General features: G+C 43.3%; 15 protein-coding genes and 1 long non-coding RNA gene across 45 annotated transcripts; 7 read left to right on the forward strand and 9 right to left on the reverse strand.

Moving 5' to 3' along the window:
* Nucleotides 1–1,766: 1,766 nt before the first annotated feature.
* On the reverse strand, nt 1,767–26,368 carry LOC135312449 (uncharacterized). Of its 2 annotated transcripts, none has more exons than XR_010371977.1 (5): nt 26,280–26,368; nt 25,757–25,812; nt 20,646–20,775; nt 16,999–19,463; nt 1,767–1,797 (listed from the first exon to the last, which is right to left on the reverse strand). It is a non-coding gene; the product is annotated as an uncharacterized LOC135312449 (long non-coding RNA). The 2 variants fall into 2 exon arrangements; XR_010371978.1 differs by having other exon boundaries at nt 16,999–19,467.
* Nucleotides 26,369–26,622: 254 nt separating this feature from the next.
* Nucleotides 26,623–235,873, forward strand: LTBP1 (latent transforming growth factor beta binding protein 1). 9 transcript variants are annotated; one of them, XM_064445906.1, is made up of 33 exons: nt 26,623–27,152; nt 27,862–27,932; nt 41,262–41,550; nt 75,787–75,962; nt 93,379–93,546; nt 116,842–117,066; nt 120,517–120,794; nt 132,580–132,682; nt 140,253–140,324; nt 156,655–156,777; nt 158,321–158,488; nt 161,706–161,939; nt 164,210–164,232; nt 165,222–165,324; nt 165,926–166,024; nt 168,903–169,028; nt 170,175–170,300; nt 171,004–171,126; nt 173,192–173,311; nt 180,090–180,212; nt 182,282–182,404; nt 188,369–188,491; nt 192,104–192,229; nt 201,800–201,925; nt 204,104–204,247; nt 211,456–211,638; nt 212,963–213,049; nt 215,341–215,469; nt 216,778–216,918; nt 219,245–219,415; nt 229,787–229,909; nt 233,431–233,580; nt 234,842–235,873. In XM_064445906.1, the coding sequence occupies exons 1-33, from the start codon at nt 26,698–26,700 to the stop codon at nt 235,009–235,011; spliced, it is 5,001 nt and encodes a 1,666-aa protein (XP_064301976.1). In that variant the 5' UTR covers nt 26,623–26,697; the 3' UTR covers nt 235,012–235,873. The 9 variants fall into 9 exon arrangements, with proteins under 9 accessions (XP_064301976.1, XP_064301977.1, XP_064301979.1 ...); XM_064445907.1 differs by having other exon boundaries at nt 165,929–166,024; XM_064445909.1 differs by having other exon boundaries at nt 161,871–161,939.
* A 14,121-nt stretch (nt 235,874–249,994) lies between these two features.
* On the forward strand, nt 249,995–316,113 carry RASGRP3 (RAS guanyl releasing protein 3). 5 transcript variants are annotated; one of them, XM_064445924.1, is made up of 18 exons: nt 249,996–250,251; nt 274,418–274,487; nt 284,147–284,334; nt 285,865–285,959; nt 286,609–286,679; nt 287,846–287,977; nt 289,241–289,388; nt 291,730–291,903; nt 293,127–293,243; nt 293,534–293,809; nt 299,603–299,680; nt 303,759–303,875; nt 306,141–306,256; nt 307,057–307,204; nt 310,670–310,706; nt 313,825–313,950; nt 314,491–314,855; nt 315,364–316,113. In XM_064445924.1, the coding sequence occupies exons 3-18, from the start codon at nt 284,265–284,267 to the stop codon at nt 315,370–315,372; spliced, it is 2,079 nt and encodes a 692-aa protein (XP_064301994.1). In that variant the 5' UTR covers nt 249,996–250,251; nt 274,418–274,487; nt 284,147–284,264; the 3' UTR covers nt 315,373–316,113. The 5 variants fall into 5 exon arrangements, with proteins under 5 accessions (XP_064301998.1, XP_064301994.1, XP_064301993.1 ...); XM_064445928.1 differs by lacking the exon at nt 274,418–274,487 and having other exon boundaries at nt 249,995–250,251; nt 303,762–303,875; XM_064445923.1 differs by lacking the exon at nt 274,418–274,487.
* Nucleotides 316,114–323,674: 7,561 nt separating this feature from the next.
* FAM98A (family with sequence similarity 98 member A) lies at nt 323,675–342,783 on the reverse strand. Its single transcript, XM_064445929.1, has 9 exons — nt 342,678–342,783; nt 342,403–342,481; nt 339,236–339,384; nt 337,507–337,641; nt 333,830–334,014; nt 331,391–331,471; nt 329,906–330,022; nt 327,059–327,226; nt 323,675–325,547 (listed from the first exon to the last, which is right to left on the reverse strand). The coding sequence occupies exons 2-9, from the start codon at nt 342,453–342,455 to the stop codon at nt 324,789–324,791; spliced, it is 1,647 nt and encodes a 548-aa protein (XP_064301999.1). The 5' UTR covers nt 342,456–342,481; nt 342,678–342,783; the 3' UTR covers nt 323,675–324,788.
* Nucleotides 342,784–353,582: 10,799 nt separating this feature from the next.
* ZNF318 (zinc finger protein 318) lies at nt 353,583–376,737 on the reverse strand. Its single transcript, XM_064445904.1, has 9 exons — nt 376,562–376,737; nt 370,115–370,748; nt 367,580–369,004; nt 364,461–364,560; nt 363,348–363,634; nt 360,261–360,464; nt 359,675–359,774; nt 358,522–358,640; nt 353,583–358,052 (listed from the first exon to the last, which is right to left on the reverse strand). Exons 1-9 carry the CDS (start codon nt 376,735–376,737, stop codon nt 354,621–354,623), a joined length of 6,477 nt encoding a protein of 2,158 aa, XP_064301974.1. The 3' UTR covers nt 353,583–354,620.
* Nucleotides 376,738–381,917: 5,180 nt separating this feature from the next.
* Nucleotides 381,918–406,932, forward strand: ABCC10 (ATP binding cassette subfamily C member 10). Of its 7 annotated transcripts, none has more exons than XM_064445918.1 (22): nt 381,918–382,288; nt 390,612–390,808; nt 391,829–393,173; nt 394,432–394,659; nt 394,870–395,026; nt 395,711–395,850; nt 396,318–396,397; nt 396,495–396,708; nt 397,705–397,803; nt 398,030–398,219; nt 398,614–398,691; nt 399,072–399,263; nt 399,694–399,829; nt 400,205–400,400; nt 401,191–401,534; nt 401,679–401,848; nt 402,136–402,296; nt 402,716–402,969; nt 403,296–403,441; nt 403,926–404,023; nt 404,201–404,313; nt 406,415–406,932. In XM_064445918.1, exons 1-22 carry the CDS (start codon nt 382,013–382,015, stop codon nt 406,548–406,550), a joined length of 4,950 nt encoding a protein of 1,649 aa, XP_064301988.1. In that variant the 5' UTR covers nt 381,918–382,012; the 3' UTR covers nt 406,551–406,932. The 7 variants fall into 7 exon arrangements, with proteins under 7 accessions (XP_064301988.1, XP_064301986.1, XP_064301989.1 ...); XM_064445916.1 differs by having other exon boundaries at nt 381,919–382,288; nt 391,805–393,173; XM_064445919.1 differs by having other exon boundaries at nt 381,920–382,288; nt 391,805–393,173; nt 396,537–396,708.
* Nucleotides 406,933–407,170: 238 nt separating this feature from the next.
* DLK2 (delta like non-canonical Notch ligand 2) lies at nt 407,171–418,023 on the reverse strand. Its single transcript, XM_064445930.1, has 6 exons — nt 417,860–418,023; nt 415,520–415,621; nt 413,833–413,896; nt 411,256–411,386; nt 410,438–410,582; nt 407,171–409,896 (listed from the first exon to the last, which is right to left on the reverse strand). The coding sequence occupies exons 2-6, from the start codon at nt 415,590–415,592 to the stop codon at nt 409,119–409,121; spliced, it is 1,191 nt and encodes a 396-aa protein (XP_064302000.1). The 5' UTR covers nt 415,593–415,621; nt 417,860–418,023; the 3' UTR covers nt 407,171–409,118.
* Nucleotides 418,024–429,202: 11,179 nt separating this feature from the next.
* Nucleotides 429,203–469,438, forward strand: TJAP1 (tight junction associated protein 1). Of its 5 annotated transcripts, none has more exons than XM_064445938.1 (11): nt 429,203–429,378; nt 430,332–430,406; nt 452,209–452,303; nt 453,918–453,971; nt 455,798–455,956; nt 459,014–459,042; nt 460,157–460,318; nt 460,972–461,038; nt 462,786–462,893; nt 463,616–463,699; nt 465,394–469,438. In XM_064445938.1, the coding sequence occupies exons 5-11, from the start codon at nt 455,831–455,833 to the stop codon at nt 466,708–466,710; spliced, it is 1,893 nt and encodes a 630-aa protein (XP_064302008.1). In that variant the 5' UTR covers nt 429,203–429,378; nt 430,332–430,406; nt 452,209–452,303; nt 453,918–453,971; nt 455,798–455,830; the 3' UTR covers nt 466,711–469,438. The 5 variants fall into 5 exon arrangements, with proteins under 5 accessions (XP_064302008.1, XP_064302007.1, XP_064302009.1 ...); XM_064445937.1 differs by having other exon boundaries at nt 453,918–453,967; XM_064445939.1 differs by lacking the exons at nt 429,203–429,378; nt 430,332–430,406 and adding an exon at nt 434,281–434,359 and having other exon boundaries at nt 453,918–453,967.
* Nucleotides 469,439–470,955: 1,517 nt separating this feature from the next.
* Nucleotides 470,956–477,503, reverse strand: LRRC73 (leucine rich repeat containing 73). The gene is made up of 6 exons (XM_064445950.1): nt 476,850–477,503; nt 476,232–476,392; nt 475,100–475,222; nt 473,774–473,874; nt 472,911–473,094; nt 470,956–471,423 (listed from the first exon to the last, which is right to left on the reverse strand). The coding sequence occupies exons 1-6, from the start codon at nt 477,119–477,121 to the stop codon at nt 471,353–471,355; spliced, it is 912 nt and encodes a 303-aa protein (XP_064302020.1). The 5' UTR covers nt 477,122–477,503; the 3' UTR covers nt 470,956–471,352.
* Nucleotides 477,504–482,043: 4,540 nt separating this feature from the next.
* Nucleotides 482,044–487,425, reverse strand: YIPF3 (Yip1 domain family member 3). Its single transcript, XM_064445947.1, has 9 exons — nt 487,271–487,425; nt 486,981–487,187; nt 486,801–486,907; nt 486,136–486,181; nt 485,655–485,747; nt 485,042–485,173; nt 484,397–484,510; nt 483,806–483,929; nt 482,044–482,531 (listed from the first exon to the last, which is right to left on the reverse strand). The coding sequence occupies exons 1-9, from the start codon at nt 487,343–487,345 to the stop codon at nt 482,410–482,412; spliced, it is 1,020 nt and encodes a 339-aa protein (XP_064302017.1). The 5' UTR covers nt 487,346–487,425; the 3' UTR covers nt 482,044–482,409.
* Nucleotides 487,426–487,509: 84 nt separating this feature from the next.
* On the forward strand, nt 487,510–491,013 carry POLR1C (RNA polymerase I and III subunit C). The gene is made up of 9 exons (XM_064445948.1): nt 487,510–487,786; nt 487,882–487,953; nt 488,051–488,158; nt 488,612–488,744; nt 488,864–488,983; nt 489,188–489,340; nt 489,519–489,668; nt 490,232–490,348; nt 490,699–491,013. Exons 1-9 carry the CDS (start codon nt 487,712–487,714, stop codon nt 490,815–490,817), a joined length of 1,047 nt encoding a protein of 348 aa, XP_064302018.1. The 5' UTR covers nt 487,510–487,711; the 3' UTR covers nt 490,818–491,013.
* A 1,965-nt stretch (nt 491,014–492,978) lies between these two features.
* Nucleotides 492,979–523,347, reverse strand: XPO5 (exportin 5). 2 transcript variants are annotated; one of them, XM_064445932.1, is made up of 33 exons: nt 523,175–523,347; nt 522,723–522,844; nt 522,009–522,081; nt 521,270–521,407; nt 520,774–520,956; nt 519,720–519,761; nt 518,828–518,854; nt 518,299–518,484; nt 517,550–517,626; nt 517,002–517,101; nt 515,468–515,551; nt 514,926–515,051; nt 514,590–514,680; nt 513,020–513,148; nt 512,106–512,221; nt 511,047–511,202; nt 510,589–510,630; nt 509,903–509,992; nt 508,392–508,591; nt 507,671–507,770; nt 506,712–506,893; nt 501,687–501,787; nt 500,459–500,555; nt 499,777–499,913; nt 499,045–499,142; nt 498,528–498,574; nt 498,226–498,320; nt 497,296–497,358; nt 496,691–496,773; nt 495,833–495,940; nt 495,510–495,647; nt 495,187–495,351; nt 492,979–494,656 (listed from the first exon to the last, which is right to left on the reverse strand). In XM_064445932.1, the coding sequence occupies exons 1-33, from the start codon at nt 523,277–523,279 to the stop codon at nt 494,516–494,518; spliced, it is 3,642 nt and encodes a 1,213-aa protein (XP_064302002.1). In that variant the 5' UTR covers nt 523,280–523,347; the 3' UTR covers nt 492,979–494,515. The 2 variants fall into 2 exon arrangements, with proteins under 2 accessions (XP_064302002.1, XP_064302001.1); XM_064445931.1 differs by having other exon boundaries at nt 509,903–510,010.
* Nucleotides 523,019–533,501, forward strand: POLH (DNA polymerase eta). 3 transcript variants are annotated; one of them, XM_064445936.1, is made up of 11 exons: nt 523,019–523,170; nt 523,636–523,712; nt 523,802–523,936; nt 524,027–524,256; nt 524,641–524,810; nt 528,119–528,222; nt 529,243–529,362; nt 529,963–530,086; nt 530,758–530,823; nt 531,529–531,692; nt 532,504–533,501. In XM_064445936.1, the coding sequence occupies exons 3-11, from the start codon at nt 523,851–523,853 to the stop codon at nt 533,360–533,362; spliced, it is 1,923 nt and encodes a 640-aa protein (XP_064302006.1). In that variant the 5' UTR covers nt 523,019–523,170; nt 523,636–523,712; nt 523,802–523,850; the 3' UTR covers nt 533,363–533,501. The 3 variants fall into 3 exon arrangements, with proteins under 3 accessions (XP_064302006.1, XP_064302003.1, XP_064302005.1); XM_064445935.1 differs by lacking the exon at nt 523,019–523,170 and adding an exon at nt 523,550–523,573; XM_064445933.1 differs by lacking the exon at nt 523,019–523,170 and having other exon boundaries at nt 523,545–523,712.
* A 2,362-nt stretch (nt 533,502–535,863) lies between these two features.
* Nucleotides 535,864–547,475, reverse strand: GTPBP2 (GTP binding protein 2). 2 transcript variants are annotated; one of them, XM_064445943.1, is made up of 12 exons: nt 546,600–547,475; nt 544,259–544,285; nt 543,446–543,630; nt 543,031–543,139; nt 542,290–542,487; nt 541,829–542,003; nt 540,969–541,185; nt 540,389–540,524; nt 539,920–539,978; nt 539,035–539,206; nt 538,591–538,755; nt 535,864–538,162 (listed from the first exon to the last, which is right to left on the reverse strand). In XM_064445943.1, the coding sequence occupies exons 1-12, from the start codon at nt 546,792–546,794 to the stop codon at nt 537,965–537,967; spliced, it is 1,836 nt and encodes a 611-aa protein (XP_064302013.1). In that variant the 5' UTR covers nt 546,795–547,475; the 3' UTR covers nt 535,864–537,964. The 2 variants fall into 2 exon arrangements, with proteins under 2 accessions (XP_064302013.1, XP_064302012.1); XM_064445942.1 differs by having other exon boundaries at nt 540,969–541,188.
* A 191-nt stretch (nt 547,476–547,666) lies between these two features.
* On the forward strand, nt 547,667–551,590 carry MAD2L1BP (MAD2L1 binding protein). The gene is made up of 2 exons (XM_064445949.1): nt 547,667–548,506; nt 549,142–551,590. Exons 1-2 carry the CDS (start codon nt 548,099–548,101, stop codon nt 549,670–549,672), a joined length of 939 nt encoding a protein of 312 aa, XP_064302019.1. The 5' UTR covers nt 547,667–548,098; the 3' UTR covers nt 549,673–551,590.
* Nucleotides 551,579–562,809, reverse strand: LOC104050640 (epoxide hydrolase 1). 3 transcript variants are annotated; one of them, XM_064445946.1, is made up of 10 exons: nt 562,668–562,809; nt 561,308–561,331; nt 559,812–560,025; nt 558,830–559,010; nt 557,814–558,044; nt 557,346–557,475; nt 556,243–556,415; nt 553,309–553,417; nt 552,863–552,988; nt 551,579–551,876 (listed from the first exon to the last, which is right to left on the reverse strand). In XM_064445946.1, exons 1-10 carry the CDS (start codon nt 562,694–562,696, stop codon nt 551,675–551,677), a joined length of 1,419 nt encoding a protein of 472 aa, XP_064302016.1. In that variant the 5' UTR covers nt 562,697–562,809; the 3' UTR covers nt 551,579–551,674. The 3 variants fall into 3 exon arrangements, with proteins under 3 accessions (XP_064302016.1, XP_009509824.1, XP_064302015.1); XM_009511529.2 differs by having other exon boundaries at nt 556,243–556,457; nt 562,668–562,806; XM_064445945.1 differs by lacking the exon at nt 561,308–561,331 and having other exon boundaries at nt 556,243–556,457; nt 562,668–562,807.
* Nucleotides 562,810–572,746: the final 9,937 nt, after the last annotated feature.

Genomic DNA, 572,746 nt, shown 5'->3' on the forward strand with positions numbered 1-572,746 from the left:
TTGGGTAAGTAAGCTCTCAAGAAATGAGTGTTTCTGCCTATATGTTCATAACTGGAAACCATTTGAGTTCTAATTAACGCAATGGAAAAAGCCACTTTCAGCATTATTTTCTCATGGGAGGATTTTTTTAAATTATAAAATACGTGTTATGACTGCCGTTCTTTTATGTACTTGTTTCCAGGTATACACATACAGAGGTGCAGAGGAAACTGATCCATTTCTTCTGGTTTTAAGTCATGCTTGAGAAAAAGCCAAATTCTAATGTATAAATAGACACACAAATGCAACAATGTGTATTTTGTTTTGGTCTGCTAGCAATGACTTTCAGTACTTCATTTCTTGAGGAGAAATCCAACCTAGAGTTAGAACTTACTTTGAAGTCTTTCTATATTTGTAACATTGTCAGAGAAACTGTCCATGCTTCATGCTCAGAAAATTCAGAGGTTATATAAGTGCATTTTCTCACATAATAGAAAAGACTTTTCAGATGGATGATCTGTTGCATCTCAGGGGCCCTGAAGGTTGCCAGTATCTGTTCTACTTATGTGTGTATGCCTCACCGCTACCCAGAACTATCCATTCTCTTCTTTTCAATGAATTAATGTTTAACTTTAAGACCAGTGTGGGTATTGCAGGGCTCAGGCCAGACGCTCTCCCAAGTGATACGCACACCCATGTGTGAGGTAACACATTGCAGTGGTGCCACTCTTTCTAACAGGAGTCACTGGATGTGACATGCAGGTGGATATTTCTGGGAATCCTAACTTGCCATATCAATGTGTAAAGTCTCTGACAATTTCTTTTTACACAGCAATACTTTCTCATTATTTTAAAATAATTTATTGACAATGTGAAGATCAATTAATAGTATTTTAAAAGTAATATAATTGCCAAAAGATACAGGCAAGATTACCTCTTACACCTGTCCTTCAAAGGGGGTCTACAGAAAGGGATGATTTTTGTTTCTCCATTTGCCTCGTCTTCCCTTTTCAGCCCTGTGGACAGATTCTCTTCTTCTGCCCCCCTTGTATGGCTGCACAGGGATGGCAGAACCGGTGACTGCCTGGTGGAGCGCAAAGAGGTTTGGGCAGAAAGGCAAAGAAGAGGTGGGAGGACTGAAGGGAAGTGAGGGGCAACTGAAGGAAAGTGAGCACTACTTCCACTGCCTGTGACCCTCCATGAGACAAGAAGCATTTTGAAAGGACCCCAGCTCCTTCAGGGTGTTTGACTTCTCTAAAGGTTCCTGAGAGAGAAATGAAGAAATAGAGAAGACCTGCACACCCCTACCTATCGGGAGGTCTGACCTTGATCTTGGGGGATGTCTCAATTTCAACTTTCTTGGGCAGCTTAAAGATGCTGGGAACTCCAGTGAATAGGAATTAGGGTTTATGGCTTTTGGGTTTTAGAGAGGTAACTGCAAACTAAGTAAACTCCAGCTGAGCAAACTGTTTGGGGATGTGAGTGGTGTTCTTCCTTGAAGGTGAACATGTTCCTGAAGACTCTGGTTAATAGGAGCTAAATTGTCACAAAATTAGTCAGTGATGTTCTTGTTTCCTGACCAGTTCAATGTATATTTTGATACACTGAGTAACTGATGACAGGAACCGCTTAGAGTAAGTGCTTAAAGTAGCAGAATGCAACCAAAATACTTGGGAGCTGCAGTTCTTAGAAGAAAATGCTCTCCAGCATGTCTGTTTTGAAGCAGTTTCTTCTTCCTTTTCTCTCACCATCCACAAGGTTCTGCTGTGATAACTGTGAGGCATCACCCTACTAAGCATCTGGATCAGGCAGGTATATCTGTGTCAAGTCACAAAATATGGGGGAGTTTAATCAGGACATTCTAAAGGTCTTAGCAGATGTCAAGCAGCCATATTCAGAATTGCCAGCACCTTTATTTTTATCTTACTAAGTTTGCTTTCAAGCTTGAACATGTGTGTACACTAAGATTAGAACTATTTGCATGCCAGGTTTCAGAGTTCAGTTATTCTTGAGTTAACTCCATAAAAATAAAAACTAAAAAAAAAAAGTAGATGGCATTTGATCAAGAGGATAAGGGGAGATTATTTTATTTCAGGCAGAAATAAAAGACAATTTTTCTTTCAAATCAGTTAGTAAAACAAAGAAAAGGCAAAGCTGTGCATGGAGATCAAGCACAGGAAAATCTGATTTCCTGAAAAAAGTACTCTCTCTTCACTTCCTCCCGTTCTCCAAAGGCAAAAATTAATCACAATTCTGGATCCATGAGAGCTGGTCCCTATAGCCATGTATGGGAGGTCTGCTGCACAAGGAATCTGCAGCACTTCAAGGGAAGTTATGGCCAACTGCATTAATTACCCATGCTTCTACACCAACACTTATCTATTTTTTTTTCATTATTTTTTTCAGTTCCCAGCTAGACTGAAGTGCATTTGAATCAAATATCCAACCAAACTTTTCTGATATGTAAGATATTTAAGGGGTAGAATCCATATGCCTTGCAGTTAACGTCTGCTTGCAGACATAAGTTGTATGTTTGTGCATGTAAAAAACAGGGCTTTCCACACAACTAATAGATTGCTTAATAAGGCTACTGATGGCATAATCTAGCTTTATAAATTCAAATGGCTATTAATTCTCCTTAGTGCTAATCCTGAATTTATGGCGTTTTTATATGTGAAGGTCAGAAACAGGAAGAAACCTTCTCTGAACTCAGAGAAGAAGTAAAGCCACTCTCTGTTGTTGCTACTGCATTAGCAGTTACAGCCAAGACTCCGTATCATTCTTTTAGTAGAAAGTGGATTCAATTTCTATTTGGCTATCAAAAGCAGTGGTCCAGATGCAACATCTGGCTCAGGAAATCCCTAAACTGCTGATTGTTGAAACAGGGAGGATATTTGGGGTGGGGGGTGGGTGGAGGGGGAATCACTCTGCACACACCCTGTTCTTATATTCTTTTCCTAAGCATCTGCCTCTGTCTGCTGTCAAAGGCAGGATATTGGGCTGAATGGATCTTTCATCTGACCCAGGATGGCAGTTCCTGTGTGTTTGGAGGGTGGAGTGGGGTGTGGCTGTGAACCTCCATCTTCCAGGATCTGAGGATCCCAAACATGACTTTCCCCTCCTGCCTAAAGCTTTATGGCTGTAGTGCTTCATCTATCATCTGTTTTCCCCAAATCCTGCTCACAGCAAAAGTGCAGCATAGGGAGACAGTTGCCCCGCTCCTCAAGGGCTGTGTATTTTTTATGTGTTTATGTATTTATTTTGGCTGGATGGGGATTCTTTTTTTTTGTTTGGGTTTTTTTTTTTCCCCTCTGAATAGGGAATTCAGAAAAGTGACATCATTTTTAATCCTTGACAGTTTATGGGCTTTGAAAGAGATTCTGGATAACACTGAGCAATTAAGATGCCGTTTTAATAGTTCTTTCAAGTGAAATCAAGTGAGTAATTAAAGAAAATTGAATGAGGACCATGTCAGACCACCCACAAGCTCTCATATCCACTACAAATAGATTAATAAATCAGGGTGGGGGACAAATGCTGTGTGCCTAAGTGGTCCTATTTATATATTATTGGGTGACTCTAGGAATGAGGCTTTCAACTGGAAGATTTATTTTCTTTGTACAATGTTTCCAAGCAAGAACATGCAAGATTGTCAATTGCTATTCAAGCAGCAGTAACTTTCCTATCTTTTTAAATTCTGTATGGTGGTGTTAATGCCATTGTTTTGTATAGATGACCTGCTGTAAAAGTCACAGAACATAAACAGGATTTTTTACATTAAATGCTGGATTAGAATTTCTGCTGCCCTGTTATTTATATTATTATGTATGGATGCTTGTTGAAAGTTGCCTTAGAGCACAGTCATGGGGTATGGTATTACACATGCTTTGCATTCATTTTACAGATGAAAATACCCAAGTGCAGGCAGAGGAAAAACAAGTGCTTTAGAGACTTACAATACAATAACTAAGTTGGTATTGAGGAAAAGTTATATCTTTCTGTTGTATATCAGTTCATTTCCTTAGGTGGAATCCCCTCCTTTTTTTTCTTTAAGATTTTCCATGTTAAATTTTGTGCCAAAATTTCTTGCTATAATTAGAAGTATTAACTGGAAACTGTATTTCCAAAATGTATTATTTGTACTGTAGCTGGGAAGCCTAACTCTGCCTTAGATCTATGCAAAATGTAGACAAAATATTGACGATTGAAAAATGACTCATGGAAATTAAAACAGAGATATTAATAGGATGAAATTCAATAACAGTTCTGAAAACTTGACTTGCATCTACAGCATTATTTTCCTGAAATGAACATAGGGTGAGACAGTGGTTCAATACAAAAGTCAAAATAATCTCATCGTATTTCACATACAGAATCACAGAAAACCATGTATTATTCCTCAAGAATTTCCTCTGTAGGATACCTTCAGGGCATAGCTGACGGAAAAGGTGCCAGGCAGCACTTCCTGCTCACCCCACATAAACTTGCTCTCCCTTCATCTTGTTGGTGTGTTGCAATCAGCTGGTCATCGTTCAGTGCCTGTTGGTGCTAGTACAAATACATACGTGCTGTTTTCTTCCTCTCCTAAAACATGATTTTCTGTCTTTACTGTAAATCTAGGACAATGCAGGCACCCTCTGGTGGTCAAAACACCACCTGTACATTTCTATGGGATTTCATTCTAAAACTTTTGCTGAGGGGCCAAAATGTCTGCTTTATGTTTTAAAGTCATACGACCATAGTTAGTTCAATTTTCTAAGAAAACCACCGGAATGAGCCAAAACTGGAGGAGAAAAATGCGTAGGAGAGGTGTTCCAGCATGTGTCAGGTCCCAGGAATGTGGTTAGTGACACTGACGGGTGCACACAGAGAGTAGCTGCAAAATTCATTGCACAGATTCTCCCTGCCTGCCTGGCTGGTGCGCAGGAGTAGGGATGGCGCTCAGGATGCCAGGACAGGGCCTGCTGCTGGAGACAGGACAGAGCATTAGGGAGAAATAGGAAACAAACCCTTACTGCTGAGAAAAAATACCTGCCTAATGTCACAGGCTGCTCTTTCTCTGATCACTGGAAACTACAGGGATACTGGATGTGGCATATTGAGGTACAGAAAGCAAGTATAGGTTGATTTACTGGTTTCTACAGCTCCCTTTTAATTTGGTAGAGTTGCGCTCATGATAAAAACGTTTGGACTCACACAGGGGATTATGATATGCAACTCTCAAATTTAGAGGAAGAATCTCCTAATGACTTTTCCTTTTCTTCTTCCTCTAACATGTTTGCATGTGAAAAAGTGGCATTTCCCTTTGTGGTTGTAAGGATTGTTGGTGTGGTCCTCTCTGGCAAGTTATTTCAACAACACCTGACTTCCAGGAGCTTGAGATGGTTTCTGAAACTGCTCAGAAAAACAAACAATGTTTGAAATCACTTTAAAAGCAACTATCAGCTACATCATCAGGAAGATAATCTAAATGGCTGTCCAAAATCTACCTCACAGCCGTGGCTTCTCCATCCCTTCTAAATCTGGCTGATTCTCACTCATTGCACAAGTTTCCACTGGTGCTTCTTAGCCTGTCCCCAAAGCCCTCAACTTGACTTTGTCTGCTGCCTCCCAGCAGCAACGCATACTGTCCACCATTCAAAGGATAAGAGAGTCCTGTGAACACAACAGCCGACCAAGAAAAAGAGTAATTCACCAATGATTTATTCACTAAAGACCACTTGATCAATGCTATCAGTGGTGACAAAGAGGATTTAATAGTAACATACAATAATTCTTTTGTTGTTTTAAAACTCCACTAGCCACAATAATGGCTGCTGAAGTGCTCATGGTTGTCATGTGATTCTTAGTAGCCTATTCTTAAGGAAGCCAAGAAAGGAGGACTGTGACGTTTCATAAAAATACAGTTAATGTTATTTAAGGGTTTGTAATTAAGAGTGTTGGTTTCCCAGAATCCCCTGCTTTTCTTCATCTCCTAGTAGCTCTTCTGCATACCTGTGGACTGTAAAAAATGGCTCTGCGCCATAATACTCTGTGAGGTTTTAAAACTCTGCTAGCAGGGTCATCTTGGCCAAGGGCTTCTGAGTGGTTTTTTTCTGTAGTAAGTCCAAAGGCCCTGCATAATTTGCTGGTACATGTACACTGTCGGCAGTTACATGCCACCATCAGAAAAGAGGCAAGCTGCCAGAATACCTGGACTGCTTAGAGTTTAGGATATATAGCAAAAAAAAAAAAAAAATTCTATGAGATTTCTTTTAGTTATACAACTACAACCATGTGAATAAGCAATATTTGTGCACAGGGTTGTGCAGAGGAGAATGGCTTTAAGAGGGAAGAAGATGAGTTTATGGCTGCTTTGAGCTTTCTGTTTCAAAATGCCAGATGCTGGATTACATTCAAAAAGAGTTTGTTCACCTTGAGAAATGAGGATACTATTCATAAGCAACCTTCAGAGTTCTTTCCCTTTGCTGAATTGAACAGTCGTTATCCAAGTCGTGTTATTTATGTATTAGTCTCTGAACATGTCAGTGCTTACCCTTCTTTTTGATGAGCTAAGTAGTCTGAATTCACAGTCTTTCTCATATAGGATGTTTATTTTCCAGGTGGCTAACCAGCAGCTCTTGAGCTACATGAACTGCTAGCAGTTAAGGTGCCATCTCATGCCAGGACCATCGCATGGTTACAGAAGGTGAGTCACCAGCCCATCTTCTCTCATTGCCTTGTCTCACCTTTCACGCAGTGAGCCGTGGGACTCCTGGAGGACCAATGTTGTCTTCTACAGATTGTTCCTGGAGTTACCATTTCTTGGCTTTTGAGCAAACAAAGATTTAGGTACAGGGCTTATAGGACAAGGACGATTGGTCATGTCTGTCTTAATCACTGTTGTGGCTTTTCTCTGATCTTTCTATAATTTATCAGCATCCCTTTTGAACAGCAGGCACTAAGCCTGGACAGTATTCTAGCAGTAATTGCTCAGGACTGCATGCAGACATACGATAGCCATCCCACTTGATGTACCCTTGGGTATATGCTTGTGTATCCAAGAGCATCATTGTCTCTTTTAGCAGTGTGTCACATTGGGAGCTCCTGTTCAGCTGACAAAGCAGTGTGACTCCAATATGTTTCCAACAACCTAAAGCTCATGAAAGAGATCCCTTTTTTTCCCTAGCTGCAGTTAATCATGAAGGGAAACAAGATTATATTGAGGTCTTTTTAACCATTTTTTTTTCCAGGACCAGCTTCATTCCTGACCCCAGAAACAAAGACCTTAGGTATGAATTGCTAAATGCCTGAAAAGACCCATTCTCTTTCTTTGTTCAGGCAATATACAACAGATGCCAGCAAAGGTATTGAAAGAACTTTTGGTATGGACATGCATTCCTTTGACTGGGTGCTTGCATGAAAGAAAGTTTATATAATTATAGTAATAAGAGCTGATATTTGAATACTATCCTTGACACAAACTACAAATTAAAGTTGAATGGGACTACCCTATTTATTCTGCTGCTGATACTAAAAGCTGCTCAAAAATGCTATTCAAAAGATCAGGAAGAAAATGCTAAGAAAAAATACAGTATGCAAGCAAGTTGTGGGCAGGTGTAAAGGGCATTTATATCCCAGCTGCTCTGAGGTCCCTAGTCACTCTAAGACAGTATAGTCATGTGACAGAATTTAGCTAAGATTCTCCATCCTTCTTCCTTATGACTACTGCTGGCAGCTCCCCAGGCTCCTGCCAGGGAAATCCAGCCCCAAGCTGCTGTGTGCTGTATGCCCAGCAGCCTGAACGTCAGACGCTGATAAAGACATCAGGTCATGATCAAGGGACAGAAAGAACTAAGTGAGGAATTTCACACCCACACACAAGGGTGGTGCTGAGGAGGGAGGGCATAGAGACAAACAGGATTTTTCAGTAGGAAGAGCCCAGCTTACCTGCAAGATCAGCTGAGGACAGAAAAGGAAGATGAACTGTTAGATCTAAACAAAACAAGCCAGGAGCTGGGCCATAACATAAGAATGCTCCTCCATAGCAGCAAGAAGACAGAGGTAAAGCAGCATGTGCAGGCTTCATTGCTTCATTACAAACTCCCTTATAGCGCTCTGTACTTGGCAGGCTCCTGGCTTACCCTGTGTGCCAGAGGATTTTCCTGGCTAAAGCAGTCTGCTGGCAGATGCTCCCACACCTCAGACCCAGAGATACCATCTCCCAAACAGCCTGTGTGACTAAGAGGAGGCTGACTATATTATCATTACAGTATCCTGAAAAATATAGATAGGGATAATGATTACAGGAAAAGCTTTAAACGTTGCCATACTCGCAGCAACAGAGTGCTTTATTGTGTGAGGTTGCTCTCAGTCGTATTTTCCCTTAAACTGAGGCTAAAAGAAGCAGCTTACTTCAAACCATTGATCTATAATATAGAGGTAGGAAAAAGTAAAACAAACCCACTATTAAAACTACATTTGGTAAGCATCGTGTCTAGGGTCTCCATGGGTTCATGAGGCTGCAGGCCACTGTGTACTCTGTGTGCTGGTGGGCAGCTCAGATGTTATATGTGGCTTTTAGACCCAGGCAGAGATGCTGCCTTGGTGGAGACAGCTTTTCCCAGCCAGGATGGCAGGACTGCTCTCTTCCTGTCTGTCTGTCCCATTTCTCAGGGCACTGGAATATAACATGGTACTAGGGGGATTATGTCATATCTTCCCCCTTCCTCCTGCCTCCTTCCCACCCCTAAGGTCACTTGGTTAATATTTCTATTGTATATTTTAATTAGCACATTCCTGGCTGCAGCCTACCTTCTCCTGTTCCTGGCCTCTTTAAAACACAGCAGTTTATATAATATATATTATTTTTAAAATGTTAATTGTGCAAGGACCTTTTAGGATTTGTAATGTTTAACTTGCTGTGACCTTTGCACAGGATCTGCCCATGACACACACAGAGTAAACACTGGCTTGCAGCGGCAGGCTGCCAAAACTCCTTGGCCTCTGATCACCTTGTCCCCCGCTTACAGTTTGTTAGATTTCTGGGGAACCCTGCCACACATGTTAATGCAGCGAAACCCTATCTGTATCTGTTCCTTAACACCTATCCTGTGGTGTGCCAAACTGGGACTAAAAGGTTGCCTTTGATCGGCATCTGAGGGAGTCTGCATTTATGGCACAGCAGAGTCTGAGAATACGGACTAGCCCAGCAAACTGGAGGAGAGGTTTCCATTTCACAGAAGGGCTGCTCAAGAGGGGCTCACATACCCAGAGGGGCTCCCCAGCCCCCTGCAGCAAGGAGTGCTTCTGATGACTTTCTGCTGCTATAAACTCTGGACTCCTACAGCAGCCTTAGCTGCACTGGTGGGTGCAGGCGTCAGTAAGCCCACTGACCAAGACCACTCCACTTTGGTTACCACCAATGAAAAACTAAAAAGCTAATGACTATCCCTGACCTAAGAGAGATACAGGTGGGATCTTATCCATAAAGTGAGTACCTATTGAGAGATATCAATGCTAAATAAAGCAATCATGACAACGACAAATACATAATTTCTGTGTCAACCTAAGCATGCGGTGACAGAGGCAGATCTCAGAGGAAGGTAACCTCTGGCAGGGGAAAGAAGAAAAAGCAACAGTGAGCAGATGGAAGGGTGCCAAGGAGCTTCAGTCTGTGACCTGGTTGAGCTGCAGATACAGCAACACACCCAGGCAAAGCTTCATTAACAGCTTTATAAATGTCTGCAATATCTGGGTGTTGTCTGAAGGTTTCCCTTGAGCGTGCCCATGCGATCTGAGCCTCAGACAGTACGGCTATAGAATATACAGGAAAGAGTAACAATGCTTCTTTTTAAGAAACAGATATCAGCAGCTGAAATAAGTCACTGTGCTTGACTTAGCCAAACCAAATTCCTGATGTCTGGAGTTTTGTCTATCTAGCGATAGCAGGATTAGATACAATACGCATGGATATACTGCACAACCATGCAAAACCAAATAGTGCCACAAAGATAATTGTGGTTTAATTAATACAGTCTGCTGCTTCATGCTCCACCAAGTTTTTGATTATTTGTCCATCTTTAAATTTTCAACAAAGCATTCCTGCACAGTCAGATGTCTACAGAAAAAGAAGAAAAAATGTATCTTCCTTTCCATTTTGGAAGTTTGGCTGGTTTTCAAGCCATTTCATTCAATAAAATATTTTTTTTTGGTTTACTAACAACACATTTGGCACATCCATTTTTCAAAACTTTTTGAGATTCTAAATTTCTGTGAATTTCATAAGTGAAGAACATGGAATATTTTTACATAAGACATAAAAAACTACAGCAATTTGGAAAACATATTTTAATTAAGGATATAAACATGTTTCTGAAATACTAAGTTTACCTGTGAACTTTGTTCAACAATTTCACTTTCATGTCTCAAACTCCAGCTTTTAAAAACATATCTCTCTCAGCTACAAGATGGTACTTTTTCCCACTCACAGCACTGACACTGATGACTTTTTAAATGGTTATTTGGTGTAAAAGACTAAAAATAAAAACATATTGTTCTGAGCATTGTGGACAACTTTTCCAGACGGGAAAAACAGAGGGTTTTATGACTTAGGAAAGCATAGTTCCCCGAGGGCTGGTCTGCTTTTCTTCCACTCTTCCTTTTAGGATTTTCTGAAAACATTTCACTTACTTTTGACTCTGCAGTACATTTACAGCCCTTATTTTTAGGGCTTTGTGTGTACCTCCCATGTGCATGTTCCAGCCCTGCCTTCTGCCTGCTTTCCCATGCACACAGAGGTATCGCAGCACTTGTTTACATCCATTCACTCAAACATGACCAAAGCTTCAAAGTGGTGGGGTGCCTGGTTTTGGTTTCCCCTTCCCAGCTCTTAGGCAGAAATTTACTCTCTGCTTATAATGGGTTAGGCTGAGTGTTCAGTCTCCAGGAGGGAGCAGCCCTGGTGAGCGGGGGAGCCTTTGGAGGGGCCCATGCCAGCCTGGGGTGTTCCCTCATGCAGCAGGCAGAGGGACAGCAAAGCAGGCTGTGGCCCCTGGCTTCCTCACCCCACACCATGTTTCTGTCCTTGTCTGTGCCCATGTGAACGAGTGGGCAGAGGCTTCAAGGAAACAGATCTCTCTGCCCATCAGCTCCCTGGGGTATCCTCCAGCCAGCAGCCTGTGCTCTCCCTTCACTTCCCAAAGCAAAAGCTAAGCAGAAGCAGTGCAGCAAGGCCCAAAAGGGAGAAACATGCCTTTGTCTGCTCCCTTGTTGTCCTGAACAGCTGGGTTAGAGCCACACACACCCACGGCTGTGGATGGCAATATTAACTTTAAAAAGAAAATCCTATTTTTGATTGGCTGTGCCAGCTGTTTGATGGCACAGTTTTCCAGTAACTCAGAATTTCTTTGCAAAGAGTGAATCATTATAAAATAGGGAACAACTTTATATGAAGACCGAGATTTAAACTGGGATGGCCAAATTTACCTCCTAGTTGCACCTAAATTAATAATCTAATTTTGAAAGGAAATCAGAACCTAGCAGCTGCTGGTGACTTTCTTTAAACTGTTTCAGAAGGAGTCAGATTATGTTTTTTTTCTAAGTATTTGGATGCATGTGCTCTAAAAAAATTGACAGCCTATTCTTAGAATATGCTTCTGTTCATTGTTCATTTTTTTTAACTTAGAAATGTAACCGGAAAATGTACAAATGCCTTAACACTTAAACCACGTAAAAAGCATTTCATACTCAACAAGAGGGGCCCAGTGTGTATTTCTTGTTCAACACATTAGCCATGATGAGATTGTCAAGTAACTGTATGCTTCCCAATATTTAATGTTTTTCAAGCTGATAAGCTTCACTGTCAGACTAAACTCTATTATTTGGTGTTTTCTTAAAAGTTATTTGACTGTGTTGTCTCTACTGCCTCTGATTATTTAAGCCTTAATTCCATGCTATTTAAATGTTTTGTTCAGGCTAAAGCTTAGTTATTTAACTGATAAATCTGTTAGTCTGCTTAATAATTCTTAAACATCACATGTTTGTTAGTGGTTTAAGTCAAGTACGTTGTCTGCATCTCTGTAAAAGAAATTAATGTTCTATATTTACAATTGCAAGATGTTAGGAAGTATGCTAGATATATAGTCTTTCTCTTACATCCAAAACTGAGATCTTCTAATACCGATTCCTGTTATTAAAATAGCAGTTGTTATTAGTCCATAGGTGATGTGCCAATAGACTTGCCATTAACTCAACACACCTGTTATCGACTCAGGAAAAGCTCTGAACTTTGCTAAGATGAAAAGAAAATTCTCACACCCAAAGCAGGGAGTCGATATAAAGTGGTGATGGATAAATGGGGGCTAGAAATTAAAAGAGGGTGTCAGCATTACAAAGGATTGGTGGGTCAAAACCTCTACAGGCTATGAATGAAGGTTGATTACCTCCGCACCATGGATCATGGGGTTGCTCCTAACAACGAGGGCTGCACTGTTGGCCCATCTAACCCCGGGATCTTGCCCTATGGTCCATTTTGTTCCGTATAACCATAAGGGCTTGGCTTCCTGTTCTGTTAAGCTTTCGTTTACCTGGGCATGGTAATCAGGAGAACTGGACTATCTGGGAATGTTTCCAGTATAGGGCAGGAACATAGACAGATGTCTTTGTGGAAAAATGTTAAGATGGCAAAACTCAGGCACTGAAAATAAGGAACTCCAGGCTTAAATCTGCCTGCACACCCTTAATTCACATCTTGCCAGGTGCAGGTGCACACTGTACCTCATTCGTATTCCAGCTCCCCAGATTCAAAGGACACTTAAGCGATGCTTAGGTTTTTTGCTGGCTCAAAACTTGAGTGCACAAGGTGGAGCGTGGCCCCCCCTCCTCCTTCCCTGAATGCATTTTCCCTCACCTTCCTGGAAATTTCTGCAGTGTGTCTCCCCCTCCTTATAGTCTCCCTCTCCCCTTCGCCCTCCCTCTGACGCCATGCACCAACCTTTCCAAGGCTGCCAGTCTCCCTCCTCTTTATTTCTGCCTATCATTGTAATGGGGGAGCGGGCTGTGTTTGGGAGTAGCAGATGTGTTGTGCCCCAGGGCTGCGGCGGGAGGGTGCTGCCACACTTTGGGCTGAGCCCCCGGTGCCTAAAGCACAACCAGCTGTGCCTGTGGGAGGTGTGGGAACCCCGAGGGGCCTTCAGCCCAGTAAATGGCTGCACACTTGAAGTCCACTGTGGCTAATTAAACCCTTTTCCAGCACACCGGAGGAAAAAACCAAGTAATATCTGTCAGCCTCTTGCCACCCAAACTGCAGCATTAGAAAGTTCAGTGTCAGTCTCACTTTCCTTGACTTCTCCCCTGTGTAAAACAGGGGTGCAGCTGTGCCAGTGTGCTGAAGTCTATAAATGAAACATGTTGCATAGGTGTATTGTTAGCTGCTTAATAGAGCTAGATAGCACTAGAAATGAACCTGAAGCAGACAGTGAGCCACAGCAGTGTCAGTTTAAACCCAGATAGCTGAAGTTTTTTCTGAGAATGACTAAAGTGCAAGGGAAAAAATAATCGCTGTAGCATTCCTGTAACTCTGTCAAAGGCTTCTGTCTAGCTGACTCAAATGCAGCAGAGACCATGGAGGTCCTTCAAGGCTATAAAGATCACTTTTTGGCTCACATTTTTCAATGTCTCTTTCAAAAAAATGTCATTTTGAACAGCTGAGCTGCCTTCTCCACTTAGAACCTTCCAGAGAGATTTCCTGACAGGCTAGTACATCCTCTCACACTACTGGCAGCTCTGTGCTCAGCGCAACTGCCCTGCACAGGTGATTTCCTTGAGTTGTGATGACAAGGTCAGTTTTGGATACCAGGAAAGCAGAGGGATGACTTGCCATCAAGAAATACTCTTAGAATGAACATGTCACCAAAATCTGTCTGTATTACAACTGCTCACTGAGGAGTTGCCATATGCAGAGGTGTGACCCCTGCAGTGTTATGGGGGAAAAACCTGTGAGGCTAAGCTGAGAATACCTTTGGGGTTTTCTGAGTTAACTTCTCTGGGCTAAGGAGCACCAGGATGTGTGCAGTTATACAGCATATATTGTAACTGCACCCAGCACAAGGAATTATCTTCTAACAGGACAAACATGGTTTTTTTTCTCCCCTACCTTGCACCAGTACTTTTTTATACAGCCCCCCAACCCCTTTTCCTCTGACTCTGTAACACCTCATAAAACAAAGTGCTTGGCTGAGTTGGTGGTGTATAACAATGAAACTGGTATATATAGCTTGGAGATTTTTTTTTTTTAAGAAAGCCTCTTTTTTTGTTTTGTGTTTTAGTGTTCCACCTGCAGCTTCTGAATCCACAGGCTACCACACTGTTTCCACTGAATTTCAGAGGTTTGGTCCCCAACTTGCCAGTGGGTAAGTTGTGCCTAAGCTTTAATTTGAATAATTTTTTTTCCAGTATTACAAGTAACAGCTATATTCAGATAAAATACACTGAATACTTTTCTACAGTACCTAGAGAGGTAATATTGTACCGAAAAATCTGTACTGATTTTTCCTAAAGAACTTGGAAACAAAACAGTGTGGCCATTGTGTTTCAAACATTAGAGCAATTGTTCGGTACATGTGGTACAACACTAAATTTCTGTGTCAGAATATTGTGCCAACTCTGAGTCTCTGTAAATTACGGTATTGTGGGCATGCGCATGTTTAAACAAGTGCTTTCCTATCTCCAGGTTATATAGTCATATTTATGTGTATGGTTTGGAAAAGCCAGACAACACACTAAAGCGATAAAAGGGAACCTGAAACGTGCTCATTTTTTTCACACCATTGTACTTCTAAAAACAAAGCAAAACCTGTTAGGGGGCTTGGATTTTTCCTCTAAGTACACTGGTATTTGTTATATATAAATCCTAATGTGTAGCATAAAACCTATAGGTAGAAAAAGAGACCTAATAAAACAAATACACATAAACAAAGAATAACTCCTTGCCTATAGTTGAAAGTGTTTTTGCTATCGTTTGTGTTACTCCAGTATACTCAAAACCTGTGACTCTAAACATCTTTAAATTACAGGTTTACGCAGCGAAAATAGTAGTATAACTCCTTTTGGATTCAACAGGCTACCTAGTGGCTTAACATACCACTGAAGGTCAGGAGAATATAATTCATCTTCCACAATGCCTAGCTATCACCAGCTACACTTCTGGACATATCCTGGAAAATGAAACTCTGAAAACATTCCAAGCACTTCAGTGGGATTATTGTCTATGACAAGATCCTCTTGGACAATACACAGACCTTTTTGCATGCATCTCCATAATACCCAGTAAAAATCAAAGCTCCCCCTCAGGACCGCTGCGCTTGCTGTGCACAGTATTTCAGATGGGCTGGTAATATGTGGAATCAGCGTGATCCGTGACGAAAACTAACTCACATGTTCTCACCCACATTCTCAGTTTAAGCCTTCATTGTTCTTTTGAATGTTATTTTCTTATTTTTGAAGAAAAGTTTCCCATGTACCATATATGACACCTAGCCCTGGAAGAAGCTAGTCACTGTGCTCTATTTCCTTGTTTGAACAAAACAGGTTATCTTCTGAGACACTATTTCTGCCTTTTTAAGTCATAAAAGTAAAAACATTTTCATATTTATTGTTCTTACTGGGATTACCCTGTGGAAACAATGGTTGTATAGAATAATTAAGACACTGTGCAAGATTAATTGATTACACATCAGCTGGTATGCTCAAAGAGCGTTAGCTTTTCCCAAGATAAGAATCTTATTACAAATTAGAAGTGGACTGTAACAGGCGGTGCTAGCCCTTGAACCTAGGCTCGGCGTCCACCCCCACACTGCTGCTGATTTCATTCTAAGCCTTACATACTGGAGCACTGCAAAGAATGATCACATGCGAACAACGTAATTTCCAAATGCAGATGCAGTCAGACAGTATAAGAAAAGAAGAGCATCTCCCTGATTGAAAAACTTTAGGAAGACTGGTGGCTGCTTTAGAAATAATCAATATGAGAAACCCAAAAGGTAAGCATGTTGTTTTGATTAGAGCGCCAGACCTAGGAAAGCAAAAGAGGAATGGGAAAGTGAAGAAAACTGCAGAAGGAAAAGAAGGCAAAAAGTTTGGTTTCTAATTGCAGAGGGCTTTTATTGTTAGTATTAGACGTTAGTATTCTTTTCGGCTATAAAGGGTGGTTTGGGTTACGCTGATCTTATATTGCTGAGACAAGGAGCTGGACAGATTCTACAGAAGAGAAGTGTGTGACTCATGGAAAGAGTAACTAGTGAAGAACTTGCTCAACTTGAACTCTTGCTTATAGGGATTTTATTTACCCCTGGGGAAGGGTGAAATTTTCCAGTTTGGCATAGAGCTAAACTACTTTACCAGTGAGAGAGAACTTGGAGCCTCCTTTGCTGAGAAGATAAGCTTTCATGATACAGGATAAAGGCCTAACATGTACTGAAGATTATTGCACAGCAAGAGAGGAAAAAGATGCCTTAAAGCATGTTTCTTTTAACTGTGAAAACTGCCTAATGGAGTATTCAATACCTATGTTGTACTTAATTAGATGGTCACATTAACTCTTTTTCAGTACACAAGACAAACCATCACACTGTTCTTTAAAGCAGACACACCAAAAAATAAAGAAAAATGCCCCCTGCTTTGAGGAACTGAGAATCCTTAGAAGCTCTTTCAACAATACAATATCCATATTCTCATTCACAAAAAGCTCCATTACAGAAGTCAGTCAAAACTCTTTTTTGATTTTTATTCCTAATGTGAATAATAAGCCACTTGCCTGGTGACAACATTATGGGCACTTAAAAAAATCTGCTGTGGAAAAATTTGGAGTTACATTCAAGAAAATTACTTGCTAAAGATGTTTAGTTTAAACGCAAATGCAGCCTCAGCTCATCTGTACAGACATGTTTGAAAAGAAAGGGGGAAAAAAACCCCACTTCCCTAATGTACTGATCAGAGCTCTTAATAGCAGTCTAAAACATGCATAAGTTAAGCAAAACTCACCAGTTACCCCGGAACAGGGCAGAACTCAATCCTCAGGCGCTGCCTGCCTGAAAACTTGAAGATCACAGAGACAAAGAGAGATGAGAAGAGATTTGGATGCAGATTCCAACCAGACACTTTTAATACATGAGTTATGAATATGGATCTTTGGGTTTTGGTTTGTTGTTTTTGTTGTGTTTGGTTTTTTGTTGGGTTTTTTTTTTTTACAAACCCTACATAAAATTATAAGGAAATACTTAAACTGCTGTTGCGAATCTTTTGTTCAGAGTAACTAATTATTTACACAGTATTGTAAGAAGACTTTGTTCTACCTAATGGTGTTGTCAAATCACTTAGATCCTCTCTGCAATAAAACAAAATCTTAAGTTCTTTCAGAAGGCAAAAAACCACCTCATTTTACAACAAACAAAATATAATAACAGGCAGTATGAGTGAAAGTTCAATTTATCAGCCCTATCTTTGAGCAGAGCTAAATCATTTAGTAGAAATCTATTCTAGTCTTTGAAAGATACATGATAACGTAGATGATGAGAGGACTGAAGAACTGTACAATTGTGGCTTGCCAAAGCTGCATTAAATAATGAAACACTGGAGTTGAAAATGTAAGTATTTGATGGACTTAACTGTAAAGAATCACAAGAGATTCCTGCAGACCCTGAGAATACTAGGTAGTGTATCTTAAGCAAAACTGGCAAACACCCAAAAAACCCACTTGTGTTTTGCCAGTCAATGCTAAGGACTTACATATGGCCTTTGTTCACTTTCTCTCAACTGGAGAGGGTTTATCTCAATTTAAATAGTTGGCAGTCATGATTTCTAATTTTCATAATTGCAGTTGCCTTTAAATCAACTCTGCTTGAAAAGCACCTGCAAGGGACCTTGCTGGAAATCATCGGACTTACCATCCTGGAGAAGAATCCCCATCCTTGTCAGCCATGGCTGCAGCCCCATAGAAAATGAGGGGCAACACAGATGAATTCATCTTAGAAGTATAGGAATTACTTGATCTTAGGACAGAGATGGCCATCGATGTTCTTTTAATAGGAATAGATGAGAAGCTTCTGTACAGATGTAGGTCATTCTTTTTGTCTTCTGATTACATCTTTTCAGTTCAAGATTGTACATATTCTGATAGGTCAAAACTGTGGTCCTTGAAAATGCTATGCTTGTTTTGAATGAAAAGGATAGAAATCTGCATTTTTTTCTGAAAATTTTAAACTTTAATATGAACAAAGCTAGCAAATTCATCTACATATGGATCCCAAATCTAGATAATTTTCCAGATTTTCTGTGTGCTGCTGGCTAAAAGTCTACACAAGTAAAATGAGAAAAAAGAAAAAAGGGTTACATGATCTTAAACTTCTTGCTACAAATGCTTGCTTTCCTGGATGACCCTAGTCTGGACAGATAATGGCTCTACTCTTTACACCCCAACTACATGTGATTCAAACAAGAATCTAACTTGCAGGTTATTTCCAGATAGGAATACAGATGTGCACAGCTAAAAGACTCTGTGCATGCTGTTCTTATCTGCTGCATACAATATTATATTGCCCCGCAAATCTGTGTATTCTAATAAATCAGCCTGCAGATGTGTAGCGGGAGTGCCTGCTTTTGTGTGCAAAAGACTTCTGAAGAGTCCATCAGCGTGCCTCTGCAGAGACACCGCCTGTGCTGGAGACTGGAGCCCCACTGGGAGAAGTGAGTGAGTGCCTGGATGAAGGAAAGAGTGAAAGGCTGCCCCTCAGGTGGGCTCCCTTTGCCGGCAATGAGGAGCTGCGGCTGCGTGACTCACCGGCTGGCCTTCATGGGAATGTCTGAGACTAGGACGATGTCGTGGGCATGCTGTGGACAGACCACAAGCTGTGCACTGTTTAGATTCATCTGCTACTGCTTTAGGGAAGCACAGTAAATTATGATGGTAAGCTTAAAACAATCTGATAATTATAGAGACTTATTTTAAACACAGCTGTTAAGGGAGGATACAAATTTATAATTTTCCCAATCATCCTTTGTTTAGGCTCAGTGTCCTGAGCCCAGGAGGCAAACACTGCAAAACTGACTGTAACCAACAGGAATGGAAAAAGGATCTGGTGATGTGACAGTCTCTGAGGCAGGTTAAAGCCATTGCACAAAATACTCTACCCTCCACATACGGGCTTAAATCCAGAGACCTGCAAAATCAGAAGGAAGCCTTTCCATTGATTGCAGCTCACTCACATTGAAGCCTTTTGAGAAAAATAACCTATGTACTTGTTTGTGTCCCTGCTCCACCCCTTTGTGGAGGGTGGTGGTCCATTGAACACAATTTAGGATCACAGTCCTCTTGCTTAGAACTGCTAGGCAGGTCCTTCCCCCATTCTCCTTCTTGTGTCCCAGAAGACCGCACTGGAGCAGGGCTTCCCAATGCCATCCCTTTGTGCAGGAATGCAACAGCAACTGAACTACTGCTGGGCATACTTAGCCTGCCTCAAAAAAAAAAGCACTTAATTAGGAATCAGACATGAGGCTAGTGTGATAAGGACAAATAAAGTCACTGGCTTCCTCTGACCTCCACATGCCTGTTTTGCTCAGGATCTTGCAGGCTATTTGGGACAGCTACAGTTCATCTGCTCTGGAAGTAGTCACTTACATCGGTTTGATTTGGCTGTTTACAAACCATGTTTTAATTTTCTGGTGTTGTCAGACCCTACCAGGCCCTTCCTGGCTAAGCCCCTTTGCTATAAGGCCACACTGAATTTCTGTTCTCTAAATACAGGTGAGGCTCTGTGCTGGGCTGGCCTATCTCTCTATGGTACTATGTTACAACCTGTCTGGTGGCAAGATGAGTTCAGGCTGTGCCTGATGTCATGTTTGGTCCCAGGTGTTTAACCTTTTTCTAGGGTCTGCTTCATCCCTTCTGGCATGTTGTAGCTCTTCCAGTTCTCAGGTACCTTCCCACCTCCAGGAAGCCTTGTACAGGCTTACTTTCTTGAACTGGTTTCTGTCCCACCCAAAATGGGCACGAGCTGTGCCTGTTTCCACCTAAGGCTGCTTGTTAGGCATGATGACACACCTCATCACGGACTCACATGATGACTGAGGGTGGAGGGGACCCTCAGAGGTCCTCCTGCTCAGACCAGGGTCAGTGTTCAAGCATCCTGATGCAAAACACAGACACACTGCAGACTGACATTAAACACCTCTGCAGACACCTTTTGCTATTGGAGAAAAACTGATGGAAATGAAAGCCCAGCATTTTTCTCCCTACTTTTTTTAAAAAAAAAAAAAACAACCTTGTAATTTTCATTTCATCACCTTCCACCACAAAACTTGAAAGAGCAGCAGACAGAGGACCTATACACACACTCCCAACCTCTAATATCGGTGCGGCTGGGAGCTGCTCCAAATGCATCATTAGAAGTAGTATTCTGCCCTTTCTTAATTCCAGAGAGCCAGGATCTGCTGCTCTGTGTGCCCAGCTGGTCTTTAAACAATTGTTTACCCTGCACAGTCAAGCTCAGGTACTAGTTTCTAGCACAGCAGTCTAAGAAGGGCTGGGTTTCTCTCTTTGTGACATGGAGAGCAAGGTTAAAGTGTTAAAGCAGATGCCCAAGCCACCCACCCAGCACCATCCCAGAGAGGGAGACCAAGCATGAAAACATTACCTTTCAGGTTATTAAGCAGCTGCTGCAGGGGTAATCATGGCTAGTGTTCCCACGAGCCGTGGCTCCTCTTCCCATAGTCTCATACCACTTCTGTCTGCTTCTCTTCCACTTATGCCGATAGGCTGGCCTGCTGGATTATGTAAAATTATGAAATCTTTAAGATATTCTTTGATGCTAATTCAAGTCAGGATGGGCCTTATGTTACGCAGACGCTTTTCCTTCAGCTTTTATAAGCCTGAGCAGCACACAGTGCAACAGTGAAAAATCAAGATCCACTGCTGAAGTTTATTTTTGTAGAGGTTAGTATTCTTGGCATATGACATAGCCATGGTGTGAGAGTTTTCAAATATTAGTTATAATATTTACTTTGCTTTTGAGAAGAATGTGTTAGTTTAAACATGTCTTCTCCTACAGTAAAGTGAATAATGAAACGTATTTTCTCATTTCTGTGGTCCTTTCCACCTAATTTCCTCTGCTGTTTATTTATTTTCAATGTATACAGGATTGTACAAAGAAACAAGCAATTGAAAGGAATAGTGTGATTTAAAAGTTTAATGGATATTTTAATTGTTTTGTAGACAAGATATTTTTAATTCCTTGAGGGAAAGAATAATTGCAAAAGCACATTGTGGAGATTTTCATATCTTGGAAACAATCTTGAATTTCTGAATCAGTTATTTTATGCATGTGAGGATAATCATGACACTGCCAAATATTCTAGTAGAGGTTTCTGCTAGTTCAGGAAAGTGGAATTTGAGATTATGCAAATCCACACAACTTCTTTTACTACGACAGTTATGTCAGCAACTTGAAAAGAAGCCAACTCCTACTTACCTTAAGCATGTATTTTGTTGGATATGATGGTGGTCAGTAGTGATAGACTGGCATTAGACTTTTGCCAAACAGATCCAACTTTCAGTGTGACTTCATGCAAAAAAAAAAAAAAAAAAAAAAAAAAAGCCCTCATGGCAATCTCTTTTGGTAGTAGTCTGAGGGGGAGTGGGGACCATTACCCTGGTTGTCATTAGTCTGTCTTCTTTTCCCATCCAGATTTGCAGCTCTGGACTCCCTGCATGCTAATCTGACTGCTCCAGATGCCCAGTGCCACCCAGGACCGATATTGCTCCAAGATATGAATTCATATACAGACCAACCTCTAAGTCTCACCATAAAAGTTCCTTCATCCGTGAAAAGCTAGTCTGCTTCAGGACTGTGTGACTCCCAGTCAGAAAAACCGTTACAATTTATCTGCTGGCACATGTGTATAGTGCCTAATGCAACAGAGCCCTGATTGCAGCGGCAATAACGATGCATTGGGAGACCACGGCTTCTTTCAGAGGAAGTGCTGGGGAAGGCGCTACAAAGATGCATTCATGGCAGCAAATCCAAGGAGGGGGAGGCGGAAGGTTGTTTAGCCAAGGTAATGTAGTGTGAGTCTGGAAACACCAAGATGTGCCAGGGTTGATCGTTACAGATCTCCAAGTCACAAAGGAAGACCACTGGTAGTGAATGGGTTCAGCAAAGCTAAGCCACTTCCTTCTAAACCTCACACATCCATCCAGACCTCATCTGACTATCTGAGGTCCTCAGAAGTGAATGGAAGTGCCTACATGAATAGAGTGAGCAGGACTTGTATTTTTGTGAAATGTTATTAATGATATTTATACCGTGGTAACACTCAGGAACAGTTGAGGCCCCAGGATATTAGTTGCAAACCATACAGTAATTACAGTTTCTGCCTGAAGGAACAAACAACAGTCATAGTTGGAAGGTACAGTCCTGCTCAGAAAATACCTTGTAGAAGTGATATTAACATCGAAACGGTCTTACTCTGCAAATCTACTTCATTTATGTATTCAGAGTCATGTGTGCTATATACTTTAGTGACATAATAAAGGTCAATTACTTTTTTTCCCTGATCTGATGACAATGAGACTGAGCTGTTCTCTTTTGTTCGAAAGAAATACCTTCTAAACTGGAATCACGTTACCTGTACAAAGCTGTGGCTAAAGGTATGATTTAGCCTGCAAAATACAACAGTTTTTTGCAGATACTTGTATAGTATGGAAGAGGGAAGCAGCAGATACAGGTCTCCAGCTGATTCTCAGCTTACAAGAAATTATAGAGACTGTTTTTCCTCCTTTACCTCACAGAAAGTTTGGAGTAACATGACTGAAGCTAACGGAGGTACTACTGTAAAAGTGCTCTTCTGTAGCCAAAATTGGGGCTGAACACAGTGTTCAACCTTGTCAAACTCTAAGATGTTAACTGTGAGCTCCCAACCCAGTTTTCCTTGCAGGCTAAGGCTTGCTGCCTGGTGGACCTACAGGAGGACCAGAGCCACTTGCTGGCCCTGTAGCTCGACACATGGGGCACCACTATTCATTCACCTTGCTGCCTAGCTAACCGGGAGAGGGGGATCAGGGAGACACTGTGGCGCTATGCTGCACAAGGAAGGCTGAGTGATCACCCACGCCCAGGTGACTACACCCTTAATGTAACGTGCATCTTCCCTCGAGCGTCCTGCGAAGGTCCCTGCTTTGCCCTGTGAGCCTATGCACCAAACACATCCTCCATGAGACACGGGGCCACAGTCATCTTTCATTTGCTGAAAAAGAGCTGTGGGAGTGCTGCCAACTTTGACGGCTCAAAACCAATTGGCCTTCCTCACTCAACTCACGGGACTGGCCCCAAAATCATGAGTCTTGAACAAAAACATATACAACAGTTTAATTCTTGCTTTTATTTTGGTTTGAATAATGCTATTTTGATTCTTATTGCAGCTACTGACACCCTCAAACTGGCTTCCCTGTCCATGAAACCTTTAGCCCTTGAAGCAATCCTGCCATCTCGTTGGACAGTAGTTCTGCCTCCTGCATCCATCCTGCTCCCAATCTTCCAGCCAGTTCTGTCCTTCTCAGCCTCAGTTACGCACTTACAGCAGAGCACCCCGAGGGCTGCCCCTCTGGTGGGAGGCGTATGGGCTAAGGACCTGTCTTCGTGTTTCCGTATGTTCACCCTTTAGTCACAAACCATGGGGGAAAGGAACAGAAACAGCGTGAATTGCTTTCCCAACTCTTTAAGAAAGTGGTGTGCTGGTAGGTGGTGCGAGACACTAACCCTTGCTTCTAACAGCAAGCTCAGTCAGTGCTTTTTCCACGGGAGTTGGGGAGGCAGCCAGATGAGGTTTCTTATGAGCAGTGATGCCATTTACTAGAGGATCCTCAGGAACTTTAGTAGCCACTTGGCTTGTTTTTGAAAGGCCAGCATCTAGCCGTTTGGTGCTGGACCCATGCACTTTTTGTCCTTTGGAAGCAGTGACTCTATGAGCAAAGAAAGTTTGAGCTGAGGTTTAGACCGCAGTGGCAGTTCACTGAAGTTCTCTCTCTTAGCTGTTAAACTTCTATGGCCAACCCAACATGTTACTGCAGCCAAACTACGTCCCTAACACCCAAGACCCTCTAGACTTGGGGTTGGGGGGAGGGGGTGGGGAGGGGAAAAAAAAAAAGGCTGACCAAAACCAGAAGATGGAGAAGTGTGGATTTCCTTGTTGGAGGAAAAAAAAGAACACTGAAAGTCAGATCTGCCATGCAAATTTGTGAGGAGTACTTGACCTCAACCAATTAATCTCAGCTAATACTTAACATTTTTTTCAAGAATGTTTTTGAACCTAGATCATTTTATGCAAAGCATCCACCTTTGTGGATATATTTTCCCTTGAGGTCCCTTACCATTTGCTGCACAGTAGCCAGTAACACATTGCTTTTGCCCCCTGCATGACATGACTTCAACCCCATGTTTCTTAAAAGCAACTGGCTTCTGCTGTGGAGTGATGCAGTTTTTGCCCTCTGTTCAGCAAACCCAGCCACACACATGGTTGTGATCTCATTCTGGAAAACTTCTGAAGGACAGCAGCCCTGTGCAGAGCAACAATCCTGAGTACCACATCAGTTCCTCTCTACTTACTCCGTCCTCACCCCACCTCTCTGGTTTCAAGGTATTTTTTTGTTCCCTCAACACTGCAAAAACATTCAGCATGCTCAGGATTGACAATAATTAGCCTTCGGAAGACTGAACAGTTCAGTTGGTGAGAATGTCTCCCAAGTTAAAAAAACAAATGTGTACACTTTCTAAGAGAGGAGGCAGTGGTCTCTCAGTTAACTTCTTAGCTATCTTCATGCTGGAGCTACCTTCAGGTTTTAGCTCAGTTTTTTTCTGAACCACCAGGGAGTTTTATTTCAGTTTAACCCACTGTGGATTTACAAGCCCCCAGTGCTAGTGACATTTTCTTTTCAGCACTGGGTTTCAATACAGAGCACTGGAGGCACAGGAGCAGAAGCCTTTAATGCCAGTGTGGCTCCCTTACACTCTGACTATAGAAAGCTCCAAACTCTCATCTATTTAAAACAGCTATTTATTTTTGAGCATTTTTAAATAGATGAGAACTAAGGAGGAAGGGACCGCTGTGCTCCCAACACTGGCTCTTGCCTGGAATCCTGTCAATGTAAAACCCTCCTGCTTCCCGTGCCGGCTGCGTAGCTGAGCCAAGCATATTCAAAACCAAAATCTCATCAGTTTGAAGCCAGGGTCAGTGTCCTTAAAGCTCTGGAAAAGAGCAGAGGAGAACCCAGGGAGGAGGACCTACATTCCAAGCTATGGGATTTGCAAACCGTTTGATTCTCCACAAAGTTTCTTGGAAAGGACTAGGACACATAAGCTTCTGAGTATTTTAGAAGATGTAACCTTCGGGTTCTTTTGTGAGCTTTGGTTTTTTCTTTATTTACAATGCTAAAGGGTGACATTGGTTAAGACACATTGGAGAAAAACATAGGCAGTTTTGTTTACGTATTAATTCCAAGTGTACAATTGTTGTTTCTATTTTGTTCTTCAGGAATACATACTGGTTTACAAACATCAAGAAAACCAAGAAAGAATACCATCCCTCCTAATCCTGCTAGGATTTCTGCTAAGAGCAATCTCAAATCTATGGCTCTCATCAGGCAGAGACTGAGGAATGTGCTTACCTTTGACGCGTGTAAGTGCTTTAACTGAGCTCCTACCTACAAAGTGAAGAATGTATATATAGCTTTTTTGGGGGTTTAAACCCTTACCTCCATCTGACACCACTGCTCTGCCCAGACGGACCCTTAACCTCTGGCGTCGACCCCTACAGCAAGACATAGGCAGCGGGCGGGTTATTACCCTTTCATTCAAGTCCCCCCCACCCGACAGAAACGAAACGCGCACGGGCTGCAGCAGCAGGGGTGCGCCTCCCCAGCCGCAGGGGACAGCCGGGCCGCAGGCAGGCGGCACGGCGCGCCCCGGGTTAAGACGGGCGTTTCGGCGGCTGGCGGGGCGACGCAGGGCCCGCCGCAGGCACCGACCGGCCGCCCCGCGCCCCCCGGCCCTGTCACCTGGCCCCGGCGCCGGCCCCACGCAGCGGCCCCCCGCGCCCCGGGAGCGCCGCGTGACGTCACGGCGGCCCCAGATTGGCTGCGCGAGGCCGGCACCGGGGCAAGGGCACCCCCCCGCCCCCTCCCCTCCCGCACACGCTCACTCGCGGATAAACTCTTAAAAAGAGGGTTGTTGGTATTCCGCCCCCCAGCCCGGGGTGGCTTAGGGACTGTTCCTCACCGCGGCACGCAGACCCCTGGCAGCTCCGGCAACCGAAACATCTGCTCTCCATTGCGACCACCCCCCCTCCAGCAAACACCCTTCCCCTGCTGCTGCGGCTGCTCCTCCCTCCCCGCTCTGGCCCGCCGCTCCGCTCGCACCCGCCGCTTCCTTTCTTCCAACGATGTTTTCCTGCTCCACGGGGCGACGTGTTTGCTGAACTTTTCTAACAGTTTGGGGGGCGGGTGGGGGGAACCTGAGGCTTTCTTTTTTCCTTCCCCTCAACACCCCGGAGCAGGTTGGGGGGGCAGCGAGCGGAGGAAGGATCTGCACCCGGTGCGTGGGTCGCAGGCGCTGCACGTCTGTCCTTTGGAGGAGAGAAAACCCTTGCACCGGGGGTCCGCGAAGCTCGCCGGCTGCAGGGACGCCCGCTGTGGAAATGGCTCGGATCAGATGGGGCTTCCTCCTGCTCCTTCTCGCTGCCTGTGCACTTTTGTCACCGGCGCTCGCTGCCTCCGAAAAGGGCAGGCTGAGGAGGATCACGTACGTCCTGCAGCCCGGCCGGGCGGGCTCCTCCGGCAGCCGGCATCAGCGCCCGGCCCTCCTCGGGGGGGAGCAGCACCAGCAGCGCACGTTTAACGTACAGCTAAACACGCGCTACGGCGGCGGCGCCAGCCCGGAGCGGACCCGGCGGATGAGCAAGGCAAGCGGCTCCGGCGTCCAGCTGCGTTTGAGCCCCGCAGGGCAGGTCCACCCCAACTCCGCCGCTCACGCCTCATTCGCCAAGCCGGCCCGCTTCGGCCCACGGCCCAAGCCGCCACCGCCGGGCCACCACGGCAACAGCAGTGCCGGCCTGCCCCTCCGCCAGAAGCACCAGCTGTCGCCGCTGCCGGGGTAAGGCGCCCTCCCGCCCGCACGTCGCGGCCCCCGCTACCCAGCGCGGCTCAGGCGACGGTGGTGTTGCCGCCCCCCCCTCCCCGCCCCCCCTCCTTTGTCGCGGCCGGTGTCGCCTCCCCTCGGGTCGGGATACGGGGGCGGGGGCCGGGGGAGCCCGCGCCGGGCTCCTGGGGGCACCGCGGCATTACCTGCCCGCCGCCGGTGCCCGGCTGTGGGCCGGTAACACGTACCCTCCACCCCGTTCCTTCGCCGCCTCCGCGTAGCACCTGAGGCCGGGCGCGGGGCCAGCTCCCCCAGCACACACACGCGCGCACATGCACAGAGCCGGGAGCCCGCGGCGGGTCCCGCGGCCGAGCTGAGGCGTCGAGGGCGCGAAGAGCACCGCAGCCGCCCTCCTCCCGGCCCTCCCGCCGGGGCGGCGGGGGTGGCCCCAGTCCCGGCCTCAGCCTGTGTCCTTTACGTCCCTGGAAGCGGTGTTCCGGCTGCCCGTACGTCCCCGGCAGGCACCAGCCCGCCTTTCCAGTCAGAGCCGGCGCCGGGTGAGGAGTTTCCTCAAACGCTCTCCGGGATGTTTAATTCTTCCCGCCTTTTCTCCCTCCGGCCCAGCGCCCGCCCCGCGGCCCGGCTGGGCATGGGGAGCGGGGCCGCCGCGGCGCTGGAGGGGGTACCCCGCCGAACCCTCGCCCCTCTTTGCTCCTTCCCGCAGGGTGAATGTCTGCGGGGGGCAGTGCTGCCACGGCTGGAGCAAGGCTACGGGCTCCCAGAGGTGCATCAAACGTGAGTAGCCGTGTGGGGTGTGTGTTTGGGGGGCGGGGGGGGGGGGCGGCACGCGACACTTGTGGGGACCGTGGTGGCATCGGGCGAGGTGGCGGATCCCGACACCGCCTGTGGGCAGGGAGGCGCCGGCTGAGCTGCAGAGCCCACCCGCGACCCACGGGCGCCCCGTCAACCAGCGCGATTGCTCAGGCTCTTCTCCCACAGCATCGCGGTGCGCGGCTCTTGCAACGCTCCATTTCTCCGCCCCTAAATCCCGGCTTGCTAACCTTCAGTTTTGCTAAAGGATTAAGAGCGGGTGCTTCTTACGTTTATTCTCAGTATAGATATTGCCGTTTTTGGAGAGCTTTGCAGAAGTTAGTTTTTGTGGACACCCCCCCCCCCCCCCCCCCCCCATTAATGCTTCGGAGTTTTGTTTTGAACGGGGGGGCTTAATAAGGTAAAGAACCTGCCAGAGGAGCACAGGTGGGGAGCAAGGAGTTGCTGTCTACCCACACTGTCCCTCCACTAGCAGTGCATGTGATGATCCCGTATTTGGGGTCATGGAAGAGTGGAATGACATACCTTTTCAGGAAACCCCTTTAGGTGTAGGAAGATTGGGCAGATCTTGGAATAACGCTTTTGTTCAGACAGGCTTCTGCTCTTGAGAGAGTTGGAGTAAACAATGCTTTCAAGATGCAAACTCTGGGGTTTTTTTATAGTGGCTTTCATCCGTGTGGGATTTTCCACAATAGGGAACAATCATATTTGTAATCCCCAGCAAGGTCAAGTACCTTTGACCTGCATGGAGCTGTTGCTAAGAAGCAAAATTTTATTGTAGTAGGCTGTTAAAGACAAAACTTCACAATTTCCCTGACCAACCTAGGCATGCATTTAAAGGTAGTATTCTGCTTGAAATGCATCCCGATGTGCTAGGTTAGTCACCTTTTTTGCTTAACACACATTGCAAGTGCTAGAATAATTTCCTTCAGTTTACATTGTTTGAGATGAGAATAGTTTGAGGCTAATTACAGAGCTTAATAAACACCTACCTTAGCTGAAAGGCTAATTAAAGTAAAAAAAACCCGTATTGATTTCTGGAGATGAGAAGTTTGTCTGTATTTCTGTTGAAAACTAATTCAAATGCAATGCTATTGTCAGCCAATTTTATTGTCACTATTCTGAACAAAACCCAAACAATTTTCTCTTTTGTGGCTCTTTCTCTGTCTTCTAGTAACTTTTATTTCCAGATTACTTAATTTATAAAGAAAAGTTAAAAGGATGAAGTTGTTTTCTTTGCTTTCTGTCCTTTAAATTTCATCTTTTTGACTTCTCCCATTATCACCCAACTGTTCCCTTGTTTTTGTCTTCTCTTATTCCTTTCTATTTTTTAGGGCCTTCAATAAATACTAAATCGGGCAATTAGATTTTTATGGGAAAACTGTAGAATCTCATTTAAATCCATGAATTACTTGGCTCATTCATATGGTTGTTGGAGGAACGGAGTAGCAGAGAAAGAGTTAAAAGAAAGATGGGGTGATTTTCTCTTGGCCTTTCTTTCTCATTTTGTGTCTCTGATATTGGACTCTCCTTTGTATTTAATATTTTTGCTGCCTGCTCTGATGCTACTCTGATACCTCTTAGAGTGTGGTATGATACAGTTGGCTTGGATCTTTTCAGTTTTACCCTTCTCTTGGCAAGCCAAGGGAAGCACTAAATGTACCGAAGTTGCCTGTTTTGTAACTTAGGCAAACCCTGAGATAGCATTGACTTGATTTAGCTGTGGAAGATTAGTCTCACAGTCATAAAAGCCAGATATCTCCTTTTCTTGAACCTCCTGATGTCCTTTCAGAACAGAAGCCCTATAATTGAACAGAAGTTAACCCCTTTGTTTCCTGTAAGAGTGATTTTTACATTCAGATAGCGGACTCTCAGTTGTTTTGGAGTGGATTATTCCCTTTGTGGATTAATTGTGCCAGAGATGCAGACGCACCTGAGCTGACTTAATGCAGAGTCAGTTTGGATCTGTCAGGGTTTATTAGCTCAGGCTCAGTATCACTTTAATAAGCTATTTGGCCTCTGGGGCCGGTTTATATCCTTTTGCATGGTGCAAAGCCTGATCTAATAAACCCCAGACCCATACTGGCTCTTTCCAGAGCCAACTTCCATTTGTCTACATCGTGCTTCCAGAACCAGAGTGCTGAGAGCCAGCTCTGATCAGAGAGACTTATTAGCTCAGGTGTAATCCTAGGCTGGAACAAGCACCATGTGTTTCTGCTCTGCTGCACCTGTGTGAATATGCCTGCCTGTATAACCCACAGCAAGAGGGGCCAAAGGGAAGACATATGGTCTTGCAGCCCAGGCTTTGTTAATCTTCCCCTCTCCCTTTCTCTTGCATGGTGGTGTTTGCTAGCCCCACTTTCTCATGCATGGGGCTATGGCTGAGGCTGCTGTTCCCCTGGGTGACTTCCATCCCAGGTGGGTGGCAGCTGCATCACATTTCCCTCAGTAGCAGCAACAGGGGGAACTTGAAATGTTTCTGTGCAGGTCAGAGAGCAGCATCTATATGGAGGAGGCAAGATGACTTTTTAAGTCCTTTTCCTAAATTTTAGTTTGAAGCTGAAATGCCTGTGGTTTTACAAATACGCATGTTCTCTTGAAAGCCTTACTGTGTGTCCTTGGAAGGTGAGCTTTCTTTTTCCTGTTAAGTACCTGTATGAGAATGTCTACTGTATCTGATTTGAGGCATATAGGTTTTTCCCCTCTGTGCCTAATACTTAGATTTTTACACTGTAAAGTTTCATTGTAAGAAATTCTTTTTCAAACTTGCTGTAACTCTGCTTATGAAGTACTGCATCATTCTAATTTAAAAGATGAAATAATAAAGCTCAGTGTTAAAAGTAGTCAGAATTGCTTTATGCTGGGAGAATGATGTCTAACAATCAAAACCGACCTTTTTTGAAGCATACAGAACATCTACCTTTGGGTAAAGACAAAGGTGGGAAAAGTTCAACCACTGCAATAAACATCTTGGAAAACTATAAGCACGTGAAACGGTTTATGACAAAGATTGTCTTCAAGTCGTAGTTATCACAGGTTATAATCTGGATAAGCACAGTAAGATACCACCAAGGCTGGAGACATGTTTTGTTAGTACTTGTTGCATTACCAGAGCATTATACAAACATTAATTAGGTCTGTAACATGGCTGTAAGGCAAGTAAAACCTAGAGTGTGGGTTTTTGTTATTTCATTTATGGAAATTGAACCAATAGGTTAAATGTGGCCGTGGACAAGTTATAATAACTGACTGGAAGGCCGAAGCTGGAAATCGGGGGTTCCTGCCTCTCAGCTGCATGTTTAGTCTATTGAAACCTGTTGTCTCTTTTACTTGCTATTAAACTTCTGTTAGTTAATACTACTTCCTACAAAATATGCTTTTCTGTTTGCTTGGTTTTAATTTTCTTAATGATTACAACAATATCTGAACCACCTTATTGTAATAGTAGACTCCTAAAATGTATAATAACATGCTTTGCCTGGAGAATTAATATAAATTTTGTGTAAATGTTCTCTATGTAAACTGGATAGTTTAAAAAAAATAGCATTGTCTGGAAGAACGCTAACTTTCACTAACATAATGATGAGAATTAACAAATGCTAGTGGGAAGGAGAGAGTTGGTTGTTAATGGAGTACTGATGTATGACCTCCTTATTGCAGAGGTGTAAGGAATGCTCATAGGGCAAACAAGTGAGGAATGATTATGCTTAGATTAAATCTCTTACAGGGAGATGAATTACTGTCTGTGTGGATGTAGAACCCATGTACATCATCATTGTAAATTAAGAGAAGAAGGATCTTGCGTCTTTGTCAGCTGAAGGTGTTGTATGTGTGCATGCCTGTGTTCCATGCATGGGCATAAGGTGAGGATTTTGGAGTTGGAACTGGACTAGATTCTCTGAGTTGGTCTTGAAATTTTATCCTGTCTGTCATGTACTCAGGCACCTTGGAAAGGTCCAGAAAATAAGTCTGTTGTCTTTTTTTATTGAAAGGCTATATTGCTTATTCTCTTCTCTTTTGAAAGACTTCCTGACTCAAATAAATGTGCTAAAGATAAGCAAAGTTTAATTTATTTTTCAGAATAAGAAAATATACAACAGTAGAATCTTCCTGCTGGAGAAGGAGACTAGAAAGTTGTATTCATACTCCCCCAGAGGAAGGTCCCTTTTTTCAGTTCCCAGAACTGCACGGCCTCTGCTTGTTCAGTTCTCTTATAGGTCAATTGCTATTCAGTTTGAGCTGTCTGATCCCTAAACGTCCAGAGCTATACTTCTCACTGTTGCTGAGTTAGCATGCTACAGCTTTGTGTCTCCTTCAGGACAAAGGGCTCTTCATGATATGACTGGTAGTTCTAGACCCTCAGTTGTCCAAGACCTTGATGGAGCATACCCTAGTAGAGGGAGAGGTTGCATGCTTAGGTCTTGTTCTGATATAGGGTTAGGATCCAGACCTGGAAACTTAAAAGCATACATGGGTCCCCCGGCTTAGATATAAAACTCTGTACCACTAAATATTTTTAATATTGGTTGCTCTGAATCTGCTTTTTCTGTCTTCAGTTCAGCTTTTAGAAGTGGTGGTATCCAGGAGAGCAGTACTTCTCATCATTGGAACTGTGTACTTCAGATGTTTGCAGCTGTGCTTCACGGAGGTTTTCTGGTCATAAATGATTCCTGAGGCTTGTGCTTAATCAGTTCTGTGGCTTTGAGTTTTACCAAGTTCTCTTTATTTACGTTGTGTATACAAAGCCTGACCATAACATGCTCTTCCCAAATGTTGTTTCTTCTCATTCTAAGACCATCACATCAGTAAAAGCAGATCAATCTCCTTCAAATTATGTCTAAATCAAAATTAAATGCCTCAATTTTTAAGAGACACAAGTACTTTGACCTCATGTATCTGACCTATACATTAGCCCTTTGTAATCTAATCTTTGATGTTGTTTTTAAACACTTTAAAAATGAAAAACTGGAAACCATTACTTGAGTGTCTTGGTTTTGCTGCTACTGTAATATGAAATTCAGAAGTTTTATTTACATATGCAAGGAATAGATGGGCCTTTGTACTGGGAAAGCTCTTGTTAGCCCTCAGTGGTAGTTCCACTCTGCTTTATTTTAGCTTCTGCCCTTGGGAAGTGGGGAGAATGAGAGGATCCAGGTTCTTGTAGTCTGGCTTTGTCTACATTAGCAAGCAGCATGGACTAATGGGAGCATATCTATAGACTAAAGCCTTTGCTTTTGATGACCTGAGGCCCATGGTATGTGTGTTTTAGGGCTCAGTGTTTTATTTTGGACTAGGTGTAGTCTGGTCTTGTGGAATTAATGCCAATAGGAGGCTGAAATACATTAGGTGCATTCTTGGAGTGTTCACGTTTTGGGTTTAGGGTGGGAATCTTAAATTTTTACATTTTTCTTTGCATCTGAAAGTAGTACACTGTACGTGCTTTAAGATGGCTCCGCAACACAAACCGAACCTCAGTGAGTGCAGCTAGAAAGATGTGCCTTAAGTGAGGATCTTGGCCCAAGCTAAAGCAGTAGTGTGGCCTTTGAGCACAGTGTCTGTCTTTTGCGCGCTGATGGCAGCCAGCCTCCCTCCCATGAGAGGAGGCACTGAGTCCCATGAGAAGACAGGGGACTGTTATCTGCTCCACACAGCGCAGACATGACCATGTTTTGGTGAGGAAATATAAGTCCACAATTAATGAGTTGAAACCTACCCAGCCTTTTCTTTGTGAGCCATGTGTTGATGGTGAAGTGATACTTTGATACTTCCAATATGAGTCTTTAAAGCTCTCTCCTTGTACAGCTGCTTTTCCTGAGTGTGGAGAAGGAAAAAGCTGGAAGCGGGGCATGCTCCCCTCTCCTTCCTCTCCAGCAAACGGAGAGAGCAGGACAAAGCAGCCGTGCACATGGCATCAGGGAGCCTCCTGGCCTTTGGGAAGGCTGGGCTGTAGTGGGGGGTGGGGTTCTGCACTCTGCGGGGCCTTGAGAAGTTGGGTGCAGCACTTCTAAAAATACCCTTCTTTGCAGCCTCCAACATGAAGGGCAGCTTGTGCCAACTGTTCCTGGCTTAAAGCAAGCTTGAATTGCCTGTGAGCTAATGGGTTAGTGGAGGGGTAGGGGTACACACCTTCCTTAGCTGGCTCCTAGTTCAAATACTGCAGTACCGGGTGTTAGAAGGCTATGGGTGGTTCACGTTGTCAAGTGGGTCTGTGTTCTGTAACTAACATGGGCTGATACTGGGCTGGGTTTGAGGTTTTTGCTTTAGTTTTTTTTTGTTCTGCCTTTAAAAGCACCAGTACTTGACTTGCTTAGCCTAATTTATTCCTAGAAAACAGATCCTTTCCATTGACTACAGAAAGAAGGCAAAGCTTTAGCATCTCTCTGCATTTCAGACTGCACACAGAAAGGGAACAAGGATTTTACATGTTAGCAAAGCAAGACGTTCATTTAAAAACAGCACTAAAAACAGTTCTGCTCAGCCATGTTCTTTTTTTGTGAAATGCAGAGAGTCATCCCTGCGTAAACGTAAAGTTTTGGAGAGCTGCTTCCTGACAAAGGGGAATTGTTTTGTGTCCTATGGCAAGATTTGTTTTTTCATAGTTCAAAACAGGTTTTTTATTATCTCTAGATGGCAGTTTAAGCCTGTTTGGTTTTTTTTTTTTCAGAGAAGCGCAACTAAAAGGTGCACTCTTACTGAGGGTTGGTTGGATCTAGGAAAAACTTTATTGTTCTTAGCATTTTCGTTACTCTATTATGGTTAATAGTCTTTTCTCCGGTGTATCTTTTCTATAACACTTCAGATGTCTGAATCCTGTACGCAGTTAAAAACTTTGTTCAGTTTCCTGCATATTTCTTATAAAGTATTTTGTAACAAAATGAATAAATGCTATAATGGGAAAGGTTAAGAGAATTACAAGGATTGCAGACTGGAGAGTTAACCAGTCCAGCTAGCAAGAACAGAGTGTAGCATGTGAATTTGCTGGTTTCCTTGGCTTAGTCCATTCTGTAGTGAATGACTTTTTTTGATACTGAAATGATAGAAGGATCTATAGCATATGAAATATTTGGACTGTCAGAATATATATAATTATGACCTCATATAATTAAAGGCTTTAAAATGCCTCCCAGACTGTACAGTCTAACTTTAGTATTTCTAATATATAAACTCCAGTTAACACAACATTAATGAAAATACCAAGTATCAGACACCATGTTATATTCTTGACTGATAAAATAATGCCTCCTTTTGCTGAAGTTAGGCTTTTGAAGTATTTCAGTACAGCTGCTATTAAATTCTGATAAATCTTAGCATTTAGAGATAATACTGTGAAGAAACATAGAAAATAATCTTGATAAAGTATGTTATGTTGTCATTAGGTTGACAGAGAACCTCTGTGATTTTTGTTTCTTTTAAAAGAAATATGTATGCCAAAAGCATTGTTTTTTTTGTTTCCCTCCTTTCTTAGAGGTTATGTTTACAAAGCCATCCACGCCAGTGTGGGAATGCATCAGATGTTTTGAAGTGGACCAGCGAAGAATTCCAACATGATGCATGCTTTTATTTGAAGTATATTAAGGAAAAGAGTTGCCTAAGATCATATAATTATGATAAAAGCAAAGTTCCTGTGTAGGACGACAGAGATGGTTGTGATACTTCCTCTACTAGTAGTATAGAGGTCACACAGGTTTTCTGCAGTTAATGCCATTTCTTCTGATTATTTAAGTAATTTCAATTTTTTTATAGAATGGTCTTACAACATGGTTGTCTCACCCTTGGACAGAAACTCCGCTTTCCCCCCATCCTCAATGACTGTGTAGAGTTGTGCGATATATTTCTGCTAAAATTCAACTTTTGAAAACTGGAGAGAATTACTCAGGTAGAGAACTGGATCTTCAGAAAAGCATTAGATGGTGAGCACCAAGTGTTCCTTCAGTTACCTTTTGAGTTTCTAGTCTCCATTGTAAAGCTTACAATGACTTAAAGACTCAAAATGGTGTCCAGAATAAAAGGGTAAAAATCATGGAAAATTATTAACTTTGCTGTTCTCCAGAATGCCGGCACCATATTCAGATTTTTGAGGGAACCTGGAATATGGCTCTTTCCTTTCAGAACCCACAGTTCGTTGCTCTCCAGAGAAAGTGCTTTACTGCTTTTCTTTTGGAATCAGTGGGGGGTCACCACACTGTTTTTCAACATGGCAGGAGTTAGAGGTGCCTTTGTATCACAACTTTTTGTTTGGGATGCGCACTCAACTAAGATGAGCTTTGGTTTGGTTTCCTTGTATGCTTGAGGAGTAGAAATCTTGAATTAATGAAATAAGAAACACAATATTTGCTATGCCTTTAACAGTATTCCGATGTCACATGTAAAGGAACTTGAAATTTCTGCTCTAGCACAGATATATTCATGCCATTTGTCTTTTCCCATTTCTGTAAACTTGATACATGCATCATTTCTCAACCATTTTATGCTGGAATCGGAAAAAGCCCCATGCTTCTAATCCTCCTTCCAATTACCGTATGTCCTATTATTTGCCCTCTAGCATGTATTTTACCTGACGGGATTTGTGCACTCCTGTGAAAGAAGTTGATATACACAGTGCCAATGTGCGCAGTGATGAAATTTGTTAGAAGTCAGTGCATTCTGCTGAAACTGATGCTTGACTATGTCTGGTTAAGAGAAGGGGAAAAAAAGGATGTTAAATTTTATGTGGAAACAGAAAGGAAGAATCTAGTGGATGGTCTTACTAGAAATAACACAACACTATAGTGTCATCATATCAAAATGGAAATTCAGGAATGACATTGAAAAATTTTTGTGGTCATTTAACTACTAAGCAACAGCAGTTGCTTGATAAAGGAGATGCTTAAAGGTGGAACTGAGGCTAAAAGATTAGAAACTTTTGGGTGCAGGGAACTTGAGACACTTAAATTGTTTATTGTGAGTTTCTCACTGAAAAGTACATTTCTCTGAATTTCAATTCTCCACCTGATCTAGAGATACAAGGAAATAAACTTGTACATGAGGTTACTGTCTGAGGAAGGTAACTGTGAAGTAAGGTAAAATCAATGTGATTAACATGGGAATCAGATCTTAAAGATCTTAATTCAAGAATTATCAGGAATTTAATAGAAAAGCTTTTTCTTGATAAGTGGGATTAGTTATACCTGTATTTTGATTTTTTTCAAAAGGTCTGAAAAAACAATTTTTATTTAAACTTCAATATATTGTAACATTTTATGCTTACAGATTTAATATACTGAATTATGCTTAATTTAGTGTGTATTAAACCAGAAGTACTTTATGTATATGTAGAAGTTTTAAAATATGTAAATATTTTAAAACTGTTGTAAGCCTTGTATTTTAGGTCTTGCTCCTGCAAGTATCTATATATTGTTAACCAAAATAACATGAATACATGGACTGAAAAGTGCATGTGTAAAAGATCAGTCCCAAACCAACATACAGGTGTGTTGGAAGGGGTGTGCTTAAGCCTAATGGTAATGTTGTTTTATGCTTGCTCTTCTGAAAGTAAGTCAAATACAACCATACTAGGCCTGATAAGCATCCCTCTAACCCAGTATTCTGTCTGCAGTGGTAGCGAGCCAGTAGTTGATTTGGGAAGGATGCATAAAAAACATTAACATGTTGGGGTACAGCCACAGAAAATGCTTTCAGCTTTTTGTGATTTAGGGGCTTCCAAAGCAAATGTGGCACTGTGGCTTTACTTTTAGTAGGTACAGATCGCATGGTCTTAAAACACAAAACCAACCTGAAAGAACCCCATGTTCCTTCACCACACTTCTGGAAAGCTGGGGGAAGTTGGTTATGTTGTCTATGCCTGGCCGTCCAATGTGGCCAACTTCCTTGGCGCAGCAGGTTTTGGATGCTGAAACTAACAGGTTCAGAAAGCAGATCAGTGAACTCCTGACAGAAAAAATCTGTTGAGGATATTAAACAAAACCAGAACTCTTGCTCAGGAAACTGCTGAGCCTCTAGTTCTTGAAGGCGGTAGTGGTACAAACTTTGCTTCTCATCCTGTCCTGAACCATCTGCCTAGTAATGGAGAGAGGAGACTGCACTAAGTGGATCTTTGATCTAACCCACTAAGCCTAGTCTCATTGTTTGCACCTTTACTAAGCTCCATTTTGAATGTCTAGTCATGGCCTCCTTGAATTGAATAGGACCAAGCCTATTGCCTTTGACAGGAGTTTGTTGGCCTGCTTTTCAGTTTTATACTTCCACGCTCCAGTTTTTGGAAGCTTAGCTTTGTGGAAAATAGTGGTGCTTTCAGTTAATGTGCCATTATTGTTGTCTTCAAATGAAATAATTAGGTCATACATTTGGCACGCTGCAGCTGTCTTGAATGTTTTCAAAACTAAACTGCTGTATTGTCGGTTAAAATGTTCATTTTAATTCCTTCCTAAAAATGTGATATTTTATCATTTTATCCTTTTTATTTTGTGATCTTCTGTTACACAACCTTAATGAAGAACTTCAATCAAAGGGTGCATTGCTGTAAAGATCTAATGGATCAGTTCTTTAGCCTGTTGTCACTATTCACATGATTTGAGACAAACTGGGTCTTTTGTAACATAGTTGCTGTATCTGCTGATGCTTGTTTTGTTATAAGACCTGCTAGAGTAATGCAGTTTGTCCTGCAGAGCTCCGTATTCTTTATGTACACGTAAAGCTGAGAAAATTTCAGGGTTTATGTTGCTGACAGTGAAATAAGAATCTTCAAGTCTGCCTGGGTAAAAAAGATATGGTAACTTCAAAACAGGTTCTGTTTTTCAGCTGCATAGTTTAAAATTCATTGCAATTGTATTAGATCCACTTTGATAAGTGGAAACTTATGGTTTTTTTAGGCTTCTGAAGCACAGCTTTGGTTCGTAACTACAGAAAAAAGAGGTGCGGTTTTCTGAGCTTTGTCTTTTGTGTGTGTATAAATTGTTATTTCACTTTTGAGAGTTAGGAGATACACAATGATAATTGTCCTAGCAGAGTGGATGTTTTGTTATATTGACTCCTAGGGTGGTCTTGTTAGCTTACTTTTGTGTTTGATTTTTGGCTTTTAAATAACTGGTTGAGAAGGCTGGAGGTTAATATAGCTGGATGTCCATAAATCTCCAGAAATATGTTAAGTACGAATGTTTTTTAATGTTGTAAAAATAGGACTTTTGAAAAGCCTGTTTCTTTTTGTTTTACACAAAAATTTATGTGATATTTTTCTAAAGCACTCCCAACTGTGCCCAAACTGTTTCACTGTGAACTTTGCAAGTTTTCTACAGATGACCTGGGTGATGGGGTCACTGTTCTGGTCTTAGTCTCTCCAAAGCCAATGACACTTATTTAGAATTTAAGGCTCCTCAACCTATTTTCCAAAGATACAATTAATTTGTCATGTGCATATAAGTGACTTTTACTGTTGTAGCAAAATCTAGGTCTTTAAAGCAAGACACAAGAAAGAGTTGGCTTGTATATAACAACATATTTTTGTTTTAAATATCAAGCTTACAGTGAAAAGGGTCTTCAGTCTTCCAGCAGTCAAAGACAAAATAGTCTTAAAAATAAACAGAAATACAAGAAGCAAATGATTGCTTTTTAGTTGCCAGGGAGATGCATAGTATGCAATGAAGCTAGCTCAGCTAAGTAGTATTGAAAAGGAGATATGTTGCTGAACAATATATGGAAGGGGGAAGTAGTTAAAGTTGTAGGGCAATTCTGGTGTCCTCTACAGGTGGTATACATGACAATCTGTATCAGATGGTATTATCAGTTGACAAATTAGTCCTACAAATTAATGCAGTCCCATCCTAATAAGTTATTTCATATGCATGATGGTGTGTTTATTTTTAATATATAAATGTGTGTATTAAAACTTGATTGAAGTGCCAGGTACTCCAATTTATTTGGACTAGGGCTGCGGACTGACTCTTTTAAAAATAATTGTGCAATTGGATATACCTGAATATGGTGCAGAATCACACGTTGTGGTTTAAGATATGATCATACCTATTTCAGTAAAACCTGTAGACTTAATAATGGGGCATATAATTTTTGTCTATGTTAAAAGATCTTTCACAATGTTAAAAGTATGCTTAGTTTGAAGAAGCAAAGTAGCTCAGCAGTGATTCTTATAAATGCTTCATTGTATGTCGCATCTAATGGGACTAATGAATAATTTATTTTGATAGCTATTTTAATTAGAATTGCATTCTACTCTTAAATTGTATCTTTTGGGTAAGAGAATTAGTTTGTTTTGTAATCTTTGTGTTATTTTAAAATTCTGTAAATACAATAGCATTGTAGGTTTAAGCATCCAAAATAGATCTTCAAATTAGTCATACCTTTGCAGTGTCATGTATACATATGATCAGCAACTGCTTTTTTTTTTTGTGGGATTTGCTCCTTAAAACTTCTTGTTCATTCAGAATGGAATTGATCCTCTGTTAACTAGGTCTGGTAGCTGGGTGTTGAGTCTAGGCTGATTATTCAGACTCCCTCTATAGTCAGTGGATAAAGCAACACAAACAGTGTAATTAATCCTATATTAAGGCAGGTATCTGAAAGTGAATTGTCTTTTGAAGAATTTCAGCCCTTTTCACTGGTGGTACAAAGAATGTATAGAAGCTAGTTCAGGATAATCACAAGCACCTGTCTGTTTCTTTAAAGAATGCAACCCCTAGGTGTAGCTATGTCTTCGTAGTGGCAGTTTGTGTCTCCTTTTTTACATTATTACAGTGGTGATATCAGAGGGAATTTCATTTTGGTTTTAGAGGGGGAAGGGTTGAATCACTTCATGCTTCTCTGCATTGTTTTGGCTAAGGTGACTGTAAGGATTCCTTCTATGTACCTATGGAAGATCTGTGATTTTTAAATAGTAGTAAAATGATTCCAAGCCTGGATCAGTAGTAGAATTCTATAATCTGCATAATATGGTTTCATCAGATGCAGTTTGGTTGTTAAAGTATGGGGAGGGAGGATGCAGGGAAGGAGAGGCTGCTAACAGGAAGATTTGAAATAATGCTATAGTTCCCGATTTAACTTTTGCATTTCCTATTTTTCAGCTCACCAGCATTTTACTTCTCTAAGTTGTTCAAACATTAGGCATGTCTTTTGTAGGAAAGCAGTAAAAGCTTTACCAACTTATATACTATCTCACGGAGCTTAGCAATGTTATGCTGTCCTATTCAATTAACATTAGCAATTAATGCCATTTTATTGTGGGGAGGGTTTGCATTTTCCTTCATGCTTTGTTTCACAGGTACTCTTTAAAATGTCTTTTCTTAGCTAACTGTGCACCACCATGCCAAAATGGAGGGATGTGCCTGCGACCTCAGCTTTGTGTGTGTAAACCAGGAACAAAAGGTAATTCCTGTGAGGATGCAGTCATGCAAGACACATCTTCCACTGGAGCCCGGAGCCCTGTTGTTCCCCCGTGGCCCATACCCCAGCAGGCTGCCCAGCAGACCTTCTCTCAGAAGGTGCAGGTCCCACCGAAGGTTGGCCCTATGACTCAGATGGCATTCACCATCAAGCAGAAGCCTCCTGTGGGGTTACCTCAGCAAATGCAACCACAGTAAGTGTTTTCTTTGCTTTTAAAGAAGTCCAGTATGTTAGATTAATAAAACATTGCTCCTTGCAAGTGTTTTCAAATAATCATACTTGGAAACTACTCAAATTCTTAAGAGCTTTTGATTTTAGCTGTCAGACTTCAGTGGATTTCTAAACTTGTTACTTATGAGCCAGATATCCTCACCTGAACAGAATATCCCTTAATGTCAGTCAACTTTATTTGCCTTAGAATGACAATGCTGTACTAATTTCAGAGGAGTTACTCTTAATTTACTTTTTGCATTTAGCCTAGAACAGTCTGGTGTGGAATTTCAACACCTCACAGAACTGGAGGATCTGATTTGGTGCTTATGTTGCATTCTGGTTTCTTCCATTTGCATTTTATTTTCTCTTTTAAAATAAATGTATATGGTTTTACTACAATGGATACTTCTGATTGCTTGTGTTTGAGGTTCAGGATTGTATCTGTCTGCCATAGGTATCAAGGAAACAGCCTTCTTGTTGGAGAATTTTTCCTCTGCCTTTTCAGTGGCGGGTGACTTACCCAGATATTGATATTACTTTAATCAGTTTAAATATGTCAAGTGAGTCTGAAATTTACCTAATTATAATGTTGTTTCTATTAACGTGTGTGACCTTAACTTGTTTCAGGCCTGCATTTGATATGGGGGGCGGGAGGTGCACAGGAGGGTGGCAGTCAAGTTGAATGTGTACAGTTTTAGGTTTATGCGTCAACTACTGTCCTTCCAGTTTCAGGTGAGGTCAGTGACAAAAAGTATTTCTGTCCTGTTACAGGTGTTGCTTTTGGTTAGCTGTAATCAGGGTGCAGTCTGTCTTGCTCCTAGCCTCCAGAGCAAGATAATCAGGACTGGGAAATAAACTGTGTTTTCCCATGCCCAAAACTATAAAAACCAGCCTGGAAGGGCAGTGTGTGATTATAGAAGTCTGCTCCTGAGTAGTTGCATGCTCCTGACAACAGAGGACATCCTATCACCCCTCTCCAAAGCTGTATCTGAAAATAGAGATCACTGGGCACTGCCAATGACGTTTGGTGTTGTCTGGTAACCTCTTTATCCTAAACCTTTCCAATTCCTTTTACTGTTGTCCTAGTCCATCTAACTGGAGCCACAAGCAAAACTGGATTCATACATATCTTGTGTGATAGGAAGAGGAATTTACCTGAGTTAGCTTGGAGTTCTAAACCCTAAGCCAGTATGTTCTTTGAGAAAGGTAGAAGGTGGGGCAGAGTGGGTTTTAGGAAGAAATACATCCATAGTCTTAAAGGACAAAGAAATTGCTACAGAGTTTTAATATTTTGTAGTACTCTGAGGCCACTTTCATTCCTATCAGTGAAGCCAGGGTTATTGATGTGTCTAATTTGGAGGGGAAATTATCAGTAAAATCAGCAGGCTTTTTTCTGCTTCTTCCCATCCAGACCAGCAGGACTGCTAATCCTCAGCATCTGGCTTCTCTGCTCAGTGCCACAAAATGCAGTATAGCAAATCAGTACAAAAAGGCCAGACAATTCCTGTCTTATCAGTACTGATTCCTGTAGAGTGTATTGTGTGTCTGTCTTTTCCTTCCTCCACACAGAAGCATTCTCAAGGAATTCTTCCTGTTGTGAGAAAGGTCAGTTTTCCAAATTGGGTAGTAAAATACACTTCAAAAAAAGAATGCAGTTTGGTTTTGCCTGAAAAAAAAAAATCTTCTAAGCACTCTGAGACTGTGCTTAGAAGGCTTGTGGATGCCTCTAGAGAAGACTTATTTTCCCTTATTCCTGGAAAAGCCGAGTCCAGGGATAAAGGGTTCCTCTTGTATGAAAAGGGAGGAGGATAAACTGGTATTCTTCGGTACTGCTATGGTAGTTGCCAGGCTATGATGTGCAAAGTGTTTCTTGAGGGTACCTACAGCATGTCGTGCTTCACCAAAATCTTTGCTATTGTCTGCATGAAACAACATGCCAGATGTAGAGCAAGCATGTTCAGACTAGCAAAATCAGTCATCTGTTCTCTGCTGTCTGAAGTGCCTCTGCATGCTTCCATAACCAGTGTTAACCCAGGTGGGCTGCTTTGTTCATGTGACCCTTCTCAACCTAAGGATTTTCTCCTAGTTGTAAAGAGGCCTTTTCAGGTAGATCGGACTGTTAGTTTTTGAGATCACATGAAGATAAATCTATTTCAGCCAGCTTAATAATAGAGTTGGGAAGATGGAAAATTGAGTATTTGGAGTCATGAGAAAGCCAGCCTACAACCTTGGCAGAAGACATAGGAGCGGGAGATGGAGAGGAAACGGGCTGTTTGACAAACCAGAGCAGTTGTATAAAGTGCAGCAGAAGGTGGATGTTTAGGTACAACTGTTGAAATGAGAGCGAGCAGTAGTTCTCATGTAGGCTATTAGGACAATTTATGGGGCTGGAAGATCCTTCTGCGGTCAGGTCTCTACCATTGGCGCAAAGCAAATGGACGAGTTCCTGCTTCAATTTCTCCTTGAATGTCTTGTGATCTTGTATGTTGTCTGAAGCTGCCCAGGTATTTTTGGAAAGGCTTTTTTCTGTTCCCACTCCTAGAAGCACAGGGAAGGCTATAGCAGGAGTGGAGTTGCCCATTGTCGGTGCGGTTGGTATGCTGAGCTAGACACTGCTGCTATGCAGAGCTGTCCAGGAGTGGTGAGAGTCAGGGCAGAGCCCAACCTAGAACAGCAAAATAAGCTCCTAGAGGAAGCTTATCTCTACATCACTTCTGTTTTGCCAACTTCTGTCATTTTTTTCAGTTTTGTACATCAATGCAACTTTTCCAACTTCAGTCACTGTGATCTGTTCTTACATGTTTTCTTAGGGTCATGGTGGCAATGGTATTTAGGGAAGCAGGGAGTTTGTTTATTTCTTCCCAGAGATCTTTTCTTGAAGAATATAGTGCTGAACAGAAGGAAACCTGGGGAGAGATTAATTTCCTGGAATATCCTGGATTTGGAACACAGGCACTTAGCACTAGCAAAATATGTCATAGCCCAGGCTGAAGATGGATATTATCAGGTACAAGGTCTCATCTTGGAAGAATGTTAGCAGAAGATGTAGATGGCTGTAATTGAAAACAAGTGGTGTCTCAAACAAAAATCTGCTTCTTATTGGGGCCTATTGGGAATTCTGATCTCAGTAACAGACGTGCTTTGTGGTCCTGAATTCCTGTGATAGCTCTCCAGTGACTCTGGGTGTCCCTTTCATGTCTCTTTCTCACTTGTTGGCAACAGTATAGCTCCAACAGATTGATTTTTCTGCATGTACCAGCTGTGGGAGCAGAAATTATATATATATAATTTTTTTTAAAGGGAACTTTCTAGAACATTTCTCCTTCAGCCTCCTTTCGAGGCAGTTTTTGATGAAATTTGAAAGTTTGCCTTGTCATTGGGCAAAGCAAAGCTCATTAAAGGAGAGGTGGATGCACAGACTTTAGGTGACAGATTTGGGCTAACTTGTGTCTGATGCACTTAGAAATATTTCCAAAGAGCGAACTGTATTCCTGGGTCACTGGGTCTAGTCCCGTGCTATTACAGGCAGGAGTATCACCTGCTAAATTTAGTGAACCTATCAACCTGTGTCTTAAAACTGTTCTTCCTTCTGTTCAAGGATGTAGCATTTTTTCCAATAGTTCCCCAATGTTTTACTAACTGATGTGAGATCAGTGTGAATTGTGATTGGGTGGGTGGGAAGTGATGGAGAGAAGAATTGGGCATCCTGTTGTGACCGTACTGAAATCAGCAATGTAGGACAGTTGTAACTGCAAATTGACTATATTCTTTATATAATCTATAATTGTAAGTTATACATTTACATAGCTATGTAAAATAATCTGTAAACATTGATTTTTGTGTTGTACAAACTCTTGGCCGAGGTTTCCTGCAAAATGTAAGAGACTGCTCTTTTAGCTATTTCCTGTCCAGCGTACAGGTTCATTTTTGTATCTTTGATTGTATGTAATTATTTTTTACAACGTGTGGTTCTAAGATGTGATTACTGACCAGGTGACGGTCTAAATAAAAGATTAGACACATGTTTTTTGGAGGTTAATAGCTAGTGTGAGAGTAAATATTTCTTGGACATCCATTTTCATCACCATTATGATAGACTTTTGTACTAAAGATGTACAAAGCATCTGAAACATCACTACTTTCTACTTAGAAGAGCCCTGCATTTGAACTTAACTATGAGGTCTTTTTAAAAATGTTTTATGGAAGCTTTTCTTGACAGAAGATTGGAATTCTGTCCAAAAAAGACCTTGATTTAGGTTGTTGGTGGTGTTTGTTTGGGTTTTCTGTGTGTGTTGGTTTTGGGTGTGTTTTTCTTTTTTTAAAAAAGGGAACTTTTTTAAGGAAAGCAAGGACTTTGGGGGATAGTGTTGGTGTTAGAAACAGAATAATTTAGGGTGGAAGTAGAGGCAATGTGGTCCAACCTCCTGCTTAAAGTGGTATCACTTATAAGAGGTTGCTTGGTGCTTTGTGCCGTTGAGCTTTCAGTGTTTTCAATGCTGCAAGGTTGGAGATCTCACAGTATCTCTGGGCTCCTGTTGCAGTGTTTGACCACCCTCAGAAAAAATTCTCCTTATCTAGTTGAAATTCCCATTGTTGCACATTGATTGTTACCGTTTGTCTTTTTGCTGTATGTCTTCAGGAAGTCTGGCTCAACTGTCTGGCTCAGTCTTCTCTATATATTCCCAAGAGGCAGTTGTAGACTGCAATATCACCCCCTTGAGCTGTCTTTTCTTGGAGCTGAACAAATTCACCACCCTCAGTCTCTCCCCATATGCTACGTGCACCAGTCCCTGACAGTCTTGGTGGCCCCTGCTGGACTCGCTCCACTGTGTCAGTATCTATCTTGATTTGGGGAGACCATAACTACACGCAGTACTTGAGATGCAGTCTCACAAGTGCCAGACAGAAGCAATAATAATTCCCTTGACTTGCTTTGCTGTGCTGCTGCTAATGCAGCCCAATATATGGTTGGCATTTTTCATGTGGGGGCATGCTGCTGCCACTCATGATCATCTTGTCCACCATGACCCCCAGATCACCTTCTGCAGGACTGCTTTCCAGCTATTTTGGTGCCAAACCTGCACTGTTGCAGAGAGTTGCTTTAATCTCAGATACAGGAATTTGTGTCTGCCTTTGAACTTCATGAGCCCATTTCTCCTGTCGGAATCCCTCCAAACTGGAATTGTCTGTGTAACTGCTGAGACTGCATTTTTCCCTTTCTCTGGGTCATTAAAGTTGTTGAACAATATTGGTCCCAGTATGTATCTCAAAACAGATAGTTACACACTTAACCTCTGTGAGTCGGATTTTGTATCACCAAATACCACCTATTCAGTCAGGCAGTTTTTGCGCCCACTTTATTATCCAGTTATCTATATTTCATCAATTTGTACATAAGGAGACAGCTGTGTCAAATGCCTTGCTGAAGATTAGGTTAGAAAGATTCATCATGCTCCTTTCATGTGCTGAGCTAGTATTCTCATCCTAGAAGTCAAATAAAACCCAAGCAAACAAAAAACTTTAGTCTGAGCTAAAACTATAAAGTTTCTGGTGACTTCTTAACTTCTGAAAGTTGTGGTTCAGTTGTTTTCATTCTGTGTTGGTGATATCCTCTTCCTTCAAAGCCAGGAACTTGTATCTTATGCTGCCTTCTTTCTTCAGGAGGAGAACCATCTCTTCCCTTGGGCTACTCAGGGGAGCTGGAAGCAGCTAAACTATAATTCTAGTGATGATATCTTGGAAAATTAATATTTTTACTTCTGGGCAAAATATTCCATATTAATGTGTTCTTAGGCACATGCATGTCTGTGTGCTCAAGGCTGATACCCCTAAGTGCGTACTTGAGGATATTCAGTGCATAGAGGAGCCCGAACAAATCCTTGTTTGAGTGAGCTGTAAGTACAGTGTTTAAGCTATAACCATAGGCCATTGTCTTGAGCTTCAGAGCTTTTGTCTGTAAGTCATGGGTGCTGCGTTCTGCCCTCCTAGAGCCCAGTGCCGTGATGACTTATTCTAAGGAGAGAACATCTAAATCCTGTGAGCCTGTACCAGTACCATGTGCTTTGCAACGTCAGGGTGTTACTGCTTCTCAGGTTTCAAAATTTAACTCCAGTGGTCAGAGGTGAGGTTTTTCAGCAGTTCTTGAACTCGCTGCTTGGTGTCAGAGAGGTGGAAAACTGGCAATCTGTCTGGTGTGGTAAGCTGGTCACTGTATCCCTTCAGTATAGACTTCCAACATGTAATGAACTCATAGTGTACTTGTTACCGGTGCACTCATGCAAGGTGGCTCTGGGGAGAATCAGGAAAGTTCATTTTCCATTGTGAGCTATTTGGGGTGGATTCTGAGGTGCCTTTGCACAATGCTTTTAACAAGAAACCTTCTGCAAGGAACTGTAGTGCACCCTATTATCCCTCAGGTTATTGATTTCTTCCTGATCGACTTGAAGAGTGTTTATGCAAGTCAGTTATCCATGTTGTCCTGTAGGTCACTCTTGAGAATGTTTATGTAGCCTTCCCTCCCACAAACCCAGCAAACTGAACACACTCCACAAGGTAAACTCAACTTTTTAATTAACTTGTCATCAAGTTATTTTCTTTGGGTGGTAGCGTAGTGTAACATACACTAGCATATAACAGCAAAATAGAGATATAATGATTTAGGCATACTCCATGTGGGTAGAAATCATAGCCTCTGTTTTTGAGAAACTGCTTTTCAGGAAAGTAAATTACTTCTAAGACTATAGTGATGCTTTCAGCTTAGTTGAAGAGAGGACTGTAAGCCACTACTCCAAACCAGAGTGGTTTAATTTTTTTTTTTCTTGTTTACAAATCCATGTGCTCGGCCATTCAGTGCTTGCATGGAGATGCGTAGTGATGGCTTTAATGAGGAGTTTTCAGTGTTATTTGTTCCTCTGTTGTGAAGTGGTATGTTCTCTTCCGATGTGGCTTTTCCATGTTTTGTGTGTTGGTTTTTTTTTTAATTGTACTACTATTGAAACTTTTACCACTTATCGGCAAGGAATTATTTCAGGAGATGTTGGGAAACAATCCGAACTTTACTTCTCTCCAGTGGCTTGCTGGGGACTGAAGGAGCAGAACTTTTCATGGAAAGCATGACTGTGTTTTCAGTTTTAGGAAGGAGTATTTGTATTGCTAAAATTCGGTTTGATGTAACACTATTGTCATGTGACAGAAAGTCTTTCTAGGCATTTAGAACATTACTTTTAAAAAGATTGCTCTATTAGCAATTGCTTGTGATACCAAAACTACTATGCAACAATTTTATACTTGAACTGAGACTTTTTACCCAAACAGGTAAAAATAACCCACTCACATTAAAGTTTGTTCCTCTAAGCAAACTGCTCTGCAACAGTAGTGATTATAGGATGTGGCTGAAATAAAAACAATATTGCAAGTAGCCATTTCCCATGGAGGATGTATGATCAATAAGCTAATAGGAATAATTTTAATGTAATTTTCATTCCTCTTTAAAACTGTGGGAATAGATCTCAGTAGGTTGACCTAGAAAACTAATGTCTATTGTAGAAATACATCTGTACCTTTAGCTTCCAAAGGAAGAACACCAGAGTGAAAATAGGGTTTATTACTGATTTCAGGTGTAGAAATATGATTTAACAGTATTCTGTCTTCAGAAAAATCTAGGTGGTTTTGTCTAGTGTTGTAACGATCGGTGAACCAGGGATACTTTCCTCTGTTTTAGGTGTATTGAACTTGGAGAAAAGGCTTACTGTGGGTTGTAGATGTGTCTGCCTTTGGTTTTTGTATCAGAAATCTTGCTTAATATTTGATCTTCAGCCCTTTAAAAATAAAATTAGCTGCAACTATTAACTGATTTGTATGTCCTGCATATTAGTATAACTTTCGGTGTTCCCTTAACGCTTCCAGTCTATATCGAGAACTCATTCTTAATAACTTTATTAAATAGATAACAAAGATACAAAGAACCCCTCTTCAGGGGATGTACTTGATTTTAGCATTTTGCTACTGTAGCAGATAACTGGATGTTTCAAGAATCTTCATTCAGAGATTCATGGGCTGGCCTTAGACAAAGGCAGGTATTTTCAGGACTGTCTGATTAATTACAAATGCCTCATTGATTTCTCATCTATGCATTGATTTCTCATCTATGAAGAGCCTGTTCTGGTCATGATTTGGGAACCCTGAGACACATACTTCGTTTACTGGAAACATATTTTCTTCAGTGCTGGAGTCTGAATACTTCACTGAGAAGCAGACTTTTTCCTACTGAGAAGCAGTTTACACTTTACCTAAGTTCTGTAAAGGTTATATATGACATGTATTCTTGTACTTGGATAAATTCCTTCAGGAATCAAAAACTGTTTTATACAATGTGTAATTAGTTGCTAATTTAACAGCCACCAAGAAGGTTTATTACTCATATTGTCTTATGTTGAAGTTTGGCTGTTACTGGTCATCAGTATCTGGTGGGAGACAGATTTTTTAAATTAATTACTGGATTTAGGACACGAGTGTAAATGGTGAAAACACTAGGCAGTTGGCAAAAGCTGGATCTTCTCCTGATGTTATTGTTCAAATATTGATTGAGACATTGTAACCAGGTGGTAGTCTATTAGAGGGACTGCAATAAATCATTGTCGATTTCCCTCTTTAGCAAAATTTCCCAGTTTTATCTCACAGAATCTTAGAGGTGTTGGAGGATCAGCAGGTGGACTGCTAGTTAATTTGAAGTGTCTAGCATAGATAGCATAGATAGCATTGTACATGAAGATAAGTCTGCTAGTGTGCTCACAAGATACGTAGGCAATTGAATCATGACTGCTTGACTCTGTTAAGCAACTTCATACACAAAGCAAAGGACCTACTGTTATTCAGAAAGGGTTCCTCACATGTGGTATTTTAGGAAAATAAATACCTCCAGGCTCACTGAAGCTTTGCAATTATTGAAGAGAATTTCTTGGTGCTTGAAAACAGAGAAGCTTGGTTTCTGTTGTTGAGACATGGAGTTTCCAAGACAAAGAAAGTATTTAGAATAAACCAGTCTTCATTATAGCCCTATTTTGTTACTAATGCAATCTATAGCTTTAAAAATATCTCCTCCAGATGTATGTACAGGGAAAAAGAATATCTTTCCTGATAGGCTTTATCTATTGTGGTGTGTTTTGATTTTTATTGTGGCTTTTTTTATTTAATGTACTCTCTATACAGAAAACCTATCATGCAGCTGAGGACATACTTTATTAAATCCTATAGCACCACTGGAGGATATTAAAAGGAATTCCTTCTCAGTTTGGATGCTATGATAAATAATGTTTCAGGCTTGTCAGTGATTTTATAAGCAGTTTAAAACTAGTTTAAAGGAAAATACTGCTTTTGGATATTCTATGCATTGGCTTTGTGTTTTCTGGTTTATTAAAAAGACAACTGAAGATGCAAATCTGCACATTCAGTGTTAGGGAAATGAGTTTCAAAGGCAAGATAGTCTGTTAAAAGGAGATAGGCAGTACTAGTACATACTATTAAGTCATTGGGCAGTAGGTGGCAAGCTTTGCTTTTTCTTCTACTTAGGGTCTATTTTTATATTACAGAATGTCAGAATTTTGAAAAGTGGTTTGAATTCACTGGAATATGTCATTTATTGGCAGCACATTTTTTTTTGAACCATCTATTTTGTTTGTTGTGTATAACTGTCTTTCTGCTGAATGTTGAAGTGAAGCCCCTCTTCTTCAAATGACAGATGGACACAAATCAATACGTGAGCTCTGTTGTATTCTCTTATGGCTTCAGCAGGCAGATTACTAATATACAAATTAAAAACAAATGAGTTGCAGTTACAGTCAATCCCAAATTATTTGGAATCCTCGTGTTCAACTTTCATTGTGGAGCACAGTACAGCTTGTGGGGGAGGGGTCACAACACCCTTGTTTAACACAACATTTTCCCAAAATGGGACTTGTGCTTCTAGTTCTGTAATGAATAACTGAAAAGGAAAAATAGCAATGTTTATTTTGCCTTTCTCCTGATGTGTTTTGTCCCATCCTGTGTCCCAGTCCACGTGTTCCTACCCACCCCCTCCATGAATTGCTAGTCTGGTATAGCTCTCCTCACAAACCACCCAGCCTGCTCTACTGATGTCAGACATGGGCACAGTAAAGGAACAGCAAATTGCCTAGCTAAAACTAAGACTGTGTAGAGAGGACAATGCTTGAATGCTTGAAGGTACTTTCTTTTGTGGGTGACTGTTAATACACCTCCTCTGCTCTGACTTCTTGCCTAGAGCTGATCACCTGACATCCGATGAATCAGCAGCCAGCTGTATATCTGTACCAAGGATACAGGGGTAACAGCACCTCTTCCTCCTGTGCAGTTCCTCTCAGCTGTTGTCTAGCTTACACATCCATAGCTGTTCTCCAGAACACATTTTTACCTATTAGCCAAGTTAATTCTTCATTGAGTTTCCTCATAGTTAGAGATCATCTTGCTTTGCTATTCAAGTTTTTTAGAAGTTTGTTCTAGATTAAAAAAATAACACTCCTCTCATTGTCTCTCACTCTGTCCTGCATGTACTTTATAATAATTGTTCTGAGGAAGATCAGCTATCTTGGATCTTCTTGATCCCAAACTGAAGCATATTAATATAGATAGCTATTTAATGAATGTCATCCTAGAAATTCTAAAATAGTAATTAACTTTTTTCTTACTGTGGCAGGGCATTCTGCACAGGGGTCTCTTCATGTGAATAGAGGCTGCATATGAGTTTACATTTTCACTGCTGAGGCTTTGTGTCCTCACACTTTTCCTAATGAAAGTGTTTTGGGGTAGTAATGTGGCTATGAGCTGTCAGTTGAGGGTATGGTTAACTTAATTGCTGCAGCAGAACTAGGCATACATAACGGATCTTTGGCACCAGCTATTGGTAAGTTGAGACCAGTGTTTTGAGATTCTGATACTGCAGCTATTCTCACTTCTGTAGTCTTTGGCAGTGCTATTGATGTATCTGTGCTAGAACAAAAACTGGTTCAAAGGTAGTTACTCATCTCTTTGTGCTGCCAGGCACTGAGTCAGCCCTCAAGAATACCTTCATTCATCATTGTAGGGGAATGCAGTCATCGGGCTGCCGGAGCTGAAGTCACTGTTTAGTTGTAATGGCTGGTCTCCTTTGGGACTGGGATCATTTGTGTTGGCAGAGAATATGGGGATGACTTTTTGGTGACAGTATCGGTCTCGGTCCTGCTGTCATTTTTGAATGATGCCACTTCAGAGCTAGTCCATAAGATAACAAATAATTTGTAGTTACTTCTGTTGGATTGAATATTCTTGCTATTAATTGGGTTGTAACAGATCTGGGCCTGAAGACTGTGGCCTTACTTAAGTGTGGTGTGAAAGGTAGAAAAACATGAATGTATTACAAAATAGATTAGTCATTTGATACCACTGTGAACTAACAGGATCTGAGAAGTGGGCAGACTGTTATGGCAAACTACCTGAGGGAAGCCTTTGGTGTTTTGGTGGACGAAGTCCAGTCTGTTATGACTTGTTTTTAAGACCTTTTGGATATGAATATTTGATTTTTACCACACCTGTGTTGGTTGAAATCTTTGGGCCTGCAAGTATCCAGTTTATTTGTGTTGAGAGTTCAGCAGATTCCTTTCGATGGGCTGGACCTAGATAGCATCCAGCCATGACAAGTACTGTGCATGTGCAGTGAACTCTCAGCAGTACATTGACTTGTATTCACCAGAAATGCAGAGGTATCTTGGAAAGAATTTTGAAAATATAAAGTATTACCATTGCACTACCACACAAGACTTTCATGAGGTTCAGCTGCAGTGTCCTACACTTTGGACTATTGGCATTCCTGAGGTGATACAGCCTACCTTTGCTTGAACATCTTATTTATCCACACTTGAGCTATCATCTAGTGAAGTGAAGTTCTCACAAACATGTTTTACAGGATGTTCAGTGTTTTCATTAGTATCTTTGACAGGAAAAAGATTTTCAGGAATAGAATCTTTTTGATACAGAGACTTAAGTTATAGGGAGCCAACAGGGATCTTAAGCCAGCCAGAGCTTATTCCAGACAGGAGGAGGAGGCTAATCTGTGTGATGGCAACAGCCAGTTGGTTTACAGTTTTATGTGGCTATGTAACACCACTTGCCTGAGTGAAGCATTGCTATGAGAAAAGGGTGGTCAGTGTTGCAGTAATATCAGGGAAGTTGTTGCCTGGATCTACTGTTGTACAATTTCCTCTAATCCCATCTTTACTGTGATGGAAGGATCAACCAAATGTGTGTAGGAGAGTCCTCCACCCCCTCTCCTATTATTCAGCCATGACTGAGCTATGTTTGGAAGCCAACACAAACAGTCTTAGTTATAGTGAGAGATAAAACAGCTTGGTCAAGATTCTGGTCAGTTTCCAAGAGCTGCCTGTTTCCAGGTTTCCAGCCACTGTGCATGGATGTAACAAATGGTATCAAAAACATGTTCCACACCAGTGGTGAGGCAAGTAAACCCCCCTGCGTTTTCTTTTTTGGGGGGTGGGGAGGGGGGATAGAAGTTCCTGTGTTCTTCTATATTGGGATCTGTTGTCCCCAGAGTACTACATAGTAGACAAGTAGAAGAACTTTGCTTAACTTTTAGAAGTTTTGAGTGAGAATTATCTGGTCTAATGACCTCTTGGTGTTGAGTGACTGTGTTCTCTTGCCTTCTCTGTCCTTCAGTTTGAAACAGATCCTGAGAATCCCTCATAGATAGGAACCTTTATACTTATATATACACACCATAGGTATAGGAACCTTTATACTAACATATACTGTAGGCATAGGAACCTTTCTAAGCTCCTTCATGATGAACACAGATGGGAAGAATTAATCAAGACTGTCTTCTCTGGCCTTTTCTTCTCAGTGTGTTCCTTTAATATGTTGCCTAATTTGTTCTAAAGATTCTTGGACAGTTTTTCGGCTCATTAACTGTTTTCAACTAGCTTCAATTTAATGTTCATTCTCCAGTTTTGAACTATGAACTGCTGTAGCGAATCCTGACTTTTGTTCCCCTTCAAGGATGTTAACTTCTAAGTAAGTTTTGCTCACGCTTGCAGTGTTTCTTCAGTGGTAACACTTGAAATGGATCCTGTACACAAATTAGGCCAAAATAAGTTTTTATTCTTTTCTTCTGGGTTCCTGGGGAGCTGATCCATGAAGATGTTAAAAGCATTTAAAAATTTTTGCTGTTGTATGTTGTTTGGGGGTAATTGAAATTTTGTATTACTATTGTTTCCTGTCTTTGTAGCTTCAGTGATATGGTAGCTGTCACCATCTTATGCAGCTAGTAATATAGCTTTAATATTGTATTTCCTCTGCTTTGCATGGAAAATACAGTTCAGAGATGCCTTGTTAGTGATTGACATAGTTAATTTGCTGATCTAATTTGAGGGGTTACTCTTTAAGAAGTAGCATCACTCCTCCACCAGGTGTTCTATTTCACATCTAGGACATTCCATGGATTTTTCCCAATCCTTCAATTACCTTGCCTTTCCCAAGGTAGGAATGATTCCTTCCTAATAAGTCTGTATAAAGCTGGCCATTTGTTCTCCATTCTATTTCTTGAACTTGTAATATTTCATGTAGAAGCACAGGTACTTCTGGTTTGGTTGCCTCCTCTGTTAAAAAGCATAAAGTTGGTTCTGTTTCTCACTCTCACTGTTACCTGTTACAGTGCTACCAACTTCTGCTTTCTTCTTTGCTTGAGTGCACTGACTTCACCAGAAGTGACTGCATTGTTTAAAGCTGTACACTTTCTCTTCTAGTCTCCAATTAAAAAATTTTCCTATATTTGTGCCATTCCATCTAGTTCCATTAAGCTTTAAATGGAGTTGTCTTCCATATAGCTTTTTTTGTTCCAGCTGCTGACAATTCTGAGGTCCCCTATGTTTATACAATTTTCTGAGCCATGCACTGAAACTGTCAACCTCTCTGGCACCTTGGTTGTGCTAAGTGTTGGCAAAAAGCATCAAGTTTTAGGGCATGAGACAAATGCACTGTTTTTTGGCACTCTCACAGAATGGTTTGTGTTGGAAGGCACCTTTAAAGGTCATCTAGTCCAACCACCCTGCCATAGGCAGGGACAGCATTCACTAGACCAGGTTGTTCAAAGCCCCCATCCAGCCTGGCCTTGAACACTTCCAGGGAGTGGGGGGCATCCATAACTTCTCTGGGGAACCTGTTCCAGTGTCTTACCACCCTCATCAAAAAATTTTCTTCCCTTTGTCCCTTTTTTGGTTTAAAACCATTGCCCTTGTCCTTTCAGTAGCTAAGGTCATGATAACATGGAAAAAGTAAATGCCTCTGTATAATCATATATATCATATCACCTTGAAGCAAAGTTAATACATCGGTACTCATCTTCACTGATCACCTCTGGACAGTAATATTTGAGTCTAGAATCCCTTTAGCTTTAAGTACTTTGTAAAGTACTTTCAGAATGACAATTTTGGGGAGCATAAAGTTAGACTTATTTACCTTTGGGTTTTACACTGGGTGAGCTCTTTCCTTAGATTATTTCACATTTTATAGCCTGTATATGCTTCTGTAAAAGTCAGCAATCAGATGTAAACCCTGTACATTCAATGAATGCTCTGATCTTAATTACTACTTTGATATGGATTCTGTTCTGGTTTCTGCATGGTGGATAAGGGTGGTTGTAGAATTGATGCCACTGTAAAATGAATTACAGTGAAGCAGAAATATATATTGATTTACTGGAGCAAAAGCTCTGGTGTCTCTCTTGCTTCCTGCACTAGAACCTTGAAGCTCTAAAGTGGAGGACAACTGCCGGTCACCACAGCCCCAGCTGTGCCTCCTTACTGCTTTGAACAGCTTTTGTTGTTGTTATACAGTGCCTGTTTGGGAATTCCAGCTGTTGTACACATGCAGATCCTTAACAAGAAGCCGACTCCTCCTTATCCCCGCTTTTGCTACTCCAGCGGCTTTTCACTGCAGTGTATGCTTTGCATCCTGAAGTATTTTCCTTCTGTTGCACCCCAGAGAGCTCTATCTATAATTTTTTTTTATGGACTATTTAGAAATCCAGTGAATCCCTAAATTGGATTGTCTTTTGATGTGCTTCTGGAAATGAGATTAGAAAGATGTAACCCACAGCTGTACAGTTGGAGCATTTCTAATGGGAATTCAGGTGATGGAAGACTGAAAGGAATGAGGTTGTAAAAGGAGAAAGAGGTGTATAAATTCAGGTTTTTTGTTGGTGGTTTTTTTAAATTTTATTTATCTCCCACCTTCCGGTTCATTGCCAAATTCTGCTGTTATTGAAAGAGTAGAGGGGAACAGCTAAATCTGTGTGCAGTCATCCTGGTAAGGAGATAATTTAGGGGTGATTCCAGAGTATTCAACCTGTCAGTCCTTTCTGTAATAGACTGTTTGGAGGGGCATTTCCTCCCTTTTTCAGGCTCCTATTGGAGAAAGGAGACACACACACCACCTAGCTTCCTATTCACATAGCTGGGATGCCGTTTTTTTGGGGGGGAACAGGGTTTACTTCTGTCTGCTTTGGTTGGTCAAGGTCTTAAAGGAAAAGGGCATAGATGCTTTTTTCATAGTCTTCCTGCCATTTTGCCTTCAGGCACTTAAGACATCTTTGGAGAACTTGAGTTCTCCAAACTTGACCACTTTGGGTGGGCGTTGCCATTTCTTCTTGAGTATTATGCTATTAGTGCTCTTAACTCCATCTGCATGCGGAGTCCTTCAACCAAGTGAGAGGAGAGTCCTGGGCTTGCTGTTATGAATGCAGCTGTTCCTGAAATGTTTGCATGTTTTATGGCAAAGCTCCTTTTGGAGATGTTGTCAGGGTTGATTTTCAGCCTACTGGATTCTCTGGTGCAAAATGAAGTGAAACAGGGTAACTGTAAACACTCAGTACAGAACCTATATAGTGCTTTGACTTTATCCAAAGGTAAGATATAGCAAGGCCTGCTAAATACAGATTGAGATCTAGAGTTCCTTTAATTTACACACCATCTATGTTACTCTGTACAGGGTAGAGCTGGTAGCAGGATGTTGTTGTGTTATGTGTTGTCATGTAACATGAACTGCAGCTGCTTTCTCTACATGGTGCACAGTTTATTTGTAACAGGATGAGATGTTGATATCGATATTTACTTGTGCTGTTGCTGAAAATTGAATTATGAATAAAAATGGCTTGGGAGAGGTCTGGTGACTGTTCTTTTTTCCCTTTTTTTTTTCTTCTCATCCTCCTTTTCACTTGGGAAGTCTGTTCCTCTCTGGGAGCTTCTCTTCCTTCATTCTTACTTCTTGCGGTGTGTATTTGGCCTGTATGATCCTTGCACTGTAATTTCTGCCTTGCTGTGTGTTTTTGAAGTGTTTCATGTTGCAAGATTGGAATCCTGGTTGAGGTATCTCAGGCTAACACTATTACTAGTAATATTATGAAAAAGGTAAATGTATTATCTGCTGTTCGTTTGCATTTTAACACTACCTATTTGTCTTGTTAAAAAATTAAAAACAGCAGCCGCTGTTAAGTATTGTACTTTTTTGTGAATGCTTTCAAGTGGCTTTTTCTGGGAACAGTCTTTTGTAAGTTTTTCATAATAAACAAGGTTCTTCTGAAAAATGATAGAGCTTACAATTGTTTAGAAAGTAACTATGGAAACTAGCAGATGATTCTCAATTTGAAATGAGCATTCTTTGCTTTCATTGGCTGTGCTCCCTTCTTGAAAATGTCAGGCTGCATGGGCACTCTACAACATTTTCAATTAAATTAATTTTCTTTTAATGGGCAAAATATTAATCCTCATTAAGATATATCAGAGTTTTAAAACAAAGCTGCTGTCTGGTTTACTGTGTTTTGGGTTTTTTCAGTTATGTGATCATGAAAATAATCCTTTTTTCTCTTCCAAGCTGGAAATGTTAAATCCATTCCTTTTCAAGTCTGGCAAAAGAAAGTTTCCTTCTTGAAACAAGATCAAGTGTGCCAAGTTTCAGCTTTAGTTTTTTAAGCTGAAAGATTCTTCTCAGCAAATGTTAGAAAACATGTCCTGAACACCATGACAGCTGTGTACCTGGGCTTCGATGTGCAGAGTTTAGCAGGCATAACTTTCACTTTGTTAGACTACACTGTAGGCAGTGCATCTGTAACACAAAAGATTACACATTGCTATTTTACTTAGACCATGGCATTTAAAAAAATACTTGAACAGTCTGTTATTTTCTCTTTAAAGGGCGGGAGGGGTGAGATTCTTCCAGCCTAAAAGAACGAAACCAAAGAGGCAATAAAAGCTGGTGATTGCCACACATTTCTTGCTATTCAGTCTTCGGTGGCTGTGCTGCTGTAGATACAAAATTCTGTGGGAAGGCTTTTTAAATGTTTCTTTTCCCACAAGTACAGTTCAAAGTCAAAATTCCTTTTTGATGCTGAGAAGGGTAGATTACAAGCTCTGTGCATGTCCTTGTCAAGCTGCTTAACATATTGAACTTGGTGTGGCTTTACTAACTCTGCATTTCTTTAATATTCATGAAGTTCTAAAATAACAGTGACTTATATCAGAAGAGGATGCTATTATGATTCAACATCCTCCTGGTATGCAGAATATAATGAAGTTATAGTAATTGAAAATAGTTAGAAAACTTACCTAACCATATAGAAAACAGTATATACATGTTCTTAAAATGTTTACCTTCTTAACATGATAGTGCTTGCTAGAAAAAAAATTTTCAGAGACTTTTAGCATACTTGGCACAAGCTTTCAGAACTACTTTTTTCAGCCATAGCCTTAAATTCATGCTATGGGAAGCCATAGCTGGTTTTGACTGTGGTTGTGTAACTCAGGTAAATAATGAGTTTCAGATTCACTGTAATTCATAGTTTAACTGATTGTCTTCTGAAAAAATGTATAATTTTAGTGGTAAAACTTGTTACAGAGAATTGAAGTAATATGGGCCTATATTACAAGATTCAAGTGTTAGCTCTTGGCTTTTCTGTTCTTTCGTGCTTTTCTTCCTCCCATCCTTCTGATGTTATAGGGGGGGAAAACCCAAAGCAAAACAAACCCCCCCATGCTGTATAATTTCAGTCAATTATAATTGTTGTGTACTGTATTTATTGTAATTGTTTTCTAAATTGATTTAGAATTTAGTAAAATGAAATTATTGCAGTTCTGTGTGTTTCGTTTCATACAAAATTTTGGTGTTCATAGGAGCTGTAGTTAAGAACTCAAGTGATCACTAGGCAGGAAAAATAGTTATGGCTGGAAATGCAGCCCAGATTTTACCCTTTAGTGTTGTCTTAAAATATTGTTCTTTTGTATCATTATGCGTTACTTCACAATTGATGATGAAGCAATTGGAACTGTGAAACAGCAGCGCCTCATACAGTACAGAACAGCGCTAAGAACTACAGCAGCTCATGCAGTAAGTTGCAGAACAGAGAATGCAAAAAAATGTAAAGGTACTTTTAAAGTCAAAATATTCTTAACATCCAGCTGATTAATTTTAATTGTAGTAGGAAATAGCTGTGTGCCCTGTACACATGAAATCATGTGGTTTTTTTAGGTGCTTGTGGGTTTTTTGTCTTCAGTTCTGTCAAGGAAGATACTTGGGCTGTTTCTTGGCTAAGTGTTAAGTGAACTTGTGCAGCATCAAAAGTTAAGCTGAACTGGAAAAAATGCTCTTTAAGAACAAGTATGAACAGGAGATATTACTTTGGTGTAACTAGATTCACTAATTGTGAAAACAACCCTCTCTATTATAGCAGCTTCCATGTATGTAGAAACCTGTTTAGGAGAAAAAGCTCCTTATAAGCTAAGGAGCAGCAGGATGTAAGGATTATAAAGGGCCTGCCAGTCAGTTCTGCTCGTGACCACCTAGGCCCAATAACGTAGGTATACTGTGGCTCCTGTGTGGAGGCTTTTTTCTATTTTCCTCTGCCCTTCCCCCCCCACACCCAAACTTTTGTCTCATATCTTCCCCCACCTGAGTTCATTCAGTTATGAAGTTAATATTGACAGCAGAGGGTCATCATCTGCCTACTAATAGTATCAGTACAGTTACCTATCATCCTCCTGAGCAGGGGTGCTTGGGCAAACCGTCTTTGTGGGTAGGATACTCACAGTATCTCCACATTGCTGATTGTTACAGAAAGGAGGTGGAGTCTTGCACTAATCCAACTTTGTGTATCTCCCCTGGAAGGCAGGCTGCAGATTTAGAAAAAGCACCTATGGGTGATTCAGCTGTTTCCCGCAGAAGAACAGGTACCAACCTCAAGATGGCAGGCTGACTGGCCAGCAAGTACCAAGGAGAGATTGTAGGACTTGGTTATCCTCTGTCAGGCGAAAAGGCAGAACTAAGGCCTTCATCACTCAAACGTGTTGTCTGTGAGTGTGCATAGTGGAGCTTAAAACGTTTGCTCCTTTGCCACATGGTATGTGATCAGATGCACCTATAAACCTGCACCTGACAAGAGAAGGGCGGAGGCATTTGAACAAGCTAAACCCAAAGTAGCATATAAAGAACTGGAGATGAGCAGTGACTGCTCCATCTTTCACTCTTTGCTCAAAAGTAGTGTGTTAAACCCAGGGTTTCCAAACAGCCGTGCCTTTTCATCATTAAATGGTGCGTATGGGTAGGTACCTATGTTAGTTGTTGCTGGAGTTTCTAAAAATAGCACTGAGTAGTGAGCCTTGCCAGAGGACTCAGAGTGTCGAAATACCAGGCAATTACAGGAACATTTTAGTGCTGGAAACAGGAAGAACATGCTCAGCAGCATCATGATTCAAGGTAGTGAGGTGACCCGGAAATGTGTAATGTTGTCGGTTTCACAGTAGGTATCCACAGCTTTCTGAAACCCTTGATGCTTTACTAAGGTAGAAGTGTCTTTGCTTCATGTAGAACCAAGGACTGTGGAATTTCTACAGGCTGTTGGGATGTGGGGCTAAACATAAGCCTCAAAAAGGTCTCTTTGTCAGGAATGCCAGTTCCCAGAAGTTTGGAACAAGTTCTGCTGGCTGCTGAGGATTTGGAATTCACAAATCAGGTGGCACCACAGAATAGGATGTCTCCAAAATACAGGCTTTAACCTGAGTTATTTTGCTTATATTCCTACCATGACAAATTATCTCGGTAGATTTTTGTTTGCAAGATGTATATGTTTTAGTATGTGCTTAAGGTTGTTTGATCTGTTTTGTGATTCAGCATGCATTAGGCAGTGCAAATATTGTGGATAATCAGTTTTGTGTTAGTTTTGGCAGTAAGTTGTCACTGTCAATCATCTGATTTGAAAATACAAATTTTGATTTGGTTTATAATTAAGATACCTGTTTTGGTAACAGAATAATTTTGTCCTTTTTTCTTCACAGCCCAAAATATAGCTACATTAAGGATGTTTTTCAGTTCTGTGTATAACTTTTTAAAAAATGAAATCTTGTTTTAATTTTCAAAAACTCTATTATAGAACTTATCCCTGTAGAGAGAAATGCTGTAGTTTGTTTTTTGTTTTTCATTGCTGACAAACCAAGATATATCAGATGTTAGTTCAAATGATACCATAAACTGAGTTTGTATATTTGAGTTGCACATCTGAATTGTTTCATTGTGGAAGGTGCATAAATGTTTGCTTTTCTCCTTTATTCTGTTGTGTCATGTCCCCTGCCCCACCACCCCAAAAAAGAGCGTAAATGGTATGCCATGAAGGTGCTCTTAAAAATAAAATTTTTTTAAAAAAAGTACTTTAAGAGTGTGTTTAAATTTATTTTTGTTTCTAGGTTACTGTGGTGTTTTAGCTACTTTAACAAACTCAGTGTATGTATATGTATTGATGGTATTCATTAATTAGGTATATTTATTTTTTAATTGTGCATGCAGTTAATGAAATAGTGTGTTATTTCCAGAAGCAGAGTCTACTTATTGTGGTTTGCTGAGCAGTCACTGGGTGTTTTAAGATAATTTAAATTAGTTTAATATATTTAGGCGTTCAAGCATGTATTTCTTTGAAGTCATTAATGAAGAAAGAAAACTCTAGCAGACATTTCAATAATGAAGCATGCAAATCAAAAGAATGTGAGGAGAAGCTTCTAAATTGAGCCCTTATAGTATAATTTCAAACACCTTAAAACCTGTCCTTTTTATAGTTTAGACTTGTTGGAATGACAATATTCAGCTTTCATTTAAAAGAAATCCCTTATGCAACACGGAAAAAAATTTAAGTACTGCAAAATGTGGTTTACTGTTATGCCTGTGTATAACACAAACCTGTAAGTCACAAACTTCAGTGACTCACAATATATTATGTATATATTATATCAAAACCTGTGAACCAAAACCAAGGCCTGGGACAGTATCAGAAAAGCATATATAGCAACTGCATTTTCTCAAAATTTGCTCTGAAAAATATTTCTTATAACAAAGGTTGTAGTTCTAGGGACAGATAAATTTTACATCTAGAGAAAGAAGCAAAGTGAATTTTTGAGGAGAAATCGGAGACATCCTTAAAAACCAGAGGAATGCCTCACAGACTTCAAATTTACCTACTGCAAATAGGAAAACAAGCTATTCCTAGACCTCTGGAATGCAGTCTGGGCTTTTGGTCACAGTATTTCTATTTTTTTTTTAAGTAGGCAAAGTGGTTTGGAATAGGAGATCCAAGTTCTTCCAGACATTGTTGGTTCAGCCGTATGTAAAAAATTCTTCATAGCTCCTTTCTTGCAAGCTGAATTGAACTTAGTTGGACTTATTTTTATAATAAGGAATTAGATTGCTTTCACATACTTTATCCCTGTGTTGATCATGGGCTGAAGTCAGGGATACAGTGTTCTTTAAGTTTGTTTGCATTTCACTGCCTTCCAGGATGACAACTGTGGGTTTCAGGAAGTGGAGTCAGGAACCAAGAGGAATCTCTACTTTGTCATTCCAAGGCAGGGTAAAGGCTGCTGAGCGTAGCATCTACGGGTTTTAAGTCCAAAGGCGCAAAGCTGTGTTTGACAAGTAACGAAGTCGTGGGATGAAATCATGGCCAGAGATGAAAAAAAAATGAGAGTTCTGCTGTTGACTTCAATGGAATCAGGATATTATGCTCGTGTCTGGGCAAGCAGATCATATTAAAACAAGTTTAACTGTTTTGGTATTCTTTTGCATGTGTACTGAATACTGTAAATCTTAAAACCTTTCACTGTTAAATGCTTTACAGCATCTTACTAGATTGTGATGCTGATCATTGTTTTACAGACACAGAAGTGGAGAGGAGGGAAAAAGTGCCTATTCTAACCTTTTTATGTTAACTTCTCTGTCTCTGGGGTAAACTCTATTGCTCAGTATAGCAAGATAAGTAGTAAAATTGAGATCAAACAGTTCAGCTTTCATCATTGACCTTGGTGCACTAGATAAGCTTACCTTCTGCCTAATTATTTTAGAAATAACATAATACTACAATGATGCATTCTTAATTATAGCATTCGTTGGGCTCATGAGCAGTGGAATGGTGAGCCACTTTCAGCTGAGATCTATGATCTCCTTTAGCTCTATAATTTTTGGTGAAAATCATGAACCTTTCCCAGAAAAAAATATTACCATCTGTAGGTTATCTGGATTTGCTTTTTGAAAGATTATTTTAACACTCAGTTTTCAAGTAATGAATCTTTTTCTAGTAGGACCAAGTTAAGCAAGTAAATGAGCCTATTTTAAAATCTAAATTCTTTGCGTGCTGTTTTTAGTTTTACTTGCTGTATGAAATGTAGTAGTGATATATTTGGATGCCAAGAGTTAGTGCTGATGTACTAAATTTATTTTTTCTTCCTTTAATGTCTGAAGTTAAAAGCTATATATTGTACTTCTGATTTTGGGACACTAAGCCAATAAAGATACTCCTAAAGTGCTGTTCCTGTTAAGCCGTGAAGCAATTAGTCATGTAAAATTGGCTACATCTGGTCTGCATTATTTGATGAACTAATAAATAGTGTTTTGGTGGGTTTTAATTATTTTTTTGTGGTATCTCTAATAGAAGTATAAATAAACCATGTTGATTTTTGTTTTCTGTTGTCAAGGTTCATTGTCGAGGTTCTTTCTGCAGAGGAATTTCCCGGGTCATGACAGTGAAAAAATGCTTTATTAGTTCCATTAGTTTTAGTTGGTTCTTTAGCTTTGCTGAAGTGACCTTTTTACATCAGGGATCTTGTACTGACTCAGACAGGATTAGAGCTATTTTTTATTCATCTTTGTAAGACATTATACCATGTAGGTACAAACACACAATTGCCCTGAGTTGTTGATCTGAAAATCCATGATGACGAAAATGTAGTTATACTGCATTGTATTTATGCAGTTTTAATGAACAAAAAATTACATGGCTGAATTTCAAGAAACAACTAAAATTCACTAATAACTCTTGGAAATTGCTGTCCTGTCATCCTGCATGAATTTACTGCCTTAACTACTTAGAAAATGTTTTTTTGTAGGATGTTATGTTCAAACTATTAGTGGATGTGTCACAAAGCTTTGGAAGCTCCTGACCCCCAAAGTTAGACTACTGGTAAGTGTAACTGCTCACTCTTGTCCCTCCTTTCTCTGGTTTTGCCCACAAATGGAAACATTCTATTTTTTTGTGATGACTTAAACAGAAGGATAATCTTTATTTCCTCCATTTTGTGGTATGAAAAAATAGGTCATACGAGTTTATCTAGTTTCGGCTAAGAAAGAAGTCTTGCATTTGAAAGTTTAGATGTTAAGTGTTCTTGGCCTAAAAAACATTATTTGTACTTCCAAAACTTTTCACCACTCATGCTATACCCCTGATGTGAAAAGATAACACTTATTTCTGTTTTTGTCTTGCATCACTTCCAGACTTCCCAGATGTGGCAGGGAGTATGCTGTTGATAGATCACTTGAGTTTAGGTGGCCACTGTGAAGGAGGACTTGGATAAACTTTTTGGGTTTGCTTTTTTTCCTAACTCTCCATCTTTAGGATTGCTGAATTCTGTGGCATAATTTAGTAAGAGCAGTCCCTGGAGTGTTTTGGGGAGTGTATCCTCTAGTCAGTACGGTCTGTCAGAGCTTCTTGCTGCTGATTTAGTATACTTAAAAGAGCTTCTACTGAGAAATACACGTACTGAAGGTGGAGTCTGGATTTAATCTTGAAATTTTCTAGGCTTGCCTGTCTTGAAGTACTATGCATTTTTTGCTTCTTGTCAAGTAAATTTAGAAAACGTTCAGTAAATATGGTTAAATGGTTATTGTGCGATAACCATCTTCCCATTCAAACGTATGAAGACATAGTTTATTCTCATTATATGAGCACATGGCAATTTTGTGTGTAATACTTGGGCAAAGTCAATATCATACCACATCTGCTAGTAGTTGCTTATGTTTGAAATCAGTGTGTATTACAGAGAGATAAAGTGCTCTGATTTGCACACTTGTTAATTTTGTCCTTGTAAGGAAATGCCAAGGTTTGTTTACATTGTTTATTATATAGGAAACTGATATCCTTAGGCACAGGGATTTCTGAGGGTTTTTTGTTCTGTGATCTCAGAATCAAATTTCAGGTGTGCTCATCATCAGTTTACATTAGCATCCTTGGAAGCAATTATGGTCCATAATATCTTGTGATAGTTCTTTCCATAAATGGATTCTGCAGTATGTGGGGAAAAGTATTTCCTTTTTAGTCTAGAATTTATTGCATTTCATTTTGAATTAAGGGTTATTGTGTATCTCTTTGTCATACATTCCCTAAAGAATTTTCTCTGGAACCAAACAGAGTTTGGCTTTTCCCTGCCTGAGCACTTCATGGACTTTCTTTTAGCTCTGTGGGTATCAGTGCATTTAAAAGCCTTCCTTGTTTTATCTCAGCACTTCGTGCTCAGTAGTGCTTTGAGTTTTATCTTTTGATCCATTTCTGTACACTGGAAACTTTCACCAGGATGGTGCTAGAGTCTCTTGGTTGTCTGAGGCCAGTGTAGGTATCAGTAATGTGTGTGACGAGTTCTGGTTGCTTTTGATGCACATTGCTGTGTTCATCAGTGCTTGATTTAATCTACAGTCCAAGTACCCTGGGTCCTTCTCTTCTCCTGCCTAGCTGCTATTAATTGTCTTGTCTTTATGCCTTTTCCTGCTTGCACACAAGTCTAATTTATAAATAGGTTATAAACCTATGATGTATGATTTCTGAGAAGCTCTGCTTATACCAGCAAGGTCATACTTTAAAACATTTCCTAGACATAACAAGCTGTAGTGACAAAACGTTTTTGCTAATCCATCTGCATCTCCACAAAAATGTGATGGTGTAGTTACTTGCTCATTGCATTATTCTTTTTCATAATCATGACTTAACCTCTCAGAATAGGGTAGACCAAGGTTTTAGGTCTTCACTGGCATATTTCCTTTTATTTAGTTATTAGATTCTTAAATGACAGAATTCTGCTTAAATCAGACAAGGCTGTAAGTGTATTCTCAGAGTGAATTTATTTCATGTAAATATATGCTTGCTAGTCTGGAAGACCAAATTAGATTTGAGGGTTTTCTGAATTACTGTAACAGAATTTTATATACTTGTAAGTTACTTATTTAAATGAAGTGAGGTATTACTAAACCATGTGTGTGTTGGTAGACTTTAAAAGGGCATACCATAATTAATATTTGTCTGAAGGAAAAAAGCATAGCTGTTCTGTTCCATACTTTAAGCTCGCAACACTGTTTTATAATTTAGGGTTTCTTAATAGCCTCTTGTAAGATAAGTCTTCAAAGTATTTTTCAAATTTCAAATAAATTATATCAACCAACTGGGCTCTTTGTCTGTTGTTTTGTTTAACATGCTCAAGAATTTGAGTAGATTAGTGATACATGGTTTTCCTTTGCAGCAGCTGTGCTCGTTTGCCTTTATAGTATAACATAAAGGCATGGGAGTTTGTTTCTATTTTTAATTGTCATTTTAGCATACTTTTCTAATATCAAAGTCTGTCTTGTGGGTGGACAGATTAGAAATTATCACTACTTAATGTGTCTTTATCAGTAATTTTTTTATTACGCAGTGCAGTGTAATATTCTGTAACATGCCACTAGCCCTATGAAAAAAAAGTTATTTTTCTGTAGAAAATGTAATGTGAAACAGGGAAAGTGATATACGTTAATTTTACTAAAGATAATATATAGAACTTGCTCAGTGCTCTGGTTAAGTTTGTCATTCACTAGTGAACTTTATCTTGACTCACTTGCAACAAAGTGAATGCCTTAAGGGCAATTTTTTAATGCAAATATTTGTGACACTGGCAGCCACTCTTAAAAAGCTGAACTATTAGTGAGTTTACCCTCCCTGATATCCCAAAGACACCGACAAAATATCTTACATGAATGTAGTATTATCAACTGTAGTGTCCAGGGGGTGGGGGCTCAGGGGCCAGGGATGGTACCCCTCCCAGCAAAATCAACAAAAGCAGGTCAGAAGGGCAAGTTGGGCTGATGGAGCAGCTCATCCTGGAGATAATCTCCAGTCATATAGAGGACAAGAATGTTATCGAAAAGAGTTACCATGGATTCACCAAGGGAAGATCATGCTTGACCAACCTGATATTTTTCTGTGATGGCATGACTGGTTCAGGCGACGAAGGGAGAGCAGTGAATGTTGTCTATCTTGATTTCAGTAAAGTGTTTGACACTGTCTCCCATAGCATTCTCATAGGCAAGCTAAGGAAGTGTAGGTTGGATGAGTGGACGGTAAAGTGGACAGAGAACTGGCTTAACAACAGAACTCAGAGGGTGGTGATCAATGGAGCAGAGTCTGGATGGAGGCCTATCACAAGCAGTGTTCCCCAGGGGTCTGTGCTGGGTCCAGTCCCGTTCAACATAGTCATCCATGACCTGGATGATGGGATAGAGTGTAACCTCAGCAGGGTCGCTGATGATACCAAGCTGGGAGGAATGGCTGATACACCAGAAGGCTGTGCTGCCATCCAATAAGACCTGGATAGGCTGGAGAGCTGGACTGAGGGGAACCTCATGAAATTCAACAAGAGCAAGTGCAAGGTGCTGCCCCTGGGGAGGAAAAACCCCAGGCACCAGTACAGGCTGGGGGCTGAACTACTGGAAAGCAGCTCTGTTGAGAAGGACCTGGGAGTGCTGGTTCACAACAAGCTGACCATGAGCCAGCAATGTGCCCTTGTAGCCAAGAAGGCCAATGGCATCCTGGGCTGCATTAAAAGGAGTGTGGCCAGCAGATTGAGAGAGGTTGTCCTCCCCCTCTGCTCTGCCCTAGTGAGACCACATTTGGAGTACTGTGTCCAGTTTTGGGTGCCCCAGTTTAGGAAGGACAGGGAACTGCTTGAGCAAGTCCCGCAGAGAGCTACCAAGATGATCAGGGGACTGGAGCATCTCCCTTGAGAGGAAAGGCTGAGGGGCTTGGGTTTGTTCAGCCTGGACAAGAGAAGACTGAGGGGGGATTTCATCAATACCTATAAATATCTAAAGGGTGGGTGTCAGGATGATGGGACCGGGCTCTTTTCAGTGATGCCTAGTGACAGGACAAGGGGCAATGGGCACAAGTTGGAACATGGGAAGTTCCAGCTAAACATGAGGAAAAACTTCTTCCCTGTGCAGGTGCCAGAGCAGTGGCACAGGCTGCCCAGGGAGGTTGTGGAGTCTCCTTCCCTGGAGACATTCAAAACCCACCTGGATGTGTTCCTGTGCCCCCTGCTCTAGATGTCCTTTCTGAAGCAGGGGGTTGGACAAGGTGACCTCCAGAGGTCCCTTCCAACCCCTACCATTCTGTGAAGTCAGCAACAGATCTAGGATTTTTGGTTTGGGTTGTTTGTTTGCCTCCTTGAACTTTGCTGGTAAGAAGTGCCTGGTAAGTTGAAGGTGTATGTCTGTCAGAGAACCTGTATAAAATAATCTGGATGTCTAATTAATGCATCTGGATTTGTGAAGAGCTTCAAATTTCATCTTTAAATGCTCTATTATATGAGAAATGCTTGTCTGCTGTTGCATAACTTGCAAGAACTATAGCTTTCATGAAGTTGTGTGACTGAGCATCTGTATTTTTGCTCTGTATCTGAATATTCAACCAACAGATGTATTTCTTTTGCCTTAAGACCTTCTTCCACTTCTTTTGACATCTAGGAAATTAATCCTTGCTCATGATTCTGGAAAACTCAGTGTACCTCTTCTCTTTAGAAACCTGGAAGAATGTTCATAAATCTACACATTTCAGTTTGTTTTGTTTGCAGAAGATGGAATGAACCAATGGAGGCATAGTTGCCCTTAGTTTGGAAACACTGTTTCACAGAGCTTTAGTTCAGCTATTAACATGGTGGCAAAAGGACAATGAGCAATTCAGCTGAGTCTGCAAATACAGGGCTAGCTTTTTTAGCAGTTAAGAATAGATAATCCCTGAAGGTTTCTTCAACAAGGATTTTACTACAGAAATTATATTTGTTGGGCAAAACTGGTAATGGTGGATAAAAGTTGATGTTTTACATTTCTGTGGGAAACTTCTATAAACAGTTTTGATTCCCTGTTGACCTTTTTTTATCTTGGTGGAGGTTAAATATCCTTATTAAGGTTTGTGGCATGCCATCCTTAACAAATCAAATTAACTTGATTTATATCAAGTAAGATCTTGTCTATGGTGTAAATAACACCTTAACCTTTTAAAGGGGTAAAAAAAGAGTAAAAAATAATAGCTTGAAGGTGTTGTTTGAAAACAAGTCAGTCATACCCAAACCATAAACTTGCAGATTTTTGCCTGGGGAAAAGTGTATCACAATGATACAAAGTTAAGGTAGGCTTATAATGAAAAGACTAAAGCAGCCCTAGTTATTCTAGGGCAGGTAGGTCTCAGTGCTTGTTTTACAATGTTGTGCTGTATTTCAGGGACAGGACTCTTAATCATGCATTAAAACCCCCCGCATTTTTGTACATAAAATCAATTTTGTGCAGAATTTTTGCAATGGTGAAAAGAAAGAAAAGCTTGAGCACTTTTTCTCTTATTTCTTGTGACTGGTAGGATATTGTGAAACAGGCCATGCTTGATTAATGTTGGGCAAGATAATGTAAAGGGCTTTGAAGAAATCCCATCTGTTCATCATCAGCTGGGAAGTTAGACTTTTTCATTTATCTTAGAAAAATCAGAGAAGCAATGTAAGGAGAAAACAGCTGGCAAAGGTCAGGCTGAACTAGCCACTGAATTTTAATAATTCACAGGGTGGGGGGGATTTAGTTCCATTTTCATGCCTTTTAAACTGTCCTGCATACTTTCTTTATTATCTCATAATCTTAAGAAAATGCTGGGATTTTTTCTCCTTTTGACTGTGCATTGTGAGTTTAACAGGAGGTAGTGAAGAAGGAATTAATTTGTAGGTTTGTATAAAATGATCGTGTTGGCAATTTAGATTTTTTTTTTTTAAGTATCACTAGCTAGGAGCCAAGCATGGGAGCATCAGACTTACAGTAAATAAAATGAAGAAAGCAGCCTGAGTCAGGCTTGTCTTATTTAGTCTAGACAGTACTTTTCATGCCAAACATTGCTGGTCTCATTTCTGCTTGCCAGAGTTACTCTGATACATTGCATTCCTGGTTTGCTTTTATCAAGCAAGAAAACTTTCTTTTGCATGACAGTTAGCTGCAAATGTTTGTTCTCCCTCTGCAGTACTGTTGTAGCCTTATTAGTATCTGTCACTGTTTGTTGGTTGAAAATGGTCTGCCTAGTGTACACTTCAGCAATGGAAAGTTTTTGTCACTAAGTTAATGTCAGTTTTGAGCATCTAATTACGAACTACCAGATAAATTAGTGACATAAGCCTGTGTAATGCAAAAATCTTGTGTTGTCTTCACTGTTTTCATGCAAAATTTACAGATTGGAACTAATGATTGCATCTTTTTAACTAGCATTACAGGGAGCATTAGTAGTACTTGAATATTTTTTTATTGGAACTATGCCCAGGGGTTCCGCTGAGTTGTGCAATGTTCAAATGTGCAGTAAGCAACATGCTAAAGTTGGTAAGCAATAAAATACCTTCAGTTGCACTGATGGTGGTTGTTAATAGGTAAAAACTACTTTTCTCTTAATATTAAATACAGTGGTCATGAGTTGATAAGTACGCCTTTCACTTCTTTGTTTTAAATCATAAAAACCTGGTTTAGAGTGCCTGTGATCCACTTGCATCCTCTTGTGAGCTGCAGTAGCAAGATACCACCAGCTATTCCTAGTGGCCTTGAACCTTGAGTAGTGTTGTGAAGAAATGAGTCTATCCTGCTACTTATTTGTTAATTTGGATATTCAAACACCAGGAATATATGAAAATGCTCTATTCAGTAACTAGCATTGCTGCCCTAGTGTACTCTGAACAGAAAGTAAACTGCCTGAACCGTTTGCCTTGGGACTGCTAAATGAATCTGAACATAGTAGAAGGCTTGGCTTTTGCTTTAGGCCAGGGGCCTCTGTGACTGTGGATACAACACCTGGGCCTTCATGCAACAGGACTTGGCAGAGGCCACTGTGTAGGAAAGGGAAGAAGCAGTAGTACTGGGCTGGTAGGAGGGTTGTTTCGTGAGCTGGCACCAACATTCATAGCAACAACTGCATGTAAATCTATCTAAAAAGCATGCAGCTTTTTAGAGGATTGGGAATACGTTGTAGTGGAGCTGTTAAGATCACTTCCTAAGGCTTAATAGGGACTGGGGGGATGCTTGTTACCAAACTAGGCCTGAAGTGTTTCCTGGTGACATCTTACATTTGTATTAACTGTTTTCAGTGCTGACATATTACATGTCTTCTCTCTGAGGCTCAGGCTCTCTTCAGGTTTCTGAGATCAGTTAGAAGGGGTAGTTCTGAAGATTTATTTCACAGGGATCAATACAAGGGAAAAAAATACTCCTCACTATTGCTGAGCCCACTAGAAATCATATCTTCTTACTTGGAAGTCTGCAGCACTGAAAGACCCCCTATGTGCTGGTCTAGGAAGAAAAGACCCAGGTCCTTCACTAGTGTCCATACCCAAGCCATTGATAGAGCGATGTGACTGGTTGCATATAGCTCCCATTGTGTAGTTAGACGAGTATCCTTGATTTTAGTGGAAGATGCAGTATTGCAGTCAGCTATGCAATGTCCTTTTTATTATGAACTAACATCTTTAAGAACTAATTCATGTTGAGAAGAATTTGAATATCAAAATAACAGAACAGAAGGATCTCATAAACACTTTGATGTTTGACCATATTTCCTACTGGAATTGCTCTTCTCCTGAGCAAGATCAGTTGAACTGGTTGGATCATGGGCAAAAACCAGCTGCCAGTTAGCTCACATCCACACTAGCAGTGGATGTCCAGTACTGGGCAATTTATAAACACTTGGATTACTTTTGTGTGTGCCTATACTTAAGATCTTTGGCAGTTATACACCAAGATCATCAAAACTGAGGATAAATGTGCAAGAAAAAGGGTCTAGACAACTCTTAACTTCAGTTCCATGCAACTATTGTAAGCATACATCTTGATACAAGAATAGGTGATTTACTCTAGATTGAAACTAAGATTAAATAACTCGCATCAGATGACCGTGTTTCCTTTTAAAGAACTGGAGTGTCTAGATTAAAGATTACAGCTTTCCTGTGTACTACTGAGTAAATGACTCTTGCAAAACAAAGCTTACTCTTATACTGCCTTAACGATAATTAATTAACAGTATACTTCAGGCAAGCTAAATTAAGGAAGAAAATTATAATACCTGAGAAGGAAGGAAGAGGCACCTTTTAAATTCTGGTGGTAAAACTTTCAGCCTCCAACATATGGCATTCCTGTCTTTGGTGTGGTTTGGTGGTGGTTTTTTAATGATTTTTTAAAAAAAATTTTATTTAAATTTTAAGTGTTATAATGGACTCCAGGTTGACAGGATTGGGCTGCAGTGTGGCTGGATATGTGGTAATATAAAAAGTAACACTGTACAACACGTTGTAGCCTTAACAGAAAACAAACAGGAATTTAAATGGCAGCATCTATCTACATCTGGTCAAAGATGATAACATGGTTAAACTTTATTTATTTTTATATTTATATATATACACACATATACACGCGCTTCTGATACTGTTGTAGTATGAAATTCTGTAGTATTTTGACCTCTGTTGTTGTGACCTGCTTACATGTAACATTGGAAGAATTCAGCGTAGACCATCTTCTGTCCAGGTACAGAAATGGATGTCCTTATACATAGGGATCAGATGAAATCTGTAGGAAAAACAGCTTGTGCAGAAAGGATTCTATTCTGAGAAATGAAATTCATATGTAGGCAGTACTAAGGGCAGTGACTTCAGCTTTATTGCAGGCTGAGGTCTTCCTGGTGATCTTTCTTATCAGCCTGTTTTGAATTCTGAGTCTGACCTCCAACATCCCTGAAGCCTCTTTTTTGATCTGCTGGTAGAAAACCTAAAGACAACATGGAAAGTACCGTATTCTCTCTCAATCTGGGAAAGGGACTTTTACTGAATATAACGAGACTGTGTAAGTACTGTATTAGAAAAATTTGACCTGGAGATAGCCTAAGGAGTTATGTTTCTGTTGAATGTAAGAGTCATAGAATGTCTGTTAATGAATGTACTTTTTCTCAAACTGATCCAAGTTAACAAGAGCATCTGTGTAGGACAAAACCCCATTGTCTGTTCTAACCACAAATCCATTGGCTACAGCAGTTACTAAGTATCCTCGAATAACATGACTAAGGAATCAGGCATTGCTTTGGAGATAGGGGCTGGCTCAGGCTCCACATGTCAGAAAACAATACAGTAATCGTCTGACTTCTCACTCGGCTGAAACTCTTCAGTCCCACCACTGTGGGGAAGTGCTGCTTGGCTGTCCTCTATGATATAGGGCCCATACTGTATTCTCAGAGGACAGTTATTTACTCTGCAGAACTGTGGTTCTTGGAGGGGTGGCTGTTACAAATCCCGTGACTTTCCCATTTTTCTACTTTCGCAGACTGAACTTATTACAGACCCTTAGTTGAGAAGAAAGTGTGTGTGGGAGCTTAGTGTCTCACTCCATGCCTTCATTTGAGCAAATGACGATGTAGTCCTAGTAACTGCTGTTACTAGATTAGTAATTGATACTCTCTGAGGAACGTGTATCTCCACAGTGTGATCTACACTAGCTACAACTTCTTGAAGACTTGCCATTAGTAGGTTTGATACTTGAAGGTGTGCGATTACTTGCTAGGCAGTGGAACTCTGCAGCCCAGGGCCACAAAGCTGCTCATAGTTTCACTGCATGTGGCTAACAGCTGCATGATTTGTTCCCTTGCTTATTTATTGCTGGCTAGCGCTGTGGAAGAGTGAAGGCCAGTTTGTTAGTAAAGAAATGGTTCCTACCTATAGTGGCTAAATAACCATATTTTGAGAGAAAGAGGGGATTTTCTATTGAAGGTTGGCAAAGTCTTGTGCAGTGAGAAGCTGACCTCTTAGGGAGGAATCTAACAATATAAGTAAGGAACTGGGATTGGCAGTGAGAGAATTGGTGAGCTTGAAGGAATCATCTTATTTCACAGGAAGAGGAAGTAGTTCTACTGTGAAAGCCATGCTGTTGTGGGACCTTGTCAGAGATGTTCAAAAGTGCAGGGAAAGAGAAAGTAGATGGAGAAAGTTAATGTGGAACTAGGAAACAGAGGGACCTTCTGATGAGATGGGAGGCAAGTGGAAAAAGTGGAAGAGCAGCAGTGCTCCCCTCTGTGGCTAGAGGGGTATAGTGGGGAAGGGAACAGGGTTTCTGGGAACAGAGGGGGAAAGTCAGGTTGGGCTTAGGCTCTACTTGACATACCTGGTATTAAATGAGTGTTGTAAGAAAGAGGTTTAAATGCCCTGCTGCTTCTCTGATTGGTCTGGAAAGCTCTGTGTGCTAACAGAGTTGAGCTCCAGCTCATGATTTTGAGGAAGACTTTTTCCCTTTCCTCTGTTTTCTGAGCTGTCCATGATACTTCTTATGTTGAAAAGGAAGTGGTATAATCTCTGTAGTCTTTGTTAGGTGTTTGAGCTGACAAAACAATGAGAATGCTAAATGCATGGAAAATCAGGTGCTTAATTGGAAGCTAGTATGTTTACAAAACTGTATTTTGAGAACTTGGGAGTACAGATGAATTTGTCTTTAGTTTTTTGTCAGTAGTTTCTAAGTCTAATTTATTAATTCTTACAACATTCTCTCTCTTCTGTTTTATTTTCCCCTAAAACAGGATGATACCCCTTTCGTCTCAGACACTGATGATGAATCTTCATCATGGCCAAACACAGGAATATGTGATCAAACCCAAATATTACCCAGTAAAAAAAGTGATTTCAGGAGAACAGTCCACCGAGGGCTCGCTACCACTGAGACTGGGCCAGGATCAACTCACATCACCTTTTCAATGTGAGTACAATTGCAGAAAGTGTACTCCCTTCTTTCCCCCTCCAAAATCCCTCCCCACCCTTCTTCTAAAGCTCTTGAAAATTTCTTTTGTTCACCTGAATTGCAGTAACACTTCAAGACAAGAAAAAAAGTTAAAATAATTAAACATGAGATAATTCTTAGATTAGCAAATGCTCTAACATTCTGCATCCTGGTGAGAGGCAAAACAGATTTCCTGGATGAAGAAAAAAATAGAACCTGATTCACTGCTGGAATCTGATAATGCTACTTCTAAATGATAGTTTTTCCTTCAGATAAAAGGTGCTTTGTGAGCACTTGCTAGAGCATGCATAATTGTAAGCGTAGTCAGTGTAAGACGACAGTTCCCGTTACTTTCAGTATGATGGATACCCTTCTTGGAAAGCTGGAGTCCAGGATTGTGGTCTCATTGGTGACTATTTTTCTCTAATTTATTATGTGTTTATGAACTTCTGCACAGTATGGAGGCTGCATAAGAGTTTCTGCTTCATACTTATAAAAAAAGGATTGTGTAGGTGCCCAGCTTGTGGCCTTGGCTCATGCCCCAATGTGTGGGGAGCTTGAGGACAAGTTATGGCTTAAAAGATGAAGAGCCTGATGAATTATGGGTTAAGTATTACAGACCGTCTGCTGATTTGATTTGGAGAAAAGTTCCTGCAGTTAAATAATGGACTGATTAACATGGAGACCTAAGGTACTTGCAGTCTCCTGACAGACTTTCTCTGCTGTAGCACTGAGAAATATGGTTCTGCTGAGGATTTGGGGAGGAGCCTTTCCTTCTAAATCTGTAAATATTGTTTCTTTGTTTGCATTTCTGCATTGCACATCTTTATGGTCTGTACATTTATACTTAAATGCAACCCCTGTTTCCTTTTCCTCAAGTGTAAATTTATTGATGGTTAATTAGAATCTTGGCCCTAATGGGAAGAAGAGGGCACTGCCAGCGGTCTTTCAGTTAATGCTTTCAGACTAATGAAGTATACTGCTTGCAAAGCACTACACCTCTTTCTTAGAAGATTCAAAAAAGATATTTAATCACATTGTCAACATCAACCAATAGTCCCTTTGCAAATAATATACCATTGCTTTTCTTCCAGCCAGCTGTAACTCTTCCAAATAAGATCTTAGTGGCCACTAGGATTGGATTGTGTCCCTGTCCTCTGACAGAGTATGCAAATCCTAGATTGTATAGTTCTTCCAGTACTTGGAGCAACTGTTATTGGTTGGATTCTGGCCAAAAAAATATTCACTTTTGCCCCCTTCTTTCAGGCTGTTTGAGTCAGTCTACATTAGATGCACTCAGCGTAGCTTGCAAGTACCAAGCTGCCCCTAAACGAATGGGTTGTGTGAGGCTTTTTCTACTGTAGCATAAAGAAATAACTCTATGCAACTCTAAGACAAAGGTGCCAGTGCTTCCAGCTGTTTCTGGCTTATTGGAGTTCTTCTGTTGATTACAGTACTCTGACGGACATGACTGGGAGAAGGAAAGTGAAGAGCTGAAGACACAATATTAGTTATCAAATCCTAAGAAGCCCCTCAGTGAGTGCCGTGTTTGTAAAACATTCTACCTTTATTAGAAAGCCTATGATTCCTGAAACACCTGAAGGACACATAGCTAAAACAGTTTTCATGGCCTAGTAAGATCAGTGGTGCCTCAGAGGTAAAATGCAGGACTAAGCCTGAGGCTATTTGTATGGTGTTGAAATTTTTGATACTGAGCTTTTGAGCAGCCTAAAACCAGTCACTTTGCGTGTTTTGCCTCACTTCTGTGTTGGTGAGGTGGGAGTCAGTGATTGCAGCTTCTGATGAAGCAGTTTAGATATCTGTTAGTAGAGTGCAGTTTGAGCTGTGTGTTACTAGAGTTTAAGATTCTATATCCCCAGCCTGAGCAGGAGGCCTAGAACATGGCCAGCAATATTTATTTAGGGTAGCTTCTGGTTTCTAGAGGTGCTGGAATGGACTCCAAGTATAGAAGACTACTTGTTTCCACAAAAAATTGAGTGTTAAACTGTCAGTATTTTAATGTTAGGGGTGTTTGATTTAATTATGATGAGGTAAGATTAGGATGTGAAATTTCATGTCCAGTGGTCTGTGATGACCACCAGTGTCCTAGATCTGTCATGAACTGAGGGATGAGCTCCTGTGAATTGTCATGCTTGTGGCAAGGTTGACATTCATTGTCTAGTTAATATGAGGAAATCTATGAAAACAGCATATGATCTCATGGTATTTTGTCACTGCTATTAAATCTATAATCTTGTTTCATGGCAAAGCCTCTTATTTCACTGAGCAAAGGAATCAGTAATGGCAATGTGGAGATACTTGAAAAGAAAGAGTGGTAAATGTAATAATTTTATTAAAAAGCAAAAGCCAGAAAGTTATTACTGCGTACTTCAAGACTTCTTTTTTTTTCCTCTTTATCATGAAATAATTTTTTCAGAGAAGAAATAGTAGCCATGTCATACTTGGTGGCATCGCCCAAGAGTTCATAGTTATCAATTAACATGGGGTGCAAAGTGAGTGAGTGTTGTTTTTTTTCTGAGTATTTTTATGCATTTTATTTTCAAGTATTAACACTGTGACAGATTGGCATCTGTGAAAGATGTACTCCATAGAATAAACTTATTTTTCCAGCTGTAGCTGCAATTGGTGTTGATTTTTCTGGACTTCTACAGATTATTTCAATCCTGTGACATGAAATGGATAGGCTTGAAACTGGAACAAGTATCAGTCCTGAGATACCTGTGGAGGCAAATGAGATGTGGGCTAATGGTGCTTTGGGAGGAAAACTGCCAACCCTGAATAGGTGCTTCTGGGCATCTTCTGATTCATAGATGGTCAGTCATGTTTCAATGTCCTATTATAGTGTTGCTGGAGCAGCACCTTTGGAGAAACTAAGGAAAGCATGTTAAAGATAAGTCACATTAAACATTTTTTCAACTAAAATTCATTTAAGTTTCCTCCTGGAATATTTACTGTAGTGTACTTATGAGCAGTTTCATCTCTCTGATAGCTTTCAGAACATAGACTATAGTAGTCTTATTAAAGACAGCAAAACGGTCTATTCTTTGTTTGCCTTTCACGCTAAATTTTACTATAAAGTTATACATCATAGCAACAGAGCTTAAATTCAGTAAGCCATCGGGGTTACAATAATAGCATTTAAAGTCACCCTGGGACATGAAATGCAGTTACCTGCCAGTAACTATTTCTACTGTCAAGGATTTTGATCTTTTGTGATGTGCCATATAAGCCTTCTCCTAAGAACAGCTAGTGTTAAGTCACAAAGTTCACATAACAATTTTAGGTTCTTGAGTGCTAAATTTGCAATTGTCATTAATTGTGTCTAACGGGGGAGGCTGTTAGAGTTGTTATAGTGATTTTTTTTTTAAAGTCTTGGTTTTCTAAAAACAAATCAAAACCCACCCTGGAAATAATGTTAAAGATGTTGTATTAAACATTTTTTGAGTTCACTGGCTCATTCAAATTTTCAGAAAGGTCACAATTTTACTCCATAATTAATTGTCTCCTTATGCCTAGTGTTGTAATATGGTTTTATTTATGTGGCCATATATTGCTTTTTTCAAGGGGCCTATACCACATCCAGTACAGAAAGAGAAAAAAATCAGGACCCATAGATACAGCATTGTGTAATTTTAAAGTATTTGTCTTCAGAGCTGAAATGTTATTCTGTTCACATGCTTCTAAATCATCTGCTGTTAGATGCTTTACTGTGTAATAACTTTATCTGATTCTATTTAATCAGTATGCTGGTATACTTAAGCTACTGCAAATTAATCTTCAGATATCTTTGTGCAGAATTAGCAAATGCTTAAGGCTTTGGAAATTCAGAGCCTTCTCAAGCAAATGAAAGATCACGTTGGATAGACTGACAGCTGCAGAGGAAGTATAAATACGGTATAGCACAAGTAGGAAGATGGAATATATAGTGATGGAAACAAGCTTGCAGTGGGATTGATATGATCAGCAAAGAATAACTGAAAAGGATGTGATCATGTGGATCTCCGCACTTGTAATGTAACATCAAAAATACTTTGACATGCCAAATAGCCTATCTTACATAAGCTCACCGTGAGCTCTGATTTAATTCTTAAGGGATGCACTGCTTTCTTAAAAGTACATACCAGCACACTCAACCTATAATCTACCTGAATATTTGAAACCTCAGGGTTAACCATCCTCCAAGAGTCTAACAGTAGCAATGGCATCAGGACAGAAACGTCAACTGTAAAATTCTGTTTGCAACCTAGTAGTCTATAAAATAGCAGGAAGATTATACTTTTAAGTAATTCAGGTATGTCTGCCTCAGATACTTTCCGCTACTCTTTTAATGGCACTGTTAAACAGTAACTTCTAGTCAGCATGAGCTGAGCATGGATCCTCTAAATATCAGTGCCAAATTCCTGGCTTTATAAATGTAATGCTAAAGAAAATTAGGAAAAGGAATTCTGGGCTGTTTCTATTGGTTTGAAATGTATAATTATATCATAATAAGCAAATTCTAAACTGAACATGTGCTTTCTGGAGTTCCTTTCAACACAGTTATTGTGAGAACTGCTTGTTACAGTTTAGGAAGCTCTCAGTTTCACTTTATCAGCTTCTAATATTAAATAGTTCTTCAGAAAATGCATTTAAATATATGCCTCGTTTTCCAGCTTGAGACAGTTGAGGGCTAGTTTTTAGTGGCATTGTGCATTTTGCCAGTTGAGCTGAATAAAGTGCGATTTCTGCTTCTGCAATCAGTTGTCCAGTGTCGGAGTTTGTGTTGCCTGTATGTGTCAGATACTTTTGCACACCCCTTACTGGGCTACGGTTCCCTATGTGTACAATGATGATGCCACCACTTCCCTGTGTTAGAGGCATGTTGTGAAAATACATGAATTAGTGGCTGAGGTGACCAGAAATCACACTAAAAGTAAAAGGAAAAGTCAAGAGTCGGTATAGAGTACCCTACCCACAGCTGGAATGGCATTGTGTGAAGTAAATATATGTTAAAGAAGGAAAATGAGCTTAAGCTACTTATTTAGGAAGGCCGTAGGAACTCTATGCCAATTTTGCAATTGGAAGTTGTGTGTTATGTTTCTGCCACCGAATAGTATGGAAGACTTTTTTCCCTTTCTTGTAGGTAGATGGGGGTTTTTTGGTCTTCACTAATATTCCTTATAAAATGCATTAAGGTGACATGTCCCCTTCTATTTTAGATAGAAAATGAAAACATGTCTCAAATTTAAATAGTACAGGTTACATAATGGTTATTGAATACAGGCTTGCAGCACCCTACTATGGCTTAGTTGTGTGTGTTGTGGCTTGAAGCTGGGCGAGTATGGGTGTTAGACTTTTAGAATCTGCACATGGTTCTGTGGGCAACACTTAAATTCTTGAGTAAAGATGAAGCTGAAACAATCATATGAAAGTCATGTGAACTGTTCTAACTATTGATATATTATATTGCCTTATTTTATAACATAACTTTACATATGCTTATATACATGAAATAAGATTAATGTGGAAGAAAATGTCCCACCGCTTAGAATTGTGATGTGCAGAATACTCTTGTTACAATTTTGCCATAACAATAACTTTCCTACTATTGGAAGCATAATACACTGATAACTTAGACAAGCTCTTTTTTAAGCTCATACATAATTTACATATGCTGGTTGCACTGATGACTTCATAGGTTGATTTAAGCAAAAACAGGTGCTGCTTTGAAATTCCAATTTAAAATATTTTTGTGAAATTGCACCATTCTGACTTCACATGTGACACTTACATCATAATAATAGTATTTCCTCATCAGTAAGTATGGGTAAACAGCTGTGAAACACAAATGTTTTACTGTTTAAGAGAATGCATACAGAGATATGACACATGTTCCATGTAAATGCATCTGTATGACTTGGCATTGTACCACAATTCAGTGTCTGTTGACTTCAAGGGAAGGGCTCCGTCAGGTCTTCAGTGGGTCAGATAATCTTTCCACCCTTCTTGGTATTTGTTTGTGGAACCGCTCTGTGTAAACAGCAAAATAGTTCTTACTGGCTTGTCTTAACTAGAGCATTGCATTGTGTTCCTTGGAACTTCTGCCTACATATGTAGGTACGGATATTAGAGTTGAATGCTAGTAACTTTTCTAAATGAAAGTTTTGGGAAATTTGGAGGTAAGGGAGGGATTTTAAGGTGATACTCTGATTAAATGAGGTATAGCCAGCAGAATGAGGTGGGTAAAGAGAATGAACAGTTAGAAGACTAACAAGCAGAAATAATTGAGAAATCACAAGGCACTCTATTTGGAGAGAACGTAGAGTCAAATTCACTTCAGTCACTCATGGGAACTGACATTCATGTTTTGCTCATGAGGTTGTACATAATCAAATACAAATAAGGGAATAGAGTAAGTATAAATGTCAGGGACTTTTTTTTGTTTTGTTTTTTCAAATGCAAAACGCTTGCGTGTGTATTCAAAGCCTTTGCTCTCCTTGAAGAGGCAAGGTAGATTTTTCAGGGACATTCTAAAATGTTTAAGAAAATATTTTGGTGCAGTCAGCATCAGGGTCAAACAATAGTGTGGCTTTTTTGATTACAAAACCTGAACAATTTTAGTAAAGCGTCCTCTCTCCCATTTAAGAGCATTACCCATACTGCTACTGAAAGGCATGACGGTTCATAACAGCCATTTAAAGTTTGCATTTGATTCCAGTGGGACTTGGAAACATGAGGATAAACTCCAAACATAAATTAAGTGGCTTAACTAGGTTCGTTCTAATGCAGTTAACTCTCTCAAATCAAGCAGCACATATAGTTCGCTTTTGCTTTAAAAAGTAGAATGACAAATACTGTGGGGGGGGAACTACCAACAAAAAAACCAAAAAAACCCAACCCAAAACCTATTTGTTAATGTGTTATTTAACAATTTTAAAAGACTATGGGGTTCTTTAAATCCTTGGAGACAGAACAACTCTATATAAATTCAAACTACTTCTCTCAGTATACTATAGCTGCAGGCATTTTAATCCCCTTTCTAGGCAGTCTTTGTGATTGTTTGTGTATCCATAAAGGGCTCACAGCTGAGACCAGTAAATCAGCACCCCCAAAAAAGTACTGTATTTTTCTCTTTAGACTCTGAAAAGATTTTTATGGCTCTGAGCTCACCAATAATTGAATGTCTGACAGGCAAAGGGTGCTGGTGCTTTTATAGGAACTAATTTAAGCATTACATTCACACAAAAATGAATTATTATCTCTCTATACTTTAAAATATAGAGGCCAAGACTGATAAAAGCAGTGTGGAGAAAAATGTTGGAAAAAACAGATTGGTGATCTGGCAAATAGAATTAAAATCAGTTCAAAACCTGTTATAGCTAGGGGAAAACACAGTTGAGACAAATGGATCTCAACTGCTGTGATGAAATAGAATTGGCTCCAAAACCAAAGATTTCTCAAGAAGAAAAAGAGAAGAGGCTTTCCAGGAAAGTCTGTAGGGGAAAACCTCTGTGATGTGTTTGAAAAATAGTAATTTAGCTGGATATAGAGACTCATTGAACCCACACAAATAAATGTTAGAAGTCCCTTAGCCAAGCTTTGATACAAGTCTTGGATACCAAGAATTGGTTCTGACTGTTGCAGGTAGCTAAGTTTGGTTTTCCTCGTAGGTTTGAAAGTGCTTTTCTCTGATGTCAGTGCCATCACCCATGCCAGAAGGAGTGAAGAAGTGTTGACCAAAAAGGTACTGCGAGAAGGTCCTTTCCTACCCAGCGAAATTGAGATTTCAGAATCAGTGACATCCTTATTTGTTGTAATTTTTTACCCCTTCAGAAAATTAAAGGAAAAAAAAGATCTTGGCTTCATGCAGTGCTGGGAGAGAAGATTTTTTAATGGTGATCCAGCATGTGAAGAGGGCTGTGTTAATTTATAACTTCATTCCATGATGTTCTGTACTTTGTCACTTTTTACAGTTTTTTGACTTCCGTAGTGCTTTTCAGTTGTGTCCTTTCAAGAAATGGAATGTTAAGTGAATATACTTAGTAAGGTGGTAATAAGTTAGTTTTCATTCCCTATTCTTCCTGGAAATGGTAAACACTTTGAGTGTTGCACCTAAGACTTGATTTTTAATTTAAGGTGAGTCACATACCCTGGGAGGGGGAAACTGTGCTGAGGAATTTATTTTCTAATGAAATAACACACTTCTAACTTAAGATTTGTAATACTATCATAGGGCAGGGTAAAGTCTCTCTTGAGGCAAAATGTGTAATTTCAGATGAGTGAGATCAGGTGGGAATGAGTCTCATTCCCAGTGCATAAAGGCCTAGTTCAGACCTTGACAGAGTCCTGTTGATAAAGTGGGTAGTAATGTTTATATTTAGCAGGTAATACTAAAGTATTGATACTAAAGTCAATGACACTAATAACCTGTGTTCATCTGTGCCCACCTGAGCTTCTGTATGGCTGTAAGCTTGTGTGTAAAGATGCTGATTTCACTGTCTAAGCATGTAGCTCCTCGAGTAGTACTTGCAGTAGCCTCCATGAGCAGAAAATTGCTTTTGGTGGGCTTTGAAGTTGTTTTTGCTTCATTGCAGCTGAGATAAACACTGTGTAGAATGGCTTTCTGTCCTAAACTTCAAGATAATTGTCTGTGTATCTATTGTGGCTTTTTGGCTTTGGTTCCCTTGTCCATCAAGTGAAAGCCTTTTGGGTCCAGATAAGCTTTAGGTATGTAAGAGTCTGGATAACTTGAATGGGAGTTAAAAAAGGCTTGTGGACCTGAATTCTGTGGTGGGTTGCTTTTACAGCTGGAGCTGTCTCCAGTCCCAAACCTGAGGCATGTGGATGTGTACTTTTCAAGCATGAGGCTCTTCAAGAGTATGAAGTTCTGTTTCAGAAGTGCTTTTCTCTGGAGAAGACAGGCCATCTAGGCGCTAATCTTTTGCTTGATTCCCACCTGGACCTGCAGCTGAAGCACTCATCTCTCTGCCTATCCTTAACATGGCTTAGGTGACTGAATTTCTAAACTCTCCTTCAGGAATAAGCTCCCTAAGGAGTGCCATGGCATAGTCATGGTGAGGTTAGGGACCGAGCTGTAGTGAAGAGTCATCCAGTTCCTCAAAGAAATGCATCTGAGCCCTAAAAGGATTTGAACTAAGCAGTCTCATGTCCTCAGTGTTTCCTGTTTAATGGGTTGGGCACATTCCTGTTCAGTGTGCTAGTTAGGCTGCTTGCTCCATGTGAATTAACCTCACTCATCCTTGTACAAGAGACCTTGGACTGATTAGTGGTATAGCTCAAGGCTAAAATTTAAGCTTTTTAACATTGTATCCATTTGTGGATCTAGTCTTCATGTAATATCTTTAAAACAAACAAAAAACAGATTAAAAGAATTATCCCCCCCATAAATTTAATTGAACAAAGTTGAGGCCTTTCTGTCAGACACCTCAAACCATATTGCAGTCTCTGTTTATTTGGGTTGGTATATTTTATTGGAACAGCCTAAACTATATAAAGGGAAATGATAGTTACATTTCTCACTACCAGCTATTGATTAGAGATTTAAAAAATGCTTTAAGCATGGAAAATGGCTGTAGTTCAAGATAGGATGTTTGTTGCTTGAGGATTGCATATAGAGAATCTTTTGTAGTGGTAAAAAAAGACAAGGAAGACAAAAGTTGATTCATAAAGCCTGCTGGGAGATCCCAGATTTCAAATCTGTGTGATTTGTATGTTACGCACTTGCACAGGACAAAATTATTATAACTACTGTGAATTCCTCTGACTTGCGCTAAAAGGCTGTGTCAGTAAGAGAATTTATCAGCAAAGGGCTCTTGGGGGGCATGTAAATATGATTATGCATGTCTTTCAAAACGATCTCAGCTCTTGTGCCTGCATGTGCTCCTTTGATACTTAAGTGACACCCATCCATATAAAACACAAGCCTGTGTTGTAGACAGCAGAGAGTTTGTCAGAATCTGTCAAAATCAATGAAGAAAACCTACTTTAATGGAGCAAGTTTTGCTGTAGTAAATTGTTTAAAACAATACACTGTTTAGCTTCATCTCTATCTTAAACTGAGATTAAGAAAACTGAAGAGTGGGTTACTTGGCTCTCCTAGAATAAGTTTTTTCTGGGGTGGTTCTGGTGAGGCGAACAGAAGTCCCTTTTCTCTCTGCTGTGACAGGGACCAAGGAAGAGATTGTATCCCTGTGATAATCAGGAAGGAAAAAGGCTTTTCCAGGTACCTTCTTTTCAATTATCTTCTCCCTTACCTTGGAAGCATCAAGTCTTCTGGATAATTTCTTTGCCTGTCTGTCAACAATGCTGAAGAAGCAAGCCAGGTGCTAAAAAGAGGGTGAAGAAACAAGAGTGCAATAGAAGCAAGAAGCTTGAGAGCTCCTTTCTGACTGGAGGGAGAAGATTGTGGTAGGAACATATAAACAAGACAGAAGGAGGAAATGATGTGAAGGTTCAGTGACACGGCTAGTCAGAAATAGGTATGTAGAGAAGTTTGTATAATAGCCATAGTAGCAATAAGAATGGCAATAAAAAGAAGCTGTGGAGATCCCTGTTCAGTTACTGTCATGATAGGTAGCTGGGTCGTGTTGTACTCTTTGAAGCCCTATCGGTTTGCATAAAGGCAATAGAACTGAATACTTGAAAACAGAATATCAAAGGATAAGCTGTATTAACTAGTGAAATATCTGTAAGTTCATACAAATGCAACAAAAATAAGGAGTTAAAAATAACAAAAAGTAGAAGGAATGCTGGAATTAATTACTTGTGTAGCTATAGCTGTCTAGACATGGTAAATAAAGTACAGCTTCACATACTGCTGCCTTGTTCAAAATGTTTGACTGGGTGAGTATGCACACACACATCATCTCATGCAGAACTGGGGAATATTTTTAAGCATCAGAGAAGGGATTGGATCTTGGGTGAAATAAAGCTGGGTCATCTTATTTTTACTTTCATTGCCATGTATGATTTCTCCAATGCTTGTGAAAAGAGAACCAGGTGTGAGGTGTGCAAGTGTACTGTAGCAAAGTTTCTGGAAAGAGCAAAGATGCACTACTTTACCTGAAGATAAGCATTGTATATTGAAGCAAAAAAAATGACATTACTGAGCAGCTGTGCCTTGTCGTTTTGAATCCATGTAGTTTTCAAACTTGTTTGTGCTTGTGTCTGTTACAGAAAGAATAAGGCTTATATTCTGCCCAGTTTTCAGATGGGCGAGGCTTGAATGCAGAAGGTTTTACTCAGAGCAGAGTTAAGGGCTGAGTTCAGTCCTGCTAAGGTTATGTAAGGAATGTTCCACACTCGCTTCACTGGAACAATATCCATATCAACAAATCAGAAAGGGATCTGGGACATCTGTGCCCCTTTGGCCTAGCCTGCAGACTGGGTCTGAGTAGGATGTAACAACAGTGCACTGTTGGGGGAGAAAATAAGTTATACCAACAGAAGCATTTTACATAAGCTGCTGTCCCCAACACTGATCAAACCTCCGCTGCAGTATTTTCTAGTTTTGGACAGTGTATTTGAAGAAGAATAAGAACCAAGTGAGTGGTATCAAAAGCAAAATAAGAAAGAATGTGGAGGCCTGTTAACCTGGAAAAGTTTAGCTGGTTTTGGTCTGGAGAAAATGAGACTGAGGGAGATAGACAGTAGCAGTCTTCAAGTATGTTAGAAGTGGATCCACAGAGGAATAAGATTTTGTCAGAGTTTGCTGTAGATAAGGCAGGGCAATAATACACTTGAATTGCAACAGAAGAAATGTGGGTTAGGTATTAGGCATACCTTTATAATAAGAGAGTCTAAAGCACTGGAACATGTTCCTTAGGGGTGCTGTGGAATCTGCATAATAGAAGGGTTCTGAGAATAGGCTGGTCAAACTTTTTGCGTAATGCTGCTGTTTCATCTTGTGTTGGGAAAAAGAAGAGAGGGGAGATCGGGTGATCTCTCAAGAGTCTTTCAGTCCTTTCTATGCCTAGCAAGGGCCGTATTCCTCCCGGTGTGTAATCTGAAATTTAGGGAGGATCTGACTCTGGTCTGCATGTGAATCTAGTGTGTCTTTATCTATCTTCCAGTTTTTTTGTTTGTTTTGGGGTTTTCTGTTTGCTTCTTTCCTTAGCTCTTAGCATTAGGAAATCTTCCAGACTTAGGTATTAAGATGTATAATAGCCAAGTTTCAACTTGTTCTGATCTTTGGGAACTAGGTTTTTGGGGTTTGTTTGTTTTAAATTGATGACTGGTGATAAGATAGAACTTCCTCATCTATTGTCAAAAGTGTGAAAAGGTCATTCAGCAAGAGTTCTAGAAGCTTAGCTATTTTACTTACATTGTTGATTTTTATACAATGTCAGCTTTCCTTTTGGCTGAACAAGCATATCTAGTAGTAAGGACTAAACCAGGTGGGCTGGTGAAATAACTGCGAGACATCTGTTTTAGGAAATAAGTAATTTCCTTCTGCTTCTTTTTCCCTGCCAGCATTTAATTAAGAAAAAAGAGAGGGAGTTGGTCATCTGAGAATTTAAAATGTTGACTCTATTTGCTCTTTAAAAGCTTATTGGCTTTGATTTGAGAAGATGGTTTTTCATTCCAAAGTTCTCATGCATCATGGTTATCATTTGAAAACCTGAAATTGCCTGAGGTAATCTATTGTCTTTGGGAAGAGAATGACATTTTAAGAGAGAATCTTCAGGTCTGATGAGATTCTGTGTAGATACACAAATGAAAACATAGTAGGTTCCATGCAGTAGGGTGTCGTGAAAACGCAGTAGTGTATATCATTCTTGGAGGTTCTAGTGGAAAGCCTACAGTTTATGTAGTTCTGTTTCCTTAGGAGATTTGCCTCAGGATACTTGTCATAAGTGAAGGTATTAAAAACCCCACAAACCCCTCTAAAAGTAGACTCAGAAAGAAGTTTTGTGCAAGGATTATGGGAGAAGTATGTGTGAGCTCTGACAGCTGAGTCCATAGTGTGAGCCACTGCTTGTGATTTTTGTTGTGAATCCTCCTGATTAGGTCACTGTGCAGCATAAAAACATCATACATGCAGCAACATAATTTTTTCAACACATGAAAATATTTTCTTCTGTTTGCTCTACTTGACCTATGAGACAGTACACTGTAGTCGTCTTTTTAATTGAATACCAGTTTGATTTCACTAGTGTTGCTAGACCATTGTCTTCCTGCAGAACAGGGACATGCCACAAATCTTCTGAGATCCACTACAGCTATTGAATACTGCCTAGTTAAATCTTTGCAGGATGCTGGAGCTGTGAGGGCAGCCATAAAACCAGGAAAAAAATGTGTTTATAGAAATTCCAGAAAGAAATGAAGGCTGAGTAGCAATACAGACAAAGGGACCCAGGAGGTTGAGGAGGAATCCTTCCCCTTATACAATCTGATCAGGCATGGCTGTGTGACCTGTTGTGACCACCTGGACCTAAAACCTGCCACCTACCTTGTATTAACTCATTCACCTTTTCTGCTAATGCAGGAAAAAAACCACACCAGTTTGATATGATGTACAGTTGGGGCAGGAGGAGTCTATGAAGAAATCATTTTGCTTATATTTTCCATTTCTGCAGTCGTTAGATCATAAATTTATCACAGCAGGAGCTTGCCGTGTTCATAATATTATATCATAGTGACTTAGAGAGATGGAAAGAAAATCTCATATACGCGGTGCCAATTTTCAGCTAAAATCACATCACTTTACCCAGGCATCTTTCTTTTTTGAATCTGACTCAAGAGTTTCACAAATTTTGGGAATTATGGTTATGGTCTTCCACAAATCTCCTTTGACAAATGTTTTTAAGAGTTGTTAGGTATAAGTGAGCCTGGACTATGAGGCAGAGTGATGGCACAGTTGGCTGAGCCTCCTCATTGTGAATTTGGTGCCTAGCTCAGGGGTAAAGTTTTAGTCAGGACAATCAGGATTACTAATCCTATCTTTATTAAAACAAAAAAATCTGAGTTTTATCTCTAGTTCTACCATTTTTTTCAGTAGATTTGCTATTTATTCAGTGTTTGTATCTTCTGCTTTTGTTGTCTTTCATTAGGCTAATTTATTTATCTGGTCTCACATTTGTGTTTCTTCAGTCTGGTGTTGTACTTCAGAGTGAGGTGTTTAATTTCCACAGTTCTGCCTGCCTGCCTGCCTGCCTGCCTATCTATCTATCTATCTATCTATCTATCTATCTATCTATCTATCTATCTATCTATCTATCTATCTATCTATCTATCTATCTATCAAAAATTATTCCAGTTATGTTGCAGTGCTGTAGCACCATAATTTTCTTCCAGAAATGAAATCGTGATGATCTAATTCGCAGATCTTGTCGTGTCTTTCACAGTGGCATCATCAGTAAAGCTTCTGGAATCTAAAGAGGAAAATAATCTGTATGCTGCCTTAAAAATGCCCTGTCCTTCTTTAATATGAACCAGCCCAAAACCAAAAGAGGTCAAGGCAATACCAGTAATGGGCTTTTTCTAGCTTGAAATTGTGGGTGTTAACATTGATGCTGCCAAAACAGCGAAGAGATATTGAAGGAGATAGTTTATCATCCCTGCTTTGGAGAAGCGGGAAAACAAAACCCTACAGGAGAGAGGAAAGGGAGAGGATTCAAGGAAGTCCAAGACTCTAACCTTGCAGAGTTTCTGCCAAAAGCTTCCTTTCAGGAGAAGGGTTTGTGGTCTGTTTTCAGTTTAAACCTGCATGTATCATGCTCACTGGTAAGGTCTCTAAACCATAAGATGCGTGAGGATAGTACTGTCTGCTTAGAACAATTGCAGGCAAGGATGAAGATAATGTGTCTGCCTTGAATCGCCTCATCATACACGGGTCAATTTTCAGCTCGGAGGCCATTACTAGCTTTGTATCCTTCCTAAATGTCTCCAGAAGAATTGAGGGAGATTAAAAGCTGTGGTATGCTAGGCAGGGAGAAGAAAATAATAGTTTCATTATAGTTTTCATAAATCTGAGAAAGGTGGAGAAAATCTTCCCATGTCAAAAGAATACGAAGTTGTCTTATTTCTGGCTCTTTGCAATCTAGTAAAACAGGAATATCTGTGAAAATTGAATTTGTTTTATAGCAAAAGCATTCCTGAATAATGGTTTGAATATTTTAGGGGCTAGGGCTTACATCATGTGGTTTTTCAGACTTCATACTTCCCTGAAAAGCTGTATTTAAATATTCTTTCATGGATACCCTTTACCTCTGTAGATACTGGTTTGTGTTTTTGAAGGTAGTGTTCAGCTGCTGTTCGTGTTACTCCCAAATTTAGATGCTAACAGTTTCTCCCCCAAAAGGGGTAAGAGACAAATTTACAGTTTCTATTGAGACTCATACGAAGGTGTCTCTTCTGCAAAAAAAATTTATGCTACAGAATTTTTCTGCTAAAATCTGAACTGTGTGATAAAAATTATTATAAAAATGTGATTTTTCTTTTTTGTTATAAACATTATGCTTAAATTTTGCTACAGCTCAGCACTCAACAACACAGTGCAGAGTACTAAATCATGGTTTAGTTCCATCTATTCTGGCAAAGCCAATTTTTTTTTTTTCTTTTTTTTGTTAGGTAAGCTGGAAAACTTGTATGGGTCCCCCAATACTGGTTTTTATAGTGTAGGCAGGACTGACTTTTGTGACTCAACTAACCATGTTTTTTTAATTAGATCACATCCTGAAGGAAAAATGTTACTAAAACATCTGAAAATATAAAATGGATTGGGCTTTTCTAGGAAAAGATATATATAAAACTATGCAAATAAAATAAAAAGATGGCAGTACTGCTTGTGAAGCTGTGCTTAACAAAAGCAAAGCTTAGAAGTTCTAACCTCAGCAGTTCACAAGCCACTTATGTCTGTTCACTGGGAAAGGTGTACTAATTTTTGTAAGAAACGCTTGGCATCCAAGAATCCAGGGTGTCTTCTAAATTGACTAAAATCACAGTAGTAGCCTTTAATTGAAATATTTTATTCCTGTGTCTGTCTGGGCTGTGCATTTTCTAACTATTGTTTAGGGAGGATAAGGTGGGAGCATCTGTACTGCAGCTGCTGTTCAAATGGAGCAATGCCTTTACTATAGACAAAACAGTTGGCACAATTGTTTTAATTTGTTTATGAATAGCCAGAAATAAGAAGGATTTATATTCTTTTGAAGTGGGAAGATTTTCTTCCTTTTCTTGAGATTTAAAAAAACAATAATGTTTGTCCAGAGGCTATTTCATAAACTGGGTTAGACAACTATCCAGCAACTTTTTTACTTCTGACATGAGGAAGGAGATTCTTCTCTTTCTGTGCATCATTTCTTGGGATTGTTAGGTTTGATGCAAAAGTATTTATTAATAGTTTCCACAAAGATGCTTTGATATATTTACAAGAACTTGCTGAATTTATTAGTAAGTGTGCAGAGGACAAACTGTTTTCTTTTTAAATAATTGCAAATGGAATCTGTGTTTTTCCCCCCCAGATTTTCCTAATGAGTAGTTTTAATATCTTTTTGTCTTCAGCTTTTAGATGTGGAACCAAATACATCTGTCTTTAAATCAAATTCTGTAACAAGATGATCTTCTAATTAGCTTAATTTAAAATTGGTGTTTGTTCTGTCTTTATTACATTCAAGTTTTTAAATGACTGCAAGGAAGTATATATAAAAAAAGAGAATCTAGCCTTTTCTATCTTTTTGCTCAGAACCAGTATTTTCAAGCATTGATACATACCCTTTTCTCTGAGCTATTTGTTACTTAAACAAAGGCTGACAGCAAAGCTCAGTCTATAATATGTAAATCCTTGTGGAAAAATAGTGCCAAAAAACTGAAAAAATGGGTCCAGGCAGCTGCGTCACAAGGTTTGACCACTCTAGGCTGGGGTGCCAGGAGATTTGAGACAGATGTTTTCAGACATGCCGCATGCCTAAAACATTTCCAGGGGTCGAGCTACAAATAGTGACTTAATAAGTGCAGAAACAGGAAAAGTATGCAGGAGGACACAAGAGTTTATTCACCCCTAGGTGCACAGCCAGCCTCTTTACATTACATCTGCCTGTCAGGGTTGGCTATTTAAGCTGTCATGCCCTTGGTATTGCTCTTTGTCTGCCTGTGAATAAAGTGCAGCATTGTGATTACTAATCCCACTCCAGTGACTTGACTTTAAATGTGGTTTTGGAGCGGATCCCGGAGTTCTGTTTGCTAAGCTTCCTACTCCTGTTTCAGAGACACCACTGGAGATCTATGAGAGAGCACTGCAGACTGCCCTCCTCCTGTAGACCTGTCGCCTTTTTCTCCCCCCGCCTTTTTTTTTTTTCCAAAACTTTTTGAAGGAAATCAATGGATACCAAAGTGATCTGTTTATTTTTCTTTTTTTCTTTGCCTCCACTGACAGTGGGAAATCACACTGGTCGGATCAAGGTGGTCTTTACACCCAGCATCTGTAAAGTGACTTGTACCAAAGGCAACTGTCAGAACAACTGTGAGAAGGGAAATACTACCACCCTCATTAGTGAAAATGGCCATGCTGCTGACACGCTGACAGCCACTAACTTCCGAGTAGGTAAGTACCCTGAAACTGTATGTCCTTAGCTGTCCTCTTTTGACTAACAGAGGGAGGAGATGTTTTGTTATTAATACCAGTTGTGCATCTGTTACTCTTTGTTTGGAGGGCTGTGCTGAGTAGGAACCATTGTATGTTAGACAAGCTTTCTGGTATCCTTCGGAAATGTTCCCAAAAATTCCTTTTGTGTCATAGGAAAGAAAGCTTCCATATTTTTCAGCTGAGTTTTCAGCTGTAGGACTACTACATGCTAAGCTGAAGCTTTTGGCAAAATTAATCCCTTAGAGTTTGTCTTAGTAAATAGAGAAAATATCAGATTCCAAGAAAAGTTCTGTTTCCTCTTTTTGCTTGTTGAATAGGTATCAAATGCACATAAAATCTAGCTAACGTGGTGAATCTGTCTTCAAAAAATATTTTGGGAGTTCCTTAAAACTGCAATCCTTTTTTAAAATACATCAGCTTAGAACTTTTTCTTACTGCTGAGAGTAAATCAGATTTCATATTTGTCATTTTTAGAAACTGAAATAATGTGAAGCCCATTTGAAGTTACTGAAGCCAGTCATTTCTCTGTTAATGTTTATTCTTTCTGCTTGCTCAAGAAGAGTATCAGCAGTATGCCAGTCTAAACCTTACAACTGCTTAACTGTGTTGAAATAAACACTGAAAGCTATTGAGGATAATGTTTAGCATATTTTAACTGTACCATATATGATGCTGATTGATACTTGCACACAAATTCCTGTCTTGTAAGCTAAGAGAAATAGATGCATGAGTACATACCTAAACACTTTTGAACTTGTTATTTCACATTAATATATCCTTAACTGCTCTTGGAAGGAGCAGTTTTATCTTTGTTGTTATCCTGAAAATATCATAGTATTGTTTTCTTAAACAAAAAACCTGAGAAAATTATTTTGCCAGTTTGTGCTCAAAGAATGCCAGATATGAACATTGTAATTTTAGTCTCTGTCTAGTATAAACATAATGTCAGGCAGTGCTGAGGCTGGCCAATGCTGCCCTTTAAGTGCACTATATTGCAGGCTCTGAGGGGTGAAAAAGCTGTTCCAAATTATTCTTTTTTTCATATGAACAGATGATTCAAAGGGCATTTCCCTCTCTTAACACTCCTACTAGACTATCAGACTGTGGGTGAAAGCTCTTGAAATTAACACATTCCTTGATAATATGAATGTTTATAAAAATATATATGTTTTGGACTAATGATGAACTGTTTTAAAAGGGCAATACAGCATATTTTGCATTTGTTTATGGTTGTAATGAGGCATTAAAACAGAAAATTATTTTGTAAAGGAATGGTAAATAAAACCCTTTGAATTTGTGTTTATTGCCAATAGAGATTTCTACCAATGTTTTGGCAAAAAACACAGCTAGGTTTTTTGTTTAATTTTCCGACTACTCTGAAAGGATAGGGTTATTCCACCCACCCCCCTTTCATTTGGCCTATTTTAAAATTGAAATTATGAAATACTGAGAACAGGCAGTCATGTAATTTGTCTGCTATGTAAATCTGCTGTAACATGATCTTCTTTCAAATACTTGAAAACTTGGAGAGTGGAAATCAACCTGTGAAGACGTGTTCCACACCTTCCTTCCTGGCCTCAGGCCATGCAGCTCATGATGCTCTGTGTACAACAGGCTGCTAGAAATATTCAACAACAGCAGCTCATAATAGCATCTGATGGAAAGATAGGGGAGCGTTATGTTTAAAAATTCAAAAAACCCAAGTCACTTCACATGTATAGGGATTTTTAACCTGCCTATAGCTATCTTCCTTATTACCTTTTAAAAGACCAAAAGCATTTGCCGCACATTTTTACACAAGAGGAATAATAAAGAGGTCTAAACTGTGATTTAAGGCTCTCCAGTTAAAAATAAAAAGGCTGCGTGAACTTCATAATAGCCAGAGAGGAGAGATCTTATACTTGGAAACAAAGTTCTTTCACTGACTGCAGATTTTCAGGAGCTTTTGAATGAGGGTTTAAAATATATACTACTGAAATAATCTTTATATCTGTTCTCTTACTGGTGCCTCTCATTGGCTTAGCCTTGTCCTGATAGGGATGTCTCCCGGTAGAAGTAATTTTGGGTCTTCCGAGATCACTTATTTTTGGTATATTTTTAATATCTGCATGATGTTTTGCTTGTACTTTTTGCTTTTAAAACCCTGCTCTAAACTTGTTTACTTACTGTTTATCCAAAATGCATGGAAATTCTTACTCTGATCATTTGACACTTTAAAAATGCAACCATGAAACAGAATGTCGTGTCAGAAAAGACATACTTAAAGCAGCGAACAGCACTTTTTCAGGATGTTTTTTTAAAGTATTTGTTCTTCCTACAGCCAGAAAAGATAAATTCACATGCCCTATTTGGAAAACTAACTCATATTGCTAATAATAAATACCTACTATGAGTGGGGAAACTAGGAAACCGCTTTAGGTTGTTAGATCTAAATCTATTTCTGTAGCAGGAGCAGCATTCTAGTACGCAAGATTGACTTTAGATTCTTTGATGACAGACTGCAGTTAGCCATCATTTTGCTTTTTTCTTAATAATGCATTCTTTCTAATAATGAAGCAGAGTAAGATTTCACATATATGTTTTGAACTTTGTAAACACTTATTTTCAGAGAGAATCAGTTGCAGTGCCTGTACCAAAGCTACTCAAGTTTTTCTATGGGTTATTTTGGACTCTTAAAATTTGCTCAGTTTGTCATTTCAGCTGAAACTTGGTACCACTGAGTCCAGGCAAGGAACAAATGCTGTTTCCTGAAAATTTTATTAGATATGGATAAGCCATTAAAAACAAACCCTCAACAAGAAACAGATTGGGGAAAATGTAGCTTTTCAGGTAGCTGAGATTTTGGCTGTTCTCATGAAGAGCTCTAGCATTTCAATTGAAGGTGATGAAAGCTTGGTATTTAACAGGAAGGATCTCCTTGATTTCCAGTCTGCTTCAGTGAAACTTTGGGGTTTTTTGCAGTTTCATTTTGTGAATGGGATATGTTCCACAGCTAAACTAACCAACCTCCAATTTTCATTGGCTTGGAGAATGAAAGCATTTAATCTGAGTGGAAGCTTCTGCTGAATAGATGGTTCTCATTGTTCTACTGGATTGATGCATGTGCAATTTGTATGGTATTTCAGTCCTGATATATCTGCAGAGGCTTGTAGAACAGGGTTGATATGTGTTCAAAGGAAAGGATGGGTTTAGAATAACATACGAGGTTTCTGTCTCATTCACTGTTGAAGTTACTCAGTGATGTGTCCTGTTTCTCCTCAAAATTATTCCACATTCCACAATACTTACTTTTGAAATGAATTTTCTCTCTGTAAGGAATGGGTGGACAGCAACTACTTTGTAGTTAGAATGTAAAATATCACTGTAAAATGAAGCAGTAAGGAATTAGGAAATACACAAATTAATATTTTTCATGCTCTTTAATTTTTTCCCTATTGTGCATATGTATTAATTTGTAGATTTACATTCTGTTTTTTCCACAGGATCCCTGCCTCATTCATTGCACAGGAATGACAGAACTTAGTAAAGGAAACAGTCATTTAATACTTAGGTTTATATGCACTGTTCATTTGCAGCCCTCTGTCTCATTTAAAGTCGTTCATTCAAACTGTTATAAATGAGAAGTTAGAGAGAGTTGCATGCTATTCAGTGGAAGTGCCGATCTTTCTGTAGAGATTTTGTGACTGAGCACTTGGCAGTATCTGTGTCAAACAGGGAAGTAGCAGAATTCTGCAGATGGAGACCAAGGAGAGTTTAAGAATTCTTTCCCAAGACCATAGGAGACAATTGTGCCAGAGGTAGTGACAGAATTCTTGCTCTGCTGCTCCCCTTCCTGTCACTCTTAATGCTCCTGAGTATCTCTTCTCCTAAAATTCCCTTCCCTTTTTCTCCTGATACCTTTTCATATAGCCTGCACAGTTGTCCTTCCTCCTGGCTTTGTTGTGCACCACCGTAATTTGCTTAGGCCGTTACTGGGGACGAGGGAATATTTTGTTGTGTGCTTTCCCTTGGAAGAAGGGCAGATTTCTATGAACCCTTTATTTCTTGTTTCATTGAATTTGAGTGAAAGTTAGTGTTCCTCCTACAGCTTCACTTATCTTTGTAGGGAATTGTTGTGAGGTTGGGAATGATGTCAGATGTGTATGTTGTGGCCTGCAGTCCATGTGAGCCATTCTTCCTTGTGAGATTAGAAGAGAATGAGGAGGTGTTAATTCACCCTCCATTATTCTAATTTATGAAAGGTCCATTTGCCTTTGGTCCTGTATGAACATGTTAACAAGTATCTGCCGGACATCATTGGGTGACATGGTGTCTGAAGTGAAAATGTATCTGGTCGTTTGTGCTTTGAAGGACCAGATACATTTACTTAATCATATTTATTGTAAATTATAGTGGAGGATGAATTTGGTGACATCTGAAAGCATGTAAAAGACCAACAGCTTGTAGAAGTCTTTGTGTAGATTTGTGAGAATTTAGTCTCTTCTAGCAGCTTGTGAGGTGTATACCGTTCAGTTTTCATTTCATATTTTATTCTTCATTTTGTTGTAATGTGTTTAGGAGTTGCTAGAATGACAATGTCTTAGACGCTTCTCTGTTAGGAAGTGGTGTTTATTACTCAGTGAATGGTGTCAGCCTGGGTAGGTGACCCGTTGTAACTTGTGCCCCAGCAAAAAACTTCTCCTATGGCTTCAGTTGAGACTTAACAGATGTACATGTAGCTTTTCAAATGGAGGATTTAAAATAATTGATAACAAATGTCTTGCAGAGGTTTTTGAATTCTTTTTGGTAACATAACTGTGGAGATTTTTTTTCTTAATGCTTTGGTTTTCAGCTTGATTATGTTCCATCAGACAACTGATTTCTGGAATAACTGCTTAGCTCAAGAACAGTGTATGATAATTGGTAATTCATAGTTTATTTTTAGTAGTGTAGGTAAGAGTGAAGCGTTACTTTGAAATATCCTTGGTTTTTGCACATTAACTTGCTATAGTATCATCCTTTTCTGAAGTAGTTGTGAGGTAATAACCTTGATATTCCCCCAGTATTATCAATTTAGTCCTTTTACTGTCTCTGTAGTGGCTACCTTGTAGCCTTATTTGGTAAAAGTTTTGTTTCTACTGTTCCTGCAGTAATTATAATTTCTGCTCTGTCAGGCTTTATTGTTTTATGCTCTTTTTGCTGCCAGATGAAATATTTTTTCTTTTAACAGACACTAGCAGATGCTTGAAAACTTCAGAATTGTTGGGCAACTTGGTTAAAAGATTAACTTTTTAAACTTTGCAAGGGTAGTCAAGGAAGTTGGTCAGTCTGTCAGTCTCTCTCTCTGGTGATGTGTGAGAAAAAGATCAGGACATTAAAATTTATTCACTGCTTTAACTGGTAATTTGAAATTTAAACTGTATAAATGATGATCATGCTTGAAAAATTTATTAATGCAGCAGCCTTGTAAGAGCTGTAGCAAAATGGAGGCCAAATATTTTCCTCTGGCACTGGACTGAGTGGGTAAAATAGAAATAAGGACAAATAACAGTAGAACTTTTATGAATGGTTTACATCCTCTGCTGTATAGAAGATACTAGGAAAAAGTATTTCCCAGCCTGAAGAGCCAATGTAAAACAATTCGGGAGGAACCATTTATCATGAGCATCAGTTTAACAGATATTACTTGTCCAATCTCCCTTTGTTCTATAAAGTAAATTGGAGCAGACAGGAGAATTAATTAATTTACTTAAAATACAGGTAGTGTAGTGTAGGCTTTCCTAACCTGAACATCCAGCGGACTAAAATTCTACCCTGTAATATAAATGTATCAGTTGGTATCTGAGCAGTGCTTAGAGTTTTAATGCATTTTCAGTTATTGGCCACCTTTACTCAAATTACAAAGAAAATTTTTATCTTAAGGATTTTGTTGTTGTTGATATCCACATCTGTTCAGAAGGAATGCTTTCTTTCCCTCATGTATTTATCAGTACATGTCACCATATAGCTTACAGCATCTGTGAACTCTTTCTTCATAATCTTAAAATAATTATTCAAATTTAACATCTTTCCCTCTAACGGAGGCCAGATGCTAACTTAAGGAAAATGCGTTGTTCAGCCAGATGATTATAATGAGGCTGAACTCAGACAAGCCTGTTAGCAGCTCATTTCCACTCCCTTGCTCACCTTAAGGACTTCAGACCATCACCATGAAGCAAAAGTCCATCTGCTCTCAAAGCACTCACCAAACTGTATATTACAGAGAACACAGTTTTTGGATGTGCAGTCATAGGAAAAACCACAAATGGAAATCATACGAAATCCACACCTGCAGCCATTCAAAAACATATGAAGCACGTTTCCCTCAAAGTTAAAGCAAAACAGAACACAAAGTTAAAATGCATAATGCTTTATTTTACTGTATATGGTTTTAATTTCTAGGGATTAGTTTATGTATATCTGACTTGAAGAACTGCAAAAAGAGAACTAAGAGTGCATTTATTTGAATGATTACATTGTTGCATATTCAAATAAACACACTACCTTCTATAGCTATAATTTTGTTATTGCTAAACCAAATGCTTTGCACATACCTCACTGAAGATGAAGTATATGCCAGCTTTGGCTTCAAAAGAAGAAAGTTGCCTTTGAATTATGCAAGCACAGAAGAGTGACAAATTTCTTTACTGATTAAAATGTGGCATTTATCACAGATTTCTTAGCAAATCGGTTTGTATATTATGTGTCCTTTTGGACATAACACAATCAGAAGGAAGCAAGCAGCTATCACTGCTTTTCTGATTGCTGTCTTTCACCGTTCAGCCTCTCTACTGTCTGTTCTGTTTTTGTTTGTTCTGCTCCAGATAATTTCTCTCTGTACAGTGCAGACTGTATATCATTCAGCTGTCCATTCCAACTGTAATTAGTTCTTAGATTTGGGTATTGCTGTAATTGAAAGGACTGTTTTGCAGCATAGAGGCACAGAGATTTCTGGATCTTTGTTTTGGAACATGAATTACATCTTCATTACACACACATTTAAATTCTGAGTTTTCTATCCATTAAAAAATCTGAACTGTTAAAAGGGAACTGTGAACTTTTAACCAGGGATTTACAAATGTGAATCAAGTTCAAGTCCATGGGAATTGTAAACTTTTTTTACAAACCTCTTAAAATCTTAAGGGATGCCAGTCAATTAATAGAAGGAAAACTGGGTATTTGCTACTTGCACAGGAATGGGCTTGAGTTTTAAGAAACCCAGTCACAGAGAGTATTTCTCATCTGTAATTTATGCAGCCAAGTGCTTTGTTAGTTTGTCATGTTTGTTGTATCTTTAGTTGAATTTAAAGATGATAAGCTGGGCTATGAAATCAAATTTTAATATTTGATTTTGTTCAAATACTTCAAGCTTAGGAGAACTTACAGCAACTTTTCCTGTCATAATTTAGGAACATGAGTTCTCTGACTTCTGAGAGACTGCCTCTGTCCACAAATTGTATATGGTCGCAGTCTTCAAACTTTCTTGATTGCACATCCCTATCAGTAAAAAATTTTTGAGCACTCACCCCCAATATATGTGTATTTATTTATAAATTATGTACATGTACTGTATATATCATATATATGTACATTATAAAAGATCTACAAAATAGAAATTAAACATGGATGAGGTAAAACAAAGGTAAACTCTATTTTGAAAATTCGTTTTATTAATGCTACAAAACATATTTCTTTCCAGCATCCCAGTAGATTACCTTGCACACCGCCTGGAGTGGGCACACCCTGCTTTAGAGACTGGTGGTGTAGGGAACCAAAGGAGACTGGCTTCATAGAATAAGCTGTAATATTATCTTTCTGCAGTTAGCATTTCCACTGTGCCTCCCTTACTTATTGTTTGATTATATTAACTTCAACTTGTTATGTTAGATCCTCTATATGTAGGTGCTAGAACACCTTTTTTTTTCCAATCTAATCAGAAGTTACCCCGGTCCAAGAATGCCTATTGCGACAATGGGGGAAAAGGGATTTTTTTTTTTTTTTGGTACCTAGACCCATTTCAGTGCACAGGGTTGGGTGCAACATTGTGGTGTGAAGCTCGTCAATGGGGTTGTACACAGCTCGGGAGCTGGGTGCATGGATTAATTGCTTGGAACTGGACGTGACCAGTCAGAGCACTGACTACGTTTTAGGTGTATGCAGCTTGTGCAACGCCTTATACAGTTGTTGTGGTGTTAAAAGAACCACAATGAGGAGTGTTGAAATTGTGTGTTTTGTAATGAATTTCCAACTGTACACTCTCTGCAGAGTCACCTTTATCCTTCCTACCCATTAGGGCTGACTCTGTTCCTTTCCTCCTTCAGAACTCCAGGGTTTGAGTCTCTTGCTTTTCACTGGTCTCCTATGACCTAATTTATTACTCAAACTCGGAATACTATCCTTCCCGGCATTCTTGTATTGTGTCACCTCCTCAAGGTCAACTCCTTAGAAAACTTTCTAATTTCTTGTGATCCTAGCTAGTGCCAGAAAATCTTAGATAGCTTATGTTTTTCATGTTTTTTAACTAGTCCAGGAAGGTCTGGATTACAAACTATTATTTGTATGTTAATGGGTATCCACTTGAAAGAATCTGTTCCTACTTTATTCTTTTTGTAAACTTTTTCACACAAAAAGAGCGCTGTGGTAATGTTACAGTAATCAGAGAGCAGTCTCCTGATGTTTGGAAATGATGGAAATTTTGTAATGACTACAGTTTTTGTGGCTTCTCTTTTTCTATTCTAAACATAATTTTGTTATTGGGGGATGTCTTGTGGTATGGGATGCAGCGGATTAGTGTTCATAGACCCTTTGGATCTAAGGTTGGGGGTTCACCCCACTTGCCAAATCAGGTGCCTGAGTCAGGAGCCTAGTAGTCAGTGATGAGAGACACCTTTATGGCAGGATGGCCTGAATGTCCTGCTGGGTGAGCCTCTCTTCATTGACAGAGTGGGAAACCTCAGGTAACAACACTCCTAACTGAGATGGTTCAAGAAGTTACTAAAGTTTAAATGGGATGGATCTCAACTTAAATATCTATTTTTTTATTACCAGAAATCATAAGTATGCTGGTATCCCTGGCCAGTGTCAATTTTGCTGCTTCTGTGATCTTCAGAGACTTTGCATAACAGAAAAGTGACTACATCAATTAAATATTTTATTGGGACTTTTTGCCATTTTTGTCTGATGGTATCCAAGTAGTTTGAGGTCTAAAAGCAGCTCTTTTCTCTGCCTTATGCTACTGGGTGTTACTAGTTTTTTATTCTGTGCAAGAGTCCAGTACCTTTTTTTGGAAACAGCCTAATAGGAGAATGGTGTCAAAGCAGAGGATCAGTTCAGTGACTTCACCAGATTCTAACAGTGCATAAGCAATAACAGCTTAGTGTCATTATGATCTGCCTGGTTGTGTAGGGATGGGATCAGGAGGGACAAAGCACAGCTGGAGCTGAATTTGGGAAGGGATGCAAAGAATAACAAGGAAGGCTTCTACAGGTATGTCAACCAGAAAAGGAAAGTCAAAGAAAGCGTACCCTCTGTGATGAGCAGAGGTGATGGCCTAGTATCAACAGATGAGGAGAAAACTGAGGTACTCAACTTTTTTGCCTCAGTCTTCACTGGTAACCTCTCTCCTCAACCCTCCCAAGCTGATAGACCACAGGATGGAGACCAGGGGGATTAACCCTCTCCCACTGCAAGGGAAGATCAGGCTTGTGACTGCCTGAGGAACCTGAATATATACAATTCTAAGGGACCTGATGAGATGCATCCCAGAGTCCTGAGGGAATTGGCTGATGTAGTTGCCAAACCACTCTCAATGATATTTGAGAAGTCACGGCAGTCAGCTGAAGCCGTTGGGGACTGGAAGAAGGGAAACACTGTGCCCATCTTTAAAAAGGGTAGAAAGGAGGACCTGGGGAACTACTGTCTTGTCAGCCTCACCTCTGTTCCCAGGAATATCATGGAACAGATCCTCCTAGAAGCTATGCTAAAGCACATGGAGGACAGGGAGGTGATCCCAGACAGCCAGCATGGCTTTACCAAGGGCAAATCCTGCCTGACCAACCTAGTGGCCACCTATGATGGAGTGACTACATCAGTGGACAAGGGAAGAGCTATGGATGTCATCTATATGGACTTCTGTAAGGCCTTTGACATGGTCCCCCACAGCATCCTTCTCTAAACTGGAGAGATACAGATTTGATGGGTGGACTGTTCAGTGGACAAGGAATTGGTTGGATGGTTGCATCCAGAGGGTAGTGGTCAATGGCTCAATGTCCAGATGGAAACAGATGATGAGTCTGTGCTGGGACAAGTGCTGTTTAATATCTTCATCAGTGACAGTGGAATCACTGACAGACATCCCACTGATAGACAGTGGGATCAAGTGCACCTTCAGCAAGTTTGCAGAACACACCAAGCTGAGCAGTGCAGTTGACACACCAGAAGGACGGGATGTCATCCAAAGAGACCTAGACAGTCTGGAGAGGTGGGCCTATGAGAACTTCATGAGGTTCAACAAGGCCAAGTGCAAGGTCCTGCATCTGGGTCGGGGCAACCTCTGGTATCAGTACAGGCTGAGGGATGAAGGGACTGAGAGCAGCCCTCTGGAGAGGACTTGGGGGGTGCTGGTGGATGAAAAGCTGGACACAAGCCAGCAATGTGTGCTCGCAGCCCATAAGACCAACTGTGTCCTGGGCTGCATGACAAGAATCGTGGCCAGCAGGTTGAGGGAGGTGATTCTGCCCCTCTGCTCTGGTGAGACCCCACCTGGAGTACTGTGTCCAGATCTGGAGCCCTCATCACAGAAGGGACGTGGACCTGTTGGAGTGGGTCCAGAGGAGGGCCCCAAAAGTCATCAGAGAGATGGAGCACCTCTCCTGTAAGGACAGGCTGAGAGAGTTGAGGTTATTCAGCCTGGAGACGAGAAGGCTCCGGGAACACCTTATTGTAGCCTTTCAGTAGTTAAGGTGGGTTTAAAAGAAAGATGGGGACAAACTTCTTAGCAGGGCCTGTTGCAATAGGACAAGGGGTAATGGTTTTGAACTAAAGGAGGGTAGATTTAGACTGGATATAGGAAGAAATCTTTTACAGTGAGGGTGGTGAAGCCCTGAAACAGGTTGCCTAGCAAGGTCGTAGGTGCCCCATCCCTGGAAACATTCAAGGTCAGGTTGGACGGGGCTCTGAGCAACCTGATCTAGTCGTCCCTGCTTACTACAGAGGGGCTGGACTAGATGACCTCTAAAGGTCCCTTCCAACCTAAACCATTTTATGATGCTATGATTCTATGATCAAGTTACTCATTAATCCTGTAGTCTTAAAGGTGGATAGTGCTCAGCTGACAGCAGAAAGGAAGAGTACAGCGTGGAAGGATCCTGTAGTGGTCAAGATGCTTGTTATTCATTGTTATCTGTTCTTCTGTTGAATTCTTTCTCTGTCTGTTGAAAACAGATACATTACAAGGTTAACCAATACATGGTAGTATTATGCATGCTCAGGCACACTTATGCTATACAGAGGAGTAGGAGCCTTAAAAGCACTGGGAACATAGGAAGGGTTAGTTTTCATCAGCATAGTTAATCAAGATAGTATTTTGTGACCTGTTTACTTTTTGTATTCTGTGGGAAATTGTTTTAAGAATAATAGTTTAAAAAAGTGTTGCTAACCTGCTACAGTTTCAAACCTAGCCCTCTCTAGAGATTTTATTTCAGTTGCATGTGTCCTGTACAAAGTGGAAAATTAATATCAACACACTGTAGAAATCTGAAGAAAAGTCTGGAGTAGCTTTTCTGTATGTGTTAACCTCATTATCAAAGGCCTGACACTGGCCATTTGTAATGCATTAATTCCTGATAAACAGCAACTAGTGGTTTGTTTGTTTTTTTATCCTTAGTATACTGATTCTAGGCCTAACTCTTGTGTTTTACTCAATACATCAGGATCAGCTCTAATAAAATAGATTAACTAAATATGATCAGGATAGGAGTGAGTCATCTCTCAACACTCTGTCTGTCCCCATGCCTCTAAAAATAGTGTCTGAGTCATCTGACATTGAGAATATTAGTAGCAGATTTAGCAAAAAAATGACTGTGAGCATCATGCCCATTAATGAGCCAGAATCCCCTGTCAATAGTTTCTCAGCTACCATAATTTTTCCTATACCCTTTGTATGTCGAGTAATCACAGCTTTAGGCCATTTGCCATGACAGAGCATGCCTTTTATTTTTCTGATAGGATTTGTATACTCTAATATTGTTTTTCAGCCATCCCATTCTTTCCATACTGTAGCACTTTAATAATTTTTTTTGGCAGATGTTGGTCAGACCATGCTCAATTCAGTAACCTACCCACAGACATACAGTGGTATTTGACATGTCTGAGGATAGCTGACTCATCACATGGAAGGATGTGATACAGGTCCTATGAGACTCCCCTGCCCTTTGGGCATGCATTGAGGGATGAGTGAAACACCTGGGGGCATATCAGATGATTCTTTGTTGGCTCATATACACATCTTCAAGTCACCAACACCCAACTTTTCTTCCTGAGGTGTTTTAAAGTTCTGAGTTTAAAACTGCAGAAGACATATGAGTAGTACAGTGAAATTATCTTGCGTGTGTTCATTCTGGATTTCTTGGTCATGATGCTTGCTGGACAAATGAATGTTTCTCTCAAATGTATTGCAGCCTTGTCCTTTATGATCTGAACCTGCTCCCTGGTTTTCAGTATCAGGATCTCACCTAGCTGACAATGTAGCCTCCATTAAAGAATGACTGCACTATTGCTATGCTTTTATAATGAAAAATTGAGATGTAGTGAGTAGACTGAGATAGCTTAAATGTCAGCATCTGCATACAAGGTGTATGTTGAAACTTACATTGCAGTCAATGGAGATCTATAAATTTGTTCAACTCACTCTAATACAGACACAGAGAACTAAGGCAATACCTGCCTGACTCTGTTCTCCCTTGGATGGGATCTTGCAGCTTTCTATCCCCAGTGAAGACAGCATAGCTCCCCCTTTTTCATAAGTAGGCAGTTCTTCTTTCCTAGGTGTATACCTAATTTGTTACACTTACTGTACCTTATTTACATGAGTTAACACTACCATTAAGTGATGCTAATCACTAGACAGCCTTCCAGCAGCTCAAATAAACCTCAGTTACTTGTGGAGATAATGTTCATCCCAGAAGCTGAGCATGTACTTACCAGCTGAGTTAAAGAATGAATTTTAAATGGAAGGTTTGGTGTTGGGATATACAAAAATGTAAAACAGCTTAAGATGTAAGTGATCTGATCTTGTGATGCTTCTTTCTGCTTGCCTTCCTTAATGCAGCACTACATGGCAATTACTAAGTAGAATCACAGACATTCTTCCAGTTAGGCTTTAGGGTACTACATGATTTGTTAAAGCTTGGTGCTGATAGTGGTACATGGAGGAGTTTGAAAAGAACTAGCAAAGTACAGTTTTGTTTAAAGAGATACATCTTCCAAAACTGTGAAAACATTAAGAGAGTAGATAGACTGCATTCTAGCACTGGGCTTTTTTGGTGTTTTCTTTCTGTTTATTTTAAATGTATTATTCTAGATCTGTGGTAGAATTTAAAAAACCCAACTGCTATAGTTCCTGATTTTGGAACTATGTTGTCAACGTGTATAGTGCAAAGAAAATGCATGTTTGTCTATTAAAAAGTGTAGAAAGTTTATTTTGTAGAATAAGACTGCAGTCTGAAAATGGTCATAGCAACAACAGACATAGTATAACTGTCAGATTTTTATTCACGAACGTAAACATGAAGCAAGTTTAAAATAACTGAATTGATAAATCATCAAATAGCCATAGGCATGATGACAGCTATTGAGCTTTCTTAGTGCAATGTCTCTTTTAAAAAAAAAATAAATTTAATATGTGCAGTGTGGTGTTTCATGGTGTTGTCTGAAAAGGGGATTCGTTGCCCAGGGTACAATGAGTCAATAATCACACACTCAGACACTGCTAATTTATTTCAGAGTTGTGCAAGCCTGGGTGCTCAGTGGTATTCCACAAATCAAGCACACCAAAGCCAGCTACCTCATAGGCAGAATATGTATGAACTTATTGTATATCTAATACATATTCTAATCTACATAGGTTGCATAATGGCATTAAGTCACTCCTCTTGGCTCTGCTTCAGATCCTTCTGCACATGCCTTCTTCTCTTCAGGGGTCTTGGTGGGTTTTACAGATTAAGTACCCTAACCCTTTTTACCCATATATGGTTGCGTGTTATGCAAGCACAATTTAAGGCTATTTTCTCTTGCCAACTTTCCATAATTTTCTTCTAAACGGAACACTTGTCCTTGATTAAATGGATAATTGCTGATGGCCAAGATATCCCGTCCCTAAGCTTAAGTTAAATACTACAGGAGTTTAGATTCATGCTAATTAAACATATACAATACCTGTTCTTTCCAGGGGGGCAGTTGTTATCTTACAATGGAATAGGGAGAATGACAGAAAGAGAAAACTGTTTAGAAATTTCTTTATTTTTTTTTCTTTTGACAGGAAGAATCCTTCTAGAGCAAGAGCAATTCCCTAGGATTATTGGCAGCATATTTTAAAGTGTAAAATCATGCCTGTCCAGATGGCTTTAGTGACTACTACTAGCTCTTCTCAGTGGTTCTCAACTCTACTCAGTTCAATTGTGAGACTAAATTCAAGCTAAGAGCAGTGCTTTAAATCCAGTACCTGCATTTTTATCTAAATCTTCATATGCGACTTTTCTTCAGTAAAGTTTCTTTGCAAGAGAAAATTAAAAGTAGAATTGATTAGGAGAAAAAAATATGGAAAAGCATGAGAAGGTTGGAATTACTTTTGGAAGTGTTCAGTCTGGATTCAGCAAGGAAGAAGGAAGACACCATTCTGACTTTCTAATAATGACTGGGACATGGGACGATCACTGATGACAGATGGAAGGGGGAAAAATAGTGATAAGTATGAATTAAATGTTATTAAATATAGAAGGTTGGTAAGGATAGCTAAAGAATTAACAGAAAAATATTCCAGGGTAGATATTTAATATTATATGAGAAGAAGCCTAGCAGCGGTACAGGAGATAACTACAACAGGCACATTTGTAGAATTGTTACTGCTGATAAAAGCAAAAGGATTCAAGAACTATTTGCTTTATGTGTGGAAACAATCTTAGCAACATTACACAGAAATGCCTGATTACTCTCTGGAATGTTAGTAACTAGAAATACCAGTTAGAGATGCTTTCAAAGCAGATGAAGTACTACCTAGTATATGAGAGGTGTTGTATTCAAGATAGTGATCTTGAAGGGGGTGAAAGGATGAAATCTCATGCTTTGTAAGAAGGATACAATATTCTTTCCTCTTTAAAAGTGTAGGTCCATGTTGGATCAACAAAAACCAGATTTCAAAAATATTTATCAATTTCACAGTGTAAGATATATCTCTAGCCTTCTGGTTACATTAATGAGCCTGTTAAGTAGAGGAAAAGAGAATCTCATCCTCAGCAACATTTAGTCCATCTCAGAAAGGGCCCAGGCATACCATTTTTTCAGCATGTCCTTGAAATTGGGAAACAAATGCTGTGTTACACCATTGGCAGGAGATGGAGGCTAAACTCTTTTCTCCTTAATTGCTCTGCCTGGATTCCTCACACTTAAATATGGGTATTTCATCTACTCTGTCATAATGTGATAAAATGAGGGAGGTGTTTCTAGGACAGTTTCTTCTCCCTGAAGCAATCTGTTTTTAAAAGCCTCATATTCTCATAAAGTTTAGAGGTTTATGGTGCTCTTTGCAACAAAAATTCATTCAAAGACTCATGTATCCTTAGTAGTTTCTGGATAAAGAAGTTTTATAAAAAAGGAAGGTGTCTACCTCTGTATGTGGTGTGTAAACAGATCTCTGGGATTTTGAGAGGCAGCCTGCTGCTTGAGTTGAATGTGGTTGCAGTTGGGTTTGAGCAAAGACAGTTGTCACTTGAATGCAGTTTGCTCTCTTGCTCAAGAATACTGTATTTGTTGAGTTCATCCTTGGACTTTGAGGTTTGCTTATCTTTAATGTTAACAGTCTTGTAATGCACTCAGCTGCAAACTGATGAAAGGACTCCTGCAATACAGCTTAGCATTAATATTATTTTGTGGGAGGGGAGATGTTAATAAGAAGTAACTATATATAATACCAGAGAGATATCATTATTGTTTAACCCTAGTGTTGTGTGTGGTTTTGTTATAATTTTAACAGTGCAAATGTAAGAAAATAATTTTACCTAAAGGAAATAACATTTATATACAGAAAAGATCGCATTTTGGAAGTGCTAAACTTGCTTCAGGATGGTTCTTTGTGGCTAACTCTCTTGATTTTCTGAGACTTCTTTTTCTTATTTTTTTTTTTTAATGTGCATGATCCAGATGGCAATAACACCACGAAGCCTGTTTATTTTGGCAATAATTTGGTTTCCTTGTCTGGATAAACAGCAGTACTTATGATCCAATTCCTGAGCGGGGCTGCTGCATTACTTTATTAAAGATCCCTAGGTAATAATAGTTTAAAAATATGAGACAAATTCTAATGAAATCTGCGACCATGTTAATTCACAATAGCTGAGAACACAGTTCAGTAGCTATGTATTTTTCCTTATCATACCACTATGTCTGAGGTGGGTTCCTGTTTGAAATATTGCCCTGCACTGTTGCAGACCTTACTTCTTTCCAAAAGAAACATTTGGAGAGCCTTCGGTATCATGTTCAGCCTTTTAGGATGATTTTTATTAATTTATTGCAGCATTCAGAGTAAAAATTTAAGATCCTTGTTATATTTACATATCTACTGATAAGTAGTGTGAAGGTGACAGTGTAAGGGATCACATTTGATGTAGTTCTTCTCTATCACTTTCCGAACAGCAGTCTGGCATAATGTAACATACCACCTTGAATGGCATAAAGTAAGTTTTTTTCCACTTGTGAACATTTTTAGTTGTTTTACTTCTTCTTCACTGAACAAACGTGAATGCTAATGCACCCACTGAAATGACTACTGCATTTGTTCCTCAAGTAGGTGTTTTTCTTTTCAGAAGACTTAAGACTTGGGTGTTCATATGTGAAGGAACATGTGTAACAGCCTTGAATATATTGTTTATGGTAATTATAACTACAGAAGCACAGAATAAGGAGAAGCAAAATCTTGAGACTGTATAAACAAACTAGGTTTTGGTGTTCTTGTTCACAAATCATATCCATGAAGTCTGATAACAGCCTCCAATAATAAAGAAATGTACTCCAACAGGGATGTTTTTTGAAGTATACCCTTTACCTATACGATTTTATTGTCTGTCATACATACTAATTTATGATTATTCATTGTAAAAAGTATTACATGTTTGAATTCATGCCATTTTGGGGGAACCTATATTTGTGTAAGATAATTTAAAACTAATTGAAGTAGGAGTAAACTAAATGAAACTATTTATTAGGAAGATTTCTATATGACAACTCTTTCACTGTATTTTTTACTTTGTATCTTTCTGGTGTACCCAACTGAGGTAGTTGAGCACTGTTGCTGACACACCTTTCCTGCACTGATTTTCCATCAACACTCTTAGTTCTTACAAGCATCTTTCAAAATATAATTTCATATTATTATGTATATTGCAGGGTATTAATCTGAGTTCATGCCTTACACTTTAGCCATTGCTTATCCGCAAGATTGCACTCAACAAAAGCAACGAGAGCCTCAAAACATTTTTTTCTTCTTGCTGAATACTAGAGATTTCATTTAAAAGTGCTGTGATGGGGAGGCTCATCCCCCATGCCGTACCGCCATTTGTCACATATACCCTGGCTCCTCTTTCAGCAGTAGCAGAGAGTAGCCATTTCTACAGGATGGCTTGTGTCTGGAGCCAAATCTGGTGCTGTCCTCAACTGTTTGGATCAGGGAATAGCAGTGGTACGTAATTATTTTGGGGTGGTAACTGGGCTCTTCGCATGAGCAGGGAATCACTTTCTTGTTTTCAGTGGTGAGCAGAAAAGAACATTTTTTCATCTGCTGTTGGAGTTCTCACCATCAGATTTACTTCTAAAAATGGTGTTTGGTGGTTGCAATAGAATAGTTCTCTTAAAAGCTGTCAAAATACAAACATTAGGATAAATTCAGAGGTGAACATAGATATTAGACAATTAAATCAAGGCCACTTAAAGCTTAGCTTCTTTTCTCCCTCTGTTTCCCAAAGCACAAATTTGTAATATCAAGATTCCCTTAATTGTACTTTAAAAAAAAACACACTAATTATTTGGTTACTTAACTTGCAATTCTTTATATAACACTTCTGAATTACAGCCAGGAATCTGAAGAGAAAACCATTTTGGGTGAAGTAGAAAATTGAGAGACAAACAAGAAAGATGTGGGAAAAAAATTAAGTAGGGGAATAGGGAAGAATGACCTGGCGGATAGCATCATTACTGCAGCTCATACCTCTGTGCCTTTTGTGGGTTACTGCTAGAGTTTCTGCAGTTAGGAAGGAAAAATAAGTTTGGAGTAATTGTGTCGATCTATATATAGCACCTCTGGGTTTCAATCTTTGCCTAATGTGTATGGTGTTTAGAGGCACCATGTTACAAGGATGTTGTATATGGCAGTGGTTCCCCTCAGTGAATGCCTGTGAAAAACTGTTTTTGGTAGATCTGCATGCTAGTCCCTGCATTTTCTGTATGCTTAGTAACAGCACAGAAGAAAGATGCCCAAACAGATGTGGGTCATGTAGTAATGCTGGATAACTCTGTAGTGCCCAGAGACAAAATTAATTGGCTGATTCATGATGCATCTAGTGGAAATACTGGAATCTAATGAGCAGTTTAAGGTTTCCCTTGGAGAGCCTGTTGATGTAATTGAATAGTCCTTACACTCAGATAGTTGATAGTGTGTAAGTAGAAAAGGCAAAGAGTGATGAGGGAAAGTGAGACAGAAACTTGCATGTTCCTTGAGGTGTGAAAGAAGAGGCATTTGGAGAATCAGATGAGGAAAATTTCAAAAACCATCTTCATTTTCTTCAACACTGGTTACAGGAAAGGAATTTCTGTCCATCCCAAGGGCTTGCTTGGGTAAGCGTCAGCTATTTTTTTTCCTTAAAAAAAATTAGGAGGATTTAGGTGCTTGGAATTTGTTTTGTTACACATTATTTTGATTAAACGCAAACATTCAGACTTCATTAAATTAGTTTATCTGGAGCTATTCAAAGTTGTTTGAGTATCTTGAAAACAAACTAGATGATCTAATTACGTGGACAAACTGTATATCAGTGGTTTCCTAGCTTTTTTGCTGATTTCATGCGTTATTCTTGTGTTTCCAACCCGTAGCTGCAGCACCTTTATTGGGTTTCATGTTGCAAATGTTCTCCTATTTTCTGTGCATTGAGCCTCTCAGAGACTCTGTGTGGGGGCATCTTGACATGCCTTCTCTGCTTGGCTCATTTTGAACAGTGATGCCCACCAAGCTGTGCCAGGCTGGGGGGAATTAAGGCCTTTGGAGGCCAGAGAAATAAAAACTTGTTATTATCAATTACTTGCCCAAGGATGAGAAGAATACTTAAAATGTTTGTTATTCCTTAAAATGTGTCTACATTTCTAAAGGATGGGTATTCATTTATATTAAGAAATCATTGAATTTGTTCCATCATATGTTGGCTGATCCTTCAGAAACTGTTGAGAGATTTGCTTTACAGCAGATCTGAGTGGTTTGTTGCCTTTAAGTCCATTAATACTTCTGTTGTTTTGTTTGTAAGATACCCACGTGTGAACTGAAATTTCTTGTTGCCTTGTGCAGACCTATCTCCACATTTTTATCAGGCTCCAAGCAGCTAGAGGATTTCACACCGTAACGGATATTTTTATTTCCTTTTATTTTTTTCCCTTTTCAGAGGAAATGTCAACAGCCCGGTTGAGAGTCAGACTCCAGTGTGCTCTTTGTCTGAATGCCAGTTGTGAACATACATGCAAACCCAGCATCTTCTAGTGGTCTCTCCCAGCATATGGGTCTGGGTTTTGTCAGGAGTACCCCCTACATCGCTGGCAGCATTCAGCTGTTCTGTTTAAGTTCTTTAACCTCAATGACAAAACAAAAGAAAGTAAAAAACTTTCATCAGAAGTTGAGCTGTTCAAACATACCCTGGCTTTATATCCTGTTCTTATCTTAAGTGATCCTTTCCCCAGGGCTTTTTGGTCTTTGTTAACCTGAGATTCCCAGAGCTTTGTCAAGGAAAAGTAGTGTTTCCTTCCTCCGCCTTGTTGGAGGCTTACCCCAATTCAGGTCACTTTCCTCAAATGGTCTGTGTGTAATCCCAGCTCTGGTGAAGTTGTATGCCTGTGATTTCCAGCACCAGCGTCATAATCAAATGTAGCCCTTTCTCCTGGCCGTGAACTACGGGAGGAAACATTGCAATTAGCATATGTGTGCTTATTATGACTATTTAAAATTATCAGATATTTCATTTCAGTGTGGTTTATTCTTTTTTTAAGTTCTCATAATATTTGCCATTTGAGATTATCAAGTTCAGTTTTGCCTGGTGATCACACCCTAGTTGTTTTTACATGGTTGAGTATAACTTATATATTTCAGAATGTTTATCTTTTTATTATAGAATTTTATATTCTCAGAATAGATTTAAAGTTTGTTCCTCATACATTAGGCCAGACCTTCAAGAGATGTAAATCAGTATGTTAATACATAAATCAGTTGACTAAGTGATTTGCACCACATGATAATGTGGGCAGCTTGGAACTTTTATTTTCTTTGGTATGTGAATACTGAGGAATTAAACATTCTTCATTATTTACCTCATACTAGACCTTTCAGTGGCATTTGTTTGTGCCTATTTCCACAAGTTATTTGTGTGAATACCCACAGCAAACATTTATGAAAAGGGACATAAATGAACTCCTTTCTGTTGGTATCTTCCTTCCCAGTATTTTTAACACAAACTTTGAAAGCAAAGCTTTTCACATGCCCATTTGCTGCTTGTTGGGCTCCTGCAGGAGAGGAAAGACTGAAGAGTGCCCTGTAGTGCAGAGTTAGCCATGCCACATGGCCTTCTAGATGCCAACTGTGTTGTAGGAACAGGAGCTTGGAAGAAAGTAATTTATTTTGGTGGAACTACTGCGTATATTTTTATTGTTTAAAAGCTGTATTTTGCACGTTACCTTGTCTCGAGACTGGAGAGGGCAGGAAGAAAAATCTATGGGATAGGCTTCTTGCACTCAAGCAATCCCTCAGTGAGACTATTTCTCTTTGCCTTTGTTTTACTGTACTACTTTCAAACACCAAATTGCTGTCCTCTTAACACTACTTTACACTATTTCATTGTGCAATGTTACTTTTGCAGAAAAACCACCTTAGCTTTCAACCTTGCTCAGGCAGACCTTTACAAGTACCTAAAATGCTTTATATGTTGTTGCCATTGCAGTAAACCTGCTTGTTTGTGACTGCTCGGGAAGAAATGGTACCAGAGGGGGAGAGAGACAGCTGTTGTGTGTTAATTACTGCTGGGGTCAAGAATCCTTCATTTTGCCCCAAAGCCATTCTGTAAGGATGTCTTTTATGTATTCAAAGTCCCAACAGTGTTGGGACCCAAAAACATGAGGCCTGTGCTGGTGTGGACAGTTTTCCAAAGTCAACGAGGCCTTTTAGGACAGTGCTACAACTTGAAGTACTTTCCGTCAGTTTATATGAAATGAAAATGTGAGATAAGACAAGAAAAAAATCAAATATATATTTGCAGAACAGAGTGGAAAAATAATTCTGGCAGTTTACATTTGTGCGAGACCTATCTGGTGATCAGGCAGCACTGTTCCAACCCTGTCAATATAACATGAGCATGCTCTGCAATGAGCTGGGCTGATTGTGCTGTTTCTTGAGCACTCTTCCCACGCCAAGCAAATTATGCAGCTGGGCTGAAACTCCATGGGCTGCTGAATGTCCTGTTTTGTCTTTTGCAATGTACAACACATAGGTTTCTTTTCGAAGACTGATGTTTTATGGTATTAATAATAGCAATAGGCTGAGGCTGTCCAGAGATTACACCACTTGGAATAATAAGCGCTAGGTTCCTAATTACCTTGCGTTATCTACAGGTTTCTCATTTTTATTGTAAACCAATACAGACTGAACAATACCAATCCAGCAAAATGCCATAATTACTGGAAAGTCTAGATTTTATGTATTTATTTTTACAGTCAGAATCTTATCTTAAAGCTGATGAATGGATACTGTTTCCTGTTTCTCAAAAAATCTTGGATTTCTGAACAAATGACCATAGTTTGTCTTGAACAAAAACTTCTGGTATTTTTCCTGTTGTTCTTTACATCATTTAGTTCTTGAAAATGTTGACAGCTCTGCTAGATTATGGCTGATTATAAAGTCCCACATCATATTTTTAGAAAGTGTGCTGAACCATGCCTATTACTGTTTGTATCTCAGAGTTCAGAAATATTTTTCATTCAATGATGATATTTTTTGTTTCATCTGATAATTTATATTGCTGTAAATGTACAAGTACTAGCTGTTACAGAAGTCATCACCTTTGTCTTTATATTGGAGTTAAAATATTTTAATACTTTGGAATTTGTCTCTGAAATCATTTGAATAGAATCCCTTGATGTTTTTATGGTCTTCATGGGTGGGTGTACAAATTACCTCCTTTTATCTGAGAGATATGTTAAGGAAAAATCTAGATACTCAATAAGACATGTTTTTTCCAGTTAATAGCCAAGTCTTACAATGAAAATGGAAAATTTATCCCCAATGCTGTCTACTCTATGGTGTGTTTTTCCCCAGTCTTCTAGGGAAGTGTAGGTGACCCAGGATTTTCAGAAATGTGAGGCTGACTTCATAAGAATACCTGTACCAAAGTGTGAATAAGAGGTGCAGCCAGGCACTGTATTAATTTAGCATCTTGTTTAATAGCATAATGAACTAAAATAGCTGGGATTTCTAAGGGAAGAATGTGCTTGCCATGTTTGTCATGGAGAGAATGTGTGAACCAGGCAGAAGTCACAGAGGGAGGAACTGAAGAGGTTCTACCATAAGACAAAGGTGCACGTCAGATGGGTAGTCATTCTTCAGATGTTGGAAGAACAAAGGGTCCCATCCCTATTCCTTTCCTTCTTGACTTCTGTGTGATATGTGGTCAGATAATACTAAAGCTAGTGTCATTAACAAAATTTTTCTTTCTGTTTTCATTTCAGTTATTTGCCACCTTCCATGCATGAATGGAGGCCAGTGCAGTTCTAGAGATAAATGCCAGTGCCCTCCTAATTACACTGGTAAACTTTGTCAGATCCCTGTGCAGACTGCCAATACTCCAAAACTGTACCATCACCCACAACAGGTGAACAAGGCTGTAGGATCACAAATTATCCACTCCACTCATACTTTACCACTGACGATGTCAGGACAGCAAGGTGTAAAAGGTAACATTTTCTTGACAGCTATTTTTTCCTTTGGAGTTGATTTTATTAAGTTATTTTGGGTATCCAGCCAGTAACGATAGTGGTCTGTCTATGTAGTTTGAGTCTTGACACCACAACTTGAACTGTGAGGTCACCAGAATGTCTGGAAAATATTTTGCTCAGTGACTGAAATAGTAAGAATTAACAGTGCTATTGAAAAGAGTTTATAAGTAAGCTTAATTCACTTTGCAGTGAAATTTAATGCAGGTTGCAGAGTCAAAGGATAATGCAGGTTGCTTCTTCCAGGAGTGTAGACCTGTTCAGAAAGAGAATGACTGTGTCTGGACAGAGTCTAAAAATTGCAGTATACCTAGATAGAAAGTTGCACGTGATTCAGTGGTTACTAGCTGAGGGGAGAGACAGTGCTTTTCAGCATAACAAAATTTCAATCCAATGTAAAGCTAAAAATACAATCCATGTTCATTTGGTAGAGTCCTAGAAGTTAATTTTGTGGTGAACTTTTTAATGTAGATAGGCCACAATATCATTCAGTTGTGTGACCTAGAAAGAATGTTCTATTTAACAATATCATATTAAAAAATGGTAAGGATTTCCTACTGCTAATGCTGTGAAGAAGGCAGAAGATCAGAAACAAGAAAAGCTTTGATGTTAATCACATTTTGCCTACTCAAAGTTCAGACAGCTTCAGGTTTCCATTTCCCCTCATACTTTTTTGTGAGGTGACAAGTTCTGATGACCTTGAAGAGCACCATTGAATTTGTTTCCTGTGTGTCCTATGACTCTAGGTAGCATTTTACCTGGGTGATATCCTGTCCATATGGCAAGACCCCTGCAATTCAGTTTCACAATGTATGAATTATTGTGAAGTTTGTGTGAATTTCCAGAATAATTTTTTTCTTGTCGAGGGTAATTTTACAATTACCTCTCCAAGATTGCTAACTCTGGGGGGGGGGGGGAAAGTGGGGGAAAGATGTGAGGAGGTTTGGTTGTTGGCAACTAGTTCCTAAGAACTTTGCTAGAAGAGGCCAAACTATTTCTATGTTTGTGATGAATATAATCTAATGTAGTAATTCTGTTTTCAGACAGGGACATAGCTGTGAAGGAAGTATTGACAGTGTCCTTCTGGAAACACAGTATTTTATAAATGCTGTTAAGTATCTGCTCCATTGTTTCAATGGATTTATTCTCTGGTGACGGGTACACAGTCCATTGGGAAATAGTTTCCACTGATGTGTTGGAATATTAGTCCCTAGAGCCTCCCCAGAACTTTTCTGATGCTAAAAAAAGGGGAGGGGAGGGGGGGAGGGAGAGAATAAGAAAATATAATTACCTAAACATTTAACAGAGAAGAAATAAATTTCTGTGACTGTTAAATTCTAGATCAAAGTATTTTAGAGAATATGGTGGACCATAATTTTTTTAAGATGTAGTTGTTTTTCAGATTTAGAGTTGCTGTCTTGAAAGACACAAGTTTTCATTGCTAGAGTCTGACCTCTTGAATATTTATTTTTTTGTCCTGACCCTCAAGTCATCATCAGAACCATCAGCAGTCACAATGCCTTTTCTTCCCTTTTCATGCCCAAATGAGGATTTTTGTATTGTAGAGAGGGGAATGTTTTGTTTATTTCAAGGAAAGAATAAAAAAATTCATCCTGAAATGGCTGGCAGAAATAAATTCATCAGCACATCTAGGCAGTGATCCAAGACCTGGAGAGGATTGTGGTGATACTACTACGTGGGAGGAACCAGCCTAAATTTGATGTCTTCAGCATCTGAACATCATCTCTAGGTGGATTACTAGATTAAAGCACAGCAATTCAGTGATTTCTTTTGAGGGCTAATATAATCTTTAGATTTATCAGCTGAAGAAACTAGTTGAAGGGATCCCTCTTCATACATACAAATTGATGATAGTGAGTTGTGTGGAGTTTTGTTCTTTTCACAGCCAGACTATGCTGTCTTGTCTTGCCCAGCAAAACCAGTCTTAGAGCCTAGAAGAAACAGTAATGCCCTTCTTAACACTGAATCTTTTCCTGTGGGTTTACCTGTAACAGAAGTCGTGTAGCCTAAATTTTGAATGTTGTTTTCTGCTATAGGCAAGATCTGAAGAACCATTAAGGCCCTGCAGCCATATTTTGCTGACTTTCTATTACCTTAATCCTGATGTTTCTGTCTGCAACATGTTGAACATTTTCATAAATGAAACAATGCATGGCAAAGTAAAAAATAAGTGTGTTTCTTTTAAGGAATTCCTATGTGAGACCCATTAATATGGAAAATGTCCCTAGAGAAATTAAAATAATGTGAAAAACCAAAAGTAATTTCTACAAAATCAGAAAATTTTAAAGCAGCTAAAATAAATGAAATATGTTTCCTGGGAAGCAGAGCTGTGAGATTTAAATTTGTAAATAAGAACTTAAAATATCTAACCAAGTTCCAAAGAACAGTCTGACCTCCTGGAGGCAAAGAGACAATTCAGAAGACTTAACAATCCAGTATGTGTTATAAAGAAAGTATGTCAAATGATATTTGTTGGTTCTTGATGTTTGGGAGGGGTGTTACATCTAACGGATTGGCTGGCCTCGAGTAGTCTGTGCAGTACTTGCTGATGAGGGAGACCCAGCCAGACACAGTAAATGCTAACTTTGTTATGCAGCTTACAAACTATAAAATTTTTTATACACCTCTTCTCCCTGCCCCTCCCCAAACATAATCTGAGTTACATGTTTAAAGGGCATTTTGTGTTTCAATGAAAAGAAGCTTGAGGGTCATAAACAGTTCTGTGCACATTAAGTTGACAGGAGGGTCTCAATCTATATACCCAGACTTAAAACTCTACAACTTTATTTAAAAACAGAAGTATCTGAAAAACATTTCCTCCCCTTTTATCTGCCAAATCCTGAATTCAAAGTTCAGTGAAGGGAGTGGTGATTTTAGATGGTTGAGATGCTGGCAAGTGTTGCAGGGGCAAACTCAGGACTTGGCAGGTATATAAAGGTGAAGGGATGAAATCTGAAGCTTTTTCTGTGTTCCAGAGAAAAATGATGGATCTGAAAAAGAAAATAAAGCTTACTATATATCCAAAAATAACCCAGTGGAGTTTGAATTCTGGAACTTTGAATTGGATTCTTATTACGCAGTATGACCACAAATATGAATGTCACACCAGCCAATTTGGGCATCCATGTTTATGTAGCAGTCTTTACGATGTTACAATGTCGTTCTTTGCTATGTGAAGAGTTTTCTTTTTCTGCTTTGTAATTGATGCTCTGTTCTTTTAGCCTTCGCTCTAACCCCCTAATTTGGGTTTTGTTCATATTTTGGTCATTTCAAGACACTGTATAAAAATTCTAATGTACAAAAATGAGGTGTCTTAGAGGTGCCTAAGATCTCTTCTTTGGCATATTTATTACCAAATTTTTTAATGTATTTTTCCTTCAATTATTTTAGTGAAGTTCCCTCCTAACATAGTGAATATCCATGTGAAACATCCCCCTGAAGCCTCAGTTCAGATCCATCAAGTTTCAAGAATTGACAGCACATCAACAGGACAAAAAGCGAAAGTACCTCAGCCAGGACATCCACAGGTCTCTTATCAAGGTCTTCCGTATCAGAAGACCCAGAAGGGACATACTACTTACACAAATCAACAACCCATTCCTCATATGTTTCCTGTTTCAGTTAAAACTCAGCTTGGGCGCTGCTTCCAGGAGACTATTGGGACACAGGTAAGAAATGTTTGCTAAGGCTTTTGAAACAGGTAGCTTTAAAACAGTATCATAAAAGAATGAAAAAATTCTTCACCAGTCACAGGGAAAGGATGCATTTGAAATTCTTTTCCAGCAGAAAGCTCCTGTGAGAATGGACAGTAAAATATCTTACAAAGTAACATTTTTCTGAACCTCCTTCTCCTTCAAGTTAATGTCTTTATTTTCTGCAGGCTTGGATCCCTGACATTCTGATTTCAGTTATTCTAGCCATAACTTCTCCCTTTATAAGCTATTTCTCCAAATCAAAAAACATTACTTAAATCCTAGCTCCATCTCTCCTGATTGAACAACTAAAGTTATACCGTCTTCCACAGCTTGAACTGTCCATTGGTTTAATGAGTCATTTTGCATGTCTATCAAAACAGCCAGTGTTTTTCAAGGAGTTGCAGTTTTCATTGTAATTCCTATTCAACAGCTTCATATGTTTTAGTGTTGTAGGCTAATATTTTGAATCTGTTGAAATGTGACCATTGCATGGGTCAAAAAATCATGAGAGCCAACTGACTGTTTGCTAGAGCATTAAAACCTTAGTTCAGTTTAAAATGTTTGCATCAGTTTTTACATCTGACTATTCAAAATTGCATATCTTCCTTCAGCTCTTGAAAACACTTTAAGTGACACAGCATTATCATTTGTACATACTTGCTTATATATGTACAGAGGGAGGGGAAAAAAGCATATATGAAGAGATTGTTGAAAAGTTAGTAAGACCCGATTATTTATTGCTTATCACCTTGCCACAATAACTTTTCAGATCAATTTTTTTAACGCTGAATGCATACCTCAGGCTGAAATTTTGTGGGAGGCTTCAGAAAGATCACTCACTTGTTTTGAGGGATGATATTAGAGAATGCATACATTGCTTTATTAAGCTTAAAAAATACAACTGTTTCAATGAAGATTTGGATTGTCTGTGTTTTGAAGTAGAAACTTAAATTTTTCCCCAAAGTCACCCTGCTTTTGGTCCTTCCAGTAGCATGCACCCATAGTCAATTTTCAAATATCTAGAACTGTATTTATTTCCAATGTATTCCACAAACTTTCGTTAGATGTTGGCAGCAAGATTTAACCTGCACAGAGCGTGGTCTGCTGTCCCCTCAAAGGGACAGCACCCTGAAATGCAGAACTGGAGAAAAAATGTCCTTTACACATGTTTCTCTTAGCTGTCAGTGAATTTTGCGATGCCAAGCATTAAAACTGACAGCAAGGAAATTTTCTTATGGCTCCCAAGCAGGGAGAGGATCAGTGATGGGAAACAAAAGCAGAAGCAGGGTGAGGGTAATGTAGGTGGCAGATCCCAAGGCAGTGATAGCAATTACCTTCTGGAACCTCAAACTGAAACCACAGTTTCTTAGTCTCAGCCATCATCTGCCAGCTTCAAAGAACTGACTCCTCTCCTGTAAAATATTTTTCTTTTCCTTTCAGTGACTGACTTCTGCAGAGCATTGTAGCATTCCTACTAGTGGTCAGGCACTGGAACAGGCTGCCCAGAGAGGTGGTGCAGTCACCATCCCTGGAGGTATTTAAAAGACGTGTAGATGTGGCACTTCAGGCATGGTTTAGAAGGCATGGTAGTGTTGGGTTAAGAGTTGGGCTTGATGATCCTAGAGGTCTTTTCCAACCTTAATTATTCTATGATTCTATAATTAAGTCTTAGTTTCAGAAGCCATTGCTGTGGAAAGAAAGATCCCGAAACCTGCTCAGGCTAGACCATCACGTGAGCGTGTTTAAAAATAGTTCATTCGGGAAAATGCTATAGAAGAAGTAAATTTAAATGTCATCATGCCCCAAAAATCTTTCTAGAAGACCAGTGTTACATTTGCATATGGAACACTAAAGGCTAGTATTCACTAGCCTTCACTATTCACTGTGATTTGTGTTAATTTATACTGATGAGCTCTTGGTGCTTGTCTGTTTCAGGAATAGTAAAACATTGAATTTTTCTTTGACAAGTGTTGAAGCACATGTTCATATGAAAGTTCATGGATTTTATATGACAAAAAGAAGCAGGGTCTGTGTCAACAACCATTTATCTGTATTTCCTAAGAATGAGACATCTAACAAACATGGCATTATAATGTGCAGTCATAAAATGCTGAAATAATTATGATCATTAATAGTTGTTTATTATTTATTTGTATTTCTATTTGCACTCATATATAGGGGAAGACAAAATCCCTTCCTCAATCTTAGGCTTGGCCATGGGTGCTGCACCTCTCATGCTTGATATATTTCCCGTCTGTTCTTTCTGCCGCGTGCATGAGTGAGGTATTTCGAATGATGTATCCAAAACTTGCAGTGTCCTATGCATGCCCCTCACATTAGAGTGGTTTTAAAACTAAAGCTTATTCATCACTCACCAGAAGACAGTAATATGCTCCTTTTAAAGGGGGAGAAAAGAGGAGATATGCTTTCACTGCCCTCATGCATGACTTGGAATCCTACTAAATGCTCAGTCTTCAATTTTTATAACTTTTTTTTTCAGTATTCCCCTGGAAAAATGTGTCTTTCCAGTCCTTGCAAGAAAGGGCTGTGCCTCCTAGTTTAGTATAATGCATGTTCTCATTCTTTACAAAGTTCATTGAGTCTTTCAGTGTCATTCTTGGAGAAGAGCGTAGTAAGGATTTCAGAGGCCTTTTGTTATTTAAGGATTCAATTTAGAACTGGAGCTGTCCGGTGGCATTTTATAGAGCACTTATTTAAGACTTTGCTATAAATATAGACGTGACTCGTTCACCTTTCAAATTTGAACCTGAAATGTTAATATGTTTTTCCTGTAGTCAGGCAATGCATATTATTTATTTGCATGTTAAATACACCTTGAACTGGGAAAGACAATTTTTTTTTTACTCTTAAATAGATCTATTCTAAAAGAATTTGGCTTTCTGTTACTTTGATATTTGCTTTGCTAAACATGAGAGTTCTCTTTATTTGTTGAGACAAGCTGCTAAATTGAGCTTTCCCTATTAGTAGCAATGTATTACAAGTACTTTCTGGAGTTTATGCTGGATAATTTTGATATCTGTACTTTTTTTTCAACAATCATCACTGTTTATACATTTTTTTGCAGGGTGGATTGTATATTTGGCTTCGGAAATGTTTTATTAAATATCCTGGGATCAGAGGTGACTTTACTGTCTATAGAGCAGATTAATGGAAGGATGTGTGTGTGTGGCCTTTTGTAGGCAAATCAACCAAGTAAATAAAGGCTCACTGAACTTACTTGTGGTCCAGGCTAAACACACAGGATGTAAACAGTATCAGAATCTTTACTGTGGATTTCTGTGTGTGTAACCTATACTATTCTATGTTTCTCCTAATCTCTTGTTCTCTCCTTCTTCCTTGAATTTCAGCTGATTTTTCAATTACAGGTCCTCTGATTTTAATGCTTTGGGGTTTTTCACAGCCTTCTGTGGAATATATTTAATCTCCCAACACATTTGTCCTTACCCCACCTTAGTTAAATTCCTTTAATGTATCTCATTCAAAAACAGTTGTCCTGCAAAAACAGTAGGGTAGTTGCTGTACTCAAATCCCAAGACAGCCATGGCATATTTTCTGCAGTGTGTTTCCAACACAGCACATACTGTTAAAGTTAGCAACTGGAGCCACCCTGAACTGAAACTTGGAGGGCTTTATGGTACAGATAGTTGAAGAATCTGGTCATGTTCTCAGACCTCCAGTCACTCCTAATTAACAACATAGAAATTCTTCTAGACCTGCTGTTTGCTTAGTTGTTTATAGTACCGTAACTGTCTAGAACCAAAGGCAGCAATCATGAGAAAAGGGTAGTAAAAGATATGGGAAAATATGCCAGTCTACAAGCTTAGAGGGACAGAAAGACAGGAGGAGAGAGAGAGGGGCTAGAGGAGTGAAATTTCCTAGTTTAATTAGAATAAAGATGTATGATTTCATAAATACATATGCACATGTATGTGTTGCTTAATTGTGACTGTTTTCTGAAGTGTCCTCGGCATTGGGAAATAAAGTGGAAAGAGCAACTATAGAAGTGGTATTCATATTTCAATGTTTAAAAAGTAATATAGGAAGCAAATAGTGTTCTGGATGGTTCTCTTCTACTCAAGTCAGTTCACTTTTCCTGTCTGCCTCACTTTGAGTGGAACACTTAGCAATTGTTTCTCCTCTGGGAGATGTTATCGATGATTGCTCCAGCATAGCTTACCATGTTACATGATAGCTTACTATGATAATATTGCTTACAAAAGTTGTGGTTCATCAAATGCTTTCCTATTACCAAAAACATTTTTGCAGAGTATATCATAAACCAGCAGATAAGCTGCAAGCCAGAAACTTCTTGTTGTCATAAAAAAATGGGAAACAAACCTTTTACCTAAACTCGCACCTTGTTATATAGAAAATTATGTTGAGAAAATAGAGGCTTGCACTTGGGAAATGGATACAGTCGAAGCAGCAGGACAAAAATACCACTTAAGATGGAGTACAGTAGATTTGTGGAGAGCGCTGTATGTTACGGTGCCTTCAAAAGCTGGAGGCTGTTCGTGGTGTCCTGTAAGGTCCTTTACAGCCTGTGTTTCTGAAATCCAAGGAGTTGGTCATCTTAGGCCACTGATTTTCTGTCCTATTTAAAAAGCGAGGAAATAGGGAAGGTTGTTGTCTTTAATTCTTCCTCTTCAGCTGCTTTTAATTTTAATTCTAATAAAAATGCCTTTATTATGACACAGAATATCTTGTTATTTCTCAAAATAATTCAACGGTATCAGTGGTGCACCCAGTAAAGATTATGTTGGTAATCTTGAGTCCTGTTAATTTTGCATACGATTACTTTGCATTTAAATCAAGAAAAGAAAGCAGATGCCTACTATCTGTCAAAAGCATCGCTTCGCCTTCCCCCCTCCATCACTTTGAAGTATCTGCTAAGTATATTCATATGTTTTCCTATGGTTACTGCATTTTAATATTTTGGCTAAAAAAGTCTTCAGAATCAATTTGGTGTCTTTTTTGCTTAACTGTAAAGAGGGAGGCATTTTTTTGCAAACCAGCAAGAAATTGGAGAAGCTGGTATTTCCAGATTTCTCTAAAGCAGCCTCTTTCTGTCTAGATTCACAAGTAATGCTGTTCTCTTCAGATGATTCCTTTGGTACAACTGATACTCAAAAAATTCTGGTGATCTCCAGCATCTGTAATTTTTTTTTGGGAAAAAAAAAGAGTTGTTGTTCTAAAAAGAGAGATGGATAAGAGGGAGATAGTTGCTTACCTGGCAGAAGGTAACATATGCCGAAATCTCCAGAGGAGAAGCTGGCTAAGAAGTCATGTCTGCCTACGTTTGTTCATTCCTCCTCATGGTCACTCATTTGTGCTGGTGTAACTGCCGAGAGGAGCTGGACTGCTCTCTAAAATGATCACTGAAAGAATTTTAAAAATACTGTATTATTATCCCCCCTTTTTGTTGGGGTGTTTTAAATTTGGGTCAGTTCCAGGTCGCGGTGTTCAAAGTATATGTTCCACTCCTTGCTCATCAGTTGTTTGCTGAATGATGCTTTGTGCTTCCATTGCAAAGTCCTTTGAAAGGTGTCGCAGAAAAGATCCGTACTTGCTACAGCTGTTGAGGAAGATACCTGAATGAGAGTTTTTCTGCTATTATGAAATATTTGGTGTATTTTATAATACTTTGAAAAATAATATTAAAGGAAAACAAAATACACCACCTATAGCAGACAATAGAAGCATATTTTGATATTTTTTAAAATAAAGCTAAAGAACATTAATGGTGAACACTAGTAAAGTCTTTATTGAAAATTAAAAGGGCTGTCCATTTTTCATTGTGATCAAAATGCTCACATAAGCATTCAAATGTGTTTCAAATGCTGCTTGGGTCTGATAAATATATCTGATAGAGACGTTAGTTGATCAACATCTTTAGTGGGATAAAATTCTATGGAAACAGCTTATTTAATATTGTGTTTCAGTAATGTCTTTTACAGGTAGCATTTGTTTTGTTTTATGCAACACCCTTCACCCTGCTGTCAGACTTGGTAGAATAAAAAATAAGCCAAGGGATAGGAGGCAGCTGGAAAAAGTCAGAAATTGTCAACATCATATAATGATAAAAATTCTGACGGCAAATCATTAAACATTTCCTTAACTAGATTCACCCAAGGGCATACAAAGATCATGTACTTTGAGAATATACATAAAGTTTTTAGGAACTGGGCTTAGATAGCTGATGAGTTTTCCATGGTGGGAAGTATTAACAAAGGCATGAAAGTTTTTGAGCTAGAAATCAGAGCAGCAAAATGTGTTGATAGCTCTTAACACATAACCTAATATATTGGTACTGCTGTATGCAAATATGATCGTAGTGGACATAGTCTGGATTGACAGTAGTAATATGCCAGTTGAAGTTATTCATTCAACTGTATAAATATCCTTGTTGAACTTCAGATTTAACAAAATGTTTCCTATGAAGGTAGATTTCAGGTATTTTCATTTTTTGACAGCTGCATGAAATGAACTTCCTTATTTATATTCTTTAGGCAGGAAGAATGATACAAATAAAGTTCTGTGCTTCATACTGGTACCTCTTCTCTTAGAACACTTTCAAAACCCTTTTCTTTAGAATAGTCTTAAAAATACCGTCTCATAAAACAAAATAACTGTCTGGAATTCCTTGAAGCTCATGGTTTGGCTTCTGAAGTTTTTAAACAAATAGACTGTCAGAAATCAGTGTGGGTTCATTTCCAGGATTAATGCTTCATTTGCAATAGGTTCTTTGCAAGATCAATACCCTGAAATATCAGAAGATTAAAGATGTATCGGATACCAAAAACACCAAACATTGTTTTAATTACTCAGTAGAAGAAAGCTGGATAATTTTTACTTGCCTATGAAGAATGTTCTGCTTAAGCCAAAACAAATTCTTTACCAGTTCTTTTAGAAAGTCTGGAAGTATTTAAGTTTCTCTCTTCTACTTATGAGACAATGCCTGTTAGTGAGCCAGTGTTACATGGGATAATCTCTTCATTTGTAACAACCTGTCATTCAGCTGGTCAGTAAGCTAATTAAGATTCTTAGATTGTTTCAATAATACGGTTTAAGTTTGAGGTTTCTTACTCTGTCACGCCTATAGGAAAAAAAAAAAAAAATCAACAATCCAAGGTCTGTGCCTGTTGAATAGTTTACAGAAAGTTAAACAGTGTATCCATTCACTTCTGCTATTGTGGTATGTGAAATGCAGTCTTTTGAGCTGAATCCCAGAGTCATTAGCTATTAACTCAGGCAAAGCACCTATCGATTACAATCATAGTTAATCATATGACACTCCTTTATTTATGCCTGTATTTTGGTTTTAACTAACAGCTTGTGACAGGGATTTGTAGATGGGTCATGTGGGAGCAGGAGTCCCAGGAAATGTTGTGGTCCCTCAGCCAGAATCCTCTGCGGTTGCCCTGAGACTAATTGCCAGACTGGGCTCTCTACCGCACTTTACAAGGAGCTGAATAAATTCCTTCTACTGCCTTAGCTGAGGAATTCCGAGAATATAATCCTTCCTTTTCCCTGGCATTGGAAAACGCGTGAAACCCTGGTGGCAGTGCACAACTCAAGTACTGTTAGTGCTCCAAGGCTGTGGAGATGGGGCACAGGCTGGAGTCTGGACAGAGGAACAAAGGGGTGATGTGGCTTGGGTCGCCTTTGTGCACCAGCACAGGGTCAGCCAGAATTTCAGTCTACCTGTAGGAATATTCAGTATTTCTTTCAGTTATATAAAATATTGGCATAAAAGCCAAGGCACACATGGGGAAAAACGTGGATTTGAAACAATACTTTAAATGTCTGAGTGCTTTACCCAGGAAGAACTTTGTTTTATAGCAGTACCATGTGTGCCCGGTACTGCTGCTATTGCTGAGCTTCATTCATTATTTCAGTTGAGCTCTTTGAAACCAATCCTTCGTGGCTTCTTTGCCTTCTGAACCAGTAAGAATTATCTCCAAATCATAACCTTGTGACAGATGTATCATTCATGAAAATCTGTTTTCTGTCCATGAGGAGTTTTCCAGAAGCCCTCAGGAATACAGGCTAGATTAGTTTAAAATGTGTGTAGATGATGGTTAGAAAAGTGTAAGCCTAAGGTTAGGGAATGGCATCATCTTCATGCATAGTGCAAGCAGTGTGCTTGTGTTTAGCTTCCCTGCTTATTTTAGGCTCATACTTATGTGTTGGAGTTGTGTTGAATGGTGAGACAAACTAAAAATAGTTCCCCCAAGTGACTTGTCCAGTCACTTGTGACTCAGAGACTGGAACAGACTGTCTGAAGAACTAATGAGTTCTTCTCAGTAGTAGGTAGTGGGTAAGACTTTTGAAGTGGGTAGAAATTACCTAAAAGTTTGAGACTTGTAGAAACAGAGCTTCAGTTCATTGATGCTTAGGGTTTGGGAAAGGGAGGAGCATCTTAAGAAACTGTAGCTGGCTCGGAAACAGCTTGTGCAGTGCCATGAGTGTTGAAAGTATCTGAAGCACTGTTAGATGAACCAGAGAAAACAGGGTTTATTAGCCATAGAACAACTCTCTCTCCTTGGCTTAGGACTTTGCAGAGCAGTCATTTTTTCTGATGCATAGCTCCAAAATTACACAGATCTTACACCACTAGGAGCCCTGTGTGGTGGTTGCTTTTCCTCGCTGGCCAGTTTCTACAATGATCTGGACGTTAACCAAATTATCGTTGATTCTTCAAGCTTTAATTCACCATAGAGGCAGTGGGAGCAGCAGCTTTAATCATTGCCAGTTTTTACTGACAGGACTACAAACCACAGTTGCCAGATGACTCAGACTTTGGCATCCTTATTTTTGTTCATGGTTTTTATATGGAAATTTGAAAAAGTTATGACCACAGAGATCATGATTTTCAGTAGAGTGCAAATGCTATAGCACCACACCTAAACTAAAATTGGGCTGTAGTCCACCTTCCTCCTCCTTTCTTTTTTTTTCTTTTGTTTTATATGCTTTTAATTTACTACTGTTAAATGACACATTTTCTATTTTGGGGAAAAAGGAAGAAAAAAAAGGGCCAGTTCATGATGGCATGTTGGCTCTCATGTCAGTGGAGTCTTGCCTTGACACACATGAGCTGCTGTGATGTGTCCTTGAGGCTTGTGACCTTGCAGAGGACCACTGGGTGTTAGGTAATATGCCTCGCTGCCCAAATGCTCCATTTCTGAGATCATAAGGGGAGGTGCAGCACCAGCCTTGATTCCTCCTGCTTCTTTTTGGAGAGATGAGAGTTGTAAAACTGAGACACAAGGCAGGGAGAAGAGTCAAGTGCAAACTGGTTTAGCTGACTCTCTCTGACAGCCACAGTATATGACTGAAGTACGTGGCTTCTCTTTCTTTGAAGAAGCAGCACCAGCTCTAGGAAAGGAGTTGAGCAGCTGTAATTACAAAGTAAAATGATCCTTCCTAGAGTATGCACACCTGGGATGTGGGCTGAGAAACCAGCATTGTGTAAAGACATAACATGTGTTCACTAAGGTTTCTGCAGCCAGTTGGAGGACACATTATAAGTTGAAAGGTTGGAGTTTTTTGTGTTGGTTTTTTTTTTTTGAGCTTCTGGGAACTGCAGCAAGATCTGTATATCATCTAGCTAGAGGCAGTTGAAAGAGCTAGTTCCAGTTTTGAAAACAGCTGAGCTGCTGTAGCAGAGGGAGTTGTGCATCTTGACAGCCTTTGTGAAGTACCAGGCCAAGAGTTGCTTCTGGGAACAGGGTGGACTTTGACAGATCAGGAATGGTCAATCTCGTATTAATTCTACCAGTGCCCAAGCCAAGGGAACGCAAGACAGCCTGAAAGACACGTGTTTGCATAGTATAAGCGTGGGTTTGCATCTGAAAGATGGGACTTGCTTTGATGCTTTACTGTTTTAACACAGCCAAATACCATCCAGGCTAGGACTGTTTCTTGCCCCTTGGAATGTGAGAAAATTTGTCACAAGACCCTCTGCAGATGGTAGTGTGAAAATAGATTCCTCAAGTTACATGATAACTGAGCAGTCTCTCTCAACCTGTTTGGCCACTCTCTTCTTTATGTTGTTCGTGTGTCACCCTAAAACGTGGCTCAAAGCACAAGTCGTGCTACCCCACATAGGGGTGATGTGCAGAGGTGAACCGTAACTTTGCTAAGTTGCCCTGGTGCTTAAAGCTCCGTTTCATGAGAGAGGCTGGGACAGAGGATGCTCCTGGCTGCTCACATGTCCCTTACTTGACGGATGTCTACGCTTCATAAGCAACAAGTGCAGAGCTGCTGTAGGTTGTACGTTACAGTCTGGTGTTTAAATGGTGAACTGGTGCTGCTTTCAGTTTGTTGCTGAGGTATTTCAGGAGGTGCCTGGGGAGTATCTGTAAAAATGAGGCAGAGAAGATGGCTGGGATGATGCCTTGCCAGCCCTCACCATGCAAAGAAGAGACCCTCTGAGTCAGCCCTGTTGTTGTGGGTTAGCCTGGTATTCTGTTAGCAGTCACACTGCCAAGCTACATAGGTAATTCTGTACTTTGAAAACATCATTGACTCATGGGTATCAGTACAATTAAGAGCACACTGGGAAGATTTTTGGGAAGGTTGGAGGAAGCCATCAGTGCTTGTGCATTCAGCATGTGTCCCCTACTGCGGAGTGACTGGGTTACCAGCTGAAGTGAAAGCAACCCCGAGGCCACAGCCTGTGGCATAGGATGAGCCAGCTAGCTTGAGCTGAGAGCTAAGTGGCAGTGAGCATTTCGGTCAGGTTTGTATGCCGTCAGGAAAGATGTTAGGTCAGGGAAAGTCTATGCACTGTGTACTGCGGATTCACACTTTAGCACATTTGAATTGTTTGCTGCAGTACCAATTTATATCAGCATTTGCCTTGAAAGTGTTACTAAGCGCAGCTGTTACGCACTTCTCTTGTGCTTTTTGCACTTCCATTTTATACCTAATTTATGGGTTTAGATGTGTTTTTGTCTGCATGTTAGAAATACATTTAAGCTTTCTTTATCATGCAAAATGGAAGGAAATTGCAAAAGTCAAGAACATAACTACTTGGTAAGGTTCTGGAAGTTAGTATTCTTATTATTGAAAAGCATAATAAGAATATTCTTGGTCCAAAAAAAAAAAGGAATATTGACCTCAAATTATTGCAAGATTAATTTAAATGTTTGCATGGGGGAAGACACTTGTTTGGAATAACAAGCATCACTAACTTCGTTTCAGTCTTCTGTGTTACCTTCTTTAGAATCTGGGCAGCAGAATCTGTCATTATAATTTGGCAATTTTCAGTAAGCGGTCATAAACATTAAACATAAGTTGGCAGGAAGTTGAGGCTTTTTAATAAGGAATAACAGAAATCACACTCATACTTTTTATCTTTAAGAGAGTCATTAGAAAGGTATTTGAGATAACTTATACAGCTTTTGATAAAGTGGACAAGCACATTTTTATGAGGAGGAATGTAGGGAGTAGGTGCCAATGGTGAATTACTACCTTGGAGAATACTCACTCATCCCTATGACATACTGTTCTCTTCTGTTTCTCTCTCCTTTTCAAGTTGACACAGGGGAAGATAATGTAACTGATCTGCTCATGCCTGTGTAGAGAGCTATTTAAGTTCAGCTAAGAGCTCCAGTGAGTATTCAGTGTCTCAGCAAGAGGTTGACCCGAGATGACTGAAAAAGAACATTGCATTAGAAGTGAGCATCTTATAGTATCATTAACCGGAGTATTCTTCACTTGACTATTCCAGTGTGGCAAAGCACTTCCTGGCCTTTCCAAGCAAGAAGACTGCTGTGGAACCGTGGGTACTTCCTGGGGTTTTAACAAATGCCAGAAATGTCCCAAGAAGCCATGTAAGTGGTGTTTTGTTGTTATTGTCTGGATCAGTTTATGGGCTTTTTTTTTTTCTTTTTTCCCCTCAAGTAGTGTTTTTCCTTTATTAAAAAAAAAACCAACAAACCCTGGTAAAAAGAATATGCTATAGTTTGATTAGGGATGGGTTGCAGATCCTGGAATTCTCCTGCATGCCAGCAGAGTTACAATACGCAGGCACTCAGTGCAGCTAGCAAAGTTAACACCATTGGGATTTTTTCCCGTTCCTCCTCCTTTAAGTCAATGATGCACTGTTGTGTTTTCTTAGTGCAGGAATATAATGACACTGAATGATCTGGCCTCTTCCAGAAGGATTTATTATTTTAAAGTTTGCACAGAAATGTTAAATTATAGAGGCGTCAGTTACTGGTTGGAGAGAATGCAGTGATCTCTTGGGACTACAGATGAACGTTCAAGTTTGAAGCCAAAGTTTTCCAGGCTTTAAATTGTCAGCTACCTTTTTTCCCCCCCACTCTCTTTTTTTGAAATATCTTCCTGAACAATTAGGCAATGACAGAGATTTTCTTTGCTATTTTGTCATGATTTGACATAATATTATAATGAGAAAGAAACTTCAAAATATTTACATGATAGGTGAATCAAGTCTCTTAAATTTTTAGTGAATGACATTGCTGTTGCACAGGAGTAGTAATACTTCTCTGTCATGTCATTTTTTCATCACTAAATGAAAGATGAGAAAAGATAATTTAATCCCTGTTTTACAGATGGAGTAGATCTGCATTTAGTGGGCCAAAAATACTGCAAGGACTTGCAGTCATTCTTATCTAGGTCTTCTAGGACCCTATAATTTGTACAGATAGCAACGCTGGAAACAAGTTTGGGTTTTTTTAGCACACTTTTGTCTGCAAGTCTTACTGTGGACACAAACACAATTCCAGCACACTGTTAGTCCTACTTCTGACTCCTCTTTCACAGGAAAATCTGGTATAAATTTATACTGATTCAGTCTGATCTGCTAGTTCATGAAACATTTAAATTTTGTGTCTTGGAATATGTTTATCTTCTAATTTGCTTCCAAAAAAGAACCTTCTTGGGGTCTTTGAGGTCTATAGTTAATAAAAGACTAAGATATCTAAATTTTTATTCCTGTAGCACATAAATACAGTTTCTAACAGACATGCATTCTGTATTGGTGTATGAATTGTGAAATGTGTCATGATTTTGTAGCTTTCTCTAAAGAACTAGCAATTTAACTACAACTGAAAGTTTTGTTCATCAGAAGCATGTAGGCATGCGGGATGTTGCGTAGTAGATAGAGGTGTGCCATGGGAAAATCACAAAAGCCTGAAATGTGCTTTGACCAAAAACTGGTTGGAACTACTAATACAAATTTTTGGTGCCTCGTTCAAAGGGAAGCCCATGTACTAGTTCTTCACAGCTCAGGTAAAACACTTGTCTCAGTCTGGAATCCACTATAGGCAATGTATTGATCAGGCAGCTGCTAAATGAGAACACGCTCACCATGATATTAAGAGCAAGCAAACAGGAAAACACTGGGACAAACCATGTCCAAAACCCTGGTCCCAGATGCTTTCTGGGTGGGTACAGAGAAGTGCCGAACTCACCCTAAAATCTCTCCTGAAGGGAATCATAGAATGTCCTGAGTTGGAAGGGACCCACAAGGATCATCGAGTCCAACTCCTATCCCTGCAGAGGACAACCCCAAAATTCACACCATGTTTCTGAGGGCACTGTCCAAGTGCTTTTTGAAGCTCACAGAATCACAGAATGGTAGGGGTTGGAAGGGACCTCTGGAGATCACCTTGTCCAACCCCCTGCTTCAGCAAGGACACCCAGAGCAGGGGGCACAGGAATGCGTCCAGGCGGGTTTTGAATGTCTCCAGGGAAGGAGACTCCACAGCCTCCCTGGGCAGCCTGTGCCACTGCTCTGGCACCCGCACAGGAAAGTTGTTTTTCTTCATGTTTAGCTGGAACTTCCTGTGTTCCAACTTGTGCCCATTGCCCCTTGTCCTGTCGCTGGGCACTAATGAAAAGAGTCTAGTCCCATCATCCTGACACCCACCCTTTAGATATTTATAGGTATTGATGAAATCCCCCCTCAGTCTTCTCTTCTCCAGGCTGAACAAACCCAAGCCCCTCAGCCTTTCCTCTCAAGGGAGATGCTCCAGTCCCCTGATCATCTTGGTAGCTCTCCGCTGGACTTGCTCAAGCAGTTCCCTGTCCTTCCTAAACTGGGGCACCCAAAACTGGACACAGTACTCCAAATGTGGTCTCACTAGGGCAGAGCAGAGGGGGAGGATAACCTCTCTCAATCTGCTGGCCACACTCCTTTTAATGCATCCCAGGATGCCATTGGCCGCCTTGGCTACAAGGGCACATTGCTGGCTCATGGTCAGCTTGTTGTGAACCAGCACTCCCAGGTCCTTCTCAACAGAGCCGCTTTCTAGCAGGTCAGCCCCCAGCCTGTACCGGTGCCTGGGGTTGTTCCTCCCCAGGTGCAGGACCTTGCACTTGCTCTTGTTGAATTTCATGAGGTTCCCCTTGGCCCAGCTCTCCAGCCTGTCCAGGTCTCGTTGGATGGCAGCACAGCCTTCTGGTGTATCAGCCACTCCTCCTAGCTTGGTATCATCAGCGACCCTGCTGAGGTTACACTCTATCCCATCATCCAGGTCATTGATGACTATGTTGAACGGGACTGGACCCAGCACAGACCCCTGGGGAACACTGCTTGTGACAGGCTTCCATCCAGACTCTGCTCCATTCATCACCACCCTCTGAGCACTGTTGTTCTGCCAGTTATCAATCCATCTCACTATTCTCACTGTCGTTGGGCTTGGTGCTGTGACTGTCTCCGTGGGGAGCCTGTTCCAGTGATCCACCACCCTCTGGGTGAAGAACCTTTTCCTAATATCCAACCTAAACCTCCCCTGACACATCTCCCTGCCATTATCTCAGGTCCTATCGTTGGTCTCCAGAGAGAAGAGAGCAGTACCTGCCCCTCTGCCTCACCTTCTGAGGAAGCTGTAGACAGCAATGAGGTCTCCCCTCAGTCTCATCTCCTCCAGGCTGAACAAACCAAGTGTATTTAGCTGCTCCTCATATGGTCTCCCCTCTAAACCCTTCACCAACTTCGTGGCCCTCCTCTGGACACTCTCCGGTAGCTTTGTGTCCCTAATGTACTGTGGCGCCCAAAACTGCACACAGCACTCAAGGTGAGGCTGCACCAGCACAGAGTGAAGCGGGACAATCCCCTCTCTTGCACGGCTGCAATGCAGGGCTTGATGCACCGCAGGACATGGTTGGCCCTCTTGGCTGCCAGGGCACACTGTTGGCTTGTTCAACTTGCCGTTGACCAGAACCCCAAGATACCTCTCCATGTGGCTGCTCTCCAGCCTCTCATTCCCCAGTGTGTATGTATGTCCAGGGTTGCCACGCCCCAGGTGCAAAATCCGGCAGTTGCCCTTGTTAAAATTCATATGGTTGGTGATTTGACAGACTGGAGAGCTGGGCAGATCTCTCTGCAGGGCCGGGAAGTCCACCACCCTTTTTTCAAAGCACTAAGTAAGAATAATTTTTTTTAAACACTAATGAGATGAGCACTGTCCTTTATTATAAAAGCTTAAAGGCTAGCACACTTGCTCATGATGGGGTAATTCAGAGTTCCTTTGTCTGCCAAAAGAATTTCTAATCTACATTTTATACCCATGAGGAGATGCCCTAACCCATAAAATGTAGAAACAATTCTTGGAATAGGACTGGGAACTCAGTCTCTTTCCTAGTGTCCTTAATTACTTACGGTATGAGTCATGCTTACTCCTGCTTTCTGGCTCAGTCTGGAACTTTTTTTTTAATGTAACTGATTTCAAGAGAATGTTGCCACTTGGAATAAGCTTGTCCTTGTGATTAAAGCATTCCTGGAAAGTAAGGGTTTGTGTCTTATAGGTATAACGGGATACATTTCTCATCTTTCTAGGTGGGAGCTCTCACTGTACAGTAGTGTTTAAGAATGGAGGAGATGGGTGCACTGTTTGTTTTCTCCAGATTAAAATACAGTGTCATGTACCACTACATTATATCAAGAGTATGATTTGGTAGATGTGTGATTCAAGAATATTCACTGAATCTGTTAGGAAGCTTTGGTAGAGGTATGTGTAATTTCTTAGTCTAGGTTTGATATAAGAATGAATTAAGCATGATGCTATTCAATCATGCCATGACTTATGGCAATTCTGCATGAGTGCAAATGGTGAATTTCCAGATTTCTAAGAACTTAAGGTGATAAATTTGGAGCGTTGCGGGAGTTTAAGTAGTCTTACAGCATCATACAGGTGTTCAATTTGAACTTTGGCACACACCTTGTTTTGGATCTGCGCCTAAGTGTCCTTTGGGCATGGGTGTCAAATGAAGCTTATGTCAGTATCAAAGTGTTATGCTTCTGTACAGCAAACAATTTCCAAAGATAAATGTAAATTTATTATAAGATATAATGGAAGTGTGGAGTGCCTGCTTAAGGATTTATAGTTCATCAAGGTTCTTTTATTTTGTTTGGGGTTTTGTTTGTTTGTTTGTTTTGGTTTTTTTCTTTTTTACAATAATTACAATGTCTCAGTGGTAAAAAGAGTATGTGCATATATATTCTTATATGTGTATATATGATATTGGATGGAAAAAAACTTGGGAGTCAAGTAAATCATTAGCAAGTTATCACTTAAGTGGTGTCCATGGTAGTGTCTTATGAGGCAAAGTTAGTCCCACATTAGTCCCGTGTCATTTTGACCTGTTCTGATACTTCACTAAATTGGTATTACCTTTTTTATTGTAGACGTTTTGGAAGCAGACAGACTTTTGCTTTTAAGGTTTTATGCTTCATAAACTTCATTTTGTTTGACCTGTTCTTATAGTTATATGTAATCAGGCTGCATTTAATGTGATTTTCTGCAAAACCGAATACAGCAAAATATTTAAGCAAATACTTCAGTCTCATTACCAGGCACTTTTCTTCTCTCTTCAGTCAACTACTTAAGGATGTACTTAAGTTTGCATATGTCTTGTTTCCATGGACTCAAGTAGAGCTTTGTCCCTTTGTAAAGATATACTTGCATACTTTGGGTAATAGCCACCGCTCAGTCAGGGCTTCTGGCTTGTTGCAGTCAAGTGCCTTGGCCTGAGACAGCTCCCATGTCTGTAAGCTGATGGGTTATTCAGGATTACTGAAAAACAAAAGAAGAAATTTTGGAATAGATCTCCATTTTTGAGTGCTTCTACAGAAGACAACTTTTAAGGCAAAGTGCATTTCTGTGTTACATGGGGAATGTTATGATTGTTCAGGCTTCTTGCTAACAGTTAATAGTTACAAACAGGTTGTCTAAGTGAGTAAAGGCTAAGTAATGTAGGACTCATCCAGGTCCCACAGGAATCACTAGCCATCACTGAATAAACTCCTTACTCTACTGTGACCTGCTTACATTGCTGCTCTTTGTAGAAGGAAGAAAAGAGCTGCTAGTAAGCTGCTATTTCCTGTTCAGTGTCAGAAGAGGAGGATGAGGAGGGAGGGAGAGGTTAAAATCTCTGACCTGACTTTACCACTCCACTTCCTAGAGCAGCTGAGTCACCCTGGAAGGGAAAATCCGTTGCAGCGCTGGAAAAGCCCTGGCATAGCTTATGGGCTGGTCTCCATCTACAACTGGAAGAACAGAGCTCTTCATCTGTTTTCCTCTGCCAGGCTCTACTGCAGGGTACCATTCATGCCCACAAAAAGTTAGAGAGACTCTCTTGGTTTTAGTCTGAATCGAACTGGGTCTGTAATGGCAAACACAGGACAATAGGACATAAACAGTGCAATTATGAATCTGACTCTGCCAACATGAGCATTAGAATTTTCACTGACATTTTGGAGGCCAGGAATAGGCTAGTGCGTTGTGCTTTTGAAAATCTCCCCTTAAATTTCAACTCCTTTAAATATTAACATTGTGAAAAGATTGGAGCTACCACTTTTGCTTGAGTGATGAAATTTTCAAATTTTAATTTGTGTTAAGATCGTTGTAGTCAATGTAAAGATGGAAAAGTGTGTGTTCAAAGCTGTAAGAACATTGTTGCTGTATTTCAACTCATACCATTTTTGTGTTTAACCATCTTATTACTTTAAGCAGTCTCTAAGGAGAATCTTAATGTTCTAATTAAGCAATTATTTTAAATAATTCAGAGCAATTTGAAATAAAATCATCTCATTGCAAAAGCTGCTATTCCAGATCATCACTTAAATTTTTTCCGAAGAATAGGAAAAGCTTTAGAACTAATGAAAATAATTTTTTTTTTTCTATGCTTATAGTCAACCAGTTACCAGTTTTAAAACAAGTTGCAGGGATAAATGTGCAGTTCGGGCATTATATGTGAAGTGAAGCCAATTGAAAAGATTATCTCACTAAGTTGTTCAGTCTTATTTGACAATTTATACACAGTAAAGATGGAAAGTAATGTTTTGGGGTTTAGGGGGTGTTGGGTTTTGGTGGGTGTGGGTTTTTTTGGTTTGGAGGTTTGTGTTTTTTGGTTTTGGTTGTTGGTTTTTTGGTGGTTTGTTGGTTGTTTTTTTTTTGGCTTGCTGAACATTTAGAACACTTAAAGAAACACAGAAGATCTGACCAAATGTAAGGTATCTCTGCTGTAGCATTCAAATTATGAAAAACTCTCTTGGCTCTTACTAAAGGCACTGTGTGATCATAGTGCCAAAAGTTTAGTCCTACATGTTTAATAAAGTACTGGGCTTTGCCAAGAGGTTAGCTTTTAGTGCATAACCATACAAAGAAGTTAGTGCTCTCATTTATGATGTTATAACAGTTTAAGGTAGTCCCAAAAGCAACCGTAAGTGGAGGAAAGAAACAATAAATAGAAGTAAAAATGTAGTTAACTGAACACTTTCTATTTTAGCAAAATTTATTTCAGTCTGTATTTTGCAGTGTTGTTATGCCCTTGACAGTTTACACTGATCAGCCAATAAGTCACACAGTCTTCTAAAATTCAACAACTTTGTTAGGTAAATCACAAATGTGCTTTTTTCTTTTTTGCTTTGTTTTAAAAGTTCATTTGCTTCTATTTCCTATGTATTTCAAGGTGGTTTTTTTTAATTCAACGTGGCAGGAGAAATGATACCCTCCAATTTTGCTTAACACTGAAGATACTTCTGCTTTCTAAAGCTGCGTTCAGTTTTAAAACCATTGAGTTTCCATCATGAATCTTCATCTTTTCCCAACATGATATTTGTAGCTGGTTTGGGAAGCTTATTATTTGAATATTTGGGAACTGGAATGAAAGATAATGTCCTGATTTCAAAGATTTCTTTTTTAGAAAAAATATGAATTTGACTGGATAACTGAAGGCTTAAGTGGTATATGTGTGGAAAGAGACCAAATTAAGGTTACCTGTACAACCTTTAATTTTAATTTCTTGACCTTTTACGCTTAACCATACATCATAAAAACTTTTTTTTTATAGTCACGTAATAATTTGGCTGTCAGGCTATGTAAATAAGCATATAAATCAGCAGTATTTAAATTATGTAATTTTTTTCTTCAGCTTACCATGGATACAGTCCTATGATGGAATGCCCACAAGGCTACAAGAGGATCAATGCTACATTTTGCCAAGGTATGATAGAGTCCACAACTGACTGTTTATTTTGAGTATCAGTTTTCTGTGAAAGATTCTTTGGTATTTATGACTTACTTGAATGGATCCAGTCCATTGATTTGTATTTTGGAAAAAATGTTGAGGCTCCTTTTAACTTTTGCCAAATATTAGCAGTTCCATAGAGTGGGGTTTTTTTGCTCTGGGGCTATAAACATTTAGAACTTTTACATATACTTTTGTTTTCTTTGATGATGTATAAAGATGGCTTCACAAGGGTTCACTTACTTTGTTTTTCAGTAAAGAACTTTTTCTACTACGTTCTGTCGGTTCTTTTGCTAAACAGTGAACCTGCAGACTTACTCAGTTAAGTCAGATGAAACTAGGAATAGAGAATAATTTCTACAATCATGAAAATATAGAGTCATCAGAGAACAATTCTTTTAGATTTAAGAGTTTAGACACATTAGTACTGAAAACAGCCAGATGATGTCACTGGCAAGTGGAAATTAAAAAACCATGCATACCTGGCTGCCATGTAAAGCAGTGCCCCACGTACTTCAAGAATGTGTGTAGTGCAGGTGAGGGTGTATGGAGTTAATATTGCATAAGTTGTGTTACTCCAAGATTGTGCCCTATATCTCCTGGCTGTAAGCATAGAAGTTATCAAAACATACAGGGTTGTCGGGTCTGCATGATCATGCTGCTCCACAGAAAGGCTTGGGGCATTTAGATTCTGCTGGTGTATGGCATCTCTGTCTGACAAAGCTGAACAGGTGACCATAGGCATATGCTCGTTCTTTCTGTGTATCTTGGAGTATTGAACAGAGGTGCTAGATGAGGATGTAGGGAAAAACTTAATTGCTTGTTGACTTGTTTGGCACAGCTGAAGTAAACAGGAGGAAGGAGCTCTGAGATGTGAGCAATCCTGCAGTGGTGCTCTGGAGGAAGATTTGGGAAGGAGGGGAAGAATGAGTTCTAGAGAGGCTGACACTGACCTGTGGTCAGGTTCATTAGTCATTATTGACAGTGCAAGGGTGAAAGAGGCCCCAATAAATGGTAGTGGTGGTGAAGAGAGGCAGAAAATGAAAGAGTAATTGGCATTAAAGCCTATATGGTAGGCACTTTGCACATAAAGTTAATTTTATTTAACTGAAAATTTTCAGTTAGCACATCAGTGAAGGAATGTGCAGTAGCCAGCCACATAAAGAAGTGATTTAACCACTTCTTTTTGTAACCACTTCTGTTTGTAAAGTGCTAAGCACAATCACCCAGCAGCTTCCACTGCTGAAGGAAATGTGAGCTGCTCTCTGAAAGTATAGGTACTTGAGCCTCTGCCGCTCAGTTCTCTGCCTAGCGGTTTACCAGCTTGCAGGGTAAGGGCATTTAGGATTGTGAGAGAAAATTGGGTTGGGTCAAAATAGTAAAAAACCTAATTGGAGGAGAGCTGCAAATTGCATCTCAAGGGCTTGTTCCCTGATCTGCAGTGAAAGACTGAGGAGACCCCTTAATAAATAAAACGGATGGGAAGATGTTGATGGTAACTTACTGATAAGGACTGCAAAGTGAAAAGGGGAAGGCAGTGAGTGTAAGGAATAGAGCGGCCACCCTTTCACGCCTCAAATTAAACATGTAGGTGGGGCATATATTTCAGCAAGAGGTTTCCAGCCATTTCGAAAGAGATTTTCTCATTCCACATATTAGTTACGAGGTTTTTCAGAGTCTTCAAAAGAGAAGATTTCTAATTTTGAGCACAGAAAGTGTCTGGAAGTTGCCATAATGCATTAGTGTCATCATGCATCCCTCTGAACATGGTCCAGGAAAGACTGCTTTTGATATCTCTGGTAGTTGTGCCCAAGCACCACTGTATACATGACAGTTTTGTAGACAGCAGCAACCCAGCAGGCATTTAAAGGTGAGTAGGGCATTCAGTTTGTTTCAACGGGTTGTACGTAGGTGTTGGCAAACGTTATTTCATGGAATCTAAGGTCCTTAATCAGGGGCTACAGACAGCGAAAAAATGGTCTGGTGTTTGTGAAGGTTGCCAGGTTGTGAAAGTAGTCCAGGAAGTTGTTTCGCTGACCGATGACAGGCTGATGGAGAGGGAGAATGTACGCCTCTGGGTAGGAGCATAAGAGGGAGCTAAGTCCTGCCATGGTATTGTGCAGAAATAGATCCATTCCTGTTGTTGGTTGTACTGGCTTTTGATAGTTTTCCTCTGGCACATTTTTGTACTACATAACTAATACTGCAAGAAATGTAAGGCTTTAAATAGTTTGCATTAGTACTGATATCGTTATCCCAGAAGAGAGAGAGCTGAAGGGTCTAAATATAACTTGTAGTTGACACATGGGAACTTATAACCTAGAATTTAATCAGACAACAGAAGTAAAATTATCCCACCAGGAAGCAGACTGTTGATGAATTGAGGACGGGGGCGATGTCTTAACTTTCTGGAGAGGACAGAGGTGGTGATGGCTGCAGGTTCCCCGAATTGCCTTGTCGAGGCTTGGGTGGCTTCTGTGTAATTTACTCACCGGCACATTCGAAAAAGGAGGTACAAGTAGGGAAGGAACTGGGAGAAGGAATATCCATGAAACAAATCCAGGATGAAGTTTAGTCCTATTGAAATAAGCAACAAGATTACCATTTTCTTTCAGAGGGTCAGGACTTTGACCTCTGTTTGAAGGGTCATCAGGAAAACTAGCTTCTTATGTGAAGACTTCTGGCAGGGTATATTTTGGTCCTGAAATGGGCATTAGTATGTGCATCTCACTGGGTCAGCAAAAGTGTCCTGTTTGTGTTTATCTGAATCAGATGTTCTTATCTAGAAGAGAAGAGGACGGGGCTAGTATAGAAACAGCTGTCCATGTCACAAACACAGAGCAAAGCAACAGCAATAGCTGTGAAGAGATAACAGTTCAAGCTGCTGGCAGGGGAGTATTCATGTTCTTGTAATAATCCTCATGATTAAATTGAAAAGGAGCGGCACAGCATGTCTATATGCAAGTATTCACCTGGATGTTCACAAGTCCATGGGACTGGATGGGATCCACCTAAGGATACTGAGGGAGCTGGCAGAGGAGCTCGCCAAGCCACTCTCCATCATTTATCAGCAGTCCTGGTCAACCGGGGAGGTCCCAAATGACTGGAAACTATTGAATGTGATGCCCCTCTACAAGAAGGGTCGGAAGGAGTGTCTGGGGAACTACAGGCCTGTCAGCCTGACCTTGGTGCTGGGAAAGGTGATGGAGCAGATAATTTTGAATGCCATTATGCAGCACATGTGGGACAACCAGGGGATCGGGCTCAGCCAGCATGGGTTTATGAAAGGGAGGTCCTGCCTCACTAACCTGGTCTCCTTCTATGAAAAGGTGACCTGCTTAGTGGAAGAGGGGAAGGCTGTGGACGTTGTCTACTGTCGTGGTTTAGCCGGCAGCTCAGCCCCACACAGTCGCTCGCTCACGCCCCCACTGGTAGATGGGGGAGAGAATCAGAAGGGTAACGCTCGTGGGTTGGGATAAGAACAGTTTAATAATTAAAATTAAAAGAAACAACAACAGAAATGCAATGTAAAGGAGAACAACGAGAGGCGCAAAGCCCCGGGGGAAGGGAGGGGAGGGGGGAACGAACCGCCGAAACAAACCGCATGCGATGCAGCCGCTCACTGCATGCGACGCAGCCGCTCACCGCCTGCCGACCCGACACCGCGCGCTCCCGAGCTGCAACTGCCCCCCCTCCATATACTGGTCATGGTGTCACATGGTATGGAATGAACCTGCCATTGGCCAGTCAGGGTCAGCTGCCCCCACCATGGCCCTGCCCCTCCCAGCCCCCCCCGCCACGCGGCAGAGCACGGGAAGCTGGAAAGGTAGCCAACCCCCACAGTGAGGAGAACTAACCCCTTCTCAGCCAAAACCAGCACACTACTTGGACATTAGTAAGACCTTTGACACTGTCTCCCACAGCATTCTCCTGGAGAAGCTGGCTGCTCACGGCTTGGACAAGTGCACTCTGTGCTGGGTTAAAAACTGGCTGGATGGCTGAGCCCAGAGAGTGGTGGTGAATGGAGGAGTCACATCCTGTTGGCGGCCAGTCACGAGCGGTGTTCCCCAGGGCTCAGTGTTGGGGCCGGTCCTGTTCAGTATCTTCATTGATACTATGGATGGGGGGATTGAGTGCACCCTCAGTAAGTTTGCAGATGACACCAGTGTGGGTGGAAGTGTCGATCTGCTGGAGGGCAGGCAGGCCCTGCAGAGGCACCTGGACAGGCTGGATCGTTGGGCCAGAGCCAACGGTATGAGATTCAACAAGGCCAACTGCCGAGTCCTGCACTTGGCTCACAACAACCCCATGCAACGCTACAGGCTGGGGGAGGAGGGGCTGGAGAGCTGCCTGGAAGAAACGGACCTGGGGGTGTTGGTTGACAGCCGGCTGAACATGAGCCGGCTGTGTGCTCAGGCGGCTGAGAAGGCCAACGGCATCCTGGCTTGTATCAGGAATAGTGTGGCCAGCAGGACCAGGGAGGTGATAGTGTCCCCATACTCAGCACTGGTGAGGCCACACCTCGAGTACTGTGTTCAGTTTTGGGGCCCTCAGTATAAGGACATTGAGGTGCTGGAGCGTGTCCAGAGAAGGGCAACGAAGTTGGTGAAGGGTCTAGAGAACAAGTCTTATGAGGAGTGGCTGAGGGAGCTGGGGTTGTTTAGTCTGGAGAAGAGGAAGCTGAGGGGAGATCTTATCACTCTCTACAACTACCTGAAAGGAGGTTGTAGTGAGGTGGGGATCGGACTCTTCTCCCTAGTAACAAGTGATAGGATGAGAGGAAATGGCCTCAAGCTGCGCCAGGGGAAGTTTAGGTTGGATATTAGAAAAAACTTCTTCACCGAAAGGGTTGTCAAACCTTGGAACAGGCTGCCCAGGGAGGTGGTGGAGTCTCCATCCCTGGAGGTATTTAAAAGAATGGTAGACATGGTGCTTGAGGGTATGGTTTAGTGGTGGACTTGGCAGTGACAGGTTAGCGTTTGGACTCGATGATCTTAAGGGTCCTTTCCAACCTTAACAATTCTATGATTCTATACATTTTAATTAGATTATTCTTTGCTAAAGGGGTGTGCGTGCTGTGTCCATGCTCAGAAAGGGCCAGCATTGCCAGACCAAACAGTAACAGGGATATATTTCTGAAACCCTGCCTACAGCTAAAAGAGACTGCAGTTTTCACCTAAATATTGTCCAGCTTTCACTGCCTTTGAAAACAGAGACCTAAAAGCCTAATTAACCTTTTGTTCTACATAGGTTTTGCAGTGAAAAGCCTCCTTAGTTTACAAAGCCTATGTAGTATTAGTGCGATTAGTAACCAGGTCCTGATTTTTTTTCCTTTCAGGTGAGTGAATGAATGTAATGAAACATTCTTCTTTCTAATGTGTATGTGGAACAACAAAGAACCATCTGTGGTTACGCTAATTCAAGCAGTTCAGTGTAATTGCTATCAAAGATTTTTTTCCCCATAGTAATTATCTTCTTAGTGGTATGATTTATTACATGTACGTACATGGATGCCCTGAGGCTGTTGTTAAAGCCAAAATACAGCTTATCAGAGTTGCAACTTCTTTGTCAGAATCCACATGCCATGCTAATTTCTGGTTCTCTGTTTAGAACTCTACTTACTGTTTCCTTCTTCTGCTAATGGTTTTCTTGGAAAACTGAAATAGAATGAAAAAAGCAGCTGGTGAAAAGGTTGGATTCCTCTTTCAGGAAACTAACATATTGCCAATAGAGCACTTGAAAAATCTTATCTTGAAGAACTGGAAAAATACCTGACCACTTGTTGTTTTTCAATGAAGTAAAAAAGTTCTGCACAGAAGTTCTTGAAAAGTCCCCATATGCTTAATATTAAATCTATATGAGCTTGCAGAAACTAGTACTCATGTGTTGATGGATCAAATTCTGTAATCAAGTGCTCTGGGGACTTCAAGCTTTTTTCCCTTGGCTTCATCATGATTTAAAATGAATTTTGAAGGTATATTCTGCCCTCCTACAGTTGTCCCTAAAATACAGTAATATATTTTCTAATTCTAAATTTCTAAATTTGTTGTATATACATTTTATTACTTTTAAATAATAAAGGAGCTTTGTTTCATAAGAAATGCTATTTAACGTTACTTAGCGACTAAGTCACCAATCTTCTTTCAAAGAAGTTCTTTTATGGTGATCATACTGAGAAATAAATATATCTCCAGAAACTGGGCTGGGTTGCTGTTTGGACACTGATTATGTGTTTGAAAAGTGTGGCTCTGCAAACTTGCGTTCCAGTAAATTCCACACAGAAGTACAAAATTAGTTGGATTGATTTCTCCTGCTGCTACTCTGCTAGCTCAGAAGAAATCAGTGGGTCATTTCTTAGAATAAGCAACTATTTTTTCTGTAATTTAAAAAAAAAATATATTGCAATAGTTTTGTTAGCAACCAAACCTTGTTTGTTTTTTTTTTTTAACCCTTTGTTGTTCTCACTAACCAGGTTATTATTGAAACAATCATCTATAATGGAGGCACTAAAGCCTGAATATTATTTTTCTTAGAACTGAGGATATATTAATAGTGGTTAACAATATAGCTATAGCAGAAACAGTTGGAACAGTATTTTCAGTGGTGTTTGTAGGTACAGTTGTAATTGATTTTTCTAAAGAGAATAAAAACTGATGGCTGCGTATTGAGCCAATTTGTAGATCATTCAGTCAGATGGCATCCCTGGTGAAGCCTAGCATATACCTACCGGAATGAGTCAAATTTTCACAAATGAAACATAAATTATGTATTCCAGTCTTAATTTGCAACATGAGATTTTGTGTGTATTAATGTACTTACTGCATGAAAACATCTGTCAAGGCAGATATTGCCAAATAACATTTAATAACTGACCACTAGGTCATTTCTAATTCAGGAGCTGCCCAGTACTTTGACAAATTCTAATTAGTGTATAATTGATCAAGGCGGCTTGCTTTGCTTAAATGCAGCAAAGTGTCTTAAGTGTGTGCAGTTCTTATTGAAAGGCAGGTTGCTCCCTTTGCGTCAAAAGCAGGTAACTGCTTTCCGTTCAGTTTTATTCCTTAGTCATTTAAACGAAGTCAGGTTTTGAAAAGCATAGAAATGGGATTTCAGAGCTTGGTACAGAAGTCCGCCTTCAGAAATTTGTCTCTCCATGGTGCTTAGGCCTGGAATCAGCTGTGGGCTGCTGATGTTGAGGTTGTTTGTGTCCTCCAGCACCAGGCATTTGGGACAGAGTGGGTGAGAAGGGCTGCAGTAGTTGCTAGCCGCAAGTTTATTCTGAATATTTCAGTGGCACTACCAGGGCTGTGGTGGTCTGACTAGGCTTTCTGCTTCTACAAGTTCGCTTTCTTGGTCCAATTTTCATATGAACCTTCTTGATATCATGATTGTCCTAGCTGGCGGCCGTTGCATATTTAGTTTTTATCTTGTCATCCGAGTCTGTCGTCTTAAAAATGGTGAAATTATAAGTTGTTGTCTTCTGTTTATGCTTGTAATGTGACTTTGAGAATCTGAATTTTTCATTGGCTATTGAGACAGATTTATTCACCTACCAAATGTGTAAAAGAAAACACATCGTATACAAATAAGATCTGTTGTTTCAAAAGAGGGATTATTTTAATACTAAATCACTTCTTAGTGTTCTTCTGCCTTGTTTACAAAAACTTTAAATGTCTTTTAGATACTTCAACGTAATATAGTTAAAAAAATGAAACCCTAATCCAGTTTTGATAGTTGACACTATGATTTCAAAGTTATCTATGCTCCTGAAAAGAAATTTGACAGAATTCTTTACATGAATGGTAACAATTTCTTTCAAAAAACAAATTAAAGACTATTTTTGTTTACGTTTGTATTGTTCAAAATTGTTGTAGTGAGCCCTGACATTCTTTGAACTCATAGACTGTTTTTTTGAACAAAAATATTTTCTTTAAAATTAATAGATTTAAACAACATGCTGTCAGAAGATGGCAACTTTGACCAGAACACATCAACAAACATGTACATTCAGTTCTAGAATTTTGTTTTTAAGTTAAATGTTTAAATGTGGTTAAATGCTCCAAGCTGTTATGATTTTGATGAGCATAAATTCAATGTGTTAAGCATGGAGATAAAAGAATGAATTTAATTTTATAGGAATATTTCAAATTCCAGTATGTCTGTGACCAAATATGGGCCTCACTCACTATGTGAAAAGGGTAGAGAGTGGAATTGCTCCATGTGTCCAAATGAGCTACAAGACTGAAGGGAGAGAAGACGGCTTTACCCCACCTTAGTGTTTCCTGTGATTCTGCATTAGGCCAGCTGGGCCTGGGTGGTCTGAAGAGCTGTTACAATGTTTAACGCAGCCAGAACACAGTGAACTTCTCTTCCTAAATACTCTTCCAGCTGGAGGCTGCTGAAGGGAAACACTACAGGGCTGATATTCCGACCATTGGCTTTTGTAGGCTGGTCTCTAGCAGAACAGCTCTCTGCTGACCAGGCAGTCCTTCTGCACCGCTTGCTTGGCTTTAGCTGACGTAAAGCTCTTGAGGTTTTGTTGATCTGTTAATATGAAGACTGATAGGCTGTGAAGCATTCATATTTGCTTGCTGAGGAATCAAAGTATTTCAGTAAATGGTCAAATTAAAGGAGGTTACAGTAGCTTTATGATGCAGCTAGTAAATCACTCAGCATGTTTTACAAGAACCAAGCAAAGCATATTCTTTCAGCAGTAAGTGACAGGTACATATCTCGTTATAAGTAGACACAGGAATTTTTCCCGGGATTGGATGTTTACGCTTGGCATGATTGGTTATCCCTGGAAAATGGATACTCAGGTTATGTTATGGTGTCATTAATACTGGAAAAAAGCTGAAATGGATTCATTTCCTGAATGTGATTGAATTAGGCATGCCATTGCTGAGGAGAGATAGGAGAACATTGCATGTAGGATTCCAGAAGAGAACCAAAGTAGTGTTGTGTTGAACAGCAGCTAATGCAGCCCCAAAGGCTGTTTTAATCTGCTTGAAAATCCATTAAAATATCTAAAGGATGGGTGTCAGGATGATGGGACTGGACTCTTTTCAGTAATGCCCAATGACAGGACAAGGGGCAATGGGCACAAGTTGGAACACAGAAAGTTGCAGCTAAACATGAAGAAAAACAACTTTCCTGTGCGGGTGCCAGAGCAGTGGCACAGGCTGCCCAGGGAGGCTGTGGAGTCTCCTTCCCTGGAGACATTCAAAACCCGCCTGGATGCGTTCCTGTGCCCCCTGCTCTGGGTGTCCTTGCTGAAGCAGGGGGTTGGACAAGATGATCTCCAGAGGTCCCTTCCAACCCCTACCATTCTGTGATTCTGTGAAAGCATTCATCTTTGCTTTCCAGAGATTTTTTTTTTTTTGCTATAAAAATCTGTAAGAATCTGCTACATTGTACCCTTCTGTAAACAAACACCTATACAGTAGCCAGAGGGAAACCTTCCATTAGGTGTATAAATGTTTTGTCACTTAAGTTTAAGTACCTTAGAACAGAATTTGATCACATGTCTAATTTTTCTCCTTTTGACCTTTTGATTCATATATTTCTTTTTCAGTCATCACAATTTTGCAGTGTGCAATGCATGTGAGAGAGCTGAAAAAGTAAATCAATTCTTGAGTAAAAGACCCTGACCCTCATAATATAGATTGAGATGTCAAAAAGCCACTGGGGTTTTGGATCTTTAAGCCAGGAAGATCTGGTTAAGGAAAATAACAAATAAGGGTTAAGCTGTTTTTCAAATGTTTTCTGGGTTTTTATTTCTTCTGGACTATTCAGTCGTTACCTAAATCACGGTTATTAGAAGAAAATGGGTTGTTGTACTAACTGTTGTCTGCACTTAGATTTAATTAAATTTAATTTAGGATTGGGATATTCATCCCATATAATTGGAAGTTGTGTGTGTGGTAATGAATAAAAACTGAGGTTGTTTCTTCATCTGATTCTGTTAACTATTTGTGCAACAAGATTCTGGTAAAATGCTTTCAAAACACAATTGTGTTTTGGGGGATTTTTAATGTGAAACCTTGAAGATTGCCTTACCCTGGACAAAAAAAAAATCTCTTTGTGAAAGCAAAGAGAAAAAAGCCATGAGTAAAGTAAATTTTCATTTTGATATCTGAGTTATCCATTCATTTCCATCTTCTATCTACTAATTAACGTATGCCAAGTTCTTTGTATATGAAGTTGGTTTTGGACTTAGTAAAACTATATACAATTATCCTAGTTTATAACAAGTTCAGTGTTAGCAGTGCTTTCTTACATTGTTCCTCCTTTGCTTCTGTTTGGTTTTGGATGTTTGTTGTTGGGGTTTTTTGGGGGGGGTTGGTTTTTTTGGTTTTTGTGGTGTGGGTTTTTTTTAAGTCACAAAGATTACTTTGTTTGTATCACACGATTCACATGACCAGACAAGCATTCAGTTAGGAAATGGTTGTTTTAGCTTGTTTTTTCCCCAGGAAATTCAGTGGTGGTGAGTCATTAACACTGCATTTTCTGAGAGCAGGTTGACCTGACACCCAGCAGACCTAGAAAAGTCTGTGGGAATGTATGAAATACTAGCTGCTGTTAAGACAGTCTGGTTTAAGTTCTCCTTAGTGGGGAAGACTGAGGTAGGTTGGCAGTGGTCTGGTTACAGCATCTGGGTTGTTTGAAGCTGGGAGCACTGTGGCAGCTCTGGAGGAGAGTGTGGTGGCTGACCTTGCCATATATCAAGCTGTGTTCTTAGAGGAGGATATAGGAGGAGCTGAGACACTGCAGTCTCACCTGTACATAACTGCAGCGCCACTGTCAAGACCATGGTTATGGCAAAGCTTCTGCGCATTTGGATGAACTTGGGAGAGCTGAGTCACTAACAGGGCCTCTGGGATGGCATGTGGCTTCCACTGCCATCTCAACAGATCCAAAGTAAGAGTAAAGCTTTTACTTCTTGTCAAACTTTCATAGAAACGAACTACCAAATCTAGGAGCACGGTGTGTCAAGGACCAGTTCTATGTATTTTGCATGCATAATACTAAAGAATAACTGCAAAGGGTCAGGCTGTCAATCAGTGCAGAATGACAATGTTTCTTTCACGCCAGTGGGGTTACACCAGTTACACCATTCAGAAGGGTCAAGTCATTCACATTTTCAAGCACCAAGTATCAGAAAATCAATGCTTTATTTACCAGTTCTTTATGAATCATAAATAACAGCACCTACTGTGAGAGTTTGCTGTGGAGCTATGCAAGGTGCTATGTGGAAAAGCTCCTTGCTTAACCCTTTTTTTCTGTACCACTAATGCAGAGGCTTTTTAACAATGGAAAGTCGTTACTCTGTTTTAATTGAATACTGAAAATTAATATTTAGTTGGTCTTTAGAAAGCTGTATCTACATATGTATGGTTTTATAGTATGCTACACACTCCCTTAAAATATTTTCTCTGTGTAGATGGTGTTTGATCAAATCACTCCATAAGCATATTGTCAGTTTGTACTTCTGCACAAACAAAACATTATTCAGGCAACTTTAAAGTAGCTTTTTGTCTAGTTTTTACAATGGAGCGAATGAATTCTCATTGCCATACTAATTTAAAACTGAGATATTTTTAATGTCCATATACAAGTAATAGAGGGCTAAAAAGAAAAAAAAGTCTGTTCATCTTGACTCAGATTTCCAGCTGCCTGAACAAGTTGATCCAGTCCAATTTGCACAGCTGGGCAGCTTGGCAGGTGGTAGGAAACATTTTGGGTAGGTGGTCTCTTACCACAGTCTGAAATAAAGTGAAGGAGATAGGAAATCTGGAAGGTGGTTTGGTTTGGTTTTTTACCCAAAGTCGATAAATAAACGCTACTCTTACATGTATGCATGTTTCTTTTGAAAATTTGAAGGGTTTTTTTTAATCAGCTTGTGGCTTCTTTCTGTTCAATCCCGTTAGAGCTCAGTAATTCTATAAGCTCATTGAGAAGATGTGACTTGGAAAAGAGGCATTAAAAATACGCTATAATTGAGGCATCAGAACATGCACAATAAAGTTAACTTTAAAAATTGAACAAATTTAGCAAGAGAAATATCCATATCAGGAACTCTATAAGGAACGTTCATTGGTATTTACATACATATAAGCTGGTACTTAAATGTAGCAATGCCCACATTAAACAGCAATAACAGAGGACATGTGAATGGGGTATTATATTTTTAAATACTAGCTGTACAAGAGCAGTTCATCTGGGAAGAGATTTAATAGAGAGGCAGTAATGACAGCATCTGTGAACATTTCTTGCAGAATAGTTGAATCATTTGGAAAGATGACTGTGTATTGATGAATAATAGAAAACCCCACCTACCTGCAAGTTAGCCACTTCAGCAAATAATGCTATGAAACCTTCACTATTAGCAGGCAAAACTTTAAAACAGGGTTCTCCGAGTATCACCAAATGCATCCGATACGTTCCTATGCCAGTTTTTCTCAGCAGTGACATGAAATAAAGTTCAGATCTGTAGAAATTATGCATGTTTTGATTTAGATTATATTTAAATTAAATTTACTTTAAAATTCACAGTTACAGTTTATCTGTGTGAAGACTTAAATGTAAACTATGTTAAAAAAAAAAAACATTATAAAATCCAAATAGCACAGTTTTGCTACTAGGTATTCAAGATCACTCAGCTAGTTGAAGCCTGTAACCTGTAACTAGAATTTGTTTAAGTGCAAAGCCAGATTTCATACTCCCTTCTGCAGAACAGATTTTTTTCTTCGTTTCACTGTAAATATCTATATATGCATTTCAGTTCAATAGCTAAGTTATTCCAAGTTGAAAAACTGCTTGAGAATTACAACAGCAGACACCTTTTTTCCCTTCTACAACACACGGATATAGTTCTACAAACTTAAAAGGTACAGTTCATTTAAGTGGTACAGATAATACTAACGTGAATAAAAAGACTCAAATGCAAATTAGAAAACAGGTTTCATAAATGTTATTTTTCCTCTTCTTATCTAGGTGTGTCTTTGTAGGATTTTGCTTTTTTGGTTTTTTACATGCCTATATGCTTCCAGTGTTCAAGTAATAAAATTTATACATATGGATTTTATCATTCCCTAAAATGAATCTTGATGCAAACAATGAATAAAACCATCATCTAATAAATGAAAAATGCATCATTAATCATTTTAAACATTGAAAGTATAAATGCATTTATGTTAAGCTATGTAATTACCTTGCTTAAAGGCATTTAGAATGGTAGAGTTACGCTTCTAGATAGGAAGGAAAAGTGCCACATTTTTCATAATGATGACATATAAACAAATAGCAATGTATTTTAATGGTTAACAGACAAGAGACTTGGTCTTTCCTTGAACTATAAAATCAAAGTCAAATTAGCATTGTTGAAAATAAGTTGTCTTTTTCACTGGTGTAAAATTTAAATGCTGTCTCCACTAGACAAAGCATTTCTGCTAATTCTACGTGGATATATATATTCCAGGAAAAGTGACAAGCAAAAGCTGCATATTATGTATATTCTCTGGGAGGTATCATCCATTTTTCCCCCAGTGGTATAGGTTAATTTTCCTATAAATAAAAATGTATACTTCGGATTTGTAAAGGGAGAAAGTTGTTTGAAAATGTCTGGCTATTGCAATGTAGAAGGTGAGCAATTGTTTTCACTATATGCACCAATGTCAACACTAATGAGTAACTAATATTAAATGATAAAAATCAAAAGTCAGATTAGAATAAAAAAGCACAGTCCTTGTTAAAAATATATATCTTAATTTTAATTTTTAATATTATTTTTTCTTCCATCTCTCTTTTTCTCCCATGTTTTTCCTCTTCCTCCATATGTGTGTGTGTAATTGTGTATTTGTGCTTAATAAATTTGTAATTTGTTCTGAGGATTTTAATTTTGAAATGAATCCAGATATCGAGATTTTTCCTGTATTCAGAGTAAAGCCTACTGCTCCTTCCTTTAACTTGTTTCTAATGACAGAGTCAGTGCTTCATCAAAGCAAGTAGAATAGTTCCATGGTTAAGCATTTGAGAACTAATCTGACAACCCAAACTGACAACAGGTAGAAAATTCAGTAGTGGGTTCTTAAGTATTTGCTTTGTAGTAGCTTCTAGGTATTTCCTAGTCTCCTTTTCCGTTATGTTCCTTGTTGTGCCTGATATTTGAAAGTAGAGGGCTAGCAATATGTCCTTTTCTCCTGACAACTTTACAACAGCATCAACATATTTCTATTTAGGGATGTTTCAATAATATGTTTAGTTTGCTGGCTGTTAAGATTTAAGTTCATTCCTCGCAATAGTCACAAAAGATTTGTGTGTTGAAACAATTACGATCTTCCTTTTGGGGTCAGTTGGCACTCTGTAGATGCCTTCAATCATATTTTGAGATTTCAGGGCTAAAGAAAGAACCTGTTCAGACTAAGCAACTGAAGAAACTAAAATTTTTTCGAGTGCATCAGAACAAGTTTAGCTTACTAAATATTCTATATTAGTGCATTCCTTAAATAAGAAACTCCTGTGCTTATATAGGACATCTTCCTGCTCAAAGATTGGATGGGTCAAAAGGTAGACTGCTGTAGGAGAATATTTCAGCAGGTTTTTGTGCTCTTTTCTTATATATATCTTTTTTAAATAGTCCACTCCCTCTGAGGTCAAAGTCATGTAGTCTGGGAATTTTGCTTGAAAATTCCTTTGAGGCAGAGCTGATCCTTTGTAATTCATGTGGTTTCCATCATATTTCATCCAGAGTTCTAGGATATAAATTATCACTCTCTGTCACATGTGGCTAAGTGTGTAGAGGTGAAGTTGATCCAGGTGGTGTCAAGATACTAGATCAGGTATAGCATTGGAAGAGCTGAGGGATAAGATCAACACTGAATATTTGGAAAAAATCACAGCTCACATGGCAACTGCTAGAGTCTGCTGTACTGTGAGCTTAAGTCGTGCGCTCCTGTGTAGTGGAACAGGTAGCCAAACTTGTGGAGAAAAATTAAGAAGGAGGTAGGAACGTGAAAAGTTCTTTCTGTAGGTTTCCAAAAGCAAACTCCAGCACATCTATTATGTTTTACATATTCAACTTCCTACCCTCATTGATTGTGTTGAATCAGGCAGCAACATGTAATGAAGTCAAATAAAACGGTGAAGGTTTATAAAATTTTAGGCAAAATGATCACTAATGCCTGATTTCCAAGGAGCTAGCTGGAATATCTGACTTCCGCTTGAAGGTTGTTTACCCAGCAAGGTAGGCATTTTTTCGTAGCTTAGGGATAGAACGGGAAAGTTTTATGTAGAAATAATGCATGTCAACATTTTAAGGTAGGTCTGTTTCAATGGGCTTTCTCTTATTTTTCTGAAGGAGGAGACATGACAATTTATGACAGAGACAATTACAGATTGGGGGATTTGGGATTGTTTGTTTTTTGGGGGGGTGGTTTGTTGGGTTTTTTTAAAATATTATTAATATTTTAAGGTTTTGATTATCAGTGCAAGCTATATTGCTGCTTTCTGAAATAAAATACTAGTTTGGCTGACTTAGTTACAGATGGTATCCAGATGATGGTCAGACAGGTCCTATTCTAAGAGTAAGTGAATTACAGATATAGCCCCAAGCATGATAAAGACCTGAGACCAAATGCTTGGGGCATGGGAGAATAATTCAGTGAAACTGGAAGGCACTGATCATAGACCCATAACAGCAAACTTTGTCAAAGCAGTTATTAACTGTTCCAAAGTTGTGTTCCCACCAATGCGCAATCCTTTTTGCCCCACATCACATGTGTCCTTCTGCTTCTTGAAGCCTATTCTTGCTATTAAGATAGTGAGCTCTTTAGGCTAGAGACGGTATTTTTGCGTTGTGCTTCTTCCAATACAATGAACCCTCAGGCACTACCAAATACAAATACTAATAAAAACTGTATTAAATCTGTCAATCAGTGTTCCATCCTGTATAAAATATACTACATCGCTTAAAACTTGCCTCTGTGAATGTTCTTATGAGTTGTGTTTGAGTGTATAAGCAATCATCTAGTCAGGAAAAGAGGGGTTGGTAAGCCAGTCAAGTGTGTTTGTTTTTTCATTCAGAGTATTTGAGAATGATGTATAAATGTAATTGTTTTTATGTTATGTTCTCAGCAGTATTTTAAAAGGTTATAAATCAAATGTCAGTATGGGAAAAAGTGTTGATTGGAGTGTTAACTCATAACAGTTCTCGTGCACATATTTAAAAAAAAGATAAGACAACTTCTGAGGAAAGAATAATATAAACACATGTTTCAGTATCTGATTATTTTCAATTTTTCCACAGATATCAATGAGTGTCAGTTACAGGGAGTATGCCCTAATGGTGAGTGCTTGAATACCATGGGCAGCTACAGATGTACCTGCAAAATGGGATTTGTGCCAGATCCTACCCTCTCAAGATGCATACGTAAGTAATAGTGCTAATCAAAATACCAAAATAAATACTTAGTTGCACTTTAGATGAGGATTTACTTGACTGCCCTAACTCTTCTAAGCTGTCTCTGTCATGTTTGCTGTCCCTGCCTCCTCTTCTCAGATTATTCACTTTATTTAGTCAGCCTCAGTGCTCATGCCTCTCTTCCGTCTCTTTGGCCTGGAAGCTTTGGCCTCCACCAGTGGCTGTCCAGAATCCTTGCCATCTTTTCCTGGTTTTATTGTCACAAAACGTTCAAGGCCACATCCAGCCTTCTCATACACTCAAGTCTTTCTCACCAGCCTGGAGTTCTCCTTTCCACAAATTTTTTTCCTCTCTCTGCTAGTTCCCAGACAAAATAACCTTTGTTACCTGCCCTCCTCTCTTCAACCTCTGCAGCTTTGACCTGGGTAGTTTCCATTACTAAACATTCAGCCCAGGATGATCCTTGGCGTATTTTCCTTCTGATTAAGGATTAAAATTGAAGAAAGAATTAGGAGAAAGAAAAGGTTGTGAGCAGCATGAATGCAAATATTTTTCTCTGTTAATCAGCTTTTACTTGGTTTGAGATCAGTTACATCTGCAAGAAAAGAAGGCATAGAGAACAACTAAATTTGTTGCTTTAAGTTTTTTGGGAAGAATATTTACAAAGTGAAAAATACCTCATTTCCTAAGCTCCCTGTCTGAGCTATCTTTAGATTTATAAAATATAGCTAGAGCTGTAGGTGAATTCTTTTACTTTTTTTCAGCATAATTATCTTATACTAGTAGTTAATGACACTCAGTTTCTGAGAGTTTTTCAGCATTTTGAAGAATTTGTCACTTTTCAGTTTAACACCAGAAAAAATGAGTGGGTTTTCATTTTTGCTTTTACATGTCATGTTGAAAATGAGATAGTCTTTGTATTTTTCAAGTTAAGTGAATATATTACCCAGAACTGTTAGCTATATGTGAATGTGGATGCATAAATTAGAAAGCTGGGTAGATCTTAGCTTCCAGTTACCTCATAGTAGTCATAGCTTATGGCCTTTGGTTATTCTACATTGAAACTGAGCGTAACAAAATGTAAATATATAATTGTCGCTTTTATTTTAAAAAGTCATGTATGATACTTCATTCTTTTGCAGTCTTATTTATATAGCTTACTTATAGCTGAATGTTCCAGTGGTTATGTAGCTTGACACAACTGTATATTGCTAGTGATTGACCATAGTCTTCAGCAGTTGGACTTTTGTGCAAGTGAGAGAGCTGATTCTGACTCTTTATTGTGGCAGCATGACAGCTGCTGATTTGGACATTTTCTTTTTCTTTAAAATACTTTTTATCCTTGCTCTAGGATGAGTTGGAATTCAGGAGTGTTTGATAAAAAATAAGAATTTTCTTTTATGTTGTTATTATGGCTTGAGATAGGTGTCTGAAATAAAACTTGTGCAGATGGTAATTTTAATCCATTTAACTGCTAGTGGAAATCTACTGGCGTTCCTCTGTTTTGCTTTTCATGTGAACAGTACCATCATCTCTTCCCCTTTCGTTGCAGCTGATAATCCTATAGTTGCTGAAGAGAAAGGACCCTGCTACCGGTTTGTTAGTGCAGGAAAGCAATGCATGCATCCTCTTTCTGTTCAGCTCAGCAAGCAGCTTTGCTGTTGCAGTGTTGGCAAAGCCTGGGGCCCGCACTGTGAGAAGTGTCCTCTTCCAGGAACAGGTAAGAACTGCTCCATAAAAATACAGGCTCTTTGCCCCAACCCTATGTTTGTTATGCATGCTTTAAAAAAATACATCCAAGAATTGATTTTAAACAAGAAGTGTCCATCAGTAAATTATGACAGTTCTCTACATGATAGTAGGATAAACACATATATAGTGGTTTTGTTCATAGGCATTTGTGATTAAAACAAAAGAATTAACTTTGATATGTTGTGATAGAATTCCACATAAATAATGTTTGTATCTCAGAATATGTCCTTGAACTTCAGTTCTCCATCACATGAAGATAAATTTATTGTAAGTTATGTTGCGACTATACATACAGGCAGTTAACCCAAAATCTAATTAATACTCTTCAGTTGTTAAAGGCACTTGTGAAAAGATGGCAGCTTCTGAGAATTAGGGTACAGGACTACATGTGTTGTAGTTTACATTACAGTTAGTGGGACATGTATGGGAGTATCTCTTTCTAACCTTCCTTCATATCTTTACCATCCATTCTGAGGAATGTGCTAAGTATGGTGTTGCCTTCTTAACAATAAACTGGTAGTTAAGCATTTCATACCACCTTTCACTTAAACGATTCCTTCCTTCATACATAAGGCTCACTTGTATTGTCAGTGTTTACTTGGAGTCCTCCTGGTTTTTAAATATTTAAGGACTTGTAAAATACCAGCTTGGTTGGTCACCACCCTCATTTAGGTGGCTCATAGAAGAGGACACCACATATTATAGATACTGTTGGATGCCTTTGAGTACCTTCTATTCCCCAATTTTGCTTAAAACGTAAATGACCAAAGTTGGAGTCTTTAGTCAAAATCAATTGAATATTACTTTTTTCTGCAAGCGTATGGTCAAATTAATCTTTTCTAAAAGCATCATTACGTATTGTAATATACATGATGTACAGCCTATTCAGTATTTTAGCACAGGTATTTGTATTGGGAATCGACTGTTCTTACTGAAGTTGCTGCTGCAGATGTCACTGTTACGATACAGGTCATGTATTTCCCTGAAGTATTTTATAAAGGTTCAGATTTTCAAAACTAGCTAGCTGCTTTAGGAAATCCACAGCTAGTGGCAGATTCCTTACTTTTTAAAGTTGGGCTTACAGATCTGAAAGTGACTAACATTTTTGAGCATTTCAATTTATTTTTAAAGCCATTGTTTCCTGCGTGACCATTGGGTTGCTAGATCACTGATTAGGGTTTTAAAAGTCAAGTTCGCTTTCAGATAAATAATATTTCTATGGCTTTTTAATGGAGAAAAAATATATTCTCATCAGATGACTCACAATTTAAATATAGATGCTTTACATCTATGAGAATATTCCATGAGGCTTTATGCCCAGTTGTGTGTATTCTGGAGCAGAGAATATATCTTTTTGCAAAGCTGACTGCTCTCTTAGTCATAAAAAGTACATTGTTGAATGTTATGTGGAATTGATTATTTTAGTGATTTTTTTTTTCCTTAATTAAAAGACTTCAGAGAGAAAAATCTGACTAGAAAATTCTGATGAGCTGTGTGAGAAACAGTTTTCTGATTTTGTGACAACTTTCATGATTTAAAAACATGTTCCTTTCTGTAACAGGTTAAATTCATAATCTTTCAGAGTTTTCTATGAAAAATGTGTGAAAGTGGGATACTCCAGAATGGGGTAATGTATTCACTGCAGCATCCCATGTTAATTTAAGAGTCACTGAATTAAAAAGTCATGATCTCACTCTCTGATAGGTTTTAAAATGTGTGTACAAAGGAGACCAGCTCCAAAACAGAGACTGAGAGAGGCCAGCTTTCTACACCCAGATGTTGAGAGAACTTATCAGAGCTGTGGTAGAATAAGGCTCACATTTCTGTTCTGCATTTGAGACAATATGACCTGAAACAAGATTTCCTACATCCGGAGTACACATCTGAAGGGGCAGACATCAGATTTTCTCTAACTTCCTCTTTTGACTAGAATTCCCACCCTCAGTTGGGTGTTTTTTGTGGCAAGTTTTGGTATTAGTGATTCCCAACAAAAAGTATTTCATCATTCTGAACCCACTCAATTTAATCAATTTGACCCTTCATCTTTTCTATTACTAAGACACCATCTGAACACAGTATGCAATTAATGCATTCTGCAATTTAATGTATAATTTAATGAATTCATCTGCGGAGTGTACCTATTGCTAGTATTTTGTGTTTTTATTTAGATGCTAATTCATTTTAAAACCCTGATGTGTTCAAAGCAGAATTTGTGACTTTACTAATGCCCACTCCATGCATCTCTTAAGAAGATATAAGAAATCACATCGGACGTGGGAGACTAAATCTTTGGTGTTTCATCCCAATGTAGCTTTACTTAGAGCAATGAGGCCAATGAAGCACTGTCCCCTCAAGACTCCTGAAGGTCTCCCTGTCCCCGACAGGAGCACAGCTATTATCTTTGATGGGGAGGAAGGCTGACCTATATTCCTTTTTCATTCTAGTCTTCCACTAGGACTCCAAAACCCGATGCTCACGTAGAGCAGCTGCAGAGATCAGAACAGGTGCTGCTGCCTGGCTTTCATTACCTTTTCCTGTAGCAGCTTTATAAATTAGATTATTTCCCCTCTCTTCCAGTGGTGATTTGGCTTTTTATGATCCCCATCTTGTTTTTATCCAGCCCACTGAGGTCAGTGGAAAGACTTATTCAGTTCGGTGGAATTTGGATCAGGTCTGGTATGAGACCTCTGACATAGTCAAACGGGATCCTGTGAATGAATGTTGTTACTGGTTGATATTCTTCTGTTCCTCTAGTTCAGGGTGATGAGCTTTTTTCCTTTGGTTTTGGCAAAAAGAGAATGATAGAAATAGTGATCTTCATTCCTTATGCAATGTAGATGATGATGACAGTTTGCATGTTTAAATTCATGTTCGGAAAGGATATACTGTTTGAAGAGGGTTAATACAAAAAAATATCTTGGTATAATGATAGATTAAACATAACTGAAGAAAGATGGAAAACTGGAGTGGAAACCTCCTGGGAATAACAGCCAGAACATGCTTTGGGGAGAATGCTCAGTCATATTAGCATGCAATGTGTAGCTTGTCTTTAAATTTTTTTTTTTCTAAAAATGTATATACAATATGAGATTAAATTTATTAGTGGTAGTCATTATATTTTCCACTATGTCAACATATTGCACTTTTAGACTCCTAAAAGGAATATTTTCCCATCCCAAATCTAGCTGCTTTTAAGGAAATCTGCCCTGGTGGAATGGGTTATACGGTTTCTGGCCCTCACAGAAACAAGCTATATCATCACCCTGCAGTTAGAGTACAGCCACCTGTCATTGGCAAGACCCCGATTACTCAGCCTGTTGCTAAAGGTACTTCTCCTCCACCTCTCCCAGCAAAGGAAGAGACAGTGGAGGCACTGACCTTCTCACAGAAAAGTGAGACTGAGATGGCTGTGCAAGAAGGTGAGAGTGGGAAAATTTAGTCTTTCTATATTTCTATGCATGTGTCTTCAATGGTATGTTTCTTTGTGGAGTAGTTGCATATAGTGCAGGACACAGATGTGTCACTTCCCACAGCAGTGTGTTCCATGTCATGGAGTGTACTGTTATGTGATTTACTTCTGAAATTTTATGTATAGCTCCTACCAGATGCTGAGAACACCATGGGGGGGGAGAGAGAGAGAGAGAGAGAGAGACTGCTTTAATCTCAGTCATTTTTGTGATAAGAAATAGTAAATATTTCATTTAAGACTTCTATAAAGATATTTATAATCTCTAGCATATAACAAAGGGCTCAACTCAGGCTTTGATTTAGTAGTATTTGGATTGACAGAAGTTAAGGGGGTTTTATCATCTTCCTTCTGTACAATCTTGTAGATTGGCACCACCTGATGTGGGCATGCATCCTCTTCATGTGGTCTGCTCTTACCCCTGCAGCTGTGCACTCGCTCGGCATGACCGTGTTGGATCAGCCCCTCTCTGCTGGGCTGTTTAATGATTAGTAGACTCCTCTAAGATATTTTCCTCAGATTGTTTTCTGCAAGCTCCTCAAAGGACTTGTAGCAGCTGAAATTTTCCTGAGTCTGAAACAAATATAGAAGCAAAGAAATGCAGAAAGCAGCACGATTATAAATATATTGCCAGCAAGCTTGGCATGAACTGACTGAATCATAGAATGTCCTGCGTTGGAAGGGACCCACAAGAATCATCAAGTCCAACTCCTGTCCCTGCACAGGGCAACCCCAAATTCATACCCTATCTCTGAGGGCATTGTCCAAGTGCTTCTTGAATAGCGTCAGGCTCGGTGCCGTGACTGCTGTCGTGGGGAGCCTGTTGCAGTGCTCCATCACCCTCTGGGTGAAGAACCTTTTCCTAATACCCAACCTAAACCTTTCCTGGCACATCTCCCTGCTATTCATTGCTGAAGAACCCTCTCATGATATTGAGTACTTAGTAGGTTATTTCCAAGCAGCAGTTATAGTAGACTAGTAGTTATTCTATATAGTAGTAGTAGTAATAATGTCAGGCCATTATTAGAAAGTTTCAGTCAGCTGACTTTGCAAAATTCTGTGTGACGTCTGTTACTTTCCAGTTAAAATCACTGCTCTAGTTTTGCTTTCAAAAATAAAATGGAGCTGAACTGTATCTAGAGAGAAAAAATAAGCTATTCAAATATACTTACAGACTGTGCTGGATTATAAAAACCTCACATAAACCTCTGGGCTTTTCTGCGTTACAGAGTGGAAAAAAAAAAGTGGTGTAACATTTGCTAAAATATTACTTCAGTAATTACGAAGATTGCCATATTCTAGTAAATCTTGAAACACAGAGAATCTGGAGAAAAAAAGAGGTTTTTAAAACAAAAACCTTTTAAAATATGCATATTCTAAGTCAGTAATGATACATACATGTTTGAATTTTATAATCCTCTTTTTAAAATGTTTGCATTTGGAATTTTTGAGATTTTATTAGAAGTTCTCCCAGTTCTGATAATCAGCCTCCCTGCTAATACTGAGGAAACTAGAGCAAGAAAAGTGATTTTTTTTTTTTTTATCTATCCTGTGGAAAATGTTGATTGTGAAAAGAAAAATATTATTACAGTTTTTTACAGAAGTATATAGATTTTCATCAGTAAAAAACAAGTTCAAAAAAAGCAAACTGCAATGGAAAATAAAATCTTGTATGAAATTTCTATCTCTCCTTCCCAGAAAAAAGTCACTTTTATGGAGGAGAAAACCCCAAATCACTTTTGCTTGCTTAAAGAAAAGACAAATTTCAAGCCTTGATTTTTTTTTTTTTAAAATAATAAATTCTTGCAGATTCATTAATGGTTAGTTATATAGAATTATGATATTAGTTTACCTTTAAAATAGTTACAGATGTTGATATTCCTTGGAAGGAGTTCAAAATGTTTAATCAGTGAGTTAATAACCTGTGAGTTTCTCAGATGGTTTCTAAGGAAACAGTTGAGACAACTGTAAGGCAGCTGAATACTGAGCAAATAATTGTAAGCATTGATTTGTAGAATCTTGTTCAGGTTTCAGTTTAGTTTTTACACTTGCTTCAGGAACATTGCTTCAAGTTTGCACCATTTGGCATGAGGTTAGAGCCTGAAATTTTTCTGTGATGGCAACAACCACTTTCAAATGCGCTAGTAGTTTTAAGTAGAATGTGTAAGTAAATGTTATGTGAAGACTGATTAATTTATTTTTTTTTTTTCTTTCTGGTTTTAGTGGCAACTGCAGCCCCTGATCAGGTAAAACATGATGCCATATATCTAGGAATTAGAATGCAAACCATGTATATGAGTTGTGATGCAGTAACTGTGAAAAGGATTTAGTATTTGTGAGGAACAAACTCCTCACTGTGGACCGGTGCAGACCCTGAGGCAAAAAGAGCTCATGTTGTTATTATATACAGCAGCAGGTAGTGAGGTACAGGAAAGAGATTACTTTAACCTCTCTTGAGGGCATTGGTAGAGGGTATAGTACAATACTGTTCTATCCCATTCTGGAGCCTGTATTTTAAAGAGGATATTGAAAAATGCGGACAGTATGGAGGAGAGCCACAGATACTGACAGCTAGAGAAAATGAGTTGGAGAGAAGCAGTATCCAGCTTTGAGAAGAATTTGTGCTACCTGCTTCAGAGACTTGTATTAATGCCTAAGTCAGTTTCCTAGGTTTTTTAGGGGTGCTGTGTAGTCAGTGGAGAAGAACAGGTGCATATCTGTGTTAAGTCCCCTGTTCTGGAGGTTCCAGATTCTCTACGCTGCAGATAATGGGATTCATTAGGAATAACGGCTGTTGTACTTTATTTCATTTTCCTAAAGACTTACAAGCTTCTAACACTTTCATGAAAATAAGATGATCAGTGCAATAGCTGAGAGAGAACCTTTCACAGTGGTCAAAGACTTAAGAGTTATAGGTGATTGTATACTTTCGTGTGATGCTGAACTGCAGTTAAATACTGTTTGTAAGCAGTTAAAGACCAGAGGATGGGAGAACTATGGAGATACAAAGCCAAAGATGCAATTAGATGCTCCGTGAAATAGCTGCTTCAAATCAAATCAGTGTTAAATTGTATGCCATGTTCTTTCAGGCTTAAATTGGTGGAAATCAATGATCTGCTATCAAAAGCCACTCATGAGAATGTTAACAGTTTCTCAAGCCAGGAGTTTGTGGGTTGTTATGATAGTGAATTTAAGGGAATGTTTTCAGAATGCAAATTTTTTATTATTCTTTTAGGAATTAGCTTCCCTGGATCAAGAAAAGCAGCCTGACCTAGAGCCTGGGCAGCCTCAGCTTTCTCCTGGAATTTCAACAATTAACCTGCACTCACAGTTTCCAGGTAGCTTGTTTTGACTTGCCTTTTTAGTATGAGAGATTGCTTACAATTCTACAAAGAATGGGAAGTTAGCAATTGTAATAGAGGTTAATTAAAAATTGATTGCAGCTTCATGAGCAATTTTTCTATGAGCAGAATGCAGGGCGGGGCAGGGCAGAAATCATGGAAGCTGAAGTCAGAGGAGTTGAAGATGGCATTGGCTGGGTCACTTTTTAGGAGGCAAAGATATATTTTAGGCAAAATTGATTTCCTGAATTACGTACATGAGCATTTTAATGCCAGCAGAGTTGAGGCCTTGTACCCCTTTCAAGAGGAAACTTTACTTAGGTATCTCCTTGTAGATTTACACATAACTTTCACTGCAAAAGTTTTACATTGTGCTTGCCTTCTTTAGCACCTCATTTTCCTTCACAAGCAGTAGAATGACGGAAAACACATATATACTATTTTTTCTACTCCAGATCTAAGCAGAATAAACTATGAAAAGCTCCATAGTGTCTGGCTTGTTCAGTATCATGTGTGAATTATTTAAGGGTTTTGGGGGTGGTTTTGGTTTGGGCTTTTGGGTTTTTTGTGTGATTGATTTCCTTTCCATGTCACACAGTAGTGATTGAGAAAACATCTCCTCCTCTGCCTGTTGAAGTTGCTCCTGAAGTCTCTACTTCAAGTGCAAGTCAAGTAATTGCACCTACTCAAGTTACAGGTATTGTACTTCCTGTTTAAAGCTAAAATAAATTTAAAAATGACTGAGTTTCTGACACTATAACTTGTTCCATGCTACTTTTGAATTATAATAGCGAAGATAATTTAGCTGTAGAGCAGAAATAAATGTTCTGGGGAGAGATAGAAAGTACAGAACAGCACAGCAATGAGGATACTGTCAACAGAGATAGGACTGGACCCTCTCGGGATGTACCTGCCATTTTTGTGCCCACAAATAAATGATGGAAGGAAAAATTAATAATTCCACCTCAGATTACATGATCTGCAACCGAAGTCCAGAACTAAAGAGTTTTTGGCTACAAGTCAGGACTTTAGACAGTCTGTACACGTATTCATGAAGGATACGTGATCATGCTCTTTGAGGGATGTTAGAGTTTGTGGGAGGTGGATCAGCATGTTCTACAAAAAGCACATGAGGAGTTATTGCAAGATCTATTTTGAAATGTTCTTTTGATATTTGTGCTCCTTCCTTTTTTGATGTATTAAAGTTGCCTTTTCTACATCCATGTGTCAAGAAGTGAAAGTAACAGAAATGCAAGTAATGCTCCTGTCATAGCTGAAACTTGTCTAAGTGATGGCTGCGTCCAAAAGGCATGAAAGTTTCACTTGCTGCGCATTTGAAAACAAAAAGGTGAATGTACTATGTGTGTATATGTGAGAGCATTACAATGTCACATTGGGTAGACTCTCAGAATTAACACAGGCTTCAAAGTAATTGCAGTAGTCAGGTAAGTACTTTGAGATGCAGTATTGTGTATGGTAGAGATATCTAGGCCTACCAAGGGTTTCTCAGTTTGCATTCACAGGGAGAAATTGCACATGCTTTAATAAAAGTGTAACTCTTCAAAGATGGCTTTCCTTCAAGCAGGAATGGGTTTTTGACTTGCGTACAAAATGCACAGGGTCTAAATCACCCGGTTGTTTGAAGTATGATTCTGTCTGCAGTTAAATCTTCCTGAATCTACTGTAAGAGTAGAGAAAGTATCCTGTTTGTCTGTAAGCATTTAGCTGCCTCCTGCAATTACCTATAGTTAAAGCTCATCAATCCCATGTGAAAATTCTACTAAATGGTGATTGTCAAACTAAACTCTGGAAGTCAGCTTTGCTATGATTGTGCCCCTTCTGCCAGCCACCTCCCTGCTTCCTTACAGGGAGAGGAAGTTGCCCTGCTGGGAGCTCACATCAGTTAGAAAAAATCTGGTAGTTTTCAATGCTCTGCTGTTTTTTCTTTCCTCAAGAAAAGGAGTGGAACTAGAAATTGCTGTGTGCTATAAACAAATCAATCTGTTATCCAGATACAGTTCCAAGTGTTGTTCAGATATTTAAGAGAGAGAAAAGTATAAATGAAGTAAAATTTGTAGGACAAAATCCTATGCTGGATTTAAAAAAGTGAATGTAATTAGAGTTGAGATGTTTTTGAGTGCCTTAATTCTGTACTTTAAGATTTAGTTAAATTTAAATGTAACCTATTTCTAAATAGTCTGGGTAAATGATTCTTCTTTACAGATGGTAACTTTTTCAGGAATTACGATTTCATGCTGCTGTATAACCTTAGTTTAAATTGCAACTAAACACAGTCATTACTATATTTTGCAGTAACACATACTTGGGGAATTTCTAAAACTACTGTAAGGATTTAGCATCCAATGCCACCCATATCTGAATCTCCTTATCTTACAAAATATATCCAAGCCAGTAACAGATGAGTATTCTGTAAAAATAACCAGAAATCCATTACAGTTATTTTCTTAACCTTCGATACAAAGGTTAAATAGTATAAATTTTTATTTTATATTATATTCATTTAACTTTACTTTTTATATACCCATTTAGATCTTGGATGGGACATGAGAATATGTCACTAGGAAAAGCCTAGATTGTTTCTAGATTTTTCCAGATAAGGTATCTATCACAGAAACTCAGGACTCAAGAAGTGGGCCCATGTGAAACTCATAAGGTTCAACAAGGCCAAGTGCAAGGTCCTGCATCTGGGTCAGGGCAACCCCCGGTATCGATGAAGGGACTGAGAGCAGCCCTCTGGAGAGGACTTGGGGGGTGCTGGTGGATGAAAAGCTGGACACAAGCCAGCAATGTGTGCTCGCAGCCCATAAGACCAACTGTGTCCTGGGCTGCATGACAAGAATCGTGGCCAGCAGGTTGAGGGAGGTGATTTTACTCTGCTCTGCTCTGCTCTGGTGAGACCCCACCTGGAGTACTGTGTCCAGATCTGGAGCCCTCATCACAGAAAGGACGTGGACCTGTTGGAGTGGGTCCAGAGGAGGGCCCCAAAAGTCATCAGAGAGATGGAGCACCTCTCCTGTAAGGACAGGCTGAGAGAGTTGAGGTTATTCAGCCTGGAGACGAGAAGGCTCCGGGAACACCTTATTGTAGCCTTTCAGTAGTTAAGGTGGGTTTAAAAGAAAGATGGGGACAAACTTCTTAGGAGGGCCTGTTGCAATAGGACAAGGGGTAATGGTTTTGAACTAAAGGAGGGTAGATTTAGACTGGATATAGGAAGAAATCTTTTACAGTGAGGGTGGTGAAGCCCTGGAACAGGTTGCCTAGCAAGGTCGTAGGTGCCCCATCCCTGGAAACATTCAAGGTCAGGTTGGACGGGGCTCTGAGCAACCTGATCTAGTTGTCCCTGCTTACTACAGAGGGGCTGGACTAGATGACCTCTAAAGGTCCCTTCCAACCCAAACTATGCTATGATTCTGTGACTCTACTGTAGACTTACAAACTTGATTTGTAGTTGTTTTCAGGCCTGATCTTTCTACTTGGATTAGGGAATATTGTACAGTTGCTGAACTATGTGGGGGAGTTTAAAATTAAACTGTGGGTTTTTTTACTTTCTTTAGAAATCAACGAATGTACAGTTAATCCTGATATCTGCGGAGCAGGACACTGTGTTAATTTGCCTGTGGGATACACTTGCATCTGCTACGACGGGTACAAACTTAATGATCAACAGACAAAGTGCTCTGGTATGAATGGGTGCTTTCAAAAATCTGAAATAACCATGCTATGAAATGCTTGAAATGTAGAGTCTTGTCAGGGGAAGTATGCTACAGTGCAGTCAGGAACTGCTTCCTCTGCTGAATGCTTCTAAACAACACAGAAACTAGTTTTTGTATGTCAAAATTTGCCAGCTAGTCTCTGATATAGCCTTTCAGCCATTCAGAACTGAATGTGAATTTAATTAAATTTAATGAAAGCCTTTCTCATTGTGAGATGAGAGGAAAAAGTGATTAGACAGACCATCTCTGCTCAGCTTTATATCAAGTATCTAAAATCATCAGACTGCTAAGAAGAAATACACTTCTGTTTGGAGAAAGAATGACTGAATTAGAGCATGTTTCTCAGAGTGATTTGCCCAGCTACCAGCTCTGCAGCTGGACTAAATCCAGTCATTTTGTTAGGTCCTTCCTTTCAACCTTCTGCTGAAAAGAGAAAGTGTATCATAAACATCCCAGAAGCAGTTTGAGATCTGCAAAGTGAGGTCTTCACCCCCTTCAAAGCTAGCAAGTTCATGAATAGAGGGCTCTGATGAACATGAGGCAGAGCCTAGACTGGCTCTACATGAGCCATTTCAGGTTTGAAAGCAGCTGTATCAGTATTTTTCTTTCATTCTGGATATGCTGTTTCCTCTGTAACTTGGATCAGAAAAAGTTTATTACATGATGTTGCCAAATTATATGCTATCAACTTTTCATGTTACCAAAAGTTCGGTTGCTTCACACTGCTACACATGCTATCAGGTGCTACTACAGTATTAAAAATTAATTTACACGCATACACAGCCAAATGGCAACTTAAAATCCTTCTATTTCATCCAAATTGTGTTAATGTTCCATACTTGCAGCTTGTGCTCAGCTTGCACTCAGTGTAGTGATTTGATTCTTCAGGCCGATGCAATATCCTTATAGTCTAAGCCAATACGAGCATTTTTTTCCAACCAAAACTATTTAATGCATCTTTTTAGCAGCTCTGAGGAGAGGAAAACATATACTTTTTCAAATAGCTAAAATAATTACAAGATCAGTCTTTTCAAAACCATGGCATAGAATGCACAAAAAGAGTCACAACTAAATATGTTCTTCTATAGTCTTGTGTTTTTACTTCTTTTGTAGATCTTAATGAGTGTAATCAGGCACCCCATCTCTGTTCCCTTGGACACTGTGAAAATACAGAAGGAAGTTTCCTATGTATTTGCCAAGCCGGATTCATGGCCAGTGAAGATGGAACCGACTGCGTTGGTAATTACTAGTGTCCTTTATAGAAAATAAAAGTATAAAAATTAATCCAATAGCTTATCTAAAACCCCCTAAAGTCCCTCTTTCAGCTTTTTTTCCTCAATGTCATTGGTACTGGTCTGATGTCTGGAAGTATAATAAACTGCCTCTCACCAGGTATTGTGGCGACGAAAATATTTGAGCAGCTCCTACTAATTTTCAAAATTATTATTTCTTGAAAAACAATTATTTATTTAATAACCTGCTTGTTTAGGAAAATTACCATTTAGTAAAAAGACCTTCTGTGGTGTAAAATACAAATATTCAAAACTCTTTCAATCACTCGCAGCTGTAACAAACCATATTTTTCAAATATAGCTGCAAAGAGCCACAGACCTTGCAGAGCAATACAGGCAGCCTGAATTGGCTGTGGTCTTCCTCAGGTTAGCGGTGCCTTGGGCACAATATACACGCTGACACACATTGTCTTTGCAACCGCAGGGCTGCTCAATGCTCTTCTTCCTACAGCTAGATAATCATTCTCTCCCTGATTACAAGCAGTGAGGTAAAGATGGAACTGTTCAGGAAGAACAGCTGTAGGGCTGGGGCTTGCAAAGGGCTTGAAAATCCAAACTTCCTTATGTTTAGTTAAAGCAGGGTTTAGGGGAGATGCAAGCGTTCAGTAATTTCATGGTGAAGCAAAGTTTCTCCTCTTTTTCATCTGCAGATTTTGATGAATGTTCAAGACCTCATACTTGTGGGGAAGGCTTTTGTATAAATACTGTCGGCTCATACAGATGTGAATATTGTGATAGTGGATACCAAATGAACAGGAGAGGTGAATGTGAAGGTAGGTTTGGACTCTTTACCAGTAGTAATACAGTAACAATTGCCAAGCCAAACAGCTGCAATAGGAAGGGCCATTTGTTTGCATTGACCGCTGTTTCTGACCTCAACAGAAAACTTTACATCTATTTCTTTATTTTTCAAGAAATCTGGCCATTAGACAGAAATATTAAAATAACTCAATACAGATTTTTTTCATGCTTAACTTAATATTTTTAACTGGTATTTTTTTTTAATTCCTTTCAATCTCCATTTGCTATTTGATTTCAGATGGAATGTCTTGGAACAGTGTTTTTATACCTATTTGTGTTCAGAGTTCCTTTTTCCCATCCCAATCTGTACTTCTTTCCATGGGTAATTTCTCCATCTTAATTTTAGTGGTAGATTTCTCTCACAGCTACTTTTGAAATTTCATTTGCCTTCGTATCACTTACCTTCCCCCTGTACACCAGCTGAAAATGGCAGAATGTTCAAAAGGACATTGCTTGCTTTATCTACAGTATGCCCTGGATGATGATGTGAAGTTACCATTTATTCATATCATAAAAACAATGCCAGATGTTACTACTGTTTGGAATGATTAATATTGCCTGATGTTCAAGGGAGACTTAGTACTGTGGTTTGAGCTGCAAAGGGAGAATTCTCAGAGGGTGCAATCTTAAACAAGAAACCTTTTTGATTATTCTCCAGTCTTTTCAGTCATTTGATGTCTGGAACTGCAATTCAATTACTATTATTTAGATTTAAGGTGCTGCAAAGGAGTTCCCCCACTATGGACAGAACCATCTTAGGACAGCTATCTTAATAGATCTGGCCATGGAATCTCTTAACTTCATTGTTAGTCCTTCCCTGCATACTTTACCAAGTTTCTGGTTTAAAACAAACAAAAAAAAACCCACAAAAAACCCAAAAGAAAACCACAAACAATAATTTTTTCTGTATTATAACAGGTAGAAAGTCTAAGTTGGCTTTTTTTTTTAAATTTAAATAAATTTTTCATGCACTCCACTCTTAAAACAACTTTTTCCAAATATTCTTTGTCAGCAGGGAATCTGCATTTAAGATAAGCTAGAAATCAGAATATCACAGTGTGTCAAATTTCTTACTAGCTTGTATTTTAAGTAGTATGGTGGTAGTCCTCTGTCACCTAACTTAACAATATGTAATTTCTGAAACCAAGTTCTCTGTTGAAAGTTATTTAAGGTTGCTTAAAGGAAAAACCCTCCTACACTAAATCCATCAAACCAAGGAAATGACACATTCAGGGAATCATTTCACCATGTCATTACACCTACACGTTAGTTACCCTACTGACAGATTCCAGATTCCACAAATACCTCCTTTCCGCCTCCTCCACACTTCAAAAACAAAGGCAAGAATCCTCAAAGCTGCACATGATACACATAGTTCACTTACACTTCCTTGCTCCATCTTCATTCTGCCTTCAAGCTATACTCATGCAAGCTCTGTCGTGGGCCTAGCCCAAGAGTGCATACATGTTTTTGTAGAGTCTATTGTTTATGTAGAACAGTTTCGTAGGCATAGCTGAGCTTCACTGCATACAGTTAAGTATCTCTATAAAATCTTGTGATTTCTTTTAGCTTTGCAGCACTTAGACTTTATTTTGACTGAAAATTGCTTTCCTTTGAGAAGCCTGAGCTACAATTTTATTGTTGCAATGCACTTCCAAAGTCTGTTGAGACTGCTATAAGAACAACCTCAGGACACTTCAATATGGTAAAGGGGTGATGTAAGCAAAGTTATTCTTACCTATCTTAGTCAGAAATCTGATCTGCTGTATGTTATGGAGGGCCTACCAAAGATTCGCAGTATAACAGAAAATTCAGATTCAGTTGCATGTACTATGATCTAATTTATTTCTCAGAGATACACCTTCGCTGGTACAAATCTGTGCAAACTTGTACCTTCCTGGGTCTCTAACAGAAAAGTATGCAACTCTTTAAATGTGTGAGTATAACATGAGCACAGTCAGAATAACCAGATTAGTTTATTGTTCAGTGTTTTTTTATGGCTTTGACCAGTATTTCCTTTTATCTTCTCTTTTGAAGACATTGATGAATGCCTGACTCCAACTACTTGTCCAGATGCACAGTGCATTAATGCTCCTGGCTCTTACCAGTGCATTCCTTGCAGAGTGGGCTTCAGAGGCTGGAATGGACAGTGCCATGGTATGTTCTCTTTGTATCTCTGGTTATAGTTCTTGTTCTGAGGTACTGTATTTCCTCTGCCACCAGTGTTACAGCCCTGGGTCCCTGTTTCATTCAATAATAAGATTTTTAAAATAACTTTATGTTCTCAGCCACAGTATCTATGAGGAAATCATGTTATACTGTAGTTAAATGAACATTGACTCTAGACTGCAAACAGTACAATAAAAATAACAAAACAAAATTCTTGAAATAGAAAATATGGAACTGAAATGGAAGTGTAATCAGTGAATGCTAGTAGGCCATTGTTTGGAGGTATTGAATGGGAAAACCATGAGAGTGCTAACACATCATGTGACTGGCAGGTGTTTCAATAGGATATGGGAGTCTGCTCACAAAGCATATTAATAAAACTTCTGAACTACCTGTACTTCTAGCAAAACATTCGTCACATCTTAGAACAGCTTGTTGTACTTTAGGTTAGGTTTTTAGGACAGATTTCTCACGTTATACTTCTGTTGATTTGTTTTTAAATGTTAGATTTTTTTTTCCCCCAAAACAGTTTTGGCTATTTGAGATATAGCTAAGTGAGAACAAATGAATCCCTTGTGCAGAAAGAAATAATCTTTTGCAGTTTTGAGTGCCGCTTCCTGGGGCACTACCAGAAGCTTAAATTTGACCTCAGTTATGAAGGATCTGCTGTCTTGTTGTGAATCCTCTTGTACACTATACATGTAACACATGCCCTATAATTTGTGATAGTTGGAGTAACCATGTTATTTAAACATAGGTGTATAATAACTGGCATAGGAGGTGTTGCATTATTGTGGTAGGTCAGATTGGCAATATACTTCCATAGCTTATTTCCTAATGGCTCCCAATCCCTGTGATTTGGTTCAGTTCATAAAGCAGTCTAAGAGGATTGCTTGGGCTGAAATAGTACCGGAAGGTGGGCATCTACTGTGCTCCAGCTGCAAATGGACTTTTGAAGTGGAGCAAGGCTAGAGCCAGGTTGCAGTGAAAGCACCTGAAAATGTATGGTGTAGCTGTCAAAGCCTCACCACCAGTTTTGCTGTACAGGTGGTACCTTTTTCAACCACCCTGTTTTCTAATGAAGGCATATTGTGGCAAATTATTTCTATCTGAACATCTGCCTGTTACAATTTATCAGTATATCAAAGCCACTTTATTTAGTCTTGTCATTTGACTTATTGTGGAGGAATGTATTTCTCAGGTAATTTCATGGATTTTAACAGAGTTATAACAAGCTATGGAATGTTTACAGCAAACTGACATGGTTCACTTAGCACATGTTTATGTCTGTCTTTGTTTTGCTCCTTCTCTCCTGCCTGGATGCATGCTACCTTTGTAAAGAATGTGGCACATGCACTCTGTTGAGAAAGGTTTCCTCTTAATTAATGCCTTATTTGGAAAATGTAAAGTTGATTTAATTTTTCATTCTTTCATGATATAAAACTTGATTTCTATACCTATTTATGAAAATTGCCTGGTTGAAAATGCTGTGGCATAACTTTCACTTGTTTCATTCTTGCTAACTGGGTCAGTAGGAGTAGAATGAGAGAAGTCACTGCTCTGCTCAGATTTACAAACAAAACTGAGTCATGTAAGGAATAAGTCTTGGTTCCAAGTCGCTGATACTTTTTTTTCCTTGTATTACTGTATGTGATTTCCCTTTTTCCTTTGTTTTATGAAATGTTCAAAGCCTGGACATCTCGCTCACATCATTAGTGATGTGATCTGTCTTCATTTTCTGTTTATCCTAGACTTACATAATGTTGAAAATGAGCCATACACATTTTAGAAAATGTAATGCAGAAATGCAGACAAGGATTGGTTTAAATCTGTAGCTTTGCAATATGGTATAATTTAAATACACTGAAAAGGAAAATATTTCCCAAGTTACCTATGAAAGGTATTTAAGTCTATTGTTCCATGACCAGTTTAGGTCAGTGGCAGCTCTGCTATTTTCCCCCAGCACCGTTTTCAGTCTTTTTTTAACCTCGGCTCATTTCTCTGCCTGTACTTGATGCCCTAGAAAGTCTAGCGTAACAATCCTACAGTTCTTGAATGCTATTGATATTGTAATCTTCCAGGGTTTAAAGCCAGAACATAGCTACTTCTGTTTAATAAAGACAAGTCAATCAATTCACTTCAGACTTACATAGAATAGATTTAACTGAAGTTTATGTGAGAATATCCAGCGTGAGATCATAGCATAGTTTGGGTTGGAAGGGACCTTTAGAGGTCATCTAGTCCAGCCCCTCTGCAGTGAGCAGGGACAACTAGATCAGGTTGCTCAGAGCCCCGTCCAACCTGACCTTGAATGTTTCCAGGGATGGGGCACCTACGACCTTGCTAGGCAACCTGTTCCAGGGCTTCACCACCCTCACTGTAAAAGATTTCTTCCTATATCCAGTCTAAATCTACCCTCCTTTAGTTCAAAACCATTACCCCATGTCCTATTGCAACAGGCCCTGCTAAGAAGTTTGTCCCCATCTTTCTTTTAAACCCACCTTAACTACTGAAAGGCTACAATAAGGTGTTCCCAGAGCCTTCTTGTCTCCAGGCTGAATAACCTCAACTCTCTCAGCCTGTCCTTACAGGAGAGGTGCTCCATCTCTCTGATGACTTTTGGGGCCCTGTGGTGGGTTGGCCCTGGCTGGAGGCCAGGTGCCCACCAAAGCCACTCTATCACTTGTTCTCCTCACTGGATAGGGGAGAGAAAATATAAAGCTTTTATGCCTTTTTAGCTTTTTTATGCCACGGAAGGCTCATGGGTCAAGATAAGGACAGGGAGAGATCACTCACCAATTACCATCATGGGCAAAACAGACTCGAGTTGGGGAAATTACCTTAATTTATTAATCAAATCAAAGTTAAGAAATGAGAAATAAAACCAAATCTTAAAACACCTTCCTCCTACCCCTCCCTTCTTCCTGGGCTTAACTTTACTCCCAATTTTCTCTACCTCCTCCCCCCGAGTGGCACAGAGGGACAGGGAATGGGGGTTGTGGTCAGTTCATCACATTGTTTCTGCTGCTCCTTCCTCACACTCTTCCACTGATCCAGCATGGGTTCCCTCCCATGGGAGACAGTCCTCCACAAACTTCTCCTGTGTAGGTCCTTCCCAAGGGCTGCAGTTCTTCACGAGCTGCTCCAGCGTGGTTCCCTTCCCTGGGGCGCAGTCCTTGAGGAACAGGCTGATCCAGCACGGGTCTCCCCCAGGGTCACAAGTCCTGCCAGTAAACCTGCTCCAGCATGGTCTCCTCTCTCCATGGGGCCACAGTTCCCACCAGGAGCCTGCTCCAGCGTCAGCTTCCCATGGGGTCACAGCTTCCTTCAGGCACAGCAGCCTGCTTTGGTGTGGCATCAGTGGATATTTTCTCCACCGTGGACTTCCTTGGGCAGCAGGGGGACAGCCTGATACAGACCATGATCTTTATCACCATGGTCTTTATCACGGACTGCAGGGGAATCTCTGCTCTGGTGCCTGGAGCACCTCCTCTCCTCCTCCTTCACTGACCTTGGTGTCTGCAGAGTTGTTTCTCTCACATATTCTCACTCCTCTCTCCAGCTGCAGTTGCACAGGTTGTGGCTTTTTTGGGGTATTTTTTTCGTTGTCGCTTTCTGGTTTGGGTTTGGGTGGGGCTTTTTGGGTGGGTGTTTTTTTTGTTTGGGTTGGTTTTTGGTTTTCTTGTTCCCCCTTCTTAAGTATGTTATCCTAGAGGTGCTACCACTGTTGCTGATGGGCTTGGCCACCAGCCAACCAATTCCTTATCCACTGAACAGTGCACCCATTAAATCCATATCCTCCAATTTATAGAGAAGGATGTTGTGGGGGACTGTGTCAAAGGCCTTACAGAAGTCCACATAGGTGACATCCATAGCATTTCCAGTGCATATTGGAAGAAATTAAAAATGGTACTTGCACACCATGCCACCTCATTGTCTTGACATTGCTACTGTCCCAGGCCACAGAATCACAGAATCCCAGGTTGGAAGGGACCTCAGGGATCATCTAGTCCAACCTTTCTAGGAAGAGCAGAGTCTAAACAAGATGGCCCAGCACCCTGTCCAGATGACTCTTGAAGGTCCCTTAGTGTGTTTGTGTCATACAGGAACTATTTGAATTTTTTTAAAAAGTTTACTTGCAATCACAGGTGATTCTTTTATCTGTGTCTCTCTGCATTTGCACATTCAGACAAAGTGATATATTGTAATATATAATGACAATAAAGTAGTATGTGAATCTAGAGCACACTTCTGTGTATTGATTAATAAACAACAAAAAAAAAATTAGGTTGACAAAACTTTCTAGACCACTTCATCCTCATGGTTATCACTGTGGTGGATTTTGCAGCTATGTTAACTAACTATATTCAGCTTGTTCAGCATTAGAGACCCCATCAGAAGGTTTCAACACTTATACAGAGGTCAGCAGAGCTGATCCATATACCCCTAGCCCTAGTGTAGGGATGTTTGATAGTCAGTTACAGCTCTGGACTTCATCTCAGATGATTTAGGTTCTGTTCCTGGCTTTTCAGGAAAGTCTCTTGATCTTTGAGTCCCATCCAAATATCAGAAATAATATTGCAGGCTTTGTTTTTAAGTAGCTTGGAGATAAGTAGATGAAAATGAATCTATAAGAAGCAGATTTGTTATTCAGTTGGAAATTCACGTGCCTGACTGCTGAATTAGGTTCTCTGTGTTTTAATAAATTCTTGAATTTGAGCATTGATCATATACATCAAGAGCAAAGGTTGTGTTTTGTTGAGCAAGCACATTTTGCAACAGCAGGGAACTGAGAAATTAGTCTTGCAGATGGGTATAAGTAGTATTGCCTGCTGAACTGCCATAGCAAAGCACCTGTGGATCTGTGCAGTTGTCACCTGGGAGGATGCCACTTCGTGTTCTTGGCCAGGCTGCAACAGGGCATCTTATTTACGGAGTTAAGAGGCTCAGGTGAGGAAACAAGAATTGTAGGTCTTTTGAAATATTGACAATAATGGCGATTTCGTGTGTGTCTGTGGAGAGATGGGCTTTGTCAAAGTCAGATTGTGCAGGAGCTTGTAAAGAGCCAAGAATGATAAATATATATGAGGAAAATAATTGCTGCATATATTCACAGTAGGTAATAAGAGTTATGACGATGATTTGAAGACCTCTAATCTTTTTCCAGCTCTCCCTGTGCTACAGCTGCCTAAATAGCTCAAGTACCTCAAATAATCAGTAGTTTTTTATGTTGACAGATTTTGTGTGCTTTGTGGTGGCAAAAGACAGGATAATAGGGTGTACTATGATTTCGAGCACATAAAAGCAAATAAGGCATGATTCTTTTCTGCACTGGTGAAGCTAAAAAATACAGCTTTTTCCATACAAACAGGGACACCTTCTTGCTGTTAACTACATCCCTAAAATAAATAAAATTTGAAAATTAAACTTTTGGGTTTTTTAAGTGAAAGCCACTTCGAGGGGCTAAGACAAAATTGATTATTTTTGAATACTGAATTAATTTTGGCTGTGTTTATAATGAAATATGTTATTTATGTGTTTGCTTTTTCTTTGTTGATTTATACAAATTGCATTCAGAAGGATTTCTTGAAAATTATTCCTAAGTAGTAAGCTAGCAATTTTCACGTTGGCTAAAACGAGTGGCCCATCTAGTTAATACCCTTCTTCCAAGGAATGATTAAAGTTCGTGTCTATGGGATAGCTTATAGAAAAAAAATTTCTTTCAAATCCTCCTGTAAATAAAGGATGGTTTGTGACCAGAAAGAGATTTTGCTTCTAAAACTTTTTTTATAAAGGCATAATTCATTGGAGTTCCTTGTTGCCTCTATAGAGTAGCCTTACAGAGAGACCTGCATGAAGTGCAGAAAACACCTTGAAATTCCTCAGGTGTCAGCTAAGTCCTTTAGAACCTGCCTCCTTTAAGTCCATTTGAAAAATGTCGTCTATGAAGGTCTCACATGTATGTGTGTTTCATATAGAGTCTTTAGTTATGCACTGGAGAACTCCTCTAAATCCTGTATGTTAATTGACCTAGCTTTAAAAAGCAGCAAAAACTCAACAGCAGAAAATGTTGTTGAGGTATATTCTAGCTTCCGAGAGGACCTCCCTGTTCCCTCGTACCCATAGGTAAGCTCCAGGTAAACAAGCGGAGGCAGCAGCCTGGGGGGATTCTGAGCAAAGCACATGTTTTAAAAATGGTTTGAGAGAGAACAGGTTCTAACACAGACTTGCCACCATGAGCTGTGACTGCTTTTCTGGACTGTTCCTTGCAATAGCAGAAGGATTAGTGATAATAGTTACAAGGTATTTGCAGCTGCTAGTGCTTTTATCGCAGGTACATATCCTAAGAATAAATCTATGTAATGCGAGAATGAACGTGCCAGCACTTGCTGACCTCTTTCCTATACTAAAGCTACACTGTGGGAAACTTATGGGCAAAATAATCTTACTCAGGTAAGGATGATGTGGACACAGTTAGTTCATAATGCAACAGCTATTTGGAAAAAAAAAAAAAGGTACTTGCAGTACTGGGATGAAAGCATAGTATTAGTCTTGTGGGCCCTAAGTATAGTTGAGTATTTGAGGACAAGGCAGGTCAACTTCAAGTCCTTTTTTTCAGGCAGAATGCTGCAGGATTGTCAAAGTCAAAATATAAAGGAAAACTGATTATAACTGATTATGGTAGAATTTGAATAAATTTCCAACTCAACAGAAAGATGGTTGTACCCAAGTTAATTATACGATTACACTTTATTTGTATTCACAGATATAGATGAATGTCAGTATGGCAATCTCTGTACAAATGGACGTTGTGAAAATACAGAGGGGTCTTTCAGATGTATTTGCAGCCAAGGTTTCAAACTCTCTGCATCAGAGGATCAGTGTGAAGGTAGGAAAAATTATAATTAACATTCATAAGGTTGCACTTACCTTTTAAATAATATTTTTCATCTAATAGTGTTCCTTCTAATGGAGAAACAACAAATGTACAACACTGAAGCTAAGTAACCAAAAATGTAAGAATATGTATTTCCATTTTATGGCTTCCATGGTCACGTTGTAGATTTTGACATTTGTTGTAAAGCCAATCAAGAACGTGTATCCATATTTATATTGCTAAATCGGAATTTCTGCAAAATCCTTGGCATTTCTGTCATTTTAGCATTTTGGGGACAGTGGCTTTCGCTGCCTTAATAGCTTTTCATTCTATCCTTTTTTTTTTTTTCTTTCTTTAATGTGGGTGAATGGAATCAAAAAACTCAGGCTGCACCCTCTTGGAACCCAGCAGTGTCAGTTAACACTGAGCTGATGCCTGCATTGGTGTCACTGCATTTCGAGTAGTAAATTTAGTAGAGAGGGTTTGGTGTCATACTTCTAAGAACAGTACCTGTACCTCCAAAGTGTCAGGTTCTACATTTCTTCCACATCTAAAATTCCTATTGGGACTGCTCCAGTGGAACAAAATTAGGTCTGAAGTCAGAACGGAGTAGTCTGAGAGAGAACCTAGAGTGTGTACAGGAGGTATGAATACCCCTCTTCTTAGGGAGAGGGGACTTCCTGAAACATCTCCCCAAAGGTGAAAATGTGGGAGAATGCCTCTAAGCTGGGGAGGCACACAGAAACCTGAACATTTCTTGTCAGATGTTTTTTCTTATTTCCTTTCCCCCACCCTTCCCTCAGGGCCTGCATGTAGCACCAAACACTTGCGGTCTTCTGAGTGCTAAAAATAATACAGTAAAACTAAATAATCATTCATGTAAATTTGTCAGGAAGTTTGAAACAAAACATCAGTGTAAGTTAAGTGTCTTGAGTGAGTTAAATGTGCTGTCCAGGACGCACAGCAGACTGGTCTTGGGGAAAGTATGTAGACAAAGTTTGACTGCTTCCTCTGAGCCTTTCATGGAAAAGGGCCCTTGCCAAGCTGAGCTGGCATGTGCAGACTGTTCTTCTTAAAGTGCACACTTCTAAAGTAAGGACCTGTACACGTGCCCAAATGCTACATGCAGCCCCACAGATTTTGGTGATCCTTAAATGCAAAACTTCTGTGGTCACAAGGGACCATTGCTTAAGAGGTCAGACTATGTAGCCATAACACAGACCTGAAAAACTGCATTGAGTAACCTCCTCCTGTTTGAATTGGACTATATTTTTCAGAAAGACATTCAGCTGTGCCTAAATCCTAGAACTGACTAAGAACCTACCGTATCAATTTAATTATTGTTTCTTAATGAGTATTTTATAAGTAAGGGAGGGAAGACAGGTTTCCTAGCTCAAACAAGACATGTGCTATGTTCTGAGTTCAGAGTGCTGCTCCTCTCCAATATTTTAAGTTTTTCATAGGAAAATTTCAGTTTGATGTTCAAGTCCATCAGTTAACCCAGCCTGACCCCAGTTTATGAGAAATGAAGCGCTGAGGGATTAGCAGTGGTTATGGAAGCAAAGAGACATTTCCCCATTCTTACAGTATTAATACAGTTACAAGGCAAGTATTTAAAGGACCCTTAAGGTACAACTGCACGGGGGAACAGCCTCTCAGTGTGCATCTGAAAACCACACCCTGTTAAAAGGTGGTGAATCCTGCTGGAAAGTATTTTGTGGGTTTTGCTGACTCACTGGAGCAGCTGGTTTGTTACCTCTGCCAGATATAAAAGAAACAAAAGCAGCTCTCAAGCAGCATCTGTGTGTGTTTGTGTGTGTACCTGCTTGTGCACTGAGGGATATACTGATGCTACAGGAGAGAATGCTGAATGCAGTCATCTCAAGGAAAACATCCAATCTGCAGTTTCATATATTTTTGTGTTGTATTGGCTGTCTGCATTTGTTAATAAATCGATCAAGACAATCAGTCCTGGATACTGACACTCTGATGCTGTTTTGCTCAGTATTGTTTATTGCACCATTTGGTTAGTAATTGGTATTTTCAGATGTGTTATGTTTTTGCTGTCTCTTCTGCTACAGATATAGACGAATGCCAGCACCGACCACTCTGTACGAATGGACGCTGCAGGAACACAGAAGGATCTTTCAGATGTATGTGTAGCCAAGGCTACTCATTATCCTCTGCTGGAGATCATTGTGAAGGTAAGCTTGTGGACTCATTTTTTTCAGTAAGTTCTTGCGTATTTCAGCTGCAGGCATGAACCCTTTTGAAAATGGAGCAGAAGGGTATGTTGCTCCTCTTTCATTCTCAATAATTTACTGTCAACCGTTCAACAGTCCCCACCTACACAGCAACATATTTAATGGATTCTTAGAAATAGACCCTGTCATCTTTCCACATACAAGAAGTCAGCACGTTTCCAACAGTAAGATTGGAAGAGCAGTTGACATTGTTACCAAAAACAATTAATACTTTCCAAACCTTGTTGCTCAAATTCTGACACAGAGGTTCTGTATTACAAAACCTTCTGCCAGCATACACTGTTCACATGGGGGCCTACTAAATTAAAACTACTTCTCCAGCTGGTTTTGGGAACCTGTAGCCAGCCACCACAATCCCACTGTGTGCACTGGCAGGAGAAAATATGTAGTATAAGATGATCTCCAGGGGGATCTGCTGGACCTCACAGCTTTCACTGTCTCAGAAGGCAGCCTACATACTAAGCTTGTAAAAACAACAATAAGAGGTGAAAGATGTAGAGTAAGCATAGGGAGAAATGCTGTGTTATAGAAAACAGAAACATTCTATTATGTCTCAAGTAGAGTGATGTAATTATCCAATAATTGGCAAACAGATTTTTTTCTAATCAGTTATTTCAAAGCTACTCCCTCTTCTCCATCTTTGGCTATACCACCCAATACAGTACATCTGCTGCACTGCTCATGGTCACCTTGGGCATGTGAGGTTACTTAACAGCAAGCTCCAGAAAACATTGTATCTCAGTTGCTTCCTTATCTCACCCTAGGGGGAAAAAACATGTCAGCTAAGGTCTCACCATACAGGTGGTATTAGCACATAAAAACTTTCCAGTCTCTGGTGTGCTTTCTAGAGCTGCAGCTCCTTACTGCTCCTCTACCTAATAGTGTTCTGCTGCTAGGTTATCCTTCACACAGCACTCTAAGAGGCAGTTCCCACCTTCTCGCCCACAGCAATAGGTCAGGAATCCTCCTTTTCAAGTGGTCCAGGCAGAAGAGCAGTTCCCCCTGAGCCAATCAAATGCTGCCTTCTCAAGACAAACCTGTAATCAGACCAGACTTCATCACAATGGTGATACTGGATTGTCCACATTTAATGAGTGACAGCATCCCTTGAAGTTCTCACCAACAAGGAATAAGGATGTCTTTTAAAATCTCCTCAGTACAATGATACTCTTTGCTGACCTGTGTGGAAAATCTGGTCATAGACTAACTTAACACAATCTTCTCAGAGTTCCTGGTGAATGCCAGCATCACTTGCATCAGCTTCAAGAAATGTGCACTGATGATGCAAGGCACTGGAAAGTTGTGTCAAAAAATTTTTGCTCTGGCTTCCAGATCTTCATGAATTGCAATAGATGTGGAGATACAGAGATACTGTGTCAAGAATCAAAGAAAATTTTGGTGGGTGGAAGGGATCACTTGTCCATTCCTCCTCCAAAGGCAGAACAAACCATATGGTGTCATTCCTGACAGGTACTCATCTAACCTGCTCTGAGTAGGCTTCAGCAGATGAGATTCCAAACATCTCTTCCAGCAGCCTGTGCCAGTGCTTTGCTGTCTTTGTGTTAGGCTTGCTTTTTTTCCAAATATGGGATGGTAATCTTCTATTGCTACAGTTTAATTTGTAGTTCTTACCTTGTCCACCTTAAACAAGAAAAGATGCTTTCTTTCCTCTCCATAGCAGAGAGGGAGATGGTGAGAGTGAGATGCATAACTGTTTCAAGCATTTTGGTTCCTTGAGCAAGAAGCCTACAAATCAACTCTGCAGAGAGAGATTTCAAATTGGTAAATGCTGTTAGCATAATTGAGCATGTGAAATTGTGAGTTAAATAATCTTGTTGTGAAGAAGAGCAATGAAATATAGAAATTAATATAAATCCATTGTAGTTGAGAACCAAAGGTTTTCCAGAACATCTCTTCAGACTAGTTTGGTGCATTTCATACAGTCCAAGAAGCCGTGGTAACTGTTGCTGCTCTCCATCACTATGCAATGGCCTGTGAGGACAGGTCCATGCTGTATCTTCATCTCTTCTTTGATCCTGTTTGAGGGCAATTTTCAAGAAAAAGTAATTTCAGAAAGCTCTCACAGCAAAGGAAGAAGAATTGGATCATGCAAGTAAAAAGGGTAAAGTTGTTCCCTCACCTCAGGGTCTTCATCTCACTCCCAAGAGTCTGTAACCAAACATACAGCTTCTCCACCCAGTACCAGAGTGGTTAATTTCTATAGAGACAGTTTGTTCACTGAAGATTTCCATAAATATTAAAAGTTCTGTGCAAAATCTATTCATCTCAAAGTGGAAAAAATTCTTCTGTGCTTGCGTTATATCCCTTCAGTATTTTCTGAAGTACAAGATATTACAGACTGCTATTTGCACCTTGGAAACTAAGTTTGAACAGACTGTGCTGTCAATAAGAAGGCTTTGCACAACTGCTTTATCCGCTATACATTAACCTTTCTTGTTTTCCTCACTTTGTGATGTAATTATTTTTTAAGGCTCTTTGAATTATTTAGTGCACATTTAGGGAACTCAGTTGACTACAGGTTTAAATCTCACATTCTCCTCTTATCAGTGGAGGTCGTCAGCTTCACAGCCAGCTTCCCATCTTCATGAAAATGGATCTCCTCCTGACAGTTCAGCAAGATGTGTGGGTGGATCACAGGGCAGAGCTTCCGCAAAGACAAAATTGCCTTGAGAAGATATCCAGCATTTCTCCACGTGATGGCCTCTGATTTTCAGACTAGCCTATTTACCTGAATGTTTCCTAACACTTCATGGAGAAAGCAGGAAAGAGGTGACAAAACCTATGGGTATAGGACAGCACAGTTGTGTGAAAGAAGAGTGGTTCAAATTCTGTCCAGTTTCTGAAAGACTCAGGGACAGTCATTTGTCACATCAGAGGATACCCAAAAATGTATCAGGCTGTAAAGCTGATGTGATTGGCAAATCACTTGCAAGAAATGTGCTTGTTTGTTTAATAAAGATTTCTTCTACTTGAGAAGTTTTCTTAAAAATGTAGCAGCTCAAGAAGCAGTTTGCTGGTTTAATTATTATACACTTGGGCAAACTTCTAGAGATATTGCAGAATTTGGCAGAATTATGCTGTGCTCGTTTTCAGCTGTGCTTTTTGCAACTCTGGCAGAAGTTTTTGTCTGGGAGCCTTTGCACAGTATTTCACTTACTTAAGAATAAAGGTAATTTGCAAATAATCGTTCTCTACATTGATGTATACATGTAGTATACATGCTCTGTATGCATTCTTGCATAGAACCCTTCAGAAAATGAGAAAGCTGGACTGAGGCCTTCGTACTTTCAGTACTGTCTGAGAGCAATAATCCATGTGTCCATTAACATTGTAAATGTCTGTATACCCTGTTATCCAAGGCTGAAGAATCTTTTCCTTCTGCAGTACCTGCAGAGACTTGCTATTATATGCTTGGAAATTAGTAGCCTTGAAGTATGTGATGATGCACAGGTGGGCTTGTATGCACAACCTTCCACTTGAAGATAGGAAGAGAGGTTACTTCCTGGTAGTCAGAAGTCTTTAAGATGCATGACCATATGCATGTTTATTTTCTTTCCGCCTTACCCTCTCATTCAGCACCTCCTGTTCTTGAGATGAAGTGACATTGAGACTTTCTGCTCTGTGTTCCTCTGAATATGAGGGAACACAAAGTGTGAGCGCACCTGAGGGTAAAAAGTATTGGCCTTGACTTAACTGACAGGAAGTATGAATTTGCACCAGCTGGACTTATGTGTAGACTGTACATCTCAAAGAACTCGATTTACTGGAAAAGAAGCGTAGGAGGCTCCAGTATTCTGCTGGGAGCCTTCATAGGTTTTGCTAGCCAAAATGCTCTAGGCATGCACCTGTAAACAATGGTAAAAAGCACTGAACATCTCAAGCATGAGTTACTGTCTGCTTTTTCTGGAGATCCTTGTGCAGCGACCATAGGACCAATTAAGAGTTGCATCAGAGAAAAGGAGATCTGCGTCCTATACAGAAAATAATGCATTTTGACTGCATTTGGCAGAAGACACCTTCTTGTTGTGCAACTTGGCATTAACTCAGCACAGGGGAATTGTTAATTTTTTTTCTTGTGCTCCTAGTCAAAATTAATTGCCATTTCAAATAAACCACAATTTATTTCAGAGTTGAAAATTGTTATAAAACGTGGTTATCAAAAGGTGTCAACTTCGTCAGCATTAAGTGCCATTTTATCTACAACAGCATTCATTTATGCAAGAAAGCTATCCCTATTTCTTATTTTTATCAAATAGATTAAATCCCAAGGATAGCCACACTCTGATATAGTGTGGGCTGTGCAGAGATAACTGTAGAAATTAGGTCGTATCCTCTTTTTTAATTATAATTGTTATTTCTTCCTGCAACACAGGAAAAAGTTACAATTCCAATCAGCTAAAATCCATGCTTAAGAAGTCAGAACAATCAAAGGCAGTGGAAAATTCCTTTGATAACTGTTTTTCAAAGGAAACTATCTGCATTATCAGAGCAATAGACACAGTAAGTTATGAGGTAGGGCAATGTGGAGGCAAGGGAAAGTTGCTTATGAGATGCTTCTTTTACTTCACAGAATCACAGAATTGTAGGGGTTGGAAGGGACCTCTGGAGATCACCTTGTCCAGCCCCCCTGCTTGAGTAGGTATATCTAGTGCAGGGGGCACAGGAATGCGTCCAGGAGGGTTTTGAATGTCTCCAGGGAAGGAAAGTCCACAACCTCCCTGGGCAGCCTGTTCCAGTGAACACTTGACTCTCTTATTTTATGTTTTCTTTTAAAAGTAGAGGCACAGTCATGAAATACATGGTGATCTTTAGCTGTAGTGAAACAAAACTATATCATCACTGGAATGTAGGCACTCGCTGAGTTAATCCTGTACCCAGAGCAGTGCTCTGTTTCCTCTGGGGAAGAAAAGACTTTGGGTGGAGACAGTGCCCATGTCCCGTTCCTGAAATATTTGATTACTTTGTACCTAGTTTGTATCCTGAAACTTGCCCTGCTGTCTGTCAGTCAGCACGTTTGTCCCATGGATGTCAGGACACTAGGGCAGGGTCTATAGGCCTGAGGCTTCGTGCTGGGAACGTGATGTATAGGCAGCTGGGAGGTAGACCCTGCGTGCCCCAACTCTGGCGCTGGATTAATGCCTTGGGTGCAGCACTGTGCAAAAGCAGCTATTCAGTTTCATGACCAAGCTGCTGAGCTGGTGAAATGGCTGTATTGCATCACGTGAACTGCCTCTGAAAAAGTAACCGTTAGCACAGCAGTACTCAGTGTGGTCCCTGTCCTGCCAAGCTTCCTGTCCGCGTGGTTGTTTTGTGAGGAGTCTCTACAGACACGTCTTGTCTTGTGACACACCAGCTATGCTTGGGCTTGCCCATACTCAGGGGACGTCTGGATTGGGTCGCTTCCGGCTCAGGGATCTCTGTGTAGTGGTCTAAACATGTCCAGAGATGCATATTGCAAACTACACATTTGCATGAGTAGGCATTTATTGCGTCTGCCTCTTCTTAAATGTACAGCTGCTTGGATTTTCTTGTTAACTGTAGTACTGTAACACCCCAGTCACCATTAAAGTAGGGGAGAGATTGGTGTAAAGGTCTGTTATGATACCTTTCATTAGAGATGGAGACAGCACCCATTAGATGTGTGTGCTAAGAATAAATTACACAAACGCAAATTTTAAAGCGCTCTAGAAATACAAGATGTTTGATGATAAGATGAAAGAAACTAAAAGGACATTCTGAAGTGTAGTAAACCTGATTTATACACACACGGAGTTATTAAATGATGTTGTAGCTTTAAGGTGCTACACTTGCAGCAAAGTGTCACTATTAAAAGTTTCATCAGTTCTTACATCATCTAATAATTCAGTTATATTTTTATTTCAGATGTTGATGAATGTCTTCAAGACAGTGATATTTGCCTTGGAGGAAGCTGCATGAATACAGACGGGTCTTACAAGTGCACTTGTCCGGATGGTTTCCAGCAGATAGCGAATAGGGGATGTCAAGGTATGAAATAGCTATAAAAAAAAAAACCTAGATCATTATTATAAATGTGCAATTTCATAAGCGTAACTTGTGATAGTCACAGATTGTGCTAAGGAAGAGAAACTCATTTCACTTAGCATTTATAGTGCTTTCTTACTCTTCTCATTTTATATTACTCTCTCTAAATATATGCTGAGAAATTATTTCAAGAGCCTGAAATCTCAGCCTTCATCACTCAAAAGAGGGTCTATGTTAGAATTAAGAGATACAGTGCTGCATTTTCCCAAATCCTGGGAACATTTATTTTGACAGAACCTTCTTTTTGTTACATTGATTCATACAAACATAGAACAATATAGTTAGTGTCAAGTCACATTAGATAAACCTCTCTCACCTCTGAAACACTTGCAGTGCTTTGTGGAGGATGGGCGGGGAGGAAGAGAATGTGTTATCTGAGGCTGAGTCAGCATTGCCAAACCAGAAAAATACTTCCTGGCTTTTAGTTCGGAACTATCCCCACTCCATGTTGGCACAACACCCAGGCATGCCTCAACTCCCTTGTGCCATCTGTTTTTATGAGATGAGAACCATGGTATTAGAGCTGGAGAGCGATAGCATGTTCGTCCTCTGAATGACTAGAGAACCAGGAGACTGGACTTTGCCTTGGCTGCTGTCTTACGCACAGTTTAGACTTGAGCTGAGAGACTGCGTTCCAGCTGACCTATGTTGAAGATCTTGTGCAACCAACAGCAAATTCCCTGTAGAAGTTCTGAGTATTTCATGTGACAGCTTTCCAACTCAGAAAACATTGCATTCAACATAGGGGAGTGCTGTATTAGACCTTGCTTTGGCAGATAAAAGAGACTTGATCACAAGCTATAAATCAGTGCCAGCTTTGATACAGCTCTGTTCTCTTCACTCCGCTATGTAAAGTAGTAGTATAGAGGCTTCATGTTTTAAATGGATAGATATGACAAAACTGAAAGCACTTATGAGCCAACTAAAGGACAGACAGTATAGACACTATTTTTAACAGAAAAATGTGAATGAAAATTGGAAATCACTTCAGGTAAGAGTGCCACACTTGAGAAGGAAGACTATCAACAATGAAAAATAACAACTTGCTATAGAGGGGATTGAAACTGCTTGAGGAATAGCCAGATCAATATCAGAACAAATGGAAAAAAGGAGGAGCTGATACAATGAATACTGATAAGTTAGAACAGCAGAGAACTGGACACAGCAAAAGAACATGAAGGGAGATCTTTGGCTAGCAGAATTAAGTATGGTTAAACTTTTTTTAGTGTGACTACTTGTCGTTAAGCTGTTACAGGATGCAATAGCAGAATTTTTGTCATAGACGGAAATCTCCAGTATATTTTCTTGTCCTGTATTTTGTAGTGGACAAAACTAGCCATACTTATATCATAAATGACGTCGTCTTTACATTTCAACAGTACCTTCAAAATATTTTAAGCAGCAGATAAACTGAGACATTTTTAAATGACTGAAAGCTAGTTCTATCAGAGTTCTGTAATAGTAAATAAAACCATAAAATTTTTGAGAGAATTCACCTGGAGAGATGAGGGACATGGTAAAAGATCCAGATAATAGGCCACTAGTGCAGACTGATCCCGATCACTCTGGGCATGAGCGCAACCAATATGCGTTTCAGTATATCCAGTTACATATTCAAGAAGGAATCTCAGTCATGCTTGTATAATAATAGACTTCCTTCTGGAGCACAGTCACTGAGAAGGATTTAGGGGTCAGAGACAGTCCCCTGAATATGAGCTTCCAGTGCAACCCTGTGGCCAGTAGGACTAATTCACTCCCCGGAAGACTGAAAAAGCAGAATACCTAGCAGGAGTAAGCAAGGTTTGTTTACCTCTATTTTGCAATGATACAACTGCTATTAGCACATTGTTCTATGCTGACATTCTGGTGCCCACAATTCAAAATGGACACCGATTAGCTGAGGAGAGTTCAGAGGTGGACCCAAAAAAGCCAGTGGCCTGGAGGAAAAAGGGTTGAATGCTTTTAAAATGCTTATTTTGTTAAAAAAAAAAAAAAGGGTGAGTTAATTATTGCCTTTATTAACTTCAGCTGAAACTGTAATTGAAAGTAGAGAGCTATTGAATTAAACTGGCAAATTTATCACAGAATGCAGTGTCTGCAAGTTGAATCTGGCTTAGACTAGAAATTAGTAACATCCATTTTGGTGAGGAGCAAAGTTGAAAAGAGTCCAAAATGTTAGAAAGTGTGCAGTTTGCTCTTTCAGATGAACTATACTCTTATTTCCCTAAGATTGTTAGTTTTGTTTTCCTGTCTCTTAATACATCATTCTACCTTGTGTAATCAGCTGGTTTTGTTTCCAGTATTTTTCTGGTGGTTTTGAGAAATTGACAGCTTAGTCTTGAGAACAGTGTGTGTCCCGAGAAGGTACTGTACTGTCCTTGTCATTACTCATCTCCCACCTTACCTGACTTTCAGAGAGCTTCAGGAGGTATGTCATTGTCTGCATATGCTATGAATTCAGAGAAGACTTGACACGTGTAGTAGATGATGTGTGAAGCCCAGCGCGCTGACCTTTCCCTGTGAACCTCATGCAGATACTACCCTTCCCCAAACTGCCTCTGTTCTCATGACTTCTGGCCGCTGGCTTAGAACGCTTATACGCAGGATAGAATCAGCCTGTATCTAAAAAAATCTATAATGGGTGTCAAGTGTCTTGAATTAATGGTATTGAAATAATAATTTCTCTAATCTGTTAAAGCTATTGTCTACTTCAATGGGTTTTGTATGGCTGTAACAATGGCCAGAATCTAAGCATTTAAAGACATGGTTAAGAATAAGAAATTCTACTATCTGTGATGATGGATTAGTTTTGTTTCTAAATTTGTGTTTGATCTCAGCATGGTATTGAAAACTTATTAAAAGGTTTCTGTAAAGCAAACCACAAAATTCAATTACCATGTGAATGGTAATTCATGTAAAAGGGGTACCTTCTTAATGAATTAATCCAGTCCTTAAGTTCTGATGGTAGGTTTTGTTGGTAAGGTGAGACATTAATTAGAAAGAAATGCTTGTTTTTCAGATTCAAAAGTGAGTTTGAAAGGCAGTGTTTGAAAAATGCTTTCCAAGTCTAAAAAAAAGCAACAATGACAAACTGTCATATTGCAACCTTTTGGGACCATTTGGCTTTAAATTATATAAAATCATTACTGGGAAGGATGCATCTCCAGATGTGCTGGTAACACATGGAACCAGATGCACAAGTTGACTGGCATGCAGCAATCGAGCAACAGTGAGATGGAGCCATCTGAGAATTCCCCTAACACAGAAGAAATATTGGCTAGTATGGGGCTTATACTGGTATCTCACAAATCACTCTCATCTCATCCCCGTCACAGAGAGTGATATATGAGAGTATGATGCAGCAGAACATGCTGATGCCTATACAGAGTTTAAGAATGATCCCAGAAGATTTGGTTGCTCTGGAAAATGAGCCACATTTCCATTGCTATTTACATAGCTGGTGGAAATAAAAGCTACTTCTAAGACTAGTTGAACTTAGGCTTAATATTAAGGGTATAATGATTTGCAAAGCTGTTAATGTCTCTGTGTTCTCAGATATCAATGAATGTGAAAGATCTGACCTCTGCTTGCCTCATGGGGAGTGTCTAAACACGGATGGTTCGTACCAGTGCATATGTGAGCGGGGCTTTTCTGTCTCTGCAGGTGGCCGAACATGTGAAGGTGAGACAAGTCACAACAGCACATTCCCATTGATTTGCTGTTATTAGTTGGGTGAGAAAAGTAGTCAGTTTGGGCCAAATCCCCAAACCCACTATTAACTCTGCAGCCTGCCGCCTAAGAGCCCTTTGTTCTTTTTCTCGTAAATGCATGGTGTGCTATGTTGCTCTTTGAATCATAACAGGAAATGTACAAAATGGGCAACGTAATGAAGTTAATGTTTGTTAGAAGCTGTGGTTTACTTTCCTTGACTTTTTAATAATTTTGCTATCTTAACATTGGATTATATTTTTTGGAACAAAAGAAATTAGTGAAAAAGAAGAAATACTAACTGAACTGTGGCAAATGATTGCAAAGGAGGAAATTATATTCTTATGTTAAGAGACATGAAACCAGTGGATATCTGTAATAATATGAAATCTACTCATAGATGGGAAGTTATTTCTATCTTGTAGCACAGGCAGAAGGAATGAATATATAGAAAATGCATGTAAAGTGGGTTCGGAACTTAAGCTTCTGATAAATTTCAAGTGCTGTAAATTTTTAGGATTGTTTAGTTTAAATATTCTTAAGTGTATTAGCAGAAAGCCTGAGCTGCCTGGATTGTTCTTGTTGCTGTGTGTGAGACAACAGAACCTTGCTTGACAAGGCTATTTTTTTTTTCTTATTTTTTAAAAAAATGTAGATGAAGCATCCATACAACAGAAGTAACTAGTGAGAAATGGTAGTAAATGGTGTCTATGATAGAACCTTAGACATTTTGAAAAGGCAGAAATGAAATGAATAGCAGTAATTATATCTTTAGAGTACTAAAGCCAGCTTACTCTTTGTAAGTGTACGCAGGTATGCTTATACACGTATTTTTCATATAAGGTTTTAAAAGCTGCTCCAGCAATACCACTGGTGAGAAACACTAATCAGGAGCCTAGAATTTAGGTGTCACTCAGGTTTTTATTGTGGTATAGCATGAGAATATACCCTGTTGCTAATGGAACACACACACTACCAGGAAAGCTAGTGATGCTGCTCTTCTGCACTGAATTTAAAAAAGGAGACTTGTGCTCAACGATACCAAGAAGATATCACAGAATCACAGGTTGGAAGGGACCTCAGGGATCATCTAGTCCAACCTTTCCAGGAAGAGCACAGTCTAGATAAGATGGCCCAGCACCCTGTCCAGACAACTCTCGAAAGTGTCCAATGTGGCCGAGTCAACCCCTTCCCTGGGGAGATTATTCCAATGGTTGACTGTCCTCACAGTGAAAAATTTCCCTCTGGTGTCCAATCAGAATCTCCCCAAGAGCATCTTGTGTCCATTCCCCCTTGTCCTCTCCATGTGACTCCATGTAAAAAGGGAGTCTCCATCATCTTTGTAGCTACCCCTTAAGTACTGGTACATGGTGATGAGATCCCCTCTGAGCCTCCTTTTCTCAAGGCTGAACAAACCCAGCTCTCCCAGCCTATCCTCGTATGGCAGGCTTCCCAGTCCTTTGATCATCTTGGTGGCCCTTCTCTGGACCCCTTCCAGCCTGGCCACATCATTTTTGTACAGCGGGGACCAGAACTGTACCCAGTACTCCAGGTGTGGCCTGACAAGCACTGACTAGAGTAGGATAATGACTTCTTTCTCTCTGCTGGTGATGCCCTTTTTGATGCAACCCAGCATCCTGTTGGCCTTCTTGGCCGCAGCAGCCACTGTTCGCTCATGTTGAGCTTCCTGTCCACCAGGACCCCCAGGTCCCTTTCCACAGAGCTGCTCTCCAGCCAGGTGGATCCCAGTCTGTGCTGCATTCCTGGATTATGTTTTCCGAGGTGCAGGACCTTACACTTGTCCTTGTTGAACTTCATAAGGTTCTTGTTGGCCCACTCTTCCAGCCTATCCAGATCTTCCTGCAGAGCAGCTCTCCCTTCTGGAGTGTCTGCTTCCCCACTCAACTTGGTGTCATCAGTGAACTTCATCAGGCTACACTTGATGCCGGTATCCAGATCACTTATAAAGATGTTGAATAACATTGGGCCCAATATCGATCCCTGGGGGACTCCGCTAGTGACAGGTTGCCAGTTTGAGAAAGAGCTGTTTACCACCACCCTCTGGGTGCGGCCTGTCAGCCAGTTCCCCACCCGCTGCACAGACCACTAGTCTAGGCCATAACACATTAATTTCTCCAGGAGGAGACTGTGGGGGACCGTATCAAAGGCCTTGGAGAAGTCCAGGTAGACAATGTCCACTGCCTGCCCCATGTCAACCAGGCAAGTCACTTCGTCATAGAAGGCCACCAGGTTTGTCAAGCACGATCTGCCCTTAATGAAGCCATGTTGGCTTTTCCCAATCACGTGCTTCATTTGACTTGTGATGGCCCTCAGGAGGATTCGTTCCATAACTTTCCCAGGGACTGAAGTAAGGCTGATGGGCCTATAGTTACCCGGATCCTCCCTCGAGCCCTTCTTGTAGATGGGGGTAACATTTGCCTTCCTCCAGTCCTCTGGGACATCCCCCGTTCTCCATGATTTCTCGAAGATTATGGAAAGCAGCCTAGCAATGATGTCAGCAAGCTCAACACCCTCAGGTGGATGTCGTCAGGGCCCATTGATTTGTGGGGGTCAAGCTCCTGTAGTAGTTCATATACTAACTCTTCCTTCACCGATGGTGGGTCGGTGTTTGGTTCAATTGGCAATTTTGTTCCCAAAGCCTGGGACCCAGCAGTGCTGGTAAAGACCAAGGTGAAGAAGGTGTTGAGGACCTCTGCCTTTTCGGCATCACTCGTGATTGATTCTCCTTTTCCATTTAACAATGGTCCTATGTTTTCCTTCTTTTTCTGCTTGTGGTTGGCATGTCTGAAGAACCCTTTCTTGTTATTTTTTATGTCTACAGCCATAGTGGCTTTGCATAGTCAGCAATACTACAGAAAACAAAAGCTCCCCTAACTGGAGGAAGAATGGCTGTTTTTATGGATGAGAGGACTGTTCAAGACAAGAAGCCTTCTGGGAAACATAATAATTCAGTAAGGGAAAAAATGGTGTGGTAGCAGTTCGGCAGGATGCATGCAGAGGAAAAGCACTGGGTGGATGATAGCTCAGTGTTAAAACCTACGGGTGGCGGATCTCAAGCATCCAAGAAGCGAGCGAGCTGTTCTCTATCCCAGATTATAGGCCAGTAAATCTTTACGTGACTGATTTTCATGGGCCGGCTCTTCTCATAGTGCACTTAGGGATAGTGAAAAGGTTCTTCAGTGGAGGAGGTATATCAAAAACTTCTGTCTGATGGTTGCATTTACTCCCCCTACTTTTACCAGAGGAAAAAGAGCATTACAGTATTATTATTTGAGCTGGGATATAACCTGCTATATAGTTAGTAATAGGATTACTAATGAAATGAAACACACTATTGGCAAGAATACTGTTATGCTGATGTAAGGAATAAGTGCTGTATATTTAAATACAGCATGACATCAAACACACTATTTGTGCTTTAGTTATTATTGATAACTTTAAAAATCTTGCAGTATTTTTGGTGCCTTTTCCTCTCTAAACATTTAGTTTACTTTGTAATCATGGCATAAGTTGAAAGAAACATTCTCTTACTGCCAAAACAAAGGCCTGGTCAAGTAGGCTAGAGAGAGCAAATCTGAATAACTCCAGTGACTGATGGACAAGGCAGTATTTTGTGATTTCAACTAATGGGGATAATTCCAAAGCATGTTCATAGACTCTTGTGGCAGCATGTATACATTTTGCCCAGTGTTTAGGAAGGATATGGTTAAATATCTTTGATTTCTCTGCAAGAAAAGTAGTAGCAGGTGTTTTGCCTCACTGTTGAGCATAGCTAAAAAAGAAAAAAAAGTGGTCACAGAAGAATGCAGCCTGCTTTTAGTCGAAACCAAACACTTTATTCCAAACCAAAGTTAGAAGAACACTTATTAACCTTGTGAAATCAAACTCTCAGAAATAAAAAAGGAACTGGCTAGAAACAGAACTGGGGGGTGGGGGGGATGGAGTTGGTGGCTTCTAATTTTAGGGGACGTACCAGGAACAATGAGCCCCTCTGTCTGGATCTCTGGCAGTTAATAAAGTAACACAGCTCCCAGGGAAGGGCTACCATCACATATGATGAAGTAGTACAAAGCTAATCTCCATTAGAACAAAAAAGCCAAACTTGTACTAAATAGAAAATGATGAATTCAGAAGATCTTATTTCCAGGACTGTGAGTAGTTTTGGAACTTTTTAATGAAGAATAAAACAACAAGTACAAAACCAGTTGACCATGCTTCACAAGTAATTGGTGGAGTGTATGGAATACAGATCAGACTTTATATTCAGCACTTGGAAAAGTATTTTAATAACTTGGCGAAGCAAGGGTACTTCTAGTCTTCTGAAGTAGCAGCACTCCTTTTCTACCACGATTAGTTTCTCCATTCTGTCATTTTAATAAAAACAACTCTAGAGTTGAAAAAATCGTTTAAGGGGAGCACTGATGGTGTCAGCTTCACGCAAAAAGGCAAGACAAAACAAAAGCGTCGGAAACAAAAGGAACATGTGACATTCCAGGTACTGAGAAAGGATGTGGCTTCCAGCCGCAGGAGCTACTGTTCTTTACACTAGGTGCCTCTGTGAATTTACTTCTAGTTAAGTGAGTGAGAATAACTGTTTATACCATCAGAGAAAGAACCTGAGGAAATTTTGCTGGATTCAGACGCCTCTCTGTACCTGGGGAGCAGATTTTCCATATCTCCAGACTGTTTTTGTACGAGTTTGACTCATTTTTTTGAAAAGTCAGGAACAACAACAACATATGACATTTAAGAACCCCATGTGGTTCAGTTCTGGTATGGAGTTGTTATGGCCATTGGCCAAAGTAAACTGAACAGCTGTGGAGACTGTATCTTCTTCCAAGGTATAGACAAACTTCTGTTGTAGTGGTGACATTCCACTGTCGCCTGGCCCCAGGCTCAGCAATTTGGCTGCACCAGGCTCTCTGAACAGGAGGCTCTCTGAGTGCTCCCTAGCTCCCCGTAGAGCTCTCTGGGGTTCCTGTAAAGGCAGTGTTTTACCCAGTTGGCTGCTAGTCAGCTGTGTTGGCAAAAACTCAAGTTAGAGGTTCTCTGACGCTTGAGTCAGTACCATGCCCCAAGCGCCTCTTCTGTCTCTGCGTCCAGTCCCAGATGTCTCTCAGTGGCTCCCTCACTTTTCCCTCTCTCTGTTCCAAGCCCTGAGCTTCACTGCCAGCCTCAATAGGCACATCCCACCAGAGCTCTCCAACCTCTCCATCTTCCTTTCCCCTCGCTTACTGTCTTGTATCCTGTTCTCCTCTCCTTGTCCATTGGAAAAGTCACCCGTCTGAGCCTTTTGAATGCTTCCATGGAGTATCCACAGGTCATTGTGTGATCAAAGAATAATTTACAAATTGTACACAAAGACACTGCATTGTCCATCATTTTAGATGACTGCATACCTATGAAGTCTTAAAATTAGGGAAACAAAGAGCAGAACTGCGAACAGTGCATAACCGTTACTTTTGCCACCAAAGACATTTTAAGGGAGTAGATGGTTGCTGTAACTGCACATCACAGCCATCATTCTGCCCATGTAGGGAAGACAAGGCAGCTTTAGGAAAAGGGTATGGTAAATCTAGGACTCCTTTTGGGGCAGAATATTATCTATTCCAGGGAGTAAATTTTATGCAGTAGACAACTTCACAGCTTCACCAAATCTCTGGTTAAATACTGAGGTAAGAAAGCTCAGGCTTCTGCCAAACATAGATTCAGGTATGCATCTCCAGAGTGTGCCTCTATGAGCTAGCTCTTGTTTCACAATAAGTAATCACAAACTTCACCAGCCTTCTCACATTTGCTGATAGAGATGTTTAAGAGCATCAATTACTTCTTATCTGGCTAGAGAACTAAGAACACAAAGGGGAAAACAAGAATCTCTTTCTTACCCACATCATCGCAATGTTTGAATGACCATCCAGCATTATTGCCTCTAGGTGGCCAAAGTCTTTATTCGAATATTCATTTTTCTAGTTTTCTCATGACTGATTTTTATGTATGGGTGTTATGGGCAGCCCTGCAAGTCTGTTTCCCTAAGCACTGTGCAGAATCGTCCTAGGAAACAGTTCCTCTTCCAGACACTTTGCCATGTAAGTAGATTTCAGTGAGACTTGAATGTCATGCCTGAGGTTAAGTATGCCTTCATCTTGTTCAAGTTGGCAGAAAACAGGAACATGGTATTGAGCTGAACAGGAGTGTGCTTGAACGCACACGTGTTTTGCCTTTCTTTAGATCCTGGCGAAGTTAGATCAAAGGAGTTTTGATTAAAGCAGGCAGCACCGAGCCATGGATTCCAAAACAGGTCGTAATTACAGAGAACTGCTTTAGTCACTATATAGACATAGGATATATTAGTTTCATATTTAGTTTTTCCCCTTGCTTTGTCTCCTACAGCAAGAGAATCACCATTTACAAGCCTCATGCTTTACAGGGTGATTAAAGAAACAAGTGCCCTTTCCGGCTGTAAAACAGGAGTCCTTTGAGTGAGCTGTCTAGACAAGGAAAAATATGTGGTGCTTGGACCTTCTCTGTAATTTCCCATACACTGAAAGATCCAGTCATGTTCAGACTGTGTGCTCTTTAAAAACAAAACTGTCTTCTGTGGCTGTATTATATACTAAATTAGGACACTTGCTATAATCACAAATTTTGTTTCTGCAGCTTTTCAGTCAGTGACCTTAGTTTACCTTTAGAGAACCAGCTGCGTGATCCATTCCCCTATCTGTTTCCTTTAACGTTTAGCTATTAAGTAAGAGAAATACTGTCATTTAGGTAATTCCAAAATCCCCAGCTGTAGCCTCTTCTGTGTAGGCTTTTAACAGAATAACTGTCCCGTGGCTCAGGAACTTTTGTTATTAAACTCAGTTGGCCACTGAAAATATAAACGCTGTGTTATTGTCTGTTGTCTTAAATTCCTGGCTCTCAATCTACCATTGTTCACTCATTTTGAATTCCCTTTCTTAACAGGATTCTCTGAATAAGAGTATTCAGATTTTTTGACCAGATATGTGAATCTCTGATAATCATATGAGAATAAAAATTAAAATATGTCATGCAGGTATAATGCACAACAGCAAGAGGGAGGGACCAGAAAAACACAACCGTAAAGAATTTGTATCTTCTTTCTCCCAGTAACTCCATATGCAACTTTTTATACTTCTGTCACTATGGTGACTGGAAAAGCAAAGGGTATCAAAGGTAATATCTGACCTTTCACTGTTGACAGTGCCTTTAATACAGATATATATTGCTTACTCTTATTGCTGAACTAATTCTACTAGGGATAGTTTGTGGTAGATTTCAATAAGCCCAGTATGCAGAAGTCATCCAAATTTTCATACCCAGTTCCTCAAGAATAAACATAAGAGCTATGGTATTCTTTGCCAAATACAAATAACCCTTTCTAAAATAAATTCCTTCAATATCTTTCCTTTGTTTAATAAATCAAGGTATAAAGAGTAATAAAGCCTTTATTGACACAACCAACAAACCAAATAAATTATTCTGCCAGTTCCATCTGCAAGTGCTTTTTTTTTTTTTTACAATTGTCAATTACACTCATATCTCCTAGATTTCAGTGTATGTAGTACATACAGTTTTTGCAAGAATTTTGTGGCTTAGCTGAAGATTGTTAACCAGTGAATCAGTTTGGTAGGAGAAGAGGTGAGTTTTCCATCACTTAAACATCCTAAAGTGAAATTAGATGCTTTTCTGAAAAAAAAAAAAGTTAGAATTCCACAATTTACTTACAAAATTTGCCAAAGACCCTTTTTTCATCTATTTAAGCGGTCAGGCTACGTGATGTGGATAGTCTCTTCTGGCCTTAAAAATCTATATGCCGTTGTAATCCTGTTCAAACCCCGAGCACAGCAAATAGGAAAAGCTGGTTTTCAAGACCCCAAAAAAGCTCCTCCCTGAGGCAGACAGAGGCACGTGTGGATGAATTTGGGCCCTTGGGGAGTGAGAGGGGCCGCACGACAGGTAACTTATTAGGGAATGTGTGAATGTTAACGATGTGCTGCCCAAATTTGGGTAGCTCAGGGAACTGGGACCACATGGTTCAAAGACCAGGAATTCCCATTCAGCTGAGCATCAGACACAACTGAAAAGGAAAAATGTCCATGCTCAGTGAGCACTGTCATGAGGAGACTGAGGTGTACCTTTGCTGACTTCTCTAGGCCTTTGTTTGACACAGCTGTGAACAGCTGGAGGAGCAGGCAGGACTGTTTGAGCAGCCTGTTTGAGCACTGAGCAGCCCTGCTCAGTGCAGGTAACGGGTAAGTTCAAAGCAGCCCTCTCTCTGTGGCAATGCAGGATTCAGTCGCACCAGCCCTTTAGCTCAGTGAGTGCCATAAGGCTTTCACTGGAGGTTAGAATGATGGTAGGCCCCATCACATGAAGGTCTACTCTAATGTGTAGAATTAACGATAGTAGCTAGTACCCAGATAAAACAAAAGCAAATCACTTCACCATTTAAAATGTAACTTCCCCTGAGGCACAGTGCAGAAGGTAATTCCGAGTGAACAGCAACCTTATGTAATGGTTTCTAGGTATAGCAGTAATTTCTCTGCTTCAAACTACAGAGGAATTTAGAAGGCAGGAGGTACTCATCCTAGTATACTGGCAGGTTCCCTGTTGTATTCAATGTTCTTCCTCCTGAAAAACACACCATGACATCTTTAACTGCCACAGATGGTCAGGGCCTTGGGTTTAGGTCTTACTTTGAGTGAAGATAAAAATAATACATTTCTAGCACTCGTAATACATGTACAAAAATAAATCATATTCTGCCACAAGTAGCTCTCCTCCATTATAGGCGGATGGGCAGCTGAGTCAGAGACTTACTCACGCAAGTGACCATTTGTACAGCCAGCAAACCATAGATGAGAACTACAAATGAAAGGGCCAGTATAGAAACCATGCGGGCATTGTCATTACTTCCCCTACCTAAGGAAGATTATTCTTACATGTAAACTTACAGGATTAAAGCCAAAAGCTCAGTCCACAGGTATTTACCACTTACAGATACACCACAGATTTCTCTTCTGTCCTGAGAGCCAGAACGAGATCTGTGCAACACTTCTGCCCAATGGATGCAACCATATCCTTGAACACTTCTTGCAGGCACAGGGGGTTCAGTTTCACACATGTTGTTGACTGTATAATGCTACACTGGCAGAATCTGTTAGCCAGTTGGAGAGATGGTCATATTTAAACTATGCCTTACTCTGTGGTACGTAGCATCATGCCATGATTGGCAGGTTTAGTGAAACAGATGGACAGTTGACCAAAACCATTGTCTGATATATTTCCTCTGAAGTTAATGCTGAAACAAGTTCCTAAATTGCTCATGTGTTTACATTAAATTTTTGTGTCTTGTCCTTTGTGTTTTCCTTCGCAATGTATAGAGGGACATCGCTGCATCTGTTTGCAGAAATGGCCCCTCTTTTGTTTTTCTGCACTCTTCATGGATGTCTGCCTTTGATTGTCACACAGCCTGTCTGATGTGAAAATTCTTCCTTGCAGATGTTGATGAATGTGCGAACGGCACAATATGTGGCAGTCACGGGTTCTGTGAAAACATGGATGGCTCCTACCGCTGCCTCTGTTACCAAGGGTATCAGGACCCACAGGATGGGCAAGGGTGTACGGGTGAGTTCTTAGGTTCAAGTAATTATTCCTGCAAGGTTCTACTGAGCAAAAAGTGGCGTATGAGCAAAATGCATTTCTTCATGAGAGCATTTTTGTTTTCCACCATTTTTTGTTAAAGTTGTACCGCTGACTAGTAAAATAAGGTTGAGCTGTGCTCTACTTACTGAACTTTGTGCCAGATGGAAACTTAACTGTATATCCATTTAATGAGAACCAGTTATTAGGATTGAATGGAAACCAACGGCAAATAAGCTGAACTACTCATTTTATCTTTTTTTTAAAAAAAAAACAACTAAGAAAACCCCTTATTTCTGCACATCAGCACCATTCACAAATATAAATCATAATAGACTGAATTGAATACTTTAGCCTATTTAAATGCAACATCTGTTTAGTGTCTTAGCTGGATAACCAGAACTCTGTACTACCCCCTACAGGAAATAACGCCTGGCATGTGGTACAGCCAGTCTGAATTAGATGGCACGCCTCCCTAGGCACATCATATTTGAACAGGTTTTAACATTGGCTTCCAGTTCCAGGAAAGACACCCCCCATCACCATGAAAAGATGTGAGATTTTTGTAGATGTGTAAATACCGCACATTTCTCCTGTGAGTAATAGGTTTCCAGATCTGTTGTTAATAGCGATGGTCGGACCTGAGATCCAGCTGAGGCAGCACAGGTTTCTAATATAAAATTAATATCAGATCAAGGAAAGGTATTCATTAAGCAATTTCTTCAAGCCAAACTGAGGATGAAACACATTTACCAGGAACAGACACCTAAACGGAATACCGAACAGAGAGGAGGAGTTAGAAGTTTTACAGAAGTGTTTCTATGTGTTTTCTAATATATTGAATAGTTTTATTACAAAATTCTTTATACCATTTGGCACTTAGTTTGCAACATACCAATGTATATTTTTGCATACAGTGACTTTTCACAGATGAAAATAAATGAAGCAAAAGAGAGAGAAGGAAAAAAAAAAGGAAAACAAACTTTGAAACTAAATTTGAGTTGCCAGCTAAGTGACTGCACTATAAAATAATATCTTTTTTTTTCTTGTCTATGTTATATAATACAAAATATTGTTATAAATTTTTGATGCCAGTTATCTACCAAAGCAATTTTAGAATAAGGTAAGTCTCTTTAGTTCCCAGCCAGGCAATGTTTCCCAAAGTAACTTGTTCGTTATGACAGGAATCCAGCAAAAAGATGAAGAAAAATCTAAGTACATTTTAGAAGTGCTGAGCAAACCATAAGTTAAAATTTATATAAAAATACACAAAAATCAACATTCAGTCATATGACTAGATTTTATTCTTGCTGGATAAAAGGTAAAAAGGATTTTCACATTCTGTCATTAGTAGACAAAGTGGATTTTCAAATGTAAACTTTAGCAGCTGAAAAGAGAGTGAAGTGATCCTGACAGTATTTGGTAACCCTTGTTTAAACAGCAGACAGCTCTTCCATCAATCAAAAAAGCATTTTGGAGTAGACTAGTTCATAGGCATATGGAATCCAAGTTAAAAATATGTGGGGTTTTTGGGGGAGATGAAATTTGCAGTGTTTGGTGGGGCCTCCCTGGGTGACCTGGGCATAACCCTTGTGGGTTCCAGAGCAGCCTGAGAGGCCGTACATACGAGAGGCACGTGGTGGCGGTGGGGCTGGGGAATTCACTGTTCAGTGGATGTTCATGAGGAAAACGAGATTTTGAGGAGAAAAGGGAATTCTTTTTTCATAATGCAGTCTGAATTGCACAAAAACCTACTCAGTTTGCTCCTTGAATTCAGTGGAAGTTTGATAAAGAACATTAAGAAAAGAAATTAAATTAGTCTGAATCTTAAATGTGAAGAAAAGGGTACAAAGAAAAGCAAGTATTTAAAAATAAGAAAGAAAAAAAAAAAACCCTGAAAAAATGAAAGCCAGTGTTCTGGTCTACAAGCAGCATCTAACCAGCACCAATAGTCTATAAACTGTTCTGAGGCTTTCAGGGGCCTTTATTTAAAAGCACTGACTACTTGTTTATGAATCCACTTAGGTATTAGTGAGTTTTTAATCCCTCCCCAGAGATCACATCTGTAACCTGGCAGACAGTATTGGCACAGATACAGCAGATAAAAGAGCAAACTGTCAATAATGGGTCTGATTTGATTTATGTTTTGGATTTTTTCCCCAGACGTGAATGAATGCGAAATGCTGAGTGGAGTATGTGGTGAAGCCCTCTGTGAAAATGTCGATGGTTCTTTCCTGTGCCTGTGCTCTGATGAAAACCAGGAGTATGATCCGATGACCGGACAGTGTCGCTTCCGTACCTCACCAGGTAAAACGCCAGCGGATTTTTGCATGCTTGGCATGATTTCCACTGCATATGTAACCAATGGAAAGGTAGAGCTGGTTTAAATGCTGGCGTTGCTTTAACTACAAGGGAATATGTTGTCAGTGAATCATTAGCAGTGAAAATATAGCAGGAACACCTTCTAAATTTTATACATCAATAGACTTGGCAGTAATAATGGACAGTTACAGCAGTTAAGGGTAAACAATCTCGTTTGCTCTATTGTAAAAATGAAACATGATACGGAATCAAGTCTGTGGCCTGAGTGGTTTTATTTTTTGTTCAAATTTTTCCAAGCATCCACCAGTATGCTTGGACAATGTTTAAGGGAGCATATGATTAAAAACAAAATTTATATATAGCAGTATCCTTCTAGCATTATCTAGTACTAACATAAGTGCTCAGAAAAGGTAGTTGGGAAAGCAAAAAAACCAAAACACTAAATTATTGTCAGTCTCTCTGAGTGCCTTTTTGAGTGCCCTTGCCTGTTTCACACCATCTTTCGTCCTGTTTCCCCTTGTAGTCCATTGTACTGGATTTATGAGCTTTTGTTATCAGGTGCTTTGGGTGTTTAAAATACTACTGAATATACGCTTGTTAAAAATTAGTTTAGAACTCTCAAAGTTGCCTCCACGTTTCTACACTGATCCAGTTTGGAGAAGGGGACAAACCCACAAGAAGGAGCAACGGAGTAAAAGAAACAAAGGGATTTACTTGCACAGCTTTTTTTCCCTTCCAGAATGCAAATCTTGGCATTTTTATGATTTTGTTCTTACACTGTAGGCTGATCTTGCTTCTGGAAAGCTTTAAAATAACTGGCTCTAGTGCCAAGATGCAGACTCTACAGCTTTACAAGGCTTTGGCTATTTTCTCCTACCATGCATGGCCTTTCAGACTTGTAAACAAGGTTGAAGTATCTGTGACCTAATTGCAACAAGTATTTAGGTTGCTGACTGTACCACTCAGCAGCACTCAAGAAGTTGCCTGTGAAATATCATTAACAGCTGATTGACAAACTGAAACCTTTGCAAACTCCTGTGAGAAAGATTCAGGCTTAGAGGAGCTTGTTTTATGAAGGAGGAATGAAAAAAATCAAGATGGCTGAGGCAGCAGAGCAATGCCCAGTGGTGCTGCCTCCATTCCTCTTTGCAAGGGAAGATACTGGAGTACCTTCCCACCATGAAGCACATTAGCTTAAATACCCACTGATGATAACTGAATTAGCAGCATTTAAAATTCTTCTATGAATTTATGGAAGAAGAGTGTTTAAATTATATTATTAAGATTTGCAGGAGGTGCGAATTCCATCTTCGTTTTGGTACTGTGAGGAGGTAGTACTTGAGAGAATTCAGCCACTTGCTGAAACAAAACCAAAGCTAAAGAAATTAGCAGAGGACCTGAGCCCATATAAAAAGAAGTTAGTCCAAGCAGCATTCAAGGACATACCCAAATGTTACTGTGGGGAGGGAGGGGATGAAAACACAGTGTGGCTGAGTGTACTGTCAACAGATGAATACTCTACTGTCAGTACTAACTCCATTTTGTTGTCACCAGTGTACATGGTTTTACTGTGATCAGTTTGGAAAGAAGCTATTCTTCCTTCCCCTCCAGGCTTCATTGGGCCCAAACAAAACAGGTGCTTCACCTTTGTCTCTTCTCTGATAAGGTCATCAAGGAGGAAGATCTTGCATAGGAGACCAGAAGACATGCAGATTAGGACTCAGAGAGATGTACTTTACACCATTATGCTCTTGAACTAGAATAAGGAAAGGTGGCGGCGGCTCTAGGAACAGAGACCTTAATACTTATTCTCTTACTTTTCTTCCAAAGTAAAAGGAGGAAAGTACTGTTGTTAGTTCTTCTTAGAGAAGATTCTTGCTTTCCTGTACATCAGCATCCTTGCTGGTTTTTTTTTTCCTTTTATCAGTTGGCTTCTGTTTCTCAAGACCTCAGAGACTGACCAGTCAAGTGGTGACACTGCCCCATGTACCTCTAGATTTGCCATTTCAGGATCTGACAATACACACTTCATGCTTCTACATCTGCTCACTTTGCTTGTCCCTCTGTTGTTCTGGGAACCAATGGGTGGCCCTTGCACAGCTGTCAGCTGAAAAGAGAACAAAACCAGTCTTTTCCTCCCCATTTGTAAGTGGCATAAGCCCCATGTGCTCCCTGCAGGATGAGCAAATAACAGTTATGTTGGTTTGCCAAACAATGAGTACTTCAGCCTCCCCCGAGACCAGTTGCAGTATGATCATATAGGAATAGCATGCTATCTCCCTGCAAAGAGCAATGGAATAGCCACACATCCTCTGGCTTTGACAGCTACACACTCAAGTCAGGTGTGGTGAGAGCTTTGAGAGCTGCTATGGTGCATGTGGACATCTGTCTGCATTACCTTGCATCATGCCTACTTTCAGAAAGGAAGAATTTAACCTGCATTATCCTGTTGCAGATATCTGTAGTTAAGTGTGGTTTACTCAGCTTTTGCTTATTTCTCATGTTGTATTTTTGTGGATGAAGAAATGTTCATCCACCTCTTATCAAGTGGAAATAGATGAAGATCGTTCAAATGATACTTTAATTTGGGAACTTTTTTGCAAGTGGTTAAAGGCTGTTAGCTTTGTGGAATGGGGTGTGTTCACACTTTTCCTTACTTGCCATTAGGGCTCTCAAGACTGCTTTCTATTCAGATTTCACTTGGTGGAAATTCATCTGTTGTTAGCTGTGTTCTGAAACAATCCTCTCAGTGTATGTATCAGCATTGCTAGCCCGTATTGTCACATTCCAGTAACAAACCAAAGGAAAGTAATTGTGCAAGGTTTGATTGTCCTATTCCCCCCTCTCTGCCCTGCTGCTCACAAAATGTAGCAAATGCTTCAGAAGCAAGAAAAGATAAAGGAGGAAAGAACTTTCTTTTTTTATTAGATGAAACTTTGCTGTTATATGCCTTTGTACCTAAGAGTGAAAAACAACACCTGGTTTGGGTTAAAGTCTTCTCATTTATTCTTTTAGCAAGATATACTCAAGCCATTTATGATTACTTTCTAGCAAGTACCAAGCTGAATGCAGTCTGAGTAATAATCTGTATTAATATAGTTTTAATTGTTTCTACATAGGAAAAAATGCATGTTCCAGTATGCATCTAGATTACTAATATATAACAGTATGTTACTAATATATCTCATTTCACTGAATTGAGAAGCTATAAAGGATAGTATATATTTGAGGATTAGAGTAGGTGTGATATAAAATGAGAATTGCAAACAAAAGCATGTGTGTAAGCATAAGCATATCAGCAGGAATCTGGCTGACACATACAAAGGTCAGTAAGATCACAAGTTTGGGTCACAGCTCAGCCAGTACAAAGAATTCCAGTGAGAGAACTCTGCTGAGGTACCGGGGCCCGCTTAGATGCCTACAGCCATTTTAGACGTTGCTTTCTGCTGGTTACACGAAATGTGACCAGTTATTTATGCCAAGATATTTAGCAGTATTTACTAGGATTTGTAAGTAAAAATCACAGGTTTGGTCTCCAAACACAAGTCCCTCCTAGACTGATTTGTATTTAAAAAAATCAAACCCCCGGCATCTAACTAACCACCAGCACAAAAAATCTGAGGCTGACAAGTAACATTTTATAAATCTGATCCAAAAGCTTCCTCAAGGCTAGAAATTTTTGGTGCCTGAGTACAAATTCTAAATTTCCTAAACTTCAAGGGCTTTCTAAATGTTAAGACTTTAAAGGAAACTCTTAATATTTATAATTTTTTAATGGCAATATGTGCATGGTTTTCTAAGGTAATTAACGATCTGAATTTCAGTCGTCTATGAACACAGTCTTAGATATCATTTTAAAACATGCATCACTTGCACTAATCCCTGAATTCTACATATGCATGTACATGCATATACACGGCACGCATGGTAGGTGTTATGGCTTGCCGCATGTGGAGCCAGCTGACAAAACTAAACAAGTACACCCTGATGCTAGGCCCACACCCATCTATTTGTACTGTCTTTTTGAAAATCAGGTTCTCAAAGTGTGTGTTAGTCAAGCATTTGCTCAGAGTCGCTGGAGCCTTTGCTGAAGTTTTCAGAAGTCATGAACTTGTAATGATGATTTTTCACTTCAACAACCACCTTACTAGTTCCACCTGTAAATAAGAGGTGTTGGTACACAGTTGCAGTATTTAAGATCCCATCAGTTCTCTATGTTTTGGTTTTTTTCAGGCCACTACTTAGGCAAATATTAAGTGCATGCTGAAGTCTAAGCATATGCTAATATCCTGATTATCCACTGAATCCTATATTACTAATGCACATTTTTGCATCAAACACATCCTGAAGCATATTGTTGGATCAAGGTTATGCTAAGGTATATAAATCTATTTCTATTAAATACTTCAGAGTTCTGTCTAGCAGCAAGTCTACAGAACCTCTCTGTAAGCTGTTAATAGAACAGTCATATCGACAACCTGATAAAATTGTGTTCTCTTACCAGCACACCTTAGGTAGAGAGATATTTTACATTTTGTAACAACAAAAAAAAAAACCTGAAACAACAATTATACAAAAAAATAAGTATCCATTTCCGTCATATCTTGTCAACATGCCTAGTGAAACCACTTTCAAAAACAACCTGTTTACTGAATGGTTAATAACGTATGAGGGAGAAATTATAAGCTTGTAGACACAGACTGTTCTTGGTTTAAAAAAAAAAAAAAAGATTTGTGTCTCATTTGCTTTCCAAACATTCATGACGCCTGCTTGACTAACCCTCAGTCACAGCTGTGTAAACAACAGACTTTTAAGCTGCTGAACAGATAATGGGAGGAGAAACCAACACATAATACGTAAAATGGGAATAAACAATGACATGATGACATTGTCTCCCCTTCCTCCCAGGGCAGCTTCTGGTGTTCTTTCTCTGGTAAATGGCGTGAAAACTGCCATGCTTTTTCTCCTGTTGAAGATTTGGCTTTGATTCAGTTAGACAGATGGCAAATGGCCAAGGAAAATGTATAATTTGTGGCTAAAGTGCTGCTCTCTCGCCTTTGAATAACAGATTTAGTTCAGCTGCGTTTCTGTGACACATGATAGTCTTCACGCAGTTCCTATTGGGTAGCAGCTGATACCACAAAACCATCACACTTTATGAAATTCAGCATGTTATGGAAAATTGTAATTATCTGATGAGGGGAGACTAACAAAGATGAAATAATCACTCAGCTGGGTGTTTCCTTTAATGTACAATGTAGTTATATTGGCAAAGCAGCAAAGGAAAGTTTGCCTTGTAGGTGGCATCATTGTACTAAATTTGAATAGAGGTGTCTGCCAGCCCCTCAACCTCCCAAAACAGAAACAGACACCTTTCTGAGGAAAACGGAAATAAATCCAATTGTCTCTGGATTTAGAAGCTGAAAGAACTATGACACACGTTCGTGCTATTGAAGTGCAATAACAGGCAATCCATACGGGCATTTTTAAACCTGCTTTTCTCAAATGAAATCTAATATTCACAGGTTCAGTTAAAACTGCCTTGGTGGAATTTGGGTGGGCAGGGTCAACAGGCTTGAGGTGACAAGAGCAGGAGTTTGTGTAATTCCTTCAACATTTGTTGGACAATCACTACCTTCAAGCTCCCACCTCACAGCCATTATTTTTTAAGTGGATGGGATTAGAAGAAAATCCATCCTATAACTGGCATAAAGAGGCTGAGCTTGACCTCCACGAGACAACCAGAGGCAGACAGATGAGGTGGTCAAGTGACCTTGTCTCTCCCAGGTATGCCAATACTTGTAAGTGGGCCAGCCTTAAGCTCTTTAATGAAAGAACTGCAAGGCAAACAAAGGTGGTTTATACACCACAGCTCTTTGGGTCTTGCTCATCTTCTAGCATTTTGAAATGCACTGTCTCTTAGGTATCAAATAAGGTTTTGATTCCCATCTAGATACATGCGTTACTTGAGAAAAGTCTCATGCTTGCCATATTGTGCAAGAGCCTGAGTAGGAATTAATGAAATCTCAAAAATGGAAAATCAGCCAACGTGCAGTAACTTTTAGTAGCTTTTTGTGAACTAAACATTTGTTAAGTGCTAAGCATTAAGAATTTCCCAAGATAAAAAGGAAATAAACTAGTCATCTCAAGAGTTATCTATCTTTTTATCTAAAGATTTATCTTTTTATCTATCTTAATTATCTAAAGTTTGGGGTTTAATTAGTAAATGTGAGCATTTGTTTTAGAACTCGGTTACCTTATGGATGGCCTATGAAAAGTTTCCCCTATTGATCAAGTGTGAATAACAGTTTTACGTGCCAGTTCCCACTTTTGAGCTCTTGATGAGAATTTTTGTGGAAGCGTACGGTTAGATAGACAGAGTTCTGCAAATGTAGAAGCTTTAACTAGGTGTTTCTTTTCAAACTCACTTCTTGGTGTACTGTAGGAATGCCTTGCTTTAGAAAGGTCTTTGACTATTAATAGGGTTTCCTATTGGATCTGTGGGAGAGACTATCTTGCCCCAGTCCTTATAAATCTTGTGAGAAGATCCACTCAACTGCTAAAGGCGGAAAATCTGACTTCTTGGCTGGGTGCCTATTTTCAAGTAAAGCACAGAATTAGTTATATTCATTGTAATCCTCTGCTTACTGTTGAGTCAGTTAGTTACTTTTGCAAAAATCATGAAGGGCCTCGTTTTCAAGTGTGGAACATGTTTTTTTCCCAGTCCAATTAAAAGGGGAAATGTTCAATTTTTTGAAAATCAGATCTTTTCAGTTTGTACCTTACCTCCTTTATCTGCAAAATTAGGTTGTAGTGTTTGCTCGCCTCTGCGAAGAGCTTCAAGCTCCATATGTGAAAAGCACTACGTCAGTAGTTGGGCATGATAGTTAGGTAGTTCAGCCTGAGAGCAGGTATTCATGCATTGCTGAAAAATGAAAGAAGTGCAAGTGTGAAGAATCCCTTTGAGGCCAAGGTGGAGAACAGGTCTGAAAAAGTCAAAGGAAGGTCATAAACTTCCATCATTCTTCCTAAGAACAAAAAAGATAAACCAAAATTTGTACTTAACCATTTTCTTTCCTGCCTGACAATGCTGCTCTTCACTGTGGTGAAACTGAGGCTGTTTTGATTCTCCTGTAAAACTGATTCACTTCACATGTCATCTTACGTGGTTTATGTTTTCTTTTTGCCTTTAGAATTACCAATAGAGGCTGATCAACATGAAGATGGAAAGAAGGAGTGCTACTACAACCTGAATGATGCTAATTTCTGTGACAATGTGCTTACATCCAATGTCACCAAACAAGAATGCTGCTGTACTTTGGGCGCTGGCTGGGGCGATAACTGTGAAATCTTCCCGTGCCCTGTCTTTGGAACTGGTAAGAGGAAGCCTTCCATCCCTTTGTAAACTTTTGAATTATTGTCTTTATGTTAACAGTAATGTGCTTTGCCTTCAGAGAAGGCTTGCCCATGAAATCCCATATTCTGTAGCATTTAGTCATGACTTATCCATGGGCGACTTCCATGGAGGAAAAGTTAATAGGAATAATTCATACCTGGTGTAAATCCATTGGCTTCACTGCAGTTACCCTAGGGATAAAAACAGCCTGTTACCAAACAACATTATCTCCAACTGAATTTAAACGAAGATGGATTATCACAGCAGCTTCTTCCAGATGCTATGGTAACATGTTAGATTTTTCCCACAAGCTGGAAAATAAAGGTAAGGATTATGGTGTTTCTGAGTCTGCAGCTATCTTTGTGATGTTTCCACAGCACTACAAATTACTGATGTATATTATGACATTAGTTTTACATTTTGCTGCTTACTGAACAACTCAGTTAATCATGTCTGCAGACCGTTGTTTAACCTCTAAATATTAAATTAGAAAAACATAGCCATACGATATTTGTCACAAATATTGAAACAGTACTTTTCACATAAACAGTGATGGTTGAAATTCAGAATCCAGCTGAGAAAAAAAAAAATCACGTAAGAGAGAACCTGTATAAACTTTTTGAGATTAAACACTGAAGATTACTTTTCACACAAATGTATTACCATGTTTAATTCCTGTTTTAACTATGCTTTAGAATCAGTGAAATTGAAATGAAAAGCATTACAAACAGAGCCTCTCTGCTTGGATAGGTTTATTTGATTCTGTATAGTCTCCAAGACACTTTAAATAATTTCCCTCTGTAATCCACACCCTGTTCTCCTGTTGCAGTCAATTAGTGTTTTTCCTGTATAAGGACTGAAGAATGTGGACAGGGGGTTGTATCTCAGTTGGGGTATGTCTAGATTGCAGCTTGCCATATAGCTCAGAGGGGCCCACGCTAGCTTTAATTAAGACAATTTGGCTATTGGTATTGTTATAACTGCAGTGCACCATGAAACCCAGTAAGGACTACATTTTCTTGCCAAGGAGCAAGAGCAATTAGTTTGCACAGAGCTCTGTGATGCTCTGGGTACCCTAGCTAGGTTTTTCAAAGCTAGCTCTGCAGACTGAGAGCAGGGGAAAGTGTGGCTGTAGCATTAGCATCCCCCATGCAGCTACAGATGTGCATGAGTGCCTGATAGATGTGAATAAGGCGAACTGTTGCCTCAGATTTCTCAAAATACCCTGAAACACATATGTAACACATACGTATGTGAGTAACTTTTTTAAAACCACATAATTTTTTGTTTTCTCTCTCTCCTAGCTGAATTTACTGACTTGTGTCCTGAAGGAAAAGGTTTCATTCCCTCTGGAGAATCATCTTACGGGCTTCTTGCTCAGAATTACAAAGGTCAGTATTGATTTGTATTAAGTTTATTCAGAAGTTCTGGTAGTTGACTGACTAGAAATGTGAGCCAGCAATGTAAACATACTAATCCAAATTTTATTAGGTGACAAAAACAGCTTGTGATATGAAACATTACTGAAAATCATCGTTTGACAGATTGTTAAGAACGCCAATTATACAGTCTCTGTAATCTTCTGGTTTAATTTATACTAAGCGCTACATACTGTGAGAGGAGGTGCTGAGACCACAAACCTCAAATACTCATTTGAAATTCAAAGCCACCTTAAATTTGTAAATAAATGGGGAGTTGGGAGAGAGAAAAAAAGTTCTGTTAAACATGAGACTTACAAGTGCGAATTAATATAAAAACTGGAGAGAGGTTCAGCAGTGATGGTTTTTATTACAGAACTTCATGAAATAAGTATTGAACAAAAGATTGTAGAGAAAAATGAGAGAAGGGGATTGTGTGGGTGTGGGTGGTAGGGGGTTGGCATCACTAAGAAGGAAGAGTGAGATCAGCAAAATTCCTTTCCAAGTTTCAGAAGTAGCCATCAATATTAATAATTTGTGAAATTAATTTTACTTGGCATAAACACTATATTTGTGTTAGCTAAAATGAAGACAACATCTTTTCTTTGGGTGACATAGCAGCTACAGGATCTTTACAAAAGCACACACATTTTACATATTTGTTCCTATTGGGATTGCCATTTTACAAATCAAGAACTAAATGTAGAAAGTAGCATGTTCAGATTGCATAAAAATGAAGTAAAATTTACTGTCCAAACATGTCTCAGAAAATCTGTATTGTTTTTGTTGTGCCACCTCAGGGTTGGTAATATCTCTAGCTGCCATAAATATTGAAGTGTGGAATAGTTCATCAGGTAACATCTTCCAGAAATCCTTGTCATAATAAGACCTTTTCTGTTTCCAATGAGTTTAATTTGTAACAACCATAGGAATGGCATAAAGGACAAACAATAAATGGACAAGTACTTTTAGTAATGTCGTCTTTCACCCAGCTAGCCTTCCTTGATTCTACTCCCAGGCTTTCCCATTTTTCCCCAGACACAAATCCATATTCAACAGGAAGAAGACAGACTTGTACATGACACTTCCTATTAATCTTTGCATTGTTCTTGCTGCTGAACAGTCAAACTTAAAATATTTAATGAGTGAAGCCACTTAGTGGCTGGAAGAGTGGCTGTGAAAACAAAGAGCTGAAGTTCTTCTGGAAAAAGCAAGCATTGAATAATTCACCTTTAAAACTGCTGTACAGCTGGAAATGACAGCTTTGGGCTAAAATCCGTGTTGCCCCAGAGTAAATGGGGAGTAAATCTATAGAAGGCAGTTGATTAAGACAATTGGTATTGAGAGGAGAATCACTGACCTTACACTGTACTTTTTACTGCCATTTTTTAATACCAGCCTAGCTTTAACAGACTATTCTAGGCAGGTCCAGCAAATGAAAAGTAGGTTGGAAAAATGGAAGTGAATGGAATTCCAACAGTAAGAAACACATAAATACAAGACTGGGAAAAAATGTGTACAACTGTGAAAAGCTATATATGAGCTGGCATATATTTTCCATGAAACCTCCCTGAGAACATTCAGCCTCATTTGAAAGTGTGGTAGATTCTCTTTGTCAGCTGTCACTAGGTCTATAGCAGTTGCAGCCTTATACTTAGCAACAGACACAATTGTTCCTACATGGTGGGAAGTCTCCACAGAGGCTGCACACACAGCTTTGAAAAACGAAGTCACAAGCAGTGCAGATATGAAGATTCCCTGCCATGCACAGCAGAGCCACAGAACTGTGGAGAGAGGGAAGTAGTCACGAAGTGCACCCATATGCATAACTGCTTAGTTTTGTAACTAGACGGTGTGATTACATTACATCCATGGTGGGAATCCCTTGGGTAAAGCAAATTATATTGGAAAATACAGGCCATATTCTTCGTCTGTTTTGCTTGGAGCTAAGAGCAATGTGGCACCAAACAAAAGAAAAGGGAGCTGCAGAGTTTTCCAGTCTCTGTGTGCCACAGGACTTATCCTGACAAGGGAAAGGGAAAGTCATGGTCCACCAGTTTTCCCTTTCCCATTCTGGCTATGAGTACATTGTAGCCCTCTTCCACACCAGGTTTTTTTTTCCTGTGAGTGTCTGTGCTCCTGGGACCCTCTGTTTAAAGTGGAGTTTGCTTGAACAGAGAAGTGTATAGGCTTTATTCCGCCTTGCTCCTCTGCATGGCCTCATAATAATTATGGTAACACGGCCTTTAATGTTTTCTCCCCAGACGCTGATGAATGCCAACTCTTTGGACAAGAGATCTGTAAAAATGGCTTCTGTTTGAATACGCAGCCAGGTTACGAGTGCTACTGCAAACAAGGCACATACTATGACCCTGTTAAGCTCCAGTGCTTTGGTAAGTTTATTTAAAGCGGTCTTGTCACTATAATGGTATGCAGATGGGCAAAATGAGCAGACTTGTACAGCAGGATTCCCATCAGAACTGCAGTATTCCCAGCAAGGGGAGGAACACACAGCCTCTGAACTCCTGTAGCAGCTTTTTAAGAGGCATTGGGTCATTTCCCTTCCCTTCTGCTTGGCTGGGCAGCAATTCTGGCTGACATGGTGATGGCATGTAGAGGGGTTTGCTTTATTTGCTTCCTTTCTCAGCAAATTGCTCCCAGGAGTTTGCATCTCCAGAACAGCCCCTTGTGCCCCTTTGACTGCAGAGTGTAGAGCTGGTACTGGCCAGGCAGTACAAAGTGATCAGAGGTGGCTCCCTCTTATATGCATGCTGCTGCTTCACTCTGCCAAGGTACAATTTAGCCTTCTGTTCTTTGTATGTGGGGTAAGCAGTGAAAGCCTGTATGTTGAAGCTCACCTTTCATTTGGTAAGTGTGCTGGTTTTAATTTAAATCAAATGAACACAGATTTTTTTTTAAAGGACAGGAATTTCCCACAAGGAGTTAATATGCAATGTGAAATTACAGTTCAAGTCACTGATAAGCCCATTTTACTCTGCACAACCTTGTACTCCTTTGGTTCTGGTATTCGACTGAAAAGTATCCATAACTTTGCTGCTAGCTTTTGCTTTGTAAGCAGAAAACGGTGTATAATGTGCAGAATAGCATAATGAAAGGAAGTAATTTTTGCAACCACAATACGAGAGCCTTTCACCTTGGGATTCTAAGACTATTCTTTACAAAGGGTGGGGGTTTTGCTGATTTAATGTAATTTATCTGAAGTAAAATAGCCTGCTCTTCCCTTTGAGCTAAATTTCTGCTTTTCTTCTCCAAGACAAACAAAGGAATAGAACCACTGTGGCTAGATAAGGTGATCCCTTCTCCTGACCAGCTCATGAAGAGTCTCAGAGAGTATGCCCACCTCTAATGCCTGCTGGCACTGTCCTAAAGGGATAGGAACATGGGAAGCAGCTGCAGCTGTGCTGGATGCAGGGTGTGCCTGGCACTCCAACCCCTGCAACAGCCCTCCTCATCCAGATGATCCCTAGTACTTGAGGTTTAGAGGTCAGCATCCTGCTGATCTGCCTGTCCTTCTCCACGGGCACAGGTGGGATTTTGCTGCCAGCAATTGGTATTTGTGGTAATTAACAGAAGGTGTGCAGGGAAATCTGCTCCTAATATAGGAAAATATAAACATGGATTAACAACAATGCGACTACTTTATGCTGGCTCTCCTTGATACGTTTCCTTCCATTTTAAAGACACGGATGAATGTCAGGATCCAAACAGCTGTATTGATGGCCAGTGCATTAACACAGAAGGATCTTACAACTGTTTCTGTACACACCCAATGGTTCTGGACGCAACAGAAAAGCGATGCATCAGACCAGCAGATTCAAGTGGTATGATCCATTATACATATTACTGAAGCGAGTACACCTCTGCGAGGTGGTGCTGACATGGCTACAGACCTCAGTGAGCTTAGACTGGGTCATGCTTGGATGAGCCCGCTCTTTTGGAGGATTTTTGGAAGGCAATGCTTGGACCATCATCTGTTGATCCAGAAGGCATCGTGATGCAGGACTCCACAGGGCTCCACTTTGCCAATGCAGACAGGAGATTGCCACAAGTATTAATGAGGTTAGGCTTGGGCTGGGGAGTCTTCAGCCCCCTGACTCACCAGCTCTGTGTCTGCCTCATGCAGCCTCGTAGGTAATGAGGCACAGCCAGCTTGCTGTCTCACTAATGCTGGGTGTTGGCTGTGGGCTAACTCTGGAGATTGAATTCAGAGTGTGTGACGGCTTCTAACAAAGCAAGGAATAAAACCAGAAATAACAGGATATGGGAGGAAATAGCTGAAATTTCATCTATGCTTTTAATTGATTAATATTGAGGGTACATCGAGCTCGCATTTTCAAGCTGTGGGCTGCAGTGTCACTGTTAAAGTAAGACTTTTGCATGTTTTTTTAATTGCAGGAGACATTAATTTCAGAAAAAATGTTAGATATTACTAGATTCTTAGAAACGTCTCAGAAATCCAGAGCATTACGCAGTCTGCACAGCTCTGTCTATGCCACACACATCTTCAAAAGAAATGTTGCAATGGGTTTGATTAGTATTGGCACTGTATAGCCATAAATCCAGACCTCTGCTCCCTGCAACTTGCAATGAATTTTCCTAAGATGCTTCTGTGAAAGGAAATGGGAATACAGACTGAATGCCTGCTTTAGTCACTCCAAATTAGAAGTGTGATACTTTTGAGGAGTAATGTGGTCATACTCTTGCTTGAAACTGTGAAAGAACCACAGCACTTCTATTGTTCAATCTTCAGTTAAACAAACCAAGAGCAGGATTGTCCTTTGGGTTCATCTAGGATGTGAAGAGAATGCAAGGGCCCAAAGGGTCTTCTGTCATGTGACATTGGGGCTGATACAGCAATGAATCATCTCACCCCAGCACAAAATGCTCAAGCCTTGTATCACTACTGGCAAAGTCCTCACTAACACAGAGGAGGAGGGGACAGACTGGTTCCTTTGCTGCCAGCAGGATTTGGAGTTGGTTGCAGAAACCCACTGCTGCTCTTCACTGTGTGTTCTGGCAAGTTCTTAGTAGACTAGGTATCTAAATCTGGTCACCTTTGCAGTTTCAGAACTCACTGTTTTACCTTGAGCTAGGTTTCAATTCTGTACTCACCCACACACCACTGCATCATGTAAAAATGCAGTTAATAGATACGCACAGACGAAACAGAACAACCTTGGTTTGTGCCAACACTCAGTTTTCACTCTATGTTGGAACAAAATCAAAACCTTACAGATGTCTTTACAAAACAATTGTGCTGAGGTTTTTACATTCCAAGTGGAAGATTAAGTTTTCAGTTCCTCTCCCTCTGATCAGTAGCAATCAGAGATTGCTAGGACTAGGAATTGTTCCTGCTGAGATCTTTGTCAGATCTAGTATGCCTCTGAAATACTCCAGCTTTGACAAAAATACATGTTTTTGTTAATGTTCGTAAGAATGTGACAGTAGTTTGCAGCCGTATTCTGTCTCTAACAATAGCTGTAAGTGGATGATTAGGGACCAGAAGAACAGATAAACAATACTTCTCCTCACCCTCCCAGCCTCCAGCTATTTTCAGCTCAGGGGATTTCCTGAGCCTGATGTAGTTTGTCTGTTTATTTAATGGGATTCTCTTCCAAGTATTTGTCAAGTCTCCCGTTGAGCCCATGTAAAATTGTTGTTCAGCTCTGCCCTAGCTATAAATGTTCTTTCAGATGCCATTGACAGCAATATAAGAAAACCAAAATAACTTTTAAAGATTCACTTTGTGGATGGAGTTCCTCAAATATTCACCTCTGTCCTAACACTGGTTTTTGTCAAACTCTGTTAACTTCCAGTGAGAGCAGAGCGGAGTCAGTGTTAACCGTTCAGCAATGACCACTGATTTAGGAAGTTTTATTTCTTGGGTGTCCAACACAATGTGCTTTTAAATTGGCCGTAGAGTGCCAAATCAGAACCTTTTAAGATTTTTGCAAAGCAGAACACTCAAGGGATGGCCACCTCAGGCAGCTAAAATGGTCATGACTTCCAAGCCTAAATTTGTATTCAGCGAAGTCTGTAAAGCTACTTATTTTTCTAATCTAAGTTTAGGAAATCCTGCATTATGCGAGTATCTTTTTGTAAAATAACAGTGCTGTGATGATGCTCTAATACTGTCTTCTCCATCAGAACAAACTGAAGAAACTGAGGTCTACCAGGATCTTTGCTGGCAGCATCTAAGTGATGATTTTGTTTGTAGTCGACCTCTGGTTGGAAAGCAGACAACATATACTGAGTGCTGTTGCCTATACGGTGAAGCCTGGGGCATGCAGTGTGCACTGTGTCCTATGAAAGAGTCAGGTAAGGAAACCTGCATGTTAATTCTTGGAATGAAATCTGAAATACATCATCAGTTTAATCCTTTGTATTTACACTAGAGCTACTCCATAAGAAAGAACAAAACACTTTCAAGAGGTAGCCCTTCAAGAAGTAATGGAATTTTTTCTCATTAATTAAGGGGAAACCATTACAGCTTAGATTTTGAAAACGTAACTGCTTTTAATTTTTGGCACTTACAGGACCCATTTCCTTCAGGCGGAAGGAACTATCAGTGACTGGCAATTTAGAACCTCAGTGGAAACAGGAGGGCATTTTAAGGATAGCAGAGTTCCCTAACATTACGGACAAATTAAAAACCATCTATGAAAATGCAGGTCATGTGCACACACATGTGTGATACTCAACAGGCTACATAACTGTTTTAGACTTTTGTTGCTGGTATTGTACATTCAGATGCATTTTTCAGTGTGATAGTCTGCCAGGCTGGCTGCAATTAGATGTGTGTGTTTGATAAGGATCTGGTAAATTGTGGTTTAGAATCACTAAACCTATCAAAGAATGAGTTGGTATTATATGGCTATATGCTCAGATATTATGAAATGTATAGGTGAGCAATTTAAGACACGTAAGGGAAATCGAGTACCAATAGGACTGAAGAATTTCCAGGGAGTATAACGTAATGTTTCATTTATGTGTTTAGAAATTAGACCTTGTTCCAGGCTATTTCAGGTAGAAGCTGCTTCTTGCGGTGACTATAAAAGCTAAATGGATAGAGAGATTGCCATTGACAGACAGACTTCCTTCTGGGGGGGGCCTAGGGACTGGACAAGAGATTGGTGGAATCAGCACAAGTATACGCCATGCTGTGCCTGAGATGTGTCAGCCCTGGTATATACAGTCTGGTACCATACTAACTTCCTCCCCCATATAAACTATGCGAAGGCCTAGTTTGGATGTAGCTTTCTTACTACGAATGTGTCTTTCAGTACTATGGTTTTCCATGTAGGAATACCATGCTACACTAGTAAAGCATTTTGTTCTGATCATACCTGGATTTTTACTTGGGCTTGTGTTACTCTAACCATAAAGTTGTGGCTAAAGCAGTACATGTTTTCCTTGTAGCAAGAACCCTGGAGTTAAAACTGCATAGAGAAGCTCAGTGAAGCGTTGATGTGGTTGGTTGTGTCTGATTGGGTCTTATGTTTTTATAATTTACTTGCAAGGTCCCTGAACCTGTTCTTCTATATCTTTACTTGTTTGAGTTTCCTTTGGAAGTGCAGGAACTGAGTAAAGTGCCTGATTTTGATGATGTTGGCTGGAGTTAAGTGCTGGCTGAGGCTTACCCCAGAAAGAGACTGAAAAAGAAAAACAGGGCATGACAGCAGCTTGATTTATAAGATATGGAAATCTCTGAAGTGTCTTTGTCAGAACAAATCTTACAGGAGGACATTCCCAGGCATTGAATTGCTACACCTGCTAGAATAACAATTGCAATGGAATGAAGTGTAATAGTAAAAAAAAAATACAGGGCAATAGCTAATAGCAGGAATTGTTGCTATGACCCAGAGCTCCTCAGGGGAAAAGATAGAGCAGAATAAAGATTTTCTTTGTACAAAGTTCATCACATGGTGATAGTGACCCGTGTCATGCAAGCATGCAATCCTGAGAGAACGAAGAAAAGCTGTTCCTGGTAGAGAGAGTTCAGGTAGGTATGAGACTTGCTTCTGAAGATTTCTAGCTAGTTACATTTAAAGCAGGATAAATCTGAAAAAGAACAGAGGACTACCAAGATGGTCAGGGAAGATGAAAAAAGCCAAACCTAGGTGCAGAACAAAGGCTGCAAATGATAAGACTCTCCGCTGCAGCATAATTGTGGAGGGTTCGCACAAGCTTTTAAGTTAAATAATAGTGCTGATGTGAGGAATAAATTGGAACAGGTTTGGTCTGAATATACTTAGGCTTGAAATTAGATGGATTGTGACCATTAGGACCACAGGATTCTGAGCAGTGGGGTGCAGATCCCAACTAGCTCTGTGAAAAAACTTGAGAAATTCATTAATAGCGTGACAAAGAGGTTCCTGATGGATAACACGATGCTCTATGTCTCTTGGATGACCCTCAGTCAAAGTTAATGAGCATTATGTTGGATCATAACATCTTTCTTCCTCCAGATGTAAGGTAATTTTTATGTGAAGTTTAATATGCATTGAAAAGTGTCCGCTTTAACTGAAACTACGAGGCATACTTTGATCCCCAAATACTTTAAATCATCACTATAGATTGGAACACGGATGGTTAAAAAAATAAAACATATTGAATCTTTATTATGTCAGAACAAACTTATATTTCATAATGGAAAGCTTACATTTCGTAGTGGAGGTGGTATATGCTCGTATGTCCTCACACACATGTGCATGCGCACACGGAGAAACCTGGAAGCCTTTCTCCGTTTTCAGGAACATTTACCAAGAAAAATTTAAAGCTGACTGAACTGAATAAATGATTCATTTGACATGTCTTCGGTTTGTAACATTTAAAGTGATATCATTGGCTCGAGAGAGTGCTTTCACACTTCTGGGCCAGGGGGTCACAGGTTCAAGTCCTGGCTGGGGAACCTGGAACTTCTCCATTTTTAAATACTTGTGTATTGTGTTGGCCAGATTCACTACTGAAGGTGTTTGCTTATTTCCCAAGTTAGGGGCATTCCGAAGATTTGTAACACATGTTAAAGAAGATCTGGGGATGTGAAAAGCGTTATTACCAGACGACTTTCACCATGAAATGGGTTGGATCATAGAATGGATCATTCACTGATCTGTGGTTTCCTTTTCCCTTTTTTATACTCCCTTGTATTTGACTAGGTGCTGCTCATAGAAGGAAATACAGACCTACCGTCACAAGTGATACATATTTGCAAGTTCGTTCTAAAACAAATCCTAAATTTTGTGTCCCAGCTTTTCTTGGAAGCACTTCCATTTTTCATGACAAGATTTAAATGTCCTGTTTAAGTACAAAACCACCAGGAAGATAGAGAACTTTTATAAGAATTGATCCATATAAATGAAAAACAAATCCAGCCTTTCATCAGCATGAAAACAGAATTTACGTAGTTGCTAAGATTTCTAAAAACTACTAATGGATGCTTGATCAAACAGACCTCACTGAAAATGACACTAAACATCAGAGCCTAAGACAAAAATAAGTAGCACCTGTTGAAGTACTGCAACTGAACAGCAACATCTTAACAGCAGTTAGACTGATAAGTATTTTGATGACCACATCAAGGAACAAACTCAAAATACTAGTTAAAAATCCTGATCACAATAGTGCAAACATGAACTGTAGTGATGTCACTGAGTACATCTTGTACAAACAATTTTGTGGGGGAGGCCTTCTTCCCATTAAATGAAGAAAGCAAAGAGATTGTTTTCAATTACATCGGTTCTAACGTTATGATGTTATGATATCATCATAGTACAGATAAAGGCTTTCACAGATTGCACCCAATACCAAAATGTTAACTACTGAAATGTATTCTCTCTGGGCTCAATGTGGTGGTAAACGGTATTTGCCCGAAGAATTTTTAGTCATTATCCTTAAGAAACCTCTGTATTCTTTGAGGTTTGTCATTTGCAGTCTGCAACAACTGACCAGTTGAGGAAAATTAGAAAATTGAATACTTTTGTTTTAGGTAACAAAAGCAAAACATACTTTCTTCATTGCACCCACCCCAAAAAAACCCTGTCAGACAACCTGCCTTCAGAAGTTCTGCTTCCTTCGTCAATCTACTGTTAGTGCAGTGAGACCTAGCTGTCTCCATCCAGAGTCTGTGCTCTAGTAACTGGCAGCAGGACAGGCGCCGATGGGTTTAGCAGCAGGATCAAAGCATCCATGCCAGAAAACAGAGCAACTGGCCAAGATGGAAAAAATCTGGAATCTAAAATAAGGCCGTACACAACTCATGTTAACCTACACATGTAACACCTGAAATATAAACCTGCTGAGCCTCCAGAAGCTCCTGTCAGACCCTTATGGGACTGGAGCGGATTTTAGACAGGGTGCATTGTTACAGGGTACAGGAAAATTGAAGGGAGGAGCTAGAAGTAACAGCTAGAAAATGTTGAGTATCATGGCATGTTTAATTTAGGGAGACTGCCTATTTTAGTATTTGTAAAATGATCTTTGGAAACCTGTCTTTGGAGTTGGTTATTGCAGTGCAGTACCACCTTTGCTTCAGTAACACCTTAGGATGCTAGGAAGGTGGAATGAGGTGCCCTTGAACTAAAGATATGCCGGTCTGCTGGGGAGGGTGCTTTCTCCTTCTTCTGTAGGTGGCTGCCTGGAGAAGTTTTAATATGGAAAAAAAGAGGTAAGGTAAGACTGGGACTCTGCAGTTTTAACAGATGTTTTAGTAACTGTTTCTTGAGGGTGGGGGGTACATTACTACACTTAGAACTTGTTGGTAGTCTGACTACTGAGATAATGTCATGACCACATACTTAGGGAACTAAGTATGCACCAGCACCAGCATTCAGTTTATCAGCCTGCTTATTTGTGTAACCTTATACATACCTTGTACTTTTTTACTGTAAGTTTTAAATTCTGGTAGTTTGTGGGTTTTTATGGAACCACTTTATGTTTAGATGATCTGCAGAAATGACAATGGTAGAACTCCAGCCAGTAGATGTTATGGATGTTCTGTGGGACTAGGAGTCACATAAAGAACTGCTGAAGACTTATGTTGTAGTTCAAGTTTCTCTTGATCTCCACCTTAGCATTTGCAAAGCCCAGACTAGGCGAACACTGAGGGTAGTTGGTAACATGAATCATCTGGGGTGTTGCATCATGTAGGATTTCTCTTGGCCAATTTCATGTGGTTTTTTTACACAGAAACCCACAGCTGTGCTGATCCTACCAGCTTCCCCTTCTATCAGGAAAAAGAAATAGGCACCCTGAGCATTAGATTCCTCTGACCTGTTCTAGACATATACTTTAAGATGAGATGGCATCCTAGAAGTGGTTAGGTCTTTCTGTGGACTAAAAAGGGACACTGGATGACTAATTCAGGTGCCTTGGTGACGCCTACATGCAGTTGTTGAATTCTACCCCTTCTGGCAGGACAGATTGTTTGGATTGCATTTTTGTTGCAAAGAATTCAGTGTATCCTTTGTAAACATTATGAGTTAGTTCTGGGCTGAGCTTTCATGTTATGAGAACATGGTGTTCCCTTTGAGTTCTGGCTAACGTCACTTATGAAAATCTGGAAGTACAGGGAAAACCAATGTGTGTAAAGGATGAGTCTTCATCTGTCCTCTTTTGAGATGGTAAAGATCAGCAGGGAGGCATTGGCTTCTTTTCTGGAGGCTACCATTCATCTTTCCATTTAGGATGGCATTGTGTGTCCTTCCTTTCTGGTAATGACTCTGGACAAATGGATTGTCATTTGGGCTCAAAATATTACAGTTATTGGGCCTTGAATATTCAAAGTCCTATGCTCAGTTGTGCAGATTTTTGGCTGCTTTCATTTCTCTTGATGAAGATTTTCAGTGCTATTTCTGAAGTTCAGGAGAGGCATGCAGAATAGCCTTAGAAGGGTTTTCCTCATGGAACCTCACATTCCAAGTGTACATGGGAGTCAGCAAGGAGTCAGAAAGCCATTTGCAAGGTTGTGGCAGAAACAACCTGACTCTTACTACAACTTTTAACAATCTACCCCAAGAAGTAGGAGAGAGATTGTTGTTTTAGGAAATTTGAGCAGCCTTAGTTGAGGAACAAAACGTGACTACCAAGAGGTTTTTAAATAATCAGGTTGGTAATACTTCAATTTTATCAAAAGTTTTACACCCACTGTGTGCTTTTCCTCAGTGATTTCATTTAGAGTATGTCAGGATATGAATATCCTTCTTAACTCATGAAAAAAAAAAAATCCTTTAAGACTGGTACTCTTCCCTTTTTCTTTAGCACCAAGAGTGGTAGAATATATGTGAATGCTGTCTAGCACAAACCTCAGCATCTGTTCATGGAGGATGTCAAATGATCTAAAGTGTCAAACAGCACAATCTAAATTTAGAGCAGAAGTATCTTCAGCTTTGGTTCACAGATGATGCAATCTCCTGAGAGAGCGTAAGTTTAACCAATTCAGACTGATGTCCAGAACCTCTGGTTTGGAAGGGGCATACATTACATGTAATAAGTGCTTTCTTGGCTTTTTCCTTCTCTGCAGTGAGTTCTTTCATGGTGAAACCATTGCATTCTTAAATAATTTGAAAGAACTGCCTCAGTGTTGATAGCTTTGGCTCCTTTTTTGTACGTGTGATGGTGACAATTCTGAGGAGCTGGAACAGAAATAAGGCTTGCTTTATGGGCAGGAGGTAGGATTGGCTGTGGTGAAGTTGTCTCATGGTTATGTCAGGAACAGCTTTTTTATATAATATTTTGCTTTAAATACATGAAATGTGGAGTATTTTTTCTCACTAGAGAATACAAATAAGGCCCACACAGGCTTGCACAGTTAAAACAACTGTATATGCAAATTAGATGCACATTTGCACAGCTGCACTTGTGCTAACAAGCACCTAAAAGCCAGTCAGTCCATCCAATTTATGCTGTGTTGTCTCTGTCAGCTTAGCTTTCATCACCAATTATGGCTAACATCTGTGCCAGTACGCATGTGCATCTAGCTGTAATCCCCTTACAGGCTTGTTTTATATGCACACATCTGACTTAAAAAACATCCTTTACATTTTCGGAAGCATACATCAGCTTCCTTTTATAACAAGTTATACAACAAGCTGTCTCAATGCTTCATTTGCAAGTTATGGGAAAAACTTTGAAACGCATGGAGCAACGTAGACAATTATATTAAAACCACAAGTCTTTTTTCCCTTTGACCCACAGTTGTATTGTCCCTGATCACAGCCAGGGATGAGTAAGCAGAGAAGATAAATCCATATAGAGAAAGGTTTTATCGTTGATTGTGAATTACAGAAAATGTATGTTTTACTTTACATGAAAGATTATTTTGAAAGTGAGCATTAATTTCTGTGACAACTAAAATGTTTTGTCATTCAGGGGTAGTTACACATTTTCCCTTGCCCCTTTACTGCCTTCTAGATCTGAGTCTCCCGCTGTCATCTCCCTAGGGCAGTATCATGCTCTTCTCTCATTTGTATACTGGCTGCAACTTTCTGTGCACCAGTCATGCTTGTACCCACAAATCTTACAGCACACTGTTCATTTAGTTCCTTTCCATGGAAGACTGTGACCAGCATAGAGCACAGTGACCCAAAATACACTATTTTTAATTTGAACTGTAGGAACATAGCATAGCAAAAGGGGGAAAGTTTAAAACAACAGAAATTGTATGTACACATCTGCTTTGCCATAACTTGGGGGGACTCTGATGGGTTCGTTTTTCTCAGGCATCCAAGTCTCTAGTTTACCTTCTGTCAAAACGCCAGTGCTCATGATCTTCCCAGAACGTGGCCCCCCAAATGCTTTCAGTCTTTGTACTCTCCTCTCTGCCCACCCTTTTCACCCTGGAACAAAAAAAAGACAAGCTCAGCAAGGTGGCAAGGTAACTTGCCATTGTTATTGGCCCTGAATTTCTTCTGTTGGTTTCTTAGGTGGGTTGCTGTTGCTCTCCTTGGGTTTATCTCCCGAGCAGCTGGTAACTGAACCTACACACTACAAAAGACGGGAGATAAAGTCTACACTACTTGGACAACTAGACGGAACATACAGTATTAAGAGGGTATTATAGGTAATTCCAAATCATCACAGTATAAATCAAAACAATACCATAAATTATATATAAGGATAGGTGTAAATATTCTAAAGTGACTTAAGACTATTAATGCTCTGTCAGATTTTGTATTAGAGCTCTATATACAAATAATGTTTAACTTATTAAAAGATTAGTGTATTAACAAATGGTTAATTAAGCATAATAGACTTCAAGAGGTTAACGGAGTATTACAGTTATATGTGTAGCGTTGTAGAAGACCTTGATATAGTTACCACTCCTTGTAACAAATACCAAGTTTACAGTATGCCCTAAAACAGCTTTTCATCATTTTGTAGCCTCTAATTTACTTATAACAAGATCTAAAAACACAGACATCCAGAACTTGATTGGCAAAGGACCGATGTGGCAGGAAACAAGTTTCAATTGTCAACATTTCTTTATTCTTCTCTAGATAACAAGCAACTTTGCACTGGCAAACGTGCAATACAAAATAGTCTTGCACAATCTTCAATCTGCCCAACTCTCATGTACGTGAAAGCTCCAGCACTATGGATTTTCAAATATTTTGATTCTTTTCTTCAGAAGAAAAACATTTTCTACTACCAGTTTCACTAAGTGCAAAATAAGCACGGAATAATCTTGAGAAGCCAATGTCCAGGTTCTGTCCGATCCTTTCCATCAGATCGCATTCATGTGCAGAAGTAGTGATCCCTCAGACCTGCTTGCCTTGTCTCCTTGCCATTCACTGCCTGGTTTTGTGTGGTGGTCTTTTCAACACAGGCCAGATGAATTAGCATTTTGCGGTAGGGCATAGATTTCCTTTGCCAAGAACATTTGCGTGCACCTGTGAGAAAGTGCGTTTACACTTCTGCACAGCTTTTCTCTGTGTTCGTATCGGAGCCCTTGGGCATATTGAGTTGCTCAACACAAAACAATGGAAGGAGTCAGTCTGAGATGATAACCTGGGTCTCCCCATACGTAGATGTTATTTGGGGTTAGATGTGGGAAAGGAAGAATAGGGTGTTAGTGGTCCTAAGGCAGCTATTAAAACTATGCTCGTTGTCATAGTGTCTCAGCGCAAAGCTGTGCATTAAGGGATGTAGGTAATATTTGCTGTATGCCATTTCTTTGCTCATGCTGGCTTTGTTTCATGTGTCATGGGATGTCTCTCTTGTGCAGTGTACTTTTTCATCTGAAAGAGGAGAGGGTTGTTTGAATATAATTACTACTGTCTCTGTTTGAAGGATGCACATTGGTGAAAATCACCTTGCACTTGAAGCAGAAGGTGGTGAGATTTACAATGATTTGTCAGTTCTCTGGGAAGTTCATTCTGCAGACTCGACTGGCACCTATGACAGTTCTGCGATGTGCACAAACAAGCTTTGCCTGTATTTTAAGGTCTTATGCTCTCAAAGAGCCAAGTTGTCGACCACAGAATTCAAACAGACTTTTTGAATACTTTATTGTTTTCAGTACAAAACAAAACTGTTCCAGGTGGAGGAGGTACTACCTGTGAAAATAAAATAACAATGCTGGGCAGCAAGTGGGGCTGTGCTTTGTGTTGTCTAGAGGCAGTCTGGGTTTATCCAGCTATTTGCTGTCTGGGACAGTTCTACACAGCATGAGGTTTCTGGCTCTGTAACCATCTGCAATTCTTGGATTTTGTATCTGCTTAGGGCTTTTTTTCCTCTCTCTCTTCTGGTGGTTTTCTTTCCCGTCCTTACTCTGCCTGATTCTCAGAACATCAGGCAATCTTCACAGAAACAGATGCTAAATAGTCTGCAGTAACAGTAAAGGAGCACCTGGATTGCTGTATTTTAACGTTTCTATTTTCAAATAAATTGTCTCATATATATTTTAGGAAATGGTGATGGAAACAGAGATGACACAATAAATCAAATGAAAAATCAAACTCTGCATCAGCTTTTCTGACATGAACTCTGACACCTAAAATGAAGAGTTGCTTTGGTCCGCTTCAACTTGTATAGTCTAGCTATTGGAGAGAGGCAGAATATCAGAGTATAACTATTTCTCCTTTGTATTTCCCCTTGCCCTTTGAGGTTCATGGCCAAGGAGACTTTGAACAGCGCTCATACGTAAGCCTGTGCTTTGAAGATACAGTTTGCAGATGAGCGTGTGCTATTTTAGAAGGATTTTTCATCCTCTGATCTCTGCAGGTTGGCTGACGCTGCCAGAAATATGGCCCTGCCTGCTCCAGTTTGGGTCCTTTGGGGTGGCTTCTGCTGGCAGCCACAATGGTCTGGGGTAGCCTTTGTTCCCCCAAAACGAGAAGTGTAACCATAGGGTTAGAAGGGTACATTGGTAGCAGGATATGCAGCGTCCCTCTGCTCTTGCTTCCTGTGCAGGCCAGAAGAACCTGACCCATAACTATTTGTACAGTTATTGACTCAAATCTATCCCTATTGTTATCCCTATTATGACTTAATAGTCTGTGTTTGGCTCATTAACATTTTAATGACATTTTTCTTGAAGAGAGAATGCTTTGTGGAAATTGTAGATTTATGGTGTTTCTAGGAAGATAAGTTTATTTCCAGCTAATATGAACCGCAGCTCACTGGGACTAATGTAATGCAGCCTGTGTTACAAGTGATTAGTTTTATATCCTATTTTCTTTCCCCCCACAGAGGATTATGCCCAGCTGTGCAACATTCCTGTTCCAGGATCTCGACGGCCATATGGACAAGATGCTTTGGTTGACTTCGAGGAGCACTACACTCCAGAAACTAATCCATACTTTGTTGAAGACCGTAAGCAAGTTTCTCTGTTATGTAAAATACTTGAAATAAGGGTTGTAACTTGGATTATTTCCCTGTAGCTGGCTTCGTTCTTCTGTTTGCTTCTGAGTAATGTGGCCTATTTATGTTTTAGTTATTCCAATGACACTAGCTTTCAGTCAGGTGTTCTGGTTCAAGAGCCAGTGTTGTATAAGAGTCCAGTTGGGCTCAGAGCACAGAATTAATTTTTAATATAGTGAAACGGTTTGTGCCAAATATACTAAATTTGAATTTACCAACAGATTTACAGCTACAGGTCAAAAGGATTGCCAGTTTTCCCTCTCCCAAATTAATTTTCCTTTGGAGCATGGGACAGATTTCTTCAGACTGCATTTAGTTTAAAAGAGAAAAAAAAAAATCCCTTCACGCCAGCTTTCCACGATATTCCAGCAGAATTTGTATGGGGGAAATGAAGAGCACACAAGTCGTTCTCACTCAGCAGAGAAAATGTACAGCACAGTATGATCAGAGAGCATGCATGCATATAGCTGTCAGGCTAGATGGAATGCCTGCCAAGCAGGGTGTGAAGGACCCTATACAGCATCTCAGTTGTACTTCAGGAATATCAGGGTTCTTTATGGGTCTGGCCCAGCTCGCTGTTAAGACTGATGGGAGAGGAATGCTTACAGACCTCAGCATCTTCTTCAAAATCAGCCACCCTGTACAGGTCCAACATATTTCATCACAGTTTTAGAGAAGAAAAGTGGAGGTATCAGAAGGAACTGATAACTCCCCATGCTTTGTATACATGGCCTACAGGCTGCCACTATGTTCTTTCCCAGAGTGCTTCTCCTGTACAAGGAGTTACTTTTAAAGTAATAGTAATAGGTCAAAACCGGGCAGGAGGATTGCAGCACACCATTAGAAGGGTGACCCGATTTCTTGCACATGTTGCACTTTATACGTTTATACAGAACAACACAAATCAGGTTAATGAGTTCATTTCTATTTAGCATCTAAATGACCTTCTAGCTCTACACAGAATTGTAAAATTTCTTACTGCTTTACTTCCAGATTATTTGAATTAAACAGTGCTGAGTCTTGATGTCTAACTGAAATGTCCCACAGATGATAACTACCAAATACAATGAAAAGCCCAGAAAGATGACTGTGCAACCAATGTGATAGATAAAATACTGAGCACTTCACAAGTTATAAGCAGTGGTGAATAAATACCATAAAATTGTGGACAGTTTTGAATCCACAGCTGAGTCCACTATCTTAGGGACAGAGGCTTAATAGCCTATGTCTCTTGTTCCCATCCTATCACAGAATCGGATACAGGGACAAGCAAATGCATAGGAAACTACAAAACACACAACTGTATGACTCTGTCCTGATCAGAGGCATATTCCCTGACAGATACAGTTGCCACATGTTTTGGGCATCAAAGACTTAGAAGTCACAATCCTGCTGCAGTCTGTATAAGAAATACAATACCGCCCATCCCATGGCAGGGCCTTGTACTTCAATGTAATATTTGTTACCTGTGTGTAATCAACTTCTACAGAACCAAACAACCCCAGTCCCATCCAGCTGTTTTGAAGTAGAATATTTTGTGAAGTAGGACTTGCTGTGAGTTGAGTTTAGCTAGTTAAAATTAAAACATACTGTATTTATGAGAGAGAGGAAAAAACTGTATATACATGTGAACCTATGTCTATCTACATGCATATATATGTACATATATTCTATATGTCAAATCAATGATGCCTTTATTTTAAAAAATATCTATGTATGGGGGGGCACCTTTCCCTTTCTTGGCACTGTTGTTTTTTTCTAAATTAGCAAAGATATTCACTTTAAAGGACCCTCAAGCTCTTTTAGAGGACTTGAGAATATAATGAAAATTGGTCAAGTTTCTTACTACGTTATAACCATACATCATGGAAGTCCAATCAATATCCTCAGTACTATTGCACTGAGATGTGATTTACTAGGTTTGTGGAAAAGATGGTAATGTTTCCTACTTAATGTACACTTATATATGCCCTATGTATAGTATATGTTCTTGAGATGTGGCATATGTCAGCAAGTACTTATGTCATGATATGGGTTTGGTGTCACCAGAATTTATTCAGTGTACCACTGACCAGCATGATCCTTACTAAGAATCTCACCATGCTAGAGAAAATCCAGGACAGAAACAGTGTACTTAGTCAAAGAGCAGGGGGAAGTGGAAATGACAATAGAGAAGTGAAGTGGAGGACGATACAGAAAGGCCAAAGCAGGGCAAGAGAAAAGAGCGCCTCAAGAACCAAGACAGGATGGAGTAAATATAAAAAGACAGGAGAACAAGCACAGGAAAGGGACGAATTCATATTCCTAGGTGGCACTGCAAATCTACATATCACAACTGTTGCAACAATATATATCAGCCAACAGATTTTAAATAAACCAATAGTTTGTTTGTGGCATCACTGTATTAATTATATTAGTTATGGGGCAGATGGGGAGATGTATCCTACCCTATTCCACTCCAGCTCGAATTTCCCCTCCATTTCTATGCTGTATATTCATTATGCTGGTAAACCTACAACTCCCAAATGCGTTCAACTTTTTCCTCAAAAGTCCTTTTGATGCGATGGGCTGCCATCTGCAGTCCTGTTACATCACTGCTCCGTGAATAGAAAGCTAGTAAAAAACTTGGACAGGACTAACAGAAGCAATTTAGTCCTAGGGAGAATCTCTGAACATGTAAAAATGTCAAATAATTTTTAAAGTATAAATTCTCCCTTATACATAAAAGCATAACTGTCAAAAAAGCCCAGGACAGGGAGCACAAAGGCATTGTACAAACCACTGAATACAAAGACAACTCTCTGGCTTTGACTACTCACCATCTAGAATTATGACAAGGAGCAATTGGTAGATTATAGGTATTTGTACTGGCACCAGTCACTGAAGTACCAGCCAAAGGGTTGTTAACCAAAACCACAACAGGAAAGCAGTCTCTGATTTCTTCTTACTTTCCTTAATGCAGTTGAGATTGATTTTTTTTAAAATAAGTTTTCTTCTAGATAATTCAGAACGCATCTCTTCCCCCCTACACACACCTTATTTTTTCTACAATACTGTTTTAAGGAACTTTTACTCTAGACTGCACTTATTACTTCTTACCTTTGTTTCCATAAAGGTTGATACACATACCAATTCAAATTAAAGGTGCTATTTAGAAAACACCGGTTTATCCTTTAAAAAAATATACTGTCAAATTATGCAGCTTCCTTTAAAGAAAAATAGATTTTTAACACAAATTAAAAGCTGAAGAGTTCACAAAGTTATTCAGTTTTCATCCTGAAACATATGACCGCACTTTTCTAGTGCCTTTAAAACTCCAGATGGTGCAGATCTGCTAAAGCTGACCTATTTTCTGCAAAGTCAAGTCACATTCCAGTAAACTTCTAAGAGAATTTCAGACTCTTGCTATGCATTCGGGTGTACTGATTCAACTGTTCTGTTACTTACTTGTTTGCAATTCTTTCTCCACCCAGGTTTTCTGAACAGCTTTGAGGAGTTACAAGCAGAGGAATGTGGTATTCTGAATGGATGTGAAAATGGCCGATGTGTAAGAGTCCAGGAAGGCTACACCTGTGACTGCTTTGATGGCTATCACCTGGACATGGCCAAAATGACTTGTGTTGGTGAGGATAGTGTATTACTACTACTTCTTCCGTTAGTCTGTCAGTTTACTTAGTCACTTGACCTAAGGAGGGGCCAGAAAAAAGGTGTTCTAGATGATCACCTGAATTACATTAAAGATGCCAACTTCGTTTGATTTACTGCAAAGGCCAGTAAATATTGTTACAGAAATAACTGTGCTGGTGTTCCTCAGTTCATCTTGGTCGTTACAGCTGTGTTTAGTTAAGAGCCTAGAAATGAGCATACACACATTTGTGTAATGAAGCTTAAACTTGTATCAATCATTTAATACTACAGAACTAATGTTTTTCAAAGGCTTTAGTGTGCTAAGAGGATGGAACTGGATCCAGAGCAGAAGAGTAATTTTAAAAGCAGATTTTTAGGGTGGCTGAATCACCTAAATATGCGGATAACCACTTGGTGGGGTTTGGCCCCTGATTCTCACTGATTTCAACAGTCAACAGACCGGCCTATTCCTCTCACTCTCAGACTAGTAAATTTGCATAACTACTAACCAGGACATCTAATGACTGTGTCTTCAATTAAAACAACAAAACACAGGAATGGCAAGTGTCAGTGAGAAGGTGAAGCAAAACGACACTCCTCAGTGTAGAAGCCTAGTAGAGACTGTGCGTGGGTATGTCAGTTTAAGGTCTGTACTAACCTTGCTTAGCATTATACTTTGTAATCCACAGCTGAGGTCTCCCAGCTGTATCATGATAAGCTGCCTGCATGCCTTGTAATCTTTAGGACTTTATGGCAAGCTGGCCTCCTTAGCAAGAAAAGATGTAGCTCCTGTGTATTTCAGGCCAGTGCTGCACAATATTGAGTGCAGAAGTTTGCTGTTCACAACTGTTTAGTTGACAACACCAACAGCTCCTGAAGGATTTGATTTTCTAAAATACAGATATTATACTAAGAACTTGGAGCTTCTTTCTTACAAGACACTTTTCAGTCATCACATAAACACCTGTCAGTGGTTATTAAATTTTTGTTTTGCAGCTTAGGCTGAATTTGGACTTCATGATCTAACACTTTAAGGCTATTTAGTACACTATTGATGTGCTAAACTTACACCTCTTTCTGATAACATACTCATCTGTTACAGCTTTTGACCCAGCCTAATTCCACCTGATCTGAACTGAAAATGTAGTTCTCAGTGTATTCATACAGCACATTCTACTCCTGACAATGCTGGAAATAAGTGAGTTCTACCTACACAGGAGGCTTAAGTGCATGTGTTTTGATGTCCCCTTTTTGCAGATGTGAATGAATGCAACGAGCTGAACAACAGGATGTCTCTCTGCAAGAACGCCAAATGCATTAACACAGAAGGTTCGTACAAGTGTTTGTGTCTCCCAGGGTACGTACCTTCAGACAAGCCAAACTACTGCACACCACTGAACTCAGAACTAGACAGTGAACTGGAGTAGAGGAAAATCTCCATATCCTAAGCCCATATACTCTGCACTGTATAAAGAAAAGGAAGAAAAGTATTTAACTTGAGAAGATAAGGCACCGGAGTAGCGAACGTAAGGGGAGAAAAGCATTGAAATGTGTCAAGGTGAGGCATGATGGGCTGATTGTGTATCAGCTTCACTGAAATGACAGACCAAACGGACACATTACTCTGTATGAAAGAAACAATCAACTATATAGTGTGTTCATAAGAAAACAAGTATCTTTGAAAATAAGCAAAAACAGTGCTGTTATTTTAAACAGAAGAGCTTTGGTTTTTTTGGTTTGGTTTTTTTTTTTTACTATTGCTTGATTAATTTGGCATTTAAATAGTGACGGAAATATTTTATATTACTATGTCATTTTTTGATTGTTCAGTTCCTCGCGTACTGTTTCTTTTCAGACCTTTTTTCTGATCAGTACAAATTCTATGATACAGATATTCTTAGGCCATTTTATAAGAACTGTTACACAGGGTAATGCTCCTCCTCCTCTGGAACATTGGTCAGTGACTTTATTAATTTGTTAGTTGTCTGCCCTGTGGAGCAGGCACCATTTGTTTTCTAATGTTTATATACCTTGGCGAAAAGTCCTTATATTCATTTTGTAGTCTGTATGGTTGTTACTGCACTTAAAAGTCTTTAGAACCTTTCTTGCCAAGTTCAAAGCTGCTAGTGGACAACATTGGATTCCTTTTGTACATTAAAACAAAAGATCTTAGCTCACGTCTGTATTGTAATGTGTAAATTGAACACAAGAGAGATCTTGTATGATTACCCTAACATATTAAAGCTGTATATTAAAACTCAATAAAATCACCTTTTTTTTTAGAAAAAAGTTATTTACTAATTGTAGGCATATTTTTTCTTTTATTGGTGTTTATGTTACAAGAATCAACCCCTCAGGTGTTTACAGTACTAGAATTAATTTACATTGTGATAGTTATAGGGAGCTGGCTGGCTGGTTTCTACTTCTCATGCTGTATTAATAAGGCCGGAATCTGAATTAGTTGATGCCTGAAGTTGAGCTTCCAGAGGGAAGATTTCAAACGCAGACCTACAGAAACTGTTTGACTTGGAAGCTGATTCCCATGGAATTTTTCTTCTTTCCTGGTTTAGGCAGGTTTCCCACTAAATCTGCAAATAAGGCTTTTCAGTATGACGGCCTGGTTTTCAGAAAATATTGAAGAGGAGGGTGAGAATTTCCTTTTCTTGATGAACTGTACCTTCCCGTCAGCTCTATTTTTCAGTGGAAGGAAAGATAGATATTAGGAGACTGACAGATGTTTCACTTTACCTTCTTCAGAGTGAAGGAGTTTGCTTTGGGAATCCTGAAACAGGTCCTTTTGACATTTTCCAAATGAAACATTTTTGCTGTATCTTTTAGACATGCCCAGCATTAAAAGGAAAATGATAACAAGAGACTTTAAAAAGTGGGTCAAATTGGGCCCGACTGTCCAAAAATTAGATCTTTCACCAAAAAAAGAAATACTTGTTTTGGTTCTGCATCAGATTTCTTTTCCAATATTTAGGTCAGCCACTGAACCAAAAATATCGTAAGTTGTATTCTTTTCAGTACTGCGCACTCAGTAAATCTCATTAAAGCCCATGTGCCTGTTAACATGCAGAAGCATCTGTCCTTCCCACAGCACCTCCTCTCTATCTGCTGGAATTTGACATGAGGGCTAGTGAAGATATTGTACGTTTAAGATCTGATGGGATGTTAAAGTGCGAGAAAAATTTCTGAAAGAAACTGTGGGGAGAGGGATCTTTAAGGAAGAGACTCTTTGTAAAGTGCCCAACTCCCTTGACTTTTCTAGAATTAAGCAGTAGAGGGGTGGAGGGCCAATTGCTCTTCTCAGTCAAAAGAGGTAGACTACAAACACTACAGCTGGTCTATAATCACAAAAAAAAAATCTTGCTTACCTGTTGTGGTTAAGGAGGAGGGAAGGAAGGTCTGGTCTTACTTGGGAATTTTGTAACTAAAGAGTTCTTAGTTTTCCTGCTTAAGGTTAGTCCTGTGATCTTAATAAAAACCAAAGTCACAGTTACACCCCTTCACTGGATTCAAGATGAGCTCTGGTCTGCTTTCAGCTATCGTGAAAATTCATAGACAAGACAGTGCTCCCACACTCCCACCTCCAGATGGCCACCTCCTGCTTCAGAAACTGGCTATGCTCACCTCTGAAAGACAGCCCAGGCTCCAAAGCTGCCACTGCAGTCAGCACCACAGCCTCAGGTTTTTAACATCACAGTACTCCTTCAATCCTTCCCCAACTAGAGAGTTAAAATGGCAGTACAAGTCTCCACTTTTTGTGGCAGTACACCAGTATGCCAGCTGAGGAAATAACACTCAAAATTCAGTACCCTTAGAAGTCTTTGCTTGGGGTCAAACACTGTACTGAACATGTAATTCTGAGCCACAAGATTGGCTCCTTGCTGATTTATTGCATCTTTTTAAAACAGCAAGTTTGGAATAGCCTGGGACTTTGCCATTCTCAGACAAAAAAAACCCGAACCCAAATCCAAGCTGTTCCAGGAACAGCAAAATCAAAACAAAGCCTGAATGCCTGTAACTTTTCCTCGTAACTCTCTCTTCAGCAGACTAGCTCCAGCTCCTTGCATCTCTGCCATGCTCAACAAGCACAGACAGCACCCATCTGCAGCTGTGGGAGCCACGACAGGGTGACAGATGCACATGCATTGACACAACTGCTGCCAAACCAAATGTTGTCTGTCCTCTCAGCAGGGAGGGATAGTTGGGTTCTCTAGCTGTTCATCAAACTTCATGGACCTCAGGTTGTACTGGCCTTTTCAACTCATTTGCCTTATATACATAGTTGAAATCAGCCACAGAGCTGCCAGTCAAAGCTACCAGTAGGTTCAGAGAGATGGCACACACTGGCTCTGGTTCCACAGAACAAACCAACCAGCAAACCTAAGCCTAAGTGCCCTCTTGGCCTATCGATTTCTGTCACCAGCAATTCACAAAAGACATTTTGGTGCATCTGGCCACCTTCCATCTCCCCTGCCCAATTCCAGAGGGCATCAGTTGACCCAAGCCCCGAGTGAAACTTGAAAACATTTTTCTGGTTCAATAGTCATGTCTTCATCATAGCTGCACTCTTCTATTACAGACACTGTATACGCAAACAACATACTTTGTGCATGCTTCTGCCTTTCCCGTTTTCCTCTTCTTACCTCTAATATGCCTTAGAACACATACAGGGAGCCAAAAGCAAACCAAACGGCCTAAACGCCACTCACATCCCAGTGCTTAGTATTCCACGTTGCCTGGCTCCAGGCCTTCAGAAATGCTTCAACAAAGGAACCACAATTGAAGGAATTAAGTGAAATTCAGCCAATCTGATCTCAGCCTCTAGAGCCCACCTACTTTGCCCGAGTGTAGCATAGCTGGTTCTGTCATTTCACCTAAAGCTGTGGGGCTCGAGAATACAGTTTTGATTCATAGTTAAACATTTTCTTAACATCATTAAGACAAAGGATTGGACACCATGGATGTAGCCATTTACTTGTTACAAGAGCTGCAGTTTAGGTGAGAGGCCTAAAAATACAGAAACCACCACATACAATTCCATGATTGAAGTTTCTGAGTGCAGTGGAGTCTGGAACAGATTACAATTTATACCAAATGGCACCAATACTTTTTATATCCATATGGACCCTTTAAAAAAAAAATATTAGTCCTTTTTCAGCCAGCCATTTCCTTGCTACAAAAAAAATAAAATTGCTGACATGGTAGAACTGAATTCTGCTGGTTCCTGTATAATGCTGCTGTGTTAATGAGACTGAAGCTACTACAGAACTAGAGTTAAACACATTTCAGCTAGAAAGGCATTTGATATGGATAGATACTTTCATTTTGGGATGCTAGTCAATGAAAAATTAGCCAATGTTAAAACTATTCAAAGTGAGCACTAACATTCCCTGGGAAAAAAACAGTCACAGCTGGACAGATCATTTCAAGCCAAGAGAAAAAAACTGGCAGTCATGACAAATAGTTAGCTCGTCAGTGGCAACTGACACACTCAAATAAATTCCTGACTAAGAGAAGTCCTAAAATGCTAATGGTACCAAAGTGGTTGTCATGACCTATTAGCTCCCAGGGATCCTAATCCCCATGGGGGTTTGAAGCTGAGTTTTGCGATCCTCACTGCCCCTTGAGTGATGTCCATGTGGCAGCAGAGGGGCTCCTGGCTTTGGCACTCCTTCCGAACTTCTCAAAAGAAAAGGTGACAGATCCCATTAGCGTGTGTCACAGGCCTGATCTGGCCCGCAAGTGAACCACAGTGCATTCCTGCAAAGTTCACAGCAAACAAAAACCCCACTGCAGCCTCTAGGCGAGACTACAGTATTGTTCTTTTAATAATGCCACCCACTTTGAAGAGTAGTTTGTACTTGCTGGGGACTCTGCTAACACCAAACAGTCCAAGAGAGCTATTAAGGAGCAATTCAAACAAAAAAGAGGTGAACTGCTGTGTCACAGAGGCTACTGCTCACTTCTGAGATCATTATTTGGTATCTATATAGCGCTTTCTATTAGACGAGCTGAAATTTACCTAGGGAAGCTAAGCCATGTCTCCAAAAGAGAAGCAGACTAACCAAGAGTGACTGAATGAGGAAAATCAGCCATTTGCCGAAGGTTTGCCAATGAGTGACAGCATCAGCCTGGGCCAGCGTGTAACAGTGTTCTTAGGGAGAATGCCAAAGACTGGGCTACAGTCACTGCATTCACCTGCAGGCGTATCCTCACACAGCAAGAGACTGAGAAAATTTGGACCCTCCTGGGGCACCACCTCCACAGCTGGCACAGGCTGTGTTTGCACACCAAGCTATGAAAGATCTTGAATCCCAACACCACACCACCCCGCCAACCTTTACCATTTGAGCACCCATGTACCAAAAAGAGACGTTGTGCTGAAACAGGATTATCCTCTGTGACAACCTGCATTCAGTGATTTTACTATCTGGTGGGGAAAGAATGGCATAAACCAAAGAAATGCAGGATGTCCACTGTGTCGGATTCCCTTCGAGACCACTGAATCACCAGATACGCATTTTGACTCAGAGACGCTTAATGGAAGTTTTCAGGCTGCATGCACTGTCCGAGCTGTGTCTGGGGCCTGTAATTGTTCTGCTCTTCTCCCTCTTGAGCTGTAGGGCTGGGAAGATACCGCTGTGCCTCAGAAGCTGAGCAGCCTCACTGAACTTTGAAGTGTGCCCTGCCTGAAGCAGGAAATGGCAGTAGGAACCTCCCGAGATTCCTTCCAAACAATATTTTTCCATGAGAGGAGGCTGTGACCTGACAGCAGCCTCTGCTCTCTAGCCTGATGTGAGACAGGGAACCTGGCAGAGGAGATGTGACCCCTTTTCCTTCTTCTCCCACACCTAAGCACATGCAAGGAGAGTGCCTTTCACGTTGGCAAAAACAGAACCCCAGTCTGATCAGCCTGTCTCAGGAGAATCCCATCCAGAAGGCGCATTATGCACAATGTGCTTTGTTGCTTGCTGTTAACCAATACGTTCTTGAAGAATTAAGCGACAACCTCAGGTAGAAGGGAAGCTCTACAGTACAGTTTTTGTCCTGACAAAAGACACCAAGGAGGAAGGAAATTAGGATATTCTTATTTTTTTCTACACTGACTTTCCCTTCCCCTCAAGTCATGCTTCACCACACACTGCTTTCCATTAGCTCTGAACCAAGGGGAATGGAGAGGATACTGCTAGCCAGCATGGAAAATATATACGTGACAATTTCAGCATCACCTCCAATCCCTATCTACTCATGCTGCCAGGATCCCGTCTGGGCTGGATTTTCAAAAGCACTCCATATTGATTTAGCTCTTCTCTCACAGAAACCTGTGGCACTATCATGGATTCCAGTGGGAGCAGAGCAAAGGCTGTGCCAAGCTCTTTTGAGAAATCCCACCGTCTGTATTTAATGAGGAATGTCTCTGGCAGGAAAGTTTTGAGTACATCTAAGCAGATTTTTTTATTTCTTTCACATTAAAAGTTTAATTTCTGCCACTTCTCATCCAGGAGATAACTGGCCAGAAAGATGGGTAGGTCCTGTTCCAAAATCCCCAGCAGGATATAGTTTGTTTCCACCTAATACTGAATTACACTTTCCTGTCATTTAAATGGTCCCTGTCACTTTGTGAGTGTGCACCATTCTCAGGCTCCACACCTCCCCTTCCTGCTGCAGGCAGCCATCCAGCTCAGCTCTGGCCAGAAGGGCATTCCCCACTTTCTGTCCCATTTGATACCCCTTTCCAGGGCCAGTCCTTGCTGCAGTCCTGCTTTTCGCCTCCTGTCATTTGCTCATGACCCAAAGCCTCACCATCCCATGCACCTATTCCTTCCTGTTCCTTGGCATTGGACTTCACAAAGTAGTTTTCATCCTGTAAATACAGATTTGGCATGTGGTGAAACTGATATCTACTATCTGGTACTTAGAAAAAGTCTTCCTCCAAGGTAAACTGATCACATCCATGACAGCAGTCTCTCTCCTCACAGAACTACAAGGCACCACCACCAGGCATGTTCATTTTCCTTCTTTTACCACAGGCAAGAAATTTCAAGTCTGTGTTTAGCAATGAATGTATTCTTCTTTGGCCTGCAACATCACCAAACTGAGCTGAATAGCAAACATGGAATAAGGAAGTTTCAAAAATAAAACAGGAAAGGGAAATCCTTTGATTTGCACAACAGTGAGCTGAATGAACATGGTATTTTCATTCACACTTACTTACTCATGCTTAAATGTATTTTTTTCCAAAATCTAAAAAAAAAAAAATTTTTTAATTCCCTTAAGCTGAAAAGAAAAAAAGAGGTACTACCTTAACTATATTACTTATTGCAATGTTAATTTATTTCAGTACATTGAATATAAAAGCAGATGAAAGGGAGCTTTTGAGGGCTTCACTGTTGAATGAAACAATACATAGTGCATCCAGACAGATATATTAATTTAACATCTGGTAATAGTTCTGGTATTGGGTTATTCTACCAGAAGGCAGCAGTAACTATTTTTAGCCAAGCTGGCCCTTACTTCATCCAGTAAAACTTGGTTTATGTTTGAGTGTTTGCTAAAAACATTACATCTACCACATACCAGACCTAACAAAACACTTGCAAATGTGTACCATAAGGAAGATAGTCCAGGAAAAGCTAATGCTATAGGTATTTTCTCTGTCTAAACACCTAACTCAAAACAGCACCAAGAGACTCAGCAGCATACAGGGCTCAAGGGCAAGACCCTTGAGCGAGAGCTCCTTGCACATGGTCTTCCAGCCTCCAGGGCAGACCAAACAAAAGGTCCCTCCAGCAGCTCTCTCTCACTATGATTCCCGTATACTTCTAATGTGACTATTTCAGTTCTCTGTGAGTTCCACTGTCAGCTCTTCATTCTTCTGTACAATTGACAGTATCTGCTAATTACCACATACCAGCATTTTCCCAGCTAATTCTGGTGCAACTCCACTGAATTCACAGACTCACACAAGGAGTAACTGTGCTCCCAATATATAAAGTACCACAGCAATTTTCTAATGCTTCAAAATTTCAAAAAATAAAACAATTCAAAACTGTGAGGATTGAGGTGTTTAAAGCCTTTCGAAAGGGATCTAGCAACGCTGGAGAAATTTGCTAATTATAAATTTTTCCTATGTTTCAAAACAAGTACTATCTCCCTGAACCTTTCCAAATCCCCTCTTGGCAACATGAAACATGAATTAAAATGTACTTGTAATTAAAGGGCAAAAAGTAAGAGTCAAACCAAACTTTTTAAACTCTGGGTTTGGGGTTTAAGTTATCTTTATATAAAGCATTTTATTGTAGGCTCATAAATGAGATGACGTATCAGCAGGTTACAAAACTTATTAATTTTATAATTAATAAAAGTTACTAGAATTCTTCCATTGAACAACCAGCAGAAGATCTGAACCCAGCACCAGCTGTTCAGCAACTAGACAGAAATATAAGCAAATATCATAAAGACCTGGAGATGCAATAGGAGAGATAAAGCCCTTATAATGTGTTTGCGCTGAAAAATGCAGAAAAGAGGAGAGCTCCGGGGAAGCCTGCCATTCACAGGTTTTAACAGCAAAGATACTTTTTCTCCTGCCTTTGTCACTAGAGGTCAGCACAGCATCTGAAGTGCCACATTGTTCACGTTTAAGGATAAGAAAATCCACAAATCTTAGAAGGAAATGGTGGCCTTAAGAAATAGCTCCAAGTAGACAGAATCTGTGTTTCTGCCATGGGAAAAATGTGAAACGTGAAGCCTCAGAAAAAGAACAACACAGCAGCAATCGAAAAGCCTGAACCCAAAATCAGAGTAAAAGCATGCTAGAAGTTTAAAGGTTCCCACAGAGCAAATAGAGTCTAACAATGACTATTTTTAAAACACCCATTAGCCTGAAGTAAAAGCTGTCACCTAAAAAGCCGAGCTGACTCTGAGGACTCCTCCTGATTCATGAGAAATAAGCTATTTAATCTCCCTGAACAACAAAATTCTGTCCCAGGCTGTGAGCAGCTGGTCTAGCTCATGTAAAGCTAGCTCATACATGCAGGTCAAGGAGACAGGGAAAGCATTAACTGCACTGGAACAATTCCTAGGAATGCAGGAACAGGGAAAGAAAAACCCACACTCATCCTCCTGACACAACAAAAATCACTAAAGAAACCTCATGCTTAGGGAGTCTCACTGTGCACACTGCTATTCCTGTCCCCTGGGGCCTCTTAAAGACCTGATTAGTGTCAGCCAGGAGGTGACACGCTATCACAGCACCTGACAGGAACCGTGAAGAAGCAACTCTTCCTCTTTCTTTCAGAAGAGGAGGCTGCAGCAGTCAGCTGCTCTCAAGACAGGTGCAAGCAACATTGATTTGGCACTGAATAGATGTCACCGTGTAGCGGGGCAAATCAGTTGCTTCCCCTCCCAGCATATGTGCCAGGAAAAGGGTCCATGTTCCAGTATGATTTATGGTGTTCAATTCACCGCTCCAGCAGAAGAGCATGTTTGTCAGTATGACCCGGGCTCCAAGAGAGAACTGTGTAGGTGTACCCCAAAAAGCCATTCAGTACAGATTGCCTTACCTCACATGGCAGAAAAGAGGCTTAGACTACAGTGTCTTCCATAAGCTGACACAACAGTGTTTAGCACAAGTTAACCTGTCTCCCCTGTTGTGGCAGATACAGGAAAGCAATACTTTGAAATCCAGAAATGTTTGGTCAGCAGACAGAAGCCCCTTGGAATAGTGGCAAAGGAAACTACAGGAGAATAAATTCACACTGATACATGGTGAAAGTAACTCATCTTGGTCAATGAATTACAGCAAGGGGGAAACTAGTGTAAATGAGAACCTAACTCCATCAGCCTAATAAAAAGCAGATGGATTTTAGCCATTTTTAGATTTAATATTTTCTTTCCTAATCTACACCTGGCTATGAGGGATAAGTAAAATGGTGTGCACAGCTTCTAGCAACCATGAAAAAGTTAACAGATTCCTGTAGGAAAGTCTTTTTGCTAGAGATTCATTACCTGTAAAACACATCATTGCTCTTTTATTAGTACATTATACAAAAAGGAGGTAACAGTTTGTCACTTCTATCTGTTTCTCACTTTTTTTCTTGGAAACTTCAATTCTAAAAGTCACATTTAAATAAATACAAGAGTAGAAAAGTGGGCTTTTGAGATCAAACATCTAAAGACCGAAGTGCAGGCCTGAGGTCTTCTATCCATTACTATTACCTTTGATTCAGTGCACATGGGAGTCAAAAATGGGCACCTTGTTGTGCCAAGTCCTACAAAAAAAGGCTTTCTCTCAACAGAGGTATAAAATGAGAAAATAAGATGGATACAGGTGGAAAAAGTATACAAGGAAATAATGAGATAATGCTAGTAGTAGTGAGAGCAGCTCCCCACCCTGTACGAACAAGAGATGCAGTCAGGAATGGGGACTTCTGACATGGCATCCTGAGCAGCCAGGATTGCTGAGAAGCCACCAACAAAGATGTGCAGCACCAGAAGAAGAACTTGCTGGAGATAATTTCTAACCGTTCAAGAACCTGTTGAAATTTTAAGTAGCCCCTTGTACCTTCCTGGAACAAAACACTACTTGCTGCCCTGCAGCAACAGTGTTGACATTTTTAAAGGACGATGGGACAAAGGAGAGTTTTGCAGAAGAACAGTGAGTAATGTTGCAGTTGTTTATGGCAGGTTCTTAAAAGCAGAGGAGAAAACATAAGGGTGCTTGCATGAAAATTCTACAAGTGGGAACAGAAGATTAAATCGTGACCTGGCTGGAAGCAAAGATCAACTCTGCTAGACTAAATTATGCACACCCTAAGCAAGGCAAAATTACAATGCAAAGAACCTTGAATACAAAGATGCAACTGAGAAGGAAATAGGAGACAAGTAAAATACAAGGGGGGAAAAGACAGAAAGCAGAAACAACTAACAGAATAAGCTTTCCAAATAAAAGAACTACTTCCTGTGAGACCTTTGGCAAGTTACTCTATTTCCTCATCAATACCATGGAGATAACCTTTCCTGCTGTCACCGCCTCCCTAAAAGCTTTAAGCTCCTGGTTATTTGTACAGAAATTAATCACAGGGAGGATGTGGGAATGTACAGAAAGTTTGGGCCTTAAGAACTTCAACATTTTGTAAATGAAGCTTTAACTTCAATCTTCACTATTATGCTGCCATCAAGTTCAATGCAAGTTCTTTAAGGTACAGAGAAAAAAATATACATTGTGTTTTTGTATGCAAGAAGATGAAAAACAAATTAGCCTTCTATTCATACTCTCCCTTCATTACCACACAAACAATCTAAAATATGCACAGATAGTTTATGGCATGAGGGATTTCAGTCCACAACTGTGCTAACCTCATGAGGCCACAAACACACAGGGTAGACAACCAGCACATTATCTTCTATATGTATGTTGACTGACAGCTTGAATCTGACCTGCGGTTTTCCCTGACTTCTTTTTTTTAAGATCACAACAAACTGTTCTTCAGCTTGCCCCATAGCTGTAAGCGGCAGATCTGTTGGGGTATTTCTATGCTTTGATGATTTGCTTGAGTGGCGGAGGGGAGAAAAACAATACATTTTCTACATAGTGAATATAAGCTACAATTAGAAAGACCCTTAAACTCACAGCTCCTCAGCTGCTATAAACTGGCACAGATCCATTAAAACCAATTGGCCAGATTCCCCAGACAGCTCAAATCAGTGTCGCTCCACTGAAGCTGATGAAGCAATACCAATTTGTAGAAGCTAGGGATCTGGCCCACAGCCTGCACTGTAGTCCGGAAAGACCATCTGTGTTTAAAAGGATCAGAAATCAAAGGAAAGTCTGTGTCCTCATAATTTACTCAAAACTACTGAGAAAAGTGATTTCCATGGTGCTGTCAGGTAGACTAAACAAGAGCTATCCAACATAAAAATGGGTTTATTGTTTCTCCCTCAGTATAGCTTCACCAGGGAAGGTTACGTAATTTCTTGCAACATACTCCATGAGGCAATGAAACGTGAAGGCAAGAAGGAGACAACTGAGGAGAGAAGAGGGACAGAAATAACACTATAAAGAATTCAAGACATTTAATGAATTATAGGCACAACAAACTAGAGTGCTCTGCCCTGCTCGTGCTGACATTATGTCAAACCCATTCCCACTGATGTCAGTGGAAAGAGTGATGTAACACAATGCTGCTCAGCAGCAGAAGGGAGGGGCAGCATAAAAGCACAGGAGAAGGCTCAGATAGTTCAGCTTTTTATTTTGGAAGCTGTTCTGAAAAGCTTCCATATACAAATTGCATGGGAATTTGGGTAGCATTTTTACCATTCTAATTGTGAAAAGCCAGATGCAGATGTAGAACTAACTCAGTAATCAGCACTAGTAAGGAAACCATATCAAAGCATCTAGATTAATGTTTTGTGGCTCACTGGTAGAAATCAAAATTGTTTGTGCGAAGCCCCTTTGAAGTGTCCAGAAAAAAACAATGCTTTTTGTCATACTGCCATGGGATAGCTCAGTCTGAATTTTCTGTAGTGAAGAATTCATTATTCTGTTTACAGGAACAGGCTGACTCTGCAAGCAGGAACTCACGGAAGAGTTTGTTTGCATCCTTAACACATGCATGTATTTTCAGGGCACAGAGTGTAAATGAGCTGTGAAGACAACATGTGTTGAATTCCAGGGCACCAAAAACATCCCTACAAGTTATGGGCACTACAGTGGTACTCTGCTTCTGCTCATGCAGCCAATGTTTGTCCTAGAGTCTAATGCATGAACAGACTCGAAAAACAGGGCTGTCAGAGCAAATACATCTCTTCTGCTTTGACACAGAAAAATTTAACTGCACCTAACAAGCATCTGCCCTCAGCAACTCTTCCTCACCCTGATTCTAGTCCTCTTGTGGCTCCACCAGCTACCTGACCAATCCCCAAAGGAAACTCTGAAGTGGACGCTCTGAAGACCTCTCTCAAGACAGACTCTGTCCTCAAGACTGCAAGGGTAAAGTGGGAGTGAAAAAGTTTGCACACTGGGTGAGAATTTCTTCCAGTGTGCAAAGTTGGAATCACAGAAGAGAGAAATCCTGCTTTAACCCTGCATTCTATTTTTAATGTTTGGAGATGTTTTGAAAGCCATTGAGAAAAGGTGTGTGTGTTTGAAAGAAAGGCTACCAGCAAGATCAGTGCAAGCAGGCTCCTGCAGCTGGGCTCTACTGACACTGTGCTGAGACAAGGCAAGCAGCTATTCAAGACTTAAGCCTCTCCTGGGTTCTGGCAGTGCTTGGTGCTAACCGCACCACAGTGCTCAGAGAAATGTGTGATGCAAATTCAAGCCTGTAACCACTAGCAACTCATTGAGCAGATTTAAGAATTAAACTACATTTGAATAAAGGTATGCCTAAGTGAAATACTGCTAAGCAGCTTTCCATTTCAGTGCTGTTAGATCATGGAGATCAACTTTGCAGAAACAGGGTTAGTTAGGCCTATTCCATGGCTGTTCCATAATAATGAATTCAGTAAATTTTTGCACCTTGCCAGTCCTTCAGCCTTGGTCTAAGGTCTAAAAGACTGCAGCTTGCCTTCAGCCATCTCCACGACAGAATCTTTTCAGCTAAAACTGGTTCTGTGCTTCAGCTCAAGTCAGTATTTGATCCACTGGTCACTAGAAAGAATTATATTCCTCTTTGTGAGATTTGTAGTACGTGATCTGCAAAGATCAATACCTTCTTAAGACTTTAAACCTGTCTTCTAATTACCAATATCAACACAAGAAAAAATATCATAAATATTGTAACTTTCAGGTCCTTCTATAAATTAAATTATTGGTTTTGAGAGGAGTTTCGCTTGGAGTTTTCTATTTTGGTTTAACTTGATAAAAAAGTACTTTCAAGGAAAATATTGGTCTTATTAATTCGCAAGAAATCAACAAAAATGTTTGTTCATCCACCACCTGTATGCCTCTTTTTTCACAGTCCCATTCTTGTCATGAGAAATAGGGTCTCTGCAAAGTTCTCAACCAGGCACGTACTTTCCTGAAGATGCTTTTGATTTTTATATAAACTGCTGTGGCATCATCTAGTCTACCTAAAGCTTTGCAGATTCATACATAAAGCACCATACTTGCTAACAGTCATGATCATTGCCTACATAATATGACTGAAACAAAAAGTTGACCGTTTTCCAGATTCCTCAAATGCCACAGGTCCTTAACTCTCACCACTTTCAACAGGACTTGTGTGTATATTTCACATACAAAGCTTAAACAGAAGAAAAATTACTTGCCCACATAGCAACATTAATCTATTATGTCTCTATCTTCCCACTAAAACCATGCATTAGAGTCTTAACTACCTTCAATAAGCACACTGGTATTCTGACATGAACAGACCACAAGACCAGCAGAAAGCTTTTTTACAGCAATTTACCTAATTTGTATAAATTGAAGGAAAGGCACATACCTCAGACAGCAGAAAAAGTGGGAACAGAGGGAAGAGGTAAAGAGCTAGGTAAGTACAGTACTATATTATCGTTTTAATTGAGTATAATGTGAAAATCGTTAATTCTTTTTAAGCTTGACAGGGCTTTGGAGGTTTGGTATGTGTTCTTAAAACCACTAAGCTGAAAATTATTATAACTGGAAAGCTTCTGATCAAAAAACTGACCCAAAGCCCACCAAATCATTCTCTATCTCAAATAATTCATAAAACATATTTGAGGATTTTAACATAGTTGCTATTCAAGAGCTATAGCTGCACAGCTGTCCTCATTGAATACATACACAATTCTGTTTCCCTGCATGTAAATGCACTTAGTTTGCTTAAACACTTCCCGCCTCTCAGTCTCTGGCTTGAGGCTGCAGGGTAAGTTTCACTGAGGAATAAAGTACTCAGATGAAATGATGACTCGCAGACTTTAAACGTCATTCTTAAGCATGAATTCTTAAGATCTGCACCTCCTGTAACACATTTTGCCATTCTAAAATGTTAGCCATCTTTGTCCTCTTTTCTAAGCCAAACAAAATCTTTGTTCCAACTCTCCAGTCTCAAACAATTTCAAAGATTTAATCAAGATTAAATACTTAAGGAAAGTGATAATTAAACAAAAGACTAAGGTCAAAAGGCTAGTGCTACTGTGTCTCCTCATTTTTTTGTAGAGTACAAAAAAATGATATCCTAGCAACGTTTTTGAACAAGTATTTTCCTCATGCAAGAGGACTGAGTCTGCAGATCAAGGTTTATCAAATTATTTTACTTACATTGGCAGGGAGGGCAAAAAAACCCCCTACAATCTTTCCTTTGTTTAAATGCATTTCCTGCCTTCCTTACTGCTATAGACTGTGTTGTGGCAGGCCTATTTATAGTCCAAAGAAAGGAAAAAGCACCACTGGAGGCAGGAAAACTAAGTTGGGAAAGAATAGAAGGAAGTGTGGCTGCCATTTAGCCAAACAATCTAGAACCAATTGAGCTCAAAAGAGCCCCAGCCTCAGTGAAGCTGCTGGGAGTGAACAGAGCACAATCCTGCTTCTCTCTCCAGGGCCGTGCCTGGGCTACTGAGCATGAGAGTCATATACAGGACACTGCTGGGCAGCAAATAATCTCAGCATCTCAACACAGTAAGAAGAACTCTTTAAAAAAGGAGTGTGCTGAAAGTTAGATACCTATGAAATTAAGGTAAGTGGCTCCTTCTGGCATTTCTGCTTGCTGCATTCTCCATGTCTTGTCAGATGTGGCCAGACTGGTAAATGAAAACAGAATGAGCTTTGGAGAAGGAACTGTATCTGATTTTTAGATAAAGGTTTGGCAGTATGTCTGATCTTTAGATAAAGAAATCTGAATTCAGATATGGATTCTTCAGAACTTCACTTAAGCAAAAGCAGCATTTGCCATATATCCATAAGATAACTTTGCTGTTTGCCTCACCTGTGCCATGTTCATCTTATAATCTGTGATTAAGTACTAGAGAAATGTTGATGGTAACTGTATGCCCCAAAGAAAAACAATGAAATCAACTCTGTGTTAGGTTGAATATATAGCTTTAGAGACACAGAGAGAGGGAGAAGTAACTGAAATATGTATTTATATAAGATGTGTTCATTTAGAATACATAAATATATCAAAATGTATATAATTTATGATTGAAATTTTGTGAGAATTTAGTCTTATGCTTATGAGGTACATCTGAAGGTAGGAACTTAGCCAAAATTAAAGAAAGATTCTATAGTTTTAGAATTTGTTGTGGCAGGTAATTTGTGTGTGTGTATGTGTGTGCACATACATAAAAATATACTCTCTATAGATATGGATATATATTATTCATTGTGTGTTTGCATTGCAATACCATGCAGTTGCCATTTTAAGGTCTAATTTAAACTGACAGTAGAAATTTTTTATCTGCTTATTTTCAGATACTATACACAGTTCTGCTACCATGACTGCATGTGTAAAAAGCTCCATTTTAAGACATACTAGTATACAGACCATATTAACTCATTGGATTAGCATCAACAAGACAGACTTTTAAGAGGGAAAAGTTATTTTAAGGTTGTGTTTGATTTCTTTTACTTCCAACATGTCCTGTGCTCTTCTAACAAAGGAAATGCTGTTGGGATTTAAAGGCAGGAGGATAGAAGCTGTAGAATACTAGATTCAGGATATCTTAACGCAATTTTCATCTTAGAATGATCTATGAGAATAACATTTGTATTAGTCTCACTTGTGTTACACATTACCTCCACACATATGCCATTCAGATTATTCATTTGTTATTCCGATGTTGCTTAGGATTAGTGGTTTATTGTAAAAAGTTGCTGGTGAGTAAAAGGGAAGTGTGATGTGTTGTTATTCTACTGTATCCCCATAGGATGCTGTTATGTTTAGAGTCTGTTATTGTGAAGATAGTGAGGCAGGATGTCATCCATGTAGGTGAAAAGCTGCGATAGGACAATTGTAAACAGCATTGGTCAGCTGAAAATCTGATCCAAGGAGGTGCCAAGCAGCAATTCCAATGAAGCAGATGTTAGTCAGTGCTGATAGAAAGGATCAGGCTTTTTTTTTGTCTGATTTCAAAGTACTCAATTACTTACAGTAATTCTCATTTCCAAGAGGTTATAAGCCTGGTCTTGTGAATAATAAAATACCTGTAATAGAAGTAAAAATAGAAGCCTGTACAGAAATTTGCAACAGAAAGCTCTCTAGACTGCAATTTGAGTAACTAACATAGCATGCTCTCATTCAGGTAACACTCCTTGCTTTCAATTTCAGTAACTGATTCCCCTCCAGAAAGACTGAGCAGAAACCAGAACAAGGGTTTTAGTTAAAAAATGTACGATTAAACTGTTTAACCACCATTATACTAGATAAGCTTTTGTTAAACTCATAGGATGGAGGGAAGGAATGGAGGCAAATCTGCAGATAAATACTCACCCAAGCAAAGAGGCATCACAATTTCTGCTGTTAAAAAAACGCAATCATTTCCATGAGATGTCAGTTGCACAACTATTGCAATACAACTGAACAGCAAACACTGAATCATTCAGATTTATTCATTTCTGCAACACTCACCAGAACATTATTTTAAAGCTTGGTATCACTGCATGAATGTAGCAAAACAGACCATCGCTTAGCTACAAGGGGAAGATCATTTGTAAAGGAGCCAGTTACAGTGTAATTATACAGGAAGAAGTGATAAAATAACATACTGATGCACTTTCGCATTTATCTGTGGAAGAGATATTATAGATGGTACTCAGAAATTGCCTAATTAATACTTTTAGTGAATTCATATCCTTAATGAAGAATTAACAGAACAAATTCTGATGAGAGGCACAGACACAAACCCACTGAAGCCAAGAGAGTTGCTCACAGCACTGAGAACAGGGTTTTTTGTTTTGAAGGTAAGGGCAAAGTAGTCCACTGGGTACTCAACTAGTTTCTGTTTCTTACAGTATGCTGTATAGGGAAGATGACAGTAGCTCGAAGCCACCCTACTCTTCCTTCAGTCCCTTCTCCCATTTTAGGACATCTAGGACAGGCTCAAAGCAACTCAGAATTGGGGAAAACGCGTTCAGCAGTACAGCTAGTGGTGCTCAAAACACACTATGCTGTTTCCAAATAAGTCAGATTGTCTTAGAAAAAAACAGCTTAGAAATTACTGTTAGGTTTTCTGTCTTGGGAGAACTTAAGGCCAGTGTTTTCAAGCTTGTCTCTGTAACTGCAAGAGTTAGTAACCCTAGTTTAAAAAAACAGAAACTGCCTTACATAGTCATATAATTGCAGAAGTAGCAGTTTTAGGGGAAAAAAAAAACCCCACACACAAAAAGGATTTGTTTTAAAACTGCAAGAGTTCACAAGTTCATGAGTTCATAGTTTGCAAACTGAGAGTTTTGTCCTGAAGATACAATCACTCCAGAAGGCCTTAGAATGAAATTGACTCGCCTGCACCTTATAAAATCTTACTACCTGATAGAGTCTAACTACTCTGCAGGCAATTCTTTGTAAATAAACACTTTTGAGTGTTCACAAGTACTAACAGGGTTGCAATTACTAAGACTCCAAGCTAAAAATGAAATAGGAGAATCTGATACACCAGAAGGAAGTGGAGGTTCACCTGCTTTCTACCCTGCCATTATTTTGCCAGGAGATACAAAGAAATCAAAGGTTGTCAAATAAATACTTCAATCAACAGTCACTATTGTGTGGGCAGAGTGGATTTCTGGTTCCAGGAAAGCTGACTGACTTAAAGAAAAATCACAAGACTTAAAAAATAACGCACTTTGGATCACAGGCAAACCACGCCATGCTTTCATGCAAAACTAGCTCAGATTTAGTAGGATTTATTATTCCTCATGCAATTGCTCCAGTGTAAGTATCTTAATTTCTCCCTAAGCCTCTATTCCACTATACTAGACACTATTACAAGTGAGCTTTGTGCTCCAAGTCACAGTCAAGCCCACTAGCATTACAGGAAAAAAAGGAGCAGAGTCTTAGAACTACCAGTGTGTCTGTTTGGGGTAGTCAAAGCAAGATTTTTTGAGAACACGTGTACAGTCTACAGTAGTCTCACTCAAAAAGCAGAACTGGGGGAGAGGGAACATAAAAAGAAACCCAGCTAAAACATAATAAGAAATCAAAGTTCAATATTGGACAGCATCAAAATTCTTCTACAAAAAGAAGCAGCTGCTCAACGCTTACAACAGAAATGTCAGTGCTAAAAAATAATTTCTTTGATAATGCCTAAAAAACCCAGCTTATAACTATGTGCTGAATAATATCCGGACTCATGCAAATGTTTACACAGGTGCTTAAATTTAAGCATATGAGTAGTCCTATTGATTTCAAGCAAAATTATTTCAACAAGCTGATAAAATTTAAAGCCAGACAGAGTCATTAGATCATGCAGTCTGACTTCAAACACAGCATGCTAATTTTACCATTCCTTTTGTCCAAAACCCAAAAGCTTGCCTGCTTACATCAGAACATACGGATATAGTACGTTCAAGATAAAAGTTTAAGGGGAAGATCATGATGTTCTACATGCATGAGTACTGACTCACTACAGTGAGAATTGTTCAAGTTGACATAAATACTTCAGCTCAAACAGGAATTAAATGTTGCACAGGCCTTGTACCAGCTTACCAAACAAGGGTGAACGTCAATGTGTGTATGGAAGATGGACTGTTTCTCCCAGAAGTCTATGTGCCATCAGAAAAAGCCATTAACTTTACTTTGGTTCCTTTCCTACTCTTCTAGTGGACTAGAGAAGTACTGTTGAATAAGCGAGGATGAATGAAAAAGCTGCTTTACAAGCCAAACTTCATGCCAAAGTGCAGCTATAATTTTTTTGCCTTTGGTTCTCCCATTTCCCACAGACCATGTGCAAACTGTGGTACAAAACAAGGAGCCACTGTTCTAGAAGCAGACAAGACATAGAAGTGTTAAGCAAATGGAGACATACAGCAAAAGTGGAATTGTCAAATCATTTATCACCACTTGAACACACGTAGGCTGTTTAAAGAGACTTATTATTTGAACAGAAGACACGAGAAGAAGTGGAAGACTTGACATGGGACCTCCTTCACAAGGATAAAGTAACAGTGGATTTATATTACATGAATACACACAACAGCAGAACAGTGATGTGGAAGGATACAATATACGGTCATAACAAAAAACAAAGGGAGGGGCAACAAGAAGGACGGTCTTGGAATACAAGTCCACCTTGACCACAGTTCATACTCTGTTCCCAGGATTCGAAGATCCTTTGACTACAAAGGATCTTCCCAACTGCAGCAGAACAGAGGAGCTGGAATGTACAGCCTCCATGGCTTCTTTGAAAATGCAGCTAGAGGAAATGGCATGGCCTGTGCTTTATGCAACTAAGAGTCTATAAACACTGAAGCTGATACATATCCCAGGTGACTGTATTCATGGAACACCTAGAACAAAGCAAAACTCTACCATATGACATAGTATTACCAATGCTTGTTCACAGCAAGATTTAATCAAAAATACAATAGGACACACTGGCTAAAGAATCCTCCAAGGAGCCTGCAATGTCAGTAACCATGAAGGTATCTTCACGCCTTGGGTTAGCACAAAAAAGATATGTTGGCTTTGAGAAGTATTCTTGTCTTTATCTTCTTCCTATTTCCACTGAGTTTCAGGGTTGGCAAGCTCCATGTTACTTAGCACTTCCTGGGAAGCACAAATGTACCCTACGGGAAGGAGAAACCTGTCCCAACTCTTGACAGCACTACCATGTTACAGTCCTCAGCTCTTCTGTAAACTCATTTCAGCAATTTGCTCTCATTTCTGCACTAGATATCATCTCTGAAATTACACTTTTCAGCCACCTGTTTAGTAATGGTTGCAGACCAGTTTATCACAGTGGTCCCCAAAGAGACTGTGTGGACAATGCAAAATACAGCTCCCCTGTAACAGGTCTATAATGCAGAACCATACACCTCCAGGAATATGATAATGCAAATTGGCCAGTCTGTTGCCAGTATTGCAAAGAAGGCATGCCACTTGGTCAAGATATCACAAAGGTGCTATCAGCCAGGACAGTTACAGGGTGATACAAACGACTGTGGGTAGTCTGCTCTACCAACATGATTCCACAATCTGCACAACAACTCAGTTTAGGGGGAGTTTAATGTCCTGTCAAGCTAATAGGTCTGGCATTGTCCCACTAAGTAATTAATGATAGTTTACATTATAAAGCTGTAGCTCACTTTAATTAGAGAGAACAAAAATTAATGTGTACTAACTTCGCTGTTTAGATAGCTCAGCATTCTTAGAATGCTTTATCACAAAACAGGACCATAGAACAGTCTGGGTTGAAAGGGACCTTTAAAGATCATCTAGTCCAACCCCTTTGCTAAAAAGTTTATCCCCATCTTTCTTATAAGCCCCCTTTAACTACTGAAAGGCTACAATAAGGTGTCCCCAGATCCTTCTCTTCTCCAGGCTGAATAGCCCCAACTCACTCAGCCTTTCTCATAGGACAGGTGCTCCATCTCTCTGATCACTTTTGGGGCTCTCTTCTGGACCTGCTCCAATAGGTCCACGTCCTTCCTGTGATGAGGGCTCCAGAGCTGGACACAGTACTCCAAGTGGGGTCTCATCACCTCCCTCAACCTGCTGGCCACGATTCTTTTCATGCAGCCCAGGCTGCAGTTGGCCGTCTGGGCTGCAAGTGCACACTGCCGGCACATGTCCAGCTTTTCATTCACCAGTACCGCCAAGTCCCTCTCCACAGGGCTGCTCTCAGTCCCTCATCCCCCAGCCTGTATTGATACTGGGGGTAGCCCCAACCCAGGTGCAGGACCCTGCACTTGGCCTTGTTGAACCTCATGAGGTTCACACCTGCCCACCTCTCCAGCTTGTCCAGGTCCCTCTGGGCGGCATCCTGTCCCTCAGGCATGTCAATCGCACCACTCAGCTTGGTGTCGTCTGCAAACTTGCTGAGGGTGCACTTCATATCCTAACATACTTTATTTTTCCACCATAGTATCATAAAATGTTTCATTGCTGTTTTGGATTATTACCATACCACAGTAATCTTGGGAGGCTGGAGACAAAGATACATCTTCAAAGATCAGCTCACTCATTATTAAAGGGAAAAGGAAAACTGAAATAGCATTCATTCTTAACTGAACCACTAAGTATTCTTTATAATTTCAGAAATGGGAAGAGGCAAAGGAGGAGAGTGGATGAATGCTGAATTCTTCCAAGCTGCTTGACCTTCCTCCCAGTCATGGCTAGTCTCTTCTTTCTCTCTTAAAACAAGGAACCTCCATATTGCCTTCATATAATGCTGTGGTTTTATACTGCAACGCAGCCTATATGGAATTCTGGACACAGCATATCATTCTGTTATAGTTCTATTATATTCATTCACATCTATTCTATTAGAGTAGGAGGGTGACTAACTGTCTTCAGCAATAATTAAAAGCAGAAATAAGATAAAAAAGCAGGATAGTGTCCTCATACCATTAAGAGACATGAAACTGGAACATTAGCTACAGAGAAAGGCCCAGATTCAAACTAGTGTAATAAATCCAGCAGAATTATGTATACAGAGACCTTGGCCCCAGGGGGCTCTGGCATACAAAAAATATTGTGTGTTGTGACTATAATAAGCAAATGACCTCACAACTAGTGACCATGGAAGCAATAGCCTCTCTCTCATCTTTGTACACAGTACTTCATATAGAGTACACAACAGGAACAGATGGATCCAAATTCATGCATCTCTTATTAAGTTTGGAAGCACAGACCCCAAGACGTTTGCGTGCAATGCAGCAGATAGGTTGTTGGATAACATAGTCTGAATGATAAACGTGCTGCGTGTTGAACTTAGCAGAGACCCTGCCTGCCAATTCTACCAGGTTTGGCATTTGTGATCTATGCCTCATCTTACAGTGCAAGCACAAGCTTAAAGTGCTATTGTTTACAAGGGAGCGGTGCATTATTTTTAAATATTTTGACAGAAACTGTTAAAAAACAGAAGTTCAGTGTTTTTCTAGGCAGAGGAAGAAAACAGGCTTGCTTTTTTGCTCTTTTCTGGGTCTGTTGCTAGACTTCATAATTTCCACTCTTGTAAGGTCAATGCAAATGGACTATGTCAAGCTGCAAGGTCAGATGTATTGCTTCAGGTTGATACTCAGATACTTAGTACCAGCTTGTGCTGCCTCACTGAAAAGAGACTGACTTACCAAACCAAGAACCACTGTGACATCAGTGGTGGCAATTTGTACATCAAAATTAACAAAAGAGAAAAAACATTTTTCACTACTTATGTATAATGCAAAAATGGAAGAAGAACATTCTCTCTGATGTACATTATGAGTGAAAAGCATACTCAGAGGTGATTTATGCAAGACAAAGCTGAAAGTAGTTAAACTTACAATAGGAAAGACAGGTAAAATACAAAAGTCCCAGAAAGCTAGGTACTTTCTGTAAAACAGAAATAAATGCATTATAAAACATACATTCACTGATTTGAAAACTTTTTGTGCAACTATTATTCCATTTCATGTCTGAGAGAGGATGTAATGAAGAGATCTGAAAAAAGCGCTGATGTCGTACCCTTGTTCACTTGAACTCATCTGCATCTATTGTGGGAAAAAACACAGTTGTTGAAGATTTTTGAATGGTAATGGAACTGCTTATTAACTCAGACTTACTGGATGCAGAAAAGAAAACAAAAGCTGAGAGCCGCTGTACATTCAGCATTGCAGCATCCTTCCTTTTTCAGCAGGTCATCCACAACGATGATGGCTGGCAAAACCTAGGAGACAAATCTCTTCTAAATGCTCAAGTCTGTTTAGAAATCTTCAACTTCAGAACAATCAAGGCAGTATTGGAAAAAACACCCTTTATGACAGATTTGGTTTTGTGCTTAGTGGTACTACTGCATATAGGCCTAGAATTATAGGAACACACCCTTCAGGCTCTGTTTCTGAAATGAACATATCCACCCTCTGCAATATAGCTATTCAGTTCAGTTGGTAATAGTGAAGAGCTTTTGTTGCTTTGTTTTGTTGGGTTTTTTAAACAATCATGAACATATTGTTATTGCTACAGAAGAGGTCTGTATCACCTGCTTTGACTGCATGGCACAATTTCACCCTATCCCTTGGCAAAGCCAATGCCACTACTCTTTAGCATTCGCAGTGCAGAACAACTTTCATTTGTCAGTCCATCTCTGTACTTCAAGGATTACATGAGAATATTTCTAATTTCTTTCCAAAATAAACAAATCCTTTCTAAAAATTCTTTCTAAAAGAAACAAATTCCATTTCAATAACTGACAATGAGAAATACATACACATCAGTTGCTTTGGAACAGCTTTTTCATGAACCCCTGCTGCTTTTATAAAAATGGAAGTTGCAGTACTGAAGAAGAAGCATCATGGATAAACTCATAAGCAGCATGCAATCTCATCATCAAACAACTAAGAATCAATTAAACAAGAAAAAGTTGCTGAAAGCACTGAGAAACTTGAAACTCAACTGCCTCATGCTGCCTGCTGTTGGTGTTTTGGTGCTTTTCAAGACATAAGGAATTGCTCACCTTGGTCTACCCAAGCACTTTGACTGAATACCCAGAGATGTTTTTGATGCAGTTCCATGTTTGAAGACAATACACTGGATAAAAGACAAATTTATTGGCTCACCCACGCATCACCTGAAATAATTAAATAATACTGAGGACCTTAATATGACAAGGGTCTTAATATTGCTTTAAAAAAAACCCAAAACACTCACTCTCCACTACAGCCTTTTCACTGCAACAGCCAGTTAGTGCTCAGTTTATGCTCCAGGCTTTCGACAAGGTGTTTCCTCTTACAAACATGTCGTGTAATAAGACAAATATAAAAATAAGAATTATGACCTCTCTCTGTGAAACAGAACCAAGTAAAATAAACTGGAAATAAAAAACACTGTAGTCTTACAATAATAGCAATGATTTTAATAATTAAAATTTCTTACCTATGTTGATATAAGGAGGGAACTATAAATCACCATCTTCTCTGCAAATACTGTGGACTTTGGGAGGGAGGGAATAAGGGAGGAGGACAGTTAGTTTTGTGGATTTGTTTTTTGTTTGAGTAGGTTTGGATTTTGTTTGAGCAGGTTTGAGGTTTCTTATGAAATGTTGCATGCATTAAAAAAAAACAACCACTTAATTCACCCCATTAGTCACTGCCAGACCCTTTCTAAATCTGAGGACCAAAGGTATGGAAAAATTAAGTCTATCCCCTATTATTCATGCCAAATTTGTAATCCCTAAAATCTAGTACCTCCTTATACTTCTTCAGAGAAAATATTACATGTGTTAAGGTACAATCATCATGGACTTACAGTTGTGAGTGCACAGCATTTCCACAAACCAGAGCACAGATTCCAAGCTGGACATCAAGAGGAAAGAAGGAAAAGGAGAGGGGAGCCACTAGTAATGTACATGAGTGCAAAGTCTGCCTTAAGTTATTTGGTCATGCTATTCCCACCAATATCTTGTATCTTAATTGTATCTTATACAGTCTACCCTTATCATCCAACCTCATCCTTCTACCTCCCAGCTCTACCTCCTGGGTCCTCTCTTTTACTCCTGTATGTCTGCGCTTCACAGTTGAACTAGATGTTCGTTGTAGGTCCCTTCCAAATGAAATTATTCTATTCTATTCTTATTTCTCTCCTATCCACCTCTTCTGTACCATAGCACCTTCACTGCACTTTCCTCCTCCGAACTCCAGGAACCCCCCCTCCATATTCCCCTCCATTCCAGCATAAGGCTTCTGGGTTTTCCACTATGCAGACCAAGTGCTTAGAAGAAAATGAAGATCCATCCAGAAGTGGTGGGAAGACGGCCAGGAGGACAGGCAGGAGCCCCTCTGCAACATGGCATGAGAAACACTGAGGGCATGGACCATTGACAGAGCAGCTTAATCCCCAGAGAATTCAGCAGCCACAGTAACAAACGCTCAAATCTCTACTGAGCAAGTGAAAACATTAGTCAGAAGTTTACAACTAGGCTTAATGCTTACTACATCAACAAAAAAAATCCCCCACTGCCTGCCAAGATGCAACTGATCTGTCAAAGACAGGTCTGTACTTCAGAGTCTAGAAGTGTTGTTTTTCAATGCACACTTGGAAGAAATGTTTAACAGAGCACAACAATTTTCCCCCTCATTATTTCTGAGAACGGAATTGTTGGATATTTTAGCTTAATTCACAAACTCCAAATTTCATGCAGGTACACAGCATATCAAATTCCAGTTTAAATTACTATATTCTCATATACTTAAAATCACTCAAAAGCATTTTTTTCCAGTGGAAAGCAACCAGAAACTTTAACTCTGGGCACTGCTATCAGGCTCCACTGATTCCTGATATGAAGAAAGGACTGCTTTCAAGTATCATACCTAACATTCACCTAATTTGATGATGCCTTATCTTCTCAGCTCTTGCTTTCTTAGCCACAACATGACTATTAGTTGTACCCTTGGGTATGAAAAGGGAGGTACACAGTGCATTTGCTGTACTCCTGTGCCCCCTAGAGCATTATATTGAAGAACTTGGAATTGACTTAGATTGCTAGAGATTTAACATAGCCTATAGACGTTTAAAACTGATTTAAAGTAATGTAAGGTTGAAAGACTTATATAAAATATTTTCAGCAAAATTTCCTTTTCAGTAAGTCCTTCAGACGCCCTTTAACTGGCAGCTTAGTGTAAGAACTGTTGGACTATTTATAGCAGACTTTTTAATCACGCTTAGGTATTTATAAAACATTGTCTAGTGAAGGCTTCCATGGTCTGCTTTCATTCACTTCTGCTGATAGTGAAGACTACAATATCTGAGGCAGTGAGGTAGACCAGCAAACCAGGCACTGTTTATTAGTTATGGTTTCCACATATTCTGCAAGGCTGCAGTAAAATAATAGTGCAACCATTTAGGAAACAAATGTAGTATCACAGACTTGCAGTTAGTATAACCTGACGTTCATGTGACCTGACATTCACCTGACATAAACTCCAGAAGAAGACATTAACAGAAAAACACATTTTCAGGCAACCCACAAAACAGCTGTCCATAATTGCCATATTCAGAAAATAACTCTATATTCCAAATTTTGCACAGTATCAAAGCACTGATGCTGAGATAAGCTCTTTATCAGTGATCAGTTTATAAATAAATGCACCTACAATTAATTAAATGACACATAAGCAAGACAACCAAGTCTGTGTGAGAAGAAAAGAGAAACAATAGTTAAAAACAAGCCATGAAATAAAGCCTCTCCTACATTAAGGAGAGGCTCTGGATCCATTTATCTGGCATCAGTTAGAGCAAACAACTTCCTGATCTCAAACTGAACCAAATGGGGTTCCATTCTTTAGTTCTTTGTGACTTTTCTAAAAGTGATCCATACTATTTGACATTAAAATTTTAACCTAACATGCACCCATTCCTATCACAATTCAGTGATAACGGTACTCATTTTTTATTGTTCCTGTTCAGCATTTCTCATAGCATGTCTGAGAAATCTATGTTCATTTCTTAGTTTTTATTTGAGGCATCAATATCCACAGAGAAAAATGTACCCTTTTCAATCCAGTCTTGCATTGTTTTCTCCAGAGAAAGAGAAGCTAATATACTGCTGTGTAACAAACAGCAAAGCTTTTGTCTTGCAGAAGATACCATATGACAGATGTAAGAACATCCCATTATATTCATTGTGTCTGCATTAGCTACCTTACCTTTTTTGTATGTTGGTATTTCTTCAAAAAGGAAAGAAGAGGAAAAAAAGAAACCCTTCACAACATTTTTGAGACTCTTATTTAAAGGAATTATACCCAAATTATTTCTCTGTTCTATTACATGACTTAAATCTGTTCATCTAGCATGAGGAACTGATAAACTTTTCCCCATAAAAACCGCAGCATTTATAGCATTTTTTACTGAGTCATAAAAAAATAATTTATTTGTCCACTCATTTCAAAAAGTACAAAGGCTCCTTTTCTTTTTAGGGATTGTATCCCAAGTTGTTTGCGGAATATTGCCATTCAGTCATTATCATCAAATTATGCTCCTATGTGGAGCATGACTACCACATAAAAATAGGCACCTATTCAGTGCAGAGTGATGACTGTTCTGTGTACTATCTCAGATGGCCCAGGTACTACCAGTGTTTAATCAATGATATGAGAGGGTCTTGATAACTGTAAGAGAGTGATTGATATTGCATAATCATTAGTAGCATTTGTGGACTCGTAGACTCCTGTAGAACACATTTCAATCACGTTTTTTTCAGTATCAGCAGGGAATAATTTTGTAACAAAATTTGTAAAGAAATTTAGGATTACTTTTAAAGCGGCATATAAGGTTCTGTTACCCTTGATCTCAAATGAAAATGTCTTTTAGGGGAAATGTAATGGCAGTTATCAAAGATAACTCATGTGGTCAGTGGGCCATGCCCTAAAACACAGCGAGTGCTTTCTCCTTTCTCTGAGCGAGGCGTGATATTTTACGCCCAGCTCTGGGAGCAGGCATCCATGGCCAGGGTCTGCAGGAGAGTCTAACTTAGTTCTATAGGGACAGCTCTCGGTCCCTCTTTGAAATTATCATCCCACCAGTGCCCTAAACTTAAATAAACTCATTCCTCATGGCCTTATTTCTCATTTTTAAATTAAGTTTTTACAACCTCCTCTACCCCTCTTTTATAGCCTCCTTAGCAGCTCATAACGCCCCAGGGTCACAGAGCCCCATGCACAGGGGTAGTCTCTTTGGAGGCCTGATGAAAGTTCCCGAGGAAGCTTGGGGAGGCGTCTTCAAGGCACCCTCCCAGGACAACCAAGAGGAGCCACTTACTGCCGGCCGTATCACGAGCCTGACTGCGCGCTCGGTCAAAATGGTGCCGCACATCTGCAGCAGTCATTTGCTGTCTGCCTAGCCGTTCACCAACTATTCCAGAAGCATTCCTCCTCGCGTTGCACATACTTACCCCGTTTACCAACGCAGAAGAGAGGCCTGGAATCATACTGCGTTCGAGCGTTTCAAGCACGACACACATCTCAGGCCTTCGAGGAGAGGGGGTCGGAGGCGGCTGCACCGGGGACTCAGGCCGCTGGGCGCTGCTGTGGGGCTTCCCCGCAGCGCCGCTGGGGCTCACCGCCGGCCGCCACCACCGGCGACCCGGCCGGCGCAGGGCGCCCCTCGACCCTGGCCGTCGGCCGGGAACTCGGGCCCTGGGTGTCATCCAGGACCCCCGCTCCGCCGCCTTTCGCGCTCGGGACGCTTCTGCCCTCTGAAACGTCTGGCCGAAAGGGCGAAGTCTCTCAGAAGTGCCGCCTCTGTGAGGGTCCTAACGGTCCTAACGACCGGCGGAGCGCCAAGGGAGGGGAGGGGAGGCTGCCGCGCTCCCGGTGAAAACCGGGAAGGAGCTTCCCCGGCCATAAACTGAAGAGACTTTCAACGGATGGTGCTTCCTTCTCGCTTAATTGTTTACGTACGTTACCAGGGTGTGGGCGCAGGGGCAGGCGAGGACAAACGTGGCACCGAACCCTGGCCCGTCACCAGGGGCAGGTCGGGGTGCTGGCGGGAGGCACCTTCACCTCCCAGGCTGCCGACCAGGTCCTCTGGCAGGCTGGGTGGTCCCACGCCTGGCTGGGTGGTGAGAGCCCGTGTAACGCCGGAGGGTTTTTTAATCAAAACCCGTCAAGGAAACCCAGCGGTTTCTCTGCGATGCCAATAAAACGAGAGACCCACAAACGCATGGATAATTAGCGCGAGGGCTTCTTGCCTGCTCCAGGCTGTGCTGGCAGCACGGATGGCTGCATGGTTTTGTAGCCATGTGCAAGTTTATATAATACGAAGAGCTGGGTAAGGTCAAAGGAAGCAACCTGAGTTACCCTTTTTTGCTGCAGCCCTCATCATCAGTGATTTGCAGGCTTTCCTTGCTTTCTGACGAATGTGCCAGGTAGATATGCTATTATAATTTAATAATTTTGACAACAGGCATCTCTCTGGCTCTGAGCAATTCCTTGAATCTGTTCAAATCTCAGTTGCAGTACTGTTAGTGCAGGTTGTATTTCAGCAAAATGCCCTATAATGCCCTTTATAAGCCAATGAGTCTGTATGATCATGCAAGATCTGGATTGCTTACCAAACAATAAAATGCCATTACCACATCCTGTACTGAGGTATGGCAATTGCCTTAGTCCTGTCAGTCTTTTCAATTTAAAGTACCACCAGAGTGTCAGCACAGTGTATCCTATAAGTGGGATGGAATTAAGCAGTTCAGGAAAGGATGTTTTGCATTTCACCCTCAAAATCCCATTGACAGTACGCCTTTGTCCTTAAATACCTAAATATCTTTAAGTATGTGGCCAAGGTAAAGGGAATTAGGCTCAGAGTCTCAGTACGGTGTAGCTACATATCACCCTGGAAAATTCCATCAGAATCTGTTCATTTCTTGACATCAGTGTTTCTCCTTAATTTTTCCTACACTTGGGAACATGGGGATAAGGATGCTTTTGTTTCCCATTTTGCTCTCTCTGTTTAGACTGATAGTCCCCACCTCAAAAGGGCTATCACAGTCTGACTAGGCAATATCTGGTACAATGCAGCCCCATAATCCATGCTGTAAAAATGCCAGATACCAAAATTAACATTATCTCCAGTATTAATAAGGCACTCATCACTCTACTACCCAAACGTGAAAGTTAGTGGTGTTGCTCCTTAAGTACAACCAATCCCCAAAAGTGGGATTGTTCACATATTTTGCATGATCTGTGGAGTGGCCTGGTCTTAAAGACACTATGAAAGCCACAGTGTTTTAAATTGTCCTCTTCTGATGATTTCAATTCCTAAATTTAAGCACAGCAAATTGTGAAGTCAGAAACAAACCTGAAGCGTTCAACAGGGATACGTTTAACTTTCCATTTGTGCTGCACCTACTGTTGATTAAGGCTTATCTACTGTTTGGTCTTAGTCGTTAAAAAAAAAAAAAACCAAGAAGAAGTTATGGAGCACATAGCACCACGTTCCAGTCAAATACTTTAGCAAAGGCTGTTGTTATGAAAAGGATTTTCTAATAAGAGGAATAATGATCTTCAGATTCTGACCTCCTGGCACGGCAGTCAGATTTATCAGGAGGGGCATGTGACTAGTTAAGACACACAGCCCCAGCTTGAAGGAAACAGCTGCTCATTTCATGCTTTAGCACTTGGCAGCTGGACAAGGAAGGGTGATGTTTGTGTTGAATACCTCTGCAGAACGAAGTACAGTAAGTGATTTTCCCTGTTTTTGTTTTATTTTTTTCTAGACTGCCACTGCTTTCTTATTTTCATGCTAGACCTTTCGTAAAAACACGTAAGGGTGAGGTGTATTTTTGTCACTTCATTGATAAGCAGTCATTCATGCTCTGAATGCCTATATTTTTCTGACCTATGATTAACAATAGCATTGGTTTTGCTCTTGCAGGAAAAAGACAAGTATGGTGTTTTGTCCTCATGCTAGCCAGGGAGGGAAAAGGGTGTTTAATTACTCAGGTGATGGTGTGAAGAGGTTGTTTATGGTGAACATATTTTCCTTTCTCTGTAGAGCTAGTCAATAGGTAATGATGCAACTTGAGTATAGAGCAATTTTGGTATTTGTCTTAAAAGTACTTATGTAAGGGATTGACACAGGTACACCCTCAAATTAGTGTGATTGATCTGAAGAAAGTTGCTTGTGCCTGGTTACTTTCTGGGGGTGAATGAAGAGATTTTTTTGAAAGAAAAAGGTAGAAGCAGAGAAATACAGGAGAACAGTGAAAATGCACTGATTAAGATATAATTGATTCATTCTGGATAATAATGCATAATTAGTTTGTGAAGATTTAAAAAATCCTCCATAAGAATAGAGAGCAAGTCCCCTAAATATCTCCAGGATTTTAATTCCTTATATTTTTGGATACTTGCATTTTTGATGTTTTTGCTTCATGAATTATTGATTTCCGCATCTGATAATTTTTTACTATTTTGGTGTGAAGTTTTGTTTTAAAACACAAGAATTAGAGTATAGGAGATATATATATATATAAAGGAACTTTTGATCAGTTATTTGTGTAGAGATTAACTGGATTTTTGGCGGAAGACTTAGGAGGAATGGGAACAAATGAGTGGGTGATGAAGCTTGGTATGCATTGAGACTGAGGGATGCAAGGTGCTTTGGGGCAGGTTGAGAGGGACAGAGGTGGAGAGCAGTGAGGTACTGTTGAGTAAGGTATATATCAAGTCGAGAAGCCTGAATTTCAGAACCGGACCAAGGGTAAACACTGGCAGGTTTAGCAAATCACGCAGTCCCTCCTTTAAAGATGGGGAGACTAATCCTGATTCAAAGATTTCTCACATAGAAAGAGGAACTTTATTTATTTCTCCCTGAAGACTTATTTTTCTTTTAAACCATAGTTTATGGCTTTGCCAGTTAACTGGAAATTGTATAGGGGAATGTCGATCAGTTTCAGTTGTTCACAAAACCAGAAGTCTGCCTGGCTTCCTGCCTGTTTGCGTCTCTGAGGGTAGACTGCCTTTGAACCAAGAGCTCGGGTACTATCAGGCTGTGGTTACACTGCAGCCCTCACACGCAGGTGACACGCGACGCCATGAATGCAGCAGGCCTGTAGAGCCCCAGGGTGCCTGGCTTTGCGCTCAGGAGCCCCTCGTCCCCAGGAATTTTGGCTGCAATGGGGCACCTCAGGTCTCCATCCTATGTGGGGCAGGGATAACTGCTCTGCTCTTGCTTTTTTATTCTGATCCCAGAATAACTCTCTTTTTCTTCAGAATTGTAGGAAGCCTTCGTTTTGGGTAAGACTATGCCACAGGGTGCTTGTTTCCAGACACTGTATTTTATGTTTGTGATTAATATTCTCTGTTAAGGAAACTGCCTGGTCAGATGAAAAGTTCTGTTGAAGGACCCTGTCTCTGAATCTAAGTTAAACCTCAAATCCACCAGAAAATAGACAGGAACTCAGACTGTTCCTGCTGTACCATTTTCTTCCCTATCTCTGGCCCAACCACTGTGCCAGGGTTGGTGCAGAAGATTGATGTAAAGCCATATGGTTCTGCATCAGATGGATTACAAGCCTGCTATATGTGCCTCTTGTGCAACTGATTTTATTCTCAGGCATCCCTGGGAATTAGCTGTAGTATGAACGGGAACTAGTGATGATTGCATAGTGAAAATTAGATAACTCCATTGTTGAGCTCATCTTCAAGTAATGCACTGTCACAGCAGTCACTGTATTGTCTCAAAGAAATGTGGTGAGGAGAGCTCAGTTTTATGCTTCTGTACTATTGATTATTAAGGTCCTTTACAGTAAAGGAAAGTAAGCCAACATTTGGATCTACGAAATTTAGGGTAAACAACCCAGCTTTATTTAAAGCTTCCAGTTATCATTACTTATTTATCTTAGTTTGAATGAAATTCAAGACTCATGACTAGACTTTTAAGTCCTCTGTCCACAAAATAAAGAAAACTTGATCAACATTGCAAGATTCTCCGTTGTTTCAATCCTTATCACCAAGCCATTTTGCTAGGGATACCTACTGTTAAAAACAGTGTATTTTGAGAAATGAGAGTATTGCAGTCTTCAGGCTCTCCTCACTTTATGCCTTTTCTGATTAATTCCAACTGCAACATCTGCTAGTGCAGCACCAGTCATGGGACACCACTGGGGCACACACTGATTTTGTGCTTGAGCAGAAGACACAACCTCTGTACGCCAGCTCTTTTATATTATTTTATAATATCCTGATCTCATGAAAACACGTGCTCAGCTTTTTAAGTGTAGCCCCCTGATATGTTCATGTAAGTCAAGGCAGTTCTGCATAGGCCTGAAGTACATGAATTAAATTTCAGCATGCTTTGCTTGGGGAAGTGCTCAGCCCTTGCATTTACCATTGATGCATCACCAGAAAGTCCAATACCTAACAGAAATTGTTCATCCTGGAATTCTTTTTACTGCATTGTAGAGGCTATCCAGTAACAGTATGACCATTGCTGTCCGTCTGCAGAAGCTCAGGGCATACTCATATCACTGAGAGCCTTGTAAGTTTCCTGTTAAATCCTTTTCCTTTACACTGAGGAAGTGATCAGGGCAGCCTTACAGTTCTCTGAATGGGCATATTTCTGCTCTATAACAAAACATCAAGCTGAAGAGTAACCACAGTTTTGCCAGCCCGTCTCTCTAGTTGAAAACGCCATTATACACAGGAGCCACTCCCAGGATGTTCCTGAAGAAAGAGAGGAAACTACTTTTAAAAATACTGAAGGGGTACTTGTGTGATTTTCTTTTTTTCCTTAGCTGTCCGGGCCTGGCTACAGAACATTTTTTTAGGTGCTCTAAAAAACATGCACAGAATATTTTCTGTTATCATATTTGTGGTTTAATCACTTTTCACTGCTAAATTGATAGACATGTTTTCACATTGGTCCTTTCTTTTAAGTCAGGAATGGCAATGTCTTATAACAAAAAAAGCTGAAGCAAATTCTCAGGTCTTCTGATTTTTGCCGTTCATTGCTTTTCTCTGCCCTTTCTTCTATTCAATGTAAATAGCCAGTGCAGTAGTACTTTTTCATTAATAGGTTTGCTTATTGGTGTAACATATCTAAAAACCACCTGACCACCAGATTAGAGGCGTTGGGACAGGGGAGAACTTTTCTTTTGTAATGAGGGTGAAAGAATATCAGCTACAAGTACTGGCTATATCAAGAAAGCACATTTGGTGAGTCAAGTTCAGATACAAAGACTAATCCTGCAAATACGTAGGTATTTGCTGAGCTGAACTCATGAGTGGTCCCATCAGAAAGTTCACCTTACCTTTAAGTGTGTATGGAGTGAGGATCAAAGTGTGGGCATGTGGAAATACCCACACGGCTGACGTTTACAGCTCAGCAGAAAATACAATTACCCCTGAGAATTACTCTGGTTGTTTTGGTGGCCATCTGCTCTCTCACTTCTCTGAATATCTGCTGCCCTTGCTGCAGCGTCCTCTGACCACATTCAAATAGGTTAAATTGTTTGACTGTCTCTACACTGTACTCTCCCACCTGTGATTTATGCATATTCTCTTTACTAACGAACTGGAGTTTCTCAAGGCAAGAGGAGAAGGCTTCCACATCTCAAGAACCTGCCAGGCATAATAATCTGTGCAAAGTTAATGAAACCTGAGCTATTCTTGTTCAGATATTTTATATATTCAGTTCCTGCAACAGAAAATAACCATATCATCTTAAATCAACACAAATTTAATATTAATGATTCAGCAGTATGTCTGCTTTGGACTACCGCAAAAGTCATACCAAGCTTAATGTACCAGTAGCTAATATATATTGATATTCCATGTTACGTATACCAATACATTTCCACATACAACTCCTTTCGCTACTGTTAAAACTATCTCTCTTTTCAACCCTACTGTGGAAACAGATGTTCTACTCAGAACAGCAGTGAGCTTGGGTGAGAGTCCAGAGTGCAGGAAGTGTGTGCAGGAACAGGATCTCAGATTAACAAGGATTTTCCATTCCTTTTGAAGTATATTTTGCTCCCTATGCCTGAAACAGGTTGATGGTTTTCAATGTAGAAATCAGTCTTAGAGGTTAGTATTTAAGTGGGTCATATGTGAAATGGTCAAATAGATTGAACATGACTTATAGTGGGTATACTTGCACACTTGCTAAACATGTTGATGAGGCTGCCTTTGACACATGACCCAAGGTCGCATATAGTCTTTTTCATGGTGCTGTATTCTTTTTCATATTTTTTAAAAAAATGTTACATTCCTCTGCTTAAACTCTGGTCTCACCAAATTGAATTTCCTTAATCTGAAATAGCATTATTACAGATAGGCTCCCATTCATAACCCGCAATCCATTTAGGTCCACTCAATCCATAATGTTGGTGCTGGTTCACATGGCATGCATTGGTAAATTCTGTTTGTTTTGCAGCAACCCAGTGTTTGAACACAGAGCTTGTTTGGAAATTTCTGGTGTTACTAGTGGGAAGTAAAATAAAACAGTTTATGCAAATGTGTAAGTAATTACCAGTGGGGCAAATTACATCAGAATATCTTTGCTGAAATAGGGCTTGAGTCAACTTGCTCCCTGAATATATAGTGATTTTTGTCACCGAATCAGAATACCCATGACATTCCAGCATCACACTGTTCATGAAATAGCTTCCTTAAAAGACTAATAATAATCTCCTCTGCTAAAGATGTCTTGCCTACTTTAACTTGCTTACTCATGCTCTGCTTTACCAAATTCATGAACACATACTTCCTGGAACAGCTGCCACCCTTCCTAAAATTCCTGGTTTCCAGGCCCTGCCCTAATGACTGTCCATATATTTTTATCTTAACGAGGCATTGGGGCAGGAACTAGAATTCCCCTTTTTTCCCCTCTTCTTGAGGGAGTTTTCTTCCCCTGAAATTATACAGTCATGTTCTTGCTCGCTTTCTCCTTGCAGCCCAAAGAAGCTTCATTATTTCATTTTTATATGAAATTTCATTGATGTTCTGGGGCTGGTAAATCTACCCTGTAGTCTCAGCCAAGACAGTGGAAGATTTACAATCCTTCCACTAATGGGAAGAATTGATCCTGTATCTCTCACAGCTTTAAGGGATGTTCAGAGGTCTCAGATAAAGAACTTGGGCATCACAGCTACACACATCTAGTATGGGAATGATGTACTAAGTGTGACCAGAGGATGCTTAACACAGGCAAGGCAGAGGAGTTTCTGGTATACAGATCCCAAAAGGATTTAGGACTGCCCTAGGCAGGGAGCTGCTTCATGTTGCTGACTCTGATAGGCTTCTAGAAGCCCACAGTTGGGCATTTGGGGACTTTAATACTGAGAATGCAGGAAGAGGCTAAATCTCTAGGCAGTCACCTTCTAGGGTGAGGAGGTGAGAAATGAGAGACCAGGCTGAGAATCACACTGCTGGAATCAGGCCCTGGAAGTGAAAGGGAGCCAGGATTTCGGTACTTAATCCTTCTTTTGGATCTAGTTCTCAGCTCACATTGCAGAACCAAAATAAGAGAGGTGGTTTTCAGATTAATATATCCTAAGTAAAGGCTCTTCTCCAATTTGCTTCATGTCTGTGTTTTGAAATCTGTTCCTTTTGGATTCTTGCACTGATTTAACTATATTGATTCAGAAATTGTTGTAAATTATGGCTTGGACATAGTTATCTGGTATACTAGTGCTTATAGAAATTTAATTCATTCCTGTAAATAAGCTTGAAAAGGTGTGAACTGTTTTGAAAACCTGACTGCAATAGCAGTCATTCAGTGGTGAATACTGGGGGAGGGTACGAGTGAGTCTCATATGGTGAATGATGAATACAAGTTTCTAAGCCTCTATCTCAGCTTCTAAATTAATATCTTCCTAACACCTTCCACCCTTTAATTTCCTCTCCTTACCTGACTACTTTTTTCACTTCATATCAGCTTTACCACATAGCCACAGGATTTTTTTTTTAATCATTATTAGAGTTAAGAAGACACTGCAAGAAATTCTGATAAGCTCCTTAAATTTGATAAATATATGCTGAGGCAGAAATAGTTACGAGTTTCCTCTATAAATACAAAGCAAACAAGCTTGGATTAATAAGTGTCTTCCAGGTTACTCATGAGAGAAGTGGGTATTTGGGACGGCCTGAACCAGCCACTGCAAAGGTGTTATATGACCAATTAACTGAAGGGATTTTACCCACACAGCCAATAATATACTTGGTGGAGTATGTGATTCTCAACTGTTACAGCTACAGCAACTGCTCTTGTTGCTTTTCAAATAATGGTGAATCTTTGGCATAGCATCTCTACAAAATAGGCATTTGGGGATTTTCTACAGATCTTACTGTTTTAGGCAGAAAACACAGGTTTCACTACAAATTACATGAAGTTTAGAGAATTACAAAATTGTATCTTAAGACATGAGCACTGCAAGCTTAACCAATGGGTTTTGGTAAGGTTCATTTCTCTGAAGTCCTATTGTCCTGTTCTGTGGTTGCAAAGTAGGATGTTTGTGTAGCTGCAATCCTGTGTTAAATATTCTTTCATACAATAAATATTTAACTACCAAAGTAATATTAGCAAATTAAAGATCCAAGTTACTTGTTTAATGTATTACTTATTCAGGCAGGAGCTGTAAGATGGTTTTCCTCTTTTTCTTTGAGATAGACGTTTTTGACACTGATCCTTCCCTTTTTTCTAATTGTCTTGCTGTTCTATTTCTATATATAGCACCTTCTTCAGATGAGTTTGTGTTTGTGTTTCAAGTCTTTTGATGAGAAATTTCTGTGTTGCCATTACTCTCTTTTTAAAGAAGGCATTTAACTTGTTGGCTGCAAACTGTCTTATCGTTGGGAAGGTATGTGGTTATTAATGAAACTCACTCTGTTCCAAAAGCTTGGATGTAGGAATCAACTGTGGTGACACTGTTCTTGTCTTCTGTACTCTGTAGACTTCTTCTTGTATCATAAACAGTTTTAGAGGTTTACTGTGTATCTTCATGTGATTGTACTAGCCAATGTGTGTTTCTTAATAGACTGTTTAGTAAGGAAACAAAGTTTAGTCAGCTGACTGATGGTTGCTTTGTTACCTCTGAAAAAAAGTACAAAATCTGGTCAGACACGCTAGAAAGAGCAAATAATCTCTTCCCTGCTCTTCTCCGTTGGAGACTTACTATTTTAAAAACCTCGAAACTGGCTAAAGAAATACTGTATGCCTGTGTTTAAAATACTCCATCCACATCATTAAGAAATCCAAAGACTGCCATTGTTTCACCCATCTTCCCTAGGGAAACTCATAGAAAATAACGAGATGTAAGGAACTGCTTGTGTATTTTGATGTCCAGCATCTGTTGACAGAATTTCGCAAAGAGATGCTGGATCTCTCCTGACCTCCAGGCTGTGTTTCTACTCTACCAGCGTTTTTGCACACCAGCTTGCCTGTGAGTTTTGAGTCATTGGTGACTTCTGCAGATGCAAAACCGTAGCACTGCACAAGGCAGGCATCCCTGATCCATGTGAGTGTGCAGTTGACGGCAATTTGCATGAGCTCCTAGGATCACACAGCAGGTCTGTCCAGTGGCATGTGTGTCTGTCAGTGTTTTCTAGCATATCATTTTGATTTGCATTCTCTCTTTAAAGAGCGACTGCTTCCAGGTGAATGGGAAGCTGCCACCAGGGAGTGAGAAGGATTACTGACCATTAGCAAGTGCTCTGGTCTCTCTCCTTGTCTGGGACCTATTAGGACATCTGTGGGGAAATAACAGTTACATGTGAACCATTTTCTACATTCATCAAAGGGAAAATGAAGGATGATTCCATTAGAAACGCACCGTAACAGCCAAATGAGCAAAAGGAGCCAAAGTTCTGTCCTGCCTCTCTGTCCTTTTAACTCCATCTTAGACAGCCAGCTTCCCATTACTTAAGTCTCTAAAAGCCTCTTCCTGCCTTTATTGTTTTGTCAGTTGCTGCCTTCAATTTATTGCACTGATAAGTATCTCCCAGGCTGTAAATGTGTGGTCAAGATATTTCTGAAGCTGATCCATGTTTTGATGTAGTCACAGGAGGAAAGGTCAGCAGCAAAACTGCTCTCTACACGAGGAGGCCACTCCTTACACCAGGATAGGTATGGGTTGTGAATTCGTGGGGAGAGATGTGAGGTAATGTATGTGATAACAGGGCTAAAGAGGAAAAATAAACATGCACTTAATCTCTGCTTTTCACAAGGTGATACCTTTGCTTTTATTAGATGTAAAGTAACTGGAGTTGTTCTTCAGCTAGGAGAATGCAGGAAAACAGAAAGAGTGAGAAATGAGATATGGTCATCGATGCTGGCAATGATAGCAGGTAGGTGGGAGGTGATGAAGTCTCCCTTCACTGGTATCTGTGATTTCGGATAATCATCTTGTCTTCTCTTGATACAGTGTAGCCACAGAGATGGGAAAAAGGGAAGAGGGAATGTGTTTTAACATGTTGCTTTCTGGGGCACTGGTCTATAATCTCTGCTTTCTGGGTGACCAGCACAAGCCTGTAGAGCTTGACATGCTTGAGAAGCTCTGTGTCTGTAATTCCTGTGGCATCATTATAATGTGTGGTGCAGATTTTTGCAATGTGGCTGTCTGCCAGTATGGGCCTAGAAAGTGTTATGCCATGAGCAGTTAGTCTACAGTGGCAAATAGCTGAAAATTACAGAATTGTGTGGGGTGAAAAAGCTCCTTCCAAGAGGAAGTCAATTTGGAAGCCATGGGTTTATCAGACAAGAACTTTAATACCAAAAGTACTGAATTTAAATATGAGTTAGAGCCTCTTATGGTTCCTCTTTGCCTTGAAATTGATTGAAACTGAAAGTAGTGTTGACTCTTAAGACTGTGGTAAGTCTTGGAAGATTTAACAGCTTCAAAAAAGACACTACCCAGGGACTATACTACTACAGAATAATTTTGGCTTAGTTAAAAATGAGAAGAAATAAGCTTTGTGGGGGAAAATGTAAATCTCCAAGCTGAACATATCAGAAGACCTAGGTAAATAGGGCAGAAAATGTCTTAGTAAGCTAATTAATAAATCAATGTGAATTTTCTACCTTGGATTTGAAAGAATATAGCTGGCAATGGTAAATAATAAAAAATATTAAAATATTTTGTAACAGATATATAATACTAAATATACTTGTCTGTCAGAACTGAGGGGTTGATTGTTTCCCCATATGTGTTTTAAAATAACTAAAAAAAAATGGTTTTCCTTGGGCTGGTCCAGTCTTATTAAAGGCATGTAACAGTGTAACCAGTCAAGAATATATGCTGATTATGTGGTTTTTTCCCCTGACTTGACCTATGTGACTAAGTTAATAAATCAGGTTTATTAATGAAAGACTGTAAAGAGCTATATGCAAGTCTGTGAATAGGAAAGTTAATTGCCAAGAGTTCCACTGAAGGCTTACAGGCAGTAGTATAACTTGTAACAGGTATTGACAGTGTATTGATTCAGTTTCTGAAAAAAAGTTTGAGCTAGAGTATGTGAATTCTTATTGCTGTTTGCTGTCCTTTCCCGATGGGTTGTATATTGGTGCTGGAGAACTCTAACATGACTGAAGGGCAAAGATTCCCAGAAAAGCTGCATCCCCTGGCACCATACACCTTAATCAAATGTCTGATATTTCTCAATTTATTTTTGCTTTACTGGGAATAGCAAAACAATTTTTGTGACAAATCTACTGAGAAGGGTAGCTGAAAGTTTTCCTCTTTTTGAAGACAAACTAAAGTCTTCCTTTGAACCTGATGTGTTCTGGGCAATTGTACTACCTTGACTCATGGAGTGGAAGTAAGATGTCATCATCACCGTGCATGGAATAATTCAAGGGTATATGTTCAGATTTTACTTCCATTATTAGCTGGAGGAAAAAAATACAGAGGTTGATGGGACAAAGCTAAAGTATAGTAGATAACCAGTTCCATAAAATGTTAGAATTGCAATTGAGAATGAAACCTTTGTTGTTTTTACAAATCCAGTTATCAAGTTATCCATTATTTTAGGGGGGTTATAAATGAGGAAACCTGGGGTTTTTTTCTGTTGTCTCAGAAATCATGTTGATTATATATCCCAGAAAGATATAGGAATGCTAAACAAAATGCTGTCTAAGCAGCTGAGGCCTTGATCAAGTGACTTTCTAATTACTGAAAGTATTTGGTTGCGTGACTGTCCATTAGCATTCCTCATGATTTCTGTAAGCTTCTCCTTCATGTTAGGTCAGCATGTATTGTAGCCCATATGCTAATTTATGAACTTCTACATGGCATTATGTAGCTCTGAACTAATAGTTTGGTAGTGCATCTGAGTGGATCCATATATTCATTGGGTTTCCTACCTATGGTCCTATTTATTTAACCTCTGTTCCTATAGAATAGTAGATGTCTAGGCTCCAGAACTGTTTATAATATCCTTCTGTGTTATTTGGGTGATCTGTGAGGACCTGAAAGTAAATATTTAGTCCAGTGGACTCGTCTTTCAAAATAAAGGGTAATGAAATAAATTTTGACAATTTGTAGCTTGCATACTTTTGTGCTAAGGTGACAACTGCTCATCCCTTAGAGGCTATGCTGGATGTAAATATCAATGTTTTGGCAGCAGGGGGATTGCAGTCATGGCCTCTAGGGGAGGAGGCCAGGGGCTGCCCTCTGCCAGACACAGCTGCTTCCAGCTGTCTTTGCAAGGGACCCATCGCAGGCCACTGATGAGCCCATCAGCCAAATTGGTAGCACCTCTGTGAAAACACAGAATCATAGAATGGTTTGGGTTGGAAGGGACTTTTAGAGGTCATCTAGTCCAACCCCCCTGCAATGAGCAGGGACATCTTCAACTAGATCAGAGCCCCATCCAAAACGTGTTTAAGAAAAGGCTTAAGGAAATGCTTTCCCATTAAATTCCTGTCTTAATTTCCCATTAAGAAAATGCCAAGATGGAGGGAACACAGAGAGAACACAGGAATGGAGAGGCAGAGGGAACAACAGAGAGAATAACAAAGTGAGAGGACTAGGAGGTGCTCTGTGGTGGAGCAAGTACTCCCCTAAAGGGACTGTGGCCCATGGATAAGCCCATGCCAGAGCAGGTACATCTTTGAAGGGACTGTGGCCCATAGAGGACGCATGCTGGCACATAGGACAAGGGTGAGAAGGAAGGATCAGCAGAGAGAATCTGCTGTGCACTGACCCTGACCTTCTGCACTGCTCGTTGCCTCACTAAAGGGACTGCAGCTTTAACAAGGGGGAAGAAGAGGTGTCTTGAGTGAAGCTGAGTCTGGAAAAGTGGGAGAAAAGGTGTTTTAATGTTTGTCTTCTTTGTCTTCCAATACCCAAATTAATAATTAAATATTCATATTAATTGGCAATTAAATAAGTTAAGTTCCCCAGATTGAGATTGTTTAGCCCATGACAGTAACTAGTCAGTGATTTTCCCTTCTTTATTTTGACCCATGACTTTTCTTGCTCCTGTTCCTCCTATTTTGTTACCTGTTGCACTGTGAGGGGTGGGGAGCGAGCAAGTGGCTGTGTGGGTGCTTGACTGCTAGCTGGGGCCAACCCCCCACAGAGAGTACACTGGTTTGGGGTAGGTGAATGAAATGGAGTAGGTGAAACTTTACTGCGTAGAGTCTGTAGAGCTCTGGAGTCACTAACATCCCCTCTGCAGTGTCTCTTGTTAATATGAGGTTTCTCTTTAGCGGCCCGTCAGCAGTGTACACTTAGCCATCCCCATGTCCTCTCGCTTTTGAGACACGGACATCCCACTCTGTTTAGTGTCTTTTGAAGTTCCCCTTTGATCCAGAAAAAGAGTGAATCAAAGTAAGAGGGTGCAGGCAGTTCTTGTGGTTTATTGTGTAACTACTGTCTGAAGGTGTGTAGCAAAGGTGAATGAGTACTCGTGAGTCACATTGGATGAGCCCAAGACTCTCATATTTAATTTTCTTTCCTCCCCTACTCCCAGCAAGGCTTGTATCTTGCATTCATGGAGCAGCACCACAATCTCTCCCTTGTTCTGTGTCCCCACTCTACATGACAAACATCATCAGTAAGCCAGATGTGCCATCCTGCAGCCAGCTGCATGTGATGGTTGAGGTCATGGGCTGGGACAGAAGCGGTGGCATTAGGCTGCCTGACAGCCTAGCATAACTGCCTTTTCCTGCCTAGCACAGCTTCAGCACATCAGATGCTGGAGAAACCTGACCACATATGTCACTTGCTCAGAGTTTTCTAGAAATGAGCCTTTGTGTACTGTAATAAATAAACTGGTGCTGACCACCTACAAGAAACATTTAACTGCTTGGAGGCAAAAAACTTCAGAAACCATACATTAGGCAATCTAGGACCTCTGTTGACCTGAGCCTAAAGAGACATCTTGATTGCACCTGTGTAGGCAAAGGTGCAGCCATTATGTGTCCCAGCTGGGATTTTTATTATGGTAATTACACTAATGTGCATGGAGACTAATCACAAGAAAGAGCCTCGTTATGAGAGCCTCCGCTACATCTACAGGGTAGCAGATGAACTCTGTCCTGAAGACCTTGCCCTGGACATGAGCAAGGCAGGATAAAGGACAAAGGTGTAGCAAGGGAAGTTACCCTTAAACCTTCTCATGAGAGACTCAATTTCTTCTTGGCTTCTTTTTCTGCATAATGCTACTGATTTGATTTCCTTGTTTAGCTGCTCACATTTAGCACTCTTTCTCCAGCAGCCAGGTGGAAGCTGTTTAATGCAAACATTAAGTGATGTGTTTTGTACGCTTGGGGGGGGGGAGGAGAGGAGAGGAAATCTGACTTACTTAAACCCCCAAGAATGTCACAATCTTGCAAAGAATATGAGTCTCCTGTGTGTAGGCTTCTACAAAGTTTATGGATAAACTGAGACCCATAGAGGTGCCTCTGTGTCAAAGTTGAACTTTTTGCATGTGGCTCTATTTATTGTCCCTAAGTAGAAGGAAAATAACCCACTTTTAATTAATGAGGAAAATGCTACATGTATGTTTACTTTGGCTTGGCTAAAAAGCTGTTTCAATTTCATATAGCTAAATAAATATTATTCTGTATGTCAAATTTAAGCCTGTTTAAACCTGACTTATTGGTTTAGCTTGCACCTGTAGCCAATATAATGTGCTTGAAATCCATATGAAAGTACCCACACAGGGATTTGTGCTGGCTTGACATTTTAATATTAGTTAAACTGCCATAACTTGTAGGTGTGGACCTCCCCTTAGTAGCCTCCAGCAGTAAAAGTGATGTCTTTTGGTTTTACTAACAACGGTAGCCAACATTTAAAACTTGACTGCATGCTGCCCACTCTCTTCACACCATTTGGTGCTTTTGCATAAGACCACAAGTCTGCTGGCAGGGTATCCTGTTTCTTTTAAAAACTAATGTATTACACTCAGCCACATCTGTCTCAAGAGCTCACAGCATACACATTTGTTTTAAATACATCTATCACAGAATCACAGAGTGGTAGGGGTTGGAAGGGACCTCTGGAGATCATCTTGTCCAACCCCCTACTTGAGCAGGGACACCTAGAGCAGGGGCACAGGAACGCATCCAGGCGGGTTTTGAATGTCTCCAGGGAAGGAGATTCCACAGCCCCCCTGGGCAGCCTGTTCCACTGCTCTGTCACCCTCACAGGAAAGAAGTTTTTTCTCATATTGAGGTGGAACTTCCCATGTTCCAACTTGAGCCCATTGCCCCTTGTCCTGTCGTTGGGCACTATTGAAAGGAGTCCAGTCCCATCATCCTGACACCCACCCTTTAGATATTTATAGGTATTTATGAAATCCCACCTCAGTCTTCTCTTCTATCAAGACAGTCCACAATAGTGCCATCTCAAGACTTCCAAAATGTTGAACACAAAATGCCACAAGAGCGCTAAGGAAAGCCATCTGCTCAAAGTAACTATCTGTGTGCATGTGGCAGTCGGGGTGACAACAAGACTTGGAAGGGAATCTATGTTTTGTAATTCAGTCCATCATGAACCTCTAACCTCTGGGCACATCACTGCAGAGGTTTCTGTTTTCCCCCTAAGTAGGAAGTGTGCATCCTTTAACGGTCATTTTTCATTAAATGACATGCCTGATACCTTGAATTGGTTCATAGGAATGTTATGGTTGTGTCTATGACGTAATTGAAGGGGGTCCTTTAGACAAAGCTATAGGCTTTGAGGGGGTGCTAAGTTCTGTATTGATCGTATTCCTACCCTTCCACTATCCCTGACTATTGCCCCGATATCCCTTCCCAGCCTGTGGCAGGTTACCAGCAAGACTTGCAGTGGAGTCTGTAGTTTCAAGTGGACTGATTAAGAAATAAGGATGGGTAGCTGTGTGCCACCTGTGTCTTAATAGGCTCTGTTAGCTACAGTAAAATGGATTTGTAATTCCATTATAAGGCAAAAATTTATTGTTTTAGTTTCACTATAGTATGCAATCATTCACTAACTATGTGATCTCATTGCATGAGCTCTGTTTTTCTTATCCAGCTTTCCTGAATCCTCCTGAAATGGCTGGGTGGCAATGAGATGTTTCAGAGTTTTGTTGGGAAGCACTTGGGGGCAGAGATTCTCTAGGTTATCTTTATTTGGAAGTCCAACTGCATCTTTGGCAATCAATTTTTCATTGGTAACCACTTATTTCTAAAGGTTTTAATTCTTTACATGTAGAAAAGCTCTGCTATGATTTTTTCTTTTTGTGATTCTCTTGCATTGAACCATTGACTATCCGAATATAATTTATTTAATTTATGCAGATAAAATTTATAGTTGTATTTTACTTGTGCATCTCTCGAGGTGCTGGTGTGGTTGGATACCATTGTGGCATGACATAGACAAAATGTTTATCATTCTAGTAGAACAGCAGTGCTTAATCACACAAATAATGATGTAATCATTGTGGTTGTTGGAGTCTGCAGTCGAGATGTGATATCAGATTTTGGCTCAGCTGGGGATATGTGGCTTAGCCCAGTCAGACAGTTCTTTCTCTGGTGGAAATGTTTTATACTTCTTTTAGAAGCATTATGAGGATAACACACTTTAGTGGTCACATCGGCTGTGGGGGGTTGGGGGTCGTAGTGTAACATCAGGATCTAGGTATCTACTAGTTAAGTAGTTGCATATAATTAAAAAAGTCCTCCAATTTCACACAGCACATTACTTGTTATTTACTATATGGCTGCCTTTATACTGTTGCCAACAGATGATGGACATGATACTGTCCTATGCTATTTATTATGGAGGATGATAATACTAACAAAACTGAAAAGCCAGATCAAATCTCTGCCCCTCCTACATTTCAGGCTCAGCAATTTTCAAGGGATAGGCAGAAAATACAATAGCTTTTCTCAATTCTATTGTCTGAAGAGTTGACTAAAAATATTTTGAAATAGCTAATGTCATTTTTTATTTTTCTTCTCCTGAAAAATACCCTAAGTCAGATGAAGTTGGAAGAGCTAGATAGCTGGCTCTGTGAAAAATCAAGCCAGTAATTTAAGCACTTAGAGAAGGATTTTGGGATAGTCAAAAAGGACAAACATGCCCAAAGTCAGATTTTAGCAAAATATAGCTACCAAACTACAAAGCTGTGATCTTGAAAAACACTGCTCAGCTGCTGGCTAACTCTGAAAGCAAGTAAACCAAGCAAATGCTCTATTAACTTTTTTTCACATTAAATACATAAACAGTCTTGGGAAGAAAGACTGAACCTAGGGTAGCCCTGGCTCATGTGTGGCATGACCAGCAGGTTAGAGAGCCCTGTATTCTCCCTCTGGTCCACTTCAGACAACTTTGGTTTTTGCATGATGGCCCAGCTCTAGCAGGAAGGGCTGCCCAGCCTAGCCCCACAGCTAACTGTTGGGGTGCCTTCTGCTACAATGCCAAGCGTGGGTTCAAAGCCAAGGACCACTGTATACCCACCTTCCCCTTTTTCTTAGGTGAGTGCTCTGGCGGCTTACTGTTGTGTAAAAGCAGTAGCTTTTTCCCAATTTGTTGCAAGTAGGAGCTCTGCGCCAATTCCTGGAAAAACAGACGTGTTCCTTCAGGGGGGAGTTCTGCACCACCGAGGGGAAAGTGCTTTCTTCTGGCTATGAGGAAGGCACTGGTGGGGCAGGACTGAATTCTTGTACCTCTCTGCTTGTGTTTGCTGTTGGCTGACCTGAGCTGCATGTGTTCACTGACTTGCAGAAACTCCCTGCTCAGTGAGCTGTGCTTATTTCATCCAGGGTCCTACCCTCAGCTTCAGGGAAAAGTGTCTCATGTCTAAATCCTTTGTTGGATGGGACAAGAAAAAAATCTGGCTGTAGACACCCATTTAGGACTAATAGTATCTTTGGCTGAATGGTACATTTTGAAGGTCTTCCAAGCAAAACACTGCTGCATGCTTAGAGCAGCCTGAGCCCTGCAGGACTCTGAAGCTGAGTCTGTAGAGAATTATCCAGTGCAGGACACTTCCAGGTGCTGGGATGCAATATACTGTGCTGCTAGAGGGTTACTGACCAGTTTGTGGTCTCCTAAGTGGATTCAAGGTGCAGGTGGGAGTTAGCATAGGCCAGCAATGGGCAAGTTTCATGCACCAGCTCTGTTTGGGAGGCTGGGAGGCTTTACTGGCGTAGATACAGGCCAACCTCTGCTAGTTGGCGTCAGCACCTGGGAGCCAGTCTGCGCATGGTCAGTTCAGTAGTGCAGACCTAGTCTGAATGAGCAGCATTTTCTCCTTTTTCTGGGAAGTAGGAGTTGAGTCCAGATACATTGGCCCTGCCTTTTGCTGAGGAAGGAGCACGCGTGCCCACACCGAGGCTGTGAGCTGGCTGGCTGAGGTGACACCAGCAGGGCCAGCAAAGCTGCGACTGCCTGGTGGCCCCTGAGTGGCTGGACCACGGTGATGTCTGCAGGGCTGCAGGGGCCTAGCTCAGAGCACTCTGTGCTCGTTGTAATAGTGGCATTTGGGTCAGGGTGGGTTAGTAAAAAGGGTGCAGGATGCCAGTCCTACCAGGATTGAATTTGCAGTTTGAGGTCTGTGATATGGTAGGTTTAAAAAACTTTATATTTGTGGGTGAATTAAAGCAGGTATATAGTTCATCAGTGCTTTGCATGAACAGCATTAAAAAGTCATGTTACGTGCAACAACTTCTGAAAATAAATTTCCCAAATTCCTGCATTGTTTAATTTCAAGGACTGTTTTAGCTCTACTCTTAGCTCTTTTCCTAGAAAAGTTGCTGGATGTAATTTGTTATTTTATGTCACATTTCGAACACTTGTTATGGCCAGGCAGTAGTGGGGCTTAGTCACAGATAAACAATAGAATACTGATTTTTTCCCTCCTTTAAATCTAACCTGTAAAATTATTTCTGAAAACTTGTAACAGAGCATCTTGTGCATTTTTCAGGTAAATAGATATTCAATAATTAAATGCATATTAGATGTATGGTACAATTCAGAAGCTTCTGTATGTGTTCAGCTTTCTTAGAATGTACAGCTACCATGGGAAGATTTATTTTAAAAAGCTGTAGGAACTAATCTTAAGGTTCTTTGAAAAATCACCTCCTAGTTTCATGTTTGCTATGAACTTCATTAAACATTTTATGCGGTCTGTGCTAATTAAGAACGTTAGGATTATCATGAGCCAGTAACGTTAGGAAAAAAATGATTATGCTTAAAAACATGAAAGTAGGGCTATTAACAAAAAGTGACTTATCAAATGTAAATAAAATTACCCGAGCAAAATGTGTATCATTGCACATGCATGCCTTCATTTACCACCTGGTTTCTATTTTATGACCCTTGCTATGGATTTATTCTGTGCTAGTGGACAAACAACTGGGCAATGTTAAAAACACAGCTGGAATGTAGGGAAAGTTTACGTCAGTCTTTCATGTGCTCTGTATCGTGTGGGCAAAAAAAAGTTTATAGAAAAGATGAGTTGAACTGTAAACATTGCATCCTGAAAAGTCTTCCATATAGTGATATAATTATGATTTCTTTTACTTTCTTCAGATTTTCCTTGAAGTCCAGCTAAGAATGCAACCAACAATAAAGTGAAAAAGCTTTACAGCTGAAGAAGTGTCCTACTTGGTGAAAATGTCTCTTATTTTTTGACAACGATTAAAGAACAATGGGGTCAAACACGCTTGGGAAGGCTGCAACATTAGATGAGCTTTTGAATGCTTGTATTGAAATGTTTGGTATGCTTTTTCAATATTTTACTTTGCTGTTCTTGAAATTAATCTTACAATATAACGCCTGTTGTTCTGTGGTTTAGCCAGTCTTTCCCTTGGCAAACAATGTTTTTGTTCTGTAAAATTTTCCGTGTTTCATTCTGGCCCAGAATCACATGGGCCAGAATTTTAATCACATGCATACTGTATTAAATTTTCTTAATACAGATAATGCACAATGGTGAGTACAGAGGTTTGTAAAAACCTGGCCCTCACCAAAAGAACTGTTTAGTTGAATTATTAAGGAGTTATTTCTGGCATGGATCTTTGTCTTGAGTGGTTACACAGCTGCATTTCTGACCAGTCATTTTTTTTGAAAGGTTTTCCAAATCATCAAGCATTAATTGGCAAGAATATGACTTAAGGCTCATGTAATCTTTTTACTCTTATTAAAATGTGATCTACCAGGTTTGAGGGAAAGAAGTGATGAAATAGACCTTGATCCATAACACCATTAATCATGACATATGTCACATTGCAGCCAGATGAGTTCATGGGATGGGCTTAAATGCTTTGAAATGGGGCCTTAACTCACAAAGCTACATTTAGATTCTCTTGAAATGCAGGACAGCCTGTGATTGGAGTGAGATATTGATTTTTTTTTTCCCTTGTGGAGAGAAATCAGTATCTAAAGGTGAGAGAGATTAAATAATTAAGGGGCAGATCTTGCTGCTGAATGTAGTGCATCCCCATATGTCCGTGTTTGTAGACATCTATCAAACTTGTTCTAAATAACTAATGAGAGGTAGCAGAGCCCATATACTTGCTGTCTGTTGGAAATCGTGCCTCTCTTCCTTGTATACACACTTTCTTGACAAGTGTAGTCCATGTGTGGTTCCTGGTTGATACATGCATATCAACTACTGTCTTTTAAAAGTGAAGACAGAAAATACTGTAAGATTGCAGATGTTGAGGAAAACTGAAGGTCAGTCAGCATGCTAGGGAATAACTCCTTCTGTAGTTTCAGTGGCTATGTTGCAAAGGTGGAAGGATCTGTAGAGCAGCTGGAGATGGGACCCTGGGCACGGACGTGAGGTGTTGCTTTGAAATATTTAATTCCTTGAGGCCCATCCCTTCTTTAACAATGTAATTGTTAGCATAAAGCTATAAAGCTACAATAAATGTTGTAAGTAGTTGTACATAAATAATTTCCCTGCCCTTTTGGTGGACGAGTTTTGGATTCATTCCTCAGATTACTGGCAGTCTCTTTGGATTATTGGCAATCTCTTTGGATAACCTTTAGCATAGTGCTGTCCATACCCTGTTTTTTGAGCTATGGCCTATTATCTACACTGATTATTTTTTTTTACCTACCACTACAATCTAGCAGGAGTTATCACTGAAGGAGCATTTGTGTTCTTTGTGTTTGTTTCCTACCTATTTGGTAGATAATGACCCCACATTTCCACTTCTGGTCCTGTCTCTGACTCCACTGGAGGTATAAAAATTCTCTCGTTCATGAAAAATGTGGTTAACTCCCTTGTTTCTCTTTTGCAGATGACAAAGGAAATCAGTGCTCCAGCCATTTGCCAAGAACCTTTCTTTTAATGCACCGGTGGTATCTGCCTTCCACAGAGCTGGCTGGCAAACTTCTGTCCACATATCCTTTCAGGAAGACTTGCAAATTGAACATTATATCATCAAAAGCAGATTGTTTCTGTGAACTGCATGTAAAAATGTGTCAATTAATTAGTGACAAACAAGCTTTAGGGATGAGATTTTTTCAACCTAAAAGGCAGAAGTCTGTGAGCTTCTTTCTGCTATGAATTGTGGACTTTATCCATATGTACAATTTTGCTGAGGCATACTTTGAATTAACTTTGAATAAGTGAAAATATATTGCCAAGATAAATTTTCAAACATGTAATGACCAGCTGGCCTTGGACTAGTATGAGCTTTCAGTGGTAGCTGAGCACCTACATGTCGTTTATACCTCTTAAAGTCTTCAATAATCAGAAGTACTATCATATTTGGTTAACCAGAGCTGGCAAGAAACTATTCAGCAGAATATTCAGAATAGTATAATAGAGGCGTTTTTGTTAGGGCAAAAAACAAACTGGCAGCCAGGAAATGGCCTGTGTCCCCTAAGATGCTGTGAAAGTGAATGAAATATCAGAGCATACTATGGTTATCTCTAGAAGAAAAGTTTGATACTGTTTTTTATTCAGCTGGTCTAGTGTCAAAGTCTTCTGTGGATAAAAACAGTATTACTGTTTCAAGGTATACAATGCTTTCTTTAACTATCTTACATATAGAGATGCCCATGGGGAGAACTGCAATGAATTTAGATTGAAAATCTGCTATTTCATGAGGTAAGCATGCTTCTGGTCCTCTAGTATTTTGGTTTTACACTTCTGTGAATGGTACCAATGTAATTTCTTTTTGTAAAGATTAAAACTAAACCATAGAAATATAAAGCTTTTGTTTTTATTTTTTTTACTTGATCTCTAGTCTATAGTGAAGAGTGAATTTCTGTGCTTTGAAATCCATGGTTTACATTGAGCCGTCCAGCCTTAAGACACCTAACTGTTTCGATGTAAAAAGCTGATTGAAAACTTGTGCTATGATTTACCTAGTGCTTGAGTGTGACATGTCTCAGAGTGAGACTAGTTCAATGCCACACAGAGGAGAGAGACATTTTGCTTCAAGATGTAATCTAATGCGTTAGAGGAAGATTGTTTCTGGGCAGTCAGCTTCAGTCTACACAATCCCTACATAGTTTATGATGACAGGAGATTGTTAGTGATGCCAAAGCTATTATGGGTTGAGTATGTTCTGATCCTTGCACTGATCCCTGTTTCTATCAGAAAGCTTTCATGTGTTAGGCTGTGCTTGTGTAGGAACATCTCTCTGTAAAAGGGAAAGCAGGAGTTTTTAAGATAACATGATATAACCCCCTTCCCTCAAACAAATGCCTTTTCTTTCTTCCTCTGGACTGTTATATCACAGTGAATAAAGGTAGAGAGGTATTGAAAGCAGGACTGATAAAGCCTTTTCCATACTCCTTAAACAGCAGAAGAGACATCTCATTTACATGGTTATCGTGGTAGAACTGCTACTCAGATTCACATTTTCATTTTCATTGAAAAATCTTTTCTGAGCAGATAAAGTTTCTCACTTAGGAGATAAGTGCAAGTGTGATTTGGCTGCCCTGAGAGCATGAGTCAGAACACATGTGTGTGCCTTTTGCAAGTGTCACCTGAGGCATCATTTTAATTTCACATTTCAATAGAATGCTGCTATGTTGTGCTGTGGTGAGTTAACCAAAGGAAAATATGATAAAGTGGCTTCTGCCACTTCAGTATCACCGAAAATCACAGCAGCAACAAGCTGGAGGAGTCCACCCTCTTTGCCCAAAAGCCACTGGGTCTGAAATATTTATAAGTCCTATTGAATAAAATGTGAGTATATACATGCAGATACTGAATGTTACACCTGAATACCTGGGCATCTCTGAACCGCTGTCTGTGGATTTCAGATACTGGATTTTGGAATTTCCTGCAGAGTTTAACTTGGATCTTGGGCTGATTCGTTTGACTGAAGAGTTTCGAGAAGTAGCCAGCCAGCTCGGATATGAGGATCACATCCATCTCATTGATATCTCCAGCATGTAAGCATGTTATGAGCTTCAACATCTTTTTCTCTGTCTCTGTAACAGCCATCTTGATCTCAAAAAAGCAGAAAAGCAGTTACAAAAAGGTTATATTTTCTTCTAAATTTGAAGTTACTAGGAATTTAGAATTCTAGTTGTAGTGTCACAGTAAAAAGAAGATTCTTATCTGTATGTAAGTTTTTAATATAAACAGGAAAGAAATAATTTTCCTGAAAAAGCTAGTGCCAATTAAGTGATTAATATTACTTTTTTCCTATAATTTTTCATACAGAATGACAAGCACTGCAGTGACTGGCATGTTGTGTTAATCTTGTATTTTCTCAGGGAAGCTTTTTTGTTCTGTCATCAGTAACCTCTTAATTTTTTCTAATGGTTTTCTGTGTACTTCTTTTCTATGATTTAACTGGATAATCTTTAGCATTTATGTTTGTAGTTTTATTACATCAAAATGATTACACTACTATTTCTTTGACATGCTGAAATGAAAGTTACCTTTTAAACATCACAGACAGGCTTTTGTATCTCACCTGATATTGTAGATTTTCTTTTAAAATATGACATAGGCATAGTGATTGTTCCTTATTTAAAAATGGCATAATAACCTGGAAGGACAGCACTACTAATCTCAATGAAGGTTGCAAGACTTCCTGCAAGAATAGTACTAGTGAAATCACATTAATATTGCCTCTTAAAATCTTCATTTTAAAATATTGTTAGCAACCTCTTTCTGCTCTCTGAAGTGCTTTCACTGTATATGGGTAGGAATTATTCCATTGCTTGCAAGCAAATTATTTCCCTTGTTGCCCACCCACTTCGTACTGTTTTGTTAGCAGTTTGACTGACTGTTTCTGTTGTTCTGTTATTTCATGGACCTGTGGTCTTACAGAGTAAAAATTAATCCTTGATGTTATTCAAGTCTTTTTTTTTATTTTGTATCAGAATTTGGTGTGACCTGTTCTTCTTGTATTTACAAAGCATTTTTTAATTATGGCTTCCTGTATCATAAAGAAAAGTACATTGTCTTTTCATTCTGATAGAAAACTCCTATTATTTATGATTTTCAGTAGTGCCTCCAAAACTCTTATCTTCTGTTATGTACCTGAATGGGTCTTACTCTGAGTGTTTGTCATGTGCTGGATGACACAGGTCAGAAAGTTCATGGTCTGTCTCCTGGTAATTTTATACTATGTGTGCAAACTGTGGGCTACACTTACATATACTCAAACAGAACTGAGAATTATACCTATTTTTCTGTTGCAGTCCTTCCTATGACTGGATGAGAAGAGTTACACAGAGGAAGAGGATTTCCAAGAAAGGAAAAGCCTGCCTGCTGTTTGACCATCTGGAGCCCATTGAGCTAGCTGAACATCTCACTTTTCTGGAACATAAATCTTTTAGGAGAATTTCAGTAAGAAACCTACAACTTTGTCACCTGCAATTATGAGCCTCTCCTTAAAGAGTGTTCAGATGGTTTAACATTTATGACTTCTTTCCCTTGACATTTCTATGTTACTACAAAGGGTAGTAAAATTTTATAATCCTTCATATGGTGTACATAGCCAAGGCTGCACCAGGTCTTCCTTAGTCTTTTTCATGACTGATCCTTTCTGGGCAAAAATTAGTGCTAAAAGCTACTGCAGCCATGTGTTGCAGCAATTGATTAAACTAATATTATCGTTCAAAATCTTCAGGGTTTTTTTTTCCCCTCAGTTAGTTACTTTTCACAAAATGTCAGACTCTTTGCAACGAATAATTTTTGAAGACACTGAAATATATATAGTCCTTCTGTAGTCTCTGGTTACTCCCAACTGCTTCCTCAGAAACTGTCCTTTCATTTGCCAACTTAGGATCAGAACATAATTCAGGTTGGAAGGGATCTCAGGAGGCCTCTAGGCCAAGCTCCTGCCCAAAGCAGGGTCAGCTCTGAGATAGATCATGTTCCTCAGGGACTTAGCCAGTTGGGTCTTGAAAATCTGCAAGAACAGAGACTGCACAACTACTTTTTCCTCCTTCTCCCATATTGGCACTGAGGAAAATTCAGATACATTTGCTTCTTTTCACACAGGATTGTACATGAACAAGAGGCAAAAACGGATGAAAATGAAAGCAGAAGCTAAGGCAAAACAAATTAATAACCCAAATGCCAAAAGAAATGCTGATTTCTGCTGGCAAATATCCATATGAAAAGGTCACATGATGCCACTGTATCTGGTGGCAAATGGAAGCAGTAAGTTCTCAAGACAACAAGCTCTCTTCAGAAAAAAAAATTAGACTTTTTTTAAGTGTTTAGAAGCATGAAAGAAATCAAACTGCAAAACTAAGAAAAATATATGAGGCTTTTTGTTTGTTTCAAGAGGAAGGAAAAAGAGATCAATGAGGAGCTGAAAACAGTCTAAATAGAATCGCTTTTGATGTAATTTAATAATGTTCAAAGGTTCATTACTCTAGACTTAAAATCATGGCAAAACACTCTACGGTGATCTGTGCAATGCTAAGCTCAAGGAAGGATGGAGGGGCAAGAAAAAAAGGCATGGATTTCTAACTAGACTTAAGATATATTTCAATTCCTTTGAGAATTCCAGAAAGAAAACTTAGACCTGCAATGAGTGTTCTTTTTTCCTTGTTGTTTCTAATTTGTCTGTTAGTTCTTTGGCTTGAACTTTGCTGTCATCTCAGATGTTTAGCTGCAAACAATTAGAGTTAATTGATCTTGTACTACTTGTTATCTCAAAGCTATGTAATTGTAGATGATGGTTAGTCTGAATCCTGTCTTTGGTTTTACCTATTTAAAAAAAAATATGAGGGAGAAGGAAGGGCAGTGTTAACTATAACAGAAAACATTTAAAAGTATCTGAACAGTATCTGCAGCTCTGAGATGAGCATCTGCTGTGTAAAAGTATATGCCATCATATGGTGTTCTAGTCTGTCTTCTAGCAGGCAATTTTTGATCAGCTAAGACCAAGAAACCCATGTTGGCTGGCAATGTAAGCAACTCCCTACCTAAGCTAAAGTTATGTCATCAGCTTCTGAAAATCTGTCTTTAAGGGACAGCTGAAAAATGTTTTCAAAACATTTAGGGAACTCTAGTTCTTGGGAGCCGTTGTTCTCCCATGTAGAACCATGTCCATGAACACATGGGGATTGAACAATAACATCAAAAGGAGCAAGATTTATCAGAATTAGCTCCTTGTGCAACTGAATTTTTTGACATAGAAGGAAGAGAATGGGTGCAGTTAGCTTCTTGGGATGCAGTTCAAGCTCCTGTGAAGAGTGACAGAGCTTCTACAGATTTCAGTGGGGCCAAGATTTCTCTCTTTACATCAGCAATGGAGTTGGTCAGGATATTGGAGTGGGGTGAAATCTCTTATTTATATGCTGCTTGCTTGTAGCACTAGATAATTCCTATAGAGTATCATGCCATGAGGGTGTCAAATAAAACTACACAGAATAAAATGTTGTAAGTGTTGAGTAAATTATGGGAAAGATAATTACATGGAAGTAGAAATCATGCTCATAATGCAGGCTCCTGTATTACCTGACACACAAACACTAAAGTTTTAAGTTGACATGTAAGATTAAAAAAAAAAATCAACAAAAATCTTTTCAGAAAGAACTGATGTGCAGCAGGGCCTGCTGACCCTGGCTCTTGGTCACTTTCTAAACAAGAAGAGCTTTAAAAAGAAAAAACAAAGTTTCAGTTTCGTTCTTAAGTTGTCACTGTTTTACTGAAAACACCTTTTCTCTGTTAGTTCACAGACTACCAAAGTTATGTGACTCGTGGCTGCTTGGAGAACAATCCTACTTTGGAGAGATCTATTGCTTTATTTAATGGTATCTCCAAATGGGTTCAGCTCATGGTTCTCAGCAAACCAACACCCCAGCAAAGGGCAGAAGTAATCACAAAGTTTATCAATGTTGCACAGGTAAGTCTTGCATATGAGCCTTTTTCTACCAGTATAAAACAATAATATAAATAGAGGTTGCAGTAAACAAATAACTGGATGCTCTTACAGAGCTGCACGACACCAAGCATATGAAGTTCAACAAAGGCAAGTACCGAATTTTACACCTGGGTCACAGCAACCCTGGATGTACAGACAGGCTGGGGTATGGGAGACTGGAGAGCAGCTCTGCAGAGAGGGACCTGGGGGGTTCTGGTCAACAGCAAGCTGAATGCGAGCCAACAATGTGCTCTGGCAGCCAAGAGGGCCAACCATATCCTGGGGTGCATCAAGCACTGCATTGCAGCTGGGCGAGGGAAGGGATTGTCCTGCTCTACTCTGTGCTGGTGCAGCCTCACCTTGAGCACTGTGTGCAGTGTTGGGTGCCACAGTACATTAAGGATACAAAGCTGCTGGAGAGTGTCCAGAGGAGGGCCACGAAGTTGGTGTAGGGTTTAGAGGGGAGACCATATAAAGAGCAGCTAAATACACTTGGTTTGTTCAGCCTGGAGGAGATGAGACTGAGGGGAGACCTCATTGCTGTCTACAGCTTCCTCAGAAGGTGAGGCGGAGGGGCAGGTGCTGCTCTCTTTGGAGACCAATGATAGGACCTGAGATAATGGCAGGGAGATGTGCCGGGGAGGTTTATGGTAGATATTACAAAAAGGTTCTTCACCCAGAGGGTGGTGGATCACTGGAACAGGCTTCCCAGGGAGGCAGTCATGGCGCCAAGCCTGACGCTATTCGATAAGCACTTGGACAATGACTTCAGAGATACGGTGTGAATTTGGGATTGACTGTGCAGGGGCAGGAGTTAGACTTGATGATTTTTGTGTGTCCCTTCCAACTCAGGACATTTGATGATTCTATGATTCTCTTTTTGCTGTTTTCTCAATGAATAGCCTGTTCAACATCACTACATGTTATTTGTTCAGGTGTGGTATCTGCATTTTTTAACTAGCAGATATAACTATAAAATAATTTTCCTTTGTTGTATTCTACTTGACAACTGTCACTGTTGTTTGTTTCTTTTGAGCTAAGCCAATTTTAAAAAGATGCTGAACCGTTCTGTTATGTCTCCTGGTTTAGTGATTTCTGCTTTAGTATTGATAGATTGTCTCCTTTAGCTTGTTGTGTGTGACACCAGATAGCTGCCACATGTATTTCCTTGGTTTTTAATTATGCATGATCAATCTCTCCTGCAGAAGCTCCTTCACCTCCAGAACTTCAACACACTGATGGCAGTTGTGGGAGGTCTAAGCCACAGCTCTATTTCTCGCCTGAAAGAAACTCATTCTCATATGTCTTCAGAAGTCACAAAGGTATGGTGGACTCCTGAATATAGACATATTGAGCAGAACATCACCTCTCTGAGGTCTGATGGGTTCTGCAGTGCAGGTGTCTCACCAGCACAATACCTGGATCACTGCAGGGCATCCTAAAAGGCACTTTGATTGCATTCCTCTCAGTGGAGAAGGCTCAGCTGATGGAGATCCTCTGCTTGATTGCCTGTGCCAGAAAGGAAATTAACATTGTCGACACCCTGACATGAGTTGTGATCATTTAGAACAGATTAAGGAAATGCTATGAATGCTTCTCTGGCTCTTTGTAGGACTGGAATGAAATGACAGAGCTGGTCTCTTCCAATGGAAACTACTGCAACTACCGCAAGGCTTTTGCTGACTGCGTTGGCTTCAAAATCCCTATTTTAGGAGTTCATTTGAAAGACTTGATTGCTGTCCATGTCATTTTTCCTGACTGGATAGACGAGAACAAAGTTAACATAGTGAAAATGCAGCAACTATCCATCACCTTGAGTGAACTGGTTTCCCTGCAAACTGCCTCTCATCATTTAGAGCCTAATATGGATTTAATTAACCTTCTAACTGTAAGTATTGAGCATGTTTCAATTAACTTCTGTTATTCAGATGTTGAATGTCAGTAGGAATATTCATATCTGTAGACATAAGTGCATTGTTATCCCAGTTTTGTAAAAGAAAAGGGAGAGAATACAAAACAGAAACAAGTTCACAAGAGGTGTGAATAAAGTCAAAGAGCTTCATTACTGTAGTATGTGATGGCTGGAAGCAGTAACGGGATTGTTATCAATTAATTATTTTCAGGGTGATAGAAAGGTGTGTTAAGGAAAAATAAAAACTAAGATCTGACTACTTAGAATTGAGGCTTATATCTCCTGTGCAAAGATCAGGTGGTGTGTTGACATGGACACAAAAATGAAATTCCAACTTAGGCATCACTCTGTTCTTGTTTGCCTGTGCTTTGTTTGTGACACAGTACTCTTCCTATCCAGTAAATAAAAACTGGATGTTAAATGATGTTAAACAGCCCCTGCAACCCCTGCTCTTTCCCATGTCTTTCCCCCTTGGCAGTGGCTACATTTGGGGACGTCTGAAACTTGGACACACAAATTACAGATGAGGATTTGAATGTCCCACTTCAAACCAAAGGAAAGTGAGATTTTAAAAAGACTGAATAAAACTTTTTTTAAAAAAAGAAAAAAGTGGAACTAAAAGGAATGAATTTTCAGTCCCCTTTTTGATTTGTAGACAACAAATGTTGTTTTGATGAATATTACACTTTATCTCAAAATATTCTGAAGTGTAGAGCCTGAACCATAAGGCCAAATCCTGTTTCTATTGAAATGTAGTCATTTTAGCACCGATCTCAACTGTAGCAGTGTTTGACGCAGCACCACAATTTGTTCAGGTCATGGGCAAAACCCAGTATTTCGGAGTCAAAGATAGAACCTGTGCAACTTGAAAAAAGGCATGTTGTTTGTTATAAAACAGTTGATGCTGCAAGCAAATAAAAGTCACCTGCTCACCTGGGAGTAGTCTGAAACATGTCATGTTAGGTAAAGGACTCGCTTAATATGTAATCATTTTATGCTGTTTCTGTTCTTGTTATTTAACTTTGTCTTTCAGATCTCTAATTCAGACTGAAAGAGAATATCTCCACTCTTCCTAAATCAATAGAATTATTTTAAAAATAAACTTAGAAATAAACAAGGCCTGTGTGTAAATAGGACAAATTTGAGAATTTTTCCTCTGTTTATTTTCTTGGGTAGCATGAACTTCTTGAACGCATTTTCTTCCAAATTTCTTTTTTCTCTTTTAGATGACAGAAGAAAATCAGATCAAAAGCCAGGAAAAGAATTTTACTATCTCTGAATAACTGTGTCCAGAACAGGCAATGTCTCAGTATTGTCCCCCACTCCCTGGGGAGGTGGGAACCAAATCCCAGTTTTTTTTCAATGAGGTCACAGACCGGAGCTGACTCTCATTACCTAGCTCGTTCTAGATAAATGCCTTAACTGGAGGGCTATAGGGCAGGAGCCTTGAATTTTTTCCTTTCATGCTTTAATTTAAAATGCTCAGAAATGTGCCTATCTAGAAAGTAAGCAGAGGTTGTAGTTTGTCATGGATTTACGCTGGGACTGATCAGTTACAGAGAGTCTATGGAGGACAACAAATATGAGCCTGAGCTTGGAGCTACCAAGCTGGTATGGATATACCTGTGACTTCATTATAATGAGGAATGGGAGAGTTTGGGGGGGATAGGAAAACTTCTTGTTGCACCTTGTATGGAACAATCTGGGAATAAGTCCTAATCCTGGTTAGTGGGACAGGAAAGAGAAGGGACAGTGTGTTGCCCACTGTAACACCCCTTTAATTTAAATATTGGATAATAAAGGCAGATATTTATTATCTTGTTTTTGTGGGGACTGAGACTTGCTTTCTTACCTCACGCCACTGTCTCCCTCCCTGGTCATTTCTGAAAGTTCAGTTTCCTACAAACTTGGCTGTGAGTAGCGGGAAGTGGAACCTCAGGCTTTAGGGAACTGAGCAATAAAAAACTGAGTCCAAAAGGGCAGAAATTAGACAATGTGAAGTGAGAGATGAAAGCTGAACTGCTGCTGACATTTTCAGTAGCTGCTCTTCTCCCTTTTGGGTGGCAGCCTGTTTTGCAAAAAGAGCAGAAATCTTCAGATTTTTCTAAAACCTTTCAGGGTCATATCCATCGTTGCATCAACCTGAGTTTATATAGTGATATGTTTTGCCTTTTTTAAAAAAAAATATTTTCCTCCTTCTGTTTTCAGCAAAATGATTGGGGGTTTATTTATATTTTTGTATTTAATTCAACATATTTCATTTACTAGAAGTAATTGAATACGACACATACCTTTTCACTTATGATGCTCTGATGTATTCATTCCTAATATAATTTTCCTGACTTTGCTTACAGCTGAGTCAATCTGATTGTAAATAAATGAAGCTGCATGCTGCAATGTTGATTTCAGACCTGATGGTGGGTTAAAATTAACTTCTGCTGCCTTTTACCTGTTAGAATGATTCCATGGTGGTACCTTTTAGTAATGATGGAGACAGCCATGAGTATCCTAAAACCTTTCCAGGGTAATTCTGTCTTCATAGTAGTTGCTGGAAGTGTAGTTGTGGGTCAAGTACATTTGATAGTGTGGGAGTTTTGATTTAAGATGGTGACTCCTGCAAAGAAAAAACCAAATTTCTACAAAAAGTTCCTGGACCAGAATTTTGGTACATATCATGATATGAATATTCTCATTTTTCTTCCAGTATAGCAGTTTTGGCTCACCTGTACATATGAATACAATATTTGTGTTTTTTAACAGTGGTCTCTTAAACAGTAATAATGAACTTATATAGTAGATGAGATGTTTCTGTCAATCTTTTTGTTAATAAGAAAGTTTTAAATTATAAGCTGGTGTCAGAGAAAGAGGAGAAGAAAAGCTAGGATTGCAGCCCAAAGCTGAAAAGAACTGCTGATAAAAATAGTTGACCTTGCTACATGCAAATGGTCTTTTAGCAGGTTCAGCCTCCCTTGCTGCCAAAGGCATCCTCAGTTTTCAGAATCTGAAGAAATACCTATTTATTGCTAGGTCTTCCCTTTCCAATGTAAACTGTAAAATCTTTTCTCATCTTTACCTTACTTAGAGAAACTCCCTTTCAAAACTAGTAAATGTGTTGAGTGCTTTACATTCGTGTGTGAATCAGCTGACCCAATTATTTGTTCACTTCTGTTGTTTTCCCATAAAGCCACTTCTATCTGGGCAAGCTTTTAGTAGGTGTTTTGTCCAGATAAGCAATGTGTAAATCTCTTGCCTGACCTCCCTCCCTTGCAATGCTGCCTTTTACACCACGCTTAGCAAGTGCTAACAGCCTGGCCTGTGCTTGCTTGATAAGTAAATCTCTGGGTGCTGGTTTGCTAGTCCAACAACTTGCACAAAAAGATAAAATGGGTATTTCATGGGTATGTGGGAATTTGCCCAGGTTTTTCTTTTCCTCGAGCCCTATCCACTCTGGGGGAGCTGATACCTTTCAAGCTGTTTGGAAATGGTGATGTCTGGGGAGACTGCATTAAGAGCTATGAAGTGAGATCTTGGCTTAAAAATTGGGGTGAGTGCTTGGTGGTAAACTTCAGGCAACCTGGTCAAGGGTCTTACAGGCACTTTTCAGATGCTATTGTGCTTACAGACCAAAAGGGTGAAAGGGAAACAAGAGGTCTCCCTGGCTTCAGTGGTAGCTGCTGAATGATCAGCATTTTGGAAAGTTGGTCCCTCTCTGGCCTTAAATGTCTGCACACAAAGTTAGAAGTATGCTCTCCTTGCCACTGCCACACCCCCCACACCCTCCATCTTATAGTCAGCATGAAAAATCAGCTTCTAGCTCACAGAATTTTAGCTTTGAACAAGCAGCTGAAAGAAGCCAATATTTTGCATGGAAGTTAACATGCCACAAATAAGGCAAAGGTTTGCTGTAGGGAGGGCAGTGAGACAAATGCCAGGTTTACCTGCACAGGAGACTGCAAAAGCTGACGGGGAGCTTTAGTGATGTAAGTCCTCCCTTGACATGTGTAAATGAGTCTGAGTTATATGGACAAGAGAAGTAAATGTGGCTCAACTCAGCTGCTGGTGAGCCAGAGTGTGTTACATGAAGATGGACTCACTACTTACTGTGTGCTTGCTATTAGGCTGTGTAGTTCTTCCTCCTTTCCTGCCTTATTGGCCACAGTTGCTCCATTTCCACTGCCTCTGTACCCAGTTCTGTACCAGTCCCTGGCATCCAAAACATGGAGCTAATAACTAGAAGTAGTAAAAGAGGACCTAAGCATGATCTTGGCAGCACACCAGAGAGGATTAATAGCTGTAATGACACCTTCATTATTAGATTTGGTAAGGATACTTGATAGGTTTCCTTACCTGCTGTGCAGTATTTCCACATTGTTTTTATTTCACAGTGTGAATAAAAGCCTGTGGGTAAATGTTTCATCACTTTCTGTCGATTGAAAGTGGATCTCAGTCTCTCAGCTAGACTATAGTGTATTTTTACTAACTCTGTTAGAACTTATTTGGTGCCACCATTTTTCTTCCGCTATTTTTAGGTCTCAACAGCTATTTATCTAACCTGTTCTGAGACTATATGCAAATGACTGGAAAGTCCCAGTCATTTGTACAGTCTAGTGAAGAGAATGAGAAATATCTAAACAATCAAATTGAAAGTCACCTCCCTAACTTGTGTTCAGTAAGTTCCACTTATAAAAAAAAGAGTCATGCCTTTCTGATCACTCCCCCATCCTCCTCAATTCCTCCCTCCCTCCCCCCCCCCCGATTACTTGGGAAAAGTAGGACAGCAATGAAAGTCAAATTAGAATGGAAACTGCCACCTGCTGTAACGGTTGTCCTAGGAAAACTCTTATTACACTATCCATCAGAGCAAAACTGTAAATAAAATATAAAATGAGAGCTTATATAATTGCATAGTCATCATGCTTGTAGTGTTTTTGCTAGTATTTGAAACTTCTGTGCCAGACAATACCTTGTCCACTGTGGGCTTACACATTGTGCCTAATGAAGTTGTAACTGCTGCTTATGATAAGGTCAGATAAGTCAGGGAGAGGGAGATACTGAGCAAGTTTGTAAATACTAATGCATTTCCATCCCCAAATCCACACCCTGCTCATCTGGCCTGCTGAGGAAACTCTGCTCTTTAGTAGAAATAGGGAAAGGCCTTTTAAGCTAGCAATTCTGCTGTCCATCCCAGCCTGACCTGATAATATCATGTGCTCCTACTGAGTTCTGCTTATTTTATACCACCAAGGAACCTAAGAATACAGTCACTGGATAACTAAGTACATGAATGACATTAGTTACAGCAGTTACTGGACCTTTGTTAGCTTTAGGACAGGTCCTTACATTCCCCTATGACAGCAGCATGCCGGCTGGGTGAAGGAACCTGAAGGATGCTCAGGCTTTCACTGGTGCCCATAACCAAATTATGAAGCGCAAAGATCAGCGTAGTGTTATGGCTAAACAAAACTAAAAATGCAATATCCAGACATCTTTAAAGCCATGTGTTTGCTCTAGGATGTGTACCTGTCTTGGGAAAGGACACAACTCCTATCTTACTCATTGCACAAAATTCTGCCTAAAAGGAGGTGATTCTGCAGCTCTGTGAAAAGCTGCTTTCTGAGCAGCTGCACACAGCTTTGGTGTGTACCGTGAACTCTGAGTAGCAAAACTTTTTGTTTAGCTTCAGTGGGAGGTATATATCTGCTTACAAGCCCATCATATCCAACCCAGTGTAATAAATATTACTGCTTTTTCCCTTTTTCTTACACATAGCTGTCTCTGGACCTCTATCACACTGAAGATGATATCTACAAGCTCTCGCTGGTGCTGGAACCAAGGAACTCCAAATCTGTAGGTCATCTTTTACGGCATTTTGACATGTTGCTTGTTTTGTCTTCATGCAGTTGATTAAATTTTTAAATGACAGTTTATGTGACTACAAATAAGGAAATACATTAAGCTTTTTAGTGTATATGCTTGTATAGTAAACACAGTCACTCATAAAGAGGTTTTAGTGCATATTGGAAGAAGTAAATAGTGAAATATGCCAGACTTCATTATTAATTATTTTTCAACAAAACTTCTGCAAGCTCTGGAAAACATAGTTCTGCTTTATGTGAAGATATCCTTTCTAAGTTTACATCTATTTATTGCATGACCATTACTTCATTTTCTGGATACTAGTACAGTTATATAAACTGAGTCCAAAGATTTGTTTTAGGTAAGGCACACCATTAGCTGTAGTATTTTTAAAACTGTTTGCATATGTAGAACTGGCTGTATCTTGGGCTCTCAGGCAATGTTTAAACACCTCAGAATAGATATTACTTTTTTTAGTAGTACAACCTAAGATAATGCTGCATTGATGCATTTTTCATTATGTTTTGCAAGTCTGAGGATACAGATAAATCTCCTAATTAATAGTTGAATATCATTTAGAGTGTTACTCTCTCTTCTGCTGCCAAAGTCTAAGAACTCCTCTTCCCTCTGAGTATTTAATCAGTACATTAACATCCTTATTACCTATCATATCTAGCACATGATGTTCTCAGGCTGAGCCCTCTCAGCTCTGACTCAAGCAGAAACTAAGGGTGACTGGAAAGGTTTAGCAGAGTGTGAGAGCAGAGTCCAGTAGTCTGAGGTGATCCATTGCAGTGCTTTTTATGTTTTTAAAGTATTCTTAAAAGCAAGCAAGGAAGCAGAACCCCTTAATTTCCAAGTAGAGGGCTTATCTGGGTTTTAAGATAGTTTATCACTCTTGGGAGACCAGTTTGAGGACTCTGTGTGTGAGCTTTCAATGGCGGATGATGAGCAATAGTAAGGAAGCTATTGATTATTTCCATAGTCAACACTAACTCAGTTTGAAGACCTGGAATTTCATTACTGAGTCTCCAGTCCTTGCTGGGCATGATTTAACCACAACAGTTCCCATTTATCGCAGTTATTCTGGCTCCCTCGTGCTCCCACTACTGCCAACAAAGCTGGTTTGTTACAGCTCTCTGCTGTGGGAAGGACTAATGGGCCACTACTGCAAATGAAGAAAATCATCACATTGCTGCTTTGATCTCCAGCCTGAGCTTTAAGAAAGACAAAAGCAATATAAACAGTGCTGTGAACTTCAACAGTACCCAGCAATTGTGGGGGTTGTCTGCATAACGGTCAATGAATAACCAGTGACATTGAGCTGTTGCAGCACACCAACGGGTAAAAAGCTACAGCTGAATCGACAGAAGCTGGACTATTTGAAGCATACTTCTCCTTGATGGAGTGCCAAAGCACACAAGTTATATTAGAGGGAAAAGAATTGGTAGAGCTTTTGTATGTGGAAAAATTTGTCAAAGGCAACATGACAGCATAGTTATATCATTCCAACTGCTGCTTGATTTATTGCTGTATGGGTGCAGCTCCCATGCAGGTGCATTGCAGAGGAAGTGCCTCATGCTGCTGCAGTTGTTTTTGAGGCAAAAGTGGAGCTGGTCCGTTAACATACAAACCTGCTGTCTACAGGGAATGGAGCAAGGCTTTCATTCTGCTAAAACTGAGAGGAGACTCCAGTCAGTTTCGCAGCCTTAAAAAATACTGAAGACTGACTGCCAGCAGTCAGTACTATAGCATCTCCCTTTCACACTGTCTTGCTTTTCCCTGTACATTAGTTATCTTCTGGGGAGTTTTTACTGGTACAGCTGTTGGCTAGAAGACAACTCTGCCTAGTACAGTTATGCCTCTGAAGACACACTTACATAAGATATTTTTGCTTTTGAGTAGAATTTATTTCAATGCCAAGATACACAGATGTTTGCATCCATCTGAAAATACTTTTTCAGTCTATGATACCATTATCCCTGTGCTGGTGAAACAGACAGGAGATACAGGCTGAAACACAAACAGCATGACCAGATATAGTGTTTCTGAATGTTCAATAAATTCAGCTAGGTAGTCTCTGGCACTGATTGGTACCTTTCCTTATTGTGTGCATTTCAAAAACCTAAATAAAATTATGGTTTTTCCTGTGAGTGAAATAGGAGGAACTGACATTTCCCTTTGGCTAGTGGGCAGTAACATGAAGTTTTGTTGCAGGTTGTCAAAAAACATAAACATCGAATGAGGCTTCAAATGAAATAGCCCAGAAGAAAGAGGAACACTCCAGTGGATTTCAGTCTCTTTCTGCCATTTTGTACTGAGACCAGTTAAAAGCTCTCTGTGAGGACTCTGTAGTCTAGCACCACTCTGACACCTTGATACTGGTGCTTTGAGTCCCTTTAGTCTAAGATTTCTTTTAAGAGAAGGCACATTTCAAATTTCTTCTCTGACCATAGCTGTAAGAATATCATAATACTGGCATGTTACATGTTTTACACATATTTTTAGAGTGAAAACACTTGCCAACATGTTGGTCCATCACTATGTGGTGACCTTAATTTTAAGATTAAAACATCTCTGTGTGCTTTTGGCACATAGACCTGGATGCCCTGCTGTCACTGTATTTCCTGCTGGAATTGAATTCTGTGGACATAAGGATTTTTTTCTTCCTTAAACTTAGCTGTGCAGATTTGTTTGAGTCAAGAGCCATTGAGGACTGATAGAAGCTGTTTTGACAATTGAATAAGGAAAAGCCAAGTGAATAAAGCAACCTACTAACACACCTTTCTTTATTTCCCCTCCCTGCCCCCCCCCCCCCAACAAATGTGGTAGGGTGTGACCTTGTGACTGTATTTCATCTCAGTGTCAAAGTCTACAATACCTTTGTTATATACAATAACAAATGTAACATTTTTAGATGGCTTAATGATCTCCCACTCAACTCATACCAGTTCATAGGGAAACAGCTTGCTCATCAGCTAATACAGGGACCTTCTGAGGCTGAGGGCCATCTCCCTTCTGATACAAACAACGCTGAAATTTTTCTGCTTGAGACTGCTTTACCTGCCAGCTGTCCAGTGGCAGATGCAGGAGAAGGCCAGTATGCTTTGCAGCATTTTCCATGCTGCCTGGTGGTTTTTGAAGCCTTACCTGAAACTGTTCAGGTTTGTCCTATATTTTCTACTCGAACAGGCTGAGCTGTGTGGCAGAGCTTCTCCCAGATCACCATAGTGCTGTGCTCTGTGTATCAGGTGGGCTGTCAGCTACCATTTTCACAGGACCACACTGTTTTCAAAATAAAATAGTCTGGTTGGTGTTATCTGGAGACCAAGTCAAAGGTTAGCCCCTTTCTGCTCAGGCTGACTAGATGAATTAAGCTGTGCATCCTGGTCTACTGTAAATTTGCTCCTGCCCGGAAAGATTTCACTCTTGTTCCACTACGGTGTTGGCATTTCCCTGCCATGTTGTCATAGCACACCTTAGCTGGAAGCCAGTGGGATGAGTGAGCACGGTTTTGTCCCTGCTTCTGTATCCTGCCCTCTTCTGGGTGCCACAAAGAGCAGGAGCATTAATTATCCAGGCCACTGCAGTCCCTCACGTGGCTCCTGGGCACAGTCCCTCTGGCAGGATGCTGGAGCCAGGCTGCATCATGATGGCATGTTCCTTGGGGGCTGTACCAGGAAGGAGAAAAGCAGGTTTCTGGGTTTGCCTATTTCTGACGCCCTCTATGTCTAGAGATCTTCCTTCCTTCCCTCTTCCTCCAAGTCTCATTGCTGTTGAACTCTCCAGAGACAACACTGAGGAAAGTCTGCCTCGCTTTGCTTCTGAGCTCTCTGGGCACTGCTGCTGCCAGTGTAGCTATGAGGTGCCACGAGGAGCACAAATGAAACTGTTAGCAGAGGCAAGTAACCATTTAAAACCTTGCCTGATGTTTTGCTAAGCATGTTTTTACAGCACAGGGATTCCAGTAGTTTGTGATTGTAACTCTGGCATATAGAGCTGCTTTAAGTAGGAAATTCAACTTCATGATTCAGATTTTAAAATCTTTGTGTTCTGACCCATCTCTCAGCAGCCTACCTCCCCAACAACTCCTAACAAGCCAGTAGTGCCACTGGAGTGGGCATCTGGAGTGGTACCAAAACCTGACCCTACTGTCATTAACAAGCACATACGAAAGCTGGTGGATGTAAGTATTTGGAAGAATATGCTGGGAATGATAGTTTTGATGTTGTCATCCTTATAACTTTTTTCAAGGGATTGTTATGGTTGGGATGGTTTTCAGATATCTGGTAACAAATTTGAGGCTTTACTGATACTATCAGAAACATTTGTTTTATTCCTGCGATCAGTGATGGGATTAGCAAGCAGATTTCTTGATACAAAGGAGCAAACTTTCAGGAGCATCCAAAGCCTGGCCGCTGTTCAATAGGTATGATTAGCAAATATAAATTCAGAGGGCAAAGTTGAGTTTTCACAGCTCTAGTCACTCAGTTTATGTCTGGTAACAGAGAGCTGGAAATAAAAATACTCACACATTACTAGGTCCAGAAAAGGTTTCCGGAAACCCTATTTCTGGTTTTCAACTTGCTGTCATTTGTCCAGAGCATGCTACCTATGGTAAAGAAAACACTGTCTTGGTGTCATTTTAAAAATTTGGGCATGAGGTGATGAAGAATTATAGCTGGGATCTTTGAGCATCAGTTTGGAAGGTGATGTGTTAGGTAATGCAAACAAAACCAAACACTGCCAGGGTCCTTTGGAGAGACTGCGCCCTGTTGCATTGGTGTGTAAGGGACTTTTAGTTACGTAAGCAGCATGCAGAGGAACCAGGAATGTGTTGTAGATAATGAAGCAAGATTTCTTTCTGCTTTTCACAAATCAATAACTAGCTCTGGGAGGAACTATTAAATTCTGACCTCTTTTGTGTTACAGTTCATTAATTGGGATTATGCTGTTAAGATAACTTAAACAGTCTTCAGTTTTCTCACTCAGACTTCAAATATATTCTGCAGTTTACTTTTTGTATGTGATTTTGCATTTTAAAAGTTTCATTTTCTCTTAATGTGGGATGCCAGAATTGCACATGCTGTTCGTGTATTACTTTTGTCAGTGCCATATTTGTTGATAAAAATCACTCCACATCCAAACCTTTCTTTGATAACTTGTTTAAATAGGAAGTCTGTCACAACTCCTTAATCTTTCCAGAATGTGCTGGGTAGGGGGTTGTTCTTGTTCCTGAGGGTGGGAAAGATGCTGTCCTCCATTCCACAATTTTGGCCTGGTTCAGGACATATGATCTTGAGCTTGACAGGATTAAAACGTGGTTTGGGGCTGTTATGGATGCAGCTCACCAAGAAGCCCACACCACTTTCTACAGCTGCCTTTGTTTTGCCAGTCTTCGTCATTTACTGGCTGCTCTGAGTTGTGCTTTAAGGCATAATTTTTATTACTAAAAGTGTTTAATACTACTTGGGTTTGTGTATTGATTCCTTCTTGATGATGTATTTTTGAGGTCCACTAGTCATTGGTCATTGGATAGATACTTAGAAATGGGCTTAATCACATTCTCATTAAAATAGGGACAACACAAACACATTTCAGAGGTCTCAGTATATTAAATTCTTGTTTTGTCAACCAAATCTTAATGAGAGAGTTTGTGCTTCAATATGGGTGTTTCAGATAGTCATGTTAACTCTGACACTCTTGTTTTTCCCATCAGCATCACACGTAGCTTTAACAACCCTTGCACATCTCTGCCACTAGTAAGAAAGAATACAGTAATTCCTGAGCAGCTAAGAAGGGCTTCTGTCACTTTATGCAGCCTTTTAAATTTGATCCCATGTTTGTTTTTACTTAGTGGTGAGCTGGGGTGGGTTTATGGGAGGGAATGGATGTTAGATGCAAAGTGCTTGTGATCTGGATGTCAAAGTATTAGTAAACAAATCAGATTGAAATAGTACTGTGACAGAGCAGAGGTGACCAACTGAAAGACAAGTGAAGCCAGAAACATCTGAAATACTCATGGGAAAGCTTCTATTGGGTTGTTTTGAGGTTTTGTTTGTTTGTTTTCTTTTGGTTGGGTTTGGGGGTTTTTTTGGTGATTAAAAAGCATACTTAATGAAGTAAAGGGAATATGTCACATGGGCCAGAATATTAGTGACATTTCAAGTGAAGAAAAATACAGCACGAATAATTATGTCTGAAGAGGTGTGGAAGACCATCAATATAGAAATACTGAGGTCAAGCTTTCTTTAAAAATTAGTAATTTTTTCCCCTACAGTGTAATAAATTGGCACATTGAAGTACCAAGTAGGAATAAAAAGGATAAAACAAGGCAGCAGAGCATCTGATTAGTAATGTTGAACATTAAGTTACATGTAATAATATGGTTGAAGAGCTGGTATAGATTCAGGATGGGCTACATATTAGGAAAATAATTTTTTTTCCCCAGTCCGTCTTTAGGAATTATGATCATGACCACGATGGCTATATTTCTCAGGAAGACTTTGAAAGTATAGCTGCCAACTTCCCCTTTTTGGACTCTTTCTGTGTGCTGGACAAAGACCAGTAAGTTTGAAGATTTCTTTGTGGTTTTTTTTTCCTTTTCCTCAGTTTAAAAACTCATGAAAACCAAATATTGAAGAAACAGTGTCTCACAAGCTTCTTGAATCTGACATCTAACTTAAGGAACTGAAGATCACTGAAGGCTGAATTCTGTTCTCATTTAACCTCTTATGCTATAGTCAGTTCTGTAAGGCGACCCAGGTTGGCGTCCTGCTTTACCTGGTACTTTGAATATCATTTATGTAATAGCTTAGTGAGGAATTCCTGCTGGAACTGAGTCAAACCGCCTGGAGTACTGTCAAAGTACAGTGGAGATGCTCTATCCAGACCAGGCATCAGACTGATGAAACAAATAAGTTGTGTACAGGACAGGGGAAATGAACGTATGTACCACAGGGAGGGTAACAAATATTCTAGGAGGTGTATATAATATATATTTCCTAGCCAGCTGGGCTTCATAATTCTTGTCCAGAATCTCTGGCTGTCAAGGCTGGAGGTCAGCCAGGGGCATAACCACTTGGTATTTGTAGGCAGTAAGTCAAGATCCTTCACTTAATGGCCTGGTCTGTGCTCCGATAGGATGAACAGGTGAGAAACCAAGGTCAATGCTATAAGTTCAGTGTTTGCTGTTTAATGAAGGATAAGAACCACAAAGGCTCTGAGGGATTTTTCCTGCCAGGATTGTTGCAGCTCTTTCAAACAATGTACTTTGTGTGCTGTGTGCTTTTTACATTGAGAAAATCCTGAACTGTTCGGTGCTGTGAGCAGTGACAGATTGACTCTACTTTTTTTTCCCCTCACAGAGATGGTCTTATAAGCAAAGAAGAAATGATGGCTTACTTTCTGAGAGCTAAATCACAGTTCCAGTGTAAAATGGGACCAGGATTTATTCATAACTTTCAGGAGATGACCTATCTTAAACCAACCTTCTGCGAGCACTGTGCAGGATTTGTAAGTATGTTTTTAATAGTAGTATGTCTTAAACACAATTTTTTACCCCTTGACATAGACAGGGTGAAGCTGGCTCCACACTTTGCTAAAGTCCCTTGGCCAAATATCTCATTGCATTCAGAAGCACAAAGCATTTACTCACATTGTAGCTGTGCTATCCAGTTTTAGTTTAGTGGTTCCTGAATACTGGCATTTGTAAGAATTACTGAGGCAGGGGAAAAAATAAAATTATGTTATCTAAAGGATATTAGAGACTGTATGAATGGCCTTACTTGGTTTATCTTAAATTCTTTAATTTGGCTTGATTTCCCATGTAAACAAGCTCAAGGGAAAATGGGTGTCTGGAACAGAGGATGTAGATGAAGCAAAAGCCGTTCTTTCTCAGGAAATTGCACATGGCAACATAGCTATATTCATAATTCTCTGAATGGCCATAACAGCCTTAATCCTTTCTCTGTTGAATTAACAGATCTTCTAATTTGGTCAAGAAATCAAAAGTGCTTGCAGCAGTTCTGCACAATAAGATATTTTTGTTTATTTATATGAGGTTTTTTTAATTTGCTTTTTCTCTCAGCCATAATTTACCAGATGCCACTTATTAGAGTGCTTTATACATAGCTGGGAAATTATTGGTTTTGTGAATATTTGTATTACTTGTAAACCTCCTCCAACTTTTTCACTTCAAACCGAGTATAGTAAATAAAAACAAATTCTTATGATTTAAAAGTTACATTACTGTACACACCCTGCAGAAATCAAACATTCACGTTAAACAGTTTAAGCAGTAAGGGCAGAGGCCCATGTTCTCAGCTTATGTGTGACCCATATACAAGGTGTAAACTCAGAACATGGTCCCTGCTCTCCAGCGCAGATCTGCCTCTGCTATCAGCAGCAAAATCTCCAGCTTGTACTACATGAACTTTTCCACTAAGTAATATTTTTTCATGGCTGAAAGTAACAATAACAGCACTGCTAAGTGCAAAAACGTGCCTCCTCTCAGCTCTGGTGTTCCTGCTCTTGTCCGTGCTCCCGTCTTCCGCTTGCTTCCTTTGTGATGTGTGTGTCTTGTTCAGATGCTTGTGTTCCCTATCACAACCGCTGATCAAGCCATAGGGAAGAAAGAATTCCACCTATTTCCGCTAGAACTGCAAAAACCTTGGAGGTGACATGGTCAATGCTGATTCAGAAATGTGCTGGTGGGCTCTTGAGCTAACAGCTCCAGCAGACCAATGGGGCAGGGATGGTCGCTGGCCTGAGCCTATTGTTTCAGGCTGCCTGCAGCCTCGGGAAGATGTCATTGCATTTGTGACACTCGATTCATGTTTGGAAGGCTTCCATAGCAAACCAAGGCCCAAGGACTGCCCTGCAATGACCTCTCCACCCTGATGCTGGCCTCTCCTGCATCAATTTGCTAATTGGCCATTGTTGGATTTTTCACATCTCCCTGATTACATCCAGTGCAGGAATACAAATGAGTAAGGGGTTGTACAGGAAATGGAAATAGGGTCATTTTTCCTGTCAGCTCACTGAAGTCATTGGCATTGTCCTGGGGATGAGTTGGGCTGATAGGACAGGAACCAACTACAAAATCTGCTGCATGTTTGTTCTGCGTTTCAGTGCTGCTCATCCATGGGTGGAAACTTAATTTCGAACTGATACACTGATTCACAGTCAAAATAATGTGCACTGACAGTGTAGTGGGATGAATTGACATGACAGTGCAATGCATGCAGTATCCAATAAAATATCTGTTATTAATATGATACAAACCTTAAAGGTCAAGCTAAAACCTAATGCCATTAAGCAGTGCAAAACTGATATGTCCATGGCTGGCCGTAGTTCCATCCCACAGCTTGAGTTGCACCATGTGGCAGTGTAGGTGACCAGTCATCCTGCAGAGCTTTAGAATATGAATTTGCACAGGTCCTCTTACCTTGGAGCTGGCTCAAGCCAGCTTTGCAGCAAAGCTGTGTCAGACAGGTTCAAAGCTTTTGGTCAGAATTCATGACACGGCACTTCAGCTAAGCTTCACTGCTGTGTGTAATCACAACTGTGCCAAATTTGAGCAGGAGGAAGGTACGGAGCTACGAAGGTGACGAGAACGCTCCTCAGTGGGAACAGATTAGAGTTTAAATGAAAGAAACTACAATCCATGTCTCTTATGGTGATCCTGGCAAAAAGACCTGAGAAAAAAAAAAGTAATGTAAAGCTAAGCAGCAACAGCCCTGTTGCTGCTCTTCCAAAAGAGGGGTGGGGGGCTCCACTGTTGCTGGAAAAGAGCAAACAGCAAGCTTTCTATGGACCTCTTTTTCACTGTTGTCCCTTCTGTTCTTTTATTCACCTTTCTTCCACCCTGTCATCTACTTTGCTTTTCCAAGTCCCTGTTTTTCCTTGCAAATTCTTTTATGCAGTGTTTGGAATTCTCCCCCGCCCACCCCCGACTCTTCCTATTCTGTTTATCTTACTCTTTCCTTTGTATTCTGAACGTTCTCCAGCTCTTCCTTTTGAACATTTCTTTAATGACCGTATTCACCCCTGCATACTGTGCATGGGTTCTTATTAATTTGGTGAGAGGCCACGTGCAGTTTCAGCTGCCTGAGTGTGCTCTCCCTCCTTGGTAATGTTTTGAATGAGATCAGGATAAATAAACACTGCAGTCTCATATCTTTTCCCTTTAATGCTAGGGCTAGAAAAACTGCCCCTTCCTCTATCTGCCACTTAGAGTGGAAATGCTTGTTTTTATAATGCAATGGCTGTAGATACAGTGCTTCTGAGTGTATAGATAATGATTTACTAGGGAATTTTCCTACTTCCAAGCAATCCTGCTCGTATTGCAGTGAAAGCTTCCCAAAAGTGGGACTGCACACACTGCCTCCTGGAAGGTTAGCATTTGGTTGTTATGTACATCAACAAGGACAGATACTGGGAGGAGGCAAAATGGAATTTAGTGGCTTTTCTACCTGTTTCAATCTTCAACCTTTTTTTTAATGGAAAAAGGCAGACAACTCTGGTTGCTATGGCTGGGTATGCTGGCAACCAGTATGGGAACCAAGAACCTAGTTTTTATCCCCAGTGGTGTTTTCTTCTGCAGTTGTTATTCATGTATTTGGAGAATGGATGTGCACTGGAAATTCCCTCTCAGATAACATTAACTCAGCCTAAAAGCAGAACTTGCTCTGCTGGTTTCGGTAACCTTGGTATAATGGCAATTTTTCACCCATTCCTGGAAGCAAATGTCGTCTGTCTCTCCTTCTCAGGTAGTCCTACTACAAGTGGTAGAAATAAGGGGGAAGCCACACAAGTCTTATCACAATTAGAAGGGGAGGTCTGCCTAACAGGAAGGGTGTTAAGAGCAGTTGTATCCTGTTTGTGCTTTTGCAGCCATTGGTACTTCCTCATTGTGACCTTGTTTTCCTTCCGGCTTTCTTTTCTGATTCCTTGACGTTCTTTTGTCTTTCTTTGCAGCTCTGGGGTATAATCAAACAAGGCTACAAATGCAAAGGTAAATAAATATTGCATGGATTTTTTCAAGCTATAGGTGGTGGGTTTTAGCACAAGTAGATCAACTCCGTTTCTTACTATAATGACATCTGTTCATCCAAATTTTGCTTTTACACCTGGTACTGTCCATGAACAGTGACTGCTGGTACACTATGAAGTCTCACCGCATTCGGAGACATAGCACCCAGTAGGACCACGCAGGTTCTGTGAGCTAAAGGTCCAAAGCAGCCACTGACTCTGTGAAGTGTCAGTTTCTACCAGCAAAGACCTTGCATCTTGGAAGACCAAGTGTCCTTGTCCTAACACAGAGACATCCTGCAATGTATCTGCTGAGACTTGGGGTCAGGAAAAGATCTGCTGGCAATGCTGGCTGTCATGTACTTCCACATGCCTGTAGTGAAGCTTAACTGGTCTTGTAATGCAATAGTGGCTGAGCTAGGAATAGAGAAATATTTCATCCCTAGACTGCCCAGCAGATCTCATTGTAAGATCTTCTGCAAACATTCAACTTCAAAAAATTCCTAGAGCTCTTACAGCCCTCTCTGTTGCTTGCATAAAATGTTTCAATTTTTTATGCAGTACTTGCACCCAGTGGCATCCTGGCTTGTATCAGGAATAGTGTGGCCAGCAGGAGCAGGGCAGTGATCGTGCCCCTGTACTTGGCACTGGTGAGGCCGCATCTCGAGTACTGTGTTCAGTTTTGGGCCCCTCACTACAAGAAGGACATTGAGGGGCTGGAGTGTGTCCAGAGAAGGGCAGTGAAGCTGGTGAAGGGTCTAGAGAACAAGTCTTATGAGGAGTGGCTGAGGAAGCTGGGGTTGTTTAGTCTGGCGGAGGCTGAGGGGAGACCTTGTTGCTCTCTACAACTACCTGAAAGGAGGTTGTAGCGAGGCAGGGGTCGGTTTCTTCTCCCTAGTAACAAGTGATAGGACAAGAGGAAATGGCCTCAAGCTGCACCAGGGGAAGTTTAGGCTGGATATTAAAAAAAACTTCTTCACCAAAAGGGTTGTCAAACCTTGGAACAGGCTGCCCAGGGAGGTGGTGGAGTCTCCATCCCTGGAGGTATTTAAAAGAATGGTAGACATGGTGCTTGAGGGTATGGTTTAGTGGTGGGCTTGGCAGTGACAGGTTAGCGTTTGGACTCGATGATCTTAAGGGTCCTTTCCAACCTTAACGATTCTGTGATTCATATTGAGCAAGTCAGACCAAGAATGACATGTAGTGATCCTCATTGGCCTTAAAGTCCTGGACCTATTTATTTCTCAAGCAGCCCAGCTCTGGCTGAAGGGCACTGTTGATTTTCACAACTGTAGTTGCTTCTCAATTATTCACAGGGGAATATTCACTTTGGGGATTCATAGCTGTACTTATATGCATTCTTTTCCCTTAGTCTTACACTGGCTCCCATGAGAAGGGTGAAGAATTGGCAGGATTGTTTTTTAGGATACACTGAGTTCGTGTATCCTTCTCCACCTGTGAGCATCTCTTCCTCAGAGAGGGGTAGGGAATATGTCAATGGCTATACCAACTTATGTGATTCAGCTATTCCTGATTACTGTCATCTGAGCAGCTACAAAATGGCTACTTGTGGTCTATACTTTTACTGGTAGGATGAAGGAAGAGAGGGTTTTGTCACAGCAGAGCTGTAAACTCAACTTGAGATCTGAAAGCTGAGCTCTGCCCTGCATCATTGCTTGCAACAATGGCCCAGTGGAGAGAGAGCAAAAGTGGTTCTGTAGAGTCAAAATGATAGGCAATGGAGCATGAGGGTAACAGAGCAGGGCTGCTTGCTCAGATCGTAAAGCGGTCAACAAGTGTAATTAGTGCCTGCCCTTTGTTGCAGCAGTTACCAGCTGCTCTGTATGCCAGCATCACTAGAGTGCTGCACCCACTATGGATGATTTCTGCCTTTGCGCAGGGAGTTGTCATCTTCTATTTTGAAGCTCTGAGACTGCTAGCAGGGGGAGAGAGGGAGTGCATCTGTTCAGGTCTGCTGCTTATCCTAGCACTGTAGATAATAAGATGAAGCTAGACTGTGTGGTCTGCAAGTGATGAAAGAGGTTCTCCACTGCCAAGACAGATCTTTTATTGGGGGTGGGGTGGGGAGGAGTGGGGTTATCTTTAGGGCAGAAAAAACCACAGCTGGGCAGGTACTTCTGTATTAGTCTTATGAACAGGTGATGGGAGAAACTGGAATCCTCACCCTGAGCACCGTAGAGCTGCTGCCCTTAGCAGAATGGTTCTTTTAGCAGAGAGTTACAAACACAACACTTTAGCAATGGCTCACCTAGAACAAAACGTTGGTCATGGAGAAGCAACAGAGAAACAAGGGGGATGGAAATTTTCAAACAAGAGCAAGGGCCACTGAGGAGAGAGACCCTGTGTTTGGGGCACACACATCTTCCACCCTTTGGCCCCTTCTTGTAGATAAGATCCATATTGCAGTGACACTTCAGATAAATGTACCTAGTGGTGAGTGTACCTGCAATGATGCAAAGCCCAGCAGAGGCAAGATGTGCAGGCACTCAGCAAGTTTCATCCGGGTGGATGATACATGTCCACAGAGCTTACTCTGTGCTGATGGTGCTTGCTGAGCTACTTAGACGAGTTGTAACCTACAGTGGTCAACATTGACCTCCAGCTGACTTTCCAGAGGCTCATAGTATGGATGCTCCAGTGTCTTCTGACCAAGTGTGTTTACTGTAATGGTCCCTGCTGGGTCAAATAGGAAAAAAAAAAAAAAAACCCAAACAAAAAAACCCAAGAAACAACCCCCAAAATTTTTTGGAGACTCATGCAGTGGAGCAGAGGCTTTATGCATGGCATACACAGGAACATACCAGTAATTGCAAGTCTCTTCCTTGAAACTAATTTCTCATTAAATTATCATCCCCCTCTTCCCTTCTGCTGCCAGATTTCTACTATATGCTGCCATGGAATTGATCCATTTTTTGTACACTCTTCACACCAAATGATCCATTTCTGTAACTGACCTTGCATCTTCTGTCAAAGTATTTGTTCCTTCAAAGTCCCCCAGTATCTGCCTGCTAATGGCACTGAGGGATTACCAGATAGTTGTGGCCTTCCATTTAGTGACTTGACAGTTCCTTTCTTTACAGATTGTGGTGCCAACTGTCATAAGCAATGCAGAGACCTGCTTGTGCTGGCGTGCAGAAAATTTTCCAGAGGAACTTCAGTAGGCAGCAACCATGGCTCTCTGCCTAGCAGTCCATCTCTGCCTCCAGGTGAGAGCACTTTTGTTCCTATTTTAAACCATTTCTGGAATCCTCTCTAACAGCCAGTGTCCTTCCTGCCATTTTAAATTCTTCCTTTGTATCAATGCACAGAGCAGCACATGTACTTTCCACTGCACTGTGGCTTGTATTCAGTGCTCAGATTACAACATCCCTTTCTGCAGTGATGGCCTTAGTCTCCTGCCTGAGGCTCCCTATCCTCTATACTGGCACCCCTGTCCCAGCTGAAAAGAAATACAACTATAGTTAGGGAAATTATACTTCTCTCCTTGTAAGTCAGTTTCGGGCAGGGGCTGGGAGATGTAGGGCACAATTCTAGCTCTGCCTCATCCCCTGAGAATGCAGATGGAAGGAGAAAGAAACATGCATGCACAAGGCCAGGCTCAGTTTCTAAGCAGCAAATGGATATTGCTAATTATACCACTGCTTCATATAGGGGGTTACCTCCTCCCAGTCCCAGGCTTAAGTTATCTTTTTGTAAAGATCTTGAAGTGGAACATTTAAAATAAACGATTCAACCCTCTCTTTCAGTCCAAGATGAAGTATTTGAATTTCCCAGTGTTGCTGCAGAACACCAGGACCTCGATGGCAGAGCTATCACCCTTGTCACTGGCTCTTCACGGAAAATTTCGGTGCGGCTGCAGAGGGCAACCACCAGCCAAGCAACACAGACAGAACCATTGTGGCATGAGCCAGGCTGGAATGATTCAGGTTCCCATACTTTCCCCAAAATGAAGTCCAAGTTCCATGGCAAAGCTGGGAAGAGCAAAGGCTTTGCAAAATGGGAGAACGAAAAGCCCAACGTGCAGGCTGATAGAGAGCTCGAAGCCGAGGCCCCACAACACATACAGAATCACAATGGAATAGAAACTCTCCCAGAAAGACAAGAATCTGAGGTGAGTTGCAGAAGAAGCCAAGACAGTTTAAAATCTGCTAAGAGTCTGAGGTCTCATAAGGTTATTTTATGAATTTCAGGACTTTTTTTCATTCAAATTTGCCATTGCTTCTTGCACAAGAGCTGCTTTCAGAAGAATGCCAAATCATCCACAGACACCTATTTTCTACGCTGCAGTATGCATTTACTGTAACACCGTAACCAGGGGCTTGGCTTTTGGTGTCAGTGTGTGTTTTTAGGATTTGGGCGCTTCTCCTTTTGAAAATCATTAAAAAAGCCTGATGAGATCTGACCAAATTCTCTGCCGTTCCACCCTTGCAATGCACAGTTCAGGGCTCCATGTTAAGTTCACAAGAGCTAGCATTCTGATAAATATACAAGTCCAGGCTAGGGCAGGACATTAGTCTGACTTCTGTTGCTGTCACCCATGAAGTTTATACTACCAAAGCCTCATGCTTCTATTGACCATCTTTCCCAGCATTTAAGTGCCTATTTGCTTTTGGTTACAGGAGAGCTGATTGCTCACCCTGAAGCACAGAAAAATGAAGAGGACAACTGTGATACAGCAACTGTTGATGGACTGTCACAGGCCACATTTGGCCATGAGAAGTTTTCCTGTACCTTGTACTTTTAAATTCAACCATTGCCCTGTTTGCTTAACTGAAAGGTGTTATAAAGCACTATTTATTTTCTCATGAGTAAGCCATTTGGATGAACATCGCAGAGACACAGCAGAACAGATCTCTGCGCTGAGTGTTTTCTCTTGTATGACTTTTGTGGAAACTTCCTCTACATGCCACTGAGGATATATTTGGCCTCCTTTAAACATACTGCATCACTTCGGTATGTCTGCCAGCAACAACAATGGTGAGGACAGAAGCCAAGCATCTAAGTTTGTTCAATAACACTCCTTTTCCAGAGGCTCATAAGGATCTTTTAAGGAAAGAAGTAGATGTGTATGTTGATTAAAACTCAAACAAAAAACCTTTCACAAAGTCCTCTCTGCTGAAATTCTTTGCACACCTGGAGTTTTTAATTTTGGCCATGTTTACATTGCTACAGCAAGCATATTAGTGTTCAGCACAGTGATAGCAGTTCCCAGACTGGGGATCCTTCAAATAGGCAGCACGTGGCTGAGACTGAAGGAATTCCAAGACAGTATGCATATGTCTGGTTACACTGCAATGGAGAGGGGTCCTCTCTGCCAGCACTGATTTTGGTAAAATTAGCATGTAATAAACACCTTAGTTTTAAGCGTGTGCATATGTATGTGGATGTGATATGTTTTTTTCTCTGGTTAGCAGCCTACACATGTTAAGACTAAATGTACTGGAATGCAACCTCCAAATTAGCAGTTTGCTAATATAGGATATAGCACCTGAATCTGTAATGGCCTGAGAAGCAGATTTGAAGTAGCATTTCTCAGAAGCATTAAGTTTCTTAAGGAGCACAGCCCTCATCTGGAAAAAGAGAAAAACAAAACACAAAACTCAAACATGAAAGGTGCATTCCAAATTGGCATACGTCTGTTATTCTTACCCCATCTCTCCACAAAAATAGGTGTGTATGGGGAGTACACACTCTGATTTAAAACCACTTGATTATAAGATTTCCTACAAAACTCAAGTTATTGCACCCCTCACCAAGTTATAAGCCCTCAAAGACCAGACAGTACTTTCACAGACTTCCATGATGAAAACTGACAACTGCACTCCTCTGTGGTAATTTGACTGTAATCTGCATTGCAACTACATGACGCCTGCTCAGGTTTGCATCTCAAATCCTGCAGGTTTCCTTTGTTTTCCAACACAACTAGTAATGATGGTAAATCTGGGGAGAGGGGGGGAAAAAAAAAAAACAACAAACCAAAACAGAAAACAAACCATGCTCTTACTGTTCTAAACGCAGAGAAATAAGAACTGCAGGGAACACTGATTTCAAAGCTAGGATGAGGGCCAGATGGAACCTTCACTCTTATTGCTGTGGGCAAAGAATGGGCATTAGCAAAAATCTGGTTTTTTTTGCCTGTGGTGGGTCAGCTGACAGGCTGACTGTACAGCTACCATTACAGTGTATGGTTTGCACACAATGAAAACGATGCGGTAGAGAATTTGAATAGAGAAATTTGGTTATGATCCAGCTGTTGATGGATTTGTTGAGCTAAGCCTTTTAACACTTTATAAATGAAATGTTCATGTGCAACTTCATTCTTAACATCACGTAAGAATTTTGAACAGTTTAATATGTAGACCTCAGCTTATTTGTTGCAGGCTTTTAAAAAAGTTGTAACTCTTGCTCTGAAAGGTACCTGCTTTCCTATTTCTATCAGGCCCACAAACGATGTTCATCTTCATTTCTGTCTTAGATGAGAATGTTTCTCGTACATAAGATTATCTTCTCACTTACCTACTCCCCACGATACTTAGAAGCTTCTTGCCTAAACTGTTTAAAAGAGTAGGTGTGCTATGCCTTTCAGGGACACATTTTTTTTTCACGTATACTGTCATTAAGGCATAGACTCATATTTAAACACAAACAGTAGCATCTTCTAACAGAAGCAGCTCCTGCTTTCTGGGGGACCAGTCTACTAGCAAATGGACTGCTTAAGTTTCAACCTGTAGAGATTTCATCAACACATCTCTAGCAAGCCTGGTAGGTTTGGTCAGTTAGGTGCTTATCTCAGCTGCGGATCAAGCACAGACTGTAGAATCACAGCTGATACTTCTAAGCAAAATATTGCAGGATGCAAGGAGAAGGACTCATGCTAGGTGAAAATTTCAAGCACCACCTGCTGCTGGAAACCCTTCGCTTTAGGCGTTTCAAGAAGGGAAACAATGAGAGTGTGTTGCTGACAGTAAGTGCTCAATGCCATTGGAAAACTTGAGAAAAAGGCACTGGGCAGAAATACAGCCTTTTTTCACACCGCTCCACCCCCAAAAAAGGAATGGAATCATCATAGACAATGTAATAATTTAATAAGAAGTCATTAACAGGCTGTTTGCAGCAGAACCCTGATCTTTTAGTTTCCACAGCAAGCACCTGAGTGGGTAGAGCTGATAGGGCATAAGCAACCATTTTAAGAGGTTGGGATAAGATAAGCTCTTTACCTTGGAGAAGGCCTGAATACATGAAATGAAAAAATCTTTTTCTCTCCTTCCTTCAAGCTGATATCTTCTTCTGAACAGGGCAAGGCAATTTTGGTTCCCCAGGTCTGGGCAAAGCAACAATAAATTTCTTGTTTGCCTCCCTTGACTTAACAAAAGGCAAAACATACCAGCCATCGCAGCTCCCAACTGAGCTATGTGCCTCTGCTGGTCGTGGTGAAATCCTGCCTGCTAGAAGTAGAGCAATTCCAGGTCAGTGTCCAGGAGAAAGTGTTATAATGACAAGAGCTCTGGATTAATTAAATAGCTAAAGTAAGACACAATCCCAGGTGATGCCAGATGCTTCTACCACATCCAATCATTCCATCTCAGTCCTCAGGATCTTTTAAGAAAACAGGGGGAAGGGAGGTGTTTTTAAAACAAACAAACAAAAACAACCACCCCACCAACCTCACACCACGCCCCCACAAAATAACCACCACACAGTGGAAAGATGGAAGATTATGCCAAACCTTATTTACAGCCTGATCTGCAAACGCTAAAGAATACAAACATGAGTAGGTGAAAAAATACATGGTCTATGCAAGCATTTGCAAGAGGTGATTTGGCTGTTCGAGACAAACCCGCTAGGACTTTCTGTGCTTGTGCAAAACCTGCACAAAGCCTCATGCTGCAAATAAGGGAGCTTTAGCCTTGCTGTCGACTTTCTGTAGTAGCCCTGAGTGCTATGCAAGGATTCAAGGAGACATCTGGCTCCTTCAGAGGGAAATGCAAAGCCAGGTTTGTACTGTAAGTCTATCCTCTGCTCTAGATCTCCTCACAGTCTTGCCCTCCTTCGCCCCCTCAGTCTTACCCAGCTTTTGGGCTTAAAAAGAATGATCCCAGTTCTACAAAGGAACATTTTCCTGGACACAAGCTATCTTCTCAGAGGAGCCTTCAGGCAGGTGAAGTCTGAGGGAGGGGAGGTGGGAGGGACAAGGGGCAGTACCATGCTTGCTGACCAGAGATAGTCTGAAGCATGGGTTTTCCCCAGCTGGGAAAGGTGAGCCTTTTTCCTTTCAGTACAGAAGAATATAAAAAGCTGAGCTGCAGAACAAGTTTAGGGGCAGCTGGTACCTAAAATTTTACATTTTCTAAAATAGAACGGACTGGCTGCCGTCACCTCTGTGGACTGTTGCTCAATGACTCGTCTGTGGAAGCCAAAATGAAAGCATGCCCTAATACAGCCCCCAAGGTCCTCCTAATGGGGAGCCTGGAAGCCTTTGGCTGAGGCAGCCTGATTGGCCACAGGAGGGTCCTCACAGCCTGGGATGATAGCTCCAGAAGCTTTAGGCATCTGTATGGGAAATAGCTGCATGTGAAGGATCCTGGACACAGGAAGGGGGGGCGGAAAAAGGGCACAAGCATGGGAAGAAGCGTGTTAAGAAAGCTCTCCCTCTCTACCTGACACCAAGAATGGAAGGGGAACCCAATGGAGCCTAAGGAGGGAGGGAGGGAAGGAATGAGGGAGGGAAGGGAGGGAGATCCAAATGCAGATTTAATGGAGACACAAGAGACAGGAGAAACAAGGGCTTCTTTTTTCATGATCATCATAGCTGAAAAAATCTAACCAATGTTTGCTTCATTCAGCATCAGCCTGCTAACTGATGGCCCTCTGTATGGCAGAAAAAATACCTCCAAATACTTCTCAGTAGAGTCTTGACAGCAGAGTTGGCCCACCCAGGGACACTGGAAAAATAGATGTAACTTTGGAACAAGTTTGAGTTATCAGCACTGATCTGAACTGGGTTTTCAAAATAAGCACTGCAGTCAACCGGCTAAACTAATTGGAAAATCTGTGTGCTGAACTCAAAAGCACTGTTTACAGCTGCTGACAATCTAGTCCTAGGAGACAGAGAAACCATCAGCAAAAGGCTACCACTGGGGCAGTACAAAATTTAGCCAAAGTCTGCTTTTTCCATGAGTTAAGCCAATGCCGGAAAGTTTAAAGGGTTCTTATCACCTTAATCTCTGCTTCATGTGTGAAAACGAATTATGACCTTCCACCTGCCCACAGCACAGGCAGACTCCCTCTTTCTTTGGTTTTACAATAGTGTTTTCCTATTTTTTGCACTTGTTTTTCTCTCCTCTGTTGTGGGAAAGACCCACGTGGACAAGAGGGGAAATTACTGGACAATAAAGGGGAAACAATGACACTGACAGCACTCAGAGCTGTAAAAAGCACAAAGTAAACACAAGAGAAAAATATTTTTTCCCTTCTACCCTTGTTTGTTAAGCCATTAGAGGTGCAACTTATTTTTGGCCAAAGAGGGGAGAAGGCAATGTTTACCACTGGCAATAGCACTCACTTTTTCAGTTTGTGTCCCTTTGAAAAGGCACAACCTGAAACAAACAAGCACTTGAGTATTTTGAGAGCCTACACAGGGGAAAAGAAGTTCATATCCAACTCAGTGTACTGCTCTCCGATCACAACACTGGTGCGTTTCTAAGCTAGGGGTATGCTAGGAGGCTGATAAAGAAAGCTTGCAGTTCAGCATAAGCCTGCGTGTTTGGGACTGCTAAACCACACTTAACACCTTAAAAATCCATACATACTTCTGTAGCATCCCTGTTGTCCCAAGAAAATCAGAAGTTTAGAGAGAAAGCAGGATCACAGGCCTGACAGTCTTCGGCAGCAACAACACCGAGACTCTCTACTGCAGTCCTAAATATGGTAGAACTAAGAATAAACCATGTATGATGAGCAGATGGTTGAGGGCTTTTGCATGCTGGCCTTCATTGACCTAACAGGGAGCTGAATTAACTTCTAGTACTCTAAGAGCCCACATGAGCCTTTTGGACACCCAAAAAAGTCATCAGATCTTAGTGAGAATCCTCCTACTCTCCACTCAACTCTTCCCACTTCAGCACAGTTTAATTTTAATTTCCCAGGTTCATAACCTGTACAGGGAATACTCTTATGTCACAGGACTTCTCAAGCCCCAGACACTTCTCATAACCACCTACCGACACGAATCTTGCTTCCCTTCTTCCCAGTTCTATCTTATGTACTTGACTGGTAAGGGTCTAGTTTCTAATTAGGCCGGAGGTTGGCTGAATCACTTGCCACTTTCATTAATTCAGATATAATAGCATTTTAATGGAGACACATAGTCAACGCCCCCACCACATTAAAGCAGGTTACCCACATGTTCTAAGAAGTCTAACCTGCCCCTCCGGAGGCCACCAGCTGTAATGGTACATCACCATGAAGCAGCACACACCAGGGCTTTGACTAGAGAAGCAGAGGAACCTCATCAGGTGAGCTACGGATTACCAGCCAACACCAATCCTAGAGATGATAAACTATTCAGGGAACAGCTACCAGCAAAAAGGCTTCCTGGGGTGATCGGTGCATGGTGAAAGCTCACCTTGATGCCCTTTCCCTTGTTGCGTTACTGGTTTTCACACAGCAATGAATAAATTTTTATCCATTCCTTAGACCTGCAAGGGAAACCCAACCATGACCAGAATGCATACAGACCATGGTATTCTAAGTCACATACTCATGTGCCTGATGTGGGACACAAGTGTGTGCCCTGCTCCTCATAGTTATTTTACTGAATAATGACAACACTTGAGAGAGGGTGATCCAAATAGATGGAATGAAAGGGCAACGCAAGTGAAGCCTTTAGGAAACCAAAGCTGCTAGAGAAGAAAGGCAGATGGAAAAACAGAACAAGACACCTAAAGCTTGTGGAAGTGTGGCAAGAAACCATGGTTAAAAGGAAGAACACTTTGTTCCCCTGTATAAATGCTTGCTTATTTTATTGCCTTCTTGATCTGGAGTTCTGTTTTTGATCATTATGCACAATGAAATCAAGCATGTATAGCCAATCCACCACAAGCCTAATAATCTCCACAACCCACCTCTCCTCTCCCAGCTTCCAGTGCAGCAGGAATCATGTTTGGAAAACAGTAAATATCAGAGCATCATACGGACAACAACAAAGCAGTGGCTGTTTGCTTTCATTAATCAAAGCTGCTCTCTCCACATATACAAAGCTTGTTTTCTCTGCAGAACAAAGCCATCACACACACTAGGAGGAAACAATAGAGTAAGGAAAAACAACAACAGCTGGCAAAAGCAAACTGTTTTCTTTCCTGTTGGAAGAGTAAAGCCTCCTGTTTTGCCTCCTTCTGATTTTCTTTTTTAAACTTTCCTCCTCAAACAGCAATAAAGTAGGACTCAGCTTATCCTCAGTTCTGGAAGAGGGAGGGAACAACATATTTTAAGGCGAAGCAGCTAGCTGGAATAAAGGAGAAGGGAAAGCTCTGTGCTCCTACCCCACCCCAGCATCATTTCAGCATGTCAGAGTGTGCAAAAGTGAGACTATCCACTGCAGCAACAGTCATAGCCTTTCAGAGAAACTGGCAGCTCTAGCACAGAAAGAAGTATCTGAAGGTGCTGATGCAACTCAACCAGAGGGTCTCTGAAGAGCCTCCTGAGTTCCCTTCTTGCTAGGAACGAGTTTGCAGCACTTAAATGCACCAACAGAAAACACCAGCCTCTTTACAGTGAGGAGATGCGTGAAGAAACACAGAAGCTGTCAACTTGAAAATATTACATTCCCAGCAAAAAGCTCTTTAACTCTGTCAGTCTCTCCATCTTTACCAGTCCAGGACTGACCCAGTTGTAGGAATATTAATTCCTAAAAAAAACCCTAATTATTTTTGCATGAATGCAGGTAGTCACCAGTTAATGCTCATGACAAGGTATTACTCTCCCACAAAGGAGAGATGCTTCTCTGGAGCACCCCACTGTAAGAAACCACCTTTGTGAAGCAGCAATATTCATTTTCAGATGATCATAATTTGAACTGTATTATGCCGAGAGAGATCTATATTAGTGACCCTCAAAGACCTGGATTTAATATGGAAAACACTTCCCCCGCCAGGCTCGTTAAATCTTTTCAAAACATTAAAAAAAAAATAGACAAGACATTAAGTCAGATTCCGAAGTGCCTCTCAGAGGCCTTCACTTCCAACCTGTGAGTCACTAGCAGCACCTAGTGGCCGCAACAAATTAAACAGGAGGCTTTCAGGTTAATCATGGAAATACACGGAAATCCGTTCTAAACAATGTTTATCAGCTTATTTACATGATTAGCTTAAATTACAGCAACATCAGCGTTACACAGATTCTCTACAATGCTCGTGTTATTTCTGTAATCCAAGGAACTCCTCCTGCCTGCATCAACCTAGATTCAGCCCCAAAAGCACTTCAGATAGCCAGACACTGCAATCAGCATAGCCTCTGCTACAGCAATCTAAGCACAGTCACAGAAACCTACGTTTTCTGCAAGGCTAGAGAGAGTCCCCAGAAGCAGCATACCATGTTCACATGGCATGCAGGAGCACAACCTGGGAGATAGGTGCTCACACAGCTTAAGAATTACTTCATACAGTGACCCCCAAGAGAGAGTAGTACGTGCTGCTACACCAGTTCAGAGGGAGAAACAGAACAAAACTCAGAGCAACTGAAGATCAATTCCTCCTGTCCACTCCTGTTCTGACAGCTTCTCAGGGGGCAGAATGCACAGGACAGCTGGGACAACTAGAACATCTAAAGTAGATCAAAATGTAAAACACATGAAGCAGACAAATGCCCATCAATTCCCAGCTACTGTAGCAACTGCTTTTTACTAATGAGAAGGAAAAGAAACTAAAGCAAAGGGAACATACAGATACTTTTATTGCTCACCTTTTATACAACAGCACACCTTCAGCCATTTTCTTTCACAGCTTCACAATGTTTATGTACACAAAAACCCAGCAAGAAGCATTATGTGGCTTTCAGTAAAGAAAAAAAAATTAGAACATCAAACTCAGCCAGGCTTTGTTTTCTGCAGCAATAATAAAAGGGCTTCCTCCAGGCAGGAACTAATCTTCCCAGGCCGTAGTGCATTTCTTTAAAAAGACAACCCCCAAAACAAATTGCCCTAGATTTGCTGAGGCAGTGGTATTAACTTGCAAATAAAATAAATTTCGGTTTGTCATTTCTTCTAGCTGATTTCAAGTAAAAATTAGGTTTGGAGGTGGAGCAACTTGTTTTGGATGGATGCAGGTCAGTTTGAATTGCTACACTAACTACAGGCCTACACACACTATCAGTTCACAATTTAGCTTAGTTTTAAATGATCTTTGCAGATTTTGGCGGCACAGTCTTCAGAGTTGGGCAGGTGGGAAAACTTTGTTTAGCAGGAGATAAGGCTACCGAACATGGCATCCACAGCAGAGCTCACATAACAGACAACAAACCTGTTTGTCAGAGGGAGTTCACTGCGCGTGCACACGTGTGTGTAACATCTTCGTGACTAAAACGAGGCCAGCAAGCCAAAAAAAGCAATATTCGGAACTGGTTTTAGAACATGTAATTGAACAATGATTAGGGGAAAAACGCAGAGTTCTATTGTGCATTATAATAGACAAAATTGACCAGACAGGTCTTGGTATTTCTCTAATTCAAAGCAGAAGGCAAACACAGCAGGTAGTTTCAGAACAAAAGTGTTTTGAGCATAGGGAACCAGTCCAACATCTAAAAAGCATGGCTATTAGTTGATGTTTAGGGTGCAGTAGATAGCGATGACGCATTTAACTGAAACAGGTTGGGGTCAGAAGGGAGGAGAGGTCTACAGAAAGTTGTATTTTGCTCAATGCAAAACATCCCACCCAAAGAGATTCTACCTGCCACGTACAAACCTGTACTAATTCAAGCAGCAATTAAGCCAGGCCTCTGAAACCAGGTTTCTATTACGTGAGCTCTGCTGAAGCATAGGTTTTTAGCAGCCTCAGCTTGTGAAGTGTCTTCCTTGTCCAAAGCCAGATTGATTATACTGATAACCTCCATGCTGGAAGTGCTGCTCAAACTGCCCCCCTTGATTAAAGTTCTGTCCACCTCTGCCCCCCCAGCCTCCTCCTTGACCTCCACGGCCACCACGACCTCCACGGCCACCCCTCCCTCCTCCACGCCCACCCCCTCGGTCACTGTGGGACCCACCATCTTGATATCTGTTTTCTTGCTGGTAGCCACCACCACCCCCCCCTTGGTAGCCACTTCCTGAATATGAAGATGACTGGTAGCCACCATAGCCTCCTCCTTGGTAGCCACCACCACTGCCACCACCACTGTGGTAGCCACCTGTTTGAAAACCTGCATCTCTGTAGTTGCTCTCCCTGTAACTGCCATCCTGGTAGCCACCACCTCCACCATCTGTCCAGCCTCCTTGAAGCTTGTTTCCTCTTCCACCTCCTCTGCCTCCATGATCATAACCACCACGTCCTCGTCCCCCTCGATCGTGGCTTCCTTGTTCGTGACCTCCTCGCCCTCCATATGATGAGTCATAGCCTCCTCTTCCTCCTCGGTCGTGACCCCCATGGTCATAACCTCCTCGTCCTCCATATGAGGACTCGTAGCCACCTCTTCCTCCTCTGCCACCGCCTTGTTGCGGACCAGCCTCTGGTCTTTTCTGCCATGGTGGCATCTCAGGAGGTGGCGGTTCAATTTCATTGGGCCTTCCTCCTCTGTCAGGCACTCTGCCCATTAGCACCTGCAAAGGGAAAGGGAAACCTGCCATAGGAGTTGTAACTCCTCACAGAAGTCACACATACTGATACACATTACAAACAGCAGCGGCTCAAGGGTTTTTACATCTAGAGAATTTCATCAAGACAAACTTTCGTATATTTGAATGTGACAGACCTTTGTCTCCAATTAATAAACAAGGATTATCTAGTACTCCAAGCACTGCTAACAAGGCGTGTCTGGAGACCTGGATTTTTTGTTCAAACAGGCATACCAGTAGAGGCATCAATACAGTCTTTCACTAACTGTTTACTAGTGCAGACTGCTAATCTCAAACAACCACAAGTACAGTGCAATGCAGTCTCTCTCCTAAAGAGTACTCTGAACTGCTGTAGAAGCCATTGGCTGAGATGGTATCTTTGGTAAACAGTGCAAAGATTTTTATTTTCTAGTAAGGACACCCCCCGCCCCCAACAAACAGGTGTCAGTGCTGACCAGAGTTGAGCAGACTCTAGAAGGTCTTCAGCTGTCCAAGGATGCTATGACATGAAGAATTTAGCAAGACTTAAAATGGGACAGGACACTTGCATTGCTTCAAATTTTAAAGTGATAACAGAAAAACTTAAATAGAAGCCGGTTACTTTGTTACTTTATGTCACTGTCTTGGACAACATTTAATGTTGATAATGGAAATAAGTTAACAGGATATGAATCAGCAGTAGTGCAGTATTGTATTTCTAGTAAAACATACATACGATCTTGTGATAGTCACACCTGTCTTCCCACTTAATTTCTTCTACATTTCACACTCCAACTACACTAAAAAGGTGTAAAAATTTAGGGGGGGGGGGGGGGGGCGCATGTCAAATCAGCACACCCCCATTCCATCCTAAATTAATTAGAATATTACCTGAAATACAACTGGTACCCAATATGGGGAAAAAAAAATGCATGTACACCCATGAATTTTAAAGTGCCAAGTACACTGCTGTACATAGCTACTGAGCTTCAAGTTCAGCACATATACTTTTGTGATCCTACTACTCCTGTAAAATCATAATTTTTGAAACAAGGGAAATTGCTTTGTCTAAATCATAATGCTACTATGTCATTGCTAACGCTACACACTTGATGATAATCTAACCTTGAAGATCCTTGCTTTGTAATCTTAATACATTGCATATACATAGACCAGAAACATGGTTACTATGTAGGTGTTTTAGACATGGTGACAGAATTAGGTAGCAGCAGTGTAATGACATCAGTAATTCTGATAAGGCAGAGCAGGCCTACTCCCACTGAAAGAAATCAAAGATATTTCAGCAATTTTTTACTGCAACTAATCAAGGGGCACTCTGAACCTAAACAGGTGAAACTGCAGTTCCCACAATGCACTGACTGGTGCATAATCTCGAGTATACAAACACCAAGTTTCTTTATTTCCAAATTCCACTTACAAACCTAAAAAAAGTAGCATTTATTACCACATTCAAGTTACTTAAATATTTAGAACAAGCCATTTGTCACCAAAGGTACCTTATTAATGGCACATGCAGTCTTCTCTCGGATGGACCCACTGCTTGTTCTCATAATCTTTGACAGATCCTGCCGAGCTGCCAAGAGATTTGCAACGGAAATAGTGCACTTAGTAGATAAAAGGGCACGTTTTGGCTGGTAGACTTTAGCCAGTTTTTCTGTTTGACTCTGTTGGAGAGAACAAAAACAAAACCCAGTCAGCTAAAGCAATAGGAAAGCGATGGGACACCTCACCAAAAGAATCAAATCAACACTAAAGAACAAGACACTACTGCAAATAGAACAAAAATTAATATAAAAACAGTGAGAACCACCTTGTTACTAAGAATCACTGCAACAAAGCTAGCATTTGTCAAATTAATTTCTTAATATATGAAACATTATTCTGACTGAACTGACAAGACACTGATCTTCTGACAATTTTAAGATTGACAATATATACATGCAGACTACATTACTTCCAGGCAAACACAGAAGAGAAGTGTGACATACAGTTACACAAATTTGCTAATGTCTAAAAGATACTGAGTGAAACACATCTGTGTCCAGCCTCCAGACCTCCTTCTGTGCCTGCATCCTGACCCACACCCATTCCAGTCAGGCTAGCATCACCATATCTCCAACACTGTATCAGCAGAAAAAGGCTGTGTTAACTCTTTCATACTCTTCATTCCAGTCAGCTTCTTCAAAGGCAAGCCATCAGAGGTACTGGTAGAACTAAAGCTCTCAAGTGCTTGCTCTAATTCAATCTTTTGTCTCACATACTGGTGCCCAAGCTAGAAATGAGATCCTACATGTCAACTTTGCCTTGTATGCAATCTCTCTTCCTCTGCTGCCTTTTGGCATTAGCCATACTGGCTTTAGTGAACACCTCAGAAGTATGACAGCAGTTTTCCAAGTGACAGACAAAACAGAAATCTGTGCTACTAGCCATGAGTTAATACATGAGTTACATCTATCTTCAGCAATCGAGTGTAATGTGTGATTGTGATGCAGTTAGGATAAACCAGATTGCAATCGGCACACAGACAAAAGGGTTACTTTTCGTCCAGACCCCGGATGACAGCAGTGGGGACAGGCAAAAGAGGTTTTCCAACAAATCTCTTGACAGGGCATGAACCTAGGAGCAAATTTTAAAATCCTGTTTTCCATCTAAAGGCAGAAAACCAGAACTGGGAAGAATTTCAAGTATGTATTTCCAAGTTACTCAGTAATAAGTTTTTAGAACCAAAAGCTTCTACTTTTATATTACAAGTTGAGCAGGGCTTATTCAAAATGAAGGAAAACACATGTCATTTACCTGACTCTGGCTAAAGGCGGAAGAAGCAACAGTATTCACCAGAGTAGTAGTATATTTTTCCCTGGCAACTTTGACTGAGCTCTGAGCACAGTATTTTGGTGCTATGATATTATCCTTTTAGGTGAAACTTGACATTTTTGAACTTAAAAAAACCCCTAGTAAGACTATGAAGTTTTTACTGGTGTTTCCACTACCTGGAGTAGTGACTATTTAGTTTATTCCAATACTTCAAGTTTTAAAATACTAAATTAACTTCATGTATTAAACCATTGCTAAAATTTACTGTTAGAACAAACTGTACTGCATGTCTGGAAAAGCATAGCCACATTCTCCAATTTTGTATTGTTATGGTCCTAAAAAAAAATCAGATCTGCATTTCAACAGACAGAAATGCATATATGATTTGTGTGTTTTTGTGAAAGGATTTCATGTAGCTAATCAAGTTCAAAAACATCTGAGAATTTGCCTAGGAAAAAAAATAAACATAAATGGATTTAGATGCCAAAGCTACAATTAGAAGTCCCTGGTGTTTAACCTAAACCATCCTTTTGCAGATTTTCATTCACTATTAAAATATTCAAACGATCAGATAGTTCTTCAATCATCTACTAAAAAAACATGAAGAATACAAGGTTTAAGAGACAGGACAGTAGTAGAAGTCTTGCTCAGGTGATGAAACAGAAAAGGGAGAGGTCACAGTTTATTATTAAAATACAGTTGCTTTTTGAATAAATCATTTATCAAGAAAAAACACTTGATGATTCATGTGTCACAGTTTATCACTAATAATTCAGTCTAAAACACTGCCAGCAGCGTAATTAACAGCATGTTAGTAGATCTGGTTTAGTCCTAGAAAGTAAGTGATATGTACTATTTTTAAAATCTTGTAATTCCTTTTTCACTATCAAATATAGGAAATTGGGAAGCCATGTAATTCTTTTTAAGAGCAGAATGTGTATCACATACTCAGAGAACAGACGTCATGTCACAGCCACTTGCACAGTTCAAAGACAAAAGAAGCACATAAAATTACCCTGTCTATGAGGTAAGAACAAGTAGTGCCTTAGCAGCTTTTCTCATGTGCATCTGTGGAGTTGTGCTTGCAGACACACTGAGTTAAGGAAATCTGATCACTGTGGACAGCACAAAGTAAGTTAAGGGACGGTCAACAGGAAGATGCTTTTCTACCATCACACAAACATAGCACTTAATGATTCACATTATGGCACTCTGAACACAAATGGTTGGATCAGTAATCTCCACTATTTTCTTCCAGTGACCTATTAAATTGTATGTTTTGGCTTTGGTATGTAGTTACACACCATCTATCTTCTCACTTTACATACTATTTTAAAATCCAACAAATCAGCTTTTAAAAAAAATATTTTTAGTCATCTTAGATTGTCATAAACTTCTTCAGAAACTCAAACCAAAACCAGAGGACACCTGTGGTTATTTCTTACTCATGAAACAATGAAGCAGCTTTCCAGAGATACTTCTCAAAAAGCATTACCATCAACCAGGACTTCACAGCAAATTGTTTGTACCTTAGCTCTATCTGACCAGCCAAAGGACTGCACAGTAACGTCCAAACGTTTGACTAACAGTTTTCTTCGGACTTCGTATTCGTTGACTATGGCTTGATTAATTGCTTCAATTTTTTCCTGAAATAAAAATTTGCAAACATAACCTACAGATTATAGATAAAATGTTTCTACTTAAGATAATAAACTACATGGATGGAAGAAAACAAGACACACGGCAATATTAATCAGGGCTTAGGCTGCAATTATGTACCTTGGCAAATGGGCGCACAGCAAGATATGCCTGCTGGCACTATTTTTCTGAAGGCTTCAGAGGCTCTGTTATCCTCACATTCAGCCTTCTACCATTTCTAACAGCACAGCTGTCTGGTTTTTCACAAGGGACATAAAAACTGCACATACTGCTGAGGCATTTCTCAACACCCACCAGGACAGAGAAGCAAAAGCAAGAAAATACTACATGCAAGAAGCTGAAGGAGATGCAAAGACATACGTAAGTCCGAGGGACCAGGGTGCCCTTGCCTTCTTAAAAAGTAGTAAGCTTAAGGACAAAGATAGAGCAAAGATAGAGGACTAAAACTAAGTAAAGTACTGTAAGAGGATCTTGATTAAAGCACAATCTGCATACAGACAAGACAACAGAGTGCCCTACAGGGAAAAGCCATCACTAGAAACACACCTGGTAGCAGACAGCGGTCTAGTCAGAGCAACAGTTGAGATTTTAAGGCACCAATAAGGCAATTATTTATGCATTGACTGAAGCCTGGCTGGAGGGGAGCAGTAGGGCCCACTTTCAGCCTCAACAATACAAGCACTGAAGGAAGCAGAGTGTTGGGAGTAGATGAGCTTCAACCTTAAGCAAGACACAAGAGAGACTTGCAGTCTTGCAGCAGTAGTCATAGCTTTGTGTTGGTTCAGCGGCAGTATCTAACCCAGGCACCATCCTTCTAGAACAGCAGGTGACAAAACTCAGCTGGAGATGATTGTGGCTCTGCCACCTGAGTGTACAGCCTCTCCCAGCTTCCACCTGCACACCCACTGCTTCTTGGAGAAGAGGCTATGAAGGAAGCAGGACAGTAGAGAGGAGGGAATGATGGGAAGACACAGAGGTTAGCTGGAAAGAAGCTAGTCAGATGGAAAGAGGGGATTGTGACACCATCTCAGCAAGGCTAGGTCAGACAGTACTGGCAAGTGGCAGGAGAGGAGGGCTTAACTACTGCACAAGCATGAAGGTCAGCACCACCATTGTACATCTCCTTTATTCTGGAAAACTTCTGCCTGCATCTGGACATACAGATTCATGAGCCTAAGATCTCATCAGTTGCTGAACATTTATTGTACCAACATATATGTAAAATACTGCAAGAAATTGTCTTATGTTCAGAAAGAGATGAGAAAATTAATTTTGAGACATTACACTCAGAATCCAGATCGATACTTTACATACCTGAAAAAGGGAAACAGGCTCTAATACCTGTAACTACTTACCCAGTGAGCTGGTCCCAGTTGTTTCTTCAATAAAGGTTTTCCAACATGATTAGGTGGAACCTTTGCTAGGGTTTCCTTCAGCTGTTAGGAGAGACAAAAATATAAGCATTGGCTAAAAAAAAATCAGCTTTTCAAGATTCAAATTACAGGAGAGGACTCTTGGACAGTCATAGGTATGACAAAGCAACCTCAAATATCAAGAAGTTTTCTCTGGGACAGAGAACCAAGCACGCTTCTTTTGGAAAGCAACTATTTTTCTATTTCCTGTAGTCTCAGCTATAATTATTTAAAAATTCAGAGAAGGGACTACAGAGTAGATCTACAGTTAAAATAGAAAGATTCTATGAGGTACAGCTCCCCTTGAAGACAAAGGGATTATTCTACACATCACCACTTTAATTTAAAAAAAAAACCCACATTTTTATCAAAAAGGTTCTATTTAGAAGGACCCCTCTTTACAATCAAAAGGAGAAAAGCGTCAATATAAAAATGTAAATTTAACTTGCATTTTAAAGGTCTGAGCAGAATCTAGGTTATCTTTCCCATCCCAAAATTTCTGAGGACTTCAGAGTGAAGAAACAGTGACAAAAAATTTGGATCAAAACAGGTTGGAGCTATAAAACTTCACTTTTCCACTGCTGCAAACCACGTTTTTCAACTTCCTTGGCTGTTCATGCCAGCAGTTGGTTTAACACGTTCAGTGGCCTGGTTTTCCAACTACTGAGCCCAGTTTGTTTAACAAAGACTTTTAAAACCAAGTGCTTTCAGAATAGCAGAGGTAGCAGTTCATTCAAGTATCAGCATGAATGTGGTGGATCATTAACAGAGTCAGTCAGTTACACAAAGATCCTACTCCAAACCATACTACGTATCCGTGAAGAAAAGGTAGCTTGATTTTCACATGCTAGATCAGAATACTGCCATACTAAGACTCACTTTTTAGACATAAGAAAACTAAGGTGATCTCTTGTCCTAACCGACATCTTAGAGTCGAGAGTAAAATTTTCACATTACGTTATTTAAGTTTGCTCAACTTTGTGATATATTTTAATTTACAAAGTGAAATACGTTTTTCAGTTATTAGTCAGCTTTACTTTCTCCTTCTCAAACACTACCTACATCTGAGGTGTTCACACTGTCAGCACCACAGCTATATACGATTTCTGAACAACTCTGTAGGTTAGAAATTCCCAATGTATTTTATTACGCTACAAGGACTGTTCACAGGGTTTTTCAGTGTAACCACCTATGGATATAAATCAGTGAGATAACATTCAATTAACCTTAATGATTTTGCAAGGTGTATGCAAGTTTGACTTTAAAGCAAGACAATGTAAAACAGTCAATTAGTTAAACATAACCAAATTTCCAGATTAAAAAGGTTTTGATCTACTTTGTATTCTGTATTTTTATATTCTTTTCACCAAAGCTTGCTAGCAGCATTCATTGTTATAAATATTTTCTACCTTTTATAGAAAACAGAAGCACAGATTTCTTATGTATCTAACTATTTAATGCCCATGACAATGCCAAAAAACAGAAACCAAACTGCTTCCACTCAACACCTTGGATTTCTGCTGAAAACCATCCTCTTCTTAAACAGCTTAATCCAAACTGATTCCTTGCAAAGGAATGAAGCACTATTTTCAGCTGCTTGGATTTGTTTAAGCACAGTGCAACTAACAGCTTAATCAAAAAACTTCTCTGAAAGTATTTTGAGGAGATTTGTAATCATATCCGTTCTTCAAAGTTCACAAAGGTTCTCTTCTGCTGTTCTGCTCTCCCCTACCCTGCAAGTTAACTTACTTAATACAGCTTAGAAACCTTCTGTCCCCCACCCTTTGGTCTGTGCACTGGACAGTCCACTCCGCTCCTCTGCTTTATAGAAATTACTCAAACAGAAGTAAATTTGTTTAAAATAATGCAACAACAACCTGAAGATCACATACAAATAAAGGAACAAAAATAAATGGAACCACAAGAACTGATGAAGCCTTAGGGAAAAGGTGTAAACTTGACTTTAGTTACAACACCTTTTAACCTAAACATTTTTAAAACAGCAGGTTCCTGTAAAAATTTGTTTAGGTGTATTTCCTGGAATACATTTCTCCTTAACGTTCTTCCTGAGTCCTAAGCTCAGCATTTTCCACGTCTCCTGCAACAGGTGATGACAGTAAAACCTAGAGCAGAGTAAGAAAAATCTCACCCCATAAGGCAATGATAGCAGTAGTCCCTGACCTCGTGCCTTGGCATGGAAAAAGCCTTTAAATTAATTTTCAAAATCCTGATTCTTGGCATACTCAGTAAATCACATTAACTCTCATTCAGAATTCAAACACTGAAGTTTCACAAGAGGCAAATGTCTCCCTGGTAGCAGAACTATTTTCCATCAAAACAGTAACATCATAAATATTCTAGTTTTGTTCCTTTGAATCTTACTTTTTTTTCAATTCCACTGAAGAACTGGAACATCGTTATGTTGGCTGGAGGCTTGGACATCCCTAAAGCAATACATATGCCTTTTAGCTCCTGAAAGACTTCACTGCCACCTCCTTCCTGTGCTTTTTTAGGAGGGGCATTCACACACAGCATTCTGGCAGCTTCCAGTTCTGAGATGAGGTATGCTGGGGTAAGAAAAATTAGATTTCAGCATCAGATATAGCCGAGTTAAATTATTTTAGAACTAGTGAGAACTCATGTGCTTACAACCAACAAATGTGCAAAAGAGAGAGTTAGGGCTATAATTTTGGTATCCACGGCACACTCCTATTTCTAATAATCACTGAGCCCAGTGCTAGAAACACAACAAACAGGAAAGGTTTAGTACAACCAATTAAAACCTGGAAAAAGTCCCTATGATTCTGACAGGTATTCATCACAGCGTTGAACAGAGCATAGCTCTTTTCCTTCAGGCTTTGCCCAGCAAAGACAGGAGACTAGGAACATGGAAATAAGCAGGATGAGAGATGGGGACATGCACTTTATGCTAGGCAAGCAAAGCACTCCATGAGGCTCTAGGAACAATGGAAATGAGTAGAGAGAAGTGAGACATTGGATTAATCTCCTCTACTTCCCCAGGCAAGATGCAGAGTGGAAAAATAACCCCACTTTTAAAAGTACTTTTGAGAATTCAGGTTTATAATAACTTCAGAAAGGAAGGAAGTAACTGATGAAATAGAAACTAGAATGCCTGCAGCGCTCTTCAATACCAGAACTGCAAGAGCCTACCATCACAACTCCTTTATCAAACAAACAGAAAAACTAAAATCATGTAATTTCTGAACACAGTCTACACCCAAAATTTCAGCACTAGGTGCAGGTTACAGTGATACAAATTTAGTGCACAGCTGTTGCCTGCATTTGACACAATTTTGAAGTTTCAACTGAAAAAAATGCACAGGTTTAACAATATTTCTATCATGAATCATACCAGCTGACCATAACAGTATTTATAAAAATAAGGATTGAAAAACAGATACTGTACTGATAAAGACAGGCTTGTGAGCAGGGACGTAAACCCGTGGCTATACAAAAGCAGCTTACTACCTATAAAATTGGGACAGATCAAAAGATTAGGAAAAGAAAAGGAAAGGAAAGAAAAGGAAAAGATTAGGAAAAGATAGTTGTAATGATCTCTAGAATTTCTTCTAGATCTCTAGAATGTCTTCTGCTAAAGACACAGAACACCTTATAAAATTCTTAAAATACATAAAGCAGTGAAGAAACCTTTGTAAGTTCTTTCAATGGTACTTTACACAGATTTTTCTTATATTCAACTTTCAATTATTTACACCCCATTAGGACCTCCTGAAAAAGAAACTAGCAGCAGGATTTTGTTTCAAGAATTCAGAGATCACATTCAAGCTACTGTCAACCTCCTCTGACATAGACTGAAATTTATAAGTCTATCACTGTAAGACATAAATGTTTTCCAGATAGTGATTCTTTTTTGCAGACCTTTTCTGAGCCAACCTGAAACTCCTGTACTTTATATTTTTTGAAGATGCCAGTAATTAATATTGTTTTCTAGTGATGCTGCACACCAAGACAATCCTAACTACTTATGTTTATTTGGTGCTTCCCTCCCCCAGCAATATCACTACATCTTCCAATTGATATAAACTGTGCTGCATTTTGTTAAAATGTAAAATACCCTTGCTTTCCATTGAAGAGGGTTATTCTGTTTTTTCCTGAAAAGATCTGGTTTTATGGCTCACATATGACAGGATACCTAATAAGTTAGCTTAATGTAGGTAAAGCAAGCTATGCAAAAGTTTTAGGCATTACTATCATGGTACACACAACAGGAATTTGGCATCTATTTCAATGCCACATTTGACAGTAAACATAGTATTCCTGCCAGATGGGATACCAGAGGTCATCTTCCAAACATGGCCTTACATTACCAAACCGTGCATCACAGAGGACCTCTGGGATAACTGCCTGTCACAGACAAGCCAAATTTATTAAATGGCTTGACTTACAGAGAATAAGCTGAAGGGCAGATTGTTTGAGCTAAAAAATATTTTAAATGTAATAATTACCTCACTTCATCTGACATTTTTGAACATACTATCAAAACAAATTCAGATTAAGTCTTACTTCTCATCTTTCTCCTACTGTTGAAATACAGAAACCAACTCTATAATTAATTTCTTACATCTCAGCAGAGGGCAGAACTAAATTTCTGTTTTGAAAAGTTAAAGAATTAGCAGCAACTGAGGAAGCAAATAAAACATTAACTTATGTTGAATTTAAGATCAGATTAAAATTAGTATTAAAATTTCTAATTGACACTTGTAAAAAAAAAAAAAGTTTTTTTAACATGTCATAGAATCATTAAGGTTGGAAAAGACCCTTAAGATCATTGAGTCCAACTGCTAACCTGTCACTGCCAAGCCCACCACTAAACCATACCCTCAAGCACCATGTCTACCATTCTTTTAAATACCTCCAGGGATAGAGACTCCACCACCTCCCTGGGCAGCCTGTTCCAAGGTTTGACAACCCTTTTGGTGAAGAAGTTTTTTTTAATATCCAGCCTAAACTTCCCCTGGTGCAGCTTGAGGCCATTTCCTCTTGTCCTATCACTTGTTACTAGGGAGAAGAAACCAACCCCATGCCTCGCTACAACCTCCTCTCAGGTAGTTGTAGAGAGCAATAAGGTCTCCCCTCAGCCTCCTCTTCTCCAGACTAAACAACCCCAGCTCCCTCAGCCACTCCTCATAAGACTTGTTCTCTAGACCCTTCACCAGCTTCACTGCCCTTTTCTGGACACACTCCAGCACCTTGATATCCTTCTTGTAGTGAGGGGCTCAAAACAGAACACAGTACTCGAGATGCGGCCTCACCAGTGCCAAGTACAGGGGAACAATCACTGCCCTGCTCCTGCTGGTCACACTATTCCTGATACAAGCCAGGATGCCATTGGCTTTCTTGAAATATAAGTACCATTTTTTCTCTTCTAACAGTTCCTAAGCAGGAATAAATCCAGTTCAGGTATTGAGACCTGCTGGATGGAAAAGTAATAGGAACACATCACCACTGCTACTGCTAATTTCTTTTCAAACAGGAGAATGCAACATTGAAGCTATTTACTAAGGGAGATGACCAAAAGAACTGGGAGTTGGGATAAAACATTTTCTCTTTTTCACAACAATTCCAATGGTTGTCAGAGTGTAGGAAAATGCAAGTCTTATTGCACCTTGCAAGTCCTCATGGTGGGGGCTCCAAAATGATGATGCATCTGATGTTAGTGGTCATTTTTACAACCCTTCTAATCAAAGTTCAGTGGCTAAATCCTGGCAGAAGTCTTCAAACTATTCCCTCTTCAGAGTACCTTTTGAGAAGTAACAGGTCAGGCTTTTTGCTAGTGAATGTGAAAAAGGTTAATACTCAAAATGTTTACCATCATATACTGGCTACAGTGTGATTGGTAAGTTTATGAGACCCAAAAGAATAATATTCTGACACTGTAAATTACAGGGAAAAATAATTCATAATTTTAGATCTCTATACATTGTGATAGAAAAACAGTATCTCATTAAATGTAAATGTAAAAAAATACTGATTCTCGCACAAAAACAGATTTGCTTGCAAGCACCCTTTTAACTTACTAAGCAGCAAGAGACAGTTCTTTTGATTATGAAGGCGTTTTGTCACATCCCCTGATGTTAATGATGTATATGGACAGTTCATTTCAGCCAGCAACCCACTCATTTCGAGTTGAAATTCTTCTGCTTCATTTGGACCTTAGAAGGAAAAGAATAATAATTTGTTCACAGCTAATACAGGTATCTCTGGGTACGATTAGAACGAATTAGCTCTTTTTAAATAAAAATAATGCTTTGATCCTGTTGCTATTTAACATTAAATCCCTGCTTTTAATGGAAGCCAAATGTGTTCTTTGGGTTTCTCAAAGACACAGAACAACCTGTTTGGAGCCATGATATTCCTCATAATTGTAAAATTACGTTTCACTGACAGCTTTGCCCACCTACAACAGACAGCCACTGGCAACTTCTACAATGAAAAGTGACATTAAAAACATAACAAGTTTTACCGGGGTATTTTATGTATCAACTAACTGTTCCCACTACAGATGTATTAGATAGTTCTGAAAAAAGTCACGTATAATATGGTTTATGAGCTCTCATATTTTTACTACTTCTCCCTGTAAGCTCACATTTGTCAACTGATCTCAGTTTGTACCAATATCCTTTAAAAAATTAAGTCATGTAAGCCAAAGTTTAGACTGATATTTGTGTCAGAAATTAGTGAGACTAATCTGAATTTATTAAGCCAAGTTATGCAAAAAATAGTTAGGAGAGGTTTTTCTTCTTTTGAAAAGGGATCTCAACCCAAAATGTCTGTTATTTATAAACTCAAGTCACACAAACTGAAGGTAGGACTTGATGATGCTACAAAAAAAATTGTTTCTATCCCTGCGTTCAGAGAATTTGAAATGGCTGCTAGAATACTGCTGGATTGTGGTTTTGGTTTTGTTTGTTTTTTTTTTTAACACAAAACATATAGTAGGACCCTTATACTACTAGAAGAGGTGAGATGCTGTATTGTTACAAAGAAAGGGAGTCAAATACACTCAAAGAAAGGATGCATACGTCAAAAATAGGGAGAAAAAGGAAAGGAACAGATGTTGAAGTGAAAGGCTGCAATCTGTGGCCACTGAATAGGCTGAAAGTTAAGCTCACAAAGGCATTATGAGTTAATACACTAGAATTTCAGAAGTACAGGTTATCATGCCAATTTAACAATTCAATCTGTAGAATTTCATGACTAGTTGACTGAAAACATTTTTTGAAAACCAAGGTTTACTTCCTCCACTAAAATGATAAACATTTTCAGGCTCCTTCTCACAGTGTGTTTCATAAAGAGGGAGAAATACATAGTACACACAGAGTTAAGGTAACCAAGAATAAAAAGAAAATATGGCTACTTTAGTCATAAGAATGTTTCCTTGACCAGTGGGTATTTCCTACAGGAAGATTACAAACAGAAGTGTTGAAATAAAAGTATTCTCATGATCTAATTTTAAAAACCCACTAATATTTCCTTAAATCCAACCAAAAACTTTAAAAAAAACTCTATGGTTGAACAAATAAAAGAAAAACCTAATTTCAAAAGAAGGACTGTTTGATCCTCACTATTATTTCAGCCTCTACTGGCTGTTCATTAGGCAAATCTGAGGTGGAAAATATCCAAAATCTGACAGTGTGCAGATGATACTCCCTGGTACAACAGATATAGCAATTTTCAGCCCAAGTCTTTATGGCATGCAAGAACACACATTAAGTGCACGTTTGTGCTAGAGTTATGGCTACTTACTGTTAGTTGCCTGCACATTTTCCTCTAGTTTACAGAATAGCCGTAACTCAGATACCAACCAAGCACAGAGTTTGGTGAATTCAGGGGAACTGGCTCCACGAGAGACTGCTTGAGCCAGCGCTCCGTCATCTAACAATGGACCTTTATAACTGACAAGTAAAACAAAAGCACAGTTTATTAATGTTTGCTATGACTGATGTCCTGTGATAGATTTATTTTATGCTGTATACATATTGAGAGATACACCCACATCACATCTGTAGTGCCGAATGTCTAAACTGATAAGATTCCTGCACTGAACTGTAAGAAAAGGCATATTGAAAACGTCTCAGTAAACCCAGCATTTCCATGCACATTAGCTTGCTGCCAAAGACAGTGTCACAAAATACCATCATCAAAGGTTTCATCCTGGAGAATGTCATCACATACAGCGGCAACTTTCCTACCTCTATCTCTTGAAGATGCTACTTACAATATAACTATCTAGGGCAACTGCAGTTTCAAAATATCATTCCTTAGCACTACTTTACAGCATGTTGATTAATTACCGCTGGACTGGTGCATCTTTTTTGCCATTTCCTATCACGTATTAAAGGGTTGCCATGCAAAACAAAGCCTTCAATACAAACGTTGCAGAAGCGATCTGCAAAACAATATCCTCTTTTGAAAAATTACCTTCTTAAGCAGGCACAAGAAAAATAAATAGAATTAGTTCTTTGCGTAGGCAAAATCAGGCCTAGAGTAAGAAAACATGAGTATACAGATCAGGTCTTAGAAGACATAGCTTTCAAAACATCTGTGTATTGATACTCTGTTGGGGGAGGAGGAAGAGTAGGGAGAAGACTGCTTTATTAACGAGGTGGAAGCACAAAGTCAGAGTTCACTAGAATATTTAAGAGAAAATGCACAGTATTGTTCTGATATACTGCACCCAAAAGAGAAAGGCATCCAAGAGTGAGCATAATCGATCAAAATCCCTCTTACAAACTTCCAGGTAAAATCACCCACTAATACAAGAGCAACCCAGTGAGTCCAGCCAACTCTTGGCAAACCTCAAAAGTAAAAAACAAAACAAAACAAACCCCACACAATCAATCTCTCAAAGAGCAAATTATAATGTTATTCTCCACACTTTGTTCTTGTGCTTAACCTCACATATTTGGTCTTCACTGTAACAGCCTGTTACTTCATCCAACCAAAAAGAAGCCGCCACACTCAAAAATAACTTTTACCTCACAGAGCAGCTTGATTAGCGACCTAGAGTTAGTCTACTAGCAACAGCTAGTAGGGAAGCTGTAATCTGATGTATCACAACCCCACTATATTACCACAGCAGGCCAGACAATTCCAACAGGCTAATTAGACCAAGTTTAAGTCCCGTCCCACAGAGGTTTCAGACCTACATGTGTATAGGAACATCTGGGACTCCGAACCAAAACATCCAGTTATAGATCAAAGGAGAAGGAAAGTGATGACAAGCCTTTTGCTTTGGCAGGATCTGGATTTAAGTCACTGGTCACGTCAAAGGCCCCTTTTCTAGAATTTTTCTTTGATAGACATGACATATTGACTGTGTTATCTCTGACAATTATGACTTCAGCTACACATCTATTTGGCCAGCAATCCAACTTGCAGATTCCTGACTGCAAGCAGCTTTTTTTCTTCCATTCCTGCCAATGGCACATGTTCTAGAGCTACGCTACTCTTTTGGTAGCATTATGCTGTCCGATTTGTTTGCTTTTTCAATAGTTCAACAAACTGACTTACACGGCAAGAAGCCACTATTTGGGCACCTGGAGCACAAATCCAAAAAGAAACAACTCTTTGATGTATAATGCTACTTTAAAAAAAAAATCAAGTAATATATTAGCAATGTCTTCAGTACCTGGTTAGAAAAAATAAGTTGAACTGTGAAGGTTCACGGAGCTACTGCCAAAACTTAAAACCTCAAACACCCCAATCTTTCCAAACACAGGAAAACAGAACTCCAGTAGTCAAATGCAGTAGTTTTCCCAGTTGTTACCAATACTGTTGAAGCCCCATGTGTTTCGCCCTCCAAATTTTCTTTTCAATCCCTGTTGCCAATCTTGATTGATATGACTTATTCTTTAACCTGCTTTCGTTGTTGGCTTTATTTATTTATGTCAAAAATCAACAGCAACACATTCTATCTATAATTATACTGATAAAGACCACAAATCACAAATCCTTCAAGCAAACAACATCCTTTTAAATATATGGCAGAAAAAAGCAGCTGATCGCGGTATGTGCGTCACGGCAAAAACCTTTTCACATTTCAGTCAGAGAAATACCTGCCAAAAGAGAAGCCTATTTGTCAAGCTTTGGAACTATCATCACCAACTTAGTGTGGAAATATAATCCTTGCTGGAGCATAACGACTCTAGCCACAGAGTGATTTATGGGATTGTGGCCAATGTGAGTAAATACAGCTGTTTGCATAGAACCCGCAGCAGTAAAATTGTAACTGCCTCTTGTCTAAACTCTCAACAGTTTAGACATGCGAGCTTACAGCAGGGCATGTTCTCCTTGCACTCCCTTTCATATTTATAGAACTCTTACTGAGTCTGACGGAGTGACAGGTTTAAAATACAAGAGTTTTCTGTGCTATATTAAAAAAGATAATAAAGGAGAAAAATACTGTGTCATTTACAATTTCTTTTGGTATTATTTTTTACTAAATACAAAGCCTAAAAGTCTTCCTTTCCCCTAGCTTCTCTTAAAAGGTTTCTTTCTCCCTTCCCACCCCTCAGCTAGGACCACTCTGCTGAACAGAGGGCTCACAGATGACACGGCACCACCAGAACCAAGGAGATCAGCAGGCAGGAAGAGGTAAACGTTTCCAAAGCCCGTACAGGTAAAAACCTGCCTGTTTGGATCGGTGCTTTTTCTCAGACGCAACCGGTACCGTCCCCAGCGCCGCCACGGGGCCACCACCTTAGCTCTGAGGAGAAGGGACGGTTTCAGGTGCTGCCCTGGGCCGCGGCCCTCCGGGGCGACACCGGGACACGCCTGCCCGGGGCGGAGACCGGCGCGGGGGACCCGCACCAGGGCCACCGTCCCTCCTGCTCGCGGTTCCGGCAAGGACCGCCAAGCGCCCCTGCCCCCGCCCCCACCCCCACCCCCGCCGCTAGGCCCTGGTCACCTACCCCAGGTCCTCCAGCGACTCCAGCACGTCGCTCTCCAGGAGCTCGAACTCCATCCTGCGGCTGGGCACGGAGGGGGAACCTGCGCGAGAGCAGGACTCAGCACCCGCGGGACCCACCGCCCTCACCCCACCCCGCAGCCCGGCCCCGCGGTGGGGCTCAGCGGTGCCACCCCACCCCCGCCTCACGCTGCGGGGGGAGTGAGGACCCCCCCACTGCGCGCTTGCCCCGCCCCGCGCCCCCCGTGTCCCCCCCACGCCCCCGGCGGCCCCACGTACGCGGCCCGCACGGTGCTGCGCCGTCGACTGCCGGGTTGGCATGTCAGGGCGGGGAGGGGGGAGGAGGGAGGGAGGAGCAGGTCCCCGGCCTGACCCCTCGCGTAGCTGCGCTCGGACCGCCCACCGCGACGCCTGATCGGCGCGGCCCCCTCCCGCGGTGGTACCCCCCCTACCCGCCGAACCAGGCAGCGCCGCTAAACGGAGACGCGGGTGTGAGGGCGGGCGCTGGGGTGTTTCTGTGGAACAAGAGCCTGGGAGGAGCCGAGGATCTCACGTTTCTGTTCAGGCGGCATTTCGGGCAGCCCCGGAAGAAGGACACACCCACCCACCCCCTTCCGACACGGAACCCACGCTGGAATGTGCTGCGGCGAGCGGTGCCGCGGCAACGGGCGGGGGAGACGGTACAGGGCGGCAGAAGGGCCAAACTAGCAGGAGTGAGCGAGCGAGCGCTTCCCCTCCGGGCAGGACCCCGCGGCACCGGCGGGACCACACATCCCGGCATGCCGTGCGCCGCCCTTCCCGGCTGCCGTAGGTCCGCTACCCCCGCGGGGCTGGGGCTTGAGACACGTGTCGCGGTGATAAATTAGTTAAAATAAGAAACTGAAATGGCTGCTTCCGTGGGTCTTGTTTCTCCCTAGGCGGTGCCACTGGCTGCGGCGGCGCCTCGGTGTCCTGCGGGTGGTGCGGCTTTTGAGGATGCTGAAGCAGCGCTGGCCATACCAGAGCCTGCTCACCTCTGTGCTGACAGTTGAACTCCTGAAGGCAATTCTCTCTGACAGCTTTTTTAAAAAATTATTTTCAATTTTGGGGGCTGGGGACAGTGTAACGCTGTTCCCTTCTTTCAGTTGCTCAGTTGCCAACATCTTCAGAAGGGAAGCTGTGTGCATGGACAAAGATAGGTCGTTAATAATGGATAACTCGATCATATGGGATACTTCTTGCTTTTTCTAGTTCACTCAGGCAGCACTGCTGTATTGCCTGGGCCACAGCGTTGCCGCAGAAAGCACAGCAGTACGAAAAAGGAAGCATGAAAAAGAGAGCAGAGTATGTTGTAATGGGTAGGCTGTGCCAGAGAAAGCCAAAAGTGTTCATGCCAAAAATAATCCAAGTCCATCAACAGCAGTGAGTTGATGCTTCAGCAGAGGAGTCCTGGCTGCCTGTACTTCATTAAATTGCCCTTGGCAGGCGTAAAGAAGAGCCGTGTCCTGATAAGGAGGGACCTTGTAGCCTCAAGATAGGTAGGAGAACAAAAAAACAGTACCTCGAAGGGCAACGAAGAAGTAATTTCTCACTAACAGATGGTTCAGTCACTGGTTCTGCTAATAAAAACAGATCAATCTACAAATTTAGGGGGAAATTACCTCCTAAAGACTAAAAACTTAACCTTAAAGGAATAGCTTGGGCATTTCTGGTTCTTTGTATATTTTCTTCTAGTTGTATAGTGGTTGGTAAAGAGTAGCCATAGGCTCTTTCAGTTTTTTAAAAAACAACTAGATTAAAGCTCCTGGCAAGCTCCCTTATTGCTGCTGGGCTAAACTTGGCTGCAAGAATTTCCTGCCTTGACTTCAGTCCATTCACTTTGGATTTACTCACAGCATCTCAGATATTCTGTCTGGGAGCCTTGCCTGGGTGGGTGTTCTAAGCTGGAGTTTTGCGGGATTGGATTTTTTCCTCGCAAATTCAACAATGCAGCTGAAGGCTTGTGACACGTTTTTGATGTAACATTTACATTCAGTTTGCTGGTGCAACTGGAGGCGTACAAAGCAGGGCAGTAATTCCATAGTCTGACCCTGTTCCTCAGCTGCTGCTGCTTCTGGGCATAATGCTTAGCCCTTATTTCTGAAGTTTTTTTTTTTACTTTTTTTTTCCACCTGCCTTTTGTTTATTTCTCTCTTTGATTCAGTTGTGGCAATACTGTGGGGTACGGACGAGACAGAAGGCATCTTATCCAGTCTGTATCACCCAGTTTCACAACTGCCTGATTTTCCTTTTTGTGCTTTGGGAACCAGCAGTTTCTTGAAAACCATATGGATCTTGTGGCTGGGGAGAACAGTTGGAGGTGTGCTGCTAACCCAGAGCAGGCAGCTAAAATTTCCCCCGAGGACAGGGAAGACAGCATTGCTTTGCCATTCTGTGTCTTTTCAGCTGTGATTTTTTTTCCTAGCTACATAGAGGTTTTCACCACCCAAATTTTGGAGGCATGGGAGGTTTAATGGCAACTGTGCAACATCCTGGCCCCTGTAGAAGAAATCCACTTGGACACCATAGTTTTTGTTTTGCATACAACTGTTTCTCAAACAAGCTAATCTTGTTTGCTATCATGCTATGAGCTCCACAGCTTTGCAGAACAGTTAATTCTGGGAGCAGCAGCTGCCACTCAGGCTGTCAGCTCACACCAGGGCTGTAACTGGGGTGGCTGATTTCCATGGGCTACCAAAGGCTCTGCAGAAGACTTGTCAAGCTGCAGAACTGAGCTCAGCTCTCCTTGTGTTTGTTCTCTGCCTGGTTGTGTTTGTTACAGCTCCGTCCCTCCCCACCCTCACTCCAGGGAGTTGTAGCTCTAGGAGTCCACATGGTCCTCAGGCAGCTTCACTGCAGCATCCTGGCTGGAGCCATACATGACTCCCTGTGCTGTGCCAGCACTGCAAAAGCCATGTAATACCAATTTTCCCTACAGGAAGAACCAAACCAGCCCAGGCTGCTGCTGTCCTGTCCATTGGACCCCTGTAAACCCCTTCTGACCCCCTCAGATCTGGAGTAATGTGGATGTGTATTGACAATCTCGGTCAGGTGCCCTCAGGCTGTGTCATATAGGTTAAAGATGTTGGCAGCCTTTGCATGGCCTGAGGCTGTGCAGTGGCCAGAAATATTTATTCCGAGAGGTGCAAGGTGCTCCACTGCTTTGATGCTAGTTGTCATTTAACAAAGACAGTTGGTTTCCTCTGTATTTGCTGTTCGTGATTGATTGGATTTGGTGTCCAGGATGATGTGAGCTCTGACTGAAGATAAAGGACTTCCACCTGAGCAGATTTTCTTACATCTAACAAAGGGTGAGCTGACATTGCAGCCCCTCCTTCAGCTTTGCACCAAAAGGACCTGCCACCAGTGTTGGAGGAGGCTTGTTGAACTCACCTGGAATGGGTCACTGAGTTTGAAGATACACACCCTGATGGCTTAAACCTCACTTTCGCAGGAAACCTGGCCAAAAATCACAACTTCAAGGTGGACATTATTTCATTACAGCCAAATTATTTCACAGTGTATGTATGTAAACGTCACAGTGTTTACATACCACCCCAGGTCAGGTCTTGCCTCTTTGCTCTGTGGTTGTCAAAAAATCCCCATGATAGAGGCATCCTGAAATCTGTGCATGTGAAACAGCATGTAACACACTAGAGCGTTACAAGGTGCAAAGCGTGCACGTTAAAGTGCTGCTAATCACTTTTGTATCAAAATCAATTTTTTTACTAATTTCTTTGAGGATGCTGCAGCTTTTCCAGAGTGCCTGGATGCAACAGAATCCAGCCACTGTGTTGCAGATAAAAGCCCACTGGATGCCAGACAGAACAGCTGAATTTACCATGTATCTAGGAACGTCTGTTCTGGCTCAGACCATGCTCTGGTTAGCCAAATAGCCTGTTGGTAGTATTAACTAAAACCAGATACCATGGGAAGATAAAGAGCATGACAAGCATGCTCTCTACAACTACCTGAAAAGAGATTGTAATGAGGTGAGCATTGGTCTCTTCTCCCAAGTCACTAGCGATAGGATGAGAGGAAATGGCCTCAAGCTGTGTCAGGGGAGGTTTAGATTGGATATTAGAAAAAATTTCTTTACAGAAAGAGTTGTCAGATATTGGAACAGGCTGCCCAGAGAGGTGGTGCAGTCACCATCCCTGGAGGTGTTCAGAAAACATGTAGGTGTGGCACTTCAGGGCATGGTTTAGAAGGTGTGGTAGTGTTGGGTTGATGGTTGGACTTGATCCTAGAGATCTTTTCCAACCTTAATGATTTTATTCTAAGCACATATGACACTTCCCCTAATACTCTTCTAGCCTCCAACTACTTTCAGCTCCCTGGACTTTTCTTCAGTACTTAATGCTGTCTTGTCAGGTTCTGAGGGGTCATCACCTTGAGATGAGAGGGCACCAGGGCCAGCTACAGGGTGGAGTGCCCAAGGGCAGTTACTGAAAGGATCCATAGTCCATGTGTGCCTGTGTTTGTGGGTGCAAGGGGGTCTGAGCACCAGCAACCTGAATGGGGCAGTGGGCCTCAGAGGCTTGTATGACCAGGTGTCATACAGCTGGTGAGAACAAAGATCCAGGGCCAGCTACTAGACAAATCAGCATCTAAGGCCTGGTACTGGAGGGACCCACATTTTATGTATGTCTGTGTGTTCCACTAAGGACCTTCGTTTCAGAGAGGGGAACAGGATGATGCTGTTGGTCCTGGTTCTATTTGCAGAAGTGCATTTTTTTGGTTTTACATCTGTTTATCTATATGGCTGGCCACATGTACACACATACACATGTTTGTATGTGTGTGTGCCTACTGGGAGCACACACTCAGCCTTGCTACTGGCTGGACCTGGGGAGATGGAGCTGCAGGCAGCTTCACGTCTGTCAGGCTACCAGGTTTAGCAACTCCAACCAACACATCTCCCTTACTGCAGGCAGGAGATAATTTTTGTCAAAGAGCAAGGTTAAAATGCAGTGTGGCAGTTGATTTTTTCACTAGCTATACCGTACCACGTTCCTGAATACCTTATCAGCAGAAATACATACTTATTTTATTTTCTAGAGTAGCTGGAACTCTGCTACTCTGCTGCTTTGGTTACTGAAGAAAGGGATGAAAGTACAGCCAGTCTCTTCTAGGCAGGGTGTTCGAATCCAACCCTGGATTACATCTCTAATAGACAAAGGATGTTAGTGCTATGGTAATTAGTTTACCAGTCAGCCTCTGCAGTAGCAAATTAAGGAAGGAGAAAGGGAAACTTGATCTGTAACACAACAGCAAGCTGAGAGCTGACAATTCAATACTAAAGATTATACAGATGGGTAAGACTTACCAGGCACTGCTGCTAGGAAACACATTAGCATTGTGTGGAGCTTGTGTGGGAAAAATAAATATTTCTAAAGTGCTGTCCTTCCCTGAGCAGCAGCAACAAACTAGTTTGCGTCTTCTCATCACATATAAAGCAGGATGAGCCTATCTACATATTGTACAGCAAACTCTTACACATTATTTTCTAGAATAATTAACAGTTATGATAAATCTGTACAAAAAACCCCAGGCTGTCTGTTGTTTGTCTTTATTCTTTTACATGCTTGGTAGCTGCTGTCAGGACATTTTTGTTGGTGAAACACAGCACCATCTCCCTCAGGTGAAATAATTGTGGAAAGAGTTAACAAGGGACTTCTGTGAACAGACGACAAAAAAGTTTGCATGAATAATTTAACATGGTAGCTGAGTTTAAAAATAGCTGGAAGATTCCAGATTAAGTATAGACACAGCAGTTTTAAAAAGCCTTCTTCCCTGCTTTAAGCAGCTCTTCCAAGAGATACAGAAACTACATTACTGTAGGGCCATAAAGGCCTTATGAATCAAGAAGCTTCAGAATCTAGCACCCTCTCTTGTCACTATTAATACTTTGAAGTAGCCTGCACTTTTTAAATCCTCTTTACAGAACAATTTTTAAACAAACAGGACTCAGGATCCAGTGTTATTTCATAGAAGTTTAATGTTTGTTTTTAAAATAACACTGCTTAATCAGGAGAAAGGAAGCATCCACACATAAACAGTCGCCTTGGATGCTAACAAAAGAGCTTACATTACAGACATACCCATGAACAGCATGTTTAACCATTAAGAATATAGAAAAAGCCTCACTGATTCATCATATTAATAACAATGAAAAGAATGTACCCTGATACCAAAGAGAAGAGAAAGGGATACCATTAGAGTCATGCAAATCTGCACCCACCTTCTCAGAACAGGATTCCAGAAGTCCAGCAGTTCCAGATAACATTTTCTTTGCTCCTGTGGAAATTAATCAAAAGCCAGCAAAGAGAATGGGCTTGTTACAGCAAACTCGGTGTTCATACTAAAATCCTGCTTGCCAAGCATCTGGTGGGTTTGACTGTTACATTCCCAAATCTGAGACCTTTTTAATTGTTTTCCCCTCTGCATCAACAGCTTTCAATACCAAAAGCTTTTGATGTAGTCTAGAAAAAACCTGGCAAGCTTAATACAGAATGAAAACAGCTGCAGTTGAATTTACTGTGAATGTAGGCAGTGCACCAGGAGAATAGATTTGTAAGAACCGGGATAACTAAAAGCTTATGTATTTGATACTTTGGTCTAGGATGCTAACCCTATAAAGCAGAGGGTTTCATCTTCCAAAACTGAAATAAACTTTCAACCTGTAAGCCTTTCTTGGGTTCTGAAACACAAATTCAACTCTCAGAGGAATAATTACAGGTCATTTAGTATCTTGGATGATCTCTCTTCTGTAGACACTCTAGCCAGCTTGAAGCAGGCTGTCCACGCCTGTATCTTATATCAAATGCCAGATAGATCAAATGTGAATTATAAAGTACTGTAACAAACACAGATATGGAATTTCCCACCCCCCACGCCTACCCCAAACTGAATCCTTTGCATGAATTCATTGCACTGAATGCATGAAACACAAGGGTGAATTACTTTTGTAATCCTATTTTGGATGGTATGGCTAGAGACACAATCAAGATATACTGGTTTTGAACCTCTCTCATACACTTAGTAAAGCAATATCATCTGTGGAACTAACTGGGAGAGGACATAAAGTTTAAACAGGACCTGGAAAGCACCATATTAAATGGGTTTAACTGCATTAAGCCTTCAGTTATTATAAGAAAAAGCAGTGGCTGATACTCCTTTGCTAATGGACTTTGGTTTTTTTCCCCCACTAATCAAGCACTTTTAAATACCAATCTTTCAGGTGCATAGCTACATGAGTCCTTCTCTCATCTAATTTACCTTTAATTTCTGTTATTTCGTATCTGACAGATGAATACAGCCTAATGTGCGTACTGATGGAAGTATCTTCCCTACCATTTGTTTACCAGATAGCTGTTACAGGGCTTTTCATGTTCTTGGCAGCTATCATCCCTCCTAAAGTGTTATTTTGTTTCTACATTTCATCTAAAGTTTGTAAACAAATTAGGGTGGTATCCAAAGAGATTAGTACTAATTTCACTGTTGCTTAGGTTCTGAGTAAAGCTCCCCCACAAAAGCAGTTTCTTGAATAAAAATTATATATGATTAAGAATTGAAAACATTACCTTGTATGTGTGCTTTCCTGTCTGTAAACTGAAGATTCTTCAGTCAGCCTACTGGAAAATGGAACACTTTCCCTTGAAGCAGCTCTGATACAAGTTTTATTTTCTGCAGGGATTCAACTGTGTTCCGCCACCCGCCTGAGCAGTTCTAATGGCTCTGCTCTCTGCATCCCCAGTTGCTGTACAGCTTCATGGGAATTATTACAGCAGCTTAACTCATTTTACCAGAGCCTAGAACTGCTAACATATGGTAATCAGCCTTCTCACTCCAAGCAATAAGACAGATCGAGAAGAAGTGGTGGTAGGATTGCAAAATAAAACCCAGAAACTAATACTGAATATGGAGCCTCAGTTTTCTGCTCTACGGCAGAATATAACAGTCTGCAGCTGTGTTATTTTGCTCAAGTTGCTCAATAATACATCCATATTGGCTGAAAATAGCTAACAGAAAGGATGGTTTAGCAACCATAACCTGCACCTCTCTCTCCTTCTTCATGCTAGATAGAGGCAGAGTACAATCAGTTTTATGGCTGCTCTATACTCCCACAGTGGTGGCACGTAGGCTGTTTGCACTTACTCTCTGCAGCAGGCAGGAGAGGACTGAATTCTCTCTCAGAATGATTTTGCTCCCTTTACCTTTCTGTACTGCTCTGAGAGAGTAAAAAAACAACAGTATTGCATGAAATGCCACATAAAAACCGGTCTCATACCTTTTCTCTTGCAGTAAATATTGCCTTTGCACTAAAGAAATAGGGTTTTATCATGCTTTGAGTGCACTAGTTTGGTGGATGGTTGTTAATTTTTTTAAAAAAGACTTCTGCTGTGATCACTTACTTGCACTTGCTATTTCTGAAAACTGCTTGGAGTTACCAGGCTAAAAAAATAATCTGCCTTTGCCCACTTTCCCACTATCTGTTTCCATGAGTAAAATTCAAGATCTTTGTGTAGCTTCCCTTAGCTAAGAATCAGGAATTTATTTCCACCTTTGGCAAGAAATAAGAATGGCAGAGACCTTATATCTTAATCTACTACTTGTCCTTTTTACCACTAAGACACATATGCATCTGGAAAATATTAATAACAGAATGCTGGTTGATAAATTTCTTCCCTGCTTACATGCCATTTAAGTCTAAAACAAAGAAAGAAACAATCCCCCCAAGAGCCTATCTGCTGCTTAGTTAAAACTTAATCAAAGACAAGATTCCAGCAAGCTAGAAGCAAGATTTACCTGCCCAACAGACTACCCCAGGAAAAAAATTTACTGTATTTTCTCTAAAATGTTACTTTCACTTTTAAAGTTTTCTGCCAATTGTAAACATTTGAAGGCTGCGTCTCCTTTCCAAAGACAGCCATGGATGTAAAAAGAAACTGGAAGAAGTATTAAAAAAACACTTGGACTTACAACAGACTGACAGAATGCCAACAGCTTTTCCATGGCTCTTCTTCCGCTGCCTCTTAATAAAGCTTGGTTTTGCAACAAACTTTATCCAGGACAAAGGCCTTTCTGCCAGCCTCCATCATGGCAAACTAAAGGTTGCAGCTTCATATGAAGGCTTAGAGTTAGTTAATCCATTGTTCTTTGAATTTACTTGTTATTTGTACCTGCTTTGAAGTAGTGTAAAGGAAGAAACATTGGAACTAGGCTTACTTCCTTCCTATCAGCAGCTTTATAAAAATCAGAAGAAAGGTAACTTCTTACGCGTTATGCAGCTTTTAGAGAACTAGGTCAGGAAGGAGAGGTAATGCTGTATTGCACCATTCAAACACACAAGTCAAACCCCTCCATTAACTCACCCCTCCTCCTGAGGATCTGGAGTCAACAGTCCAAGGCCAGCCTAGAACTTAAGGCTTCCCAGTCAGTGCACTATGCTACAGCTCTGCCAGCACAGGGGACCAGAACAGTGGATAAATCATTTACTGCATGCCTCTGGAAACCACAGCAAAAAAAAAAAAAAAAAAAAGGAAAAAAGAAAAAAAAAGAATACATAAATAAAAATATATGCCATTTCATGAAATTGCAAGACACTGTTAAAGCCTCTGTGTGCCCATCTGCCTAGATGTCATCATCTACACCATTCGTTTTGTTCTTGTCCATTCCAGTGGTTCCAGGAGCACCTTTCACTCCTACCTCAAAAAAGACCAGTTATCTTTCTTCCAGTGTGGAATAGAGAACCCTACTCCACACAGGGACAGAGGAACAATTATTTGACGAAAGGGCACAAAGGGAAGTACTATTTAATTTGTACCACAGGAAGTTTCAGCTTCTGGAAAGCTGAAGACAAATATGGGGTAACAATCTCAGTTTTTCACTTGCAAAGTTCTTGCTTTCCCTTGGTGCCAGCTGCTCTCCATTCGTGGCCAGCCAGGTTCTGCACCGAACACCACCACTACTTGTAGAAGCAACTGTAGGAGAGCCCGTAACAAGGATATTTGATTTATATTGATGTCCTTTCCCCCAAAATAAAGTTAATCAATAGTATGTCCCACACAGGTAACACAACACCAAATACAGTTGTCTGAAGAAGATGATTGTCCAAATGATTCTGTTTGCTGTTGCATGCACCGAGACCTTCATGAAAACCAATCTGCAAAAGGAAACTAACCAGAAACCAAGTCTGTATTCCAAAACAGCAGCATCTAAAATGCAGAACTGTGCAAAAATTCAGCCTTCCCTTTAATATCTCCCTTCCCTGCACTAATATCCCTCAATACAAAGCAGGCAAGAAAATCAGTTCCCCTCTTCCTCTGTGGTTTTACAAGGGACCAGGCATTTCACTGAAGAAACTAGAGAGAAATGGGGGTGGAAAATTTAGCTGTCAAATGTAAACAAACAGACTCAGATATATGATAAAAAAAAAATTTACAAAAGAAAACTGAGAAACAGCTACAACAGTCTTTTTTATAAACCAGGATTTAAGCAATCTCTACTCACTACCCCACCCCATTTTAAAAGTATCAAAGCATGTCAAACCTTTCTTTGTTTGGTTTTGACAGCAAATGGTTATTTGAAGAAAGTAGGGCAGTGATACTAACAAAGACTTCTTATATTCAATGCAGTAACTGCTTCACATCATAAAAGCAGCTCAAAAGAGCCTTTCCTCAAAACCCTCATCCCTTCTTAATTACATTTTTGGCAACTTGACCATTTATACTAGATTTCCAAATTCCACATAGATAGTTCTTACATTTCTAATATGAAAACCACCATAATGACTCTGAAAACTGTTTCATACCTTCTTCACACACAGTCATGGAAACAGAAGACAAATGGTAATTCCCCCCCACCCCGGAAATCCACATGTTGATAGCGATTACAGAAATATGAACTCTGCTTGGGTTTTGTCCCTGACCCCCCCACCTTGAGCTTTACACAAGGCTCAGGACTTCAGACAAACTTCCACTGATGATGTTGACAGTCATTCTTCCATTGACTTCAGCTGGGAATAAATCAGGTTTTTACTGAGCAGACTAACTGTTGAATGTCTTCATCATCTACGGTTTCTCAATTTTATCAGCTACTACAGGAGTTAGAAACTAATTGAAATAAAACACTTTCCTTGAGATAAAAAAAAAAAGAAGTAAGTCTTGTTGACCACCATATGTTTATTTTTTTAACAATTTACAAATAAAAATGTTATATTTATCCAAGCAAACACATTTAATACTTCAGTCTTTAACAAGCTATACAAATGAGAACCATCAAACTAGAGCTTTTGATAGCTCAAGGACCATTCAGGGTAGGCATGCATGTGTCTGTATCACATGAAGCGAGTCCAATTCCTGACACCAGGGTTCTGATCTTCTGCTTCTTCAGAGCTGGTCAGCTGCTAAATGATTTAACACAAATAGTTACTGGATCACAATACAATGAAAGAAAGCCCATTTCAAATCATGTAAGTGACCTCAATATGTCTGGTCCGGGTGTCAGGCCACAGAGCCTTACCGATTAGTCTTCTTCTCCAAAAGCCAGTCGGACAGATTTTCTCCCCTTGCTTAGTGATGTGGCATCCACACATGTGCTTATACAATACAATGAAACAGCTTAAGTACAGATGTAATACAACAGTAATTACAAATCACAGAGACATAAACAAACAAACAAACAAACAAATCAACTCTAATCACATTTTTGTATTTCAAACAATGAAAGTAAACAAAACCATGCATTACAGTTTAAAGAAATTTTCAGTTTTAGCTCTTCTGTAAGTCTCCATTTTGTCAAGTTCTAAACTGCCGGTCTTGAGCTTGACCAACAGCTGGGCTACTCATGGTGCTACTGACACAAACAGGGTGAGCTGGAAATCATCCAAGAATGGTCAAAGAATAAAAGCCCCCAAAATAAACAACAAAGACGCACGCATTATAAACGAGAGATTCCATTTTAATAGCAGAGTGTAGAAAAGAAATTGGCAAAAAAATTGACATGAAAAAACATTTTACACAATTATGTACAGAATAAAGTATGTGTCTCGTTTCTGATGATATTTCACGTTAGTCAAGTCCTACCACAGGATGCAAAGTACACCCAAAACCCTCAACGGGAACAAAAAAAAAACAAAGAAAAAACATATACATAATCCCAGCTCTGGCTCCTCAAATATTGGGACTGGCTGGGTTCACTTCAACCCACTGGGCTTTCTGCTAAGCTTTCAGCAATTCCTGAATTTGTTGTAGCTTCCAAACTACTGTCAGCAGTTTCTGTTTGCTCAGTCTTCTTGCTCTGGATGGTGCATGCTCCCTTGTCTCCTGAGCCACCTTCCTTTCTGTGAGTTTCTCTGAGCCCAGGAAGGGAAGTTTCCACGCACCCAGAAGCCTGACTTACTGTGCAGCCTCCATCACAACTCAGTGACGGCATTTCAACAGCGCCACCTTTGCTCTCCCCAACTTGCAGAAGGATCTCAGACATGGAAGAAATGCCCTGCATTTCTAGAATTGGCATTACCGCTTCTGTAGTGTCACTATTTGAGGACTGCACTCCAAGCTGTGGCATACCTGTTTGTGAAATCCGTGTGCAAAATTTATCTTCCCGACTACCAGAAGTCAATGTAGCAAAGTCAGTAATCTCTGTTTCATCCACTGTATTTTCAATGCCCAGCTTCCTAATTTTACTGGACTCCAGCCTTATGGATGCAATAGTTTCTAGTTTTGAGACTTCTGTATTCTCGTTTAAAAGTCCCGCTGTAAGGATGCTGAAGCATTCATGTTTTACCTTAGTATCTCCCAAACTGAAATCAGTGCTTTTGAACTTCAGCTCTGCTTTCTGGGAGGGAGTCTCATTGTGCTTCACATCTTCTGATGTCAAAGAAGCCTTCTTGTTATCCACACGAACATTTGCAGAAAGACTTTCAGATTTCTCAGTGTTCAATCCTGAGTGAGAGGTATTCAGATGAAAGTCATTGGCTGCTGAGGTTCTCACAGCCTCATGCCTTGTTTCTGGGGAGTGGACAGCTTCTTCTGAAAGGTGCTCCCTATGGAAATCTGCTGATAAAGCAACTACTGATTCTTGGACAAGATCAGAGTGAGCCCTAGAAAAGCCTCCAGACCCTACTTCTTTTGCATCTCTCTTGACAAAAACATTATCTAATGTTGCATCAGATCCAGTGTGTCTTAATGATTTTTTTTCAACTTCAACTACTAATTCTACACTGGATCTGAGTTCAACAATGTTCGCAGAGCAGGTGTTGACTAACCATGCAACTTCCTGCCTTTGGGTTTGGTTATCTAATACTGCACAGCCTGAAGATTCAGGTTGAACTTTTTCTTGAGCTTCTGATATGCTACTTCTAGTTTCTGTGTTGGCAAGACATATGTCTGGCCGTACCTCTGTCAATTCTGAAGCACTAACTTCATTTGAACCAGTTTTTATTTCTACGTTTGGAGTATTTGATAGATCCCAACCACTTTCAGAACAAGAACGGGTTGTGATGACCTGTTCTTCTCCATTACTAGTTCTGGAAGTGTCCCATTCACCAGGACTTCCTGTTAATTCTGAAATCTTATTTTGGGTTTCTAAAATTCGGGAAGCTTCGCCAAGGACGCCTGGCTGAGATACTTCCAAAGCTACACTTCTCAGTTTTACATCTTTTAAGGAGGCATCAACCGAATTCTGCTCTGTCAGTACTGCTACTAAAGCTTTTTCTTTTGAAGTGTTTTGAGAATTACAGAGCAAGTCTGGACTATCAGTTTCTGAGTGAGTTCTATAGTTATCACTCAGCTTTTCCTCTACCAAAGGAGAATTTCCCAAATTTTTAATTTCATTCTGTGTTTCATATAACAAAGTCTTTGGGTGTAAGCTAAACTCAGGCTTTACCACTTTTACTTCCCAGTCTTTCATCTCTGCATCTTTCTCCAAGGTACCAGGAATATTCGTATTAGTAACCACCGTTTTATTTGCATCTTCCTGTCCAACTTTCTCTTGGACCTCTGTTTTCTGTATATCACAGAATTCCTGACTGTCTACATGCTCTCTACCTCCTGCATCCACAAGTCCAATTTCTGCAGGCATCTGGATACCAGATGAAGTTTTTGTTTCTGGCAACTCTGTGACTGACATTTCCGATAGCTGAGGCTGAAGTGGATTCTTGTTCATTTCAGGCTGATTCTCACCACGAACCAAACTCCCTGTTACTGGATTATTACACGGTGAGGAATCTTCTTTCAATATAGTCTGAACATCTGTTGAAAGAGGAGTCTGAAATTTTTCACCTACATCTTTCTGAATACCATTTTCAATGTCAGGGCACATCTCAGTATTAAGTATTAAAGCGTCCTGAATATCAGTTTTCTCCAGTTCTGAGCTTCTCTCAGCTGAGTGTACTCGGCTAACTTCAGTAGCCACATTCTGAGAATCCTCTTTCAAGGAGGATGAGCTATTATTTGATCTAGGGTTTGCAGATAAGTCTGCAGGTTTTGTTAGGTTAGAGTTTTCTCCATTTGAAAGTGCAGAACTTGCAAGCTTGCTGTCAGCCGAACCCTTTCCACCACTACTGTAGAAAATACCATAGAGATCTTTAGCATTGGCTGTGGCCAAGCAAGAGTTTCGTTTCTCTACCTTTTTCGCCTGTTCACTGAAAGCAGTCGAAGGTGGTGGTGGTGGAGGGGGTCTCACAGGCATTGCCAGCATTGTCTGTTCGCTTTCAGACACACCTGGAGCTACTTCATCTGCAGGGATGACAGCTGCCTGCTGGACTGCTGGTGGAGGAGGGGGTGGAGGTGGTATATCAGAAGTCTGAGAAGACTCACTTTTCTCTGCTGCTTTCAAATCCTCCTCTGCCCCTTTCAAAATAACTTCTTCTCCGCCAAAAGCTTTTGAGATAATATCTGGAGGCAGTAGAAGATCTGCATTGGTTTCTTTTACCACAGGCAGTGGTTTGGTGGTAGCTCCAGAGGATTTTATGGATAAAAAGGTGTTTAAAGGTGCTGGTTTGCTAACTGTTGCTGTAGTAGACTTCCTGAAAATCATAGTGGGGACTGGTAGGTTGGGTAGAATTTTTGCTGGTGTTGATGTGAAAACAACTGGTGTCCACGGGCTAGTGTGTGGAATAACAGTTTTGCCAGACAGCTTGATTTCAATGGGCTTGATATGGGGTTTCCCAGACTGACACTTATTCTCCTCTTTATTTCCTTCTGTACTCTCCTCCTTTGGAATAGCTCCTCCTGGGGTTTTATCCTCTCTCTCAGTCTTTTTCCAGCTGAATTTCCCAAAGGAAGTCTGGCTTGGTGATTCCTTCTTAGATTCCTCTTTCTTTTCTTCTTTTTTCTCCTCCTTCTTCTCTTCCTTCTTTAGCTTAAGCTTGATACCCATTTTTCGCCCAGAAGAATCTATCTTGCCTTGAATTTCACTAGTCCCTTCTCCAAGCTCCGGGATGCTCTTTGCTTCCTCTTTCTTTATTATTTTTGGTTTCTTTTCATCCTTCTCTTCTTTCTGTTTCTCGACTAGTTTCCGTTTCAGCTCACTCTGTCGTCTGCGTTCTGTTTCCAGAACTACAGCCAATCCAGCTTGGCGGTCTAGATTTCTCCTCTCTTCATAGAGTGGGTTTTCATCTATGTATTTCTGTGGAAATAAATGGCACAATTTTAGCCACTGCTTCCGCGATAGACAAATAAACAAACAAAAACCAAATAAATAAATAAATTCAGCTCTGTAACAGTTTTGCTTGTTCATTAAGTGCCGTTTCAACACTAAGAAAGCAGAGAACTTCTTCCTACCAAGAAACTGAGATGCTACAAACTCCACATTCTGTAATTTAATATTAATTGAGTGGTGGCTTGCAGTAGTGTTGGCATTTTACAGAAGAGTTTGAAAATCAACACCGGGACTTAAACACCATTTCAGCCTCATGAAGATGAAAGATTAGTCTCTATGTAGTGGGAAGTTCTGCTTGTTTAGTTAAGTACAAAGTAGTGAAGATAACCAAATACATATACTCTGAAGAGTCAAATGTCATTCTTCAGGAAAGGAAGACAGAACAAGTAGAAGCTAACACAAAGAATGACTCACTCCTGGTACACCAGTTACCAACCTTATATTTCTCATTGTGAGGATGACTTTTCACATGCTGCTCTGCTGAGATTTGATCTCCAAAAAATTCGTGACAGAGCTGGCAATAATATCCAGTGATGGGAATCAGAAACTCAGAGCCTGAAAAGGCCAATAAAATGATCAGAGAAACAAAACTTAATAAATGCCAAGCTCTTAATAAAGCCAGATAAACATATCAAAAAAACAGTGAAATCTCCAGCAATGTTCCTTTTGCAACAGTTAAGGCTGCTCTCCCCTTACGCTCACAGTACAGAAAACAACACTACCAGGAGCAAACATGTAAAGTGAAGAAGCTTGATTACTATGAATCAAAAAATTATTTTCGTGCTTTCTACCATATTAAGGCTATCTCCTATTCAAGTGGGTTAACATTTCCTATAATCTTGATCTATTTTCCATCTTTGTGGTATAGTCTGCTTAAATACTAAACACCTGGTTTATGAAACACAAGTATTTTCGTTGAAATTCAGCATGACTGCGTCCTTGTGCCTACAGAACCCGCTGCAGTTATCTAACACACTGCAGATCCTCCTTTAGCAGGCACTACTAGAAGTACGTAACAGATTAATAAACTGAGATTGTTCACTGGCAGGCCTATTTAGACAGTCAGATTTTAAATCTTATATTAATTTTCAAATCACTTGTAGTCCCTCCCTTACGTCTTTCTCAGATTCTCTGTATCCACACTCTACCAAGTACTCATCAGTGATTTTTCAGGGACCCTTCTACTAAAAATCTACTGAACAGAAGAGTCTGTTGCAAGACTGTATGGAGTACTGCACAAGATCTGCTCACACACAGCAAGATCTTGTGGTCATGTTCTGAATTCTAATTGTTAGCAAAGATCACCTCAGAACCTCACTGGAGAAAGAAAAAGTTACCTGGTACTCAAAATAAAAAACTAACCTCTCAAAAGAAGAGAAGGAACCATGCTATGGTTTTCTTACATTCTTGCTTCATGACCTTTTCCACAGAACAACCAGGAAATTAAATAATTTGCCTTTTACCTAAGAACACAGTATCTGTATGTGTTCCTATAACAAGGTAAAGGTTTGAAATTCCTTTCTCTGAGCAACCTGAATTTGCTAGAGGGCAAAGGGAGATGATATCCAGGTTAGAAAGAATTAACGTACCTTTGGCAGGAACAGTTATCTTATCGATGCGTTTTATGGAGTCTTGTTTGGTCTCACTCTGGGTCTTCGAAGCCCAAGGTCTGTTGTAAGGATCCAGGGTCTATTTGCACAGTGACAGAGGTATATAGGCTCATATATTACACTAGCAAGGCAAGCACACTTGTCTTTTTCCTTTTTAACATCCTTTCAGAACACTGAACGTTAAAATCAATGTGCAAATATTTACAGGAACTATGTTTTCCTCTCTTTCCCCTCCCATTTTGCAATTAATTTATAATGAGAAAATAACCTGTGAAAAGGGTAAAATGTAAATAATAGCAAAGGACAGGTAAACATGTGAAACACAAATATTTAACTCTAGGTCCTGAGTGAACTGAACACAGGCCCCATTTACACCAGTCAGAACACACCGGTAGCTGTACAAACTGCTCAAGTCCAACATTACGGAAAAAAAATTTGATAAGTGACTTCTTGGGTTCATTATTACTTCAGGTTGTCTTGTAAAATGTAGTTCTGTGATGTATGTTTTAGTGTTAATATTTATAGCAATACAAAATGCACTTAGGGAAGGAAGCCTGCAACATACCTGTCTGTGTTTCTTATTATGCATGTGTGTGAAAAAGTCAAACATTGTCCCGCAGATGGTATTGCAGTCTTTGCACCAGTGGTTCCCTGCATCATAATATTCATAAATATTGGCCAACTGGAAAGGATGTTTGGAGGACTGTGAAGAGGATTCTGCTGGCTTCGGGCTTCTACCTCTGGATTTTTCATTAGTGGTTTTTGATTCCTAAATTGAACAAAAGGAAACACTTCTCTAAGACAAGGCAGGACAGACATAATGCTCTATAACTCAGAACCTGCCTCTAGCAGAAGCCATACACACCAAAAAAAAAAAAATATATCACCTGCTTTTCAGCGCCCAGGCTAATTCCACTGTGTCAGAGAGCTGGTATTGCCGACTAAGACGCTGCGTGGCCGCAGTGAAGAGCTTCCAATAAGGCTCCCAGATGTAATGGCTGGATGGTTGTAGGTAATCAAGGAACCAAATGAACAAAATCCCTATGGCATGCACCCTTCCCACTTTATGGGTTTCACATAAAGATCTGAATAGTTCCGATTTACCATAATAGCCAAACAATGCCCAGAAGACCTAAAATGGTTCCCCTAGAAGCATTCAGATGTTACAGTAAAAGTATCTTGGATGAAAGCAGAATGCAAAAGGAAGTAAGCTAGTTGACTGGAAGTATTTAACTCAATCAGCTTTATCACATTACTTGAGAGTTCCTGAATTCTCCAGAAGACTCATTGCTTAGCAATTACAGAAAGATGGTGTTTTGTTAATTACCTAAGTATATCAGGTGAAGCATCTTGTTACTTAAGCATGTGATATTTGCACTTATATGGACTTGTACAGAAAGACACCATACAGTGATACACAGACATTTCATTACTCTAACCAAAATTAATACTAAACTAACAATGCAGAGTAGCAAAACAAATAATCCCTGAAACAGATCATGAACGAGCCCTGCTAATTTAGATTACAATAGTACTAGATGTGTTTTGAGTTACGATTTCAATGGCTGAAAGCCCATTATGTTATAATTTGTAATCTGCATGGCAGTCTGTAAAGAACAGCATGTTAACTTTGGAGACCCAAGTTGGTTGCATGATTTTGCAGTTATTCACTACCAGTGTTGAACAAATTTACTTAAGCAGATTCAAAACTGTTAAATAACACCTCCCTTACTTTAGATTCCTTTTGATAAAAAGGGGTAGATTCCCTCCTATTAACACCACCCCACACAACATACATTGTAAATCAAACTACGAAGAAACACCCAGCCCACTATGCACCCCACAGACACCCATATCCCAATACAGTCTAGTTCTTGGTAGCAGAGTAGGAAGTGACCTAGTGAGTATTTGCATGTATTCTGTCTGCAAGAACATAGCAAAGCTGAAATTCTCTTAAACAATGAGAAGATCAACTTAGGATCTGCAGGAAGTGCATGGAAGGATGTTCACGATGTCTGAGAAGTGTCATTGTTTATGTTATTTACAGACATACACCCACACAATATATCCTATAAAAATACTATCTCAATCAGAACTTTAAAAAGAAAATCCTTCTCACATAGATAGGTGACAGCCAACTCTTAACACCAGTTTGTGCTTAACCCCAGCTCAAAGATGCCTTTATAATTTGTTGCTATTTAAAGCCCTGAAGGGACGACCTGTCTGTTTAGTACAACAAGGCTAGCTTCACCCCTGCACTGTCAATGTAACGACAACACACAGACACAGCTTCAGCAGCAAGGGACCACAAGGTAGCTTCAAATAGGCAGAAAGGCATACATTTTTGCCCTTAGGTTGGCAGTCAACCAATCCCAGTGTCAAAAGGCCTGCACCATCTTTCTTTTCATTAAAAGAAGTTAATAATCAGAATTACAAGGTGAATCTTAGAGACTAAAAGCAGTGTCCTATGCGCCTACATATATCTGACAATATTAATTAAATGTTAAATTAAAAAATTAATTAAATGTTCCTGGCCAGAACTCAGAATTTTCCATATTACAATAAGGAGCCATGAAAAGGGGATCAACTCATTATGGGTTTGGATAATAAAAACAATGGAAGTTAAAATAATGAAAAATATATTCACATATCATACCTCAAGAAAAGAAAGCAATATAACTTAATGCAATGTAGGATTTAACAGACATTGTTGCCTACTTTAGTTTTACAATGTGATGACTGAAACAAATGATTTGTAGAAGTGGATACTAAACTTCAGTGATGTCTGGAGAAACAACAAAAACAAAACACAGAAGCAAGCCTTTAAACAAAAGGCATCTAATGAGTTGTCTGAACCAGACCAGGATGAACCATAAGGAAAAGTTTACATGATACACAAACTTGAGTGACCTTGTAGGAAATACTTCTTACCCTACTAACATATTCCTCTGCAAAAAATACACAGTAAGGTCTACTCAGAAAGCATCTATCATCTCCCATCAGCTATTTCTGTTACATATTTGAATAAACATATGAAAAGCAGGATAATTAATCTCTTGAATACATGAATAACCTTTCAGATGTCACTATCATACACTACTTCCAAAGTAAAAACTATCTTCTGGAATGTGATAAGCCTGTTTTGTATATCCAGCACGCAGTAGTATAGACCATGTCAGAGAGACCATACTGATGATACAGATATTTCTTAAGAGACAACACATACCATGTACATAATAATCATGTTAAGCTGACAATCATATGTAAGTCTTGCAATTTGTTAATATCATCACCCAGTGAGAAGACCACCATGCTCCAAACTTGCAGAGAGCTTTGCTTCTACAAACATTCCTCCTTGACAGGCCATGCCAGAAATGCCTCCTGGTATGGCACTGAGACCAAACAGCTACAAACACTCATGATGCTGTTCAATCCAACAACCACCTCAGCAAAACCAAGATCAAAACCAGTAAATGGTACTGAACTGCATAAACCCTGACTCTCACCTGCAGGCACCATTAAAACCAGCATATGAGATGTGATAACAAATGACATCAACTGGTCCTCTAGTAAATGTTCGGGAGCAGCTGTCACCCCAATGCCCTCTTCTCTTAGGGGGAAAATTGTTAGCACACAAACCAGAAGACTTTACCTTGTTGGAGGAAGATGTTTTCTCCAGCCCTTTTGCATTTTCTGACTTGCTGTTCTTTTCTGAGGAATCTTTCATTTCCACAGATGGTTTCCGGGGCTTCTCAAATATGTTAATTCCCAGGATTTGTGCTACTTTGTCAAGCTCAGACTGCTTCTTGTCAGCTGCATCAGATTCTTTATGCAGCTCTGAAATCTCCTTCACAATATTCTCTTGTAGTCTGTTCACCTCAACCAACAAAGGGTCTTTGTGTCCATCCTTCTCACGACGTTTTTTCCTCAACATCTCTCCTGAGCCAATCAAGGAAGTAGAAGAGTTGGAAATGTAACAGGAAAATTGTCTTAAGATCTGTACAACTATTCCAGTAACAAGCAAAATACTAATATAAAATATTACAGCTAATTCTTGACTAGGAAGTTGTAAAGATGGAACTGACTCTAAGGTGCAGCATCCCTAAATCTGCTTGATCCATCTCTATAAGACTGCCTTCATACACACCCCTAGCAGAGGCACCATAATCCTCAAGAGAATCAATTTAACAATCGCTGTATCCCTGGGTGACCAAACAAGAAAAATGTAACCATACATTCTAATTCAAAAGTATAATTTTCCAAATGCAAGGGAAATTAGAATTTACTTGGACCAAACAAAAGTTTCAGAAATAAAAAGTTAGCTCTGTCTAGAGAGGACTTTTCCTTCTCTAAATAAGACTACTGAAAAACTGAAAGGCATGATGCCATCTTCAGTTACTATTTCTCACTTCTTCTAAAGAAGCACTAAAATGCACGAAGTTCAATTTATTTATCAAGCTTCTGAAGAAAATGCAAGAGCAATTGTTTGCTTCAGTGTAACAGCCAAATTTTGACATAATTAATTTTAATATAGTAATTAGGTCACTGCTTTCTCGAGAGTTCTCCATTCTCCAGAGTATGAAAATATTGTTTAATGATGAATCTTTTATATATATGACATAATCATATAAGATTTCATAGGAGTATGAAATATTAAACTATTATTATTATTTTGGTCTTCACTTCTCATAGCAGGTACTAGGACTCATGACACATCCCAGTGGAAAAAAAAAGCAGGGGGGCAGGGGGAGGGTACGCACTGTACCTTGCTGTTTACGAAGCCTGTCCAATTCAGTCTTGAGATAGTAAAGCTTCTTCTGCCGTGCTTCTCGTTCATTCTTCAGTTTTTCTCTCTCTTCTATCACCTAAACAGATTGGAAGGGGACTAAATTTTCTTCTTTTCCCAACACAAGTTAATCAGTCTTGCAAGAATGAAAGCAAGACCTCAGTTTGCCAGTCACAGAACACTGCTCTCTATTCTCATAATGTTAAGTATTTTAACAGAACAAATACCTATCTTCCTCTGCATCTGCAGGTAACTTTATCATGTGCTCACACTTCAACCCTATGTGAAGGTGAATTTTTTCTTTTGGGCAGTGCATTCCCCAAAACTGCTTTGTTGCACCATTTCCCAAGGCACTAAGGCTCAGCTGATTATCTTCCACAGGGGTGAGAAAGATGAGAAAGAGCTAAATGGCTCTTCAAAACTCATGCAATATCTCTACAGCTAGCAAGTTCCACCAGTGACAAGAGACTTCATAGCCCTTCACCTTGCCTCCTGTTTTGACTCTGGCCAGTTTTAGCTATTGCTTAGGCGTCTGCTCCAATTTGATCAAAACTGTATCACAAAATACATTTTACAGGCATAACTGTCTGAAATTAAACACCTGGATGAAGTTTGTTTCCTGCTCAGTCGGGTTAACTCTGGCATGAAGAGCTTACAAATCTGCTTTTCACTGGTTTTCATTGATTCTCACAGAAGGAAACCAGGCAATATGCTAAAATGAAACCTGAAAAGTTATTTCAATTCCCTTCCCAACTTCATTTTTCAAGAGGCAAATCCCAATTTTTTACCTTCACAATGCTCTTAAAGCTTACTACTGACTCCTCCCTTGAACAAACAACTAACCCAAGGCCTTGTTTTCCCTAGAGAATCACTACTAATATGGCAAATTTAAATGTTGGCAGGTTCCTTAGATCCTGCCTGGAGTAAGCCCTGGAAGGAGTTCTACCAACACAGATAGGCCATGTCTTAAATGCCAGACTTTTTGTGGGGTTTTGTGGGTTTTCTTTTTTAGATCACCGAAACACCATTTTCTTATTCTGGGTCTTTCGCCAGCATAGGGGAATCAACCGGAGCATTCAACTTTTTATACTCCAAGCCACCCCAGCAAGAAAATGGTGGACTAAGCCCAAGCCAAAGATATCTATAGTGCAGACAAAGCCCTAGAACTTCTGCAGAGGCGTAGGGGATCTACCAGGGAATATCGCAGCAGAAAACCACACACCTTCAGCCAACAGAGCTCTTCCAGAAGTGCCAGGTTTCATTAACAACAAAATTTCAACTGTGTCAGCTGAATCCTGCAAGCAGTGAAAGCTCACTTATCTGCTGATGTAGCACTTTGTGTAAGTACTCGTCTTTAAGTTACTTTGAACAAAAAGCAGACAGGTTATCTCAGATCAAAAATTTTAAATTACTTCTTTTGAGCCTCTCTTGGATTCAGTGGTCCACCTTTCCATGGCCTGATCTGTTCTGAAGAGTGTAATATAACCGAGTAGGCAAAAAGCTTCCTGCCTCTGCCATGTTCTGCCCTTCTACTACCAGATCTACCAACACAATGTATCATTAGCACAGCTACACTGAATGAATGTCTCTAATGCAGATATGTATATGTAGATGAAAAATTAGATATGAGCCCACAATGTATGCTTGCAGCTCAGAAAGCAAACTGTATCCCAGGCTGCACAAAAACCACAGCCAGCAGGTCGAGGGAGGTGATTCTCTGCCTCTACTCTTTTTTCACGAGACCCCACCTGGAGTACTGCATCCAGCTCTGGAGCCCCCAGCACAAGAAAGACATGAAAGTGTTGGGGCCATGAACATGATGAGAGGGCCGTGATACCTCTCCTGTGAAGAAAGGCTGAGAGAGTTGTGGTTGTTCAGCCTGGAGAAGAGCACCCCTCTCTCTGAGGAGACCTTATTGCGGCCTTTCAATATATAAAGGGGGCTTGTAGGAAACATGGAGGGAGACTTTTTTACCAAGGCCTGTAGTGACAGGACAAGGAGTAACAGTTTTAAACTAAACAAGAGTAGATATAAGTTGTACATAAGGAAGACATTTTTTTACGAGAGTGGTGGGACACTGGAATAGGTTGCCCAGAGAAACTGTGGATGCCCCATCCCTGGCAGTGTTCAAGGGCCCATTGGATGGGGCTTTGAGCAACCTGATCTAGTGAAAATGTCCCTGCCCATGGCAGGGGGCTTAGAACTAGATTATCTTTAAAGGTCCCTCCCAACCCAAACCATTCTGTGGTCCTATGCCCTTATTTTAACAACAAAGATTGAGTGGACACCAGTTTGAAAACTCAAACAACTTTCAGGAATCTTCCAGTCCTTTGACAGTTATATAACCACAGTTTCCTATTTTAAAATATGTTCTTCCCCACTATTCTCTAATTATCATAAAAAGCAAGGTAACTAGAAGAGAAAAACATTAACACTCATAACCTAAACTGGTGTCAGATGCACCAAGTAAAGAACAGTTTCCCTTAAGTTCTTCTGATTTTGTGATTCTTATAAGAGATAATTAATACAAATATAGAGGGAAAATCATATGCAGCTGCAAATGATGACATCCTTTAGTATGTATTTAAAAATGTATTTAATCATGGTATTATTGTACCATGTACCATGTTCGGATGGAGCCTCCTGTGTTTCAGTTTGTGTCCTCTTGTCCTGCCACTGGACACCACTGAAAAAAACCCTTTATACCGTCCCTTCAGGTATTTATGTGTCTAGATATCTTCAGGTATTTCAATATCTAAAGCTCAGTGGAATAAAGCCAAGCTGCGTCCACCAGGTGTACTTTCTGTAAGATTTTGGCTGGCCCCAAGAACTTCAATTTTGTGCTTGATTTCATCTGTTCAGCCATAACCTATGGGCATACAACTTTAGGGGATTTTAAATGCATTTTTAAAAATTGTCATAGAGTAATACAGACAAATGCCTAGAAATCTTTAATAAAAACAAAATTAGTCCAACCATTTTTAAACTGCAGACACTCAGGGAAAAAAAAAAACACACCTGAAGAGGTGAGTGAAAAGCTTCTACCCCAGCAATCAAGCAGTCCAACATGTTTTGATGTATCAGAATAGATAACATACCTTCTGCTTTTGAGCTGCCCGATTTTTTTCATCTGACATCTTTTCTGTGGTATTTTTGAGAGGGTGTGAAGACAGACGAAGGGGCACCTTGGAATGAGCAGGAGTGGTAGGGACATGAACGAGCACAGAACCATCTCTTTTTAAATCAGGGACATCCTTTCCCATAGATACTGTCTCAATCACCCGGAGGTTGGGACGTGTGGGGTTCGCTGACATGGCCATAGTAAGAAGACCGTGAGCTTCTGGCAGCGTGGGATTAGGCTGCTGGGCGGGGGGGTACATAGTCCAGCCAGGAGCTGCATACGCCATATAGTGCCCATATGCATCGTATCCTGGAGGAGCCATTGTGGGAGGTGGATAGTTTTGGGGCATTTGAGTGGCAGTGAACTGGGAATAGTTGGGCATTTGGTATTGGGAAACAGAAGTAGGTGTAGGCGGCAAACTAGCAGGAGCTGGTGGAACTGAGGGAATGAGAGAGACAGAAGGAAGAGGCTGTTCTGGTGCGCATGGAGGTATATCCTGTCCCACTGGCTTGTTCTTAGTATATTCTGATTTCTGAAGAGAGGATGCATCTTTAGACTGCTGGAAAGAGACTGGAGGTGATGCTGAACGGTGCTGGCCTGACTCAGGAGAACGAGTGTCACTCCGGCTGCGACGCAAGTCCCAAGGGTCCAGTTTGCGAGGATCTGAAGAGCGACGATCAGGAGAACGAGATGCCAACTTTTTGCCATGAAGGCGTTCCTGGGTACGAACAGCCAGTTTTCCAATTTCAGCAACACCAATGTCAAGTCCAATGGTTTTGAGTAAGTCATGGATCTTTGCATATTCAGCATTAGGCTCTTCTAAAGGATCCAGCTTGACAGCTGGAGCAGGAGAAGGAGGTGGGCTCACTTTCTGGCTTATTATCTCATTGCCACAACTCACTGGGGGCTTCTGAATGGGGAGAGATTCAGTTTTGGTGTCTTCATCCTCATCACCATAAAGAAATTTCTCTTCATCCTCAATGTCAGGAAAGCTACGCCTCCTCTTCTCCTGAGCACTGACAGAATCAGCCATCATGCCCAGAATCCGGGAGAAACCACTGCCATCCTGACTGGCCCTCTCATGAGGCAGCAGGAAGTCAGTATGGCGATCAGCAGGCTCTGACTTGGGTTCTACCTTTTCCTTGTGACTTAAAAAGCTTCCAAACTTCTCTTCAAATGTGAAAGTGTCTTTGGGAGCCCCAGCAAGCGGGCTCCACTCATGTAAACCCTCACGCAACCCCTTGTTTGCAGACTCCACAACAGAGTCTTTGTTAAACCGTTTGAGAAAGTTCTCCACTTCAGAGGCAAAAGGAGCTGTGTCATTGCTCTGGGGCAAAGATGAATGACTAGACAGAAGAGGAAGATCCTTGCTGGGAGCCGGACTGCTTGAAAAGCCCTCAGGCTGAAAGACAGAGAAGTTACTATTTACTACAGCACCTTCTGGGGCAACTATGCACCTCACAGAACAAACAAAGGAACATGTTAATTTCTCTTCGGGTTCACAGCTGAAGAAGAGAGTTAGAAAAGACAACATACAGTTGAAAGAGAACACAGAAGATTACAAAACAAGTTGCCTAATGATTCTGGAATGTCATGTCCAGCAATGAATGCTTATCTCAGAGAATGCACAAAATCACAATTATATTTCATTAATTTTTTGCAAGCATAACAACCAAAACTTTTAAATTGAAACCCCGTAACATAGTTTTGGCTACACTTTGAGTTTAATCACAGACAAATAGGATTTCAACAGAGGGAAAAACAAGTGCACTGGTGTTATTCCCAGTCAATTCTTCAGATATGCATAATTAATGCCATGTTAAATAGGATTTCCAATAATAGGTATAGAATGGGATCCTCAGTATTGGTGCACCTCCTGAAATAAACATGCCACTGTCAAACCAACACTAATCAGTACAACAGGCAGATCAAAAGCGATGTGCTAAAAGATGAGAAAAGTCAATTTATCACAGTGGTTGCAACCACTTATCTTTCCATTGCTCTAATTTTGAGACTCAATTGGCATAGCTTGGGCACAAATTAAGTAGGGTTGATTGCAGCCTACAGTTCAAAGGGAAACAAACAAGGAAACTGGAAGATGTTTTCAGCCAGAGGTACTGAGGATGCACTAGGCAGTTCTCTAAGTCTATAAAGAAATAAGAAAGAGGTACTGTGACAGACAGGAAGCTTCAATCGATGTCCTGACTGCCTGTGGTACAAAAAGCCTCAGCTTTTCTATAAAAGCCCAGCATGCTGGGCTGAATTTGAACACAGGCATATTATTCTGCCTCAGATTTTATATACCTATGATTCTTGATTAAATGCCTTCACTGTTAGAAGTTTCTAATGCAATCTTAACTTGTATAGGCCTGCAAAAAGATGCCTGTCCTCTCAAAGACAGGAAAATATGAAGATTCAGCTTTTCTATTTTGGAAATCAAACTGACATTCTGTACCATGAAGTGGCTGTCTTGGAAAGTAGAAACATACGGACAGACACATAGAGGTCAAACCTGAATAGGAGATTCTACTTCCATCTCTACTCGTTTCTTCAAGATAGATTTTTTGGGCATGGATGGGATTTCCTCAGGCCTATATGTGTATCGAGGCTCAGAAGTCTGTAGCGTGTTAGTCAAGCCGGGGATCACATAACTGCTGCCTGAAACATCATGATTCAGGTTTCTACTACGCTCTTCTTCTTCTCTTTTCCTCCTTGCACGGTCAAGCTCTCGGAATTCTTCATTCAGGTATGTTGGGCTCGGGCTTCTACTGCGGCTACGGCTTCGTCTGCGGTAGTTTCGTGTTCCTGATGAGAAACCCTGATGCTCTCCACTCACACCATGCATCTTCTCATCCTTTTCGTACCGTGGACGTTTTATTTCTCGTCCCCTCTCTTCTGGCCTTGATGGGTAGGAGGACTTCCTGAGTTTGTCACCATCCCTGTCAGATCCACGAGGCAGCTCTTCTCGACGACCATAATGCAGACTATAATCTGAACGATGGAGGAAAACATCTCGGTTGCGGTAGTCTTCATCATGTCTCATGATGAAGGGACTTGAAGGTTGATCTTCATGCGATGGGTATCTCTCAAGGCCTCGAGGACATGAGAGGCCTCTAGTAAATATTGGACCATCAGCCATATCATCCCTGTGTAAGAGAAGCATAGAATAAACATAAGTACTTGAGTTAGAGTAAACTAAGTCTTACTCCTACTCAAGAGTAAGAAATTTCTAAATCAGTTTCAGAATAACATCTCCCTCACTAAACAGATGCAACATTTTATGTACTTAAAGGGCAGGGGAGAGAGGGAGACTTATTTTTCATGGTACTGTATGTCCCTCCTAGGAAGTCAACTGCAAACACAGTGACATGAAGAATTTAACTCACACTGCAGAAGGAAAGCCTTGAAAAATTGATAGGATGGATTTATTTCTGTGAAGGAGAAAGACTACATGTTTTCAAAACACCTTACTATCATATTTCAGACCACAATCCCTTTCCTTACCTCTCCCAGCAAGACACCAAGGTCACATTTCATATGAATTATTCAAGGTATAATTCAGTTTCACACTTGCAAATGCAACCAGATCCTCTTTTTATCTTCAGCTGTGGACAAGGACCAAAAATTCCAGCAACATTTTCTATTGCAACAGATCTGTAGACAGGACTGTCACTAACCACATGAATGGCTATATCCAAAAAGAAGCACAGTTTTTGATAAGATATCTAAGAACCAGGGATAGTAAATGTAATAGTATCACTCCTTTGTGCCAGCCACTGCATTTTTGTACACACTGGACGTGCACCTGACACACCACCAGAATAACTAGCTACATCTCTTGGAGTATCTTCTTTAGGACTGATTTCTGTACACACGTCCAATTAGGAGTACTGTTTTAACTAAGGCTTTTTTCCCCACCCCTAAAAACTTTTCTGAGGACTGTTCTTTAGATCAGGCGGAAATAAACCAAACCACTTAAAAATTACCAGCTGCTGTTTTTACTCACAGGTGTTTCAAAAATCTAGAAAGAACCTCCAAGAACAGGAAGCAAATGTGCTCCTTAAGTGAAATCAATGGGACAGAAAACCTAGACAAATCTCCTTCCTGAGTGACCAAGACATTGACTTGAGATAAACCACGTATAATTGCCTGAATCCTCAAAAACCACCTCCTCCTACTGAGAAATGTCCCTCCACAGATCTGAGAAGGGACAAATCAAATCATGCCAGATGAAATCTTCAAAAAAAAGTGCAGATAAATTACAACCCCCATTTTTAAAGTCACCAGACTAAAGAATAACAGACATAAATAGACAAGGTCTTTTTATTGAGTATTTTCATAGCTTACACTTGCATATTTAAGAATAAAACCAACACAAAACTTCATTTTATCTCTAACCTGCATCATTGCAAAGCTTTTCATATGTTATTAGATGCTTTATCAGTCCAACACATCTTATAAGGCATATCTGGCATACAACAGTACCCACAGTATTAGATGGTATCTTTCCAGTTTCCAGCAAACTACACACATCCATCCCCCCTAAAAGCACAAAAATATCTAAAAGTAGCTAGAATTGAATTTCATGCATAAATGTTGCTGTTCACAGCCTACATAAAGGTATGTAGGCTGACCTGGGTACAGTCCTGTTCAACATATTGATCAGTGACCTGGATGATGGGATAGAGTGTAACCTCAGCAAGTTCGCTGATGATACCAAGCTGGGAGGAGTGGCTGATACACCAGAAGGCTGTGCTGCCATCCAACGAGACCTGGACAGGCTGGAGAGCTGGGCCAAGGGGAACCTCATGAAATTCAACAAGAGCAAGTGCAAGGTCCTGCACCTGGGGAGGAACAACCCCATGTACCAGTACAGGCTGGGGGCTGAACTACTGGAAAGCAGCTCTGTTGAGAAGGACCTGGAAGTGCTGGTGGACAATAAGCTGACCATGAGCCAGCACTGTGCCCTTGCGGCCAAGAAGGCCAACAACATCCTGGAATGCATTAAAAGGAGTGTGGCCAGCAGATCGAGAGAGGTTATCCTCCCCCTCTGCTCTGCCCTAGTGAGACCACATTTGGAGTACTGTGTTCAGTTCTGGGCTCCCCAGTTTAGGAAGGACAGGGAACTGCTTGAGCAAGTCCAGCGGAGAGCTACCAAGATGATCAGGGAACTGGAGAATCTCCCTTGAGAGGAAAGGCTGAGGGGCTTGGGTTTGTTCAGCCTGGACAAGAGAAGACTGAGGGGGAATTTCATCAATACCTATAAATATCTAAAGGGTGGGTGTCAGGATGATGGGACTAGACTCTTTTCATTAGTGCCCAGTGACAGGACAAGGGGCAATGGGCACAAGTTGGAACACGGGAAGTTCCACCTCAATATGAGAAAAAACTTCTTTCCTGTGAGGATGCCAGAGCAGTGGAACAGGCTGCCCAGGGAGGTTGTGGAGTCTCCTTCTCTGGAGACATTCAAAACCCACCTGGATGCATTCCTGTGCCCCCTGCTCTGGATGTCCTTGCTGAAGTAGGGGGGTTGGACAAGATGATCTCCAGAGGTCCCTTCCAACCCCTACCATTCTGTGATTCTGTGATTCTATGTCTAACCCCACTGTCACCTTTTCTGAGAGCCTGCTAAACCTATACAAGCTGCCTGAATGCAGCTGGTGGAGTAACAGATGTATTTCACCATATACCTTCAGCTCATTTTTCTGCAAATGGCATGCCTGCTTGCCAGGTGTAACCTACAATTCAAACGCTCTGACTGCAGTGACAAAGCAGAAGAAATATTTAATCATACTCTGGAAAGAAAGGAACAGCAAAACTACTAATTTACAACTAGGAAGATGTTCCAAATGCACTCTGAACAGCTAACATGCAAATTTAAAATCCAAAGATTAAATCCAGGTATGAGGAAAAGGATTACTTGCCTTACAGAAACTGCAATTCTTTGAAATACTTTTTCTATAAATACAGTCCAACAGAGATACGTCCCTCTTAACTGGTTTGGGTGCTTTTAGCCAGCAAAGTCCACTACAGGCCACTGCATCCCTGAGAGGGGATACAAGGTGGTACCACTGTGACCACCCCTGTGACCATCCCAATTCCTTCACCAACACAGAATCCATGAATCACTGGAATCTGCAGTTTCAGAGGAAAACAGACCACAGACTAAATAGACATGATGCCTCTGAGAACTACAACCACTGTAAAGTAAGTTGACTTTTTGGCATATTTATTCACATACACAGAAACACAAATAAATAATGGTATTCTGCTGTCAGCAACCAACAGGACTCCACCTTAACACACAGTCTTTGAATAGGAAGTCAAATGAGCTGTTCGTACTCAAGCCAACTGTCACTCTTGACATTATGCCAAAAAAATGCTATTTCAGAGCACAGCTTAACACAAACCAACTCTCTACGGTGATATGGTCTAATCTTTTGGATTAACCTCCAATGACAGAATTGGTGGGATGCTCTGTATAGCTTATGCCAGCTCAGTAGAATGTCTTAAAAATACTGACAGAGGGAGAGGTGGAAGACAGGGAGAGGGATAAAATATATTCCTCACTTAGATAGACTGAGATTCTGGGAGACAAAAAAATACTAATTTGTTGAAGCAGAAGACTGAAGCTACTCAGGTGACCTTGAAGTCACAGTCCAGCAGCATTCAGTATGCTTACTTAGACATGTGCAGGAGGCCAGCTGCCCTAGAAACTTGGGGCAAGTTCTTACAGATGTTTTAGGATTGACCTGCACATGGACACACACCCTGAGAAATTCTCCTGGGGTATCCTGAAAATCCACTGCTGCAGAAGAATCCAAAAGCATCCCTGATTTCCATCCTTTGGTATTTTATTTCCTTTATAGGCTAATGAAGCTCTCTACCATCCCAAGGCCCTGCAAATTACAGAGAATAATTTGTAAAAATTATTGCTTGAAATCTCTGAGGAGTTAGCAAAAATAGCTGAGAATAACTAAATTCATTATTATTTGCTCCAATTACTTCAAAATTTGAAGAGACATCTTTAGAAAACACTCTAATTTTTTTTTTTTTTTGTTAAATATGAATGAGAACATACCACACACCAAGTAAGAATGTGATATGCCCAGTTTTAAACCCAATGATGAGTCACAATAAGGGCTACTTTAAAGTCCAGTGATAGACATAAAGTCGGTGTCCTAGTACCAGGGCAGCCTCTCAGATGGGGGAGAAAAATACATGATAAACAATGTCCTTAACCAAATACAAAGTGTCTTTCAAAAATGACCAAAATGGCTGAACAGTGAAGAAATGTGGATGACTAGGTTGTGACACACTTCAGGCTTCCAGACACAGTGGGCACTACTCAGACAAGTGCAGCCAGCACAAACAGATCGGGGGTGGTGGGAAAAAAAGTCAGTGTAATCACATGGAGTCCTTGCATACCCACTACAGATGTATGGGAAGTCACTTTAAAAACCTGAGGTCTACATGGTCTCACTTTCTCTTATTCTCATTCTGATTCATCTGCCACTTTTAAACCTTCTCAGGAATCTATTCTGAATATTTTTTTTACATCTATGGGTCCTGTAGCGGAGATTAAGTGAAAGTTTTTTGTCATTTTCACTCTTACATTAACATAAGCTCCACTGTACCTGATGCTACTTCTAACCAGGCATTCCAACCACAAAACAGGTTAAATATAAAACCTCATGGGGAAAAAAGGAAGCAATGGGACAAACACACACCCCCTGCCTGCATGTTCTTAATTTGCCAGAGCAATGCCAGTTCTCTGGCATTTACTGCTCCTTCCAACCACTGTACTCTCCCTGAGCACATGCACTCATTTCATTCAGGAGACTGCAGACTGCACAGGGGATTTACAAATCTAACACTGATCCCAGAACTGAGGTAAAGGCATAAAAGTGACAGTACTGAAAACTGAACTCTCATTTGGTTTTCCACACCTGCTGAACTTAACTTTACACTTGAGAAAGGCAGGAAATTCACTCGTTCTGTCACTTCCCTATTTTCTTTCTTCTCTTTTTTTTTTTTTTTTATTTTAAACAGCTAGGGATATTTGCATCAAAAACTGAAGTCATAGTGCTTTTTTTGTGCTGGATGCTTATCCCTGACCTGAAACTGCAATTATATGCTCTGGGGCATAAACTGTGCCATGTTTAATGTCGCAATTCAAGACAAAGAAAACATTTTTATTTACAAAAGTCTTCTGATTTTACTTCTTTTGTCAGATTATACCTGCTCTCCTACTGACAGCAAAGATTTCCAAAGAGTATCTATTAATACATTTCACGGCTCACAACAGTATTTTTAACATAAAAGACATCTCTTCATTAACTCTGTTTCTCTCTAATTCCAATCAAAGGTCCCTAAGAATTCTAACACTTATTTTATCATGTATGAGACTGACTGACTATGTTCACTTCTCTTCTGCATGGTTTTTAAAGTCAAAATAAATTTTATTCAAGCTATGCTAGAGCTTTCTTCTGGACTATTCTCAAAAATCAGGAAAGTAGATATTCCTCCCAATGAATGAGGACATTGAATCTTTACGCTATCATAAGCAACTTTCCTCTCAGTCAGGACTAGGTAGGTTCATAAGAAACAGAAGGAGGTGGCTGAAGCTGTGAATTGTCAAATGAAGCAGCCCCCTCCTGCTCCCTCTGAGCGCTTTTAGTTTATATTTGTTTTAGAAGCAGTTGACAAAAATCAGAGAAGAAATATCTGTTTAGAGTTACTATGAACTCAGGCAGCGACTTTTGATTGGAATCCCCTGCACCACAACTTTCTGGAGGCCAGGGGACTATTCCAGGGAAGCATCACTACATGCTTGCCCTCTTATCCTCATTACTTAGGCATTCACTGGGCTAGTTAGATGTTTGGTCTCACCCAGCACAGCCATTCCCACGTTCTTACTGTTTCACACACTTGAATCCCCATCTGTGGAGGACCATACCTGTCACTCAGGTTATCAATTGGTGAGCCCAGTCTATCAGGCAGCCTCCTTCGCTCTGGTGTGCCAATGCAATACCGGTCATTACCAACAGTAATCCGCAAACTCTGTTCCAGTGAAGACTCAGAGCGGAGACTCGGTGAACGTCTCTGTAAATTGAAGAAAGAGTGCAAGCCCATCAATCAGGGAATTTTAATCTCAGCTACAGAAAGGCAAGTGACTCTGCTCTGCTTAACATATGAGACTTGGGGTGGATGGATAAATTAAAAAAATCAAACTAGATGAACAGTTGTTCCAAATATTTCAATTGTTTCTAGTTACTAAAGAAAGGGGAGGGTATTGACTGCATTTCATTTCTCAACCCAGCTTCCAATAACACGCTCTATACATTATCTAGAAGGGTAACTTTCAACTCAAAAATACATTTCATAAAGCACCATTTTGGAAGGTGGAAAAACAGAGAGACGTTCAAGAAGCCCCAGATTTGCTGTGGTCCTCCTTTCTTTGTAGAGGAGAAGCAGCTAACCAAACATTTCATAAAAAAAAAAAGTGCCAGGAATTTCTTTTAAAAAGCATCTGGATTTCTGGCCCTTTACAACTTTAGTACCAACATGAACAAAGGTATAAACCAGTGTAAACAAAGGTTTTTCCTAGCAGTCATGTTTTCAACAGTTTTCCTCACCTCATGCTGCTTTCAGCAGATAAGTGCAACATAATACCAAAAATGCCAATGACTGTAGAAATGCCTTCTATAACAGAATTACCTTTATCATTTTTTATTACTGGTAGAGCTAAACCAGAGCTAAGTAAAGTTGCCTTTGAAAACATTACAGAGGAGAAGGCCTGAGCTAACTGCCTCTGCATGGACCTTCCTTTATACACATACTCAGTATAGAAAATGTCATTACTGGTAAGTTATGCTTAACTAGTTACGCCTCAAGTCATTCTAGAATAAGGCACTAGAATACTGGAATGATCAAAGTAAGGGGAGTTCCATATGAAACAGATGAGACTGCCTGAAGACAGAGATACTTGATTTGCTTTTTTAAACCAACATGGTTTAGATTCTGCTTAACAGGAAGCAATGAACCAGCTTCAGTTCTGCCAAACCAGTCATGCACTGCATATTGCTTTCACCGCTGAAAAACTGCAGTAGTAAGCAGCAGGTGCACCATGTTGTCTGCATACACCCTGAGAAGATGCAGCAGATTCAGCTCAATCTTCCAAGAGAGCAAAAGAAGAGCAGTATATCATACCCAACAAGAAAGCAAAAGAATTCCCTCACAATTTTGCCTGAACAAAATTTACTTACAATACAAATCTGCACCAGAATCCATTGTGCACATAACCTTGTCCTAAGGTAATATATAACATGATTTCTGGTTTGCTCCATTAATCTGAATCCCAGCATTTATCAGAACACATTTTAATTACTTTCTATGATCAACTGTGTTGTATAGCACAATACGATCCTGCAACAGCTTGGCTGAGATACAACACATACAAGGCACATGTGTCTCATACAAACACACTCTGAAGGTTCACATGTGCCCAGTATAACACTGAATTTTGAGGGCTGCCTCAATAAGTTATTATCTTGAAGGGCATCTTCTTGCCATCGAGACTGTTGGCAGGCTGGACACATACATAACAAGCATCTCCAGGAACTTGAGACAGAGAAGGGATGATTACATCTCAGAACAAACTTCTGGGCAAAGGAAAGAAATAGTTTAGAAAATTTGGGATGTTAGGATTGCCTATGACTGCAATACAGATTGCCTGGAGACAGTGCTACACATTTTAATTTCACTTTTTTTTTTTCCCCAGTTTGAGAAATTTCAGTTTTAACAGCTTTTTCATTTGGAGCGCCAAACACCACCACCACTGGTCATTCCTACCTATGCACTGCACTGCATTTTCCTCCCTTCCTGTTCTGGCACCTAAACCACAGTTACCATTGCTGTATTACTGCACAGGTTGCATGCCAGCTCTTCATTTCTTCTGTCTCTCCAGTCCTCTAATTTCCACCAATTTTCTTACAAGAAAGAAAAGAAGCTGAAAGAAACTATAAAAATATCAAGCCTGCAGGTCAGCAGGGACAAATTAAAGCAGCATGCGTCAGCCTTGCAAAAATAAATAAAGTCTGCCAAAATCTCTCACTGTGCAGCCCTTGATCTCCCTCTCCTCCATTACATTTTTCAGTATCTAACCCAAACCTCTGCTGTCACTCCATGCTCTTCCAATTCCCACAAAGTTTCCCCCAGCTACTAAGAAACTAACATCATCTGTACTTACAATGTTCAATGCACAGCTCCACTGGTAGTCAGCATCCCAGTTATGCTTGAGAAAATGGGCAACAATGCTGATAACATGGGAATGCATGCACTCCATCTCAAAAAAAAAAAACCAAACCCAAAACACCAAAAACCAAACCCAAAACAACCCCTAGAATCAAGAAAAAGGGAAAAAGAAACCTCTAAGGCTCCTCCTTCCAAACTCCAATTCATATGGATAGTAGGGACAATAACTTGGAGCTTGTATTCAAAACTTTGCTGCATTTCAACCCCATGCTCTTGTCCCAACAGTGTCTTCATTCCCCATCCTACATCTTCCACTCCTACACATGTACTGCCCTGTTCTGCCTCCTCCTTCCTTGTTGCAGGACAAATTCCTCTTCTTCAGTCTTCTGTCTGAATTCATCTCCTTTCAGTGACAGCTCCAAAATGCCACTTACTAACACATTTGTGTAACTCTCTACCTTTCCACACTTTGTATCCTCAAACTTCTGGAGATGGGGTCTTAAGTAATACAAATCTGAAAACTTTATTAAAACTTTACCCAATCGTGCTGACCCAACATATCTGCTGTCTGCTTTGTTTTGATCCCACTTAGTTCCACTGTTTGGAAAACATCAGCATAATCCCAGATTTTATCTTTCTCCAATTAATGCCAATTTGGTAAACAGTACTTCTAAAAATTAAAATCAACATGTATATGTATTTTATGCTTTATAACATCACTTTTAAAGAAGTAGTGTTGGTCAAACACCTTTTGGTGGACAAAAACTTCCACGGAAAAAATGTGCACAATATACACTCTAAGAATTACTTGCACTGGGCTTTAGCATATGCAAGAGAGCACAATACAGGTTAAAAAGCTCTATTTAACTCTTTCAAGAACCCTCTCATTGTGAGAGCTGCTTCCTAGAGAAAGGTTTTCCTTAAATGGAGTTATGTTCCTGCAAATAAACAAAAAATCTATTTGGCTCAGCAGTTCAGCACTAGCTAACTTTCTAAATTCTAATTTCTAGGATTAATAGCTTCTCAAACCTTCTTCTCTGAAATTAGAATAGGCAAGAAAAACATCAAGAACCTGCAACTATTTGCTGAGATGACTACCGTAACTTGAGCCAGAAGGGTGCAAAATAACACTGGAAGAATAGCGTTTGTCAAGAATAATGTTTGTGTAAAGTGTGGGGGGAGGGGTTTTGGTGGCTTTTTTTTCTCCCCTAAAGGGGGAGTGGGAGGCTTCCAGTCACAAACTCCTAGTTCAAATTTCTCCAAGTCTGAACCATCAACACATCCAGCATAGACAGTTTTATTACAGCCAGCACAGGTTCATAGCCTATCATGGACACAGTGAAATGGCAGATTGAGGGATGGTGAAGTCAGTTTAAGAAAGTTCTGCTCCTGTATCCCAGTTTGTCATCCCCTCAGTTGTGACCATGCAACTGTTCATCACACCACAACACAAACTGACATGAATCAGATTTAAAATTACCTCCTTTTAAAAAATTACTTATTTTCAGCCAGGGTCTTCCTAAAAATGCAGTTTGAAGGGCTACTCCACAGACAATTTACAGGGCTGAGAGAGTGGTGATATACAGTCTAAAAACATGGCTAGAATGGCCAGAGGCAAGCTTCTCTGCCTGGCTTGGCTTAACTGTCAAAAAGAACATTATCTTCCCATACCTTCAGGATGGCTGACCTTTAAATAACAAACATACCAATAGCTGAATTTTACCTCCACTACAATCACCTGTGATCTCTTCTATGGCTACAGCTCCAAAGAAATCCAATAAGAACCTGTACCACCATCAGTACAGGCAATCCCCATTCTCTCTTGGGGTCCCACCATGCAATGACTCATAGCAGGCAATATATTTCTGTTGGATTGACTTTTAGCCCCATCATTTCCTCAAATCAGCTCACCCTGCAACTTCACAAACACAAGTGCGAACACAAGGCAGGGGGGAGAACACACTGCAGATCGAGAAGAAAAAGTGAGGATACCGTCCTTTTTAATTGTACGCATGCTGGGCTGAGTGACCCTGGAACCATAGCCTAAAATATCCCAGTATGAAAATCTGTTCTTTGGGTGTAATACAGATGCTCAGTGAACCTACTACATACCATGAGTAGCATCTATCAGACAAGACAATCACTGGACCAAGGAGTAACCAAGGAGTAACAAGAGAAAACCTAAGCAAGCTAATGCCACTCACTCAAAAAAAGGTATGGCTATATACACTTTGGTTCAAAGGCACCTGCATCCAAGATGGTATCACTTCAGACGCCAAACCAGAGTTTCACATGCCCAAATCAGATTTTGCCAAGACTGAGCAAGAAGACTGGAACACACCTTGTGCACAGCTCCAACTACAAAGCACTGCCTACCGAAGAATACCTCTCAAAGATATAAATCTGTAACAGAGTCTCCTTTGTATGTCCATGACAGCAGGAAGAACTCAGACAAAGTACTCATTCAACATCCTATTTAAAAAGTTATCTTCCCATAAATTAAACAGTATTTGCGCAATAACACAAACCAGTGTTAAATCGAGGAAAGTGACTAGCTACATCCTTTGCCTTAGCAAAAGATAGCATCATCTTTAAGCCTTATCTAAAATGGCTCTAGCCGATAAGAGAGAAATAAAAACGTAACGGAAATTAAAGGAAACATTATTTAAAGTGGAAATCAATTGTTTTGGGTTTTTCCTCCCATTTGGCTCTCTAATGAACCGGGGCAAATCGCCCCTCTCCCTGCGCACAGGGAGCGCCCGGGGCCGGCACAATTCCGCAAGGACCCCGCCGCGCCAAGTTTGGGGCCCCGGCCCCGCCGCTCCCCACTCCCGCCCTTCCGCCGGGGGCGACAGGGGCCGACCCCAGGGCACGGCGGGGGGCCGGGGTACCACCGAGGGGAGGCCGGTGCCGGGAGAGACATCCGCCGCCAAGGCGCGGAGGACGGTGTCGCCAGGGGCCACGGAGGCGGCGGGACATCCACCCGCCGCGGGCTGACAGCCCCGCAGGGAGGGGGCAAGACCCACACCGGGACCCCTCAGCGCACGGCGGTAGTTACCCGGTTGCTGCTGCCGTCTCCGTGCTCGCTCCCCCGTCGGCCCCGGGTCCCCCCAGGCCCCGGTCCTCCCGGCGGCGATGGCAATCTCCTGCTGCGATGCGGCGACGGGGATCGGCGGGAGGCGCCGCGGTGGCCCGACGGGGAGCGGTGGCGGCGCGGCAGGGGACGGGGCGAAGCAGAGCGCGGCGGGGAGGTAGAGGTGGTGGTGGAGGAGGCGGCGGCAGCGGGCGGCGGCGGCGGGGGTGGCCGGCCGCGGCCTGGCCCCGGCCCCGATGTGCTGGAGCGGGAGGCGCGGGACCCCGACGAGCTGCCCTCTTTCAGCCGGTGGGAGGAGGACGAGGACGAGGGGCCGGAGCGGCCACTGCTGGAGCGGTACATGATGGCGGCGGCGGCCCGGGGGTCCCGGCGGCCTGCGCGGGCGCCCCAGCTCCTCTGACCCGGCCCCCCCTTCGCCCCCCCCCCTCCGGCGCGGCTGGCCCCCCCCCCCCCGACCCCGCGCGTGCGCGCCGCTGGCCGCCCTGCGCGCGCTCCCGAGCCGGCACCCCCGGACCCGGAGGGGGGGGGCGGGGTGAGCGGGGCCCGGGAGGGGGCGGGGTGCAGGAGGCGTTGCTTGGGGATGGCCCGCACAAAATGGCGGTCGGCGGGCCTCGGTCACGTGTGGCGGGGTGAGCCGCGAGCAGGTTAGGGGTGGGCGCTGCCGCTGTGTTCAGCGGTGCGGGGCGCCGCTTCCTTCCTCTTTCTCTGCCTGCTCTCGGGTCCCCGGTGGCCGCGAGGGGGACACGCTCGGGTGCGCGCGGGCGGCTGCTCCCTCTTGTTTGACTCTTCGGGGCTTTCCGCCACGCCGCACCTCTCAACGGGAGCCCTCCCGGGTGGGAGAGCGGGCGGGAGGCGAAGGCGGGCGGGAGGGGGGGAGAGAGAAGGAGCTTACCCGGGACGGCCGTGGAGGGCCCCTCCTCAGGGAGGCTGAGGGGAAATGCCGAGAGAAGGGCCGGGAAGCAGCGGGCCTCGGCCAGGTCCTGCCGCGGCTTGGTGTGCCTGCGGTGACAGCAGCGTGTAGGTCGGAGGCAAAAGCAGAAGAGTTTTGGGGTTTAGTGGGTTTTTTTGGGGTTTTGTTCTTTTTTTCTTCACACACACTGTGCTGTGGAGCTTGTCGTCATGGGTGTTGTCCTTAAGTAGAAGTGTGTTCGAGAGCAATCCTTGGCTGCTCGATGAGGTGATGCTGAGCATGAGCCTCCAGCTCAGAAAATTTCCAAACAAATTTCCTTGCTGTGGCTGACAGGAGCTGGGATGACATGATGGGGAGGATTTGCTGCCTGCCTTCTCCCTCTCCTTACCTGAGCAGCCACTACCGACCATGCTTAGTGGAGGCAAGTGAGTGTGACAGTTTTGATACTCATAAGCGAAGCATGAAATGTTTCTTGTATTTCACGTTAGGGGCTGCCTCTGGTGAGGAGGAGGAGGGAGAGTGTTTTCAATTAACTGAAATAGACTAGCAGTAGAAAGAAATGTAGAGAAATGAAGGTTCTGACAAAATTCTCCATTTCCCAAATTCCTGAGCCTTTATATCTTGTTTAGAAAGTGGGAGAAGTTTCATGCATTAAACTTGTATTTTATTATTAGCTAGATGACATAGAATCCTAGAATGTCCTGAGTTGTAAGGAACCCACAAGGTTCATCTAGTCTAACTCCTGTCCCTGTACAGGACAACCCCAAAATTTGACATGTGAGGGCTTGTATTTGAAGACCCAGTCGATATTTGCAGACTCGGTTTAAATTTTGCCTATGTCTTTTGGGAGTGTATTTGCTAGAACATAACACACCACTTAAAGCATGCTATTTATAGTAGTGGCAAGAACAGCAGGCAGATGGGTGGGGGTCCATCTGATACTATAATAAGGTATTTCTGCTGGGAGTGGTTGGGCAGTTAGTTTTGATACACAATTGCACCCCACCTTGACATTTTCTGAGTGAATGCACCTCTGCATAGACTCAGGAAATACGCTTGGTTATGCCAATCATCAAAATAAGCACAAGCTAATAAAGACTCTTATTTTCCGTTACCATTGTTCACTCTTCCCCTTTCTCTTCTAAAGTTGGTAAAAGTTCATTATGATCTTAATTCAATGGTAAGTATCTTGTGATATGAATGTCATCTTTGAAGATGCCCAGCAGACTGCGGATCTGCTGCTGGTGGGAGAAAAATGCAATGATGGGGAGGCAATGGGTATTCAACCTGTTCCAACTAACCACCCTAAGCAGCAGATGGTGATGCTCAGAGAGGCACAGAGCAGTGTTTTAAGATAACTACAAAACTGATGTGTACAGAGGAATTTCCCCTCTAGTTTTGCATAGTAGATCACATCCAAGTAGTTTATCCCTACAAGGAATATACTGTTATCTCAAATGCGTTCTGTTTATTCATTAAAAGGAAAACCACATTTTCATACATTAGTGTCAGGCATCTGCATCAAGCGCTCAGTTTTACCAACTGAAATAGGTAAAAACAGCCTAGCAAGTGTGAGAAAATGGAGTTGTTTGGTTTTGGACTTTTCTTCTACACTGTTGCTTTCTTTACATCAGTTTTAAAAAATAGTTTTAAACCACAGTTTGGTTTTAAAATGGTCAAGAGTAAAAAGCCACAAAACCAAGAAACCCAGCAAATTCTTCTTTTCTGTCAGTGTTTTATATAAAAATTATGCATATAATATCTAAAAACTTTGGAAAATGTCAGAATGTGAAAGTATTTTCTAACTTCTTTTTGCCTTGTATCCAAAGGTCTACAGGAGATGTCGGGGTGGTTTCTTGTTATAGTTTTCAGTAGTATTTGGGAGGTGAAGGAATCCAGATACCAATAACTAATCAGAAAGTTCATTAAATCTTTTATCTGCACACCAGTAAGTGAACTGCTCTAGGGAGGAGTGGTAAAAAGAAAGTAAAGAGGCTATGTATTGTGGTGCTAAGAGTTCAGAAGAGAAAAATTCCATTTGTTGGAGAAAAATTCTTGACTGACTACAGCTCATTAGCATTTTGTAGCACCCTGTCATCTTACTGAGCATCACTTTACAATCATGATTTATGAATTCATTCTATACTAGCTGTAGTGTCATCTTTCAATCACATGTCTCACTAAGTTAAGTTTTTAAAGGGGCTGAACACCTATAGTGGGATTCAGTTAAATTTTTCCTAAAATAAGTACTGAAATTTGGGCCCGATGGTGAAGAGCAAACTGAGAGTTTCCATGTCTTTGCAAGAGGAAGCACTACAGTTTGTCTCAGGGATTGAAAAAGTCAGGCAAGGTCCTTACCTGCTGTGCAGAGATTTTTGTAATACTCCTGTGACTGGTGCTCCAGACTCTCACTGGACAAAGGAGGTGCCAGTCAGTCTGCTCTACTACAAGTTCAGCTCAAAACTCCTCTTTGGAATTCCAAAGCTCATCTTTGAACTTGCAATTAGCTGCTTCTTGGAGCGATTTTAGCTAATTGGGTGCTGAGGGCAATGTTGGGGTAATAAGGTGTCTCTGAATTCTCATTAGGCCTCGAATAAGAAAGTCAAGGGAGCAAACAACATTGAGAAAGAACAGAATGAGAAAAGTTAACAGTATGAACAAGTGAACAGAAATCAGAATTGAAGTTAATTCGGGTTGGACCATTAGGTTAAAAAGCAGTACAGCAACAGGGAAAAAAATAAGACCTTAATTATAATTTTTTACCTTCTTACATCTGAGTCAAGATTAGATTCAGGGACATGAGATGACCATGCGACACTCTCTCTAATGTTAAATGGCTAGACTCTAGTAAGAACAAAGGCAACTTCTGTGGTTTTTATGACAAAATAAGTGTTCTCTTGAGAAGGTGCCATGGAAGATATTCCTCTGTCTTCTGAATTTTGCATTATTTTTTCCCCTGGGAAACAGGGCAAAATATCTATGTTGTACCTTCAGGTCCAGGCAAAGCAGCCCATTCATGAAAAATTTTGGACTGAGCCAAGTAATCAAGCTTCCTTTCATCATGATGTCATGGAATTTGAGGATGGTTCAGCTGATAGCAGAGCCCTGGCTGGGAGCACAGGAAACACATCCAAACAGACAATTGCTTTCAGAGATTGTTACATCTATGATTACAAGGTTGATATTTCTGAATTTAAGGCTTGTCTAGGCTGGCTTCTGTTTCAGCTCAATATTTACTTTTAGCTGGGAGGTGGAATGGGCACATAGCCTACACTCATTCTCTGACTCCAGGTCCTAGGAGGGGTATTAAGTAATATGTTACAAGATAGACTCGCAAGTGAAAGGGCGGGGGACACTCTCCTTTTGCCAGAGAGCTCTTCCTTGCTGTGGGTATAGCAATCTAGAGCATTAAAAAGCTCTGGATAATAGACAATGAATAAAACCTGGCCTGCATTGGCCTGTGGGGGTGGATTAAATTAAACCTGATGTTGGGGTTTCTTTTCACTTTGAATGTCAGGTGCACGATTATTTATAGTGTGCAAGGTACTTTGTAAGCAATATACCCACAAGCCTGTACTCCACATGGTGCACATCTTAAATCAGTCAAATACGTAGCAGTAAATGTCACAGGCAGCATTATTCAGGAAGAGGGGAGGTAATCAAAAGGAAGCACAAAAGGAGAAATGTTTATTTAGATTCTTGCCATGCTTCTCTTTAAATATACCTATGCAGAACAGACACCAGTGATTTCAGATCAGTTAGGGTGGATTGGTGTTCTTCTAGGGTTCCTTTTCTTTTAATATCCTTTACGTTTGTTTTCCTGTATGAGTGTAGATAATGCTTTCTGGAGCAAAAAGGGGTCTGTGACATCTGAAAGCTGGCCATCTTTCAGTTGAAGCGGAAAAGTTCATGTTTTTGAACATGAAGAGGTTAGGAAAGATGAGCAAACAGAATGCAGCACATGAAAAGGGGGAATGCTAGAACACAATGTACCTGAAATGGAAAAGCTCTGTGAGTGATTATCTCGGGAGAGAGAGGATGGCCTTTGTCCTGTTAACTATCTGGTATCTTATGAAGTTAGGGGAAGTGGTTGGTTGGTGGTTTTGGGGTTTTTTTGGTATTTTGTTGGTTTTTGTTTTTTTTTTTTTCAATTTGGAAATACTTAGATAAGACATCGGAACCATGAAATCTGGAAGTTTCACTTGTATGCAGCTTATGCCTCAGCCTCACACATCCCCTATTTGCTGTTTTGAGAGTTTGCTGCTTTCGCAGCATTTTTTTGAAGGGAAGCTTCCTTGAGCAGAGACAACATAAAACATATTATCGAGGCCTCTACAGGAAAGGTTTTTATTCTAGAAACCATTGGATGACTTGTGGGAGAAAGAGCAGACTGACCAAATCACACACAGTGTTCAGTATTAGTAGCTAGCTTGGTCGTGAAAAGGCAGCCTTGCTTCTCTGACAGACAGGCAAAGATTACTTTCAGGGCTGTGAGAAACCAGAATCCACAGAGACAATTAAAGAAGGAGCTATATATATAGGTTTAGGAAAACCACCCTCTCCTCATGCTCCTTTCAAGAAACTATGGTTGGAGGGTACTGTGGCTTCCAAGCTCTTGCTTATCTCTGCTGTTTCACACTCAGCCAGATCACTCTGTTTTCCCAGACAGGAATGTTACTTATATTTTCCTTCCTCAGCACCCCACTGATAACACTTCTAAGCTCAGAGAATACTTTATTGTATATCTGATGAGCTGCGTGTTGAAAGTAAAGTTTGCTACCTATGATGAATTATTTACAGAGATACGTGAATTTTCCCTGGCAAGAGAGAGTACTGAGGGAGGGTTTGGGAAAATGAAGTATCCAGAGCATCTGCCGTAAAATCATCAGTAGCAGCTAAAATTGCCAGTGTGGTGACGTTTACTGCATGCTCCCATTATTGTATAACAGTCTGGAGGGGATGAGGCTGGATGGATGTCATGTCAGGTTCATTTATCTTGCTGGAAAGTTGAGTGTTTACTCACACACACCCACACACACCCAACGCAACATGTTCTTGTAATAAAAACTGAGTGTCATATTTGGGGTTGCTGCTTGCATTCATGTGTTTATGGTCTGGACAAACAAAGTCACTGAGCACAATGCAGGTAACAAACTGAAATTCACTCAGTTTTACTTGGGTGGTCATATTAGGTTAAAATAATGATCTTGCTTTCTGTGGCTATTACTGTGCTAGGAGAGCTCTGTCACTTTGGGTGTACTTATCTGTTGGCAAAGTGCTCTTGTAGCAATGCCTGCTACAAACAAAGAATGCTATACACATAAAAGCACATTTATACCCATAAAAGTACTGCCTGGGCTGTACCTGCCAGTGCTGACTTCTGGAAGCACAGTGGTGTATAAATATTCCTGTGCTGGTTGACACGCTGCGGGGCTATAAAGTGCTTCGGGTGCGTGTTGGTGTAAAAACGTTCATGGAGTGCCAGACACTCACCAGGAAGGAACTAGAGGAATTTTGAGGAAAATCACATTTTTTTCATGACCAGGGAGTGAATTTTAGTTTGTTTTTAACTAGAAGATAAAAGTCTGAATGAGCCGCACGTTTAATTTGTTTGCTTCTGCCCCTTATCCCAGCCTCCTGTGTTTGACTGAATCCCTGAACTCCCTTGGGTTTGCCATCTACTTGGCTGCTCAGCTTTGCGGCACCCAAAAGGTGGCTGAGCTGGAGCAGCTCGGGAAGAGATGACAACTGCTCCCAAGCTCAGGGCCCTGTGTGTTGCCTCCCTGCAGCTGGGCCTCAGGCCTGGGCCACTGCCGGGGCCTGGCACTCCCACCTCCAAGCAGCTTCCCGGGTCCGGATCACCCGGTTTGACTCCAAATTGGGTGGGAGTGTGGATCTGCTCGAGGGTAGGAAGGCCCTGCAGAAGGGACCTGGGCAGGCTGGATTTATGGGCTGAGGCCAATTGCATGAGGCTTAACAAGGCCGAGTGCCAGGTCCTGCACTTGGGTCACAACAACCCCATGCAACGCTACAGGCTGGGGGAGGAGTGGCTGGAGAGCTGCCCAGCAGAGAAGGATCTGGGGCGTTCGTTGACAGCCGGCTGAACATGAGCCGGCTGTGTGCCCAGGTGGCCAAGAAGGCCAACGGCATCCTGGCTTGTATCAGCAATAGTGTGGCCAGCAGGGGAGCAGGGAGGTGATAGTGCCCCCGTACTTGGCACTGGTGAGGCTGCACCTCGAGTACTGTGTTCAGTTTTGGTCACCTCACTACAAGAAGGACATTGAGGTGCTGGAGCGTGTCCAGAGAAGGGTCTAGAGAACAAGTCTTATGAGGAGTGGCTGAGGGAGCTGGGGTTGTTTAATCTGGAGAAGAGGAGGCTGAGGGGAGACCGTATGGCTCTCTGCAACTACCTCAAGCTGTATCAGGGGAGGTTTATACTGGATATTAGAAAAAATTTACTGAAAGAGTGGTCAGGCACTGGAACATGCTGCCCAAGTGGTGGTGGGTTCACTGTCCCTGGAGGTGTTCCAAAAATGTGTAGATGTTGCGCTTCAGGATGTGATTTAGGAGGCATGGTGGTGTCAGGTTGGTGGTTGGACTTCATGATCTTAGAGGTCTTTTCCAACCTTAATGACTCTGTGATTCTATAACTCGCGCCCTCGTTTCGCCGCCCGCCGGCTAGTACTCGGCCTCAGCCATGGCCCCGGGCTCCTCGGCACCGGCCCAGTCCGCCGCCGGGGCTGCAGCGCCTCCTCCCGCCGCCCAGGGGGCGCACTGGGCAGCCCTCCGCCCTCTCCTCCCCCTGTGGGGAGCGCAGAGGCGGGGGCGGCCGAGCCGAGGTACGGGGCGGGAGGGGCGGTGGAAGCGTCCCCTCGGTGGGAGTGGCCGGGGGTGGGTTGTCCGGTCCCCGGGGGTCCCGCCTGCTGCGGGCCACGTGCCGGCCTCTCCGCCTACCCCTTGGGCCAGCGAGGCGGTCGCCGGGCTGGGCCTTGGCCAGGGCTTCCTCGCACCGAGGGTTGTACCAGCACAGGCCGGAGGGCCGCCATGACAGGGCCCGGTGCCCCGGCTGCGCTGCTGCAGCGTCCCGTTCCTGCGTGCCGAGCTCGGCCCCGCGCCGAGCCTGGCTCTCGGCTGCCCCCGGACTGGAGGTGGGACCGGCTGGTGCTAACAAGGAAAGGGTTGTAAAGCCGAGGGCTTGCCAGGTGTGCATCAGCACAGTAGGACTGAGTCCTGCTGGTTCCCCTGTCCCTCTACCTTGGCGGTGCCGCCTGCTTTTCTGGAGGGACACTGGCATCCCCCCAGGCGATCCGCAGGGTGTTTGATTTTACCCGCTGTCTTAAGGGATACTGTCGGGGGAATTGTTCTGAAGATGGAAATACAAATGATAGATCATTGCTTAAGCAGCTCAAAATAATTTTCAGAGTGATCAAATGCTTCCTGTTGTTAGTTTCAAAGGATAAACTGACCATGGGAAAAAAATCAGCCTAGAAATAAGTAGAAAGCTTAAAATTTCCAGACATTGAGGTCCCAGGGTGACTCAAGGGGGCAAAGAGTATCATCTATATTAGGCTGGGGTTTGATAATTTTGTAAAGTAGATGGTACGATGGCAAGTGTGCAATAGCAGGGCCTGGACTGTGTGACCCAGGAAGTTGCTGCTAGCCCTATGTTCGTTTCTTACTGCAGTCCTTGCGCTGGGGCTGTACTTTTTTCATTTTATACCTCATGGTGGTTTTTGTTTTCTACCCTAGGAGCTCCTGTCTCTCACATTGAATTCCCAGCAAAAAATGGAGAACATCCTGGCTGGTTTGTGTGGGACCAGCCCAGAAGATCCACTCCCTGTGTGGATTCATGGCAGCGTTGGCCATTGCTTTAATCAGCTGACATTAAACGTGATTCCTCATGTGATCCTTGCAGTGGTCAGTGCCTGCTTCCTTGGCACTCCAAGGTACGACAACTAACTTGTCTAGCGCTTGATTATTATGCAGGACTGGAGGTGGGGTGGAAAGGCTGGAAATTAGGTCTCCCTAAAATGTGCTGAATACGTAATTAGGGAAGGACACAGTATTATAGCACTATTATATATGTCAGCATCCATCCTAATTCAGAGTACTGTGTACAGCTCTGGTCCCTCCATTGCAGAAAGGAATCCAGAAAGAATAGAGAGGCTAGTGAGCATCATAGAAAATAATTAAAAATAATTCCAGTGAATGGGGATTGGGATAACTGGAGAGAATATAAATCCAAGGTGATGTGGAAGATGTATGTAAGGTAATAAGAGGTTCAAAAAAAGGAAAAATTGTTTTTCTGTTTACGCATTTTTGAAATTTGTAAACATGGCAATGTTCACTGATATTGAAAGGCTACAAATGATAATGAATCACGTGATAATTAAATACTTTGCGCATTTTTTTAGATAAAATAATATAGATAGATATAATGTAATCTATAGATAGATATAATAATAAAGATTATGGACTTTACATACACAGGATCACTGAAACAACAGTGATGATAATGTTTCTAGACAAAATATCAAAAAGACAAAAGAAATCAAGGATCAGAGATGTGACACAGAATTTGATCATCCAGAATTTGTGTTAAAGAGGTTAAATAATACTTTTTTTTTCTTTAAAATCATCAAGGATTGGAGTCTGATTTAACCACAGAATATCACAGCTTGCAAACAAATTTCTGTAGAGAAATGCTATTCTTTGGTAGCATCTGAATCTCTGGTATTTATCAGATCCTTAACTATATTGACCTGATGTAGTTTAGTAATGCCTACAGTCTGAAAAAGTTACAAATCTAGGTAGATGAATCTAGGAGGTTAGGTAAGAGTGAACAGGTAGAGAGGGGAAGAGGGAGGAAGAAAGGAGAGTACTGAGTGAGAGGTGATGGGTTTTCAACTGTAAATTTTTTTCTCTGCTCTTTCCTCCTCTAGATCTGGCTCTGGGTTGTCTTGCAGGCCCGGCTGGAGATGCAGAATCACCACCTCCTTTGTACTTGCTGGCCTGTTCCTTGCTGATGCCATCCCAGCCACCATTTCTCAGCAGAAGCTGGGCCCTGTGTACCTGGAAGTGCTGGCAAATGGCATTGCCACCCTGACCTGGCTCACACATGGCTTCGCTCTTCTCATGCTCTTCAGGTCCATTCACAGCTCTACCAGAGGTCCTGCGGCCCTGGCTGTCCTCTCTCTCTTACCCCTGCCTTCCTTTGTCATCACACTGGTGTGGTACTGCCAAAGCGGGACAGCTTGGTCCCTTACCCACCCTGCTGCCTCCTCCAGGTTTGTCATTCTCTGTCTGCAGCTGGCCTCTCTGCTTGTGTATGTAATCGGCTACCTCCTACCCACCACTGGCAGGCAAGACTTCCTCTCCATCAATTGCTCCTGGCAACAAGACCAGCTCGTCTCAGAGCCAGGGACCTCAGTGCCTGATGAGCAGAGAGTGGCAGAAGATGGTGAGAGCTGGCTGTCGCGCTTCTTTTATGTTTGGATGAACCCTCTTATGAAACGTGGCTATCAGTGGAAGCTGAACCAGCCACAGGATGTCTATGTGCTTCCTCGCCAGCTCCAGGCTGCCAGGGTCTGTGATCAGTTCTACTCTTGCTGGCAGAAGAAGGCAAGTCTGCATCAAGTAGAGGAGGAGACGGTGTCTCTTACTAGCCCAATCATCGCTGGAGTTGATGGGAGTAGTGATGCCCTGGACAGCTTGCACCAGACCCAGGAGGCTGTGCAACTCTTCTCAGTCCTTCATGCAGCCTTTGGGCTTCGTTTCTACTCCCTTGGGCTTCTCAAGCTGGCCGGCAACCTGCTGGGTTTCTCGGGTCCTCTCCTTCTGAACCTGCTGGTGAACTTCATGGAGTCACAGCAGGAGCCTCTGAGCCATGGGGTGCTCTATGCCCTCGGGCTCTTTGCTGGCTCCTTCCTGGGTGCCCTCTTGCGGAACCAGTTCAGCTATGAGGTGAACAAGGTGACTCTGATGGCACGGGCTGCCATCATCTCTGCTATCTATCGCAAGGCTCTGCGTGTCAGCAGCACCAGCCTTACCCGCTTCACCATGGGGGAAATTGTCAATTTCATGAGCACAGACACCAGTAGGTTGGTCAACTTCTGCCTCAGCTTCCACGAGGTGTGGAGCCTGCCTTTCCAGTTTGGCATTACCCTCTACCTCCTCTATCGGCAAGTGGGCATCGCCTTCCTGGGAGGCTTGGCCCTGGCACTGCTGCTTGTGCCCATCAACAAGGTCATAGCCAACCGCATCATGATGAACAACAAGGAGATGTTGAAACACAAGGACACACGGGTCAAGGTGAGGGGCAGCTAGTGGCTCTCTGAGTTTGTTGCTATATTTTCTCCCCGTTTATTCCTAGAACATTGGCTGTTTGGCTGCTTGCCATAGTCCCAAGCAGATAATTGAATCACAACTGTTGTGAAAAATGCCAGAGGGGGCGTGCACACACACACATCCACACGAGTTCAAAACTGTTTCAGGCTGATGCAGTTTAACCACTGACAAGATAGTGAACCTCTAATGCTTGTCTTGCTGCCTGGGCTATTTCAGGTTCCCTTGCACATTTCTTTTCTGAGTGTAGTAGTTAAGGTAGGTCTCCTGATTGCTTCTTCTAGAGATGCTTCTACCCTGTTACTCCAGTGATGTCAATGTTGACATGGCTGGCAGTCTGGACAAAGGCAATGATTACAGACATAGTGGTTTTATATCACTCCAGTGTGGCACCGTCAGTCATCTTTTCCGCTGCTTCCTGCATATTTGCAGTGCCATCTCTTTCCTTGCCAGATGTCAAACATTTGATTCCCATCTTTTAGTCTTGTATCTTGAATGTGAGGGGACAGCATTTTCACTTGCTATTTCCATCATGCTTTGGAAGCATGAAACATAAGACAGTTCCATGGCAGCTCTGTTGGGAGCTTTAAAATTACTTCTCTTCCTGCCAGAAGGTGGTTCTAGTTGTATGGGGTATGCTGGACCTTCTCCAGCTGTTGCAAGGCTGGTTTGCTGAGTGAACTCTCACTTTTTAGTTTTCTTTAATGTCAGACACAGCCCCATCTTGGCTTGCTCTGCACATGCTGACCTGAGAGCAGGAATGAGAGGGCTGCTGCAGGGACACCTGAGCTCCTAGATGTGAGCCAGCCAGGCTTTGGATACAGGCTAGCTGAGTCATGACAGCACCAGGCCTGAGAGTTGGGTGGTATTATCTGAAGGTGGAAGGTGCTCCTAGGTCCACATAGTATCCAGGCTGGAGCTAGTAATTCCACACATCTCTGTGTTGCACATCCTTCTGCTGGGAAGTAGTGTAATATTTTGGCTTTTTCCTCAGCCATATGCAATACAGATGGCTGAAGAAGCTGGTGGAATGAGTGATAGCAAAGTTCCTGGTAGCTGCCACTTGAGTTTATGTCTTTGTTAGCAATAAATGGTTCCTGGTATCTCTAGCCTGGCCCTTAGCAGGAGGCAACTGCAAACCTGGCCCAAGCCAAGATGCATAGCTGGCATTTGGTGCATTAGGTGGGTACTGGTTGCTCTATGTGCTTTTCCTCTTTGCCTGCAGCTAATGACAGAGTTTCTATGTGGCATTCGTGTCATCAAGTTTTACGCCTGGGAGAGGCACTTCAGCACCAGGATAAATGCCTGCCGGGCTAAAGAGCTGCAGAAGTTACGAGCTGTGAAGTACTTGGATGCTGTATGCGTGTATCTGTGGGCAGCACTGCCTGTTGTTGTCTCCATTGCCATCTTCATCACCTATGTCCTGTTAGGTCACCAGCTCACTGCCACAAAGGTAAGTAGGTAGTAAGGAGACCTCCAACCTTGTGTTGTGCAGAGGACAGTCTACAGTGAGGCTGTAGTCCTGAGGCATCTTCTCTGGGAAGTGAACCCAGCCTCTGTCTCCCCACAGCTCTTCAGGCTCTCACTGGTGAAGCTGTTTGGATGATACAAGATGCAAGGGAGGTACTGCCTCCAACTCATGGCTGTGTCCTTACCCATGCAGGTGTTCACAGCACTGGCCCTTGTTGGGATGCTCATTCTCCCTCTCAACAGCTTCCCCTGGGTGTTGAATGGGACTTTGGAAGCCAAAGTTTCCCTGGATAGAATCCAGCGTTTCCTTGAACTCGTGGACCAGGACCTGGAAGCTTATTATGCCTTAGGTAATGGCAAAGGGTGCTGCTGGGCTTGTGATTCTGGGCAGGGGGTATTCGGAGCAGAGTCCAGGTGTGAGGCCCATGAGCAGTACTGGAGGGCAGCTGGCTGTCACCCTATGATTCAAGACATTTGGTTGTCAGAGGCAGAGTGAAGGTACTTAATTTCTGTGGAAAATGGGAGACAAGGCTATATTCCTCTTTACCAACTGTAGGCCATTGCTTGTCCCCATGGAGCTTAGAAGAAGCTGCTCCTTACTCTGTCCAAAGCTCCTCTGATGCTGAAGCCATCAACAACCTTGGCTTTGCCTAGCAGAAAGGCTTGAGTGGGTGCCCCTTTCCTGAGCCATCTCAGCTCCCTTTCTCTCCTTCCTTGCCTTTTGCCAGCTCCCTGCCATTCTTTTACCTTCAACAATAATAAAACCAGGTTATCCTTACAGTGTCTCCCTGACAGCCAGCGGTCACCATGTGTGTCTGGTGGGAGTTGGAGGAGGGGGGTGGGAGGTATAAGTTTAAGGGCAAGTCAGTACACAAGCATCTTTTTCTTTGGTTGTGTCAAGGGCAGCATGGCAGTGCTCTGTCCATGGTCTCATCTGTGTGGGAACAAAGCCAACAGTATTTGTGATGCCAGGTGCCTTTCATTTTGCGGCCTTCTTGTAGTAGTGCAATGTTATGCTGCTTTTTCTCTTGCAGATAGCCCTTCAGGTACTGCTGCTGCCGTGGAGATAAAATGTGCAGCCTTCTCATGGGCACCAGTTGAGGAGGAAGGCACCAGGGAGCCCTTTACCAGAGGCACTCTGCAGCTGCACATTGAGAACCTGTCAGTGAGAAAGGTGAGCAAGGATGCAGGAGGTAACAGAGAATAATGGCACTAGAGAAGCCGAATAATGGAGCAGGGGTGGCATGTTTTCATGGTCTTATGAGCCATGCATCAAAATCTTCAGGAGGCACAGGGCATATATTCATCATCTCTCAGAGCTGAAGGGTGCTGGAGGAGATCAGGCAGGGCTTACAGATGAGAGATGAACAGCTCCCTCTGCTTTCCACTACTGCTGTAGGAGAGGACCAGGCAAGGAACATAGCTGGGCTCGAGGGTTAACACTCCTTGCAGACCTGTGTCGTGCCATATCAGGATTCTGGTTTACCCAACAACTTTACCCAGCTCTGCTGCTGAACCTGTGAGATAGTCCTAGTTTAAGACAGCAGTCAGCTTTCTTACAGGCTACATGTGGCTCTGTAAATCTGGACAGGCCATCCAGTATTAGCACACCACGTTGCTCCTTTTCGTTTTCCTTTGCAGGGAATGCTCCTGGGCGTCGTTGGGAAGGTTGGCTCTGGCAAAAGCTCTCTGCTTGCAGCCATCACTGGAGAGCTCATTAAGTAAGTAGCCTCCTTTCTGCCTAGTGCCTCCATGCCATGGTAGGCAGGGACTATCCAGTGCTATCCCTATTTGTAGGCTATTTTGACCTGCCAACAGTTCTCCTTTGTTGCCCTTCACCCACTTCTGGCGTGCTTGCAGACAAGGTGGACAAGTGTATGTTTGTGACCTGGAGCAAGGATTTGGTCTGGCCACACAGGAGCCTTGGATACAGTTTACCACTGTCCGGGAGAACATCCTTTTTGGCCGGGAATATGATGCCAGGTTGTACGAGGAGGTGGTGGAGGCCTGTGCCCTCTCAGAGGACCTGAACGTGAGTACCTAAACTGTAAACCTGCCTGGGCCTTCTTGGCCAGCTTTTGCATCCAGCCTGAGCCTCAGAGGGAGCAGTTCTCATTCTTTCAGGCTATAGACAGCTTTTCCAATGTCCCAGTCACACAGCGTTACTGATTATCAATCCCAGACCATACCTGGCCCCATGGTTCTTTAAGGTGTGAAGTCACCGTGGTAACACTTTGGATGGTTTCATCTGCTGCTGAGCCAAAAGTTCTTGATCCTGGGGAAGGGACATGTTCTTGCAGAGCTGGCAACTGCTGGCTTTTTCAGGCAGGACCAATCAGCAGCTGATGCTTTTTTTGATCAGAAGGAACTTCCCTGAGATGTGTAAGAGCTGAGTCGGGTCCTCCCATCAGTAATACACATATTCTAAGTTTGAAGATTATGGCTGTATTTGCCAGTAAACCTGGCTGTTATATATGGTAGGAAGCTAGCCTTCTCCCAGTTTATAACCTCATGCCTGATTTTCTAAAGTGCCAAGAACTAGGAGCTCCTGTTTGCTTTGGCTGGAGCTATGAATACACTGTAAAGGCAAGATGTTTATTTGAGAAGTAGTAGACTATGCCTATGCTACCAAATCAAGAGGAAACTGTTTCCAGCTACTCTGTAAACTCTGTAGTTTTTATTGCTAAACTGTTTGGATGGGCCCTGGCAGGATTTCGGTGTAGGTACAACTTGTGCTCTCCCAGAAAATTCTCAGGCACAATTTGAGAGTTGTCTCAGACTAGAAGCTGCTTTCAACGGGTAGTTTAGATGTGGTCACCCTATTCTGGAGTGTAAGAAAGTTTAGTTTCATAAATGCCAAGCTTGCCAGTGTCTGCAGACCAGGGTATCAACTGTTGAATTGTTTAATTTTTGGTAAGGTGTCACCCTAAGGAATTACTGCTAGAGGCAGGAGAGGGACTCCAGTGTTCTGGTTTTTGGTCCCCAGTAGTTCCTGTCCCTTCTAAATGGATTTTCTTGCATGTTTCAGATTTTACCAGCAGGTGACCAGACAGAGGTGGGTGAAAATGGTGTGACACTCAGTGGGGGACAGAAGGCTCGAATAGCCCTTGCCAGAGCTGTTTACCAGGTAAATAACAAAGCAGTCATGCTGCGGCAGATTGTGACCAGTGCCAAGTAAAGAAGCTGGAAGCACCCAGTGGTACAGTGTGCTCTGGCAGCCTGTCTTAAACCACATCATGCTGCCCTAAAGGTGCTGGCACTGTGCCATGCAGAGGCACTAGCACTTTTCTCTACAGCACTGCCTGCTCTGGCAGGGCCAGCAGCTATATCCTTGTCTTTTGTCTCCCTCTCAGGATAAAGAGCTTTACCTCCTTGATGATCCCCTGGCTGCTGTTGATGCAGACGTAGCCAACCATCTTATGTGGAAATGCATTCTCGGAGTTCTCAAACACAAGACCAGGATCCTTTGCACGCACAGGACAGAGTTTCTGGAGAAGGCCGATGCCTTGTTATTAGTAGACAATGGCAGGATAGTTAAGACAGGTACACTGGCTGTCTTCTCAGGCATTTGTTTGTGCCTGTGTGCCAGTCTTGGAACGGCTTGAGCAAAGACCGACATAAGGGAGTAGGATTAACTAGTAGGGAACCCAACGATAAAGAGCTTGAAGACACTGCATGTGGGCAAAGATGGAGTGGAAGGGAATATGCGGATGCACAGATGAAACATCCTCTAGGACAGCCCTAGAGGCGGGGGGCTAATAAGGCAGAAGGCCATAGCAGCTTGTATGGAGCAGGGACTTCAAGGGTGTAGGTGCTATGAGAGAAAATTGGAAATGTTGTGAGAGGACAAAACCGGGCCATTTCATAGCAAGAGACAGGGAGTAGCTAGCATCTGTTCCTCACAGATTCTGAAGCATTTGCATGTCTCTTTTTGCAGGCCCACCAGCTGATATCCTGCCACTTGTGGAAGCCTTCCCCAAATTCAAGAATATGGATAAGAGTCAGAAGCATAAAGGTTGGCGAGCTTGAGGGTGGCTGGGGCAGCACAGCTCAGCTGAGCACCCAGGCAGAACCTGTACCTGATGGCTGCTGGCCTTAGAGCAGAGCTCCCACCACCTTGCACTGCTGTGGCAGTGCTGATCTGTGGGTAGTGTGTGCATAGAGGGAGAGGAGGCCCACATGTCTTTGGGTATTGCTCTGGGAGCAGTATTTGAGACTGTTGTTCCACTTGTAGTCCAGCTTTGGATGAAGGTCTGCCAGGACTGGACCTGTCTTGAAAGGGGAGAGAAGAGGGAAGTCTTCCTCATAACCTAGACTTGCTCTGTTCACAGCAAGGGGGAGCTGCAGGAGGAACTTGCATTGCACTGACCTTTGCTTTTGCCTCCATTCGCACAGCCCCTGATGAACAGGGCCAAGAAGAGGCCATAGAGACAGAGGCGGAAGAATCAATTCAAACCAATCATCTCATCCACAAGGAGGAAGAGAAGAAAGAAGGGGCAGTGGCTTTTCAGGTGTACAAGGCATACTGGCTGGCAGTGGGCAGCTGCCTGGCATTATCCATCCTCTTCTCGCTGCTCCTGATGCAAGGTGAGGCAGTGGCCCAGCAGCACATCTCTCTTTAGACATTCTTCTCCTCTTGTTCCCTGGTTGTATAGAGTCTAGGAAAGAAAAGAGACCAGGGGTTTAATTGCTCTCCCTGCAGCAGGAAGACCCCTTTTCTCTTCCCCAAACTAAAGTAGCACAACTGGGAGGGGCACAGGTGGGAACAGGATCTGTTGTCTCATTGCTGCAGTTGCATGCCTGCTCTTCTAGCAGTGCCCTGTCACTGCTGCAGCTCAAGGCTGTTCCCTTGCTCCTGCTGCACTACTAACAGTGGAGAATGAAGGCAGGGAAAGACTAGACTGGATAGTGAGACAATAACAAAAGTTGTCCAGCAGCTTCCCCTCTAGTTTTTCTGCTTCATATTTGCTTATTCAAAGGTTGAACCCTGCTTTATGCAGTCTGTCTTTCTCTGTAGCATCCAGAAATATCTCAGATTGGTGGCTGTCACACTGGATCTCCAGCATATCCCAGAGAGCAAATACCTCTGCGATGGTCTGCTCAGCTTCCCCACCTTCCCCAGAGCTGCTTCTCTTCTCTGTTGTTGGGCTTATGTAAGTGAATGCTTGTCAGGAGATGCCAAAGGAAGCTGGAAACACTCCCATTTTGCCCTTAAAGGCAGATCCTTGTTGAGAGCAGGGATAAACTGACTATCCCACTGCAGGGGATCCATGTGGCTGCTTTGACAAAGAAAGAGAATCAAAATCTCTGACCTGATGAGGTGATTTCTGCCTGGGGCTGATAAAAGACTCCTAGCTACATAGTAATCAGAGTGTTTGTTCCGGCATGCCAAAGGGGTGGGGTCTTGTAGGAGTAACAGATTAAAGTATCCTGGTTTCCCCTTGAGTATGCTCCTGTGTTCTCATGCCCTGTGAATTTACTGTCATGGGTACGTTGGCAGATTCATAATCTTCCTCCTTCTGTTCCAGCTCTCCCATTCAAGTTCTGAACACTACCCCAGTCCCTTCCAGTGGTTCACTGGATGTGAATTTCTACCTCATAGTTTATGGGAGCATTGCAGGGGCCAACTCCCTCTTCACCATTCTTCGGGCCTTCCTCTTTGCTTATGGCACCATCCGTGCTGCCACTGTCATTCACAACCGACTCCTCCAGAGGATTCTGAAGGTAATGGTTAGGAAGTCCAGGGCAGGCTGGGGTTCCTGCAAGTCACTCTGCCCTAATATTCTTCTCACAGTTGGGAGTAAGGGTTTGGGATGTAGATTAGGGTTTCTGCTGGTATTAGCTGATGAGCTCCCCTTAAGACTATATCCAAAAATAGCCACACCAGAGCTAGCACAAGGGGCCAATGAGCTAGGATTCAAAATGTGTCCTGCAAGGCTTATTCTATTCCATGGAAAGGTGTTTTATGGCTGGCGTATGCATCTTTTAACTCATTATGCTTAGATAAATAGCCAAAATGAGGACCAACTGAATCATAGTAGCTTTTGCAGGATCATGAGCTCAGATTCAGATGAGATTGGAAGGAGTCATTAAGCAAGATTTAGGGCTGGTGCTGGTATGTACCTGTTAACTTTCTTTAGGGTTTGGGCTTCCTTGGGTCTTCAGGCTAGAGATAGGATTAGAGGATTAGAGGCTAGGATTAGAGGATTGTCTCACTGGCTACTGGTGGGCCAGTATGGGATCTGAGTGACTGCTGTCTTGGTAGCTGTATCCTATTCACCACAGAAGGGTTCCTTCCTTTCACTGTGTGAACATCATGAGTTGTTTGGCTGTGAGTGGGTGCTGGCTTTGGGGTCTGAGATTTTTTCTCTAGCTGAGGAAAGGAAGGGGGCTGTGGTGACCGCCCTTGTGTGGCCACATCTGGTCCCCTTGGTGCTGCTCTCCTGGGCATTGGTCTGTGGCTGAATCTCACTGCAGCTGACCGAACCTTACTTTCTGGTTCCCTTGTTGCCAGGCCACAGTCACCTTCTTTGACACCACACCAACAGGCCGGATCCTGAACCGCTTCTCCTCAGACCTGTACTGCGTGGATGACAGCCTGCCATTTATCCTCAACATCTTCCTGGCCAACATGTACGGGCTCCTGGGCATGCTGGTGATAATCACCTATGGCCTCCCTTGGATTGTTCTGGTCTTACTCCCTCTGACTGCTCTCTACTTCTCCATCCAGCGCTATTACCGGCGCACATCCCGGGAGCTCAAACGCCTTTACAGTGTCACCCTGTCTCCCATTTACACTCACTTCTCAGAGACCCTCTCAGGACTGAGCAGCATCAGAGCAATGCGGGCAACACAGAGGTGAGTGGAAAGAAAGAGCACCCAGAGAGCCAGAGCTTTCGCTTTATAGACCAGGGCCATCCTGACATGGGGCTGGTTTTAGGGTGGCAGGAATGCCCCTTGCCTGGGGCAGCAGGAATGGAACCTCTGTTGTGTACCTTCCAGGTTTGAGTTGGAGAATCAGCTGCGCCTGGAGCAGAACCAGCGCTGCCTCTTTGCCAGCAACACAGCGATGCAGTGGCTGGACATCCGCCTGCAGATGATTGGGGTCGCTGTGGTTACTGCTATTGCAGGAATTGCCATCATCCAGCACCAGAAGCGACTGGGAAATCCAGGTAGGCTGCCCACTCTTAGGCTGTGGCCCAGGGGTTCCTTCTCTCCTAGTCCAGAGCTGTGCATCTCCCTGCTTTAGGATAGGATCCAGAGTTCCTGCTCCCTGTCCCACTGCAAGTTACCCACAGTGTAGTGCTTCAGCTCCTGTCCCTCCTTGTGCGTATCCCTGTCCTAGAGTGGGATCCCAGACTCCAGAGTGCTGACTTCTCCCTTGTTTCTTTGTCCTGCCACCAAGATCCCAGCTCCTTCCCTGCCAGTAACATTCTTGCTTATGCTTTTGTCCTCACAGGACTTGTGGGCCTTGCACTCTCATACGCCTTGTCTGTGACAAACCTGCTCTCAGGCCTTATTTCCAGCTTCACTGCGACAGAGACCATGATGGTGAGTGTGGAGCGGACAGAGGAATACACCACAGACATCCCCATGGAGTCCCAGGATAAACTGGTCCAGGTAAAAGCTCAAATATGTTCTCAGGGACTGGTCCATCTTCTGGCTCTGCACTCTGCGCTTGCCTCCTGGGCAGATTACAGGGTTCCAGTGAATGGGTGGAAGACCCTCACCCACAGAAACCGCCTTGGTCACTCATCCTTTACCAGTGCATCCACTGGAGGGGATGAATCTCTTGCAGGAGTTGGTGAAGGATAGAATGACAGGAAGGGCTAGGAGAGCAGAACAGGTCCTAGGTTCAAGCTGTGAGAGAAAAACAAGCCTAGGAGTGGGCTGGAGATAGAGCTGGGCTGTGCATTGGGTCTGCTCAGAAGCCAAGCAACCATCCGAAGGGACAGATGGGACTTGGCCTGTGGGGAGGTGAGGCTGAAGATGACAGTGAGTCACAGTCATACCCTGTCTCACCCTGGTGTCCCTCTTAGGTTGCTGCTGACTGGCCAAGCCAGGGGCTTGTGGACTTCCAGCAGGTGGTCCTTGCTTACCGAGCAGGCCTGCCCAATGCACTCAACGGTGTGAACTTCACTGTTTACCCTGGAGAGAAGGTGGGGATTGTGGGTCGCACAGGATCTGGAAAATCCACCCTTTTCTTGGCCCTTTTCCGCATGCTGGAGCTGAAGTCAGGCCGGATTCTCCTGGATGGTGTTGACAGCCAGCTGGTGGGCTTGGAGGAGCTGAGGTATGGAGGGCTGAGCAGAGTGGAGGGCAGCCGGGGGGCCTGGAGGTTGAGAGCTGTCAGTGGTTGGATGCCAAAGGGAAGAGTGAGGAGAAAAGGACTTACTGTCATGGCACCCACTTGTCTGACTGTGGAAGCTTCTTATGAGTTGCTCTGTTGTGCTATGCACAGCTGTGATAAGGAAACCAGGCTGAACATGTGACCCACGTCTCTCTGCCTCTAAGATATGCAGCAAGCCAACACACTCCATGCCAGAAAAAAAAAGAAAAAAAGCCTTTGCTTTTCTGCAGCACCCACCCCATGAGCCCTCAGCTTTCATTTGCTTGCAGATCTAGGCTGGCCATCATCCCCCAGGATCCGTTTTTGTTCAGTGGCTCAATCCGAGAGAACCTTGACCCCCAGGGAAAATGGACAGATGCTGAGCTCCACGAGGTGCTAGAGCAGTGCCACCTGCGGGATGCCATTACTCAGATGGGTGAGTCTGAACCCACTGAGAAGCAGCTGGTGAGCTCTGGTACTGGGAGAGGGGAGAAGGCCTCAACTCGGTCAGAGGGCTGAGGAAAAGGAGCCAGGTGGATGCAGTAGGAAATTGGTTAGGTGAGACCACACTAGGACAAGGGTGGGAGCAGGTCAGTTGCACCCTGGTGACTTTCCGTGGAACTTAGTGGCATATGAGACTGGCAGGTGATGGACTGGGAAACAGGATCTTGCTGATGAAACCAGGCCCCAGTGGATGTTAGAGCAGAGCCTGAGAGGGAAGCCAGACCCTAGTTCTAGCAGAGCATGGCATCTCTGTGCCAGTCATTGCTTGTGTCCAAGCATAAACACTCAGGTTCCCAAGGCCTAGGTCTGAGCAGGATTGGGATTTTGAGCACTACTGGGAAAAGCCCAGACTGGGGGAGCCATCTGGGGCCCAATGCAGAGCCTGGTGGGATGACTGCTGAGCTTCCCCCCTGCAGGTGGATTAGACAGCGAGCTGGGAGAGAGAGGAAAGAGTCTGTCTGTGGGGCAGAGGCAGCTGGTGTGTCTGGCAAGAGCCCTCCTGACGCAGGCCAAGGTGAGTGACCTGCCTCCATTGGAGCAAGGGGGAAGGTGAACTGCTGACAGTTGTGCTCCAGAGTTGGGGTACAGTGGGAACAGACAACCTGTGTTACCTTCTCAGGCTGTCCCTGGGCTGGGATTAGGGTCTCCCCTGTGGTGCCTGGGAGCTCCCTTCACTCTCTATGCCTGGCAGGTGCTGTGCATCGATGAGGCCACAGCCAGCGTGGATCAGAATACAGACCAGCTGCTGCAGCAGACCATCCGCCAGCGCTTTGCTGACAAAACTGTTTTGACAATTGCTCACAGGTACAGATGAAGCCACACTCTGCCTAAATTGATCCTATGACTCACAGGGAGCCATGGCTGTGCCTGCCATGCCTGGACCTTGAGCTGAGCAGGGAGGTCTCCATGATGAGGCTTTTCAAGTGCAAAAGGCTGGACCTTGCCTATTTGCCTTTCTTTTTTATTAGCCCCTGGGTGCTGGGAACAACTGGATGTGAAAACGTTGTACCCAGAAATTGGGGGACAGCAAAGGGCAAAGCACTCATCATATCATATCATCATATCATCATATAGCAGATGTCTCTTCCTGGGCATTGCCTACTGGGATCGGGAGAGTGATTTGGACCTTGTGGTTCTGCCACATTAGGGCAAGGAGCAATGGAGAACTATCCTACAGAAAGGGGCAAGGAGCAGTGGAGGACTGTCCTACAAGAAAGGAGCAGTGTGGAGGCCCAGGAGGAGCAGGTGTCTCTGGCTCAGTAGAGGGCACTGCAGGACAGCTAGTGGTGAAGGGCTGCAGCCAGCTCTGGCCAGGGGAGGCAGAATGCTGGGTAGTTCTGTTTTCCAAAACCTTGAGTTTTGGTCCCACCCTGCACCCGATGCTGGCAAGCTAGATGCTGCCCAGGCAGGACAGGGCGGCAGTGCTTGCCCCACAGCTGAGACATTTAGAGTGAGTAGGGGCAGTAGATGGTTACAGGCAGAGGGAGGAGGGCAAAACACAAACACTGTGGGTACTGAGAAGGGATGGGTTGGTGTTAGGCAGTGCTCCCACTCTTGCCAAGTGGAGGAGAATCTGGAGGAGGGTTATGCAGGGTTTTTTCAAAGGATGTTTTCAAAGCACAGAGTTTACCACAAAAATAAAAATCAAATGAGCAGGTGGCAGAGGCTGCTGTCCTGCTGCACAGAAGTAGGAGTGATGGATGACAGGCAGGGTGGGCTGGGCCTGGCAAGTGAATCCAGTGGGTCTTGTTAAATACATCAGATAGGAGTGAGGCAGGAGGGGTGTGAAAGGAACATGGTTCCTACACTAGGGATATTATCCATGGAGTAGAAAGGTAAGGACAGCGTGGGCTGAGGTGTGTGTTTCGGTTGGGTGGGGAGAGGCCACCTCTGATGGATTAATGAGAGAGGAGTACCAGCAGAGGAAGGAGTGGCAGAAGGCAAGGCAGCAAGACTGGGTTGAAGATGGCCCCAGCCCCTCTTGCACTGGGCTGAAGGGAGATGGGGGAGACCAGTAAGGAGGGAGAGGTAGTGATGGGATTGTTTTGTACCCATGGTTCTTCCATGCCATTCAGCTTTGGGTGAACCATTAATTGGATGGGTGAAATCTAGGACAGGAAGTGACTCTACTTGTCCCTTGCCCCTTCAGGTCACTTTCAGTGCTGCTGCGTGGCACACTTTTGGCGATGAATTTATACCAGGGTCCTGAAGTCCGTAACGCTTTTTACCTGCTCAAATCCTGTGCAGTGTCTTCCCTGTGACTTGCAACTTCGTAGGGCTGTAGTTTTGCACTGAATAGTGCACAACTGTGCAAAGGCATTCCTGCTGTCCTGTCTTCCCTCCCCAGGGCCAGAGATTGCTGCCCTGCAAGCAATCTGAGCAGAACTGGGCGCATACGTGTGCTGTGGGTGCTGTGGTTGGCAGTCTGGCAACTATAAATCCACTGGTGGTGGCTGCATAAGCAAAGATGCCAGACTGTTGGGGAATGGCAGCTGATGCACAAGTCTGTTTCTGCTGCCCTCAGGAGGTGGCAGGTCAGGAAGCGTAGGGGCAAACAGAATCAACTCAATAACTCTCCCGTGGGAACGAAGACATCTTGTGCAACCACAGAATCAGGCGTGCACTGAGCTCTCCCTCCACAGAGCTTCCCTCTGTACTCCTGGTGCCCTGCCATGCCCAGCAACTGGAAGGTGTTGCTGTGCTCTCCTGAGAGGTGGTGTATAACAGCAGTGTGCAGAGGTTCTCTGGGGAGCTGAACTGCAGCATGCCCCTGAGTGCACAGGGAGGTGCTCCACAGATCCTGATGTTGGGCATGTCTTGGGCTATCCCTTGACAGCAGGGGAAGCAGTATCCAAGGATTCTCCTTAAATCCACCAACGTGTGTCCTGGTGTTTGCTGTCCACAGGCTGAACACCATCCTGGACTCAGACCGCGTGCTGGTGATGCAAGCTGGGAGAGTGGCAGAGCTGGATTCACCCACCCGCCTAAGCCAGAAAGATGGCTCCTTGTTCCAGCGCCTCCTGCACAGCGGGCAGCAGTAACCTCCCTCCTGGGCTGAGACCAGGCAGCCCTCCTGGCTCTGTGCCTGGCTTCCCTCTTACCTCAGCCACCAGCCCTGTCCCTGCAGGGCCAGGAGCTGCTGAGGTGAGGGAAAGGGTTATTCCTGCCTGCAGACAGCGATTGTGTGTCCTCAGGAACAGGAGCATGGCACTATGGCCTTTCCTTTAGTAGGGAAGATGGGACCTGGTGTTTAGGGCCATGCAAGCCTGGCTAGTGGGATACTGCTCCCCTCCAAGGCTCCCCTTTGAGATTACAGAGGGATTTTCTGCTCACTGAAGAATCAGTGACTCCTAGTCTGAGGCTTATTCTCACATGTGCGATTTAAAATAAAGTGGAAACATGCTTGTGAAGCTCTGTTATTAAGGTCCCTGTCCTCTTTTCCTCCCAGACACAGACTTTCTTGTGAGACACAGGAGTGATGCCCTCTCTGCACAGACAACCCTACTGCTTCCAGAGGGCATTGCCCTTTCCAAGCCCAGAAGGTTGCACCCAGGGACCTTACTGCTTTTCCTCCAGTTTACAGTGAAGAAAGCCATCCCCTGAAGGGCCAGAATGTGATTACATTAAAGGCCTCTAAGGTTAGTTTATTTCAAGACCACACTTCCAAGAAAAACTCCTTATCCCTCCTGCCCTGCTCGCAGCTGCACAAACACACAGCTGCTTTCAGTTTTAGGACCAAATTGCTCTTCCTGTCAGCACCCTTGGACTCAGTCTTGGGTTTTCCCCTTCTCCGCAACACTCTTAAGGCAATGCCTAGCAGGTACACATCTTTGCTATGCTGTCCTCAGGCAGGTCCTGTTCCTTCCCCTGAGGCTGCAGGAGCCTTCTCCATCCCTGCAGCCAGAGCATGGGGCAGGACAGCAACTGTGCCGCAATCTGGGTTTCCATTCTTGAGGGACATGATGGAGGTACTCATCCAGAACAAGTAGCTGAGCAACCTGATCTAACTGGATCTGCTGAGAGCAGGAGGTTGGGGTCCAGAGGTCCCTTGCAACCTAAATGATTTTATGATTCTCTGATACACTGTTTCTGGGCTTGTACTTGTTTTATTCGATAAAGATACATCATCCATCCATGTTTTAAAAAAATAATCTTTCTGATGAAGCCCCAGTCCCCTCTCCCAGGTCTCCTTCCTGGCTCAGTGCTCACTCTGTCCACTCTCTTCACACCATCTTGAACCCAGCCCTGCAACCCTATAGGCCAGTAGTACGGTTTGTGTTGTGTGGTTTTTTACCCCACTGCTTAGCCCTCCATGACCACGAGGAGGCACAGAAAACCCTGGCACTGGCACAGAGATGCTGATTACTGCACACTGGACCAGCACAGGCAGGAGCAGACCTAGTACAAAGGCTAAGTGACGCAGCTATCTACTGTTCTTAGCTGTGCTTTAGCAATGGTGGAGAAGGCAGTATCGTATCTGCTTCCTATGATCATCCCAGGCTCAGCAGCCTTCCCTCACATCTGCTGTGGGGAGCTTAGCCTTTGCTGTATCAAGAAATGCTACAATGGCTGATTTGAGGTTAGTGCCAGCTGCCTGCCTCAGAGTGACTGGGAAAGGGAGGATCTGGATCTTGTATTGTTCCTGAACCAGCCACAGCACATCTCCAGCCTTGTCCATCTCCAAGTTTCACCTATGAGGGTATATGAGAAGGACCAGCTCAGGCCAAGAGGACCCCAGAGCAGAGCAGGCCATGCTCCTCCATGCCAGCAAACCATGAGGCAGAAGTGCACACTGCAGAGGGGGAAGCAGCTTGGTCATTTATGGCCAGACCAGAAAGGATGGCTTGGTAGGTGGGGGGAGAAGACCCCTGGATCATCAGGAGGAAGGTACAGAATGTGTTTGTAACTCCAAGTCTGACAGCAAGAGGAGGGGGCATCACCCAGGGCAGAAGAAGGGCACGAAGAGACCCCAAATGATCTCCAGAGTCTCTTTGAACTGGGTCACAGAACCACAAGGTCAGAGAGCAAGGGTGCTTGCTCGCTCCCTAGGGACACGGCATCTGAAATGACAGTCTCTAGAAACAGCCAGGAGCCATCCTACCCAATATGGGGGCAGGGAGGCCTGTGCAGCCACAACCGTCCCAAAGGCCCCAGAAGAAACACCCCAACACCAGCGCAAATGAGACAAAGTTCCTTCCAGTAGTCACAGAGAGGAGTTACGAAGGGCCTGACAGATTCTGGGCTTGCAAGAAGGCTGTGCCCTCCTCAGGACTACCCATCCTGTTTCTGAGAGTTCACGTCGGATGATACCGGCACTGCATGGCATGGGCTGCCACAAGCGGCACATTGCCGCTCCCCTGCAGGGCTGGCCCAACACAGCCCTGCTTTCAGATGCCCATGGGTGCCAGCTGCGCTGGCCGGGCAGGAGACAGCTCAGACCCAGGCCAGGCCATCGCACCAATGCTCGACGCCCAGGGGTTTTGTTGACACTTTTGCTGCCCGGAGGGCCCTTTCCCACTGCCCGGTTTGTGCCGGCACAGCTCCCCAGGGTGCAGTTCAAGGGGTTTGCCAGCACAACCTGCCAGGGCCCAGCTCAGAGTCCTCGCAGCTCACAGCTCTGTTGTCTTTCTGGGCTCGATCAGGATGGTGTTGAGCATGCCCACTTGACACTCCTGGTCTTGGAGCTTCCTTGCAGCCTGAGAAGGGCTTTGGCACCAGTTTGACCTCTGACGGCTCCTCTGCCAGTTCCTCAGCATCAGCAGGATGGTGATGAGGACGAGCAGTGCCGTCAGCACCCCGAACACCAGCACTGTCACCAGCTGGGCTTCACTCAGCCCTGAGTCCCTCTGGGTCACCACCTCCTTCACAGAGATTTTCAATAACCCTCCCCCTGGCTCTTTCTCGCTGTGGTTGGCCACGCGCCGCCCTGTCACCACGGTCCTGACAGGCTCCATGTGCGTCACCCCTGGCACCTCGCTGGTGGTGCTTTTCACGCCCCCGTCATTCTCATGGTTCGCAGGGTGGTAGAGGGGAGCCCAGGTGGGCTCAGGGATGGAGATCTCACAGGTTTTGCCAGTGAAACGGTCAGGACACAGGCAGTCATAGTCATTGATGCGGTCATAGCACTTTGCCCCGTTTTTGCACGGCTGGCTGGCACAGTCGTTGATGTTGATGGTGCAGAAACGCCCTTCAAAGCCCACCTGGCACTGGCAGGAGAAGCGGTTGATCCCATCATGGCAGGTGGCACCATTGGCACAGGGACGCATCAGGCAGTCATCCACGTCGTTCTCACAGAAAGCCCCCACAAAGCCAGCGAGGCACCGGCAGGTGAAATTGCTGGCAAAGCCATTTTCATCTTGACACTGCCCCCCATTCTTGCATGGAGACCTGCATGGAGAGAGCAAGGACAGGTCATGGCCCTGGAGAGCAAGTAGCTTCTCCTCCCCCAGGGGGGTAAACACACACAGTGGCTTGTGTGGCCAGTGGGCCTGGCACCAGCTCTTTCCATGGGGACAGCTACCTCAAGTAGAAGACTGGGCAGGAGTTTCCGCCTCCCCAAATGAGAGGGTGTGGGACCTCCTCAAAGGCTGTGGCTGTGCACAGGCCCACCGCCCACTAGGGTGGGTCTTCAGCCAAATGATCTGAAGAGGAAACATGCCCTCATGATGGTCCCCAAGGGCATGACAGTGTCAGCTCATCACACCTACAGCAGTGAAGGATGGGAATCTGTTCAGATTGCAACAAAGACCTTGCCCCAGTGGGACCATGCGGTGCACACAGCTAAACCAAAGCCAAAGACAGTTTTGGCTTAACTCCATTAGCACAAGGATATCCACAGATAACAAGCCAAGCTGGGCCACTGCTTAGCAGTGCGTGAGCTGAAGCTAATGCTGTCTGTAATCTCACTGCCCTCGCTGCCATGGCTCACCCTGCCTTCTCACATGGCCCCGTCTTCATCTCACAGTCCTTCCCGTGGAAGCCTTCTGGACACAGGCAAGAATATTCTCCGTCTCGATCATAGATGCACTGAGCCCCGTTCTGGCATGGGGACCGGTGTTCACAGATATGTATGTCTGAGGGGAAAGAAAAAGGTGGGACTTAGTGAGAAAAGAGGGACAATGTGGCCAATTCAGTTTGCTCATAGCCCATCAAATGCAGTGGGGATGAAGAAATGGCAGGAGCTTCTCCCGCCTCCCCTCCAACAGGCACCTGCAGCAATAGGTGTGAAATGCCTATGTGGTTCCTCCCAGCTACGGTCCACAAAATGCACAGGCTTAAGGGTGCAGAGAGACAAAATTGTCGTGCAAATCTGCATGATATGAAGGTGCTGCACATGCTGTCTGGCTGGCCAGTGCAGATCCTGTGGCACAGACAAGACTGAGGCCAGACTAGGGGAGTCCACCAGCCATCTGCTAAAGGCAGGAAGCACCAAGGGAAGCAGGAGGTGCTGCCCCGAGACCAGCCACAGCATGGGAAAGGCAATGAGTTCATCTGCTCCATTTCCTGAGGCTGGCCAGTGTTGTGGCAGCTCTTGCCATGCAGCCAGGGAGCAGGTGCTGGCAGCCTGACCTCTTCTGCAGGAAGGGGATGGTCCCAGCTGTGGCAGCCAGGCAACATCCTATCTCCTGGGCAGCCCAAGCAGCATCACCCGGGTAGCTTTTGGCTATGCTGGCTCACCCATCCATGCAGGTGTGCTGGGCTTCTACCCTCAGCACCAGAGGCTGGGATGTCCAGCCTGTGACTCACCTTTGTTGCAGAATTTGCCAGCCCAGCCAGTGTGACAGATGCACTGCCAAGGCTGGTGGCACGTCCCGTGGATACACCCTGGCATACGCACACACTCCTCGCAGTACTCGCCCTCCCAGCCTGGATCACACCTGCAGGAGGACAGGGCATGGCAGTGTGATAAAACCCAAGCAGGGGCTGCAGAAAAGCTGACTGCTTGCCTTGCAGGGTTCCTCCAGATACGGCAGCACTAGGAAACCCTCCCCAAGTCCCCCATAAACCTGCTGGCTCCTTCATCCAGAGAAGGTCAGTACTGGATCTCATCCTTCCAAGGAAGCAAGCAGACAAGAGAGGGAGCAGTCAGGGAGAGTGAGGGGGCAGAAACAGAGCTCAGCAGCTTTGCTTTTAGTGCCCATGTCCCAGTGCTCTATTCCAGCCAACCAGTCTGTACCCAGGCACTGTATTAGCTCAGCAATTCCTGCACCTCCCTCATCATACAGCCAGTCTGACAGGCTGAGAAGAGCCCCATCCCTAACCATGAACTCCCTGAGGGAAAGGGACAAGAAGCCCCTGAGGCCCACGTTTCATTGCACCCCTCTGCATTATAATGGGTGTCATTTTTCATCTGAAATGCACTGTAATCCAGCTGCAAAACCTTGCTTGCCATGGCTGGCGTATGGAATAGACTTCTCAGCTAGCTCACGAGGGCAGTATGTCGGGAAAACCTGCAGCACACAATGAGCCTTGTGGCCTCTGAAGAGCAGGGCAGTGGGGATGACTAAGTAAAGTCAAGCTGTGTGGCTCCAGTGGCTTCCATCAGACCTGCCAGCTCCAAGAAGGAAAGCAAGTGATAACAAGACAAGAGCCAAGTGGAGGTGGCACGAGCTGCAACAAAAGCTATACTCAAAACAGCAAGAAATAAAACCTAACAAAAACAATACAGTCTCTAGAGTAAGCAAGGGGGTTCATTTTCATGGCTAGGGCTCATTTCAGCATGATGCATGGTGACTGCAGCTTTGCCAGGCTGGTCTGAGGCTGCACTTTCACACCTGGACTGGCTATTGTGCCTGCAGGTTGTTCCAAAGAGATAAGGAAAATATTTTTTTAAATAAATATATATGTTAATTAGAGACTTTTTGATGGGAATGGAGGCGATACCATGTGCCTGACAGAGTCTGGGGAAATGCATTCATACCTGGACAGCCATGATCTTACAGAGAGCTGTGGGCACCCCTACACCCCAGTACCTGCAGGGAGCAGGTGCCATCAACTCTTCCCCATCTCTAAAAGGGAGATGGCCAACCTAAAAATTGCCAGGGAGGGGGCCAGGTAAGCAGCCAAGTCTCCCCGAGTTTGGGGTGATTTCAGTGGGGTACTGCCAAGCTGCTGAAGGGTTCAGCAAATGCTCTGGAGGCCTGAAATCTGGAGCAGCAACTCACACATGCCTCCAGCAAGGGAGGAAAGACCTGCATCTGGGCCACCTGCCACATGGAAAAGTGCAGTGTCTCTGGCCAGGGCTTCATAGCACAGAGCTCCCCCAACCAACCACAGCCACTGAAAGGGCTCAGGGAGAAGTGAGCTCTTTTCAGCTGTAACTGCGGACCCAGCAAAACTAGAGCTCAGCACTCCCTGATGCAGCAGGCAGTGCGGTTATGGTCGCTGCCAGGCCATTAGGAGAGAACAAGTGGCCCACGTATGGTGTGACATTGGGGGCTTTGCTGTGAAAGAGGGCTGAACATGCCCCAATGAGGAGAACGCGGCAGAGGTGGACAGTCTGTCCCCTTGCGGCATAGGTGTCCAGTCCAGCTCGAAGCAGCCTGCTTATCCCGGGGCTGCCCGGCAGGATGGGGGCTCCAGGTGGCCCTACAGTGGGACGAGAGCCAGTGTCTGGGGCCATGGCAGCCCAGGGCAGTCATGTGGTTGCTTCCCAGGCTGAAGTGCAGGGTCAGGCTCTGAGCTTTGCCCCTGTAAGATCTGGGCACCAGGTTGAGCTGGGATGCCAGGGATCATGCATACACTTCTGCTGTGGTAGCCCCCAGCTTGCTGATGAGCCCTTTCTGAAAACACCCAGAGATCCCCACCACAGCACAGGCTTCTGAGAGGGGACCCCTGATGCCCCTAGATATTTATGTCCATGCTGCCAGCTCTTCTCTTCCACATACCCAGAGAGCATCCCCATCTCAACCAGTGAGCAGGCCAAGCAAGCTGGCTGACCCCCAAGCCTGCCCAGCTGCCTGATGACTTTCCCCATCGTATCTGAGCCAGAAGGCTGCCTCCCATCACCCAGGCATGGCCAGGCTGTTCTAAGCTCCCGTCTAGACAAAAAGGGCTCAGCAGAATGACATCGGTCAGTGTGTGGTGAGGGAGACCCTGGAAGCACTGGAGCAAAGGCTGGAGGGGACAAGCAAGGGGTTGAGGGATCAAAATCTCCCACTCCAGAAGGTGTCAGGTAAAAACAGAGCAGTCATCGATTCCAGGTGTGGGTGAGAGATGCTTCAACCCAGGGCAGGGGTGTAGGCACCAAGGACACAGCATGAAGGGAGGAAGAGCAGTTACAGTCAGGACCAGCAGGAGCAGAGAGCCGAGGACAAGCCATACCTGCACTTCCCATCCTGGTCACAGCAGCCATGGGCAAGATTGCAGCGCTCGCTGCAGTCATCACCTACAAGGCAGGAGATAGGTAGAGTTGGATTAAGCAGAGACCATAGATCACTCCACACCTGCCTGTGGCCCTGCTGGCTCACAACCTTTTTTTCCTTCCTAAGCACTCATCCTGCCCTTCCCCAGAACTGTGAGGTGGGGGACCTTCCTTCAGTGGCTGGATGCCACATGGGAGATGAGGATTTTGCAGTCACCCAAGAAGCAATAACACTGCCTTTACTGTGAAATGGGACCCTGTTTCAGAACTACCCAGGCTCTAATCACCTTCCCCACCCTCTCTCTGCTGTCTCCCTTAGGCTTTGGGCCCTTCTGGACAAGAGCTGGGGTTGCCTGTGCATTAAGGCAACCTGTGTAATAGGGCCTGACCTACCTGGGACCTTGGTCCCACAGTCGTGCAGCAAATATGGTGGGAAAGCTCAGGGCCTGGTACTGCAAGGGGCACAAAGGAACCAAGGATGGAAATGGAAAGAATGTCTCCTCTTTATCTCCCAGGACACCCTCATCCCCAGAGACAGCTATTGGCATGGAGCGGTCTGGTCAGGGATCCTGCCCTCTGCCAGGACCCAGCTGCCGACACTCCCCCTCTGGCGCAGGGAGGCAGGACTGGGCATCATGTGGGGCCAGGTATCCAGTTCTGTTTATTTATTTAAAGGCCACAGAAGCTGTAACTGATCCATGGCCTTGCTGTGCCACTTCTCATCCTCCACTTGGCACTGGCCTGCTTTCTCCAGCCAGGTGTCCCCTTTCACTTCCACCTTCCCCTCTCCCCCATCACTTGCTTGTATTGTAACCCCACTGGGAGCTGGCTCACTCCAGCTCCATGGGCAGTAGAACTAGAGCAAATGTCAGGAGGCAGGGGGTTTCTCCAGGAGCCCAGCAGGATCCCAGGCCAGGCCCAGGAGATGAACACCCTTAACTGACTGAGCCACTCCATCCTGGACAGGGACAGGTTAAAGCCCCCACACCAAGAGGCATGCTTAGGCTTTCCCCGAGCCACATGATGTGCTGCCTAGGAAGCGAGCAGGGGGAGAAATCCCCCATGCCTCATTTTTGCTGCAGTGAAGCAGCAGGTCCCAGTGCTTAGGATAAGAGCCTCCCAAAACAAGCCACTGTGGAGCTGGAGCAGCATCCTGAGACTGCTCAGCCCAAGCCTGGGTATTGTCACCTTTCCTGTTTGTATGCCACCTTTCCTGGCAGATGGCTTTGGGACTTCATCACTTATCCAGAGCAGGGGTAGAGCAAACTAATTCTTGGGAAGGGATTTTGTCTCACAGGATCCAGGATTAGCCATTCAGTTTTGGGATCTTCTTTCTCCCCCACCGTGCCTCTCCAAACAGGCTCATCAGTTCAATGACCCACTCACCCTAACTGCAAGAGACAGAGCAGAGGGACCTCTCGCTGCTGGTCTGCTCAGGCACTGCCACCCCCAGGGGCACCAGAGCCAGGGTCTCTACAGTTGCCACCATTTACCCCCCAGGTGCTGGATGACTGAGCAGCATTTTCTGGTCTTCCAGGTCAGGCCAGCCCTGTTTTGGATGAAGAACTGAGGAGACTTCAGCAATGCCAAGGAAAGGTTTGGAAAGATGGATGTAAGAGAGAAGGACCCATGTCTACAGAGGCTCACCTTGCACAAGCTGGTGATGGGCCAAGAGGATCCAAACCAAGGACATGAGCTGGAGACAGAAGCTCCTGAGCATGGTCAGCGTGGCCCCACCGAGATGAACACCTACAGAGAGAAAAAGAGCAAGCTCAGAATAATCCCCTGGCTGACACCACAGCTTCACTTCATGCATCCCTTCCTCTCTGCTACCTGGGAGTTTTGAGTTGAAAAACCCAGTTTTGTACGGACTTGTCACTGGACTCCTCTCTGCCCTTCCAGACTCCTTCCGCTAAGGCAACGTTGGAACACTAAGAAGGAACACTAAGTTGGAACACTAAGGCCTTTTAGAATGCCTGTATGGGAGAACTGAGTGCACGCACAATACTGAGTGTGTAATAGCTCAGGCTGTTAACACTGCATCTTGGAGCACCTACCCATGCTAGCTACTCTCAAGAGAGCAGAAGCCTCCAGAAACACCAATCCAGTTGTGGGGACCTTCATCTTCCCTTCCTAGGTCTGGGGGGCTTCAGCTTCGTGCTAAGCAAGGTCCCTGCAGTGCATATTCAAATGAATAGATGGGCTGAGTCTTTTTACAGCACTCAGGCTGCTTTTCAAGCCCTTCAGAAAGGCAAGGAGTCAAGTAGATCTAGCAGATGAGCAGACGGTAAATGACAGCCCTATTTCATTTTCCAAGCAAGGGAGTGAAGTGATAGGCACTAGACCTGGGCTGCAGCCCCAGGTAGGAAAGGCAAACATGCACCTCTCACTAGGTGCAGTCCTTTTCCTTGGCTGTCCTGCAGAGAGCCCCGTCAGCCCATGTTCCTGCACCCATCTATTTTCTGACTGTCTCCTGCCCTCTTGAAGTAACATTAAATACTTTCCAAAAATGCTTCATTCCCTCCCAGCCTTCTGAGGTTGTTAAGGGCAGGAAATTCATGGGTGATATCATAAATATATTACTATAATGAGATGGGAGGGGTTAATCAGTTCTGCTAGGAGAGTGGTGAAGTCATGAAGCACACTCCATCCAGCAGCATGGGTGTGATGGACAAAGCCATTCCACTTCCAGCTGGACTCTTCAGCTTGGGAAGTTTGTGTTGGGTCAATAGTTGCATGAAGGGCTTCTCAGATGCGGACAGAAGTCCTCACACACACACACATACACATGCATCACAGGAAGAGGTGCTGGAGTCCCTGCTAAGAGCTTCACCTGCCTGGACCAGTCAAAATAGCCCACAAAAAGCAATGATGTTGCTCAAAGCATCTCTCCAGCAAAGGAACCATTACCTATGAAGGATGCAGAATTTGCAGAGTGGCTACAGGATGTTCCTATCACTGCTCCAGCCAAATCCCAGCATAGACTGCTGCATCCTCCCTCCCCACAGTCCCCTTGTCACCATGCTTGCAGGACCCCACTTTGCCTCCTGCCCCAAAACACTGGAACATTGGGCAGTGGCGAACAGCTGTTGTATTTCAGGGGAGGCTGAAGCAATTCCTATGAAACTTACACAACCATTTAGGGCTGAATGGTTGGTATCCTGTTCCTTTGGGGCTGCGAGAGGCTCAACCTCCGACCACATGTCATTGCAAAGGTCGTTTCCCCCACAGCTCCCCACAGCCTCCTCACCTGAGGCGCAGCCTCTCAGGCCTCCTGGCAGCTGCCCCACGGGCACTGCTCCCAGAGGCCACCCCGGACCCCGGCAAGGTGCTGGGGGACATCCTGGGGGACAGCCGGTGCCTGTGGGAGCTGTGAACAGCACCTGGGCAGGCCTGGCTTTGGGTCACAGGGACGCAGGGGAGGCAGCTCCCTCTGTCCCAGTCGTCTGCTACAGCCTGCCTGGGTTGGGGCTATCAGTCCCCCAGGGGCTGCATGCAGGCTATTAGGGATGCCCCCAGAAGCTATTAACTTGCCCCTCGGGGGTCTTAGGGACATTTGTACGGGTGGGGGCTCCGAAGGATGACCTCAGGAGGGGGGCTATCAGGCACTGCCCCCTAGACTGAGAGTAATCAGGGACCCCTCCGGGCCGGGGCTCCAGGGGCAGGGGTGGGAACCCAGAGTGTCGCTCTGCTGCGGCTTGCCTCTACTCCCCCCCACCCCCGCCCCGCGCGCCCCCCGCTGCTTTGGGACCACCCCGAGTGAACAGTGCCCCGCAGAGGGGCACGGCCACGGAGGGGCACGGCCACGGGGGTGCCCGCCTTCCCCCCCACCCCGCGCCGGCCGGAGGGGACGCTCCGCGGACCCCCGCACCGCCCCGGCCCCAGCCGGTCCCCCTGCGCTCGGGGCGGCGGCGGCGGGCGGGGTGTCTGGGCGGGGAACCCGGCGGGGTCTGTCGCTCCCCGCCGCGGGCTGTCCCCCCTGCTCACCTCGGCAACGCGGCGGGTCGTGGGGGCTATCGCGGGGCGCGGCGGCGGGGGGCGGCCATGCCCGGCGCGGCGGTGGCGGCGGCGGGGTTGGGGAGGCGCGGGGCTGCGGAGGGAGCTGCCGCCGCGTGTGCCGCGCCGCGCCGCGCCGCGCCGCTCCGCTCCGCTCCGCCCGCCGCCGCCGCCGCCGTGCAGCCCCGGCCGCCTGCCAGCGGCTGCGTGTGCCTGCACATCCCTGCTCCCTCCCCGGGACATCCCGCCTCTCGCCGCCCCAAACCGCAGGCAGCCCCCGGCCCGGCCCGCCCTGCCCGCTCACCCCTGCCCTGCTCCCCCGCCTCTGCCGGGGGAAAGGCCCCACGCGGGCCCCGGGGGAGTGGCGGGCTGCATCTGTGAGGGGTCACCGGTCCCGTCCCCCAGGACCGGCCTGCGGAGGATGGAGGGGTGCCCCGGGCTGGGGCTGTCCCCCCGGAGGGTGGCCCTGCTGGGGAGACACCCGCCCGGGGCTCGGGGGGCTGCAGCACTCGCCCCCCTCGTGGTTGCACACACACTCGTGGGTAGGGGCTCCAGCCAGCTGCTGCCGGCCTCCCCCGGAGCACCTCCGCCTCGCAGCCCAGTTCTTCCCTCAGAAATAGATGCAGGATGATCCGAGCCCTTTGCTCAGATTATCCAAAATTAGGGAAAATGCCTCCTGCAGCCCCTCCCTGCCATCTTCACAGGCCACTAACACACCTCCTCTGGCCAACTGTAGGGTTAAGAAGCCCCATCCTTAAAGCAGAGGTCACTCCACAAGAAAGAAACCATCTGGCAAAGCTGTGGTCCCCAGCAATTCTCTTGCTGCCGCTCACAAGCCGTGGATGCCAGCACCTTGGTGAACAGTAAAACATAAAACAGCCCTGGGAGAGGGGCTGGGCCAGCACATCTTTGGGAGGAACAGCTGCCTGCTCTCCTCCTCACCTTGCATGGCCTTTCTGCTACTTGGCAAAATGGTATCTGTCACCTTCAAAGGTCCTAGCGATCCTTAGTTAGATTACAAGTTCACCACAGACAGCCCTCTTCTACTCCTGCACCCCATGAGTTTTGCTATATTCCACCAGGAAGAAGAACCACATCCTACTGGCACTTACGTGGATGCTTCCACATCCCATCTCATCTCACCAGAGAAAGCTCACCCCATCCCTGTTCTCACTTCTCCTGTTCCGCCAGCCCTCTGCAGTTCCTGACAGCTCCATCAGCACCACGCACACAGCAGCAACCATGAGTGGCACTGTGGGCCCCAGCACCCTAGGACAGCCCACCAGCTAGCAGCCCCATCGAAGCCCAGCTCTCTGCCAGCTCTGACTGCAGACCCCTGCTTGCTCCATCCTCAGCAGGTCTTAACAGCACAGCCCTACGGAGCAATAATGTGGGAGCCTCCCACCCTGCCACTGCCACAGGAGCTGCCTTCTTCCTACCTCTTTCCTGCTCTTCTGTTGGCCAGGAGCACTGTTCCTTTCCTTGCCTGCCTCCTCCTGTCTTTGTCACCCCACCTAACTACTCCAACATCCCTGAGGCCCAGAGAAGTCCAAACCCCTGCTGCTCAGGCTGCTTTGTCAGCTCCTCGGGTATTTATGGGACAGTTGTGCACCAGCTCTGTTCTGAGGTGCTTCCTGTGGTTCTTCATCCATTCTCATCCCCCCATGCTTCATGTCCAGCTCAGCCTGCTTCTGAGTCCTGGTTCAGACCGTATCTGGGGCTTACAGCAAAAGGGAGAGGGCGAAGCTGAGCGCAAAGCATGGCTACTGTTACTCAGTTAAAAAGCAGACAGCCCCTCCTTCAGTCACTGCTGCTCTATGACCTGGGAGGATCCATCTTTCTCCTCTGACCCCCGCAACACCTGCCTTGCACTCTTTGCTCTGCCAGTCATGGTTGGAGACCAAGTTTTTCCTGGTTGCACCTCCAACATTTTGTATAGCCTGCTTAGCCTCACCCTCACCTCCTCCTTGAAACCCTACTGCCTACACTGACTGTCTCAGATACGACACCACCTCCTGTAACATCCTCACCTGCTCTCTCACTCCTCTGCTGGAATCTGCCCCAGTCCTGACTGCGCTGCAACACCATTGCACAACCATGCCTGGGTGCTCTTAAACCTCTCTTGGTTAAACGTGCCTAAGAAAACCCTCTGGAGGCTGCGCGTGCATTTGAATGGGCAGGTAGGAGGGCGATTGCAGAGCAGTCCCTGTGGATGTTGATATCCCTAAATAGCTGTGTCCACAACACAAGTGCTGCAGGAGAGGGAGATGGGGTTAGGTTGCAGTCAGCAGAGTGGGACACATGGCTCTCCCTGTGCTGCTTATTTCAGAGGTGAGAGCTATGGTGCAGAGCAAAGGCTGTCCAGGCTGAGGAGGTATTGTTTGCTGGAGATCTGAATGCCAAGGCAGGGGAATGAAGAACAGAAACCAGGATGGGATTTCAGAGGTGGGGGAAATGGGTGTATTTGAGGAAATGGGGTTTGGGGTTTGAGGTTTGGGTTTGTGTGCAAGTATCACAGACAGAAGCAGGCAGGGATGGGTGGGAGTAAAAATGGTGGGTACAGAGGAAGGGGAAGGGACCAGAAGGGAACCCCAAGCACCATGGACCTTGGGTGTGCTCCTTCCTCAGCACTGAAGGGCTCCTGTCCTGTCCCTGGGAACACTCCCAAGTCCCAGTCTTGCTCTGGCAGTCCCTGGGCTGCCTAGGGTGACTCAAGCAGAGCAACTCTATTTGTGGACCCAAGAAATGGGCATTGAGGAGGGGATTCCTGCACCTGGCTTAGACCCTGCTCTAGTGGGCTCTGATCCCTGCCATGCCATCCCTAGAGGCGTCTCGGATGGAACAGCTGCTGGGTCAGAATTAGGAAGGATTTTTTCCTAGCCATAAGAGTCCCACCACTGCTTTTCCCTCTGGTGAAGGAGATACTACAAAGCAGGCACCTGGAGTGGGAATGGGAATGACCTGTCACCACGGTCTCCCCCTCTGACGTGTGCCAGACACAAGCTCCCTCCCCTGCCATCCATCCAATGCACCATCACCACTCCCAGCTGGAGGATGAATTACCTGTCAAAACCAGCTGGAGCTGCTTCCCTTTCTTCCAGTGTCTGGAACCTGCACCTTGGAGACAGCCGGACATCAGAGGTGAGGAGCGGGTGCTGGGCTGAGGGAACAGGTGATGTTGCCTCTTCTCCTCCACTGAGGAGCCTTCCCCCAGAGCAAGGAGGTAAAGAACTCTTCCCTGTGCAGAAGCCTGGAGAAACTCACCCCTTGCTGCCCACTCTAATCCCTCAAGGGAGGCAGAGGAGTGGCACAAACCAACTGGAGAAAGACCTCAAACACCTCCAAGCTGCCAACTCAAATGATGATCATCTCCTGCAGCTCTTGTTCCAGGTCACTCTCTCCGCCTTACACACGGCACCAGCCTGGGGTCTCTGGGTTAAAACAAATGTTCTCCCCCATCCCACCCCCCTTGCTTTTCCCATTCCACCCCAGCCCACAACAAACATCAGCAGCTCGCTGGCCCTGCAGCCATGTAACCCAACCCCAGCCATTGTTCCCCCTTCCCCAAGGTCTATATTTGACTCTGCAGCAGCACCATGGCTGTGCGCATGTGTGTGTGTGTGTGTGCACTCACTGCACACGCACGCTCCGATATTTGTTCAGACCCTCATTCCCCAGATGCCCGGGATTGCTTAGAAATAGCTTCCATGGGCAGTAGGTGTTTGTGCCTGCAGTGGAGAAGTGGAGGGGGTGGGCAAAAGAGAAGCAGGGAGAGGGTGTAGGTTGAAGGTAGAAAACCTGGCTCTTCCCTCCCAATTTGCACCATCATACATGGTCTGCCACCCTGCGGAGCATAGCCGGGTCAACAGACAGCAATACATTCAACAGTGGGACTGGCGGCAGATCTGGGAAATGATAGAGAAAAGGCCAAGCTGTGGTCTTGGTGAATCCACCCTGTGTTGCCCTTCCCTAAATATCACTCTCTGGTGGCAAAAGTGCAGTTCAGCCTCCAAAAGCCCTTCAAACCTTTCTAGGTCTGGTGGCTGATGCCACCAGAAGTGGCACAGGGAAGGGAAGTACCCGATTCCCTTAGCCTGGTGGCTCTGTGAAGGGTGCCTCAGCATATGGGAGCTGCCCTGGGATTCACCCTCCTCTGTTTCAGTACTGCATTAAGGGTAGCCACCTTGGGCTACCCTGAGATGTATTTCGTGTTTTCCAAAAGCCTCCAGGAACACTGCCCGAGCCCAGTGTCACATTCCCTGTGACCCTGGAGTCCCTGGGAACACTGCCTAGGATCAGCACAGCACAAGCCTCTTTTATTTGCATCCTTTGTGGCCTGCCAGGACACCTGGCAAAATCAGAAATAAGTGCAGTCAAAGCGAACAACAGAAAGGATTGCCTTTATCCTAAACATTGATGAACTGGGGAACTCATTGCCACCAGGTAACAAGAAAAGGCATTCGTTAAAAAACGACTAGCCATTTATATAGGTATCAATAATAAATAGAAATTAAATCTGGAGAGCTATGAAACCTCCCGCTCCAGGGCACTGAAGATGAGCTCCAGGCCATGGGGTAAGGAGCAGCTTTCCACAAGGGTGGGTTCTTCAGTAAATTTGCTTTGCAGTCCTGGCCCTTGGAAAGGAAGGATGCTGGGCATGAGGAAGCAGCATCCACACATGCCCACTGGACAGAGGGGTGGCCCAGCGTACACTTCCCATCACCAAGACCAAGGTGGGGATGGACTATATGGATGCTCTGGTGGTGCCTGTGAGATGTCCTGGAGGGGTGATTCTCAGGTGTCCAGAGCCAAGTATCAGCCTCCATCCAAGCCTCTGAACACCAGCTTGCCTCTATTCTGCCCTGAGTCAGCTGCAGGGAGTCCCTCATCATCAGGGCTGCTGCTTCCTGATGGGGGTCTGAACCCTGCATTTGCCTTCAGGCAGCTGCTCTGTTGGGACTAGCTAATATCCAACTGTCTGCTGGGCTGCTCCACTAAAACAGATCCTCTGAATGCAGGAGAGCACGGGTCATTGTAATGGACTTGAGCTCAGTACCCGGCAGCCTCCAAACCTGCTGTGGAAAAGTACGCTCGAGTCACACATTATTCTGAGATACAGATTCCCTGAGTCTATCCTCAGTACTTCTATCCAAGACAGGACAGAGTCACAATGAAAACAAACAAACAAACAAACAGAAATCCTGGAGGCAAAAGGAGTTGGACTTGAAAGGGAGGGTAGGAGGCAGAGGTATATATAGAGGGTGGCTAGAGAAAAGATGTCCTGTCTTGAGCCCCCACAGCTCAGAAGACTGAGTCTCATCCCCCTTCAAAAAAACCCCATGAGTTCATTGAGAAGGTGTAGGATCTAGTTTTGCCTTGTGATTTCTGGATTCCCTCTGCATGTGTGTGTGACAGTTAATGTCAGAGCTCTCCTAAGGGCACAGACTTCAGGGGGTGTACCCATTCCCCCCTCCTGCCTCCCACTGCTGGGAGGAGATCTGGAAGGACCAGAGTGGGAAGAAGATGTCTGCCAGCCTTTCGCTTTGCTGGCACATGCTCATGGGTGCCTTGAAGCCCACATCCAGCCATGTCCTCTCCCTTTCCCTTTCCAGCTGGCAGCTATAGCAACAAAACCTCTTAATCTCACCAGGAGTGTGCAAGCATTTAATGGGAGTCTCTTGAATCAAATGTTTTGAGCTTCCTCAGTGCTTGTCTCTGAGCTTGCTTCTGGGTATTTACAGAGGTTGGCATATCTTGGTGCTTGCAGCAAAACCTGGCAGGAGAGCCTGTTGCAGTGAATTTCAAGGTCATTTCACAGAACTACGGCCTGTGCTTAGAAAGGCTTGAACCCTGGGTGCAGAGAAGGGGAGTCCGGAATTATCAGCCTCAGGGGATGTGGACGAGTGTTGGAGGGGAGGCTGACTGCAGACTGGCTGGCTCCTTGGCCTTCAGCAGCTCCCGTGAAGCAGGGAGGCAGTGTGCTCAGCCAAGAACCAAGCGTGTCCTAGGGAAAGGTAATTCCTCCCAGGCCTGCCTGGACCCATCCCTATAAACAACGAGAGCTGCGTGGGGAGAGCAGTGCTGCAGATTTCATAAAAAAAAAATGGTCTCTGTGAGCTGGAGACATGCGCCAGGTATGCAGAAGTGCTCCTTGGGAGATAGCACAGAGACATGTGCCTCTGCCTGAAAAAGCCTGTGAGTCCCTGCTGTGCCCTAGGAGAGCTTGGGCAATCAGCTCCTTCCTCCCCATTTGTGCACCCTGGTGAAGTGCCCATCTCCGACACCCCGGCGTGCAGTGACCTCCCTCACATGCGGGCAAGCACTCTGCTCCACATCTGGATGAAGACCCATCTGCCTGTGCATGCCAGGGTGAACCAGCGTCATGCCTAACCCCTCTGCCACCTCCTTGCGCGCTCCAGTGAGAGAGACATCCCCCCCTTCCTCTCCACATACTTTTAACTTGGTTTATTTCAAACACTTTATTAGCATGACAAGCTGAACAAGTTTTGACAAAGGAGAAGGGAGGCAGAGCCCCTCGAGTCTCTGTCTGAGGCTGACACTGTGACTCTAGCCTTTGCTTCCCCTGGGGTTTTGCCTTGCATTGCAAGCAGCCGTCTTGCCCCTTGGGCACACGTGCTGTTTCCCTCCACTCCTTCACCAGGCTAAATCGCTGGTGTGGGAGGATGACTGCCCTTCAGTCTCTGCTGCACTGCAGCAGCACCCATGCTGGATTTAGCACCCACTGGGGCAAAGGCTTTACAGGGAGTGTTGGCAGGGCTTGAGTGAGGCTGCAGGAGGAGAAACTCCGCAGTGCTGGGGCAGCTCCTCCTACGGGGAGCTCACCCCAGGGAGCAGTGGTAACTGTGGCTTGGGTCTCAGCTGGGAACAGGCTTTTTCTGGCAGAATACCTTGTATAAGGTCACAGTCTAGTACCTGGTTCCCTGCAGAGCCCTGGTTAAGAGTCAGAGGCACCTATGCAGGGCTCAGCGCAAAAGCCGAGACTGATTCACCAGGTGAACGTGGCAGGGAGCAGGTAGTGATCAGAGGAATGAGGGGGATGCCACAGCCAACTTCTTGAGGCCAGAAGGCCCCAATTTCTGCTGCCTGCCCATGGGAGCGATGCAACTGGCACAAGGTGAGTGCAGAATACAAATCCATTGCTTCCAGGCTTTGTGTTCTCTGTCCTGTGATGAAAGTCTACACTAGGGACAGGGCAAGAGGTGAGAGCCAGCTGTTGCTGCACTATTTTATGGCTAGTTAGAAATGGCCAGTAGGGGTCACCGATATCTATTTTATTTATTTTCTTTTTATATGCATGCATTTATAAATATACAAAACACACACAGGCAGCAATTTCAGTGGTGAAGTGTTGATGTGCAATGTATTCATCAGGTATATGGGTCAGGGGAAAGTGCTACTATGTATGTTTGAAATTCCAGTGTGAGCTGTGCATGCCTCTGCTCAAACTCCGTGATGGCATGAAATCACCGAGCCATGTCAAGTGCCAGGGTACTGCGATGGTGGTTTTCTGTTGTCATTCTCCAGTTCTGCCTTCATCCTCCATCCTGTATTGGCAGAAATGGTTTGAAAGAGATTCAGAGATTTAAGCCTTGGAGGCAGGATATTGTGTCTGCTTGTCTTTCTGTGCAGTGCCCAGCACAATTACACCCCAACTGCGATGGATGCCTTTAGGCAGTCCTATAAGACAAACAGCACTTTGGGTCGGCATGGGTCAGCACAGTTCTGTTCTTCAGCCACTGCTGCTGGGGATCTGACAGCAAAGTGTTTGTGTGTGAAAAATCTCCAGGAGTTTTTTGAGGGTTGCGCATTCATTTTAAAATTGAGCCCAAACCCTCACTCTTATGTAGCAGGGTGGACTGACTTATACACACAGGTGATGTTAGCAACTGTGTTACTGGTGGGTAGTTTTTTTTCTGGTAGGTACACGCTCCAGGCATACTGGCAGGATGTGTTTGGCCGTCCAATTCTGCATCCACAGACTTGTTTGGCTGTCTCAGGCTGGCTGTGCTTCGCTCTTCTTACTGTTCCTGAGATGCTGTTGGTTTTGGGTGCTGGGCTCCTCTTGTACTGGCATATCCCAGAGTGCAAGCTCTGCTTAAAGTATGTCTTGGGTTTTTTGGTTTTGGTGGGAGCCCAACCCATCCATGAAACCTCTTCTGCGTTTGAGGGTTTCCCACCTGAGGTCTAGTGGGGAATCCTCTGTGCAGCCTCTTCAGAGCCAGAGCTGGAGTCAGTGAAGTAGTGGAGGAGGTGTGTGTTTCCTAAGAGTCCCTTCAGGACTGCAGCATCCAAGCAGGAGGAAATGGGACTTAACTGAACTCTCAGGCAGGCGATAGCCTCCAAACCAGCTACCAAAGGGTGGTCTGGCACCTGCTGTCTCCCCAGCTTGAACTGGGTTGGTGGGGAACTTGAGAGCACCAAGCCTGCACTGCCTTCTTCTGGTGGGGAGACATTACTTCCGGTATCTGCTTCTTCACCAGCAGAGACTGTAGGCACTCTAGAGGGATTTGTCCCTCCACGGGGTGGCACCTGCCCCTCCAGGGGTTCCTTTTATACAGTTACAGGGGTCTATATAAAGTGCTGCCAGCTGGAAAGTATTTTGAAGAGATTCCTCCCTGCTCTTCAGTAAGGGTCATAAATTCAGCTGGTATTTGAGAGAATCTCAAATGTACTTCCAGGACTGTTTGCTGAGGGCTTTCTGTCCGCCAGAGGCCCCTTAAAATAAAAGGATTATTGGGAGTCAAGTGTTAGATTACCTGGTGCTTGTTAATTGAACTTCAGAGGCTTTAGTGAGCAACTGGCCCTTGCAGGGAGCAGTACTTTGATACTAATGGTGTTAGATAAATGAATATAATGTAACCTAACGTCATGCTTTCGCATCATGTCACATCTCTGGGCTCAGGGCAATGGTGAGTCCAGCTCACAAGCACACCAGGTACAGGAAAAGGCAAGTTAAATGTGTGTGGAAAGAGAGGGAGAGGGATTGGGAATCAAGGCCTTTGGGATCTAAGGAAAGAGTTTTTTCAGTGCTCAGAGCAGGTGACTGGTGTTCAGGCATCCTGAGTTCCGTTCCTGTCTCCCTTTGACTGTCTGACCTTGGGATCTGATTTCGAAAAGTCAAGTTTAATGGACGCAGTAAATGACAAGACCATCCGAAAATCAAGCTCTCTCCTTCCTGCAGGGCTTATTTCACCTAGACTCACAAAAAGCTTGGAGATCCTACTCTGAAAGGTCACCAAAAGAAAGCAAAGGACTCTAATCATTGCTGCCATCAGTGCGCACCCACGGAAACCTGAACAGACCACAACTGTGAAGGCTCCAAGGCAGCATGGCCCAGTGGAAATGAGAAACCTCATCAGCTATGAAAATTTCATCAGCTGGTGCTGTGGAAGCAAGAATCTGGAAGTGCAGAGCAGATGGGCAGCCTGGATTCTTGGAGCCATTGTCCTCCTGCTTGTTATCTGACTCCAGCACAGGGAGGATTTGGAGAATTTATGGGGGCACAAGTACTGAAGGCTGTCTTGAAATATCCCTGGCTGACGTGTGGCATGGTGCAGACAGCACTTGCTGGGTGCACGGCAGACGTTTTTGCACAATATTCCCAAGGTCATGGAAGCATGCTCCTGCTGAGCACCTGTCTTTTATTGTGTAAGAGAAGGGACCATTTGGGCAGAGTCTGCAGTGCTGTGAGCCTGGTACTACCTGAATGCAAATCTGAAGGCTTCATAAATGTAGTACATTGGGAAATATCTTCCAAATATTACCATGACTTTTCTCAACCACGTAAATTTCCTCTGGACTAAGCTCCATTATTTACCATGTGAATATCAACTCAGAGATGTTTGTAAAAGAAATTATAATAGGGAGGGGGGGTGGAGGGTAAGACTATGCAGCAGGTGTGAGAGGCAATGGACAAAGTACCTGTGTGAGCTCAGAGCAGAATAAATGGGGTGTTTTGGTTCAAAATTAAAATGTACTGACTCTTGAAGTCCCAAGGCTAGAAGAGCAGTGTGGATGATTTTGCAAATAAAGATAAAAGCACATTACTTAAGCTGTGTCCAGGTTTGACTAGCTCTTGTCCACCTTTGGCTGGTACACACTGGCCTCAGCCCTTCTCCTTTAAGAAGCAGGCAGTTGTCCTTGGGGAGGTTTAGGTGGATTTTTCCATTCACTGCTCTGCCCTTCTCCCTTCTTTACCTGGTCCCATGGATGGCGTTATACTACCCTAGTTCAGGCTGTGATACGCCTCAGAGTGTCAGGGGGTTTCTCAGGGACTGAGGACCATAACAAGGGGAAGGAGCTGACCCTGGACACTGCCTCTCGGTGAATTGTCCTGGCTGAGGAGGGCAGATCACCTGCAATTACTGTGAGCCCACTTTGGGGTCCTGAGTGCACCCACAGGCTCTAACTGCCATAACCAGCCTATACTATTGCCTTTTTTCATCTTCATCAGCTCAGAGGTTGAGCTGCCTCTTCTCAAGGTCTGCTCTGACATGGGACAACTGCGTAACCTTGGAAGTAGCCTGTGAGGTGGCCAAGGGCTAAAGCCCAGCTCTCTATCGAAGCCTCCAGGAGGAAATGAAGGGGCAGGTTCTGCATCCTTCCCTGGCCAGGTGGGAGGCCTCTGCCAGAGCCATGCAGTGGAAGGCAGCTAACAGCCTGTCAGTCCATCCTGTGTCCCTAAATACATATGAAGACATCTTTGTTTTCCTACCTGAGGGCACTGGGTCCCGCTTTGTTGGGCTAACCCCGAACCACCAACTCGGTGGTACTTTTTGAGCTGGCTTGTCTTGTCAGGGAGATTTATTGAATATCAATGTCCACACGTAACTGCATGGCGTGGCTGTGTCTCCAGGCATCCCCACGGGCAGAGCCGAGCAAAGGCCTCACAGGAAGCTCCCCTTACTGGGGAGCACGGGGGGAGCCCCCTCCACCCAGGGGTGTTCGGGAAGGAGCCCGAACAGCCCGGCAAAGCTTTCCCAGGCAAAAGCAGACCTGCCCCAAGCTGCTACACGCCGCTTGCTTCCACGGCCCCGGACCCCACCGGCCCTGAGCGGGTGACCGAGTCGGGCCCGCCGGCGGGCTGAGCCCAGAGACAGGCTGAGCCCTGAGGCAGCGGGTCCCGCTAGACCCCCCCCTCGCTGGCACTTTGGTTCGCTCGTCGTGTCTCCCCCCACCCCATTGGTTTCGTCCCGTCGCCCCCCCTCCCCTCCCCTCGCGTTGCCGCGGTGACGGGGTAGACGCTCCGCGCGCCCGCCGCCGCGCCCGGCCCCGCCCTGTCCCGTGCTGCCCGATGACGCAGCCGCGCTGCGGCGTGGGGATTCCGCCGGATTACCCGGCGTGCCCCGCGGCAAAATGGCGGCCTGAAGCGAGAGTGCGGGGCCGGGCCGAGAGCGGGCAAAGTTTGGGGCGGGCCCGAGGCAGGGCCGAACCGGGGCAGAACCGGCCGCAAAGTGACTGGGACCCCGGGCGGAGCCGAGCCCGACCGGGTCAGAGCCAGGCTGGGGCCCCGTCGGGCGGGGAGCGGGGAACGCGACCGTCTGGGGATTGAGCCCGGGCCCGGGCGGGGCCCCCCGCGCCTCGCTGGCCTTCCCGGGCGGGCTCCGGGCCGGCACCCCGCCAGCGGGGGGGCTCTCCCTGCCTTCGTGTGTGGCCCGGGGCAGGGAGGAGGTGTCGAGTCCCCCGAGGAGAGCGGGTCCGGGCGGGCCGCACCGTGGGCAGGGGGAGTCAGGCGGGCGGCGGGAGGAGGCGGGGGGCCGGAGGGTGGCAGGGCCGCAGCCTTGGCCCCGGGGAAGGGGCCCTTCTTTCGGGGGAGGGCGGTAGTGCCACCGCCTCGGTCGTCAGGGAGCGGCAGGGAGCAGAGCGGGCACGGGAGCCGCAGGCCGAACCGGGTCTGTGCAGGGTGTAGCTTTGTCTGGGAGATGGATGTGTAGATGGTGTGGGGGATGAGAAGGTGGTATCTGTACAGGGAGTGTTGTTGGAGTAGGAGCTGCGAAGTGGAACAAGTCTGGACCAGCATGTGTGTGTGAAGGAACCAGAGTATAACTGACAGGCAGAGTTGGAAGGGAGGGAGCAGCACTCCCCTGGTGCCAAACCTAGCAGGGGGGAACGGGAAATTCTCTGCCAGCCTGGACACCCTCTCTAGTGCAAGGGACACTTTCTTCTATAGAATTAGTGTGCAGTGTGCCTGGCTCTGGGCTTGAGCACACTGCATGGAGCAGAGTAAAAGATTGAGCACTATTAAACAGATTTTTAGATGGACAGGAGGTTGCATTGGTAGGCATCAGGGTGTGCAAACAATACACAAGTCTGGCAAGGCTGAGAATGACCTAGATCTGAGAGATGCCAGGTGGAGGCTGTCCGCTGAAAAGAATCATCCATCAAATGTAGATAGTTCTGTGCCAGGGAAGGCTTTTCAGAGGTATGCATCTCTGTTTTACAGATTCAGAGAAGGAACTGGGATAAAGGGCTTACATAAGAGGAAGCAGTGAATCCTTGCTGAAGCATCAGACAGCAGGTAAGAAAGCAAGGAATGAGCTGATGCTGAGTCAGACTGTGTTCTTTTGGTTCCACTAACTGAATTTTTTCAGAATATGTAAACCACATACTTGAAAAACTCTCCCCTTCTGTGGTGTTCTCTGCATCTGCCTGAATTGAGAGACTAGGAGTGTCAATGAAATGGGAGTGACCCTGAAGAATTCAGTAAGACCCCCTGGGAAGAAGAGCTCAGTTAAAGATGTAAAGCCACACCACCCAGAGAAACAGTCTGAATTCTGTTCTGTTAGTGCTGGAGTAGCTTCATGTGTTCTCTGTGTAATGCCAAGAGGTCTACCCAGTCAGAATCCCAGTGAAATCCTTTCTGATAATCGTCCTCTTGCAATAACTGCAATGCCAAAGTTAGGTAATTCTAGTGATCCTCTGTTCTTTTAGGTCATTTCTCCCACCACGCTGTTTTTTTTCCACCCATATGTTAATTGATCCCCTGATGGGTACTGCTGGTCTTTCTGTCCTCCTAACCTCACTGTTGACATCCAGTTTAGAGGGGCAGTTATTTGGCACCCAGTAGCTGATCCTTTGAGTCGTTCATCCCTTTCAGTTACTTGTCAAATTGCTTGTAGTACAACTCCTTTCTCTTTTCTTCACTTCTTAATGAATCACTGTAGAAAGCATATGTATCAAAACAGTGCTTTGCATACAGTGTGTTTCAGCTTCTGGATGTTAAATCAGCATTTAAGCTAGAAGGTCTTAGCTGTGGTATCAGAAGTTTTTGGCTTTTTGTTCCTTCCCAGGCACTCAGTGTTCTTGAAATAATGGGAATGCATTTCAGCAGGGCCAGTGGAGTTCCAAAGTGCAGCCTGTGGCTGTCTTCATCCTTAATATTAACAAGGCATTGGGTCAGGAGGGGATGAGTTACGTGCCAAGACCTGTTGCCTCCTCAAACCAGCTTTCTGAACCAAAGATGACCTTGCATTCTTTTCCAGTCTGTTTCAAGTACTTTGTCGGCTGCTGCTAAGTCACTTGCTTTGCAGCTTTCAGACTTCTTATCTCTGCCATCTAAGTATAATTATGTCTCGTAGTATGGAGGGGAAGTAGACTGTTGCTTTGAAAGAGGTGTAGTCCTTTGCAGGTCTGCCCCCTTTTTGTCCCAGAGCAGGATAAAGTCAGATAGGACGATGAGTAGTTTTTGGTCAGCGTGCTGGTGTGAACGGTACCAGAGCTGGCTTGGAGAAAAGATTTGTGGTGACTAGTGCAGTGTATAAAGTGCTTTTAAAAAGGTGAAGAAAGCCAGGCTGTTTGAGCAATAGAAAAATAAACAAATTTGATTAAAATGTGACTGTATTTTTTGGTAGTTGTTTGAAGCAGACTTGATGCTTGTGAGTCCTGGAGGCTGATGATTTTTCTGAAGGTGAGCTCCCCAACCTGTTAAAATGTCTGCTATGTTTTATGAAGAATCCACTGAAAGCTGGATTCTGTGAGATTTCCATGTGTCGCCACACCTACAGCATAGTCCCAAGAAGTAATTCTGGAGGTTAGATTGTAATAAATTAACTGTGCTGTGTCCTTGTTAGCCTAGCTTTTACAGCGCAGTGTGACAAGACTAATACAGTAGTGGCCAATAACCCTCTGTCTTTCATGTTGCTGGGAGAAATATAACATACAGGAGTCTCAAAAGAATCCGCATGTGATACAGGTTGAGGGCAGGATTCCTCCACTAAGAGTTGAGGATCTGGTCTGACACCTTTTTGATTCATCTCTGCTCTTTTGATTGGGGTTGTCAAGAACTGGAATTGTCATAATAGAGCAGATTTTCTTGGCTGTTTGACTTGGTTGATGCTTTGTGAGTAAATTTAAGGTCCTGAAGCTGGGTATGTTAATCTTCTTGCTTGAAGGCTTTTGTTGGGAAGATACCCCCTTTTTGTATGACACTTTGAGCTATGGAGAGTGAGTGCTTGTGCTATCTGTGCTAGCTGTGTGTATTTCAAGTCACAAGTAAATAGGTAAATATGATCCTCTCTGAAGTTCATTTTATACAGGACTGCAAAGGAACTACGTGCATAATCTATGCAAACAGGGCTAATGCCTTAAGGCATGAAATTGTCCCTCCTGTTTCCCTGCCAGTTCCCCTACCTGAGGGCTTTTCCTTAGATCTAGATTGGCTGGGTCTGTAACTGTAGTAGGAATAATGTTACTTTTTAAAATTGAAGGACCTTTACAGCTGATTGGAGGGGAAGGATGACCGTGTGGCCAGAATTCTGAACTGCAATGTTAGACACCTAATTTTTGCCACGGATTTATTGAGTGAACATGTTCAGATCATTACTGTTCCTTGCTCTTCATTCTTCGGTTGTAAAATATGATTAATGCTTACCTTATTGGGGATTACAGGAAGAGTTCGTAAGTGTCTATAAGATGTCTGGATACTGTGGTGTTGAATGCTTTAGTAAAGCTTGGTGAAGGAGAGATGAAAAGGTTATTTCAAGCCGTGACAGCAAAATGAAACAGACCCCTGTGTGATCCACTGTCCTGCGTATTCTGTAGCATGGTAAAATTGCTATAGAGTACAAGTTGGGCTCTGCCTTTTTTAAAGCAAGTGGGCACTTTGAGAACCACCCCCCTCCCTTTCTTCCCTTCCCAGGAGCAGTTCACTTCTTTCCATGGTTTCTAACACCTTATCTGGCTGAATCTTTTTGACTTAATCTTTTCTCTTTTTTGCCCCCTTGTTTGTTCCAGACTTGGAAATTTTTCTTCTTGTTGTCAGGATGTTCGTGTATGGTCTTATTGCTAATATGCTCAGATAGAGAAGGCCAAAAGCAGCAGCTTGCAGATTGTGTCATATTTGGAATGACATGAGCCACCCTCTCTCAAATGTCCTCCTGGGAGCTGTGCTTAGGAAGGAAATGGCGTGGAAGGTCGAGTAGGAGTGTGAGAATAGCATTGCAATGGTTGGAATGCAGGATAAGCATCACTTGGGTGGGCTCAGTTTTCCTCTGCTTTTCAACAATGCCGGATGCCAAGCCTGAGGAAGACTGCTGTGCAAAGGTGAAGGAGCTGGAATGTATTCTTCAGTTGAGGTGAAGGCAATTCAGTGAAACTGATAGGCATCAAACTGAATAATGATTTTAAAGTATTTTCACATGATGTCTAATCTGTGGAAATTCACTACCACATAATAGCATTGAGGCTAAGAGCTGAGCGGGATTCAGAAAAGATCAAGCACTTATGAGTGGAAATGTTCAGACTTGCTTTAGCTAAAGAACTCGTTTTAGAAGATGTATTTTTTCAGACATAACCTGATCTCTAACAGGTAAAGGTTTGAAGAAAGGGCAGTTTCTTCCATAATTGTCCACTGGGGCTTCTTGCTCCATTTTCTAAAGGACCTTGTGTTGGCCTGTGTTGGAGGCAAGGTATTGAATCACACTTATTTGCTATGTTAGGTTGTCCACTTAGCTTTCCTTTTTGTGATAACTGCATCAGGGGATAAAAAACCCCACCAAACAAAAAAAAAACACAAACCCACAAAGCACTCCAGTTGCTCTGATTAGACCTGGTAGTTGAGGTTTTTAAGCTGGAGGAGAGCAGGGTCCTTGGAAAATATAGTGCAGCCCATGGATGAGGACTGTCTTATTCATGAATGTGAAGACATGTAAATATTGTCTCTTCATGCTGAGTGGTCAGGCAAAGTCCTTTGTGCTTCTTGCCTTTGCTTGTAAGAGGGAAAAGAATGTGTGGAGTTTGGCCTCTCTACCTTGCAGTCTTGTAGTGGACTTTAATCCAGAAGGCAGCTGAAAGGAAAAGCTTTAAGGCTGTTCAAGAGAGATCTGGTATGTTGTAGCATGAGCCTCAATGTACTATAGCTGGGAAGACACAGTCTGCGTCCTGTGTTCTGGTCCAGTGTGTGTTGAGGATTGAGAGAATCATCAGTGCTGCCTGGCCAAGTAGGCATGTAATCTGATGGATAGGCTAATAAAGGTAAGTGGCAGTGGTATGGAGGTATATATAAAAAGGTGCTTGTTTTTAATGCCTACTTAAAAGCTAGGAGAACTCCTGAAGGAAAGAGCTGGGGTGGGGGGGGTGGGGTGGCGGGATTTTCAGAGCTACAGCAGGTCATGCAAGCCTTGAGATCGCTGTATGGATACCCTCCCTATGGGCTGTTCTGGGAGCAGCATGTGGTTTAGGGCACTACATAACCATCTTGTGTCAGGTGTAACGGCTGTAAGTAAAGGGTTACAGATGTTCAAAGAAGTTTTGTGATGCTGAGAAAGTGAAGTGGGTCAGGGTTGGAAAGTGAGGTTTCCTGCAAGGGTTAGGCTGGTTTTTAGGCACAGGAGATCTGACCTGCTGCTGATGGCAAGAGACAACTGGTTTAAATTTCTGATTTCTAGGGGTCAGTAAATTCAGAAAGGACAGTTGCACAGTGACTACTGTGACTTTGGTTGAGTTCTGTATTTGTATTTTGGCTCTGCGATAAAGCTGGCTTTGGCAATGTTGTAGGAGTCATAACTAGATTTTCTTCCTCTTGTGTTTAAAGTATCAGTTGTCCAGCTGCATTAACATAACACTCATGCACGAACGGTTCTGAAATCAAAAGGGACAGATGAGGTAGTTTCTCAAACTATTCAGGGCTTATACTTAGGCTCATAAAAAGCCTTAGGCAAGTTTTACTTTATAGCATTTGTTTCAAAAGAATATAAGTTATTTTCCTGAGAAAATAATTAGATGATCGTTGTGGCAGTAAGGTTTTTGACCATTATTTTAGCATATGCTACTCGGGGTGACTTCATTTAGACTTGGGTATATCTTGCTGCACAAGTTCTACACAATTCCCAAAGATCTTTGCTTCATTGTCTCCTAAATCAGATTTCATCCTGCAGCTTTGCTGCTCATTAGTGAGGACTCTGCTGCTGCCCAATGGGAAGGTTAAAAATATTCTAGGGAGATGACTGTCTATCTTACATAACTGAAAAGTGATTGCAGTTAATTCTATGGTTCTGAGTTTTTTGTGCGTTTTTATTATTTTTTCCTTTTTGAGAACTCTCTTCCCTTCCCTTTTACCTGTGGGAGATCCATATACAGTGTATTTTGTGCACAGCCCTTTCAAATGGGGGAGAAGAAAATAATGGGAAATGGCAGGATATTTGTTTAAAATTAGAGTTATTTTAAGTAACCTTTCTTAAGAATGGACTTCAAGTCCACAACCTATCTCGAAGTGGTTTCATTATTCTGAGCAGAAAGCATCTCGTGCACTAAAGTATGCAAAATTTATTTCTTGAACTTTTAGAATTTATTTTCTAAGCATTGCTTGCACTGTGGTTATGTAAATACTAGGAAACAAAAACTGCTCAGAAGGATTTTCTCAGGTACCTGCATTTTGCTAGTAATACACTTTGTTAGTAGATGTCTGTGTAGGCACTCAATCCGCTTTCTTCTGGGGCTAGTACAGAGTGTCATTTTTAGGAAGCGTCTTGTACCAGGGTGGATTGATTCCTGAATGCAAATCACCCTTGCTGGGCTGCAGAATTTCTGCAGAGTCTACTTACAAGTGTATCCATTTTTCCTTGATTAGATGATGCCTTTGTAAATAGGTCCCCAGGTGTATCTGAAATGGCTATAACAGGATTCAGTGTTGTCAAGGCTCCAGCTGGATGGGGAGATCTGTATTACTATGCAGCTCTGGAGATGATTTACTACCTGACTGACAACTTGCAATATAAACATTAGTCCAAGCATGATCTTGTCCCAAAACCCCGCCTACGCAGGGAGCCAGGAGTCTTCCTGCCACGCGCCATAAATCGTTTACAGTTTGCTCATGCCTGTATGTTTGAAAAACAGCTGTGTATTGGGGATTAGCAGTTTGAAGAAGGCCCGTGTGGGGCTAAATTAGGGTCTCTTGGCCTGGTGGTGAATACCGGTGTGGGAATAGCGGGAGTGCTTATCTGCAGTGGAAGGCAATTTCCTCTGAGAATGGGCGGGTGGGTACAGCAGCTAGGGGAGAGCATTGGATTGGGGTGCTCCAATTTGAGCTCAGATGCCTGATTCATGCCCAGGATGGTGGGGGGATTGAACAATTCATTGTTAGCTGTGTGTGGGTTTTTAAAATTTTTAAAAATTTTATATTATTTCTGTATATTTTACATATTTTTATATATACACACACAAAATACAAGCAGGCTACTTCTGTCTCCTAGGAGTTGAAGGATGATAGAAGGACGATTTGGGTCTTTTTTTCACAGTGTGAAGAGTGGTTTCCCTTTTGCTAGCCCATGATAGCAGAATCAAGTTACATAGAGGGCTATCTGGGGCTTCACAACTTATTTTCAGCTTTTTAAAAAAAGTTCTACTGTGTCACTTGGATTTATTACAGCTTTGCAACTTCAACTCCCAAAGTAAAACTATTTTTGTGCTAGCTGTGATAATTTAAATTACCTCTGAAGCTTCTAATGACTAACTTGTGTTTATGGTGAAACCTCCCGTGTGTCCAAACCCTGGAAGCACAATCTGTTTGATAAGTCTAAATGTATTGATGCTTTTACATCAATGTCGAGTATATCAGAGCCTAAAGTCAGTGGGTGCCTTCAGGTCTTTCTGTAATAAAGAGAACATGCAGATTTTGCTGTACGAATGAGACTAGACAATACAGTTCAGGTAACTCCTATGCACTGACTGAAGGACCAGCTGCTAAATAAAGCAGACAGAAGTAGATAACTTCTAGCTGGGCTGGTGTCTCCATCAACAAATTCCTTCTTGGGTGGATTGGGTAAGAATCTGGGTGGAATGTGTCAGCAAGGTGTCTCCTTCTACATACATCAGCTGAACACAAGTACTTCCAGATTGTACCAAAAGCATCTGTGGGGCCATGGGCAAAGCCAGTGGGCTCTGGGTAAAGCAGGTGACTCGTTTCCAAAACAATACAGTTAGAAGGGTTCTCAGTATTTTGTTGAAGCAGCTGCACAGTGTATCCCTATGAAAGAAGACCATTTCCTGGAGCTTCCCGCTCTGCTCTCCTCTGTCGTAGGTGTAGGGAGAGTGGCTGGAAGGACTCATCCTAGGCTTGTTTGAGCCTAGGATTTGCTTCCATTTTTATTATTCCTTTTGGTGAAAGGCTGTAGAGTGTGTTTTGATTCTTCATGCTTTGCTGAGATGGAGGCCAGATAGCACCAAATAATGTTTGTGGCTGTTTGTGTGGGCATCTGAGATTTGGAAGGCACCTGTTAATGAGTTGTAGGTCATTCCATGTCAGATTGGCTAAGTTTCCATCAGGCTGGTTCTTTGTTGCGGCAATGCATGTGGACTGTGTGTGTTTGGGGATCCCTATTATCTATCTCAGATGGAGAGGGCTTTCCTCCTGTTTGCTGCCTCCTCTCTCCCCACAAAAAAATAATCGCCTGATTTTGGAGAGCTTTAAACTTCCAGATTGAGTTAGATGCTTTGCACTTATTTATATAGACTTTCCAGATACAGAGGTTAGAGCGGGGTGTGGGTACGTGATCGTATTTTGAGCTTTCCCTCCTTGTTTTTGATGCTGCTGTTGGAATTCACCCTTCCCTTTTCCTAGGAACTGGTGTGAAGAAATTGGTGTCACCTAGAGCAAAGCTCAATCTGCTTGCCTCGAGGCCTTACCTCTCCAGGTTAGGACTTTGCCTGACTTCCACAGGTGGCAGTTTGTTTATAAGCTTATATTACCTGAATCTTCTGGGGTAGGTCTGAAGGGAACAATTCAGGGCAATGGAAATCTCAACTCTGAGAGGCTGGGTTAGGGGAGGGAAGGAAAGAATAGAGTTAGCAGTACAGTTAACTCTTCCCCCCCTCCCATTTTTTTCCCATTTCCTCACCTGCCCAGCTGTGTAGTAGGTTAGCAGTACGTGTCTGTTCTTATTCTTATGAAAGTAGACTTTGTTCTCTGAAGACTGCTAATCATGCCCCATGGGGGTGTAATCAGTTATACGGTATTTAATACAGTACAGGCGGGAACAGGCCGCCTGGCTGGGCTGGCAGATTGCAACACTACAATTATAAAGGGCCCCTTTCCCCCACTCACCCGCCCACTGGTGGCAGGATGAGGGTTGTACCTTGAAACAGTATTAAGTCTATGAAAAATAAAGATGTAGTGGGGGAAGGGAGAGGCTGAAGAGGCAGCTACTATTCCAGGAAACAGGCGGACCTACATTCTGCGAGAGCTGCAGCCATTGCAGGTTGCACTGTTGAGACTTGTGGGAGTTTGGGTGCAGTCAACATCGAAGTGGATTGCATAGGGATGGCCCTTGGCAACCTCTAGAGCAGCAGGGGCTTCTATCCTCTCTGAAATGGGTTTTCTTGTGGTGGCTGGGGTTGGAGAGGTATGGAGTGGTTAGAAGTTGAGAAGCCCTTTCTCCTGCATGCGGTGATTTAGACACCTGATCTATTTGGGTGCTTTTGTAAATTCTGCCAGGCTTCTATTTATATCTTTTGATATAAATCTATTGGTAAATCTGGCCTTTCATGCCTCTTTCTTCCCAGTACTGGAGCTACTGCAGCGGCCTACCTTACTGGCTTGGAAGGGAATAGGTAGCTTGAGGCCTTGAATTTTAATGGGCAGGGAAAAGTCTACTGGACTTCATCTGGTCTGTTCTTGTTACCTAATACCAGACCTTGGTGAGGGCCTTGAAATGCACGTCGGGTGTGGAGCAGCTGGGCCATAGCCATGTAAACGGTCCCTGCTCCAGCGGTTTGCTAGATGCATTAATATGTTTCTGGAGCTTGTGGCTACCTTGACCTTTCCTCTTCCATGTTCCCCAGAGATTAGTGTGTTTCACCCCTTCATTGATGATCTTTGAATTTGCTGACACTTTTGTGCAGTGACAGCACAGGGCTCCCTCTGTGTGTGTGCTCTTTCCTTCTTGGAAATTAGAAGGGAATATATATTCTGCCATGTCTGCTTGTGTTAGTTTCTGTCATTTTTGCCTTATGAAATCCTCCTCCTTTCTGATATACCTGTGCTTTGCTGAAGTTCAGAACCTACTCTGTGAAGCACAGCAGATAGAAGCTCTTTTTGGCAGCCTTTGGGATATTGGTGTAGTTTCAAGTGGAATACATTCTTGCTATAGTACTCAAGAGCATTGGCTCTCCTGCTTGGCACTGGGAGAACACTGGCTATTAAGTCTCACAGTTGATCCTTAGCACTGGGCAGTGGGCTTTTAGGAGTGGGTTGATATTTAATTGTATTACACAAAGTAAGTGCAACTTCAGAACATGGGGGTCGGAATACAGCCTTCCTTTCATGGACTTGAGAATGCTGTGAGCAACTTCACTTCCTGAGTCATCCTCATCTTTTTCCCCTTAGAGTAGCTTTGTGTTTAGGAGCCACGGATTCTTTGGAAAGCAGCACTGTGTGAAGGAGGAGTACTTTTTTTTTCTGACTAGAGCATAGGGTCTGCTTGCAACTCTAAAATAGTGAAGCCCCAAGACAAGAGGTTACCCGATGTCTTGGGTTTTTGTACATTAAGTGTCTCTTCTCTTGATCAGGTAAGTGACCTGGTGTCAGTGCTGTAGGGGGATAATAAAGTAACATGAAGATCAGATCTGTTTCTGTGGGTAGTGGGGACAGTGTTTACAAAAGGATTTTTGAGTCATGAGGAAGTACCTGCATCTCAGAGAAGCTGCTTGACTTAAGGTAGAGTGGTTTCTTGGAGGTGGGAAAGGCCTGGATCCTTCCAAGCGCCCTTGATACCCAAGGTCACCTTCCTATTCAGGTCTGCTCCCTTAGCTCAACAAGGCTCAGTGTTGTGTTTGCCCCTTGTCTTATAGGGAAAAATCAGGGAAATTCCCTTCCCAGGCTACTGCAGAAAGCTCTCAGTTCCTGCCCTGGAACATGATAACTTCCTCAGCCCTGGTTGCAGCTCTTCTCCCTGTGGCTTGGGTGCCCAGCTGATAACTCTGCTGCCTTGCTCAGTTTCTCTTGCCCCATGGCTCAAGAAGTTGCCTGGAGGACTTGAGGACTCTCCCACAGATAAGTTTGAGGTTGAAAGTGTTGTTGGGGTCCTGGCAGTGGCAGGGCTGGCATGCGTGGGGAGCATGGTGGGTGTCAGTGTGGTGGGTGTGTGGGCTTGCTCCTTGTTTTCCTTCCCTGCCTGGTGAGGAATGCAACGTGTTTGCCTTCCTTGGCCTGTGGTTGCAGCCACATTCCTGCACTGGGAGTCAGCACGGCGGCGGGCGTCGTGCTGTTCATGCCCCCTGGCTACATGCTTTCAGCTCCACATCAAAGGTGTATTTAGTGTGTAGCTTGTGCCATTCCTGGCCACACCTGGTGGCCTGCAGGCATGCAGGAGGTGGAGTCTGGCTGTGTTTGCAGATGGCATTCAGGGTTCAGACTTCTTGCTTCTGGAAAGGCTGGAGCTGAGTTCATGCTAAACAACCCCAGGAATGCAGCGGGAGAGCTGAGCGGCACAGTCACTCCAGGGGCATGTCCTAGCAGCAATGTTTCCTTTATAGCTGCAGCAAAATAACTTATGCCTGCTTCTCCAAAGGAACTGGCTGTTTGCTTGGGTGTGTTGTAGGGTTTAATTTACACCAATAAGGCCAATTAAGGTTGGCTCGTCCCCCCTGCAGCTTGTGTGCTCTTGGCATCAGCAGATGATAGAGCAGCTCATCAAGCTCTGTTCAGTACAAACTGTGCATGAGATGTCTGCCTGGAGATGGAATGGCTCTGGGTTTTAACCTGGGTAGGTGTGTTTCCCCAGTCAGTGGGTAAATGTTCTTACACATATGTGCTGCAGCTGAACTGCTCCAGCTTCTTCTGGAAAAGCTTCCTTTTCCTGGCTGGTACCTCAAGAGGTGAGGATGAGAAGCTTGGTGAAGGATGACAGATCAGGATGCAGATGCATTATTTTGGGATCTGTGACATGTCTGTGAGAAATGGACACTAATTTTTTATGCTCCTATCATGCAAGCCATCCTTGTCCTCTTCATGTAAGTCTTTCATTTGCCTGGCACAGGGAAATGTAGTCTGTTTTGGCAGCATTGGTATGGGTAGCCCATTGGCAAGGCTTGTGGAAGGAACAGCAGAGCATCTTCTGTGCCCTGTGTAAGCCCTGGGCTGTTCACTTAATTGCTTTGATCTTTGGGACTTGCAGCTTCCCTTCTAGCAATTTCTAGTAGCCTGAAATTCTGTGACCTGCCAGTCATTTCCACATTAGAGTTAGTCTTCTGCAGAAGACCTCCCTACTGATATCCTTAGACAGCAGCAGGCATGAAAGAATTGGCTCTCAGAAGCACACCGGCTTTATAGCTTAGTTTTTGCTTTTTGCTGTTGCCGCAGTCTCTGGATGAGTTCCTGCAGAGCTACTGTTACCAGACTGGTCCATGCCACCCTCTCTTGAGAAAGATGGATCACTTTTCAAAGCAGAATCTCAATGATAGGTGATTAGGGGAATGTTACTTGTTGCAGAAGACACTTACCATTGTGAAACGGTTACAAATGCTTGGATTGGGCTCTCTTCTCCCTTGATTTCATGTAAACTGTGCATTTTATTTCATACTAGTTGCCACTGACTCCGTACCTGACTTTTAGGGCTTGGGTGTTGATGAGGAAGTGTGTTGCCTAAATCTTCTTTTTCCTTCCTTGTTCTGCAGTGCCAAACTGAAAAGTGTGCCCTGTGGTGACATGAGGTTTAGTAAAATACAAGTAAGTCTCAAAGTGGACTGTTATTGATAAAACATTTAAGTGTGTATAATCACTGCATCTTTCAGCTTTGTCATGCAATGTTGGCTATGGCTGCCAAAATGGAAATCTTGTTTAGGATTAAATACTGCTTCTGCTGTCACTTTCTGATTGCCAGGAAGGAAAGTAAGGGAGCTGGAATGAAATGGATGTGACATTGGCTAAGGAGGACTGATTCTCGGCATTTTTCTTTTGGTCAGTGAGCTTTAATATGTTGTGGAGAGAAAGTGACTAGTTCCTTGTTTTGGCTTCCCTGCTGGCCTTCAGGACTGTGTAGGAATCCAGATCTATGTGCTTCTGTGTCCAGTCCCAAACACCTCTGCTGGGGAGAGGTGCTCCCCTGGCTAGAGCAGTAATCCTCACCAAGTAGCTAGATCTCCCCCTGGTGGGACAGGGAGCAGAAAGCAGGGGTGGACAGTAAAACTGGGAATTGGTCTGATCCTGGAGCACCTGGAGCCAGCAGCAGATGTGTTTCTTCAGTTGAGACATTCCTTAGTCCAGAGTCACAGACTCTGTAGAGCTCAGCTCGTGCAGCTGCATGAAGCTGAAGGTGTGAGTGAACAGCTTGCTCTCAGCACTGGACAAACACCTTATCTTTGCAACATCTGCCTGGCTATACACTGGCATTCATCCATAGTCTTTGCCCTTAGACAAGCAGTGAGCTGCTAGCTCTTTGAATGGTTTAGGCTAATGCTTAACAACAACAACAACAAAGTACTTTCTTTAGGATATCTGGGGCCAATCATCCTCAGCTCTCCGTTAGAGCCCCTTTGAGGATAAGTGACTTCACCTGCAGCTCGACTAGCTCTCATTCCCAGCTTGCTCTCTGAAGAGCTGCACAGAACGAACTTACAGGGGGCTTTACAGGGAGGAGCCCTGTGGAGGTGAATAGCTTGTCTTCACTGCTAAAAATGAGATGTTTTTCCTTGACCTCAGTATAATTAATGGGCTTATGCTATCCCAAAGGTTGTAAAGGTGGTAAACTCCAGGCATTTCAGTTTTACAAGAGCAGTGCTGGGCAGGGGAATGTAGTGCTAGTCTGGACAAGCTGACCTTGTGGTAAAGCTGAAGTGCTGGGCCTTTGCTGCAATTGCCCCTTGAGGCAATTTATGTTCATTATTAGCTCCAGCTGAAGACCAACACTGGTGCTGGCAATGATGACAAATGTGGAAGGAGATGGTTGATGAGAACTCTGACTCTGCCCTGAGGAGGGGTTGTGTCTCAGGGAAGAGCTGAAGCAGTCCTGCTTGGCCTCAGGTGAGGCATCCATGGTTATCCCTCTCAAGGGATGAAGGTGAACTTGGGAGGTACAATACAGCATATAAAGAAGGACAAACAGTGCAACCTGTGACTGCTGGTGATGGGCAGCCTCCTCATGCTGTAGGGCAGGGTGGGGAGGTGTGAGTCCCCTCTCTGCTGTGGTTAGCATCCTGCTGTTAAAAGGACTGAGTGGAGCCCAGGTGAATGGGGAGAGAAGAGCCATAGCCAGTTGCATGCTTTATACAGGTCACCAGTGAAAGATGGGTGGGTGGATCTGTTTGTTTTTCCTAAGCTGGATTAAACTGTGTTGTATTTCTGTGACTGAACTCTCAGAAAAAAATCTCTCTGCAGTTCTGTGGTGCTGAAAACTAAGAGAATCATTAAAAAAAAACACAACCCAAAACAAAAAAGAGGCAAACTGAGGCAGATTAACTACAGGGCCACACCACAAAAAAGAGAAGGTGCTCCATTACATTCTGCTTCAGGAGCTGTGCTGCTCTATTGTTTACAGAGTTGAGACAAGTTTTGTGCCTGTTCCTGCCCTTGGCTCAGGCTCTGAATCTGCTAGGCCCAAAGCATGTTTTTGAAAGCTGTCTCCTTTCCTTGTTCTGCCTTTGTGGCCTGTTGAGACGACTACTGCCAGCATGTAGGTGTGGGTGCTCTAACACTCCACATCGTGTCTGGGTGCAGAGGCTGACTGGGAGTTGATAGGGAGTATTTGATGCAGATGCCAGAGTAGGCAATGGCTGTGGCTTGGGTTAAGTGGGAGGTGTCCATGTCTGGTAGGAATCCTGCTTTGCACAGGTGACAGTAGCAAAATTGCTCGTAGCCTCTGGGAAGGGAAAGTGGCAGGATGTGATCAGCTTTGGGAAAAGGCTGTAAACCTCTTTCTCTTTTCTCCCTTTGGCTGAATAGGTTTATTCATCTAACACCACTTCTGTTTCTCTCAGCGCTACACTGCTTTTCCCTGCCAGAGTATAACAAGCTATTGCTCGCTGTAGGTGAAGTGAGGATCAGGTGGCTTCGTTGAAGAATGACCCACTGCTATTCTCACACAATGCTGGAGTCTGTAATTCTACTTCATTATACTGACTGCTGTCTGTATTCAGTGCCATAGAGATCATAAAATATTTCTGTGCTAGAAGATCATCTCTGATGAATAGCACAGAGGATGGCTCAAGTTTCCATGGCAATGCTTCTGAATGTGCTTCTGTCACCAAAGAAAGGGGGACTTTCAGTTGATTAAGGTTTGAGGGTTTTGTCTGAGAAAGGGGATGGTAGTGAGACTACATGTTAGTTGTTTGCCTGCCTTTGGGTAGTGCCTCTGATATATAATCTGGAGAAAGAGGAAGCTGCCGTTTGGCTAATGGCAGAGACGGACAGTGTTGTGCAAACTACAGCTGGACTCCTGGACATGCTTAACTGTTCAGCTACAGATGCAGCTGCACAATCACCCAACAGTTAAGCCTGTACCATTCTCTGCCTCTCACATCTGACCATCTGCTAGGGAAAAGCTAATTAAACCAAAATGATTCTTGCTGGGATTAAACCCCACCAGCAGAGAGAATTGAGTATAGTACAAATACTGTTCTCACACTACTGGATGAGGGTTGCTGCTTTGCTTTATTTGTGCTTATAAAGAATTGCAGGCTATTCAACTCAATTGCTGTCAGGTAGGTGTTTAGCTCATGCACACTTTCCTTCTCTTTTCTATCCCAGATCACTCTTGTTTTAGGTGCAAGAAATAAGGCTGTGTCTTGCTGAATTTATCTGCAGTTCCTTTCTTATGACAGCTGAGGCTGTTTTCTGTAAAATAGAATTTCATGCAAAAAGAGTGCACAAAGCTGGGGTTTTTTTTCTCCTAGTGCCTCAATTTCTTTACTTACAGAATGGAAATTTTTCCTGCCTTCCTCATTGCATGTGTTTATGGTGAGCATGAATCCTGGAGTTGGTGTAGGGCTACATAACCTTATAATTGCTAGAAACCACCAATGTGAATCTAAGACTCAAGACCAGTTTATTGTAAAAATGTGCCTGCAGCCCTTGGAGAGTTGATATTTAAATTTGGTAAATAGAAAATGTGGAAGTGTGGTTCCCTTAGCAACTGAACTCTTGTGTGTACCTACAGTCCATGTTGCCATGTGATCAGGGCTTCAAATAGCTCTTTCAAAAAAATAATAATTTAAATGAACTTACAACTCTGGTTGATTTCATGGCTACTGCTGGTACTCAGCAGAAGTGACAGCTCACCACATTGTCAGAGTTGTGGCACAATTTAGTTTCTGAAGGCCAATGAGGGATTTAGTTCTCTGCAAGGGGCTCTGAGAGGATTCTTGCTATTGTCTTTCCATGCTGAACATGGAAACTTGTACTGAAGAGGAAGTTAGTTCTGTATATGGTAGCTCAGAGTTGGCAATAGAAGATGGCAGTGAAGAGGGCAGTAGAAAGCGGCAGTGAGGGAGAGGGTGATGGTTGCGTTGCTGGAGTTTGGAGTGAGCTTGAAGAGACCCAACTGAAGAAGCAGGTAGAGATGAAAGCGAGAGTACCAAAAGAATGAAGATAAATTAAGTCTTGATATTCAGGAGGAACATTTCAGATAGTTTTGAATGAGGAATGGGAAAAAAAACCCACTAATTTTGGAATTGCTGGAATTTAATTTTGACAAGTATGTTTCAAGAGGAATTGCTGTGGGAACTGAGGAGTTGAGAGGTGATATTAGAGTGTGGATTTGTAGCATGTTAGGTCTGTGATCTTAGACTTGTTTTATGTGTGTGTGTACTTACCCCACAGTTAGCAAAAGAACTTTATTTTGGTGGAAGAAGGGCAGTAGTAAGACCATGCCTGGGGGCAGTTAGATAACATGTTCTAACTCTGCACTGCAGTTTGCTCAGATAAGCTGTTGGTGAGCCATACCCTTAGGAATGAGCGAGTAGGGAATATTGCCTTCCTAGTGTCTGAACTGCTCCAGGTATGTTGGACATCAGCAAGCAAAGGCTGCGTGGGTGTATGGAAAGCAAGGTACAGCGCAAATATTTGTGATCACCCTTCTGCTCTTGGGGAGAATAGAGAAAATGTTATGCCATGCTGGTCTGAGTGTTATTATGATGTTTATTTGGCATAGGAGTAGTAAAACTTTCAAGTCATATAAATGTCAATACCTTTATTGCCTTACTATGCTTTGTGTAGTGTGGTTATCTTTTATTGATTCTGAGAGAGGGGTATCGGTTTTTTGGAAGAAAAAAAACAAAACCCAGCAAAACCTTTGGAAGTAGAAAAGGGCAAAAAAGGGTTAACTTCAATATTGGTAAGGATTTGCCATTGCAGGGAAGTTGTACTGATTTAACTTAATCAGATTAGAAACAGCTGTGATTATATTAGTGCAGCATTCTTGTATAGGCATCCTTAATTTAGTTTGTGTCTTGTATCTATCTATTAACTTAAGTTGATTCAACATAAAGTGCTTTTAAACTGAATTAAGGACATTTACCCAGGAGGGTTATACTGCTTTACACTATTTTCTAAGTCAATTTAATTTAGTACAGTGTATATGTAGACAAGACCTTGGGGAAAAAGCTGATCCTTTTTATTACTTGCTGAACAGTATGTCATGTTTGGCTGCAGTCATGTGATTGAGGAATGAAAGAGCCTGTTGTGGTGAGTGTTGGTGGAGGATGGGCGAACTGATCATTGCAAACCTTTGTACAACTTGGTCGTTCTTAGCCATGGTGTTTGATTAAAGTAGATTGCTCCTCCTTATAAATTGGGCTTTTTCTTGTCTAGAACAGATGTGAGACACCTGAAATGCTATTTTAAGGTTCCTCCTCAGCCTGCCAATAAAAGTGCCTGCAGAGCTGGTTAGTGTGCTGTGTATGCAGCAAAAGCAACGTCTCAAAACTTTCACAAATGTTTAATGTTTCAAAAGATCCACATGGCTGAGCAGGTTTGAGCTGGACTTCCCTACATCTAGGCAGAGCTTGAAAGAAATGTCACCCAGTTTTGATACTCTTTCCCAGTCACTGTCTCCCCCTAGTATGTGCCTCAGTATGTATGATGACTTAAGCAGATACAAAACGCATGCCCAAGGAAGAAGTACTATGTAAGTACTGCAGGTGTCAGGTCTCTTTCTTTTTGAAAAGGATAAACCTAGTCAATACATCTTGTGTTTTCTGTTTGCAGGTGAAGGCTCTATGGGAGCCAAACTGGCATGTGAATTACTTCAAGCATGGTTGTAGTGATAACATTTCAGAATAAATCTAGCTGCTGTAATCAGCCATTTCATTTCTTGAAATTTGCTTTTGCCAGCACCTGCAACCATCAGGGCTGGATTTAATGCCGCCTCAACATTGCAGATGTTCTGCAGGCTGGGTCGCTGCAACAACTTGTCCATCTGTCTTCTGTAAATAATGCAAATAACATGCTCTGCTCCATTGTCTGGCTCTGTAGATGCTGCATAGTGTGTTAGCCATCTGTGCATCACTGACTCATAGACAGCAGGGAGGTTTTGGAGAGCATATTGAGGCAAGTATATAGGTTGCACTAATGGAGCATTCTCCAGCATTGCTATATTCTCTGCTAGAGGGATGGCTCAGTGGCATTCAGTCCCTGGCACTGAGGAGCTGGAGGCTGTAGTTTTCCCAGAACTGCTGAAACAAGAGGACGGCTGATATTAATTGCTGGGGGTTGTATGAGACTTAGGGAATACTTAGAGGGCTGAGAATCTGCTTCTCAGAGGTTGAAGAATTTAAGCTGTTCCTACTTTGTCCTAATTAAAAGCCTTTTGATTTTATGCTCTAGGAAGGTAATGTATGATTTCTTTCCCTCCTTTTCTTCCCTTTCTACACAGCACAGGAGCTGACAGAGGCTTGGGGAGGGAATTCCTACATGTTGATTTTCTGCAGCAATGTTCACCCACTCCCTCCTTCACTTCTCTTCAAATGTTTGCTTGCTGTAGCTGTTCCATAGCTTGTGTTTGAGAAAGTTTAAGGCCGTGGCTCCCAAACTTCCTTTGTGATCTACCAGCTTTTTGCCAGGTACATGTTGTTAGAGTATCAAGATTTGCTTTTTCTAGCAGGGCCCAGACAGTTATTTTCAGGAACTTTTAAGAGTTCCCCTAATATCCATGAGTTGTTTTCTAATAGCCTGATATACATCTCTTCAAATACCTGAGAAACATGCTCCAAAAGTCTTCCCATGGAATATCTTAAAAGAACTCAGGTAGAAAGGCAGAGTGGGGAAGGACATGAAACCCAAGGTGCAAAGACAAAGAGGCTCTGGAAGTTTGTAGTCTAAACCACCTTGTGAGAGTTGAAAGGATCACTGAACAAACTAAAGAGATCAAGCTAATGGGATGACTGAACAAACTAAACAGGCTTCTGGTGCATCAGCGTTTCTGGATGAGAAGCTGTCGTTAGCCCCTGTGATAGATGCACCCATTCGTGACAGCCCCTGATACAGCTGTCAGAGTTAAAGGTAACTTGGGAAGTGACCTTTTGCTGAGTTGGTTCTCGTGCAATTTCAGATGTAGCCATTAAAAGTGGTTCTATGAATTTATATGCATTAGAAAGCTAGCGTTCATTTCCTGGTCAAAATCTCCCCTGGGTATTTTTATTCGCCATTAACATTCCTTCTGGGGCTTGGGCTTGGGTCCTTTGCTTCCTGTCCTGTTCCTGTTCAGTTGTTAATCAGCTGTTGCGTTCTATTCCAGTTATGTGTTAGTGATGTTAGTGTTTCTTGGGCAATGCTGATCTGTCCTGGCTTTTATAAAAGGGTTAGGGAAGCTAAGCTACTCTTAAGACAGCAAAGACAGTACATAATAAAATGCATACTTAAGGATATGGAGTGCAACTGAATTAGGGGGCAGGGATCTTTGTATTGTGGAAGGAGGGAGTGGAACTGTATGAAAAGTGTGATTCTGAGTACTTTTAAGAGACTTCCGCAGTGTGCAGTGGGTATGACAGACACATGATATGTCCGGTGGTATTTACGTTCAACAAGAACTATGTAAGACTGTAGAGTCTAGGGATTTCATTTTCTTTGGAAATATCTTAGGTGTTAAGTAGGGCTTGTTACATGGACTGTTGTTTAACAGCTAGCCAGATCCCTTTTTCTTGATAGCTCTTGGAATTGTTCCCATGCAGGGAACAGGTTTCTGCCTAACAGTCAAGGTTAATTCATATGGAAAAGCAGGAATGAGCAATAATGTTCCTGAAACTCGATTTTAATCCAAGAGTCACTATAATGCTATTGCTTAGATCTGAATCATGAGCATTAACGTACAAGCAGAACTGAGATGTGAGTTTCTGCACTAGAAGCTGTTATCCTTTTATGTTAAAATGAGCTTCAAAGTAGCCAGCAGCAGAATGGATCTGAACGTATTTTTAATTGAGATGCCTTCTCTGAATGAAAAGCGCGCTCTCATTAAATGTTAAAGTGTCCGCTAGTAACCTTGCAGTGCTTTTCCATTGTACTGGCACCAGCAGTCTACAGGTGCTGCTTTTAATGTCACACGGCTTGTTTGTCTGTCCTGGACAAGACCTCTTGATGCAGTTATTGCATCATCCATCTTGCTGATTAGTTGCCTTCATCAGGCTTACTGCAGCAGCTTCTCATGTAGGCCAGCTTGAGACAAGTGGAGGCTAGGATTGCCTCTATCCATAAGCACAGGAAGGCAACTGGACAAGTCTGCCTTGCTTTTGCTTCTTATGATGCTAGTGAAGTGGCATTGTTGCCTCCTAAAGCAGGATGTGCCTATGTCATGTACTGGATATGCATCCAGAGTATAGGTTGGCCCACACAGTGAAAAGCTATGATGATCAGATATGTGGCACAGGACAGCAGCTTTATTCTCTTTACATGTGGATATTGCATTTGAAGTTTTCTGGAGTACACTGACTCTGTGATAGCCAATGAATATTTCTGTAGTGTTGCATTAGAGACAAATGTGACTGACTGTGTTATGGAATGTGTTTTCTCTGTCATACAAGTTTATCTTACTGAATGAAAAGAAAGGTTAAAGAAACGCTGCTTTTGAGATGAAAAGGCTGGAAAGATGATACAGTGCCTGAAATAAGAAACATTCTCTGCAACATAGTCACCATATTTTTGTTGAGGAAGGGAGACTGCTGACTTTGAAGACTGGTAAGTAGGCTGTTTTATACAGTCAGAATAGGCAGCACAAGAGGAGGTGACAATTAGGAAAACCCTGCAAGTCCTCTGCTTCTTTGCAGGGAATGTTCAGCTGCTGCAACAGCAAGCAGGCAGAAACTGTGCATCCTAGAACCAAAGCTAAATATTATCTACCTCAGACCTCCAGGGACTTGCCAAGAATCAGGAAGACAGTAGGTGCCTACAAATGTTGCTTTTTTTTTTTCCTTTGGTGTTTTCCCTTTTTGTCCAAGGAATTCCTTTTTGGACATTTTTTTGTGTGCTATTGACCTCTTTCTTGTTACTGGAGACAGAGTGATCCTAATGGATAGTGTTGTGGTTTTGCAGGTATGCCAAGTGGCTCTTAGTTCTGTGGGCCCTGTACAGCATAGTCTTCAGCAATTCTGTGCTAGATCACATCTGTTCCTGGTGCATGGTAAAGGTTTTGCCTTTCTAAGATCACACAGAGAACATAGCTACTCTGCAAGTGGATTTTACACTGAGGAATGCTCTCTGGTAAAAACTGCTAGAGTCAAGCTTGTATGCTGCCTGTGCAGCTGCATTCAGTCACTGTCACTGCACTTCCTCACTGTGAAGAGGAAAGAGGTTGTGTGTGTTCTTTGTGAGGGGGTGGAGAAATCCTCAGCTTTTTGCATTAACAAAGCAAAGTGTTAGGTTTCCACTGCAGTCTTCTGATCCTTTGTGTGTTCATGTCTGTTTGCCTGGAAGAGGTGACTATTGCTGCTGACCAGTGTCAGCCCAAGCCTTGTAGCCCTAAGGGAGCCATTCCAGTGAAGCTGTAACTGTCGGTGACCTTAGAAATGAGACTGGGAATACAGTGTGTAGTAGCTAGAAGAGGGTAGAATTGGAGCTACTGCAGACTATGGTCTGCTAGGAAGAGGGCTGTAAATGTTAAAGGACATTACTGATGAGAGATGGAAAGGGCAGATAAAAGGAACCAAGAGGTTAAGTTTCCTCTTGTATTACAGTGCTAATTAGAATAGCTGAAGGGCTACCTCCTGCAGTAGCTCCAGGCTAAAGCTGAGCTTCCCCAGGGTTGTCAGAATGTGGACTTGACTGCAACCTTCTTCAGAAAGAGGCTTGTGAATAGGGTGCTGAGCAGAATTAGCGCTGCCTTCTATTTCTGGGTATTACCTATATCCATTTCTGCTTTGGAGCACAAGGTCCATCTATTCTGCAGAGAGTATCTGCTCCTCTCTGAATGGAGGTGTGGTGAATTGAGCCACCTTGGGATTTTCTCTCTGTGGCAGCAAAGGATGCTCAGGTATTGTAGGCAAGGAGGGCTTAACTATGCTGTTTAGTGCAGTGAAGTCTGCAGAACAAAATTAGATTGGTGTGGCAGGGTGGTTGGAGCAGAATGACAGAGGCTGGATTCCTGGTGTTGGACAGGAATGCAGGTGGGGAAGCAGTGACCCCTGGAGCCATCTAGAACAGTTGCCCTTCAGACATCAGTTACTGGTCTGCACAGGCATCCTGCTAAGTGGAGAGATGGTTAAAAGACCGTACTTTTCTGGGAAACAGTGAAGACAAGGAGCTTATTTCACTGGAAGGCCCTGGCATTAGATAGTAGCCTGATGGTGCAGCAGTTTGCTGCCAGCTCATGCCCTGGCAGCTGGCTGTGGGTTGCTCTGCGCATGCCTGACTGTTTCCATGTGTTGTGCTGATAGGTGACTGACACCAAGTTTCCTTTCTCATATTTCAGGAGCTGTTGGCCAGATGCTGCTGGATGCTGACAGGGGAAAGCTGATTCGGAGACAAGCAGACAGAAATGTTGGGACACATCATCACTTTGGATCTGTAAGTCCTTGTTTGAGGGAAAGTTGCCTGGAGGCACTGTGAGTATTTAAGTGTCTCTGCAAATTCTCAGTCTCTGCAAATTCTCAGAACATGAGAGTAGGTTTCAAATCCCAGTATCTTTACTAGGTAGGTGGAGATGATGAGGTAGCAGGTAGCATAGTTGCTGGCTCTGGGGTAGGAAGCCGGACAGTCCTGTTTCAGCCTGAGGAACTGCATGCTGAGAGACAGGGAGGCCTTTGGCTTGTTCTTTCTGAGCACCTCTGCAGTGGAAACATGTGTGGACCCATGGGTGCAGCTGTTCCTGGAAGCCTCTGCTTGTCTGCCAGCCCATGTGGCTGGTGGTTTTGCCTTGGTGCTGAACCAGCTCCTACTGGGAGCTGATGGAAAAGCAGATTCAAACTACGCTGGCCTGGTCCTTCCTGGAGGTGCACATTCTCTCTCTCTCTCTTTCTCCCCCGTACTTTACAGTTTGCCCCACAGAGCAGTTATGCTGTTGTGAAGCTGTTTACTCCTGTGCTAGTCAAGACCCAGCTGTAGTAAGGAAAGTAATACAGTACTACAGTAAGTACTACTTACTGTAGTAAGGAAAAGGGCAAGACAGCATGTTGGGGCAGGGCCAGCACGAGGGCACCTCTTCAGTTTGTTTTGGCAAATCTTGAGTTTGCGTGGTCCTGGTTGCCTTCCTGCTCTATTCACCTTCAATCTGGCTCTCCCCATGTGCGTACAACTGCTCCACACCCTGTGTTCCTGTCCCACCTCTCAGGGCTTGGTGCCACTGACAGGGAAAAAGCAGCACAGCAGCAAAAGTGCATCAGGGGAGGGAAGGCTCCACTGCAGTATGTCTTGTGCCAGTGGCAGCGATGGCCACAGAGTTGTGCTCTTACAGCTGGTGCACAGATCAACCCAATTATCTTCTTGTAGTGGTGGGTACCCTGGCCTTTGAACAGAGAGGAAGGTTGTTCCTGAATTTGTATCCCTGGTTGGCTGGACACTATTTTACAGAAGCCTGTTAGCAGCAAGGTAGAGCATGGCATGCTGCTTGCTGGAAGTCAGAGCAGCTTGCCACCTTCTCTCATGGAGGTGTGGGTTATCACAGCTGTAGGCACAAGGATGTAATGTTTTGGCTCAAACAAAAGTCTGATAATTGCCAGCTCATTTGTGGGTGAGAAGCACGGACTTAAAAGGATGAGTGAGATAATTGTTAGTATTACCAAGCTTCTGTACCAAAGGCTTCTCAGATAGCATCCCTCTGCAGTACCAGAGGAGATTAGCTGGGAGGGTCCCACTTCACAGATTTGTTTAGTCCTTCCTGGAACCAAGGTTCCCTTGAAGCTACTGTTTATTAATTTTGAGTTTGTGTGATTCCAGTTTCCTGAGTGCCTTGGACGTGTCCTTGCCAGGTGCCTTTCCAGCTCTTGCTGGGTTATGTGGCCCAGCTATCCTACACTCATTTACTTTCAGAAGATCTGGTGTGGGTTGGGGCAGGTGCCTGGAGTGACATGACCATCCAGTTGTCCTTGGTTATAACTATTCCCTATTCTTTATGTATTTATGGGGTGATATTTCAAACTGGCTGTTTTGATGGATGCTAAGCTACTTGTTTCTGTTCTTCAGGGCATCTGAGTGAGCATCCCTGCTCCATGAGGCTTCAAATTTGAGCCCAGGTTGGTAAGTGCTCAGGTCCTTGTGGACTAGAGAAACAATTGTGATTTCAGCTTGGGATATCTCTGTGGGCATCTCCTGTGCTTAGCCTGGCAGAAATTGATGGAAGAGTCCCCTAGATCACTGTTTGATTGTTTGAAGAAGAGAAATGTCTTCCCAGCAAGTCAGACCCATCTGTTTTGCTTGGGGATGCAGTAGAATGCACATTTGGTATGCTGGATGTGATTTTTTTCTGAAGTGTTGGAGATCTCTTAACTTGAGTCTTTTTAGGGAAAGGTATCTTGAGGGAATTGACTACAGCAAGGGGGAGTTTCCACCATTCTGATGGTGGAGATTTATAGGTTAGTCCTAGGAAGCTGTTCTATGGAAAGGCATGAGAAACTCTTGTGAGCTTGTTCTTAGCAGAGTAGAGGGCAGCTTGCAAATGTTCCTGTTGTGGCTTGGAGCTACTCTGTGCCTGGTGCAGACACGTCACACTTGCTGGTCCTCCCAGGGGACTCCTACTCAGTCTAAGTGTCAAGAAGACACAGCTAGCAGTGGATAAGAATTGGAGAGAATTAGTGGCTCCATTTAGACACTTAACATATAAAACTCCACTGGCCAAAACACAAAGTAAGTGAAGTCTGCTAGGTCACTGGCCCAGTGGTATCCATTTACTGCCTTGAAGGTATGTGAATGGGAGTCAAATGGCCCTGCCTGTAGAAGAGGGGAGAGGGTGACCTGAGTTGAGGCAGGTCCTACACTTTGAAGTGCTGCTGGTCAGGCTCTGAGGACTGCTGAGATGCTAGGCTTGGTCAGTGTTAGGATCCTGCAAGGGAAAGGGAAATGAGAAGCAGGTGCTTACCCCAAATATAGGGGGACTATGAACCATGCATATGTTGTCATCAGAGAAAGTCTGATATTGGGCTCTGCAGGGACTGCTTGGCATCTCTGAGACTTCTTGTGTACAATGGGGTGGTTGAAATCCTGGCTGCTTGGGGGTAAGTCTTCCTGCTTGCCACTGCAGTCCCAAAGCAGTGGAAAGGAGATTCTTCCATGTGTACGAGATAGCTGCTTTCCTTCTGCCCCATTTGTTGCTCTTGTACTGCTACTGCTCCTGCAGCAGGAAGAATCCTGCCCAGCACGGCTCGGGGTAAAGGGACTAATCTGGTCTTTCAGCTAGTGGTACTGTTGCAAAATCTGGCCTTAGGTACCAATGTCGATGGCATTGCGCTCTAATAGAATGCCACCTGTGACTTGGGGGTGGTCTTTGTCTTTTCTGACAATGTGGGCACTTTAATGGTATGGTATCTCCTTCCGACAAGCCTCCTGTGGTCTGTTCCATTGGGGTTCCAGTGTAAGCCAAAAACTTCTGGGTTTGGGCTCTTTAATGGCTGGAGTCTCCTCCCACATAGTCCCTGCTGACAGTGACAGCATGTGATCAATAACTCCTGCTCCAGCTGTCACTGTCCGTAAGGCTTGCAGTTTCCATATTGGAAAAGGCCTTTCCTAAAGAGCCTAATCAATATGCTGCTGTGAGGTCTGTTCTTGTTTGCTATATATAATCCGGGCATACACAAACTACGTGAGTGAGCGCGTGTAGAGGGGGGGGAGAGGATGTGCCAGCCCTCTGCTCTCACTGGCTGGGAGAAGGACACAGCTACCTCTTACTTTGCTCCCTCTCCTGCAGCTGCTGCTCAAGGCTTGTGGCCACATCCTTTCCCTGCTCTATTAGCACTCTGCATGGGGACCTGCTCTGGGACTCCAGGGGAGCCGAATTGCTGCTGGGTCGCTTCTAGGGTTCGATGGAGCTCCTGTGACTCTCTCTTCTGTGCACTTTCTGCTGTTGGCAGGTAACCCGCTCTCAGAGCCACGCAGGTGGGAGGATGTCGAGCACAGCTCCGTCAAAGAAGCCTTACCGCAAGGCACCCCCACAGCATCGCGAGATCCGCCATGAGGTACCCATCATTCGTGACGACCAGGATGGAGTGATCTTGGCTGAGCAGAGTCAGGTAACAGCTTGCCGGGTGGCAAAGGGCTTAACACCATTGCACCAGCAAACAGGGTTTAGTTACACCAAGGCAGGCAAGCTCAAGCAGGCAGAGGGGTTTGAGGTTTGCAACCTGAACTTCTCCTCATCGTGGTCCCTGGAGTCCAGCAGTGAGAAGGAAGTGACAGGGTGCAGAGCAGAGTTGAACATCAAGAGCCAGACTGTGTCTCCAGCACTTCCACGAGGTGGGAAGATGGGGCAGCGAAGTGGGAAGCGGTGCCCAAACCGCAGTCATGGGCACCTCAGCAAATTTGTGAGCCGTAGCATGGAGACAGTTGTGGTGTCTGGAGATGAAAGACACCATCCCACTTGCTCTTTCAAAAGCAGAAGCCTGGAACGTTCACTTATGTTTAAAGAGCCTCCTGAAGTCCTGACACCAAGGAAGCTTCGGGTCTCCTCTACACACCTGCCTCTCAAAGGGATCCTGAAGCAGACCAACATGACAGGCCCACAACCTGAGAGCTTGCGCAAGTCCCGCTCAGTAGAGACGCTTTCCCGTGACCGTGGCTCACGCAAGTACAGTGATCCTCAGGTCTGCCTCAGCCGTAGGGAGAAGCGCTCACTGGAGCACAGCAGCAGCAGTGCTGCTGGCTCTGTCAGGCACAGGGAGAAGATCACAGAGGAAAAACTGCAGTTCTCCAGATTTCTGGATGAGATTACCCAGCGGGTGCTCAGTCCCATCCGCTTGCGCTCACTGGGAGAGACCAGGGGAGCAGAACAAGACCAGAACTCTCCCCTTTTCTCCAGAAGCTCCATGCCAGAAGGCCAAGGGGAAGGTCACCTGCAAGGGGTCAAAACCAAGCGTGAAACTAAAAGATCCCCCTGCACAAGCAGAAGAAAATCAGAAATTAAATGTGAGGGCCTGGGAACATCTTCGTGCCAGAGAAAGTATGCTGAGGAGGCTGAAAGAGCTTCCAGACTAAGAGAGAAACCCATCCTTGGGAGGAAGGACAGTAAGGAAAAACTTAGGGTAGTAGATCTGTGTCAATATGAGCTGCAGCAGCTGGCAGACCTGGGGCTGGCAGGGACATCCTGTGGGCAGCAGCACTCACTGTCTTCATGGAAAAGCAGTGCAGAGGGCAGAAGGGATGAAAGCCGTCCCTGTTCACGGCTATTACAGCCACACCATCTGTATGCTAAACTTGGGCAGAAGCGTGCAGTGGAGCCGAACTACCCAGAGAAAGGATCCTTCTCCACTCCAACACGCTGGAGTCGGGAGGAGGGGCCTACCCCATCTAGATCCTCCCCTTCCTTCAGCCTGGCACTGAACAAGGTAGGTGCCAGGGCCACTGGCTCACAGACAGGGGTCTTACAGAGGCCAGAGCCCCCACCTGGATCTCAACTAGTCTGTAATTCCAGTGGGGAGAGTGAGAGCAGGCCCTCAGACCTCATGTTGTGGGTGCTTAATTGCCAGAAGCTGCGCTCTTGTGGGTGGCACTCGTGGCTGTGCTCCAGGTTGGGTATATCTTCCTGGGAGGAACCAGCTTACCTTTGGCCCCCAGGAGTTAGGAAGGCAGGAGCTGGTGCTGTCCTCCCCATGCAGACTTCCAAGGTGTTTGCAAGTTGGAGGCTTTCTGGGCTGCAGAACAGCAGGCGATTGCAGGAGGCAGGCAGCTTTGTTGTCAGGAGGTGTTGGGATGCTCCTGGTGCTTTGTGTGCTGTGTCTGACTGTCTTGGGGTACTGGATCTTTGTATGATGTCTATTTCAGGTCTTTGTAAACCTTCTCTTCTCCAGCCTCCTTTGGGGCCATCACCTCATTTTAATAGGAATCACATTATCTGCTTTGCCTGGTCACTAGCATCTGCTAGTGTGTGTATTTGTGGGGGTAGGGGATGCAGTTGTTAGATAATTCTGCATTAATTAACTGATTGCCATGTGGGGTCAGGATGTAAGAAAAGAATGGATTGATGCTTTGCCTTTAGGGACGGGAGGATGTATGCAGGTGGTAAGGACCATTCTTTTAAAGTGTGACTTGATGAAGGAAGCAGCCCTGTGATGTCTTAGAGCCAGGACTGGGGTGGTTTGCCATCTGTAATATTGCTAGCAACTTAACCTCATCCACAATTGTCTATGGCATTGCCTCTCAGCCCAGAGCTTGCTGTGACACTTAATGGACAATCTAAAGTGTGGCAGCACTTTGGCATTGGGCAGTGCTGTTGGTACCAAGCACCAAAAATAATCCATGTACAGCTTGGACACTGAAAATGGTCACAGTCTTGGGCTTTCACAGAAGAGAGAGTTGCCTTTAGTGCTAATTAATTTCTCCCAGCCGTGCTGGCAGGCAGCAGCCATTTCACAGGTTAACGTAGAGAGTGCAAAGGAAGTGAGAATAGCTGAACTGTGTGCTCCTGTCACTGCGTTTTGTCTCCTTATTCTGCAGGTCCCTGCTCCAGCTGTCTCTGGGGATCTTGCCCAGAACATTCATTTCTTTCACAGGCTTTTCTGACCTTTGGTGTTTTTTCTGCTATCCTGGAAAAGTTACAATGGCTAGTTTCAGGTCTGCAGAAAGAAACCCTTTTCACAGCACAGTCTGGGTGGTGTAAATAGTAGACACATTTTTCAGTTCCCAAATGATTCTCTCTCATTCTTTTTGTGGGGCTTCAAGGGTGTTGTGATTGCTGTGGAGACAATTTAATCCTCAGTGTATGCTGGCTTGTGAGATTCCTGCTACCCACAAACACTGGATGTGGAGGAAGCTGAAACACCAGCTAAGGTGACGATGTTACGAGAGATGCTGAGATTGCACTGTGGGAGAGTAAATTTACCTAACTTCTGTGGTGGTTTCTAGCCTAGCTCTTCTACTACCCTGAACGAGAACACACAGTCTGTCTTGGTATCAGACAGCTGAGTGGTGTGTACAGATCCTAACAGCTCTAAGCTTGCCCAGCATGACCTGTCAGAGCAGGTGAGGAAGAGTCACAGGTAGGGTCTAGCAACCAAGACTCTGCCCTTTAGGACAGTGTGAGACCCCAACTCCTCCTCTGAAAGAATCTCACGGCTGTTTTCTTCCCTATGCAGGAACCCCTGACGGATGCAGAAAGGATGAAGTAAGTGTCCTGCTCCCCTTCATTCCTGTCATACTGCAACTGTGTGGGTGCTGATTCCTCACATCCTGCCTGTGCCACCTGCACAGTGAAGCTCCTCTCACATATTCAGTCTCCTTGGGGCCATGTGGGCAAAGCTTTAGTCTCTGCCTTGCCAACCTCTGCCTTGTGTGTTTCTCCCCCTGGAGGAGGAGGGAACATAGACCCCCAGCGCAAGTGCAGGCAGAGGAGTTGGTGGGTGTGAAAGAAAGTAGGAGATGAAGCCTTTAATACAGGTGGAGAGAGGAGTGCCTTTTTCTTAACCCTTCTTGTTGCTGCCACTGTTTTGCTGTAAACCACCAGAAGCAGTATGCAGAGGCCTGCTGCTGACTGCAAAGGTGAGAGCTGAGCCCTTTACTGGTGGTGGTGTGGGGCACAGACAGCTGCTAGCACTGAGCTCCAAGTCATAGTGAGGAGAAAGCTTGAACTGCCGGAGGGAAGCTGTGCTTCTGGGTTTCTCCAAGCAACTGAGCACAAAGGAATGAAAAACAACAGGAAATCCTTCTGACCACCAGGCATGTCCTGGCTGGGGAGAAATGGAGCAGTTTGTCTTGGAACGGTGTTGACTGGCAGCTGTGATCACATCTGTAAACGCACCCCACCACCTCTGCTTCTGGGCTTAAGGGTGTATGGAGTCCTCTCTCCACCATGTATTAAAGTTGTGAGGGCTTTTGAACAGTTTTAGGGGAGATGATGATTTTACTCTTTTTACCTTCAACTCTTCTAACCTGGACTGGGATAAATTATTGAGCGGGTTTCATTCACCAGCAAGGGACACTGGAGCTGCGCAGCTCATCTGGCTAGTGGGCTTTATCTCACTGTAACCTGAGAGGGAGCTGGGAGCCATGGCTGGCCAGCTGGCCTGTGCTTCTTTGACCCCACTCCAAGACAGTTTGAGTCTCCCTCTCCTGACAGAGATGCACCTCTTCCTGGAGTCTCCTGCCAGTTCAGTTCCTGACTTCCTGGAACCCCTGTGCAGGGAACTGGGCCCTAGAGCAGGGCAGTGTTAGTAGAGTGGGTGTGCTGGTGTGGAGTACCCCTTATGCACTCAGTGGTACCTTGTTCCTGTGTGCCCCAGGGTACTGCAGCATGAGAATGAGGAGCTGCGCCGACGGCTGACATATGTGACTAACAAAATGGAGGCGATGGAGAGGGAGCTGGAGTCAGGTCAGGACTACCTGGAGATGGAGCTGGGCCAGAACCGTGAGGAGCTGGAGAAATTCAAGGACAAATTCCGTAGGTATGAAAAAGAACAAGAGAGAGGGTAGAGTCAGAAAGATCCCTTCCACAAAGGACTTCCTCAGCTGGTGTGAGCAGGCTGTGCCCTGTTGTGTAAATCAAAGGCATGCTGCATCCTTAGAAAGGTGCACCCCAAGACTGTAGGGAGGTTAAAGCTCTGCAGCTGTTACTTCTTCCAGGGTACAATGTAGGAATGCTGCCAGCACAAGAGGCTGACAACAACAGGAAATTCTTCATCTGTTGGATGTAAGGCAGGATCCAGCTTGGATGGTTATCTGACATGTGCAAAAGGAGCCACTGATGGCTGCAAGAAAGTACATCACCACTTCACCTGAAAAGTACCTCAGTTAAAAAAATCAGTGCCTGTCACTGGTCAAATGCTTATACATGATATAGCTCAGAGGAGTCCTCCAAAGTCATCCAAACCCTCCCCTGCAAGACCCTTTGACCCAGCCAATCTCCTCTTCCCTGGAGTAACTTGGGGTCTGAAGGCCATTATGTTGCAGAGGTGAGGCATAGTTAATATGCCTGGTTGTCTTGGTACTGTGAATACCAGTTTTTCTGGAGCTGTGGAGTTGGTGGTTTGCTTGGCAGCTATGAAGGGGATTCGAGTAGGTTCCTGAGAACCATTCCATATATATCTTGTTTCTGTAGGTTGCAGAACAGCTACACTGCTTCCCAGAGAACCAACCAAGACCTGGAGGAGAAGCTGCATGCCCTAGTGAGTGCCCTATTAAGACACTACAGAGAAGAGGTGGAAGAGACTTGTGTGTTAGGAGCAGAGAGGGAAGGGGTCCTGGCTTTACCCAGCAGATATGGCAGTGGGTGAGGGGTGAGATTCTGGCCATGACCACCTACTCCCTATTCCAGCTGGTATCATGAATTGGTTTCTTGATTTACTGAGCCCCTACTTGGTCATGCATGTGAGCTTTGGTTCCCCACAACATAATTGCATGGTATTCTGTCATGTTGCTTCAGTCCTCCTCAAAAATGCCGGGGGTGTCTCAGCCAGTCTTGGGGTGGTCATCCTGGGAGGATGGGGGCAGTCAGAGCAGAGCCAATGTGCATGTATGTCTGTTGTGTGCATTCATAACACTCATGGCTGTTTCTTTTCTCTCCCTCCCCCTCTCTCTCTCTCTCTCTCTCTCTTCTCTTCTCCCCATGCTGCTGCTGGCACACGCTGGGTGCACTCACCTCTCAGGCCTCTCTCAGCCAAAGCTGGATTTTTGCAGTTGCGTCTTTTTGTTTGTGTGTTTTTTCTTTTTCCTCTTTACACGTCTCAGCCTGTTGGTTTCATTGTCAGTCCCACATACACCATCCCAGATTGAGGGGCCCCAGCCCTCGTCCAGCCAAGCACTCACCTGGTATCCAGCAGCTGCCCACAGATGCAGCAGGTCCTAGCTTGCAGTGCTCCCTCTTAAGAGCATTTGACTCTGAGCCAGCTGGAGCATGGCAGTGCTGGGAAGTGGTGCCCGTGAGCTGTGGCACTGCACAAGATGCGGATGGCTGTGAGCATCATTTGCTCCCTTTCCTTCCCTTTCTGGGCTGTGAGCAGGCAAGTCAAACAGCTGAGATGCTGATTGCCTCCATGTAGCCCAGGATGAGATTTGTTTGGTTTTAGCACTTGAATTTTTGGGGTTAATATTCATTGTGCTGATGCCTGAAGAGATTGCATATGTGGGAAGCATTGCCCTCCCCTACCCCCTTGTGTGTTGCTGTGCTGTGTACCCCTGACGCACAGCTGGGCCCTGACAGTCACAGCCTCAGAGCAGCCTGGGGAATTGTTGGAGGAACTTCTTGAGAAGATGATGGCTTGGTTGTTCTGAGATGTTGCTCTCTCTGCTGCTATATCTGGGTCTCTATCAGCCCTGTACCTGAACTGTTAGGGACTCTAAAGAGGCAAGATTGCCTGCTTTAGGGAAGGCATTAACTGAGCTGCAGATGAAGTTGCGCAGGTCCTTTTTCTTACTAAAGTAAGACCTTTTCAAGATGGTGCCTCTCCCTGCCAAACAAACCTTTTGTCCATTTGGCATTGACTGCTGGATCTTTATGGGCAGTGTTTTTTTTTCCTGTTTCCCCATAGAAGAGGGCTAGGTATCACAAGCCCAGAGGTCTTTGCTGTTAGTGGCAGGATGGGATTGACTGTTCGAAACCACTAGCTTTCCACCAGGCACCATGTGAACCAGGTCAGAGAGGAAGCATGGTTGTGCTGCAAGAAGAGAAACCACATTAAGGAGGTTTCAAACCCAACCTGTTGTCTCTGTAACCAGCAGAGTGGCTGGCTCCATTTGGCCTCCAGAGTCCCTCCCTTCATAAAAAGCAAGGCTGTCCCTGTTGTCTGTCTGTCTGTCTGGAAGTTTTTGTATCGCAGCTGAACATGTCATTGTGCTATGCTTGGACTGAGGTGGGTGGTGAGGCTGGGTTCTTCTGTGCTGGGGAGATTTACACCTGGTGTTCTTGCATCCCAGATTAAAAAGGCAGAGATGGACCGCAAGACGCTGGACTGGGAGATTGTAGAGCTCACTAATAAATTGCTTGATGCCAAAACCACCATCAATAAGCTGGAGGAGCTCAATGTAAGTGTCAGTCTGCAAATGGCCGTGGAAGTATGTGAGGTGTGGGCTTTTCCTCTTGTTCAAAGGCATTACTGTAAAGGCACATGTGAATGATTTCAGTGTGTATGAAAGTGGCAGCTGCACAAAACAGTAGGGACAGGCAAACAGAAAAGGGTCAGAGTGGTTGAGCAAGGAAGAACTGATCTTCAAGTTTGATGTATTTACTCTTTTGAGCTTAGGGTTTGACCTGAGTCCAGGCTGTACCAACAGAGGGGTCATTTACTCTAGAGCTGGGAGGGACCTGATGCCTTTTCTACACCATTAATACAGAAGTTCCTGGATCTGGTGCTTGTTTCTATTAGCTTCTCTCAACTCCCTCTGGTCTGTCTGTCTGCAAGATGCCTGATACCAAGCAGTGTCTTCAGGCATGACTGAGAACTCTGGGGTGGGATAGCAAATCTGGTGGGACTTCTGGAGATCATTAAAATCCCCAGAGGGAGAGGGAGGTGATACACTGACAGAGTGTATGCCTGGAGCAAGGGCTGGAGTTGAAAGCGACACCTTGGCTGAGTTGTAAGAAAATACTTGGCTGTGGAGAGGAGGGAATGGCAGGTGCCCTCATGAACCATTCATCAGATGCTGCCTCCTGCTTCTGTTCAAGCAGCATCTGGTCAGGTGGTGCCTTTTCAGGTAAGAGATCTAGCTAGTCTGACACTGTTGCACACTTATGTCCTTTCTTGCAGGAACGCTATCGACAGGACTGTAACCTTGCAGTACAGCTGCTCAAGTGTAACAAGTCCCACTTCAGGAACCACAAGTTTGCTGATGTGAGTAGCAGTCCTGCTGAGGTGGGGAAGGGTGGCTCATGGTCTCTGCCTGCATCTTGCTTTTTCCAGCTTTCTCTGCTGGCTGTTGGCCTCTCATCCTTCAGCCTGAGACAGAGGTGGGGGGGACTCCTGTTCCCACTCCCACTGAGAAGGCAGCACAGAGCCTCTGCCAGCTCCTCTTTCATGCCAGCTCCATTTCAGAGCTCAGCTAGGAGCTGTTATAAAAAGCACAATAACCTTGAATTTGATAGCCTGCTGGGTGCCTGATGGGAGCTGGCAGGAGGACAGACTTCTCTCTTACCCTGCTGTGTCCTCTTCTCTTCCTCACCTGGCCACATAGAAGGGCCACGCTGCCTGATCAGGAGTCAAGCAGCAGTAGTTCGGCTCTGCTTTGCTACTTGCTCTGAGGAGAAATGTGGGAGGCAGCATTCAGAGTGTCTTTTAGGCCTCCTGAATGGGATAAGTTGGTACCAACTCATACTCCCCTTTGTTTCAGCTCATCCTGCCCTCAGGTTGGACAAAGACAGAGTTTAGGCCTTTCATATTAGTAGCATCACTTCAGCTGGAAGTATCATTCAGGCCCCTACTCCAGCTCTTTCTTTGCCGTACCCCTAGTCTCCATCCCTTCTTATGTTCCTCTCAGCAAAACCATGTGCTTTGTCTTTTTTAACTTAGCAGGTGACCAATATGTCACCCTCCCCCATTGTGTCTCAAATTAGCACTCTTGAGGTCGGTGTATCAGTTACTGCTGGGGTAACCTTGACCTCTCTCCCAGCTGTCTCCCCTCCCTGGAGCTTTGAATTCTGCCCCCCAGAGCACCATGTCCCACGTAGCTGCCACTGGAGGCGGGGATGGTGCTGAGCAGCTGTGCTGACAGTCTGCCTCACAGCCAGCTGTTGTCATGTAGGGTGCCCTATGTCCCCAGCTTTGGACGCAGTTTCCTTCTGGCTGTGATGGGACAGACCTTGCTGTGCCACTGAGTGGCTTGTGGAGCTCTGCTCTCCACTTCATGTTCTGTATGGGTATGGTGACCAACGTAAGGGCAGCTTGGCAGGGTGACAGGGTGAGCAGCAGTACCCATTTGCAGGACAAGGAGCAGTGCTTACCCCCTGTTAAGACCCCAGTCCAGCAGCTTTGGTAATAAACCCCATGTTTTCCTCTGACATGCGAGAGTGAGGGAGCAGGATGAGGTGGTCGAGTTGGTGGGAACAAGGGCAGGCATCGATTCTGGTCTGCGGGCAGGCTGCCAAGGCACCAGGGCTGCAATTACCACGTTCAGGGAGCACTGTGGATCCCAGCACTGGGGGCTGTTGAGTCACTTCAGTGCAACCACTGGCTGATTTTCCACAGATCAATAGACCCCTTCCTAGCATGTGCTGGCTGGGCCTTGCATCTGTGCTCACAGGCATTGGAGACTGAGCCTGTGTGCCATCTTTCCTTGCTCTCTTTGCAAAATGGGACCTGTGAACCATGACCTAGAAACATGACTGGTGTGATGGCTAGACAGCCTTGTTAGTCCCTCAAGGGGCAGGTTTGCTTTGGAAAGAGATGCCTTTCTCAATGCAAGGTAGGTGAAGTTAGGGTCAAGATAAGGAGTACAAAGTACACATGAAGGTTGTTTGGAAAAGGCAGATTATTTGGAACTAAATGGCTTGCACGGCAACCCCCTTCTAATGTCCTTTCCTTCTCCTTAGCTTCCCTATGAGCTGCAGGACATGGTCAATAAGCATTTGCACAGCACTCAGGAGTCCGCAGGCCCTGGTCAAGAAGCAACCCACACCTTGGCTCCATCTGATGTTGTGCCCACCTCAGTCATTGCCAGAGTCTTGGAGAAACCAGAATCTCTGGTTCTGAATTCAGCCAAGTCCAGCAGTGGCAGCTGTCCCCTGGCTGAGGATGTCTTTGTGCATGTGGACATGAGTGGAGCCCCTCCTGATGCCTGCAACAGCGCAGGGCAGGTAGCGAAGGAGGGAGGAGATGCAGGGAAACAGCAGAATGGTGGCTGCAAGCCACAAAGCAGTGTGGAAAGCATGCCAGAGGAGGTGCCTGCCTTTGAGAAGCTAAGCCCATACCCTACACCCTCACCTCCCCATCCGATGTTCCCTGGGCGCAAAGTGATTGAGTTCTCTGAGGACAAGGTAAGGATCCCAAAGAACAGCCCCCTGCCCAACTGTACATATGCTACACGCCAGGCCATCTCCCTCAGCCTGGTACAGAGTGAAGATGAGAGCTGTGACAGGCACCGGACACTCCCTAACAGCCCTGCTTCAGAAGGGCGCCGTTCAGCCTCCAGCTGTTCCTGTCAGCAGTCCCCCAAAGCAGCCAGGGCTCATGGCTCTTCCCAGAGCAGCCCCTTCAGCAGCCCCCCCCAAATCCCGAGCGCCTTTGCCAGCTCTGCCAGCTCTGAGGAGGACCTGCTGGCCAACTGGCAGCGTATGTTTGTGGACAAGGCGCCCCCCACTTCAGAGCGGGTCCTGATGAACCGCACAGCCTTCAGCCGTGACACAGCCCCTGAGCTCCAGAAGAGGTTCAGCTGCTCCATGCAGGAGCTGGGTAGAGCAGCCTTGGCTTACTCGGATGGTGAGGAGTCTGCACAGAGCTGCAGCTGGACTGTGAGCCGGGACTCAAGCGTGGACACAGACAGCACTGAGTCCAGAGCCCGCAGAAGCCATTTCTCCTCAGACTATGGTACAGATTTCTCCCAGGATGAAGCCCAGAAGCTATTGCAGGAAAGCGGTGGAGGCACTGCTGAGCCAGGAAGCCCCTCACTAGAGAAACACAAGGACTATGTGGACCTTGGCTTGCCTGAGAGCCCAGCTGAGGAAAGAGAAATGTTGCTCCAGGGAAGCAAGGAGAGCAGCCAAGGAGGTGCCCAAGAGGAAAATGGAGAAGGCAGGATTAAGCCTCCCTTCAGTCGGCCACACCGCAGCCCCAAGAGGATGGGGGTCCACCACTTACATCGCAAGGACAGTCTGACGCAAGCCCAGGAGCAGGGGAACCTTCTCAGCTGAGGCAGGGCAAGAAGCAGCCGCATGCTGCAGAGCTGTGGGATGCCTCTATCTGTCCACCTTCTGAGGGAGAAACCTCCCTTAGTACCCTCCTCCTGGGGGGGGTCTGCTCTGAAATTTTATATTTATTCTCTTCTTTTGCTACCTGGAAGAGCTGGGGTCCCCCTTTTTCCTGACACCTCAGACCCACAGCACTAGCACACACAGTGTGCAGAAGCACACCCACTGCCCTGGCACACTCGCAGATCTCTTCACAGCCTCACACTGGTGCCTGTACCGGAGCTTATTCTTGGTACCCCTTGTCCTTGTGCCTGTGCCTCTTTACACTTGCATCTTCCTTCCCCCTTCCCACTCAGGTAGGTACCTGAGGCCCTGGGTGCTCTCATGCTGGTTGCCCGCAGCTGCTCTGCTCTCTTTTAACTTGTGCCAACAGAGTAGAGTGCCTGCGTGGTGGTGTCTGATTCCTGGGAGCCCGCAGGGGCCATGAGTGGGGCACGAAGACTCTCCCAGCGGGTGGCTGTGGGCCCCTGGGGATGTGCTGGGATTGCTGGGGTCTCATTTTCCTGCTGGGTTTTGTTTTCCCTGGCTGCCCTCTGGGTGGTTCTCCAGTATCTGCCTCAGCAGGTCCCCGTTGCTGGCTCCTGCGTCGGGCTCAGCACCTGGCCCCTGCTGAGGCAACGCAGGGATGCTGGTGCCGTGGTGTGGGGTACGGGTGCCGCCTGCTAAGGTGGTTCAGGGAGGCACTACCTGCTAGGTGCTGGGGTTTGTGTTTTGTGTGTCTCCTCCCTCACACCTCTTCCCCTGCTCTCTGTGCTGTTGTTTTGTTTGAATGGTGCTGATGCCTTGCTCTTGGGTGGGCTTCTTTCTTCTTTCCAAGCCTTTGGTTTTGGGGTGTATTTTTTTTTTCTTTCTCCCCACCCTGCATAAACAGACACAGCCGTTGGCAGCCAGTCCAATGCCTGCATGAGGGTGTGTTGAGGAGGCTCAGCTCCGAGCTGCACTTCCCTCTGATCTGGCCTCCAGCCTGCAGAAACCCCTCCAGACTCGACAACAAGGTCTCCCCCTGGGCAAGCGAGGCATGAAGGATGCTACCGGGCTTTTCTGGGCAGGGCTCGGTGTAGGGCCAGCAGGGATGCAAGGTCAGTGTGCTGAGGAGATGCTCCCTGTAGATGCACTACCTCACGGCTTGGCAGCAGCCCTTTGCCAGGGTCTACTCGCACACCCCCTTCTCAGGGGGGCTCCAGGCTGGCTCTGGTGCCTCTTTGGGGCCTCCCCTTCTGGGCAGGGCCTCTCTGTGTGTTTTTCCTAGTGTAGTGTGATACTGCGTGACTTTTCTTCTCAGTCTTGTGTGATCGGTGTCTTCTTGGGGGGAGGGAAGGGGAGAGGTTTGTAGATGTAGGTATTTTCTGAGGGCTTACAAAGCCCAGGCATCCTGTTTTAATTTTGTCCTGTGCCCTCGTCCGTCTAGTGTTTCTTGACTCCCCCAGGGGTGCGAGGCAGAGAATAGCCTGGTTTCCTGTGCTGTGCCCCCCTTGAACCCTGCTGACTGTCCTCAACCTGCTGTCTGGTTTTTGAGTTGGGTCTGTGTTGTTGTCCCACCCTCTCCTTCACTGAGCTGGATCTGGAACTGGAGGAGAGCAGCCTTCTGTCTGGGAGGGAGCTCCTGTTCATATGCTTACAGCAAGATGTGCAGCCAAGAGCTGCCTGGGGGCCCTGCTCCCCTCCCCAAACCCCTGCCTCTGCAAAGGGCCTGCAGCTTGCAGCTGGGGCCAACCAGGGCTTCAGCTGGAGCCTTGGAGGCTCCAGGGCCTGTGAAACGGAGCTGCAGGCCTCTCTGGTGGCTGTGTAGGTTGTTTTGTGTACCCTGGCTAGAGCTACTGCCTACACACTCGCCTTGTTTCCCACCTCAACAGCTGTGGAGCTAGATGCCACCCTCTGGCAGGAGGTGGGATTCAGTATTTCACTACAGTATTTTGCTTGATACCTGTGCAAACAGGCTGGTGCTGAGGGTGGCAGCCTCCTCTAGGCCTGCAGGGTGCTAATGTTCCCTGTCCTGAATGTGGTTTTGGGGTCCTTCTGTTTGCTCTCATCAGCCACCCCACTGCTGCATTTCTTCTGGCTGCTGAGGGCTTACTCCTGCAGTAGCTGCCGGCTCCTGCCTCACAGACTTCTTCTGGGGTTGGATGCTTACTGAGTGAGCTCCCTCTGACTCTAAAGGCTACTGGTGGCCTCCCTGTGGGACAGCACAGCCACTTGGGCAGTGGGGGAGGCATTGCCCCTCAGGGCTGAGCCCCATCTCCCCTGAATCCTGCCATGCTGGTTGGGACAAAACCTACTCTTGCTGAAGCAGCTGGTGCTTATGGTGCTGGGCAGAGCCAGCCTCCCTCTGCTTTTGGTCAAGGTAGACTTCAAAGCAAAACAGTGCAGAAATGGAGGGGTGGCAAAGGAGTGCCTAACACCTCACCAGACACTTATTTGCAGCTTTAGGCTGCCAGCAGAGGTTGAGGGGGAGCAGTGGCCTCAAGAGGAGCAGAGCTCTCTCCTGGCAGGCACGGTGCCTGCCCTCTGGGCTTCTGCTCACCTCCAGCAGAAATGGCTCTGGGGACTTGAACTGACCCCACTTTCAGTGTCCCAACTCCAGACTGTTAATCTGTAACTAATGTGGGGTTTTTTTCTGAAATTTTCAAACTGATGTATATTTTAAGACCAGAAATAAACTATTTTAAAAGTAGGTGGCAATGGCTATAGCATTCTCTCTGTTGGTTAACCAGACTGATCCTGAACGTGTGAAGGAGCAGAGCCTCTCATGGTACAATGTCCTGAGTTTGCTGAACTTTGTGTGCCACCCACTAGCTCTCTCAGGGTGAGTGATCCTGTGACCTCTAAGCTTTCCAGGAGGCTGTGAATTCACTGGCCATCCTGAGTGCCCACTTTAGCAGCAGCCTGGTTCAAGGTGCTTGTGCAAATCAAGTCATCTGTGTTGAAGAAGAGGTGCTGTCCCAGGCAAGGAGTGATGTCTGGGATGAGCAGTGTTTTACTTCTATAATTGTATCTAAGCTCTGGAAACTGCTGTCTGGCTCTGAATGTAGACTGTCAGCTCAAAGATCAGACTGAGCCTGCAGGTCAGAATCCACTGTTCACAGTAGCACTCGTGTCACTTTTGACTTGGAAACTGACAGCAGCTTAAAAAAGGGCAGATTATTTATCCAGGCAACTTTGAGAAACATTAAAACCAATGTGGGCAATTTTCACATTACTTAAGTTTGTAAAGGCTAGGCGTGTCAAAACCTCTGCAGTGAAGCTTGTGCTGTAAGCAGCCTCATTTTTACTCATAAAATTCTGCCAACCCCATTTCAATTCTGTCTGATCTGTGTCTTGGTAAAGACCTCCATGTGCTGATCTAGAGGAGGATGAGTTGTAGCTAATTCTTTCAATATTTGTTGGTTTTCTTGAAGCCCCAGCTCTCAAGAGTCATGTGAGAGTATCAGTTCTCCATTTCAGAAACCAAATTACATGGGAACATGTAACACACCCCCTGCCTGGCATTCATAAGGGTTTTAGAATTCTAGTGTTCGTATTTTGTGTGGGAAGGGAGGATTGCCGTTGATTGGACACACCCTAGAGATGAAGCCCTCCAAACATGAGAGAGGAGGAGTTCCTGTAGGATGCAGATTTGGACGTTTGGAAGTGCTTCCTTTTCATGTCGAATGGTTCTGCAGAGGTCAGAGGGCTGTGGTAAAATTTCCACCATCTCCCAAGTTATGTTGCCTGTGCCCTTCTGACCTAGGTGTATGCAAAGTGTAACACAGGAAGAGTTTCTTGTTTCTGTGTTTCCTTGAGTAGCAGCTGCTGCCACAATTTAATTTTCCAGCCTAATCCCAGCCTTGAAACACAATCTTCCTTGCCTAGCTCCAGCAAGGAGCACTTGGCTGAGCAGTGAAACCTGCAGCAGTGGTGCAGACTGAAGCCTTCACCAGAGGGTGAATGGCTGGTAACAAGCTCCCTACAGCTGGGCTTGAGACCAGCCCTCTGCCTCCTGGGCAGAGAGAAGGCCTGGGAGAAAGCAAATGGGGCTGTGACCAGCCTCGCTCTAGGGCTAGGTGAGCATCATGGAGACCCTGCCTCTGCAAGGATAGAGAAAGCCCACAAGCTGGGCTGGCAGCTTGCTCCTGTCACTGGGCAGGTGCTGGTACCTATCGGCATCCGCCCCATCAAGGGCACAGCGTGACGGAGGCCCACACCACCATAAGTGTTGCCACATCTGTGACCTTTATAAAACTCTCATTGTAACAGCAGTACAAGCAATAGAAAGAACATCTCTTATACACATCTGAATAAATACAGCCTGCACCCTGTGGGCACAGCCAGGCGTGGGGGGGGGGGGGGGGCGGAGGCAGGGCAGCATGAGCTACACATGCAGCGACTGGACAATCACAAGCGGCCAACGAGGCGCGTGACAACACGGAGACACGTCTAGAGATTTGCTCAGACTAGGCTCCGGCACTTGGAAAGCCAATGGCGGCATCAACAGGACGTGAAATGTGTAAGATGGCTGGGGCAGCCCACTGGAGGCAGGGAGGCTGGCAGACACGCTCCCCCAGCAGGCACGGTGCTCTTCTCGGCAGAAGCAGGCAGAGTAGCCCAGCTACATTTCTGTTTCTGCTAAGAGGCTGTCACCGAGACCTGATGTCATCAGGACCATCTGGGAGCTGGAATCTGTGGCAAGAGAGGGAGAAAACCATGAGCTGTTTGGGCTGCCAGAGAGCATGGAGCTGTACTCCAGATCCAGAGGTGAGAATGAGGAATTAGAGCACTGCAGGGTAGGAAGCAAACTGCTGAGAAGATTGTGAGATTAAGTAGTAATTAGGTCTACGCTGGCCATGCAGCAGAACAGAATCAATGTTTGGGAGGGGAGAAGGCAGAGACAGCAACAAGAACCCAGGGTGGAGACCTGCATTTGTTATCTTGACAGCTGAGAGGAACATCTGCTCTGAACCCTCTCCACATACACTTGCAGGTGATACTGTTGTGCTGACCCGGCCCTGTGCAGACCTTTAAATCTGCACTCACCAAGTATCTTTTCAGCTAGAGGGACAGTGTCCAGGTGGGACTGGCTGGTGGGCTGCAAGCCAACCAAACCTGTGTAGGGTGGTGGTGTTGCCTTCCTGAGAGCAGGGAATGCAGTGGGCAAGCATCCATTTTATGGCAGCAGAGGCCTGGAAATCCTGACTCTGTGCTGCATGAATGGAGGGTTTGTGCAGCCCTCCCCGCCGCAGGAAGGTGAGGGCAGCTTGCTGGCTCTGTGAAGGCACTGAGTGCCAGCCAGGAACACTGCAGCTCTCTCCATGCCAAGCGAATCAGCTGCAAGGAGGATGGGCACGCACAGCAAGTGAGAAACTCAGCAGGGAACCAGTTTCCCATCCAGAAGCCTTTTTAAACAGAAAAAAATGTGTCGTCAGGGAGGGGATCTTTAGTGCCTGTGTGCTTCGGCGCCAGAGTCCTACATATTCAAAACTGCTGTGTGGGATCTCTCTTTTGGGGATCAATTTCTGGAAACTGGATCCAAAACTTGGCCAGAGCTGTCGGTAAAGGATTTTTAGGGCTCTAATAAATGAGGATCCAGATGTTTTGAGGCCCAGGGAGTGGTTGTGATATATCATATACACAAACAATATACAACAGGCTACTGCAATCTCCATAATATACTTTTTTTTCCTGTTACAAGCAACAGACAGACTGTGGCACCTGGCTAACCCTTCACACATTTGGGACACAGAGGTAGGAATAGCTGATGCTGTGCAGATTGCAGGGAGATTCTGGAAGCAGTAAGGAATGAGATGAGTTTTGGCTAGGTTGCCTGGCAAAGGCCCCTGAGATCTTTAATGCTCCTGCCCTTGAGTTTTAAGACTTTGCAGAAAGATTTTGTTCCTGCAGCATCAGGGAAAGCACCTCTGAAGTTCTGTTTCCACTCTTTGCAGCAGCCGCATTGTCCTTGCAGGCTGCCTTTCCCAGCACAGCTCAGCCCAACGCTATTTAACATGAAGGTCGTGCCTGGAGGTGGTCTGGATTCCAGTCACAGGGAGAAGGGACAAGACCCCATTCACCAACCCCACCATGAGAGACTAGTTGCACTGGAAACACCCCAGACACCATAATTCCTGCCTGTCAGCCCCTGCCCGCAGCCCAGGTCCCAGAGCTCTTACTGTTCTGGCAGATCCAGGGGTTCTTCTCCCTGGCTGTGACTTCGCGAGCGTCTGTCTCCTCCTCTTCCTCACCCTCTGAGAGCAGGTCAGAGATCTGCTGCTGCAGCTCAGGACTAATGTTGTTCTCTGCCAGGATGAGTGTCCGTAGGGCTGTGGGGTAATTCTCTACCATGTCCAGCAAGGTCTGGGCAGAGAGCAAGATAAACAGGCTGACAAGTAGCACAAACAGCAGCTAGGCTGAGCAGAAAGAGCTTCAATGCTCTGTCTCCCTGCAAACTCCAGCCCTCCTACTTCTTACTTCTACCTCTTCTTAGCCTTGACCTCCCTTTGCCAGGCTTTGAGAGCCTGAGGACTTCCCATCTTTCTATGGGAAGAGCTGAGCCTGGATTTCCTGGCTCTATCTAAAAGGGAAGGGACTGCTCTAGACCCTGTTGCTGCCACGTATCCAGGCTAGTCCCCTCTTTGCACTGGGAGCTGAGGCTCTGAGAGGAGAGCCTCTGCTACCCAGCCTTGGCCCCTGTCTGTCCAAAGAGCTTTAGCTCTGATCCTCAGTCAAAAGTCCAACCCCGTACTTCTTCCAAGAAAACCAAACTACAAATAAGAGAAGTGTATTTCTCCCTGCTGAGTTAAGGGACATCCAGGAGCCCTAGGTCAGAGCTGTATCTTATGAGCTCCTGCTGTGGTTGAGTGCAGTCGGTCAGGGGAAAGCAACAGCACCCCTGGGTGCAGGGATGGAAGGGGTTGTATGTGGATGCAGGGAAGAGGAATGGAGGCAGGTACAGGTCCTAGGGCCTCTATAGATGGCCAAGATCTATGCCCTTGAGATGTCAGTGATGCTGTAGAGTAACTGTAGGCTGTCATACCTGGGCTGACTGGTTGGTAAGTCCTGTTCCCTCCAAGTCCAGAACTTCAAGGGTTCGACTGGAGGCCACAGCGACAGCGAGCATCCCTGCTACCTGGTCACCTGTGGGAGAAGCAAACTGGGGGTATCAGCAGTGCCTGCCTTCCCGCATGTAATACCACATGCCCTCAAGGGCCTGGGGCTGTCATGGAAACATCCTCTGAGTATTACAGCCATCAGACAATCTCCAAATCTCAGTTACCTTGGGTGGGGGGGAAAGCTGTTAACTGAGAAAAGAGACAAGGTAAAGGTGCACCATTTTGTGGTCACGGGAGCAGTCACTGATTATCGGGGGAACATGAAGGAATACTGAGAAATTACTTTTATTCTCCAAGGAGCTATATCTTCCCAAATCTCTTTTCTACTCAAGTATGTAAGGGCCTTTAAGAGTCCCTGTAAGGCATCCCAGCTAAAGAATAAAGGAGTTGAATATCTCATTCTAGGGGGAGGCTGGAGCCAGGCAGAGGACTCTGCACCAGCTGACAGACTGCCTGCCTGGAAAGGGGGCAGACTTTTGGGGGTAGACGCAGCAGGACCAGGAGCATTAAAGATTGATCCTGGTGAAGAGACAAGACTCCATCATGTTCTCCTGACACTCCTCAGCGAGTGCCAAGACACTATACAACTGTGACACTGTCTCTTGCAAAAAAACCCAGACTGCTGTCAGGTAACACCCTGATGCTTTTCCAGTCCAGGAGGAAGTACCTGGTCAGACAGACAGGGCATGGAGGGAGGAGACAGGGTTGGGGCAGGGTGGGGAGTGCCCTGCTGATGCTCAAGGCGGCAGGGCCGGGTCTCCTCCTCACCACCTTGCAGCAGAGCTGGAGAGAGTTGGTTTCTATGGCAACGAGTGCCAGGCTCTCTTCCTCCTCCTCCCTGCTCCACCAGGAAGATGAAGTGGGTGAGCACAGGGACATACTGCAATGCCAAGCCAGCATCGGAGCCCAGGGCTTCAGGAACAGGGGAGATACGGAGGGTCAAACGTGACGACAAAGGCAGTGGAACGAACAAGGCACAACCTCCTTTCTGTACCGCCCCGCAGGGCATGTGCCCACCTCACGCAAGCTGAGCAGTAAGGCTGACTTTCCCTACAGCTGAGGGTGCCTGACAGGGTGAACTTGCTGCTGGGGACCAGAAGGGACCTATGCAGGAAACTGCCCCATCCTGCTGGATGCTCTGCTGCCCTTCTAAAGCTTGGTCCCCAGCCACCTACCAGCACAAGTTGCACAAATGCTGAGAGGCAGGAGTACAGCGTCCCCTGCTCCTCCTCCCTGCCCCCCCAGCTTACCTAGAGGGTTGTAGTCCAGGTTCAGCACACGGAGCTGTGAGCTGTGAGCCACTGCAATGGCCAGTCGTCCCCAGCCTTTGCTTGTGACACCTGGATTGGCACTCAGTGTTAGCTCTTTGAGGCCTGGAGAAGAGAGAAGCCAAAGCAAAACCCTAGGGTCACTAAAGCAGTCTCAGGGGAACTATTTCAGCTAACCAGAACAGCTTTGAGTCCTGTCCCCTGTACTCCGATGGGCTAAAGGGTTTGAGTTGCTCTGACAACTGTCATCACATGTTTCTCTGATCAGTGAAATATTTCACTCCCTTCAGCAGTAACCCTTCATTTGCCCATGCTGTGACTGCCCCATTTCTCTGCTCTCCCAACCTGTGTCCTCCTTACCCTAAATAGCAAACACAATGAAAACAAGTAAGGGGTGTGCAAGGTGACTGACCAGGAGAAGAAGGTGGCACAAGGTGACAGGTTGGAAAGAGGGTAAAGGGGACATTAGACTCTGAAGCCTGTGTGTGGGAGGGGTGGCCAGCAGAGATAACAGCATCAGTGACACTGGGAGCACAGAGAGGAGAAGGTGCTGGGGAGGGGTAGAAAGCACTTTGAAAGTCAGGAGATGGGTGTGGTGCTACCTCAGCACATGCCAGCTCTCTGCTTAACTGGCCCACCTCTGATCACCAAAGATCATCCCCTGCAAAGTTCTGAGTCCTGGCACTAAGACTATGACCATGTAGCTACACACTCACAGAGTGCACCCCCAAACAGGGACAGTTCCCAGGCACTGACAATAAAGCCAAGTGCTGAGGTGGGGGCACACCATATATTTACCTATGGTCATTATCAACACACAAATACAAAATAATAAATTCAAAGTCCAAGCTGTCCACTTCTCCAGTAACCTGTTGGTCACTGAGCTCCAAACTGCCAGCAGGACAGATCAATAGCAGAAAGCCCATGCCTGCCTGAGGAAACCACTCCTCTGCTGCTTGGCTTTTCTGCTCTGCTTCAGCTGGGGAAAGAAATTCCTTAGCCCAGACAAACTACAGAGCTTGCCTCCTCCAGGGCTGAGGATTTACTGCTGCATAAATCTGCTTCATGTAAAGCTCCGCTGGTCATTATGCAGCCCACAACCCCCGGTGCTTACCAGACTTGGCCCCATCAGGTGGCAGGAGCCCACAGATAAGGTTGATGCCTTCATCACCCAGCATGCAGTCTCCTAGATCCAGAGCCACCAGCGAGGGGTGGATGGAGAGAGCAGGGTTGAGGAGGGCCAAGCCTGCATCTGTCAGGGGACTCCCATGGAGGCTGCGCAAGTAAAAGGGAAAATTACTAGGCAGTCTTCTTCCTGGGGGCTTACTGACCCGATGGGAAGGGAGAAGCAGGTGAAATAAGGAGGATGACAACCCTAACCCCAGGTAGGGAAAAAGAAAAAGGAAGCCTCCGCTGTGAGGGTCAGCTGGCCACTACGGTGACCCTCCTCTCCCGGCCGGGACGAGGGGGTGCAGGGGAAGTCAGCGGGGCAGCCCAGGTTGGAGGGGCCAGGACAGAAAGCCAGGGCTGCGCCCAGCTGGCAGGGACAGAGGTGGCTCCCTCCCAGCCGGGTGAAGGGCAAGGGGACACCCTCTGCAACGTCAAGGGCGTTTTTCCTCCAACAAGACTTAGATTCAGCGTCTGACCCAGAGCTATGAGCCCCTGAAACACCCGTCCCTGCTCGGGTGGGAGCCAGGGCACACCCCGCAGCCCCCCGCCCCGGCGTACTCACAAGAGGGACTGTACGGAGCGGTTTGTCTTCAGGGCCTCGGCCAGCTGCTTGACGCGGTTGATGTTGGAGACGATGCCGAGGTTGAGGTTGAGCTGGGCCAGGGAGCGGGACTCGGCCGCCCCCCGGCAGACGTGCCCGAAGTCCCGCTCGGAGAGCTGACAGCCGCGCAGCGACAGCAGCCGCACCGAGTTCTCCCGCAGGCTCTCGCAGATGTCCCGGATCTCCGCCCCCGACAGCGTCTCCCCGGAGATCTGGATGGACCCCGGCAGCATCTTCCCTCGGCTCGGGGAGCCGCCGCCCGCCGCCGCCCGCCGATCCCGTCGCGGCGGTTGGGCGCCGGGGGGAGCCGCGCTGCGGGCCGGCGCGGGCGCTAACGCCGCCGCCGCTGCCGTTGCCGCCACCGGGCAGTCCCGGCCCGGCCCACCGCGGCCCCGGGGGCGTCACCGCCCAGCCCTACCGGCGGCCGCCGGGCCGCCCTGCTCCACTCGGCGGGGCCGCCGCCCCTCTGCGGGCGGCGAGACGTGGGGGAGCCATCGGCAGGGGCTAATCCGGACCGGCGCCGGACTCTGAGCCCCGCGGGGCCCCGCCGCCCCACTGCACCAGCATGGCCAGAAGGGAGCCGGCCGGCCACGTCGCTCCCCTCCCCTCCCCGCCCCGCTCCGCTCCGCTCCGCCCGCCCGCACCTGCCGACCGCCCCGCCTCTTCCCTGCCGCCCCTCCGGGCCCTCCTACCGCCCGGGGCGGGCCGCCGCCGCCTGCCGCTCTCCCGCGGCCCTCGCCGGGCAGCGCCGAGCGACGACGGACGCCCCCCATCCCACCCCGACGTCCCTCGCCGCCATCTTGGGCGCCACTCGAAGCCTGCCGGCTCCTGCCCGCCGCCCTGAGGCGACGGCGGGACAAAGGCCGGCGGGGGACTTCTCCTGGCGCTGCGGGGGCGCAGGAGGGCAGGGAGGGAGTGAGAGAGGGTGGGAGAAGCCCTGGGGAAGGGCCCTCCCTGCCGGCACGGCACCCCCCGGTCTGAGCAATAGCAGTCTTCTGCCAGCTTCTGTGACATTTATGCTTAAACCTGCTACACCTGGAGCTTGGACCCATGGCTCAATGGTGAGGTCAGTGTGAACGACTCCTCATGGCCCATGGCTTGCGGAGCCAGTGCTCAAAGGCAGCTAGTGAAAGGCAGAGGGGTTGGGGAAGTGCCACAGGCTTCCATTTTCCTGCAAGCACACAGCTTTCACCCTCAGCCTGACCCGAGGTGTGAGGGACATACCTCACCCCCTGCTAATTCACAGGTACAGATCAGAGGGATTTGTCCCTTCTCTCCCCCCAACCGGTAATCCTGTATTTGGAGAGAAATAGGAAGCAGGGCCCCTGCGTTCTCAACTCCACTGAGCTGAAAAAGGAAGCCAGTGATGTGGAAATTAGGTTAAACCGCCTAAGTAGGCAGCTTTCTGCACATAACTAATCTGGCTGCTGCATATAGCAGCGCTCAAGTGAATTCCAGTCCGGTGGGTAACTCTGGGACAAACCCAGGGCCCTCTGCTCGGTTTGCAGGCCAGGTTAGCAGAGAGGGGAAAACAGGACGTAGAGGGGGAGGTGAAGCAATTCTCCATTGAAATGGAGGAGCAAGTTGCCTGAGCTGAGGTCTGCACGTCAGGTTTGGAATGAGGCAAGGGGAACAGCAGATAAGAAGCTGGACTTGGATGTCAGCTTTAAGACTTTGGCTGCAGCATCTAAATTACGGTGTAGGTGCCATCATGCCCTTTGAGTAATCCATTGCTGTTCTATATACATACCTCCCTGTTTCCCTGTTTTACAGGGGTGCATGGGCTTGATACTGTACCTGCAAGCTGTGCCAAGATCAGACCACTGGCCTGGCAGCATATCTGTGCTGGGATATGAGCTGCAGCTGTGAGCATCCAGCTGTGGTTCAGGTGATGGCTTTCAAAAAAAGGAGCAACTGATCTCTAAGGTCATATTAACTGGTCCAGGTGAGAACGGGATCCTGCATATTGCAGGGCTGCAAGGGCAGAGGCTGGATGTCAGAGTGGTGGGCAAGGGGGTGATCAAGGAAATACCAGCTGCTGATCTGTACAGGTTGACTGGAAAACTGCACTCAGTCTTACCTCGCAATTACCTCCAGGCACTAATTAACCCACGCTTCATTAAACAGGCTTTTATTAGAGAGGTGCTTGGAGGAGAGCCCCTGGGACATGTCCCACTTCAGTTGACAGCAGCAGTGCAAAAGCATGATGAAGGTGCCTGAGTGCTGGTATCTTCACTGCCTGTTGTCAGGAGCACATTGAGGAGACAAGTGTCCTACCTTGCTTTATGCTCAAATATATTGCGAAAAGTGGCACAGGAGATATTGGTTCAAAACTTTTGCTTACTAAACTTAATTAAGGGCTATGCAGAGGGGAATTTGGCAGTGGTGTTTTGTGAAGAACTAGATATTGCTTCCTTGTCATGTGCAGGTACCCAGGAGGTATGAGGAAGGTAGTTTATTGTTTACCTACTGGGGGCACAAGGAATGAGAGTTGACTCTCTAGACTGATGCCATTAAGAGCCAACACAGAAACAGAGAAACAGTGGATGAGGAGCAGCTTAAGTGAAACTAGATGCAGGAAGGAAAACAAATGAGTGAAGAAACAGCCTACCTATAGCCCAAAACACAACTGAAGTGACAATTATTACAACAAGGATGGACTGTAAGAAGGGTTGGACTCCCAGATACTGCAGAGGAGAGGAGGAGGTCATAGATGTTTTAATATACAATTTGTCTTCCTCTTTCTAATCTGACAGTTTTATGTGTTTATTTCAGCTTTAATAAAAAGGGTCTTACACAGTACAGAGCTACCCTTCCGCAAAAGGGGAAGGTGATGGGGGGGAGGAATTATTTCAGATTTGCTATGAGGGAGGAAGGAGAAAATTATTTTAGATTTGCTGCAAGAGCCATGGCAGGAAACAAATGCAGAGATAGTCTGGCATGATAGGGCTGTAAGGCTTATCCTGATAACTAGAGGACTTCAGTGAGCACTGAGAGGTGCCCTCCCACAAGGACTTTATGAAGGCTGCGTGCTCAGCATGCTCCCTAGAACTGCAGCACGCATGCATTTCCCTGCAAAAGTATGTCCCTCTCTGTCAGCAGAAGGAGATGCTGAAGCTCTCAGCTGAGTGCTGAATTTCTGGCAGTACAGACCAATTCAGCTTCCAGCTGCTGCTGCACAGAAAATTAATCAGGACTGAAGAACCGGAGCAGAGCAAGCCCCACAGCTTCCCACCCAGAGGGTGGCTGGTTGTTACCCTGGTCACCTGTCCTCAGCTGACATGACACACAAGCTGCACAGGGAAAGCATGAAGAGTTTGCCTGCTGCTCTCTCTCCTGTGCTTTGAGTGAAAACACAGGGAGCAGCTTCATCCCTCTGATTTAGTTAAGTGGCTGGGTGTGGGAGGGGAGCACAGCTCCTCTCCAACAGTGTCTGTAGATCAGCAGCGATAGCATTTGGCACAGAATAATTTTTCTTCTTGGCTGGACTTATTCTAGTGTCAGTTGTCTCTTCCTTTCCTACCCCTCTGCTTGTGCTTGGAGAGTTTGCACCAAAAGAAACAGACCCATTCTAGACTGCCAGGGCAAGTAGTGCCAATTAGAAACCAACCTCCCGTGAAGTTATAAAGAAGGAAATACCAGAGTCATGCAGCATTGCAAACACACATTTCCATCTTGTCAAGTCTGAAAGTAATAGGAATTCTGGGAGCTTAAAGTGGTTCAGTTGGTCCAAAAAACCATAGAGACTACTACCCAAATAATTATTTGATTTCTCCAAACAACTTACTCCAAGTAGTGTTCTTCAGCTAAAATGTTTCCTCTGGGTTGGGGCTGGGGGTGTTGGGCCAGGAGAAGAGAGTGAGAGAACATGTCTTTTATGCTAGTGTTTGTTAGCAGACAAGCTTCTTGCTCTTGGAAGGGCAACAAATTATGAATTCAGGAATAAGGAAACAGTGGAAAGTAGGCCTGTGAGTGAAAATGTGCAGGCCCTATCCACTGACATTTTTAACTGAAGCAGATGACCAGCCTGACAACAGTATCTGGCTCTGTCTTTCATTGCACCTTGGCCCAAATGCCACTTTAGCTGCACCCTCTGCCACTAATACAAGCAAGGGGCCAAAGAGCACAGTTTTGACATGCCTTCTGCCTTATGCACAGCTAACTTGTAGGTACACCGAGGGAAACATTTTGGGTTTTTTTCCAGCCTGAGCATAAAGGTGAACTACTCTGAGGAGTGGCTCCTCTCCTCCAGTCATCCAGAGCTACAGGGAGGAGGTGAAAGCCATCTAGCAGCTAACAGCTTTCCATTCTTGGACCAGTACAAGGTAGAGCAGTGAGGGAGGGCTACATCTGAACTACGCAGCTGTGAGTGACTGCAGTGCAAGTAAGCCTAGGCTCAGCTGGGCTGCTTCCCCCACCGTTACTGGAGTTTTCCTGCATGGTAACCAACTCTGTTATCATTGTACACTCCCCCAATTTCTCCCCTTGTTTAATGTAAATGCTGGAGAAGAGTTTGCCAGAGACTCTCAAGGCTCCAGGAGTCCTTTCAGTAATAAGGCCTAGACTCAGCTTGAAAAGCCAGAGAGTACACAGCAGGCTGTGTCTGGGGGAGCAGGATGCCGCTCCTGCTCAGACCAATGGCGAGACAGCCCCCATGGCTGGGAGACATGATGGCAAGCTGTGTCAGGGTGAGCCAAGGTGAACTGGCCTCTTCAACAGAAGTATCCACAGAAGACCATGCACAAGTGTGACTGCAGGGGCAGCACAACTGCTGTCCCACAAGCCACACGGGCAGAAGGGTCATAAGAACAATAGGTGGTGCAGAAGCATGGAGACATAAATTTCTGACATACACAGGAGAAGGGACAGCGAGGTGAGACAGCAGCTTGGATCAAGTGAAAAGAGCGGGATCAATCTGGAACATGACAAGGAAGAGAATATGGTTAACACTGTGCTGTTCCTGAAAATCTCCAGAGAAACTGAAGTTCCTGTGCCTTTTGGAAAAGGTGCCCAAGAGAGGCCATGTGTCACACAACATTTGAAGTAGGACAGCAGAAAATTGCAAAGAATCCAGCTTTGAGTCTAGGACAGGACAGATAAAGGCGTAGAGACCCAGCAGCACTCTCCCATTACACAGGTATGCTCAAACACAAGATGTCATTCAGCACCAACATCAATTTAATTCTTCCCTCTTCAGGATAGGAACAGGGCAGATAGCCCTGGAGTTACATCAGCAAGCAGAAAGAGGGGTATAAGGGACAACTGTGCTGGGAAATCCCAGCTAAACACATAGGCAACAGAACCACACAGCCCAGACCTGGGTGGGGGAACAGTGTAGTTCTTCTGAGTCACTGAGGTGCAGTCCACTCAGCTGCCCAAAACTGCAAGTCAAAGGACAGGTCCAGGAAAACTAAACCAAGTCTTCTTCCTGCTGTTCTGTCCAGTTCCTAAGAGGCAGCAGGTTATTATGGCTCTATGCAGCCCCAAAAGTAGTGAATGAAGCAAGTCAAAGTCTGTGAAACTACAGGGCCAATGCAATGGCTTTGGCTGTTGTGTTCAATACAGCATTGGGAACAACTGGAATGTCTCTGGCAACTCTCTGAAAGGGTGGCACGTTGGGGCCTTCCAATGTGTCCAGGATACCTGCAGGGAACAGAAAGGGGAGAGTGGCAAGAATCAGTTCAGATGCAGATGGCATGTTTCATCTTGCTTTTCTTTCTGGCCAGGTAGTGGCTGATGGTGGCAGGGCCTGACATGTGAAGCACTTGGAGGCAATGGGAGGAGACATCTAGCCTCAAAAAATGTACAGCAGTAAACACCTCCATCCAGAGGCCACAAGGTACAGATCAGAACTGGAAAACTATGTGTTCCCAAGAACGCAGAACCTTTCACTCTGAGGGTACCAGATCCAGTCCCCTGCCATTCGACCTGAACCGAGACATTGCCAGGGATACTGCTCTGCTGAGGCAGCTTGATAAAATCCTCTCCCACCTCAACCCAGCACAGACCCTGCTCTTAGACCAACTGTTTGCTTTCATCCTGAGGCAGACTTGCAGGCTCACATCAGTAGCTGCAGCTGGGGGTGCAACGTGGAATGTGTATCTCTGCAATGTGAACATAGCCCATGCTTGGCAGGAAACATGCGTGTTGATGCACTGTCCCCCAGTTCCTGTCAATGACCTTCTCAAGACTGATAATCAGAGATCCCTGAAGGATAAAATATAGTCCAAGCAGTTTTCTATTTCAGCTGCTGAAAAGTTGCAGATCAGTGCTCAGAACCTTTGCCGTAAGAATGGATCCAGGAAAGAACAGTATTTACACCTAAAAGGACTTGTAACACTGTGCTGTAACCACAAATTACGCAGATTTAGCTGCAATACCATGAACAGATCTGGCTGCCTAAACTCAGAAAGGCTTTTTTTTGTTTTTGTTTTTTAAGGGGACTTGACTATGTATAGCCTGGTAAACTGACTGCGGAAGATGCAGCTTCTGCCATAAGCATTGTACAACAGAAGATAAAAAAAGGTGTTACACAAAGAAGAAAAAAGACTTATGACACATTTCCTGATCAGAGAAAAGCAACCTGACTTCAGCAAGATTCAGGAAGGACATCTGCATGCAAGAACAGTCAGTGCTGCAACACTTCACTTGTGGGGAAGGAATAAGCATCCTGCCTCACAATTTGTGTCTTAAGTACTCCAAATACTAAAACTCAGTGCACAGAGACCACCCCACATGTACCTCCTACCCTACTTTCAGTTTCCTCTAATAAAGGTAGTGCTGGTCATGTTTAGGTTGCAAACTGGCACAGATGCCCTCAGGTCAGATCCAAACCATACATCCTTTCTCTCAGAACAAATACCCGCTCCTCTTCCCCCAGATCTAACAGGATATGTCTTCATATCTCCCTTGCTTACCTTCTACCACCTTGTGGTAAGCAAAGTGCAGATAGAGGAGGAAAAGCATATGCAGAGCAGCAAGGGTCCCACACAGGATGAGCCGCTGGGTATGTCCCACAGTGCGCGACACCAACACAGCAACCTAAGTGAGAGGTGGAAGTTAGAAACAAGGTAGCTGCTACCTGAGCCTCTGGCATCGCAGTCATGAACACTCAGGAGGATGCTCCAAGCAGCAAGAGCCAGTGGAAACACTGCTCAGAGCCTTTTCTGCAGTTTGCATCACCAAATCAGAATAATCCGACTTCGTTTCATGTAGGTGAACCTTGCCCAGTTTCATCAAGAGTTCAGGATGCTCAGGCATGGCTCTCCACAGCAGCAGGGACTGTAAGGGAGCAAACCTCCTGCATGTTAGAATGCATGAGGATATTAAGCCAAGCGTCACCTCCATATGCCAGTGGCCAAATGACCCAGGAGCATCAGGATGTTCTTCACAGCAGCCTGACTGCTTGAGAAATTAACTGCCTGGCCCAAGGAATAGAAAGCAAACAACACTTCCCTCCCTTTTTTTTGTCCCTAGGAGAGGACAGCCCCTGGCTGCCTGTCCCTTACCATTCGTAGTGTAGAGAGTCCACCAAAACCCAACCAGAAGACATAAAAGAGGGAGTGGAAGTGGATATTATAGGTGACAAAGAGAGTGATGCAGTGTCCAAAAAGGCCATAGCCCTGACAAAACAAAAATGTCCATGTTACAAGCGTCAGTCCCACAAAGGGCTGTTGATCAAGAGCATGAGCAGCCTACTCCTGCAATGCTTTGCCAAGGCAAAGCTTCACAAACCGCTCGTTTGATGCCAAAGAGTCAACCAGCACAAGAATTTTAACAGCAGCTCCCACCCAGATAATCTGTCTGAAGGATTCACAGGGATGTCAGAGATTGCAGCAACTTGGGAAACAGAGGAAAGAGCCTCCTATTCCAGAGAAATTGGAATCTCCAGGTTTTTTTACCACCAGGCTCTCAGATCAGGAAGTGCAAAGCAGGAGATCGGCATGAAGGAACTGCCTCTTTGTGCTATTGCCGTGCCAGGGTTGGGGCAGGCCAGAAAAGCATCCTGGAATTCCAGGCTGTCCCAGTGCAGTCACCTGGGACCACTGATTTACAAGGACCTTTCCAATTCTCTGGGAAGAGCTCACAGGCCACCCTCATGCTGGAACACTGTGCAGCCAACCCACACCATGGGGCATCCCATTGGTACATACCAACAGTGACAGCATCTGCACCATTGTGATTTGTGCATTGCACAGATATGCCAGGAAGTAGATGAAGGAGGAGACGCCCAACCAGTAACCGAAGCAGGTGCCAATGGCTGTGCCCATCAGTGTGCCTTCTCTCTGTGGAGACAGCATCAGGATGAGGAGGGCTCAAAGAAGTGAGGAGAAACGTCTGGACGACGCTCTTAGTTGTATGGTTTAGTTTTAGGTGTTTCTGCGAGGAGCAGGGAGTTGGACTCAATGATCCTTATGGGTCCCTTCCAACTTGATATATATTCTATTCTATGATTCTAAGTGACCTGCCAGCACCCAAATCCCACCCCTGAGAGTTCCCAGAGCCTCTCCAGGCATTATCAAATAGCTGCCTAGCAGCACCCAGGGTGCCATGTGACCAACGCCCTAGCTCTCCCAGCAGCAGAGCATCATGACTTTCTCATGTGCCCTTCCTCCCATCCCCAAACCAACAGGCTCTTCCTCAAATCAATCTACTTTTCAGCAAGATGCTATTCAGTCATGGAAAAGGTTTCTTCTCCCTTTCTAGTATCACTACAGCAATCCATAGCCCAGTCAAACCACAACTTATCACTGAGACTTGACGTACAATGATGGTGTCCGAGGTCTTCATCCCATGCAAAAGGATGGCCACCAGTGTGAAAACCAGCATGAGGGGTCCATAAAGCTCACCTGCAATCTTCTACAGGATTAGACAGATCAGGGAAGGTTTGGTTAGTGTGCCTGAACACCAGGCTCCCCACCCCCAGTGATGCAAGAAGTGCCTCAAATGAAGTTTATCACCTATCTGCCTGAGAAGTAACAGCAAGGCCATTGCTGACAGGAACCAGGCAGATAGGTTGCACGAGGAGTCTGTCATGTGTGAAATAAAGAGGTCTAGAACTGTACCAGCACTACAGGTAGCAGATCTGCTTTTGGAACAACCACAGGAAAGGGTTTACCAATATTTTCAGGGAGACAAAAACCTTAGAAACTCAGGCCCTTAATAACATAAGCTACTTTTAGTTTTTCAAGGTGTCTGCAGGATGTTTGCTTGACCATGGAGTCTGATTCAGCAAAAGGGAACTCACCTGTGGGAAATTAATCATCTTCACAGGAATCATGGACTCCAGCAGTCTGCATCACAGCAAAGCAGGGAATGACATCAGGAGCAAGGAGGACAACAGGATGGTTAACAAAATGCTTCAGAGGATCCCATACACCCATTACCAGTGTTTTCTGCTGTGATCGCAGGCCTTGGGGGACAGATTTTTTCTAAAGGGTCACATAAGGTAACCAAAGGAGACAAACCTCACTGTCAGTGGGTTAGCTTTGCTGGGGAGGATTCAACGAAAACAAATTAGGGATCCACTCAGGGATGAGAGATCATGGACTGGAAGGAAAGGCACCTTCCTTCATCCAGCCTCACAAAACTTTGCCTTTCTGGACAGAGCTATGTTGCAAGCCCAACAGAAGCCACATAAGGCATCCAAGTAGTAAAAGGCTGAAGATGCCCCAAAACCCTTTTTTCTGCCCTGAGCAGCAGTGCTGGGTGCCAGGGCTGCCAGCCCACCTGGGAGACCTCATTAAGGACACCAGGACAAAGTGCAGCGTGTTTCCCCACACCTGAGCTTCGCTGTCAGCCTACTCTGGCTTGCCCGCTCTGGGGGGACAGCCAGCCTCTCGCCGGCAAGAACCCGCCGGTCCCCCCTCCCCGCTCCCCTCCGGCAGAGAGGCCAGGGCAGGCCCTGCCCACCTGGCGCGCACTTGGACGGGCTCCACGTCGAAGTAGGGCCGGAGAATGTCGATGTTGGCGTAGAGGCTGAACGCCCTGGAAGCTTGCCTCTTCCCCGCCTGCCACATCTGTGGAGAGAAGGGAGCTGGCAGCGGCGGGCGGCCTCTCCCGGGGTGGGAGGCGGCAGGGGGCTGCGCTCACCTGGTCAGCCACCTGCCGGCCCAGCTGCCCCCGCAGCCCCTTCATGCCTAGGAACTCCCCCTCCTCCTCCTCGGCGGCCCCCGCCTCGCCCTCCGTTTCCTCCTCCTCTTCCTCCTTCATGCGCTGGTGCATCTCCCCCATGTCCTCGAAGCTGGAGCCCGACGTATCGTCCATGTTCTCCATGTCGATGACGGCGGAGCCGCCACCCTGCGCCGGGGCAGAGCAACGTCAGCGCCCGCTCCGCTCCGCTCGGCCCCGCGCCGCCGCCACCACCTCCAGCCCGGCCCCACCTGCATGTTGTCCTCGAAGCCACCCCAATCAGCGGCGCCAGTCCTACTGCTGCCGCCCGCCGCCGGTGCGGACATGGCGCCCGTCCCGCGCCGCGCTGGCTGCGGCCGCTCACCAGCCCCGGAGCGACCGGATGTGACGTTAGCGGAGGTGGGAACGTGTCTCCAAGATCTCACGAGGCCGCGTTGGGGCGGGCGCGTGGGTGCCGCCGCCATCTTGTGTGTGGCGCGGGGGTGGGAAGGGCGCAGTGGGGTGGGGGAACGGCAAGACGGTGAGGGGGAGAGGACGGGAGGGGTGCGCTGCCGCAGGGACCCCCGCCCGCCCGGTGGTGGGGGAGCGCCGCGCTCCCGGGTCACGGCGGAGCCACGCATGGGCGGGCGGAGGCACGTCACGTGCCGGGGTGCGCCACTCCCCCTTCGGTCACCCCGCTGGCGGCGGCGGCAATGGCCATGGCGGCCAAGCGGGGCACCGACGAGATGCGGGACCGCGTGGTGCTGGGCGAGTTCGGCGTCCGCAATGTGAGTGGGACGTCGGGGGGCGTCGGGGGCCACCTGGCGGCACCTGGCCACAGCCCCGGCCTCCCTCACGGCCCCGCCTGTCTGCCCCCGCCCAGGTCCACACCACCGACTTCCCCGGCAACTACCCCGGCTACGAGGACGCCTGGGACCAGCGGCGCTTCGAGGAGGTACGGGAGCGCTGTTGGTTGGGGCCGTTGGGGGCGGGGGTCGGGTCGGGTGCCGCACGCGGCGCCCGGCATGACCCACGGCGCGTGGCCCGTGCAGGCGTTCCGCGTGGACATAATCCGTGAGGAGGAGGGCGCGCTGGAGTTCGACATGGTGGGCATCGACGCCGCCATCGCCAACGCCTTTCGCCGCATTCTGCTTGCGGAGGTACGGTGCAGGGAGCTGCGGGGGGGGGGGCTTGGGGCGCTGGCCTGGGAGCGTGGGTACGCGAGTGGTGGGGAGTGGGGAGGGCCCTGCCTTCTGTCAGCCCTTGCAGGCCGGTGCTGGGTTTGGAAGGGAAGTTCTGCACGCCTGTCAGGAGCGTTAGGGCCTTAGCAGCACCAGCAATAGTGCTTGTTGCTCTTAAGGGTGCTGTGTGTAACATCAGTGGATCAGCCTACCCCTCACCTCTTGTGATCGTTTGTTTTAAAAACAAAAAAAAAACTGGAAGGCAGCATGTTGGGTATAAGGGTATATTGGGTAGCCTGGTTTGGCTGAGACACCACTGAAAAGAGTCCGCAGGGCAGTTGTTCATGGGAGAGAAGGGACAGTAGCTGGGTATTCTGTTTGCATATAGGTCAACTGTCATCTTACACTGATTTGATCTCTCATCTCCCTGAGGTGCCAACGATGGCTGTAGAGAAAGTCTTTGTGTACAACAACACATCCATTGTGCAGGATGAAATTCTGGCTCATCGCCTGGGCCTCATCCCTATCCGAGCAGACCCTCGCCTCTTTGAATATAGAAACCAAGGTGAGAATCTTGGATGAAATAGAAATATCGAAGGTTTCCCCCAAAGTAGGAAATCAGGGTCACATAAACTGGGCAGGAGAATGATTCTGGAGAGGCTCATGCTGTTCTCTCCTTCCCAGGAGATGAAGAAGGTACAGAAATTGACACTCTGCAGTTCCAGCTGAAAATAAAATGCAGCCGAAACCCTCAAGCAGCCAAAGAGTCATCTGATCCTAATGAACTGTATTTCAATCACAAAGGTGAGATCTCTCCTAAAAATAGGTGCTGCTTTTTTTGTTTTTGGTCTTCGGAGACAGGATTTGGTCTGTTCTCTCAGTGCTGTGAGCAGAGCAAGCTAGTTCCCTCATTCTGCTAAATTTAGGTTTTGCTATCTCCAGCCTTGTACAGGTCAGCAACCTGTTTTGAGACAGCAGCTGGCTGATGCTTGTGGCTTCTCTTTGCAGTGTACAGCAAACATATGACTTGGGTGCCCTTGGGGAATCAGACAGACCTCTTTCCAGATGCTGACTTTCGACCTGTTCACGATGACATCCTCATTGCACTGTTGCGACCTGGCCAGGAAATAGATGTGCTTATGCACTGTATCAAGGGTATAGGTGAGCCATGGGTCCTGGGGTGGCAGGAGGAGGAGTGTGAATGCTTGGGCTTCGGCACAGATGTGCAAAGGGGAAGGGTGGAGAACTGGCTTTCCCCATGGAACTTTAGGCCCTGGCATCCTTGCATTCTCGTTCCCTGTGGCTGGCCCTCGTCCTTGACTCTTAACTCTTCACGCAGGTAAAGATCATGCCAAGTTTTCTCCTGTGGCCACGGCTAGTTATCGACTGCTTCCTGACATTACTCTCCTGCAGCCTATCGAGGATGAGGCAGCTGAGATGTTGCAGAAGTGCTTTTCTCCTGGAGTCATTGAGATCCAGAACATCAAGGGTACTTTTTTCCTGCTCGCAAGTGCCTTTTTCCTCACAAGCCTTAGCAGAGGCTGATTAGAGACTAGAGCCAAACCTTGCAGAGACAAAACCACATTGTGATGTTGTCTTGCCAATCAGCAGCCATTCATGCTATTCTGAGCCTGGTTTTATGGATGAGTGGCTGTCATGTGTAGATGTGTGAGGTGATAAACTGGGATCTCCCTGAAATGCTAAGGCATCGGGTCTCTGTCTGCAGAGCTCTGCAGCTGCTGACTGCAGCTTCCGGTACTGTTCAGTTGTCTGTAAGCCTGGGTAGCGAGTTTGCTCTTTCTAGCAGCTGTGCATGGAGAAGACTTCTTGTGTCCTGCCCAGGGACAAGCTTTGTGTTTGGGTTGGAACTGTTCAAGAAGACCAGTTCTGTGAGGCTGGAGTTTTGTGCTGGGGATGTGCTAATTCTTTGTAGTTGTGGCTTTGCTGCCTTTGCTGATGGGGGAGTGCATGTCTGAGGGGTGACCACCTGCTATGACCACAAGGCACCCATCTGCTGTAGACGTCCATCTCATTTCATCTCTTCCTCTTCAGGAAAAAAGGTGGCAAGAGTAGCCAACGCACGGTTGGACACATTCAGCAGAGAAGTCTTCCGTCATGAGGGTCTAAAGAACCTTGTGCGCCTGGCAAGAGTACGAAACCATTACATCTGTAAGTGCCCCATTTTGCACAGAACACAGAGCCCTGCTGTGGTTTATGTAAACAAGCAGAGACTGGCCAGCACATACAACTAGGTCTCTGCCTTTCCCTTCCCTCCTGCCCCTCTCATCAGCCTTCATGCATTCATATTCCAGCGGGTAACTACTGAGTTTGTGGTTTGGTGTTGCTTGAGAATTTGAATGTGTGCTTCCTGCCAGCAAACGTAACCTCTTCTCTGGCAGTGAAGATCTGGCTTGTTAGTAGTGCTGTGTAAGGAGAGATGAGGTACAGAAATGCTGGAGCCAGGTGTAGGAGGAAGCTACATGGTAGCTGCGGCTGTGCTGACTTATGTCTCTGTGCAGTTTCAGTGGAGTCGACAGGTATCTTGCCTCCAGATGTGCTGGTGAGTGAAGCCATCAAGATCCTGATGGGAAAGTGTCAGCGCTTCCTGAATGAGCTGGACTCTGTGCCTATGGAGTGACCAGGCTGTAGCTGGGAAGCATATCCCTGCGCTGCTGTTCTGGGCTTCCTGCACCTGCCTGCAGGGGTGATTCCTCTTCTGTAAGCAAGAGGTTTTGAGGTGGGCTTGTTAAGAGTCTTAGGACTATCTCTGAATTTGTTGTCTGTTGGTAATGAGCCTCAGTGAGGCGATGTACTAAAATAAAGGCTTTTCTTTACAGCTGTCTCCTTTTGTGCTGTTCACAATTGTGAGACTGTAATATGCAGAGAAGAAAGTGGCAGCGCGTCTAAAGATGAGTAATAGCATTTATTTTAGATTGCATGCAGTATGTGAAAAGGACTGATACGGCAGTGTAGTAAAGCACTTTGCAGCGCACACCAGTGAGATTTAACAAGTCAGTATCAGTGTAGGGCTGTTTCGCAGGTGTCTCAAACAAGCTCCAGGGTAGTTAATGTGGTAGCTAAAAGGCTGTACTGTCAGTGGGCTGGAACGCACCTCTCAGCCTTTATTCATAGGTGAGTTGGGGTTGTTCAGTCTGGAGAAGAGAAGGCCTCCAGGGAGACCTTATTGCAGCCTTTCAATATATAAAGAGGGCATGGAGAAAGACTTTTTACCAGGGCCTGGAGTAACAAGACAAGGGGCAACGATTTTAAAGTGAAAGAGGGTAAACGTAAGGTTGGACATAAGCCTCTTTTTTTTTTTTTTTTTTTTTTTTTTTTAAGATGAGGGTGGTGGTGAAATGCTGGAACAGGCTGCCCAGAGGTGTTGTGGGTGCACCATCCCTGGAAGTGTTGCAGGTCAGGTTGGATGGGGCTTTGTGCAACCTGACCTAGTGAAAGCTGTCCCTGCCCACAGCTGTGGGGGTTGGACCAGATGGTCTTTGATGGGCCCTTCCAGCCCAAACCATCCTGTGATTGTCATAGATAGTACTGGGGTTCTCTGTGCAAAGGTGGGGTTTAAAACTATGCTCTGTAAGGACTGACTGTCCCTTCTTAAATATCTCCGGGTACAGCATTTCTTCCCAGGTGTTAGATTTGACTACACTGTTCTCCATTTCAGTGACTGAAAGTACTTTGGGCTGACCTAGAAGCAGACCTGGATGGTGGAGGGCAGGTGACAGTCAAAGGCCTGTCTCTACCCAGGGACCTTGCAGGTTAGTCTCAGTGGTAAGCACTACTGTTAAGCAGCACCAGGTAGGCCTCAGCTTGTGAAAGTCTCTTTGTCAAATTGATGAAGAAACTGGAACTTCAGAGAAGGGCTGGGAGTAGTGGTGTGTCCCAGTTGCATAAGTCAATCCTCACTGCGATGCTAAAATTTAGTGTAGGAAATCATACTTTTTTCCCTACCTGTTTAACTGGTCCATAGTTACTGACACTGTAAACATCCTTTAGGTGTTAATCCCATTTGAAAAAATAGTAGTTTCTATCTGAATCCTTCAGTTTAAACAAGCTGAAGCAGCTTCTATGCTGAGCTGGATTACAGCTGGGGCCTTGGGAAAAGGTTTTGTAACAAAAGCTTAGATTGACATTGCTCAGGCCCACCTCTCTGAGGGCTTCTGCTTTTGTTGTAAGAGACCTTTCATGCAGCCTTCATCAGCTAAGGGGCCAGACCAAAGGCAAGAGCTACGTCACCTTCCTGTGTTACTGAAAAGGTCAGTTAAGAGCATTATGGCTAAACTACAGTACTATCACAAGACATTGCTCCTCCCAGCGACAGCAGGGGGGAGTAGGTAAGTAGCTTGGAGGCTACTTCAGTAGCATATGCACTTTTTTGTGCACTGCTTCGCATATTTCCCATATTGCTTTTGGGACACAGCATGGAACAGCCATGCCAAAGGGTTTTGCTTTGGCAACCCGTACCCTTCAAGCTGTAAACTGGGACCTAGAAGCTGTTGTGGAATTAATATGAACCACTTGTGAATGACACATAAATACTTCAAAATGCAGTTTTTCCCCTTGCCTTCTAATGGAATTATGTAGTCTGGAATGGTTCATCCCCTCCCTGATAATGTATGTTGACTACCAGCAAAGGTGCTCTCTCTTATTCTAGGTACCAAAAAAGATGTGCTGAACAATCCTTAGGCAGGCAGGCTGGGCAGAGCAGTGGTCTCAGATCTTACAGAAACAGATAAAAGAATAAAAATGAAACCATGACACCATGTATATGAAACCATAACACCATGTATATGAAACTGGAATAGCTTTACTGACATTCAGAGGTGTAACACAACCAGTTCAGAGACAGCTTCAGATTTAAACATTCCTACAAAAAAGGGTCTAAAAACCATTAAAAAAAACCCCCCTTGTGTCTAGCATGAAGTCACAGAATGTTAAAAATATCACAACACAATAAATACACCTGGCCTTTGCTAGGGCCAGGAGCCATGATAGCCCAGAGGTTAAAAAAGTTTGAGGCTGGGGAAAGTGGAGGGCGCTGGTGCAACAGCAGGGGCAGGAGGGTGAGTGGATTCCCAAGGCCTGTTTGTCCTTTCTACGTTCCCACCCCTCTCAACTCCAGCTTTTCTGTCCAGCGTGGAGACACCACCTTCTCTGCCCATCAGTTTATTACTTTTTCTGTCTCCTGAATGGCAAAACTGCTAGCTAGCTCTGGCCAGACTCTCCCAGCTCCTGCACTAACAGTAGGATAGATCATGTGAACCATTCATCATGTAAGAAGAACCAGTATTGCAGACTGGAGTGGTTTGATGGAGTCCCATCTCATCTAAAACCCAGTTTCTGACCTGGCTCCCCTGCCTGTAAACTGCAGTATAAAGCCCACCCCTCCCACCCCACAATTCTCCAAGAAGTACCAGACTGGGTGAAAACATGGATTACTGTCACCTCCACAGCAACAGGGTGAGGAGGTCCCTTTTTGTTTGCAGGTGCTTCAGGTATTGGTCCGGCTTTTGTGTACCCTGCACTGGCCATGTTCTAGTCTACAGGGCATGGTAAAAAGCGGGGGGAAGTCTGTCCTGCTCCCCCTGAGAGATGTCCAAGAAAGGCTGGCACAAAGTAAAAGCCTTCCATTTGGCTCTGGGTAGAACAAGCTGTATGATCAAATACATATACATGTATCTGTATATATATGCATTACAGTGTCTGCCTCCTTCTAGAGAGCAGCTGCACCTTAGAAAGGCTGACCTCGAGGGAGATCTAGAGCACTGCTAGGCTTCCTGGCACACAGCCCTCAGCCCAAGGCTCAGCATCCTGGAGGGAAATGGATTCATCGGAACACCAGTCTGCTAGGGAAAAGTGCTGATGGGCATGATGGGAGTGTCTGATGTGTTCCCTGCAAAGCCCGGCTGCTAGCACCCAGAGGAAGATTAGGGTAGCCCCTTTTCGCATGGTGTACTACTCCGCCTTTGGCCTTAATCCTAAACCCCAAGGCATGAAGTGGAGCAAGCGTGACCCAGGGCTACAGGATGACCAGGCTTTACCTAACAGAGTCTATGGGCTCAGCTCCCGCCTTGCAGAGAGGCAGAGGTCTGAAGATGCTCATCTGATGGAGGGAAGGGGAAGGAATTGGGGAAAGCTTAATAGACTGGTTCAAATGCCACTGCAGGCCCCATCCCAGTGCAGAGAGGAGAATGGGATGGGACCCATGAGGGGCTTTATTTAGAAGAACGTTTGTGGAGGCGATGACAAGGAGAATCTAATGTGCTTTCTATGAGGAGAGACAAAATATAAGGTAGGGGAGGCGATGGTTGCAGCATCCCAGGCTCAGGGCTCAAAGAGTGCAGTGAGGCCCTCTCCATCCTCATTTTCTAGCACATCTGTCTCCAATGATGGCTTCACCTTTTTGAAGAGAGATGGGAGGTTCCGGATATGAACCTCCTTACGGAACTGCTCCCCGAGGGGCTTCTGCAGAGGACAGACAGGCAGGCATCAGTCATTACTGCCTTCAGAGCCCCACTCAACTCAGGGGCAGCCCACCTGCAGATCAGAGGCAGACCCCAAGTTCTGAGCACGCCCTAGGCCTGGACCCCATGCTTGCATTTTGGGGTTTCTCAGGCCTGGTCCTTCCCAAGTGCCCAGCTCCCTAGCTTTTAACTCAGCATGCCTTTTAACTCCAACGCCACCATCCTCACAAGAGCCCAGCAGCTTCATTCAAACATTTTGAACACCCTGTTCGCCCGGCCACCCTGGTGCAAGGTCCCCTCTGCCTCTCAGTGAGAAGTCATTGCTGGAGGGGCCAGGCAGCCTGTGCTGCTGTCCCCACCGTACCTCCAGGTTGAAGAGAGACAACAAACCCTGAGAACATGCTGCAACAGCTTCCTGGTTGGGAAGGGGGGTGGTTGGGGAGAGGCAGAGGTAGGCTGACTGCCTCGTCACTTCTGCAAGGTATGGGCATGAAATGAAACAGGTTCATTTTTCTCCGGGATATCACCTACCCCAATGCAACCTGTGATGAGGCGCTTGAAATGATCCTTCCGGCGCTTGTCTGCCACCTTCTGCAGTGTTGGGTTGAGTAGCTTTGAATCAAACTGCTCCAAAGAGTCCCTCTGGATGTCTGGGATCTGCTCCATCACTGCCTTCAGCTCAGCGTAGCGAGGGCGCTGCAGGGAGAAGTACAGTTAACACAGCTCTGCTAGGGGAGCAGCCCTGCCCTCCCTGGAGGGCTGTTAGCTCCTCTGCCCCTACCCAAGCAGGCATGGGATTAGTTTTCCACCACTCCCCAGCCAACCTGGCATCTGGACAAACAGCAGTGTCTTACCAAGGCCTCGTAGATCTGGAAAGCCAGGTGGACAAGAGCTGCCATGCAGCCATCGTGCTGCCCATGTGTCTGTAAACCCTTCAGCACACTTGTGAAAAACCAGGACACAGCATCGGGCAGGAGGTTTCCTGGAAGCACCTGGAGCCAGGAAGAGGCACCATCAGCATGGAAGCAGGATACTGATGCGTGACTGCCTTTCTGCAGCAGTTTGGTCTTCTCAAGGGAGAAGGTGCCCAGGGGTGAAGCAGCCACACTTCTCACTACATTCAGAGCTTCCTCTCCCAACCCTGCCAAAACTAATCCCTTCTTCCTCCCAGAGGTACCTGTTTGAGCAGCGGCCAGCAAAGCTGTGTTGTGGTTCTTTGGCAGGACAAGGTGTCCTTCCAGGAGAGGGATGTGTAGGCAGTGATAAGCAGCGCAGTGCAAACATCCTGAAAAGGAGTAAGTGAAACCAGTCAGAGGAATGATTTCCCACCTCCAGGGTTCAAACCTGAAGGGAGCCAAGAGGCAACCCAGGGACTCTGCAGGAGCTCCCTGGGGCTATCTTCTGAAAATCCTGTATACTGCTGCTGCTCCAGCTACAGGTGATCACAGGCACCCAATGTGCACTGTCATAGCCACGAGGAACCAACGTCAAGCAACCCTGCTCCCTTCATCTCCCCTGGAAAGGCCCTGGAGCACCCACGGACTCCCAGCGACTGCTACTCTCAAGTAACTGCAAAAACTTCTGCAAAAGCTTCTGAGGCATCCACAGAAAAGGACGAGTACAGAGGTACTGGGATGAAGGTAGTCTGTTAACACTTTGGCTCATGTGCTAGCTCTGGCAGATTTTACAGAAAAAAAGAGCTGCTGGATTAAGTTGTTTGTTGTGAAGGCTGGAGCCCAGGATGGAGGTAGAGCCAGGGAGCATCCTGGGGGCTGAATGCCCAGGGCCTCACCCACAGAAGGGCTGAAACTCTGTAGGCGGCATGTTATACTGGATCCCAACCCCCATTTCCTTTCTGGCTTCTGCAATCATTAGCAAGGCCCTTAAAAACCACATTACGTTCCTGAGAGAAGATTCTCACACTGGGGAATGCTCCAGCAGCCTAGGTCTCTGTAGCAGCATCTGGCTGCACCACAGACAAGCGTGACAAAGAGTACAGGGAAAGGATGGTGGAAGTCAGAGCATGCGCTCTTACCTCCTGCTTCATCAGACACTTGCCGAGCTCGGTGAGCTCTGCGCTGGCAGGGGGAGTCACCTCCGTGGCCATCGCCTCATCATCTGCAGAGCAGAGAAAAGGCAGCACTGTGAACATGGCCTCCAGAGGACTGAGGGAGACACCGGGAGAACTAAGCTGGGAACCAGGGGACAGCACACAAAATCAGTATGCTGGCACAGCTTGCCAGAACATCTCTCTACAAGCAGAAAGCACTCATCCTTTGTGGGGCAGGAACAGCACCCAGCTAGCTACCTCCATCTCTTGGGAAGACCATGCACATAGCCGTCCTCTCCTCAGCCCTCCTTTTGGTACCTTAAGAATCCGTGCTGCAGCATGCTACCTGTAAACTCCACAGCACATTTGTTCCTAGGCTGGACCAGGTTTTTCTGTGGCCCGCAGATACACTGGGCAGGACAGAGCTGAAGGCTTCTGTCATGGTTTTGACCATGACAAATCACAACAGCTTCTTACCAAACCTATCCCCTCACACAGAATTTCCATCAACAGGCCAGCCTCTCCCTCAAGAAATGCATGAAGAAATGGGAAAAGTGCTTGCACACACCAACAGGCGGGCATTTACTCACCGTCTCCATCTACAGCAGCAGTAGTGTTATGCTCAACACCTTTCTTAGAAACACAGCAAACAGCTGCAAAAACAGTTGCAGGTCAGAGTTGCAGAAAAGGGAAGACGCTACTTCAGAACATGCAGAGATTATCCCAGACTCTGATGGGCTCACAGCTGCTTCAGGCTCCCCCAGCTCTTACACAGCAGCTGAAGAATCTGAAAGCCCAGTATAAAAGCCAAATACTGCACTACCTGAAAGGCTGAAACACCCCACCCACAGCATCCTGCAGTGGAACCTGCTACACAGTGGCTGCTTCACCCTACTGAGTTCATGACTGAGAACCAGGAACATGCAAAACCATTTGAAGCCTATAACCTGAGAAGAGCAGCATCTTAAGGCAACAAGGCAGATCAAGAAAGGAGATATAAGATTGAGGCCCTGTAATCTCTATGCAGAGTCAATTTTCCCAGCATCTCCGCTCAAAGCCTCGCTGGCAAAAACACAATGTTGTAGAAAGGGAACACAAAAGAGACTGCCTGGGAGGGGGGACTCTTCCCTTCTGTCTGGCTAGAGACACGGCAATTGCCAGCAACAGAACTGCTCTACACTCAGGTTGTCCACAAATCCATGTCCCGCATTGGGCTCCAGGGCACAGAAAGGGAGAACCCAGATTACAAAGGAGGACTGGACTCCTACAAAAACAGTGCCAAAAACATGGAGCCCTACACAAAAGAAAGAAAACTCTCTTCTGAAGGTTTTGAATTGATCTCTTACTAGTTTTTAGCTAAGATTTTGGCAGAGTTAGCTGTCTGACACCTAGCTTCTAAGGATTATGTTAAATACTACTGGCCATTATAATTAAGTTTTACTGCACATTGGAAATTACTATTGTCCTCTCCAGGGAAAACTTCCCAAATACCCCGGGGGACCTAGCTGGATTTCACTTACTGATGAGATCCATGACTTCTCGGGTCAGCAGCCTGACCAGCTGTTCCTCAAGCATCTCCTGAGACTCAGGGTTGTCATCTGCAGCATCATCCTCACTAAAGAGAACAAGTTTTATTGTGAAGGGAGCCAGTGTCTTAAAAAGTGTCCCCTCTGCCCAAGCACAGGGAGTGAGTCACTATCAGGGTAAACACAGTGTTTTCTAGTCCTCTCCGGGTAGGTCTCTTCCCTGGACAAAGGGCCAAAGCTCCATCCCACCTCTCATTTCCCCCTTTCCATACTCCTAACAAGGGGTGAAAGCTTACCAGAGCATGCTTCGCTGGTTGATCACCTGCCATTTCTGAGACAACCTCTGTTCAAGGCAAAAGGGAAGATATTCAGTACCTTCCTAAGGAGCCACGCTGGACACAATGCAAAGAGGCCCAAGTGATAGCTGCTGATAGAAGCACTAGAGCTTTAAACACAGCTTTCATGCTAAGCCCCATTTTGAATGGGACAAGAACTGATACCAACTGTGCTGAAGATGCTGTGGCTGTGCTGGCCAATGGAATCTGAGTGGGGTGTCAGGAAAATGAGGGGACAGAGGCAAAATAAAAACGCCACAAAAATTCTCTGGGCTGAAGGTTGAGGAGCTGACAACCCTGCAACAGCCAGGGTTCAATGCACCTCAAAAGCCCCCTAAATAGCATTAAAATCATTAAGCGCTGAAGCTCTGCCCTTGTCTCTACCGGCTTTGGAGAGACATTCTTACCCATTGCTGGCAGCTGCTACAAAGGAGTCTGGGCAGCCAAGAAACAGGCATCAAACAAGTTGTTTTCTTACCACGTGCAGATAGGTAAAGAGTGGTCCCAGCATGGGGCAGACAAGGGTTTCGTAGTATTCTGAAGGGCAGGAGAGTACTAAGGGCTTCACAAACACACCTGCACAGGCCAGTTAAGGAAGAGACCCAGCGCATACGGCCAGCTTCTGGGGAGACTGCAGCATGCTGCCCAAATCATCCCATTCCACTGGGGGGCCAAGTGACAGACACCTTGAAACCCATCTTCTCACAGCCCTGAATTAACAAATAGCATCTCTACACAGCAAGAGCATGAGATATTCAGCTCCTTCCCCTGACAGTTTAGCTGACAAAGTTGAGGGTGCTTAGCACCCATTTCCTAGCTGTAAGACTGAATGTCCAGCCCTGGAAAGTGGGCTGTGAACCCCAGATGGTCTTGCACACAAACACAAAGTCTAGTCAGACACACTACTGCCAAGCTCCTATACTACCCAAGCCCCCTTGCCCCCCAGAAAGCGCTACCCAATCTCTCATGGTGCCTCCAGGACCACAAAAATCCTTTGCATTTATTCTCTCTGACACCATGCGCTGCTGTTTCTGCTTATGCCCTCCTAGGCTCACACCTCATCCACACCAGGTGTATCCCTGTTTGTTTACCTCCTCAATCACCCTTCTTTGGCTTGACCATACTGGAAACAATGCTAGAAAGCCACCAGGTTTTCAATTTACATGCTCAAAGCCTCTCTAGCTGGCCTGAGACAATGACAGAAGGATACGGAGCATGGGACGCAGTCTGTAATCAGGAATGTTGTTGAGGTTGACGAAAGCTGAGCTGAGGAGCTGGGTGGCGAGACCCTCAACAGTGTAGAAGTCCTGTTGCATGGAGGGGCCTACATTTCCCAGGATATGGAAACTTCAACAAAAAACAAGTTAGTTGCAACTCTGCTAGATAAGATACCATGCCTCTGGCCTGCAAAGGCTTCAAGTACTATCATCTTGAGATTAGATACTTGCCATGTTCTTAAACAAATACTATAGAGGAATTTTAGCATGGTATCTCTTTTTTTTTTTTCTGGGATACCCACAGAGGGACAATGAGTTAAGCATTTAAACACTAAAACGCACTTTTAAGTGCTGATGTATCCTAATACACAGTTAAAAGCAGCAGAGGGACAAACTAGGTCAGGATTTCAGATAAGTGCTTCAATCTCACTACTTAACTGCAGGAGAGCGAAAAGCAGATCCACATTTTGAGGTACTTTTTCCAGTGACTGTATTCCATGTGTATGTGGTAGGTTACAACTACCGAGGATAGTTCACCACTGCAACTCGTACTTGGATATTATAGGATACAGCTCACATGAAAAGTGTAACTCTAGAAGTAGTCAGCAGCCAGCAATAGTCTACTGCTCCAGCTGTGCAATGTTGGATTGCATGGCGGCTATCTGGTGCTCTTACCAGTTGTCATAGAGGGTACAAAAGAAGCCCTGCATCCTCTCCAAGACTGTTTTGTAAACAGGAGAATCATAAAGCTCCAGCAGAGGCTGAGGGAGACCTGTGGGAAAGAATAAGCTTCAGCTATATTAATGAGAACACACATCTCATTCAGATCACAACATGTCACGCTCTTCAGAACATGCTGGGCAGGCCCATCCAGCCTGATGGCAGTGAGGAAGGTGCTTGGCAAGATCAACATGCAGCCAAATGGGAAGAGGTGCAACAACCCTGGTGCAGAACCTCCCCTCAGAGGTCAGCCAAGTTCAGATCGGTTGTACCCAGGGCAGAGGTATTCCCACTAAGGTTCTTACAGCCCCCTCATTTCCCCAAAGCAAAACTTACTGGAGCTATCAGAACCCAGTCAGAAGCAAAGCTGACAGTTGTGCAGCTCCTCTAATAGACCATCCCTTCAGGTTTGTATTAATCTCTGTTGAGTCACAAACTACTGCTGAACTACGACATTAAAAAATTTAGAACAGAGATCGAGGCCCTGCTGCTTTATGTGAAGTGGTTCACAAACAGTTTATAGGTCACAGGAAACAGGTAAAGGAAGCATGTCCTCATTTTACAGACAGGAAACAGAGATAACACAGACAAAGCAACTTTCCCAAAATATTTCACTGTCTGTCAGAACTTGAAATTAAACCCCAATTTCCAGAGTCATGGTCTATACTTTATCCACAAGGCCACCCACTTCTGCTTGGCTGGAAAGGCTCCTGTATTCATAAGGTCAAACCTGTTTTAAGATGGTTCCAAAAGCCTCTTTCTAATACACCGTCTGGAAACAAATGACAAGGCCATACTGCAGGACCTGGCTCTTGTCCTCTAGGACAGGTCTCTGCACCAGTACTCGGGGATCCTGTGAGCACTAACTAGGCTCAGAGGAAGACAATTACAGCACCCCCAGTTTCTCCAGCCTGAAATGTCATGTTGGAGAGACCACCACTCAGCTGGGATAAGCAGTTTGGTAGGGTACCCTTCATTTCATGCAGAAGAAACCAATTTGTCTGAGACCAATAACTTAAACTTCTTCATTTCAGCAGGATAAAATCATATCTGTCTGAGCTCCGAATACTATGAAGAAGCTGGCTCTCCAGCCCCTCTTCACTTCTACCACTACCGATGGACCTTTATCTCAAATACCTCTGAGAGTCTGCCCACACATTCCTCCTGAAGAGAAGCCCCTTACCTAGGATGGCATTCTTCTCCACCTCCAGCATGTCTAAGGCCTTTGCAAATGTCTCCCCCAGCCTAGCCACCATCTCTGGCATGTAGAGATTGTTGTGAGTCCTGAAACAGAAGAGCACTTGGTTTATACTCGTGTGGGTCAACCCCTTTTGCCCTTGACAGTGGGATCCTCTCCTTCAGCTTGTGAACAGCTCTTCTGAGGCAGATGATGAGGAAGGTGAGACCAAGCACGTGTGCATGGGATCCCCCTTCCCCACCTGCAGAAATATTGGGGAAGCTGACCCAACAGAGACATGGAGTGAGTCCACCTCATGTCCTGAATCTCCTGGCTGCCCCTTCCACTTATTTCAGTTCACCCCACCCCTTGCAAGCACTGGCAGTAAAAACTCCCAGCAATTCTCCAGTTGATGCTGGCAACAGCTTATTAGCTTGGCCAAAGGGATCAGAGAACGTATTTTAAAAACCGACAAGACATGGATTCTGTAATCTCAAAAGATCTTCTGTGCCTAAGGCCCCTGCAGAGGGAGGGGCTGTTTCAGCTCCAAAATACACACACTGCCCCCCAGGGATGGGTCACAGTCCCCAGAATGGCAGGTGGCATTGGAGGGACTCTGGGGAGAACATCAGTCCGATCAGATGTTACTCATGGCAGACACACGTGCCTCCTGGACAAAACATCCAGCTGGGAACAATTCCGCATCATCAGGAGGCGGCCATGGTCAGCTCTCCACAAGGGACACCAATTCAGCCACGGGTGGCTGGTTCTTGCCATCCAGGCCAAAATGGGTCCCCTCTTAGCCAGGGTACTGACACTCAGAGCTGGACTCGGCAGGGGGTGTCTCTCTCACCTACCTCTCTCCTTTGAGACCTCAGACCTCCACTCTGGGTGTCGCCAGCTGCACACAGCACAAATCCTGCAGCCTCCTCCAAAACTGCAATGCCATTGTACCTGCTGCTAGAGGTGATCAAGGGCAACTCAGTATCTCCCCCTAGAGCAGCGTTTCCCAAAGCAGGGGGTACATGGGAATGGCTGGGGGAAGGGAGCGCAGACAGACCTCAGTATTGTCTCCAGAGTCTCAGCTTTCACTCATGTCTTAATGACTTTTTAATATTTTTTTTTTGGAAGGTCTCTGTTCATAATCCTGGCAACCCCGATGCAGTGACATCTGCCTGAGTTTGCAGAGAGCCAGAGTTAGCTCCAAAACAGCAGCTGTCCCATTTCTCTCTGCAAGTGTTAAATACTTCCCTGCTCACTGCATGTGAGGAAGGCAAGTATGTAAGTTTCATAAGAAAGAGCTACACAAATGTCTTCTTAATGACTCATACTCTCATTCTGGGCTGGATCTAACACCATGCAACAGGCCTCAAAGGGGCACAAGCTGGTTTTACTTTCCCAAGAGGGGCTAGGGAGCAGCCCAGCCTCCACAAAGCTTGGATAATACAGTTTGCTGACTCAAAAAACTGCATTTCTACTTGAGGCTACCCTGAAACCTAGCTACTAAAATCCTTTCCTCTTGTACGTCTCCTGCCTGCTCCATGCCAACGCTGGCTTTGCCTCATGCTGGGCAGAAAGGCAGCAGGGCAAACCCAAGGACTGTGGAATTGTGGGGGTGAACCTTGAAACCGTGCTGCTTTAACCCCAGCAGGATGGGTCAGACAGCCATATACTGAAGCTGCAGTCATGGTCCTTAGTTGTTTCAGAGTCCTTGAAGCATTTTCTCCAGTTTGACAGCTGGGAGGGCAGATGTTCACTCACAGGCTGGTGTCCCTTAATAAATACTTTAGCAAGGTCCCAGGGGTAACAGAGAGAAAATGGCTAATCAGCTGCTCCCCATGGGAGGTAAAATGCACCCAACAGCCCTCAGACATGATGAAGATGTAGCCCCTAGTCATGTTGCAGCTGAGACTCTCAGCAGTGAGCAACACTCCTGGGCATCCCCCACACAGGAGAACATGGAAGAACAAAATTCAAGAGACATTTGTGCTTTAGGAAAGACAAGTATATGGCAGGACTTGGGGGAGTGTATTTTCAGCGATGGTCACAGCTCTGCTGGAAAGAGTGTCTGATGCCTAGAGAGATTGGCTTGTAGGTCAGAGGGTGAGTCCTTTAGGACAGCCCACACTTGAAGAATCGTGATCTTCTTCATCACAGCTGGAGCCATCTACACTGAAAATGCCGTCAGCATTCATGTCTATCCAACAATTCTTTCACCAGCATTAATGCCTTGGTAATGTCAGCATCTCTTCAAGAGGAGTTCCAAAAAAGCCTTTGTCTATACAAAGCATTTGCTGAGCCCTAACCAGTCCATTTGTAACAAAACACGAGCAAACCCCTGCACAATAAAGATGCTGCACCAATCAGTTCATGCAGCTACTGACTCCAGAAACGCTTTTATCTAAATCTTTATCTAAAGGTGGCTGGACATCGTTATTTGCGTTTAAATTCAGGAGAGAACAATTCAAGCCAGAAGCTAGAAAGAACCTTGATGAAATGAGGTACCACAGAGGACAGGAAAATCATCACTCAAAAAGCTGCAAGCAGCGATTAACAAAGCAACCTCAAAATCATTCAGTAAATACAGCTACCAAGACAGAGACATATATGGGTAGGCACAAAAACATAGGCTGGCAGGAAAAACACCACACTGCCTATATCACTCTAAACTACCTTATTTTATCTTGTTACCTGGACTCCCTCTCATTCCTCTTGGGTCTTTGGTCTCATCCATAATCTACCTCAGGCTGCTACCCTGGCAAAGACCCAATGGCTTAACAACTTTCACTGCTTCTGTCTGCACACACAGCAGAATGCCACACATCTGGAAAGCAGCAGACCCAACTACTCAGCCTGAAAAACACCCTTTTTTTGTATACTGGTGTCTGACTTGGTATTCAGTTCAGCTGCTCAGTAGGATCCATACTGCTGCTACTTGCAGATCTGCGCACATAACCAACACAATCTGTGAGGACTTCCACATCTGCTTCCTGCATAAGCACACGAGCAACACTGGACCTTGCTTATCGCCACAGAAAGCTGCCACATGGCACAGAGCTAAGAGAAGCATCCATTCCCAAGTAGTAATGCAGCTATGTTCCTGAAGACATCCTCAACACAGGCAGCTTTCCTGCCAGCCAGCCTTTCTCATATCCCTGTACTTCCTGTCTGCTGACATGCTGCTACAGATTCCATATTCTCTTGTGTGATCCATGTTAAAGAGGGTCTAAGGAAGCAGTACATGGAAAAAGCACTCAAAGCCAGCAAAAAAAAAAAAAACCACACCAGAAGCTCCATTTTCTCCAGAAAGACATAAGCATCATCAACATTTGCACGGAACAACTATGAGCTTGCAGTTTTCATAGGAGGAGGCCTCTACATCCTGCAGAAGGCAGGAAAGGTGTGGAGTATCTGCTGCTCTTAATACATCATTGTTTCTTGTTGGAGCATCCAGCCTTAAGAAAAGCCTGGATACCTGCGTGAAGTACAGGCTGCTCCATGTACGTAACTACCACATGCTCAGAAAATATTTTGGTCTGCAGGGGAGATGCTTGAACAAAACAGATGCATTATCTCAAAAAACAGCCAGTGAGCCTCCTCCTTTATGTAGATGCTGAAGCACTGACAATGGGACATAGCTCATGTGTTTTTCTGGAGGTGGCAAACAAGCAGGCACAGAATTTCTGCTTCTTTACGGGTAGTGATATGAGTTTGACAATTCTTTCCTAAGCTTGTTGTAACAAAGATCCCAAGTGTTTTCAATATCGCATAAGTTCTGGCAAGAACAGTGATTGCACAAGCAAGAAGTCTGTCCATTGCAGCTTGTTCAGACCTTGGGCATTGGTTTAGTTGGTCTCCCACAATATGGAGCATGTTCCAGGCTCTGGAAGAAATGGCATGAGGCTACCTTTACTCAGGCAACTCAACTCTACCCAACCCCTCCCAAGAGCTCATCAATAGGATCTTTAGCCTTCCAGGATAAAAGGCAAAAACACTTCAAGCACAACCCCACAGCCGTAACAAGGTGGTTCAACCCTGCTCACTGGCCAAAGTACCACCTACTGTGCTACACAGAGCTCTGCGATGAGAAACACTGCTAGGGTGGGCCAAGACAGCATGTGCTTGTCCTACCAGCCCAGGACGTTGCTTCTCACTGGAAGCAGCGCAGTCCTGAGCTCAGCCTGCTCACCTGATTCGACACAGCTTGAGTAATAGGGCCCGCTTCCTCACAAACCTGGGAGCTGAAAGATCTAAGTGGATCTGACAATGCTCTTTCCCAACAGGCTCTTGCCAAGGACAGAGCCTCAAGTTTTCAAGTACATAACATGTAGTGTTATCTCACAAAATTGCCCCATAAACCTGGCAAAATCCCAGTGTCAGCAGTTACCCTGAGATAGACTCTTCCTTTATTATTCTGGGAACTGTGTTATTCAGAATTCCCCTTTTCTGCCTCCTCCTGCTCCCTCCTCTGGCTGCCCCAGATGTACACAACACCAGTGACATGCAGAGAGGCACTGCAAGGTAGCAACAGCCTGAGAGTATGCATCCACTGATTTCAATAGCAGACAGTGCTTCAGGAGGCTGGTGTTCATATTCAGCAAAACCAGCTTAATTTAACACTGAAGAGAGAACAACGTAAACAGGATGCGATGAGAGCTGGGACTGCCCTGGTGGTGACTGGAGAGGTGGCCTTGTAGAGGCTGAGGGCAGAGCAGAGATGTTAGTCGAGAAACGATTAACTGGGTGGCAGATTTATAGCAGTGGAGGTGGGGGAGGCAACCCCAGCCCAAGCTCCCATTGGCTTTGATGGACTCTTGTAGGCCAGGCCAATGAACATTCAGAAGGCTCCAGTTTCCCCAGTGCCATTCCCCACTGTGAACAGTCAGGAACAGTACTTGGGCACCTGCACCAGCCTGTGTTCCCGCTGGCTTCACTGGGAGAACATGCTCTGAGTATTCCATGTATTTATCACGGTTTGGCGTTCAGAGATTCTTAAGTCAACATAAATGATTTCAAGTCAACTTGACCCACCTTATAAGAGCAAGTAAATTGTCAAGAAGCTTCAGGACCTGCTCAGTGCAGGGATTACGGTAGATTGGACTTCCACTGGGCATGTATCCCACCAAGAATCCTCCAGCTTTCGCCTCTTCAGGAGCAGCAGGCCAACGCGCTCGTTTCACAACTCCCAGGATGGTGTACACACAAAAGCTTATCTGCAGCAAGAGACGTCGAGACAGTGTTTCTTAACCAGAGTGCAACCTGAATAAATACGTTTTCAGAGAAACCCATCATCATCCCATCTCAAAGGGAACCACCTACAGTGAGACTAATCCGGTGATAGGAACAAACTCTGGTGGCTTTGCTGCCAAGAAAATGCCTTAAGCAATCATGCTATGTTCCATCATCTTCAGTGACAGATCTGCAGATGTAGAGGTCTGTGATGACACAGTGGTCAAACTGCATGAGCCGCAAATCACAAGCACAGCTCTGTGGACTGTATTTTAGTGCCTTCTACAGACCTAAAGATAGCAACTCCATTTGCAGCCTGTCCAAGAAGTGAAGACATTTCACTAACAACTCAAACAACACAAATCATCTCATGTGAATTTTAATTCTATTCCATGCTGCAGTCTCAGCATGACACTTTCCATACTGCCTAGCTCAAAAAGCACGATTCACTGCATCGTATTTCCAAAAATCATGTAAACCAATTGCTTCTCTAAAACCAAACTCTGCTACACAAGGAGTAGGGAACAGTGTGCTTCACTCAGCTGAATAATCTGGTTTTGCATGTCCTGCATGCTCATTACTGTAGCTTAAGGATGCAAAAGCCAGCCTGTTATTCTGCTATCTGAAAAACTACTGATCTACAGCCTAAAGAAGTAGATAATCAGGAGAGATCTTGTGTGTAACCACAACAGAAATGGGGGATGGAAGGAGGCAAGTCCCATCTCCCTGAGGATTACACCTCTCCTGGTAATGGTACTCACTCTAGAGCGGTTCAGGCCACTAGGATCTTCCAAGACCGGATCGGCAATTTTGTTGTCTGCACCCACATAGGAGATAAAGGCTTCAGGATCAGAGAGGACTCTGGCAGCAACAGAAGACAGCAATGGGGATTATTGTTTGTACCAGGGAACTGAGCAGACCTTTGCACTGGCAATACATTTCTTAACAAATACAGAGCAGGCTAGAGAGACTAGCTAGTGCTCCACACTGTACATGGGATCCTGATGAAAAGCACGAGAGATGTGTGCACTATCCAAACATCTCCAGTTCTCTTGGGCCATGGGGACCTAAAACCTTTGCACCTCTTATGAAGATAGCCCTGCTGGGAACACTCTTGTGCATGCCCAGCTGCCCAGGGCTGCAGGACACCTCAGCCTTAGTAAGGGGAGCTCAGCCTCCTCGCTTGTCCTGGAGAGCAGCAAAGATATCTTTTATTTCTCATTTTCTGCAAATGCTTTGAACATGCTGGGAAGTATTCCTCTATCACCTTAAACAACTCTTGCCTAGAAATTTTCAACAAACAGCATTTAGGCGCAGTTGGCAGTTTCTGAACTGCAGAAGACCTACTACCACAGTGACTGCCCAGAGCACAGGAGTTCGCGAGACACCCCACCACCCTCATTTGGTTTGTGTACTTCCTTATTGGGCATGACATTACCTCTGCAACACCTCCAGCTCAAAGCTCAGAAAAATGACCCATACCTCTGCATCTCTGGGGAGAGCCATAAGCCAGCAACAGGAGCCATGAGCTCCTCCAGGAAAGCCTTCTGCCGCTCATAGTCCTTGAACTGGTTGCTGATGAGGACAAGGGCCTCCATAAGAGCGCACTTCTCCATCTGTGTCAGAAGTAGCTCATTGGAGAGCAGCTGCTTCACGTGGTTGTACAACATCTCAAAGTTTGGCTAGAAAACACATCCAAGTGGAAGAACGTCACACATCTGTGTGGAGGAGGGCTACTGGGGGAGGCAGAGGTGGCGTGCACTGTACTATGCAGGAAAGCTAGAGGAGCATGTCTAAGTGACTTTTTCTCTACATAGTCATCTTCTCAGTCTCAAGTTTCTCTGAAAGTTCAGTCTAAAAGAATCTCTTTTCTTCCCTACCCTCTATCACCATCCTGCATCCAGCTTACTTCAGTCTCCAGAATGACTGAAATAACCACAGGAAATCTCTCTCTTCCAGGCAGTTATAACCCTTACAGCAGCGTCACACATCAAAATAGTTCTGCTGCTTTTATTTGCCCACAGAAAGTACCTCACTTCTCTGGCTCTCAGGTACCAGACTTAGGACTCTTCCACCTCTTTGCTCACAAGTAGGTTAATAAAGATTCATACAGTTATCACTATCTCCACAGGAATGGTTGAGTTTTTTCCTAGTCACAACCATGTTTTCCTGTAACTTTATATGAGCATTAGTAATCATGCCCTTCAGCAAAGTCATCTGAACATATTTTGGGGCAGCTCTGGGCCCCTGCCTCACCCAGTGAGGATGTCTGGCTAGCTGTGGGAAAGGGAGTGCTGAAGTTCAAGGACCAGTAGAGTGGGACAAAGACAAACCTTTTAGTTCCTAGTAGCTGTTGCAGAATGCAGACTGGAAGCCCTAAATTACCTTAATTAGCATCCCCCAAAACTGTCTCCCATAATCCTAGAGCCACTCCACACAAACACCACTAAAGGAAGTGGTTCAGAGCTACACATACTGCATGCGGGCTGTTTAAGTCAGCAAAACCAAACAAAACACAAGTTCATGGATTTTAGATGTATCTGTTTTTTCTAGCCTCAAGCTAATCCAGAAAACAAATACTCTCCTCTTGCTCCTACAGACTTTCTTTTGTTACCTAACAGAACAGAGATGAGTCACTGCTAGCGTCTTCAGCAAAGGAATCACTTTAGACCACCACAAGTGACAAAATGGAAATTCAGCAAACATTCCCATAAAACGAATCTAGTGCTGCTTGTATCCTCCTCATCATCCCATTTGCATTTAACTCATCACCTTTTCATTTAACTCATCACTTCACAATTCGAATCTTCAGGCAGAAAACTTTCCAGGGGCAGGGGGAAGAAGGGAGGTGCAGGAAATAAAACACTGCCATTTGCGCAGCAGGAATGTTTCTTGGAAGAAAAACAGAGGCTGTAGCCAAGGAAGCCGAAGATCCCACAAAATCCAGCTGAAATTGAGGCAAGACTCTTCATGATAGAGTTGAATTTACATACCAGGACAAGCTGAGGGTAATCCCGACACATCTTTATGATTGAGGAGCATGCATGCCTTCTCACATTCTTCACTGCTCGAGTTCTAGGAGCCTGGACAGACATAACAAACTTCAATGCAACAAAACAAAAGTTCAGACAAATGCAGGGTATCTTCAAGAGACAAATGCATTACATACAGTTTTCTGCACTGTTGAGTACAGATCAAAAAAACATTTCCACAACCCCCATCCCAATCACGCAGCAACCAAATTTCCTCTGGAGCAACAGCCAACCCAAGAAACCCATGTTCGAACAAGTTGTGCTCAAGGAGAGAGGATGCCATGGATCTTACTATTTCAAGATTCCAAGCACTCCCTAAGTAGCTGGCAGCTTTACAGCCATCCTTCACAGCCACATACACCAACCACTGAAAAATACCCACAGCTTCTGAAGGGATTTCACTCTCAGGAAGGCCAACATAGACTTTGGGGCTAAGTGCACTGGCCTTAGACCACACCTGTGGCCTTCTAAGTTTGTGAGCCAAAGCTTATCAGGCTATGTCAACCAAGAACAGATGAGTTCCCAGCCCTTTCCAGAAGCAGGTCTATACTTGAGAAAGCAGAGTCTTTAGACTCAGCATGCTCTCTAACAGAATATAATTTGACCCAACCGTTATAGCTTATTAGTAGAGAATAATTCAGACATACCTTACTTTCTTCTATAACTTCAAAGGTAACTGACGCAAACAGCTGTAAGAAAAGGGAGGAAAAATCCAAAACCTCATGTCATTTGTTAACATCTAGCACTTGCGTGTGTTTTGAGCTCAAGGAATAGAACATAAGACTTTGGTGCACTTTCATTAAAGTCAGTGAAGAACCCTTGACTAAGTTGACAGATGAATCATCAGCACAGCGAGACTGTGAAATAAAACATGGTGTTTACTGGCCAGAGCATGCACTTAATGTTAAGATTTAAGGTTAGGAACTGCAAAATTTGTGTTATTTGACATTGTTTCTTCTTGAACAAGACTCAGTCTCAGTTTTTCCCATCTTTAGGGATGTCCTTCCTGATAATAATGCCAGGAGGATTAACTCCTGCACTTTAGTATGAGGGTCTTGCACCACAAAAAGCCTACCTGATTTCTGCAGGGTCTGCAAGTACCTACCTTAGAAAGTACTTGTGGTAGGTATTCTGGTTGGTAAGTAACAAATGGGAAGAGAGCAGAGACATTGGTGAGCACACAGGACAGGATAAGAGGATCCTTTGTTTCAAAATTAAGGACAAGCTGCAGCAGATCTATGCCATCATTCACTGGGATTTCCTACAGAGGCAGAAAAGTAGAAAGGAAGAAAAAAGGAGCCAACATTCAGTATTTCAGCCTGTAGCACACATCCTACAACTCCTAGAGCTAGGCCATGGAGTTACTGCTATCCTATCAGGTCTCTTGGCTGAACACAGCTGTTCTCAAAGCAGAGAGAAAAGCAGTAGAAACCTCAGTTTAACAGCACGCTATGTGCACTTGCTGAGGGAAAAAGCACAGCAGTATTGCCATTGTTAATAGGGCAGTCTTGAGATGTCAATCTCAAGTTCCCATACTATTGTTTGCACCTCTGAGAACAGCAATTTTCCTCTCTCTCAGTTTGGCTCCCAATTCTTCTTCTGACTCTGTCCAATTGATTCCATGCTTAACCAACTATATCAACCCAATCTAATAAAAAAAAAAAATCAGTCTACATCAGACTGAGGAAAAAAAATGCTTTCCTTCTGATTTGTCTGCTGTTGAACAAAAAGCAGAGGGAAATTGCTTCTGATCTACTCCCTGAGCATGACTTTCTCTCATTTATTTAAAAGTTAAAAACAGAAAAAAAACCCCAACTGATCAGGGGATGATTAAAAAGAATAAACTTTGGGAATGTCCACTTAAGCAGTCCTCTTCTCCTTTAGCAAGACATTATGTTAAAGCATGCCACCTGAGCTATACCTCTGACTTTCACAGCATAGCTTCCAGAACCAAGACATGTCTGACAGAGTAAGCCAGTATGAGTTTGGTTCCACCTAAAGAAGGGTCACTACACCTCATGAGAATGACTCACCAAACAACCTGGGCTTTTCATGGAGGTAACCAGTTACTACAAACTTTTCAAAGACACCATAGCTAAAAAAACCCACTCATGTCCACCCAGAACAAGCCAGGAGAGCAAGCAAGAGCATCTGGTACACATACATCTTTATCCAGGGTTCGAAACATCTGGCTGATGACGCTCTCTGAGAAGAAGGTCATGGCATCCCACTGCACAAAGGATGGAGAGAAGATGGAGCAGAGACCTTCGCCTGTCTTAGCTGAAAGGAAGAAAACACTGGAGCTCTCACCCTGCTCCTCCCCACATGCACGCCACCAGGGTGATAAGCTCCCATGCTGCAACATCTTTGCACTCACAAGTATTTTGGTCACACGGCTCTCCCTGCAGATGCCTGGCAGGGATGCACTGGCAGCAGCTAAGGTAACCCTGTGTGATCTGCCTCATTCACGTGAAGGCTCCTGAGACTCAAGTCTGACCTATACTATACAGAGCAACACCAACAAATCATGGAACGGAAAGGAAAGGAGGGAGATCACATGCCCAGAGTCAGCACTGCAGGCAAGATTTCCCTCTGTGTGACTTTGCAGAGCACCAAGTGGCCTTCCTTCACAGGAGGAAAGCAAGGTGACTTGACAAAGGGATTTGCCAGACAGGAAGAACTTTCCCAGACAAAAAGAATATGTTACTGAGATAGCAAGGCCCAAATAATTGTAGAATTGTATCAGAGGAACAGCTGCATCTGTTCTGTAGAGAGATTGGGCAAGGAGAAGCAACCAGGGACTTTACATTAGCTATTCCATAGGTAGACTGCAAAGGGTTAAATTTGGGGTGGAGTGGGTTTGATTTGATTTTGATTTTAATTTGCAAAGACCGTGAAAGCCTGAAAGCCTAGTGTTGAGTCTTGGCTCCCACTTAAAACAAAAAACAAACAACCCCAAAACACACACGAAACAAAACAAAACAAAACCGAAAGAAAAATGAGGCAACGAAGTTTCTTCTTGGCTTGAATTAAAAACCAAATCCCACATCCCTTTTTTTTTTTTTTCAGGTAACTTACAGTTCATAGGTCCAGTATCAACAGGAGCTGTGAGCTGGTACTTCAGCCATTCACCAGCCATTTGGAAGCCAGTTCGAGGGTCCAGACGACAAGCCATCCTCATCACCTCTCCTTGCTGGGCTCGGAAAGCTGCAGTGAAAAAATCAGACACCATGCAATACGCTGATGCTACAAATGCTCCTTTCCTCAAAGCCCACCTGCAGCTTTGCAGACCTGGGAACATTATGGACTCTTGCTCTGACAATAGCTGTGCAGTAAGCTCAGATATACGGTCAGTAAACCAGGTGTAACAGGATGGGCAATTTTTGGAAGAGATTTAAATGGACTAAAAAATGATGGATTAACATAAAAAAAAGTGCAATTAAAATGCAATATGAGTTCTGAAAACCTATGCTAAACCCAGATTTACTACAGTTAAGCCCCTATTTTTCATGAAAAAAATTCTGCAAACTATACCTGTTTGCTACTTAGAAAGCACCTTGAGATACTGAGATTAAAAAACAGCATTAGATAACTACCACTTTCTTCAGCTAAACACTTTTTCTAGGTTATTTAACACAACCCAGTTCAGATTCTAGGCTGACAAGCTAATGCAAACTCAAAACACCCAAAGAAGTCTTGTTTTCAATTTCAAAGATAAGAAAGACAAAGTACAGAACAGGAATTTCCTTGTCCAAAATATTCAAGTACATGACCACACAGAAGAATCAGCTCTGCTGACTACAGATGCAACTTGCATTGTTTAAAAAAGCTGGTTTTTATCAAGTAATTTTATTTTGTGTTTCAAGTCCGTTTTATTTTCTTACATATGCAATACCTTCAATATTGTTTAACTCCCTAAAATTACTTCAAATTCTGGCTTTATGCATTTAGCTACTGTTTGATTTCCACCCAAATAGATATATTGCCATACATAAAAAATATACTATCTAATAAGCAATAAAAAAATGCATCACTTAAGTCTTCAAACATAAATGTAAGAAGTAAGAATTTAAGTAATTTATTAGGTATATCGTCCCAACCACAAAGTGAGTACCCAACCATACCAACCAGTGAGAAGCAACCCCGGTTTTGGGAAGTAAAATACAAAAAAAAAAAAAAATACCCAGGGTTCCCTGTTTGCTTATTTAAGATCACGATTAAATTTGGCTATTTTCCTTGCTCAGCTCTAGCTATTGGTACTGAACCAGAAGCATGTTAGCAGGACCAAGACAGATTTTCTTTCTGGAATGACATTTTAACTCTTTCATAAGCTGCCTTCCTTTCCTAACCTGAGCTGTTTAATTTCCTCCTCTAGGTGACCAAGAGGCACATTTTCATTGACACTAGGTAGCAAAGGCTACTAGGCCACCTATCTGGCCAGCAAACAAAATAGTATCAAAGAGTAAGTAAAATGAAACACCCGAGCTGACACAGGAAAATCCTAAATTTTACTCCAAGATCCAGAATGAAAGAGTCAAGACACATGGAAGCTGCCAAGCCAACGTGGTAGGCTCTAAGCTCAGCCACCAACAGAAAGTAAGAGGAAAAGCACAGATAACAGCTTCCACACAGGCCAATGGCAACTTACAGTTGAAGAAGGCGTTGAAGTCCTCATCACTGTCAAAATCAAAGCGGGAGTATTCACAACTGGCACTGTCTGTTTTAGAGGGAAAGCCCACCTGGAGAGAGTGAACAAGGTCAGGAAGGAAGAGAAGTCACCCCTCATAGCTAACACCAGCTTCAAGGAGATGAAGACTGAAGGCAAGTGGCAGACAGCAAAATGCTGAGATAGAGCTGTGTGCTCAGCGGCCTGGAGATCATGTCTGTGGCAGACACAATAAAAATGTAGTTTCTCCCCCATGATCCACAGGCCATGTTCACCTAGGCACCTTCTCACACCTATCTGGCCACAGTCCCCACATACCTTTACTAGGTTGGTCATAGATGCACGGAGATACTTGGGAATCATAGCCAGCAACAAGGGGTCGTGAGACAGAACTTCATGCCGAAAGAGGGCTCCCCATGTGATCTGGGTGGAAGACCTCAGAAACTGGGGGAGGAAAAGGGAAAAGAGGGAAACACAAAAGGCTTTCAGTGCTGGAATCTCCACTGCTAGCATTAAGTTTTGCTTTCGTAAGGCAACAGCAAATTACACTTATGATTTACTTGAGTCCAAGGCACCTTCCAGGCTCAACCCAAAATTCCAGAACGCCAAAGATCTCAAGTAAGTAATAGGACTGATTGCAAATTCTGCACTTTCTACTCAGCACCTCTGTGTCAGGCGCTGTTCCTAATGGAGTGGTAATGGAGGAAAAAACACTCTGCCTTCCAGGTCTTCAGCTGAAATGGAGAGCCTGGAAAACAATATTTGGCAGCTCAAGTTCTGCAGTCTTCTATAGGTTAGTTCAACTATGTGTTCACACATTCTTACATAGACATACATGAGACTTTCAGCCCTTTACATACCTGGCTGGGATGGGTTGTGAAGGCTAAAAACGAGTCAAGGTATTTTCCAAAGTTGGCTGGTGTTTCCACATCAGAATCTGAGCCCTAGTAGGAAGACAAACAATTTCAGACAAAATACTAACTGTATGTCATGCTGAGCTCACAGGTGGTATGTCTCTGGGTAAAACAGGAGCACTACATCCAAGGCCACAGACTATAAAGGAGCAGAGAGAAAAACACTGGACAACTGTGATTTTTAATGAAAGCAGTTTAGCCTGAAGAGTAGCAAGTTCTGCTGACCACCCCTGGGGGGCTGGAAACAGCAACACCCTCATTCAATAGAAAAGGGTGACTTCTCAGATACTGGAGTTCCGTTAAAACCAAATTCATGACTGCTGGCGCTGCTGCCACTGAGTCACAATTTTACTCCTACTGGGTCAAGCCCACCCAGCAGTACCCAGGTGGAGCAGTTCTCAACTGCAGAACATCACAAGCAAATACACCCAAATGATTTCACTCCCATTCCTCCAGGTGTTTCCTGCATTTAACATATGGACATCTCTTATCAATAACTTTCTGGGAAGTTTGTCAGGAAAATCCAGTTTTACCCAGAGCCATAAATTCAAGGTTTTGCTGCTCCTCACTAACCAAAACATGACCCGAGGCCCTCAAGATCCCTGTTCTGGAGCTGCACAGCTCAGTGCTGCCTCTCCTGAGTGTAACTGGATGAAAGGACTCAAATCCCCGACTCTTTACTTCATTACTGACTAACAGCTCCCACTGCCTAACAGCAAGGGAAGTCACTGAAAGTAATAACACACCCTTTGTTTGCTGTCCATTATTTTTAGGGATAAATTCTCACGGGTTGGTTTTTTTTTTCCTTTCCCTCCCTGTGAGAATTTACTCTGCTTTATCACTTGCACAGGCTGGCTGCCTCAGTCTCCCCATGAACATCATCTCTCAACATGCCTGCCTTCCTTACTGTAAGAGCACTGTGCTGAAAGGAGGGAGCAGGAATTCTGCAGCCAACATGGCATGCGAAGTATCAGGATGCATCTTTATCTCAACATTGACACAAAGCATTGGGAACATGAACAGCAGGAACAAAACCTGCTTCCTCCTTCATCTTGAGAGAAACTTGGTAGAAGAACAAACAAGCATACTCTTTATTTTTAACAGGGAAAATGAAAAGGCTTCCAACATAGCAGCAACTTCCTGGAGTAGTTTTTCTGTAGCAGTAAAGACAGCAAGAAACTTGACTAACTTTCAATAAAGCGTTAGCATTTTACAGAGGTTATAGGAGATGATTTCTGATGCCAGTAGAGGCTTGGAATCAGTCAAGGTCCCTCCATTCTACATTCCTATGACTTAGCAGGATACAGTTATCCCACTTGTATGCAGAGCCATTTCTGCCCCTACCAAATGCATGGGTAGATCCCTATGTATACCAAATGTGCAGACAGAACCCTGGTCCCACCTTAGATCAGAGGTGCCTCACCTCCAGCCCTAAAAACTAGCCTTGCCAGGATTGCTGCTGGTACAAGTAGAGACTTACTAGCAACGCACACAGCTGGCTGCCCAACGCACACAAAACTTGGCAAAGTCTCTTCAAGAAAACATAGTGCTTCTCCACCAGGCCTTCTCCATCTGCTGTCCTGGGAACGAGGGGAGGGGGAAAAACAGGATCACAGTTACTCACGCTGTAGGTAGCAGGCAAAGTGCTATCTATCTTGTAGATAAAAAGAGGACTAGAGTAATTTGACTTCACTGCAGTGGGATTTTCTTTGCTATTATCAAGAAGCACTGCTTTATTGGCATCTAAAATCTCTGAAATTGCCTCTCTGAAAGAGTCCCTCCTCATCAGTTTCAGGCTAAAAGAGAAAGCTGGGGAAGCTGTGATATTTACACCACTTTGTCCTTCACTTACGGGATTTGAAAAAACTTGCAATTTTTCACGCTTTGCAAAAGAAAATGATGGTTTTCTTCTCTCCTAGCCCAGTCCCAGCTTCCTGCAGTTGGTAAGCAATATCTTCCACAAATCACATCTCTAAAGCCATTTGTATGCAATTTTGTGTGAAATTACAGCAGCAGGATGGTACTCACTGGGCAGCAGAGAGAATGTAGTGCATGGCAACGTCTCCAAACAAGACCATCAGAGGCTTCCGATCCTCCAGCTTACCCTATGTGTAAAATAAACCAAACGCCTCAATTAGAACATAACTATTTATTCCCATCTGCAAGTGAAATTAGGAGATCTCCAGTTGTCCTTCCATCTAGGGAGGGGCTTATAGTCACAAATTATTTCAGTAAAAACTGGCCAAAAAATCTAAGGTATTCCTGATCTCAAGGAATTTCCCCACGCAATCCCACCACAGAAACTTTAAAATGAAAAACTGAACCCACGACATGAACTCTTCTTCACTGAAGACTGGCTAGTTATGTAAAGGCAGCTGATAAACACTCAGCCTTGACACTAAGCTGCTTGTGAACCTATGGGTCAAATCACCTGTTCAGATCCTGCTGTGATTGTTCTTAGCTGCCAGATGACACAGCTGGTGACAGTATTTCCCACTTCACAGTTGTAGGAAGTGGGGGGAAAAAAGTTAATGGAGAGCACCAACTTCAAAACTGCAAGGAGATATGAGCAGAGAAGTTGGAGAGGGTTCCAACAGTGGCTGTATATATTGTGCTGGCATGACATTCATGCTAAATATTATTAGCATACGCAGCCAAATTTGAGTTTTGTTTCTTAAATAGAAGGGCAAAGATACAATCGCTCAGTCTGAAGAATCACTTAGGATAACAGGAAGAAAACAAAGGGGAGCCAGAGGAGCTAAGGAGGAAGCACTCACTTTCCTGCTGACAGCAATCAGAAGACACTCTGCTGCTCCTATCTGGAGCTCAGGTTCATTTAGAAGCAGACACAACATCTCCAAGAGCTTGCAGTTATCTGCTGTGATGTGACTAAGGGCCACCCAGTCAATGTAGCCAGCCAAGGTGTTAAGTGCTGCTATCCCCACGCGGCAGTTTGCCTGGGCCTATGAACAGAGAGGAGACAAGAGGTCAGAGTCAGAGAGAAACACCAATTCCTACCTAAAGCTGTCCACTCCCTGAGAGAACAGTATCAGGAACCGCCCTGAGAGTGAGGTAGTAGCAGAAGGGTCCAAGTGTCCCCACACTAAGGATGTCAGTGAAGGCCTGGGCATTCCTTTACTTGTGCCTCAATTCTCTCTTCTCTGGAAATTTGTATCATGGGTGAACAAACCCATCCATAAGTGGGAATTGCAGGTAACAGACTCCAAAGACTTGGAGAAGCCTGGTTCTAAGTAATCTTGGTCTTAAGAATGACTAATGCACTAACTGCTGCATAGCTCCACTCACCTTTGGCTCCTGAGTCAGATCGGCCTTCTGAAAAAGAAAATAAGAGATGGTAAGTGAGCAGCTACAGCACACACTTCCACCCAGCCACTGCTCGACAGGCTTATTCTCAAGAACACAGGCAGAAGCAGCTTCACAGAACATCTCCCTAGTGCCAGAGGCTGCAACACAGTCTCCTGCTCGGACATTGCTGCAGCCATCATAACCGTCTCCACAGCTCCCTGGCAGGTATGAAAACAGCACTTTGAATTGCAGGTTAAGCCACAATTTCCTTCTCATCCAAAAGATGGCACTCCAGTCAGCAGGCACCAGGGAGACACAAGAAGGAAAGGCATTTTGGTGCTTCCTGGAAGCTTCCAGGGATAAAACTTTTGACCATTCAGAGCATCTTACATCCCAAAAGCCAGACTCTGAAAGATGCTGGTGGCTTTTATGTCTGAAAGGGTAAGTGATTTGTCCACAGTCAGAAAGGCAGCTGGAGAGAGAGCTGGGGCAAGAGCTTACAGCCTGACTCCCAGTTCCAAACACTTAACAGCAGCAATGCACTGCTTGCCCCATCTGTTTGACTAATGCAAACAAGACCCTCAGACACTTAGGTTTGATTTTTTTTTCAGATGCAAAGACACCACAAGCATTTCTTTCTGCTGCAAGGTTTTGGTTTGGAAACTCTGTCCATCAGTGTATTCAGTGCAGTGATTTCAAGTCCTTCTGGTTGTGTCCCAAACATTTAACAACCGAGCCACCATACCAGAACTGCATACTTATAAGCACTGCAGATTATTATAGTCTTGGAGAACTATCCGTCATCTCCCCCGCTCTCAGTGTGCAGACAGGTAACTGAACACCCAACCCTCAGAATTTACCCTGTGCGCAAACATCCCAAAGATCTGCTAACCTGTGGAATGGTGAGGGCTTCTTGTTCCTGGGGTGCTCCAACCTTGCCAATCAGAAAGATTCCACCGTTAGCAGAAGCAGCCACACTTCAGAGCCTCAAGCACTGCAATTCAAACCTTACCTGGAAATGCATTTCAACCAGACTACAAAATGCACCAGGGTGTCCCACCCACCACCATGAACTGCACAGAGAACTGTCTGCTCTACAGGTGGGTTTGTTCAGCCTGTCAGTGCATCGGGAAAATGAACAGAAGTCAGGTAGGAGAGGGTTTTTCATTGCCTCCCAGCTTCACATTTAGTGTAACTCTGGATTTTAATTCACAGGAAAAAAAAGAACAAGAGATACACCTAAGCAACTTATTTCCACATTGCTTTCTCAATTGTGCTTCGCTCTCAAATCCACTTCCTTCTCACAGGAACAGACTGGGGTAGAGACTTGCCTTCACCATCCATCTTGGCTAACCTGCACATCTCTGACTCTAGGTAAGAATTCAGGAAAGAAGTCTCTTTACACAAAAAGTAAGAGTATTCCTCACCACAACTTAACAAAAAAGGGCTTCCTGACCTGAGCTCTCGGAGAAAAGGACCAGAGTGGCCCAGATGCAATGCTGAGACATCAAAAACTTGTGCATTTTGGTGCCTCACCACAAAGACACCACTGCAGCACAAGAGGAGATGCAATCCTGGACAGCATCTCTTTACCACTGCGTGTTACACAAACTAGCCCAAATCTACCTGGTTTCTGCCACAACCACACCTTTGTTTAGCTAAGCTATACACCCCTAGTGTCAGTGGAGCATTCCAACAATATGAATGAGGACCCATCCACTCAAGCCATTTACACTAGCAAATCCAAACTCTCAACACTAACCCTGTCAACCCTGTGTGTTCAGTCTCTCTGATCAGCACCGGCCTCCCAGGCCACAGCAGATCCCTACCTCACAGCAATGGATTTCAGACAGTTTCTGCACTTGCTTCCTCAACACCTTGCAAGTTGTATCCCAACTCCTAAACGCCCCCAGCACTGACTGAACCCAAGGAAAGGAGACTCTTACCATGCGTCTGTACTTGTTGACATTCTGCTGAAGGGTAGTTAGTAGGAAGCTGAAGATCTTCTCCATGTTCTGGGTGAGGGTTTGCTGGATATCTCGTCGACGCTGGGTAGGCAGAGTTTGAAAAGTCACCACATCTTCTGCCAAACGTAGGAGGATGAACATCACCAGCTCCGTCTGAGTTTCCTGATGTCCCAAAATGAAATACAGTCCATCAGCATAGTTCAAATGTTCAAATCTCTAGAGACTAGCTCAGAGATGTAGTGAGAAAGTGAGCATGGATGAAGATACAAGTCACACCCAGGGAAAACAAGACAGGAGGATGGCCCTCTCTCTGCTAAAATAATCTCCTAGAATAACTTCATCTTACAGGGATTTCTGAATCTATCATCAGCCCGTCTCACCTGACCATGAGTGAGTTAGGCTTTCCTCAGGACAATGGAAAACTGAAACCCATCCTATGAGCAAGCAGAAGAGAACAGACAGGTTTGTTTCCTACCCCTTGCTTGGAGAGGGTATCCAGCTCCTTTAGCATGTCAGGCCAGTGCTGAGGCCATTCGCGCTTGATCATCTCCACCACAATGCGAGACAGAACATCCTTAATGTGACTTTCCTCCTCCAGAATACTCTGAGTACCCTATGACAGAACAGGAGCAGAGTTATACAAACCAGCAAACATCAGACACATAATTCTGACCTAGGAAGCACAGCAGTTGCAAATGTTCTAACCTACACAAAATAAAAACAAAAAACCAAACCAAAACACAACATTGGTCAGCTCTTCACCCCAGCTATCCTGGATGACACTCCTACCTTCCCAAGCACCCATAGCTAGAGAACTCTAGGAACGAAAAGGATTTTCCTCAAAAGAAGGTCACTCAGTCATGAGAGCAATCAGAATGACAGAGAAAACACTGCTAAGCTAACGACTTTTGTATTCTTGCAAAGAATAAGAACATTCATATCTACTGAATTTCTCCCAAGAAAAGAAAAAGTACCTTTTATACGTTATAAAAGCCTGCCAACCTCCTGCCATGTGAGGTGACATGGTTATTGACCTGACTACAAGACAGACAAAAGCACTGGAACAACCAGGAATGCACAAAGAGAAAGTAATAAATGCAGAATTGAGTTCAGCTCATCTGTGCTGATTAACTGGAGTCTTTTCTTCCTTTCGCTCCCACTTTCTATCTCCAAATGAGAAAATCCTGTTTCAGAGAACAGCTTGGGGTACTCACATTGGATATGAGGCCCATGACGTTGTTCTTTAGATAAACTTTTTCAAGGCGAGGCATATTGTTCCAGCGGAACCTGTTTGAAAGAGGTTAAAAAAAAGAGAGCGAGAAACAAAAAGGACACCAAGTCAAAACATTTATAAAGATCTCTGACTTGATTGTCAATGAACCATCACTCCTTCACCTAAACTAGAGAGAGACACTGCAGACTCTGCCAGTGCCCAATCCCTTAATGAAAAGGCTGAGTTAAAACTGCAGCTAGCAAACAGGCATACCCCACTAAAGTCAACAGACATGGGAAGCAGAGCAAAAGCACAAAGCATCAGGTCTGTAGAGGGGGCAGAGAGGGGAACCTCACAACTGAACTAATACAAAGCCTCTTTTTTAGGATGAGGCTAATGACAGAGAACGCTGCAGAGCCCTGCTGATAACCCTGCATACTTATTTACACCTTGCGATGACAATGTGTCTTACAGCTTGCTGAATTAACCTTCCCAACCTGGCTCCCCTTCCTCTCCTTCGTTTACAGAGGAGAAAAGGAACAGAGAAGGACAGCAACCGTCCTCTGCTGCAGAACAGACATTCTGTGTCCTGAAAGTGCCTCCCTGAAGCAGGAGGCGCCGGAACCAGCACAGAGCCCACGCTGGTGGCTGCGTGGCAGCGTGCTGGCAGCCCTCCCTGGCGCAGGGGCGCGGGCGGCGGGACGAGCGGCCTTACTTGACCACATGCTCCAGGATCTGCAGGCCGAAGTGCCGGACGATGGCCGTCTGCGTCTTCTCCGCCAGCTTCAGCCCGCAGGGCACGCAGATCGGACACTTCTCCTTGAACTCCTCGCAGAACTGGGAAAGGACCGGGGACAAGCTCACACAGTTAAAACACGGGAACGAGCACGGGGCGGCCGGTAACGGGGCGGCGGAGGGGGGGGACCGCCCCGACTCCTCAGGCAGCACACCGGGGGGGTGGGGGCACCCGACCCCTCAGCGCCGCGCAGGCGCAGCCCTCGCCGCCGTCCCCCGCCTGCTGACAACTCCCAGCGCTCCGGGGGCTGCCCGGGGCCGCTCCAGTGTCCCCCTCCTACCGCCCACTCCGAGCGGGCCCCGAGGCGGCGCAGGACGGGGCACCCGCGTGGCCGGAGCCCGGCGCCTCCCCTGCCCTCCCCAGCCAGGTACCTTGAGCGCCTCCAGGCGGTACCGCTGTGTGGAGGCCGGGTCCATGATCACCGTCACCGCCTTCACCAGCTGCTCGCAGAGGCCGCTCACCTGTTCGGCGGACATGGCAGTGGCGGCGGGCCCGCGCCACCGGCCACCGGCGGGCGAGAGGAGGGGGGGAGGGGGGGGTGTCAGCCAGCACGCGGCGCACGCGCGACACCACAGCGGCTCTGCGCATGTGCCAGGGGAAGGAGCTAGCGGGGAATGCGCATGCGCATGGGTAACTCCGCCCCCTCCAGAACTACAACTCCCGGCGTGCCCCGTGCGGGGGCTTACGGCTCCCGGGAGGAGGGGCGGGGCGACGGCGCTCCACCCCGCCGGGCGGGCGGTCAGTCAGTCGGGCGGGAGGCAGCGGTACCGGTATGTCGCGGGGGCGGGAGCGTGTGGTGGCACTGGTGGATATGGACTGCTTTTTCATGCAGGTGGAGCAACGTCTCGACCCGCAGCTGCGCGGCCGCCCCTGCGCCGTGGTGCAGTACAACGAGTGGCAGGGCGGCGGGTAGGTGCTGCGGCAGCGAGTCGGTCGCGGCCCCCTGCATCCCTCCCCGCGGGCCGCACCCGCCCTGCACCGCCCTCCGTGTCTTGCAGGATCATCGCGGTGAGCTACGAGGCCCGCGCCTTCGGAGTGTCCCGCGGGATGTGGGCGACGGAGGCACGAGCGCTGTGCCCCGAGCTGGCGCTGGCGCGGGTGCCCCAGGCGCGGGGCAAAGCCGACCTCACTCGGTGAGCGGAGCCGGGGGTCGGGCTGGGGCCGGGCCGGGGGCCGCCCTACGGTAAGGGGCGGCGCCTGAGGCCGTGCCTGCCGCCCGGCAGGTACCGGGAGGCCAGCGTGGAGGTGATGCAGGTGCTGTCCCGCTTCGCCGCCATCGAGCGGGCCAGCATCGACGAGGCGTACCTGGACCTGACGGGCAGCGCGCGGGAGCGGCTGCGCGCCCTGCGGGGGCGCCCCCTGGCAGCCGCGCTCTTGCCCACCACCTTCGTGCAGGGGCTGCCCGACGGCACCGGCACCCGGCCCGGTCCTGCCCCTCAGCCCGGCGGGAAGGGTATGCACCGACCCGGTCCCGCGGGGCCTCGGCCCGTTGCAGACCGCGGCGGGGTGGCTCTAACGGCTTTGCTTTGAGGCCGCACAGCGAGAAAGGAGCTCGCTGCTGCTCCCCGCCCCCCCCGCACGCCCCGCCTCTCCTGCTCCATCGGTAACACCCCCTATACATCAGAGGTAGAGGGTGGGCTGCTTTATCTCCCCCGAGGTAAGAGCACGGTAAATGGGATCTGTTTTCCCCAACGAATGGCTTTTAAGGTGCCTCCTCCTTGCTGTTGGCACACAGTTACAGAAGCACATGGCTGTTGCCTGGCTCATGCTACTGGTCCCTTTGCTGGACTCAGCAAAAAAAATGCCCATATTGATCCCTTTTGCGTCTTCTCTCCAGAGGAGCTGCGTGAACGTGGCTTGCAGGAGTGGCTGGCGTCGCTGTCTTTCGATAACCCTGATTGTCCTGACCTGCAGCTGACCATGGGTGCGGTAATTGTGGAAGAAATGAGGGTGGCTGTAGAAACAGCTACTGGATTCAGGTGTTCAGCTGGGATTTCGCACAACAAGGTACTTGTGTAACCCATCAGCCTGATTTCTTCTGAGCAGCAGAGTCGGAATGTGCTGTAGATGCTCTCCTATGCCCTCTTCCAAGTCTCCCATACAAGATGAGCTGAGTAGGGAATGCAGCTGTGTGTGAGCATACCTGCAGGGAAATTATAGGACATCTGGGAAGGGGAGGAGTTTTTTCCCCAGAGACAGGGCCTATGCAGTCAGCACTCAATGTATTGCCTGGATTCCTGGTGTACCCTAATAAGTTAGCTCACTAGGAAGAAAAGGGTTTTAAGTCCACCAGGAGAGTTTTCCTCAGGAAAAAAAAACATGAGCTTAAAGGAGGAAACCTCTACCTTGAGTTTCAGGCAACAGTGGCTGTAGCCAGGGAATGGTTTTTACTGACACAAATTCCCAGCAACTTGGAGGAAGAACACCACCAGTTTGGGGCACCGAGGTGAGTCAGGTTGCTTTTCCTCTTTCTGGTCAGTCAATCTTTACCGTCGCTGGCCATGTGCGCTTTGCGTGATGCTCAGCCAGCTGTTGAGAGCAGCTACAGGAGCACTTCGTGCATGACAGCAGCTGCAGAAACAAACGGACTTTGATGCTGCAGCTATAGAGGGTTTCCTGCTGGGTGAAATGCAGGGTGGTTTACTGAGAGGCCCCGGCACTTGTTTCATTCTTTGCAAAATGTATGGTTTACCTGTATGGTTATGACTTTAAAAATGCAGGCTCTGGCTTAAAAAAAGAAAAAGATAAATGGATAAATGGATGCTTTGGAACTTAAGGAAGATAAGTTTCATCTTAGTCTGCGGCCGAAACAACTGGAGCTATTAGCAGCTGTACATGGGTACTGGAGCCAGTTCTGCACTGGCTCACCTCAAAACTAGAGCAGACTGTGAGGCAGAAATGAGCTAGCTGAGGAGGATCACTGGTGTAGAAATTCCCAGTGGAAGGGACGTTCAATTTGCCTTTTTGCTCTCTTTAATCACAAATAACAGAGAACATCCCTACTATTCCTAGCAGCTTCCCCCAGCTTGCATTTTATATGCCAGTGTTTGTTTGGTTTTTTTTTTTTAAAAGGGAGTAAGGAAATTATTCTGTACTGTGCTGTCCCTGAAGAACTGTATATCTGTACCAGCAAGCACGTTGCAGAGATTACCAAGCCAGCATGTGGCTGTGCAGAGCATGCTACAGTGTTTCCACAGCCAGCTCACCTCTGTAGGTACAAACCTTTTCTGCAAAGAATGAAACAAGTGCCGGGGCCTCTCAGTAAACCACCCTGCATTTCACCCAGCAGGAAACCCTCTATAGCTGCAGCATCAAAGTCGTTTGTTTCTGCAGCTGCTGTCATGCACGAAGTGCTCCTGTAGCTGCTCTCAACAGCTGGCTGAGCATCACGCAAAGCGCACATGGCCAGCGACGGTAAAGATTGACTGACCAGAAAGAGGAAAAGCAACCTGACTCACCTCGGTGCCCCAAACTGGTGGTGTTCTTCCTCCAAGTTGCTGGGAATTTGTGTCAGTAAAAACCATTCCCTGGCTACAGCCACTGTTGCCTGAAACTCAAGGTAGAGGTTTCCTGCTCTCATGTTTTTCCTGAAGAAAACTCTCCTGAGGGACCATTCTTCCTAGTGAGCTAACTCCTCAGTGTACACTGGGAACCCAGCTGATAAATGAGACCAAATAATTGAGCTCTTTGGAAGCACCTGGAGGATAACAAAATGGTTTTATCAAGAACCAGTCATGCCAAACTCATTTTTGTGCCCTCTTTGACAGCATAAGCAGCCTAATGTACAGGGAAAATTGCAGATGTGAGGTGTTAACCTTATGGTTTCTAATGCACCTCACCCTGAGTTGCTTAAGCTGACGATGACACCCTAGCAAAACACAACATGACTGAGGTTATCTGAAGGGCATGCGTCTCTCTGAAGAAAATATTGTTTTCCACAATGATCTTGTTCAGTGAGTTGCACTCAAATTGGGATGTTTAGAGTGGGATCCTGGGGGGATTCTCTCTCTCTGATCTGGTAAGAGTCAATATTTTCACTCAAGCCTATAGAGAGGGAACAGCTGTAGGAACTCAGGTGATGCTAAGCAGATGGGGCTTGGTCTGGGTTGTGAGAATTATGGGAGGTGAAATTAGAGCTGAAAATTCTGGGCTTGGAAAAACCCAGAAACAGTCTGAATTCACCAAGCAGTGATTCTTATGCTCCTCACTGACTGTTTTTGTAGTTTATAGGAAAAAAGCAACCAGCAGGCTTTTGGCTAAGTTGCAATAAGTCACGAAATAGCCTGGAGTTACTGTGGACAAGCAGCAGGATGAGTCAGTAATATAAGTACTCTTGTAGAAATGGCAAACCCTGTTTCAGCATGTGCAGATTAGAGAAGGTGTCAGAAAAAGTAAATTATTTCTCCCCATGAAGTCTCAGTGACTGGTTCAGCTTGCAGCCCTTCACTTTATGAACAGTGTGGGTAAACCTGGAAGAGTCTCCAGTGAAACAAGAAAAACACTAATTGGACATGGAAAATGATGGATTTGAAAAGTTGAAGGAAAGGTATCTAATTTGTCTAGAAAAGAGAATGTACGTAAGCCTGTAAAACAAGATCATAGCTCAATAGGCAGGAAAGAAATTTTGCTTAGTTATAGGATGTGTGGTAAAGTCATGAAAGAGGAAACTATTCGACTTGCTAAAAAAAGCTGCCAAACACCCAGCTAAACATATTTCAAGCTGGTCTGTGTATTCTTGATTCTGTGGTAGATTAGAGCGGGAGTGGAAGCTGTACAGCAGACAGGTGAAAGAAGATCCCTTCCAGGCTAGCAATTCTGTATTTTGCAGATTTCCTTTTGCAGCATTATGCAGAGATTATGCAGCAAATTTCTTGCAGAGAGAAGATTAAAATAGTGACATTGAGAAAAAGCAAGACAAACACAGAAGATAAAGGAGCAAGACATAGTGAGAGAAATAGCCTGGGGAGGATTATGGGGATGCTCTGGAAGTTTTTCATCAGGCAAGCATGCTAGAGCTAAGCCAGCCAGAACAGGTGATAGACCCAGATCTCCTAAGCTACCTGGAGCAGGAGTCCTGCCCTTTGCAGAGCTAGAAGTCTGGAATCAGCAGTGCTTTCAGGGTACCCAGCCAGTGCATGCTAAGTGCCAAGGTGGGTACTACCTGGGAGCAAGCAACAGTGCAACCTGCACATTCTTCCTTGCAGCTTCTTCAAAGGCAGCTCTTAGAGGTGATACAGCACAAGCTGTTAGGTAGAGTCACAATAAAGTCAGCACACAGTTTGTAATAACAGGGTTTCCACCCTCTTCTGTTACAGACACTGGCAAAACTGGCCTGTGGGTTAAACAAGCCCAACCGCCAGACACTTGTATCTTTGCGATTTGTCCCGCAGCTCTTCAGCCAGCTGCCTGTCAGCAATATGTAAGTACTGGGGAGCGGCTTGCTTTTGTGCAGCTTGGGGCTTAGGCCGAGCTGCTCTGTGGCTGGGGCACGTATTCAAAATGCTGGTGCTGTGCTTCCACAATCCAGACTTTTATCAAAAAGGGAGCCCTGTTTGTCTTCATTGTTGTGGTACTTGCTCCTGTTAGTTTCTTGCTGCTGCTTGTGTGAGCAGAATTAAAGTGACTTGGGGGTAGGAAACTGCTCCTGGCCACCTCAACAGAGAGCAATTTGATGCTAATTGATAGCAGCCAGCAAAGGCTTTCAACTCCACAGCTGAATGCTTGTAAGAAATGGAGAGGAAATCCTGCCAGTAATCCCTCACAGCTGTGAGCAACGGTTCAGGAGAAGCTGCAGCCCTGCCAGTTGAAAGGACCACACTCAAAGAGCCCACTAGCATCCTATGAGCAGCCTTTCCCTGGGTAGAGCTGTACTCAGATGACCGCAGGGGTGCACAGGTGTAAGCCAGGAGCAAATGTGGGCAAGGAGGCCATAGCTGTGCTCCCAGAGAGCAGATGTGGTTTGGTTTTGAGCATACACACTCTGCACAAGTACTTTTCCTGGTGTAGGAAAGAGTTACCAGCACCACTGCTCCAAAGGAATGGATCCCTGGTCCTGCCCTCCAGACCTGCGCTGCTGCTCTCTGCCTTCAGTGTCTCACTAGGGATGAAGGGGTTTGTGTGTAGGGAAAGACCCTGTCTGTGTAGGACGAAGCAGGGAGTGTGTGAGGCATTCTGCAGAGCATGGTTTGGGATCACGTTTTGAGGATGGAGCTGAGGGAGAAGCACTGAACCTGGGTGAGCCGAGGAGCAGTTCCCACTTCAACTCCTATGTGTCCTTCTACTACGAGCAGAAGAGCTGTTATGTGCCAAGTGTTCCCTTTTGTCCTGCTAGTTCCTGACTGCTTCTAGCTGTCCTGATCTAGGGACAGTTGCTGCAAGGAGGCTTGGCATAGTCTCCACATGATGCTTCATTTGTGTGTTCTCTTTTTTTCTGTCGTAGCCGTAACCTAGGAGGCAAGCTTGGCACTGCCATCACAGAGATCCTGGGAGTAGAGTACATTGGAGAACTGACACATTTCAGTGAGACAGAGCTCCAGACTCACTTTGGAGAGAAAACTGGGTAATGATAAACTACTCACCACAACTTGGCTCTTGGCAGGAACTTAGACTTCCTTTCAATCACAGGTTGTTCTGCTGTGATTAGGAAGATTGGAAGGTAAAACTTCAGTGACATTTTTGAGATGTATTGGTCTGGCAGGCCCACAAACAGGTTTCCAGTCTTGCCTGCTCCCAGGCACCCTTCCCAGGATAATGTTTTGGCTGTCAGCCAGCTCCTTTGCCTTCCTCTACGTGGGGCCAAGCTGTGGAAAGGCTCCCTGCAGGCTGGGAAGCAGGCAGGCTTGACAGCCACATTACAGAGGACAAGGCTGGACTAGAGCCTGAAACACTACTTCTGGGCCAAGAGCAGCGGTTGGGATGCCCTGCAGACTGATGAATTGTTGCCGCTTCAGGAGAAGAGGTGGAGGAGTTGCGCTGACAGGCGGTTGTGACCTGAAGGAAACCTGCCTGTTCTGCAGCTGCAACTGCGGAGCTGGGGATGAGAGGCAGAGTCAGCTTGCACAGAGCTGAAAGCATGGCTCAGCAGAAGTCTGACTTGCTGCCCAGTGATGTTTAGGTGTCTGTGGCTGCCTTCGCCTCAAGCTTCCTCTGTGGCTTTCAGGTCCTGGCTCTATGACTTGTGCAGAGGAATTGAAGATGAACCTGTCAAAAACCGGTACCTGCCCCAGTCCATTGGCTGCAGCAAGAACTTCCCTGGGAAGACAGCCCTGGCCACGCAGAAGGAGGTAGGACGAGCCTACATCTAACATGAAGGCTTGGCCTTTGCACTGGAGAAGATGAGAACACTAAAAGCTGAAACTGGTTTGCAAAACTGCTGCTTTTCTGTGTCACGGTGCCCTGAAACTGAGCCAAAAGAGTCAGTGGGAAGCGGTGGTTTGGGCCCCAGAAGTTATGGAACTCCCCATTTGACAGAAATGCAATGATGAACTCCTGCACAGAGGGGTCCAACCTTGTAATTTCCACAAGCAAAACTGTGGGCCTGTGATTTTCAAAAGATATTCACAGTGCCAGGCTTCAAGGGCTTGGTTGCTAAAAAGAAGGTAACTAGCCCAAAGAACGAGGGAGGATGCACCTTACCTGTTAGCTGGGAAGAGGTTCCCACAGAGCTGTAGGGAGATGCAAAGGGAGATCCCGGGCAGGCGACCCAGATTACTTGGCAAAGTCTAGTAGTAATGCTTCAGGACTGGTATGGTATCTACAATGCTTTGCCTCTGGTGTTGAATCCTCACCTGGACCATTTCTCCAGGAGTACTCCAGATATGGGGCCTCACGATGGTCTGTGTCCATTCCAGTCTCATCCCCCTCCAGTATTCCCCGGTGTGCGGAGCATTGCTCTGGGCTGGTGGCAGTGCTGTGAGCAGAGGCCCAACCTGTCTGTTACCTGTCTGTTGTCCAGGTGCAACACTGGCTCCTGCAGCTGGCTTTGGAGCTGGAATCCAGACTGATCAAGGACAGGAGCCAGGTAAGGAAGGGAGGTGTGGCGATAGTGTTCTCCCTGCTGGCCTTCAGGAAGCTACTCAGCGTGTTTGCACCATGAACTGTTTGCAGGAGGCTGAGAATGGTGTGTGGTGGGGGAGGAAATCTGCTTGCCCTCAGATGTGTGCCTGTGTGCTGAGATACCCCAAGCAGAGAGGTGTGCAGGAGCCCAGCCAGGAAGGATGGTTTTGCACCAGAACACTGTAGGGCTAAGGACAGTTCTTGTCCCGTGCTTTAGGATGCAGGGACCTAAAAGCCACTGTACCTTCATTCTGCTGCACTGCTGCTCCCTTGCAAGCCCTTGGCTGACAAAGCTCTGCCTGAGCTGTGGGCTGTGAGAGGAAGCGATACGTTCAAATCCGGATGGTAGACTGCAAGCCAGGGTGAGATTAATCTGCTAGTTTCGTTGCTGCAAGGGGGGGCAAGAAAAGGTGCGCAGATGCCTTTGAAGGAGAACAAGGACTAACTGCTTCCTGTACTGTGTGGCACAGCTGTACAAACACTTGCTGTCCTGTATCTCCTTGCTTAGAGATCAGGCCAGGCAGGACAAGCTGCCATCTGTCACACAGCGTCATCATCGGGAGGTGGTAGAGGGTAGTACAGGGCTCTGGGCAGTGATAGGGTCTCCTTGGCCTTTCCTGCTCTTGCCTGCAGGTGTCGCTTGAAACACAGCTACCTCTTCTCTCTGCAGAACCACCGAGTAGCCAAGCAGCTGATGGTGGTCATACGCATGCAGGGAGACACCCGGGTGTCGCGCTTTTGTGCTCTGTCCCGCTATGATGCCCAGAAGATGTGCAACGATGCCTTTGCCCTGATCCAAAACTGCAACATGGCTGGCGCTCACCAGGCGGCCTGGTGAGTGTGGGAGAAAGTGGTTCATGTCCCTGTCAGGGGTGGTTCTGCTGTGGGAGGTACAGGATGAGCCAGGGACCTGACAGAAAGGAAGCAGAGTGTTATGCTGGCTGGTAGGAAAAGTGATCCCCAGCACACACAGAGCAGAGTGCAGCGATCTCCACTTGCTAGCAGTAGGACAGCTGTGAGAGCCTGGTGAGACACTTCTGACTTCTGTACTTGGAGCTGATGGTTGCTACTGGCAGTGAGGTGTCCATCTGGAGTGAGGCAGTCCTTGCCCTGCTAGGCTGGAGAAGCTAGTGAGGCCTTCTCTTCTCCCCTAAGGACAAAAGTGCTTGGGAGGAGGCCATTAGGGCAGGAAGGAAAACTAAGGAGCACAGCTCCCATATTCAATGTTACTTGGGCTGAGTTAAGGCAAGAAGGTCCTGTTTTTAGGCTCTGACAAGGCTGCTGCTCCCTTAAGGCCCTCTCACCTTGCCTGGGAGACTCACAGCAGCTCTGGCCTGTGGTGGACTGACCAGACTGGCAGCCAGCTGCCCCTACTCCAGTGCTCTTTCCTTTGGGAAACGCTGTTCTGGGAAGAGGCATTCTGCTCTGCCCAACACAGCTTGCTATGTCTGTGAGACTCGGTTCTGCAGGTAGCAATACTAACGTTTTGTCAGAGGAAACATCTCTCCCACCCCTTGCCAGATACCCACACTGCAGTTCCCCCGTCCACTGCCTGTGAACAGTTTACATTGCTTAAAGGCTTACTTCAGAAGACTTCTTGCTTCCCAAGCTGATGTGTGAGCTGATATTGGTCTGTCCTTTGCAGGTCTCCACCGCTCATATCAGTGCTTCTCTCGGCAAACAAGTTTTCAGAGCCTGCCACGCTCCTCTCCGCAGGCATCACTGCCTTCCTGACGAGTGATACCCAGCCTGATGGCACTGCCACCGCCATCCAAAATGCCACGTCTTCTGGGAGGCCCAGGGTCAAATTCTTCAGGAGCCCAAGCAAAGAGCTTAGGCAGAAGCCAGCTAATGCTATCGAGTCATTCTTCCAAAAGGTGGCAGAAAGGCAGCAGTCACAGACGGTGGCAGCAAACAGCCTGCCTGCTGCTAGCACTGCAGTCTCACCTGTGCCCAGCTCCCCAGAGCACCAAGAGAGAGACTGTGTTGGACTTGGCTCTGTGCAGCGTGACCTGGGATCCCCTGTGAAGCAGAGTCTCAGAGGTGGGAGTCCTGCTTCTCCTTACAAGAGTCTTCCCTGTGAGAAGTTGCTGTCTGATGCTACGCAAACACCCTCAACTCCACCCAGCTCCAGGACCCTTCTGAAGTTAGAGCCATCTATGGAAGGAAATGAACAGAATTTGCCACCCTCTCCTGAGTTCACCCCACTCCCTCCTGCCTCGCCGGGGGACAAGCAGCGTTGTGAGAAGTGCGGCCAGCTCGTGCTGGTGTGGGAGTTCCCAGAGCACATGGACTACCACTTTGCTCTGGAGCTACAAAGCTCCTTCCTGGAGCCCAGCGCTCCAACGGCTCCAGCAGCAGCTCCCAGCCCAAAGGCTGCAGCTTCCAGGTCTCCTACCAAGGCAAAGAATAAACCCAAAACGCCAGCAGGATCTAGTGCAAAACGACCCAGAGAAGGTGTGACAAGAACTTTAGATTTCTTCTTTAAGCGCTTACCTCCTTAACTCCCAGCCATGCTGGGAGCTTTTAGATTAAAAATATTGATTAAGAATCAGTGTTTTTAAATACAGTTAAAAGTTTTTATACAGCCTATCATGTTTTAATGCAGAAAAGTCTAATAAATTATCTCTATCCCAAGTCTAACAGGAACTGGAACTGATGAATTCTGTATAATGCTGGACATACCCAGTTTAGCTGCTGCCAGTTAGCTTGGTGCTACCAGAAGCTGCATCGTACCCTCAGCTGCATCCCTTGCCCTGAGTATTTCCGTAGCATCACTGCTCAGTAATTCTGTTCCTACAGCTTTCCGCTCCTACTGTAAAAGCAGACAATATAAGCACAGTAGCTTTTCTCAGGGAATCTCCAGCCAAGCCTAGGCTTGAGCCCCTATCCAGTCACTTAGTATGAAGCCTTCACCTCATGGTGGTTCTCCTCTGGCTGCAGTTGTAGGCCTTGCCCTTGCTCTATAACATATATATGGTTCCTTCTCTCCTCTGCACCTGGAAGACACTGATTTTTACACCCCCCATCATGATTTTTGTTACAGATGATTTGGCAGTTCCCTCTGTGTAGCAGTCCATTGTGTGATGCTTATCACCAGCTGTGGAGCACACAAGAAGGACTGTTCCTGACAAACAAAAATTGAGGAAGCTGGAACTGCACAGGCATACTTTTTCTTGGCCTTTTTGAAATCTCAGCACCAGTTCCTGATAATTGCTATTGACATATAAACTGCCAGAGTCCTCATGGAAGGGATGGGAAACAAGCCCAAATCACACAGCCCTCTCTGAAAGCTGGAAAGAGTGTAGAAACCACAGAAAGAGTATAACCACATTTTTCCTCCTTCCTAGTCCCAGACTCTGGGTGATACTACATGCATCTTGATGACACATATCTGTTTTGATTGTGCTCTGCTGACTGAATGACTTGCTCTCTGGGCCATGGTTCACATCAGAGTGGCTTCCCCAGCACGCCACAAATTACAAAAGCCAACAAAGTGGAGTATTGTGACAGGCCAAGGGGTAATGGTTTTGAACTAAAAGAGGGTAGATTTAGACTGGATATAAGGAAGAAATTTTTTTACAATGAGGGTGGTGAAACACAAACAGGTTGCCCAGAGATGTGGTAGATGCCCCATCCCTGGAGACATTCAAGGTCATGTTGGACAGGGCTCTGAGCAACCTGATCTTCTTGAGGATGTCCCTGCTCACTGCAAGAGCATTGGACTAGATGACCTCTAAAGGGCCCTTCCAACCCAAACTATTTTATGATTCTGTGATCATGAAGGGGACATGTGGGCACTGAGAGGGGGCGAGACTGGCTCCAGGCAAAAGATGTGCTTGCCCTCAGCTGCCCATCCAGGCTCAGCTCAGTGCTATACTGCTAGCTGCCTGGAGCTGGCTGGCCTCTGAGGAGTGCTGCTGCCAATAATTTAGCAGCTCTTAGGGCAGGAGGAAGAAATGTGCCACGTCAAGGCAGCACTGGGTGGGGTTTGGAAACACAGCTTTGCAGAGAGTTTCATCATCTGCAGGCTGCCCGTCCCTGAGCAGGGGGAGAGCGCCTTTCAGGCAGCCGATACTGATGTAAAGTGCAGCTGTATTTGCATGTGCTATTTCCCCTTCATTTCTGATCTGCACTATCCTTGCAGCTGTTGAGCTGCTCTCCTTCCAGCAGACAGCCTGGACTGGGAAGCTACTACGTTGCAGTCAGTGGGGATCCAATACTTCACAACATAGTTGTTGCGAGAGTTCAGGAAGCACAAGCTCATTCTGGTGTGTGCAGCTCTGCTGGTATTCATAAGAAGGAATTATGGAGTCACACCCATTAATGACAGTCCTCACATTGCAAAGTGACAAGTTTCCCAAAGTCCTCATGTGAAGAGAAGTAGCAACAAGTCTAGCAGGGTTGCCTCACACTCCGGTGACAGCAGCACGTCTCATTTCCTAAGTGTCTGGCAGGACCGGACGCAGCAGACACCACGCTACTTGACACAAAACCAAGTTGAGAACAGGCAAATCCCTTCAGTGACACAAGTCACCTCCACAGGGAAGTCTTTCTGCCTCTGCTTATCTCGTTTTCATGGAGAGAAGGCAGTCGCAAACCCCTTGATAAGGTCGAAGCTATTTTTAAAATCAAACCACCGGTTAGATGTGTGCCCTAGAAAGCATTCCTTTAATTAGGCTCCGCGGGAATTTGTGGCTGCAAGGAAGCACCCGCCACAGCCTGTTCCACCCACAACAGCCCAAAGTGCTGTGCTCAGGGTGACGTGGCTGCCTGTCATCCCTGGCTGCACACCCAGGCTTGCTCAGATAAGCCGAGAGAGCACGATTGTAAACAGCAGTGTGCGTGCATTCCTTCCACGCCACAGGACAGTATTTATAGGGCTGAATGCGGGAAGCTTAGGAAGGGGTGAAGGGCAGCCATCTCCAACTGTGACTCAGCTCCAAGGGCAGCAGGGCAAGAGCCTAGCTGCACCGTTGCTCATTGTACAACTCAGCCAGCAAGCTCAATAAAACATCTTTATTCTGTACATTTATATATAGATGCTGGAGAACAGGGACAACTCCCAGCATTAGAAAAAATTCAAGACAACAAAACAGCAGTTATGAAGAGCATGGCACCAAGAACAGTCATGCCACAGCTACCAGGAATGAGGTGAGACCAGCCATCAGCTATTTCAGAAGGTCACAGCATCCCATGCCTGCTTTGGGGCAGAAAACACCAGGGCTGCTGTGAACAGCTGGAGTCCTCCCCACCCCCAAGGCAGCTTTCTTTGTGACCCGCTAGCACCAAAGGGGAGAGCCTGCTGGCAGCTGGGTCTGTCTTTGCATGGGTGAAAGACCACATCACTGTACCATCCAGACCACTGCCAGGATGGGAAGAGGGATCCTGCTTGAACAGTGACCCTGAGCCTGCAGCTGCTGTCTCACTGCTGGGCTGATGGGGAACAAGCAGATTTTCAGCTGGGTCAGTGCTCCCCTCAAGACACAGGTCACTCCTGTCACTACTGAGCTGCCTCTCAATTCTTTCACTGATACCACCATTTCACTGGCTTCCCCACACCTCAGCATGCTCTTTGCAGCGTGCAGCCGCCACCTCCCCACCTGCTAGAGCCCAGCCTAGTGGAGAGCACTGCTTTGCAACATCCACAGATCAGCACGGGCCGCTCAGTCCCGCAGGCACTGCCTGCGCCAACAGCCCAGAAGCAGAACTTGCCCTCAGGATGGTAGCACTTGGGCACCCAAACAGCCCTTCTATCACAGGCCCTCGCCCTTCTCTTCAGTCAGAGCTGGCAGGCCACCATGCCATGTGACAGGGCTGGCTGAAGGCCTGTTGCTCACAGCAGACTCATTTGGTCTAACAGTCAACAATAAAACCAAAAGCCTAGGTACAGCTATACAGCCCCTGCTGCACACCCTCCAGGCTACACAGGGGAGCTGCCTGACAGTGAGTGGGAGACAAACGTGCTCCACTCTTTGTGCACAGAGTCCTTGCTGGCAACATCAGCTTTCCTTTGACAACAAACCCCAGTGGCAAGGGAAAGAAAAGAATTCTTCCTCCAGGAGAAACAGAAATAAAATCACACCACTGTCAAGTCACATCTAAACAATAGAAGTCACCTGGTTTTCTGTAAGTAACACAGCCTGTCCCCCTCACACATTAAGACAAGTATGTGTGGAACAAGCTGGGCTGGCACCTGGAACAGTCACACCAGGGAGCCCACCGCAAACCGCTGCTGCCAACGTGCAGATCCACACCGTCAGCCAAACAACCATGGAAACAACCTGCACATGCCAGCATAGGCCCAGGCCCTGCTCCGCTCCACAGAACAGCTTCCTGCCCAGCTGCTGCAAGGAACAGATGCAATTGCAAACTCTGCCTTCACGACGTTATGTCGGGAGGCTGCACCACTCGAAGCAGCCACAGCTTCCCAGGAGTCAAAGTGGGATGCTGAAGGAGTGCATACATGTGAGTGGGGAACAGGGCATTTGTCCAACAGTAAGACACTCAGACTGGAGTCATGAAAAACCAACACACAAATGGACACACAGCAGATTAAAGCCAACCAAGATTAAAACGGTTAAAAAGTGTCCTGAATGCATTCTGAGAGGTTCAACCAAGCCGCTGCTCTGGATAGCAGGGCATCTTCCATTCCCTGCCCAGAAGGATGTGCTGCAGGATGACTCCAGGTAGAATTGTTATCAACCCAGTGCTCAGAGAGCAGAAATGGGACCAGATCTTGTGCCAGAGATGGAAAAACATCCCTTCACTACTAGTCCTCAAGGGTTCTGCTCCTCCCAACCGGTAATTTTCAAAGAGTAAACAAAGCCAGAACTTGCCTGCCCAGGTCTGCAGGTGCCTCTCATCTGTTCTGAAGGAGGGCAGGGTAACGAAAGCTGCAGGCAATGTGGAGAACATGCTTAATTTGCCCCATGTACGGCACTGAATGTAAGAAACTCTCCCAGGCTCCATCTCACAGTGTGGAGGAGGGACATCCATGCTAGAACGGGACAGCAGCAGCTCCAGGTATCACTTGGAGAGCTATGGGAGCTTCCATCCTTCTTCCCAAGTGTTGGTGAGTGGAGATCATTCTGACCTAGTGGTAGTCAGAAGCTCAGCTGTCCAGGCCCCAGGGACTCCTCCAGGCCGTTTTCTTTGGTGGTGATGGCTTGGAGGTCAGTGACATGCCCAATGCCTTTGGTGACTCCTTCACGGAAAAGCAGCTTGGCTCCAATCTTCAAGTATTCAGGATGCTTGATGAACCTGAAACGGACGACTGCCTTCTCTCCTGTCCGCAGCTTGTCCTGAAAAGAAAAAGGGGAGAGCTTAGGCTCATCTACCATACCAGTGTATGCAGGAGAGGTGCACATGGATGCTAAGAAGATGAGGCAAATGAGCAGGTTGCCTCCCTCAGACTGCATGGCTTGAGCCCTTCCCATTATTGTATGCATAAGGGGATACCAGAAGACGCAAGCTCTGGAGAATGGAGAGTTCACCTCCCTTCACAGTTTTGTTGTAGTCCGTCATGCTGCTTGTTTTGTGAGGAGGGAATTCTTTAACATGTTGGGGGAAAAGCAATGAAATGGACAGGATAAAGGGGAGGAGTGCGCTCCTAGAAAGGAACACAGCTACTCAAGATACCAGTGGCCCCTAGCTTTACTAGAGGACATAGTGGAATCTCAACAAACCCCACAGGGAGTTCCATCTTCCTTCCTTTTCCTCCCATGCCTACCTTTCCATGGATCTTCTCTACAATAGCAGTCTGTCGCACATTCCCCACGTGTACTGTCACCTGAAACCCCTTCCGGAAAGTCGTGGCATGGAACAACAGCACGATCTCAGCTTCAAACACTGAGCAGATGGTAGGGTTCATTTCTGGGCTCACCATGACCATGCCCTGCACAACAATCCAAAGTTCAGACCAGTCAGAGCCAGTCCCCTTGCTTCTGAACAGTCCCCAAAATCATAAACACATCTCCTCCACTCTGTGACTTCGGCTCACATCACAGTCAGCCTTGTACTCATCCTACTTCATAGCCTTGCCATTTCCTCCCCTTCCAGCAAGTTTCCTGCAAACAGCTCTACTTCATTCCCACCCTACCAATGGGGGATCTCCAGGGAAGCCTTCGGTCCTGCTCACTGGACCAGTGAGCAATCTGGCAACAGCAGGACTCACCTTGCGCAGCAGGGAGCGGTCGAAGGGTCCAAGGGCCAGCGTAGCTGCCTGCCCAGCCCGCAGCACACGGCAAGCAGAGCGGTTCCGTTGGATACTGCACACTTTCAACCGGAGAAACTTCCCATCGTCAGTGGGACCAACCACCAGGTTCTCCCCTTCTCGGCAGATTCCACTGCCCAGGGCAGAAGAGCAGAACAGTGTTCATCAGGAGACGAGGAAGAAATTTCACCCTCTAAGATCAACCTGCACAAACTTCCCAGGGCCAAAGAGGTGAGTGCCCTTGGACTCTTACCTCAGACCAACAGGGATTTCCTACGGTAGGAGTGAAAGCCACACTATCACTCCTAAGAATACCACAGATGGGCCATTCTGTCCCCAGTGCTCTGCTCACTGCATTGTTTCCGCTGGAGAGACTGCAGTTGATGCATGTTCTGTGTAGATGTGCTGGTAGCCAAACTGCTCTGATCACTCCTGACCCCTGAGGGCTAGCTGCCTTCTCATGGGGTAGCATAGTTAACCTCTGCTGGGATCGGAGGACTTGCCCTCTACATCTCCTCCCCCCTGCTTGAGGAAGGAAAGCAATGCCTTGGGGTCATGGCTAGCCTCTGTTGACTCCGGGTCCCAGCATGCCTTCCTTCAGCATGCTACAAGTCACATTCCTAATCCAGCAACTTTAAAGCAGGCTCTGCTTGCCACCACATTACCAACAGTCTGCTCATGGCACCTCCCAACACCCTGTAAGGCTTTACCCTCACTTGGCTCAGCCATCTGGCAGCAGTCAGGACTGAGCCTTGCACTGCTTCCACATCTGCAGTGGGTGACTCTAACCTTGTGGGAACCCCAGCAACCATTCACACCCACACTTCTCTGCCTGACCTCACTTACCTTGACAGAGTTCCTCCCACAACAGTCCCCACCTCTGGCACAGTATAAATTTCATCTACCTGCAACAAGGCAACAAGAATAAGCTGCTCAGAGAGCTGTGAAGGATTACTCTGGAAAGAGGACAAGGTGCCTACCCCTTGTCCGGAGGGACGTGAGCTCTCTGCTGGTCATCAGACACCATCTCGGAGCTTTCACCATCTCCCACTACCTTCCCATCAGAGGAACCTCTGTCTTTTAAGTGGCAACCAAAGAAACAATCTTATCCCTGAGATGGGCATCCCTTGGTTAGGGCAGAGCCCAGCCTAATAGGCTTTTTTCAAGGACCAAGTCCTTTCTTTACTTTAATGTTTCCCAATAGTCCAGGAGTTCACCATATCTCTTCCCATGGTGTCCAGATCCCCCAGATGTTTGTCACATGTCACATCAAGGAGTGCAGTACCAGAATGGGAAACAAACTATCCTTACGCACCTGAAACTCTGTGAGTTGCTGCATTAGTTCTTCCTGCTCTTTACTATTGGTCAGGGGCGGGAGGATGTTGAGGAAGACTTTTAGGAGATCCAGGTTCTCCCCAGAAACACTAGACAGTGTGAAGATTGGGGTGATGCTGTCGGACACAAATAGACAGGAATAAGCAGAAGGCCAGAGCGCAGCTGCAGAAGGTGGCTGGGATTCTGAATCTACCGAGTCCAGCAACAAGACAGAGAGTACAGCAATAAATGGCTAGAGCAGGAGGGCACATGGGCTAGGTACAACTCTGCAGTAACCCCTGCCTCACTGGTTGGTTGAGGCACCAGTTCCCTGCCAACCCACACTTCTGTCATGGAGAAGTAACTCCAGTGCAGCTTTGGCCACCTTCTGCTTCCAGAGCCCAGAAAAAGGCCTGGGAGGGGAAAAATGCCTTATTGGAGAATGCAAAGGTAGGAAACTTGATGAGAAGCCAATATGTTCAAGATGTGGTTGCCTCCCCTGTAGTCACCCTTCCCCAGCTTTGCACAGCAGCCCAGTCTAAATTGCTTGCTCCCAGCAGACTAAAGGAATGGTCCCTTACTTGGGAGACTGTGCAAACTGCTGTGCTGCTGTAACAGCATCATCATCTGAGTTCACAAGCAGGGGGAGCTTGTTGCAGCCTGGCTGTTTCAGGATTCGCTCCAGCTGCTTCACTGTCCGTTCCACAGTGGCTTTCGAACACAAGTCAACTTTGCTGATGACAATGAAGAAGGGGACCTTAAGGGCCATGGCCAAGCCCAAGTGCTCTCGTGTTGTGCCTGCTGCAGGAGACAAGTGAGAGTGTAGGTGCAGTAGTGGTCATCACTGTTGCATGTTTATGTGACAGCTATGTCTCCTGGCTCTCCCACAGGCCCACTCTTGAGATTTCACCCTAACTGCTTGGTTCATCAGGCAATGAAAAACCAAAATTATTCTTTAAAACAAAACCAAACATCAGTCCAGAAAAATAAAAACCACAAAGAATTTTTGTGACTGATCTGTTTGCTTCAGAAAGATGCAGTAGTTTTCATCCTTGAACTACAGCTTGCCAGAAAGCAGCCACAAAAATTTCAAGGAAAGATGTGGGAGAACTCCAGCTGCCATTTTACAAGGCTTCAGGATTCAGCACCTCTAAGAATACGTCAAAGTTGTTTTTTTCTGACAAACGAAGCCTCAAATTCCAAACAAAGCCTCTCTGTCCAGGATACAGTTTAATGCAGTCTATAGCTTGTAAGAGGATCCCAGCTCTGCACCCCTCCCAGACACTGATAGGCACTGGCATACAAGAAATAGGAAGAGGCTTCAAGACTAATGTATTTTTTCTGACAACCATTCCCAGCTAAGAAGGACCCGCTCCCCCCATTCTCCATTTCTCTTCACACATTGCTGTCAATCCATGCAGACAGGTCAGTCAACACTCACCAATGCCGGTGTTGGCACTAACCACCAGCATAGCAAAGTCCGGGCAGTAGCTGGTGAGGCCAAAGATGGTTGTTTTCAGATACTTGTGGTGGCCAGCCAGGTCAATGAAAGTGATCATTTTGGAAGAACTCTCACAGATCTCTTCTGCTGTTCGAGAGTCACTGTAATTTACCACCTGAGGAACATAAGGACTCAGTGAGAGAAGGAGCCCTCGCAGGCAAGTAACAAAAACCCAGCTCTTATCTATCCACTTTGACTTCATAATTAATGAGGAGAGATCATTTACCATGGATGCAAGAAATGACGTCTGTTGCAAATGGACAAGTAGCACTCGGGTTCAGCTAAAGGGACACAGAGCTGTGCTACCTCTCTTCCCTCGTGTCCCACTCATAGTTGTAACAGGAGGGTAGTCCTATTCTATTCTCCTCCAGCTTTCTGAGTTCAGCAGCCCACTCCCTTACCTCTCCTTTGCTGTTGAAGCCAAGGATCTCAAAGCTGATGCTCGATGTTCTTCCTGACTGGATTTCATGGAGATGCCGGAAGAGATTGAGGCGTGCTCTGCCCCGCCCATTGTCCAGCTCTCCTTGTGTTAGGACACCCAACAGGGTTGACTTCCCTGAGTCCACATTCCCCAGCACAGCTACTCGCAGGTCTAAGAACTATAGGAAGAAGAACAGAGAAATCATGAAACTTAACTGCTGCTGTGCTGGGTATGCGTGAACACTACATGGCAGTAGAGATGGTGCCTCAGAGAGCTTCCCTCCACGATGGACACTGTGCAGTGTAATCTTGCTCAGATTCTGCTCTTGCTCCCAGCAAACCACTGCCCAGGAGTTGTGATACACTCTCTAGAGTTGTGATGTGACACATCAGGCTTTGATATCACAAAAAAGGCCATTTGCTGCAGCAGGGCCTCTAAATCCTTCCTTGTTTGCACACTGGCCTGCATCAGAACTGTTGCTGTAGAAGTGAGGTAATTTCTCACCTCTGATCCAGGCAATCTCCCCTACAGGTATCTGCCTCAACCATAATCTTGGAGATGAAAAGTGTTATCATCAAGCCTCCCTCTGGCAGCTCTTTAAAGCATCTGCTATGGGCTGACCTATGACAAAGTACCTTTAGGGTTTGGGCTCCCATCCCAAAAGGAAGCTGCTTGTATCAAGTCTCCAGCAGGAGAAGACAGCCAAGTTGCAGATCCCTACCTGCTGGTTGTCAGGCACCTTTCGGACAAGCACCTCTGTTATCTTCCTTGGAACGTCGCTGTCGTAATCGACCTCCCTCTCCCGCAGCACCGTTATGTCAGCCCCGACCCTGCCATAAGCACAAAAGGAAGTAGTGAGACACACGCTTGTACTTGGCAGCTCTTGCACATCTAGAATCACAGCTGGCAAAGTGAATGGGATGAAAGCTGCGGATAGCAGGGAAGGAGCCTCAAGCTTCCAGCCAAAAGCTCTACAACTGCCTTCATATTTCCACAGCCTCACAATGAGGGAATTTCAGTCATACAGGGGCTTTGTAGAATGGAGCCACCAGCTCCTCAGGGGACTCCTGGGGCCGAGCCTCTCTACTGGAGGCTGTTTATGCCTGTAGGTCCTGCAGATGAAAGGGAACACTTACTTCTCTGCCATACGGCGCAGTGTCTTGAGCGAGGCACGCATCTCCTCTTCTGAGAGGCCCACCAGCAACCCGTTGTCCTCCACACCGATCTGATAGACGGCCTCACCTCGGCCTTCCTGTAGTCGCCACTTCATCTGTGTCACCAGGTGCTCAAAGCGATATTGTGAGGGATTCACTAGCTTTAGCTGTTTAACGGAGGGGGTAGTTATAGTCACAGCCTGGATGCAGAGGGAATCCCGTTGCTCAAGCCAGCAACTCCCTCATCCAACATCGTGAAGCAATGCCCCCCAGCTCTGACCCACTTCTAGAAAACACAGCCCATGTTAGTGTCTGCACAGAAGCCACGGGACAGGTGAGAAAGGGTTTCACAAAGGTGTGTACATATGGTGAAGAACTTTCCTGCATCTTGCCAAAGGGATAAATACCCTACCTGCTGTGGGGATAAAGACACCACTGTGGGACCTATCTGTGACACAGGAGGCAAGGAAGTAAGTGTAAATGGCAGAACAGCCACAAGAAAGTGACAAATGATTATCAGGGACACCTGCATCGCTCTCTCAAAAGGAAGACTTCAGGAAAAACACAGTGGGTCTCATCTCCTAAAACAGGTTCCTAAAAGTGAGTACTGAGATGAAACTCTTCCAGCTCAGCATACTGGATATTGCTAGGCAGACACAGAAGATGACTGATAGTTCCTTAATACAGTGCCCACTTTGGTGGACATGTTCCCCATACGCTGTGTTTAGTGAACTTACTCACTGCAAAGTAACCCTCTGGGAGGAAGACCTCCTTCTGCAACCTGAAAAGGCTCACCTTGTACTCGATGTTCCCATCTTCTGCCTGGTCAAAGAACGGAACAAGACAGAAAGGTTAGATGCTGTGCCAGCAGGGACTTCTGTAGGCATCAGCTGCCCAGATACCCTGCATCTCATGCTGACTGTTTCAGAAAGAGGGAAAGTGGCAGAACTATATCGTGTTAGGTCACAGTCTCTTCTACTATTCATTCCTACACTCAGTTGGAACTTACTTTAGGTTTGTTTCTGCTGTTTGCATTCTGCATCATGAAAACCAGAGGACAAAGCTAGAGATGGACAAAGCAGGTAGTACTGTTTTGGGGAGATTTTTTTACTGCCAGTAAAGAATAGGGCCAGTCTAACAGTCACAGAGAGTTCCAGTTTCAAAACAGCACAGGCCAGCAGATGATTAAAAGTCTCCCCCCTTACCCATTCATGACCCACAATGCCACCCACAGCATCCTGCTCCCACCCTATCCAACAGCTTCCATCCACCCAATATGCACAGAAACAGAGCACTGGGAACAAAAGTCGCTGCCTCTTCTGCACACTGACACCCTCCCTCCCTCAATTAGTTTTTCAATGACTCCTTAACATATCCTTGCATATCTTCTCTCTTCAAGAGAGAAGGACTACAGACACAAGGAAGCAAGCTACTGAATTATTTGCCGTACAGCAAACTGGTCACTGGCCTGGCAGTTCTAGAGAACCAGACCCGTTTGGGACTGTCTGTACACAACATACTCAGAAGAACTTTCCCAGGAAGGGCTAGAACCAGACTGGGTTGTCACAGGAAGGCCCGGGTACCCATCAAGCTCACTCCAACCACAGCAGGATCCAGCTTTCCAAAGAGAATGTATAGCTAATATTGAAGTAATTTTGCCACTGATTTGGTCTAAGGACCACTGAGAAAGGGCTGGAGCCTGCAGGATGCCAAGTACTCTGGCAGACTCAATGGGGCTGCCAACACTAAGCACTTCCTTTTCTTCTGGACACCGATTTGCATGTCAGGAAAGGCAATAGCCTCCTCCTTGCCTTCCAGCTCAGCTCCTAACCACAGCGGTGTTTATGGTGGCAAAAGGCCAACAGAGGGAAGTTCTGAATTGTCAGCTCTTGGGCAGCAGAGCTATGCAGTTAGAAAAGGGTACTTGTAGAAGGTTTTTCTCTCTTACCATCTACCAGCTTTCCAGCTCTAAGAAAAACACATTCACATACTGCGCTGTTGTCTAAATAAGGGGGTGGGTCTCTTTCAAGGCAGCTGAGACTAGAAAAGCAACAAGCCTCGACTTGCTGGGCCACATACTACACGGGGTAGCCAGGGACAGGAAGCTGTGCTGAAACCGCAGGGGGCTGTCCAGCCTCCAGCTGAAAGGAACAAAAACTAAATTGCGGCTGCAGGGGACAGTCTTGCCCATGGAGAAGATCTAACAGTAGCAAAGTGCTGTTTTCCCTTCTTGCCAAGAGTCACAGCCCTGCCTTGTGGAGAAATTGCTCCCTCCCAGCGCAGGCTTTTATATATTTTACAAAAGCTCCCTGAGTGGGGCCAAGCAATCGACTCCGGGGCATGGAGGCAGCCCTATTAGTGTGGTTAGTTCAGGCAGTTGGCACCACCACATCCACTTACTACCAATGCCATTTTATCCTGCTGTAAGAGGCAAGTGCCTCACACTCTCTGTCAGTACCACCTGCATCTCCATGTAAGAAAACAATTGCCAAATTAGCTGGGAAGGGAGTCACTAGAGCGTGCTGAGCAATGCCTACGAGTCTGGCAGCTGGAAAGGGACTTAGACCCACCAGATTGGCTCTCAGGGAGAGATGTGAACAGGATGCTCGGGACTACAAGTTGAGCAAAGCTTTATTTCCGAAGCTGTTTAGTTCTCAGACAGCAAAGCACCTACAGATGGACACCAGGCAGCCAGACAGTACTAACGGTTGGTGTTGGGTGGACCACGCAGGGAGGCTGGATGGCACTGGGGGCACGGGTGCTGCCACGTCAAACCCCAGAGAAAAGACCGGGGCAGGAGGCTACACAGCTGCCGGGGTAGGGGGGCCGCCCGCAAGGCTACTAGCCCAACCCCGGCAGGACGCCGCATTAACGCCACCGGGACCCTCAGCCGAACCTCTCCAGAAGCCGCCTCCAGCCTGAGACACGACCAAACCCGCCCGGGTCCGGGGCTGCCGCGGACGACCCCTCCGCCCCCTCCAGCCCCACAGCAGCAGCGGCGCCCCCCACCCCCGGGCCCTGCCCAGCCCCGAGAGGAGCGGCGCGGGCCCCCGCCGCACCAGGCCCCGGGGCGGGGGGCGCCCCCTCCGCGGCTGACGGGACGCGGCGGTCGTTGGCCCGGCGGGGGGAAGCTCACCTCGGGCGGCAGGTACGGCGGGTTGTTGGCCTTACCCCCCCGGCTCCGCCCGTTCTTCTTCTTCGCCTTCGAGCTGCCGCCGCCGCCGCCGCCGCCGCTGGGCGCAGCCCCCCCGCGCCCGCGCAGCGCCCCGCCTGCCCCGCCGCCCGCCGGCCGGCAGCAGCCCCCGAACAGCTCGGACATCCGCGAGTCCATGGCAGCCGGCGCGGCCCCGCAGCCGCCGGCCCCGGTGCAGCGCCCTCTCCCCGCCCGGGCTCCCCGCCCCGGCCCCGGTGTCAGCAAGCGCCGCGCGGCGCCACGGGAAACGGAGTCCCGGCCGCCTACAATTCCCGGCACGCCCCGTGCCCCTCAGAACTACAGCTCCCGGCGTGCTCCGCGGCTCACTCCGCCGCTCCCATATCGGCTCCCTCCGCGGAGGCGGGTGGGAGTTGGAGTCCGATGGGGAGCGGCGCCGCCTGGCGGACAGGCGCCAAGCGCCGCCGCCACCCCGGCCGTGCCCCCCGGGATCTGCCGGTGCCCGCGGCCTTCCCCTTTGGCAGCTCACGGGCTTTGTGGCGGGGCAGAGCCCCGGGTCCCCTGTGCAGTGACAGGGAAATATCAGCACCCCTTCTGACTGGCATGGGAGAGTTGCAAAGGTTCTGAAGGCGCTTGGCGTCGGACGTACGCCATAACCACGCAGAGGCGGCAGCCCAAAGCACGCCTTAAGTTCCTGCCGGGGGCGGGGGAAAACAGCAACAGATCCTCCTGCTCTGCACCGCATCCCCCCACCCAGGGCTTTGCCAGCCTCCAATACCACCGCCACCAAGCCTCGCTCTTCCCCGCCGCATCCCCTGCGCAGGGCGACGCTTGATTAGCCTCCGTAAAACTTCCACCCTCCTTAGCACTTTTAGCACGCAGCCGCCGCCGCTGCCAAGTAACCTGGCCCCCCATCACCGCCGGGGAGCTGCTCCTCCCGCCCCCCACCGGCGGCGACCGCCCTCCCTTCGCCCTGTTTTGGAGGCAGCACCCAATAGGGCTGCGGCCACGTTGTTTCCAAACACGGCAGCTCTCACTGACTGCACGCTCCTGGTCCCCGCCTCCCAGCTGCGGGAGGATCAGAGCCCGCCGCGGGGCGAAGGGAGTTCTTCTGAGAGGAAACAGAGCCAACAGGGCTCCCGGCCAGAGGCGGAGGGAGTTCAGCGCAACGCGGCGGGGTGAAAAACCTGTGCGGCCCTGCAAAGAGGCAGCCACAGCTCACGGCGCCCGTGGCCGGGCTGGGGCACCCGGGCCTGCCGTAGCTGCCGCGGTGCCTCCTCAGCACGGCGACCGTCAGCCCCACCGAGCGCCACGGCCCCTGCGCTTGCTGATTCCCCGCGCAGTTGCCAAGCCCAGGAGAGAGGAAGCGAGCCGGCCAAGTCAGCCCAGCCCAGCTCCAGGGAGTGGGGTGGGCTGTCCACAAACCCCCTCCTGCTGGGCGAGGTTGAGCCACCGCCAAGAAACCCCTCCTCTTCCCCACCAACATGGCGCCTGCGCCACCGGCAGACGCACGGGGAGGGCGTTCCGCGACTCCCATGATGCCCTGCGGCGGCGTCCATTCAAATCTCGGCCGGTCGCCCTCCACAGGCCAGCAAATGGCGGCTTCTGGGGTTGCGGTAGCTCTCGCTCCCGCCCAAGCGACCTCTCCCACATCCCCGCTCCTTATAGCTGAGGCACCGCCGGCCTCGGATCGCGGTGGCAGAAGGATGAGAGCCCGGCGGAGCGGGCCCGTGGTGGGCTGCCCCTCGGTGTCCGTGGTCTTCCCGGGCGCCGTGAGCCGGGAGAGCTGCTGCCGCTTCGCCTGCGAGCTCCTCAAGCACGTCCTGCACCAGCGGCACCAGCTCCCGCTGCCCTATGAGCAGCTCGCTTACTTCTGCCGGCGGGCGGCGCCGGTGAGGGGGGCGCCGGGACCGGGGCGGGGGGCGGCGGCGGCGCCGGGGCGGACTCCGGGGAGGCGGCGGCGTTGGCGTTTGAGTTTTGCTTATCAGCTAACCATTCTAGCTCGGTAACTCGTGCTTTAACGTCTCAACGGCCTCTAAAGTAAAGCGCTTGTTGTAGCTGTATCCTTAACTGTTACCGGAACGTCATTTAAAAAAAAGAAAGACCTTTAGGTTAGGTGGTGAAAAGTCTCAACAAGTTACTATTTATCTCTTGTTGCCCCATTTTCTGCTCAAAGCATGTCACTAGGTTTTTATTTTTTTATTACTTGAACAACTCTTAAGAAAAAAAAATTGTTTTGGAGTGATAGCTGATCTTTAGAAGATGGTGCTTCTAGTTTTTGTAGGAGTTTTATCAGTAGTGTGATTCAGATTCAAACTGAGTAGCTGCAGAGCAGCCTTTTGTGTTCCTCTTGGATGTCCTGATTCTATATGTGGCTACTTATATCTCTTTAAAAGGAGCATAAAACCCTTTAAACCTTCCTTGACTTTCAGGGGTGGGATGGATCATGCTTTCTGAAGAGTGTATTAGGACTAATATGTCCCAATAATGAGATGTACTCATCTTTTTTTGTTTGTTTTGTTTCCAGGATGGAGATGTGATTAAGAAGCCACCCTCCATGGACCTGGCAAGCAAGAAGTGCCAGCAGGTGCTGATGGAGCTGGAGGGAATGCTCCAGCACTTGGAAGTAATGTTTAGTTTGACACTGGTTCCTCGGGTTCTTATTCTACTTGGAGGCAATGTCATGAGCCCCAAGGAGCTCTATGAGCTCAACTTGGAGGGTATCTATGAGGGCAGTGCTGAGGAGAGCCTGAAAACTGCATCCTGTGTTCGCAAGCTCTTTCACTCACTCTTCATTGCAGATGTCTTCAGTGAACTTAAGGCTCTCCCCATCATGGGCACTGTTGTAATGCTCCAAGGACACCGCAATTGTGGTGTTGATTGGTTCCGGCCCAAGCTCAACTATAAAGTGCCAACCCGAGGGAGGAAGCTAACTGTTAACTTGTCCTGTGATGAAGACATCAACATAAGCGCTTCACCTCCTCAGCATGTGACCTCTACCTGGGAGGACTATGTCTGGTTTCAAGCACCAGTGACACTCAAAGGCTTTCATGAATGACCTGTGCTCTGTGAAACTTTAATGGAATATCAAATAACCTTTGCTGCTTTAAGTGATAATACCTTTATCAAATGTAACTGCATATTCTTGTCTGTCTGGATCTCTTCTCCAGGGCATCTACTGCCTTCCTGAAGCTTGACTGTGTTCATCTGACTTCATCTCCTGAATTGTTGTTGAAAGCAAATACCCTTTAAGGCACAGTTGCACACAGATACAGTGATTTTTTTTTTAGGGGCTAGAGTTGTGGCACAGGAAATGAATTAGTGTGTTGGCAGTAAAACTTCCCTGCTGTATACTTACTGAACTGGCCAACACTAGATCTAGTCTTTTTTTCTCCTAATGCAGCTGTTTCTCTGCTAATGATTACTACATTAGCTGATTGTTTGGGACTCTAGAGAATGTATGTGATTATTAAGACACTTGGCCTTTATAGTAAAGGCCATAACTATTCTTACCTACCCTATTCCTGTAAAAGGAGACCTTTCTCTGCAGTCTGATCAGGCTTGAGTACTCAAGTGTTTGCCTAGCTATTTGATAAAATCAGACTTCCCCATAACTCAATTTCAGTTAATTGCTGAGTCCCACTCTTTGCATTATTGGGAGGTTTTGTACCTAGCATTGTCTTGTGCTGGTGATGAAGAGTGGTTGAGCAGTCCTGTGGAGGCAGGGAAGCACATCTTCCTATGTTTTTTACTAACCTTTAGTCCAACAGCCCTGACAATCAGTTAGATAGACAGTTAAAATTAAAAGTAAGCAGTTTCTGCTCTAACCCTCTTCAGAGGAAGTTAGGACTCCTGCATCAATATGCTCACTTGTTCCCATGTAACAACAAAAAAATTGGTTTGTTTGTTTACTTTTACCCCTTAGAAGTCTTAGAGGCTTAGACTCTAAATGCTTCTGAAACATGAAGAAGTAGTGAGGGGAGTGTGATCAAGTTCTAATCTATGATTTTAAGTTCAGCACTATCTTTACCGGTCAAATTCCTGTACTAAGCCAGAATGTATTGCTGGGAAGCGGAGCTTGAGCACTTTCTTCTGGCCTGGTGTCTAGTGTGGAATGGGACAGAGAGGTAGGGAGAGAAACCCGTAGAGCACAGGGTGTCAGAACAAGATATCTGCTGGAGTTATCTTCAGTCAGCTGGGTATGTACCTGTAATGTAATGAGCTTAATAGCTCCAAATAGCTCTATCCCATTTGAAAAGAAACCAGAGCCTACGGGTAGCGAGGTTGCTTGCAGTTTCTTGCTAGCAAAAATTGCACTCTGGGGTGGTAAAAATCCTTTGAAAGGAGGGTAAAGGTTGAAGTAACCCTCTACAGTTGATGCATATTTTAACTTCGACCTTTTGGAATGGAACGAGGTTATAGAACTAACAGGAAATTACGTTGATATTTTTAAGCTTGGAGAACAGTAGGAGTGCTGTTTCTGCCTTATCCATTAACAGCTGTTTACAATGTGTAGAGCTAGCGTGAGCAGTTACTAGGGGAAAAACTGCTAGAATGAAGACAGCTGCCTTATGTGCAGCTGCCCACTTGAATATGTAATCACAGGTCTCTTGAATGAAATATAACTTGAATGTAGGAGTGTTTGTGCTCAGGAGATCAAAACCCTTTATGCTTCCACCAAAGCTGCTTGTAATGCATATTTAAGAACGCTAGCACTCAAGTATTTAAAGAAGCCTTAGTTATGAGGAACAAGAGGCCAGTTCCTTTCTAATCTCTTCCCCAGATGAGTGCAATGTTACTCCATTAAACTGTTTACATATTCTGTAATACTTGAACCATGAATGCAGCAATGATATGGTGCCAGGAATGAAAGAAGACAAGATGCCTTTTTTTCTCTTGTGAAGAGCTTTAGAGCCTGATTAACAAGTTTAGTATTATAATCAATATCAAAATAAAATGCTGGCTTCTGTGCATGATTACATTGGATTTATTTAATAGCTCAAAGTAAAAGTTCTGCTAGTGGCAGGACAACTTGCTTCTATTGCATCCAAACTGCAGGTTCACAGCTGTTCCACCTTTCTGACAAAGTGCATGATGTCTTGTGCCAGAAGCTTTGGTTCCTCAAAGGCAGCAAAATGCCCTCCACGTGGCATGTAAGAGTAAGTTATGATGTTCTTGAAGGTCTCCTTTGCCCAGGCACGTGGTGTATGTACTAGCTCCTGAGGAAAAGCTGCAATCCCTGTGGGAACATATACTCCAACCCTAGAAGACATTAGTTAACTGCATTTTTGAAAGAAGTCCTAGGGAAAGTCTAAAAACCCTCTGGCTCTGGTAACTCCCACAGTCAGCTGGAGAAATTTCACCACAGCAACCCATTTTGCAGTCTGTACTCTGAAAAGCTTTACTTGTATTTAGACCACCTTGAGTTTATGAATGTTATACACAAAGGTGTGTAAAGTAGAGCCAACTTTGCACACAGTTCAATCTTGATATGCTTCAGATTTTTAAGCTTACTTTGTTTTGTAGTTTTGTGATATGTGGGAAGGTACCACAACTCCATGAAAATCAAATGAGCTAGCTCATGTTTACTTTAGAATTTATAGTACCAGTGTAACAAATTATTTTCTTGAGAGGAAAGGTAAACTGATTCAGCCTACAAAGAAAAAGGCTCTCCTATTTGTATATTCAATCACTTGGAGAATTGTGGTCAGCAGCATTTTCCTGGTCAGCCTCTCTTACAGGCATCTTAAAGCCAGTGGCTGTTAGAAGGTGCTTGGTTTCAAGTACTGCTCTCCAAATTGCTTCCCCATGTTTGTGCTTAACAGCTGTAGTTCTTAGTTTATCTACCAGTAAGCCATATCCTTTGTAATTTGGTTTAAACTTCTCTCAGAAATGCTCATGATTTTCTGATTGTTTTTTGTTTGAGTTTTTTTCTGAACTGAGCCACAGATTACATTTGTTTGGTGAATAAGTGTATAGATCTGTATTCTGAACACAAACAAGACAATATATTTTGGTAAGTCTTCTGCATTGTCTTGGCCATAAGCTACTTTGTGTGAATTATAGGTTCAAAGGAAAAGTGACCTTTATCTAAAATTATCAAAAGAAAATAAGAACTTGGATTTTTTTTTAACTAGTTAAATTTGCTGTTGTAACTGACCTAAATGTATATACAGGCAAATATAGTATGTGCATACAGTATATGCAATCTCATTTGCAAATCTGTCTTGCACCTGCTACTTCATTACCTGGCACTAGCAGTTAGACCAGGGTCCTTGGAGAAGTTCTCCTTGTAGAATCGCATAGAGGACACAATGGAGGATGTCACCCAATAAATCATCACGTTGGTCAAAAGGTCATCAAGAGAGTATTTGCTGTTGAAAGAAAGATGAAGAAACTTCATTGGAAGCTGTTTTTCAGTATTAGGCTCATGCCCTGAAGAACAGTTGTTCCTCTTGTTCTCTGCTTGTTTTCAAGCAGCAAATTAATCAATGCCCACAGCAAAACTGCCTGGTGCTGACGCAGTGGTTTGCAGGCAGTCTGCTATAAGTTTAAACTACTACTTGTCATATGTAACCTTTCATCCTTAAAATTCATCTTTGAATGGTCAGTCTTCTTTTACCTATCTCCTCATTAATTATCATCACTCATTCTTTTAATGAGTCTTCTCATGGAAAAGCACCATTTTTTTTACCTTTCCAGGCCTCCATCATCTTTATGCAGAAATGATTTATCTGTCCAGGTAGAGAATTTCTCCAAAATATATGCAGCAAGCCCCACAGGGGAGTCATTCAGTCCACAACCTAATTCAGGAGAAGAACGGGAGAGCTATTGCAGTTGCCTGGCAATGCAATACTTCAGTGGAAGTTAAACTGGACAGTCATTAATTCTTTGGAGTTTTCTATGACAATTCAGTAGAGAGTCTGTATTTTACTAGCCCTGGTAGTACTTTCTTCTTGACAAATTCACCCCAATGGAATTCCAGCTGTAAGTGACAGCACTACAAACTCAGATAATTCCTCTACAGAACAAGCTAGGAGTTAAGAAAGTCCTGTTGGCTTCTTGGTAATGTGTGGCAGAAGGAGCAAATTCAGATGTAAAGAGATTACGCTCTGAAAAGAAATTTCAGATAAACTACTTGGGAGCACTGCCCTGCTTAGGATGGATATCCAAGACCCTGAGTGCTGTTCATCACTTTTCATCTAATTTAAACAGTGGAGTATTGTGTATCTGGTGTCTGTTCCTGCCTTTGGGGAACACTAACAAATGTTATAAACACAGCAGGTACACAGTGCATTATATCTGTATTCTTACCTGTAAAACAGGGGTAGGGATTACCTCAGTAGTGAAAGAGGCTTGCCTTCGGAAAATTCCTGTACCATACCCTAGGCTGTAGTTTTACAGTATACTCAGCATTGCCTATACTCTCAAGCATTATTTTAGTGTTCCTTTAGCACAGAGTGGCTTTGTAGAAGATGATGCAAAACATGGTCTCAATTTAATAGTGGACATAGCTAATGCAAAGTAAGTTTGTGCATTGGCACAACAGTTTCCCTGCACTGGCAGGCCTAGAGTGATCTACACTCTAGATTTACACTACAGATCGAAGTCATGTATATGCTTTAACCAGCAATGGTAGGGCAGGCTAAAATGTGCCAGCTAGCATGTGACCTGTCCAGAGACGAGCATTTTCTGGGCTGAAAGCTGCCTCTGAGCCACTGTATTCAATGTCCATGGATTAGATGCTCAGAAATATCAGTCTTGTTTGTAGCTTCTGAGTCATTCAACCTGTACCACATCTCAGGTACTATAGCTTCTGGTGAGTGAAAATACTTTAGCCTTGCTTTAAACCTGCCTAATGAGAACTAAACTGGTAATATAAATATTTCTTGAAACTGAGTAGGGAATACATTTTTTCCCCCTATTCATTTTCTACATTTCACAATTTTAGTGTGCTACAAAATCCCTGCTCTTTTTCCAGGTTGAAGAGTCCTAGACTATGTACAGTGCTTGTATGGAAGCTGCTTGGTCACTTCAGTCTTCCTTTTCTCCCCTTCCTGTATTCTGATTCTAAAATATATTTATGAAACAGAGTGAACAGGGGTGCAACAGATTCTGAATATAATGGATTTAGGTTTTTGTCTTCATCTCTTTTTGTGTTAAGAGTTTGTAAGATTCTCTTAAACTCTGAGCCAGCTGACATTTCAAAGCACGATCCATGACTCATGGATTCTCTTATATGCCAGCAGCCAAACTAGACCCCATTGTGATTTTCCTCCTCTACTTAAATTGCTTTGGACTTTGTTGACATCAGTTTTTATTGATCAGTTTCATCAACCAGTCACTTAAAAGTTTTTGCAACTCTCTGCAGTTATCTTTAAATTAAATCAAACCCTGGATAGCTGTCAAATTTTGACTTAACCATTAACTTTTATCTGTAGAGAAATTAGGATCATGTTGAAACGTACAAGTGACAGCACAGTTTTTTGTCATACTCTCCCTCCCCTGGAACTTGCTTACTTATTCCTATGCTTGGATTCTCATATTAATTAGTTATTAATCCATTAAATTAATAATTTTCTTAAGGCAGTTTAATCTCTAAGAACAATGGGGGAGAACCTCAAAAAAACTTTTCTGGGAATGAAATATTTTCCATTACTGGACCCACAGCTCCTTGATTCTGCCAGAGCTTTGATTTTTGAAGCATGATTTCCCTATGATATTATGACCTGTAAATCAATTCTCCTCTTTAAAATAATTCTGCTAGTTTTCTGATCAGAGACTAGACCTACTGGTCTTTATTTTTCTGGGACTACCTTCACTGTTTGGCTCTTTAAAAAAACCACAACCCCCAAAAAAAAACTCCAAACCACAAAAAAAAAATCCCAACAAACAAAAACCCCCCTGACCTGGTATCTTGTTTGTCTCTTTTTATTTCTTTGATATTGCAACCAGTTCAAGCAATAGACCAGGCATTAGTTGATGTTTCAGTTTGAGTTTCTTTTTTTCAGTGAATTTCCAGGATGGGGTGCTATTCATTCTATGGTCTCCAGATCTGATACCATTCTGAAACAGCTCCACTGTCTTTCCTGATGAGGGATTACTTCAGTAAAGGATTACCCTATAATCCTTGCTAGTGGGGACTGATGCAAATAATTCATTTAACTTTTCTGGGATGGCCATATCTTTCTTCAGACCCCTTATCTACTGGCCTCACTAAGTATGGCAAGCTTCTGGCTTTTCAGGTGTTAGGGCTGTGTCCACCTTTCTGCAAGTTTCACATTGTACTTGCTTATAATATTTTTCATGTTTTCACCCTTTTTTTTCTAGAAGCTGCAATTTCAGGACACTCTGCTTTACTTCAAGAGGCTTTTTGCAAAGGGGTTCTTTCTCCAAGAGAAGTGTCGTGCCATTTGAAAGACCTTGAAAAGTGATATTTATAGTCTCCATCTTTTTTAAGATGTTCCTTTTAACTTCCTTCTACTCAGTTCTTGCCCCCATGTCTTGCATTCAGTCACCAGAACTCATTGCTTCTCAAACACGTTTGGCCTTTGTTCAACTCTAAGTTTTTATATACCATAAGCAGTTAGTATACAATGTTCATAGCAATATAGAGAAGGTTTATTACCTGCAGTGTCTGGTTTGGTGGCTTGGATGTGTAAGTATCCAGACTCTCGCAGAAGTTCATATATATTCTTCTGGATGAAAGGGTACGTACGTCGAACATCTTCCCTAGTGAGGCCTACAAGCCATGGTACATAAGCCCCAAGCATCACAGAAATCATCCTTCTCAAACCTTGTCTGCTGACAAAGACGAGATTCAGATGAAGCCCTTTCACAGATCTAAAATTAAGTTAATGAATAGAAGGTTAAATCACTGAGCCAAATAAGTAAAGCCCTTCATGTTCATCATGATTTTAAAAAAAAATTATGGAGTTGGAAATGGTACAGCTAGTGCAATCTCCATCCAGCTGTGCCGCTGGTATGGTGTTAGTTCTAGGGACTCAGTTTCTGGATGTGGCATATCAATGCTGGTAGCTCTGGCTGTTCACCTTGTGGTGTTCTGTGCTGTAGAGAACAGGCTGTGCTGGGTAATTTCGGAAGAGCTTGAGTAGATCACATGTGGCCACAGTGCTCTGGGTGCTGTGAAGCACAACTGCAATTGAGAACAGTGAGCTGTTTAGCCTGCAATCTAACTACTTTAAGAGCTTTCCCACTTTATCTGTTCTCTGATCTAAGCGTGGCTGTGGTACCTGCTTTTCATTAAATGCTAAACAATGAGCTATGGTGCCATCTTCTAAGGAAGGTATTGTGTTATTTTCCGATTTTAGATAGGAAGGTCCTATACTTTGTGGTACTGTTCAGCTGCTGAAAGCCTGAGCTCCCTCCTTCCTTTTTTTCCTGCTGATTTTAAATTTATCTCCTTCCTGATTTAGAATGATGATCTGTCTCCCTGAGGTCTCAAATCAAAATGCAGCAGAGTTTACTTCCACAGCTAATGGAAGAAAAGCCAAACAGCACTGAAAATTAGGAAGTGTGAGAACTGTGCCAATATTAATTCAAAGCTTATGAATACAAGTGAATGCACAGTGGTGGGGGTGTCCCTAGAGGAAACAAAGCAGAAGGGAATGAGATGCAGGGCAAACAGAAGACAGGACTGGGACCATGGAGCCAGAAGGTAGCATAAGAACTGGAGAGCGCTTTTCTGCACTGATTCCCTTTGCTACTCACTGTGGCAGCATCTGGGCCATGCTTGTAGTAATATGAGACCCCCAGTCTCCTCCCTGTAGGTAGTATTCCTTGAAGCCCAATCTGTTCATCAGCTTATGAAATATCCGAGCAGTTGCTATGGTGTCAAAGCCTGTAGGTAAACACAGGAGACCTGTTTGTCCTAGTGTTTATCCCCTGACCAAAGATCATGGCCCAACCGAGGTATGCGAGTATGCTGCTATACCTCACTCCTTGGCAATAAAGTGAACACAAGATGATAGAAATTTAGTGGAAAGTGGAGCAAGTGGAAAGCAGACCTGGCTTCCAGCTATGATTGCCTTCCATATCTCCATAGCCAGCCCCAGACCCTCAGCCACATGGGTGTAGTGCAGAGCCAAGCATCCACATTCACAAACTGTAGGACTCAGGGGTGGCTGAGGTGTTACTCCAAAACCCTTGTTATTCCAACAGAGCCTTTTCATCACTTACCTTTCTGGTGTGGTGCCTCTGAAAAGCCATAGCCTGGAATGGATGGGCAGATGATCTCAAACACTACATCACCCTCATTCAGGCTGTGCCCAGCTGGCTCTGTTAGCAGAGGGATGATCTTGTAGAACTCATAGAAGGAGCCTGGCCAGCCATGGACCATCAGCAGAGGTTGAACAGCTCGACCGTGAGGGACGTAGGAGGGCTTCACGTGGATAAAATGTATATCAATCCCTGCCACACATCCAAGACAGATAAATTAAAGCTCTGGTTCCATCACAGTTTCTGCTCTGGACTCTGAAGAAGGGGGGTGGCAAAATTGCAACTAGCATTTGTAGCAGAAGTTACACAATCAACCCATTGCAAGAAGATGCCTAGCTGAAAGGGGATGCCTGGTATTGTACCTATGTCTCATCGTTACATACAGAGGTATTGAGCCCAACTCCAGATACTGGGGTCACAGGAGACTGAGCACCCATCTGTGAAACTGGTCTCACAGTACATAACTAGAGCTGCACTTAAATGGATAGCATAATGCAGGTAAGACACATGAAAAAACATGACAAAATTACAAAATATATGGGTGATAAAAAAAGAAAAATGAAAAAGTACGTGCAAGATAGAAGTTTAACCTGCAGATCACTTACCTAAAGTCTGGCTAACCTCACCTGGCTAAACTGGGTGGTGGTGGGGGATATTCTAGCCTCAGAGTCTTGGTAAATTTTGCAATTTTCAAAGGTGGCTTCAAGGCAATAGCAGAAGAAAACCTCATCATTAGTTAGTACATGTTCAGAGCCAGATGAAGCTCATCTTGAAGCAGACCTAATCTTATTGCCACTGTGTAATGCTCTTAATCTATGGAAGGTTATTTATTAATATAGCATCCACTAGTGGTATTTCACTCATATTACTAAGCTGTTGTGTATACTGTTGCCTTAAATATTGTAACATCTTAAATGTCCCCCTTCTCTCTGTGCATTTCAGAGTAAGACCTGCTCAAGCCACAGAGACCTCCTCACCTTCAATGGTGGTTTGGAAATGGGGGTATTTGTTCAAGACTTCCACTTGCTTGCGCCAGTCGAACTGGTTCCTCCAGTAGGCCACCACCTTCTGCAGGTAGCTGGAGTTGAAGCCGTAGTGGAAGGCAGCCCCTTCCAGCGGCGGTGCATAGCGGGCCTGCTCCAGGCGGCGGTGCAGGTCCTGCAGAGGGGAGCCCTTCTCGCTAGGCTGGCCAGCCCCCTGCGCATGCCTTATGCCAGGGCAGGGACAGATCAGCTGTCCTGGCTGGCTCTTGTATCGCTATCTGGGACACCACGAGCCCTCCTGAAGCAGTGGCATACTCTGCATGGCCTCCTGAATAGTTTATATGGGGAATATATTCTACAGCTTACCAATTCCCCTAGGACATCTGGGAGTACCGGGTCCTACTCTTGCCTTGCTGCTAACTGGCTTTAGGGTTTTTGGCACTAGAAGCTTGCTGGCACCTCCGGCTGGGAGAATAACAAGAAGCTCAGCCAGAGCTGCTGACTGCTACTTGGCCAGAGAATTAGGGACAGGCATGTACGGGCAGAGGTGCTGTGACTCAGTCAAGACCCTGTCCATCTTCACCCTTCCAGCCCTTCCTTCTGTGGAAGCCCCTCAGTCCTGCCACATTGGTGCAACTGCTGTCCTGATGCCCTCCTACCCTGCTCCACCGTCTGCAGACCCACAGTCAAAGTCTTTTGCTCAAGGTGTGGCCTTTCTACAGGAGCAGCTGTGGGTTGCATGGAGGGTCTGTGGTCTCAGAAAGTCTTTATGGGGCACTGCAATGAATCTGAGCTCAAATCCCATTCATAAAGGGTTGTGAGCCAGAGCATCATCTACTGGTGCTAGGTAGCTGCACTGGCATATGTAAGTGCACTGCTGCCACCCCCAACACATCACATCAAAGCAGCAAAGTGGGCAATGGACTGGCTCCACCTCGCAGCTTTCTGCCCCTCCCTACATCCCAGCCACTGGTACCTCGATTTCTTTGTCAGATGTTTCAATCTTGAAGGGATGGATACTTTCATCTTCTTTCCCTTTTAGGGGTCTTTCACCTGAGCCCCACCATCCATCGCCCATTTCAATAGTCTTGATTGTGTGTCTAGACCTCAGCCAGTAAACCAGCATCCCTCCAACCCCCAGGGTGGCCACAGGGACCAGGACTGCATTCTTCTGGGAATATTCAAAAGACCTGGGGAGGCATAAAACTGTGTTCAACAACAGAAGTGTAAAGGGACTATGCTGAGGCTTGTATTTATATCAGTTGGGCCTGAGCAGCAACAAATGCCTTCAAACCCCATGGAGTCAGCAGGGGCTGGGGGGCTCTGTTATTTTTGAAGAACACAGGCAAGATTTGGGGCAGGGTTACATCTACCAGTGCTTCTTACAGATGTCAAGTCCTTGCTGATCAGGACTTGCTGGTCACAAGTCTTCCTTGTCCTCCTTGTGAACCAGGGTGCCTGGGTGACAAGGGTCAATAGGATATGGGCCAGTGTACTTTAAGGTAGATACTGGAGTGAATGGGATAGTAGCAGCTGGAACCCTCCAGGAATAAAAACTGCACAGATAGAATGGGCTGAGGAGCAGGAGCAGAGACAAGGGTCTTCAGCTGCTGGAGGGAGCTGGATGTGCTGGATGTGCCCCTCCTGGCAGTGCTTTATACATAGCCCCCACCCCCCCCACCCCCTTCAATTGTCTTTTAGGGCAACATTGGCTGTCTGCCATAGCTTTCCATGGGTAAGGGTCTCAGCTTGTCTTTCTAGTGCCCCTTGGCATCCCCCCTTGGAAAGAAAAGGTATTGTCTCTGTTTAATTAGTGTGAATCTAAACCACTTTTTGATCAAGCATAGCTTATATAGCATTTGATGTTTTAATATTTAACCTCAGCTTAAAGACAGGATATCCTGGCCATCAGTGTAAGAAAATAAAGGAGAGTTGGCAAGAGAAATCAGCCTTAAGTTGTCCTTTGGTGACATGCAACCATATATATGGAGAAAAAGGGTTAGGGTACTTCATCCATAAAGAACACCAGAGACCACCAAGGACCCCTGAAGAGAGGAAGACATGTGCAGAAGGATCTGAAGTGGAGCCAAGAGGAGGTACTTAATGCCATTATGCAACCTATGTAGATAAGAATTAATATGTATAGATAGGCAGGATATGTATGAATTTATTGTATAAATATATAAAAGGAGCTGGCTTCAGGGTGCTTGATTTGTGGAAAACCACTGGGCATCCAGGCTTGCGCAACCCTGAAAAAAATTAACAGCGTCTCTCCTGAGTGTGTGATTATTGACTCATTGCACCCTGGGCAACGAATCCGCTTTTTTGGACAATGCCCTTGTTTCTGTTCTAGACAGCAAGGTTTCAGACTTTCTTGAAGTGTGGGAGCTAAGTCACCAGAGTTTGTTTTAGCAGTCATGCAACATGTTTCAAACTGTTCAAGAGCTTGCACAGGGCAGCTATTTCACTCACCTGATCCAGGACAAGATGCTCTGCCTACAAAAGGGGGGTGAAAAAAAAAAAGATATGATCTTTATAGTCTGATAGTGTTGCCTGCATGATACCAACCCTTGGGGATGGTGCAAAGACCACCTGCCAGCACTATTTACTGCCCAGCTGTGGGATCAGAAGCTGTTTAACCACCAGGCAACATCTGCAATTATTTTTCCTACTTTTTGGATGGGACAGAAAGAGAGGGGCTCAGAGAACTGTCTCTGTACAAAGAGACAGTGTTTCTGGGCTGTGTTTTAGCTAGTTTGTTGCTGTAATATTCCCTCCTTCAGCACAATTTAGATAAAAAGCACTAAACAACTGGGTAGGTGTCCTTGTGACATTTCATCCTAAGAGTGGCTGTGTTACTTCAGCCAAGAAAATAGTTTGACTTCTGTGTAGCAATAGGTGCACAGCATTGGCAGGAGCCTTTCAAGCTCAAGGATTATTCTGCTGCCAGCCATGTGATACTCATCATACTGCAGGGCTGGCATGAGGAGAGGCTTGTGGGACCTCTCCCTGTTCAGATTTCAATGAACTGCCATGCCTTTGCTACTTCTAACTACTCCTGACTGGATACCAAGCTTTTAGGTCTCATCTACCTGCAAGAAAAAGAAAATGTCCTCCTTGGCTCTCTTTCAGCCTGGTAGATTCTCTTGCAAGAAAAGCACTGTTTAAAACCTAGCAAAATTGGAAGTGACAAAAGAAAGTCTCGTTACTCTGCCTTGTGGAAGGCAGCTAGATTAGGGAGCTAGTTGGTGTCATAATTACAATACCTGAGAGGAAAAAAAAAAGTACATGACACTCCGTGAACGACCCAGTCTGGTGGCTGTTTCTTTTTACCTACGGCTGCCTGTGATGCAGAACCCAGCAGTCCCCAAGGCAATTTGGTAACAATCATTGAGATAGCCTGTGTGTGATTTTTAAGGATGTAGCTCCTTAAACCACTCCCAGACAAGGAAGAATAGGGCTCCTAAGAGCAAACAGTGTCAGCCTCCACCTCCCTGGAGGCTGAGCAGCTTATGCAAGAGGTAATAATATCCCCCTGGACTTACATCCATGTAAACATCAGTTTAGTGAGTCAGAGGCATGAAACCAGTTATCATGGCAATAGGACAAACTCGTCACTGCTAACAAAGCAAGCACGTCCCAGAAGCAGCTCTCTAAGCAACGCAAAACAAGGCTCAGTCTAATAAAACCTCCTCCCCACTCACATTCAGGAGAACTCAGCCACATGCTCCTACCCTCCAATGGCCTGGTGACCCTCCCAGGGGCTTTCTCCCGCCCCGGCCCCAGGGAACCCCGTTTGTGGTCCTTCCTCCCCGCACTGAGGGGATCTCACCAGGCGTTTGGAAGGATCTCCTGCCACATGTCTGCTCCTCCTCGCCCAGCCGCTGCTCCGAGTGAAGCAACCCAGGTGTCTCCTCTGCCGGCTTTCTCTTGGGCAGTGACGCTCTCTTGGTGGCAATGCAAGCTACATCATCCGTTAGTGCCACCTATTGCCCAAGTGTGCAGTTGCAAATTAAGTTCAGCAGAGGCAAATGCAAAGTCTTACATGGGGAGGAAATAGCCCTGTGCACCAGCACAGGCTGGGTGCCAAATGCATAGAAAGCAACTCTTTGGAGTCTGGCCTGACATCCTTAGCCGAGCCCGACTCAACAAGGTGCCCTTGCAGAAGAGGCCAGCTGTGTAAAGGGCTATAGCAAGCATCTTAGCCAGCAGGCTGAGTGAAGTGATCCTTTGCTCTCTTCAGCAATTGTGAGACCACATCTGGATGGCCATGTCCAGTTTCTGGCCTTGCTGGTAAAGATTGGAGTGAGCCCACCTTTGGTGGTGTAGGTCCACCAAACTGCCAGGGGAATGGAGCACATGGCGTATGAGGAGAGACGGAGGGACCAGGGCTTGTTCAGCCTGGAGAAGAGAAGGTGTGTGTCTTATTGCTGTCTACAGCTACCTAGTGGAGAGCATAGGAAAAATGGACCCCGACTCATCCTGGAGGAGCAACAGTTGAAGGACAAAAGGCAATGGATGCAAATTGCAACAAGGGAAATTCTGGTTAGCTATTAGGAGAAATGTTCACCATGGAGGTATTCAGAAACTGGGACAGGGGCCCAGCGAGGATGTGGGATCTCCATCCTTGAAGGCATTCAAAATTTGACAGGAACAAAGTACTGAGCAACCTGGCCTACCTGGACATGCTCTGAGCAGGAGGTGGGGTAAGCTGACCTCCAGGTGTCCCTTCCAACCTCTGTATGACGTTGCTCTGTTCCATGTGCACCTGTGATTTGCAGCAGCCAAAACAAAACAAAAATGAGAAATTAAGGTTTTAATTTTCCACAGAAATCAATGCTTTGTTTTACCTCAGAGAACTAGATTTCATTTCCCTCATGGTTGGTAAAATCTTACTGGATGAAGACTTGTCCTTCCTAAACTGTTGCACAGTGTCCTTGCTGTACTTCACTCCAGGAATAGCTACATTTTACTGTCTGAGGAAATTATTCCTATTTCCATGCAATGCTATAAGTGAAGTACCATCACCAGTGAGATCTGTAGTGATTAATCTCATACTGCTGTTCATATGTAGTGTTCATATGTAGCCACTGTGCCATCACAGAATAGTAGGGATTGGAAGGGACCTCTGGAGATCATCTTGTCCAATCCCCCTGCTTAAGGAGGTACACCTAGAGCAGGGGGCACAGGACCATGTTCAGGTGGGTTTTGAATGTCTCCAGGGAAGGAGATTCTACAACCTCCCTGGGCAGCCTCTTCCACTGCTCTGTCACCCTCACAGTAAAGAAGTGTTTTCTCATTTTAAGTGTAATTTCTTGTGTTCCAACTTGTGCCCATTGCTTTGTTGTTGGCATCAAAAGGAGCCCTCAGGAAGAAACACTTGTAAATACTTCATTTGGTTGAAGTTCAATTTATTGCTACACCATAGCTATTTCTTGTTATGGCCATCTGGTATTACTTAGCTTTAACGTCCTATTTCCAAAGCAAAATGAGGTCTCTGGAGGCCTTTTGGAAGATGTTATCACTGATTGTAGAGGGGACTAAAGTCAGACGACTAAAGAATTATTAGCAACAAGAGGAAAGAATTACAACCCATGTGGAAGGTAGTTGAGGACCCATAAGGTGACAGGCTGAGGTACAACAGGCTGTGGTGCCTCCAGGAGGTAAAATTGGGAAATTTCTATGTCTTACCTAGCACTTCAGAAATGCGCAGAAGCTTGTGGAGGAAGGTCTGGCTTAAATAACTGAGAGTGAAATTATCTATACCAAGAATGTGGGAAGACCCAGCAGAGCTAGTTAAAGCTGCAGAGAAAAGATACAAAATGCTGCTCTCTCTCTCTAAAAGATTTGGGAGAATCAGAACAGCTTTTGCTTAAGATATAAGGGGACACACCAAGGCTGTTAACACCCTGGGGCTAAAAGGCAACAACCCCCCACTGATAAATATGAAACAGCTGAGATGCCAAGATCCCATCTACTGAAATGCTGGGTGCACGCGGGAATTTTGTGTGAGTGCTGGTGGGCAGAGATCAAAGGGTCCCAGAGGCAATCCCCTGCCCTGGGATGCTGCAGCAGTTTGTCCCTGGAAAACAAGGTCTTCCCCTTCTCTCTTACAACCTCTAGTGGCCAAAATGCACAATTCCAGGCAGAAACTTCTTGCTGGAGTCAACAAGGCTGCCTCCCACGAAATTTTGATTCATGTCCCATAAATGGAAAGGGGGATCCCACAGGAAAGGATGTGCAATAGTGCCTTGGAGCATCTCCCTGCACTGGGGCAGGATCCTTTATCCCTAATGACAGACATCTTAGCACTCTGTTTTTAAAAAGCGTCCTCAGAGCACCAGTAGAAAGTTTTCTGCCTCTACCCCAGTGTCGTGATATTGCTGGTTCAGCTGCTATTCTGGCATGGGGTGGAAAAAAAAGAAGAATAATTTCTGATGTACTTTACCTCACTATTGTGTCTCCATCTAAACTTCCAATTGCTGCCATCCCACAGTCCCTTTATGACTGGCATAATTTTATAAAGGGATTACATACATTTTCATTGCACAAATCACATACTAGCAGAGAACTTGTTTCCTATGTTTTTCTCTTGCTCTTGTCACTGATCTGCAGGATCACACCTGCAGCAATAGTAGAAAACGTGCACATGAAAATGTTACCATAATGTATTTTTTTCAGCTGGCTTAGCAGCTGGATACAAGCAGGAGGAGCCAGACACAACGTAACTTTCCAGCTCTCCCAGGCCCATACACTCATGCTGGCATAGTGTGACTTGCTGCTGGAGAAAGCACCCACAGGTCAGCAGCAGTTTTGCAGATACTGGGTCCCTCTAGTGGGGAAGCGGAGCTCGCGGTACATGCCATATCACTTTTTTTTTTTTTTTTTGCGGGGGGGCCCTTTTTTCCTATGCTGGACTTTCTGTTCTTTTTCTCATTGCCGATTGCATTTAATCATAATCCAAGCCTCATAAATACTGTTAATACTGAAACCTGAGAGATGGGGAGGAAAGCTGGTGCCTTTGGTTATGAAATGAGCTAGTGAAGAGAGGTAAGAGTGGAGCACAGCAGCTTTGAACACAGCTCTTTTATAGCTTGAGATGCTGTGGCAGTGGTTATTCTGACCTTTAGAGCCATTGCAAGCCCCTTGCTGGGATTTATGGCCCCGGCTCTAATGCTCTGCCCTTCATTTTACAGCATGAAGGCTTTGTATGCATAATTTTCCTTTTGTATGCACAAAATCAGGTTCACTGTCTTAAGAATATTACTAGACAGCAAATGGTGCTCAGTAACAGGGGATCTTTATTAATATGGTCTCCTGACTTACACCAGGGACCAGCTTTCTCCTTTTTATTTGGTCAGTGTCTGCTACTGGCAAGCTGCTGGCTGGTGAAGGTCCAGAGCAGGGCAATATCTGGAAGCTTCAGATCTCCCCTGTCCTCCTCCAGGCTCCTGCAACCCTGCTTGCCCCATAGTATCACTCTGTCTTTGAACTTCACCTTCTTCCTTTGCTTTAAGGAAGGTCCTTAAGGCTAAAAAGGCTTTCCTTTGCTTCACTGCATTTTTGCTCACACAGGGCAAAGATGCTGTATTTCCCTGCATGACTTCAGAAGGAGAATGGTCCCCATGTTCCAACACGTCCAAGCTGGGACTCTTCTCAATAGGTACTGTATGAAAAAAGCACTGCCCAGAAATGGGATTGCAAGGGAAAAATCAGAGAGCTTACCATGAGTGGCTGTGTCCTGGGCATTAAGAAATAGCCCCAGGCACATTACCCTACTGGCAATGGACAGGCAAAGTTTTCACCCTCCCAGTGAGGTCTCAGGACATTCAGCTGGTTGGCATGAGATTTGTTTTGCACCAAAATCTACTCCGGCCCTGAATGGCAGACTCTGTGCTCAGCCTCAGTGATCACGTCCTGGAGGAAACACTGAGCTCCTAAGCACTTCCAAGCTGTTAATTCCTAAATCTTACTAACAAGAGCCAGCTCAAACATCTGAGAACAGATCATGGCAACACCTTGCTCCTGCCTCCACTGGTAGCCAGCCCACGAGGCCTCCATGCAGCTCCACGGTATTTTATATAAAACTCAGATTGCAGGAGCAATGAAGAACTTGGGGGGGCCAGAGACAATCTCTCCTATCCCGTTATCCTTCACCTTCACAAATGCTCCCTTCTTGCCTAGAAAGCCCATCGTCATTTCTGCAAGTACCTTCCCCCCACCCCACCTTCTCTTTAGTCCTCTGCTCTGCACCGTACAGTGAATAAAACTTAGTGTTTTCCCAGCTGGAAATCACCCCTGCCTCCCTTATTCTCAGGAGACCTCACAAATGTTTCACTGCTACCTTCGGCAAGAAGTGGCCCCTTCTGTTGCTAATTAGGGAACTAAGAGGTTCCCCCAGGCACTTCCCAGTGAAACCAAGCCCATTAAATGAATGGCAGGCAACATCTCTGGGGGTGGGGAGCAAAGTTACACAACAGCTGCTTGGAAACCGGCAGTTTGTTACGTGTGCTGGTTTTAGAGGCTCAGCAACATAAAAACAAAAGCAACTTTCAAGTCCGAACCATTCTATTTAGGTCACTGATACCCTGGGGATAATCTCGGGGATACTGGTGATGGGAGGCAGGCGGCAGGCACTGGGAGCTTGTGCTTAGAGCCCGGATGCGCAAAAGGTGATGGTCCCTGCATGTGCATCCGGCCCTGCACTGAAAGTGGGATGTGCTCTGGGATATGTTCTGCTATGCTGCACTCTAGGAGTGTTAATCCTGGAGCGTAATGTGAGACAGAGCCCTCGTGGGCTTGGACACATAGCTGGCGTTCTGGTAAGTGAGTGTGGTGGAGGCTTGTGGGACACGAGGAATTTCTTATTCAGAAGGAAACTCCATACACTCAGTGCAGATAAAACTTTAAACCCCAGTCAGTTATGCCATTTTTGTTGTCTTACAATCTTAGGAGTGTGTTGTGTATCTCCTGCAACCACTGCTCCAAGCCATGTAAAGCTATGATCTTGCAAAGAAAGCAAGAATCAATAAAAAAAAAAAAAGCAACTGACCACAGGCACCTGAGGGAGGGACTAGTCTTAAGATCTGTAGGACAACATAGATATAAATATCTCATGGAAAAGAATATCCTGGGTGATTTTTCATTACTGTAGTGACAGAAGCATTGGTGGCAGAAACAAAGGGCTTATCTTCAACAAAGGGTTGCAGATAAATCAGTATGTGTAGGGGTTCTATACTCAATAATTTATTTTATCAAAAAAAATCTCTAAAAAAGCAATTATCCTATTTGGCTGGGGCAAAAAGAAATGACAGAGAATGAGCTCAATCCTTCTCAATAACAATGACTGCTGCTGAGGATCCTGTAATAGTAAATATTATTACAGGCCAGATTCCAAGTTCCTTTTCTCCAACCTTATCTTGGCAAACTCCTGGTCTTGCTTTCGGTGGGCATCAGTGATCAGTGGCTGCGAGGGGCAGGTGAGTTGCCGGAGAGGGGCAAGTTGTCCCTGTCCCATTGCTCTGCCATAGCTCCGCATAGCCAACTGCCTGAAACTAGTCCTTACAAAGAAGGGCTTCAGAGGGAAAAGAAGAAGCCCAGATTTAAGCATGGGTTTTGCAGAGACACCAGCTGAGCATTAGGCACCTGCAGAGCTCCCATGATCTGTACAGGAGGCAGCTGAGGGGCTGCTGGAGCGTGTGAACTCCCCTTTGCAGGCCTGAAGAAACGTGTAACAGGAGACGTGTTTTTTAAGAAGTCTGTCTCATGATGTGTTCAGTTCACTGGAAAATTTGGAAAGTTTTCTGCTCTGAGCCTGTGCGTTATTTCCGCCCTTTTTGAGAACTGCGCTAGCTATTTGGAAATATTTCTGTGGCCTCCTTTCTGAATAATTATTTATTCTCTCTACGGTTTTTCCTACTGTCCATTATTAGTTGTTATGCCTACATTGTATAACAACAAAAACAACAGTAAAATGAAGAAACTCTTCAGGTCCAGAGGCATTTAAGAAAATGAACACTGAATCAGCTGAACTTCTAACATAAGGATATGATTTTCATTTTTCATTAAAAACAGCTAGTCTGGAAAAGCAGGGATGTTTGAGTGTAATGTAATAACAGCACTGCAGACAGCTCACCTAAAGAAAATAGCCCTTTGGACCTTAAGCCTTATGTGAGGACCCACAAATACAGATGGGAAAATAATTATGTATTGTATTTTAAGATATCAGTCTGAATATGGTAAACAAGACTCTAGCAACAAGTCTGTAAGTATAATTTCTTTCTCTTTTCCAGCTTTTCAGCGTATTTGGAAAGACTTATCTAAGCAAAATCCCAGCATACGTAACTGACTGGCCCTTCCCAAAGATACAAGGATAAAGCCCTTTGCAAGTGGCTATTAAGAACACTTGGCAACAACAGTTTGGAGGGTGAATCCTTGCCAAAGATTAATGAGCAGTTCCACAAGCAGTGGAACTTATGAAGCTTCATTTCCTGCACGTATTTGCAAAATACAGCCACTATTTACAAGTACAAACAAAAACTTTTCTAACTGAATTGTTCTAAGACTTTGTTTTTTCCAGCTATGTTTATAAAACTCCCCCTGCACTTCCCAAAGCAATCAACTTTCATGAAACAGGTAGAAACACCTTTCAGAACTATTTTTGAAATCTCTGCTTGCTGAAGTTGTTGAAATCAGCAAACAGATCAAAATCTTACTGGGAGGATGCACCTATAGACACACCAAGTGATTGTACAAGCATTGATTCTGCAGGAAGCAAGGAACTAAAGTGAAGTTGTGAATAAAAACATAGGAGAAAGCCCCCATTTCTTAGCAGTGTTGCACTGACAGGAGTTGCAGGGCATCATCCCCCATGATCAGCTCTGAGACGTACAGTAGCCAAGAAGGATCCAATCCACCTCCTTTGATTACAGTGGCAAAATCTTCAGTGCCATTAGTGAGACCACAGCTTACTTTTGCACCACAACCGGAGGATGAAGTGTTCGGTGAGGTATGCAAATCTATGTAAGATACAGAATGACAGAGAAAGACTTCAAAAGGCCCAGTAAAGGCTGCTCTGTTTAAACTCAATGCATGTTTTGGTATTTGCATTTGGTGGGAGCAGGAATGAACCAAAAGTTAGGTAACTGGGACACGGTGATAGCAGATGGGAGCTCTCTGTATGCCAGTGTAAGTTAAGGGAAGCTGGAAAAAAATATTTCATTTAACTTTACTTTTCATTTGAATGAAAAATTCTGAATTAGAGCTGATTTCAGGGAAAGCTCTGGGCACCTCAGTAGATAGCACAGTGTTGAGAAGGGAAGCACAATGCAGAGCAAAGCAAAACCAAAATAAGATGCCATGTATTAAACAGGTCAGGAACATATATATTACTATAATAATTCCTAATAAATCAGCTGTATACTTCGGCCTTTAAATCAGTGTTAGGTATGATCACTTCCATAACAAAGGGGCAGAGAAGAATGGAAAAGGCAGAAAATAAAACAGTGCCATAATCACTGGGACAGTGGAGGCTGTGATGGCAGAAGGGAATGAGTGAGCAGGATGGCTTAGCTTTGTGAAGAGTTGAGTTAGAGGATTGATAAGCATGATGAATTTCTAATTTGACCTTTAATAAAGATTCTTGTCACTTTTTTAGCACCTTCCATGACTTTATATGAATTATAACTTAGGAGTTACAGAACACCTGCTGTAATAAAGAAACTAAATCTTAGTTTTATGCCGCATCTAATTTTGAGGCAAAAAGAATTGCTGAAAAATGTGACCAAGACAGGTAGCTGTAGTAATAAAATTAGTATTAATAAAGATGCTGATGGTGAAAGCATGTCAGTTCTTGTGCCTCTTGTCTCAGGATTCCCATTCAGCTTTGCGTAACTCACTAAAGCTGAGATTCTTACTGCTGCTCTTTAAGCGCAGCAGTGTCCACATGGGGAAATACACTTAAAATGCAGAGCTGAGGCTGGTCAGCCAGAAAAAGCCAGTGTAATCCTGGTTTCTGTTGCAAAGGCATCACTTAAGAGAGTGAAGAGTTATCCTTTCTGCAGCTCCCATGCAGTTACAAATCTCTGTCCCGAAGATACTGGAGGTTTTTTTAAAGCTGCATCTTCTCTCTGGATTAACCACCTGAGGGCAACATCACACATGCAATTGGACATGCAGGGCTCATGTGCCTGGAATATTGCACTTGCTTCCAGGAACCGCGTTACCAGAAAAATCGTGACAAACGAGAAGCAGCTCAAAGAACAGCAACAAAGATGATTAGGAGGCTGGAGCTACTATGCAGAAAAACATTACAAAAGCAAAATCTAGTTTGCCTAAGGGATGATTGATTAGGAGCAGGATCCTGGCCTCCAAATATTTGAAGAGTGAATAGAAATTATTCAGCAAAATAAAGGAAGATAGAACTATGAGTAATTGGTGGAAATGAGGCAAGGAAAATGTGCCTGGTCTTCTTCCTGTATTTTTCCTTCCTGTGAGATACTGGGCTGTGAATTGGAGGTATTCATATTCTGATTCTCTAATGAAAGATCAAGGCTCTGTCAGGGTAAGCATAGTACAGGCCAGGAATAGAGACCCTTGATCAAGAAGAGCAGCTCATATTCTACGTGACAGTCAGATGACGACTAGTGGGTAAAGAACACGAGTGTTGTGGAGACAGAAGGATAGGGGTACCTAGTAAGAAATTCTTTGAAAAAGAGAAATCATTCCTCCAAGAAAAGTGTCAGAAGTCCTAGGAAATCCAAGCTGTTCTTCCCCATCCAAATACATATTGTCCCAAGAAGGATCTTTCTTCTTTGCCAGCCTACATCATCAGCAATACTGATTTCAGGCCAGGGCTACACCTCCACCTTCCCATGCCTTTCCAAGGAAGCAGGTGTTTGGGCCCTTGGTCAGGTATGACAGTGGTTTGAGGGAGTCCATGGAACATATCACCATTTGCCCTGATACTGGAGATTATTTTTCTGGTGGGGAGGGGTGTGGAGGTGTGTCCTGCTCTGTGCAAACACTGAGCTGGTGCCTAGAAAAAAGCGTGGAAGGGAGTGCTGAATTTATAGTATTAATGGGAAGTGCCACCCACATGTGCAGACAGTTCTAGAGAGGGGACACACAAGTCCTGCCTGCCCTGCAGTCCAGGTCTGGCTTCTTCACTGCGTGTATTTGTCTACAGTAGCACAACTTTGGCAGAGCCTCATGGCAGTGGTCAATGAGTTGTTCACTGTGCTGATGAACCTGTAATGAGCCATGGGCTCAGAGGGATGTGCTGGAGGGATCCAAGGGGACTGAGAACTGGACACCGTGTAACGTGGACACAACTGAGCACCTCCAATGGCCCACAGGATGGCCATGACAGAATTGGTCCAGCCTGGTCCCTCCTCAGGGGCAGGCAGCCCTCCCCAGCTGCCTGACAAGGTGAGAGGTGCAAGGAGTCTTCCAGTAAGGTGTCAAGCAGGATAGGACAGGGTGAGCTGGATGCACTGGGCAAGCTAGCAGAGCTGTGGTGCCACAAGCCCTGGTGCTGTCCGAGTCTCTTCAGGACAAAGAGTGGATTTAGCAACCTAGGGATGCACATAGTTGGCAGGATCACACTGTGCCAATGCTGAAGGCAGAGCTAAGCTGCAGAGCTGAAGCTGTGGCACTTGGGGGTAAGTTAGCATCCATCCTCTGCTCAGGAAGGGAAAACCTTATGCACTGCTCACAGGGGGGTCTGTGTGCCCCTGTAGGCACAAAACAAGAAAGAAAATGGTGCTAAGACAGAGGCATGGCCTGTCATTTGGTAGGAGCTGTCAGCCTCTCCAGGTTAGCAGTGCTCAATAAAGCAAATGTTACAAACCAGGACAGTACAGGGATGGCACCTCCTGTCTGCTTGTCTAAGCCCAGTCTGCACTTCTGCCG

The sequence above is a fragment of the Phalacrocorax carbo genome, chromosome 3 (genome assembly GCF_963921805.1).
Source record: "Phalacrocorax carbo chromosome 3, bPhaCar2.1, whole genome shotgun sequence".
Lineage (NCBI taxonomy): Eukaryota > Metazoa > Chordata > Aves > Suliformes > Phalacrocoracidae > Phalacrocorax > Phalacrocorax carbo.

Coding starts and splice junctions, on each gene's coding strand:
- RASGRP3 (XM_064445924.1), top strand. CDS start 284,265: ATGGGGTCAAACACGCTTGGGAAGGCTGCAACATTAGATGAGCTTTTG. Junction 286,680..287,845: donor AAAATCTGCTATTTCATGAG/GTAAGCATGCTT, acceptor TGTGGATTTCAG/ATACTGGATTTTGGAATTTC. Junction 303,876..306,140: donor ACATACGAAAGCTGGTGGAT/GTAAGTATTTGG, acceptor TTTTTTCCCCAG/TCCGTCTTTAGGAATTATGA.
- FAM98A (XM_064445929.1), bottom strand. CDS start 342,455: ATGGAGTTCGAGCTCCTGGAGAGCGACGTGCTGGAGTCGCTGGAGGAC. Junction 339,385..342,402: donor GAGTCGCTGGAGGACCTGGG/GTAGGTGACCAG, acceptor TTTACTTGTCAG/TTATAAAGGTCCATTGTTAG. Junction 325,548..327,058: donor CTGCATGTGCCATTAATAAG/GTACCTTTGGTG, acceptor TTCCCTTTGCAG/GTGCTAATGGGCAGAGTGCC.
- ABCC10 (XM_064445916.1), top strand. CDS start 382,013: ATGCGGCGACGGGGATCGGCGGGAGGCGCCGCGGTGGCCCGACGGGGA. Junction 398,692..399,071: donor TAAGAGTCAGAAGCATAAAG/GTTGGCGAGCTT, acceptor CCATTCGCACAG/CCCCTGATGAACAGGGCCAA. Junction 401,849..402,135: donor GAAGCGACTGGGAAATCCAG/GTAGGCTGCCCA, acceptor TTGTCCTCACAG/GACTTGTGGGCCTTGCACTC.
- LRRC73 (XM_064445950.1), bottom strand. CDS start 477,121: ATGCTGCCGGGGTCCATCCAGATCTCCGGGGAGACGCTGTCGGGGGCG. Junction 473,875..475,099: donor CCTGGACTACAACCCTCTAG/GTAAGCTGGGGG, acceptor CTTCTCCCACAG/GTGACCAGGTAGCAGGGATG. Junction 471,424..472,910: donor CCCCTGGATCTGCCAGAACA/GTAAGAGCTCTG, acceptor CTCTTGCCACAG/ATTCCAGCTCCCAGATGGTC.
- TJAP1 (XM_064445938.1), top strand. CDS start 455,831: ATGTCGAGCACAGCTCCGTCAAAGAAGCCTTACCGCAAGGCACCCCCA. Junction 461,039..462,785: donor AGGAGAAGCTGCATGCCCTA/GTGAGTGCCCTA, acceptor CTTGCATCCCAG/ATTAAAAAGGCAGAGATGGA. Junction 463,700..465,393: donor GGAACCACAAGTTTGCTGAT/GTGAGTAGCAGT, acceptor CCTTCTCCTTAG/CTTCCCTATGAGCTGCAGGA.
- XPO5 (XM_064445931.1), bottom strand. CDS start 523,279: ATGTCCGCCGAACAGGTGAGCGGCCTCTGCGAGCAGCTGGTGAAGGCG. Junction 499,914..500,458: donor TGTACCCTCTATGACAACTG/GTAAGAGCACCA, acceptor TTTTTGTTGAAG/TTTCCATATCCTGGGAAATG. Junction 496,774..497,295: donor TGCTGCTGTAGATGGAGACG/GTGAGTAAATGC, acceptor TCTGCTCTGCAG/ATGATGAGGCGATGGCCACG.
- MAD2L1BP (XM_064445949.1), top strand. CDS start 548,099: ATGGCGCCTGCGCCACCGGCAGACGCACGGGGAGGGCGTTCCGCGACT. Junction 548,507..549,141: donor TCTGCCGGCGGGCGGCGCCG/GTGAGGGGGGCG, acceptor TTTTGTTTCCAG/GATGGAGATGTGATTAAGAA.
- DLK2 (XM_064445930.1), bottom strand. CDS start 415,592: ATGCTCAGGAGCTTCTGTCTCCAGCTCATGTCCTTGGTTTGGATCCTC. Junction 411,387..413,832: donor GACCAGGATGGGAAGTGCAG/GTATGGCTTGTC, acceptor GTCCTCCTGCAG/GTGTGATCCAGGCTGGGAGG. Junction 410,583..411,255: donor TGGCAAATTCTGCAACAAAG/GTGAGTCACAGG, acceptor CTTTCCCCTCAG/ACATACATATCTGTGAACAC.
- LOC104050640 (XM_009511529.2), bottom strand. CDS start 562,696: ATGTGGCAGGAGATCCTTCCAAACGCCTG. Junction 560,026..561,307: donor AGCATCTTGTCCTGGATCAG/GTGAGTGAAATA, acceptor ATGCCTCCCCAG/GTCTTTTGAATATTCCCAGA. Junction 557,476..557,813: donor AGAGGCACCACACCAGAAAG/GTAAGTGATGAA, acceptor GTTTACCTACAG/GCTTTGACACCATAGCAACT.
- POLR1C (XM_064445948.1), top strand. CDS start 487,712: ATGGCCATGGCGGCCAAGCGGGGCACCGACGAGATGCGGGACCGCGTG. Junction 487,954..488,050: donor ACCAGCGGCGCTTCGAGGAG/GTACGGGAGCGC, acceptor TGGCCCGTGCAG/GCGTTCCGCGTGGACATAAT. Junction 488,159..488,611: donor GCCGCATTCTGCTTGCGGAG/GTACGGTGCAGG, acceptor CATCTCCCTGAG/GTGCCAACGATGGCTGTAGA.
- YIPF3 (XM_064445947.1), bottom strand. CDS start 487,345: ATGTCCGCACCGGCGGCGGGCGGCAGCAGTAGGACTGGCGCCGCTGAT. Junction 487,188..487,270: donor GCTTCGAGGACAACATGCAG/GTGGGGCCGGGC, acceptor GCCCCGGCGCAG/GGTGGCGGCTCCGCCGTCAT. Junction 486,908..486,980: donor GCCGGCAGGTGGCTGACCAG/GTGAGCGCAGCC, acceptor TTCTCTCCACAG/ATGTGGCAGGCGGGGAAGAG.
- LTBP1 (XM_064445906.1), top strand. CDS start 26,698: ATGGCTCGGATCAGATGGGGCTTCCTCCTGCTCCTTCTCGCTGCCTGT. Junction 120,795..132,579: donor AGGAGACTATTGGGACACAG/GTAAGAAATGTT, acceptor TGACTATTCCAG/TGTGGCAAAGCACTTCCTGG. Junction 166,025..168,902: donor TGCACCTACTCAAGTTACAG/GTATTGTACTTC, acceptor TACTTTCTTTAG/AAATCAACGAATGTACAGTT.
- POLH (XM_064445933.1), top strand. CDS start 523,576: ATGTCGCGGGGGCGGGAGCGTGTGGTGGCACTGGTGGATATGGACTGC. Junction 524,811..528,118: donor CTGGGATTTCGCACAACAAG/GTACTTGTGTAA, acceptor CTTCTGTTACAG/ACACTGGCAAAACTGGCCTG. Junction 529,363..529,962: donor CACTTTGGAGAGAAAACTGG/GTAATGATAAAC, acceptor TGTGGCTTTCAG/GTCCTGGCTCTATGACTTGT.
- ZNF318 (XM_064445904.1), bottom strand. CDS start 376,737: ATGGGCTTGCACTCTTTCTTCAATTTACAGAGACGTTCACCGAGTCTC. Junction 359,775..360,260: donor ATAATAAGAAACACAGACAG/GTATGTTGCAGG, acceptor CTGTGCAAATAG/ACCCTGGATCCTTACAACAG. Junction 358,641..359,674: donor GATAACTGTTCCTGCCAAAG/GTACGTTAATTC, acceptor TGGCCTTTTCAG/GCTCTGAGTTTCTGATTCCC.
- GTPBP2 (XM_064445942.1), bottom strand. CDS start 546,794: ATGGACTCGCGGATGTCCGAGCTGTTCGGGGGCTGCTGCCGGCCGGCG. Junction 544,286..546,599: donor CGCCGTACCTGCCGCCCGAG/GTGAGCTTCCCC, acceptor TTCTTTGACCAG/GCAGAAGATGGGAACATCGA. Junction 539,207..539,919: donor GTGGGAGGAACTCTGTCAAG/GTAAGTGAGGTC, acceptor TGCCCTGGGCAG/TGGAATCTGCCGAGAAGGGG.